We start from the raw sequence: 559,362 nt of genomic DNA, 5'->3' as shown, positions 1-559,362 counted from the left end.
AAGCTGAAACTCCAATAATTTGGCTACCTGATGTGAAGAACTGACTCATTGGAATAGACCCTGATGCTGGGAAAGATTGAAGGCAGGAGGAGAAGGGGACAACAGAAGATGAGATGGTTGGATGGCATCACTGACTCAGTGGATATGAGTTTGAGTAAACTTCAGGAGTTGGTGATGGACAGGGAGGCCTGGCGTGCTGCAGTCCATGGAGTCGCAAAGAGTCAGACACGACTGAGCAACTGAACTGAACAGCCCCATATATGTTAGGGTGCCACCCTTTCTTTGCAGTCTTGTGCTCAGTGAAGAGGTAAAATCCCAATAGGTACAAGCTAGTCAAAGTGGCCCTTTCCCTTAGCCAGTGATTGGCTTAGAGGTTGAATTTGAACCAGTTTGGTCAACGAGACATGAGAAATGTGCTGGAGAAACTGTTTTTCCTTGCTCTCAAAAAAAGATGGAGGGTAGAGATTATCCTTTTTTCTACCAAATATCCTGTCTTATTGTGACCCTTGGGCTGCCGCTGTTGTCTAGAATCTGAGAGGAGCTGACCTGAGGACAAAGTGAAGCACACCAAGTATGGCAGAACAGAAGGTGAAAAGATCAGACTCAATGACGACATTGAGGTTCCGATCTGGAATGAAAGTCACAGCTGCCCTATACCTAGACTTGCTAAGTGACACTGCCCGTTTCCAGGGATTCATCCATTTCTTCTAGGTTTTCTTTTTTTTTCTTTTTTTCATGGTATTCTCTTACAACCGTTATCTCTATGATATCAGTTGTAATTTCTCTTCATTTCTTATTTTGTTTGAGTCCTCTTTCTTACCATGTTATTGACCAAGGGATTTTTGCAGAAACTGATGCCTGTGGCCTGTCTCTGGTCAATAATGTATTAATGAGCCTGGCTAAAGACTTGTCAATTTTGTTTATCTTTTCAAAAAACAGCTCTTGGTTTCCTTAATCTTTTCTGTTATTTTTTGTCTCTATTTTATTTATGTTCTCTCTGATCTTTATTATTTCTTTACTTCTACCAACTTTCAGTTCAGTTCAGTTCAGTTGCTCAGTCATGTCCGACTCTTTGCAACCCCATGAACTGCAGCATGCCAGGCCTCCCTGTCCATCACCATCTCCTGGTGTTCACTCAGACTCATGTCCATCGAGTCGGTGATGCCATCCAGCCATCTCATCCTCTGTCGTCCCCTTCTCCTCCTGCCCCCAATCCCTCCCAACATCAGAGTCTTTTCCAATGAGTCAACTCTTTGCATGAGGTAGCCAAAGTATTGGAGTTTCAGCTTCAGCATCAGTCCTTCCAAAGAACACCCAGGACTGATCTTCTTTAGCATGGACTGGTTGGATCTCCTTGCAGTCCAAGGGACTCTCAAGAGTCTTCTCCAACACCACAGTTCAAAAACATCAATCCTTTGGCGCTCAGCTTTCTTCACAGTCCAACTTTCATATCCATACATGACTACTGGAAAAACCATAGCCTTGACTAGACAGAGCTTTGTTGGCAAAGTAATGTCTCTGTTTTTGAATATGCTATCTAGGTTGGTCATAACTTTCCTTCCAAGGAGTAAGCATCTTTTAATTTCATGGCTGAAATCACCATCTCCAGTGATTTTGGAGCCCAGAAAAACAAAGTCAGCCACTGTGTCCACTGTTTCCCCTTCTATTTGCCATGAAGTAATGGGACCAGATGCCATAATCTTCGTTTTCTGAATGTTGAGCTTTAAGCCAACTTTTTCACTCTCCTCTTTCACTTTCATCAAGAGGATTTTCAGTTCTTCTTCACTTTCTGCCATAAGGGTGGTGTCATCTGCATATCTGAGCTTATTTATATTTCTCCTGGCAATCTTGATTCCAGCTTGTGCTTCTTCCAGCCCAGCATTTCTCATGATGTACTCTGCATAGAAGTTAAATAAGCAGGGTGACAATATACAGCCTTGGCGTACTTCTTTTCCTATTTGGAACCAGTCTGTTGTTCCATATCCAGTTCTAACTGTTGCTTCCTGACCTGCATATGTTTCTCAAGAGGCAGGTCAGGTGGTCTGGTATTCCCATCTCTTTCAGAATTTTCCACAGTTTACTGTGATCCACACAGTCAAAGGCTTTGGCATAGTCAATAAAGCAGTCGATAAGGCCAACTTTAGGCCTTGCTTTTTTCTCATTTCTTTAGGTAGTATGTTAGGTTGTTCATTTGAGATTTTTGTTGTTTATTGAGGTAGGCCTGTATCACTGTGAACTTTTTTCTTATAACTATTTTTGCTGTGTCCCATAGATTTTGGAAAGCTGTGTTTTTATTTTCATTTGTCCTAAGGTGTTTTCTGATTTCTTCTTTGATTTCTCTGGAAAAGTCTCAATCCACTGTGCCGGGAGCCAGTGTGAGGAATCCCGCCCGTGACAAGGTCATGAGGAAGGAAGCTGACATACGCAAGGCGTGCTCAGACTTCAGGGACCCCTCTGGAAATTCCTAAGCATGTACCCCAACAAAAATCTGCCGGCTTTTGTGCTCTGCGTTTCCACTCTTCTGACATTTTCTGGAAAAAGTCAATTCAGGGCTTTAGTCTTCTGCATTTAAAAGAGTGTTTCAATCCAAAAAACCCTCTGATGGCTTTCTAGCCTGCCTGCAGGACTCGTACAGCTGCGCGTGTGATTGTTTGAGGCCTCCTGACCGCAGGAGGCACAGGAAGCTTAAAACATCCTAGGAATGTAGGAGCTTCCGAGGAGTCAAAATCTTTAGAATAGGACTGATTAAAGGTTTCATTTGTTAAGTCAATATTTGCTGCCAAATTTTCACATCCTTTAGTTGTAGATATAGTTAGAAAAACAAGTAGTAGACCTTGTGTTAGCAACATTAGATCTTTGAGTTAAGTACCTTCTTTGTTATATCCCACTGCACCTTTGTTCTATAGAGATGTAACTTTAATGCTAATGCTTTAAGGAAATGTAGATTAAAGAAAAACACTTCAGGGGAAACAAGATTAACATTCATTAAGGAAGAGAGCCAAAAAGTGTTAACAAGCCTCTTGGCCAGAAGATAATGTAAATCACCTGAGACTTTTTGTATGCCAAATGATGTATAGAAAGAGCTTGAGCTGCGAACGCTACATAATCTTGTGTTACCCATTGATCTCTGTGTTTTATCAAAAAGTATAAAAGGCCTTCTGAACAATAAAGGATGGGGCCAGCTTCCCGGGGCCAGCTCCAGGGGCCAGCTCCAGGGGCCAGCCTCTTGGACCAGCTTCTCTAACTAGTCTCCCAGCCTGGTTTCTTGGCACTCTGGCTCCCCCCGTGTCTCTCTCTCTTTCTTCTTCTCTCTCTTTCCCTCTCTCTGCTCTTTACTTTAATTTCGGGCTGAATTTCCACCTGGAGCGCGGAGGCTCTCCACGTCTACTTACTTGCCCCGGCTGTTAAGACCCGCGAGAAAGGGAGCTTAAGGCGAGGCACCCTTAGATATTCAAGTGGGCGCCGGTGGCCCAACGTAGATGGTGCAAATTCCTTGTCTGGAATTTTATTGGCCTTCCGCGTAAACCAAGCTATTCAGCCCTCTTCCTCCACTTAATCTTCTTACTACACTATAATTTCTTAATCTAATCTTGCTTTAATAAATAAACAAGTCTTTCCACGCCGACGCCGTCCACCCTTCGAATTCCCTGGATCCACCGGGGCTGGACCCCGGCACCACTGCTTCTGTGAATGACAGTAATGGCCATCCTCACCCCCTTCAGATGCAGTACCAGGTCCAAGCCTGCTCTGACTGCCACAAATGAGCATGCTCTTTGGCACTGGCGGCTTTCACTCTAGTGGAGAGCTGCCCTAGGACAGGGGGTGGCAGAATGGGCGGTCAGCATGGGCTGGACATGCACGAGGGCAGTCATGGGAAACTGACCAGAGTGCTAGGTGATTTCAATCCGCTTCCTGCGCTTGCTTCCTCGGTGTGTATGCCCAGCAGTGGGATTGCTGGGTCGTATGGCAGTTCTATTTCCAGTTTTTTAAGGAATCTCCACACTGTTCTCCATAGTGGCTGTACTAGTTTGCATTCCCACCAACAGTGTAAGAGGGTTCCCTTTTCTCTACACCCTCTCCAGCATTTATTGCTTGTAGACTTTTGGATAGCAGCCATTCTGACTGGCGTGAAATGGTACCTCACTGTGGTTTTGATTTGCATTTCTCTGATAATGAGTGATGTTGAGCATCTTTTCATGTGTTTGTCAGCCACTTGTATGTCTTTGGAGAAATGTCTGTTTAGTTCTTTGCCCACTTTTTGATTGAGTTGTTTATTTTTCTGGAATTGAGTTGCAGGAGTTGCTTGTATATTTTTGAGATTAATTCTTTGTCCATTGCTTCATTTGCTATTATTTTATCCCATTCTGAAGGCTGTCTTTTCACCTTGCTTATAGTTTCTTTTGTTCTGCAGAAGCTTTTAATTTTAATTAGGTCCCATTTGTTTATTTTTGCTTTTATTTCCAATATTCTGGGAGATGAGTCATAGAGGATACTGCTGTGGTTTATGTCAGAGAGTGATTTGCCTATGTTTTCCTCTAGGAGTTTTATAGTTTCTGGTCTTAGGGAAGTCAGGTTTTGACAGTGAGAGGGAATTAGGCTTTCTGTAGAATAGCTAAGAGAGGGCCTTGTTATGCTGATACTTGAAAACATGGGCTTCAGACAAATGAACTCAAATCCATCTGACACATTTTTGCTATCTAACCTTGGACAAGCTGATTAATCTGCTTGGGTCTCAGTATTATCACTTGTAAAATTTAGCAGAATAAATTAGGACCTATTTCATAGGATTATTCTGAGGATGAATGAAGTGTCATTTGATAAGTATTTGCTAGCATGCCTAGCACATTCTAAGTAAATTACAGTTATTAGATAATTTACTCTCCTTTCCAACAATTCATCTGAGTAAAGACTCCATGAATTTTCTTTAACCTAAACTCATGCAAGCCTATTTCTGTTCTTACCGCCCAGACATTCTGACCCTTTGAAGCAAGAAAATTACCAAAAAGGAGTCTGATTCTATTTTGCTCTAGCCTAGACTTCACCGAATCTTCCCTCAACATTGCCACCAGGATGACCCTTTAAAATGTGAATCTACTTTTTACTTTCCTGCTGAAGTCTTTGAATAGCTCCTTGCCTCCAAAACAGAGTGAAAGCTCTTGAGCTTGCCATAGCAGGTCTGGCCTCTGGTGATCTTCCCTCTGTTTTATGTGTATGTGAATTTCCTCCCAAGTAACTGAATACAGGACCTGCCTCATTTATTTCTGTCTTTTCAGTGTTTTGTTTTGATTTGGAAATATCTTCTCATGGCTCATTATGTTAAATATGTAAAAGAAATACACTCTCTTACCTCTGTTTTCTAGATACACTGTTGCCCTAATAGAAGGAAACCAAGTAATGTTAATAGTTTTTTAACATCTTTTGGGAGATAATTCATGTGACTGTGTGTGTGTGCGTGCATGTATTCTTTCTTCTCCCTTTTAAAACAAATGGTAGCATATTATTCATATCATTCTGCACTCTGATTTTTCCCCTTAATATATCAGCAATCTTTCTATCTCAATATACAGCACATTTTCTCAGTCTTTTTTTTTTTTTTTGCCATTACATGGTGTTATTCATATCTTTATACCTCAACATCTGGCACATAGATGATAAATATTGAGTGAATGAAAACAAAAGGACACCTTCATGCCACTCTTGGAACTAACTGAATAAGCATTGTTCATTACATCCCATAACTATAGGTTGTTTCATGTTACATGAATCGTACATGACAAAGACAAACCATAGAAGTCTTCTGATCTAACAACAAATAGAAACAAGTAGAAATCCGACTTGTCTTATTCTTTCCCATCCATTAGAGGGAGACATGAACCTGTGTGTAAAGCCAACATGTGGATTCTCTAACTAGAAAATCTGAACCAACTCTATAGCAGGTGGTCCTTCGTAGAATCTTAGCCCTTAATAAAGCTACCCAGGACTGCAGGATCTGGGATGATAAAGGAAGTCAACTGCAGGAGGAGAAAGCATAATACTAGGAGGGAGGACATAGGTGAGTTCTGTTCAGTTACTAACAGCAAGACAAATTCATCACCTCTGCCCAGTGCTGTGCTAGTAAACCAGCTCTCAAAAAAACAGTCCTGCTTTCTTGTAATAATGTTTATAGAGTTCCTATGGCATCCCACTCCAGTACTCTGGCCTGGAAAATCCCATGGATGGAGGAGCCTGGTGGGCTGCAGTCCATGAGGTCACTAAGACTCGAACACGACTGAGCATCTTCACTTTCACTTTTCACTTTCATGTATTGGAGAAGGAAATGGCAACCCACTCCAATGTTCTTGCCTTGAGAATCCCAGGGATGGGGGAGTGTGGTGGGCTGCTGTCTATGGGGTTGCACAGAGTCAGACACGACTGAAGTGACTTAGCAGAGAAAAAGATAATACTCAAAGTGAGCCAGGAGCCAAAAACCAGAGAATAGTCAAGAAGCATCCACATCAGTCAAGTTCTAAAGGAAACAGACCTGAGCACCCCTAAGGGTTTCTCTGACCAAGAGATAGCTGTAGTGTAACTACTCACCAGGCTGGTTTCAAGCTATTACTGGTTAAACAACTGAATTGCATATTCCTTGGGCATTTAATAATAAGCTCTCCTGAGTGTGACTAGGCTCCTGCCTACTGTTTGCAGTGCTTTGTTGGGCCTTAGTTATCTTGCCTATAAAATAGGGACAATAAATCACCCATTATACAGTGGACACACTAGCACTTTGAACACTTCAAAGTGGTGTTCCCTAAACATCCTAGATTATAAAATCACCCAGTAGCTTTTGGAAAATGCACATTTCCAGGACCTGTCCCAGAGCTCCTGGTTTAGAGTCTGCTGGGGAGGAGGCACCTGTGAGTCTACATATTCCTTTAAATTTTTAATTGATTTATATTAACAAACTGTATTGTGTTAGTTTCAGGCATACAGCATAGTGACTCAATATTTTTATGCATCATGAAATGACCACCACTGTAGTTTAGTTACCGTTTGTCACCATACAGAGTCGCCACAATATTATTGACTAAGTTCACTATGTGTACATTACATCCCATAACATTTATTTTATAGCTGGGGATTTGTATCTTTTAATTACCGCCACTGGATTTCATCTGCCTCCCCAAACCCTGTTCCTCTGGCAATCGCCAGTTTGTTCTCTGTATCTATGAGTCTGTTTCTGTTTTTTTGTTCATTTGCTTTGTTTTTTAGATTCCACATGTGAGGTCATCCAGTATTTGTTTTCCTGTAACTTATTTCACTTAGTATAATATCCTCTAGGGCAATCCATGTTGTGTATATGGCAAGATTTCACTCTTTTTTTATGGTTGACTAATATTCATGTGTATGTGTGCATATATATAACACATTTTCTTTATCCATTCATCTACTGATGGATATTTCAGTTGCTTCCATATTTCCATATCTTGCCTACTGTAAATAGTGCTGCAATGAACATAGGGGTACACATATCTTTTTGAATTAGTATCTTCATTTTCTTTGGATAAATACTCAAAAGTGGATTTGCTGAATCATATGGTAATTCTATTTTTAACTTTTTGAGGAATCTCCATACTGTTTTCCATAGTGGCTGCACCAGTTTGCATTCCTACTAACAGTACACAAGGGTTCCCTTTTCTCCACATTCTTGTCAACACTTTTGCTTCTTATCTGATGGATAATAGCCATCTCAACAGGTGTGAGGTGGTTTCTCATTGTAGTTTTAATTTGCATTTCTCTGATGATTAGTGATGTTGAGCACCTTTTCATGTTCCTGTTAGCCTTTTGTATGTCTTCTTTGGAAAAAAATGTCTATTCAGGTGCTCTACCCATTTTTCAAATGAGCTGTTTTTTGGATATTGCATTGTATGAGATCTTCATATATTTTAATTGACTCCTTATTGGGTATATCATTTGCAAATATCTTCTCACATTCAGTAGGTTGCCCTGTCATTTTGTTGGAAGTTTCTTTCACTGTGCAAAAGCTTTTCCATTTCATGTAGTCCCATTTGTTTATTTTTATGTTGTCCTTGCCTGAGGAGATGTATCAAAAAATATTGCTGAGACACATGTCAAAGAGGTCATTGCCAACTTTTACTTCTAGGAGCTTAATGGTGTCAGGTCTTACGTTTAAGTCTTCAATCCATTTTCAGTTTATTTTTGTATTTGATGTTATAAAGTGGTTCAGTTTCATTCTTTTGCAGTAGCTGTCTAGTTTTCCCAACAGCATTTATTTGTCTTTTCCTCACTGTGTTTTCTTGCCTTTTTTGTTAAAGATTAATTGACCATATGAGTATGGGTTTATTTCTGGGCTTTTTGTGTGTGTGCCACACCACATGGCATGTGGGATCCCAGTTCCCAGACCAGGGACTGAACCACCCCCCTGCCCCCACAGTGGAAGCATGGAATCGCGAATGCTGAACTGCCAGGGAAATCCTTGGGCTCTGTTTTGTTCCAGTACCATACACTTGATTACTGTAGCTTCATAGTATAGTTTCAAGTCTGGCAGACGATCTATCCAGTTTTATTATTCTTTTTCAGTATTGCTCTGGCAACCAGGGTCTTTTGTGGTTCCATACACATTTTAGGATTATTTGTTTTAGTTTTGTCAAAAATGCCATGGATATTTTGATAGGGATTGCATTGAATTGATAGATTACTTTGAGTAGTGTGGGTATTTAAATGGTATTGATTCTTCCAATTCATGAGCACAGTGTATCTTTCTATTTATTTATGTTGTCTTCAATTTCTTTCCTCAGAATCTTATAGTTTTCAGAGTACAGGGTTTATACCTTCTTGGTTAAATTTATTCCTAAGTATTTTTTTATTTTTGATGCATTTGTATAATAAATGGGGTTGTTTTCCTTACTTCTCTTTCTGATGGTTTGTTATTAGTGTATAGAAATGCAACAGATTCCTATGTATGAATTTTGTATCCTGCAATTTTACTGAATTCATTTGTTAGTTTGAATAGTTTGTTTGTTTGTTTGTTTTGGTGGAATCTTTGGGGTTTTCTACATATCATAGCATTTGCAAATAGTAACAGTTTTACTTCTTCTTTTCCAGTTTGGATAACTTTTGTTTTTCTTGCCTAAATGCTGTGGCTAGGACTTCCAATAATATGTTGAATAAAAGTCGTGAAAGTAGGCATCCTTGTTCCTGATTTTAGAGGAAATGGTGTCAACTTTCCACCACTGAGGGTAACGTTAGCTGTGGGTTTGTCATAGATGGCCTTTATTATGTTGAGGTATGTTCCTTCTATACCCACTGTGTTGAAAGTTCCTCTCATAAATCAATGTTGACTTTTGTTAAGTACTTTTTCGGTATCTATTAAGGTAATCATATGATTTTTATCCATTTTGTTAATGTGATGTGTTACACTGATTGATTTATGGATTTTAAGCCATCCTTGGCTCCCTGGAATGACTCTCTCTTGATCATGTGTATGATCCTTTTAATGTGTTATTGAATTCAGTTTGCTAATCTTTTGTTGATTATTTTTTTCATTTATGTTCATCAATGATATTGGCCTGTAATTTTCTTTTTTGTGTATGGCATCTTTGGTTTTGGTAGCAGAGTAATGCCAATCTTGTAAAATAAGTTTGGAAATGTCCCTTCCTCTTCAATTTTTGGACTCATTTGAGAAAAACAGATATTGACCCTTCTTCAAATGTTTGGTAGAATTCACCTGTAAGCCATCTGAAGCCAAACTTTTGTTTTGGGGGAATTTTAAAATTACTGATTCAATTTTATTACTAGTAATTGGTCTATTCAGATTTTACATTTCTTCCTCATTCAGTCTTGGAAGATTGTATGTTTTGGTGAATTTATCTGTTTCTTATAGATTTTCTGATCTGTTGGCATGTGATAGTTCATAATATTCTCTTATGATCTTTTATATTTCTGTGATGTTGTAAATTTCCCCCTTTCATTTACAATTTTATTTATTTGGGCCCTTTCTCTTTTTTTCTTGATGAATCTGGCTAAAGATTTGTCAAATTTGTTTATCTTTTCAAAGAACCCACTCTTAGTTTCATTGATCTTCTATTTTATTTTAAAATTTTAGTCTGCATTTCATTTATTTCCAGCCTGCTCTTTATGATTTCCTTGTTCCTACCAACTTTGGACTTTGCTAGATCTTTTTCTAATTTCTTTAAATGTGAATTTAGGTTGTTTATTTGAGATTTTTCTTGTTTATTGAGGTAGGCCTGTATCACTGTGAGCTTCTTAGAACTGCTTTTGCTGCGTCCCATGGATTTTGGAAAGTTATGTTTCCATGTTCACTTGTCTTTGGGAATTCTTTTCATTTCCTCTTTGGATTTTTCAGTAGCCCATTGATTATTTAATAGCATGTTGTTTAGTCTCCTCGTTTGTGTTTTTTTTCCAGTTTTCTTCTTGTAATTGCTTTATAGTTTCATACTGTTTTGGTCATTAAAAAATGCTTGATGTGATTTCAGTCTTCTTAAAATGATTGAAACTTGGGCTTCCCTGGTGGTCCAGTGGTAATGCCAATGGAGGGGACACGGGTTCAATCCCTTGTCTGGGGAGATTCCACATGCTGAGGGGCAACTAAGCCTGTGCGCCACGGCTACCGAGCCCATGCTCTGGAACCTGTGAGCCACAACGATTGAGCCCGCAGCTAGAGCCTGTGTTCTTCAACAAGAGAAACCAATGCAATGAGAATCCCTCATTCCGAAATTAAAGAGTAGCCCCCACTCACTGCAACTAGAGAAAGCCCACGTGCAGCAACAAACACCCAGCTCAACCCCAAATAATAAATAAATAAATAAAAATTTGAATAAAAAATAAGTGAATTTAGTAAGGATCTAAGGTTATTAGAAAAAGGTTTTATCTCTGTATAATATCAATAAGTAATTTGAAATAAAAATTTGAAAAAAAGTGATTGAAGCTTGTTTTGTGACCTATGTGATCTATCCTGGTGGCTTTAACAGACCAGCTGGGGCTGGAGTGGATGCAGCTCAGAGAAGTCCCTGGGAAGCACCACACTGAGGCCATTTTAGTAGCAGTCCTAGAACTGGTGTAAGCGCAGACCTGGGACAGCACTGGGGTACACCACACCCAAGGCTGCCTTAGTAGGGCATCTGGAGCTGGAGCAGGCATGAGGGGTTCCTGGGGGAACTTAAACAATGGCGCTTGCCAGCGCCTCTGACCCCAGAGAGGGCTGCAGCAGTCCCCTGCCTGTTCAGCAGAAGTTCTAGGCTTAGTCATTGAATTTCCTGCTAGTATAGTCTAGGGGTGCTGTAAATTGACAGTGTTTTGCTCTGTCACAGGATTGGCCAGTTTACGGTTGGGTCCCTCAGTAACAAACCTCCCCACTGCAGGTTGCATGTGCAGAGGATATTCCTGTCTCTCCATCTTTTCTGCTGGTTACCGTGGGGTTCTTCATGCAATTGCTGTTCAGCCAGCTCTCAGGTCTTCATCAGGAGGAATTGATCTACATGTAGGTGTAGATTTTACATGGCTCTGGTAGGTGAGCTCAGGGTCTTATAAGCTGCCATTTTGGACCCCTGCTGGGGATCTGCATTTTAAACAAGTGACCCAGGTAACTCTTAGGATACAGAAAGGTGGGGAAATACTGCTCTCAATTAGTCTGCTATTTTGGCCACCGGTCAGCAGGTTTTTCTCTGACCTCCTTCACAATGGGGCTTGCCTGAAGAGATGTATTTAGAGTTCTAGGACTAACTCCAGGTAGGTATGTAATTTCTGTACTCCTCCTCCACCCTCTGAGCCTATACATTTCATATCAGGAAACTTGCTCCTTGCACTTTCCTAGGCCAAGGCTCCCTTATATCCAAGAAGTCCCTTGTTCGAAAGACTGCTCTGTTGTTTTAAAGCTGTCATTTATTGGGAATTTACCAGGTGTCAGGCATGTTACGACTCATTCTTTCTTTTCATGCATTCAATAAACCTGTGGAATAGGTTCTTAACATGTTCTTCCCATTTTACAGAGGACAATCCAAGAGGCCAGGAAAGTGTTCAAGCGCAAATGACTGGAAGTGGTTAGGTTGAAAACCTGACCCAGGACCCACTGACCCCAAACCTGGACTCCGTCCTGTTGAGGGCTCTTGTGGTCTGCCTACACAGGTGCCTTTGTGCTGACTGTCCTATCTCTGGAAGTCCTGTGCTCTGAATGCAGATGCCAGAGGCCAGAGGAGAATAATGAGGGATTCTGAGGGAAGGTTGCAAAGTTGGGCCTGGGCACCTGCAGAATTTGAAGGAGACCCAAGGGGAGGTCAGTGCCCTAAGTGTCTGAAACTCAGTGAGCTCTGGTAATGAACTCTGGGGGCAGGGGGTTAACATAAATCTCTCTCTAAGAGGAACTCAAACACTCAGGGAAGAGAATTCTCATCCTCTGAATGTCCACAGAACTCCCACTTTCCACCATTCATTTGTCATTTATCGTTCAGAATAGTTCTCGTAGGTCATTTCTTAGGCATTTGTCTTCTTTACTTGTTTTTCAGTCTCTAATTCGTGTCCGACTCTTTGTGACCCCATGGACTGCAGCACACCAGGCTTCCCTGTTCTCCACTGTCTCCTGGAGTTTGCTCAAGTTCATGTCCATTGAGTCGGTGATGCCGTCCAACCACCTCATCCTCCTTAAGTAGAGTATAAAGCCTTAGGGAAGTCAGCAGTTCAGAGAGAATAGGCATTAGACTAAAGCAGATCTAGTTTCAACCCTCTGTCCTTACTTTACTAGCTGTATGATATTGGGCAGGTTACTTAAACTTTCTGAGCCTTAGTTTTCTCATCTGTTAAGTGGGAACATCAGTCATACCTACCTTGTAAGATTGTCTTAGGATTAAATGAAATAGTGCAGATAGAGTGTTTACAAGAAATTGCTGAATAAATGGTAGTCACAGCCTCCTCCATCTCCTCCTTCCTTCTCATCATCTGAGAGCAAACACCTTCATATGCCTTTGTGTTTCAGGCAGGCTGTTAAAGCACTATTGTTCTTCAGCGTTAATGGGGCATTTTCACAATGATACAAATGCATAAGGTCAAGAAGCATTATAAAAAAAAGTGTTTTATGAAAGAATAAATGTAATGTCAAGTGTCAGAGTAATTTTAAGGTGAAAAAAACACTAAAGAAGCTGTCAGTGATGTTCTCTTCCTTGAATGGAATTTTAGACTGACATAGAATGGGAAGGGCAGAGGAAAGGGAAAGGGTCAGACTGACCTAAGTCTAGAGACGCCAGCAGTAGCAGCAAGGAGGACATTCAGAGACCCCAGTACTTGGAATGTGGGAAATGAATCTGCTGACGGGAGGCATATATGGACCTATATGAGGAGTCAGGTGACTGGGCTTCCTGGAACTATAAACCTGGAGAACTTGCTTCAATTTCTGTATCTGCAGAATGAGGATGAAATCATTGTCTCAGAGCTGGTATGAAACTGAAGCATTACGTGGACACTTAAGTGACCTATTAACTGTAAAGTGAAAGTGAAAGTGTTAGTTGCTCAGTTGTGTCCAACTCTTTGTGAACCCATGGACTGTAGCCTGCCAGACTCCTCTGTGCATGGGATTTTTCCAAGCAAGAATGCTGGAGTGGGTTGCCATCCCCTTCAGGGGATCTTCCCAACCCCAGGGATCAAACCTGGGTCTCCTGCATTGCAGGTAGACTCTGTACCATCTGAGCCACCAGGGACTACTATTAACTGTAAAAATGATCTGTAATCTGTTATCCTAGGGTAGCAGTTCTTAGTAAGCTGTGGCTGGTGGATGGAAGAGTGGGTGAGAACAGGCTGAGGAATGCTATGGCCTGGACATGGGCAGAACCTGAAGGAGAGACAAGTGAGAAAAACTGCTTGGATGGATAGGGGAAAAAGTATAGACCTGTAGAAAGAAGAGGGAAAAAGGGGGAAAATGCAAGAATTCTAGTACACTGGACAACACTGATAAGACCTCAGAAGCCGTATGTACTATCTGGAGAAGATTTTTTCCTGGCTGTAATTCCCGGCAAAGGAGGAGACTGAATACTGGAGAGGACCATTTATTTCTCCCATTAGGCTCATCAGATCAGGTAGTAAGTAACATATGTGAAAGCACCTTCTCTCTGTACACAAAAGACAGGATCTGTAGTTTTATAAAAGCCACTACTGCAATGCGCATCACTGGAGTGTTAGTTGATGTGGCTCCAAAGGACAATGTGAGACATTTCTAGTAACTTTCCATGATGTGAACAAAGAATTCGAACATGTCAAATACATTTACAAGAAATAAAAAAACAAAATTAGTTTTTTTGAATTCTAAACTCTATGGAATCAGATAGTCTTATTAGAATCTGTGTCTTCTTAAGCCATGTATGTCTATAACCTATCTCCTTTTGACCTTATTTCTGGGAATATTACACTGGCAGACCTGTTATTATTAATAATACATTATTCTAGAACCGTGAACTTCCAGATGTTCAAACTGCTTTTAGAAAAGGCAGAGGAACCAGAGATCAAATTGCCAACATCCACTGGATCATTGAAAAAGCAAGAGAGTTCCAGAAAAACATCTATTTCTACGTTATTGACTATGCCAAAGCCTTTGACTGTGTGGATCACAATAAACTGTGGAAAATTCTGAAAGAGATGGGCATACCAGACCACCTGACCTGCCTCTTGAGAAACCTATATGGAGGTCAGGAAGCAACAGTTAGAACTGGACATGGAACAATAGACTGGTTTCAAATAGGAAAAGGAGTACATCAGGCTGTATATTGTCACCCTGCTTTTTTAACTTCTATGCAGAGTACATCATGAGAAATGCTGGGCTGGAAGAAGTACATGCTGGAATCAAGATTGCCGGGAGAAATATAAATAAGCTCAGATATGCAGATGACACCACCCTTATGGCAGAAAGTGAAGAGGAGCTAAAGAGCCTCTTAATGAAAGTGAAAGTGGAGAGTGAAAAAGTTGGCTTAAAACTCAACATTCAGAAAACTAAGATCATGGCATCCAGTCCCATCACTTCATGGGAAATAGATGGGGAAACAGTGGAAACAGTGTCAGACTTTATTTTGGGGGGCTCCAAAATCACTGGAGATGGTGATTTCAGCCATGAAATTAAAAGATGCTTACTCCTTGGAATGAAAGTTATGACCAACCTAGATAGCATATTGAAAAACAGAGACATTACTTTGCCGACAAAGGTCTGTCTAGTCAAGGCTATGGGTTTTCCAGTAGTCATGTATGGATATGAAAGTTGGACTGTGAAGAAAGCTGAGCGCTAAAGGATTGATGCTTTTGAACTGTGGTGTTGGAGAAGACTCTTGAGAGTCCCTTGGACTGCAAGGAGATCCAACCAGTCCATGCTAAAGGAGATCAGTCCTGGGATTTCTTTGGAAGGAATGATGCTAAAGCTGAAACTCCAGTACTTTGGCCACCTCATGCGAAGAGTTGACTCATTGGAAAAGACTCTGATGCTGGGAGGGATTGGGGGCAGGAGGAGAAGGGGACGACAGAGGATGGGATGGCTGGATGACATCACCGACTTGATGGACGTGAGTTTGAGTGAACTCTGGGAGTTGGTGAAGGACAGGGAGGCCTGGCGTGCTACGATTCATGGGGTTGCAAAGAGTTGGACACGACTGAGTGACTGAACTGACTGACTGATGCCAAAGAAAAGTAAGGAAGCTGCATTTCTGGAATTGCATTCGAGTCATTTGTGACATTGCACATTACAATTTCCCACCATTTCTAACCATTCTGCAAGATGTTCTTTCTCAGCTGGGTTTTCAAATTCATGCCAGTGACCTCCAGGGGCTAGTTACTTTTCTAGCTCAAGATGGAATTTCTTCAATCAGAGTTGAGGCTGAGGTCAGGAACGTTTATTCTTCACAGTGTTTGGTTTCAGTGGATAAAAAACTAGAAACTCAAGGTCTGCAAGAGATTTGTGCAGAATTTAAGTACCTTTCAGAAGAAGAAGACAGAACAAAAAGTTAATTTACCTGTATATTTGCAAATGTCAAAGACCAAGACTGAAAAAAATAAGGATGACTTATGAGGAATTGGCTATACATGCTGACTGCCCAGGTGGTCCATTTCAACTGTGGTTACAGTAACCTTGTCCTCTGGTCTGGGTGCCCAGGTATTAGGTTAGGTCTACCTTGCAGCTTATGTCCTTGGTCACCTTAGTAGAGGCTCTAGTCAAACACATGTCAATAAGGAATAAAGTTATGTAAATATGCACATAGGTGGTCAGGCCTAGAAAAGAACTTGGCAAAAATTCATTTAGCGATATCCGAGTTCTTCAGGACAAATATCCCTGAGTTTCTACAACTGGCAAGAAAAGCATCGCAGGATAAGTGGAGAAAGCGAGGTATTATCAGGTAGATGGTAGATAGGTGGCACAGGGCTGGAACTTTCACTCTGCTACATGCACTTGGGTCATCTTACCAAAAGATCATCTCTCTATGCCTCATTTTCTCCATAGTGAGCAGAGATGGCCACAGGGACGTTATCTGGATTAAATGAAATAAAGTGAGCCAATTTGTGGAGGCCTGCCCATTGTATTGGGGCTAGAAAGATGGCATAAATATTAGGTTCACTTTAATTTCTACAGAAGACCTAATCCTGAAGAGCTCTGTCCAAATTCAACTTTCAAATATCAAGTTCTATTTTACAAACCCTGATTTATGAGCAGCTGAGGTAACCTCTAATACATTGCATTAGTAACACCACCTTCCCAATTCATCGCCATCAAATGAAAGTGTTATTGCTGGTTCAATGAACCTTTCCCTTCTCTTTTATTAATTTCATCACTTTAGGGTTTTATCTCTTGGATCCTCTTAAAACAGCAATTTATACCGACGTAATATGAAAGTGCCTGATCCTATTATACTTTGGAACACGTAAGAGCATCCCAGAATTGAAATCCTCCCACCTGCCCTCAGGCTGAGAAGAGAAAGAGTAATCATCCCAAACCATTTTGTAGCATGATACTCTTCAGGTCATCGATAAGTCTCCTTCCCCTTTACACTTTTGCACATCAGCTTTTGCTTTGTCCTCGACAGCATTTATTTATTTAGCCCCTTGGTAGTTTCTTTGCTACAGAAAATCTCTCCCCTTTACCTCTGATCTTTCCAAGTTGAAGCCTTCATGAAACATTTGTTGAATGCCTGGGTTGTATTAAGTGGGTGCCATGGGCAGGATGCTGCTGTGGTCGGGGGTACTGCAGATGCAAGACGGGCATGGTGCAGTCACAGTGCAGGCAGTGTTGACAAGCAGGCTGAGTGCTAGGGGAGGTGGTGTGGACGTTCTGCTGGACTTTCACAGTCTTCCCTTTACTTAGGCTCTTGGCTTCTCCAGACAGAGAAGGGCTGGGATGAGACGATGAGGGAGATGCACCCCACTGGACATGCTTCCCTTTTTCCTACAGCAAAATGCACCGAGTCTTACTCTGACTTCCTTTGCTTTACCAGGTGACATTTAGCTCATCTTGCAAGCTCATCTCATGAATGTAATTATAAATGCTAGTAAAGTTAATATTACACATCTTATATAACTGAATTGTAACCATCCAAAGCTTTAACCCCAAAGGAAGTTAAAGGACTGAAGTCCTCACCATTCAGTCCTTATCGTAGGATATTTGGGAGAGGGAAAAGCCTTTCTATGTTGTACCATGTGGGTGCTTCCTTAGGTAGGTCATAGGTGAGGTGGAAGTGACAGACCCTGCTGAAAAAAGGTACATCCACAACACTAGATTTCAGGTGCTACTTGGCCTCGTTAATGGCATTAACTGTTTCAAGAATTCCTTCTTGGTTTTAGCCTTGGTTCAGGGGGAGTTGGAACAGTCACCTTCCCCACTCACTGCATTCAGCTAGGCAAGTTTTCATCCCTGAGGTACTATTATCTTTCTTGATCCACAGGGTGAGTCAGAAGGAAATGTACTCACTCCCATTCATTCTCTTTCCTTAATATTTCCTGTAGTGAGGTTTCCTTGAGTGACAAACAGCTTCTGTGGGTGTTTGAGGGTCTTTAAAAAGAGAACATGTTGTTCTGGTGAGTGGAATGACTTCTGAAGGAAGCATCACAGCAAACAGGGAGCTCTAGTTCCCAGAGTTGAGCAGAAGCTTTTTTCACCGATGGCAGGAGCCTTTAAGGTGGGGCTTGTCTGCAGGAGATACAATGTTCTGGCATTCAAGACATCTTCATTTCCTATTGATTGAAACCATGGTGCGGAAGAAAACCGTCTTGAACTCTCACTGGCCTGGATTCAAGTTCTTCTCAGCCATTGACTGGCCATTTTCTCAATCATAAAATGGGGCTAATTCATAATAGAATTGACACAGAGGCTTGTTGTAGAATAAAATTATGTATAGAAAATGGAAAGTCACTCAGTCAAGTCCAACTGTTTGCGACCCCATGGACTATACAGTCCATGGAATTCTCCAGGCCAGAATACTGGAGTGGGTAGCTGTTCCCTTCTCCAGGGGATCTTCCTATCCCAGGGATCAAACCCAGGTCTCCTACCTTGCAGGCGGACTCATCACCAGCTGAGCTATGAGGGACTCCCATAGAAAGTGGAGCATGGCTAAATGCCCAATAAGAGGTAGCTGTTTATGAAAGCATTGTTGCTACTGGGTTCTTTTCTTACTATGCATGACTTCAGGTAGCTGATATAAGCTCTGTGAGCCTCTCTCTGTTACCCTGAGAAGTGGGGTCAATGAGGATTAAATGAGATGCTGTGCAAGCACTTAATGCACTTTCTGGCATGATGCAGATACTTAATAGATGTCAGTTTTCTTAACTGTTCCATAATCTTTGTCTCCTCATTGGCCCATGCATGACTGGAATTCCTTCATAATACTTTTCATTCTGGGATATCTGTTGACAAGTACACAAATGGAACTGATTTAAAGACAAAAACAAAAACACACTATCCTTTAAAATTTTATCCTTAAAGTGGAATGGAGGAAAAAGCACATGGATATTAGGTACTGGAGAAATACCTTGGAAAGGGAACAGGGGAGCAAAGACTGGCAAAGATAAGCATTTTGTCTTCTACCATCCTCCACAGGGTGCATCTTGCCAGCTATACACTATCCTGTCTAAACTTCTCAGCCTCAGCCTCAAGGACCAGGAAACTCTGCCCTACAGCTTGAGAAAATCCAGGAGTCCAAGCTTTAATGAAACTTGGAGGTGAGGAGAGTACAAATTTTTGATAACCATTGTTTATAAAGTAGGTGACTCTCCATATTTGGAGCGTGTCTCCACCACCTATGGACTTGATTCTCACAAGCCCAGAGCACACTAGCGTCCCTCTAGGCTATTTTTGGTTAAACCCAAGCATTTAAGTCTGTAAAAGTTTCCTTCCATATGCCCCTTTGGTCTTCCTGCACCTGCGATCTGGAGCCGCAACCGCATCAAGAACCGTGTCCGTTTGTCACGTGTATAGATATTAATGACTTAAATTTACTAGTGTGCACACTGTGGGATACTGCCTGGTCGGGTGGGTGAGAAACGTGCAGACCTGGGAAACTGGAACTACCACCAGGGGGCGCTCGCCTGCGGAGAGAGTTTGGTCGAGGAGCCGCCGGGGACTGGGGGCGCCTCCGCAGAGAAGCACAGTACCATCTCTCCGCCTCGGATCCCCTGGGCTTCCTTGCAGTAGATGAGCTTGAGGAGCTTCCCGGGATCTTGCTCTAGGGCGAGACGGCCTTCCCAGCCAGCCCTTGAGAGATGAGAACCTTCACCCTCCACCTCCCGACCCGTGCTAAGAGGCTTTGCCTCTACAGGGGGACAAGGCTGCTCTTGCCGCTGGGGACTGGGCAAATCCAACCCCTCACTTAAAGAGGCAGAGTTCTCTATTTAATGACACCGAAGCATACAGATCCTCTCGGACTCAACGTGGCTCAGGGTCTGGGGAGCCGCCCGTCAATGCGAGGCCCCTAGCCCGGCAGCTTCAGTTTCAGCATCACCTGTTAGGAATGCACAGTCGCAGGCCCGCGCCCCAGATCTCCCGAATCCAAGACAGGGGAGGGGCGCCGTGTGTGCTTTGTCGCCCCTGAGAGTGACAGTGAGGCGCTGGACGGTGACAGCCCCTGCCCCGGGGCTTCCTACTTCGCTCAGGTGAGCGTGGGTGGCGAGGCAGGCAGCCCGGATCCTCCTGCGATCTCCCGATCGCAGGCTAGGTGGTCACGTGGGTTCTCGGCATCTCCACCCCTCCCCGCCCCCCCGCCGCCTCGAGTCTATAAGAGGAAGGAGACGCTCCTAATTAAGTCATTCGTGATCTTTGCAGTGTGTCGGACTGCTGGCCCTTCGGATACCTACTCCTTGGCCCCTACTGCTAGGCCGCTGGGAGCGCGGAGGCTTCGAGAGACGCCTCTGGAAACTTGCAGAGCAGATAAGGGGCGGCGGGAGCCCGACCATAAGGGGACTATCCTGGGCTGCGACTGGCATCCAGTGCTGCGGGTGCAGGCGGGCGTTTGGGGTCTGGGCTGCGTCGGGTGCGCTCGCTCTCGGTTTGCGGGGGCAGAGAACTAGTCCGGGGAAAGCACGTGCCGCGGGTTGGTGACTGCTAGGCTGGTGTGCACAAGGAAGGTAAGTGCCCCTTTTCCCCAGGTGTGATTTAATTGTCTGATTTAATGTTTGAAATCCAATGGTGGGAAAACAGTAATATTGAAAACAATAAAAGCACCCTCTAATCAGCCCCCCACCCCCCGAAAACTGCTGGAAACAGACATTTCATGTTTTGACTAAATGTTTTCAAGAGGCTGGCGTATTAACTAATGAGTTTGTGCTTGTAAGCTCCGGGTTCATTGGCTTAGTAGATATTTTCGAAGGAAAAACCTCTATAGTCTCTAGGAATTTCCCTACCGTGGATGAAATGGTGACAGGAAAGTTGACCAGGGCACTTCATGCTTGAGTCTGCGAAGACGTGCATGTATCAGGCAGGTAGCTAGTATTTTTAAATGTATTTAACTGGGAGACCTTAGTCATACCAGAAAAGCAGAGTTAACTTCTTTCCTGACGGATCGAGCGAGATTGAGATCACCTGGACTGTTTTATGTGCTTACCCGGAACCCCGCCACTGTTCTCTTAACCCGTTGTTTTCCCGTTCCTGCCTAATTAATATTGGATATTAAATTAAGTCAAGGGAACATTATTTTTTGTGAAAAACTAAACTTTGGACTTGGGTGAATATTTAGGAAAATAAGGTTGACTTAATTTTACTAGCTTCATAAAAAGCAACTTTGTGCTTTGTGTTGGCACACAACACTTTTGAGGAAAGATTGTATTGTTAGGTTTCTAGTATTTATGTTGATTTCCCTGGTGGCTCAGGTGGTAAAGCATCTGCCTACAGTGTGAGAGACCTGGGTTCGATCCCTGGATCGGGAAGATCCCCTGGAGAAGGAAATGGCAACCCACTCCAGTACTTTTGGAAGATCCCCTGGAGAAGGAAATGGCAACCCACTCCAGTACTCTTGCCTGGAAAATCCTATGGACGGAGGAGCTTGGTAGGCTACGTCCATGGGGTCACAAAGAGTTGGACACGACTGAGCAACTTCACTTCCATTGGGAATTTTAATTTTTGTTCTAAGTTTGCAGACTCACAGTGGCTGTTTTTCTTTGTGTGTGGGGAAAGAGGTTTGTTATTTAGAAAGTGAACATGTGGAAAGATTTGTGCTGTAAGTATTGTAAAAAGTAAATGTACTGTGACCATGAAAAGAACATTACACACTTATTCTTTGGCTCATATCTTTGTCCTGCAGAAAAACCTATGTTTCTGCCTACATTCTAGAAGAGGGGCAAATGTTTGGATCTGTTTATCAACAGGTGGTAAAGCATAAAACTTAGGATTCCATTTTATGTTCAAGCTTTTTTTTTTTTAATTTGAGTTACTGAATGATTTTTATTTCAAAAGTCACCAGTCTCCTGTAACATTTAAGACATACAAGTCTCTGAAGTGAATTTAAAAACCATTTAGCACATCTTTCATAGAGGGACACAAATGAATCATATCACCATTTACATTTCTCAATTTATTTATAAAATGGAATACATAGATTCAGCATTTCAAAATATAATTAGCACTTGATGTCTGTTTTAAAGAATATTACACTACAGTTTTCCACACCTGTGTATCCAACAGGTAATTCAAGATGCATCTTTTAGTAATCTAAAATCATGTTTTGAGTCATTTTACATAATATCTATAAATAATAAAATAATAGGATACTGAAGGCTGAACTTGAACCATTTACTGGCATGTTTTTTGGTAATTACATTTAGAATCCTTGAGAAATGTATGCTTAAATTTTAGACTTCATCATTCAGCACCAAGCACACTGTTTTAGACATATAGCATTTTTGAAAAGTCAAGCTTATTACAGTATAATTTACATAGAGTAAAATCTGGCCTCTTCAGATCTATCACATTCTGAATCTTGACAGTTGCACCCAGTCATATAATCCCCTCCATGATCAAGGCATGGAACCCTTCCATCAGCCCCAGAAGTACCCTTTCTAGTTGACCCTCTCCACTCAACCCCAACCCTGGAAATCACTGTCTGTCTGCTGACTATATCGTGTTGCTCTTTAATATATTCTTACTCAGAAATAATTGTCCTTTCCTTTTCTCAAAAGAAAACCTCAGTTCCCCTCCTTTTTTGAGGATGAGCCAGGTTGTCATATTTTTGTTTTAATCCTGTCCCCTTGGGATAAATTGAAGCAAAGACAAAACTATTTTGAAAATGGGAAACCAGAGACATGTTAGATTTATATTGGGCTAGTAGATTTAATTCTTAGCAAATTCGGATCCCACTGTGGTATAAGCCTTTGGCTACAGTGTGCACCATTCATTATTCTGAACTGAAATACAAGCCCATTTGAAACATATTTATTACTTATGTAATATTAATAGAATATATGGTTTTTTTAATAATCTTGCCTTTAAGAGATACTTTTATTATATTTGAGATTAAGAAGTTACTTGAAATTACATATTATCAAATAATGAGAAGCATAAGAATTGCAAATGACAATTTGTAGTCATTTAAAATAAGATATAGAGTGATTGAGACTACATAGGTTAAAATATTTAATAATCTTAATAGGGGCTAAGGTCTGTGCCTAATTTATTTGTAGATGTCAGTTTTTTTCTTTTCTTTGACCATGTCGTGAAATCTAGATTTCTCTGTAGGACATAGATATAAAATCTTTTATAAACCAATATTTGTTTCCTGTTTAATTATTCATTTCAGTAAGCAGGAGCCTGTAATCACTAGGCACTCCTAATAAAGATACGCCAGATTGATGTCGTTTTCCTGTTTCCTTGGTGTTGTGAAAAACAAGAGCCTGTCTTTTAAATATGCATACAACTTACCCTTCAGAGAACTACAGCGGTAGTAACTAGCATACGCAGGCTGGCAAGTTTATGAAGCACCAGCAAACAGGATAGTTGGCATTTCTGACTGGAACAGTTACAGCTCTTGATAATAGCTAAGGGCTTTACGAAGGGAATCTTTTGCAGGTGTGCTTGAGAGAGGACAGAAGAATAAGGGTCGCCTGGAAAGATGAATTACTGGATTCCTATATTTCCACAAAGCAGGACTGCCGTTTTGCTGATGAATGTTTTGTGTTCTACTATCGAACCCTGGACTGGCAGAAGAGTTAAATGTGCTCAGCTCTGCAATGTCATGTCCTTTTGAATATCTTCACCCACAGCTCTCCTCCACCCTCCTCCAAATATTTTAATATGGTTCGGTTTCCTAAAAGTGGAGCATTGTCACTGACGGTTGGTATTGGGAAGCAGTAAAGACCTGACGATGAAAGAGAAGATTGATGGGTTGGCCCTGCACAGCCCCACCCCTGCCCTTACAGTGTGATAACCATGGGGCTGAGGCTTTGTCCTCTTCCTGTATTCAAGCCCCAAACATCCTATCTCCTGTCCAGCTCAGTAGGCTACGAGGGAAGTTAGTTTTCTCCTTTTGGAAAATACCTGTACGTGGTCTTAAGAGTTGCATGTGAGTTAATTATTAATGATGATTGCATGATGATTTTAGAGTGCTTTTTATTTCTAATATCAAACTGAGAGCGTTAATACTTTTCTTTGGGAAAGATACACGTAAGGCTAATGATTGGCAAGTAGCCACCTATACACATCAAGGACACTTGACACCTAAGACATACTCTTCATCTTTAAATTCCTTCCATTGTCTGCTTTGTGAATGTGAATTTACAACTTCTGCAGGCACAGGTGTGGGGTGTTAGTGCTGAATGCTTGGACAAGTGTGATGGGAAGACTGAAAAATACAGCATAGGAGCATGTGGTATTTTGTGTTCCACGCAGGCTACTTGCAGCTCAGCTTTTTGGGCAGTGGCGATGGACTGTCAAGAAGGTAAGAGTAAAAATTAGGAGGCAGAAATCTTCAGGGTGGCCAAAAGGGCATTTGAACCTAAATTGTCTTGAAATCCTGTCTAACACTCTAAGCATATTCAGTGGCATACTGAAAGACTGACCTCATCCTCTTGGATATGGAATGACACCTTGTGGGATGCTCTCACGTACATCATTTCGCTTCATCCTCTAAGCACTGTGAGAAGGGGAACCCATGTGAGGTCCCCGTTTTTACTGACGATGTGGGGATTCAGGGAGTTTATGTGATTTGTCTAAGGTCACCTGGCCTTCAGGCGCAGCTGGGCATTGGGCCCAGTGTTCTGCTCTGTCCTCTGGACAAGAATATATATAAAAACAGGCCTGGTGGTGACTGCCTTCTGATTTTTTTTTTTTTTAACCAGACTTAATAGGCACTTTGATAAAAATCAGTCTAATCTTTCTAGAGTGTCTTTGTGCCATTTCTAGGGCCTGCCTTTTTCTTTGCCAAGGAATCACTGTCAATATTCGGAATTTTAAAAACTTTAAAAAAGTTAAAATTACTTTTTAGTTTAAGAGCCATAATGCATTCCCCAGCTAGTACATTAGAACACTGTGTATAATCCCAAGTATACAAAAAGCTTTCGTGCTGGACACAGACATGACCTGAGAGGGTTCCACACAGGTGTGTGTGCTGGAGGAGTGTGAGAGAGAGAACTTTGGGCAGAAGACAAGGGCTGTTCATCATGAAGGATATGGGCCACTTGTTTTTAGGCTATGGTTAGGAATTAAAACCAGCACGCAAAGAAATGATTACTTATAGATTTGGGATGTCTGGGTACACATTCTTTTGTTGGCCTGGTGAAATTCTACACCTGCCAGGCCCAACAATTAAGGTGTTTAGAGACTGTTTTTCTTTGTTATACCAGAGCTTGAGGTCACGGAGGCAATGCTTGGATGTTCAAACCAATGTGTCAGGAAAATCCAGTTGGTACGTTGTTGTAGAAATTTATTCTTTTGGGAATTCTTTCCTTCAGTCAGTTTATATTCCTGGTTTAGAGCAGAACTGCTTAAATGACCACAGGCTGTTTATTCGCTTTTCTAGACCTCCAATGGAGAAGACTTTCCTGTTGCTACCTGTTCTCTTGGGTCCCAGGTCTACTGCAGTGATTTAAATTCATCACCCTTTGTTGTGTCTTTGCTTAAGAAGGAAGAACCCTTTGCATAGCTACCAAGTTATTAGTTACCCAAGACTCCACTGACAAGTAGTTGTTATGTGAATCTGGATAATTTAAAAGATACCCAGCCAAAACTCAGCACATCCTCTTAAGCACTGTCCAGCAACCAGCTATCACATTAATTATCATGGGACTGGGGTGTGTGTGGAAATCCAAGAGAAGTTAGTATATGTATAAAACCCATATTTTCTAAACCAAGTTGCTGTGGTGTCCAATAGATTGCCTGGATGAATCTCTCCTGGCATTTGCTATTTTGCGGTATGCATCTGACAGGTCATTTCAGCATTTCTGGGTCAAGAATGAACATTTCAGTTGTAGGTGTAAAAGTTCAATGGAATTGATTCTTTGCTCTTGAGAGAGATGTCATTTTCATTTTAAATGATGTTTTCTCTTTCTAACTAGATAATGGGGAGTGTTATTTCAAGTTCATGGGTTTCCTTGCTACTATTCATCACTTTCTGTTAGTAGAAACTTTATGGTTTTAAGAGGCCTAATGAAAGGAAAAGCTAGCCTTGGTTTTCTGATAGTTTAGTGGGTTGGCTTTTCTGAGCTACTTAAGCTGAAATGCCAAATACATTTCTTTTGGGCAATGTAAAGTTGAGACAACATGAAAGTCAGTCCAACTTTGATTGGCCAGAATGTTCAGAGAATGATTTTTTGTTTGTTTAAACAATTTAATTGGTTTTTAAAAGTTGATTATTACATTGAAGCTTGTTTTCAAATTCTTATTTTAAAATCTACTGCTTTCCTGATTAATTTCTTGAATATAATTTGATCTTCATTTGATGATTGAGAATGTTGAATTTATCCTTACGTAAGTTTACTGTGAGTAGTGTTCTGTATAAGAAATAGGCTTACCCAGAGGCTCAGCAGTAAAGAATCCGCCTGCCATGCAGGAGATGTGAGTTGGCTCCCTGAGTTGAGAAGATCCTCTGGAAAAGGAAATGGCAACCCACTCCAGGATTCTTGCCTGGGAAATCCCATGGACAGAGAGGAGTCTGGTAGGCTACAGTCCATGGGGTTGCAAATGAGGTGGACATGACTTAATGACTAAATAACTGTATAAGAAAGTTGGGATACTCACCATGGTGATCACACTAAACTTTGGGTATGCTTTTTTAAAATTATTATTAAATTGTGTAAGCCATCTTGTTTTCTTTTTTTAAGTTCAAGAAATAAAAATTTAATACTGTAAACCAACTATGTGCATGCATGCTAAGTCACTTCAGTTGTGTCCAACTCTTTGGGACCCTGTGAACTGTAGCCCGCCAGGCTCCTCTGTCCATGGCGTTTTCCAGGCAAGAATACTGGAGTAGGTTGCCATTTCCTTCTCCATAGGATCTTCCAGACCCAGGGATTGAACCCGTCTCATGTCTTCTGCACTGGCTGCTGCTGCTGCTGAGTGGCTTCAGTCGTGTCTGACTCTGTGCGACCCCATAGACGGAAGCCCACCAGGCTCCCCCGTCCCTGGGATTCTCCAGGCAAGAATACTGGAGTGGATTGCCATTTCCTGCTCCATTGCATGATAGTGAAAAGTGAACGTGTAGTCGCTCAGTCGTGTCCAACTCTTCGAGACCCCATGGACTGCAGCCTACCACGCTCCTCCATCCATGGGATTTTCCAGGCAAGAGTACTGGAGTGGGCTGCCATTGCCTTCTCCATTGGCAGGTGGCTTCTTTACCACTAGCGCCACCTAGGAAGCCCCAATCAGCTATACTTCAATATTGCTTCCAGATTACATTATGTATAAATACAATTTTTATGCATGCTACTTAAGTATTTTGTTCTCAATTGTATACTGTTTAAATTGTGTTTTAAAATACTTTAAATGTCTTTTGATTAAATACTTGCCCACATAAGATGCTCAGTTCAGTTCAGTTGCTCAGTCGTGTCCGACTCTGCAACCCCATGAACCGCAGCACGCCAGGCCTCCCTGTCCATCACCAACTCCTGGAGTCCATACAAACCCATGTCCTTTGAGTCGGTGACGCCATCCAACCATCTCATCCTCTGTCATCCCCTTCTCCTCCTGCCCCCAATCCCTCCCAGCATCAGTCTTTTCCAATGAGTCAGCTCTTCGCATGAGGGGGCCAAAGTACTGGAGTTTCAGCTTTAGCATCATTCCTTCCAAAGAAATCCCAGGGTTGATCTCCTTCAGAATGGACTGGTTGGATCTCCTTGCAGTCCAGGGGACTCCCAAGAGTCTCCTCCAACACCACAGTTCAAAAGCATCAATTGTTCGGTGCTCAGCTTTCTTCACAGTCCACTTTCACATCCATACGTGACCACTGGACAATAATTAGCATTATGCTTTATCCTGCATATTTTCTTTTAGGAATCAGGGATTGTATATGTTGACTGGGAATCTAAGTAGTTGAAATATGGAATCCTGTTCTCATGATTAATAAATACACATAGATATTTTTTAAAACTTCCTTGATCTTATATTTATCTTCAGCTACCATTCTCTCTCTGGTCCCTTGTGGTCAGTCAGTGTTGATTGGAAGTGGTAGCACCTTTGTATTAGTTCCTTGTTATTTTACCTGGTCTGCCCGCCTTCTTTACTGGGGACCATGGCTCCTTGAAGGCAGGGTGCATGTCTTGGGATTCCTTTAGATCCTCTGTATCTGCTTAATACCATGCCTACTAGAAGTGCTCCATCTTTGATTAATACTCTTTACTGGCTGAAAGCATATATTTTCGACACATTTCTTCATTTTTTCCTTGTTTTTAATCTGCACCATGTGGGATCTTAGTTCCCTGACCACAGATCAAACCTGCGCTACCTGCACTGAGAATGTGGAGTCTCAACCACTGGACTGTAGGGAAGTTTCTTCATATTCTTTTCTTACAATAGATATTTCTAGCATTGTATTGGAAGGTGAATAAAATATAGCGTGTGCTTTCAGGGAGCTTAAAACCTAATTGTATGTACTTCCTACTCTCCCACTCCACTCTTACAACTTCCAAGAAGGATTCAGTGTAGTTCTCATCTAATAGGGGTGCTAGTGTGAAAAAGGTGTTAAGGCATAGAATGCCAACCACTTCACAATGTACTTTGTGTATTTCTTATGGATATGGCAAGTTTTCTGTAGGAAAATGAAGGAGGTTAGAGTGGAATGACAGAGAAGGCAATGGCACCCCACTCCAGTACTCTTGCCTGGAAAATCCCATGGACGGAGGAGTCTGGTAGGCTGCAGTCCATGCGGTTGCTGAGAGTTGGACATGACTGAGCGACTACACGTTCACTTTTCATTTTCATGCATTGGAGAAGGAAATGGCAACCCACTCCAGTATTCTTGCCTGGAGAATCCCAGGGACTGGGGAGCCTGGTGGGCTGCCGTCTATGGGGTCGCACAGAGTTGGACATGACTGAAGCGACTTAGCAGCAGCAGCAGTGGAATGCCTTGACCATTAGAAGAGTATGGCTTAGAAGAGGCTGGTGGGGAGCAAAGGGCTGCTCAGAGCTGGATTTTTAAGAATGTTAATCTGGCCTCTCTGTGGCCCTGAAGAGAGCTAATTGGAGTCTAGGAGCAGTGAGGAACCTATTTAAGATGCCCAGGTAAGAAGTAGCAAGAGCTTGCTCCAATGGTGGCAAAAGAATTAATGGGGGGAAAGGCATAATGGAGAGAAAAACTCATGATGATGGGTTTGATGAAAGGCAGCTAGATGAAGGGGAGAAGACAGATAACTGTAATGGGCTTTGTCATTGACACAAATAGGAAATGAGTGTCTTGGGGAAGGAAAATGATGAATTTTTCTATGGATATTGTACCAGTTGGTCTTCCCAGGTGGCACTGGTGGTAAAGAACCCGCCTGCCAATGCTAGAGACGTAAGAGGCTTGGATTCGATCTCTGGGTCAGGAAGATCCCCTGGAGGAGGGCATGGCAACCCACCTCTGTGTTCCTGCCTGGAGAATCCCATAGGGGCGCAAAGAGTTGGACATGACTAGCGATTTAGCATGTATGCATGCGTTGTACCATTAGCCAGTGCTCTATAACACACTGCCATCAAGTTCAGCAGCTTAAAACGACAAACAGCTCACATGGTTTCTGAGAGGAATCCAGAAGCAGTTAAGCTAGAATATTGTCCAGGGCTGCAGTCACCTGACCATTAGACTGGGGCTATAGTTCCTTACTGGCTGTTGGCAAGAGGCCACTGTAGGGCTACTTAAGTGTCCTCACAATATGGCAGGTAGCTTTCCTGCAGAAAGTGATCCAAGAGAGCAAGCCAGATAGAGGCTGCAGTGCCTGCAGAAAGTGATCCAAGAGAGCAAGCCAGATAGAGGCTGCAGTGCCTTTTACACCCTAGTCATGGAAGTGCGTACCATCCATTCTACCGTAATTTATTCTAGAAGGGTGTCACTAAATGTAGCCCATACTCAAAGGGGAGGTTAGGCACCATCTTTTGAAGGGAGGAGTCTTGAAGACCGTGGATATTTTTTTAAAACCACCACAGATATATTATTTTGATGACAAATGGAGTGAGCATTCAAAGGAAAATGTCAGGAAGAAGGAATTGGGAGCTTTAGAGAGCCGAGCTGCCTGCATATGGAGGTAGGTGCCAGCTGGAGCTGAAAATATTGAAAATGGAGAACTTCTCTAGGCAAATTTCTTAATGATCTCTCTCAACCAGTCTCATTATTAAAGGTCATTGTTCCCTTCCCCAAATTATATTATTCCAGGTATTTAAACTTTTTTTTAAGTTTTCCATTTTAAATTTCTTGTATTATTTTGTTTTTTCTCCAAGTTTATCATGAAAAATCTCAGTTACAGAAAAGTTGAAAGAGTAGTATAATGTCCATATATTCACTATCTGGAATCAGTAATTATCAGCATTTTGATTTATTTGCCCACTTTATCTATCCATCTGAATATTTTTCTGAACTACGTATTGAGTGGCATTCTTTGGTAAAGAAGGGTTTCCCCCTCTATCTTGGGATAAACTACAGGTCCTCCTAAAACAGCAGAGTACAGGTTTAATTCTTTTCCCCTGATTACTAATTATGAGAGTGAGGAACTGAGGTAACAGTCACTTGCAGTGGTAGCGGATGATTTTATTTGAACATCAGTAAGGACTCGTAGTCCAAAGCATATGTAATTTTGCTAGTTATTGCCAAGTACCCATGGAAGTTGTGCCGTTTTGCATTCTCACCAACAGTGTAGAAGCCAGTCCATGTTTTTCCCGTAACCTTGCCAAGAGAATCTGTTGTAAAACATTTGAGTTTTTGGCAAACATCAGTGAGAAATGATATTTTGGTACAGTTTGATTTGTATCTCTTTATTGAACAAAGTTGAACATCTTTTTATGTGTTTTAAGAGCCATTTGCCTTCCTTTTTATGTGTTCTGTTTGTGTTTTTTGCCTGTTTTCCTAATGAAGTTTGGGTTTTTTTTTTTTTAAATCTTAATTTAAGAGCTCTCTCTATATACCAGAGACATTAGCCCTTTGTTTCTAATATGAGTTGGGAGTATTTTTTTTTCCAATTTGTCATTAACGTTTTGAGTTATGGTGTTTTTTAAAATTAGTTTTTTGTGGAATATAGTTGATTTTCTGCTGCACAGCAAAGTGGATCAGTTATATAAATACACATTCACCCTTTTTAAAAATTCTATTCCCATAGAAGTCAGTACGGAGTATTGAGTAGAGTTCCCAGCGCTATGCAGTAGGTTCTTACTGTTATCCATTTTATATATAGTAACGTACATATGTCGATCCCAGTCTCCCAATTTATCCTTCCCCCTTGATAACTGTAAGTTTTCTACACCATTGATTCTATTTCTGGTTTGTAAATAGATTCATTTGTACCTTTTTTTAGATTCCACATATATGTGATATCATATGAAAACTATGAAATGCTTCAAAATTTGCATGTTATGCATGCACAAGGGCCATGCTAATCTCTGTATTATTCCAGGTTTTAGTATTTATGCTGCCAAAGTGAGCACTGACTTATGCTGTGTTTATGATCTGCAGATATTTGCTTTCATGAGTTTATGTCTTGCCTGGAGAATCCCAGAGACAGAGGAGCCTGTTGGGCTGCCATCTATGGGGTCGCACAGAGTTGGACATGACTGACGTGACTTAGCAGCAGCAGCAGCAGCATGCACATCTTTTAACTGCATCTGGATTTTGAGTCATAGTTAAGGTTTCCCCTATACCCATATTATAAAGGGATTTATCTGTGTTCTCTTCTAGCACCTGTGCAGCCCCTTCCTCCTCCCCCATTCCTGTCTTACCCTCCCTCCCTTCCTCCTCCCTCTCCTTTCTTTCCAATTCTGTCTTAACATTTGGAGTTTATTCTGGCAGACATGTCTTTTTCCAATGATTATTCTGTGTTCAATGTTTTTGTAGCGATTTGAGACATCACCTTTATCATATGAGAAATTTCCAAAAACTTTTGACTTTTAAATTTGCTGTTTGGGGATTTTCTATTCTGTTGCATAGCAGTGTGTTTCTCTCCAGTCAGGAAAGAAACTACACAATAAGTTCAACAGGAGAAGTCTAATATAAGAATTCCCAACTGTGATGGGAGATTAAGTGTAAGATGTAAGAAACTCTATAAGGCACCCAAGAGCCGAGGTCAAGTACCCAAGGAAGGACAAACCGGGGGGGTGGGGGTGTTCAGACCTCCTTGGAAAAGATAGTTTGGCCACTAAAATGTCCACTGGTTTTCCCAGACAAAAGTGGTCTGGAGTTGCAGGTGGGGAGCAGGCAGTCAGCATTTGGTGGTGTGGGCATGCCCTGGAAATCCAGTTGCCTGCCAGAGCGGAAGGCCTTCAGAGCATGCAGGTGCTGGTGATGAAGCTTGTACAAGGGACAAATTCTCTAACTCCTCAGGCCATAGTCTGAATAGGTCATTGCAGAAAGGTTCTTGCCATGCCAGGGCTGCATGTTTGCAGTGGGATCTCGTTCTGGTTGCACAGGCTCCACTGGCTGTTCTCACCCACCATGTCAGCCTCTGCCCCTGCCAGAAATCACAGTGGCCTCTTCCTCCTGCAGTCCCTGCAGCGCCCTCTACTGAGAAAGCTTAGCACTGGGCTCAGTTTAAATGCTTAAAGGAATTCTATTGCCATAGAACATATACTACATATATTGAAGAGTGCATTAGAAGGTGAGAGGCAATAAATTGATCCTTGACAGGTGCATTGGCCTATGTATTCCTTTTTTTTAATCATTGGCTATTCATGATATATTTGAAGATCTGTTAATGCTAGTCATGCTTACTGATCTACCCTTTGAGGTAGGTTTTTAAAATTTTTCTGTAAGAATTTAAAAATGAATTTATCTACTTCTAGGGGGAAAAAAACTGGTTGGCATTTTTACTTAATCATATATTTTTTAAGTTTGTTTGTTTTTTCTCCAGAGATTGAACCCAGGCCACAGCACTGAGAGCCCAAAGTCATAACCACTAGGCTACCAGGGAACTCCCTGTGTTTTTTAATTTTTAAAAGTATTTTATATTAAATTCTCATGGTAGAAAATTCTTATAGTTAACAACAAAAGCTTTATGGAAGTGAATGAAGGGAGAAAATGAATTCCATGCCTTTTATTCCTACCCCTCTGAGGTTGTGTGTATGGTTTTCAGGATGTATTTCTAGGTCCATATAAGTGTGTGTGTGTAATAAAAATGTGTCAACCTTTTTCACAGTATGCTTGTACCTGTAACTTAGAAATGTCTTTTCTTTTTTCTTTACAGCCATACCTGTCCATGACTCTGAGAACATTATAATGTTCTTTTGTGCTTCTCACAAGGGGTTTTCCTAGCTGTTACCTACTCAAGACATGGATGTCAAAAACTCACCATCTAGCCTTAACTCTCCTGTCTCCTATAACTGCGGTCAATCCATTCTACCCCTGGAGCCAGGCCCCATATATTTACCCTCTTCCTATGTAGAGAGCCGCCATGAATACTCAGCCATGACATTCTATAGCCCTGCTGTGATGAATTACAGTATTCCCAATAACTCAGAAGATGGGCCTGGTCGACAGACCACAAGCCCAAATGTATTGTGGCCAACTCCTGGACACCTCTCTCCTTTAGCCATCCATTGCCAGTCGTCACTTCTGTATGCAGAACCTCAAAAGAGTCCTTGGTGTGAAACCAGATCATTAGAACACACCTTCCCTGTGAACAGGTAAATCCAGTCTTCATTCTGAATTATATTATGGCCAATATTCAGATTGCTTTATGACTTAGTGAGAAGAAAGATATGTGTTATACAAGGTCTTCATTATCACATAGAGCACCTAGAACATCTGATGTTCTGAATTCTAGGATATCTATTCTGATATTCTAGTCCTTACTAAAAAGTTGAGCTTTTAGATCTGTGTTGTGGGGGAGAATTCACTTCATGACTGTCTTTGGAAAATATTTAATTTAAATCACTTTCTTCTTGATGAAATGATTTGAGTTTGAAAAAGGAATTTTTATTTTCAAGTTACAGCCTTCCTATCTTGAAGTGAAATCACAACTTAGTGTTCATGACAAATTATGTCCAAGATAAAAGTAACCATCGGTATTACAACTCGATAAAATGCTAGACAGGTGAAAAGACAAACAGTGGTACAAATTTTTAAACAGTGAACTAAATAACATTTTATAAAGATTGACAGGAAACTAATGTGGACTTTAGTTGAACATTCTGAAACTCTTAAGTGCAAGGTAACATCATGGATTATTTGCATTCAATTTGTTATACATACACACACGTATATATTTTGTGCTATGTGGCTTGGGGGATCTTACTTCCCCAACCAGGGATTGAACTCGGATAGTTTTAATGATAATCATGGCTACAGAGGGCAGAGGTAGTATAGGCAGAAGCATGAGGGGGCATAACTTTACACAAGAACCCAAGTACTAAGTTATAGCATATTTGATATTGAAGTTTATTACTTTCAAATTCATAAAACTTTGAGAAAGCCATATTACACACTAATTTTATTTTTCTTCTTTTTTAAAGAACTTTTTGATTGGTAAAAGAGAATATGAAAAATGTAGATGACTTTTTAAAAGTAATGTCTTCACATTCAACTTTTAAAGGAAGAAATATCTTATTTCTGAGGACAAGTTCTAATCAGAGTTCTGCTAATATTTGGGTACATTAAACCTCAGCATATTAAATTTATACATCAATCATACCTCTGTCATGTCCTTTCCAAAGGAAACATGCTGTAGCAAAATTAGGAACTAGCCCGGTGTGTTCTTGGTGTCTGCCGGTGGCCCACTGTGGGTCCTCCCTTCCTCTGTGGTAAGCCTCTCCACCCTGCATTGAACACCTGCTTTCTTCAGAGCCTTCTCAAGGGACAGGCATGTGTTTATGCTCTCCCCCTCTCCTCTTCTCTTCTCCTTCGCTCTCCCCTTTTCGCTACTGCTCCCACCCAGACTTGATGTAGTCACTGATTACAGAGATGTACACACTGATGGCTACAGCTAGTTCTCCATGGTAACCGGTGTTCATCCACACTGTGTGGATGGGTGTAAACTCACCTATCCACTTTCAGACACCAGCGATCCCAACAGAGCGACTCTTAATAGATCTGATATCAGTAACAAAGGTTTTGCTTGATCAGATCTCTTGGAATATATTTGTTTATGAAGCCTGGAGGGCAAAGAGATACATGAGGCAATGTTCATGCTGTTCCTTTTTCTAGAAAGGCCTTGTTTTACCGTCAATGTTCTTTTACAGTGAATGTTCTCTTTGCCCCTAGGGAGACATTGAAAAGGAAAGCTAGTGGGAGCAGTTGTGCCAGCCCTGTTTCTAGTCCAAGTTCAAAGAGGGATGCCCACTTCTGTGCTGTCTGCAGCGATTATGCGTCGGGATATCACTATGGAGTCTGGTCATGTGAAGGATGTAAGGCCTTTTTTAAAAGAAGCATTCAAGGTACAAGAATGTTGTTAGCTGCTTTTTTTGTTTTCCACTTTGCTTTTAAACAACGTTGCGGATGACCTGGCAGAAATTTCACCTTCGTTTGGCCTGCTTGGTACACAGAGTACTTGATGACTGTTTCAGAGGATCATGTGTCTTTGGGGGTGGGGGGATTGTTTCAAGTATAGAGTCCTTTATCTTTCACTCAGATCTCTACCCCCAAACCCAAATGGATCTTGCACCACCATCACCTGTTGCCATCTTCCTAGGAGAAAACATAACCTTTGTGAAGGCTGGAAAAAATGTGCGCCCATTAGGAACTGTGAAGATTGTTCCTTTGACTTATGTTTAATATCTAGCATATGTAACAGTTGAGATGGTGGGCTGGCTCCTAAAGAAGAGAGAATATGTTTTATGCAGTCAGTAGCTCAACTAGTGGAACCTCCTTCACATTCCTATTTTCTGGTCTGAGTTTAGACTGTTTCCCTATCCTTCTCCAAATTTCTGCTAGGCTGGCTTTTTGTTTCTGTGATTTTGTTAAATCATCTCTTTAATCAATTTCAAATTGTACGCACCTGGTTTCAAGGCCAGTCAGCCCCTTGCCACACGTTTCCTTGCCAGGCCTAATTGCTGCAGGCACTTTCTTGCTTTCCTGTGCTCTCAGCTGTCTCTCTACCCCCACAACTCCTCCCTTGTCAGCCCTCCTTCCAGGCAGTGTCCTGTGTTCCCATCTCAGAGCTCCCTTCCCTTTTCTGCCAAAGCCTTGTTCTTAACCAGTTAAGGAAAGCTACATTAAAGCAATTCATAGTGTATAAGTGGCAAAGTGGCAAACAGCAATTTACTGAGTTAACCAGTGAAACTCTAGGTTGACAGCATTTTACCTCAAGCAGAGAAGCTGATGTAATCTAGAGGGAGATGAGGGGTAGAATGTTAGTAGATAAGGAATCACCTTCCTCTGAGTCCCTGGGAAATTCACCCTTCATAGATAAGGCCCTGTTTGTCCTCAACCCTCCACTTAGTAGCTCTGTGACTTGATGTCCTGGCCTGGTTTCTCATCTGTGAAATGGAGGTAGTTATTAAAAAACTGAAATGTGAAAATGTTTGTGAAATGTAGTTATGTGAAAATATTTGGTCAATTCTAAACACTGCAAGAGTAGAACTACTGGCAAATTGAAGTTATTCTAATTTTTCTTTTAACTCTTTTGTTTTCAAATGTCAGCGTCTTTTCTTTCTGCCTGTGTTGTTTCTCTTCTAATCCTGCTGCTGCTGCTACTGCTAAGTCGCTTCAGTCATGTCCGACTCTGTGCGACCCCATAGATGGCAGCCCACCAGGCTCCCCCGTCCCTGGGATTCTCCAGGCAAGAACACTGGAGTGGGTTGCCATTTCCTTGTCCAATGCATGAAAGTGAAAAGTGAAAGGAAAGTCGCTCTGTCGTGTCCGACTCTCAGCGACCCCATGGACTGCAGCACTCCAGGCTCCTCTGTCCATGGAATTTTCCAGGCAAGAGTACTGGAGTGGGGTGCCATTGCCTTCTCCACTTCTAATCCTAACTTCATTTAAACCCATATCCTCTAAAATCTTCATAGGTGGATGAGGGCCTCTGCCATTTCCAAGCTCCTTTTCTTGTCAAAAGGAAAAACAACACAGAGAAAGGAAGCTGATGTCATCAAATATTATCAAAACATAAATCATGTTTGGCTATTTTTTCTTTTATATACACAGAACTTTTCTGCATTTAACATTTTCAGTGCTTAAATATTTTTTTGTTATCATTGTACTAGTAGATTATCAGGCCAGGTCCAGTTTCCTGTGATATATGATAAGAACAATTTAGATTTTCTAAAATTCAGAACCAAACTCTTGATATGATGACAATTCTCTACTTTGTTGAAGTTCTAGAATTTTATATTCTAAAGGAAGTTTTGATCCAAAACAACTAACTACATCCTTAAAGGAGAGAATTTTTCTTATTTGCTCCTTGGGAAAAATCTCTATATGGACTATATTTCGTGAACCCTGAGACTGCAGCTGATAACAATAAGTTTACTGTGCTTTCCCCACATCATTCCTTCCTAATGCATCAGCAAAGGAGTTGTTAGGAAAGGGAAAAGGAAGGCCATATCCTAAAAGTGCAAATGGTAACGTTAGTGCTCTTACAATTACTGAATGCCTAATTGATTATTTCTTTGGACTCCGCCTATTTTTGATGCCCTCTGGTATAAATGCATTGCAGTAACTCAAAACAGCGACTCAATTTTTTTGGTATGTCGAATGGAATGAGAATCAAATATATTTTCATAAATTGAAAAAGAATAAAACAGATTCTTTTGGGCTTCCCTGGTGGCTCAGCTGGTAAGGAATCCGCCTAATGTGGGAGACCTGGGTTCGATCCCTGGGTTGGGTAGATCCCCTGGAGAAGGGAACAGCCACCCGTACCTGTATTCTGGCCTGGAGAATTCCATGGATTGTATAGTACATGGGGTCACAGAGAGTCGGACACTTTGTGAGTTGGACTGAGCGACTTTCACTTCACTTCGTTTTATTAAATCCATTTTCATTGATTTAAAAGATACAGGACCTTTTTTTTTTTTTTGGTTTGAGATATAATTTACATACAACAAAATTCCTCTATTTTAATTTTATAGTTTTTTTTTTTTTTGGTCTTTTTGCAAAGCCACAAGGCATGTGGGATCCTAGTTCCCCACCAGAAATTGAACCCACGCTTCCTGCAGTGGAAGAGTGGAGTCTTAACCACTGGACCACCAGGGAAGGCACAAATTTTACAGTTTTATGAATTTTGAAAATATATGTAGTCATGTAACCAACACTGAAATCAAGATACGGAACATTGCTATAACCTCAAAATATTCCTTCATACCCGTTGCAGCCAATTTCACCCAAGCTTCCCAGGCTCTGGTGACCTTTGATCTATTTTCTGTCCTTATAATTTTGACTTTTCTAGAATGTTATATAACTGCATCTTAAAGTTTGTTACCACTTGCGTATGGCTTCTTTCACTTATCATGATGCTTTTAAGATTTATCTGTGTTGTTGGAGGTATTAGTAGTCCATTCCATTTTGTTACTAATATTCCAGTAAGTGTACCCCACTTTGTTATTTGTTCTTCTTTTTGGTCCCATTGCAAGGTCTGTGGGATCTTAGTTCTCTGACCAGGGATAGAACTCTGAGAGGGAAGTGCGGAGTCCTAACCACTGAACCACCAGGGAATTACATGTTTATTTGTTCATTTGAATTGTTTCTAGTTTTATGCTATTTTGAATAAAACTGCTGTGAACATTTATGCATACCTCTCTGTTTAGACATATCTTTTTGTTTCTTTTGGGTAAAAACTTATGAGTAAAATTGCTATTTGTATGATAAGCTCTGTATGTGGTGCTAGGGGTGAAAAATCTGCTTACCAATGCAGGAAATGTAAGAGATGCGAGTTCGATCCCTGCGTCAGGAAGATCTCCTGGAGGAGGGCATGGCAGCCCACTCCAGAATTCTTGCCTGGAGAATCCCATGGACAGAGGAGCCTGGTGGGCTACAGTCTGTGGGGTTGCAAAGAGTCAGATATGGGTAACCATTCCCTTCTCCAGGGGATCTTTCACCTAGGGATCGAACTCGGGTATTCTGCATTGCAGGCACATTCTTTACTGTCTGAGCCGCAAGGGAAGCCCACACATTCATATGCATTCATTTATTCAACAAACTATAATTGAGTACTTTGTATGGATTCAGTTCAGTCACTCAGTCATGTCTGACTCTTTGTGACCCCATGGACTGCAGCAAGCCAGGCCTCCCTGTAAAGCTTTATATCTTAAAGAATTAGCTTCATGATTTGCCTTGAATTTTGCTTTGCATCTTTCTTAGCTCTGTTCATATAGAGTAGTATGCTTCTCAGACTGTTGCACGGAGCAAGAAGACCGTTTTGATATGTGCAGTGTTTGGTGCAGTTCAAGGAGGACTTTTTTCTTTTTGCCGGAAATGAATTACTATGACCTTCTTGCACACGGCACTCTCTAGGCTATTGTCTTCATATTATTGTGTTTTCCGATCTTTTAAAAAATTAAAATGCTTTTTTACAGCAAACTCTGAGACCAACCTCTCAATTCAGTTCAGTCGCTCAGTCGTGTCCAACTCTTTGCGACCTCATGAACCACAGCATGCCAGGCCTCCCTGTCCATCACCAGCTCCCGGAGTTCATCATCCATTGAATCGGTGATGCCATTCAACCATCTTATCCTCTGTCGTCCCCTTCTCCTGCCTTCAATCTTTCCCACCATCAGGGTCTTTTCCAATGAGTCAACTCTTTGCATGAAGTGGCCAAAGTATTGGAGCTTCAGCTTCAACATCAGTCCTTTCAATGAACACCCAGAACTGATCTCCTTTAGAATGGACTGGTTGGATCTCCTTGCAGTCCAAGGGACTCTCAAGAGTCTTCTCCAGCACCACAGTTCAAAAGCATCAGTTCTTTGGCACTCAGCTATCTTTATAGTCCAACTCTCACATCCATATATGACCACTGGAAAAACCATAGCCTTGACTAGACAGAGCTTTGTTGGCAAAGTGATGTCTCTGCTTTTGAATATGCTGTCTAGGTTGGTCATAACTTTCCTTCCAAGGAATAAGCGTCTTTTAATTTCATGGCTGCAATCACCATCTACAGTGATTTTGGAGCCCAGAAAAACAAAGTCAGCCACTGTGTCCACTGTTTCCTCATCTATTTCCCATGAAGTGATGGGACCAGATGCCATGATCTTCATTTTCTGAATGTTGAGCTTTAAGCCAACTTTTTCACTCTCCTCTTACCCATCAAGAGGCTCTTTAGTTCCTCTTCACTTTCTGCCGTAAGGGTGGTATCATCTGCATCTCTGAGGTTATTGATATTTCTCCTGGTAATCTTGATTCCAGATTGTGCTTCCTCCAGCCCAGTGTTTCTCATGATGTACTCTGCATAGAAGTTAAATAAGCAGGGTGACAGTATACAGCCTTGACGTACTCCTTTCCCAATTTGGAACCAGTCTATTATTCCATGTCCAGTTCTAACTGTTGCTTCATGACCTGCATATAGGTTTCTCAAGAGGCAGGTCAGGTGGTCTGATATTCTTATCTCTTTCAGAATTTTCCACAGTTTATTGTGATCCACACACTCAAAGTCTTTGACATAGTCAATAAAGCAGAAATAGATGTTTTTCTGGAACTCTTGCTTTTTCGATGATCCAGCAGATGTTGGTAATTTGATCTCTGGTTCCTCTGCCTTTTCTAGGGCTTGGGGCAGTTCCTCTCGGTGGCGCCTGTCCTCTGCGACCAACCTCTAGTTGTTCCTTAAATACTTATTGTTGTAAACCTCATAAAATCAGTGAGGATAACATCATGTACTGTTCTTTGAGGCTTTAGAAGATATGTAAAAGATTGCTCCTGCTATGGAAAGTATTGTGGCATTACATTTACCTTCTAACTGTAAAGCATTATGTTTGAAACTACAATAGAAAATCTGATTAGAAATATATTTTGGTTTTTAAAATTTAGTTTTGAATATGAGTGAGTATAAAACCAATAACAAATTATATATCCCTTAAAATGTTTTATGGTGGTGGTGGTTTAGTCGCTAAGTCGTGTCCGACTCTTGCGACCCTATGGACTATAGCCTGCTAAGCTCTTCTGTCCATGGGATTTTCCAGGCAAGAATACTGGAGTGGATTGCCATTTCCTTCTCCAGAGGATCTTCCTGACCCAGGAATCGAACCTGGGTCTCCTGCATTGCAGACAGATTCTTTACCGACTGAGCTATGAGGGAATTGCCATAAACATAAAACATAAATAAAAATGTTTTATAGCATGTCTTATATTACCCCCTATTCTTGAATGTGTATAGAACCTGTGTATATAATGGGTGACTGTGTTAGTTAGGTTACATTTTATGGCAAATGGTGATGGGATTGCCTCTCGTGATTATGCTGTGGTTACGTGAGACTCCATCATAGCAGTCTGGGGAGAGCAGTGGGGAGATGCACTCCTCTTACCCTGGAAGAAAGCAGACATCCTGTTGTCAAGTGCTTCTGGGCAAGTGCCTCTAGGAGCTAGGAGCAGTGTCCAGACTATAACTAGCAAGAAAATGGGGACCTCACTCCCACAACTGCAAGGAATTAATTCTGTCAACAACTTGAATGAGCTTGGAAGAGGACCCTGAACCTCAGATGAGGCCACAGCCCCGTCAACACATTGGTTGCAGCTTTGTTGGGACCCTGAATAGAGTAAACTTTTCCTTGAACTCTCTATTCATGGGAACTATGAGATAATAAATTTGTTTTATTTTAAGCTTTTAAAGGAATTTATTATGCAAAATGAAAAAGCAATAACTTTAAGATTATTGAACTGAGCTTAAGTGTTTTCATTTGTAAAATCGGGATCATAGCTCTTTATAAGGAAGTTATATGAGTAAATGAGGTGCTCATGAAAAGAACCTGGAAATCAGTAGGAGGTCAGAAGTGTTGATGTGTCAGGCAAAGAAGACATTGCTTCCTGTACGTGGCCAGGATGGAGTGTCACTTGACAGAGTGGTTTTTGCATCTCTTGGGTGCCAAGCCAACTCAGGGCATGGCTGGCAAGTCACAAACAACTGAAGTTCAGTTTCTGTTTTGTTGAACAAATGTTACTGGAATCTGGAATCTACCTAAAAGGATGAGAGGATTATAAAGTTCATCATAGTTCAATCATGGAGCTCTTTCTTTTTGCAGTGGTCTTTAAAATCTGATGATTATCAAGTAGTACTTCTTTCTTTCCTTGTTTAGTTTGCTGATTTTTTTATATTCTCTTATTGACCAGTGTAGTTCTCTTAGTTAGCTATGAATTCCCACTAAAAAGGCATGTTAAATCCCCCCCAAAAAGTGTATGCAAAAGAGTACAAGGAGTTTAGTTTGCTGACCGGACACCAAGTACTACTCTTGAGGAGTTTTGTGACTTGGAGCGAATCAATTTCAGGTGACTGTCTCACTTTCCATGTCCAAAGAAGAGTATTTCTAAATATATTTCTCGAGAATTCTAAGAAGATGCAGAGAATAACCTACAGGTCAAGATGTAGGATATCAAAACATTCCTAGATTTCCTTTACTCACTGATGAGGCACTGATGAGACGGCACTTCATTTTTACACCTGTTCCTGTAGCTAGAAGCTGTTTTCCTATCTTTCAGCTGGGTGGCTTTAGCTGTGTTGTTGACCAAAAAAGAGAATTATCCAAAATATTATAACAATAAACTTCCTCTTTTTTTTTCTCTGTTGTAGGACATAATGATTATATTTGTCCAGCTACAAATCAGTGTACCATAGATAAGAACCGACGTAAAAGCTGTCAGGCCTGTCGACTGCGGAAGTGCTATGAGGTCGGAATGGTGAAGTGTGGTGAGTGTTCCCATCCCCTTCTGTGGTATATGGGACATGGTGAGAGCCAGGTCAAACTGGGGACAGTGTGAGGACCTGAAGACATGGAGTCTAGGTGAGAGGAGATTTAGGGCGCGGTAATATCTTCAAGTGTTTGCATGCTGTCCCACGGCAGGGGCGTTGACTTAGTCTCTGTAACTGTGGAAGACGGAGCTGGGGTGAGCAGAAACAAGTTGCAGGAGGCAGATTTGGGCCCCGCTTTAGGAAGAACTTTCTCCAGGTCAAATGGTCTGACACCAGAATAGGCTGCTGCATGAATTAGAGAACTCTAGCCACTGAAATGCTCAGATGGGCTGGATGACGGTCCGCCTGAGGCCTTGAAAAGTCCCAGGATGAAGTTCTGGTACGTGTTCACAGTTAAAGCTGTGACAAGAAGGTAGACTATATTGTGGGTTACTTGGGATGACTCATGCCTGTCACTCCGTTAACTTTCTAGAAGTGGAAAAAATGAATATGCAGGAGTCAGAAACATGATAGACCGATGGAAAGCACATAGAGCAAGAATTTTGTTCTAAGATGGTACGTGTGCATATATGTGTGTATACACACGTGTGCATGCGTGAAAAGACAGAGGGAAATGGGAACACTAGTGTGACAACTGACAATGATGCCTACAGTCTGCTTCCTCCACCCAGCTAACTCAGTTCACTTGTCTGTACACATTTGCTTGTTTCTACGCACTCATGTCAACTCTGCCTAAACTTTTCTTATTCTTCTGCCGGCCAGTATTTTAGCAGTAGTTTGGTGTAATTTCTCTCTTTGTAACTATTTGAAAAAAAATTTTTTTAAGTCCTCTCTTTTCTGATAATCTCTTAGTAGCTCTGCCCTCAAACATTCCGTGTCCCATCCTCTAGTTCAGAATTACAGCAAAAGTTCTTTGAATTAGTTCTCTGGCTTCCTAAAATCACTTATGTTCTCCATTTCCTCTGTAAAACGTCCTACCAATGACCTCCCAGTGGGTGTTGGTTGCTTTCATAAACGCCTCTTCAGCTATATCCTTATCAGTAACCACTAACTTCTTCCCAACCTGTTTCAACTCATTGTAATTGTTGAGTCATATAATTTAAAATTTATGCAAGCATATGAAATATGAGTAGGAAAAGATAGTTGTTCTGTGAAAGCTTTGAGTAAAATGTGAAGGACTAACAGCTATTGGGTTAGGTATGGGTCAGATTAGGGCAAAATCATCATAAACCTAGAAAGAGTCTGCATTCAGAGTGCTTTATGAGTGTTTAAGTTTCTTGCTCTGTTTTAAGAAAGCTGAAACTGAAAATCTAGAGACAGCATAACTTGTGACTTAAATTGGCAGAAGTGTTTAAAGAGAAATCCCTTGGCCTTCTAAGTAAAGACTGCAAATATATATATCATGTTTTAAGTAAAACAGTATCTTAGATGGCATATTTTAAATAAATGATTTCTAATATAATCTTAGGAAAAGAATGTTTCCAATGTGCTAGAGTCTGTTAGTGGCTGTGGTTCTCCTGGTTTGGGACCGGGGCAGTAGCACATACACTCCACCTGTAGGGGGCAGTATATGTGGTGAGAGGAACAGGAGGACTGAATCCCTGCATAGATGAAATCTCATTTTTTTGTCTCATCACTTCTTGCTAACTGTGACAGTGCTTAAATGACCTAACCTTTCTGGCCCTCGTTTTCCTTATCTCTGGATAAGGATATATCTGCAGATATATCTGCTTCACTGAGTTTTGTGAGGAATAAAGACCTAGCACAGTGTGTGGCGTTGAATATTAGTTTCCCTTCCTTTCTCTCCCTCTCTCATTGAAAAACACATCTAAGTTAGGAGCACTAGAGTTCAGGGATATACCTAAAATTCTCCTGGAAAAGGTCACTGAATTTGACCAAAAAGTCACTGGATAGAACTAAAAAAAATATTTGCATTATCTTTGGAGATTACAGAAGAAATGAGATGGGTTGATGTACAAACAGATGGGTATTTTGGCTCTACTGACCATGAGGAAAGACCATTAGGAGTGAATTTCATTAACTGTGGCTTTTCTCCTTTTCCAGCCCTCTTGTCTGCCCTCCTGAGAAAATCCTTCATCTCGATTCTTCCTTCGATCTAATCTCAGAGGATTAGGGATTCTCCCTGTGTTCTAGATCCTCTTGCGTGATTCCACTTTCCCCTTTTATTCAGAAATCCTTTCCCTTCAGTTAGCACCTTTTTCTTCTTCATTTCCAATCTTGTCCTTTCCCCTGAGGTATTAATAAGGTTGTTTAAGGTTAGAAGGATACCCACCCAGGCTAGCTTTAGAGGAAAAGCTTCATTATAAGAATACACTGCAATGCACGTAGCCAGCAAACTGATCTGAATAACTATATCTGGCCTGTAGCCCTCTTTTGGGACATCAGCTCAGTATCTTTTGATGCCGTCCCTTTATTTGCCTGCTCTATAGATACTTTCATGCATTGGAGTAGGAAATGGCAACCCACTCCAGTGTTCTTGCCTGGAGAATCCCAGGGACGGGGGAGCCTGGTGGGCTGCCGTCTATGGGGTCGCACAGAGTTGGACACGACTGAAGCGACTTAGCAGCAGCAGCATAGATACTTGAAAGTGATTTGTTGGGGAGGTGATATAAAATAGTAGTTAAAAGCAGCAGCTCTGGATTTGGACCACTGATTGGGTTTCGGTCCTGCTTCTGCTATTTTGCAGCTTTTCTACCTTGGGCAAGTTACTTGAGCTGTTATGCCTGGATCCTCCCCTGTATGTTGAAGATGGTAATACCACCTGTCCTCTCAGGCAGTTGTCAGAAAGGGATAAGCTATGTACAGTAATACACAAAGCCTGGCACATAGAAGCTTCCAGTCTATGATAGCTGCTATGACCATCATTTACCATTGTTGTTGTCATCTTGTTTTTGCTGGGGCTCTTTCTAATATGGAGTGCTCCTATTTGATAATTTCTCATTAAGCTCACTCAGAGACACACTGAGTGACTCTGCCTAGATTACAGGGTCAAAGCCATAACCCTGGGAGTGTCCTTGGTACAGAAATGTGAGTTCTTTGTCAATGGCTTTATTTTTTTACCTTCTCAAATTAATTTTATTCCAGTGTATAGAATACAACTTGATTTACCTTAGGAGCTCTATTGATAGATTCTAAGGGCTTTATTTTATTGATCCTAACTTAGAACAGGGTCTAGTACATGGAACTTTGTTGGGGAAATTTGGTCAAATAAATTTGAATGTTTGGATTCAAAACCTTTCACTTTGTATGGAGTCTGTTTTGTAAACTCTTTATCCTCATATTCTCCACAGAAGAGAAATGTGTGATTAGAAAGCTACTTTTTTAAGCAATACATTTTATCCCATTTTACCCCAGAAGTATAATTTATCTTTAATAATAATAATAATAAATATATAATATCATATGTAAATAAATAATAATAGTTCTCTATGTGATTACTGATAAAATGAATTACATTCTAGGCTTTTAATTCTTTTCTTGAATATTTTGTTTGATTCAGTAATCCCTAGATGAATAGAGCCTTTCTTTCTACTGTAATTAGCCAAGAATAAGAGAAATTCAGATAAATTTTCTTGGAAGTAAATAAATTTGCTCATACTGCCTAACTCATATTTCCTTTTATAAATGTGAACAATTGAATTTAGTGAACAAAGGCAATCGTGGTAGTATAGAAAGTAGGCATTCTGATTTTAAGTTCTGGATTTTTTTTAGGGAAAATTTATATAAATGTTGTGCCCATGCTAATGACATCCTGATTTATGTCTTTTTAAATTCCATTTTACATTTTTTACATTTTACACTTATATTTTTTACATTTGTCAATGGATATTTAGAAATATTTTGCCTATATATATATAGGGCTTTGGGAATTATATTTTTGTTACTGACTTTTTTTATTTTATTGTGGTAGGAGAATATGATCTATATAATAGCAGTTTTAATTAAAGTTGACCTGCTGCTGCTGCTGCTAAGTCGCTTCAGTCGTGTCCGACTCTGTGCAACCCCATAAACAGCAGCCCACCAGGCTCCCCCGTCCCTGGGATTCTCCAGGGAAGAATACTGGAGTGGGTTGCCATTTCCTTCTCCAGTGCATGAAGATGAAAAGAGAAAGTGAAGTCGCTCATTTGTGTCTGACTCTTAGGACTGCAGTCTACCAGGCTCCTCCATCCATGGGATTTTCCAGGCAAGAGTACTGGAGTGGGGTGCCATTGAAAGTTGACCTAGTATGTAATAATTTTTAAAAATTGTTTTGATATGTATGAGTTTAGAATTATTTATCTTTCATTTATAATCTACTTATGAGACCTTAATAATGATTTTTGTCTTAAAGTTTGTCTGATATTGACAGTAACTCCAATTTATTTGGTTAACTTTTGCCAAATCTTTTTCTGCTCTTTTACTTTCAGTTTTTCTCTGTGTTAGATGTATCCCTTAATAACTAGCCTATGTTGTTGTTCAGTTGCTCAGTCATGTCTGACTCTTTGTGACCCCATGGACTACAGCATGCCAGGCTTCCCTGTTCTTCACCAAGTCTCAGAGCTTGCTAAAACTCATGTCCATTGAGTCACTGATGCCATCTCGCCATCTCATCCCCTCTCCTGCCTTCAATCTTTCCCAGCATCAGGATGTTTCTAATGAGTTGGCTCTTGGCCTCAGGTGGCCAAAGTATTGGAGCTTCAGCATCAGTCCTCCCAATGAATATTCAGGACTGATTTCCTTTAGGATTGATTGATTTCATCTCCTTGCAGTCCAAGGGACTCTCAAGAGTCTTTTCCAACACCACAATTGAAAAGCATCAATTCTACAGCACTCAGGTTTCTTTATGGTCCAACTCTTAAATCCATACATGACTACTGGAAAAACCATAGCTTTGACTAGAGGGACCTTTGTCGGCAAAGTAATGTCTCTGCTTTTGAATATACTATCTAGGTTGGTCATAACTTTTCTTCCAAGGAGTAAGTGTCTTCTGATTTCATGGCTGCAGTCACCATCTGCAGTGATTTTGGAGCCCAAGAAAATAAGGTCTCTCACTGTTTCCATTGTTTCCTCATCTATTTGCCATGAAGTGATGAGGCCAGATGCCATGATCTTAGTTTTTTGAATATTGAGTTTTAAGACAACTTTTTCACTCTCCTCTTTCACTTCATCAAGAGGCTCTTTAGTTCCTCTTTGCTTTCGGCAATAAGGGTGGTGTCGTCTGCATATCTGAGGTTATTGATATTTCTCCCTGCAATCTTGATTTCAGCTTGTGCTTCTTCCAGCCCAGTGTTTCTCATGATGTACTCTGCATATAATTTAAATAAGCAGGTTGACAATATACAGCCTTAATGTACTCCTTTCCCAATTTGCAACCAGTCTGTTGTTCCATGTCCAGTTCTAACTATTGCTTCTTGACCTGCATACAGATTTCTCAGGAGACAGGTAAGGTGGTCTGGTATTCCCATCTCTTGAAGAATTTTCCACAGTTTGTTGTGATCCACACAGTCAAAGTCTTTAGCGTAGTCAATGAAGCAGAAGTAGATGTTTTTCTGGAATTCTCTTGATTTTTCTATGATACAACGAATGTTGGCAATTTGATCTCTGGTTCTTCTGCCTTTCCTAAATCCATCTGGAACATCTGGAAGTTCTCAGTTCACATACTGTTGAAGCCTAGCTTGGGGAATTTTGAGCATTATGTCTAGATTAAAAAAATATATCTAATCTCAAATTTTTTCAGTTAACTTATTATTTGAAATAAACTTATTTGTGTAAGTATGTAAAAAAATACACAGACACACATACACACATGCAAAAAAGCTTAAGGATGTATTATAAAAATGTATTATTTCTAGTCAGTTCCTACTTTTCCCTATCTTCTGCTTGAAGAAAATTCCTAATTTCATGGTTTGGAAACTGAACTCTGTTAGTACTCTTTAAAAGAAAGATGGATTTAGATTTAGAAATGGAATAGATGGTCTTGAAAAGGAAACCTAAAGATCATTTGGGCTGTTGTCTCTCAAAAGTCATTATTGATTTTGCTAATACAGTCACAAATGTAATATCTTAATACATGCCTCACAGGCTCCAGAAATAAAAGTCAGACTCCTGTACTAAGCCATATTCTATGAATAGACACAGGTCTTACAATGATTTCTGTTTTCATCCTGGTGACTGGAGGAACCTGATGCTGCGTTGGGGAAGAGACGGGGAAAACACTGTGTTATCTGCTCTCTTTTAGGCTCCCGGAGAGAAAGGTGTGGGTACCGCATAGTGCGAAGGCAGAGAAATTCTGATGAGCAGCTGCACTGCCTGAGCAAAACCAAGAGGAACGGTGCACCCATGACCCGAGTGAAGGAGCTGCTGCTGAGTGCCCTGAGCCCAGAGCAGCTGGTGCTTACTCTCCTGGAGGCCGAGCCGCCCCACGTGCTCATGAGCCGCCCCAGCGCGCCCTTCACTGAGGCCTCCATGATGATGTCCTTGACCAAGCTGGCCGACAAGGAACTGGTACACATGATCAGCTGGGCCAAGAAGATTCCGGGTAGGGCCTTCTGAGCTTAGCTTTAAATTTATTTGTAGAAAGACCTGCTCCTAACCTTTATGGGGCACGAATACAGAATGGAGGTCTGCAAGCTGTGTCTTGAGTATTTAGTGGTTTGACAGCTTGATTTATAAGCTTTAAATGGAATACGTCCCTTTTCTTATCTTGACACTTGTGCCTTCAACACAGGTGGCCAGGTTTCAATTTAGAATTCTTGAATTCCTCTGAGTTCTGTACCAGAAGGAGTTGTATATGGTGGGCCCCTTCTCTTCCTGTCCACCCCTGTTCCCCGCTCCACTGATCCCACACTGCCTTGCACACACCAAATCCTACCTGTTCATATCTCCTACAGACATTAGCTGGTTTGGCTATATCTCAAGCCTAGATATGTTCTGGGAAGATAGACCCAGGGAAGAGACCCACCCATGCTCTGGATGTGGGCGTGGGGCCACTTAGGCAGGGAATTTTAAGGTCCTGAGACCTGGAGCATGGTCTAAAAGAAAGAAATCTGGGCTCCACCTTAACCCATCTCCTGGCTGTGAACTCATCCCCTTGGGAGGAGAGGTGTGGTCAGGTGAGGGTGAGGTGGGGCACAGTATGACCTTTCACAGTATGAAAGTGAAAGGTTTCTCCGATGCTAAATAGGAATTGTAAAATTTTGTTCCAATAAAGAGAAAAATCAGTAATACATACATAAATGAATAAAATGGATAAATAGAGTAAATCAGCTATAAAAGTAACATGAATCATCAATAAACCTGGAATGCTTTTTAACTTGATAAAAATGGGTTTGGTTATTCCTGAATTGTCATTTAGAACATGCATTTTCTATTCTATAATCTGTTCATTTTCCCAGACCAGTTTGTAACATATACACCCAAGGTAGTGCATGGTCACCATCTAGTTATCATTTGAATTGGTATTTCCATGAAAGAATGAATCAAGGATTCTAACATAGATTGATAGCAACCCATGCTTCCTCTGGAAGGGCTTCTCCATGTACATCTTTCCATTTGTCTAAGAAATGAGGTCTCCAGGCTAAGTCACTAAGGATGATTCCCGTGGCCCAGAGGGCAGTAACTACATTAGGCAGATTTTGAAGATTGAGGGATCTGGGGGAAGAGCACCTGGGTTAAGGGTCTCAGAGAATAGGATTCACAGGGGTCATTTGTTGGCTTCTGAGCTTTCTGAGAATTTTCAGGTTTTTCTACTTCAGTTTTGATGGTTTAGCATCTTCTCCTTTGCCAGAATGATGTGTTGTGTTTTTTTTTTTTTTTTCCTGAGCTCTTTCCCATAGGAGACAATACTGGTGCAGTTTCCTCTAGCTTTTGATCTATGTGTATGCCAAGCCTAGTTTTCAAGACCCCACCTGGAGAGTGGTGATTAATTACTTCTGAGAGCTGTGTAGCTTCTTTGTGCCAAAGCAAAACAGATCTCTTAAGCTGCATCAGTCCCTCTTCAAGTCTGGTGTTTGGGAAATTTTTCTGAAAGCTTAGGCATAGTCTGAAGTTGTGGGATTTTTTCCCCCCACTTTCTCAGCTAGCATAGTCATTGTGTAGACCAAAAAAAAAAAAAAAAAACCCAAAAAACAAAAAACTTAGTCTATCAGCTAGTCTTGGCTTTGTTGAAGATCTATAAGTATGAAAAGCTTGATCTTCCTTGGGCAGGCTTATTGTCTGTAACTGTGGGTGAGGTTGGAATGTGTACACATACCAGGAATGTGAACTGAGTATGTAGGATGTGGCTTTGGAAAGGATTTATCCATCCTTCCATTCAGTTCTCCTTTGTTCAGATTTCTGTTATAATTGTTCAAAGAGTTGAACCACATATGTTCTCTGTGCCATAGTGTCTTCATCTGTAAAATGAGGATGATGAGAGATCTCACCTCTGGGAAATTCTCAGAGGTAGGCATTGTTGCCCCCATTTTTTCCTGTAAGAAAAACAAAAACTTAAAAGAAGATTAAATAACTAGCTGGGATGAGGCCGAGCAGGGGTTCTAAGCAAAGTCCATTGCACTCCAAGGTCATTTGTTTGTTGACTATATTTATATTATACGGCTTCCTCCTCTTATCATGACTTATGGAGGAAGCCCCAGTGATCTCTGCTTCTGAAGTTTTCCCTTAGGGACCTGTTTCTGTTGTTATGTGTGTTCTTCAGCATAGAATAGCCCAGAAACAAGTACACCCACTCAGAAGAATGATTCTAATACTAGATGGGAAATGGTAAGCAATTGGAGGAACTCTTTCAGCTGGAACTTTGACTTTCTCCAAGAGCTGGTCCTGTTTTCTCTGCAAGCCCCCCACCCATCACCCCCACTATCCTGTCCCCTTACTCCTCCTGCCCCCATCATGGGCTGGGCCAGACAGGCAGCCCCTCTGGCTGGCGTCTGAACTCTATCTTTCTCGGTAGTGCAGAGGGATTACTGGGATATAACTAACAAAGGTCAGTGCCAGCTTTGTCTTCTTCCCTAGCATCTGTCTGGGAACTGTATAAACCTAGCTAATAGTCCTTTGGAAATTCTGAATGATGTACATTTCTCTCTAGAAGGTGTTTGAGACTAGAAATTGTGAGTTACTCACTCTGAATTCAGTATTTTCTTCTCATCAGCTATTAACCACATCTTTAAAATATTGATTTCCCCTGCACTCTGGGTGATTTGTGTTTTCTTAGCTTTTCAAAACTTGCTCTTTTTTTTTTTTTTTAATGGAATCAGGGAGCTGAGGAGGAGGGCGGGTATGCTTACAGCCTCTTGCTTTCCCCAGGCTTCGTGGAGCTCAGCCTGTACGACCAAGTGCGGCTCTTGGAGAGCTGCTGGTTGGAGGTGCTCATGGTGGGGCTGATGTGGCGCTCCATCGACCACCCCGGCAAGCTCATCTTTGCTCCAGACCTCGTTCTGGACAGGTGAGACTCAAATTCCTTGTATTTCTTCTCCAACTTGAGTGAAGTGCCAAGTGAAGTGGGAACAGAGTCCTGAGTTCTGCAATGAAAACCTCACTCCTGAAAGGGCAGGTAGGAGGAGGAGAAGGTCGTGAGCTCCTTCACTGGGTCAAGAACCTGAGAAGGAGAGTGTGAGTGCAACGCTTCAGTGTCCTGTGACTCATTGTTTCCTGTGACGCAGCAGCGCTCACTGGCCCGACCACACAAGGGCCTGTGTCCTGAGGGGGTGTGGGTACTCAGTGTGAAGCTCACCTGAGGTCTTCCTGCATTACAAAAAATCCATTTTTAGGTTTTAACTTTTAAGCTGTCCTGCTGTTCTTTCCACTAGTAGGGGCCATTTACATCTCCAGCTATCTGGACCAGTGGTAAAATTCTTATGAATCTACCAAGTTTATTTTTACATGCTTTAACTCACTCTAACTACACATATTATATAGCATTTTGGGCAAAGCAATGGAAGAAATGGTTATTAAAACCAGATGAAAGTTGATGGAAACTGGGGAATGATAGTGTTAATGCTATAATTTCTTGCATTTAGTTTTCTTTTGAAGATGGTGTGGAAAAGAAACCACTTCTTAATTGACTTAGTGAACTGTACATGGAGGGAAAGCTGGAATGTACAGCAACACTGAAGCTTTTTGGTAGGAAAAGTAGAACACGTTCTTGGTGTTGTATTTGAACAGTTTGAGAATCTCCATGGAAATTGATTTTTGTCTTCCTTGTATTGAAAAAGTGCTAGTGTTGAGTGTTCAGTCACATTGGACCCTAAGCCTGTAGGGAAAGGATGGCTACTGCTGTGAATAGGGGGATCTGCCCCCAGCTCTTGGCACTACCTCTTTAGATCTTCAGAAGCTCCCCATGCATACCTTACTCAGATGAAAAGTAATAGCCAGGGTGTTAGCACCTACTCCTCCTGTTGTCGGGGATGATGGCATTGACAAAGAGTGCTGTTCTAAGTGACGGAGGTGTTTTGGTGGAGAGCAGGGCCTTTGGGAGGAGCTGGAGCATGGACTATGGCTCTAGCAGGAGCAAGCCCAGAGGGAGGTTCTGGAAGCCCAGACCCTTCAGTAGCAATCAAAATAGCTAACTTATTGGCCTATATGTGGCAGGCACCATCTTAAGCACTAATGTCTTAGGTCATTACATCTTCACAGTAGCCCTTTTTGAGTGAGCACCATTATTATCCCTTTCCTTCAGATATGGAAGTGGGACGTTAGGTAAATTGCCTGCAGTTATGGTGATGGAGCTGGACACGGGGACTGGCTGTGAAGTTCACCCTCTTACCAACAACAGTACATGCCTCTCAGCAGGATAGAGAACTGGATGAGAAAAGAGGAGGAGGCCAAAGGCAAAGTAACTTTCTGCTTTATTCTTTTATCTTAGAACAAGTCTATTTTACTCTCTGGCCATTTCAGAAAACTTCTTCCTCCAGCTGGCATTTCACGGTACCATGTTGCAAGGCGGGCTGAAAGGCCAAGCACCCAGTCGCAGCATCGCTGACATTCATTCCTGCGTTCAACGTGTTCCACTTGGAATTTAGATAAAGGTGCACACGCACACACACACGCACACACACACACAAATATACACACATAATTCCCTAGAAGTTAGTGCTAGGAAGAAGTTCTATCCTTTGGTGAACTAATACATTTGCAGACTTTGGGAATGGGTTTGCTTTTTTGCGCTGATTTCTAAAGTGTTGCCACATTTAGAGTTCATTTTCAGTGACTGTTTCATTCCTGGCTTTTAATACAACAAACTCGCCTCTTTGTATGGGTTCAACTCCTATATGTAAATAGGTTACTGTAAATTGACACAAACCCCAGATAAATTTTAGGCCTACCTGTTGGTTGAGTAATAGAAAAAGAAGTAATTTTTCTTATATATTTATTTTAATTAGACTCACATTAGAAGAGAAGAATTGATAGAAATTGTGTGTATTTGAGTGTAGAAGAGGAGTTCTTGGGAATTGTAAATGCATTCACATTGAACAGGCATTTTTCTTTGAGTGTCTACTAGTTGTTAATTTTGGTTGCAGTCCCTTCTTGTTTTGAGCACTCTGTAAAAGTCTAGAATTTCAAGTCTCAGATTCTTAGTACATCTATTATACATACAGCATAAATATATTTTAGTGTAATGGGTATATATCTGGAGGAGTTGCTTATTCCAGCATGTTTAAAAATTTTTGACAATTCCAAAAGTCAAATTATTTACCATAAAGGAGTTCTAATGGGAATCTTTTCTGCCATGTGAATAAAACTTTTTCACACTACTTGAAAGTAACTGTCTTTTGGTGGATTGTCCTGTCAAGAGTTCCTCTATGTGGTAGTATGACCATTTAAGCAGTGAATACAACTAAATTAGCCTATTTATTTGTGGAGACTAAGACTATAATTTCTGTTTCCCTTTATTCTTGTTGAGGCTTCTGCAGTGAAAAAACTTGAACCTACTGAGGATGAGAGAAAAATCCAGGTATCTCAGCTTATTTCTAACAAGGTAGCTATTTAGGTAATCACTAGAATCCCAATTCACGTGAAGATCTACCAGAGAATTTGAACTTCTACTTATTTGAGAAATTGTATATGCTAAGACATTATGTGTCCTTAACATCAGTAGAAAACTGTCAAATGTTATTATGAAGTCAGAGGAAGTAGATGTTTATGGGGTTCTGTGGACTAACAAATATAAATGTGCTGAGTTTTCATTCATGTTAGGTATTTTTTAATTGAATTTTCTTTAAGAGACCCACAGAATTTTCCACTTCTAAATTTTTATTTCCCCTTTGTACTCAGATCATTCCACCTTAGTTGAATATTAAAGTCCTTCCCATGTGTCTCCCAACCCCACTGCCTCTGACACAGGAAGACAAGTTGTGGTCCATTAGCCACACGTGTACCATCAGTATAAAGCAGCAAGCCCCAAAGGACATCTCTTTCAAGATGTCCTTGGTATCAAACGGAATATTTTTCTTTTGTTACCAAATAATAGTCTGCTTGAAACTACTACTTTTATTTTTATTTAGCACTGGTTTATGGGTAAATGGGCTTCCCTGGTACCTCAGCTGGTAAGAAATCTACGTGCAGTGCAGGAGACCCTGATTCAATTCCTGGGTCAGGAAGATCCCCTGGAGGAAGGGATAGGCTACCCACGCTACTATTCTTGTTCTTCCCTGGTGGCTCAGCTGGGTTTGATCCCTGGGTTGGGAAGATCCCCTGGAGAAAGGAACAGCTACCCACTCCAGTATTCTGGCCTGGAGAATTCCATGGACTATATAGTCCGTGGGGTTGCAAAGAGTCTGACACGAGTAAGTGACTTTCACTTTTTCACTGTCACTGTGGATTAATGGGGTGTAAAAGTAAATTTCCATGAGTAGTTTTGTTTGATATATTGTTTTGATATTTTAATATCCAACTCATATACCTACTAGATTGACAACTCATATACCCAATTGGTTGAATTAAAATCTTTTAAACCTGTCTTAATATCTTACTCATAAATCAGTGTCAATCCATAGTTACTTACAGGATAAATGAAATAGGTCTTGTTGATATTTTAAAGTCCTGCCTCACTATTCTGTATAATTCATCTTAAAGTAGAACTTTAATTAGGGTGTCCTTTATAAAGTAAAGGCTTCCCTGATAGCTCAGTTGGTAAAGAATCTGCCTACAATGCAGGAGACCTGGATTCGATCCCTGGGTTAGGAAGATCCCCTGGAGAAAGGAAAGGCTACCCACTCTAGTATTCTGGCTTGGAGAATTCCATGGACAGTATAGTCCATGGGGTCACAAAGAGTTGGGCACGACTGAGAGACTGTCACTTTATAAAGTATTTTACCTTATTGTCTCTATGTTTCTCATATTTCTTTTCTAAAAATTTGTTTGATTTCTACAGCCTGTGAAGTAAATAAAAATATTCTAACCTTGCCCGCCCTCAACCCCAAATGAGATGGTTGGCTATCACACTTGCTGGAGAAAGCAATCAGACCTAGTTCTTTACAGTGGCTTTAGGAATTCTCTTTTCCCATGAGGTACATATGTTCTGATTTTTGTGAGTAGCAGCATTCATCAGGGCTTAAAATACCATGTGATATAAGTTCTCCCTCCATTTTTGAAATGTGAATTTACACTTAAAATACTATGTATTTTAATAAGGAAACAGTGCTAACTTCAGTATTTAGGGATGTGTTCTTGGGCTCAGGTGACAGCTTCTGCAAAATAGGATTAATTTCTAAGGAATCCTCTTATGCTACTTGGGGAAGTGGACGTGTGCGTGTGTGCACATGTGTGCCTATGACTTCTCTGAGTTTCACAAAAGAGTAAAGAGCCAAACTACTTACCTGTCAGTGCAGGACTTGTTGGACTTTTTGTTTTTGGCCCCAGAGATATTTTAAAACTAACTTTTCTCAGTATCAAATGTCCTTAAACCCATCAGTTACAGTTTCCAATAACTCGTTATCCTGGGAAGAGTGATTTGGTGATTGGCTCGAGGGGCATTCAGTGAGTAAGCATTCCTTGTGCCTCTGCTGTGTTCAGGGCATGCGTATCCTTACTGGACAGTTGCAGCAAGCTGCCTGGGAAAGGCCAGAGCAGGGGAGGGCTGGGGTTTCCTATAGGCTTTGGCACCTTTGGCTCTGTGCCTCTCCAAGTGAAAGGCCTCTCCAAAGTGGCCTTTCCCTTAGAAGTGACTCCTAAGGGGCATGATATTTTATCATTTAAACTGTACACTTTCAGAAATTCTAGACTGGTTGCTGAAGATACCATGCTTGTTTGCTAAAGTGTGCAGTTTGCGTACTTGTAACTTTGTATAGTGAGTTTGCAGGAATGTGCAGGATGCTGGTGAGTGGCCATCATAGCACCAAATGGGAAAGACTTTACCAATTTGGCACCCACTGGTGTCAGTTCACTGAACTCTACAGAGGCCCTTTCTCCAAACACCACCGTCTCTGGAAATGTCCTGGGTTGGGATTGGAGGAAGGATGAGGGACTAGCCAGTTCTTTGAAGATCTCAGGTCCCCTTCAGGGGCTGCTCCAGAGACTGAAAATGAAACTTTCATGATTTCACTTTTACCACAGCTGCCCTTTGCTGTGTACTGCAGGCTTTTAGAAGCAAATGAAACTTTCATGACAAAATCATCTAACTGCTTGCTTGTCAAGGGCTTATCATAGTTCTATGACTGATGATAATGCACCTTTTTTGGGGCGGAGCAGTGAGGTGGAATAATATGTGTCTGGCTGGGGTGAATTGAAGCTGGTATTTTCTTGATGCAGTTCAAGTAATTTACTTCAAAAGTATGCTTATACAGTTCATTTCCATAAGGAGTGCTCAAAAGAATTTTGATTATATGGTCCAATGTTTGTCTAAAGCTTTTGCTTAAAAATAATCTTTGACAAGCCAAAATTACTATGTCTCCATTTCTACCTTTCTTTCCTGATTCTGATCTATCTTCTATAATTTTGATTTCTTTGTATGTCATAGTAGCTTTTATTCAAACTACATTTAAATGTCTGTTCATTGCCCCACCAGTTTCTAACTGACCACCAGGATGTGAGAGTTAAGCTCTAGATATAAAGTGTTATTTCTTTTTGGAATATTTGCTTCTGTTATGTTCAGTCTTTTCTCATTAATACTTGAGAGTCTTTTGATGAGAACATGAACTGTCTCTTTTTAGTAAAATATGTCACATTTTGAGGGTTGGCTGAAATAGTTTAGATTGAAAATAAACAGAAATGGTTTTCCTTTAAGAAAACATTTGGTGAACAGGTAGAAGGAAAATGTACTTCCAGTGCACACTGTTGCCTAAATAGTATTTATTCAGATATTTGGTTCAGGGACTTATAGGAAATGCCCTGTTTTCCTTATATAAAAATTATTCTGGTAATTTCATATTTCTGGGTGTGCTCTCATTACTACCTTTTTAAAGGGTATATTAGATGAAATTTGAGATTAAAAAGAAAATACTCCTTACTTTTGATGGTTACCCGAAGCTATATGTTTCTTACATTTCCAAATGGACTTTTGTAGGGATGAAGGGAAATGTGTTGAAGGAATTCTAGAAATCTTTGACATGCTCCTGGCAACGACTTCAAGGTTTCGTGAGTTAAAACTCCAACACAAAGAATATCTCTGTGTCAAGGCCATGATCCTCCTCAACTCCAGTAAGTAACCACACAGCTGGGCCATGTTTTATGGGGGAGAGATGCTGTTTCTAGAGTCGTCATGGTATTTTATTTAAAAAGGGGAAAATGGCTTTCTTTCTGACTTCTCTGTTTCATTTATAGGGATTTAAATTGTACTTAACTTTTGGTAATTTGAATATAAATTATTCATTAGGTGAATTACTGGTGGTAGTTTAAAAAGTGGCTCAAGCCACTCCACCGGAAAAGGAAAAAATGAACTTTAAAATGTTTACCTTGCATCGTTTTGTGTGTTTTTGACATCATTTATTTTATTGTGGTGTAACTGACATATTGGGCTTCCCAGGTGACTCAGTGGCAAAGAATCTGCCTGACAACGCAGGAGATGCAGGAGACTCAGGTTTGATACATGGGTCAAGAAGATCCCCTGGAGTAGGAAATGGCAACTCCAATTTATTTTTTTTTTTTTAAGTAAAGATGCTTCAGTATTCTTGCCTTGGAAATTCCATGAACAGAGGAGCCTGGTGGGCTGCAGTCCATGGGGTCACAAAGAGTCAGACAGAACTTAGTGACTAAGTCCCCACACAACTGACATAACGTGGTATTATTTAACACGTACAACATAAATGATTTGAATTTGTGTAATTGAGAGATGATCACATTAAGTGTGTATGTCAATTCCAATCTCGCAATTTATCCCCCTCCCCCCATAATGTAAGTTTGTTTTCTACATCTATGACTCTATTTCTGTTTTGAATTAATAAGTTCATTTGTATCATTTTTTAAGATTTCACATATAAGCAATTTAATATTTGTCTTTCTCTGGATGAGAGGATGAGATGGCTGGATGGCATCGCTGACTCGATGGACATGAGTTTGAGTGAACTCCGGGAGATGGTGATGGACAGGGAGGCCTGGCGTGCTGCAATTCACGGAGTCGCAAAGAGTCAAACACGACTGAGCAACTGAACTGACTTAGTATGATAATCTCTAGGTCCATCCATGTTGTTGTAAACGGTGTTATTTCGTTCTTTTTAGTGGCTGAGTAATATTCTGTTGTATATGTGCACCACTACTTCTTTATCCATTCATCTGTAGATGGACATCTAGGCTGTTTCCATGTCTTAGCTATTGTAAATAGTGCTGCAGTGAACATTGGGGTTGCATGTGTTTGTTTGAATTATGGTTTTCTCCAGATATGTGCCCAGGAGTGGAATTACAGGATCATATGGTAGTTCTATTTTTATTTTTTAATGAACCTCTGTACTGTTCTCCCATACAGATGCTATAACGATTTATATTTGCAGCAACAGTGTAGGGGAGTTTCCTTGTCTCCACACTCTCTCCAGCATGTATTTGTAGACTTTTTGATGATGGCCTTTCTGACTAGTGTGAGGTGATACTTCATTGTAGTTTTGATTTGGATTTCTCTGATAATTAGTGGTGTTGAACATCTTTTCATGTGCTTTCTGGCCATCTGTATGTCTTCTCTGGAGAAATGTCTGTTTATATCTTCTGTTCATTTTTCAGTTGAGCTGTTTGTTTTTCTTTGATATTGAGCTTCATGAACTGCTTGTATATCTTGGAGATTAATCCCTTGTTGGTTGCTTCATTTGCAAATATTTTCTTCCATTCTGTGGGTTGTCTTTTTGTTTATGGTTTTCTTTGATGTGCAGAAGCTTTTAGGTTTAATTTGGCCCAAATTAAATTTAAGTAAACAAATTTGTTTTTGCTTTTATTTTCATTACTCTAGGAGGCGAATCAAAAAAGATATTGCTGGGATTTATGTCAGAGAATGTTCTGCTTAGGGCTTCCCAGGTGGTGCTAGTGGTAAAGAACCCACCTGCAATTCAGGAGACAGAAGAGATGTAGGTTTGATCCCTGTGTCAGGAAGATCCCCTGGAGAAAGGCATGCCAGTCCCCTTCAGTATTCTTGCCTGGAGAGTCCCATGAACAGAGGAGCCTGGTGGGCTGCAGTCCAGTTACAAAGAGTTGGACATGACTTAGCATGAACGCATGTATTCTGCTTATATTTTTCTCCAAGAGTTTTACAGTGTCCAGCCTTACATATAGATCTTTGATCCATTTCAAATTTATTTTTGTGTATGGTGTTAGAAAGTGTCCTAATTTCACTTTCTTACATGTAGCTGTCCAGTTTTCCAGCACCACTATTGAAGATACTGTCTTTTCTCCATTGTATTTTCTTGCCTCCTTTGTCATGGATTAGTTGACCATAAGTCCCTGAGTTTATTTCTGGGCTTTCTATCTTGTTTCGTTGGTCTACATTTCTGTTTTGTGTCAGTACTATACTATTTTTTTTTTATTTTTAATTTTTTTTAATTTTTTAAATTTCAATATCTTTAATTCTTACATACGTTCCCAAACATGAACCCCCCTCCCACCTCCCTCCCCATAACATCTCTCTGGGTCATCCCCATGCACCAGCCCCAAGCATGCTGTATCCTGCGTCAGGCATAGACTGGCGATTCAATTCTTACATGATAGTATACATGTTAGAATGTCATTCTCCCAAATCATCCCACCCTCTCCCTCTCCCTCTGAGTCCAAAAGTCCGTTATACACATCTGTGTCTCTTTCCCTGTCTTGCATACAGGGTTGTCATTGCCATCTTCCTAAATTCCATATATATGTGTTAGTATACTGTATTGGTGTTTTTCTTTCTGGCTTACTTCACTCTGTATAATCGGCTCCAGTTTCATCCATCTCATCAGAACTGATTCAAATGAATTCTTTTTTACGGCTGAGTAATACTCCATTGTGTATATGTACCACAGCTTTCTTATCCATTCATCTGCTGATGGACATCTAGGTTGTTTCCATGTCCTGGCTATTATAAACGGTGCTGCGATGAACATTGGGGTACATGTGTCTCTTTCACTTCTGGTTTCCTCGGTGTGTATGCCCAGCAGCGGGATTGCTGGGTCATAAGGTAGTTCTATTTGCAATTTTTTAAGGAATCTCCACACTGTTCTCCATAGTGGCTGTACTAGTTTGCATTCCCACCAACAGTGTAGGAGGGTTCCCTTTTCTCCACATCCTCTCCAGCATTTATTGCTTGCAGATTTTTGGATCGCAGCCATTCTGACTGGTGTGAAGTGGTACCTCATTGTGGTTTTGATTTGCATTTCTCTAATAATGAGTGATGTTGAGCATCTTTTCATGTGTTTGTTATCCATCCGTATGTCTTCTTTGGAGAAATGTCTATTTAGTTCTTTGGCCCATTTTTTGATTGGGTCGTTTATTTTTCTGGAATTGAGCTGCAGAAGTTGCTTGTATATTTTTGAGATTGGTTGTTTGTCAGTTGCTTCATTTGCTATTATTTTCTCCCATTCAAGTACTATATTATTTGATTGCTGTGGCTTTGTAGTGTAGTTTGAGGTCAGGGAGTCTGATTCCTCTAGCTTTGTTGGCTTTCTCAGGATTTCTTTGGTTATTCAGGGTGTTTTGTGTTTCTGTATAAATTTTGGAATTTGTTTGTTCCAGTTCTGTGAAGATGTCATTGGTAATTTGATAGGGATTACCTTGGGTCATTTTGACAGTATTGATTCTTATGATACAAGAATCCTTCTATATGGATAGTTGTGCCATGCTTAGTTGCTCAGTTGTATCTGACTCTGCGACCCTATGGACTGTAGCTCGCCAGGCTCTCTGTTCATGGGGATTCTCCAGGAAAGAATACTGGAATGGGTCGCCACACCCTCCTCCAGCGTATCTTCCCAACCCAGGGTTAGAACCCAGGTCTCCTGCATTGCAAGCGGATTCTTTACCCTCTGAGCCACCAGGGACACCCATGAATACTGGAGGGAGTAGCCTATCCCTTCTCCAGGGGATCTTCCTGACCTAGGAATCGAACTGGAGTCTCCTGCATTGCAGACAGATTCCCTGCAGCTGAGTACTAGGGAATCTCTATGGATAGTTACTTTCATAAAATAAAAAAAAAAATTTGAAAAGTACTAAGCCCTAGTATTTTATTGTTATATTCAGTTGATTTAAACTTACTCTATCAGTTGCTGTAAGAGTTTCCAAATGCTTACCCTCAATTTTTACTTCTCTCTTTGTGTACTGGTAACAGGTCATACTTTGTGTAACTCTGGTATTGAGCAGGAAGTATTGTCTGGGAGATAATTGGATCAGGGTACAGGGACAGGGTGAGGGGAAGAAGTTAGGTCTTAAAGGAGGGGAGTGGGGGAATGAAGAAATTTGAAGGTCATGTGAAGCTCAGAAACCCTGAAGACAACTTTGGGTACTTCCTTGTTGGTTCTCAATCTGGCCTTACTTATAAGACAAGACATTTCCCCTGCACCCAATGCACTCTCTATGCCATATCTAGAAAACAAACATTTGTGAGTAGAAATAGTAAATCATTGGACAAGTGAAAATTGTAGAGGAAGTCAAGAAAACTGCTAAATGTTTTGGGGCTTTTATCACTTTCTTGACATTGACTGTTGCCATTCACCTTCTATAGAATAATTTGAGGACGCGGCTTACATCAGTGATTAAGTTGATGTGCATGTAGGTAATGACCAAGTGGGACATTTGAAACTGATTGTGGAAGGAAATCAGCTTTTTCAGATCTTATCTTTGAATCTACCTACTTACATTATCTCAAATGTTTGCTGTTGTTTGTCTCTGTTAAAGGGAAGATTTCCTTGGAAAGTTCATTTGTACCTTGGCACAAGAGAATTATGAAATGCCAAATTATGGGACTTCTGTCACTTGCAGAAATAACTTAGGACTCTTTTCTGTGTAGCAGAGTGCTCCTTGGAAAGCAGTTGCTTCTTGTTAGAACACTTTGATGTGTAAAGGCTTCTGTTTGGCGAGGCTCCTTACAGACGTTTTAGCCTCTGAGACATCATATTGTGTTGTTAGGAAGCTAGAAGCATCATCTGTGCAAATGGGAAAGATTAAGGCTGCGGTGTTCCTCCTGCAGCGTCTCACAGAGCTGCCATGTGGAGGGAATTATAGAGGGTGAGGCCGGCATGTGATGTAATTTCCACTCATGGTGGTAAATGGGTAGAGTTTGTTTATAGTAAACCCAAATTTAAGAAATCTTCTTTAAAAAGTTTTTTTGGCCTGGTGGTCAAAGTGAATATATTCTTTTTTTTTTTTTTTTTTTTTTTTTAAGCTGTGGCACATGGCATGTCGGATCTTCATTCCCTGACCAGTGATCAAACCTGGTCCCTTGCAGGGAAAGCACAGAGTCTAAACTCTGGATCATCAGGAAAGTCCCAAAAGTGAATTTATTCTGTTCAGCATTATTGTTTAGAAAATGGGGTTCTCATTCTATTGGAAAATTTCCACTGTTAGGAGAGGTCTTTGCTAGATTTTAAGCATTGCAAGTTACAGGCTATTTTTCCTTTTGATTATTTATAACATTAACTTGAAAACAAATACAGGGGCAGAATCCACTCAGGCACCTTAAATTTAAGAAACCCTACAGAATATATAAAACAGACACAGGCCACAAAGGACAGTGATTCCCAAGAGAAGAGATAGAAAATGAGTCCTTTGATCGACCAGTTTACTGCCTAGAGCCAGTTTCCAGGTTGTAACACAGGAAGAAGTGACCCAAGTGGACACCAGGTTCTTCCTGAACTGAGGGGACAGAGTTGTGAGTTTGGGGAGGCTAAGGCAGCTAGGATTTGCAGGGGACAGTACTGGCGAGCAAAGAGCTGGCCAGAGAGGCTTTCGAGATCTCCAGAGGGTTCCTTTCAGGTCTTCAGCTGAATATCAATTTCATGCTTATTATGATAATAACTAAGGACAGGGAAAGAATCATCAGAAAGAAGGAGGCAGAACAACCCCTGGAAGTTCACACAGGGCCAGGAATAGTTCATGTTCTCACCAGCCACAGGGAAAAACTTGAGCTCTACTGGATGTTGGCTGTAGTACTCAGAAAGGTGTTGTTTCAGGAGTGAGGTAACACGAGCCCTAGAATAAAGGCTGCTCTGGTCCTACCAAATGAAACTTAAAAACAGGTCTGAAGGATCAAACTATTGCCAAGTAACTTAACTGCACCCAAGAATAAAGTGCCAGACGATTTAAAGAAATAGAAGAATATACAATACCTAACAGGGTAAATCAATCAAATGTTGGCAGGCATGCAAAGAAGCAGAAAATATGACTTAAAACGAGGGAAATGACAGTAACTGGAAAAGATGCCAGATGATGCAGATGATAAAATTAGTCAACAAGGACATTAAAACAATTATTATAACTATATTCCTTATTTCTGAGGAGTACTAGAGAGGAAAAAGCTGGCCAGAGAGGCTTTCAAAATCTGCAGAGGGTCCCCTTCAGGTCTTCAGCTGAATATCAGTTTTGTGCTTATTGCAGTACTAACCAAGGACAGGGCAAGAGTCACCAGAAAGAGGAAAGCATGAACAGGTTGGAAGAGACATAGAAAATATGAAACACACTCAAACTGAATTTCTAAATGTGAAAAGTATGTTTAGATGGATTTACATCCTAGGAAGATCCTCTGGAGAAGGGGAAGGCTACCCACTCCAGTATTCTGGCCTGGAGAATTCCATGGACTGTATAGTTCATGGGGTCACAAAGAGTTAGACACGACTGAACGACTTTCACTTTCACATCCGATTAGGCATTGCAGAAGAAAAAAATAGTGGATGTTAAGTGATAACAATAGAAACTATCAAAAAAGAATGGAAAGAAGAAAAGTTTTAAAAAATGAACAGATTATTGAAGCTATGGGACAACTACAGTTATTAATATACGTGAATTTGGAGTCCCTGAAAGCAGAGGGGTAAAAAAATACTTGAAACAATGGTTGAAATTTTTTGAAATTTAATGAAAATTATAAACACACTAGGATTTCTTTTTCCTAAAGAAAAATCAGTTGGATTGATTTTCTGAATATTCATTGGAAAGACCGATGCTGAAATTGAAGCTCCAGTACTTTGGCCACCTGATGCAAAGAGCCGACTCATTGGAAAAGACCCTGATGCTGGGAAAGATTGAAGGCAAAAGGAGAAGAGGGTGGCAGACGATGAGATGGTTAGATAGCATCACTGACTCAATGGACATGAATTTGAGCAAACTCGGGGAGACGGTGAAGGACAGGGAAGCCTGGTATGCTGCAGTCCATGGGGGCACAAAGAGCTGGACATGACTTAGTGACTGAACAACAGTAAACACACAAATCCAAGAAGCTTGATGCATCCCAAGAACAGGAAACATGAAGAAGACCACACTAAGGCACATCATTTTCAAGTTGCTTAAAATCAGTGATAAAGAGAAGAATCTTAAAAGCAACTAGAGAATAAAGATATTACATACAGAGGAACAAAGAAGAGGGTGACATCAAATTTCTGTTCTGATGCAAGTGGATGGGGCAAGGGAGCACATTTTCAAAGTACTTTTAGAAAAAAATTGTTAAAGTAGAATTCCTTATAGTATACATGCTGCCAAAGCGAGCACTAAAGTAGAATTCCTTACACAATGAGAATGCCTTTCAAAACACGAAGGCAGGGGACTTCCCTGGCAGCCCAGTGGTTAAGACTTTGTCTTCCAGTGCAGGGAGTATGGGTTTAATCCCTGGTCAGGCAGCTAAGATCCCACATGCCTCACAGCCGAAAAACCAAAACATAAAAATGAAAGAAATATTGTAACAAATGTAATAAAACTTTAAAAAATGGCCCACATAAAAAGAAAAGTGGAAAAAAATGAAGGCAAAATAAAAACTAAAAATAAAATATTTTCAGACATACAAAAACTCAAAGTATTTATCACTAGCATTATAATATTAGTGGAAGTCTTTCAAGCAGGAGGAAAATGATACCAGATGTAAATATGGATCCATGCAAAGGAATAAGGAGGTCCTGCAGATGATAACAATGTCGGTAAATATAAATATAATGAATTTATCTTATTATTTAAGACTCTTTACTTTCATTTAAAAGATAATCTAATGTTTATAGCAAAAAACAATCATATATTGTGGGTTTATATAGAAGAAAAAGAGATGAAAAGACCACAAAGGGAGAGAACAAATGGAACTGTAGGGTGGTATAAGGTTTTTATTTTGCACATGAAGTACTATAGTAGTACTTGAAGGTAAACTGTAGTAAGTTAAAATGCAATCACAAACCCAAATGCAGCCATGAAAATAACAAAGAATTAGAGCTAATACCAACAATGGTGATAAAATGGGACCATAAAAATTAGCCAGAAGGAAGCAAAAAAGGCAGTATAAAGCATAGATAGGACAAATAGAAAACAATAAACAAGATGGTAAATTCTTATTCCTAACAATAATTATATTAAACCTCAATTAAAAGGAGAACATTTTCAGATTGGATAAACAGCACAACTGTTTACTACTAACTAGAAGCTCATTTAAAGATAGAAATTAATGGTAAAGGGTGGGGAAAGATATTACATTCTAAGACTAATCACGAGAAAGCTGGAGTGGCTATATTAATGTTAGAAAAAAGTAAATTTTAGAGCAAAATTTCTAGGAATAAAGAAGTTATTTCGTAATGATAAATGAGTCAGTTTGTCAAGAAGATGTAAATACCCTAAACATTTATGCACCAAATAAGAGAACCTCAAACATTATGAAGTAAAATCTGATAAAACTGCAGGGAGGGGACTTCCTTGGTGGTCCAGTAGTTAAGAATCTGCCTTCCATTACAGGGGACACGGGTTTGATCCATGGTCTGGGAACTAAAATCCTACATGCCCTGGGGCAACTAAGCCCAACTAAAGAGCCGTGTGCTGCAACCACTGAGCCTGCACTTCACAACTGGAGAAGCCCCCACACTCCACAAGACCCAGTGCAGCCAAAAGAAATAAAAAGAAAACTCATCAAAATTTTAAAAAAAGCCTCAGGGAGAAATGAACAAATCCTTTATTATAGTTGGATATTAATGCCCCTTAATAATCAATAGAACAAGTAGACAGAAAATCAGCAAGTGTAGAGAAGGCTTGAATAACACTGCCAGCCAACTTTACCTAATTGACATTTTAAAAGCACTCAACCCCCAAACAGCAGAAGACACATATTTTGTAAGTGTTCATTGAACATTTACCAGGATAGACCGTATTCTGAACCATTAAACAAATCTGAATATATTTAAAAGAATTTAACTCATACAAAGTATTTTCTTTGACACTATGGAACTAAATTAGAAATTAGAAAGATCTTGGAAAACTTCCAAACACTTGGAAACCAAATAACATATATCTAAATAATCTGTAGATCACAGGAAAAATAATCAAAATTAGCATTTTGAACTAGCTGAAATAAAAGTAGAACACAGCCAAATTTGGGGGTTGCAACTTACTCAACAGTTGAGGGAAATTTATAGCATTCAAGGCTCATATTCCAATAAAAGGAACCTCTCAAAATTTTTCTTGTTTCCTGAGGTAAGCTTATATTGCTATAAACTTCCTTCTTAGAATTATTTTTGTGGCATCCAATAGATTTCAAATCATGTGTTTCCATTTTCATTTGTCTCCAGGTATATTTTTATTTCCTCTTTGATTTCTTCAGTGACCCATTGATTTTTTAGTAGTAGCTGTTTAGACTCCATGTGTTTGTGTTTTTTTGCACTTTTTTCTTGTTATTGATTTCTATTCTCACAATGTTATAGCCAAAAGATGTTTGATATAATTTGAATTTTCTTAAATTTATTAAGACTGTTTTCTGGCCTAGCCTGTGATCCATCCTGGAGAATGTTCTATGTGTACTTAAAGAGAATATATATTCTGGTATTTATGTACACCAATGTTCACTGAGGGCTTACCTAGTGGCTCAGTGGTAAAGAATCCACCTGCCAATGGAGGAGACATGGATTCAATCCCTGGTTTGGAAAGATCCCCTAGAGAAAGAAATGGCAACTTACCCCAGTATTGTTGCCTGGGAAATCCCATGGACAGAGGAGTCTGGCAGGCTATAGTCCATGGGGTCAAAAAAAGAGTCAGACACAACTTAGTGACTAAACAAAACAAAACAAATGTTCACTGGAGCCTTATTTACAATAGCCAAGATATCAAAGCAACCTAAGTGTCCATCAATAGATAAGTGAATAAAAAAATGTCATGTATATGAGTGTGTGTATATATATACATATATATATGTATATATATACACACATAGTAGAATATTACCCATATATTAAAAATTGAAATCCTGCTATTTGCAACAACGTAGAAAGATCTAGAGGGCATTAAACTAAGTGACATAAATCAGAGAAAGAGAAATACTGTATGATCTCACTTATATGTCGGATTTAAAAAGCAAAACACAAAAATAAACTAAATGCATACTGAGGACAAACAGGTGGTTGGTGGAGGCAAAAGAGCATGAAATAACATGTGAAAGGAATTAAGAGGTACAAACCTGCAGTTATTAAATAAAGCAAGCCATGGGGAAGCAATATATAACATTAGGAATATGGTCAATAATATTGTAATATCTTTCTATGGAGACAGATGGTTACTCAACTTATTGTGGTGATCATTTCATAATGTACACAAATGCCAAGTCGCTATGCAGTACACTTGAACCTGACTTAGAATTGTGTGTCAACTATATTTCAATTAGAAATCAAGGTCTGAAGCGAAAGACTTCAGCTTTCAACCTTAAAGAGACTTAGGAAAAGAAGAGAAAATGGAATCCCAAGTAAGCAGAAGAAAAGAAATAATAAAGGATATAGTGGAAAACAATGGAACAGAAAATAGAAAATAATAGATGAAAATTAAGAAAGTCAAAAGCTTATTCTTTGAGAAGATCAATAAAACTGATAAGCCTCTAGCCAGACTGATCATAATAAAGGAAAGAAGACACAAATTACCAATATTAGTAGTGGGACATATAACGTTGTTATTCTTCAGATATTAAAAAGAATAATAAGATAATATTATAAACACTTTATGGCAATTCACTTGAATATTAGAAGAAATGGACAAATTATTTGGAAGATACAAATTATTGAAGCTCAATCAAAAAGAAACTTAAAAACTCTGAATAACTATTTATCTATCAAAGACACTGAAGTTTTAGTTTAAGACCTTCACACAAAGAAAACTCCAGGCACAGATGACTTTTCTGGAAGAATTCTACCAAACATTTAAGAAATAAATAATACCAAGTTTATACGTATTCTTGCAGAAAACTGAGGAGCCAAGAATAACTTTCCAACTCATTACTCTGACAGTAACCCAGACCAACATATTAGAAGAAAAGACAGGTGAATATTTCTCATGTACACAGATGAAGTAATTCTCAAAGGTTTTTAAAGAGTAGAATCCAATAGTATATAACAAACAAATGTGACTTTTCCAAGAAATGCAAGGGTTCTTTAACACTTAAAAATCGATCAGCATAATTTCCATGTTAACAGAGTAATTAATGAAAAATCACATGATTTTTCCAGTAAGGGCAAAGAAAGCATTTGACAAAATCTATGCCCATTCTTGCTAAAAACTCTCAACAAACTAGTAAATGGGAAGAAACTTCCTTAACCCAATCAAGGGCATTAATGAAAAACCTACAGCTAATGCTATACTTGTTATCAGGAACAAGGCAAGAATATCCACTGTCATGAATTCTGTTCAGTGTTTTGCTGGAAGTTTCAGTGCCACAAGGCAAGAAAAGAAGTAAAAGTACATCCATCAGCATTATAGAGGTAGAAGTAAAACTCTTTATTTGAAAACATGATAATCTGTGTAGAAAATTGTGTGTGTGCTCAGTTGCACAGTCGTTTCCGACCCTGTGTGACCCTATCCGTGGTCTGTAGCCTGCAAGGCTCCTCTGTTGAGGGAATTTTCCAGGCAGAATACTAGAGTGGGTTGCCATTTCCTACTCCAGGGGATCTTCCTGACCCAGGGATCAAACCCAGGTCTCTTGCATCTCCACATTGGCAGGCAGATTCTTTACCATCTTTCTACCCATGTGAAAACTATTAGTAAGAGCTTACAAAAAAGTGAGTTTAACAGGATTGAAGGATATGGTGGTGGTTTAGTTGTTAAGTTGTGTCCGACTCTTTCGATCCCATGGTCTGTTCCCGCCGGGCTCCTCTGTCCATTGGATTCTCCAGGCAAGAATACTGGAGTGGGCTGCCATTTCCTCCTTCAGGGGATCTTTCTGATCGAGGAATTGAACCCAGGTCTCCTGCATTGTAGGATATAGGGGAAATATATAAAAAATAATTTTATCTCTATATGGTAGCAATGAACAGTTGGTATTTGAAATTAAAAATCAATACCGTTTATAATAGCATAAACATTATGAAACCTTAGGATAAATTTGACAAAAGATGTGAAACTGCACACTGAAAACTGTAAAACATTGCAGAGAGAAATTAAAGAAATTCTAAATAAGTGGGGACAAACGTTAATGGGTTAGCAGATTCAGTATGTTAAGAGGTCAGACCTCCTCACAAATCTCTAAATTCAACTTGATCCCAAGAAAATCTTAGTGGTAATGAACTAGATACAATGCTTTTGGTCTAGAATAAGGTTATACATGCGAAGAGTTGACTCATTGGAAAAGACTCTGATGCTGGGAGGGATTGGGGGCATGAGGAGAAGGGGATGACAGAGGATGAGGTGGCTGGATCGCATCACCGACTCGATGGACGTGAGTTTGAGTGAACTCCGGGAGATGGAGATGGACAGGGAGGCCTGCCGTGCTGCAATTCATGGGGTCGCAAAGAGTCGGACATGACTGAGCGACTGAACTGAAGGTTATACACTCTTACAGTTAATGAGGTGTCTGATCCTTACCAAGCTTAGGAGAAGTACATGTTCCTTTCTGTGGGGAGAGATGGGATGAGGACAGTACCACCTGGACTTCCCTCTCAGCAATCTTCCTCCACCATGCAGAGGTAAGATGTGCGAGCACCTAGAATTGCTGTATTACATATACTTAGTCTTTGATGTGGCTTCTGAAACTCAGAGACAAGAGCAATGTTGCATTTAACACAAACTGTTAAAATATTGTTAAGGTGTTTTAGAAACTTGAAGGTGTTATGTGAGTGTTGTGGTTAACGTAATAACATATCCAAATTAAGAGTCATGGGACCAGCCATTCATCATCCAGAAACCTGAAAGCTAGAGAAGTCCTCCCTTGCATAGAATTAGAGGCTACTGAATCTAGGAAACACAGTGGAATCAATCTACAGATAAAAAGTCTTTTGAAATATTTAAAATTAGGAATAAGATCTATTTATCTAAATTATTTTAGGACTTATCAAGCTTTTGTAACTTTTTATTACAAAGTTTTCATAAGGATGAAACTTTTCATTAAATGAAATAGTTAGAACCTGTTTATCCTATTTTGCATAAACAGTATTTTCTTATTTTACATAAAGAAAAATTTTAAGAGATATCAACTCAAGCTCTGGTTCACTCATGACATGGGTGGATAGAGAAGGCCATGGCATGAAAGGATCCACAGAAGGACACTGAAGAGGTCAGATGGGTCTTCTCTTCTTGATGGAGAACATGGACACAGAGCAGTGCGGTCATCAGCCTGCTGGGCCCATGTCACTGTCACCTTTCAACACCAGTCCATGCTTATGGTGCTGGGTCAGGAGGTGGTGATAGAGGAGATGGTCGTATCTTGTTCAGTCACTAAGTTGTGCCCAGCTCTTTGTGACCCCATTGACTGCAGCACATAAGGCTTCCCTGTCCTTCACTCTGTCCTGAAGTTTGTTTAAACTCAAGTCCATTGGGTCAGTGTTGCTGTCCAACCATCTCGTCCTCTGTCACTTCCTTCTCTAATCTTTCCCAGCATCAGGATCTTTTCCAATGAGTTGGCTCTTAGCATCAGGTGGCCAAAGTGTTGGAGCTTCAGCATCAGTCCTTCCAGTGAATATTTAGGGTTGATTTCCTTTAGGACTGACTGGTTTGATCTCCTTGCTGTCCAAGAGAATCTCAAGAGTCCTCCCCAGCAACACAGTTTGAAAGCTTCAATTCTTCAGGACTCAGCCTTCTTTATGGTACAACTCTCACATCCATACATGACTACTGGAAAAACCGTAGCTTTGACTAGATGGACCTTTGTCAGCAAAGTAATGTCTCTGCTTTTTAATATGCTGTCTAGGTTGGTCATAGCTTTCCTTCCAAGGAGCAAGTGTCTTTTTATTTTCATGGCTGCAGTCACTGTCCACAGTGATTTTGGACCTCCCAAAATAAAATCTGTCACTGTTTTCCACTTTTTTCCCATCTATTTGCCGTGAAGTGATGGGACCAGATGCTTCCCGAAAGCCAGAACATTTTTCCTTTGGTCAGTGTTCTGAAAGCTTTATTAAACACTTAATCTGTTCTGATTTATTTGCTTTTACTCAAGGTGAGCTTATATCTTCATCCTTTGAACCCTAAGGATGTGGCAAATGTTGGGGGGGTGGTTGCCCAGCTCTCCCCATGTGCTGCTCAGAATGTCAGCAGGTGGGCTGGTGGAAGGAGCACACAGCTGTTCCCAGGCGATAAAAAGGAGAGGAAATTGTGTCCCTGACTTTATTTTATTTTCCTTGGTATGTGTGTGGTGTTGTGCCAAGATCTTGACTTTTTTTTCTGTATTTCTTTAGTTTTAGGAAAAGTAATTTGATTCTAAAATGAAATCTGATGTGTTTTCTCTTAGGGGCTGGAGGGGATTAATTCTTGTCATTTCTTATGTGTCTGGGCAGTGAGTGTCCTGGGGGTGGGGGCTTTGGGTCTTGTCCCTTGCCCCTCCCAGGGCCTGCCACTTAGCAATTACTGTGTACATACATTTTGATGAGTCAGAGTGTACATGAATGTCCAAAGTGCAGGCACAGCATTGCTGTCTGAAGAGAGTCAGGCAGCAAGGTCGCTATTCTGCAGCCTTTAGGTCCTTCCCAGGATGATTTTATATAGGTTAATCTTTCTGTATGTAAAATCTTTCCCATGTATAAAATTGATATAGCACATGCCTTTACAAAACCACAGGGACTCCTATCCCCAAACCCCTCCTCAGTGATGGACTCTGAGCCCTGTGTCGAGCTGTACTGGCTCCACAGCGTGTAGAAAGTCCAGAGCTTGCTCATTTATGAAGAATATGACCCAATAGCCAACACAGGTTATTTGACGGGAGCCTTGGTCAGACATAGGGAGGAACTGAGGAGCTTTCTTTTTTTGTATTTAAGTTTTTTGTCTCCTTTGTGTCTTTGTTGTTGCCACAGCTTTCTCGAGTTATGGCAGTTGGGCTTTGCATTGCAGTGGCTTCTCGTTGTAGGGCATGGGCGCTAGGGTGCATGGGCTCAGTAGCTGTGGCACAAAGGCTTAGTTGCCCTGTGAGGAGAAAGTGGCTCAGTTGTATCTGACTCTGTGACTCCATGGACTGTAGCCCATCGGGCTCCTCTGTCCATGGAATTTTCCAGACAAGAATACTAGAGTGGGTAACCATTCCCTTCTCCAGGGGATCGTCCCAACCCAGGGATCAAACTGGGGTCTCCTGCATTGGCAGGTAGATTCTTTACCATCTGAGCCACCACGGAAGGTTAGTTGCCCTGTAGGATGTGGAATCTTCCAGGACCAGAGATCAAACCCATGTCCACCCACTATATTGGCCGATGGACTTTTAATCGCTGGACACCAGAGATGTCCTGATTTTAAAGCGTAGTGTCATCTAAAGCATAAAATTGAGTGGTTTTTAGCATATCTATAAGCTTGTGCCCCTGGTGGCTCCGAGGGTAAAGAATATGCCTGCAATGCAGGAGACCAGGATTCAACCTCTGGGTGGAGAAGATCCCCTGGCGAAGGGAATGGCAACCCACTCCAGTATTCTTGCCTGGGAAATCCCATGGACAGAGAAGCCTGGTGGGCTGCAGTCCGTGGGAGTCACAAAAGAGTCAGACACAACTTAGTGACTAAACAACAAAAAATATTCTGTTATATGGATGTATATTTTATCTATTTGTCAGTTGATGGACATTTGGGGTATTTCCACTTTTAGGCTATTATGAGTAATATTGCTGTGAACATTTGTATAGTAGCCAAGTATTTTTACATTTTTACTTTTTGTCACTTTAGACCAACGTATGTACAAGTACACAATTTTGACTCCTTTTAGAATCCAGAGATAAGATTTATTTATGTCAGTAGAAGTACATGGAGCAGAATAAGCTAAAAAGGGTAGTTACAAGAAAGCACTTGTTAATGCAGCTAGGGTCAATTTTAAGGAAGTTAAGCTTAAAATATTTTTTGCTATATTTTCATTTAATAATTTTCTGTGTATGTACCAAAAATATGCATTAACATGCATATTTATCATTTCAATTATAATGTGTGATTGACTAGAAGTTTGAATCTATGTAAATTCAGCTAATTCTTCGATGCCAGTCTTTGCAGTCCATGATGGGGATAGAATGGCATGCAAATGGACAGGGTCTGTGCCCCCACAGTACTTATGGCCAGTCTCGCTGAGGGCCAGAGCATTGCGCCTGTGGCACAATGTGGTGCCCTCTGCTGAAAAAGCACATGGCGTCTGAGGAGCGTCAGCTTCTATAGGGAAGTTCATAACCAGTAGTTGTGGCACACGGAATGTATGGAATCTAGAGGAGGAATGGATGCAGATAAGCTGGAGGAGGGGGTGTGGGAAGAGGAGGTGGAGTGGAGGAGGGGAGGGAAGGAAGGGCGGGTCTAAGCTGACCATTCCGCATGGTCAGTGCGTCAGCTACGGTTCAAGCTGAGGCATGCTGGGAACTGAAGATGAAAAGAGCAGAGAGGCCTGGTACCCTGATAATGGCATTAAGTGATTTGGACTCTACCCCAAGAGCTGAGAAGTCATTGAAGGGTGCTTCGTGATCTGCATTTTCCATTTTGGTCACTCAGGGCATGTTGGGTGAGGGTGGGGGCAGTAAGAGGGCAGGTCATCTGCTGTGAGGGACAGTGGGAGACTTGAGGATGCGGAGGAGTCAGGAAGAGTCACTGTGGGGAACACGGTGAGCAGGTGGCTTGGAGCAGCAGCTTCTGGGCCAAAGATGAGTATCTTAAATCTGCGTCATGAGACATCATCGAGGGACATGCCCCCAGGGACGTGGTAAAGCACTGCACTGGCATGGTTGTGGTTCAATATGTCCCTTGCCTTAATTGAACTGGGTTGAACTGGGTTGAACTGAGTTGAACTGAGTTGCCTTAATTGAACTGAAAATGCCAATGAAAGTAGAGAACAAAAGCTTCCAAAACAAACTCTGTGGATGATCCTTCGTTGTCATCACAGTCAAAAGTCAGCAGCTCCCCTGTTGATTTCATGTTATTTGCTATTTATTCTTTGAAATCCAAAGCCTGGAAGAGAAGCTAATTACTTCCCTGTTGCCCAGAATCAAAAAGTCAGGGTTGGTAGGAGAGGGGGATGGTAGGGGCAAGGATACACAACTGAGCAGTTGTTTTGTAACTTTCAGGAGGCCAGGTATTTCAGTTCCTAGAGTCAGAGGGGAATTAAACACATGGCCAGGCAGGAACGGGGAGGTGACCTACCTCCTAAGGTAGTTGTGGGGACCTCAGGACTCATGTGCTTGTAAGCTTTGCTCAGTGAGGAGCTGAGGCTGGAAGAACCAAGTGACTGGTCAGGGGCCAGAGAGCAAGAGATGGTGAATATAAAGCAGGTCTGTCTTATTGCAAATCGGTGGTCTTCCTGCTCCACCAAAGCGTCACCTGAAGTGAAATGCTGAGAGTCTGGACAGAGGTGAGGTGGCAGTGGCCCTGCCGTGTAAGGGGTGGGCAGCTGCCTAGCAATGGTGATTAGTTTGTAAACTCCCCTTAGATCAGTGGCCCTCCTAGGGACTAAGAGTTGGATTAACCTCACTTTCCTGGCCATCTCCATATGGGTATTGTTGCTGCAGCTGAGAGGTACCATGCCGTGGTGTAAGGCAGCTGGATACATTTCCTACTGTGGCATGGCCACACTTATGGGCCTGGCAGCCCTCTGAGAGGCTGCTGAGTCTGCCTGCATTCAGCCATCTTTCCCTTCCAGCTCAGTGATGGGCTGGCTCTTGGTGGAATAGACAGCATACAGAAGTGAAGCCATGCTTTTAAGGCTTCACCAGACACGCAGATGTCAGAACAGCCGAGACCACTTTGGCCTCCTTCCTGGAGAACATAGAGGGAAGATCTCCTGGAGGAAGGCATGACAACCCACTCCAGTATTCTTGCCTGGAGAATCTCATGGGCAGAGAGGCCTGGCAGGCTATAGTCCATAGGATCACACAGAGTCAGATGTGACTGAAGCAGCTTAGCACACACATGCCTAATGGCTGAGCACATGACTTCTGTTTTCTCATGGCAATGACCCTTGGCTTTTTAATTCTTTGTCCAGGTATGTACCCTTCAGCTACAGCACCCCAGGAGGCTGACAGTGGCCGGAAGCTGACTCACCTGCTGAATGCCGTGACGGACGCTCTGGTCTGGGTGATTGCCAAGAGCGGCATGTCCTCCCAGCAACAGTCCATGCGCCTGGCTAACCTGCTGATGCTCCTATCTCATGTCAGGCATGCCAGGTACCATCCCTGTGGGGTCTGCTCCACTGGGTGTGTGGTGGGAGGGAGGGTGCAGATGCTCACAGAAGGATAAAGAGTTTTGGAAAAAGGGTTTTGCAAGTTCAAGATGGATAAGGTGGAATTGCCACCTTTAAGGGAAAATGAATTCCTGAGAGGAAAGGCGGGCATCATCTCTATACACGCTGATGGCCCGTATAGGATGTGGTCATTATAGCAGCTTTATAGTGTCTTGTTACCCTGCCCAAGCTCACTCTACTTGCCGCAAAATAGACGGCAAGAGATGAGGTGTTGAGGTAGGGAATACAACTTTAGGCTGACCAAGAACATGCAGTCTAATGTCTCAAAATAACCATCTTTTGAGGGTCTGGATGCCAGGTTCTTCTAGAGATCAGAGGTGGTGGGAGACGAGGAAACAAAGTAAAAAGACCATTAATCTTGCAAATATCTCCTAGAATGCAAACCTCAGGCAGGGCATGTGTTAGTGTCTTCCTTCCTGCCGCCTACAGGTGGACAGGGTCCTGAAAAAAGACACTTTAGTAAGTCAGGCAGAGGGGCAGGATTCTCCGAGACAGGTCATCATGTGTGATTATAATAACAAAAGCAACAGAAAGCAAGTCAAAGGAACAGTTCCAACATGGAGCCAGAATTGGCTTTTCCCTGCAACATTGTGCTGGCTTATCTGGTTTTTAGTTGCTGGGGATTTTAGCTTGTTTATGGATTCTGAAAGGGGCAGTTAGTTCCTCCCCTAAAGTGAGCTGCCCCATCTTCCTGAACTACACAGGGCTGGGGTCCTGAGGTATTTTCTTAAAGAGGTTAAACCCAGCTTCTCTAGATCAGCTCTGGGGCTGGTGATCTGGGGTGATCACAAAGGCTTCCCTAAGAGTTGTCCTTTTCTTGCTATAGAAAAGGATATTATATATCCTTGCAACACATCCCCTGCCCAAGGTTTGCCATTCTAGGAGATATTTGCCAGATTAGTGGCCTTTTTATTTTTGTTTCCCAATATCCCCCTACCTTTGATCTATAAAAGAACCTGGCATCCAGACCCTTGTAAGATGGTTATTTTGAGACATTAGTCTGCCATCCTCTTGGTCAGCCTAAAGTTGTATTCCCTGCCTCAACACCTTGTCTCTTGCCGTCTATCCTGCGGCAAGGAGAGCGAGCTAAGGCTTGTTAACAAGACACCATGCTATGACAACCGCATTCTGTAAGAGCCATCAGCGTGTGTACTGATGATGCCCGCCTTTCCTTTCAGGAGATCATTTTCCCTTCAAGGTGGCAAGTCTACCTTATCCATCTTCCAATATATCAGGATGCTAAGAGAACTGGTGAGCCGTGTAGGTTTGGGAAGGCAGTGCATGGGTAGAGTGTATCCAGGAAGTGGACATTGTGTGTGCTCAAGGACGGAGATGGTGTCTGATGGTGGCTTCATGCCGGTGCCATGAGGCTCAGTGCTGGCCATCACCCAGGAGGAGGGTGGGGTGCTGGGGCTGGAGGAGGGGGGAAGAGGAAGGAAGGAAAATGCTCCCTTGAGGAGGAGGAAAGTCTAGGGGCGGTGAGAAAAGACAACACACCTGACGGATTTCAACAAGGGGGAGGAAGTGGAAACGAGCTCTGCTCTGTTTACTCTTTAATGATTACTCAGCACACGACCATTTATAGAGCAGAAACAGTCCACCCTCATTAATCACAGATTCTCTACTTGTGAATTTGCCTGCTTGCTAAACTGTATTTGTAACCCCCAAATCAATACTCAGGGTGCTTTTGAGGTCATTCGAGGACATGTGCAGACGGGCAGAAAGTTTGAGTTACCCACACGTACGTTCCCAGTGGAGGCTGTGCCAGGTGCTGCCTGCTCTGCCTTCTCATTTCCGCTCTCAGAGTGTAAACAAGGGTGTATTATATGGTCTATTTAGTACCTTGTTTTGGCATTTTGTGCTTTGTTGGAGATTTCATAGTCTAAAGAGAATCCCCAAGAATAGTGCTAAAGTACTGTCTAGTTCCTAAGTGCAAGAAGCCTGTGATGTGCTTACAGAGAAAATGCATGTTAGATAAGTTTCATTCAGGCATGAATTTTAGTGCTACAGGCTGTGAATGAAATGTTAATGAATCAATGATTCATGTTAAATAAGGCCCTTTAAGCAATAACTCAGAAGAAACAAGATTATGTATTAATGGGCTGATGAAAATGTTGGGACCAGAATCTCTCAGAACCTAACCCTTATTTCTCCCAATAGCAACGGTTCAGTGTTTTCAAAGACCATGAAAATGTACCTGAGGTGTTCAGAGACCCCATCATACTAGGGGTCAAGTTGTTGGGGTGGGTGGTGGGACACCATCGTCCACAGGACATTGGCTTCATCCTCACCTGCAGATCATTGGAGGAGCCAGATGCAAGAACCATACAGCAGAGGGCTGGGGGTCGTCCTGGGGTGAAGGTGAGGACCAGCTCCATGGGGGAGAGTCGGGGAGATGTCAGGCTTCCTGTGGCTGCTTCAGGAAGGAATCTCAGCCCCTTTTGTCTCTCCAGTAACAAGGGCATGGAACACCTGCTCAACATGAAGTGCAAAAATGTGGTGCCCGTCTACGATCTGCTGCTGGAGATGCTGAATGCCCACACGCTTCGCAGCAACAAGCCTTTGGTCACAAGGTCTGAGCGCAACCTGGCGGAGGACAGTGAGAGCAAAGAGGGCTCCCAGAAACCCCAGGCTCAGTGACGCCCAGCCCTGAGCTGTGGTCAGGCTGCAGAGAAGGTCAGAGGCTGAAGCGTGAACTCCAGCACGAACCGCGAGCCCTGTCAGAAGGGGGCGGGCTTCCTTGGCTTTCTGCTATGTGCTCCTTCCTGTGGCTCCTCGATGCCATCCTTCCCCGACCTCCCCATCTCCTGGGAGTCAGGGTGCAAAAGCCAGTACTCCTTGTCATCAGAGGCAGAGTTTGAGTACAAGGTTTATGTCTGGCTTGGCCTCATGGGGTCTCATTGTGGTCACTCCATTACTTCCCATCTCCCTCCTACTCTTCGGAAAATATCTTAGGGATTTTGGAGTGACTGGAGGAAACTGACTTGGAAGGGCTATTGGGGAGAAAGGGGAGAAAATGTAGGACACACACAGAAGGGGACTAACCTTTTCTGTGCCACTTAAGCTGCCCTTTGATTCCTTTGTGTGCTGCCTTCTGGACCACTTGATTGTAGGACTGAAAACCACAATGATCATCAGCTAACTGGCCTGTGAGGATGGATGGTCATACATTGCAATGATTCTGTCTAAGGCCAGAGGAAACGTGACCTAGAGAGACAGTGGTCAGGCTGGGGTGGGAGCCAAATTTTTCCCCCAAGACCTTGCTGCCACCTTCCTGCAGGTTCACCCCTGTTGGTTTGCATTCAGAGAGCCTGTGAATTATTTGGGGTGTGTGTTTTCACCTCCATGGAGAAGAAATGTGGAGATGTAAATACTCTGCTCCTGGAATTGCCTTTCTTAAAACTCTTGTGTCCCAAGGAGTTCAGCATGTGTGCTGGAGAAAGGACCAGTGTTTGCAGGAATGGGGTTTCTCCTGTGGGTGTGGGTCACAGCCACCATGCTTCCCTGGGGCAGCCACAGCTGCCACATCAGCCACCCAGGGGAGACAGGAACACTGCAGGCTGTGTGTGTGTGAGGTGTGCTGATCCACAGGATGAATAGCTACACACACGTCAGCATCAGCGTGTCAGGTTCAGGATCAAACTGTATAGACGGGATGAGCACACCACTTGAACAAGATTGTGAGCTCTATTAGAAAAGAGAGAGAGTTAGGGTAATTATTTATAGCAAGAAAAAAGGCTTTTATACCCTAGGGCTCTTTTAAAATATTTTCTTATCAGAACATTTATATGGTGGGTTGGGTGAAATAAAAACTTAGTAAAATATTAGTTCTTATTCCAAGTGGAACATAAATAGGACACAATGATAAAGCACCTCTGAAATTACACTTTTAACTCATTTTTAAAAAATTTAAGTTTTCATACAAATTTTCAGGAGCATAGTGAATGTATAAAGTGAGTTTACATCTGTACTTTGGAAGAGAGCAATTAGATAATCATATGTGATTTTTGTGATGTTTTAAAAAATTACCCTGTGATAGGAGATTAAACACTTTTTCTTTTTGAAAACAGTAAATACAGAATGTGCTCACCACAGTAAATCTAAGTCTTTAGGAAGATTACATCCAATAACATAAGGTTGGTTTCCGCCAGTGTGATCTTGAATAATTGTTAATTTTGATATTGATGCAGTTTTACTAAAAATGTTGAGCAAAGCTGAATCAGAAACACGTGACCATGTACCAAGAAGAACACAGTGTTGTGTTCTTATTTTGTTCTATATTCTGAGGGGATTTGAAATTATTCTTAGTGACTCAGTGGTGCAGCTTTAGTACAGCAGATAGTTCAGATTTTATAGGAACCAGGGAACCAGTGTTTTTTAGGTCAGTTTTCTTTCTTTCCAGTCAGTTTAGGACCCCTTATGGCAAACAAGGCGATGGAGGCTAGAGAGTGGGAAGTGGGAGGCAAAGAAGGCAGTTATTTGAAGAACAATGATTTGCTGATGAATTTCTCTTAATTGTATTTATAAAAAGATGACCAGTTTGAAAAAAAAAAAGACATTAAAAAAACAACAAAAATAATACAGAATGAGGTTCAAGCCACCATCCCATGACTGCATAGTGAAGTTTTTCAGGCTGGATTTTGACGCCAAGGAAGGCATCCGACTGGTCTCGGGGGTCCAAGCACCTGTCTGTGCCAAACCCTGTCTGTCGCCCACATGGTGCTTGCTGTCATGAAAACTCCTTCAGTGCCCACTGCCACCTCCCACAAACACTCCTGTATGCTGCTTGAGGTTGCTTGTTTCACTGCATTTGGATTTAGCCTGTGAGGAGGATGTTAACATTTTTGGTCATTTCTTCTTGGCTGTGGTCTCACCTGGTGTGCTGGGGATACAGATGAGTCAGTCCAACCCGAGAGGTTGCCCTGGTGCAAGGCTGTCTCTTAGACTGGCATCTAGGCCAAGCAGGCAGTTGAGATAATATGGTATGTCGTTTAAAGGTGTTCTTTGTTTTGTTTTGAATACCCTAAGGCCCTTTCCCCTTTTCAGATGTAGTGTGTACATCTGTTCCCAGTCACTCCAAATTCTTCCTCTAAGGATTGCAAACTGAAAAATCAGGCTGCTGTTTTTATGGGTTTTGAGTAAACCCTCCATGTTTGTTTTAAAGATGAACCATTTCTCTTAAATAGTGCTTTCTCTTAAATGTCTTCTATTTGGAGGGTGTCTAATCACCCAAAGTGTTTCCCTGGTGGCTCAGATGGTAAAGAATCTGCCCACAATGCGGGAGACCTGAGTTCAATCCCTGGATAGGGAAGATTCCCTGGGGGAGGAAATGCCAACCCACTCCAGTATTCCTGCCTGGGAAATCCCATGGACGGAGGAGCCTGGCGGGTTATAGTCCATGGGGTCACAAAGAGTCGGACATGACTAGGCAACTAACACCAACCACCCAAATGGTCCATGGGCAACTTAAAATTCTCCCATAGCTAAGCACAGATTTCAGTGTTTTCAAGTTCAGTTTTTAAAAGGAATTAACTAGGGAGAATAGGACCTGTGACAACTGTAAATAAGAATTAACTGAGTATTGGGGAAAAAAAAATTACCCACCCAACTACATCTTATGTCTTATGGAAAAGGGATGCTCAGCTTTGCCTTAGATTCATATGGTGAGATTCCTTTCCTCCACTTTGATCATTTAATGTGGGAAACTTACTTGTGGGAGATAAGTGAGATTTGAGCTAAATTCCAAAAACATGTGTCTAATATAGGAATCATATAGACAAATTTTAATAAAATAATTAACATGGAATATCCTTAATACAGAAAACACAGTGTTCATGACAGTGTTCACGCAGGTTCCCAGGAGAGCTGGCAGCCCCTAAAGAGAACCCTCATGACCCCCCTGGGAGAATGCACCGTGAGTTGTCGTCATTCTGACTCTGTCTCCCTCTGCCCTCACCACATCCTCTCTGTCTGGCCTCAGGCCTCTCACATGCTCAGTGTCCACCAGGACTAACTACACAAAGGATTCAACCCTAAAATAATTTCGAACTGATTTTTCTTCAAAAATTGTGGTAGGAACAGAAAATTAAGTTGTCAGCTTAAAAACATTTCTGGAGGGTCTTAACTGTATTGAAAAATAATGCAAATTCAACAAAAGCTCTTCAGTGAGACAGTCTTTATCTGGGTTCCTTCCTTTGCTAACTCAACTGGAAGGGCAATTATTTTTAGTTTCATAAAAAAAATTTATTAGTTCCCAATTCTTGGCAGAACTATGTTATATATGCATATATATAATATATATATATAAGCTAAGTTGAAGCAATTCTAGAATGTTCTAGCATGTGAAAACAGTTTGGTTATTTTAATCTGCTAAGAAACTTGCATATATTAACACTTTTTCAAATTCAAAGGTGAACCGTCAGTTTCTAGTCTATTTTGAAACCAAACATTTTTATATAAGATTTGACACATGTCTTTAAGCTGCTAAAAAGTCTTAAAAGGACATTATAAAGGTTATATGAAGGAAATGATAAAAATACATTAATACCTAAAAATACTATTTGTGGAACAGGGACTGTGTGCCAGACGCAGCGCTCAGTGCCTCATGCATTCATATTTAATCCCCATACTAACCCAGTTTTCTGGCTGTGGAAACTAGAGTTCTAAGCAGATTTGCTCAAAATCCTATAGGGAGTAAGTGACAGAGCTGAACATAGGCAGTTGAAGTTCCAGTGCTGAAAGTAATTGCAACTTTAAAAAACTAAAGGAAAAATATTTTTAGACTGCAGAATCCATTTGTCAAATGCAGTCTGACGTGTGTGGCTACTCTGGTTTCAAACTGGGGCCTGCTTGTGGCCTCATTTCCAGAACACTCCTGTAGACAAGGAGCTCAGTCCCGTCTTTTATACATGTGTAAAGCCCAGAGAGGTACACAGACCTGCCCAAGATCATACAACTACTTATGGCAGAACTTGGACCCGAATTCAGGTCTTCAGCCTGCCTGGCGAGCACCGCTCCTGCTATAGACTTGCTTCCGCAGGAGTCTGCTGTGTGAGTGGCGTCTCGGTGCACGGAGCGAGGCCTCGGTGCATGGAGTGGTGTCTCGGTGCACGGAGTAGAGACGGTTACGTTGTGGTTCCTTCTACTGTACCATCTACCTTCTCCATGTAGATGGGGTCTGTACAAAGCTTTATAGAATAACAGCCCTGGAAACAGGTGGGAAAAAAAGATGAATTCTCTCATCCCTGCTCCCATCCTGGGCTTCTAAGCTCGTGGGCAGCACTGTTGTCACTTCCTCCTGTCTGCTACCATTCCCCAGATGTACGGCTGTGAGGTAGATTCCCTGGAACCCTACCTGTGTAAAATTCTCACACCTTTCAGGCACCAGTGCTTCCTCACTGAGTCTGGTCTACTGCAGCACTTGAACGCATGCATTTATTCGTATAGCTCTCCAAGTTGCTGGAACTTTAGCTCCCGTGGCAGCTGGAAGATGTGCATTCTCTGCAGTGTTATCCTTATAACCCTTTTTGTTGAATTGGAATCAAGGATCCCTTTTCTTTTTTTGAATGCTTGCTTACTTGTGGGGCCAATCAGTGTGATGGGATGGTGGGCTTCCTTTATGGGAAGGACCGAGGTCTGATGCTGCTAGCCCTCTCTCTGTGCTGGGTGTCTAAGTGCTATGACTGTACGTCCTGTAACTTTGTTATTTGATGATCCTGTGTACCTCCAAGCCCGCTATAATTTACGATTTTTTCTTTTTCCAGATGAATGCTTTGTACCATTAAGCAGGCTTTTAATTATGGGCCTTTTGGCAAATGAATGTTTGCTGTTGTGTGAAAGCAGATTTTGTTTATCTGCTTTCCATTCCTCCAGGTATGATTTTTTCTTTGTTGTGTGCCTTTAATGTCTATGGAACTGTTGCAGAAAGAAGTTTAATGTGACATAAGCTAAATAAAGTGTCTTTTTTTTCATAGTTTTGGTTTTAGAAATGTATTTGTTGGGAATATAAGAACTTTCAATGATTAGGCTAAGTCATCAGTGTTCCCAATCTATTCTGAATTCTATTCTGTTTTAGGTTTGCAGAGCTTTTTAAGAATTTGATGAAAATCAGACACTCTTCCGGGAAAAAGGCACATAAACAAAATGCTTACATACTGAATTAAGAATCTCTGACTTAACCTTGAAGACTTTTTAAACAGCAGTAATTTAATCTTTAGTCAGCTGATTTCACATTTGTGATTTATGAACGAAGGCACTGTGTGATCAAGTAAAATGCAGCTCACGAATATAAAAATCCTGCTATGCAATGCATCAGTTTAGGGCGTGACCTTCTAAACTTAAAGAAAAAGTGGTGGTAATATTTTCACTTAAATTTCCCCGTAGGGTTATTGTAATCTTTGAAAAGAGATGAATTATTTTAGAGTTAGAAGAGACTTGGAGGTTGTGTGGTAAAATGAAGACAGAGTCCCTTCAGCTGGTCCCTTTATGCAAAGCTGCTGGTGAACTGCGCACATCCTGGAGCGTCTGAGCCACAGCAGGACCACCAGCGTTGAAGTCTGGGCTTCATCTACTGACAAGCTGCCCTGATCCCCTGAGGTTTGTGCTTTGCAGAGAAGAGCAGTATTGGGATTGCTTCAAGTCCATGTATCTCCTGAGTGTTAAGAGATGCAGGTTAGGACCAGGTAACCAAGCAACTGGATCAGTAACTTTTGTTTTTAATATTCTTTTCCATTATGGTTTATCATGGAGTATTGAATATAGTTCTCTGTGCTATACAGTAGGACCTTATTTACCCATTCTCTATATAAAAGCTTATGTCTGCTAACCCCAACCTTTCACTCCATCTTCCCCCGACCCCACCTTTGGCAACTACCAGTCTGTTATCTGTCTGTGATTCTGTTTCATAGGTAGGTTCATTCATGTCGCATTTTACATTCCACATTTAAGCGATACCATATTGTCTTTCTCTTTCTGACTTGACTTAGCATGATAATCTCTAAGTGGTACTCATGTTGCTGCAGCTGGTGGTATTTTGTTCTCTCTTACAGCTGAGTGATATCACATATGCACCACACCTCCTTTTTCCATGCATCTGTTGATGGACATTTAGGTTTTTTGATGTTTTGGCTACTGTGAATAGTGCTCCTGGGAACACAAGGGTGCATTTACCTTTATGAATTATAGTTTGTCTGGATATATGCCCAGGAGTGGGATGGCCGACACCTCTATTTTTAGCCTCCCTAAGGAGCCTTCATACTATTTTCCACAGTGGTTACACCAATTTACATCCTCACCAACAGTGTAGGAGGTTCCTTTTTTCCCACACCCTCTCCAGCATTTGTTATTTGATTTTTTTACTGAGGCATAACTGATTTACACTGTTGTTAGTTTTAGGTGTTTAGCAAAGTGAATCTGTTATACATATATCCACTCGCTTTTAGATTCTTTTCCCATATAGGTCATTACAGAGTTCCCTGCACTATACAGTAGGTCCTTATCAGTTATCTGTTTTATAGATAACAGTGTGTATGTGTCAATACCAATCTTCCAATTCATCCCTCTCCCACCCTTACCCCTCCATAACCATAAGCTTATTTTCTAATCTGTAACTATTTTGTTTTTGTGGATAAGTTCATTTGTAATTTTTTATAGATTCCACATATAAGCCATATCATATTTGTCTTTCTCTTACACTCAGTGTGAGAATCTCTGTCCATCCATGTTGCTACAAAAGGCATTATTTTGTTCTTTTTTTATGGCTAATATTCCACTGTGTACACATACCCCGCATCTTCTTCACCCACTCCTCTGTTGATGGACATTTAGGTTGCTTCCATGTGCTGGCTATTGTGAATGGTGCTGCAATGAACGCAGGGTGCACTGTAGACCTTTTGATCATGGCTGTCAGTGTGAGGTGGTACCTCATTGTAGTTTTGATTTGCTTTCCTCTAGTAATGTTGAGCATCTTTTCCCATGCCTATTGGCCATCTGTATTTCTTCTTTGAAAAAATGTCTATTGAGGTCTTCTGTCCATTTTTGGATTGGGTTTTTTTGGTTGTTGAGTTGTACGAGCTGTTTGTATATTTTGGAAATGAAGCCCTTTTTGGTTGTATCGTTTGCTAATACTTTCTCCCATTCTGTAGGTTGTCCTCTTGTCAAATGGTTTCCTTTGCTATGCCAAAGCTGGTTAAGTTTGATTAGATTCTATTTTTATTTCCATTGCCTTGGGAGACCTAAGAAAACACTGGTGCCCTTTATGTCAGAGAATGTTTTACCTATGATCTTTTCTTTTATGGTATCATGTCTTAAGTCTTTAAGCCATTTTATTTTTGTGCATGGTGTGAGGGTGTGTTCTAACTTCACTGATTTACATGCAGATGTCTAACTTTCCCAACACCACTTGCTGAAGAGACTGTCTTTTTCCCACTTATATTGTTGCCTCCTTGGTGGAAGATCAATTGGTCGTAGGTGTGTGGGTTTATTTCTGGGCTCTCTGTTCCATTTGGATCAGTAACTTATCATTACACACTCCGTTTGGGTGGGAAATAGACAGTGGTGCTGGAATTGTAGGAAAGGCAGATGGCTTTGTCTGTTAACATTCATTAAACACTATGTGTTAGTTGGCTCTGGAGGGAGCTGGGGATAAAAAATCTGAGTGAAATGATCCTTTCACATCCAGCTTGTGCTGCCCTCATCACCCCTACAAAACAGTAGAATATAAATCTTAGCTCAAAAATAGTAAAACCCATAAATCCCCTCAAATATTTTTAAAATAATTTTTGCTCTATGGAGGATTACGCATGACATTTAATGGCTTTGTAAATATAATCCACTATGACAAAGGTATGGCTTTTTTGTTTTGTTTTAATGAGAAACATCTGAGTTGTACATACCACAAACAGCTTCAAGTTTCTGCACCAGTCCCCCATGGTCAAACAATTAAAACCTGAAGCATCACTTTTAAGTGTGAAAAAGTCTTATAAAATTAACTTACAAAAATGTCCCTATCAAGTCCGTGGTTTGGCATTTACTGTACATTAGTCAAAAAAGCTCAAGCTAAAATTTGTTTTAAAAAAATCAAAGTTTACATTATTCATACAGATTCTGCATTGTTAAAAAATATGCACAAATAACCACATCCATGCAATATAATTTCTTTAAAAATTTAAAGCAGTATAAAGAGCAGACCTAAGTACTGAACAGATCATTTTGGTTTTATAACCTGTAGCTCAAGATTGCTGCTGATGGAAGTAAAATTAATTCTAAACAAACATCTTAAATATGATTGTTTCAATCAATCAGCCAAGAGTGTGTGAGTTTCTGAACCATTTCCAAGGTGGAATCTGCTTGTTTCTGTAATATATATACTATGTGATGAATACTACTGTTCACTGACCGTATTCACTACGTTTTAATAATGTGGTTTGACAAATCAGAATTCACAAAGTGCTTGGCTCTTCAGGAAACTGCTGTTTCCAAAGATCCCGATTCCAATCAATTGAGCTTTGCCAAGCTGCCCGGAATGACTGCTGCCCAGGGTCCCGAGAGAGCTCTCCCAAGTTAAGCCCAGAGGGAGGCATCCACAGCTGGTGGCCCTCGGACCAATGCTCAGTGTCACTCACAGGTTGGACACCAAGTCAACAGGCTGGCGGCGTGGCACTGCGGGCCAGGGCTAGCCTCTATGTCGGAGGTGGCCCGTTGGTATACCGCAGCATGGGGTAGAAGGACCTGGCAAAGTTGTTAGCCTGAGTGCAGCTGTAGTCTTCTTCGGAGGAAGGCAGCAGGCAGGCCAGGAACAGCAGCAGCAGCAGGAGCAGCTGGAGGGGCAGCGCTGCCCTGATCACCCGAGAAAGGAAGGAGCGCTGGGGCTTGGAGCTCTCGGGGGCAGCGGGATCGGGCACCCTGGCAACAGAGGAGGTGAGAGCTGACTGGGAGTTTCCGGAGACCTCCCATCACCTTAGCCCCTGCCTATGTAAAGACCTGGCTAAGACTCCATGTTCCCAAGGCAGGGGGCCTGGGTTTGACCCCTGGTCAGGGGACTAGAGCCAGCATGCTGCAATTAAAAGATTCCAAGTTCCGAAACTAGGAGCCGGCACGGAAGAGAAACCTAGCCCTACCCCTTCTAAATGTAGAAAGCAGTTCTTACAAAGACCTTGAGAGAGGCACTGGCAAGCCTGCTGGGGGAGAGTTTAGGGCAGGAACCCACTGCTGTTGCTGTGATGCTGTTACCTGCTGGTGGGCTTGTTCTTCTCTTTTGTAGTTTTCTCTGCTTCCAACTGCTGGATAAAAATAATCCAATTAGTAAATGGAAGATAATTTAGTTCTGTGAATGATAAAACATTCTTTCTTCTTAAGTTATACATGTTTCTTAGGTTGTCCTCCTGCCAAGCTTTTGAGACTAGAGTAATATGTTCGAGATTACACTCTGAGGCAAGAAAATATTGGGTTAAACTAGCAAGAGTAGCACTTTTCCCGCCTGTTGAGCTGTTGCTGATGGAGAGATCAAGAAGCCCCTTCAGCAGTGCCCGGAGGGCTGCCAACTTCCACAATCCCAGGGAAGAGTACTGAGCACAGAGAACAGCTTTTCAGTCAGGTCTTTCAAAGTTTTTTTTTTTTCCCCACTCAAATCTTTGGAGTAAGCCACTCCACTGATCAGCAGATTGAAGCAGAAATCTGCACTATCGTGACATACTGGAAGGGGGCTTGGAGGTCCAAGTCCCTGTCATCTCAATAACTTTCAATAGTAACTAGTGTGGTTCCCCTGAGAAAGGGGCTCTCACCTTGGCTTGGGGAGCTGGTGCAGACGCTGCTAGAGGCTCTCCGTGGTCTACCTCATCCACGCTGGGCAGAGGTGAGTCTGGGTTCTGAAATCCACACAAGAGTTCAGGGGAACAGAAGGCTCTGAAAAGTCTCAAGAGCACAGAACCTGCTTCCTGCGGTTTCTTCACTGTACCGCTTACCCCTCCCCGACTCTCATCTTTCTAGAAAGAGAGGCTCTTCTAGTGTACTCACTCCCCGCTTCTAAAATGGCCTTTCTTAAGACTAGAGGGACTGTAAACAAGGTGAGGCCAGTCATACGCATTAAAAACCCACAGCCCCCAAGAGCAGGAAAGACAGCTGGACACGTGGTGTAATAGCGTGGCCACGTGATCTGGGCTGCACAGGAGGAGAGGTGTACTCTGGGATGGAGGGGAGGGGCTGCTCTACATCCGGTGAGTCACCTGTTCTGGCTGAATCACAGTTTAGAGAAGAAGGTAGACAAATCAGAGTGGTCAGAAGACAGCGACCAGGAACTGGCACGTGAGACAAGCGAGGGCATGAAGGCAGAAATGATGCAGGGACTTGGCTTGTTTTCCACATGCCCCCCAGCCACACTGATGGGTGCTGCTGTTACCTCATTATAGATGACAAAATGACTTTAAAGAGCTTTCATAACTTGTTGGCAGGGCTCCTCCCTCCCCTAGCAGGGCCATAACGTAGCTTTTTCGTTTGCATCTAACAGGACAATTTCATATTTAAGAGCAACAAGGGGACTCACCTGGCTTCGCTGCAAGGACACTAAGTCTTGGGACACTTGCTCAAGTAACTGTTTGAGTTTCTTCTCGATAACATGGACCTTCTCTTCAGCCTCAATGTAGTCTTCTCCATGCCCCTTGATAAGCAGGGTGCTGGAAATCTCTTGTAAGGAGTTTACTTGAGGCTGACGTTCCACTAGCTCCTTTTCCAGTTGCTAGGAATAAAAAAGTGTGTAAAACAGTTGCTCATCAAAAGGGAAGCGAGTGTGGACGGAATCAGCTTTCTCAGTGCCGGGGAAGTTCCAGGACGGATGGTGGCTGGTGCTCATCCAGAACACCCCCGTCTCCTATTTGCTGGTCCCCAAGCCTGGCATCATCTAGACAGGAATGGAATGTGAGCAACTTGCTATTTTTTCAAATTCCTTGTCATTCTGGAGACGTGATGCTGGGGAAATTAGAGGAAATGGGAAGACTAGGCCCTCATCCAGTAATGGCAGGAAGTCGAGAGGAAATCTAAAGTGGATAAATTGAGAGAGCGCAGCTTATGGTTAGAAAGAGAGGGAGCAAGTGAATCTGTTTGTATTGTCTTGCTCGATGTCTAAAATGGTAGCCACTGGACAATATGTGTCTACTTAAAGTAATTAAAAGTCCACTGCTCTGGAGAGTGGGGCTTTACAAAGATTTTAATACAAAAAATATTTTTTAAACAGTGATCAGCATTTTGATTAAATTTAAAATATTAAACCACATATAAATACATGGATAAAAATGTCACCTTGAGTGCAAGTGAGAATATATGGGTCTCATCTTCACTTGTTGGTGAAATATACACAAACACAACTACCCCCCAGGAAAAAGACTGTGTGTGGACACAGAAAATTCAGAGAGCTCACCAGGGCTGCAGGGCAACCAAACACCGTATTTCTTCCCAAATGAGCTCTATTCACAAGAGAGAAAGACTTTAAACGGACTTAAGGTTCCCAGGATATTGCTAAATGCCTACAGCCCCAGTTCTAAAGCGGTTTAGACTTCCTGCTCCGGACCACGGCGCTTCACCCTTGCGTTCATCCCACTTCAGCGGAGGGATGCCAACCCGGAACATGAGGGCAGGTGGACATTGTTTGCAGAAATGCCAGGTGAGGCCACTAGGTACTGAGGTCCTGCACAGGCCAGTGGTAGCGCAGGGTCCCTGAGGAGGAAACTTACCATGAGTTCTTCCTGACGTGCCAGGAGAACCTGGGGGTCTGCCTCCGGGTCAGTGACATGAGCCTTCTGCCGCCGGCTCTCAGCACTCGCTAACCACAGCAGCAGGCTTTGACTCAGCTGGTGAAAGTCCTTAAAAACAACAGACATCAGAGCACTGCCCTTTCTCAGTCTGTGAAGGCAGGTGTGCTGGGAAGCAACTTGCTATTGATAATCCATCAACATCACTTGCTCTTCTGGGTTATATTCAGAGATTAAAAGGGCCAGATTTAAACTAGATGCCAGGGCCCCCCCAAAGGAGGCAAAGCAGGACAGGAAAGCACTTGGCACATCCCAGGAGGCATGCTAAATTCTGCCAAGTGCAAAGTGTTAGCTGGAAGGTGGGTGTCAGCATGCCCAACACAAATTACTCAATGAATGTGCTGATTCAGTGATCGAGGGAGACCCCTCAACTGAACAGACTATGGCCCAGGGACAGGGCTGGACGTGGGCTCGGTGGTGGGCTCCTGTTCTGTGATGGGGCAGAGCTAACCCGGGCTGGCCATTTACTATGTGTCAGGTGCTGGGACAAGGTTACACATGTGGAGTTGTAGAAAATACCCAGGTCTAGAAGGTTCAGTGCTTTCCCCACAGTCACACAGCTACTAAAGCTACAGAGCTGGGTTAAGCTGCTCCCTGTTCCAGGGCCAGATCTCTTAAATCACTCTGCCATCCAGCCTTCTTGGCAAAAGGACAGACATGGTGCAGTGCTGGTGTGACATTTCCAACCTACTGGAACGCTTGCTGGAACCCATATACTATGGGTGGGCCTGGGCGGCAGAGTGGGAAACGGAGGGTGAGCATCAGGTATCTGAGAAGACAGCCGGTGGGCCTCTTGGGAGACAAATGGTAAAGCACATGCTTCTTAAGCACAAGCCATATTTGGCTGTGCCAGAGCCGCCTGACGATGATAAAAATACCTCTTCTCCCACCCACGTGGGCCTGGCTGTGCCCCGGACGAGGCCTTGGGCACTGGCTGGGTGCTGAGTCGGCGTACCTGGCACTGCATGAGCGACTGCCGCAAACCCTCTCTCCAGCTCTCCACCGCGCCCAGGGCCGTGTTCCAGCGCAGGGTCAGCTGGCTGACTCTATCTTGGAGTTCTTTGGACTCGGCGCTCTCGCTCTGCAGAAATTCTTTGCTGTTCACGTTGACAGAGACCACTAAGGCCTTGTAGGTGTCAAAGGCTTTCAGTATCTCCTGCCACAGAGGGAAAAGGCCGGGTCAGGCACTCTGAAAACAGTGATGTAGGGTTCATTTTGAACCTCTGTGGGGAACAGATCTTCCAGACAGTCCTCCGAGCTTTGGCCCTGGATACCAGAGGCGCGTGGCCTGTGACTGGCTGACAGGCATCAGGTGAGGGAGCTGCCATACAAGGTCACAACTTGGCTGGCCAGCTGGCCAGGCCCAGGGCGGCGGCCTGTCTCCTGGTGGACCAGCTATACTGGAGGCGTGAATGGACCCCCTGACCTCTATTTGGCTTAATAACATTTCTGGATCAGATTAGAAGTCTTCCAGGTAAAACACATGAAGCGATCCAGCATTTGCCTCTTAGGTATCACAAAAGTGTTATTTCTTAGAATGAATGGTAACCCCTGATATATCAAGGCACAAAGTAAAACAATAGTACAAATGTGAAGACTGCCTGGATACCCCAAAACTCCTATCCTGGGTCCTCTTAGGAGACCAGGCTCATGTGCAGAGCACCCCCAAAGTGGAGGGCTCAAACCACCCCTCTCCTAGGGCTAGTTCTGGTGGGGCCAGGGCTGACTGTGTGGGTGCCAGCTCTGCTGTAACTCCTGATCTGAGTTACAAATCAGGCTACAGAATTTGTCAGTGGGTAAGCTGTCCTCCTCCCCACCCTCACCACCACCCCCAGTGCTGCCTGCACATAGTTTGGACAGGTATTTCTAAGCTGCCTGCCCATGGCCACTGGTGCCTCCATAAGAGTCTAGGGGTCCCTCTGTAGTCAGATCAGAGCTGCACCTCCCCAGCACTGCTCTGGGCTTTGGGATCCTTTGGAGATGCTCCTCTGAATTAAAATACAAATCTTCATCCGTCTCCTTGCTGGTTACAGAAGTGAAACAGGAGAGACGATTGAGCACACGCTGCGTGCATGCCACCCCTGCATGTGGCATGCAGCTAGCAGATGTGACGTGCTCGTACACACAGCTAGTGTTTGCACGTGCATTCTGAAGTCCTCTTCTCTGCCACACTCTCACTCACCTTCAGCTTCTTCACTTGGAGTTCCATTTCCTGCATATCAGAGGGAGGTTCTGCCAGCTTTAATGTCTCCAGCTCTGCTCCAGTTTTTTCCAGCCAAGGGGTGATGTTGCTGATATCAGAGTTCAGCTTCTGCAGGCTTTGTTTTTTTCTGAGCTTATTGTGAAGTTCTTGTGCTTGGATCAGTTCCCATCTGTCAAAGGCACCTGGAATAAAAAAGCCGCCAATAAAAAGAAGCAATAATATAAACAGATTTCTCTGCTTCCAACTAATTCAGGGTCATGGTGATAAAACCTGGAGGTGATGCTCCTTGCGGGAGGCCCGGGGTTTGGGGGCTAGCACTTCCCCTGAGTGTGGAACAGCACATTTCCTCCGCTCTGGTTCAAGGCCTGTGACAGTGTACTCTCACAGGGCCTGGGACAAGGTGCGGAGTGGCTAAGAGGCCCAACATGTTGCCAAGATGCTCTGTGGCCCCATGTTGAACACTCCAGTTCATGATGTATTTAAGATGCTCTGTCCTCCTGTCCATGAGTGATCAGGTCAATGCTATGAACTTGACTTAGTTGAGTCATTACTTTTACGAGAAAAGGAGACATCTGACACACACTTTGATCATCATCTTCATGTCTGATCTTTACACACAAAGTCATGCAGGTGCAAACAGGCCCTTCATCATATGAGGCTCATTTTGTCAATATTTAAAGAATAGTTGTGAAAGTAAAGTGAATAAGTAAAGGAACTTGTTCATAAATAAAGTCAGCTGGATCCAAAATAACATTGGCTGCTCTAGGTCAAGTTCAGAAGTTTGGTGAATGAGGTAATTGGTCAGTTCCTAGTTAACGTTCTGTTGAGCAGAGACTTAGAGTAAATGTCCAACCAACCCAAGACATAGTCTCTGCTTCTGAACAACTGCCTGATCTAACTGTACCTGGCTGCTGCCCAGTGAGGGCGGCCAGGTCTTCGTCTTCCTGCTGTGCACCGCCAGTCAGAATCCCTGGATCTTCCTTGCCACCTTCAGTCCCTGGAGACAACAGCAGTTTTACCTAGAATGAGACAATTTTTACATTACCATCTGTAAATTTTAAAGGCTGTCTGAAGACTGTCTTGGTTCATACTAACAGGTAAGAAATGAAGATACAGGAGCCCTTTCCTTCAAAGGGTAACTTGTTGTAATACAGAGGCACCTAAGTGTATGGGTAGCATTTGTAAGGAGCAGAACTGATGGCAAAAGTCAAGTCTCATCAAAGGCCCAGGGAGGGGGAAGCAGGTGAGAGGTCAGTGTTGGGAACAGAATGGCCTGATTTAATGTGAGGCTTCCTAACGCTTCCCTACTGAACTGTGCAAAAAGACCAAACAATTGTTGAGCCTACCAGACTGTACTGTGTTAGCACTTTTACATTTGCACAGGTTTTTTTTTTTCACAAAATTTTCGTTATCCCTCCCAGTCACTCTGTAGAACTGGTTGGCATTATCATCACCAGGAATCGGAAACAGAGCACAAATTTGCCAACTAGGGCCCTTCGTGACAAACCTTTACCTTTCAGTGCACACACCGACTCTTCTGTTATCACAGAGCTGATTGCGCTGCTACCTCAGGCCTTCCCCAAAATAAACGTATCTTTTTTAGAAAAGTCATGTTTTTTTGGATTGTGTCCATATGGTCTATTTGCGTGGAATGAAAGGAAAAAAAAAAGCCAAAAACCCCTCAGATTTGTGGTTGCAGACATATCCAAAAAGGGTTGAGCTTTTTAAAGTGAGCAGGAAAGAACACAAGCATAGTCACCTGCAGAGGCCACACCACATGCCCCGGGTATAAAGCAAAAAGTGAGGTGCGGGGGTCTCTCCCTGGGGCCATCGGGTCTTACTGCGCACCACAAAGGGACAGAGTTAAAATGCTAACTGCTTGCTGAAGGGTTTCTGAGTTGGGAAAACCCATTATCAAATGACTAGGCTCTGACCATGTTTAGGCAGAATCTTCTCTGCTGTCTAGCAACATTCACTCCTACATGCAGAGGGGACTTTGAGATGAATCTAGTGATGCTCACCTCACTTTTGGATTCTCTAAGAGATGACACTAAAAATGTATGAGACGTTTTAATTTCTACTTGCTGGTACTGAGGGTGATCTGGGGCCAACATTAAATCCTAGGCTTGGCTGGCCCCCAACAGCTGTGTAACCAGAGCGTGGCAAGGACTTACGTTGCCTGAGGAACTTGTAACCAAGACGAAACAGTCACTGGTAGAACAACAAGAACAACAAACCGTATACCGTAGTGATAATAATGCTGGTGACCACTTCTGAGGGCCTTATTTATATTTTCATACACATTAATCCTAGCAACAATTATGTAAGGTAGATTTTTGGTTTTAAATGAATTTTTATTGGAGTATAGTTCCTTACAATGTTTGGTCAATTTCTGCTACACAGAAAAGTGAATCAGCTGTATGTATACATATATCCCCTCTTTGTTGGATTTCCTTCCTATTTAGATCACCACAGAGCACTGAGGAGAGTTTCTTGTGCTATACTGTAGGTTCTCATTATTTATCTATTTTATACACGGTGGCTTCCCTGGTGGCTCAGATGGTAAAGAATCTGCCTGCAGTGCAGGAGACCGGGTTGGATCTCTGGGTTGGGAAGATCCCCTGGAGGTGGAAATGGCTACCCACCCCAGTATTCTTGCCTGGAGAATCCCATGGGCAGAAGAACCTGGTGGGCTACAGTCCATGAGGTTGCAAAGAGCTGGACACGACGGAGCGATTAACACACACATGGTAGTGTGTATATGTCAAGCTCAATCTCCCAATTCATCCCATTCCCTCTTTTCCCCTTGGTGTCCATATCTTGTTCTCTTATGCCTGTGTTTTTATTTTTTCTTTGAAAATAAGATCTATACCATTTTTCCAGATTCCACATATATGCGATATTGTATGATATTTGATTTCCTTTTGTGACTTTATGTAAGGCAGGTTTATCTTCAGGTAAGGAAGGCTCACAGAGGTAAGTTTAAGTGTTTACAGCCCTAGGGCAATTTCCTCATAGGGCTGGGAATCAAACCCAGGTCTACTATTTGTTGTTCAGTCCCTCAGTTGTCCCCATGGACTGCAGCACGCCAGGCTTCCCTGTCCTTCACTATCTCCCAGAGTTTGCTCAAACTTATGTCCACTGAGTCAATGATGCCATCCAACCAGCTCATCCTTTGTCTATAGGAAGTCACAATTTTTTGACTAGAATGTATGTGCTGTGCTTAGTCACTCAGTTGTGTTCAACTCTTTGCGACCCCACAGACTAGCCCGCCAGGTTCCTCTGTCAAGGCAAGAATACTAGAGTGGATTGCCATGCCCTCCTCCAGGGGATCTTCCCAACCCTGGGACTGAACCAGGTCTCCTGCATTGCAGGCGGATTCTTTATCAACTGAGTCACCAGGGAAGCCCAAGAATACTGGAGTGGGTAGCCTATCCCTTCTCCAGGGGATCTTCCCAGCCCAGGAATTGAACAGGGTCTCCTGTGTTGCAAGTGGATTCTTTACCAGCTGACCTACCATAGTCAAGGTGAATATATCAAAGGTTTGGGAGCTCAGGAACAGCTCAGAAAGGCCACCACTTTGCTTCTCTGCTGTTTACACAGATGACTGACTCAACAGTAATAAGTATGGTCATCCTATGTCAGCACTCAAAGATGGTGTTTGGCCAGACACCCATCTCTAAGTCTAGTCAGTTGTGCCAGAGTCCTCGTGAAGTATGTCACCATGGCAAAACCAACCCCAAATATGCCTGGCAGGTGAGCACATGCAGTATATACCAAAATCTCTCTCTCTTTAAAAAAGTTTTAACTGTAACTCATGGACATGGGTTATACTCTCAGTGGGGTCAAGACTTACATAGGCTGGTTTATAAGGGGTGCTGGAATCAGAGGGGATGGGCTGAACACTCCTGTCACCTCCCATTTGTTTGTAGCGACGCTTGGGACAGGAAGGGCTGTCAGGAACATGCCACGAGGGGCCTTCAGAAATGGATTTGCCTGAAACAAAAGAATGGCAAGTGACAGTCCATTCTCTCCAACCAAAGGATTCATATTTAGTTACACAAAGAAAGGTCATGGGTAATGTGGCATCAGGTTATAGTATAATATGAGTTCTGCAGCTTTCCTTGCAAAGCATGCATGTTTGCAAAATGTCAGTATGTCCCAGAAGGGGATGAAATGAGACTCATGCAACTGAGCAACACTGGGCCTTCACTAGGTGGGTTCACGATGGAGCACAACAAACGTGATCTGCTGTGAGATGAATGGCCTTTTGGAGCCGGGGGCCCTAGCGGCAGGGGCGCTGGCAGCAAGGCTGGGTCTGGGGGCCGAGAGAACTGAAGATCTCTCAGGAGTGAGAGGAAGAGTGAACATCAGGGTAGATTCAAGGACCCCAGGGGTGCTCGTGGCTCTAGCCAACTGCTGCAGGTGGGGATGGGGCAGGGAAGGAAGAGCAGAGCTGAAAGTCAGGGAGACGAAGGTTTCTTCTCCTGTGGCAAAGGCAGCAGTACCCTCACCCCCCACTCCCCACCCTCTTCCCAGGAAATCACCATAAGCAAGGTAGTAGTTCCAAACCAAGCCACCCTGAAGAAAGCTTGGCCCGTGCCAAAGGACTTGAGTTAGGTGGAGAGAAAAATTTAAAAAGGCACCGTGAAGAACTCCCTTCCGCATGGGCCTGAGGGGGAGGAGAAGGATGGTGTGGAGACTGCACTGGTCTGGAGGGTTTTGCATGGAGCACGAAGCTACGTGTGAGTATGGCCGTGCGAATACACCATGACGAAGGACCAAGGCGCATGGTGTCCACAGAAGGCAGAGGTCAGACATGACATGGGAGCGAGGTTTAGGATGCCGTGCGTGCCACAGGACGCTGCCATGTTGAGACACATGCATGGGCAGGGGCCTACCAGAAGACGCTTTCAAAGTTTTTGTGGTCATGTTAAGATATGCCTCAGGATTTTCAAGGATTTCTATATCTGAAAAAGAACAATGTCATTTTCCTCACTGCAGGCGCTGTAGACGAATGTCCAAGTATTAAAACAGTAGAAACATTGTCACCTGGGAGGAGAAAAGTAACTATCCTTCATCTGTTTTATTTAAAAGATTTTAAAAAACAGGATTTTTTTTTTTTTTTTCCAGCCAACTCCTAACCATCCAAAGTAGTGGTGGGGGAGAGGAACTGCATAGAAAGGACAGAGACAATCCCTGATAACTCTGCAAAACTCAACTGAGAAGTCCACTGATGAGCCTCCAATATCCAGAGCCATCATCAAACAGCCTTCACATCCCAATGTGGATTTTATTTTTCCTCATTCCATCAATAATAGGAACGAGCCAGCTCTCAGGGTCAGAGGCGGGCAGGACAGACACAGGAAGCCACAGGATGTCTGGTCAACCACAGGCTGCACTCTGACTACCAAGAGCTGGGCGCGTGGCTCGGGCACTAAGAACTTGGCCGCCTGGGTCCATACCTGACAGTGCACTGTAGTATGGGCCCTCCTCGTCTTCCTCGTGAGAGGAGGAGCCCCCCACATCGCCTGTGTGGTCCCACTCCAGTGGGATGGAGTCCACGCTGACAGGGGTCTCACAGCCAGAGCGCTCGGGCCCCAGCGCTGGGGGCACCAGTTGACAAAGGGACTGTGGGGATGAGGGCTCCTCACTTGCTGCCCTCTTACGCCAAGAGTCGTCTCGGATCTCTCTGGGGTCTTCCACGTCTGTCTCGTTCTCAGAGGCCTCCTTTTCATCTTCCAAGCCCTAGAACAGGGGTGTCCAGTTTTGAGAATTAACCAAATCACAGCCTGTTGCCATAATGAGGAGTGTTAGCAGCTAAGTCTGCCCAACTAGCAGCTCCTGAGAATGGCCACCACCAGTGTTTCTGAGGAGACTTTGAAAAGAATCAGGTCCCCAGGCCCTGTCTATGGTTATTCCAATTTAGAGTATCAAGTGTGGGACCCAGAATCCATAGTTTCCAAAACTCTACCTTCTTTCCTTGGAAAACTGGAAACTTGATCATCTAAGTTAAATATCTTTATATAGAAGATAAGGAAATGGAGGACAAAGTTTCACTGATGGTTAATGGTAGGTTCATCTAAGAATCAGAAAATTAAGAACAATTTTAAAGGCCATTAGCATGTTCTAAAAGGAAATTCACAACATCATGGACCAGGCTCTTTCTTCTTATCCCCCAATCTTACTGTTCCAAATACAGAATTTTATTCCCCTATGTTACAATTACTTTAAGAAAAATGGCTCTATATGGTTATGCTATAAAATGAAGGAATTGAGGGTAATTTTTAAAGAAGTTGGAGACACAAAGATAGAAAAGGTGGCTAATCGTGTTGGTCAGTGGTCACCAGCGAAACTTCTGGCAGAGGCAGTGAACTGTACATAATGGCCTTGACTCCACTTGAACATCCCAGAGGCGCCTCTCTCCAGGGAAACATCACAACTTTTTTGGAAAGCTGGTGCTTTTGGTGCTCAAAGGTGAGAATAAAGCACCAGAAAGGCACAAATATTAAGATAGAGGAAAAAGCCGATATATCACCAAGTTACTGCCAGAAGCAAAACCAGGACAGCTATCGTCATATCCTGGGGGTACGGACACAGGCCAGAGAAGCTCTGTGCTGAGGAACCCGTGGGAGACAGGTAAGAGGAGCAAGAACTTGCAGGAGGGCCATCCTTTCCACTGGGAAATAGCAGCTCCTCAGTAAGTATGGTTCTATATTAATAAGAGTGGAAAGAACATTTTTCAACTCAGCTTCTTAAAGCAGACTCGCAGACACAGAGTACTGAGGTTACTAGTGAGGAGAGGGTAGTGCAGACGGCAACATCGGGGTAGGGGGAGTACGAGGCACAAACCATTAGGTAAAAACAAGCTTCAAGGATACATTGTACAACACGGGAATACAGCCAATGTTTTATAATAACTATAAATGGAGTATAACTTTGAAACACTGTGGATCACTATACCAAACACCTGTGACATATAATATTGTACAGCAACTATACTTTAATAAAACAAAAACACAGGTTTTTTTTTAAAAAAACAAAAAACAAAAAACAAATTACTGTTAGCCATAACATGGTAAGTTTCCCAGTCTTTAAAAGTGGAGTCAAGGAACTTCCACGGTGGTCCAGTGGCTAAGACTCCACGCTCTTGCTCCACGCTCAAGCCCGGGGCTTGATCCCTGGGGTTAGGGAACTAGATCCCACATGCTGCAACTAAACAGCCTGTGTGCCCATCTCAGATCCAGTGTGGCCAAATAAATAAGTATTAAAAAAGTGGAGTCAAATATCAGCTTTGGGTGGCCCAGAAGCCCCCTGTGGGAGGAGCGGTCCCCTTACCGGCGCATGGGAGGTGAGCCTCCGGTGGAACCGGGAGACCCTGCCAAACACTTCCTGGCAGTAGCGGTGCAGCTCCTCCAGCTCGTCCTCAATCAGCACGGCATCCAGGGGCTCGCTCTTTTGAATGAGCTGCTCCCCAAAAACGATGAGCTGATCAATCTTGTTGGTATTTAACGTAATTTCCTGCTGGAAACCCTGTTTAGAGGATGAAGAAGGATTTCAAACTCTAGCTCCATCAATTTTGAACTAAGTGACTATAATGAGTTAAGAATTTTAAATGATCATACACGTTTTTTCTTCCCCCTTTTGGGCACTGACATTTCCAATTAAAATAATTCTAAAGGTCTGGCACAAATGGACATTTACTGCTTTTGGGTGTGAGAAGTATCTGTTCCTGGTCTTACTGTTTCTTTTTTATTAACTTATTTATATTTTTATTGGAGTATAGTCGCTTTACAATGTTGTATTAGTTTCCACTGCACAGCAAAGTGAACTGGTTATGTGTTTACACATATCCCCTCTTTTTTGGGTTTCCTTCCCGTTTAGGTCACCACAGGGCACTGAGTGGAGTTCCCTGTGCTAGACAGTAGGATCTCATTAGTTATCGATTTTATACATAGTATCAACAGTGTATGTATGTCAATCCCAATCTCCCAGTCCATCCCATGCTCTTGAGAGAGAGTTTCATCCTGCTTCAGCCCACAGGTGTACTCAGACTTGAGTGCTGGAGAAACAGCGTCTTATGAATGAAGTTCTCTTTGGAACCTCAAGAGTGTTCTCCCCTTGGACGATTATAAATGACAAAGAGGATGAAGGGTCTCGTTCCAATGACCCCTGGACTGTAAGGAATGGTATCCTTGCTCGTGATAACCTGGCAGGACACAGGTGGATGCGGTCTGGCTGCTCTGGCAGCTCTGGAATCTGCTCTCAGGGTGTCAGGTGGAGTTTGTTCTTGGCCAGCTCTCCGCAGGGTGCACTCTGTGGGGAGGAGCCAGGGAAGCAAGCCTTACATTCAGCTGGCGCATCTTGTCGTCAGCATCGCTCTCTGAGAAGTGCTCCACGTTGGTCAGCTGTAGGTCCATCTCTGTGAGCCACACCAGGATGCTCTCCCTGGTGCCCTCAAATTCCTCCCTTTGGTTGGTGAAATGCTACAAAAGGGGGAGAAGGTCACATTTGTGTTGATGGCAGAACAGGAGTTCAGGCAGACAGCAAGGTCACTTTCAGCGCAGGGGAAGGGGAGCCTGGGGTACCCCCAGAGGCCCACTCAGCATGCAAGGGGACCCCTGCGGGGTCAGGAGCCTGGGGTCTGGTCCTGGCTATGATACCAACAAGCCCCCTAACTTCTCTGAGTCTAGTGTCTGCTGGTAAATGAGATGTGGGAATGTCGACCATGATCTCTCAGGTTCTTTCGGCGTTGGAAATTCTACAATCCTCTAGTCTACGTCAGTGATTTTCCTAGTCTGTCCTTTGAGGAGCCACCTTAAAGTCCAGGCCAGGCATTTGCCTGTTTCTACCTGTTAGCTTTCTATGGGAACTTTTGCTTGCCAAGGATTTAGTAGCTTCAAGATGGAAAAGTACCCATCTCGGGGTTGAACCTGGACTAGCGCCCCATCTGCCTTCACTGATACAATTCCAAGTGTCTTTCCTCAAAGGAAGAAAACCCAGATTTATCACCTCCAATTCAGGAGGCCTCTTGGGTTACCACCTCAGAGACAGGCAGCTGATTCTCAGACACACACTGTGCCAAGTGAAGGTTTTGGCTGGTCACAGTCAAATTAGCAGGAGATAAAGAAATTAACACAAGGGAGTGTCTGAAAAGCTAGCCAATTTCTTCTCCCTGAGAAGGTTAAAAACAAAACAAAACACACACCCAGATTTGCCTTTTCTTAGAATGGCTTTAAGAGCACTCTGCCTTGAGAATAGAATCAAGGATTAAAATTACTTCCTGCAGCCACCACCCACACCGGTCCTATCAGTTTACACCTGGACTCACAAAGGGCTGACATATGATGTCTTAGGAGTCACAGAACTCTAAGGTGACTGTTTCTACCCCAGAGCCAAACCCAACATTTGAGGTTCATCAGTTGCTCTAAAATTGGGAGATCAGTCACTGTCCCCAACCCCCTCACAGTGCAAGAGCCAACAGGATACATGGGCAGATGGGCAAAGTGGGCCTCTTCTGAGATTAAGAGGTACCTTCACCAGACCCAGTGACAAGGCTGCCCCAGACCCTGGGCAGTGTGGGTGTCACCCTTGGGGGTGACAGAAGCTGAAAAAAGCAATGTATTTGGTAACACAAACCCCATAAACAGTTTCAAGCCTATTCTGAAGCAAATAACTTCTTAAAAAAAAAAAAATTGGGCGGGGAGGGCAGCTTTCATGGCAGCTTTGGGCTTAGACAAAGGGGAAGGCTCTGCGGGAAGAATGTTAAGACAGCTTAGGCCTCAAGAGACACCTTCTACCCGCTGCTTTTGTTACAAGCCTGACTGATTTCAAGTATCAGCTTCCCACAACCCCCCAGCATCTACAAATGACCCGGTGACGTAGAGGGGGTTACTCTGAGTCTCCGCAGGATGGCCGTGACCCGCTTCTGGAGGTTGTCCCAGCGCTGGTTGCCCTCATGCACCATCTGCTTCAGTTTGCTGGCCGTGTCGGTGCGGTTCTCGCGGGCCAGCCGCCGGTACTGCTTGTTGATGAGCTCCAGCTGCGTCAGCCTCTCATGGATCTGCCGCTGGAAGGCCTGCAGCATGGTGGGGGGGCGGGCGTCAGTGCCACAACTCCAGGGTGCCAGGACACCACTTCTAGGCCCCAGGCCACCTGCCTCAAGTGTCTGTCCCCAAATGAAAGGCACAATTCACTAGCTTCACTCATTTTTTTGATGCTACCAGAGAACAGCCTTTAGAGGTCATGGCTGGGTGGTTGGCATAAAATAGTAATGCCCTGCAAAGCCGCTGGAGCAGCCGATGCAGACTGGGGACTGGGCAGCCCTGCCTAGAGGTAGGAAAGCCTCCCACTCATGGGAAGACCCAGTAGCCATCCCCGAGCCCTGCGAGTCCCCGCTTCTCAGGACCACTGGCTGGAAGGGGCGGTGGGGGCAGGGGAGGGGTTGGGTCTTTACCTCAAACCTCTTCAGCTCCTCTTTGGCAACTGTGTACAACACCTCGGAGGAATTTGGACAGGCTGCTGTCCTCTCGGCGGCCTTGAGCCAGTCCTCAAAGCGGGAGTAATCGTCTAGAAACTTCTGCCATAGCCGCCACGTCTCCTCAATTCTAACAGAAGGAAAGAACTCAATACAAGCTGCCCATTCCAATCAGAGCTTTCGTACAGCTTCTTGTCCCTTGACCGGTCCCACTTCCAGCCCCGGCCCCATGCATCGGCACTAAATGTCTGGGGGTGGGGGGCGGGGGTGATCCTGCTACCCCTTCCAGGTAATAACCAGAGACATTGCTTCGTGGTCAGGACACCCTTCTTCTGGGAACACCGGGCCTCTCCAAACTCCAGCTTCACAGTGGTCACCCAACAGGAGACAGGCGTCTTCCACCACACAGAGCTGGGACACTCAGTACAGTGTAACCCGCGGTTACACCCACGACACAGCAGAGCCAGGGAGAGACATGACCCTGATCATGCTTTCCTTGGAAGATTTCTTTAGTAAGGACTGGCCACACTACTGAGCCTTCCCCGCCAGCACTCAGCACGTCCCTCACTGAAGCTAACGGTCACTGTTACATAGGTCAGACGGGAACACGGAGTCGGTGGACCACACTTAAGTCACCCGGGGGCAGCTCGGCCCTTACTTCATCCGCCGCTCCATGGACATGGCGCAGATGTTCCTCCAGCGCCTGTCCAGGCTCCTGGTGGTCTGCTGGATGGAGTCGCACTCGGTCTCGTTGGCACAGGCATCCGAGTCGTGCAGGAGGACGTCACAGATGTTAAACACAGACTCCACCCCTGCGCTGTGCTGCTCAATGTCTCGCTGCAGGTCCTGCAACAACAGGAGAGGAAGAGGCACTGTGAGGGCTGGCCATCAAAGGACACCCCTCCTTCCAGCTTAGGGGACACAGTCCTGCGTGCATTTCTACCTGGGACTCCGCAATATAGGCCAAGTCACCTTTGTGCAACCCCTGTGCTACAGCACCTGACAGGAGGCCTAACTGTGGGCAACTGGGGGATGAAGGCATTGAACTGACCAGGCGAAGGAGGCAAAGGAATGGGGGTCCCCTTCCTTGACAGCCCACCACCCCAGACTTTGGGGTGGCATTTGATCTACTCCACACCATCGAATCTCAAGGGCCTCCAGTTTAGATTTGGCTTTCGGAAGGTCTTCCTTGGAAAACTATCTTGAACAGGACCTAAGACTTGAGCAACACAAACTCTTAACCTTTTATGGGTCACACGATTCTTAAATCTACCAAGAGTTCTGAGCTATCTTCATACAGTCGACCCCCCAAATTGTGCACACAGTGGCACGGTGCCCACAGCCTCCCCACGAGCACATCCTAGGGCTCCATGGGCTCAAGGGAAGAATCTGGGGCAGAGATTTTGCCCTCCAACTCATGGGGGAAGGGGCGGGGTCTCTGGGGTCTTGTCCCATGATGGGGAGAGCACTGCTGATTCAGGAAAATGAAGGCTCTCACCAAGAGAAAGCTCATGGTCGCTGGAAAACTTGTTTAAGAATAAACATAGCATTTTCAGTTATCACCCAGGGAGTATAGCTTCTGCACACAAGGGCAGGGCTGGGTGAGGGCGAGGTGAGCAGCCTGTTTGTCTTGTTATTCTAGATGAGTTAGTCCTTTCCTGATATCCAAACTCTGTGATAACTGTCATGTGGCCATGCCACTCATCTGACTACCCAAACTACACTGCGAAACAGACAAAGTTAAATGAACTGCTGGATTCAACAAAAAGTTCCCTGGATTCAACAAAGTTCATTTTAAGAGGGATTATTTTATAAACAGTGTCTACCATTGTCTACAGAAAGGCAGCCTGAAGTTTATTCCAGGTCATCTCAATATTTAAAAATTTTGGAGATTATGACTGGATTACTAGATAGGACTAATGTTTTCCTACTCTTCTTCTGATAAATGCACATTTGTCTCATGCTGTGTCCAGGTGGAAACAAAAGAACAAAATGCCAACACTCAAATCAAGTTTTAAATCAAGCAGTTCTCAACACAGATCCTAACTTATGAACAATGGGTACTTCAAAGTTACATTCAGAAGAAAATGTGTTTTTTTTTTAGTTCGTCACCATATGTCCTATGAAAAGAGACATGCAGGTGATTTTCTTTAAGCTCTGTAGTCTAGGATAAATGTCTGAGATGCTGTAATGGGGGCAGTCATTTTGGGGTCAGTGGAAGACTAGCCTTATTAGGTTTAATAGAATTTCAGATTTAGGAATTCTCACCAGTTCACAGAATTGCCGCAGGCTTCCTTAAAATTTACAGCTATTGATAAGTCCCTTTTAACTGTTTTGCCAAATAAGGAATCTTAATGCTGGTGTTAAATAAATAATACTGACAATTACCTTTCAAAAATGGTACCTGCCCCCGACCTTGCTTGGTAGGATTTGACTGAAAAGCATTGAGAAAGTCTAGTCTATGGATGAACATAAATGCCATGTATTTTAATAGCCTCTCTGGAGTTACTCTAGCTTCCCTGGTGGCTCAGAGGTTAAAGCATCTGACTCCAATGCAGGAGACCCGGGTTCGATCCCTGGGTGGGGAAGATCCCCTGGAGAAGGAAATGGCAACCCACTCCAGTATTCTTGCCTGGAGAATCTCATGGACAGAGGAGCCTGGTAGGCTACAGTCCACGGGGTCGCAAAGAGTCGGACATGACTGAGCGACTTCACTTTCTACATTTTCTACTCAGCTTATACTGAATGAAACAGCTAAAGAAAACTGATTAATATAAAGGGTGGATGATGGCAAGAAACGGGCTCTCCATTGCTTTATAAAAGACCATGAACATCTTGGCAAAAAAGGAGCCCCAAGTTTTTCAAAATTTCCCAAACTTCTAAAACACCACAAAATGGCCAACTGTAGTGTGAACTAGTCATCTTGCAAAGTAGAAAATAAATAGTGGACTCTATTTTAAAACACAAACTGGTGAAGTCCTAGACAAGCGACATTTTGCAAACTGAGATAATCCCACCCCTAGCACCTGTGGTGAGGCCCCTGGTTTCAAAAGTGTTCAAATGCAGAGATGAATCTAACTTAAGAAACATCCTAAAACCACGCGAAAGACTGTTGCCAACAATTCTGGAAACACGGGCGCCTGTTTGCTTTGTGTTTCTGTTCCTGAGCAGGTGGCACAGAGCACTAGAGCTGAAAGAGGGCTAAGGGAGACGGGGAAGGCAGGAAGCTAGGGCCGAGAATGCAGCCGGGAAGAATGAGAACACACAAGGAACCAGGAAAAGATGAAATAAAGAGCAGAAAACGGGAAAACCAGGGTGAGAGGGCAAAAATCACGGGGTGTGTTACGGGACCCCAGGTAGTGGCTCCAGACTATCTCCTGGGAGGCGCTGGGGGTGTCAAGCAAGTCCAGCAGGGTGGTCTTGGGAAGTGGTTTGGGGGTTTTGCAGAAAGCTGACATGACCCACTGGGGAGGGGACTATTGGTAATTATAGGGTGCAGGATAATTAACTCCCAGGCCACCATCAGGCACCTCCACAGAGAACCAAGAAGCCAAAGAAAATTGGAGAGAAATGCTGAAGACTCGGTGAAAGTGGTTCATGGTTTAAAAACGTCACAGAGGTGGCCATTGCTTCCTTTGCATTTTGAAGATGATACATATTCTACAGGAATAACAATACAACCCTTACTACCTAAAGAGTTTCTCATAAAGAAGAGAAGCAAAAAGACTTCTGTAAGGTCTGACCCATTCTGCACCAGGCTCCCAAGGATATTACGGTGAGGGACCTCACGGCTCAATCACTTTGGGGACCTGAGGGCTTCTGCAGAAGGTGGGACTAGGTGATCTCAAGCTTGGGTCTTATTTCTGGAAGTAATCAAGCAATTTATTGTGTTTAAATTAGTAGCAGCGACACAGGTAAAGTTTTTTCCTAATGGTCCATACTTTTTTGTGGGGGACACATTTTTTGGTTTTGGGTGGAGCATTTAAGGTCTAGGTTAAGTTATACTTTTTTTAAATTTTAAATAAGAATATGAAAGGTTTCCTCAGGACATCTGTGGTAGGCAGAATATCAGCATTTTAAGAACCAGGTCCTTATCCCCAGAACTGTAGCTATGCTAGGTTACACGGCAAAGGAGAATTAAGCGTGCCAATCAACCTTAAAACAGGGAGATTATCCTGGATTCTCTGGGTGGGTCTAATGGAATCTCAAGGGTCCTTAAAAGTAGTAGAGACAATTGGAGGGAGAAAGGCAGAGAGAGGGGCAAAGTTGCTGGCTTTGAAGATGGAGGAGGGAGGCACGGACCAAGAAATGAGGGCAACGTCTAGGAACTCAAGGCAAACAAACGGGTCCTCCCCTAGAACTTCCCCTGGTGGCTCAGATAGCAAAGAACCTGCCTGCAATGCAGGAAACCTGGGTTCGATCCCCAGAGAGTTCCACAGACAGAGGAGCCTGGCTGCAGTCCATGGGGTCACAAAGAGTTGGACACCATTGAGTCAGTGAACAATACTAACAGTCGAACCTCCAGAAAGGAATGTAGCCCTGGCAAGACCTTGACCTCAGCCCTGTGCCAGATTTCTGACCTCCAGAACTATAAGATGATATATGTGCATGAACCTTCTAAATTGGTAGTAATTTGTGACAGTGTAATAGGAAATTAATATAATATCTGATTTCTTTAGAGCAATGTGGTCCTGAGCACTAACTCCATAATTTGTTTTATAACCAAAGGATAAGAATTCCATGATGGTGATTCTAAGTTCTATGAAGAGGAAAACTTCAAATCAGCCAGATTAAAATTATATACCATTTCAGAATACCGGAACAAACACGGCCAAGAGAATGGCAGCTGCTCCAAATTATACACTTTCGGGAATAAATTCCCTGCAATTTAATGATGTTTGTCACACGTCAGATTTACAAAATGTTAACACATTTATATAATCAGCACCTGCCAAATTTAGCCAGTCATTCTTCAAGGGGAAAATGTTGTCAGCTTTGGTTCTATTTAGCTGAAAAAGCTCACCAGTCAGGGCAAACGGTTATAAGTACGGCCTGTCTATGAAGAGACTATTCAAAGAAATCCAACCTAATGGGTCAATCTTGTAATTAAAGCTGATAATATTTAGTAGCTGTGACTATACTGAAAAGGCATGAAAATCTCTGCAGTGTCCATTAACATGGTGGTTTTATCAATATTCATTTCTCCACAAAAGAAAGATGGAATATAGGTGACCTAAATGGAAAAGATATACTTAAATTTCTGAGACTAAGTGGAAAAACCAGTATTTTTACTTTGGAGCCCTGCTAAATCATACTAGTTTAAAAATCAGAGAATAGGCATTATTCAAACAGTAAAATGTAATAGGATTAAATAAAGATCTAAGTTGAGAGTATTATCAAATACTTAGCTCTATTTCAGGGGAGCATGAAATGTTGACCTGCACTCAAGAGAATTTATCATCAAGGAGTGGCCTTCTGGCCTTGATGATAAGCTGATGAAAAAGGTTCAGCCCCCAAGCAGCTGTGATATGTGGGTGAATCGCCCCTGCGTGGTGAGTTACAAACAAACACCAAGGCTTTGGAGGAAACAGGAAGAAAACATACAAGTCTGTGAACTTGGTGGCGACCATATTACTTTATATGGTTAAAACCGAATGTGTTCACAGGGCTAAGAAAAACAAGAAGGAAAGCTACTAAAATAACATAAACTTATTTTAAAAATAGAGAGAAGCCTGGGCACTGCATATGAGAATGAGTTTCTGAACATGAACCCTTGGAGGGCAGGAGAGTGGATTTGACAAGTCAGTGAGACCAAAGAGTACCCAGCAGGTAAGGGGGCAGGACTCAATGGTGTTCAAACTATGGGATTTCCAGGGTTGGCTATGAGGGGACAGAACTGATGGCAGAAATGTATAGAACATCCACAGGACAGGCTGCCTCCGTATTCCCCACCCCTCGAGCCCCTCACTTTTTTGAAGCTCTATCAGACCCATCAAGTATTGTCCCCCATGAAGACCTTCTTTGGTTGCAAAATTATTATTTTTTCAATTCATTGCCAAAACTATGTTACCAAAAAACAAAGATCAAAGTTAAGGAAAATAAAAAATTTAAAAAACTCTTATTTATCACTACAATTAAGGTCTACATCTTAAACGTTATTCAAAATATTTCACAAGGAGACACATGTATGGTAGGGTGTAGGTGTAAGAGACAGACGCCTCACACCTCCAAGGACACAGACAGGTGGTCAGCTTTCTCTGGAAGAAACAAACCAATACCATGGATGTGAACCCGCTAGAACACACAGCCAGCGTGAGACAGGTCTGAGTGAATGGGCCCAGAAAAAAACCCATTCCGCACTTCCCCACCTGCTGCTCAGCAAGCCTCTTCTGGATCTCTTGATCGTCACAGACATCATAAACCACGGGCTTAGAAAGCTCAGACTCAATCCGAGCCAACCAAGTGCGAAGGTTGCTCATGTTTTTGTCTAACTGCTGAATAAAAGCGAAGGTCTCCTTCAACTTCTTCACCCTAAATATATTTGCAGGGAAAAAAAAAAAAGATGGAAAACAAAAGCACAATGTTTAGCGGTGAGAAAAATGCACCCATAAGCGTGTTGGAGAGTAAAAAGGAATCATCATTGGTTACTGATTTTATAGCAGGGACAATGCTCATGTCACCAGATAAGAGTTTTCACAGAACATGGGACAATTTACAAAACTGCTGTTGCGGTTGATTTTTAAACAGACTAAGAGTTAATTTACCCAGGCACATGTAAAATCCTATCATTTCCAAGATGGGATCCCCTGAGACCTAGTACATCTTTCCGGGGCTCCAGAGGAGTCAGGAGATGCCATTTCTTTCTTTCCATCTTAACATCACCACACGTGACTTCTGTCCAATTCCTGTCTTGGGTCTCACTGAGGTCACAGCAGTCAGGGACCTTCCATCACGGGTGAAGATGTTACACACCTGGCTTACTGGGGGTCTTTGGCCCTAGATGCCTCTCATGAGACCCTCTCCTTGAGTCAGCACACAGCATGTGCCAAGTCCCACCACATCCAGCCTGAGGCGCTGGCGGTGCTGCACACAAGGAACCAGCCCATCGTGGGGCAGCTGTCTGAGCCAAGAAGGGAGGGGTGGACACGCCGTCAGCAAGCCCAGTTCCAGCTCCATTTAACCCAATCAATCCACCTGGCTCGGCATGGAGTAGACGTGAACTAACACGCTTGGCATCAGCATACACAGAGAGCTCACGGGCACGTCAAAGCGCTGTCAAGGGGGAATAATGCAGAGGCTGAGGGAAAATGATCTCCAGATAGATCCCCACAGACAATGTGAAAATCCTCAAGCAGAGCAAGTGAGGCCTTGCTCTGGTAATCTGTGGGTTTTTAATCCCAGAGACTTGAGGTAATGGCAACAATGGAAAGTTCCCACTTACTGATACTCACGTTATGAGGTGCTATCAGAACTGCATCCCACGGTGCTGGAAAGAGAAACTGGGGCACTGACTGTAACTCACAGGAAGTGCCCCGCCCGCCCCAGCCACCAGCATCTCTTCCTTGACTGCCTGTGAACAGCTTCCTGCTGCCCCCTCACCCTCCTACCAGCTTCTGGTTCTGTAGCTGAAGTATACAGCGTCCAGTCCTCATTCAAACCCTTCCACAGTCCTCGCCTACCCTGACATATCAGTTTAAAACCTTGCCTTTCAATTCCTCAGGTGGTCTGTCTGCCTCCAGCCCTGCCCTCCACAAACCAGCTCCCCTTTCCTTCTCCCGCAGCTTCTACCGCTGTTCTGAGATGAGCTGGGGGCTTCTCGCCCATGTGCTCCCACAGCCCTGGGGCTCCGGCATTAAGTGTGTTCACATCCCTTGTTTGCTGTGCCCATCCAGGCAGAGTCCACAGCAGCCAGGTGGCACTCTGCGTGCACCGCACACCCTCAGACCACCTAGTGGCCAGGAGGTGTTTACAAACATTTCCTGAATGAATAAATATGTATGAGCACCTCTAGTCCACGTGACTACCTAGTAAAACCATAGAGTTACGTATTACCAGAGAGTTGGTTTTTATTATTATGTTCTTTTTTGCACACAACTGACAAAATCAACCTTGTGTGTGTGTGTTAGCTGCTCAGTCATGTCTGACTGTTTGTGACTCTGTGGACTGTAGCCTGCCAGGCTCCTCTGTCCATGGGAGTCTCCAGGCAAGAATATTGGAGTGGGTAGCCATTCCCCTCTCCAGGGCGTCTTCCTGATTCAGGGATTGAATCCTGGTCTCCCACATTGCAGGTAGATTCTTTACCATTTGGGCCACCAGGGAAGCCCAATCAACCTTGGGGAATGATTTCTAGCTTCAGTTCTATTTCCAGTTAGTTTTACAATTTAGGAAAAAATCCTTCTACCTCAGCCCCTCACCTCCAGCAGGACTCTCAGGTCCCCTCAGCTTCAGGAAGGTGGTGGCATCTGGGCAACGTGCAGGCCAGAGCCTTGGAGTGAGCAGACCCTAGTCTGAGCCCCACTGCACCATCTATAAGCTGTGTACCCAGCAAGGGACCTAACCTTCCTGATTCCCAGGTTCCTTGTTAACCAGCAAATTTTCAGCTTTGTAGGGGTTTCTGAGACAAACAAGGGGATGCACGTAAAGCCTTTGGCATAAAGCAAGCACTCACTCTGTTCACTCACTAAGCTCTTATGACTGATGACTGGGATCACACACTGCTACAATAAGGCCTCATTTATATGGCATTGGCCCTCACACGGTCCTTTTATAAATATTTTATCCCCGTAGTGCCATGAGGAAGGCAAGCTTGGAAGGAGTCCAAGGAGCCTGGTGATGAAGAGCACACACTTTGTGTTAAGGGTCTGGGTATGAGTCCTGGCTCCATTTAATCTCATGTGTAAAACTGTGTGAACAGTGGTACCTTCCTCCACTGGGTGGCTGAGAGGACAGAATGAGATATAAATACATGAAAGGCAATTGGCACAGTGCCTGACAGAGATAAATGCCCAGAAATTGTGGTTGTGATGATCTGAAGAAGGTAGATTTTCCAAATTACATTCTTACTGCAAATACCACAACAAGTTTCCTTTAAAGCCATAAGATGATTTATTAAAAAGGAAGCAACGGAATCTGGGGCCAGGCCTGGATGCAGCTGTAACCTGGATCCTTCCTTTATTCCCCTGGCTTTAGAGTTAGACCCTCCTCACCCCAATGTCTTGTCACCCTGACTGCCCGGGGAACAGAAAGAACACTCCAGACAATGCCAGAGCAGTTGGGAACCCCAGGCCCCATGGGACAAAGTCTTCCATGCAGTTTGCAAGGGGCTACCCTCCTGGGAAGCTCCAGCTAGAGAAGCGCGGCCCTGAGAGCTCCCTGTAGGTGGGGAGAGGTGCTCAGGCCAGCGCCTCTGCACAGCGCCCTGCTTGCCCATCCTTCCCCTTCTCCTCTCCCAGAACGGCAGCCCCGACTGCTTCACCCAGCACCTGACCCTACTCCATCATAAGGATCTCAGTTTCTTTATTTTGAAAGAAAAGGGCTAGAATGCAACTTTTTAAATGAAGAAAGCTAACAAGTAACGAAACAACCTAGGAGCAAAAAGAGCAAGATGCAGTGATCCTGAATCCCGTTAAGGGTGAGGTGTGCAACAAGTAGAGGGGGGAATATGGGAAGGTGGATGCATGATTAGCTTGGCACCCTCAGGACTATGGTACTCCAGGCCAGTGGCGCCCAAAATATGCGGCTCAGGCCCATTGGTGTCCAAACAAGTTAGGTGTGGGAATAAAATACTAGACTTTCTCTGTTATCCCATTCTTTTAAAATTCCTACACTGGGTATGCTTTATAGTTCACAAACTATATCACTAAAATGGAACATCTACAGAAATGCTGACATCTAAATGTGTCAGGCTTGTTGTCCTTTATATATAGTAGTTAACTCATTTAATCCTTATAACAGTGCTGTGAAATCAGTATAGAATCATGCCCATTTGACAGATAAGGTAACTGAGGCAATGAGGTTAAATAATTTGCCATGGTGACACAGTCATTCAGTGGCAGAGGAAGGATGTTAACCTGGGCAATCTGGCCAGAATTGCTGTTCTTTAGCACTTTTCTCATGATGGCTCATATAAACCTACACATGATAACGTGCACATATGCAGGGGTACAGGATGGTTTTCATCGCTGTCAGGGAATATGACCAGGCTTCGGGACACAATGCAGGGTAGGAACCTACCTACTAAATGCTGCATTTTGAGTGCTCACTTTGCCCCTTCATGATTTCCTTTCAATAAACTTTAACCACTGACTTTGTCTGGGGTCCTGTGAAGATCCTGAGGATTCCAAGATAACTTATTCCCAGGGGTCATGATCTAATTTGACATTATAATACAATATAGGAGGTGCTCAATAAATATCTTCTGAATGAGCAAGTGACATTCACACATCCCTTCAAGCTTGTGTTTTTCATAAAAGAGATGGTCATAATACATTTTAAAGGAAAGAGGTAAAGATCAGAGCACCTTCGAGCCATCCAGCCACAGACAATCTGCTGGTATTCTATGAGTCACACATGCTCCTAGACCTTGGTTCTATATTAGACATGTGAAGAAACCCAAGCATACCCATCACATGCATGCTTGGGGCAAAAAAAAAAAAAAAAGAGGAAGGGAGAGGGTGGGAGGGAAAGGAAAAGAAGCTACAAAACATTCAATCAGTCAGGACTTAACCTGCTTCTATGTCCCAACATCTGACCAAATATCCCCAAATGCAAAATATCCCCAAATGCCCAGTGGTATAAATGAATGTTGTTCCTCAGATTATCATACTAAGACTTACTCTGAGAACCATCAGATGCACTGCTTAGTTTGTATGGTTCTATTCTGTGCAGGCAGTAATATAATTATCTAATCATCACCTTTCCCAGGTCAGGAAGTACACGTCATTTGCCAACCCAGGCAACCGACCTCCTAGTTAGGCCTTGTTAATTTTGCTCTTGGAAAATTTTAAATCTCGAGTTAATATTGGGAACAAGGAAATCCATTCAGAGAGCAGACTGTTGGCACAGAGAAGTAAGCACAATTCTGGACTGCATCAACCACCCAGGCAGCTTAAGTAGCTCACCATCTCGGCACTGGCCCATGGTTCACCCCAGATGTGCTTGACTAATACTAATCACACATATATTCCAACAAATCATGTTTCTCTGGAAAAAATAAACACAATTCCCTGAGCTGAATTCCAGTTCTGAGGACTGGAAAGCCAAAATATTTAGGTGCAAAGAGGAAGTTTTTCAGCTATATGAACTATTGGAAGACCTGAATAAAATTAACACATTTTTATATAATGCCAAACAAAATAAGATGTTTGCCAAAGAGTATACATTTTAGAAGTTCTTCTGTGGGGCTTGTGGGTAGAAATGCAGAAAATAATCAAGGTGAATAAAGTTTTCCATCTAGCGATGGATGGGAATTTAATACCTATGAACCCTGTTCTCTCTCAAAAATAAAAATTAAGCCAGGTAAATAAATGTCACTTCATGAGTCAGGCCTAAATCTTAACGTGTGAGAGAAGCTTTAAATATCAAATTCATGTATATGGAAGATTTTACATTGCAGTCCTATTTTCTCCATGCAAAAGGGTCTACAGTTAAATGATTAAGGTCCTGGATTAGCATAAACTAGAAAAATTCCCATGCCAATATGTACTGCATAACTTAAAAAGGAAAACTGAGATGGTTGAATATCTGAATTTGTACTAAAACGGACACTCAGACTCGTGGGCAGCTGTCAGTTGCTAAAAACATTCTATGAATTCTGTATAATTGCATCTTTGTAAACAACTAACCAGCCCTGTAGTAAGATAATCAATTACTCCAAGATCCTGAAGCCCTGATTTGAGGGCAGGGACATCACATTTGAGCTAATCGCCTCCTTGAAGCCGGGGGACTTCCATTTTCCCTACAGCATAATCACTTCTCTTGCCCAGCTTGTCAAAGGCTGGCTGCAGACACCGCACGGCATGCTGACAGTGGAAAGAACCCATCCCCCGATGGCCGAGCACACACACTCCGCAGCCACCATCTCATCGGTCATTTCTATTGTAACAAACATGGGAGCGCGAGAGAGACACCCAGAGACAGCAGCCGCCCCTCCCAGATGCAGAGCGGATGATCTAAACGGCACTTACTGTTGATGAGAAAAAATCATTCCTTAGGTTGAGCGGAACCTCCAAGTTCCCGGCTGCACCTCCACCTCCCGGGGACGAGGCGGCCCCTCCCCCGCACGGCGGCCTCTCCATTCACTGGTTCTGCATCTTCCCCAGGCCGCCCTCCTGCAGGCTCCCAGGGGCTCGCCTCGCCGGCCACCACAGAACAGTGCCCAGAGGTGAGCAAGTGACCTGCGACGCCGCTAACTGCAATTTTTAAATCTTAGTTTTCTCCCTTCTAGTAAACAAACATCTCCAGCTCCTGCCTGTCTCTCACACACACAGTCTTTGTTCTGACGCTACAGGATTGCAATGCCAGGGAAGAAAGTCCCTGTGTTATCTATGGGTTATTTATGAAGTGCTATAAACCCAGGGAAGAAACATTTAGATTTGGGGAGCTGGAAAGGAGGATTTCTGTTCTCATCAAATTAAATGTCTCCGTTTCAGGTTTAAAAGCAACGGTGTAATCTGAAGCCCCCAGGTCCAACGGGAATGGCTTTCTCCTAAAGAAGAAATTGCCCCAGGAGATTTTCTGCCTTGCCTTTTCAGTCCTGTACATCCTGGCTTAGGAGGCGCAGAGAATTTATTTAGTCCATTTCTTTGCTTTTTTGCAAAAACAAAAACAAAAACGCTATCTTGTTGTACAAAAGCAGTTCAAGATTTGCAGAGGAAGAAATTTTGCAGTTTTCTTTGCTAGTTCCCAAGGTTTACCATAATGTGAAGTTTTGAAAATTCCTCTACATCCCTATTCACGGTTCTTGATGTGAACCTGAGTAGCTCTGCTTGGTGGAGCACCATTGGTTTGTGTCCAAGCCCCTTTTAGGCTCAGTCTCAGCCTTATGGAGACTCGATATCAATCATTTTTCATGAATCCCTAGAGCCCAACATTTAGTCATTATTTCATCCCGACTTGAACACATTCTAAACCAGTGAAATTAGGAGTACAGACTGGAAAGTGTTCCCTCAAATGCAGCATCTAACTTGGGTCCACATGCCTGGCTGTGCATGGTGACCTCCACCACTCAGACACTGGACCTATCTGCTGCTGGACACCAGGCTCCTGAGGCTCACGGTCCCTGTGATGGCTGCTGTCTCCTTGGGGAAGATCCCTGACCCTCACAAAGGCATTTCTGCCGGCCCTGAGAGCAGCAGCCGCCAGCTCCAGAGGTGGAACGATGGGGCTGATGGGAAGGAAAAAGGAGACGGGGGAAGCCGACCTCACATCTGGCTCTCTCTGTGCTAAAAACCTTTAAGTCCTTCCAGTCCCACTAAATCAGGCAACCTGCTAAGACCAGAGCAAGTCAGCTTTACGACTAGCAACATTGTTTGGTCTTCCAGAGTAACCTTGAGAAAATACAGATAAAAGGAGAGCAATGAAAAACGTAGCAGTTTAAAAAGGCACACATCTCCTTGCCCATTCTTCAAGGGATGGAAACACAATCTTAACACACAGTTGCCATGGTAATAACTGCTGTGCTTAAATGACATTTTAATTGCTACTAATATAAAACAGGTGGGCTTTTCACATTGGTAGGAAATTTATGCTTCATTGAAAAGTTTTTTCATGGACTTGATCTTGCTAATAGCAGGAGAGCTATCTAGTCTAATTACAAAGGGACCATAAAGTAGTGTGTCTGAGTGCATCCCTCCTTCATAACAGTGGCCTAAGGATGCCAAGTCTATTAAATGATGCTACCATCAAAGAGAGATGAGAAGAAAGGTAACAACATTTATGACATTTTTTTAAGAAAAAAAAAAAAGTTCCTGTATTCTTTTTTCCATAATGAACATTTACTAAACAGAGATAAAAAAAAAAAATTTAAAACCACCAGTGATACCAACACCCAATAGATACCAATGGAGATACTCTGGGGTATGTCTTTCCGGTCAGCCGTCTCATCTCTTTTAGGCATGCAAAGCTTTCACCAGATTATCCTCACAGACTGCTAGAAAAGTCTTTAAAACTTTAAAGACTAACCCCATGTCTCCAAAGACGCTCCATCAAGATGAACAATTAGACAGTGACTCACTGAGGACACAGGGCCCCTGCTTCAGGAGGCACAGAGAAGGCTCTGATTAATAAAGGGGATGGAGGCTCTGAGAAACAAAAGGAGGTGGATTTTTAAGGAGTTTAGCTACTGGGATTTTGAAATCAAGGGTACACATAGGTAAGATTATGTGTTGAGCTGAAGCTTTCTTTGGCATCAGTCTTGTTGATGGCCGAGAACCTTCTTTTCAGAGTTTTAGTCTGTGCTGCTGAAGCAAGGCAATTCTGCATCCCTTGGTCCACCACCCAACATCCTGTGCCTTAACTGTTATTTTTAATAGGTAACCCAACTGACCCAAAACACGAATCACACATATTGGTGGTTCTGAAAAACAGCTTCTATAATTTAGCCATCTCTTCTGCATTCAGGTTTCACTAGATCCATTTTCAATGACATTATCAAAGAAAACATGGGCAAGAGGCATAGCCAATGTCTACAATTAAAAAAATTAACTCATTTAATCTGTCACTGAGCATAGTTGGATATAATTAATATATCATCAAATCAGTTTGGGTTCACACCATTCACCGAAAAATACATAGTGGTTCAAATGACCTTTCTATGAAAAGAAATTAATAACATATTTGATAAGAGTTTAGATGTCACAAATGTAAGAGGCCACCCAGGGGCCCATGAAGAATGCTAAAAGCTCCTGCAGCAATTCTGATCAAGCGTCTGTTCTGTGATTTTTAGTGCCCACACCAGGGGCTTCCCTCATAGTTCAGTCGGTAAAGAATCTGCCTGCAATGCTGGAGACCCAGGTTTGATTCCTGGGTCAGGAAGATTCCCTTGGAGAAGGAAATGGCAACCCACTCCAGTATTCTTCCCTGAAGAATCCCATGGTCAGAGGAGCCTGGCAGGCTACAGTCCATGGGGTCACAAGAGTCAGACACGACTTAGCGACTAAACCACCACCAGGGCCTAAGTGACCTTATGTGAGGAAGTTGGCATTAAGACTGACTTAAGCACCCCAGCCCCCCTGATTATTTGGTTATTTCAGAAGATGTATCCTTTAGACTCTTTGCTTTAAGAATTTTACAGAAGCTGAAAAACACTATGCATGCAGGGAAAAACCATGGTTTGGGTCAAAGTACCTTCCCCCTACCTCCTGGATCATACACTAATACTACACACGTGTATATGGACGGAGCCATCATTGTCCTGGTGCTTTTTTATCCAGAATCTAGCCCATGGTTCATCAACAAGGAGATACGCTACAGAGGCCACAAGGTTACCATAAGTGGCAAGTCACCCGGCTGCTCGCTCCATCTGTGATCCCCAGACCTGAACCATTGGCAATACCTTGGCACTTGCTAGAAATACGCATTCTCGGCCCAGAGAATGGGCACATTCCCCTACCTAGGGAATCAGAAGCTCTGGGGGTGGGGTCCTGCCATCCATGTTCTCAGGAGCCCTCCAAGGATTCTGCTCCATGTTTAAATCTGAGAATCACTGCTCCAGATTGGAGAAGGAAATGGAATCCACTGCAGTATTCTTGCCAGGAGAATCCCAGGATGGGGGAGCCGTCCTGGCTGCCATCTATGAGGTCACACAGAGTTGGACACGACTGAAGCGACTTTTTTATTTATTTATTTTTTTTAATTTTTTTTTTGTTTTTGTTTTTTTTTATTTTTAGTTTTTTATTTTTTACATTTTAAAATCTTTAATTCTTACATGCATTCCCAAACATGAACCCCCCTCCCACCTCCCTCCTCATAACATCTTTCTGGGTCATCCCCATGCACCAGCCCCAATCATGCTGCATCCTGCGTCAGACATAGACTGGCGATTCAATTCACATGATAGTATACATGTTAGAATGTCATTCTCCCAAATCATCCCACCCTCTCCCTCTCCCTCTGAGTCCAAAAGTCCGTTATACACATCTGTGTCTCTTTCCCTGTCTTGCATACAGGGTCGTCATTGCCATCTTCCTAAATTCCATATATATGTGTTAGTATACTGTATTGGTGTTTTTCTTTCTGGCTTACTTCACTCTGTATAATCGGCTCCAGTTTCATCCATCTCATCAGAACTGATTCAAATGAATTCTTTTTAACCGCTGAGTAATACTCCATTGTGTATATGTACCACAGCTTTCTTATCCATTCATCTGCTGATGGACATCTAGGTTGTTTCCATGTCCTGGCTATTATAAACAGTGCTGCGATGAACATTGGGGTACATGTGTCTCTTTCCATTCTGGTTTCCTCGGTGTGTATGCCCAGAAGTGGGATTGCTGGGTCATAAGGTAGTTCTATTTGCAATTTTTTAAGGAATCTCCACACTGTTCTCCATAGTGGCTGTACTAGTTTGCATTCCCACCAACAGTGTAGGAGGGTTCCCTTTTCTCCACACCCTCTCCAGCATTTATTGCTTGCAGATTTTTGGATCGCAGCCATTCTGACTGGTGTGAAGTGGTACCTCATTGTGGTTTTGATTTGCATTTCTCTAATAATGAGTGATGTTGAGCATCTTTTCATGTGTTTGTTAGCCATCCGTGTGTCTTCTTTGGAGAAATGTCTATTTAGTTCTTTGGCCCATTTTTTGATAGGGTCGTTTATTTTTCTGGAGTTGAGCTGCAGAAGTTGCTTGTATATTTTTGAGATTAGTTGTTTGTCAGTTGCTTCATTAGCTATTATTTTCTCCCATTCAGAAGGCTGTCTTTTCACCTTGCTTATATTTTCCTTTGTTGTGCAGAAGCTTTTAATTTTAATTAGATCCCATTTGTTTATTTTTGCTTTTATTTCCAGCATTCTGGGAGGTGGATCATAGAGGATCCTGCTGTGATTTATGTCTGAGAGTGTTTTGCCTATGTTCTCCTCTAGGAGTTTTATAGTTTCTGATCTTACATTTAGATCTTTAATCCATTTTGAGTTTATTTTTGTGTGCGGTGTTAGAAAGTGATCTAGTTTCATTCTTTTACAAGTGGTTGACCAGTTTTCCCAGCACCACTTGTTAAAGAGATTGTCTTTACTCCATTGTATATTCTTGCCTCCTTTGTCAAAGATAAGGTGTCCATATGTGTGTGGATTTATCTCTGGGCTTTCTATTTTGTTCCATTGATCTATATGTCTGTCTTTGTGCCAGTACCATACTGTCTTGATGACTGTGGCTTTGTAGTAGAGCCTGAAGTCAGGCAAGTTGATTCCTCCAGTTCCATTCTTCTTTCTCAAGATTGCTTTGGCTATTCGAGGTTTTTTGTATTTCCATACAAATCTTGAAATTATTTGTTCTAGTTCTGTGAAAAATGTGGCTGGTAGCTTGATAGGGATTGCATTGAATTTGTAAATTGTGAAGCGACTTTTTTAAAGTCATGAAGCTGGGTGCCTGTGTATGGTCTCCCTCCAAGTCTTATTTTTAATAAAAGACGCTGTCTCCTGCCACAGAAATGAAGCAGTGGAACACTGCGAGCAGGACAGGCATGATTAAATGATGTCCAGAATTCTTTGGACAAATAGGGTTATTAACGGACCCTGCAGGATTGCAGGTTCTCCTCCGTGTGGTTTGACTTCTGCAGCCTGTGCAGACCCTCTCCTGCTTTTCTGATGGTGATGTGATGAGTGCCAGTGATCAGACAAGGAGCTGATCTATTAATACATGAGGTCAATTCATGGCAAGTTCAAGCTTGCTGCCTCAACCCACAGATTCACCTGAAGTGTCACGGTAACTAAATTTCCTAGACTGTCAGTCGTATGTCTCACCCTGGCCTTTGCTTTAAGGTAAAATCAGTTATTCTTTTCTAGTTCCTCAGTTCTGAATGGATTTCAACATGGTCTACTCATTTTGGTATAACAAATCAGAAGGGTCTGGGTTTGCAGGGAGGCAATACGACTGTCTGAGTTGAAATCCTGGTTGCCTCATATGCTGACTATGCAATCGTGCCAAGTTACTTAACTTTAGTGCCTCAATTTCCTCATCTGTAAAATGGGATAATGGCATCAACCTCTCAGAATTACAGTGATGATTATGTGGAATCAGACATAAAAGGCACATTGTGAAGAATACAGCCAGCAGCCAATATATTTGCTATTATTTTAACTCTTTATTTTGCTCCTTCTAGAAAGACCACTGAAGTTTCACTGGCTGTTTTTCCTTCTTTCGCACCATGCAACTGGCTGAAGACCAGCAGTTAGAGAGGAGGGAGGAAAGCAAGCAGTCTGTTTAACTCTGAAGTGATAGAACCAAAGCACACATGAGTAAGAATGCATAATCACTCTAGCCCTCAGGAAGCAGGATCTAGATCTAGCTCCTGAATGATCTAAGAACAGGTATGATGTCCTCATACCTTAGATTAGTGCCAGGTGCCCAAGAAGACTTAGGAGATAAAGACAGTGATGACAAAGGCATACCAGTCACAACTGACCCAACAGAAATGATCACATTCTTATGTCCTGGAACATCCATTCAACAAATTATCTGAAGCACTGTTCTAAGCACTGGAAATAAGACAAAGATACTGGTTTCATGGAAGAAAGACCTCTCACTGTTAGACAAAAGCAAGGGAATCCTTGAACACTCAAAAAACATGCCACTTAAAGTCTTCTTATGGAAAGACAATGATAGTAAGTTACTATCAATGATAGCATTGATAATGATAGCATTCAATAAATGCTCACTGTTGGGCCTGTGACAAATTCAAGACACGTGTTGTCATTCATTCACACAGTGGACTCTGATGTAATCAGTGCTGCTGCCACCAAGTCACTTCAGTCATGTCTGACTCTGTGCGACCCCATAGACGGCAGCCCACCAGGCTCCCCTGTCCCTGGGATTCTCCAGGCAAGAACACTGGAGTGGGTTGCCATTTCCTTCTCCAATGCATGAAAGTGAAAAGTGAAAGTGAAGTCACTCAGTTGTGTCTGACTCTTGGCGACCCCATGGACTGCAGCCTACCAGCCCCCTCCATCCATGGGATTTTCCCGGCAAGAGTACTGGAGTGGGGTGCCATTGCCTTCTCTGTGAGAAACTGAGGCCTAGAAAGGTTAAATCACTACTCAAGTTTCCATGGTAGGTAGAAGTCAGATAAAGTCAGGACTAGCTCAAAATCTGTGCTCTTACTTGAGTTAGCACCATGTTATTCCTGAGTTAACATAGATTTCCCCCCCACCCCCACCCCCAACTGGTAGTAAAGAGATGTTAAATTTAGCCCAAGTTATGCTGCCAGCCAAATCACTCTAGTATTTATCTTCAACAGACCCTCAGCTGCTAAAAAATCATGAAAGACTCAGACTTTATTTAGGAGGCCAAGTCTTTAGTTGAGATTTAAGCTTGTCTAAGACTTAGCTCCAACCTACCTCTCTAAAAGCTTCATCTCCTATTCCTGAGCCAGTGGAGCTTCTTATAATTTCCTGAACAGTTTCTATTCTGCCCTACCCTGTACCTTTTTGCTTATAACGTACATTTCTCTCTCTCTGCCACCAGGAACACTCAAATTCCACCCCCTTAATAAAGACCATCTGGGAACACTGCTCTTCCATCAGGTTCTTCCCAATCCCCACCCCCACTCCAGGAAGATGAGATTTGAGTTCTCAGACCACTTGGCTTTACAGCTGCTGGCATGTCTGCTCCCATTAACATTAACTGACTCATCTTATTGCACTTCCAGTGTGTAATTCTCATAGCACTTGGCCTGGTGCCTCTGCTTACTGAACTAGGTTCACTTAAGGTTTAGGGTAAACGATGGGGTAAAAGAAAAGGATTTTTAAGAGTATTCTGTTTTCCGTACTCCCCAGTGTTTCATTTATCTTACAGGATTCTCCTGTACGGTCCATGTTCTACATGTGGTCAAAATATGTGAGCGTTCTGTTATGTAACAGACTTGCTCAGCCAGTGCAAACAAAGCTGCATGAATGGCCCCAAAGCCAGGTGACTGTTGTTTGTGTGCTAGGTTACAACTGAAAAACACTTTGGTTGGGGTCTCTGTTTGGACAGAGAAGACAGAAAACATTTAGAAGCTCTGGGCGGTATCGTCATCATTATTTGTGAGGGGAGATCAAATGGTCAGTCTTGTTTCTGATAAGCACTGGACAGCCTTGATTTACAGTCACAGCAATACCTCCGGATTCCACATCTTAGGACCAGATGCCCACTGGGGACCTAGCACACCCAGCACAAACCTGCAGAGGGGCCCTGCCTTGAATGAGCCCAACTCCTCTGATGGTGGTGATTAGAGGGAGGGGAACCTTCAGGGACCCCCAGAAGCAGCCCCCAGAAAATCAGGCCAATGCCTTGACCTACTTGCCACACACAAGCAACAACAGGCTGGCATAACTTCATCTTAAGACTTCACACAAGTCTTAAGGTAGTGTTAGAATTTCTAAATAATACCTCTTCCTCAAGGACCAACTCTCATTTAAACCAAGTCTAAGTCATGCGAAATTTTAAGCTAAAGAAAAAAAAAAGGTGAGATATACTTGGTTATCTCCTTGCTTCCCTGGTAGCTCAGTTGGTAAAGAATCTACCTGCAATGCAGGAGACCTGGGTTCAGTTCCTAGGTCAGAAGATCCCCTGAAGAAGAGCACAGCAACCCAGTCCACTATTCTTGCCTGGGAAATCCCACAGACAGAGGAGCCTGGCAGGCTACTGCCCATGGGATCGCAAGAGTCAGACATGACTTCATGACTAAACCACCGTGCTACAATATAATCCTATAATATCAAAATAAGAATTTCCATTCATTTTTATCAAGCTCTACCTTTATCTGTAAGTTCAGGAAACTGCTGGGTTACCTTAGAGGAAGATGGGGTTCAGTTTTGCGATCTGTGAGGTAACCACTGTAGCCAGGGAGTAGGAACCCATTTTTAGGCCATTCCTTACCTTGAGCCAATGACATCAAAAAGATGTTGCCAACGGTCATTGATTTTGTTGAGCTTGTCATCGATCTCAGCTGCTCTTGTCTTGTTGCTGGCCTTGATCAGCCGGTCGCCCATTTGCTTTAATTGTAACTTGTTTTCACTAAACAGATTTATTTCTTCCATGCAGTCCTGGCAGAGGCACCAAAACACAAAGCTAGAATCACTACAGAAAATTCATTTCTTTGGCAGATACAAACACACAGTTGTGCCTCCTGAAATTTCTTAAAAAATAAAAACACTTCTCTCACCTGTTAATGCAACCCTTTAGTGAGCAGCTAAAAAGTCAAAAGTGCATGTGTAATACATAAAGCAGTAGTTACTTTCTTAATTCAAAAGCCCTGGTTTCCCTCACAGTTATTCTAATGCACTTGGGAGCTGAGGACTACAGGGTATAACTAAACTAGCCTGATATATCAGCAAGAGTTTTCCTGAGGTTTAACTGAGTGGCACTTGGGGTGACTGTGACGAGAAGGTTCTTTCTTCCTTTCCTTATGGGAATCAGCGACCACTTCACAATTATGAGCCCCACTGCTGTTGGTCTTTCTCCTTTGGCCAGGGGATCGTCTTAACAACACAGTTAGAAAAACCATAACCCACCTAGGGTGTGAACTGAGGCTTAAGAAGCCGTGAGCCCCTTTTTCTTCCTAACCAAGAGAAAGCAATGCCCTAGTACACAGCACCCTGCCCACCAAGGACAGCCCACCTTTCCCACCTCATTGGAAATATGCCTACAGCATACACTTCTGAGTCTGGGAGTGAGGAGGGCAGAGAAGACCATGGTGGTCATAACCGCACCCCTCTGGGAACTCCTGCTCACCTTCTGGAGCTTTTCAATCATTTCTTCAATACTAATATCTGCTGTCTGGAGAACTTTGTTTTCCATCTGCACCAGCCATGCACACAACTCTTTGTTTTTTTCGTTGAACACAATCCATGAATTGAGTCTATCTTCTATCTCCTGTTTGCGTATAGCCACCTGGAAATGACAATGCATTTGGCAGCTGAGTATAGGCAGGAAGGAAAGACTTTCTCTTCCTCCCCACCCCCCATCAAAAGGACTATGGATTCCATTCAGGTGATCCCAAGGACTTAAATTATTATGTTTTTGCCTTTTAAAGACCTAGGGTTTGAGGTCAACAGAAGTTTTACACCTTTGATAAATGCCTTAAAAAGCGACAGTAACAAAAGATTGTACCTGAAGTGTAACTGACCAAAAGGATTCACCTTTATCCAAAACAGTTTTAATATAATGCGGTAATCCATTATTGCTGCTGCTAAATTGCTTCAGTCGTTTCTGACTCTGTGAGACCCTATGGACCGTAGCCCTCCAGGCTCCCTCTGTCCGTGGGATTCTCCAGGCAAGAATACTGGAGTGGGGTGCCATGCTCTTCAATTTATTATTACCGCATTTTATTAAAAATTAGAAACAGGAAGTTTAGATGAATGTATTTTAACCATCACCTAAATTTATTTTGTTCTTTACTCTTTAAGTATAGATTTATTTACTGCTTGCTACATGTTACTGTTTTGTTTTATGATCCAAATCCTTTCTTTTTAAAAAATGATCAAGTCCTTATTCTTACTTAAGGCCAATGTCCCACCTGTTTAATTTAAAAACTATCATCTTGGTCACAATATAAATCTTATGTATATAGTGCAAATGAATGACAAAAATCAACATCACTTAAATGTTTGAGTGGTATATTTCAAAAACAAAGCAAAATTTAAAAAATGCATATCATTCATTTAATCCGCCTTCCCCATATGCACCACTGCTCTGGATAGAAACCATGGAAATGGAATCAAATACTGGTCTGCAGTGAGCAGGCTGACCCCCAAATACCCAATGTTCTGTTATGCAGAAGCAACCCCCAAGCTGACATCAGCAAAGGATCTTCCTCCTTCCAGGGTTCAAATTTATTACTGAATAAATATAAATTTAAAGAATGCAAATCAGCCTCTTTAAATGTACACAGTATTCCCAGGTCTTAGAAATCTTCAGAATCCTAGAGATAAAAAGGGTAACCTTAAAATTTTTTTTGGTTAACTTTTAACATCCCACTTTACAAATGCGGGAACCAAAGTTGAACTCCTAGGCATTTTTCAACTATACACAAAACAAAAAAACCCCTCTGCTCTTTTCAGAGTGAAGCAAAAGTAGCCAATGCTTCTACATCCACCCAACCAAATGTGTTGAGAGGGCCAAAAAAACTATCGCTAAAACCCGTTTTGTATTTCTGTTTTTCATAGTATCTATTCAACTCAGCTTCTAAAAATCCTGGCATTTTGTATAGCATCATTCTGACTGGATTCCTGATGGTAACAATTAGGAACATCTGGGCCCAAGTCTTCACTTCTTCCTTAGCTTTTAGGGTATCTTTTACATATTCTCACTTTTCTGTTATATAAAATTTGAATAAAAATTCTAAACGGACTATTCTGAAATAGTCTAAAAGGACTATTCTAAAATTCTAAAAGGACAGGTATATCATGAATATTAAATACTAAAATAAAGAAGGAAAAACATTTTTAATTAAAATGCACTCAGAAGTGTCTGAATTTTCAACTTTTATGTACATCTCTTCATTTACAAAAATTAAAAGACTTAACTTTTCTTAGAATTAAATGTTCTTAAGACAAAAGATCTATTTGAACCTTTTAATTCCAACCTGATCCTGTCATCTACTTACACCGTGTAATACCTTAACTACAACTCAATTCTTAATAAGTATAAGTGATTCACTGAGATAGTAAGTGTAGCAGTTGACTCTCTTTCACAGAGGTTTAAAAGCCAGCTACTTGAAATAAACACTGGATTGCATGTGAATGCAGAGCGCGCTGATAAAATGCCCTGGAGCCCGGCACTCAGTACTACTCCTGCTGTGTGCTGGGCCCACAACAGATATTGCAGAGATACAGCTCTAAGGCCAGCCTGGACCTCTTTGCTGAAGTTCTGATTCTCAGACAAGGACTGGTACTTGTCATCTCTACACGACCGAGAGCAGAGTGCACACAGCTGCTCAAAACTGCAATCCTCCCCTCCCCCTTGCTCTGAAGGTGATTTTTTTTTTTTTTTTTTAAAAAAGCTCATTAAGAGTGTGCAAAGTTCCAGCACTGAGTGCTGGAGAAACAAAGGGTCAAATCTGTTAAACCTTGTTGCTGGCTTCTCAAGGAACAGCACCAGCCCGGGCTCCAACTGAAAAGGGCCTCCCGGTTCAATGAAATTAAGCTCCTTTCTACTTTGTCTGGCCTTCGGAGACATTTCAATAAACTTCAGAAGAGCCGTGCCCTGCAGTTAACTGACTTACTCTTAAGCAGAGGTCCTCCCATTGTCTGTGCAAATGTTCTATTTGCTCCTTCAAAACCATCACGTCGTCCACCAGAATGTGCTGGGTTAGGTCGGTCTTCATTGTGTGAAGTTCTTTCAAGTTCTGAGTCCAGTTAGCTAAAGACTTCTCTAGTTCCTGCATTTAAACACAAGAAAGAAAGGGGTAAAAAAAGAAAGAAAACTCTTCAACTCAAGCTGCTGTTGTTTCCAAACCTGTAGAAGCTAATCCTTTGATTGGACCCTGGGGGAGGGGAGGCCAGGAAAAGGGGTGGGACTTTCTGAATGAGAAACAGCCCAGGGCCAGCCTCTGCGGCTGTGGTTGGCCAATTCCTCAGCACCTATTTTCCCAAAGCAGAACTCTTTTCTACCTTTATTTTCACTTCCTCAGGTATTTCAGACTTTTCTATACTTAACTCTATGTTAAAATCAAGTAGGTCTTTACCTTTATTTAGGGGAAAGTAAAGTATTTTTGGAGTCTCACAACAATCTCTCTCACCTACATACACTTAATCCTCAAACTGTGTTACAGACTGTTGTATAAAATGTGATTTCCCTACTTTTAAAAACACCTTAAGAAATTCAATAAGCATTGTTGCTTATTGAAATAACAATAAGCATTGTTGCTATGTGGCAATCATATAACGACAGCTTCTCTTAAGTGAATAATTTTGGTTAACTTTCAAAAAGAATAAATATAATTGAAGGAAAAAAAAATTGTTCCCTAATGATCGCCAGAGATGGGTTAGCAGAAAATTTCCTCTGGCTCTGGAAACAATTTTTTCTTTTTAAATGAAGTATTGGTCAAATTAAAACATTTTTGAATTCTAGGACTTAATCTAGATAATTACTTTCACGAGAGAGAAGGTAAAATGAAACAGCCCAAACATTCAAGAAACCTCCAGATTTTTATTGTGCTTCTCATATTCTGTATTTTGGCACATTTGAAGGGTCTCTATTCATACCTGTCTATTGAAATCTGAAAGAAGAGAGTATTTCATTTACATCAGTAATCTGTCTGAGGGGTGGCAACAGTAAAAATGGGTTAATTCTGATTGATTTTTAGAGTTCTAAAAGCTACACTGGCATGAACTTGCCAATAGGGATTTACATTGAATAGAATGGTTCAGAGGGTTCTTTTTAAAGGTTGCATGGAGATTTAGGAAATAACATCTTTTTCAGAGGAGAAATCATCACTTTAAACTTCCGTTGCCTACTTCTCGCTTCACGATTCTAGTAAAGTGGATGAGAGCAGGTTCTGCTGTGGAACATTTTTTTACCAGCTTCATCACCTGAAGCAGGAAAGCCACAAGCAGAGGTTTGCCATTCACTGACTCTCAAGACCGGAAGATGGTTGCACTTCAGTGTTTCCTGATCAAAAGTGCAGGCTCAGACGCCTGCCCAGAGGGGTGGCCGGTGTAAGTAATCCACCGCCCGGTTTAAATCAATTTTGGTTTGGATAACCCGTCTTCTCCCACAATTGAAAGGATAATTAACAGGTGTAGAACTTTTGAATATGGACATTTTGGGATTCTTAATAAATACTGCCACATTGTGTTCTCAAAGAAATGACTATCTTTTTCCACATATGGTTTGGTATCGAGTTTTATATATTTGGGGGACAAGTTTAATATGTGTAATAATTCCTGCTGCTGCTGCTGCTAAGTTGCTACAGTCATGTCTGACTCTGTATGATCTCATAGATGGCAGCCCACCAGGCTCCCCCGTCCCTGGGATTCTCCAGGCAAGAACACTGGAATGGGTTGCTATTTCCTTCTCCAATGCATGAAAGTGAAAAGTGAAAGGGAAGTCGCTCAGTCGTGTCTGACCTAGTTATGTTTAAATTTGTTGTTCTTTAATTACTTGCCTGAGATGCTACCCAGTTCTTCACCTTTATCCTTCCCCAGATGTATTTAGCTTATTCCTACCAACATTTGCAGGTTTCAGACACAGGTAATTCTTTAGAGGAGCCTTCTCTGAGTCATGGGATGAGGTTGGGACCCTACGCACACATGCTGTCATATGTACCCATATGGTGGGACTCTGGTCAACATGCATCTCTCCAGTAGCCTAGACTATCAGCTCCACACTGGATGGAGCCGTGATCACATTTCTCACCAATGCACTGCCCACCTAGCACTTACCAAGACACCTAGCAGAAAGTAAATCCTCAAATATCAAAATGTATGATTGAAAGAAAAGAATTTGGCAGTATGTCTCAAGAGCTTTAAAATGTTCTTAAATATTAAGTGCAAAAGCAAGGAATCAAACAATATATTGGGTAAGGTCTATTGAGGTAATCTATTAAGGCTGAAAAAGTTCACTTATTTCTATAAACATTTCAAAACTCACACTTCCATTTTAAAAAGAAAATACTCCAGATTTGCTACCAAAACTAATTGCAAAAGAGAACATGTCAGGTAAGTTTGCCTTTCTTGATTTAACAAGATAAATTTTCTATACTGCAAAAGTACCTGTGAAATTCCAACTATCCATATGGAATATGATGGAAAACTTGACTACATAAAGTGGTGCACTGCACAGGCTTTGACTGAACTCTAACACAGCACAACAGCATTTAAGCCTTCCTGTGGATTCAATTATTGTTGGGATGGTCAAGTCCTATTTTTCTACACTACCAGCTGGGTAAAAAGAAGATCAAAACATGAATCTGTGTATATGTGTGTGTGTGTGTGTGTGTGTATGTATTTGTCTGTATATGCATAGAGCATCTTTGGAAGAAAATATAACAAGTTGGTAACACTGCTTCTGTGGAGAGAAACTGATGGGAAAAAAGTTTTCATGTATACTTTTTCGAATTCTGAACCATGTGACCACATTACTTATTCAAAAAATATTTAATGAAGAGGTACAAGCCTCCAGTTATAAAATAAATAAGCCACAGAGAGGTAATATATAGCAGAAGAAACATGGTCAATAATATTGTAATAACTTTGTATGAGGACTGATGATTACTAGACATCATGGTAATCATTTCATAATGCATGCAAATGTCAAATCACTGTGTAGTACACCTGAAACTAGTATAATATTGTATATTAACTATATTTCAATAAAAATTATTTAAAAACTAAAACTATCCCATGGATTCAATCATATGACAAGTTTTGTGAACATTGATGCCCACTATAGCGATAATAATTTTCATAACAGTTTATAGTTAGCATATAAAATATGATTGAAGGCAGGAGAAGGGGCCAACAGAGGATGAGATGGCTGGATGGCATCATCGACACAATGGACATGAATTTGAGGAAACTCTGGGAGACAGTGAAGGACAGGGAAGCCTGGCGTGCTGCAGTCCATGACGTTGCAAAGAGTCAGACACGATTTGTGATTGAACAACAACAACAAATAAACCATACACATATATAGACACATATAACCATGTAAAGCAACTTCCCCATATGTCAACTTGGCTGTGATGGGAATGTAATTTTCCAAGGAGGAAAGTAAAGTTTGAGTGGTTACGTATTTTCCCAAGTGACTTAAGAATGATAAACACAGCTCTGGACAGGCTTTAGGTTACTTGGGATCTCTTTGGAAAATGGTCATAGGTTGAATGAACTCAATGCTCTTGCCCTCTCTCCCCAATTCGTTGCACAGAAAAATAGAATGCTGAGGCTATGGAAATTGAAAGGATCCTAGTGGAAACTGAGAATTGTCCTACTTGGGAGAAATTATGCCTCCTCATGGGCTTTCCGTCTAGTCAAAGATATGGTTTTTCCAACAGACATGTATGGATGTGAGAGTTGGACTATAAAGAAAGCTAAGCACCGAAGAATTGATGCTTTTGACTATGGTTTTGGAGAAGACTCTTGAGAGTCCCTTGGACTGCAAGGAGATCCAACCAGTCCATCCTGAATATTCATTGGAAGGACTGATGCTGAAGCTGAAACTTTGGCCACTTGATGTGGAGAACTGACTCATTTGAAAAGACCCTGATCCTGGGAAAGATTGAAGGTGAGAGGAGAAGGGGACAACAGAGGATGAGATGGTTGGATGGCATCACCGACTCAATGGACATGGGTTTGGGTGGACTCTGGGAGTTGGTGATGCACAGGGAGGCCTGGTGTGCTGCAGTCCATGGGGTCTCAAAGAGTCAGACACGACTGAGTGACTGAACTGAACGTGGGCTTATGGTTCACGTTTTGCACAGGTTTCTGGACTTGATGGGAGGAAAGTCTATGTGTCAGCTCAGAGGGACTCCAAGTCCTCTTATCTGTTACTTGAAGTCTAGATCCAAACTTAAAGATATAGAGATGATAAAAACTTTGAAAATCAGGGATAGTCAGGAACATTCTTAACCTAATAAAGGCATCTACTAACACATGACCAGCAAAAATCATACTTCATGGTGAAATGAAAACATTCTCTTTAAAATCAGGACTGACACATAGGGGCCAGCTATCAATGCTTCTACAGCACTGCTCTGGAGGTACTGACCAATGTAGATGGAACAGAAGTTTAAGAATTAAAATAACCAAAAAAGTCATTATTCACCAATGGTAACTGTTCATAGACTTCCAAAAGAACTGACACAATTATCAGCATTAATAAAAGAGTTTACCAAGACAGTTAAATATAGTATCAATGCAGAAAAGTCAGTCACATTTCTAGGCGTCAATGTAAACAAAAAATATAATTAGAAAAAGACAGTATTTTCAATAGCTTTAAAAGTAACACATCAAGAAATAAATCTAACAAAAGATGTACAATACTACATAAAGAAAGTTATGAAACACTCAGCATGACTAAAAGGAGAAATATGCCATATTTGAAAACAGGAGGACTCGATGTCAAAAAAGATGTTAATTTCCTCCAAATTACTCTATAAATTCAATACAGCTCCACTGTAATGCTTATCAGGATTTCCATTAGTTTGACAAGCGGCTTCTAAAAGCTGTGAGAAACCAAAGAACCAAGGACACCCACACTCATGTGAGAATGAGGGATGGATACACCACACCTGAAACGAAGATTTATTCACATAAAACACAGTACTTGAGATGATTTGGTATAAATGCTAAGCTAGGAATAGAGCAGAGAACCAAGAATTAAACCATGCATATATGGAAACCTGATATTGGACACTGGACTAATCAGTAAATGGACAACAGGATAATAGGCATCTATATGAACAAAACAAAAATCAGTGCTTCAGTGAATAAAAATACTCTGTAAGTGTAAAAAGTAAAATTTGAAAACTTTAAGAAGGAAATGTACATCTTTATGACTTAAGTACAGAATAATGGTACTGCTTATATAAAGTTTAAAAACAAAATTAATACTTCTATATTCCACCGAGATCTACATATACATGTAGTAAAATGATAAAGAAATGCATAAGAATGGTAAAACACCAGATTTAGGACTGTGGATACCTCTGGGGACAGGGAATACCTTGGAGATCATACAGGGCATTTGAACTGTATTTGTAATATTTTATTTTTCTGCTGGCTGATAGTTTCATGGAAGTTTGTCATATTATTTGTTATGTTTGAATTTTTTTGCATGTTAGAAATTTTTACAATGAAGAAAAAAGGTTCAGGCAGGAAGACACTAATTTCCAGCACAGCTTGAAGTAGGAGGCTACTCAATTCTTTCTAATTATTTTCAATTAGATCCCTGAAGTAACTAAAAGAAGGAAAAAAAAATTAAACTATATTCCATTAGGCTGTGGATGTCTTTCCAACATCAAATCCGCAGAAAGGAAAGAGATGGAGGGAGTTCCTAACCTGGAAATTTAACTGGTCCAAGTTCCTATTGGTGAGTTTGCCTTGTCTTCTGCAAAGCCCTGACATACCCAGGAATTTTTGCGAGTGTAGCATCCATTAAGCAGAATATAGCTTGGAAAATATTACAGAAACATTGTATTTGAGCAAAACCCCTAACTACTGTCCTCTAAAAATTAATTCTTCAGTCAAGCTTTAATTTCAAACACAAGGCCATTTGATAAAGGAAGAGCTTTCAATGTAATCTCAGAGGCCGCATCTTATGTTACAGAGGAGAAACAGAAGGACGATTTGAGGGCAAAATCCCCCAAAAGAAGAATTTCTGAAAAATCTTTCTAGCCTTCACACATGAATCTCAAAAAGCATGGATTCTAGTTGTTTCAGCAACCAGCATGGTGTATTACAGAGAAGGTAGAAAAAATATTTTCCAAGTGGACCTGAAAACTTGTTTCACACAGACAACGAAAGACAAACACTTCAACTTCTCAGAAAACAGCTGAGTGATTATCTTGAACACTACTTCAGAACTCAATACCTTAATCAGTTCTTTTTCTCTGTGGAGCTCCTCATGAAGTTCTGGAAGAGGGTCTTTACTTTGTGCCTTTAAAGCGTGCAGCTTGTTTTTCAACTCCTTGATTTTCTTTTCACACTGGTCCCAGGTCTATTTGAAAACAGTGGTAAAATTGGTAAGTACTTTGCTGTTTAAGAATGAATTATAGGAAAAGGATAATTAACTTAATCCATGTAATTGCTCTATTAAATGTGTCTTTGTAAATCACGCAGACACCGAGGTCCTTGTCTTAGCCGACAAAGCAGCTGGGATGACAAGATGTTCTACGCCTCTCTGCAGGGTTATGTGTGGCTCATCTCAACCACTGGGTTGCTTTTTGCTTAGAAATACTTCTTCCTCCCTCCCCATATCTCTGATCTAGCTAACTTGTTTCTATTTTAATTTTGGAAAAGTTCACATTTCAAAGGCTACTGGAAAGATTAATTTTTAGCATTTCCAGTCTTGGCCATACACTCTGCTAACACTGAAAAGCAAAAGCACTCAACCACTTTTCTTGTCTTTTCTAGTGCCGTCCCTCTGCTCTCTCTCCCCCTTCTAGACATAGCTTGGCTTTAGTGACCCTTTCACAGTCAAGTTTCATTCTATTTCTCACCACTGTTCTGACTGCCACCTCCTGCTTGGAGTGCTTTAACGCTTTTTCAATTTCACTATCTCACTGTAATTATAATAAGCTTAGGAGACAGGGCAAGTGTTAGTATCACATTTAAAATGGGAAAACTGAAACTCAGAGAAAACTGACTGGTCCAAGTACATACAGTTAGAAGTAGGATGAACTGACAGAGTAGTGTTGACATGCACACACTACCCCGTGGAAAATAGATAACTAGCAGGAAGCTTCTGTATAGCACAGGGCGCTCAGCACAGTGCTTGTGATGACCAAGTAGGGTGGGAGAGAAGCTCAAGAGGAAGGGGATATAGGCACACACACAGCAGATTCACATGGTTGACAGCAGAAACTAACACAACATTGTGAACAAATTATACTCCAACTAAAAAAAACAAGTGAGTCGATCTAAGGCTACAGTTTCCCTTGTGGATGCCTTTCTTTCATACTAGATCTTTTCCTTCAACCTTACATTACTGAACAATAGTTGCCTGTATTTTTTTTTTTCCAATTCTGCCTGTATTTTCAAGGGAGATTATAATTCATTAGGATAAATTTCTATTCCTGATATTACTAAAATCACTCTCCTGAAATTACTAAAAACAGACAAACACAGACTCAAACACTATTCTATTCCTCAGTCCAACTGACATTTAAATATCCTTGGGTTGGCCCAACTATATGCTAACCCGCACTTAAGGAGAAGCCACTTGATCTAGCAACATCAACCCTCTGGAACATACCCAAGAAGAAAGTGAAGAAACAACACTGTGAGTCCTTTTCACTTCCACCAAACCTTCACTTGCGTTTACAAACATGGCACGTGCTCAGCAACGGTCTGGGAGTTAACTAATTTCATGCAGTTTGTACACCAAATAAAATTCAGATACTTTATTTATAGGAGAGATGTTCAGGCCCTAACTCAGCACATATTTATTCTTTATTCAGAAAAATATCTCTGACAAGCTTGGTTATCTGGTTTTGATACACACACAACAGATGAGAGAAAAGAGTGGGCTATAAGGAGTAAGTATTCTCAGAGAAATAAAAAGTAAAAATAGACAGCTTAACATTAAATAGAAAGAAAGAAAAACCATAAAAACCACATAAGAACTCAAAAAGCACAACAATGCAGGAGTTAAGCCCAAAGCAGCTCAGAATTTTTAAGAACAACTTGGGATTTTTTAACATAAAAAAATGAAGGATTTTTCTAATAATCACTCAGAAGAAGACATTTTGGTTTTTAGAGGTATAATCATAAATTATCTGGGAAATTCAGTTACATGGAAAAGTGGATTCTTTGAAGGTAGCAGAAGAATGAAGCATCACTATATTTACTTTCATATACTAGATTCAAAGACAGACTACACGTGGAATGTTAGCTTTGGTTACTGAACTTCCGTTGAACATGAGTTAGTTTCCTGTTTCATAAAGGTAAGTATAAAATAGCACCTCAAGTATTTAGATATTAACATTAAGCTTTTCCATTAACATTATATATTACTATTTTAGGTAACTATCATTATTTGTGGATCAGCAGGACCCGACCTAAGGTCCCTTGGAAGACCTACAACATTGTGATTTCCTAAAATCATTGCCATCTTTGCAGAGCAAAGAAAAATTCTATGTTACTACATTTAAATACCATGAAAGGAAAAGAAAATGTTGAGTTACCTCTGCAGTGCTCTGGAACCGTTTAATCATTTCTCCAAGTTGGAGTTTTGTGTCCTTCCAGTTGTCCTGAAGTTGACTGATTCTCTTGTTAACTGATTCTTTAGTTTCCAGGTTAGCTGTGTTCAGTAACTTTTCCCCAGCTTCCAAGGTTAATGCATAGGTAGTATGCCACCTCTGGAAATGAATTTCTTTATTCTTTAAAAAAAAAAAAAGGTAATTTGCTTAAGCCTTTGATGTGATCAAAATATGACTCTTTGCATGTGTTTGTATTTCCTTCAGAGCCTCTCTTAAATGTTAAACTAGATATAAATTAAACAAATCTGGTTAGAATACACACACACACAAACACTCATTCACATCAAAGGCTGATATTTAATTGAGTAGACAGCATACCACCAAATGATGTGTTCTTAAAATAATTTTCAAGCGTTGATAAAAGGTGTATAAAAATACACTTCACAGAATAAAAGTCTACAAGATAAAGGAATTCAAGAATATTAAGAAAATGACTGAAGTATTAGATCTAATACTAAGAGCAAATACCATCACTATTATGATATAGTCAGCTTACTCCTAACCCACATGAGTAGAATGTGTACATTATGCTAAACAATACATTACCATATGTAAAAAAGAAAGCAAGTGAGAATTTGCTATGTAACACAGGGAACTCAACCCAGCATTCTGTGACAAGCTAAAGAGATGCAATAGGGTGGAAGATGGGAGGGGGGTTCAAGAGGGAGAAGACATACGTATACCTGTGACTGATTCATGGTGACGTGTGGCAGAGGCCAACACAATATTATAGAGAAATTGTCTTCCAATAATTGTATTTTGTTCTATACTTCTCAATATTGCACAATTATAATCTTTGATAATTACTAGTTACTCAGAATAAATAAAAAAATAATTTTTTTAAAAGGAGAGAACATACTATCATGTAAGAATCGAATCGCCAGTCTATGTCCGACGCAGGATACAGCATGCTTGGGGCTGGTGCACGGTGATGACCCAGAGAGATGTTATGGGGAGGGAGGTGGGAGGGGTGGGGAACATGTTTGGGAATGCATGTATACCCGTGGTGGACTCATGTCAATGTATGGCAAAACCAATACAGTATTGTAAAGTAAAATAAAGTAAAAAAAAAAAAATTAATTAAAAAAAAATAAAAGGAGAGAACAAATAAAAAAGGTAAAATATAAAACTAGACACTTTAGCACTTAAACACTTATATACATCAGTGTTTGCCCTAAAGGGATAGCTTTTAAAAATTCTCTTTGGATATCATATAGATTTCCCTTTAAAAGGGACTAAAACCAAGTATTTATATCACAGAAATGAAGTCAAAACTTTACAACTGATTCATATTTCCAAAAGCATTTGGTTTCAGAAGAAAAAAATGGCTTTTATTTCTGTTGTAAATATGACTTCCTTTATTTTCAAATTTCTCAAGGGAGACATAATATAGGCATTTTTCAAAATGGAAGCTGACATTTTTAAAAAATCAATCAAGCATTTATTTACAAAGATAGTTTCAGCAATACTTAGGCTAGCCCACATGCAAAAAAGAGGAAATTTCCTGGTGGTCCAGCGGTTGGGACTCCAAGCTCTCACTGCCCAGGGCCTGAGTTCAACTCCTGGTTGGGAAACTAAGATCCCAGAAGCCATATGACCGAAAAATCAAAACATCAAAACAAAGAAAAAACTCCATGAAAACCAAATGAAAAAAACCCCTGCAATTCAAGGAACACTGCCCCTCCACACTTGTCCTTCTAATATTCAGTATTGCTGACATAGCCACTATTATAGATGTCTTTTAGCCATTTCAGATTGATCTCATCAAAAGACATGCTTCTCATCCAGTCTTCCCTGATTGGTCAGCAGCACAATATTCACCAAGATCCTCGACCTCCAAACCTAGAGTCACCTGGACTTAGATTTTTATTTACCTGCCATATCCAAACCATAAGCACATCCTGTAAGCATCACCTACAAACAGCCTTGTGATCTTCATTGTGATCACCCTTGTCTTCTCCATCCTAACAACTAACCAAGACCACTGAAACAGCCATGAGTTACGGCAGGCTGTATTTTTCACAGAATGGCCACAACAATATTACCAGCCCCATATGCTATCCCCACATGCTCTCCTAGAACCTTGCCCCTCCCCATCAACTGGTGGAACCTCTACCCCCTCCTCGTGAACCCCGGTGGGCACATGTGATGGCCTTGATTAACAGAGGATGGCAGAAGTGGCTGATGTCCAAGGCAAGGTCTAAAAAGCTGGTGTAACTTCTCCCTGGCTCTCCTTTCCGTGGGACATGCACCTTTGAAGCCGTGAGTTGGATGTAGGGAGTCCAGCTACTGGAAGCTACCACATGTAGAGTCTGCAGGGAATGAAGCCCAAGGAGCCCCAGCTGCTCCACATCCTAGCTGTCTGAGCTGAAGTTCAGTTCAGTTCAGTTGCTCAGTCGTGTCTGACTCTGCGACCCAATGAACTGTAGCACGCCAGGCCTCCCTGTCCAACACCAACTCCCAGAGCCTGCCCAATCTCATGTCCATTGAGTCGGTGATGCCTTCCAATTATCTAATCCTCTGACATCCCCTTCTCCTTCTGCCCTCAATCTTTCCCAGCATCAGAGTCTTTTCAAATGAGTCAGCTCTTTGCATCAGGTGGCCAAAGTATTGGAGTTTCAGCTTCAACATCAGTCCTTCCAGCAAACACCTAGGACTGATCTCCTTTAGGATGGACTGGTTGGATCTCCTTGCAGTCCAAGGGATTCTTCCAACACCAGAGCTGAAGTACTAGACATGAAAGTGAGGGAGCCTTCAGATGAGTCCAGCTTCAGCCGCCATCTGACTCAAACTGCCTGAGAGACTCCTGCCGAGAACCACCTAACAGCCCTGACAACCTCCAGAACTATATGAGAGAATAAGAACTCTTCGCTGTCTTGCAGCAATAAATAGAGATAATACGCTGGGATTCCTGCTTCTGTGACCCCACGCCCACCCCCAATCCATCCCCCTCAGAGCAACCAGAAGACCTTTAAAAATACGAATCACATCATGTGGCCTCCTTTTCCAGTTTCAACAGCTTCCTATTACACCCAGACTGTTACGCAGCTGTCACGCCTCTCTCCAAAATGCTCCTCCATGACTGCCTCTCAAGTCCATTTTCTATCATTGCTGCCTACTGGCTACACCCATCCTATGACCCTTCTTTCTTCCTCTTTTTTGCTAAGATTGTTGCCATCTTAGGGACTCAGGAAAGTTGCTTCCTCTGTCTGAACTGCTCCCCAACTGCTCTGTCTGAACTGCCTCCAACCCTCAACTCCTTGCACAGCTGGCTCCTTATCACTCAGGTTCCAGTTTAAATGTCACCTCCCCAGAGATTACCCAGTCTAAAGCAGCCACTTAGTCTCTCCATCATCGGCCCTATTTTAATGACCCACATATGCCATGTTGCAGTCCGATAGTTTATTTTTTAATTTGTCTGATCCCCCCACCCCCAATCAGACAAACTAGTATTTTCTAGTTTATTGATTTGTCTGATTGCCACATGAGAGCAGAGGTCTTCTATTAGTCCACACAACATAACCAGCATTTAGAACAGTGACCAGCACAGAACAGGTACTCAATTAATATTTGACACCTAGATAAACAAATGAGGCAAGCACAGGACTTCTGAAGAGTGCTGGTTTGTTTAACTGTCCCTCTAATGTGACGCATGGTTCGATGACTCAATGAAATATGCCCTGGGAATTGCCAACTAATTGTTCTAAGTCCTATGTTCATCAAGCAACTTTTGTATTGGAAACGCTGTTGTCGAAATGAATTTGCCCTTCAAGAGTAAGCAAGAATCTGGGACTTCCCAGGTGGTCTGTGGCTGACTCTGCACTCCCAATAAAGGGGGCCTGGGTTTGATCCCTGGTCAGGGAACTAGACCTCACCTATTGCAACTAAGAATTTGCAGGCTGCAACTAAAGATCCCAAGTACCACAACTAAGACCTGGTGTAGCCAAATAAATAACTATTTTTTATAAAAAAGAGTAAGCAGGAGTCCTATTGTAAACTACTACTGTGCTAATCATTTACATATTTGTTAGTGTCTTAAAGGTCTGTCAGGCTTCCCCAGTGGCTCAATGGTACAGAGTCCGCTTGCAATGCAGGAGATACAGGAGACGCAGGTTCAATCCCTGGGTCAGGAAGATCCCCTGGAGAAGGGAATGGCAACCCACTCCAGTATTCCTGCCTGGAGAATTCCATGGACAGAGGAGCCTGGTGGGCTACAGTCCATAGGGTTGCAAAGAGTCGGACACGACTGAAGCACAAGGCTGTAAAGGTATGTCACCCCAAACTTCTGCACTCCCCCTACTCATCCCCAGTCCATCTCTGTGCCCACAGCCCAGGAGAGCCTCAGTATTTCTGGATGAATGGATAAGATTGGGTTTCTGACCCCACAAGGCTGAGGACATGGCTGAGTAAGGTCCCCGTGACCAACTGGCCTCCCCACTGCAGAGAGCACACTTGAACATCAGAGAAAACACAAAACCTGAAGCAAACAAACATCTTTCAAATAAAGGCACCCTGTGGTTCCCACACTGCTGCTGGGCTCACACTACCTTCAGCTCATGGATCAGGCTTCTCGTTTGGTGGAGGCTGTGGCAGTCCTGGCTCTTCACTGCGGACAGCAGGTGGCTGGTGTCGGCGAGGAAGCGGAGCAGGTCCCCCTCGGAGGTGGTGAAGGACCGCCACTGGCGCACCAGCTCATCGACGTCGCTCTTCCTCTGGCGAACGCCCTGGGCCGCACTCTGCCACTGCTCCTTGAGCCTCGTGAACTTCCAAACAAATTCTGGTCTTGGGGGAAATAGATGATTAGAGAATTCTGACATCTATGGGTAGAAAAAAATAACTATCAACGTGTAATAGGAACTCAGATTTGCCCTTTTTACCTAGAAAGACTACTGTAGATCTGAGCACATTCCCCATGTTTATGATGGGGAATGTGGGGCTGGAGGGGGCAATGTGTGGGATGGTGAAAGGTACTGAGCAGAAAAGAGCTGCACAGGGCCTGGTATTTTGCTGACACGCATGACCTCAAACAAGCTGTTTTGACACAGATTATACCAAGTGCTTTACGGAAAACTAAGCATGGCGTCAGTGGCAAACGGATGAATAGGTAGGTCCCTTGTAATGTTATTGATTACTTGAAGGTTATACACTACATAATTGCAGCAATAAAGAACATGCTTTCTGGAACTACTCAAATATTTCTTTCCCAGATAAATAACACCCTTCATGTGAGAAATAGGGCCTTTTATTTATTATGGGAAAAATCATGCTAATCAGATCAAAAGCAGTTAATCATCTTGAAACTGGCTTGAATTTAGTACCTCAGAGGTAGGAAGAAATGGGTTTGTATTTCTTAGTTATGCCGAGAGAAGATTCAGAAGCATATGGGGAATGATGGGAGGAAGCGAATGCCTATGGAGATGTATGGAGAAGTCATTTAGGAGGCCAGGCCCACTCTGGGCTGTTGTTGGCAGGGGCACCAGCTGTGTGAGCAGGTGCAGCTAGTGCCACCAGGCTGTCTGAGGGCTTCTGCTCAGCCCGACTGGAACTGCCCAGAGACCCCATCCCATGTTCATGACATAGAGAGAAGTCTCTTCTTTCACAGCTGTGACATAGCCACCTGCTGAGAACAGTCCTTTGAAATTTATTTTTTAAATAGCAAAATATCATGAGGCTGAAGGTAGAAAGGAAAACGTACTATAAAATGACGCTTTGGAATAAAAAAATTAGTTAACTGGACTTGGCAGAAACGTGTTTGCAAATCATCTGATCTGTTAAGCTCACCCCTCTACCACAGGGAAAAGGGGTCCTGATGTTTTTATGGCCATGAAGCAAGACTTTATCCTAATATATAGCCAGAAGACTGGCCCCATAGCGCTCTATCAATCACAAGGCCACAGACATTGATGTTAAGATTTATGTGGTGGAAGGCCCACCCAGTCGCATTGCCTTCCACATTCTCACAGCCATCATGAATCCTGGAGAGCTTACCTCTTCTCTATTTCTACTGTGTCCAGGAGTTGTAAGCATTGGGTGACATAAGAATCGGCAATTGTCTGGTTTATAGAAACTTCAGCTTCTAACATCTGTACATGAATTAAAATGTAAAATATGAGTGAAAACTGTTTTCATGAATTTCCTAATAAAGTCTACGGAGGATATGTGAGATAATTTATTTTCAAATGATTTGAACCTAACTGCAAAAAATGCTTAATCATCACACCTATAAATACAATCTTAGAAGCAAACAGGTCTAATAATAACTACATATAAGACCCATTTATTGGGCATCTTTGATTTCAGTTGTTGTTCAGTCGTTCAGTTGTGTCCGATTCTCTGAAACCCCATGGACTGTAGGCTGCCAGGCCCCTCTGTCCATGGGATTCTCCAGACATGAATATTGGAGTAGGTTGCCATTTCCTTCGATTTGAGAGGCACTCAGTAAAACAAGCATTGTTTCACTTTTTCTTCAGCTTAGGACTCAAGTAAATACTATTAGATCCATTTGCAGAGGAAGAAACTAAACTGTTCAGCAACTAACTCAAAGTTTTCATTTTCAGATTTCATTTTCAGTGGATGACCTTACTGTAACAATGCAGACTTAAATCAGTTTAATCAAAAAGTTACAGTGAACTAATCATGCATAGTTTGGAAATGCAGGATCTGCCTATAGAAGGATTTTCAAACATATATCAGTGAAAGTATGGAGAAACTCCTCTGCAAAATTATTTATGTTAGAGTTATACCAGGTGCATCAATACTTTATAGAACTACTCAGTGAAAATATGGAGAGAAGCTGAAGTACTTTAACACGCTCTTGGTGAAGTGGCACCATGTTCCCATTCTAAGAAACCAATGCTGGGCCAGAAGTTCCACCTACTGCAGAAAAATCTAGGAGTTTCAGTTCAGTTCAGTCGCTTAGTCATGTCCGGCTCTTTGCGATCCCATGAACTGCAGCACACCAGGCCTCTCAGTCCATCACCAACTCCTGGAGTCTACCCAAACCCATGTCCATCGAGTCGGTGATGCTATCCAGCCATCTCATCCTCTGTCGTCCCCTTCTCCTCCTGCCCCCAATCCCTCCCAGCATCAGGGTCTTTTCAAATGAGTTAGCTCTTCACATGAGGTGGCCAAAGTATTGGAGTTTCAGCTTCAGCATCATTTCTTCCTGAACACCCAGGACTGATCTCCTTTAGAATGGACTGGTTGGCTCTCCTTGCAGTCAAGGGACTCTCAAGAGTCTTCTCCAACACCACAGTTCAAAAGCATCAATTGTTTGGAGCTCAGCTTTCTTTATAGTCCAACTCTCACACCCATACATGACCATTGGAAAAACCATAGTCTTGACTAGACAGACCTTTGTTAGCAAAGTAATGTCTCTGCTTTTCAATATGCTATCTAGGTTGATCATAACTTTCCTTCCACGGAGTAAGCATCTTTTAATTTCATGGCTGCAGTTATCATCTGCAGTGATTTCGGAGGCCCCAAAAATGAAGTCTGACACTGTTTCCACTGTTTCTCCATCTATTTGCCGTGAAGTGATGGGACCAGATGCCATGATCTTAGTTTTCTGAATGTTGAGCTTTAAGCCAACTTTTTCACTCTCCTCTTTCACTTTTATCAAGAGGCTCTTTAGTTCTTCTTCACTTTCTGCCATAAGGGTGGTGTCATCTGCATATCTGAGGTGACTGATATTTCTCCCGGCAATTTTGATTCCAGCTTGTGTTTCCTCCAGCCCATGTTTCTCATGATGTACTCTGCATAGAAGTTAAATAAGCAGGGTGACAATATACAGCCTTGACGTACTCCTTTCCCTATTTGGAACCAGTCTGTTGTTCCATGTCCAGTTCTAACTGTTGCTTCCTGACCTGCATATAGATTTCTCAATAAGCATGTCAGGTGGTCCAGTATTCCCATCTCTTTCAGAATTTTCCACAGTCAAAGGCTTTGGCATAGTCAATAAAGCAGAAATAGATGTTTTTCTGGAACTCTCTTGCTTTTTCCATGATCCAGCAGATGTTGGCAATTTGATCTCTGGTTCCTCTGCCTTTTCTAAAACCAGCTTGAACATCTGGAAGTTCACAGTTCATGTATTGCTGAAGCCTGGCTAGGAGGAGTTCAGTCATTAATAAAACAGAGTAGCAAAACAATATTTGGAAATTTATGAAATGTGTGTGAGAGTTTTGCAAATGATCAACTGACAAATGAATTTGCTTAAAGACATACATTCTGTGTTTTGGGATTGAAGATTGACAGGTATTCTGCATATTTTTACTTAAATTTCTCATCCCCTAACTACTGCCCCAGGGAGAGGGGGACAGAGTGGCAGGGCATGGGTTCATTTACCTCATATGTCTTCTGCTGTTCTAGAAGAGCAGGAAGGCTGTCAGCCATGTTTGCCTTGAGTGTCTCTTCTATCTTCTCCAAAAGCTGGATCCACTTTTCACAGCAATCAAGAAACTTTTCATTCAATCCAATTTCTTGAAGCTCACTACAAAGGTTTAAAAACAGAACAGAGCCACATAACAATGACATTACTGCGCTCAACTGTCAATTTTACCATAATTGAAACAGAAGGCGGGAGCTGGGCTGTTCTGACCTGCAGCGTTCCAGTGCTGTCGCCGTGGCCCGGATCCACTGCCGGTTCAAGTTTTGTAATGTCTTCATAGCTACGTCACTAAGTGGGAGCTTGAGGCTCACTTCATTCAAATGCTCAATACCAGGTGACTGGGCCGTCAGTGCCAGCACATGATTCTATGAAAAAGAAATTAAATTCCAGATTTTTGGATGCCACGGAGATACCTACATGGTGAAAAAGCCTCAGAAATCCTACAGGCCTTTCTTATCTCAAAGATGAGGGAAAGCTGGAGCTTAAACAGGTAAATGACTGGCCCAAAGTCACACAACTAGTTAGTGTCAGAACTGGACCTGAATCTAGACCTGTCAATTCTGTGACTTCTCTAGAATAAGCTGCACACATGGCCAGAATCAACACAGCCCAGGAAACAGAGAGTGATCTCGGATTCCTGTCTTTGAAGAGGATGGAAATAAGCTTCCTTTGTTTTTAAAGGATCCACCCTGGACCTTCAAGTCCCATTTAGTCTGCCAACAACTTGACTTTCAACAGATCATGCAGTTTATTTACTAAGTAAATGAAAATTCAGTCTCTGAAATAACCCTAGCAAAGCATGGTATTTAAACATCCATATTATGTTGATATCACAGGAAAGCAAACTCACCAAAATTTTATTTTTAAAACAATATTCTAGGGACAGCATCTAGGTCAACACTGTATTCAGCAAACATCCTTCACAATATCCATGTTCTCACTATAGAACTCTGCTCTAAGAGTCTAGGTGAGGGTCAGCAAACTTTTTCTGTTAAGGGCTAGATCATAAATATTTTAGCCTTTTATAAGCCATATGATCTCTGTGGCAAACATTCAGCATGAAAACTCCCACAGACAGTACATAAACAGCAGAAGGCCATGGCTACATTAGAGACGCTTTATGTACAAAGCCAGGTGGGGGCTGCATTCAGACCTTATGTCATAGTTTGCTGACTCTTAATTTAAGTTATGAATATTGGTCCTTAGGATCAAGATCCAGAATTCGTTAATTCTTCATTCATCTATGTTAACTATACTAAACTTACTAAGGTAATAAAGAAGGAAAAAATACCATTAATTTAATAGGGTATTTTACTTTTTGATCTACTAACCAAAAAAATTCAATTAATCGCAACATCCAATTGCTAGATTCTAGTTCACTGAAACTAACTAGTAAAGGCTTAAAGATTTAAAAGTCTACTGAAACTATTGAGGCATATTACTAAAATAAATTTCATGACCCAGCATTTCCATTCCTGGGTATATAGCCAAAAAAACAAACAAACAAACAAACAAAAAAACACCTCCAAAACACTAATTCAAAAAGATATGTGCAACCCAATGTTCATAGCAGCATTATTTACAATTGCCAAGATACAGAAGCAACCTAAGCGTCCATCAACAGATGAATGGATAAAGAAGATATGGTACATATATAATGGAATACTACTCAGCCATAAAAACGAACACACATTTGCATTTGCAACAACATGGATGAATCTGAAAGGCATTATGCTAAGTGAAGTTAAGTCAGAGAAAGATAAATACTGTATGATATCACTTATGCATGGAATCTAAAAAGCACAACAGACTAGTGAATATAACAAAAAAGAAGTAGACTCACAGATAAAGAGAACAAACCAGAGGTTACCAGTGGCAGGGCCAAGGGCAATACAGGAGCAGAGGCGGGGGAGGTACAACTATTGGGTTTAAGATAGACTCTAGGATATATTGTACAACGTGGGGAATACAGCCAATATTTGTAAAAAGTGTATATGGAAAGTAATCTTTAAAAATTATATTATAAATTTAAAAATTAAAAAGGGAAATAATTGAGAAATAAATTGTATATATTTAAAGTGTAAGAAAATAAAATAGATCTCTGTTGTCATACTTTTCTAAACACTAGGGAAAATAGGACAAGAATGAATGACACATTAGTGACTGTTGTTCAAGGGTTAGGATGAACATAGATTCTTTCATGTGACAGTAAGTCGCTTATTTTTTATCCTATGGTGAGCCTGCGCCCCTAGAAGTAACAAACATTGGCAATACCAGGAATAAGTCAGGATTTCCTTCTTTTTCTTGCCGGTAGAGTTTATCCAAATTCTCTTCTTCATGTGTAATGAGACCTTTTAACGATTTCAGCTGGTCCCCAAAATCCTTGAATTGTGATAGAACAAACTAGAACAAGAGAAGTTTTCATCAGAAAACAATTTTCATGTGCATCTGCAACAGAAGCAAGCACAGCCTTGTGATAAAAGTTCACGTTGTTTCCAGCCCTAAGGAATTCGTCACCAGCTCATTATCTTGACTATCCAGAACATCTCTGATATTTACTTTGTGCCTTCGGTAAAGTACTAAGCCTTCATAGGGGTGAACAGACCACCTGCTTGACAGGGCCATATAGAAGAGTCCTGCTAGTTAAGTGTTTTCCCCACTGTGTGATACTGGAGCTCCGTGGCCTTCTGTTCATCTTTTTGAGAGTTCATGAACTAAAGGCTTTTCAAAAAGAGAATAAAATATACCACAAATGGCCATGCTTAAAGCAGCCATTCTATGACTCAATTACCCCACCTGAAGATTCAAATACTGTGTGATCTGAACAGTATACAAACTATATCACTTTAACATGTTCAATAAAGAAGAAATGTGACTGAAGAATCACATGACTGCAGAATCATGTTAAATGTAGATATGTTTAGAGCGTCTTTATTCTGTTGTTTCCCTAATGTGCAGCCCACAAAGCACTGATAACTATCACTTCACAAGATACTAGGAACTGTGCGGAGTGTGCAAGTGTCCAAGACTATAACTTGAATGGAAAAAATAAGAAGAACCTCAAATTCATTTGTTTTCACAAGCAGCATCTTTTCCAGGTAGGAAGCTCTCTGGAGCGAGTGCATTTGACCAGACAGGAGCACGTGGGTGTTGGGCTCTGCAGGTTGTGGGAGTCGATCCAGGAGAGTGGAATTTTGGAGAAAGGCCTCTTTTGTCTTCTGTACCTCACACTGCAGCTCCTAGAGGAGAAAAATGATTGTAAAACATTCCTCTTCCTTTCCCAGAACAAATCCCCACCTTGTGCCACTCCATCAACATCTAGAAGAATTTCTGCCCTGAAATTGTGGGTATGGCTTTTTTTTTTTTTCACTGTTTATTTTATTATTTGGCTGCACCAGGTCTCAGTTGTGGCATGTAGATCTTTAGTCACGGCATGTGGGATCTAGTTCCCTGAACAGGGATCGAACCTGAGACCCCTGCATTGGGAGTGCAGTCTTATATGGTGGACCACCAGGGAAGGCCCTACTGTTAATTTTAAAGAGCCAAAAAAGCTAACGCTTCTTTATGTGATGCATATCACTGGTGCTAGTTTGAAATTTGTCAGTTCAGAGATAAAAGTGACCATGGATAAATAAAGCTGGGACTTCTAGTTCACAGAAACTGGAGATGACTTTGGTAGAGTCTTATGAGTTCTATTTCTAATCATCGAACACTTTAGGGACGTGCTTTAAGGCATTTAAAGGATCAATCCAACTGTTTTCTCTGTCTGAGACTTTGTAACATAAATGGATTCATATGCAGGGAGTGTGGAATCTCACTGACCAAGCCAATTTTAGGACTGATTTTGGAAATATTGCATCTAAGTGAATTTCTGTTTGTTTTTTTTTTTTTAAAACAACAGATTACGTAGAAGTTGATCAGAAATATGATTCATATCTGTTGACTTCTTGTCTCTAATTGATATTTCTTTATTTGACCTATAGTATCAAAAGATACAAAATGTATCTGGTCACCTAATCTAAAAATATTTACTTATAGCGATTCATTAACATAATAGAATAAAACCACAGAGAAAAGTATATAACTCTTTAAATATTAGTCTAAAAATCATTATTTCCACAGAAAAGCCTTATTAACACGGGGGCGAATCTATGATTCTTTCTAAATCAAGAGATTCAATATCTACTTCTTAGATGCCCACATTCAGCTGATACACTTCTGCTTTAATTGGAGACTTTGTACGAGGCTTCTGCCTGAGAGAGTTACCTGCTAGAGTGAAAGAGGAAACTTGGAAGGAGGTGGTCAGGTGCCCTTGACTCAGCTACCAGCTGCCTGACCCTCACCTGCGAGCCATTGCCTGGCTCTCCCAAGCCCACCCGTCCCTGCCTTGCCTGTGTCCTCCATGGGCTGCTCGCACACCTTTCCTGCCCCTCCCTCCCTGTGGTCTGGCTACTCCCTGGTCATGGCCCTGTCCATCAGGCTGTCTCATCCTTGGTTTTCCCCGTAGGCCTACCTTTGCATCCTGCAGGGCCGGGGGCAGGACCTCTGCCAGGTTGTTCCCAGATGTGTTGATGTTTGCGATCTGTTGGTACTTTCTCTCCTGCGGCTCCAGCCTTGCTGCAGCTTCCGCGTGAGCACTGTTACACGCCTGCCAGAGTTGTAGCAGGCTCTGGGCCCTCTGCAACTGGTCTGCGATGTCTTGGTTTACCTGAGTCCACCTGTCAGGGCAAAATAAGAAATAGGACCCCCATCCATCTCTTCCTTTGCAGCAAAAGCAAATGTATATTCTATCTATTAAGCTAACAGCAGATGAATTAACAAGACGCTGTTCAATGCCTTTTCAAAATGAATGCTATCATCAGTATATAAACAGAATTCCAACAGAATTTCAAGTTAGGATACTTCACTGACTTTATAATTCTCAACAAAATCTGCAAAATTTGTGACTGGCAGGAAATATCTATTGTATTATGAACATCCTCACCGGCAAAGGTGAGGAAAAATACCAAACTGTTTACCTGATGAAAATTTCTCCACATGGGAAGGGCTCCTGTTTCATAAAACAGGTCTTTAGATAGGCCTTATTTAAAATGTATTTATGTCAAATTTATTTTCTAATTACAAAAGTAATAGGTTCCTTATATAAAAGTAGAAATGAAAAAAATATACTTTTCTACTTCTCAGCAAAGGGTACTTATTTTCTACTATGTTCTACATTTTCTAACATTTTACTGGTTTGTAGACATATGTTTTGTTATAGGACTAATTTCTTTGTGAATTGAGAGAAAAAAATGGCAGATATTACCTGGTACTTGATAATATTTTGTTCTTTAGAGGAATGTTAATTTCTGTATATTCTCTTACTACTTAGGCTGATTTGCAGCAGAAAGTTACTTACTTGGTGCAAACTGATCTTAATCATATGAGAAAATTGTTCCCAAGTGTACCCTTCAAAGGATGCTAGCACACTTTCTATGAGGGCAGGCAGCTGTGGAGTACTCAGGCCCCAGATTTACATAGCTGGTTTCCATGAGGACCAGGCTAAAAAATAAAATCACCTTTGGATTCCAGGTGAACATAACTAGAGCTGTTGATTAAACCTAGTTAGATACCTCACTTTTAGAGTAGATACCACCAAATTATGCTGCTGCTGCTAAGTCGCTGCAGTTGTGTCCGACTCTGCGCAACCCCATAGATGGCAGCCCACCAGGCTTCTCTGTCCCTGGGATTCTCCAGGAAAGAACACTGGAGTGGGTTGCCATTTCCTTCTCCAATGCATGCATGCATGCTAAGTTGCTTCAGTCATGTCAGATTCTGTGTGACCCTATGGACAGCAGCTCACCAGGCTCCTCTGTCCATGGGATTCTCTAGGCAAGAATACTGGAGTGGGTTGCTATTTCCTTCTCCAAATTATGAACAATGGCAAATAATAAAAGTATTCTTGCATCCATGAAAATTAGCTAATTTTGTGGGGCTGGCACATTCATTGGTTGTATGAAATTTTTTGGATCTCAGATGTACTGTCAAACTGTTAAAAAAACTAAAAATCATAATAAGAAAAACATTTTCTGTAATACAATTTTCATTTTATTAAAATTGAAAAGTTAAAAAAAAGATAGAAATTAAAAATTTGTTTGTAATCCATAATATGGACTGTAACATTTTGCTTTCCTTTCCTACTTAAAAAAATTTTGCCATGTTATTAATTTAAAAAATGCCTAATTTTAAATGGATGTACATAATGGTCTATTTTTTAATTGCCAAATTCCAATTTAGTATGAATATTGAAGTAATTTTCAATTTTCCCTTCCAAATATAACACTCAGATACAACTTTATTCAAAGGTTTTTTTTTCTGTATTTAAAGATATTGGTTTTACACTAGATTTTTTAAAGAGAATTATTGGGTCAAAGAATATAAATATGTAAATATTTTTAAGGTTATAGGTATATGTTCAAGCTGCTTTCTGGAAACATTATAACATTTACATTCTCACCCAAAGCAAGTGAGAATGATTGTTTCACAATATCAGTGACCCCACTAAATGGGTAGAAAAGGTGAAAAATGGCATAATTGCTTTACTTTTATGTATGTCACAAATTTTCTCAAAACCATCTGCTTTAAAAATAAGATTCCATCCAATTATAAGTACAACATATGCTCATAACCCTCCACAAAACATGTATGTTTAAATCTATCCACTCCTATATTGAGATTATCTACCTATCTACCTAGCTTCCCTGGTGGCTTAGAGGTTAAAGAGTCTGCCTCCAATGTGGGAGACCCGGGTTCGATCCCTGGGTCAGGAAGATCCCCTGGAGAAGGAAATGGCAATCCACTCCAGTACTCTTGCCTGGAGAATCCCATGGACGGAGAAGCCTAGTAGGTTACAGTCCACGGGGTCGCAGAGAGTTGGACACGACTGAGCGACTTCACCTTCACCTATCTACCCACCTATCTATGCAGAGGAAGTAAAAAAAAAAGATCACCTGATATCTCAGTAGTCTAGAGATAACTATTGTTGGCATTTCAGTGCCATTTCCTCAGTCTTTTTTCAATATGACTGCTGATATATTCTTATATTAACAATTGAATGAGTCTGTGCAGTGGTGACAACCCAACCCCTTTAATAGCAACCTGCACCACCACCAAATGTTTTGAGGGTGGTCCCAATACTGTATGTGAAATCAGATACGTGTCTGCGTTCCTCTTTACCCTCCTTTCTCCCCCTCCTTCCACTAAAGACTGGATCAAGAGCTCAGGACACCACTGCAGGTGCATAAATGTGGTGTCGCTTATTCAACACTTGTTCCAAGTTGGTTCATAGGAGAGGCTGAATGTGCATGAAGGACGGAGAAGATCACTGAGGGTGGCTTAATCTCATCAACACTGTCTAGTGCAAATTGGCTTTGAGCCAACTTTCATACCCCATACAGCAAAATCCTCATAAATTAAGCAGGGCCACCCTCCTTAGTTAGCTTCCCTGGTGGCTCAGAGGTTAAAGCGTCCGCCTCCAATGCGGGAGACCCGGGTTCGATCCCTGGGTCGGGAAGATCCCCTGGAGAAGGAAATGGCAATCCACTCCAGTACTCTTGCCTGGAGAATCCCATGGACGGAGAAGCCTAGTAGGTTACAGTCCACGGGGTCGCAAAGAGTTGGACACGACTGAGCGACTTCACCTTCACCTTCACCCTCCTTAGAGGGAGCTTTCAATCATAAGCAGGTCATCTACGAATCCCTCTGAATCTCACAAATATCTCCTGAGAGGTACTCTAACATCCACTTTCTTCCACCTTATAATGTTCCTGGTAAGACAGGTTGCCCTTCTGGCCACCCCTCAGTCTGTTTCTGCCTGCTTTTTTAGTGCTTGTGAGGATCACATTGGGCATTTAGCCTCTATCCACTGAAAGTGGCTATACTTGGGCTGTACTTATTTCTAGACTGATTATACCAAACACTTGTACAAGGCAAGTACAATAGCCTTCACAATACCAAATCTTACATGAACTAGATCCTTCCAAGCAGAAGAGACCAGAATAGTATGAAACCAGTTACCTCAGATGATTAAGAAGGCTTAAATGAAAAAATCTTATTTATCTTTTTTAAGAAGATTAAAAAAATCTGCTCTATCATTCAAGTTGCATCTTGAAGCGTACCTTGTGTGAGTATTTTGGCATTTCTCTTGAATTATTTCAGCAACCGAGGGGCAGTACTCTTTGAGTTTTCCAATCACCTCCTGGAGTTTCTTCCAACTCCCTTCACTGCTCTCAGCTTCGTCTTGAAGAGTCTAGGAGGACAAAGCAGGTATGTCAGCTTCAGAATGAACTGGCCTCATCCAGAGATACTTGCCACTATATCACAATAACATTAACACTCAAACCTTAATAGGACAGCCGTAAATTATTAGAAATATGAAGAAGAAAACCAAGAAGGTACTCTTTCATTTGAGGCTAGAACTTAAAATTGTACACTTAAAAAAAAACCCAACACCCCCAAATCAAAACATTTAAATCGTAAAATAATATGAACATGAAAGATGAAGAAAAATTCATAACATGTATTTACAAAGTTTCACTCATTGGGTTCATGTAATTCATTTTGAAATTACAAGTTATACTTTTGATGCTGCTGTTTAAAATATTGTTTCATGTTTCTCTGTGGAAAACATAACAGCAACTATGTCACATCTATGCTTTCTTCCACTGGAGATTTTCTGCCAATAATGCACTGTGCCAAGATCTGGTTAATTTACCTGAAGGTTCTGCACCTGGCACCTTAAGGCCTCTAATGATAAAACCACAGGCTTGCTGTGTTCCATGCAGTACCAGAATCGGATTGTCATCATATTCACTTCATCATAGAGTTTATCATAGATTTTCCACTCCTGTAAAACAGACTGCATGGAGGTCTTGAGCTCATTGACCTATACAAAAAAGTAGAAATACATTTAGGAAATCATCAACAAGAGGCTTGCTCAACTCTTTATTTCTCTTCTAAGGACTCTACCACTGTATCCAAGTTAGGTATTTTAATTTCAGAGTGGAGCTTTGATGATTCACTGAAGGTGGTTAAGTGAACAAGAAATATCAAAGGTTAAGTTTTAGAATGCTGCTGCTGCTGCTGCTAAGTCACTTCAGTCGTGTCCGACTCTGTGTGACCCCATAGACAGCAGCCCACCAGGCTCCGCCGTCCCTGGGATTCTCCAGGCAAGAACACCGGAGCGGGTTGCCGTTTCCTTCTCCAGTTCATGAAAGTGAAAAGTGAAAGTGAAGTCGCTCAGTCGTGTCCGACTAGTAGCAACCCCATGAACTGCAGCCTACCAGGCTCCTCCGTCGGATAGGTGAATGGAAAAGAGCTCTGAGACCAGAAGGATCAGCATGGAGAGAGTTCAGCCTCCAGAGGGGCAGACCAGGAAAAAAACACTGAGTGAGGAATCAGAATCTGAGATTTCACATTTCAGTGACACCCTGTTAACTTTCTGAACTTGGGCAAGGTATTTAATCCTTAAGTCTGCTTTTTCATCCACAGAACAGATAAAAGAAAACATAAAGAAAGAAGTAGTATTTGTGAAAATGCTCTGCAAACTATAAAGCATTATAAATGTAAAGGGTTCCCTGGGTTAACTGGCACTTAAGTCTGGTTACTCCTGCAGAGCAGGTATAAATTAAAGGGGAACATGCTTGGCCAAAATGATGAGCAAGTGCAAAGTGGGAAGAGATGCAATGGTGGCTGTATTTTATCCTTCAGTGTGTTTTGGTAATTATGGAAAGTTGAAATTTGAAGCATTTAAATGATTCCTGACACAACTGAGAATTGTGTAAGTGCAAAAATTTTTATGTATTATGTAGAGAAGAACACTTATATTGCAACAATAAAAAGACAACCAAGTAAAAAATAGGCAAGAGATTGAATAGACATCTCTCTAAAGAATATATACAAATGACCAACAAGCATATGAAAAGACACACAACATTCACAAACATTAGAGAAATATAAATCAAAACCACAAGACACCACTTCACAGCCACTAGAAGGGCTATCCTCAAAGTTCGATAAAAACTAATGTTGGAGAGACCAGGGAAAAATTGGAACCCTCATACATTGCAATGAAAACATAAAGGTGTGCAGCCTCTATGGAAACATTTGCCAGTCCCTCAGAAAGTTAAATTCTATATAGAGTTACCATATGACCCACTAATTCTACTCTTAGGTATATACCCAAGAGAACTGAAAGCATACATTTGTGGAAAAAACCTACACACAGTCTCAGCAGTGTAGGAGGTTTCAATGTCTTAATCTCCATGTCAACACTTGTTATTCCATCCTTTTATTACAGGTATCCTTCTGTGGGCTGAAGCATTTTGAGGGTAAGAACCATTTATTTTCTTGTTTATCACTGTACCCTTGGCAGTGAGCATAGCGCCTCACAAAAGATATGTTAACAAATGACTCACAGAAGATATGTTAAGCTCATCCCTACTTTCCTGCCTGAGTTCTGGGGGAGGAATGAGGCTGAAGGTTACCTATGGATTTCATTTATACAGGTTACTCCCAATTCTCTCTCGAAACAAATGCTTGAAAGTAGATTTCAGTAAATGACAAATAATCCACAATAAGGACTCTGGGAAACAAGGACACACTTATAATAGGCTACTGTTTACAGTCTCTCCCTCCAATTGTAGGGAGATGTCAAAGGTGAAGAGTCTGAGGATGACTGTCCTTTTTCTCTTGGCGCTCTTCTCCTGGAAGGGGTAAATGAGACTTTGACACACCTTTGATACAATCAGCAGATGGCGTCCACACTCTTCCACGCTTTCTCTTCACCACATGCCATTTCTCCCCACCTCTGGAGCTTCTCCTGTGCTGACCATGTTTCCAGCTTAATGGAGGCTACATGGGACAGAACCACACCCCACCACCCCTGGGGTATCTCCCTGAGAGTGGGCAATCTGAGCTGCTTCTTCATGGCTGTTCCTGTATATCTGACCAGCAGACACTGCCAGCTGCTCTGTAGGGTTTGCGGGGTAGGCTGGAGACACTTTTGAGTGTATTCGTGTATTAGACAAAACAAAGATAACCAAGTGAACTTCAAGCTTGCCAAAGATGTGGGAATTTGGTGATTTTGCCTCTAATTATCCAGTGAAGTCGAAAAAAAAAAAAGATTTAAAATATGTTTCTGTACTTCAGTATTTTTCTCAGCAATTTTCCAGGTTTTGGTATACAGCAAGTATTTACCAATAAACAACAAATAAGATAAAAGAAGGATATCTGAAAAGAAATGGTACACTTTGAATGAATTCTAGTACCTGATTCATAACATTGTTTCTCTTTTGAAATAGTTCATCAATTTTGGATGCTGTGTCTTCCAACAATGGCACTGTCCCACTCTCCAAAGTCAGGTAATTTTGTCTCAACTCATCCAGTGCTTTGGATTTAATTGCAAGTTGATTTTCTATATCCTGGAAAGGCCAGAGGGAAAAGGTTTTCATATGTGCAATATTAATTAATTGCACATTAATTAATTAATGTGCAATTAGTTTCATATGTACAACAAAATAATTAATAAGGGTAAGAGGAGTTTGCACTTTTCAAGTAAAAATGCCATTAGAATATATAATAACATTACACAAAAGACATTTTAATCATATGCCACTCAATTTTTACAACGAAATTTTACAATATGAATTTACACAATTACAGGATGAATTTTTACAAATATTTCCATTATTACGTGGCTCTAGACTTTAGAAGAGTCTAGGTAGCAAGCCCTTATCATCATGGAATGGGAGAAAGAGTCTAGGAGATATAGTCTCCATTCCATATCTGCCCTGTACTGGCTGTTGGACTAAGCATAAAGTCATCAAACCCCCAACCTGCATTTTCTCATCTGGAAAATGGTGATGACATCCCAGGCACGAATAACTTAGCACTCCAGTGAAACCAGGGTGGCCTGCTGGGGGTGCTGCAGGACTGAGTTTCTAGTCAGGAGTTGTATGTGAGGAAATGGCAACCTGTTTCAGAATTCTTGACTGGAAAATCTCATGGACAGAGGAGCCTGGCAGGCTACCATCCATGGGGTTGCAAGAGTCCAAGATGACACAGCGACTGAACAACGGCAAACAACAAAGGGGAAATGGGTAGTGGGTAGTCGGAAACAGGATAGACCATCTGAAAATGAGCACCGCCATACTGTGGTGTTGCCACCCATATTCTGCCGAGTATCATTTTGTAACCTTCTAAGTAGAATTTGGGTCTGAGCTGACTTTCCACCCAACAGTGAGGAGGGTCATGTCTTCGTGTAGGTGGTGCAGAAGCCGAGGACCCTGGGGACAGCTCCCAAGAGGAGTGACACAATCAGGGCAGTGGGGAGGAAGGGTGAGGGGTCATAAAGACTGAGTGCCCTGGAGAATGATGACTGAATGAAAAAAGGGCACAGCCAACACACTCCAGTCCAGATGGGACTTAGACAGGGTCTCCAAGGGAAAAGCACCCCTTTTAGAACACACTACACAGTAGGCAAAAGAAAACCATTTTCCTCTGAAGAAACAGAAGGAAATAATAAAAATCACGGAGACAGAATAATTTTGTAAACAGTAGATAAATTAATAAAAACACAAATATTGGAAAACATCTAAATCAAAATTCCCTTGCAACTTTTTTTTTAAAATTTTGGCCACACCATGCAGCTTGTGGGATCTCAGTTCTCCTACCAGGGAGTCAACCCAGGCCACAGCAGAGAAAGCACCAAATCCCAACCACCCACCACTGGACTGCGAGGGAACTCCCAACATTTTCTTCTTAAGAATAACATTCAAATCTCCTAAGAACCACAATAACCATGAAAATACCTTTTCCTGCTCATCAAAAAAAAAAAAAAGCATTTTGCAATTCTGTAAAACACATGGACACGTCTCCATTTTATATAAGAAAGTAAGGACCTGGGGGTTGAGGAGAACCCTGAGAACTGCAGCAGCTTGAGTTGCTCGCTGGGGGAGGAGTGGTAGCTACCGGCCCGAGCTATGCACCTTCTCACCTGACAATCCAGGAGCGTCTTCTGTACCGAGATCACACTTTCAGGTTTTTGTAAAGTTTTCAGTCTCTCCTCTTGGGCCTCCATCCAGTTGTTCAGAATCTGTATTTTGTTTTCATTCTCAGTGATACTTTCCAAAAGTTGTTCTAAATGTTGTATCTACCAGTTACGAATAAGAAAATAAAATTTTCTTATTTTCAACTACGTGCTTTAAAATGTGAATGTCATGATATTTTTAAGAGGATACTTTTGTTTCTTCTCATATTTCTAACATTTTACATAAGATTTCCCAACAATTTTTGGAATAAAGATTCCTATAAACCAGGAAATAATAATTATAATCTCCTTTTAAAAAAAATCTGACATTTGAAATGAAAACTAACCTGCGAAGAATACTGGCTGTTCTGGAGTGCCACAGTATCTTTGGGAAACAGACTCATGTTGCTAACACTCAATATTTTTTCACTGCATCATCTATTGATATATGCAAAGCTTAAGAAAATGTTCTTTTTTCCAGACTCTCTTTATTAGACTCACTTTAAAACTGTCAGTATAAAGAATATCACAAACAATGCATCAACTTAATAAAGTAGTATTTTTTCAGTCAGTCTGTGAGTCTTCTCATTTCTAATGCTCACAATGTTTGTGAGGTTACAATCACAGTACATATGAAGTTTAATACTCCTTTTCATATGCCACAGGCACATGCTGTGGCACGACTTGCATTCACTTAAAAGGCTGCCCGATATCTCATCATATGGACACCATATGATTAATTATTAATACTTCTCTCAAGTTGGAAATTCAAGCAGTCTACATTTTTCACCAGAATAAGTAATGCTGAACACTCTGTGCACGTATCTGTTCCTTTTCGAAGGACTATCTACTTTAGATGAATGTATAAGAAGTGGATTGCCATTTTAAGAAGTGAGATGATTATCATGGTTCTTGAAATTTTCTGAAGGCTTTCCAAAAAGGTATTGAAGCCATTATCTGCAATGCACGCATGCGAAAGCTTTGGGCTTTTATCTTTATCTTGTTCTAGTTTAGTTTAGTAAGCGTATAATGTTATTAATGTTTATTTCAGTTGTCAAAGCTGTAACCTTTCCATGTTTATTTGCTAATTATAATTTTCTCTTCCATAAATTATCTGTTCATGTTCTTTGTTCATTCATGTACTTAAACTTAATTGTATAAATCTATTTGTATGCATTTTGTACACAACAAAGAAATCAACCAATTTCACTATTATATATAATATTAAACATTTTCCCAAGAGTAGGTTTCCTTAGTCTTTTTAGTCATGGAATAAAAATCTAACAATAAGTCATATACATTTTTCTTCCTTTTTATAGTCCTTCTAAATCTGAAATAGCTTTGCTGCTTTTGAATATCTACTTTCAAAGAAAATGTCAAAACCTCTGACCATTTAGTAGCCTCATGCAATACCTGACGTCTTCCTAAATAACATGTCTCCTCTTTACTTGCCTAATTCAATTTCCCACTCTTAAATGCACCAATGGAGAATGCTGAAGCTCTGGATTTAAAAGGGGCTAGAATTGAGATGATTATTAGGTTTGACTGTAAGTTAACCACACAAATGTCCATTTATTCTTTTATTCTCAGTTTATTTATTTTTGGCCACTCTGTGCAGCATGCAAGATTTTAATTCCCTGACAAGGGACTGGATCTGCACTCCTTGCAGTAGAAGCACGGACTCATAACCACTGGACCACTAGGGAAGACTCATAAATGTCTTTTTAAATTTTTCAGAAAGTGGAATTTTGTGAAGGCCACATCATATATCAAACTATGACCATGAGCTCACCTTGCCATTCAGGGCTCCATGGACCCGCTGCCACTGGCGGTTCATCTCTCCCAGGTGCTCTGCAAACTCTGTTCTCTCATAGCGCTTACTTTCTACATCACAGGTGCTTAACTGAAGTAATGACTGGTTTACAAAGTCAACTATCCATTGTTTATAGTCCATTTCCATTCTAAGCTCCTAAAACAAAGAAAACAAAATTAAACCACCAACGACCGAACTGAAATAGGTTAGAGGAACTGGGCCTCCCCTTTGTTGTGCTGTAGGAGACCCCAGGCTGCCACTGGGTCATCCAGCAGTACCTGTCCGGACTTACATTTTACCCCTCCCCAACCCCACCAGGTGTCTGCTTTGAGTGGAGAGCCTTATTGGGAATTACACGTTTCTGGAACAGAGAGACTCATGGCTTTCAGACAGACTGAAAAATCAAAGATGGCACCATGAATGGTAGTAGAATCATAGGAACCAAAATCAAGACCAAATATCTGCCAAGGGGTTCCTGTAAGAGGTTTCCTGAGAGCTACATTGGAATTCAGAGTCATTCTGTAGGCTCATGGAAATGACCAGGTGGGAAGCCTGAAGTTAAAACTCTCAGAAAACCCAGGACACCTTTAAGGAACTGTGCCAGTTTAGGCAGCTTCCCTGGGGACTGTCTCGGAAGCCTCCAAGTTTGGATGACTTTAAGTTCTAGAGCAATCCTAAACCCTCCTAGGGCCAAGCATGTTTCTTTCAAGACTAATACTTGTTGGGTTTATCCTGCAAGTTCAAGCACCTCCTTTGGAGACATCTAGGGGGAAAACCAAGTTATGTGCTAGGTTGCTAGGGCCTGTGAGAAAAACACACATAGTCCCTCCAGATTCTACTACTCACTGAAGTTAGGATGGGATAGGAGTTAAAAAGAAAATCCTTACTAATATCTTGGTTTGTGGTTAAGCCATTCATTTTCTGCCTGTCCTAAATCACTTCAGTTGTGTCTGACTCTTTGCAGCCCTATGGACTGTAGCCTGCCAGGCTCCTCTGTCACTGGGATTCTTCAGGCAAGAATATTGGAGTGGGTTGCCATTTCCTCCTCCAGGGGATCTTCCTGACCCAGAGATTGAACCCACATCTCCTACATCTCCTGCACTGGCAGGCAGGTTCTTTACTGGACCAGAGGCTAGATCTATTAGCCTATGAGGTCTTAGGAAGCAATGACTAGAGTCCTCATTCATCTCTGTGTTCCTAGTGACAAACACCTTGCTGGCACACAACAAGTATTTGCATGTGGCTTGTTAAATGTTAGTTAAATCTACTTGAAATTGAATATCACAGAGAAGTCCACATTCCTGTCTATTTGTAGAAGGATATCAATTTTTCCTTATGCATTCTCTTATCCAAGGGACATTTACTTAATACCTATTGGATGCCAGGTATTGTGCTAGGTGTGCTGTTTTGGGAAGGTAAAGGAGAAGCTCCTGCTCTCAAGAAGCGAAGTCAAGGTGGGGAGATGGGCAAGTAAGGAAACATTGGGTTGGCCGGAAAGTTCATTCCGGTTTTTCCATAAGATGTGATAGAAAAACTGGAACAAACTTTTTGGCCAACTCAATAATTACAATACCAGGTGATAGGAACTATTGATAGCCACCATGCAGACACCTAATCCTGGAAAGTAAACTGATCCGGCTGGGAGAGTCAGATTTCCAAATGAGGAGACACTTGAACTGACTCTCGAAGGATGACTAAGAAGATTCCCATGGCTAAAAGTGGGACACTAGAATTCCCGGGCCGAAGGTACAGCACATACAAAAACATGTGTGGGAGAGCCCCAGGAGCAGCGGAGGGACCACAGAGGACTTGGTTCAGGCAGAGTTCAGGGTTTACATGGAAAAATGAAGAGATGAGGCTGGAGAGGAAAAGAGAGGCCAGTTGAAATCTCGGATTCTGTACTGTGGTGACGGGAACTACCAAAAGAATCTGGGCAGGACAAGAGCGAGTATACTAACACTCTCTCTTTAGAGTCATCCACCATCCTATTCCCCACCGATAGAATCAGCCTTTCTAAGTTATATTCTACGTGTCTCTTTGTTCAGTATTTCTTTTCCGACAGACTTGCCTTCTTTATTTCATGAAATGGCTTCTGGCTTTTTTTAGATAATTACCTTGTACTTCTGAAGAAGATTTTTAACTTGAGATGCAGAACTCAGTGAATGCTCGGAGTCTTCATCTTCAGTTTGATGTTCCACATTGTTCATCCAGTCAATCATTTCCATGATTGCTTTACGAGACGGCAATTTCTCCATCTGAAGCTGCAAAAACAAAATGATTTTCATTTAATTACCTGCAGTTAACAAAATGAATCAGGGCATCACTGACGATGATATCTAGTTTGATAAAAGGTCACGCCACATAATTACGCAGGTTACTCATGAAAACAAACCCAGCATTCAAGCTCAGAATAAGTGACCCCAAAACAATGACAACGACCTTCACATAAACTAACACAGTGGTGCAGATAAACTGGGAAATAAAGTAATTAAGCCTGATTTCTCTCTTAAGAAAGATCCCACTGGAGGAGAGTCCAGTAATTAAGGTCTATATTCAGTGGTGCCAGAGAAAAATAAGGTGGTGTCAATGAAAATTATTGAGTCAGAGAAATGATTTTAAAAGAGTTGTGTGTTAACAAATGGATGCTAATTCAAATGCTGGGTCTTTGAATACTTACCTGGTGAAGTTTTTCTTGAATGTCTGGAAGTTGAGTTATGAGCACTGTCCATTTTTGTTCAAATTGTGCCAAAGAAGCTCTCAGTGTTGCCGTATCAGCTTCCTTCAGGTGAAGGAGTTGGTTCCCAGTACTTAGAACTGCAGTCTTCAAGGAGGACTTTTCATCAACTTCCTTTGAAAACTCCTAAAAGCGAACAGTTTTAAAATTTAGAAACATTTAAGGACTTCCCTGATGGTCCAGGTCCTGATGGCTAATGCAGGGGACATGGGTTCGATCCCTGGTCTGGAAAGATTCCACATGCTGCACCTTCTGAGCCCATGCACCCTAGAGCCTGCGCTCTGCACCAAGAGAAGCGGCCATAATGTGAAGGCTGCACACCTCAACTAGAGAGTAGCCCCTGCTTGCCACAACCAGAGAAAGCACACGCGCAGTGACAAAGACCCAGCACAGCCAAAATTAAATAAATAAATAATAAAAAGAGAGACTTTTACTATATAAATATGGTATGGAGTAATTAAGAATCAGAATAACTGGTTAGAGTTCAAAGCTAAATAACTGAATTCAAATAGTAAATATTTATATGTATATGCACATATGTATACACACACTCACACATGTATGCACACACACATTTTTCCTAAATGTCAGGCACTGTTCTAGGCATTAGATATATGGTGGGGAACAAAAGAGATGAAATTCCTACCCCTCAAGGGGCTTATAATCTAATGGATTATTGTTTTTAAAAATAGCCAAATCATTTCAGCTTTAAAAAGAAACTATGGAACACAGCACGAAGTTCATACTGAGTGAATTAAATGCAACCAATTTTTAACCAAAATATTTGAAAATATTCCTGTGTACTTATAAGCTTTTTCCAAGTAAATTTAAGAAATATTTTCATTTTAACATCAAAATGAGTGATAGCTACAAAATATGAAAAGTGGAGAAAAAACTAAGAGAAAAGACAAACAGGTCTTGGAAGTATAATTTATATTACAAAAGTTACTACTCTTTCTTAAAAAAAAAAAGACCTGAAAATAAAAGAACAATAACATTTTAGTGGAAATATCAATTCTGTAAGAACAATTTAAAACCATGTATTTATTAACTAACATTTATGAATTGATTATCTTGTGAGGTTTTGGGATGGAGTTGGTGGGAGTGATATTTTCTGTACTTATGAAACATGTTCCACGTCAGAGTAAGTTTTAGATTTATATATATTTTATAGGGCCAATTAAAAAATATACCTTATCGGTATTATAAACATATAAATCAACAATATAAACAAATAGTTCTAAGTCTGAAGAATACAGCTGCTATTAGCCCAAGTCTTACTCCTTATCCACACATAAAGGTTATAGAGATGAAACACTTCAACTGCCATAATTTTCCCCTGCTATTTATAGTCAATCAATAACTATTCAAGCATATTCTATTACAACTTACAAAAAAATTGTTTATGTTGCTTCTGATTGTGTCCAGGTCCTGAGACACATTGAGGGACTGCTCTTTCCAATAGTTCAGAGTTTGCTGAGAAGACTCCAACCACTTGGTTAACTGATCTGAATCTCTGTTATAACTAACAGGAGCAAAGCGAGAGAGAAAGGAAATAAGAAACAATATCCAACACCCGCAAATTTTCTTCTGTTTCACTGTATGATTTCTTGTGTTGATCAACTCTGGTATTCAAAAAAAAAAAATCATGATTTTTTTTTTAAAGGATTATATACTCTGTTTCATTCCAGGCCCCAAATCTGAGGCTTCTGTCATTTTCTATGATTCTATAATGACTAATCAAGAACAAAGAGGCATTTTAAAGTCTAAAATATTCTTTTAAAAATTTATGACAGCTATACCAAAATAAACCCACAGGTAAGGAAAGAGATTATTTTTATTCATCAAATGTTCTCTATAGATTTGTGTACAATACAAATATAACCAACATTTATTATAAGCTGTTATTATTTATTATAAGCTATATAACAGCAAACTGCTGTTCACTGGATGCCAATATATCTGATAGAATGAAAATATCCAAGCAAAATGCTGTCCCTCTGGTAAACGTCTAAACTTCTTTAGGTTAAGACAGCCCCCTAAGGGGCAGGGAAGAGAATCAGGTTAAACATTCTGTGTTTTCTACCTCCAAGGGGTTCAAGAGTGAAATAAGTCAGACAGAGAAAGCCAAATAGCATAAAATAATCATTTACATGAAGATTCTAAAATATGATAAAGATGAACTTATTCACAAAATCCCCTATGATTACCAAAGGGGAAAGAGGGGGAAGGATAAATTAGGAGTTTGAGATTAACATAAACACAATACTATTAATATATATAAAATAGATAAACAATAAGATCCTATTGTATAGCACAGGAAACTATATTCATTATCCTATAGTAAAGCATAATGGAAAAGAATATGAAAAAGAACACATACATATATTACTGAATCACTTTGCTATATACCAGAAATTAACACAACATTGTAACTCAAGTATACTTCAAGAAAATTTTTTATAAAAGATTTGAGCTGTTAAAGCAAAAAAAAAAAAATTCTTTGAAGAAGTCCAAAGACTTTTTCCAAACTATTCCATTAGCTAAAATTATTTTTAAGATGTAAAAAAATTTTGGAAGAGTGTAGGAAAGAGCAACATGATGACATAAAGGTAACATGTATATAATTTTATAACATAACTCCTAGTTTCTATAGAAAACTGATTACACATTATCCTGAGTCATACGAACCAGCATCAGAGGCTCTAGATCTCATTTAGCCTGGAACAGGGACCCAGCTGCCTTAGATGATCAAAAATTGTACCACAGGGGGATGACATGTGAAATGTGGCCGACTGCAGAACCCTTCTGAGGTCTTATTCCACAGCAAAACCTGACACCAATCAATCCCTAAGAAAACATACCTGAGCAGATGCTTGAGAAGCGTTTGCAGTCTGTGTAGTTCATGATCAATTTTTTTGTTTAGGGACAACCACTGCTCTTCCAGTTTTGCAATCTGGCCCTCTAGTTCAGGACAGTTTACAGATGCAACCAGCTGTTTACCTTCATTCAGAGTCTGGTAAAGCCGGGCATGCTTCTCATCCATGTTTCTTTTTATTTGCTAATAAAAATAAAGTCATAGATTGAATTACTGAAAATTAAATCAGCCAATCAACTCACAAATATCTCATGAAAAACCTACAGTTGAGGCTACTGAAGAAATAACAACACACAGTCAATATGGAAAACAGTTTGGAGGTTCCTCAGAAAACTCAAGATAGAATGATCCAGCAATTTCACTTCTGGGCATATCATCCCTGGACAAAACTATACTTCTGGGCATATCCCTGGACAAAACTATAATGGGGGGAAGATATGTTTCCCCCATGTTCATAGTAGCAATGTTCACAATAGCCAAAACATGGAAGCAACCTAAATGTCCATCGACAGACAAATGGATAAAGAAGACGTGGTGCACGTATACAATGGGATATTACTCAGCCATAAAAAAGAGTGAAATAATGCCAACTGCAGCAACATGCCTGCAACTAAAGATAACCACACTAAGCGAAGGAAAGAGGAAGACAAATGCCATGTATCACTTATATGTGGAATATAAAATATAGCACAAACAAACCTATGTCCAAAACAGAAACAGACTCACAGACAGAAAGAATAGATCTGTGGTTGACAAGGGGGACAGAGTGGAAAAAGAAAGATGGATTGTGAGTGTGGGATTGGCAGATGCAAACTATCATATTTAGAATGTATAAAAAAGGTTCCTAATGTAGAGCACAGGGAACTATATTCAATATCCTGTGATACACCATAATGGAAAAATATGTATATATTAAAAAAGAATATATATGTGTATGTAACACTTTGCTGTACAGCAGAGATTGGCACAACATTGTAAATCAACTGTACTTCAACAACAACAAAAAGAAACAACAATACTTTCCTAATCCTCAAGACTCTTGCAGTCTGCCTGAGCATAATTAACGGATTATTATCTTTCATGACGAGAGTGTCTAGTACATTTCTCCTGCATGGACTTATACATACAGTAGGAAATGAAAATTCACAGATTTTAGAACTGATCATTTAATTCTTTCACCTAGAAACTAAAACGGTGACAGTCTTCAGGGCACAGCGAGCTTGCAGAGAGGGTTTGTGTGACCTAAGGATTACTCTGAAAATCAAGAAATTTTACATAGAAATCAGGATTTCCTGTGACTCTGGGAAAACAGGAAGATCTATTATAGCAAGCTCCTTTAGAAGAGGCTATTCTCCTGGGTTCTCCTCCACTGCTCTCCCCACCAGCCCTCAAATATCTATCCACTCAGCTGCCCTTATTTCTGTTCTCTTGTCTGGGCCCCTGGAAGCATTTTACCTTGTGGGCTAGGTAGGAAATAGTAGGGGGAAAAGTTCACTGTGAGATTCTTCTGAATATAAGGACTCAAGAAGCAGGAAAAAAGAGGACTTCAGAAGAATAAATTAAAGCATTACACTGCTAATTCAATTTCATGAAAAGAAAAATAAAATTCTTCAAAACTGCAAATACAATGATCCCCTGAGGAGAACTCTCTAAAGGCAATTATCTCCCACAGTTGGGTTCAGCTTAATGACATATCCTGATAGTTACTTAAATTTAATCTTAAAAAATAAATTATGGTCAAACAGAACATTTGCCATTTTCCAATTAACTTAAGCCTTTAAAAAATTATTAAAAATTCTACCGCCAATCCCTTTCCACCACTGTAGTTGCAAATCCCTCTTCCTGCTTGAGTCTGCAGGCTAGAATAAACTGTTTAATGTTAGTTTAAAAAAATTAATGGTTCTAATTTTCTAAGCCTTCAGTGCAAGACACTTCATCTTTAGAGCATCTCTGAGAAGTTTTAATGTCCTCATTTTGTCCCCGAGAGTCAGGCTGCACTAGTCACTTGGCCCATGAGGTGACAACCAGCATTGAACATGGCCTGTTCAACTCCAGAGGTCACACAACTGACCGACCCTATATTCCCAGCCCATAGATGTCCCCCAGTCAAGAGATATCCAAACTTCTGCATGACACAGAAGACTGATAACAACCTTAGGACCACTGTCAGTGAGACGGGCTTCACTAGATAATCTGTCTTCTTTTAGTCTGGCAGATGTATCTGAGAGTCTTAGAACAGTTATATCATTTTTTAAAATATTTCAAGCTTAACAGAAACACAGGTTATAGTTTAAGGCAAGGGTCCCTAACCTCCTGTATGTAAAGGCTGAGGATCTGAGGTGGAGCTGACGTAATAATAGAAATAAAGTGCACAATAAATATAATGCGCTTGAATCATCTTGAAACCATCTCCTCACCCAGTCTGTGGAAAAACTGTCTTCCATGAAACTGGTCTTTGGTGCCAAAAATGTTGGGGACCACTGGTTTAAGGTATACAGCTACTCTTGGAGAAATAATCAGGCTTCTATAAGGTTGGCTAATGTGAACTGTTTCTTAATCCCATGAGGTTTTAAAGCTATATTTTCCACTGCATTCTCTCAGCTGTTTAGATGGCACCTTCTGCCCCACTAGGCTAACAAAGAATTAAAGAGCAGCTTCTTGTCCCGGAAGACTCAGATTTATGTTTGAGTTTGGCTCAATATGTGAAGATGGCGAAGAGATCAACTGAAACTTTCAAGACACCTAGAGAGCATAACCACAGCGTTCCAGCCTCTGGAAAATGCTCCTTGTAGGAGCCTAAGTGCCTCCAAGGAATGGTGGTACCCTGCCAAGTAATTCACGTTTTTATTTTTCATCCAGTCTGGTTAGGCAACAAACCTGCTTTTGAAGTTTTAAAGTGGATATTTGATAGCACACACACACACACACACACACAACTAACCACACAACCAGATTCTGACCACAAACATTCTAAAGTAAAAACTAAGCATTTCAAGTTTCTGTCAAAAATACTTAGAACCTGTTCTTATCTTGTAGGTCACATTCTCAATGCCACTCAAAAACCACGCTAAGGTTGTATCTTTTCTATGGCATTGAAATCTGAGACACAGAGACTTCGATCATAACAATACCAAACATTACACAAGAAAAAATTTCAAGTCTGAAGTCTCTTTATAATGCTGGTGGCAGGTAACAGATTGTTGTTTTCCTCATAGGCTTTGTCCAATCAGGGCTTCACTTGTCATAAGACTAAAAATATGTTCAGAGGCCCATAGTTTGCAAAGTTCTTCTCATACTTTAGCTCATGTCCACACCTGCTGACATCCACCTCCAGAGACAGGTAGAACAAGCTCGATTACCTACATTCTATAGATAAAGACACTGAACCTTAGGGACAGAAAGCTGACAAAGTGCTAAATGAGAGACAGTCAGGACTCAAACCAAGGTCCCAACCCCACGTCAGGCACATGGTTACGAAGAGACGCCCACAAGCAAATCTGCAGTTCTCCCAAATACGTCTCCCTGTGAGTTGTTTGAAGAACATTTCATTTCAATTCAAATCATTCACTTCAAAATCAAGTACTTCAGTCAAAACACAATAAAAACACAAAGTGCTTCAGACCATGACTTTGATGGCTTAAGTGGAAGCAAAATACCTGGTAATATGAAATCCTTTCCACTAATCTTTCCTCCGTCTCTTCTACCAAACTCACAGAGGGCAACGTAGACATAAGAATTTCCAGGTCCTTTTCAAGAGAGGCATAGTTTTCATCAAATTCTTCCCATTTCTAGAGAATTAAGAACACATGATTACCAGGGGACTTAGTTCCAGAAAGGGATGAAATTAATCTCCCAAGCAAAAATGAACTCTGAGACCATACAAAATTAAAGCACAGATTCCAGGGGTTTCTGAGATATAACCCACACTAATGACAGCTCAGAGTCTGGTGGGAAACAATTCCACTTTCACTGCAGTGCGGAAAAGGTTTTAAAAAATCCAGGTGGTACTAGGGTTTTATGTTTGTCTCGGCAGCTCGAGTAGGGAATAATAGGACTGAGTTAAAATGATACTCTCAGCGTACGCCTCTGTGGAAATCTCAGAGGACTTTTATTATTTGGAAAGGAAGGTGCTAACGTTTGAAGTTTTTCAACAGAAGCTCATGTTAGGCTGTTCCTTACGCTCCCTGCGCCAACTCCCAGCCCACTGAACATGACCCAACTCATTACACTAGCATGCTGCTCAAAGGAGTGGTTTGAGATGCTGTGAGCTTACACTTCAGCAGGGGAGCACTATTGCCTTCGCCAGAGTCTGCTTGGTCCCAGCACTCTGATTCCAGAGAAGCCCACCTCTGGGGCCTTAACCCTCAACAGAGCTTATGAGACAAAATACTACGTGCTGGAAAACGAACCACCTCACTAATTTTCCTACCGAGTGAAACAGTGGGTCACCTGAAAGTTAGGGACACTTACTGGACTCATGGAGTCTTTTTCTTTTTCTTAACTCATAATTTATTTGGCTGTGCTGCATGGCATGTAGGATCTTAGTTTCCTGACTAAGGATCAAGCCTGTGCCCCCTAACTTGGAAGCCCAGAGTCTTAACCACTGGACCATGAGGGAAGTCACTCATGGAATCTTTTTCTTTTTATAAACACCATGAACTATTACTATAAATACCAACTTGACATACTATTAGAAAATTAATTTTATTAGCATAAAATAATTTCATATCTTATCACATTAAAAAGTTGAGTATTTCTTTATTTTATGTAATAAATATCCACCGTGTTTAAGAAGTTAAAGGTGGAAAAAACCTTAAAACTGAGAAAGAGCTTTATGTAACTTTTTAACTTTATGTAACTTTTTAGTTTTCTTTTTTAAAAAATTAATTAATTAGTTATTTTTTGGAGGCTAATTACTTTATAATATTGTATTGGTTTTGCCATGCATTGACATGGCTCTGCCACAGGTGTATACATGTTCCCCATCCTGAACCCTCCCCCTACCTCCCTCCTCATCCCATCCCTCTGGGTGATCCCAGTGCACTAGCCCCAAGCATCCTGTATCATGCATTAAACCTGGACTGGTGATTCGTTTCACATATGATATGTTACATGTTTCAATGCCATTCTCCCAGATCATCCCACCATCGCCCTCTCCCACAGGGTCCAAAAGACTGTTCTATACATCTGTGTCTATTTTGCTGTCTTGCATACAGGGTTACCGTTACCATCTTTCTAAATTCCATATATATGTGTTAGTATACTGTATTGGTGTTTTCCTTTCTGGCTTACTTCACTCTGTATAATAGGCTCCAGTTTCATCCACCTCATTAGAACTGATTCAAATGCATTCTTTTTAATGGCTGAGTAATACTCCATTGTGCATATGTACCACAGCTTTCTTATCCATTCATCTGCTGATGGACATCTAGGTTGCTTCCATGTCCTGGCTATTATAAACAGTGCTGCGATGAACACTGGGGTACATGTCTCTTTCAGTTCTGGTTTCCTTGGTTTGTATGCCCAGCAGTGGGATTGCTCGGTCATATGGCAGGTCTATTTCCAGTTTTTTAAGGAGTCTCCACACTGTTCTCCATAGTGGCTGTACTAGTTTGCATTCCCACCAACAGTGTAAGCAGGTTCCCTTTTCTCCACACCCTCTCCAGCATTTATTGCTTGTAGACTTTTGGATAGCAGCCATTCTGACTGGCATGAGATGCTACCTCATTGTGGTTTTGATTTGCATTTCTCTGATGATGAGTGATGTTGAGCATCTTTTCATGTGTTTGTTAGCCATCTGTATGTCTTCTTTGGAGAAATGTCTGTTTAGTTCTTTGGCCCATTTTTTGATTGGGTCATTTAAATTTCTGGAATTGAGCTGCAGGAGTTGCGTGTATATTTTTGAGTTAGTTGTTTGTCAGTTGCTTTGTTTGCTCTTATTTTCTCCCATTCTGAAGGCTGTCTTTTCACCTTGTTTATAGTTTCCTTTGTTGTGTAAAAGCTTTTAAGTTTAGTTAGGTCCCATTTGTTTATTTTTACTCTTATTTCCAATATTCTGGGAGATGGGTCATAGAGGATCCTGCTGTGATTTATGTCGGAGAGTGTTTTGCCTGTGTCTTCCTCCAGGAGTTTTATAGTTTCTGGCCTTATGTTTAGACCTTTAATCCATTTTGAGTTTATTTTTGTGTATGGTGTTGTAAAGTGTTCTAGTTTCATTTTTTTTTAAAGTCGTTGGCCAGTTTTCCCAGCACTACTTGTTAAAGAGATTGTCTTTAATCCATTGTATATTCTTGCCTCCTTTGTCGAAGACAAGGTGTCCATAGGTGCATGTATTTATCTCTGGACTTTCTGTTTTGTCCCATTGATCTATATTTCTGTCTTTGTGCCAGTACCATACTGTCTTGATGACTGTGGCTTTGTAGTAGAGCCTGAAGTCAGGCAGGTTGATTCCTCCAGTTCCATTCTTCTTTCTTAAGATTGCTTTGGCTATTCGAGGTTTTTTGTATTTCCATACAAATTGTGAAATTATTTGATCTAGTTCTGTGAAAAATACTGTTGGTAGCTTGATAGGGATTGCATTGAATCTGTAGATTGCTTTGGGTAGTATACTCATTTTCATTATATTGGTTCTTCCAATTCATGAACATGGTATATTTCTCCATCTATTTGTGTCCTCTTTGATTTGTTTCACCAGTGTTTTATAGTTTTCTATATATAGGTCTTTTGTTTCTTTAGGGAGATATATTCCTAAATATTTTATTCTTTTCATTGCAATGGTGAATGGAATTGTTTCCTTAATTTCTCTTTCTGTTTTCTCATTGTTAGTGTATAGGAATGCAAGAGATTTCTGTGTATTGATTTTATATCCTGCAACTTTACCATATTCATTAATTAGCCCTAGTAATTTTCTGGTGGAATCTTTAGGGTTTTCTATGTAGAGGATCATGTTGTCTGCAAACAGAGTTTTACTTATTCTTTTCCAATCTGGATTCCTTTTATTTCTTTTTCTGCTCTGATTGCTGTGGCCAAAACTTCCAAAACTATGTTGAATAGTAGTGTTGAGAGTGGGCACCCTTGTCTTGTTCCTGACTTTAGGGGAAATGCTTTCAATTTTTCACCATTGAGGATAATGTTTGCTGTGGGTTTTTCATATATAGCTTTTATTATGTTGAGGTATGTTCCTTCTATTCTTGCTTTCTGGAGGGTTTTTATCATAATGGATGTTGATATCTGTCAAAGGCTTTCTCTGCATCTATTGAGATAATCATATGGTTTTTATTTTTCAATTTATTAATGTGGTGTATTACATTGATTGATTTGCAGATATTGAAGAATCCTTGCATCCCTGGGATAAAGCCCACTTGGTCATGATGTATGATCGTTTTAATATGTTGTTGGATTTTGTTTGCTAGAATTTTGTTAGGGATTTTTGCATCTATGTTCATCAGTGATATTGGCCTATAGTTTTCTTTTTTTGTGTGGGATCTTTGTCAGGTTTTGGTATTAGGGTGATGGTGGCCTCATAGAATGAGTTTGGAAGTTTACCTCCCTCTGCAATTTTCTGGAAGAGTTTGAGTAGGATAGGTGTTAGCTCTTCTCTAAATTTTTGGTAGAATTCAGCTGTGAAGCCATCCGGTCCTGGGCTTTGGTTTGCTGAAAGATTTCTGATTACAGTTTCAATTTCCGTGCTTGTTATGGGTCTCTTAAGATTTTCCATTTCTTCCCGGTTCAGTTTTGGAAAGTTGTACTTTTCTAAGAATTTGTCCATTTCATCCACGTTGTCCATTTTATTGGCATAGAGTTGCTGATAGCAGTCTCTTATGATCCTTTGTGTTTCTGTGTTGTCTGTTGTGAAATCTCCATTTTCATTTGTAATTTTGTTGATTTGATTTTTCTCCCTTTGTTTCTTGATGAGTCTGGCTAATGGTTTGTCAATTTTATTTAACTTCTCAAAGAACCAGCTTTTGGCTTTGTTGATTTTTGCTATGGTCTCTTTTGTTTCTTTTGCATTTATTTCTGCCCTTTTAAGATTTCTTTCCTTCTACTAACCCTGGGATTCTTCATTTCTTCCTTTTCTAGTTGCTTTAGGGGTAGAGTTAGGTTATTTATTTGACTTTTTTCTTATTTCTTGAGGTGAGCCTGTATTGCTATGAACCTTCTCCTTAGCACTGCTTTTATAGTGTCCCATAGGTTTTGGGTTGTTGTGTTTTCATTTTCATTCGTTTCTATGCATATTTTGATTTCTTTTGTGATTTCTTCTGTTATTTGTTGGTTATTCAGCAGCGTGTTGTTCAGCCTCCATATGTTGGAATTTTTAATAGTTTTTCTGCAGTAATTGACATCTAATCTTACTGCATTGTGGTCAGAAAAGATGCTTGGAATGATTTCAATTTTTTTGAATTTACCAAGGCTACATTTATGGCCCAGGATGTGATCTATCCTGGAGAAGGTTCCGTGAGCACTTGAGAAAAAGGTGAACTTCATTGTTTTGGGGTGAAATGTCCTATAGATATCAAGTCAGTCTAACTGGTGTATTATATCATTTAAAGTTTGTGTTCTCTTGTTAATTTTCTGTTTAGTTGATCTATCCACAGGTGTGCGTGGGTTATTAAAGTCTCCCACTATTATTGTGTTATTAATTTCCCCTTTCATGCTTGTTAGCATTTGTCTTACATATTGTGGTGCTCCTATTTTGGGTGCATATATATTTATAATTGTTATATCTTCTTCTTGGATTGATCCTTTGATCATTATGTAGCGTCCTTCTTTGTCTCTTTTCATAGCCTTTGTTTTAAAGTCCACTTTATCTGATATGAGTATTGCTACTCCTGCTTTCTTTTGGTCTCTGTTTGTGTGGAATATCTTTTTCCAGCCCTTCACTTTCAGTCTGTATGTGTCCCTTGTTTTGAGGTGGGTCTCTTGTAGACAGCATATATAGGGGTCTTGTTTTTGTATTCATTCAGCCAGTCTTTGTCTTTTGGTTGGGGCATTCAACCCATTTACATTTAAGGCAATTATTGATAAGTATGATCCTGTTGCCATTTACTTTATTGTTTTGGGTTCAAGTTTATACACCCTTTCTGTGTTTCCTGTCTAGAGAAGATCCTTTAGCATTTGTTGGAGAGCTGGTTTGGTGGTGCTGAATTCTCTCAGCTTTTGCTTGTCTGTAAAGCTTTTGATTTCTCCTTCATATTTGAATGAGATCCTTGCTGGGTACAGTAATCTGGGCTGTAGGTTATTTTCTTTCATCACTTTAAGTATGTCTTACCATTCCCTTCTGGACTGAAGAGTTTCTATTGAAAGATCAGCTGTTATCTTTATGGGAATCCCCTTGTGTGTTATTTGTTGTTTTTCCGTTGCTGCTTTTAATATTTGTTCTTTGTGTTTGATCTTTGTTAATTTGATTAATATGTCTTGGGGTGTTTCGCCTTGGGTTTATACTGTTTGAGACTCTCTGGGTTTCTTGGACTTGGGTGACTATTTCCTTCCCCATTTTAGGGAAGTTTTTAACTATTATCTCCTCAAGTATTTTCTCATGGCCTTTCTTTTTGTCTTCTTCTTCTGGGACTTCTATGATTCGAATATTGGGGTGTTAAACATTGTCCTCCCAGAGGTCTCTGAGGTTGTCCTCATTTATTTTAATTCTTTTTTCCTCTTTGTTTCATTTCTTTCTACCATTCTATTTTCTACCTCACTAATCCTATCTTGTGCCTCTGTTATTCTACTGTTGGTTCCCTCCAGAGTGTTTTTTATCTCATTTATTGCATTATTCATTATACACTGACTCTTTTTTATTTCTTCTAGGTCCTTGTTAAACCTTTCTTGCATCTTCTCGATCTTTGTCTCCAGGCTATTTATCTATGATTCTATTTTGATTTCAAGATTTTGGATCATTTTCACTATCATTATTCAGAATTCTTTATCAGGTAGATTCTCTATCTCCTCCTCTTTGGTTTGGTGGGCATTTATCCTGTTCCTTTACCTGCTGGGTATTTCTCTGCTTTTTCATCTTGTTTATATTGTTGTGTTTGGGGTGGCCTTTCCATATTCTGGCAGTTTGTGGTTCCTCTTTTTGTCGAGTTTCCTCACTGTGGGTGGGGTTGGACGTGTGGCTTGTCAAGGTTTCCTGGTTAGGGAAGCTTGCGTCGGTGTTCTGGTGGGTGGAGCTGGATTTCTTTTCTCTGGAGTGCATTCAAGTGTCCAATAATGAGTTTTGAGATGTCAATAGGTTTGGTGTAACTTTAGGCAGCCTGTATATTGAAGCTCAGGGCTATGTTCCTGTGTTGCTGGAGAATTTGCATGGTATGTCTTTCTTTGGAGCTTGTTGGCCCTTGGGTGGTGCTTAGATTCAGTGTAGGTATGGAGGCATTTGATGAGCTCCTATTGATTAATGTTCCCTGGAGTCAGGAGTTCTCTGGTGTTCTTAGGATTTGGACTTAAGTCTCCTGCCTCTGGTTTTCGTATTCTTTACAGTAGCCTCAAGACTTCTCCATCTCCTTTCGAAGACAATGGGCTGTCTTTTTGGGTGCCTGATGTCCTCTGCCAGCATTCAGAAGTTGTTTTGTGGAATTTGCTCAGCATTCAAATGTTCTTTCGATGAAGCTGTGGAGGAGAAAGTGGTCTCCCTGTGCTATTCCTCCACCATCTTAGGACCGCCTCCCTTAACTTTTTTCTTTGAATCAGGACAGAACTGGCATAAATATACTTCAGCAACAGAACATCTGGGCTTGTCCTCTTCAGGATGCACAGTTTCAGAACCATTGATGTTTCATGAATGATCTCATTCAAGATCTCAAAGTGCTTCCCATTTTGTTTATTTGTACACAGCCCTTGAAGGCGGAAAGATGCTGTGCCATCCCTAATTGACGTATAGGAAATCTCAGCTAATATTTCACTGGGGGAGCAGCAGTAGGAGCTGGAACAGGATACATGTTCCTCATTGCTGGTTCTCACTTAACTACTGCTTAATAATAACCAGATACTTGCTTTCGAACCTAGAGGTGGTGGTTGAAAATCCAGAAGTACAAAATGTATGAAAGCCACATACCTGCAGTAAACTCTGTAGCTTTATTCCATATTGATGTGACTTTTCTTCTAGCAATTTAACTTCTTTGACTTGTTCTGCCCCAAATGTTTCTTTCTTTTGCATTAAAGAAGGAAGCATTTTGTTGGAATATGCTTGGATCAAGAGCATGTCAGCAACAAGCTTCTGGAAAAAAAGCTGTGAAATGAGATGTTGACATTTATTTATTTTTACACTGTGAAAAGCCTTAAAATTTAAGTTTTTTCAACATGTTATACTGTCATATTTACTTTCTACTCTGAAATTCCAGGACAGCCATGTAGAGTCCAAATCATGAGAAAACAAGCCAAAAATTGCCTATGTATCCATGTCATCAAGTACTAATGGAATTTTAACAAATCACAATGAAAAATTACCCCTGGTAATATTTTCCCCAAAACTATCAGTATTAAAGGGCCAATATTATTAATTAGGCAATTAAAATTTCCAGTGAGATCTTCCTATATCAGAAATTCCAAGTTTTAAGAAACTTTTAAAAAAAAATTTTTACCAAAATGCAGATGCTGATTTGGCTGATTGGTTTCAAGACAATAAATTGGATGAATAGACATGTGAGTCCAAGAGATTCACATCCCATATTCAATAGCCAGGGGTTTCTAAACTTTGGTTCTAACTTCTACTCAATACAATGGTTAAATAAAGGAAATTTCTTGATGGGGGTCTATTGGGATTCTGGTTGGTCAAAGCTCCTAGAATAGCACTTTAAGACCTTTAAAGAGAAAGGCTTTCCTTCACATGGTTCACCGTTTATAGCCAGCTGCCCCCTCTAATTATTTTGAGGGGCCTCTTATTAGGTGAATCCCTTTTCTTATTCCCTGAAAGGGATACATAAAAGGGTCTACAATAAGCTTTGAGACATTCTATATATCAGTTAATATATTTTCTCCTCTTCCCCTCCATTCTTTATATAATATTTACCTTTGGATTTTTCTTAAAGTCTACTTATCAAAAACCTGGACTTCAGCTTGTTGAAGGCAGGAACTGTACCCTACACATTTATTATCAGCACTTAAATTACTACATATCTCTTGTTGGTTATCATGAGGTTTTGTTTAATGAAATGAATGGAAAACAAAAGGATTTACTGTAGCATTACACTACATATACATTTGTAATTTATTTATTTCTTTTGATTTCAGTTCTCAGTAAGGCCTTTCCTAACCTCCTGAATTCAACTCCCTCTATTCAATGCTCTTAAAGTATGTATCTCAATTTCAATTTTAAATTTGTTTGAATGGCTCCTTGATAAAAATGTCTTCTCAATCAACTAAAAGCTCCATAAATGTTAAGAATTATGTCTATTTTCACCCACAATTATATTCTAGAGTTTAGCAGAGTTCCTGGTACATGGTGTAAGACATGTTTGTTTAAAGAATAAAGGAATGATGTATATTTCACCAAGGAAGGACATGTATGTTCTCTGTTCTCATTCAGAATAACTTACAGTCTATGAAAAGGTGTTCTGACCCATGTGTCTTACCTTGTGATTTTGTATTTGAGCCTGCAGGGCAACTTTACTTTTGGTTTGTTGTAAGTGGTCATGAGCAAGCTTTTCCTTTCCGATATGCACCAGTTCCACCATGCCTTGCAACAACGCATCTTGCTGCCTTTCAGTGATGAAAGGGCAGCTGAGTTCTGTGTACCTGGCTCTCAGGAGTCCCCATGTACTGTCAAGAACATCCTGAAAAGAAAGAACAGGTGTGCACAAACATTTCCACCCAACCATGAAAATAACCCAAATAAAGAACATATTTAAATTTCCATGGAGAGCTTCCCAGGTAGCTTTGTGGTAAAGATTCCACCTGCCAATGCTGGAGATGCAGGAGATGTGGGGCCTGGGTCAGGAAGATCCCCTGGAGAAGGGAATGGCAACCCACTCATATTCTTGCCTGGGAAATCCCTTGGACAGAAGAGACTGGCAGGCCACAGTCCATGGGGTCACAAAGAGTTGGACAAGACTGAATAAGCACACAGTGCATAAATTTCCTTGCTAGAAGAAAAATGCCTAACTTTTTATAATCATAGTAATTTATGGATTGAATATTTTCTGCTCAGACATACCTCTAATTTGTAAACCTCCTGGAGTAGAACATAAGGTAAATGAAGCCTCTCTCCTTCCTCTCTTAGTTTTGCCACTCGGCTCTCAGAGTTCTGCAGCTCCACTGTATATGCATCCATTTTCTAAAGAGAGAGACAACACACAAAAAAGCTGTTTAATAAGTCAGGAGTATACATAGTCACTTAAAAAGAATTAAACGATATAGAAAAGAACTAAGGGAAAAATGACAGTGCCACTTCTCCATCCTCTCTAGTTCTCCCCAAAGATCCACAGTTGATTGTCTATTTCTAATGTATTCAAAGCATGTACTGAGAAGAGGTATACATTCATATCCTGAAATGCACTGGATTGCACATGTCATTGGATTCTACAGTTTGCACGCCTTACTTATCAGCTCCTCAGCATTTAGTCACAGCAATACAAACTAATCTACAGCCTTTTAAACAGACACAGTAAGGCTGCTCACTGCTTTAGTAACAGTCGGTTCAAAATGGACTTTTGGGCTATTTAGGGTCTTTTAATTCAAGCAGTGCTGCCAGGTCTCTCCTCAAATATTCATATACATATTTATCTTTATGCACTTGTCTTATTTCTTTAGGATAAGTACAAACCCAGAAAGTAGAACCGTGGCCTGAACACACTAGGTCAATTGACACTTGCTGTATAAGTGAATGGAGCTGCTGGGTGAAGAGCATTTAGATTTACAATTCTGATATGTAGCCAAATGATCTCTAGATGTTGGGAGTAGTCAGCACCCCTCCCAAGACGATGAGGGTCTCATTCCTCAACAACCTTCCCAACACTGCACAGACTTGTGTTTTACAGAGTGATTCACAAGCACAGGAAAGTTATGGTGCTTGTGCAGACTTATGGAGCCTTTTATGCAGGAGACTCTCTGGTTCAAGGTTAAGTCAGTTTGAATGATTTTCACTTGATTACCTGAAGCTGTTCATCAATAGTCTGGCCACTAATTTCATTCAAAGATTGTTGCAAAGATGTCTTATTCTTAACAAGTTGATCATATAATCGTTTTATTTCGTTCTGTATAAAAAGATAAATGGAGAAAAGTGAGAATCTCATTTAGAGCTTTGGAACCTTTTTAAAAATTTAGCTGTCCTTTAATTTCTGAGCTATCAGAAATTTCAAACATATGTCAAGATAGGGGAAGCCCTGCATTATCATCATCCATCAGCCTTAGCAATTACTGATGACTTGTAGCTGGTCGTCACTCTTCTGCCCCATCCCCTGAGCTTTTTTGACCGCACCTGACTTCCCTTCCCTCAGATTATTTGAAGCAAGTCCAAGATATCATATTATTTTATTAGTATATATTTCAGTATGTATCTCTACATGACAAAGATTCCTCCCTTTAAAAATATCACAATAATAATTCCTTAGCATTATTAACTACCCAGGCAAGGTTCACATTTCCCTAATTGCCTATATTTTCTCCTTTTGGTTTGCTTGAATTGGGATCTAAATGAGGTCCAATAGGTGCAGTGGATTCATGTGTCTTAAATCCCTCATAATCTGCTGGCCCCCTGCCCATCTCTCCTTTTTGTTTCTGAGATCTTTTTGTGTGGGGGGGGGAGGGAGGCAATGGTAGAAAAAAAATGGGCTACCTATCCTGTACTGCCTGTATATGGCTGACTACACTCCCTTCGCGCCACTTAGCATTTTCTTCCCTTGTGTCTATATGACTTGGATTCTAGAGACTTGATCAGATTCAGGTTTGATTTTACAGTGAAGACTCCTTCCTAAGTAGTGGTGTGTTTCATTTCCTTTTCATTAGACAATTTCTAGCAGCTTCCTAACTAGTCCAGCTGCCTCAAGTCTCTGTTCGAATCCTCATTAGACAATTGCCAGCTGGATCTACCAGAAACGTACACGGACTGTAATACCTTTGTTCAAAAACTTTAATAGCTCCTCCTTACCTGGGAATCCTCCCAGGTGACACTTTTAGTGGTTGAATGTCATACAGGAAAGAAGCATTACTTTAGCTCAACCTAACAAATTCATACCTGAGATTTTGGAAAGGACCTCGCTTTCAAATGGTCTCCAGCCATGAGCAGCTGAACTAACTTAAAGACCTTCATAGAAAGAGTCTCACTGCTTTCCTTAGCAATTCCCATTCGTGAATGCCTCTGGATAGAGGAACAAATGAAAATCGGAGGTCCGTTCTGTCACCTAACACTACGCCAAAGCAGCCCAGCGCCCAGACTCGTACCTGATAACTGCGGGTGTAGTCGAGGCCAGCTTTCAGAGCCTTGCTTCTAGAGGCAGCTCTGGCCTGGGTGTGCTCCAGGTAGACTTGGAGGTTATCAAAACAGTCAAGGAACTGGCTGGCATTCTTGCCAGGCTGAGTCATGGCTTTTGAAAGATCATTCTTCTTGTCACTCATAGCTAAGTAAAGTTTTTTCAACTCAAGAGCCAGTGTCTGCAAAGTGGAGAAGAAGAAAGACACCGTGAACAAGTTCTGACCTTAAGAGAGGTTTCAGTTCTGGCTAACCAGTGGGCTGCCTGCAGTGACAGCCAACACACATGCTTGATGGATGCTCCCTACCTCGTAGTGCACCTGCTGGGTACCAACATCCCCTCTGAAAAGCCCAGGTGTCTGCAGCATCTCCTCCACACTACCCAGGCACTGGACGAGGGTCTGAAACAGTTCGAATAATTTCTTATCCAGATTCATGTATGTTTCTTCTGACATGTTTTCCTGAATCAAGAGAAGAAAAGGAAAAACAGAAATCACTAAGATTCTTGGCCTTCCTAAGCATATTTTCCCTGGTTTCCATTACAGTTTACCATTCATGTTATGTTTTTTAAAAATAATTAGTCATTTCAAATACTTTGTGAACTAGGTAGCAGAATAAATAAATAAAATTAAGATGTTAATTCTGAGAGAAACAAGTTTAAGAAACTCAGTGTTAGGTATTGAGTTGACTACTGAATAGAATTAAAAGGTAAATCGAAAGATGGACTTCTTTAGTGGGGCCATCCAGCTGGAAGTGTGAAAGTGAAAGTGTTAGTCACTCAGTCGTGTTCAACTCTTTGTGACCCATGGACTGTAGCCCACCAGGCTCCTCTCTTCATGGAATTCTCCAGGCAAGAACACTGGAGTGGGTTGCCATTTCCGTCTCCAGGGGATCTTCCTGACCCAGGGATCGAACCTGGGTCTCCTGCATTGCAGGCAGATTCTTTACTGTCAGAGCCACCAGGGAAGTGTGGTCCCAGATAAATTGTACTACCTCTCTTCCCACTGTTCTCTGTCTCCCATATTTTAATGTAGGAGAAAGTGGGTTAATGACACCAAGGATGGCCTGAAGAAAGAAGTCAAGAAACTTGAAGGGGTTCATTAGAAAGAGGAACAGTATCTTAAAGACAGGGATGGTATAGCATGGTGACTGTAAGTAAATTAGGAGCCTGCCAAACCTATTAATCACCCAATGTGGGCTGTTTCCTACTGTTTTCTTTGATGGACACCTAAGCTATCCAGCACACCATCTCAGTGTTAAGCCTACTCAAGGTTGGAAACCCTGCTGCTACTCCCTCCCTCCACCTCTCCTCAGCCTTGCAATCCCAGAGCCCCACTGCAGACAGTATTAATAGATCATGATCCTTGTTCCTGCCAATCCTAGACTCAGGTTTAGAAGCCTCTGTACGTGGAATTCTATGCAGCCACTACCAAATTTACCAGAGTCAGTAACAGAGATAAATTCTATTTGCAATTCTAGGACTCCTTCAGTTGTACATCCTATTATTTGTTCAGTAAGGAAAATTATGGGCTTCCCAGCTGGGTCAGTGGTAAAGAATTTGCCCGCCAATGCTGGAGATGCAGGAGACGCACGTTCGATCTCTAGGTCAGGAAGATTCCCTGGAGGAGGAAATGGCAACCCACTCCGGTATTCTTGTCTGAGAAATCCCATGAATAGAGGAGCCTGATGGGCTACAGTCCATGAGCAAAAGAGTTCAACATAACCTAGTAACTGTGCACACTCCTTGGATGCTGGCTCTGAGGGTAAGTTGAAGAATCCACCAAAGAGGATTATGACCAATTTACAGTATCACATTTCCCCTTATTTTTGTTATTGCAATGAGGAAAATATATAATAGGCAGCTACTACCTGTGCCTGAAGATTATTTGCTTCTTGACGCAGGTCTTCAAGCTGGGTGGTGTAAGTTTTCAGTTCTTCGGTTGTTGGGTATCTAAAGTTATACACAGTCACACTGGGTAGAACACTCGTATTTGTGGTAACCTACATTTGAAAAAGGGAAATACTATTATGAAAAGTTTGAGATCCTATTAATGTAAAACATCAAAAATGCCTTAACATGCTATCTTCTGAATTTATCTTCTTGGTAAGTATTTTTGTCTATCTTGTCATTTAAAAGAAAAAAGTGATTTAATTAAAATTTAAATATTTTGGACAGCTTTGAAAAGTCATGACAGGCTTTACTTAGACACTTGAGGGTCCATTTAGATTAAAAAAAAAAGGGAAAAGAAACGATAATTTGAAAAATAGGGTAAATCCACTAATCTTTCAATCTGTGGCCATGCTACTGGACTTCCACGGTTAGCTCTTTCTTTCCCTGTTTACTGGCATACTCCTGGCACACAGCCAACTCTTAAATAGTATACAGTAACCTCCAGGGGCAGATCTGCATCTTGATTTGTTATTGAAAAGCCAAATTAGTACTGAAAATGAGCTGTGACTTCAGAAGGGGGAATGACTCAGAGTTAATTTCTTTGCTAAATTGGAAAACTAACATATAAAGGAACAGGATGGGGTGGTAGATGGACTCTGCTGGGGTGGGAGGGTGGAGAAAGAGGGATGGTATTCTATTCTGGAAAAAGAACCACATACATGTTATAGCGTGTATGACAAGGGGAAACCAAGACTAAAGTCCTCCCAGTGAATTCAATTCAACTTTAATTGGTCAAATAAGGTTCTTCACAGAATAGAAGAGAACTGAAAAAGTTCCCACCACACTGGGGAATTGGGAAACCACTGGTAACCATTGCCCGGGTAGTTTGAGTGCAAAACAGAAGGCACAAGCTTGACTGCTGGGAGCAACTGTGCTATTCTGTTCAAGGGCTCCCTGTTTAGAGAGACACACATCAGTAGCTGGCACAGTAAGACAAACATCATAATGGCAAAGATCAGGTATGCTAAGGTGTGTTGGTGAGAATACCTATAGACAGGTGCCATCGGCATAGGGACCAGCACACTGCAGATTTCAAATAATCTCTTTATGAATGAATGACACTCATATAGCACTATATCATTTTCAAGTGTTTTCTTTAAAATATATATTATTCATTCCTTTATTCATTCAATATATAGTAACCAAGATTTTACGATGCTCCAGTTTCTGCTCCAGGCACTCACATGTGAACCAGGCAGACACAATCTTTCTTCTCATGCTGTCTAATGGGGAATACAGACAAACAAGCGGGTGTATAGTTTAGTAACAGCTATGAGCGAGGAAGCCCATGGTGCTACAGAAGCAAAAAGGGAAGTGCAGATTTCCAGAAAGATGAAAAGAGGATAGCCAAGTATGAAAATCTATCTGGCATCTTTGCTTTCTAAAAATAAATAAATCGCTTTCTGGAAATAATGCAGAACACACATGTGTGTTTAATGAATGCTTGTTGGCTTTTCAAAGGTAAACACGTTTATTTACACTGTGTGTACATACACACTGACCTGGGGCTGTACAAGCTGAGAAAGAGGGAGCCTTATTTTTGATGAGAGTTCATGGTGTAAATATTGCCACTTATCTCCACTTTGGCCCTGGGTTGACCAAATCAAGTCTGGAGCATCATTTTTGGGGCTAGATGTCTTACTGCTTTTAAAGGAAAACAAAAGGTGAAAAGAATAATCAATGTAAAAAAATTATATTACATCCAGACAGTGTTTTATAAGTAATATTAAAAGAAACATTAATTCTCCCAACTACAAAACTACTTTAAAATTCTTTAAAAAATCTTTAAAAATATTTTACCTTGCAGATGATGTCTGAGTTGTATCTTTATCATGCTGGCAATACTGGGGCCATGTTTTGTTAGCATTAAATTCTATGAATTTGATTAAATCTTTTTGTTCCATTGGTTTTAACTCCAAAACCTATAATTGAATAAGATTCAAATGGTCCAATCAATCAAGGTTTTCATTTAGTACACAAGGGTTTCTTCTGTTGAGATCATCAGATTTGAAACCACTTCCTAAATCATCATTTACTATCTCTTGTTCTTGTTAATATTTATTTTTCAAAACTTATTCAAAATATTTAGACAACAACCAAGCATTTTTTAACATAATACTACACACAAGGAAAATCATCCCAAAAATACAAACACATTTTGAAATAGGGAAAGAAGTGCTGCAGTTGCAGAGGTATATACCTGCTCAGTTTAAGATGCATGTTAACAAAGCAGCCAAGTTCAAGTGTCCCCAATGGTAGCAGATGAAAACAAAGTAGATACTGCAGCAAATGCTCAAAACTCAGACCTGCTGTACACACAGGAACACCTACACATCACACTTTCTATTCAGTCATGTAAGAAAACACTCCAGTGGCCTTTCAGTATTTCTTATAGCTCAATGGGAAATTCCATATATAAAACTTCATTCTTGTCCTTATATCTATTGGGGGCTGAAAATACCTGTTGCTGCTGGAAATCTTTTTGTCTACTGAATTGTGGCCTTTCAGTAACAACAGATTCAAATTCAGAAAGGTTATCTGGTTGGAGAACTTTCTGACGCTCTGAAGATTTCTTTAGTGTGGTAGAATGCTGCAAAACATTTTATGATGGCAGACTGTTTAAAATGGTGATCCATTTCAATTCTAATAATGTGACTACACAATGGAAAAGTTTTATATGAAGTAAATGACTGTATCTTATTAATTATAATAATTACATACTATAATTTAATGTACTTATTTCATAACAACTTCAAAAACCACTATATTTAATAAGCGGTAATTTTATTATTTCCTCAGTTTAATTCATCCAATAAATTACTAAAAGCCAGAAAATCTATTGCCCTTTTTTCTTGAGAACAAAGTGAAATAAATATCAAAAACAGACATAGTATTAAGCTTATGAACTCAAATTTCCCCTATGTCTGAAACATAAGTAGATTTTTTAAGAGAGAGAACATATTAGGATAAAAGGGGTTCCATACAGCCTGTATATCTGCAGCCAATTTTATTTCTGTAAATAGAAGTCCTTTAAGTAGAAACCACCATCTCATTAAGAATGGCTGTGAATTTAACATAGTAAGATTCTACTCATAGGATGCACATTTGCACTTATATACACAGAATGCTTTTAAAAGTCATAAGAATACTTGAATTATATGATACTTTGATCAGTATATATAAATATTTGTAAATGGAAAACAAAAGTACCTGTGAAACAGGTTTTTGTGTTTCTGATGTTAAGTTTTAAGCATGTCTATAAAGGCTTCATTTTTCTAGTCAACCATGATTTCACAGTTCCTTTCAAATACGAAGTTCCTTTAGAATTTATGATGAAAAGTTGCATAGCCAACAACCAACCCAGTCAAACCAACCCTAATCAAAGCAACACGATCACTAACAACAACCTTGATGAGAAAATTACACAGCAAAATGAAACCAATGACAAAAGCCAGGAAGCCCATCCCTTAAAGTTTTAAGAGGCACAATTCTTTTTCACTTACTGTAATTCCTCTGTAGTTGTTTCCTTCCCTGCACCCAGAGTCCCTTCCTGATAGATATGCCTGTATTTACATATACATACACGTCCACACATAGTCATATTTTACCTGGTCCTCACTGTATTTCTCCTGAAGCATCATTTGGACTTTTTCCAAATTGCATTTCACAGTTTTCAGTTTCAAGGAAAGTGCTTCAGCCTCCTGTTGAGTGGCTCCACTGTCTCCCAGGCCCTGATCTTTGCAGTTCTCTAACAGAGAGGCCACCTTGTGCTCAATCTCTGTTAGCATAGCCTAGGAAATAAAATCATTTCATTAATCATAGTTTTGGTCTCAAACAAGCGTTACACTCCAAAATAAGTTAGATTCACTGTCTCTACACCTAAGTGTATATAAGAAGTTCCAGAAACACAGGTTGATAGGGACTTTGTGGGGGGAGGAAAAAAAACAACTTCCACGTAATTCCTATGTGTTTCAGTAGGGGTTCAGCCAAACCAACTCCAAATTGGGTGTGAATAAATAAACTAAATTGGTTGTATCACAATCTAAAACAAGTGATGCTATATTCCCCTTAGAAAACAGAGCTGAACACATCCAGTACAGCATAGTTGTTAGGACCATAGATACTAGAACTAGAACTTCATAGCTGGGAAAATCTGGGCACTTTATGTTGCATGGGTATACCTCTAGTTATCTGTAAGATGGGGATAATAACAGAACTTACCTCCGGGGTCACATTGGGAAGCTAGAGTTAAATCCATATACTCTGGCCAGTGCTTGATACGTAGTCTGTGCCTACTATTATTACTTCCCACCTTATTCCTAAACTTTTTCTGTTGCAATCCAAGTGTTGAGTAGTAATTTAAAAAAATACTTCCACAGAACCCTTGGAAAATTCTTTCCTTTGCTCTTTTCTTGTCTTTCTCAAGCCAAATAAGCTCCCCAAATATCAGAAGATGATTACAAGAAGACATAACTTGGAACCTAAAACACTTAGTCATTGATACCACTGGTCAACTTAACACCAGTGTCTAAAAATAAATCAGGAGGATGAAGTAAGTTTCCCAGTAAGTCATCATCATTGTTTTCCTCCTCAAGCGATCAAGTTTGCTCTCTCCTTGAGCTATGGAGCCGCAAAAGTCATGCCAGCTGGCTGGGCACACAAGTGTAGCAGCAGCAGAATGTAGAATCAGACACATTCTAACACTGGGATTGCTTGTGTTAAAGTCATGTGTGCTAAGAACAAGTTTAATTCTTTGAGAGAAACTTAAACCCTTAAAACAAATTTTCAATAACATAGTTATAATTTCTCATCCAAGTAAACTACTTATATCCTTGCATAAGACTCTTTTAAGCTTAAACAATGTGTACTTATAGATTTTAAAGTGGCTGAAAACAAAGTGTACTATAATTTTGTGCTTTTTGTCCACTTGGCTATTTTATGTATACATTTTCATGGGTCTACATATATATGTTTCATGATATCTATTTTAATAGCTGCATATTAGTACTCTATGATTATCTTCATCTCCTTATTGTTAAGCCTTTAAACTGTTTCCGGTGCTTCATTTTTGTAATCAATGCAGCCATAAATATTCTTCTCCTTTTAGGGTTACTTTCAGAAGATAAATTTAAAGTAATGGGATTAATAGGCCAAAGAAGATGGACATTTTATCTGCTAACAGCTGACTTCCCCAAATGCTGAACTAATCAGGCAGACATTAGTGGATCTATTTCTTCAGAGTTTTCCCAGATGATATAATTTTTGTCAAGATAATGTAGGAAGAAAACAACAGCTGTTTTGACTCATGCATCTTTAATAATCAAGGCTGCACATTTCTTCTCAATATTAAGTTATGGAATATAATTTTTTCTTGATTGATCTATTTGTTCCTGTCCTTGGATATTTCCCCTCTGGGAACTTAATGTTTTTACAGAGCACTGTAAGGCTTTTTATGTTTCAGTGTTAAAGTCTATATGCCATGGTGTTATATAGATGAGCCAGAGATGGCCCGTGTATATGGATCTATATGTTGTTTATTACTTCACAGCAGAAATATTAGTTCATATTTCACCAGTGCCAGACTCAAAACTGGACCCCCCACATCTAGTCATGGTTAAGACAAACTCTGGAACTCTAAAGACTCCAGCCTCTGCTTCCTTCAGATTCTCTGACATTATCTCGACACACAGCCCCTCTGGTTTCTCTAACCCCTAGGAGTTCCCTTGTCTCCGCCCCTTCTGGGTGGTGGCTCCACCTCCACTCCTTGCCAAAGCCTCTAGAAGGTCTGGCAGGAGACTTCCCAGTCCCTCCAGACCCCACCTAAACGCTGCCCAAGTAATGCTCACTGCGCGCGACTGCCACCTTGTGGTCATGTCTTTTCCTTGAGCAGCCCCCACATTTTTAAATTCACAAGAGGTCCAAGGACCAGATACCGGTAATGATCAAGGACTTGACTATGGGGTCTACCCAGTCAGCAGGACCATCAGTTGGCTGACAGCACCTGAAAGGCCCTAAGTGCCCGGGTCTCAACATCTGGAATACCGAAGGTTCAGCTTAGAGGGGGACTGCTCTGCGCCACTTACACTGTCTTCTCCAGACTCTCCTGCACGTCTTTCCAGTCAGGCCACATGGTAGTGCCTGTATCTGAGTGAATCCAGCCCTCGGGAGCTGACTTTTGGGTTGAGAGGTGCTGATTGCCCGGGAAAGGAGGTCAGCTTGCCAGGCTGGGTCCTACTAGGCGGACTCCGGAGGTAGTAAGAATGTGGGTCTGAATGGGAAGGGGAGGAGCGTCGGCCTCGGGCCAAGGTGGGTCGTATGCCCAGCCCCACATAGTGGGTGGAGCTCCCTGTGGATGGGCCAGTGGTTTGAGGCACTCTGAGAGGAAGTCCCTGTCCCTGGACACCACTGCGAATAAGCCAATCAGGTGGAGATGTCAGGCCAAGGTGGGTGTAAGTGCCTTTGAGGGAGGTGCCTTGGCTGAGCTCTTGAGGACACTCAGTTCTGCTCCAGCAATGTCAGTCTCGCCCCTCCCTGGAGGGATCCAGAGATCCCAACCTTTGCTTGCCAGCAAAGCTTCCTCTAAATGACTCCAGGCAAGGAAGTTTACATTCCTGCCCCTCCCCAGCCAAGGGTGCCTGTGTTCAGTCATGTCTGACTCTCTGTGACACTCTGTCCTGTAGCCAACCAGGCTCCTCTGTCCATGGAATTTTCCAGGCAAGAACACTGGAGTGGGTTGCCATTTACGCCTCCAGAGGATCTTCCCAACCCAGGGATCGAACCCACGACTCCCGCATCTCCGGCAATGGCAGGCGGGTTCTTTACTGCTAGCGCCACCAAGCCAGCAAGAGTAGGAGCATTCATAGTAAAATGACAGCAAAGCCCTTTTCTGCTGTATCTGTAACTCTGCAAATCAGGATATTCAGTTTCATTTCTGATGAATGAAAATTTTAAAAACTGAATATTATGAATAAAATTAGTATTTGCTGAGCATTTTATATATACTTTATACTCCAGACACTGATTAAGATATTTTATCTCGTTTAATCCTGACAAAGTCTTAGGAGATGACCTATTTGAGGAAAAGGAAGTGAGAGGTAACTCCCTCCAGTTCACAGTTAATGTGACCAGATCTATACTCTAGATTCTAAGATCTTCTCCACTACTGCCTCCCCAAATACTCTGCTTATGTAAATTATTTCAAAGAATTATCCTGAGAACAAAAAGTTAAGGCCAAAATAAACATAGGGGTCGGAGCAACAGGAAGAACCAGACTGTTGACTGGTAAAGAGACAGGCCATGAACTCAGACCCAGCAGTCTTACCTGGCACCCTACCAACTGCTGTTCCACCACCTGTTGCATGTCCGCGTCTAATGTTTCTGGCTCAAATGCCACGTTGGCTTGGTGCAGCCACAGCTCCAGCTCAGCCACCTGATTCTTGCAGACATGGAGGACTTGCGCAGGCTCGGGCCTCACTTTCTCCACCGTGGCCTCAAAAGCTCCTTGCTTGTCCGAAAGGCCAGTAGCTGCAGCCTTGATGGGAGGTGTGGCACCCTATGAGAAATCCAAGATAATCCAGCAGTGAAAAACTAGGAGTCCAAAATATTCAGATTCGGACTTGTAAAGACCTGTAAACGTATAGCATTTCCCCTAGTTAAAAAGAAAAACAAAACAATAAGGGCAGAAGAAGTAAAAACAAAAAGAAACGAAGGCACCTTCACAGGCATAGCAACAATCACGTGACCTGGCGCCCCAGGTTTCCAAGCAGCCAATCTCCACGAACACAGGCGCAGAGTTCCTGGGCAGGGAGGACGCAAACAGGCTGGCGGTTCATTAAACGGTGGGTCCCAGGAGACAGGTGAGTGTGCGCGAGAGGGTGTGCATGTGGGTGTGTGTGTCTGAAACACTGCAGCGAATTGGCCAGTGTTTAAAGTTGCGTGACACATGATTAAGCAATGCTTACATTGCTATGCCCTCTGTTCAAACAGAAAAAAAAAGATCTTTACACACTGGCGGGGACACAAGGAAAATATATTAATACCTCACACTTTTAACTTAACATCTTAAGTGGTTAAGATGATAAAATATTTTAGCTTTCCCTCCTCCCTGCTATCACTTATCTTTCTCTATTAAAAATAGCTTGAGTCAAGTGATAAGCTTCATTAGGGTAATCTGGAAACTTTTCTTGTATTCTTCACTCTCTAAAGTTACTTTTCAGCTTCTAGATACTAAAATATTACCGTGTTAAGGAATGGATGCTTACGGTATAGTATAAAGAAAGCAGGATGTGTGTGATGTGTTTTTTTTATATTCAAACAACTAGGTTGTTTATCAATCCCATAGAAAAATTTCTCCCAGGTACCAAGTAAAAGTATTCTGGTAATTATATGATAGATACTTCCAATTTGGAGGCAAAAGATGAACTGATACAGATATTTGCTTCCCACATCTTTTTCCAAAATACTGAAACAGCATTATTGACCTTTCTAGAGGAATTTTTTTAGGAATAAGGATTTGTGTTTTGCTTTACCAAATTAGTGATATCTATTCAGGGCTTCCCAAGTGGCTCAGTGGTAAAGAATCCACCTGTCAATGTGGACAGAAGATACTGGCGAGCTACAGCCCATGGGGTCGCGAAAAAGTCGGACATGACTGAGCGACTAAACAACAACATAAACACTTTATTCATTCTGATTATGAGGAAATGACAATGTTTTCTATATAAGGCTTTGCTAACTACATCTCAGCATCTAACAAGGCATAATTTTGGCCAACTAAGAAATGAGAGTTGCTCACAAATATATACCCTATCTCAACTCAAGTACCTATTTCGTAATATTTATGGAATTTTGTTTAAACACAGAACTTTTGGTACAATAGAGGCAGACAAAATTGGTAAATGGTAACAAAAATATGCAGGATATGAAAATACCACTCATTTTCACACACACTCTGATGAGGATTATAAGAGCTGGTTCAACAGAAGGGTCCTCTGAATTGTGCTCATTCCCCTTGACCATCTCTTTACCTCACAGATGCCTGCCTTTTCTGCCAAAATGCTACTTCTCCTCTGCTTTAATCAGAGTTTTCTTTAAGAATCACCTTCCTAAGCAAGTCTTCCCAGTACCGTGTTTTCCCTATAGCTCATACGCAGTCGGATCCATATTTAGATTCACCCATTTCATTTTTCTTTTTTAATTCTGATCTTTAAAAAAGCAACTCATATGTGAGTTTACTGTCAGACATCAATTTCTAGTCATCTAATTGCTTCCTAGTTTTCAGATTTTTTCAGATATTGTTATATCTCAGTGGCAACAACTTTGCAATCCTCCTTTTTGTCACCTGAGATAAAAATCTGTTAACAGTGATTGATTGATTGATTAATTAATCTGTAATAAGAGATTTACCATCTGCCTTTCCTATTTATTCAAAAACATTATTTAAGCGCCTACAACTGCCACAGATGTTAAAAAAAAACAAACGACAAAATCGAGTTTCTTTGCATTCTCTAACTCACTGAATTAATGAGGAAATATGGAAGCTGGAGTACTAATCTTGTTTTTATTTGCTAGTTATTTGAACTTGGAAAGAATCCAAAAGTAATGGAAGACAAAAAGATTATCTGTAACAGTAGAACTTTAATATTTGAAGGTGGTCTGGGAAACGTGCCAGGAATCAGTTCACACCTTATTTTATAGCCAAAGAAACCCAAGTGTGTTTAATGTTTAATCAGTTCACACCCCTCCCATCCCACCACATTGCTTCTGAGAAACTCAGGCCCAGACATAAATTACTTGCCCAAGGTCACACAGTTCCAAGATCTTTTAATTCTGAGTCTATATTTTTTCCCGCAGTAGTTGGCCCACTGAGTATCTTCTTCAAATGATAACCCCAAATTTAAAAAGTAGAAATTATTTTAATCAAAGTTTTATAACTGTATATTTTGGAGGGCTAAAAATACATGATCACAAATATGTATTGTTAGAGAATTAAGTCATCTCTAAAGCATTAATATAAATTAATAATACCCAATCTTTTACTGGGTTCTAGAGCTAAGCTACTGTGCTAAGACTATCTCATATTTTATGCCACAAGCTCATTATTCCCAGTGTAGAGATGAGGAAATTGAAGCTTAGAGAAGTTATTCAAACTGCCTATGGTCACTGGATTCAATCCTAGACCCAGGATTCAATCTCTGATTTTGTTATGCCTTGGGGTCTACAAGTCCACATTTTTGACATAATTCTGGCATTCAAGTTAGCCTCTCAGTCAATGAGTGTGACAGTACTTGATTTCTGTACAACACATCGCTGATTTGAGTACCAAGATCCAGTTAAAATGCAAATGAATTTTCTGGCTGTAGCAGTATTTCATGCCAAAATACTAAACCTTTAAATACTTTTCCATCAATTCTACAAACATCTGCACACACCACCCCCTTTTATAAAATGCAAAACTGCCTGGCTAAAGTGCCTAGCCTGCTAAGTCGCTTCAGTTGTGTCTGACTCCTTGCGATCCCATAGACTGTGGCCCACCAGGCTCTTCTGTCCATAGGATTTGTCAGGCAAGAACACTGGAGTGGGTTGTCATTTCCTCCTCCAGGGGATCTTCTGGACCCAAGGATCAAACCCGCATCTCTTTCGTCTCCAGAATTGGCAGGCGGGTTCATTATCACCTGAGAAGCCCCAGAGTGAAGGATCTGCCGTTCTCTGAGGTTCAAACTCAGGACCTTCAGGTTATGAGAGTGATGTGCTGCCTACTGTGCTAAGAGGCAAGATTTAGGTAGAGTGCCTGACCTAAATGCATCTGCACAAATACTAAATATGCCGCTGGGATGGTGTGGTGGCAGCTTATTTGGTGAGCCCAAATCTGCCTCAGTTTTACATCTTTAAATACTAAATATTCAAATTAGGAAGGCAGACTGGAATATTCTGAGTCTGCCTCCTTGCTCCTCCATTTACTAACTGTACTTTTACACCCTGAATTTTGATTTTTCTTTTGTAAATGTATGGCACATGTTAACCTACCTTATTTAATCTGAGGATTAGAGAGCAAACACAAATGCCTTTACTGTAATAGGTAGTTAATTAATATTTGCTCTCCTCCACTTCTGTCACCCCCATAAGTTGAATCTACAGAAAAAAGAAGGGGATACTAATGGAAAGGCTGGTTCATCCTGGCAAGTGGTGAACCATGATTAGTCTGTACTATGCTTAGTCTCCATGTAAACATCTGGTGGCAAATCTTCCAGTTCTCCAGCGTGGCAGCACACATGAAGGTGTTAAAGTTCACAAAGACCTCTTGCTTGGTGATATAAAATATTGCAAACACAGAAAGCCTGTCCTCTCTGGGTGCTAGTCCAGGGATTTTGGCAGATGGCCCATCAGCAACAGGGACCTACCTCTGGTGTTTGGTTGGGGCTCAGGGAAAATTCTGGGCCTTGCTCGGTGTTCAGAAGGTCTGGTTCAAGAACCTGTGCCATGGAACTATCACATGTGCTTATTTTCCCAGCTGCCTCCTGTAAAGAAAAGAATCAGAGGTTCAGAAAAGTTCCTGCCCTGAAGCTATACAAGCCCTTTCTGCACCTGCTCAGTTTACAAATCACCTGCTTACAAAAATGTCTAGACTAGTCAAGTACATTGAGGGGGAAAAAGTCTGCTAATTAGGGGGAAAAAATCAAGTTCTTCAAGTTTATCTTTATTTGAAGACTTAAATCTCCAAAGCTCTGTGGTTAATGAGGAACACATAAGAAATCCAGAGAATTAGGTATTTAAATGAATTATTATGAGAATTAAACAAATAAGATTATGTGATAAAAGTCCTATTTTCAATAATGAAGGAAAGATGAAACTTTAAAATTTGGGAACAACTATCTTATCCAGGCACTTCATGAAAAACAAAACCAAATCTCTATCTCACTGCTAACAATGAATTCCAATTGTATCTAATATTTAAATGTAAAAGATACACCATATTCTTGAAGAAAATATGAGTGAATCTGTTTCCATTCTAAGAGTGGGAAGGAACTTTTAAAGCTTGACAATAAAGGGAAAAAATGTTAGTATTAACAACATAAATAACATATGCCACAAAAAGACATCATAATCTAAGTTAAAAGAGAAATAACAGATTGAGATGACATCTCGCAAACTGTTAACATCTTTAATGTATTAATTATTTTTACAAATAAATAAGGAGCACATCAACTTCTACGTAGAAAATGACAAGTGGCATGGATACATGATTCATAAAAAAAGAACATGAAAGCCAATTCACACCTGAAGTGATAGACAACATTCTTAGAATATATGCAACTTAACCCACTGGCTATTTTTAACTAAGGTTGAAAATATCCAATATTAGCTTGGGGTCAGGAAAGAGGCATTTCCATGCATTCTGGTAGAAATAAAATTATTATCTTTCTAGAGGACAGTTTAACAATGCGTGTCACATTTTAAATGGATGTACACTTTGATACATTTATTAGGTTAATCAAGGTTAGGCAAGGGGAAAACGAAACTTCTACAAAAGACCAGTGTGGTGGGAAAAGTATCCATATTGTAATCAACCAATCTTGACTGCTCTACTTACAAGCTGGGTGATATTGCACAGATGAACCTGGACTCTCTGAGCCTCACCTGCTTCATCTTTAAAGTGGTAACACAACCCAGCTCACTCATTCCTGTGATTAGTAAACAAGATGATATATACAAAGCACCTAGTAAGTCCTAAGAGCTCCATGTACTGGAAACAGTAACTGCTATTAGAGAGGCATGAACCAAGAACTAAAGGTAAAACTTAGATAAAACTGGGAAGGTAAGTTGGGATCATGAAAAGTCTGGAATGCCAGGCTCAGAACACTGCATTTTATTCAGTAATCAGAATCTAGGAAAGACTGGAATTTAAATGAACTGCTTCAGGAAGATCCATCAGTTAAGTATAAGATGTATGAATGATTGGAGGCTACAAATCCACTTAGAAGAGTCCTCTTAAAGTCTAGGGAAGAAGTTAACAATTGCCTGGAATAGGATGATGACAAAAATAATGGGAGAAGAAGGATGTAAAGACTGAATGGACACCACTTGAGCAGTAGCCATAAAAGGCCAGACAAACGAGGCACCTGAGATGACGCTGAAGTCTGCCTCAGATACTGATAAGACAGTTGTGCCACTGACAGACATCGAGAGATTATGAGGAAGGGTAAGCTTTGAAGAAAAGTTGGTAAATGGTTTTGAGAAAACACATTCAAAAAGAGAAATGTATTTGGATGGTAGAAATGTGGAACAGATTTACAGGAAAAATCAAGACCAGAGATTTAATTTGGGAATCTGTGGCATAGAGGCGACTACAAAACTTATGAGAGGAGAAACTGCCATGAGACAAAACAGAGAAGAAAGAAGGCGGTAAACCACTGGGGGAAATGCCCACTATGACAGATGGGTAAAGAGAAGGAGCTGGAAGAGGGGCTGCAGATAGATGAGACAAGAACGTATAGAATTAATAAAGCCAGAGGAACACTGCATTTCAAGAAGGAAGGGGTTGCTACTGCTAGAGGTCAAGAAGGATCAGGGCTAATAAAAGGGCACTTCAACATGCAAAATACCAATATCATGGCATCCAGTCCCATCACTTCATGGCAAATAGATGGGAAAACATGGAAACAGTGATAGACTTAATTTCCTTGGGCTCCAGAGTCACTGCAGATGGTAACTGCAGCCAAGAAATTCAAAGACGTTTGCTCCTTGGAAGAAAAGCTAAGACCAACCTAGACAGCATATTAAAAAGCAGAGACGTTACTTTGACAACAAAGGTCCATCTAGTCAAAGCTATGGTTTTTCCATTAGTCATGTATGGATGTGAAAGTTGGACCATAAAGAAAATTGAGCGCTGAAAAATTGATGCTTTTGAATTGTGGTGTTGGAGAAGACTCTTGCGAGTTCCTTGGACACCAAGGAGATCAAACCAGCTAATCCTAAAGGAAATCAACTCTTTAATACTCATTGGAAGGACTGATGCTGAAGCTGAAACTTCAATACTTTGGAAACGTGATGCAAAGAACTGACTCGTTGGAAAAGACCCTGATGCTGGGAAAGACTGAAGGCAGGAGAAGGGGACAACAGAGGATGAGAAGGTTGGATGGCATCACCAACTCGAAGGACATGAGTTTGGGCAAGCTCCAGGCGTTGGTAATGGACAGGGAAGCCTGGCGTGCTGCAGTCCATGGGGTCACACAGAGTTGGACATAACTGAGTGACTGAACTGAAAATTAATATCCAGAAGTCAATGGCAGTATAAATATAGCAAGGGGCAAAATCTCAATTACAAATGGAGCTAAGAAAGAGGAGCACCAACTAAAGACATTTAGCCATAAATGAAAGAGGAAGCACCATGAAATTGATCTGGAAACCAGGATCAAGAAATTCAACACATTAAAGTAGCATATTGAGGGCTTTCCAGGTGGCTTAGTGGTAAAGAATCAACCCGCGAATGTCGGAGACGCAGGTTTGCTCCCCAGTTCAGGAAGATCCCACAAGCTGCGGAGCAGCTAAGCCCATACGCCACCATTATTGAGCCTGTGCTCTTACAGCCCGCGAGCTGCAACTACTGACCAGTGCCCAGAGCCTGGGCCCTGCACCAAGAGAAGCTGGGGCAGCACTAACAGAGTGGCCCCCAATCCCTGCAACTAGAGAGAAGCCTGGGTAGCAAGGAAGACCTAGCACAGCCACAAAGAAACAAATAAATGACAAAGTAGCATAATCAGCCCAGTACAGGACGTCAAAATGTAGAAGATAAAGTTCCTGCTTCTCATGAAACTGTGTCAGATCAATGCTTAAAACTGTGATAAATTATAATAACTGAGGTTCAGAATGCTATGGGAAAACAAAGGGAAAGAACAGGGGGTTCTTGGAGGTGGTGGGAGTTGAAAAGTGTCTTTATGGATGAGTAGGAAGGAAGTCCTTAGGCAGATATGGAGAGAAGGGTACCCGTGGAGGCAGAGCAGTTTCTAAACAGATGGTCTGGGCTTTGGGAGGGATAGGGCAATGGGGGAAGGAACTTATTAGGGAGGGGAAATCTGAACACTTTGGTAGAGAGGAAAGGACACAACCAAGAGGCAGAGATTGAAGACCCTGGCATAAGTGTCCCCATGCCAACTATCAAAGAAAGGATTGGCCTGGGAGCTGGGCAGGGTCAGCCCTAGTCAGGAGGCAGGTGAGGGGGGAAGTGTGGATCATAAAGATGCAGAGATCCTTTAGAAGCAAGGGAAAAACACCGTCTTCACATCAGCATGAAATGATTTTCTAATGTGAGTGCATTTGCCCTCTATTTTGAGAGACTGAAGAAGTTTATAAGTTCACAAGGAGCAAAAAGTTGTTATTCATTCACTAAGTCAAGTCTGACTCTTAGTGACCCCATGGCCTGCAGCATACCAGACTTCTCTGTCCTCCAATGTTTTCCAGTTTGCTCAAATTCACGTCCATTGAGTTGGTGATGCTATCTAACCATCTCACCCTCTGCTGCTCCCTTCTCTTTTTGCCTTTAATCTTTCCTAGCATCAGGGTCTTTTCCAATAAGTTGGTTCTTTGCATGGCCAAAGTATTCAGCTTTAGCTGCAGTCTTTCCAATAAATAATCAGGGTTGATATCCTTTAGCATTGATTGATTTGATCTCCCTGCTGTCCAAAGGACTCTCTTCAAGAGTCTTCTCCAGCCCCACGATTAGAAAGCATCAGTTCTTTGATGCTCAGCCTTTACAGTCCAACTCTCATATCTATACATGACAACTGGAAAAACCATAGCTTTGACTCTAAGAACCTTTGTCAGCAAAGTGATGTCTCTGCTTTTAAATATGCTGTCTAGGTTTGTCAAAGCTTCCTTCCAAAGAACAAGCACATTTGAATTTCATGGTTGCAGTCAACCATCTGCAGTGATTTTGGAACCCATGAAAGTAAAATCTGTCACTGCTTCCACTTTATCCTCTTCTATTTGCCATGAATTGATGGGATTGATGCCAAGAGCTTAATGTTTCGCATGTTGAGTTTCAAGCCAGCTTTTTCGCTCTCCTCTTTCATCCTCAACAAGAGGCTCTTTAGTTCCTCTTCACTCTGTCATTAGGGTGGTGTCATCTGCATATATGAGGTTGGTTGGTATTTCTCCCAGCAATCTTGATTCCAGCTTGTGATTCACCCAGTCTAGCATCTCACATGATGTACTCTGCATATAAGTTAAATAAGCAGGATAACAATATACAGCCTTGACATACTCTTTTCCCAATTTTTTTAACCAGTCCATTGTTCCATGTCCAGTTTTAACTGTTGCTATTTGACCTGCATACAGATTTCTTAGGAGACAGGTAAGCTCTGGTTCTTGCACCTTTTTAAGAATTTTCCACACTTTGTTGTGATCCACACAGTCAAAGCCTTCAGTATAGTCAATGAAGCAGAAGCAGGAGCAAAAAGACTTATTTCATTAATTTATCTTCCACACTACTTTGTTCAAAAAGAGAATTCTCACCCTCAACTGCTACCCCCAAAAGAGGCATGTTAAATGCTTTAACCACATTGGTCAACCTTTTAGCTGCTCCTTTAACTGTTTTTTTTTCAGTTTGGATTTTCACTTGAGGTTTCCTTAGGTATGTACTTACAGGCTTCCCTAGTGGCTCAGTGGTAAAGAATCCACCTGCCAATAGAGGAGACGTGGGTTTGATCCCTGGATCAGAAGACTCCCTGGAGAAAGAAGTGGCAACCACTCCAGTATTCTTGCCTGGAAAATCCCCTGAAGAGGAGCCTAGTGGGCTACAGTCCATGGGGTCACAAGAGTCGGACATGACTTAGGGACTCAGTAATAACATTATCACTGAGCTCACAAAAGAAATGCAACTAATACTCAGCTGTCTTTGCTTTGTGCAGAGGTAGCGCTAAGAAGTTTAAAAAATTTCACCCATATAGATTCCCTCCTGAAACATTCTTTCAAACAAGAAACTCTTTGCTTTGACTTGCTATCCCTGCCCATCCCCACCCCCAAGAAATGTGACCCACACAGTATTACCTGAATGATTGTTCCAGAGGACGAGGATGCCCTGTCCTCCTCCACGTCCTTGTCGTATTTCCAGAGTAAAGACGGGAACCCGGAAGACGGCTCTGCTTTCTTATCTCCACTCTAACACAGCAATCAATTGATTAGCAGAGGGAGGTGATTTCCTACCATCATAACAGCATCCTCCTTATCTCTTTTATGTAACACTCAGCTTACCAGGCAGTATAATTGCAGTCCTTCATTCCACCCCCTCCTCCCCTTTCCCCGCTATTTATCATTGATTTCTTTGGCTAACTACATCACAGGAGTCCAAATGTGGTTGCTCTTCCTAAAGCCAAAAAAATATTCTTAAAGTTGGGAGTCAGTTCACGTCCTACAAAGGGGACCTTTAAAACAGCACTTTAGGAATTTCATCTGCTTTGGTAAATGTAATCTCAAAGGCTCTTTAACAACATGTATTTTTTTGACTGATGTCAAAGACAAACAATGATTATAAACATATCAGCTCAGAGGCAAATACAGGTCTTGAATTAGAATCATACTGAAATGTACTCTTATTTTGGCTCCAGCACCTCCTTCATTTTCAAAATTTTCTCTGCTATGAAGAGATAGAATCAGATCACAAAGCTGTCTGACGGTCAGAGTATATAAGCCTCACTCCTCCTCATCTGAGCACTCAGCCCACGTGTCCCATTGATATAGTGAAGGACTACAGGCTATTCTGTGTGACCGTGGAGCTACTGAGCAATCTATGAAATGTGCAGGAAGAATGTCTGCTCATTACGTAGGCGACATTAAAAACCGTCAATTGCTGCAATTTTCTTCCCTTTGGCTCAGACCCATTACTGCTTTAGTTCTTAAAGTATGAAATAGAAATTGATATAATGAGAAAACTGGTAAAGGTCTCATTCAACCAGTTCTGATAGGAGTAGTAACATAGTAGGGTTAGTTGCTAACACCGTTCTTCGTGTCCTTGGCAGTGCTGTCTGACTGCAAAAGTAATTCAAATACGGAAAGATAAAGCCACCAGGAGTGCCAGCCAAACAGCAAAGTCTCAAAACTCCAGAGAAAGTACTCAGAAGTCAGGATATGACAAAGAGCTTCATCTTCTCCCTTCTGCCAACAAGTGTGTCTGAATTACATTTATCCCACTCCAGCCTGAAGTAGGTGTAGATGCACTTAAACATTAATAACATAAGATAACTACTTCAGTCACCCTTACAAAATACTGGCATCGAATTTAAAAAATCCTTATGTTTCCATTCATTTTAAGATCTTCTCATTGACCTTTTAGAGATTACGCTTCTAACAAACTTGAACGAGAAAATCATTTTCCTTACTTCACTCTTCAGAGAGCTCTCTTCTGCCTCTTCCTCGAGTGCTGGCAGGAAGGACACGGAACCCGTTCTGTTCAACTGAAAGGCACAGCACAAAGACCTGCGGCTGGGTTGCTGTTCAACGTCATCAGGATCCCGGTTCGGCTGCTTTTTTATGTAGCTAATTTTTTACTCACTTTATCCAGGATGCCCACCCACACAAGCAGCCTCTGGGTTTAGCAACTCTCAACTCATCCAGCCAAATATCATGACTCGGTCAAATCTTAGATCCCTTTCATTTGCATTGCCTTCTGTGGCCCCTCATCAAACAATTCAAGAATGCGATTCACTGATGTAGATTCAAAGTGGGCTTTGAGAGGTGCTGGGCCCATTTCTGAGTTTGCAATGGGCTCACAGCTTGGTAGGAAGACACTTCAAAGGGTGGCTGCCACCCACCCACCCATGGGATTTCATAAGCACCTTCTTAGGTAACTTGGGCATAAGAATTCTGGATTGAGTCCAGCACAGACACACCCTGAGAATTAATATTCACTTGTGACTATCTCAGGCAGAGTATTTCCATTTGAAGAAATTTCTTTTCTATAGGCCATAAATATAGAGGCCATAGGTTTTCCAGATGAAAAATACTACCAATTTAAAGCTCTTGTGGAATGTGGGACCATTGTTAACTACAGCCATACCCACCTTCCACTCAGAAGCATCCTTCTCAGCCCCTGCATTCTCCTCGGATGCCCCGACTGACACCACTTCCTGTTCTAACTCTTGCTGTTTTTGTTGTAAATGCTGGTGAAGGTTTAGTATGGCAGCCTTCAAGTCCACCAGCAGGTCTTCTTTCTTCTGGTTCAAGCTCAGAATCTGCTTTTCCATGTCTTCGATTTCTCCCTATGCAGAAAGAATGTTTGCATTGGTTTGGGATGTCTAATGCCTTTGCCACAGAAGCCTGCTGCATTTGGTGCAAGGCCTGAAGTTTTTTCTATGCTGAGAGCTTGCACAGCTATGAACTAGTCCCTGGTACAGCATAGTTCCCTTCCCTCCAGTCGTTTCTAAATGATCCAGGGAGGGTTTATGATCTCCTTCTAAGATGTCTTAGCCTCACCTGACACCCTGTCAATCAATTGCTGGAGGTCAAGTGGTGGCTCACAAATCTGTAACAAGCCCCATCGCTGACCATGGGGTATAGCCAGGGTTGCCTCACCTCAGTGGCCATAGGACTGACCAGCCAGAATCCACAGGGGGTAAAAAACCACACTTTAACAAACTTCCAGAAGATCTGTATGCAGACTAACATTTGGGAACCAGAGAGAAAACGAGGCTAGAAATCTCACACTTTTATTGTCACTTTTGAAGCCTTCTTTAGTTTTACTAAATTCATTTGCTTTTTTTCTTATAGCCAAAGCTTCCTACCATATGGGAATAAATAAGCAGATAAAGGTGCTGTGAAGTGTAATTTGTTATGGGGATGATGAAGAGATGATTCCAAGCTTTATAAGGTTAAAAAATTTGTGTGACTGATATGTGGGAATAAAATGTCATACATGGGCAGTAGAAGTGCAGACGCCCACTGTCTGTCTAAGAGGATTACAGAGTCATAGAATCCTGGATTTGGACATCCTCCTCTCCAGTACTCTGAAAGGCATCATTCAAAGCCTGAACTGTATCAGAAGACAGCCCTGCTCCTTTTTAGCAGAACTTCATGTACTGAAATTTTGTTCCTAACATATTCTTTAAACCCTGTGTTCATTCATTCCTTTTTTCCTCATTTCTCCTTTCCATCCATCTATCCTAGAGACATTGATAGAATCATCATTTTTTTTTTTTTAAGAGACAGAGAAACTCCACCTATGAGTGAAAGTTCTGAAGTCCAGAGAAAGAAGGTGATTCGTCTAGAGCTGCAGCCAGTGACAGAGCACAGACCTGGACTTCTGACACCCAGCCCCCATGACTCCAGTGCTACCGCACACGTTCTGACACCATACCCCTATTCTGTCTGAAGTGAAACTTCTTGCCATTGCTTTGGGAAATGATAACTTAATTCAATCTGAGTTGGCTGTGGTGTGTGTCCCTTTTCAATAAGCACTAAACTTCAGAGGTATAGTGCCTCCCAACAGACATAACACTACAGCCGTGAGAACAGCACTTAGGGAAACAGACCAGTCTCCAGAGCCACTGGCATTACGGAGGCAGAGAAGGGCACAAAGCTGCCGTTCTCAAAGCGGCATCTGCAAACCCCAGGAGGTCTTCACTCTATGAGGTCAAGATCATTTTCATAATAATACCAAAATGTTACTGGCCTTTCTCACTGTGTTGACAGTACATCACACTCACTGTGTGATGTAGTAAAAGCTGCTGCTGCTGCTGCTGCTAAGTCGCTTCAGTCGTGTCCGACTCTGTGCGACCCCAGAGACAGCAATGGTGGGTAAAACTACTGACGTCTGGTAGGAACCAAGGCAGAAACATCAACTGTATTAGCATTACTAGATGCTTCATATCTAGTAATTTAGCATCATACTAAATTTAGTAATTTAGTATCATGAATTTAACTGTACAAAAAGCCAACTTCAGTTAAGAATCCTTGGTAAAGAACATGTATTTTTAATACTCTGTTTGACAAAGTGGGAAGCCTGCATAAAGCACTTCTGTTGTACACCCAAGTTTAATGGTTGAGGAAAAGCACTCCTGTGATTAAGTTTCAAACTGACCTATCCATTTTTTTTTCATGGAATACTATTTTTACTTGAAAAAAAGACAGTTGTTAAACTATACATACATATGTATATAATACACATAAAGATTTTTCTGAAGAGGTAACATCTGTAGATGTTAATAAATGTGAATTCTTTAATATTGGCTACTGGGATGTGTCATCATTTGGAGGATCTACATAACAAGTCAAATACGTGTTTTCCAAATGATCAAGCATGATGCTGTAAAATGATGCATGGCTGGAGATCCATTCCAAGTATAAGACAGACTGATGGATTTTAATGTAAGACTATGAAAGTTCACTGACATGGCTCCAAATTCCATTTCGCAATGAACCTGTGAGTGATTCTACTTGTCAGAGTTTAGTGTTGTTTCAAAGGATGTCCAAAATTATTCAAAAGCATTATTAAAATATTTCTCTTCCAATGTATGTGTCTTTGAGAGGTTGGATCATCTTTATATGCCTCACACAAAACTATATATCTCAAAAGATTGAATGCAGAACCAGGTGAGAATCTAGCTGTCTTCTAGAAAGCCAGATCCTCATTAGATCTGCAAAAATGCAAAACAATGTCACTCTTCTCACTATATTTTTTTCCTGTAAAATATAATTTCCATTAATACTTAAGGGGTTACTATCACTATTTTAAAATAATAGATATATTTACTTTTCTGAACTTTAATATACACAAAAGCTCCTTGGAGTTCTTGAATTTTTTAATGTAAAGGGAAATTTGACACTTTTATAATACTGAATCACTAACACATTGAGTCTGCCTTATTGAGTTCAACACTTAATAGCTTGTGTCATCTTAGACTTCCCTGTACTTCACTTTAGACATTAAAGAATTTGCCTTATGACTTGTAGAAAGAAAGTGGTAAAACCTGGTTTTGAATACCACAGCAACTGCTTGCCTACACCAACTTGATGGCAATAGAGAGGTAACATGCAAACCATTGTACCTGGGCCTGTAGGACATTGTTAATTATGGCATATGGTGAGACTGCTTAGTATATGGAACTCTTTATTACAACAGCATTCAGTCTTTACCTCTAAAGCCCAGCCTGCATCCCTATGTCAGAACGCTAGCTGGGAAGTCAGGTTGTCCAAATACCGTGTGTTATATCAGCTTCTTTGGTACCAGCCAAATGCACCAAGTTGAGGCTAAAGACACTTGAAGAGACTTCCATTATGATAATTATATAATAACCTATTTAATGAAATAGGCATAGAAAGTAATCATATACATCAAATACCTTCAATTGAAAGAGAGAAGTAAGGAATAAACTGTATCATCAAAAATGTTTCTAGATACCAACAGCTTAGAAGTGAATGAACTGCTGGACAAATGAGTGAGACAAATGAAATGAAAGAAACGTACCTGTACTTGTGACAGGTTGGCAGCTGGGTCTGTTGACATATGTTCATGGGAGAATTCAGCTGGATAATTATTTAAGATCTGCTTCAATTTTTCTATTTCTTCATTGCATTCATTTGTCTGTTTTATGACTATCTATAAATAAACCCCCAAGAAGAATCTGTTACAATCCAACAACTAGACCAATGGGTTCCTTTCAATACCTATCCCTGTTCCAAACTCCAATCAATTCTATCAAATACACAACTACACAGTTTTTAATAGGGAATGGTAGTCTAAACACAGAGAACAACATGTGCAAAGCTGGCACCTGACCGACTTGCTCTACTAGATGCCAGAGCACCTTGGGCAATGCTGGGAGTTGAATTAGACATATATTTGCTCTTAAGTTATCCCAGTGTAATGGGCTTATTCTGGGAAGCATTTGATAGCATGTAAACAAAGTGGCAATGGCAGCCCACTCCAGTACTCTTGCCTGGAAAACCCCATGGATGGAGGAACCTGGTAGGCTGCAGTCCATGAGGTCGCTAAGAGTCGGACATGACTGAGCGACTTCACTTTCACTTTTCACTTTCATGCACTGGAGAAGGAAATGGCAGCCCACTCCAGTGTTCTTGCCTGGAGAATCCCAGGGGCCAGGGAGCCTGGTGGGCTGCCGTCTATGGGGTCGCACAGAGTTGGATATGACTGAAGCAACTTAGCAGCAGCAGCAGCAAACAAAGTGACTAAGTTTTATGAAATTACTGATAGTCATGTAAGACATTTAATACATATCCCCTGTCATATTTCTACACAAAGAGGTGACAATCCTAACTGAGAATGGAAAGGACAAGTGATTTGAGAAATGATAGATTTTCCTGGTACAGACACATCCTCACCTGGTACTCTTTGGGATCTGTGATGTATGTTTTTATGGTAAGAGGTTGAGGCTTTAGAGTTTGAAGAATAAGGCAGACCAGAACAATATCTGGAATCTGGTGTTAAGAGCTTGAACCTACCAGTGTGCTAAATGATACAATCAAAGTGTGATGAAAGTCAAAGAAATGGACTTGAAAAGAAAGTCTGGATATTTCCTTGGTATGCTTCACAATGAAACTAAATGCCTTTTGAAACTACAAAGTTTCTGGTCAACACAGAATTCTCCCTTATATTTTCTTTAACATTTAACTATAATTTTAGCCACAGGCTAGAAATGAATAACTATGTTCACTGCACACACCTGTTTCCCAGCCCTCAGTAATGAGCTACATCCCATTACTCCCCTCAAAAGTGATTTGTCTTATTTTCTACAATGAGAGCACTTACAATATCTAACTAGAAATTAAAAGAAATGCACCATATTCTATGATTTTCATTACTATCAGTTTACTTAGCTTTGAAATACCTGAGAAAATATCTGATTTCCACTAACACAATAAGATGGAAAATTTTAGCAGCACAGCTTGATATCTAACTTGGTACAAAACCTAATTTCCTCTTCTATTTCCCCCTTTTATCTTGTGAAGGAGTCATTTTAAAGCATAGTCAGGACTGTTATTTTCTTTTTCTAACCGAGAGACCAATAAAAAACAAAAAGACGAAAAATAGATCAAACTTTCTATCATTGCTTTTTGTTTTCTCTTTATATTATTAAAAAAAAAAAAAGTACATTAAGTGCCAGGTCTTTTTTCTCCCTGTGGATGTTAGGAAATAACGTTACCCAGATCAGTAGCTAGGCCAGAGAGACTGTGAGCTAAGACTCAAACCAGAGATACAATATCCTCAAATCTTAGGAGAACAGTGATCACCAAATGTGAATGAAACTGAAGAGGGAGAAAGAGATAGCAGTTTTCTTTCTATAACCAGGGGATAAGTGGGAAGGAGGAAAAATCACTTTTTCTCCTACCCTGACCCCCTAATCAACAACAGTAGGCAGAATGTGGGAGTCTACCAAGAGGGTTGAAAAGTCCGTGGCTCTTTCAGGAACTTTTTTCCTATAGGAGTGGTTGTTGATATAGGAACACAAACCAAATGGGGTCGCAAAGAGTCGGACACGACTGAGTGACAGAACTGAACTGAACTGAACCAAAGTAAAATGCAATTTCTATCGATTCTTTGGCTTGAGATCAATCAAAATGTAAGAATAAAAAGAAAGCCCTCAGGGAGAGGCTAGAAGATGCCATCAGTTAGAAAGAAGAGACTCTAATATGAAGAATACTACTAGGAGGCTAGAAACCCAAATGTTTGTCTTATTTGTACATAAATTAATCGTAACACATGTTAACTCTGGTATTTTATCAAATCACCTAACCTTGGGACACTAGTCTCCTAACGTGTAAAAATAAAATGGCAAAGTGCCTACTTCACCTGCATCATGTTGGTAATAAAATGAAATGATTAAAAGGAAAGCAACTGAGATGTATAAAGAGATTAGTGTTGGGTCCGTCAGCCTCATGTGACTCCAAGTGCACTATGCAGGGTGACTCTTTTCCCAGAGCATTTTACCCATGTAGATCTTTGATTATTAAAGAACGGAATGAAACAGACCGTAACTATGCTTCAATGTCTTCAACCAGAACAAGGGTAAGAGCTAAGAAAAAATCATGTTAGTTCCATCTGAACAATAAAATACTCTCTTATATCAATGCTGGCTCCTGGATAATAATACTGGAAGAGACCAAAAAGAATCAACACAGGCAGTGTCTTACTGTCGTGGGAATTTGATCGATCCAACCTTTAAAACTGGAAACAAAACCAGCTTTTGCTGAACATTTTCATCCAACAGGCTGGCTGTCATCACAAGCCACTCACCTTTAACAATTCATTTTGTTCCTGAGTCACGTTTTCCAACAGTTTTATGTCTTGTAAAAGCCGATTTGTCCGCTGAAACACAGGCAGAGGTTTCATTCCTGTCTGGGGTAACCTCAGTTCCACTTGGTAAGACACGATTTCAGCAATGGTTTTCTTCATGGGACGTATATTTTCCAGTATCACCTTAGATAAACATGGTACACAAGTGGGGGACAAAAAGGCCACTCTTAAATCAATTAAAAATTAAACTTTTGTCCTTACAGTTTTGAAACAGTTTCTTAGCTCAGGTTGAAAAGAACTAATATTACTTGTGATCTGGTAGTTAGGGGGTCTCAGGAAAGAATGCCCGGGGCAAAAGTACCCTCCAGCACAACATGACGCATTTGGACAGCCTTTCCTTCCTTCTCCCCTCCCACCTCTGTCTGTAGAACCATTGTTTTGCTTTCTGTGTTGTCGCCAGGCAGTGAGCCATGTAAGGTAGGTACTGCCCCCTTACAAACTCTCATAGCAACTGCACCCAGCACAGGGCTTCCCACTAACAGACCCTCAAAAAATGCTTACTGCACTGAAGGGATAACTATCCTGTCAAATTTCTTAAGTCTCAAAAGTATACTTCTATTTCACTTTAATGACATCCTGTCCATAGAAATCTGGATTTACATAGTGAATAAATTACAAGAGCATATTCACTTTACTAAGCATTTCATATACATTATTTCCTCTAATGTTCATAACTGTCCTAGGAGGCAGAGATCAAAACAGGTAAGGAAATTGGGTTCACAGAAGTTAGAAGACCCACATGGGGACACACCACGAAGAAGCAGGGTTGGGATTAGAACCCAGGGCTGCTTGAGCCCAAAGTCCACACTCTTAACTGATAGGCTGAGGGGGAACCAACATCTGCCTGCTGTTCAGTATGTCCCAGCTTCTGCGCTAGAGGCTCTGTACATGTTATAATTGTCCAACATAATCACTGCATTACCACTGCATAGTCATGAAAGCAAATCCAAGAAATATTAACCAATCGTGTAAAGGCAAAGAGGCACAGCAGCTGAGGCTGGAACCCAATTCTCCTGACTCAGAGAGTAAGGAGGCATAAGCTCCTAGACTATTAAACACTTAGGTTTGACTTGAAGGAAAAACTGCCAAACCTTGAAGTTTTAGGAAGAAATTAACTGAAAAAATAACTTATAGGAAAATGATCTTTATACAGAGACCACTATGAATAGGATTTAAAACATGATATTTATAGACATTTTCAACTTGATCTTGTTCTTACTCACATATTATTACATATTTTAAAATAAGCATAATAAGTACTAAGAGAAAAGATTTTTAAACAGGTCTATGCTTACCTCTCCATGCTTAAGATGTTCTTCAGGTGAAAAGTCAAATATCTCTTTGGATAACAGGATAGCTTTGATTTTTGAAACTCTCTTCTCCATTGATTTTACTTCTGTTTCAATGGCAACCACATCCTAGAATTTCATAAACAAAATAACACACTCATGCAGTGTATGTTAATCATCTTTATAAAACACAATTTGTTGCCATTTATTTTCATGTTTAACCAAAACATGTTTGCCACTTGTATCTCTTAAAAATGAACAAAGTGCTTCACAGATAAAGTAGATTGTTTTCAGTAAAAATACTGTTCTGTTAGTAATGGCATGTAACACCACAAACCACTGCATATAGTTGCTGGTTAAAGATCCTCGAGAGGTCAATATTTAATTATTTATGCTATGAGAACAAAAGCAGAATGCATCTGAACCAATTTTAAGTAAATTGTCAATTACGTGCATACTCTTTAGATTTATCTTTGGAATGTGCTCAAACACTTGAATACAAGTGGGTCTAACGTTGAAAAAAAATTCTTACTACTCTAAGTAGAATGATACGGTCACCCTTGGGAAACAAACACACAAGGAGCTAGAAAATTGACAGATTTTCTTGCCAATTCCCTAACTAACTGTTGTTATGTGCAGCATCATTAAAGTACCTTATAACCTACTCAGGTTAATATAAACAATAGATCATTTGTCCAGTGACTATTCTCCTGTCAATGTCAACCTCTAGAACATGGCCAAAACATTAAAGTAAAAATGCTGCAATTTTTGCTATCAAACCCACATATTTAAGAACATGTGCTATAAAACCTACATTTTAAAGTCCACTCACACTGTAAGAGGGCCTTCAGATCTCTAGAGCTTAATGCAAATAAACTGCAGCAAAAATAAGGTATGCTTAATAATGAAGGAAATAGAAAAAACTACATAGAAATTGACAAAGGGTTTCAAATTATAGCAATTTAGAGCCATTCAATACAGGACAAACATAACTCTACAAGCAAATGAAGCAGTAATTATAGTAATTTATAGTGATGTCTTCATATTATGAGAAGTTCAATCATATTGAAATTATTTTCTGCACCTTACATTTAAGAAAGTATATAAAAGTATATAATGCATTTTATGGTAATTTCTGTGAAAAGTTGTAGACACATTTAACAATTTTGGAATAAGAATATTTAACAAGTATGATTCTCTGATGTTACTTAAGTGTATTGCAGGGAATGTAACTGAGAAGTAAAAGGTAAATTATTAAGACTAACTGCATCTGCCTTTGCCGTGTGACTCCGTCCTTAGATAAATGCCTCACACGTTTCAAGCTAAAATAAATAAAATTATTTAAAAGTCCAGTGGCTCATATATAGCATCCCCTCAATAAATATTTGCTATAGGTCACGGAAGTCTTGGGAAGTTGTCTGCTTTAATTCCCTCTTTGCTAATTTGTGCTTTAAAATCAATAATATCTCCTCTCTGACAAAGAAAATACACTGAGCATATTTGACCAAGGTTCCTCCCTTTTAAAAGACCACTTCTGAACTGCGAATGGGGATATGATTTTTTATTGTAGTTTTACTATAGGCCACAAAGTCAAGTATCATTCAAAAAATAACATAAATTAAAAAATATATATCAGATCAATGTGTCTTTGTAGGAACTGATTGGCAGCATAACTCTAATTTACCAAATGAAATAAAAACTTAAAATAAGAAGTTACATCTTTATAGTGCCAACTTACATCAGCCATTTGCTGAATCTGTGGAAGATTTTCTGTGATTCTTTGCTGTAAAGCTGCTACTTGATGACTTAACTCTTGTATGGACTGTGCTAAGTCATCTGTCTCAAAAATCGCTGACAAGTCTTCGAGATCCGTAAAAACTGAATGTAAAAGAGTGTGCTTCTGTTCTGAATCTTCCAAAGCCATCTAGATAACGGAAAACATAAAAAATGAGAGAGAAACATCAAGATATTGGAACAAGGTAATCAATATTTAAAACAGAGGAAATTCTATAACTATGTATGGTGATGGATGTCAACTAGACTTAATGTGAGTGATCATTTTGCAATACATACAAATATTGAATAATTCTATTGGACACCTGAAACTAATAAGTGTTTTATGTGAATTATATCTTAATTAAAAAAAATTAAATCAGAGAAACTCTGGATTTGTCTCAATATTTCAAACTCCTGTTCATTTCTACTTTCGTGATAAAACACTGGAAAAGACTTTGATGCTGGGAAAGATTGAGGGCGGGAGGAGAAGAGGGTGATCGAGGATGAGATAGTTGGATGGCATCACTGACTCAATGGACATGTGCTTAAGCAAACTCCAGGAGATAGTGAAGGACAGGGAAGCCTAGCAGGGTACAGTTCATGGGGTCACAAAGAGTCAGACAGAACTGCACAACAGTGAAACTGAACATTCCTCTCAGTGGCAGTAGTGACTATGGACTGTCTACCCCATTTCAGTGGGCTTGCAGCAGCTATCTTACAGCACCTAGCCCTGCTCCTCCACCATCATTAACAGAATCAGAAACACCTGACCTGTAAGTCCATCCCTCTATACATTTGGAATTAGGGCCAGGAAAGCCATTCAGTTGGCTGATTTGTAATTTTGGGAACATGGGCTTCGGAGAAATATATAAATGAAGCCGAGATGAGAAATGAAGAGGCAGTCCTGTGGCTTGCCAGTTCTGGTGCCAGTCTCCTCCTTCGCCTTACCACATGGAGTCACTGACTTCTGTAAGACAACCCTATATAGCTTGAGGTGACTTGAATAACTTGATACCAAAGAGTTCTAGCTGATAAAACCAAATAAAAATGGAAAACATCCATTTTTAAAGTCTCTCAGTCTCTCTTCCTTATAATTTTTCTTTTTTTCCTTTTAATAATTACAATCATTAACTTTCAAACTTAAGATATCAAAATATCTCAGCCACCTGTTGGAAATGTTCAACCCGATAATGTTGCCTTCGGATAATTTCATAAAAAATAACTGACATGAGAAAGACCATGCAACTAGAAATCTAGTCATTTCCAGACTAGAATCAAGTCTAAAATTAATCAGGTTACTGACTTCATTCAAAATCCCAGCAGAAGAAAACTTTAAGGAAACCAAAACTAAAACCAATGCTTTTTCCAATAATACTATTTACAGTAGCATCAAAAAATACACAGGTATAAATTTAACAATTTAAAGAGAAATTAAAGAAGACCAGAATAAATAGAGAAACATCATGTTCTTAGATAGGAACAGTAAATATGGCTAAGATGTAAATTCTCACCAAACTGATCTAGATTTAAGTCAATCTCACTCAAAATTTCAACAGACCTCTGCACAGATACAGTAGCTGATTCTAAAACTTATATAACTTGTATGGAAATGCAAAAGACTCAGATTAGCCAAAACAAATTTGAAAAAGAAGGACTAAGTTGAAGAATTTATGCTCCCTGATTTCAAGACTTACTACAAAGCTGTAGTAATCAAAGTTGTATCATATTGGTAAAAGAATAGACACATGGATCAACAGAATAAGATGGTCCAGAAACTGACTCACATATATGACAGACAGGTCATTGATTTTCAACAAAGCACTGAAGTAAGTCAAGGGTGAGTCCTTTCAAAATGTGGTGCTAGAACCATTGGCTACCCAAAAAGAATAAAAGTGAACCTTTTATTGAACCTTTTATATGAACCTTCACTTCATAACATACTAAGAGTTAAACCTATAAAATTTCTAGAAGATATGAGGAAATCCTAGTGACCTTGGGTTAGAAGATTTCTTAGATACAATACAAAAGAATAATACATAAATGAAAAAAATATTTATAAATTAGACCCCATCAAAGTAATAACATTTGATCTCTGAAATATAACATTGAGAGAATGAAAAGACAAGCCACAAACTGGGAAAAAATATTTGTAAATTACATTTCTAATAAAGGACTGGATTTTAGAATACTGTATAAATCACTCTTATAATTCAATAATAAAAAGACAGACAACCCAATTTAAAACTGGGCAATAAAGAAAAACTGAACAGACTTCACAAAGGAAGTGTACAAATGACAAGTATACAAATAAATGCTCAAATAAATTAATCATTAGTTATTAAAGAAATGCCATTTAAATCACAATGAGATACCACTACATGTCACTAGCATAAAATATAAAAGACAGAAAATATCAAGCGCTGACAAAAATACATTATAATCAATTAGAACTCATTAGTGGGAATGAAAAGTGGTACAGCCATGTTGGAAAATAATTTGGCAGTTTCTGATCTAGCTAAATACTGTAAGAGCCAGCAATCTGTGAAAACACATGTCCACACAAGGATTTGTAAATCATTGTTTTCAGTAGCTTTGCTCATAGGGATTCCCTGGCGGTTCAGGTGGTAAAGACTCTGCCAGCAATGCAGGAGACCTGGGTTCGATCCTTGAATTGGGAAGATCCCCTGGAGAAGGGAATGGCTACCCACACTCCAGTATTCTTGTTTGGAGAATCCCCACGGACAGAGGAGCCTGGCAGGCTACAGTTCATGGGGTCACAGAGCTGGACACGACTGAACAACTCACACACACACAGGCAGTCCCCACCTCCCGGCACTCATGTCCTTATAATCAGTTCCCTTGAAAGTAGACTGAGCTTACTGATACACTTCTAAGAAGATATGGTGGAAATGATGAGCTGTCACTTCCAAGATTAGATTGTAAGAGACCATTTCTGTCTTGGGAGCTCTTCAATATCTTTTAGATTGTTCATGGTGAAGGAAGCCAGCTGCCACACCATGAGGCAGTCTTGCAGAGAGGTTCATCTGTCTGCGAATGGAAGTGGATCTTCTGAGGCCTGCCAACAACCACGTGGATGCACTTGGAAGTGCATCCTCTGTCTTCCTTCACCCAAACTGAGCCTTCAAATGAGACCACACCCTTGGCTGACACCTTGACTGCATTCTCTTAAGAGGCCTTGAGCCAGAAGCACTCAGGTAAAGCCATGCCTGAATTTCTGACCCACGTGAACTGTGAGATATGAAATGTTTCTTGTTTTAAGCGGATAACTTTAGGAGTAATGAGTTGCACAGCAGTATATGTATATAGCCCCAAACTTGAAACATCCAACTCTCCTATTCAGGGCTCTCATCCAATCTTTTCCAAATCCTACTTTTGCTGCAGGCTACTAAGGGAAGTACAGGGCTTCCTGGTGGCTCAGTGGTAAAGAATCCACTTGCTATTGCAGGAGACCCAGGTTCAATCCCTGGGTTGCAAAGACCCCTGGAGAAGGAAATGGCAACCCACTCCAGTATTCTTGCTTGGGAAATACCATGGACAGAGGAGCCTGGCAGACTACAGTCCATGGGGCTGCAAGAGTTGGACAGGACTTCGTGACTAAAGAACAACAACATTCTACAGTAGGACAAATATTTTCCAAACAGGAACAAAGTGAGGTACTCACATGTAACTATTTATGACTTATCTCCCATTTGGGGATTTACTAGGTTACATTCTGTGGGTATCAGCCTGCATGGCCCCTTGTCCCTACTTCTCCACCAAATAACCTAAATTCTACTCAGTTACAGCTCCTAAACAAAGGCCAGCAAAGAAGGGTGTCCTGAACAGTTTGAGAGACACTTCCACACTTTTACACTGCGTCAGAAGAAGGCAGTAATAGCTCAGCTGTTTTGGGGTGAGTTCATTCTTTTTTTGTGTGTGTGTGTGTGTAGCAGAGTTTTATTAAAGTGAGAAACGGACAGAGAAAGCTTCTGACATAGACATCAGAAGGTAGACGGAGAGTGGCCCACTGAGTTCATTCTTGTACAGTTAAAAAAAAAAAAAACAACTCCTAAGAAGAATTTGAGAAAAAACAAGCATCATTCCCCTCTTCCGTCTTTGCAAAATTCTTGAAAAGGATAAAAATACAGGTGATTTAGAACAAAAAGATGAAGGACTTCCCTGGCTGTTCAGTGGTTAAGACTCTGAGCTTCCAGGATAGAGGACATGGGTTCACTCCTTGGTTGGGGAACTGAGATCCCACATGCCACTCATGGTGCAGCCAAAAATTAATAAGTGATTTGAAATAAAATACAAAGATGGCATGATTTGGATATGCGGACATCAACCCAAGAGGTGGGGGCAGCAATTACAGGCAAGGGTAGAAAGAAACAAGTAGGTGAAAATGCAGTATCTTTGTTACAATTGTTACCATAGGGGAAAAAGTGAGGCAACAAATCTCGAACACCAGGGAGGTATGAAGTCAGCTGTTACTCAGGGACACACTGTGTTACTTAAAAGATATAAAAAAAAGAGCTAGATCAGCTTTTTTTAGAGGTCTGATTACTCTAAAAGCTGTTATAGGATAAACCTTCTCCTAAGAGATTCTTTCTCATGGCTGAATAATACGAGAGAAGGGAAATATCCCTTCACAATAAAGTTTAAGCCAACTCTTGGCATCCAGAAGATTTCTAGCAGTCATGGCCCTGAGTAGGAAAAGACTTTTATTTGTTTTGTCTTTGTAGGTTAGCATGGAAACGCAGGGCATCTGTGGAGCACCAGGAAGGAGATAGGAAATTTAGAATCATGGCGTGCTAGTACTGGAAGGAACGACAGATTAGTTTTCTAATGCTATATAACTAATTACCACAAACTTAGCAGCTTAAAATAAAACAAAATTATTATCTCATTGTTTCCATGGCTTATGAGTCCAGGCTTAGGTGGGTCTCCTCAGCTCAGGATGCCACAAGGCTGCAATCAAGGTGCCATCAGACTGTGAGTTTCTCTGCCAAGTTCATTCTGATTGTTGGTAGAATTTAGCTGTAGGACTGAGATTCTAGTTTTCTTGTGGGCTGTTGACGTTGGAGGCTACCCAAGGGTCCTGGCCTTGGGGTCCTTTCATAGTATACTATGCTATGCACGTGTGCTCAGTTGAGTCCAACTCTTTGCAACCCCATGGACTGTAGTGCACAAGTCTCCTCTGTCCATGGGATTTTTCAGGCAAGAATACTGGGGTAGGCTGCCATTTCCTCCTCCAGGGGATATTCCTGACCCAGGGATTAAACACTTGTCTCTTAAGTCTCCTGCATTGGCAGGTGGGTTCTTTACTACTAGCGCCACCTGGGAAGACCTCTCATGGTATGAGGTCTTACTTATTCAATCTGGCAGGAGAATCTTACTCTAGTCTGTTACCAGGGAGTTTTAAAATCATATATCCATGATCAGTCATGTATTCATGGGAGTGACTATCCCATATACTTATCTATATGCTGTAGCTTAATCAACAGAGTGACTCTCCCATCACATACTCATACTCCTGCCCACACTCAAGAGAGGGGGATTATACAGGTCATGTACACCAGGAAACAGGACTACTGGGAGCTGCCTTGGAATTCTATGATCAAAACCATCACCACCATTCAGTGCCACATTCTCACTTCATGAATGGGGAAAACCATGGCCCATGGAGGACACAGTGACTTATTCAAAAAATCATGACATACTTACGAGGACACAAAGAACTAGATCCTGGTCTCCAAAATCCCTATCTAGAGCCTGCCACTCTCCCAAACTTCCTTCTGCCATTTGGCATGCTTCAGGATAAGGCTGTCTTTTATAGGAAAGACGCGGGGAGGAAAGCGTCACAATGGTCAGGCTAAGCCATTAATCATTATATACATTCTATGACACCCAGCAAACAATGAAAGAACACTCACCTGAAGGGTGCTAGCATGGTGACTCAGTGTCTTTGAAGAGTCATAGTCTGAAGGATCAGCCAGCAAATGACTGGTATTTTCTATCCAAGCCTCAGTACTCTTCAAAAGATCATGATATTCTTCCATCTTAATTGTGGCCTGTGAAAGAGAGGCAGAACCAAACTCAGTCTGATGCCTCCTCCTGAGTCAAATGATTCTTGAATAAAGAATTGGTTGCTGTGAGTCAGCGGTGTCAGGCCTCACAGGGCTCCCCGCTCCTCAGCTGGGCCACTTGCCCACCCCCTCCAGCTTTCAATCCTTCAATCTATAAACTGAATCCCGGCCACAAGTGGGAAGGATTGAAGAAGTGGGAAGGATCCCAACACTACAGGCCTCAGCAAGGGTTCCAAGCTAGCTTTGCAACTGGCCTGGTTCCCATTTTATGCTCCATTCTGAAAACTGGGTTTCCATTTTGTTTTCCTGTACAGGGCCTTGTCCTGCAGCATCTAAGTCCTTCTGAGAGTAGGTTCCTGCCTTGCTCTTGCTAGATCACACGCACAACTCATCCATCATGATCCTTACTTAGAGGGAGGGCGGGGGTGTCTTGTTCCCAAATGATGTTCTCTTTCTGGTTCTCTCCAGGGACATTTGAGATTGCCTGCCTCTTTTACCTCTTGAGAAGTCTAATTCTCACCCAGAATCCTTGTGTGCTCTGGCTTATTTTTTAAGCTTTTTTTTTTTTCATGTGGACCATTTTTAAAGTCCTTATTGAATTTGTTACAATATTGCTTCTGTTTAATATTTTGGTTTTTGGTCACAAGGTATGTGGGATCTTTGCTCCCTGAGCAGGGATCGAACTCACACCCCTTGCACTGGAAGGCAAAGTCTTAACCACTGGACTGCCTGGGAAATCCTATGTGGTCTGACTTTTGGATTCTGGGCTTCCCTGGTGGCTCAGACGGTAAAGCGTCTGTCTGCAATGCAGGAGACCCGGGTTCGATCCCTGGGTTGGGAAGATCCCCTGGAGAAGGAAATGGCAGCCCACTCCAGTATTCTTGCCTGGAAAATCCCATGGACAGCGGAGCCTGGTAGGCTACTGTCCATGGGGTTGCAAAGAGTCAGACACGACTGAGCCACTTCACTTCACTTTATTATCTCATAGTTTCCATGGCTCATGAGTCCAGGCATGGCTTAGGTGGGTCCTCAGCTCAGGATGCCACAAGGCTGCAATCAAGGCCCAATCTTGAGCTTAGGTTTCTCTTCCAAGTTCATTCTCATTGTTGGTAGAATTTAGTTATAGGACTGAGATACCAGTTTCTCCAGCTGCGAAATCTGTCCCCTCGATGACCACTTGAACCTATGGTATGGCTCTAGCCTCAGGTCCTAAAACTGGCAATTCAAGGGAAACCAGCTGCCTCTGAATACGTATTTCTGTTTTAAACCCATCTCACTACTATCACTGGCTCGGTGTAGCTATCATGTATTGTTACAGCCATACCTTGTTTAGCTGTGAGGTTCTAGATTCTGCCCTCTGTGATACTTGCTGATATTGCTGGAAAGGAATCATCAATTTATCCATCCATTCTTGAGCTTGTCCTGGGTCCTGTTCAACAATGTCCTGAACTTCAGAATCCAGCTCATTTAGCTTGGAATGCCAGAGATCAAGCTCATCCCACATTTTCTGCAGACGAAAAGCATAAGTCAGTTCGGATGAAGAATATGTTAATTTCTAAGTTTTCACACAGTGTCTGTACTTGTAAGTGCTTCCCAAACATGACAGAGACAACACTGCAGTCAAAGATTTTCACTTATGCCCAGCAACAGCATGTGACCTGAACTGGAAGACACTTTATCCGAGGTCTCTTAACTCTGCTGCTGCTGCTGCTGCTGCTGCATCGCTTCAGTCGTGTCCGACTCCATGTGACCCCATCGATGGCAGCCCACCAGGCTCCTCCGTCCCTGGGATTCTCCAGGCAAGAATACTGGAGTGGGTTGCCATTTCCTTTTCCAATGCATGCATGCATGCTAAGTTGCCTCAGTCATGTCCAACTCTGTACAACCCTATGGACAGCAGCCCACCAGGCTCCTCCATCCATAGGATTCTCCAGGCAAGAATACTGGAGTGGGCTGCCATTTCCTTCTCCAGCTCTTAACTCTAACTGTATTCATTTCAGTACAAATTAGCTGTAAGGGGGCACAAAGTCCTGGGCATTTTCAGAGATGAATGACACCAAACAAGGTCAACATAACCCTAACCTAATCTTTCCAGAGTGATGAGGTAACATTTTATTTAAAAGGGCTTGGGTAAATACCTGTCTTAGACCAGTATATATATTCTTATAAATGTTAAAAAAATGATAAAAAGAAAATATCTGCTCTGACTCACAGTAATGCAGAGGCAGGAAACTCTAGCCACATGTATTAGTAGCAACTGCCTTTGGTTCAAGAAACCAATAGACTGGATTCAAATGTAGACTTGTCTGGGGTGAGGAAATTTCAAAGGCAACATTCAATTATTACTTAATATCTGCATAAGAGCATAATTTCTAAAAATGGAAAAATCTGGTTAAGTTGCTTATTGAGAACCCAGGATTTTATCCAATGGCAAGCCATATTCTGACCTATTTTTATTTTTAATTTAATTTTTTATCCTTTGACATTACATTTATTTGGTTTAGAGGGAGCTACAAAGCAAAGGCAGGTATGATCGTTTGTGAGCAAATTCTTGTTCACCTTATTTTAAAAGAATATACACACTCTAATGTCTTCTTAAGGAAGAACACATACAACAGGTACAATGATTTCTTTCAATATTTATAATTATTTGCTTCTTTTTACCAAAAGAAACACAATCAGATTAAATTAGAAACTAAAGGAGAGGTTTAACTGCAGGGAGGGAATAGACGGAAGGGGAGTGATAAGAAGTGGGACTCCTCCAAGGATAACTTAAAAAAAATTGAGGTAGAACTGATAACATTTTATTTGTTTTAGGTGTACAGCACAATGGTTCACTATTTCTATTTACTGCAAAATGATTGCCACAATAAGTCTAATTAAAATCCATAATCCTGGGTTTTGGAACCAAAAAAAAAAAAAATCCATCACTATACCTAATTACAAAATTTTTTTCCCCTGTGATAAGGACTTTTAAGATGGATTCTCGTAACTATTTTTAATATTTATTTGGCTGTGCTGGGTCTTTGTTGTGGCATGCAGGATCTTTAGTTGCTTACTTGCAACATGTGAACTTTTAGTTGCAGCATGTGGGATCTAGTCCCCTGACCAGGGATTGAACCCAGGCCCCTGCACTGGGGGCACAAAGTCTTAGCCACTGGACAACCGGAAGTCTCTCTCAGCCCTATTTTTAAAAGTTTCCATTCATAGTAGAATATTTCCTTAAAATGTAAAACAATGTTTTCCACACTCAGGAGTTCACTTAGAAGTTAAGAGGCAGAATATTATGTTTCTATACCATTCTAAAACCTAAGACATTTTGCATGGGAAATAAATTTGAAATTTTTATTTTTTTCTGTTTTCCTTTGGCAGTCTAAAGATAAGCTGTTAATCCTATTCATATCCTATTGAAATATTTTTATATGTCAGTTTTCCCAAGATAGGCCTTACTTTTCTTTCCTTGTGAAAAGGCCGGTTCACAATCACAAGCTCTCAGCAGTTTGGGTCTATTCCCACCACAGAAGAAACATCACAATTCTTAAATGCAACTTTCTCCATCAAGGCATTGCAGGTGACACTGTCAGTGAGGAGGCCCCTAAATCTGGGTTAGGATCCCTGTGATGGCTAATGAACAAGGAATACACCAAATGCTAAAGGAAGTTAAGGGAGGAAGTTACCTTTTGAATTTCTTGAGCTTTCTCAATATTTTTGCTTTTCTGCTGTAGCATCTTTTCGACATTACGAAGCCCATTATTAATGTCGTCTATTTTTCTACTCATTGTATAAGATGGTGAGCTTTTCAGAACTTCGTTGCTAATCTGTTACAAGTGAGAAATACACAACGGAGATGTTTTCCACACTCTATTCAGAGGTTCAAATACTAAAAGGGGCAGTCAAACAAGTTTGAAATTTTACTTGTACGCATTTCTTAAGGTCTGGGAAAAATTCCGAACCATACTGACTACTGCCAAAATAAGACGGTAGATTAGTGGACTAGGAAATGGCAGCTGGGTTGATCTGAACTTTTAAAGCCAACCTAAAAAAAGAAAACTGACCAACAACATTTTGCTCAATGTAATCCACAGTGTGTATGACAGCTGTGTGCTGTACTGGGCAAAACTACTGGGAGGACTGTTAGAAATAAACTCCAAGGGAGCGAATGATAGGAAAGAATTCCTAGGAGAAAAATTATTTATTATACAGTCTCTCCGTTTTATGAGAGAATCCTCTGCACTGATCTGTTTTCAATAAAAGCAAACATTCTGAATCTGATGTAAAAAATGTAATCCTCACCTTAATATTTATTTGGGTGAAAAAAACTTCTAAAGTTAGCTGTTTCTTGCAGCAAAAAAGCTTAGTTTTTCTATGTGAATGTTTCTAGTATATGTTTTCCTAGCAATTAGAAATCTAGCTGTTAAACAGTGTATTTTTCTTTAATTGGAATGATTTACCTAAGAAAATAACTTGTGCTCAGAAAGATAATAAATGTTGAATGTATCATTTTTCAAATGCCTGATAGTTTGAGTTCTTGGTTTTTTTTTTTCCCCCTTAAACTATGTTGATAAAGCTTTCTCCAAGCAGCCACTGAATAACCAGTGAAGTGAAAGTTGCTCAGTCGTGTCCAACTCTTTGTGACCCCGTGGACTGTAGCCCGTCAGGCTCCCTCAGTCCATGGGGATTCTCCAGGCAAGAATACTGGAGTGGGTAGCCGTTCCCTTCTCCAAGGGATCTTCCCACCCCAGGGATCGAACCCAGGTCTCTCGCATTGCAGGTGGATTCTTTACCATCTGAGCCACCAGGGAAGCCCAAGAATACTGGAGTGGGTAGCCTATCCCTTCTCCAGTGGACCTTCCCAACCCAATGAATCAGATAATACTTAATGCTTTTGTATAATCCTTTTAATTCACTTTTTTAAACCACTATATTTGTACAACCATTGAGGCTGAACCTTCCAATGCAGATACCATACAGATACAGAAACTGAAACTGAGGCTAAATAACTTGCTTAAAGTCACACATCAAGATAGTAGGTGAACTCATCACAAGAAGCCTGAGCCATCAGACACCAAGGCCTCATGCTCTTTTCTCAACATAAGGTTGCTAGAGTTTATATAATAAGTGATAGTTTATATAATGATTTTATCCCACAGGCCATACCATAGTCAAGATTTGTAGAAAAAAATTAATCCTGTATTAGCTTTTTATTGCTATATAACAAATTACCATGAAATGAAGCTTTCTGATATTTTAAGCAGTTATTCTCCAAGCAGAAATGCTTATCATTTTCATACACTAGGAGATCATGAATTAGGTGAAGTATGCAGCCATCTGAATTACACAGAATGGTATTGTGTCTACTGCATGGGTCCTATAAACATACCATGCAATAAAAATCAGTTTACAGACATACACAGATATAAAAATTACAGATGAAACTTTCAACCCTAGATTTAAAAGGTAAATTTTGATGACTAACTCACTTTGTTAAGGATTTTCACATGAAGTAGTCAGGAAAACCAATTTAGTTTCTCTCAAAAACATTTATATATTTTCTAACAATACATGAATCTTGGGGAAGTTTCTCATAATAGATTATCTCCTGTGTCAAATAAACAAGATTTGCTATAATATTTATTAGGAGTTTACATGTTTTCTATATGGGTTAAATTTTCCAAAGAAATCTGTCATAAGTTTGAAATCTGTTTTTTTGTGTGTGCAATTAATATCTACCTTATTGAATTATAGGCATTTTAGGCTTCAAAAGGCAATACAAAAAGCTTTCTGCATTCTTCAGGACCAAACTGAACGGTGCCCTGTTGGATTGGGGCAGCCTTTAAATAACACAATAAAATTAATTGTCTTGTTAATCTCCTATGTCTCCAAATACTAGGGAAATTTCCTATTCTTTCTTTCAACCTGGACTTTCAGGTATAAAAGATTTGTTTGGGAATGCTGTGTGAGAATTATGTTACCATCATCATCAGAAAGGCACTGTGTGTTAAGTGCTATTCCTAGTGAGTTATGAAATGTGTATTCTTATTGCTCTTGGTTGCAATTTCAAAATGTTAAAGGTAAAGTATTATTCATGTCCAAAATTTTGCAGTGACTTTCCAGAAAAAGGAAAGCCAAGTAAAAGACGATATATAACTCTATTTTTAAGTGCAAGAGAAGAAAAACTAAGCATCTTGACATCTAAAAATAAATAGACTAATTCTGTTACCTGCGTCACTTATTTAGAGCAGTATTTAATTCACAAAAAATTATCACTCAACTAAACTCTATAAAAACAGACATAGTTGGAATTGGGATAAATGAAAATGTGATATTAAATGATATTTTCTTCTTTATATTCATTCCCCCTCCACTCATTCTCCTCCATAAATAATACCACGAATACAAACATTATTACCTTCTCATCTACGTCTTCTAAAGCATTTCTGCATTCTTCCACCTGGGATTCAATCTCTGCAGGGACTATGGTGTACATTTCAGAATACTTGATTCGCAGTTTTTCCATAATATTCTCAAAAGTTAGCTTCCCTTTCCTAAGAATGCTTTGAAGCTCCTAAAAAAATCAAGAGAGTTTCAAATGCTCCCAGACAGAGAAAAAGTTTAACTTTAAAAATGAAAGCTGCTTTCCAGCACATCCTTATGATTTAAATGAGCAAACTTTGCATGACAAAACCTCACTATTGATACAAGCTGATTAAGCCTGAGAGATCTTCAGTTCGGTTAGATGATGCTTTCTAAATTGTAAAGAATTAAACTTGATATCTCTTCATAGTGTCAAACCATTGTCCTGAAAAGACATTACAACATCTCCTGCTTCTAAAGTACCTCTAAGATTTAAGTATATCTCAGTAGCAGTCTTGATCTAAAAAGCTGCTAGTAGCAAAAAGTTTCAAAGATTTTTTTATTATTATTAACTTGTTGCCATTTCTGCTTCTTCCTACATTAACATCACAATGATTCAAGGCCACTAAAACCCCTGTGTTTGAAGCAGAAGTGTCTGCTTTCAGGTAATTAGACAGCCCAGTGGAGCTCAACCTCTTTCAAAAGGGAGGGTTCCAGTTCCCTGTAAAGAATGTGAGTTTTTAGGAGATAAAAGAAACCTGAACAAACCGTCTATTGGTAGTGGCCTAGAAACAGAATCTGATCTGCGTTCTCCTGCACTAATTATAAAGGAGAAACTCATTTGTTTGGGAAAGTTTCCCAAAGATAAAGTAGAAAAATACTTCTTGACTTTCCTGTGGCTTTTGGGGGTTTCTTTCCTTTTTACAGTAGCTAGTCAGTAGCATTATTTGTGTCAATGGATTGAGCCACCACACTGAAGAATGATTACAGTTTTGAATGACTCCCCGATGTGTCACTGCTTTCCTTTTCTTAACCCTCAGCAGAGAACAAATCTAGAGAGGAAAAGTCAGAGAACACCATTCTGACAAATGTGGGGTTCAGATACAGTGTGCTCCCGGTTTATCTAGACCTCACTGGGACTACAGATCTTCATTCAGAGCTACCCCAAGATGGCTTCCCCATGAAGAATGCTTCTGTGACCCAGAGTAAGCTTCCTTTTTCATTGAAAACCAAAAGCTCTGCAACTTTTGAACAAAGCTTCATCACTTTTGCCTGTTACCACTGAATGGAATGAAAAGAGATGGCTCTGAAAATGACCCTTAGCCTATGTATAGACTGATATTTAGTTGCTAAGCTGTGTCCGACTCTTTCACAACCCCATGGACTGCAGCCCACCAAGCTCCTCTGCCCATGGGATTCTCCAGGCAAGAATCCTGGAGTGGGTTGCCATTTCCTTCCTTCATTGGCAGGTGGATTCTTTACCACTGCACCACCTGGGAAGCACTTATAGATAGTGTGATATAATAAATATATTTAGAGTTTTTACATATTAATTTTTATTGGAGTATAGTTGTTTTACAATGTCATATAGGTTTCTATTATATACCAAAATAAATCAGCCATATATATAGAAAAATTCCCTCCCTTTTGGACTTCCTTCCTATTCAGGTCACGACAGTGCATTAAGCAGAGTTCCCTGTGTTATACAGTATATTCTCATTAGTTATCTATTTTATATAGAGTATCAACCCCAATCTCCCAATTTCTCCTAAATATATTTAGTCTTCATCCCTAGTTCCTGGCACAGCTTCTAAAACCTTTGGAATTTCCTGGATTGGGGAGAGTGTCTTTTGTTATTTATAACAAGCCTTTTCCAACCCTAAGGGAGTTTATGGTAATAAGAAGACCTTGGTGGGTGGGTGAAGGGTGGGGGTGTGTAGGGGATGACAGCTTCAGGAAGGGGGTTGGTTGCCACGGGAACCAGCCATGTGATTAGAGGGTTGGAACTTCCACACCCCTAGAGGGGAGAAGGGCTAGACTATGTTAATCACCAACTGTCAGTGATTTAATCAACCATGCCTATATAATGGAGCCTCCATTTGCTGCTGTTATTCAGTCACTCAGTTGTGTCTGATTCTTTGCAACCCCATGAACTGCAGCACGCCAGGCTTCCCTGTCCTTTACCATCGCCGTGAGCTTGCGGAAACTTATGTCCATCAAGTCGGTGATGCCATCCAGCCATCTTATCTTCTGTCATCCCCTTCTTCTCCTGCCTTCAGTCTTTTCCAGCATCAGGGTCTTTTCTAATGAGTCAGTTCTTCACATCAGGTGGCCAAAGTATTGGAGTTTCAGCTTCAGCATCAGTCCTTCTAACGAAGATTCAAGATTTATTTCCTTTAGGATTAACTGGTTGGATCTCCTTGCAGTCCAAGGGACTCTCAAGAGTCTTCTCCAACACCACAATTCAAAAGCATCCATTTTTCGGCATTCAGCCTTCTTTATGGTCCAACTCTCACATCCATACATGACTACTGGAAAAACCATAGCTTTGACTATATGGACCTTTGTCAGCAAAGTAATGTCTCTGCTTTTTAATATGCTGTCTCGATTTGTTCCACTTTTCTTCTAAGGAGCAAGCGTCTTTTAATTTTGTGGCTACAGTCACCTTAAACACGGTCTGGGATCGCTCTGGATTGATGGACACATCAAGGTGCTGGGAGAGTGGTATACCCAGAGAAGGCATGGAGGTTTCCTGCCCCTCTCCCCATACATTTCTTCTGGTTGGCTGTTTCTGAGTTGTATCCTTTACAATAAACCAGGAATAGCAAATAAAGTGCCTCCCTGAGCTCTTTGAGCCATTCTAGCAAATTTACAAACCTGAGGAAGGAGTCATGAAGTCCTGGCTTTATAGCCTGTCATTCAGAATTTACCAGTGGCACGTGAAATGGGGGAGTCTTGTGGGACTGATCCCCAAAGCTGGTGGTCAGTACTAACTCCTTGCAGTTAGTGTCAGAATGGAATTGGTGTCCCAGTTGGTGTCTAGAGGGTTGAGAACAGGTTAGTGTGTGGGTTGGGGGAAAGCACCACACACTTGGGGGCAGAATGTTTTGAGTAAAAACAGTTCCACCCCATCAGAGATAAGGTATTACATCCTTCTAAAGTGAGCAGTTAACATACTATACAAGAGTAGTCATAGGCCCTGTTCATCACACACACCTGAAATGTAGTTGAAAAGGGGTTGCTTGGTCCACACTGGCCTATTCCCAACCTGGTCCCAATCTGCTCTCTGTGCTCCAACCATGTGGATCTCCTGTGGGTCTGCCACACCACGCCATAGGGCCTCTGCACATGTTTTCCTTTTCTAGGTTCCCTTGACACTAGCCATCATATTACCTTCACTCTAGTAACTTTGGATCCAAGATTTCAGACCTGTATCAGCCACATTCACTATCATTCCTCACTTACCTCAAGCTGTTCTGCCTTTTCTGGACAGTCTTGTAATTCCATATTTTGGAAAGAGATTGTGGTCTGTTGAAATAAATTCTTCAAAGTAGTTATTTCTTTTGTAAAGGAATGTCTTTCTTGGATTTCATTCTGCATCAATTCCTTATTTTTTCGGGCTTTCTGGAAAAGCCTAAAGTAGAGCATCAAAATAAGATTATTCCTTTCTTCTGTTTTTCTCTAGGCAATAATTTTAACAATTAACAAGATGTCTATATAGCTGACAAAAGACCTTTTTTCTCCTGAGAGAAAATGACCAGTTTTCAAGATTTATAGACTATACGAAAACTGAAAGTGTTGGTCGCTCAGTCACGTCTGACTCTTTGCGACCCCATGGATTGTAGCCCGCCAGACTCTTCTGTCCATGGAATTCTCGAGGCAAGAATACTGGAGTGGGTAGTCATGCCCTTCGCTATGGGATCTTTCTGACCCAAGGATCAAACCCGGGTCTTCTGCATTGCAGGCAGTTCTTTACCGTCTGAGCCACCAGGGAACTCCATATATAAACATATGTCAAGTTCTATCACTCCACCAAAAACCTTCTAAACCTCTAAAACTTTCATCTCAGAATACCTTCTCACACTTTACCTTCCAACTGCCAGCTCTATCCTCCTTTTTTCCATTTAATCCCTGAGTTCAACTGAATATGACCAGAGGTGCAAATGAAGGAATGAGTGGGCTCATAGGGTCAGAGATGACCCCACTGGTCTTTCTATCTGAGCTGCCCCTACTTGCTACGGATGCAGCCATCATGTTTTTTGGAGGAACTTAAGTCGTTAAAATCTTTCCTCAGGGCTATCTGGTATTTCTAGCTACAAACATATTACCTCCTTTGACCCAGTGATCCTACTTCTTGGCATCTTTCTTGATGAATTAATTCTGGAATGAAATTCTAGCATAATACTCACTGTGAGCTTTAGTCAGTGGTGTCCTACTCTGCAGTCCCACGGACTGTAGCCTGCCAGGCTCCTCTGTCCATGGAATTCTCTAGGCAAGAATACTGGACTGGGTTGCCATTTCCTTCTACAATACTCACTGTAGTGTTTTTACAAAAATAAAATAGATTATATTTAATTTTAAGGTTCTGTATTAGGGGCTTGGTTACGCCTGAGCGACTTACACACATGCCCACATAAATACATTATTGGGCTTCCCAGGTAGCGCTAGTGATAAAGAATCAACCTGTCAATGAGCGAGATGCAAGAGACATGGGTCAAAAAGATCCCCCGGAATAGGAAATGGCACTCCACTATTCTTGCCTGGAAAATACCATGGACAGAGGAGCCTGGTGCGCTACAGTCCAAGAGGTCACAAAGAGTTGGACACCCCTGAGCACTACTACTACTACTAAATACATTATAGCATATCTACAAGGTGATATAGTTATATTTCAGAGAACATTTAATAGCATAGGAAACTGAACAAAATATGCTGATAGATGGCTCAGCAGAATACAAAACAGGATAGTACTATAATCACAATTAAAAATATATATATAACCATAGTAAGAAAGTTGAATGATTGGTAGTAACTGTCACTGAATGGTAAAATTAAAGGTGATTTTTATATTAATCTTCATAATTATCCACATTCTCTAAACTTCATTTAATGAATATGTATTGCTAAGTTAGAAAAACAGCAAACATTAAAAAATATTTTTGAAAGATTCACCCACAGTAACACCAAGATGAAGAAGGTGTGCTTGTTTTAATTATCATTAATATTAATCTTTTCTATCCTTTTCACACCTATCAGTGTTGATGCAACTCAATTCTGCCATACCATCTATCCTTGTTCTATAATATTTTTATATTCTAGAAATTCAATATTTTCTCAATTTTTAGCCTGAGTTATCAAGCCCATTTCCTTAGTAGTTTTTCATAAATCTTACTTGTGGCATCGTTCTTGCATAGACATAATCTCTTGAGATGCAGGAACACTTTCCACAGCCCCCACGCCTTCAGGAGTGTTCTGGATATTTTTTATGCGCTGCAGAAGAAGGGCCAGTAACAGCTGTTGCTGCTCCACATTCTCCTCGTATTGGCGTAAACAGTCCAGCAGCCCCAGGAGTTCCTCTGTGGAGGCTGCCTCTTTTGCTTTGGAAATTTCAGGAAGTTCTTCTTGAAGAATATCTAGGATAATTACTTCTCGTTCAATCTAATTTAAGAAGAAAGAAAGAAAAAAGGATCTGAAATAAGTAAAATATATTCTTAACTACTTCAGGACTCAGGAATCATAATTTGGCTCGTCAGAGGATTCCCAATGCCAAATTCCAGTTCAAAGTAATATCTGTCTTCCTATAGCTGGGAATATTATCCCTTCAGGATTTTAATCCCGTGGTTCCCAGCTTTGATCATGTAGATGTGTGGTTAAAAAGAAGTGTTGCTGTTATGAGCTGAAGGAAATACTATTGAATATTTTCATAATTTCTTTTTCCTTTCAGGATCAGTTGCTTTACTAAAGCAATTCCTTGAATGAGCTCCACCAAACTGCATCCATGAAGTAGAAGAGGTTGGATAAGTACTGGATAATTTTTCTATAACTCTCTCTTTTCCTTCACATCCAATCCCTATATACTCAGAAAAGTAAGTTCAATGGGTCCTCATTACCTGTCACCTAAACCAATAGGAATGCTGCCCAAATGACTGGACTGCTCATGTATTTCTCAACCACAGCTAAATGTAGAATTCAGAAATACATAACCTAATAAATCAAATCTCTAGAAACTGGGGTTCTACCAGCCCTGAAACTCAAACAAAGACACAGAAAACCAGATCCCTCTTACTCCCTCCTCAAATCCTCTAGCCCTCTCCTCTGCTGCAGCAAACATTTATCACATTGTTCCAGCATTGTTAACATTCCTGCTGTATGCTCAGACAGAATCAGGCATCTTGCAGTCTTGACGTCACTGAATATCACACAGCTCAACTACATTTATGACAACATGCTAACTTAAATGATGAGCTGGATGCCTAGTAGGACGTGCCAAAGAATGAGAATTCAAGAGCACCAGAATCAATTAAGTTTCTCAGGGACCAATGGTCTGGGGCATGCCAACACTTCTATAAGGTAAAGATCAAGTTGTTCAATATTGCATTTCTACTGCCAAGAACGAGGCCCAGCACCAGATGGACCCTTTGGGATTTTGTCAGCTGTGTATGCTATACTTGTGACTGTTGCTCATATCCATCTATCAAAATGCTGCCAGTGTGGAGGGGGCAGTGCAGCAGGGCCAGGATGTAGTATAAGCCACCCTGTCACTCGGGCCATAGGTTCCAGCCGAGTCTCCAACTGCTAGAATACATGGGTACATGTGCAGATTGGCCCCTCTCCAAAGGACTCAGTTATGGAGTTTGTGCTTTCCATTACCTCAAACCTAAATTCAGTTGAACTGAAGTCCTAGTTTTCAGGCAGGCAGCTGCAGTTCCCCCAGGGAATGGGTTCCACTGGGTCATTTTACATTTTACCCCGCTCCAGTCAAAGAACCAGCATGCACAGAAAGAAAGAAATTGCTATGTGGACAGAGGTAACTGTCCATCTAGGGTTTCCAGCACACACTGGGGTTGAAAGAACTATGTTCATAATCCAGCACTAATCAAGCATTTCTTGGTGCTTCCATGGCCAGTGATAACCATAAACAGGCAACTGTGGCAACCAGGACCCGATAAGAGTAAAGTGACTAAAGGCTCTAACCTTTCCGGGGTCAGCTCTCCTATCTCCCACTCCTGTTCCCTTGGATCACTTTCCAAAGTAAACCACCTGCTGACAAGCCCCTGTCTCAGGTTCTGCTCTCTGCTGTTAAAGCTGCTAAGTCATTAGTAAGAGAATGCAAGGGGGAAGAATAATTTTTTTTTAGGACAATATTTTCATCCAAAAGCCAGGCAATTTTTCAGTTTGTGAATGGATAAAGTGTTGTGTGTGAGTCTAGTAGAATATTACTCAGAAATGAACTACTGATACAAGCAACAGTATGAAGGAATTTCACACACACTGTGCTTAACGGAAGGCGGCCAAACTCAAAAGCATTTGAATCCATTTTTATGACTCTGAAAATGGCAAGACAGATTACTGATTGCCAAAGGCTGGAGGTAACAGAAGGGACTGACTACAAAGGGCACAGGGGGATTTCTGGGTGATGGAAATGTTTGAAGCCTTGATTTATTGGTGGTCATGTGACTATGCATTTCTCAAAATGCAGCAAGCCTTAAATTAGTAAGAGTTACCACAAAGATTATGCATTCATTCTGCAGCCCCTGGATGATTTTCCTTGGACAGAGCAGTCTAACAAAAATTGGTTATAAAACTTTTGGGTTCAGTCAGTTATAAAGTTTAGTCTAGAAAGGGAAGAGGAACTATAGCTGTTTCATAAGTAAACACAGCGAAGGAGACTGAAAACTTGCAAGCAACAAAAATAAGAACTAAAACTAAAACGGAAAAGACTTTGGGATCTTTGGTAGAAGAGAAAGAAGACAGCCTTACACCTCCCATCATTATTGAAGACATGCCTTTATTTCAGCACATTACAATCAGTGAAGCATAAAATGATGATCCTGAATAACCAGGAACGAATAATTAAATTAAGCAGACTCTGCTTAAGAAAACAGGAAGGTAAGACTTTAGGGGGAAAACACAGTAAATCAAAATTTAAATTAATTTTTTAATTGGTAAATTTAAATAAGCACGTATGCTTTTGAAAATATATTTACAAAACTTTTCTTTCATAAAGATACTGGATTGTACTTTTTAAAATATAAATTTATTTATTTTAATTATAGGCTAATTACTTTACAATATTGTATTGGTTTTGCCATACATCAACATGAATCCACCACAGGTATACACGTGTTCCCCATCCTGAACCCCCCCTCCCACCTCCCTCCCCGTGGACTGTATTTTTTAAAAACAGAAATTCATTTTGTCACTTGTAAAATCAACCATGCCAAAAGAACCTTGCATGTACAGGTATTTAGATGGTATAATTTTTATTGAATGGATGAAAGCTATTTTAAACTCATATCAATTTGGTAGGTGTAAATATCATTTAAGTGGATAGCTTAGTGGTTAAAAACGGACTGTAAGTTGAATCTTCCATCACTCACTTATGAAATTGAGCAACTTAATCTCACTGTGCCTCACTTTCTTCATCTATAAAATGAGGATAGCAAAAATATCTACACTTCATAGGATTCTTGTGAGGATAAACGTAAGTGTAACACATGTCAAGTGCTTAGAACTGTGCCTGACACGTGTTCAATTAAGTGCCTGTTAAGTGTTAGTAGTCATTATTGTTAGTACAGGAGAACATATTTTGTTTGCATTACTCTTTGAAAGACATTCTGTTAGCAGATACTGTCAAATGTAGGAATAACTACAAATATAACTACTACTAAATAACTACTGAGTATGATTGCCTGGTACTGATAAAATATGATTGCTAATGCATATAGAGCAAGAAAAGATAATGTAATAAAATATAAATAAGCTTAGGACTGGCCTAGACCTAGATTTGAATAAGAGCTGTCCCTCAACAAATACTAAGTGCCAATTTAGAGCAAAGCCTTGTTCAGATTCCAAAATTATGCAATGGGCAAAATAGATATGGCCCCAGTCCACAGCCCCAGTTTAATCACTAGCTTAGGGGGCTTGTACCAACTTAAATTTCTAAGTGCCTCAGCTTTTCCATTTAGAAAATGGTCATAACAGGTAATTCGTGAGGGCAAAAATTCAGTGGCATCATGTGTGAACTGCCTTTTTTTTTTTCCCAGCCCTGCTGTGTGGTGTGTGGGATCTTAGTTCCCTAACTAGGGATCAAACTTGTGCCCTCTGCAATGAGAGCAAGACGTTCCTAACCACTGGACTGCCTTCTCAGCACAGCACACGGGAACACACTGCACAGAAGGCCTCAGTAAACAGTGCCATTGTGGATGAAAAAGAACCGGAGGCTGGCAGTCCTGCTAAAAGTACAATTTTACAAAGCTCCTTGATGTTTTCACATTCAAGAGACTATTTACTAATCCAACCCAGGCAACATCACTAAAATGATACTCATTTTCAAGAAGACCAAGTTTTAAGTTTGGGCTTCCCTTGTGGCTGAGCTGGTAAAGAATCTGCCTGCAAGGCAGGAAACCTGGGTTCAATCCCTGGGTTGGGAAGATCCCCTGGAGAAGAGAACGGCTACCCACTCCAGTCTTCTGACCTGGAGAATTCCTTGGTCTGTATAGTCCGTGGGGTCGCAAAGAGTCGGACACGATTGAGTGACTTTCAAGTTAAGTTCTGTAGGTAACTTTCCTCTATCCTTAGACAGGTAGAAAAATATGACAGTGCTAAACATTTAAATCCTAAAGCAATGTGACCTACTGCCAATCAAGTATTGATTATATTTCTGTTTTAAGCAATTCAGCAGGAATTTTGACAGGCATAAGAGAGAAGAGTTTTCACTTAACGTTCTGATTTGTACCTCATTTATGACTGGTTCTGTAGAAAGATTAAAGAATACCCTAAGATAATTTTATGTGGTATTGGAGAAGACTCTTGAGAGTCCCTTGGACTGCAAGGAGATCAAACTAGTCAATCCTGAAGGAAATCAGCCCTGAATATTCACTGGAAGGACTGATGCTGAAGCTGATGCTCCAATACTTTGGCTACCTGATGTGAACAGCCAACTCTGGGAAAGATTGAAGGCAGGAGGAGAAGGGGACGACAGAGGATGAGCTGGTTGGATGGCATCACTGACTCAATGGACATGAGTTTGAGCAAGCTCTGGGAAGTAGTGAACAACAGGGAAGCCTGGCATATTATAGTCCATGGGGTCACAAAGAGTATGACATGATTGAGTGAATGAAAAACAGCAAAGATAATTTTATACTATTTTAAATTTTCCTTCTAAATGTATGTGATGCCTTAGGCCTCAACCATGGTTAAATTAACGTCTGTGATCAATTTATACTATGGAGGTTTTCTTTGAGACAGTCTTCGGAAAGAACATCTTACATACTTTTAGGTCAATAATTAACAACTGTAGTTAATTTCCACAGTTAACAACTGCAATTAATTTAAAAATAAGTTGGTTATTATGAATAGTACCTTATTCTAACCTTTAATGTGATGGAGAGACAGTTATTTTTAAGAGGGTTTAAGCTTTCATTCCAATCCCAAAGAAAAGCAATGCCAAAGAATGGTCAAACTACCGCACAATTGTACTCATCTCACACGCTAGTAAAGTAATGCTTAAAATTCTCCAAGCCAGGCTTCAGCAATATGTGAACCATGAACTTCCAGATGTTCAAGCTGGTTTTAGAAAAGGCAGAGGAACCAGAGATCAAATTGCCAACATCCGCTGGATCATCAAAAAAGTAAGAGAGTTCCAGAAAAACATCTTTTTCTGCTTTATTGACTATGCCAAAGACTTTGACTGTGTGGATCACAACAAACTGTGGAAAATTCTGAAGGAGATGGGCATACCAGACCACCTGACCTGCCCCTTGAGAAACCTGTATGCAGGTCAGGAAGCAACAGTTAGAACTGGATATGGACCAACAGACTGGTTCCAAATTGGGAAAGGAGTATGTCAAGGCTGTATATTGTCATCCTGCTTATTTAACTTATATGTAGAGTACATGATGAGAAATGCTGGACTGGAGGAAGCACAAGCTGGAATCAAGATTGCTGGGAGAAATATCAATAACCTCAGATATGCAGATGACACCACCCTTATGGCAGAAAGTGAAGAAGAACTAAAGAGCCTCTTGAAGAAAGTGAAAGAGGAGTGAAAAAGTTGGCTTAAAGCTCAACATTCAGAAAACTAAGATCATGGCATCTGGTCCCATCACTTCATGGCAAACAGATGGGGAAACAGTGGCTGACTTTATTTTTCTGGGCTACAAAATCACTGCAGACGGTGATTGCAGCCATGAAATTAAAAGACACTTACTTCTTGGAAGGAAAGTTATGACCAACCTATACAGCACATTAAAAAGGAGAAACATTACTTTGTCAACAAAGGTCTGTCTAGTCAAGGCTATGGTTTGGTTTTTCCTGTGGTCATGTATGGATGTGAGAGTTGGACTAATAAAGAAAGCTGAGTGCAGAAGAATTGATGGTTTTGGACTGCGGTGTTGGAGAAGACCCTTGAGAGTCCCTTGGACTGCAAGAAGATCCAACCAGTTCATCCTAAAGGAGATCAGTCCTGGGTGTTCATTGGAAGGACTGATATTGAAGCTGAAACTCCAATACTTTGGCCACCTGATGTGAAGAGTTGACTCATTTGAAAAGACCCCAATGCTGGGAAAGATTGAGGGCAAGAGGAGAAGGGGATGACAGAGGATGAGATGGTTGGATGGCATCACTGACTCAATGGACATGGGTTTGGGTGGACTCCGGGAGTTGGTGATGGACAGAGAGGCCTGGCGTGCTGTGGTTCATGGGGTTGCAAAGAGTTGGACATGAGTGAGCAACTGAACTGAAATTATATGCACAATAAACATTTTAAAGATCATATGGGCAACTCATCACTTATTTCTAAGTTATCTGACACTGAAAAAATGCCACTATCATGAAAGAACTTGAATCATTCTTGAATCATATCTTGGAGATTATTTTGCTAGGACCTGATCGCTATAAACCATGGACATGGTTCCATATATGTGATGTAAGCAAATGGTACAGATCAAGGACTTGTTTTACAATTTTAAAAAATGAAAATAATAAAGCAATTTAAATGACACATGTTAGTAAACTGTATGTTGTGATTGTTGCTCATAAGCACTTACTTCTTCATGGACAAATTTCCACTCCTGCTTCAGTTCTTCACACCACATCTCCCACTCTTTAGCAGCTTCCAGCAAATTTAGCCATCTCTCCCAAAGAGCCGATGTGCTTCTGAGCAAATAGAGGCTGTCACTGTCCGTGCACGTGGCTCTCAAGTGTCTGAGGACCTGTCGTTGTTTAATCAGTTCTCCCTTGGTTGATATAAGATTTGACACAAAGGCCTTAAAAGAGAAAAGAAAAAGATGAATAGAATTTTTCTGAATTCAGAACTATTCTGAAAGTTATAAACTATTTCAATCTTGAACAATTAACGTTTTAAAATCATCCATAAGTAAGATGTGATCCATTTTTATCCCTTTTGAAAGTCAATTTGAGACAGATGAGAAGTGTCAATGTATTGTTATACAGCACATGAATTTAGGATTATGGGGACAAATAATGACCCTTAAATCACATTTTCCAAGTAAACATGTGTCTTCCAAGGTAAATATTCCTAGAAGTTCATTTTTAAAAAATTTTAATGTAAGTCTCATATTTTGTTGTTGTTCAGTCATTAAGTCATGTCCGACTCTTTGCAACCCCGTGGACTTCAGCAAGCCTGGCCTCCCTGTCCTTCACTATCTCCTGGAGTTTGCCCAAGTTCATGTTCTTGAGTTGGTGATGCTATTCCACCATCTCATCCTCTACAGCCCTCTTCTCCTTTTGCCTTCAGTCTTTCCCAGGATCAGGGCCTTTTTCCAGCAAGTCAGCTCTTCCCATCAGATGGCCAAAGTATTGGAGCTTCAGCTTTAGCATTAGTCCTTCCAATGAGTATTTCAGGGTTGGACTGGTTTGATCACTTTGCTGTACAAGTGAATTTCAAGAGTCTTCTCCAGCACCACAATTTGAAAGCATCAATTCTTCAGTGCTCAGCCTTCCTTATGGTCCAACTCGCACATCCACAGATGGCTACTGGAAAGACCATAGCTTTGGCCCATATTTTACTAGATAGGTATTAATAATTTGTACACTTACTGCATCAGCCACTAACACATTAGTTCAGGGTTTTTGGCTTTGTGTTTGTTTGTTTTGTGGTAGATGATAAGCACAGATGATTTAAAATATTCTCATCCAAATGCTTATAACACAATACTGCAACAGATAAAAACTGCAAAACTAAAATTGCTCAGTAATAAAGTATAAAAAGTAACCAGAATTTAGTACTTAAGATAGTTGCATTAAATGCTCTGTCATAGATCCAGTGATCTCCAACAAAGTAACAAGCAAGGCAAAGCTTTCAAAAGAATGATTAATAAGGACAGTATGATACTGGGCAGAGGACTGTCCTGTGAACTCAACTGATTAACTCTCTCAGAACCAATGCTTCATTTTCCCCATGGGTTTTGGTTTAGGAATTTTCTTGAGTGTATGAATTAGGTTAAAGATTTCTGTGGGTCATAACAGAGCCATATCCCCTGATGCCTCCACTTGCTCTTCCTGCCAATTTTTGCATACAGTCTTACTGAAGAGTTGGAGTATCTGTTACCTTGCTCTGTTCCAAGCGCTCCAAAGCTTCTTTGTAAGACACTGGCAAGGGGCACATGGACTGCCCAAGAATGGTCTCCATCTGGCTGAGGTTAGTGCAAATTTTCTCATTTATATTCCTATAGCATTTGTAATTGTCAAGACACCTAGTGAGGCACAGTTGGGGGAAAAAAGTAATATTATACTTTATTTAGTGCAATAAATTCTGAACTTTCCATGTATTCTGAACCCCTAATAAAAAACATAATTCTCTTTTTGCTACTCAGTATATTTCAACAAATACTTATTGACTACTTCCCCCTCACCAGATCTGCATGAGACTTTTAATGCAAATATTAACAGGTAGATTAAGACTGTTCCCCAAACATTTAAACTTTGGAAAACTGTATTCTTGAACACTGCCAACAAGGTGTAAACTGGTACAATTCTTGTAGAAAGCTCCTTTGTCTTAAAACTGCTCATAACTTTTGATGGAGAAATATTCACAGAAGAGGCTCAAGTTCATAAGCAATAATAAAGATTCAAATTAAAACCACAATGAAATATCATTTCTCAACCATCAGACTGGCAAAAATTAAGAATTGATGAGGATACGGGACCACTGGAATATTAATATGCTGCTGGCTTGAGTAGAAATAGATAAAATCATTCAGAATTAAAAATTTAAGATGTGTATAACTTTTGACCCGGTAATCACCATCCTAAGTATACACCCAAGGGAAGTGAATTTAAAAACGTTCTTCCTAGAAAAAACTGCCACAATCCAAATATCTACCAATACCTGGGTGAGTGAATTTTACTACAGACAAAACATGAATGAACTTCAGAATCATAATGATAAGTGTGAAAAAAAATGAAGTCACAGAAGAGAACACATACATGAAAACAGGAGACAAATATATAGTAAAAATATTTTTTAAAGCAAAGGCATGGTCAATAAAGACAGGATAATGGTTATTTCTGAGAGGAGAGGGAAGGAGTCCACAAAGGAATTAAAAAGTCATGATGTTTACCTTTGAACCTTTCAGTACAAAGGTGTTTATCATTATTCTTTACACCACATGCAGATTTCTATAAACATTCCATTTTAAACACTTGATATTAAGAAAAAATAAAAAATGCAACAGAATATTTGCTATAGGTTTCCTTAGACAGTGATTTTTATTTTCCAAATTATTTCTAACGTGTACATGTTAATTATAATCTATATTTGCTCTTAAAGCCTTACCTTTAGAAAGAAGTGCCTACCTTTCTACTTCAGCTTCCTTTCCTTTGGCTGCCTCCCTCAAGGCTGAGTGCTTAGAAACTAAGTCCTGGAAAGTGCGCTCAAGCTGTCGTTTAGCTTCCAGGCTGGATATAGTCCCCAAATTCTCAGTGAGGTCCTGGATGCCTGCTATTGTAGATTTCAGTTCCTCTTGTTTCCGGCGAGGCACCTCGACTGATTCTTCTGGATTATCAAGATCTACTCTATGCGACGCAATGATGGCTTCCAGATTGGAGATGATCTCCGTGGCCCTGGAGACTGCTTCATTATAGCGTGTCATATTTTCATAAGCATCATTCAAGACATTCTGGTGAATGGGAAATTAAATGCTGTGATGAAATTTCCAAATGTGGGGGATTTCTGTCATTTTTGAATGTCTGGGATACATTCATAATACGTCTCTGGGTCATACAAGAGCAAGCGTCTCACACTTTTAGTTTGATAATATTACACCGATATTTTAAAATGAATAAGTTTTTCTTTGCATAAAGAAAATTATTTCTAGAATTATTTCATATTTAAATTTTAAATATTTCATAAAGAAAAAAATCTAAATTTATAAATACATGTCATGAATCATTTCTAATGATATATATTAATGGTCTAGAACTCTTGTATTAGACTATTAAATAAAACAACTGAATATATTTAATGTATATAACCTCAAGCAATATTTGTGGAAAAAAAACACAAAAAACTGGAAAGACTGCCTCCCCAGATCTGCTGAATTTCTAAATTAATGTCTCTGCCATTAACTTTAGTTTTGAGCACATCACTTAATGTCTCCAGATCTCTGTCTTCTTGCTGAAATAACAAATAGTTCAAATAAAGAACTTGAAATGTCCCTTCCAGTCCATCCCTAAGCATAACAGTTTGAGGATTTATGTATAGTGTTTCTAGGAACCATATTAAAATCAAGAGGAGAAATTTATTAAGTACCAATTTAAGTTCATATGACTTTATATTTCTATAGCATTTATACCTAGCAAAATAGTTCAAATACATTATCTAATAACTCTTTGAATTAAAGAAGGGAGTTAACTTCCCCATTCTATAAATTCAGTGTGACAATTCAGAAAACACAGTGAAAGGAGTTATGTTAAGCACAGTGTGTTTAACTGATGCCTAAGATATCTACCCTTTTACTACAGGAAAGGAGGGAGTTTGTTGCAGTCGCTCGTCAACAGGCATCAGCAAACTTTTCTTGTAATGGGTCATACTAAATATTTCAGGTTTTGCAGGACATACAGACTGTCACAACTACTCAACCCAGATGTTGTAGCAGATGGGCAGCCATAACAATCATCAAGTGAATGGGCATGGCTGTGGCTGTGTTCCAATAAGACTTTATTTAAAAAATCAGATGCTGTAGGCAGATTGACCAACGAGCCTTAATTTGATGACCACTCTCTAAAAGCAGACAGATCTCAACATGAATCCTGGTTCTGTTACTACTGAAAGACCTTGAGAAAATGGTAGTTTCTGCACTTCAATTTCCTTGTTTTAAAATGAGGCTAATATTAGCAGCCACCTCACAAAGTTGCTATGAGGATTAAAGTGTTCAGCATACTTCCTAGACATTGTAAGTGCTAAAGAAATGTGGAGTTATTGTTTTGTGTTCTTTACACCATATTTATTCCACTACATTCTGCTATTTCTAAAAAACAAACAAAAAAAAAACCCAAACGTTTTGGTTCTGAGCCCAGCATATTCTACCAGGCATACAGAACTAACAGTGTCAAACATCTTTTTCCACTATGAGCACTATATTTTGATGTGGAATGAGTTGGGGCTATAAACTGGCCCTTTGAAGTTCTTTAAAATGACTATTCTCCTGCGTAGAATGTTCTTATAGAATCTGTAACTTCTGCTTTTTAAATGTGTTTATTTTTAATTGAAGGATAATTGCTTTACAGCATTGTGTTGGTTTCTATCAAACATCAATGTGGATCAGCCATAAGAACCTGTTATTTCTTGAGAAATGTAGATATTAACGAGAGTAAAACATTAAATCAGGTTTTTATGTTTTAAAAAACATGAAACTAAAACAAATACATTAACTGCCTAGTTAAAGAACTTACAGTGCGGGAATCAATGCTTGCATTAAGCTGCATGTAAAGATCTTCAATGTCATTTAATTTTGCCTCCACATCACTAGCTTCAGAAGAATTTTCTTCACTTTGCTTCTCAATAACAGTCACAGCTTTAATGCTATCCATTTCTGCCTGAACTTGTTCCTGAAACACTTCACAATTATCTTTTTCATTTTGAATATATTCAATTTGCAAATTTATAAGTAATGGCTGTTGTAACTGAGATTTTATCTGATTTAAAACATGTAAAGAATTTTCTAGTTTGTCCTTAAAATCCTTTTCATCCATTTCTTTCAGTTGGGATTGCAGGGCCACTTTTTGTTGGAGAACCTGGTGCAACTTATTATTTTCTTCTGCATGCAGCTTTAGTTGTTGTATTTCTCTCTCTTTGAATAAGTCATCAAAGTCTTTATTTTCACTTAATTTCTTGATAATCTCATGATACAAGCTCATGGCTTTCCCAATTCTCTGATTCAAAATTTGAGCACTGAGCAGACTGCTTTCTGGTGGAGTGTTAGGCATTGTTAGTACTGGTTCAGCCCTTTTCTTAATTTGTAAATCCAAAGCCTTCAGTTTAGCTAGTGATGCCTGATATTTGTCGTATTCTGCCACAAACGTATTCAACTGCTTAATTTTTTCTTCAAGTTCTCGTTCTTTTTCAAGTACTTGGGTTTGTATTTGATCAAGTTGGGTCCAATCCCACTTTAGTTCTAAACAGTCAAACACTTCTTTGAGTTTCAGTACTTGTAGGATACTAGATTGAATGCCAGTGATTTGGTTTTTAAGATGATACAACTCCTCTTTAACATCTGGGTTTACTTCTGGATTCAGTAGAAGTTCATTGTGCTGTATATGGTCAAACTCCTTCTGAAGTGCAGATATTTTATCATGAAATTCTCTGTAAAAATTTATCTTGTGTTCTACTTCATTACATTTATTTTGAATGAATCTTTGAGTTCTGTTGGCTCTAGTCTTAACATTTTTCAATCGATCATCTAGAAATAATCTTTCAAATACACTTAGATCCTTAGAGAGGCTTGTTTGTTCCTGAAGATGTGTCGAGATTACACTCTTAATTTCCTGCAATTCCTTCTGAGAAGTGGTCAAAGCAACATACAGTTGTTCTAGTTCAGCTTCTGTGGAGGCTGTTTCTGTCTTGGGGATTATCAGTGTTTCATTTCCTTGAAGTGAAAGCTGAACCTTCCCTATTATGGCAACAAATTTGCTTCTTTCTTCCAATTTAAGTTCTAATTGCTGTGATCTTTGGGTTGATTTTAAAACCAGCATTTGGTATTGATTCTGTAAGTCCTGAAGAAGGTTATTTAAATCATTGCTCTCATATGCTGTGAGGTTAGGAATATTATCTTTGACCTCTTCAACCAAGGACTCCACAACCTGCTGCTTATCTAGAATGCCATCGTGCACCACCTTGCATTTTCTGATCTGTGAAAGAACATCATCTGGGAGAAGGGAAACGGGAGGAGTGAGTTCACCTAACAGATTCTTGACCCATAAGATAGCCTCTTTTATTTTGTATCTGGTTTCACATTTTCTGATCTGATTTTCCACCTCCATGTTTAATGGTTCCAGTGCTTCCAACTGCTTCTGCAAATTACTTATTGCATCTTCTAAAATCTTCCTTTCTTTTTCTCCCCAAATTCTCTTCATCTGAAGTTCAGCTCGCCCCTTGAGCATAGAAAACCTATGCTTTATAGTATGGAGTTCAGTGGCCAAAGCAACCATGCTTAGATTCCCTTCCTGGGCTTCTGGAGACTTTAGCCTTAACTGCAGATGCTGCTGCTGCTGCTGCTGCAGGGAAGTTTCAAGGTCTTGAATTTTACTCATGAGAAACATAAACTCATCGTGCCCCACTGATTGTTGAGAATACTTCTTCTGAACCAGTTGTTCCACTTGCTCCCAACCATGTTCAAGTAGCTTGATCTGGCTTTCCAATAGCTTCTTATCCATGTCAGTCAGACAGTTTGATAAATTTTCCCATTCAATTTTCATCTTGCTTAAAGAATCTTTCTCTTTTTCTATTGATGCCAGAAAATTTTTAATTTTGTCCATATAGGTTGCACTGTCCAGGAGTCCCCTAGCAAAAGAAGAAAAAGTGAAGCTTATTAATATTTACTACCTCAACATGAAGTTAGCTGTCATTAAAAGAAATTAATTCTGCTCTGAATTCATGAAAGAGAAGACTAGATTGTCTGTAAGAACACTCTTTCCTTAAAACAAAAATCAGAATCTTGTTTACTGTGGCTCTCAATTAATGTGTGACAATGGAGAAAGCTCATCTATAAAATGAGTATCATAAAAATGCAGAACCACAGGAAAGGAGTAAAGAGCAAAGGAAACAACGTATGCAAAAGTCCTCTATAATCTGTAAAGTACTTATGCAAAGTTAGGACTAAGGAAAATGACAATATCCAACTCCTTTGTTATCATCTTATCAACAATAACAACACTGATCAAGAAGGCATAACCATCAGGCTAAACTTTATTTTTTTAAGGAGAAGCTGTATTTAATATACATACCCAGAATATATAAATGTTTCTTTAAAATAAGAAAACCACTAAAGAATTTTTTAATGGTTTCCATATGAAATTAATTTCTATATTGTGGTATTAAAATCATAATATGCTTTAACAATATAAGCTCTTAACACCCTGGGCCTGTCCAAAGAAGTGAAGCCTATGGTTGAAATAAAGAATGCACGTCCTAAAATCTTATACTTACACTTTTAGACTTTCCTTTTCTGTCAACAAGGCTTTCATCGAGGATTCAGCTGCCATGAGATGTCCCTGAAAATCCTTAAGGAGACAGTACTGACTTTCTTTCTTTTTCTTCAAAGTAATAAGTGCCTGAAGCAGATTATCCAAGTGCTGCACTGAATAACTTTCATCGTGGAGGACCAAGGCACTTGTTTCTGTTTTGTTGAGATATTCACTTTGTTCTAGAGGTTCAATGGCTGCTTTCTTTCCTTCCAACAGGGTACATAATTCCTGAAAACAAGTAGAGGAGATCAATAAATATACACTTACTAATTCACTGATTAATTAATTCATTTATTTTCCCCCTTGCTCTTTCCTTCCAGTAATACATTCCATTCCAAGAAGATTTTTAAATATTTCATTTGCACCCAAAGAAACTAAGGTCCTGACATTTAAAAGATCCCTGCCCCGCCCCCCCAACACTGGAGTCATGTTAAAATCTAAACTAACATTCACCATTGGTCTAACTTCTAATAGCAATCTGGTCACGCTATTGTGTTCAAAGATTCTATAATGTCTAAAGAAGGTTGATCTTGCTTTTATTATTTACATGCATCATCTCTTTTTCCTCTTTTAGATACACGTTTACTATTACATAAACTTGGCTAAAATTCTAAGGATCATTTTTCAAAACATGATCATGTACTGGATTTTTAGATGCCTTACCATGGCTATAAGTACATAAATGTATAAACACAGTTATGTCAACACAGCTATAAAAATTAAGGAGGAGTACCCGATAATGTTGATAATTAGGAAAAACAAAAGGAATTCGTCAAACGCAGAAAAATAGATAAGACTAAAAAAAGGAATAATGACAAGCCAGAAACTCCAAATTTTATCACGGAGTAAGTAAGTTTTTAGAAACTTTTTGAAAGAGAAAGACTAATGTTCATTAAACTCTTACACTTTTTAAATGGAAAGATTTATACAACTTACTGATTAGTACATAATTATACAGTTACCAAACTGATCATCAGGCAAAGGTTAAATAAGACTTTTCATTCTGTGCAAGCAAGTTTTTGGTAATTAAAATATATTGTATTGCACTAGATAAATGATGCAATCATGTTGTCAGTGTTTTTCTTGTTTCCATACCTCTATCTCTTTTAATTGTTCATTTCTTAACATAACATCTAATTCTAAAGGTTGATTTTGCAGCTCATTGACTTTCTGCTCATCTTCAGTGTTTTTCATGCTTTCTTGAACATCAAGAGAAAGTTGTCTTGACAAAATCATTTCCAAAGCTGAATTCTGAAAACATATAAAGATTAATTGCTAAACAGACTAACTTCCAAATGAATAATTTTTATTTTTCTTGATGAAAAAATTCCAGTTTCTTCTATTTACTCACATTAAAGACTTTTCAAAAGTGTATTTTTGCCACGACCAAAGTGGATTTTTTCATGCAATATTTAATGACAATATTTAGTATTTTCCATGCAATATTTAATACCAAGAAAAATGAAACTTTTTTTTGCAAGATAGTATAGGATCTAGCATTTCCCAATTATATAACTGAGGAATAGCTACAGTCTTAAAGAAAGAAAACAGATATGAACAAACAAAAGTTCCAAAGCGCATACTTAGTATTCACCATGATGCAGAGGGCTGGTTTAATAAATAGGCATTCAATGGTACCCACTGGTAGTTTAAAACAGTAAGTGGAGAGATGAAAGAAATGCCAAAATTTCATGCATTTAAAATGTAATGCTTTAAACCAAGTAATAGTAAGAATTCCAATTCTGGGTATAGCAGAACAGGTTATATAGAGGGTAATTTAATCTTTTCTAAAAGCTCTAAGAACTTGAGGTTCTCAATAGGATATACAGAGATGGCATTTCAACTCATTTATTCATTTTTTTCAACAAACATTTGTTGAGCACTTATATATACCAGGTCCCACAGTAGTAATTTTAAAACATTTCACATTATTTTGCTAAGGTAGTAGATTTCATTTTCAGGTTACTTTATAAGTGAAATATCATTCAATTCTGCCATATACTTTCATGTCAGTAAACATCCAGTCTGTACCAAGTCTGTGAATAAAATATATCCACATCTCCAAACATGGCAGAAATTGTTAAAAAATTGTCTTAAAAATACAGCCTAGATAGTAATGTTACGATGTTAACAATGGGAAAAACTGGGTAAGGGATAAATGAGAACTATCTGTACTATCTTTGCAAGTTTTCTGTCAATGTGAAACTATTATAAAATCAGGATTTATTTAAATAAAACAGATACCGTCTGGAGCTTCACCAATATTGATTGGTAAGAAAATTCAGTTGACCAGTGTTACTGGTTTTGAAATATCTGCTTGGCACTTAGCACAGGACACTTCTTCTAAAAGGCTGTAAATAATTGGGATGATTTTGCCAATTTCCCCCATTTCTAACAATTTATTCATGAGAACTATGGTTAATCTCCATGGAAGGCAGGATCTGTGCATGGGATGGGGGGCAGGGAGGGAGATCCAGGAAGACTGTGAGAAGGGGGGGCATTGGTGCCACATCACAGATTTCTACACCATAAACTGAAGTCCTGCGAGGGCGAAGCCTGTCTCTTTGTCACCTGATGGCTACTGTTACTTAGTACCCCAACAAATCCACCTGCAGGGCAAGAGCTCCTGAGCTAAAGACATAGACACTAAACCCAGGAAATCTTCACTCCTTATCAATAATTCATTAGGAATTCAGAGCCCTGGTCTCTCTTACCTGATGGACCGGTCACTTGACTAGCCACATTTACAACCTGCTATTTGTACTCAGCCTTCAGTGGTCAGAGAGAGCATCCTAAAAAACCTAAAATCACCCCAAAACACCATTTGTTTACCAAATCCAAAAGCCATGTTCCCACTTTGGCAGAAAATCCAACAGAATCCCTCAAAGGAACATTTTAAATTTAAAAAGTAACATTCCTTTGTGCACACTCCAGAATTAGAACACAGACACCTGCCCTGATTGGCTCCTGGAAAGATTCTTTTGTAACCAGCCATCTTTTGCTTCTCATCTTTAGCTCTATTCTGATTTTCCAGACTCATCTGAAACATCTTCTTTTAAACAATAAACAATAAGATGTTTCAAATATATTTAAAAGAATACAATATCATGGTTACTCATTACCCATGACAAGGATATAACTGATATAATTTTCCATATTAAAAATACAATTTAAAGTCCAGTCCTCACTTCTTTTTCATCTATTCTTCCCTAGAACTAACCACTATTCTAAATCCACACACATTTGTCTTTATACTTTGACTACATATATTAATATTCATACAGTATTATTTTATGTATTTTTAACTCATAAAATTGGAACCACATATGTATTATTTTATAACTTATTTTCTTCACTCAGCAATATGATTTGAGGTTTATCATGGTGTCAGATATAAATCCCACTCAGTCATTTGAGGTTTTATACAGTTCTGCTGTCTGAATGAACATTTATGTCTGTCAGGCTACTATGGATATTACCATGCTTCCAACTTTTCCTATTTTAGATATGCGATGATAAACACCCTTGTTTTAAGTCTTCTTGAACATATGTGAGTTTCTTTGGGATGTTTTCCTAGAACTGAAATTACTCCTTAATCCACCCCTGCTGATCTCAGTTTAAGTATTATTTCCTTAGAGAAGCTCTCCCTGACTACAGTTCAAGTCAGACTCATTTACTGTAGATTATAATGGAAACATGTTCCTTCCTTTAGTTCCTGTAATTAGGCTCTTATCAGATAATTAGTTGGTTAATGTATGTCATCTCTTGTAGACCAGAAGCTCTGTGAGAAGAAAGACCATATCCATTTTCATTCACCACTGAGCCATCATTGCCAACTCAAGAAAGTTTTACTGAATGGATGTATAGATGAATTCACGTTAGAAAAAAATAAAAGTTTCATTTAGTCTTCGATTGCCATGATTAACAATTAGTGGTTTATGAAGTGGATAGAAGTTGAGGACCAATCAATCTAGCAGTTATGGACCAGAGATCTGCTAGGAATGACAGGAACAGGGCTCGGCTGGGCTGAAGGAGGGTAGAGAAGGTTTGAAAACAAGCAAAAGAACTCAATAAAGGGTCCACTGGAGCCAGATAGCATATTAGCATATTAAACTTCAATTAACAGCCCATGTAACACATTTGATAAAATTGGGGGATAGACAGCCAAACATCAAGCTGGGTAGAGACGAGCTTGGTTCTAATCCCAACTCTTCTAGAATGAGAACTTGGCTGATTAACACCTTCTGATGTCAATTCCCTAACCTGAAACACAGGGTTAGGATAGAAATTTTCTAAGGTTCCTCAGCCTAATATTTTAGGACTTTGAAGAATGTCCTCAAATGCACGCTGCTCCTAGATGTTAATACCATTTATACCATGTAAGTCACTCCTGTATAGAAATAAATCTTGGATTGAGAATAATACTTCTAGAGCAAGAACCAAGATTTGCATAGTGGCTAGAAAGCAAAGTAATACACTTGGAAGACAGAGTTGACACATGACCTAACTACATGTTCCAAGACAAAAATTTTTCTACTGACTTACTAGGATAACCAACACCAGAAATAAACATCATTTACCCCAGGAATGAACTCTCTTTCTACCTCTTCATTCTAGTACTGACTTCCCTGAGTTTCTGGTCACTCAGCTACAGCTGGATGCCTCACATGTTTTATGTCTATGATCATCCATGTTAATTTAAATATGGAAATTATAAACACTCAGAAAATGTTAAAAAGAACAAAAAATGATTCAGACATACTGAAATTATACCCAATGACAAAGAAATTCAACAAACAATCACAGACAAAAGGTGTTTTGGTTTTCTTAGGCGCAATTATGCCATGAAGGTTGACATTTGGGAAGGAAGGGACAAGAAGATCATTCAATATGGGTTAAGCTATAATGTTGCTTTATGAGTTTTTAGAAAAATAATAAGAGAAGAATGTATCAGTTACCCTGTATTTCCTTTTTATCTAGAATCCTAAGAGATTACTCAGACCTCACTTTTTATCATATCCTAATCTGTAACCCCACTTAAATTATATAGTAAGGGGGAGATGGAAGGCAGTTTTGTATTTTCATATTTAAAAAATTTTAGAAATTCACCTCTGTAAAAATATACAGTATGATCTTGGATCATAAGCACCCACACCCTTCAGACTGCATTTTGTAACTTCTTGTGCCTCTAAGCCTGCATTAACATTTTTGATATTAAAGAAAAAGTCAGCCAAAGGTCTGGATCTAAAATATCCCTTGAGTGAGTGAGTGAGTGAGTGAGTGAGTGAAAGTCAGTCAGTCATGTCTGACTCTTTGCAACCCCATGGACTAGTCCATGGAATTCTCCAGGCCAGAATACTGGATTGGGTAGTCTTTCCCTTCTGCAGGGCATCTTCCCAATCCAGGGATCAAACCCAGGGTCTCCCACATTGCAGGCAGATTCTTTACCAGCTGAGCCACAAGGGAAGCCTAAGAATACTGGAGTGTGTAGCCTATCCCTTCTCTAGCAGATCTTCCCGACCCAGGAATTGAACCGGTGTCTCTTGCATTGCAGGCAGATTCTTTACCAACTGAGCTATAAGGAAGTCCACATGTCTTTATTGAGGCTAAGAAAATATTACAAAATTCAGATTTGTTGTTCTGTTACTAAGCTGTGTCCAACTCTTCGTGACCCCATGGACTATAGCACATCAGGCTCCACTATCTGCTGGCGTTTGCTCAAATTCATGTCCACTGACTCGGTGATGTTATCTAACCATCTCATCTCTGTCACCCCCTTTTTCTTTTGCATTCAGTCTTTCCCAATATCTGGGTCTTTCCCAAAGAATTGGCTCTTTATATCAGGTGGCCAAAAGTTCCAATAAAATTTTTTTTTATAAAAAAGAGGTGTTACATATACACAATGGAATGTTCAGTTCAGTTGCTCAGTTGTGTCTGATTCTTTGTGACGCCATGGACTGAAGCATGCCAGGCTTCCCTGTCCATCATCAACTCCGGGAGCTTGCTCAAACTCATGTCCATCTAGTCAGTGATGCCATCCAACTGTCTCATCTTCTATCATCCCCTTCTCCTCCTGCCCTCAATCTTTCCCAGCATCAGGGTCTTTTCCAATGAGTCAGTTCTTCACATCAGGTGGCCAAAGTACTGGAGCTTCAGATTCAGTCTCAATCCTTCTAATGAATATTCAGGACTGATTTCCTTTAGGATTGACTGGTTTGATCTCTGTGCTGGCCAAGGGACTCTCAAGATTCTTCTCCAACACCACAGTTCAAAAGCATCAATTCTTCAGCACTCAGCTTTCTTTGTGGTCCAACTCTCACATCCATACATGATTGCTGGAAAAACCATAGCTTTGACTAGACAGACCTTTGTCAGCAAAGTAACGTCTCTACTTTTTAATATGCTGTCTAGGTTGGTCATAGCTTTTCTTCCAAGGAGCAAGCATCTTTTAATTTACCCAACCATTAAAAAGAATGAAACTAGAACACTTTCTAACACCTTACACAAAAATAAACTCAGAATGGATTAAAGATCTAAACGTAAGACCAGAAACTATAAAACTCCTAGAGGAAAACACAGGCAAAACACTCTCTGACATAAATCACAGCAGGATCCTCTATGACCCACCTCCCAGAGTAATGGAAATAAAAGCAAAAATAAACAAATGGAACCTAACTAAACTTAAAAGCTTTTGCACAACGAAGGAAACTATAAGCAAGGTGAAAAGACAGCCTTCAGAGTAGGAGAAAATAAGAGCAAATGAGGCAACTGACAAAGAATTAATCTCAAAAAATACAAGCAACTCCTGCAGCTCAGTTCCAGAAAAATAAACGAAACAATCAAAAAATGGGCCAAAGAATTAAACAGACATTTCTCCAAAGAAGACATACAGATGGCTAACAAATACATGAAAAGATGCTCAACATCATTCATTATTAGAGAAACGCAAATCATTGAGGTACCACAATGAGGTACCATCTCACGCCAGTCAGAATGGCTGCTATCCAAAAATCTACAAACAATAAATGCTGGAGAGGGTGTGGAGAAAAGGGAACCCTCTTACACTGTTGGTGGGAATGCAAACTAGTACAGCCACTATGGAGAACAGTGTGGAGGTTCCTTAAAAAAACTGGAAATAGACCTGCCATATGACCCAGCAATCCCACTGCTGGGCATACACACCGAGGAAACCAGAATTGAAAGAGACATGTGTACCCCAATGTTCATGTTTATAATAGCCAGGACATGGAAGCAACCTAGATGTCCATTGGCAGATGAACAGATAAGAGAGCTGCGGTACATATACACAAAGGAATATTACTCAGTCATTAAAAAGAATACATTTGAATCTGTTCTAATGAGGTGGATGAAATTGGAGCCTATTATACAGAGTAAAGTAAGTTAGAAAGAAAAACACCAACGCATATACCAACGCATATATACGGAATTTAGAAAGATGGAAACGATGACCCTATATGGGAGACAGCAAAAGAGACACAGATGTAAAGAACAGTCTTTTGGGCTCTGTGGGAGAAGGCAAGGGTGGGATGATTTGAGAGAATAGTATTGAAACATGTATATTATCATATGTGAAACAGATCGCCAGTCCAGGTTCAATGCATGAGACAGGGTGCTCAGGGTTGGTGCACTTGGATGACCCTGAGGGATGGGATGGGGAGGGAGGGTCAGGATGGGGAACACATGTACACCCATGGCTGATTCATGCCAATATATGGCAAAAATCACTACAATATTGTAAAGTAATTAGCCTCTAATTAAAATAAATTTTAAAAAACGAATGAAATAATGCTATTTGCAGCATTATAGATAGACCCGGAGACTGTCATACTAAATAAAGTAACTAGACAGGGAAAGATAAAACCATATATCATTTATATGTGGACTCTAAAATAAAATGAAACAAATGAATTTATCTACAGAACAGAAATAGACTCACAGACGTAGAGAATGAACTTATGGTTACCAGGTGGACAGGATTGAGGGTAGGGATGGACTGGGAGTTTGGAATTGACATGTACACACTGTTATATTTGAAATAAAATGCCTTTCCATATTAAAAAAAGAAAAGATTCATGTTACAGTAGAAAGGGAAAAAAGGTGTTAAAAGTGTTACTGGAAACTAAAACTAGCTTCCTCTAGTACAGGCTTGTGAAACTTATTTGAAGACTTAAGTCCCTTCATCTGCCCCTAAAGAAAAAAAAAAAAGCATTCTAATGAAGTAGCATAAATTATCAATAACTCATCATTCAAGAATGAGTAAAAGCTTAATAAACAAAAATTTTTATTATTGGGTTGTGATCTTTAGTTTTCAATATACTCTACTGAATTCGGGTAGTTTACAGCCAACATGGGTCTGAGAAGCTAAACTTAGAGTTATTAAGCAAATCCAGTTATCAATGTCACGTATTAGGATAGAAAAGTACTTAAGTATTTTTACTTTTTACAGCTCTTTAAATACCATTAAGAAAGTTCCTTTTACAGATACAACTTCAAGAGTCTCATCACAGGGCCCTAAGCTTTTAAGACATACTTTGTTAGCTTGATCCAACATGTGGGATTTCATGTTAGAGACATGTTCCATTGGCATTTGACCTTGTTTCACATTTTAGGAAACCCTATCTGGCTCCTCTAGTCCTCCATGCATTTCTTCTCCCTTTTTCTGGCTGCACTGGGTCTTTGCTGCTGCACGTGGGACTTCTCTAGCTGTGGAAGCAGGGGTGGCTCCTCTCTTGGTGTGCTGGGCAGGCTTCTCATTGCAGAGGCTTCTCTTCTTGCGGAGCACAGGCTCTAGGGCAAGAGGGCTTCAATAGCTGCAGTCCTGGGCTCAGTAGTTGCAGCTCGCCAGCTCTAGAGCACCGGCTCAGTGGTTGTGGTGCATGGGCTGTTACCCCAAGGTATGTGAGATCTTCCCAGACTAGGGATTGAAACCGTGCTCCCCTGCACTGGCAGGTGGATTCTTAACCACTAGACCAGCACAGGGAAGTTCCTCCATGTATTTCTGCTCTTGGAAGACAACAGAAGTACAGATTCTCTTCATCCCCGTGTATCACACATTCTGTAAAATGCTGACAATGAAAGGGCTAACTTTCGCTGTTGTCCCAATGGACCCTGGACTGCAAGAGGCTGCCAAACAGGGAGACTCTTTCAAGTGTAGTTTATTGGATGGCTCTTTGTGCCTTTTCCATTTCAATCTCTCACCTATGAGAAAGCACTTTAAAAGCCACAGGGAAATATACTCATTTGGATGTTTAGAAAGAAAATAAAATGATATTCTTCTTTCTTCTCCCCAGGAAGATCAGAAGCCTGAATGTCATTATTCTCACACTAAATGACCTGACAACAGTTAAAAATACATTTGCAGTATAGTGTTAATGCAAGAAGATAAAGAAAGGCAGCTATCCTTCCATACAGTCTCTGATTTCATTATGAAATCAACAAGAAAAAAAAGACCCACCAAAATAGAGCTGTTAGATTTTTTTTTTCCCTAAGAAAATGGGTAAAGCACATTTTCTTTTGCCTTCTCTAATTTGCTTTTGAGCTCTTGACCCAAGAAACTGTATCTGATTACATATCAGAGAGAATAATAAACCTAAATTGATGACTGACATTTCTAACAGATGAACAGTAATATTTCACTGCTGAAATCCTGGACAGTTTTCTAAGGGCTCTTTTTACAAGTGAGCATCATAAATAGCCAGCACATTGAGGGTTTAATTATGAAATCAGGAGGCTTGATTTACGACCCTCTCTTCAGAGCCCAACAACACCTCTTCATTCGCAGACATAATGCCTCAGAGCTGCAATCACAAGTACCAACCTTATTGATTTCCCAGTCTTCCTCCAACTTTTCCACTACAGCTGAGTCCTGAGTGGACTCCTGTACATCAGAAGTGACCTGCTCCTCTCTGCCTGGCAGAGGAAACTTTGCTTTCTTTTCTGTTGAGCATTTTGATTTGAGAATGCTATTGAGACAGTTTTCCATCTCCTGCTTAGCGGATTCAAGTCTATTTTCCAAATCTTTTTGTTTACACTTCAGTGATTTTATATCATCTTTTATAATCTTCTGTCCTGCTGAAGATGTATTTTGCTTGACGGATTTTGCTAAAGTTAAAATCTTCTCTAATGTGCCATCTTGTAAATGGAGACTATTCTCTAGGTCCTGTGAGCAGAGAAAAGACTGTCACAAAAGTATCACTGTTCAATTATCACAAGAGTTAGTCGACTTTTGTAAATTATAGAGTATTCTACTTCACTAGTGGGAAGCTTTGTAAGAAACATATCAACCCATATCACAAAGAAGAAACTTTGGGCAAAATGTAAACTAATGTAGTGACCCAGATCAAATTCCCCAATAGATTTTATAAGATACTAGAAGACTTTATAAGATTACATTTATAAAAAGTAATGAAGAAAATGTTCACAACCCATTCCTAGAACATAGGAAATGGCCAACACATTTGTTGAGTATATATTTTGTTCAAGATACTAATTAATATATAAATAATATTAAAATCAAACACAACCAAAACACTAAATAATAAGTGCCTACTTTGTGCAAGGCTCTAAAAAGAATAACATCATTTAGTATGTGCTTATATGAATCTAGTGCTAACATTTAAAATTCAGAGCAAAGCTTAAATCAATCAAATGCAATATTTTAAATATAGCAGGAACTCAATCAATACTTACTAAATGCTTAAATGAATGAGGCTAATTTGAGATCTCCAGATTCAAAAGGAATTTGATAAACTATAGCAGGTACAGATGTTACTACTGAAACAGAATAAGTCTAAAAGTTACTAGGTGAACTATGCTGTATTTATTACTCACTGTTCTAATGGACTACACAATAAGTATTCATTCATTCACGCGAGTAATATGGTCAAGTTTTGAAATTACATAGATGAGTAAAATATAGTCCCTTCACAATCCTATAGCCTAGTGAGAGTGACACAGAAGTAAACAGACAATTGTAATAGAGTGTGGAAAGATGTATGCTAACAGATATGCTCAGGTCATTGAAACCTTTTCAGCTGGAAGAAGGGAGTTCCAGATTGCATTTTGGATAGATACAAGGTGGCCATGGGCAAGTTGCACCAGCGAGGTGACACTGCAGGCAGGGAGCCTATTCAGACATCTAACATACACAGGCATCTGTGAGATGAGGGTCTGCTCTAAAGCAGCGGTCATGGGGGTAACAACAGAGGGACCAATTGTAGAGATAACCCAGAGATGAAAGAGACAACTCTTGATGTCCCTCTAGGCTGGGCAGCCTAAGAAAGGATATCCAGGTTTCTGACCCACAGCCTAGAGGGATGGTGTAGATATCCAGAATCAGAGGAGAAGAAGCAGGCTCACTGGAAGGAGTTGGGATATGGAGAAAAGGAAGGACATGACGAGTTATTTTCTGGACATGCTGAACCACAAATAACTATGAGACACTCAAGTACAGAAGTCTAGTGGGGTCAGAAGACCCAAGCAGTAGCCCCTACTCTGTCATTTAGCTCATCATATATAAAATGAGGAATCTGAACTTGATAGTTTCTGAGATTCCTTCCAACTATAGCTCATGCCTTCTACTTTTCTCAGTATCTGAGGCACCCAAACAGGGGCTTGGACATGATGACCCTCAACATTTGTCAAATTATCACTGTTAAAAAGGGAGGTAGGATTTCCCTGGTGGTCCAGTGGTTAAGACTCTGTGTTTCCACCGCAGGGGGGCTCAGGATCAATCCCTGGTCTGAAAACTACGATCCCGCATGCCACGTGGCCGAAAAAAGAGGGAGAGGGAGGTAGCCTTGTGACAGTGTCAAGCTATTCTGAAAGGGGGGGTCTTGCTTGATTCCCAAGTTCCTAAAAAGAAGAGATCAGAAATTCCCAAACTCAAGGCACTAGTGCTTCCTGAGACTCACACTCACCCCATGCAATCTCCAAAGGACTGTGAAAGCAGCATAGAAAAGAACATGCTTTGCTATTTCCTTCCAGAGAACACTGCATTTGTTGGCTGCACAAACAGTGAGCTTCCAAGGAATGTGTTTTGAGAATGCGGGTAAAGAGCTGCAATGCTTACTGTGTAAGGTGAGGGGTTGTTGAAGTGGTGAGGGTGGGAATTTTAAAAACTCTCCATCTGCAGAGAACTCTAAGGTAGTCCATGAGTATGAAAATAAATAAGGTGAAAATTACACAACTCCCATCCACCCGTGATGAAGACTGCAAAACTGAACCATTTCCCCTTCGGCCTTATTGCATTAGGTGCACCATTTGATCACCCAGTTATCTCCTGGAATCACTGCTTTTTTTCCTAAGACAGAGATCTCCAGCAGCTGCTGACTGGTCATGACTGGAATTACCTCTGAGGGTCCAGAGGGCTGAGTACTGTCCAACTCAAATTATAAATGGATTTGCTCACTAATGAAGAACATTCCCACTTTTCATGACCAGATAGGACTTTATCCAATAGTCATCTGAATAGCATTTTCAGCATCTTAATTTCTTTTTCTTTTTTTATTTCTTTTCTTTCAGCATTTGAATTTCTGATCAAGGACACTAATTTGTCAAGTTGTGGTTAAATTAATTTTTTTTAATGCCTATCATTTCTGGATATTGCTTAATACCTGCAGTTTCTGCAGTTTTTCCTCAACTGCTCTTTCATCCACAGGCCTATCAGAAAAACAGACAAATTCCTTAGCGATACAGTCCAATGCAGTGTTTAGGTCTGTGACGCAAAGCTGGTAAGAGTCGTGTTCTTGAACATGACCTTCTAGTTTCTGCACAGAATCCTAAAAATAAAACATTGACAATGTATGAATTAGATCTCTGAATTATCTCACTCAGAATATAATTAAATTGTTCATAAATATTTATTTTATGAGGGTTCATCTTGAAATAGAAATAAGATCATAAATCATCCAGAGTTCTTTAGTAAAATTTTTAGTATTTAGATATTTGTTCCCCACCCCACGTTTCTTTGCCTTCATTTCACTCCCGAAAACAACTTGTCAGAGGTTTACAAAATGAAATGGCTACAAATTATATCACCAAATCACAAACATCCATAATAAAGCAGCCCCCTCAATTATCCTTCTCAGAAATGAGACTATGTGAAATCAACCTAACCTCAGATTCCTTTCCTAAGAATCAAACCCCAAAGTTGGGAAAAAGTAATCCTAACTCAAGAGTAAAACCACTTTCAAGTTCTCTTCCTGGAGTAAGAAAATAAGGTGACCACACCTGATCAGAAAAGCAGCAATTAAATAACTTACAGCCAAGTGAGCATAATCTTCACCTCTGCACAATTCCTGCTATCTGTATAAGTGAGATTTCTAATCCAGGCAATCCTTACACTGAATCCAACTTTCAATGTGCAAAGAATATAAATAATTCTCTTACGATAATACTATGCTTCATGACAAAATGACATTTTACTTAATTCTTTTATTGTAGATCATGTGGAAAGACTAAAGGGAGAAACCTGATAAAGTTTGTATAGAATAATGGATACAACTATCACAATAGATGATGGATGGATGTGTGGATGGATAGATGGATGAATGCAATGATAGACTGATGGATGGATAGATGGATGCTGCATGGACAATTTTGACACTATCACTTACATAAAAATGCCTAAGGGAATTCCCTGGCAGTCAAGTGGTTAGGACTCCACATTTTCACTGCTGACGGCCTGGAAAAAAATTTTAAACCTTCCAATCCCTGAAGAGGAGAACTTTGATGAAAGTTCTCAAGTTCATCAAGTAATACACACTAGATTTCTCTAGCAAAACTGACCAAATTGATTCTTCCATTTTGTGGAGCTAGCATTTGTATCTAAAAATGATCAATTTTAAAAGCTTTAGATTTTCCAAAAGAACCAAAAAATGTTTCCATACACAAATAGTACATAATCAAGCATACTGAGGACAATCACTTAAAGTTTTGTTTCGAGTATTTCACCTGCAGTTGTTGAAGAAGACTCTCATGTAGATGCTTGATTTCCAGCCACGGTTCTTCACTAAAGTTGGGATTTTTAGTGCACTCTAAGAGGTAATTTCCTTGAGATTTTAACTCCTCTAGTAAGAATGTCAAATCCTGCGCTTTCTGGAGGAACTTCTTATAAATTTTTAATTGAGCTTTCTTCTCCTGCAAACCAGGTTGCAGAGCAAAGCCCACTTCTTGTTTCTTTTTTAGTTCTGTGAGCATTAATCTCAGATCCTCCTTACTTTGCAAATACTTCTCGCCTTCTAGTAGAAGCTTTTCCTGATGGCTAAATTTTACAAAATAATTTATAAGTGAAATGACACAGCAAAACAAAACAGCATTTTGCATCATATAATACAACATGCATTATTATAAAAAGCATTAAAATAACACTACTGTACATTATTCCCAGAGACTTCTTTGGCATTGTAACATTCTAAATGGCCCTAAGTTTAACTCAGAAATCAAGATAAAAATTAGTTGCAGTATGTCTTTAAAAAACTATTGTTTCCATTATATAATTTGATCTGAGGACAAATGCTTAATAATTTAGATTTCAAACTAGTCCAGTTTTTATTATGTTTAAATATAATTATTCTATGTTTTTCTTTTTCATTTAAGTAAAACAAATAAGCATGCAGTATATCGGCCAACTAACTAGCTTCTGTTTCCTACAGCTTGATTTTAATTTTGATCTGACTGCTTCCTTATAAAAATATGAAATTTACATTTCCACCGAACATTAAATATATCATGATTTGATTTGATGTGAAAGGAGTTAAGAATTTTCACCAGAATTATGTCCACTTTAATTCAGACATTTATAAATGTTTCTCATAGGATATATATTTAAAAGCGTAAATTATCCTATAGTAATGTAAACCCTGAGGTTGTCTGGGAGCAGGAGGTTGGGTACAGAAGGACTTTATTGAAGGTGGAATGATAGACAGTGTTAATTTGTTACCAATGGTGGGTTGATGCACCGGTCAAAGTAAACAGGCAGTGATGACAGCGTGTTTCATATCTGATTCAGAGAACTAGTCTCTGTTTCTGCCTCAACACTGTGGTTGTCCCTGACATTACTTTCTCTCCAACAGATATATTATATCTACATCCAGAAGGTAGACAAAACATACTTGTTATGGCTTCACTGTGCAATGAAAAATTAGGAAAATGGTGAAGGCATGCCCTTTACCTTAGATATGTGTTGGCCAAATGGAGTGTGTTGTCCCACTGGTTCTTGATATCAGTGAGGGTCTTTGGAACCACTGGAGCCTTGCTGCTCTCAGCCTGGCTCATGATGGCCTGTATTTTAGCATCCCCTTCAGGTTTTAGTAAAATGATTTCCTAAATTAAATAAAAATGATCTTAAAATCTCATTCATACTACTTGGGGATTACATATGATATCTTTTTACTTATAAACATCATTCAGAGAGTCTAACTGTAGAGTAGATTCCAAAATTTCCCTTTTACTTTTACATATGCCCCAAGTACAACGATATCCTTCACATTGTATAGAACTGCTTCTCAGTAAACATCTGTCACATTACCTACTCTCCTCTCCATTCTCAATTGCACTCAAAGAAATTATGTAAAAAAAAATCCCTGGCAAATCCTCCTTCCAACCTGCATCATTATTTATAAATAAAAAGTTGGGGTAACAACCTGAACAAGACATCTTTATACACCTAAGAGTGGGTTTCCAGCTTTTTATAGGAAAATGCACTGTGTCACAGGCCAGCTCCTATTTCTCCAGCACAACATAATTAATTTTCATTCCCTGTACTTTGATTTTCCTCTTTTGCCCTAAACAATCAAGTTCTTCTCTTCTTGGAAACACTACTTCAGATTCACCTTCTCTAGAAAACCTTTCAGATGTGATCCCAAACAATTCTGACTACTTTTGTACGTCAAACTAACCCTTGAAACTTGACCATTATCTTCCTCCACACTTAGTATCTGATAAACCAGGAAACACTCAACCCACTCAGGATCTAATGCCCTTTAGAAACCGTACATATCCACTCTGAAAATGAGCCCCTCTCCAGCCCTGACTTTCACATTGCCAATGCCTCTGACATACTGACATTCATTTGTTTAACATCCTAGCAAACTCCTACCTGCTGCAGATCTAATTTATAGTCTTTATTTCATATCTGCACTCAGGGAAGATGGATAATAACTGGGCACTGCTCTCACAAAGAGAGGATATACCTTTCCTTTCTATACGCATCAAAATAATTTTAGATCCATCACAGCCCTTCTCTTTTGTAAGCTCAGTCATCTGAATTTCTCACCCAATCCACACTGATCCTATTTTCCATTAACAAACAAATCTTTGCAATTTTCCTCTAAATCTTTTTAAAATTGGAGTTCATCCTGACCTCTGACATTTAGTTTCCACAGTTATACCTTTATTTTATGGATTCTTTCCTCAAGTGGCATTTTGCCTTCAGATGAATTCAAAACCATAAGGGATTCTTTAATCCCTGTTATCCAATGAATTACATCATGTGCAAGATCATTAAAACTCTGGTCCTCGTCAGGAGGTAACTTATCCTCTTTGTCAGTTTCACATATTTGTCTCAATAATGTCTGGTATCTATCAACCAAATGTGTTGATTCCGTTACTATTTCTTCTTCCTCAGTAATCCCATATTGCTTCACAGAGTTGTTCAACTGGGCCATTGATTCGAACTGTTCCCTGTAAATTCCAAATATCATTGAAAGATTATAAGAGCCATGACGCACCTTCAGAAACCATATCCCCAAGAAACACATTTTGTGCAAGATCAGCTATACCTCTTTCTAGCTAGAGCTTGGCAAAATAGCTCGGTTTTCTCTCGTGTTCCTTCCATTTCTTTCCATATTTCTTCTTGATTAGTCAACCACTTACTCAGGTTTCTGTGGTCATTCTGGAGTCTAAAACAACACCACACATGTTAAAATATGAAATCAGCAAAAAGTGTCTATCTGAAGAAAACGTTGGCACAAATCTTGTAAGCCAACCAGGTTTTTTACATTTTTTTAATTATTCTTTATAAATAACAAATTTAGAAACAAAATTATAACATTAAAATCTGAATAATAATAGCATGTATTATAGTGGAATTCTAATAAGCCATAAATATATATCATAAGCTTCCCAGGCAGCTGAGTGGTAAAGAATCCGCCTGCCGATGCAGGAGACTTGGGTTTGATCCCTGGGTTGGGAAGGTCCCCTAGAGGAGAAAATGGTAACACACTCTAGTACTCATGCCTGGAGAATTCCATGGACAGAGGAGCCTGGCGGGCTATAGTTCCTGGGGTCACAAAGAGTCGACACGACTTAGTGATGAGCATGAGCATGAGATATATCATAAACAATAAGAAACAGAAAATATTTGGGGGCTCTCCCCTGAACCTTTGCCATAATTTGAAGAATTCTCCAAACCTCTGTATCCCCAGTGTCAAATGGGTTTGAAAGTACATATTTTATTTTTGAAATTCATGTGTATATATATCCCACTGCTAGCTGAACTGAGGCAGAGTACATATAAAGATTTTACATAAGTAAACTTTCATAGTAAGTTTACTATGAAAGATCACCTTTATTTCCTACCTCAGTAGCTGCTGCAAGTATTCATCAAGCTCCTTTGCTCGTGCCTGGCATATGGACTCCATTTTTTCTAATTCAACTTCTTGACTTACGATCCAACTGTTAAGCTTCTTAACAGGTGCTTTGGGCAGATGTTTTTTCACATGATTCAGTACAGTTCCCACTTGTTGTATTTCACTGCCCCTTCCTTCAAGAGTCAAGAAATCCTTAAGAAAGACAAAAAGTGAATTATATCCTACAGGCAAGCCTCAGTAGGGTCCCTGACACCTCAGTGATACTTTTCCAAGACAGTACACAGACAAGTCATCTTCATAACTTCCTCTGTAAAAGAAGAGCTACAGAGATAAGGCTAACTCCAATGGCAAATGATCAAAAGATGATTCATATTAGTTCTAGACTGTGTGTGCACATTGGTGTTTGCATCTGACTTTCCAGGAATCACATCAAGCAAAATGATGCCACCATGTGGGTCAGTGGGAGTCAGAAAAGGAAAGCCACATTCTGTTCAACTTCTCCTAAATATTTGAGCCTTTCTGGCAACCAATATATAAAACCAGGCAGCCTATTTTCTACTCAACTTTGTCAAAATCAGAATTTTATTTCAATGTCTGGGTTTCAAGGTTTGAGTATCAATTGCTGAGATCCATGGTATGAGCAAATTTAAAGAAAAGAAAAAAGTTTGAACTCTAAATGGAAAAAAAGAGAAGAAAAATGATTCTGTTGATAAAGAATGGTTATCATAGAGGATCCTGCTGTGATTTATGCCAGAGAGTGTTTTGCCTATGTTCTCCTCTAGGAGTTTTATAGTTTCTGGTCTTACATTTAAATCTTTAATCCATTTTGAGTTTATTTTTGTGTATGGTGTTAGAAAGTGTTCTAGTTTCATTCTTTTACAAGTGGTTGACCAGTTTTCCCAGCACCACTTGTTAAAAAGATTGTCTTTAATCCATTGTATATTCTTGCCTCTTTTGTTGAAGATAAGGTGTCCATAGGTGTGTGGATTTATCTCTGGGCTTTCTATTTTGTTCCATTGATCTATATTTCTGTCTTTGTGCCAGTACCATACTGTCTTGATGATTGTGGCTTTGTAGTAGAGCCTGAAGTCAGGTAGGTTGATTCCTCCAGTTCCATTCTTCTTTCTCAAGATTCCCTTGGCTATTCGAGGTTTTTTGTATTTCCATACAAATTGTGAAACTATTTGTTCTAGCTCTGTGAAAAATACCGCTGGTAGCTTGATAGGGATTGCATTGAATCTGTAGATTGCTTTGGGTAGTATACTCATTTTCACTATATTGATTCTTCTGATCCATGAACATGGTATATTTCTCCATATATTAATGTCCTCTTTGATTTCTTTCATCAGTGTTTTATGGTTTTCTATATATAGGTCTTTAGTTTCTTTAGGTAGATATATTCCCAAGTATTCTATTCTTTTCGTTGCAATGGTGAATGGAATTGTTTCCTTAATTTCTTTTTCTACTTTCTCATTATTAGTGTATAGGAATGTAAGGGATTTCTGTGTGTTGATTTTATATCCTGCAACTTTACTATATTCATTGATTAGCTCTAGTAATTTTCTGGTGGAGTCTTTAGGGTTTTCTATGTAGAGGATCACGTCATCTGCAAACAGTGAGAGTTTTACTTCTTTTCCAATTTTATTCCTTTTATTTCTTTTTCTGCTCTGATTGCTGTGGCCAAAACTTCCAGAACTATGGCACTGAAACATGTATACTATCATGTAAGAAACGAATAACTAGTCTAGGTTTGATACAGGATACAGGATGCTTGGGGCTGGTGCACTGGGATAACCCAGAGAGATGATATGGGGAGGGTGGTGGGAGGAGGGTTCAGGTTTGGGAACTCATGTACACCTGTGGCAGATTCATGTCAATGTATGGCAAAACCAATACAGTACTGTAAAGTAACATAATAAAAAAATTTAAAAAAAAAGAATGGTTATCATCAAAGCAAGGAATATACTGGGAACATTTAATGCCATAAATAAGTTGGAGAGTATAACTTACCACCTAAAATACTTGATAATCTACCATAAAGTGATCAAGAACTGAGGGTGCCATACACATTTTAAATGCCCTATTAATGCCTCTTATCTCAGGCTACCTTCCACTCCACTCCCATCAGCAGTGTATTAAAGTTCAATTAAAATTTTTAGAAAAAATATGGCTGGGAAAAGATTCTATAAAAAGTCAAGCAATCTCTTACTGGAAATTGAGTGGAGCCAAATTGGGTAAAGTCTTTATTTTTTTTATCAAATATGATTTTAACACAACTGAGTTAACCAGAAAACATTAAAGTTAAATAGTTTCTTAGAAAAGTTGTGAAAACTATTTTCTGTTTAAGTCACTTCCAACTTTATCCAGTAAACATAGAGTGTCAAAATATTTGAGAAAAGGTCAGATTTTTTTTGTAAATATTACCTTTATGTAGGGAAATTACTAAGTCAAAATAACTATTATCTATCTACTTATATACAGTTCTGCCTCCAGTATTTTAATTTTGATAAATTTTGAATGAAATTTATATATGTCTTCTTACAGAAAGTTTTTGTAGTTTTTGTTCCACACACTTTTTTGTTTCTGATGGTTCAAAACACTCCTTAAGGTTCATTTTAATGCTGCCAAACCAGTCATTAAAGTTCTTGCACTGATCTGTAGGAAAAAACAAAGGAAGCTGTATTTATTCTAAGACAGCGTCACCTACCTTGTTAAATTAAGAGATTCTGAAACTTGCTCCCCATGCCATAGATACAAGTCACTGTGAAATGATAACAAACTAAAACCTAATTTTGAGGGTTAAAAGAACCTATACAGTAATTGTGGCATATTTCCTATACCAAACCTCCTTTCCAATCATACAAGACACACACAGAAACCTACAGGGCAGCCTGCTCACAGGCATGTCCCCAGACTCTGACCACAGTGAGCAGGTCAAACACTAGGACCCAGGTGCCTCTCCTTCATGAAATAAAGATCTGGGACTTGAACAAAAGGTATGTCTTTTATAATAAGCATATATCAGTGAGTGTTTGCTCCCAAAAGATTTATCTGACTATTATTTCCTTAAATAGGCTCTGTGCAACCATCATTTCTAAATGAAGCTTAGATTAATTAGCCCTTGTGTTCACAGTACCTATTCACTTTTCAATATTCCCAGAAACAGTAAGGAAGCATTGCACTCACCATTCAGCAACTTAGAAAAGTGATCTTGCAAAACACTTTTTTTGGTATTAAATAAATCACTGACACTTTCATATTGCTTTTTTAATTCAGAGAGTTCAGGAGTCAGACAACCTATTTGATTCTCAAGTAATATCATATTGTGCTTCTGCTGTAGAATTTGTTGTTGAATCTCCTAAATATATAAACAAACAACCAATACTTAAAACGGGCTCAGTTTACACACAGAATATTAGGTATCCATTGTTTCTATTAAAACCTAGATAATTTTTTACTGGGTGGATCTGCTTTCTCTTAGATAATAAATGTATGTGCTTAGTCACTCAGTTGAGTCTGACTTTCGTGACCCCATGAACTATAGCCTACCAGGCTCCTCTGTCCATGGGATTCTCCAGACAGGAAGCCATTCCCTTCTCCAGGGGATCTTCCCAACCCAGGGACTGAACCCAGGTCTCCTACGTTGTAGTCAGATTCTTTACCATCTGAGCCAGCAGGGGAGCCCCAATAAATGTATTTTACAGTTTCACCTTTTAACTAGAGAAGGAAATGGCAACCTACTCCAGTGTTCTTGCCTGAAAAATTCAATGGACAGAGGACCCTGGTGAACTACAAGCCATGGGATCAGAGAGTCAGGCACAACTCAGCAACTTTCACTAACTCACTCACCTTTTAATTCCTTTGTGGGCAATAATTATTTGATATTTAATATGGACTACAGCCCACCAGGGTCCTCTGCCCATGGTATTTTTCAGGCAAGAATACTGGAGAGGGTTGCCATTTCCTTCTCCAGTTAAAAGGTGAAACATACACAAATTGTTTTTCTGACTATTCTCCCCAAGCTTTCATTTTTAAAAATAATTATTTGAATTAATTTCAAAAGGATAAGACCACCATAAATAAGTGTGAAAATAAATCTGAGCCACAGAAGAGAAGTAGCTAGGAAGTACCTCTAGTTTAGTAAAGATCTCCAAGCTGTCGGAAGGCGACAAGGCATTTAAGAGAGACTCAGTCATTCCAATCTGGGTCTTGGCCTGGTCGAGATCCTCCCTTAGCTCGGCTGTGCTGCCACTGATTGCACCACAGTTGGATCCCCCTGTTAAACGCATTTTCACATGTTCTATCTTGTTCAAAATAGAAGACTCCATCACCTGAAATTATGAAACACGTGAAGTACTGTCATGGATTTGATTTACCTAGATTTTAAGACAACTACATTGCTGAAGAATGAGTTGAAACTTTGTTCATTTCAATGTGAAATCACCTCTCTCTTTCTGATTTTTCCCTTGTTCTACATGATGATACAACAGTTTAAATATTGCCGTTAAAAAAAAAGTAACATGAAAAACTGAAATTGATATTCTAATTTTTTTCTAAGAGAGTAATGGAATTCTTCCCCTTGAAACAAGTTTTATTTAGCATACCATGGTGCTTATTGGAAAATAATATTAAAACATATATAAAAAAGTAAATGGCTAGCATTTACTGTTTATTATGTACACAGAATCATGGTAAGTATTTTATATACAAAATTCAGGCTTGAGAAGGATAAGCAAATTGCCCAAAACCACAAAGGTAGAGCAAGGCCTTCCCCCAGAAAGTCTGACCCCAGAGCTCATGTTCAAGCACTTTTGCATTTTTATTTAAGTAAAAGTATAACAAATCTCTCCATACAACAGAAAATCACAATTGGGGCAATCTCTCTGTTTCCCTGTCTAGCAGCTAATAAATCTGGAATCATTGAGCCATATTACTCCATCCCATGCCCAAGAACACTTATGAGGAAACCCTTGTTACTTTTCATGGGAGCACAGTAACATCTCCCCTTCCACACAAAAGGTCCATGAAATAAGTGAACTGAGAATAAAACAATGCAAAAAATTACTCATTCTAAATTGGAACAAATATAAAAAATTATGCTGTTAAAAATTTCGTTGGACACGAACAAAGGTGAATCAAATAATGACCCTGTTTTATTTTAGGTTTAAGTTATAGAATTTTGGTTTATAAATATTACTATAGAGGATAGAGAGCATTTTAAATTGCAACTTTTAAACAAAAATTCTCTTACCTGTAATTCAAGAGGTATTTCACTGCTTTGAAGCAGGAATTGTATTTTAGCCACTCTTTTAGAAAATTCTGAAGGTTTTTGTTCATGGACTTGTAACTCTTCCTAAAACACACAATGCCAATAGAAAATATATTTTTATTTTATACCTTATTTTCTGGTACCTGTGATTGCTACTGAAAATATTTACCAACTAAAAGAGCTTTGAATTTTCACCAATCACTTGATTTTTGACAGAGTCCTGGGAGATACAAAACTAAGTGTCTTCATGAGTCAGGCATATGTTATAACTGAGTGAAACACTCTGGCAATAACACATTTGGAAAGTGTTTCCCAAAAGTATAAAAATGGATATGTGAACTTAAAAGTGAATAAAGTGATCAAAATTAGAGAAAAAAAGATTTAAAGCATCAGACTTGGTATAATGTAAAGTCATCATGCATTCATACATACATTTTTATATTACATTGAACCACATATAACTGCACGACTCTCTTCCTCTCAGCCCATCCATGTGCCTATATACTTTTTTCTTAATAAAGAGACAGCTACCTGTTTCACTATTTTATGTCTCCTTGTTGAAATTCTTTTCCAAAAAACCCAAGAGCAGAGTGTAGCTTCTAGTCACTAGTTGCTGGTGGTCTAATAATTAAGATATAGTGCTCTCACTACTATAGCACAGGTTCATTCCTAGCCAGAGAGCTAAGATCCTGCTTCAAGCTGCCACACATTTGACCCATCCCCGAGGTCACTTCTATCTATGAACCTCCAGGTTGTCTATGAACCCACATTAATACCTACTAACATCTTCCTGGATTACCACAAAGAAGACAATGGGATGCAGGTATCCTTTGAGGAATAATGAAAGAAATAAAGGGTTTCTTTGTGCTTTCTCTATCCCTCTTCAAGAAAGCAAACTTGATAGTAAAATGCCAATGTCTATAAAAAGGATATATGTTCTATTTCTGTCCAATTACCTTCAGTTTTTTTGTTTCCTCTTCAGTCAGCTGATGTAATTCTAATTTTTGAAGGACCTTTTCAGTCCACTCATCAATTTCATTTTTTAAGTAAAAAAGTTTGTCCCATAAAGCTAGAGCTCGACCAAGATTTTCATAGTAGTCCTCTGTCTTTTCATTTATCTACCATAATTTAAAAATAAAAATAATACATTGAATGGTGAAAAGTATAAGAACAACTGTTTCAGTCAAACACAACTTTAAGATAAAATTTTAGACTACCTTTACTTGCTAAATTATTTGTTTTATTTATCAACAAAAATTTTACTTTAATATACCATATAGTTCATTATTCTACAAAAATAACTTAGGTGATTTGCTGCAGTTTATAAGCAACTGAAAGAAATAGTATTCCTCGTTTTTAAACCACAATAATAAAAGAAGCTTTCAAAAATCCAACTCAAAATATACAAACTCTTAATTTGTGATTCATAAAATATCATTACTACTCAACCAAAAATTAGTAAATAAATACAAAGCTGAACATCAATAACTTGCATGGATGAGTAATATATTAACTAGTTTATTTTAAATAAGTTGAGTATGTACTTGTAGATCTAAAAGAGTATAGACCCATTTCTTAGTAGTACCTAACCCTGGGGTAAAGTTAAATCCTAAGTCATAAATTTTATATTATTTGAACATTTTTTTATAATAAGCACTTTTGAATTCTGTAATTAGATAAAAACATTAAAGATGCAAAAGAAAAGATCAATTCAATTGGTATAAAGCAAAATTTCTAGTCAATCAAATTATCACTTACATCAAGCCATCTATCCACAATAATATTAGCTTCTTTCTCAAAAGGAGGCTCTTCAAAGGTTCTCATTTTATTTAGATGAAACTGCAGATTTTTGCAGATCTGGTTAATCCTGTCTACAACTTCTAAGTGTTCATTAAATTCTTCTTTAACAACTTCAATCTGTAAAAGTGATATGAAATATGTTTTGATATACTGACACAAACTGGTAAGACTTATTGTTCCACTTTCTCAATGAAAAATTATTAGAATCCTAAACTTCTGGTTTAATAATAATCCTACAGCCTTGTCCCACTCTGCATGATGAAATATTTATAATAGTCTAAAACTATGTTTTTAGTCAAATGAAATTATATTCTATCAAAAAAGTCACCTCTATTCAGTGGTATGAAAAATGACAGCTCCTAGACTGCTCCAATAGGAACCATTTTTGTGATTTTGAAGAACCTAAGTGCTCATCTGATTAAAATAGACAAAAGCGCTGAAACATCAATAACATGACTTCTAGTGTAATCTTTCATGATTTCAACCCCCACATAAATTCTAACTTATAAGGTGAAACACTATCAAAAGGCCAAGGATTTTAAACTACAAAATAAAATTTGAGTGTTGAGTAATGCAATTCTAACGTTTCCACTCAATTTACTAAGCTTATACAAGCATCTTTAATGATTATATAAAACTTGAAAATAGTGATTTCTCATGAATAAAAAACTAAAAATTATATCCCCATGGGGGACAGGCCTTCCATTTCTGGGAATATGCAGTGAACATAATTTTCCTTACTCCCATTAAGTACAACTAAAAACCCTGGACATCACCTACAAAACCGACTTAAGAAAACTAAAAAGTGAGGAGATCAAGGAGGGAGAATGGCTGGGGGTATCAGCTCCTGAAGCCAGCCTGGTGATGAGTTCCCTGACTTTTCCTTTTCCCTTGCATATCCCAGAGTGTGTGCTGGAGAAGTCAGAACCTGGCAATAGCCATGTGTACAGACCAAAAAAGCCTTTTCTCTTCAACCAAAGAGCCAGGAATAGGACACAGTAAAACAGAAAGCTTTTAGGAAACATCCGCTGGAGCAAAATACCTTAGAAAACACGTGGCCCAACCCCCCTCCTGTACCAGCAAAGCTCAAGTGTAGAACCTAGATCACCACCATCTCCAGGTAGTAACAGGAGCCCCTCTCCCCCAGCCAGGAAAAAGAAGGCCAAGTAGAGCTCAGACTTTCATTCCTGCTGAGCAGTGACATACACACACACTCACTCATGATGTCAGGGACGGCTACATAGGGAGCTGAAAGGAGGACCCAGGGAGGTAGCAGTGGAGACCTTGTGGAAAGTGAGAGGGCCCACCCTCAAACAGAAACAAGGAAGCCTCTATCTTGGGTGCCATGAAATTGTCTTTATTTGTGGACAAAATGATTATCTATGTCAGAGAGCCCAAGGAATCTACAAAAACAACCCTAGGACTGATATGTTGGTTCAGGAAGGTCACAGGATACAAGATAAACATATAAAAATAGAGTGTATTTCTCAGTTGTAATATATAGTGAAATTGTATGTAACTTTGTTTTGTATTTTCCAAGTCTCCTGTAAATGTGTTATCATACTTTCATAATTTAAAAAAGAAAAAAAGGGAAAAAATGCAAAACTCAGGGATAAAGACATGAACAATATTCAGAGAAAACTTGAATTCACAAGGATACATGCGTCCCAATATTCACTGCAGCACTATTTAAAATAGCCAAGACATAGAAGCAGCCTAAATGTCCATCAGCAGAGAAATGGATTAAGAAGATGTGGTACCTATATCCAATGGAATATTACTCAGCCATAAAAAATGAAATAATGCCATTTGCAGCAACAAGATGGACCTAGAAATTATCATATAAGTGAAGTAAGCCAAACAGAAAAAGACAAATCTCATGATATTACTTGTATGTAAAATCTAAAAAAAAATGATACAAATGAAATTATGTATAAGACAGAAATAGACTCATAGACATAGAGAACAAATTTAGGGTTACCAAAGGGGAAGGGGAATAGGGAGGGATAAATTAGGAGTCAGGGATTAGCAGATACACACTACTGTATAGCATAACAAATAGATAACCAACAAGGTCCTACTGTACAGCACAGGGAACTACACTCAACATCTTACAATAACCTATAATGGAAAACAATCTGGAAAAAATTTAAAATCTACTGTATTTCTTTATACTAACAATGGACACATGGACACTAAAATTTTTAACATAATATCATCCACAATCACTCAAAAATAAAATAGGTGTAAATCTAAAAAAAAACACATACAGTGATTATATGCTGAAAACTATAAAATACCAATTAAAAAAATAAAAGAAGATCTAGATAAATGCAGACACATACTAAGTTCATGGATCAGAAGACAACATAGTAAAAATATCAATTTTCCTGAAACCGATGGACAAGTTTAATACAATTATTATCAAATCCTAGTAGCATTTTTTTGTAGATATAGACAGGATTATTCTAAAATTTATATGGAATAATAGGGAACTATAATAGCTAAGATATTTGAAAAAAAGAAAAAAGTGGGAAGTTTACTTGATTTTAAAACTTATCATGTAGGTACAGTAATAAAGATTATATCAATTGGCAGAGGGACAGACACACAGATCAATAGATCAAAGTGAACCCAACAAATAACTGATTTCTCACAAGATGAAAAAGCAATTTAAGGGAGAAATGGGACTCTTCTCAACATATGGTGCTGGAGCAACTGGACATTTACGAACAAAAACAGGAACCTTGACCCAAATTTCATACCTTATACAAAAACTGATTCAAAATGGATGATGAACTTAAATGTCAATCATAACACCATAAAACTTTTAGAAAAAGAAATAAGAGAAAATCTCCAGGATCTGTGCCAGGCAAACAATTCTGAGACTTTGATGCCAAAAGTACAATCTATGAAAGGAAAAACTGATAAACCAACCTTTACCAAAATTTTAATCTTTTGTTTGCAAAGACCCTGTTAGGGAGATGAAAAGGCAAGCTACAGTTTGGGAGAAAATATTTGCAAACCATATATCTGACAAATGACCAGTATGTAGAATGTGTGTGTGTGTATATACATACATATCTCTCTCAAAACTCGACAGTAAAAAAAAACAAAAATCTAATTAGAAAATGAGCAAAAGGTATAAAAAGAGATTTCTGCAAAGATGACATTCAGATGGCAAATAAGCACAAGGAAAACTGATCGATACCACTAGCAATTAGGAAAATGCCAATGAAAACCACAGAGTGATACCACTACATGTGTATCAGAATGACTAAAACAAAAAGACATCTAATGCTGGCAAAGATGTGCAGAAACTGGATCCCTCATACATTGCTGGTGGGAATGTAAAATGGTACAGCCATTCTGGAAAACAGTTTGAAAAATTAACATACAACCCAAACTATACTCCAGGGCATTTATCCCTGACAAATAAAAAGAAAACACACATAGACACACACAGACACACACAGACACACACAGACACACAGACAGACACACACACACACACACACACACACACCCTATACCAATATTTATAGCAGCTTTATTTATAACAGCCCCAAACTAGAAACAATTCAGATGTCCAGGAGACCATTAAACAGGCTGTGGTACATTCATACCATGGAATCCTACCCAGCAAAAAAAAGAGAACAAACTATCAATGCATGGAAGAACCTGAATGAGTCTCCAGAAAATTATGCTGAATGAAAATAACCAATCCCTAAAGGTTATACTTTAGGCTTCCCTTGTGGTTCAGCTGGTAAAGAATCTGCCAGCAATGCAGGAGACCTGGGTTTGATCCCTGGGTCGGGAAGCTCCCCTGGAGAAGGGAAAGGCTACCCACTCCAGTATCCTTGCCTGGAGAATCCCATGGACAGAGGAGCCTGGTAGGCTACAGTCCACGGGGTCGCAAAGAGTCGGACACGACTGAGCGACTTCACTTTCACTTTCACCCACTCCAGTATTCTTGGGCTTCTCTTGTGGCTTACCTGGTAAAGAATCTGCCTATAATGTGGGAGACCTGGGTTCAGTTCCTGGGTTGGGAAGATACCCTGGAGAAGAGAAAGGCTACCCACTCCAGTATTCTGGCCTGGAGAATGCCATGGTCGATAAAGTCCATGCAGTCACAAAGAGTCGGACATGACTGAGCAACTTTCACTCAAAGGTTATGCACTGTATGATTTCATGTATATAGCATTTTTTGCAATGACAAAATTACAGAAATGAAGAACATATTAGTGGTTGTGAGGAGGTGGGAGCAAGAGGGAAATGGTAGGGCTATAAGATGACCACACCAGGTATCAAGTGGTGATGGAAGTGTTCTTTCTCTTGATTGCATCACTGTCTGCAACCTGACTACAATATTGTACTATAGTTATACCAGACATTACCATTGAGGAAACTGAGTAAAGGGCACACAGGATCTCTCTGTATTATCTCTTATAACTGCATATGAATCTAAGTTATCTCAAATTAAAAGTTCAATTGAAAAAATGAAATTTACTTAAATGTTTTAAATGAAAAAAAAAGAGAAAACTGGGCAGTCTCTGTCTCCTGACCTGAAGCTGACTAATACTTTGGCAGAGCAGAGAAGTAGACATTGGTGTTTTTTTTTCCTACCCATTCAGGACACTTGTCCAACTAAATGGAAATATATATATATGAATATACATATATACATATGTATCCTGTTCTTTATTACATTCAAAGAGCTTTGTTGTTACACTGACGCAAGCTACTGGTGGGTGATGAGAAAAACAAGAGCAGGAGAGGACACCTCTAATATTGACAGGAGCTGCAGGTTTTGTCCCTACAATGAATGCAAGGAGTCAGTAAAGGAAAGCAGACACCCCCTGACATTTCCCAAACTTTAACAGTCCCCTGACATTCTAGCCTTCTAGTCTTACTTTTGCACTTCTGCCTTTCGTTAAAGAGAGTGGAAATTCGGCACCATACCCTAGATAAACATCCAGGTTTCTATGGTTCTTAAGGACAAAAGTTCTCAGTGGTATCATATTTCAGCCACTGGTGCAAAGTATCATGAAAATACATATGCCAGAAGTCAATTGTTTCTCAAGACCATACCTAAGTCATCACAAAATTAACAGAGAGTTACATTAACAGCTGGTACCACAATTTGCTTTTTCCAGACAGGTTAAAAAAAAAAAAGCATTAGAGAAAATGATTCAACACAAGTGTACTTCTATATCTCCCATACAAAATGATATATTATTTCAGCAAATATACAAAGATACCATGCTAGATATAAGATTCTCAGTCTAATAGTAAAAATCTGGACATTTATACATTTCTTAAATATAATCAATTGTTTCATTAATTTTAAGATATTCTTGTGAGTAAATCTTTACACTTGAGAAAGAGGTATAAAGCTAGCCATTTTTTTCTTCTACAATTCACATTTCAAATATGTCTTCAGGTAAGACAATATTATGGTTGAAACACAACTTTGTAGTCAGGCTGAGCTTAAATAATAATTCTATCACTTATTAGCCATATAATCTTTGGAAAGTTATTTAACCTCTATCGTTACTTTATTTCTTTGTTTACAGAGAAAGTTGCTAACCTGTCCAGCCAAGCTGGGTGTGGGGGTCGGGGGGTGGGTAAGGTTACACCATCACAGTGGGCCTGGCACAAACCAAGAATAGTTGCAAGTCAAGAGGGATTTGCTCTCTGGTCAGTTTAAAAGGCAGGGACTCAGGATCTGTGAGTATCTAAGGCAGAGACCTAGATCCTGAAACAAGAGCGCAGGCTGAAAAATGGGTGCTGGGGGTGGAGTAGAAAAGTAGCTGTATGAACTGGGACATGTTTTAGGCAAAGACTAAATTGTCTGTAAGAATCTGGTCTACAGGCCTACCTCAGAGACATTGCAGGTTTGGGTCCAGACCATGGAAGTAAAGGAAGTATTGCAATAACACAAGTCACGTGAATATTTTAGTTTCCAGACACATTTAAAAATTTTGTTTACGTTACACTGCAGTCCATGAAGTGTGCAATAGCATGATGTCTTAAACAATGCACATACCTTAATTTAAAAATACTTCACTGCTAAAAAAAACTCGGACCATTCTCTGAACCTTTAGCAAGCCATAACCTTTGCTGGTGAAGGGTTTGAAATACTGTGACCCAGGGACACAAAGAGAAAATGCTGTTGGAAGAATGGTATCGATAGACTTGCTCGACAAAGAGTTGCCACAAACTTTAAATTTGAAAAGACACAATAAAGCCAAGTCTAATAAAACGAAGTATGTCTGTATATAAGCTTCATTAATGTTGCTCTCAATCACTGTAAAGTTTAATAAAATTGCCTTCTAAGAGCCAGGTGTATCAAGTAGATGATATTTCACACATGCCTCTGACACTCTGACAGCACTTTAGTATAGAGTACTCAGGAAACCAGGAGGAAGTGTAATTTTCTGGTGTATAAGAATACAGTGTAACATATTCTTTTCTAAGTACTCCATTCTTCTGCCACTCTGGTTGATAACCACATAAAATCATAGAAAATAATGACATCTAGTGTCCAAAAGTGTAATTCTTAGACTATAAAGTTGTGATTGGCAAGGCTATGAACACAGATGGAGCAACTTGGAGATAAGCTCACACATCTTTACAGAAAGAGAAGAAATAAAAAGATAATTTTTTCTTTATCCACTAACAACCGATTTTAGGGATTTTCCTAGTACCCTCTTTCTCTTAAGGCTGTAGTGAAGTCAGGTTCTTCTTAGGTGGAAAGTCAGTGCACAGACTGTTCCAACCTTTCAGCAAGGGCAAGCCCAGACTCCAAGAGAACCATACCACCAATATCAAAACCCAAACAGATACAACCCAGTATTAACTTGGGGACCAACTTTTTTTTAAGCCCTGGGGATAAATTCAATAAATTCTTCTAAGCCTGGTAAAACAGAGTCACTAATAACTACTTCTAAACTACATTTTGAAAATGATTCCACTGATAACCTTCTCTCTATTGTCAGGCTTGCAATCGAGGCCACTGTGTAAAGTTTCCTTTGGAATCTGGACTCACCTCTGCTATCCTTTTCTTCAAGTTCTCCTTTCCCATGTAGGAAGCCTGGAGGGAGATGACATTCTCTTCTTTTTGAATCAACGTTGTCAGGACACTTTTAAAATTCTGATACTGTTTTAAGAGCTCCAAAACTCTTTCACATTGGTCAAGGCTGTGAAAAAAGGAACACTGCTAAATTTCTGAAAGTTACAAAACCATTCTTTCTCTTTGTAGTATGCTATAAAAATAACCTAATAAGTTATAGAAGGATTTTTCCTCTAGACATGGTTTATAATATTGTTTTACAATTTAACCCAAGAATGATGGTATATGTAATTATTTGACAAATGGATAGTCTAAATAAGGACTGGATTACTATTTTCACCAGATCAATATTAAAAAGTTACCAGATGTAAGCTCTAGACAGAAACACAGGATTCATAACCTTAAGGAATCAGCACCTGGATTTCATCTTTAAAAAATATCTTGGAAAATGGTGCCTCTTTAGCGTTATTTTTGGACATTGTTTCAGTGTTAATTCAATACGATTCAATTATATCTATTTCAATTCATTATAGATTTTAGTCATTTAAAAAAAAAAAGCTTAAGTAGGATAGATGACGTGGCAGTTAAAAGGCAGCTGGTTTCTATTTATGGCTGGGTAAAATTAGTCATGTGACCTTAAGAAAGTTACTTCAGGCTCTGTGGACCTCGCTTCTTTCCTCTGTAAAATCCAAGAGTGGACTAGATCAAACACCACATGGCTTCATCTTGAATACTGTATACTCAGGTTCCAGCAGGAAGCAGAAGGCACACTCAGATGGAGTTCTGTGGTGGAAGGACCACTGAGGGTAGAGTTAAGGGAAACGACAAGGCAGCTGGGACACCTAGAGACTAACCTTTCCAATAACAGATGCGCCACCTGGCCTTCAGAGGAGAGAGGGAAAGTGCCCTGAGCCAAAGAGGGAGCCGGCAAGAGCGGTTAGAACCTCTGCTGAAAAGGGCGGGGTTAAGACCACCTTGACTGCTCTCTCTTCTTGCTCATGAATCGCCCATTAGTCCCTCCCAGTTCCCAACCCAACTGGAACCCTTGAGTGGTATGGTCCCTGGAATGGTCAGCCCTCCCAGCCACTCCCACCCTCAGGCAGAAAGCAAAGGGAGAAGATAAGGGTGAAGACTGTCCAGCTGCACTGCCAACCAGGATTGGTGAGTACTGACTGCTACAAAATTAGGAAAACTCTGAGCCTTGTCCAGGCTCTGTAGGAAAGATGGTGGTAACTGACTGACAACACCTGTCAATCATGTAGAGGTGTAATTTTCCGGTAGAGTAATGGCCCCAACTTCCAAAGACATCCACGTCCTCATCCCTGGATCCTGTGAACACCTTCTATACATAGCAAAAGGAACTCTGCAGATGTGACTAAATGAAGGAACTTAAAGTAGGGACACTTTCCTGGATTATCTGAATGCGTGTAGCATAATGACAAGGCCCTTATAAGAAGGAGACAGGAGGGTCAGAGTCAGAAGGAGATGTGATAACAAAAGCAGAGATGAAAGAAAGACAGAGATTGAGATCTGAAGATGCTACTCGGCTGGCCTTAAAGATGGAAGGGGACACAAGCCAAGGAATATAACAGGCGGCCTCCAGAAAAGGGAAAAGGCAAGGAAGTGGATTCTCTCCTAGAGATTCCAGAAAGGAACACAGGTGATTTTAGGTCTTCCAACCTCCAGACTGTACGATAAGTTTATGTTGCCTTTAAGCCACTACATTTGTGGTCATTTATTACAGAAGCAACAGAAAACTAATACAAATGGGCAGTAGTAATTATAAATACACTATATATATATATATATATTTGTCCTCTCTCTTAGATAACCTTTTAAATTCATTTGCCCATAACCTAGGATTCCAGGTCTTGCCCCAGACATTGGCCTAGTGAGCTTAGTGTGAAACTCTTAAGTTGGCCTCTCCTTGAGGCCCAAGGGACTGTGTTATTAACATACAAATTCCAAAAAGTTAACTGTGCCACAGACAATTTTTCAGATTTGGGAGGGGTTTGGTTTTTTTTTTATTATTATTCTCTATTTTAAAATTTTAACTGGTGGAGGAATTTTTTTCTCCTTACCATTCTGTGACCAAGGTTTTTGCATTCTCCCACAAGACTGCTGTGTCCCGGCACCTTTGACTCAGGGCTTTGTCTCTGCCGTCTTTGAATGGTGGAAGAGAATTCACCATTTCTTGCAAGTGTTTCTTCTCTTCTTCATATTCATCTAGGTCCTTATCCAGTCTGATTAACGATTTTCTCCTTGAACACGAGAGAGAAAAGTTTAATTGCCAATTATCAATATCGGCGAATTTTGATTCAATACAAATATGGGTAATTCATGGAGCACACTAACTTTAATTTGCCCTCATGAGATTTATGCCAAGATCACACATTCCTATGACAGAGTTCAGGAGGTGCATTTCCAGAACTAGTTTGTGTTTTAAATAGAACAGACATACAAAACCATGAGCAGTAACATTTCTCAGTGATGAATACACTTATAAAGGGTGTGTATATGCATATGAGAAAAAAGAAAGAATATGTGTGCGTGGGTGGGATAGAAAGGATGATATGGAGAGAGGAAAAGAGACAGATGGCAGAACACTGCAAACCCCTCAGGCAGGGCACAGGGGGTATAAAGAAAGGGAATGCAAATGTGTACAAAAAGCCCCCCAAAATAAAGAAGAGTCATTTGAACTAAGGGTTTTAACAAACAAATTAACCCTGGCAGGGCTAACTCCATTTGCTTAGGTCTAAATTGCTTTTATCAGATACTCTCTGTTTCTACTTCCTCTCTTCCAATTCTCTACTGAATCCACTCCAATAAGGCGCTCACTCCTCCAAGACTGCTTGTCAAGCTACCAGTAACTTTCACATTGCTAATCCCATGTCCCAATCTCCATCATCTCCTTCCTTCAACAGTAGGCAGCATATGCCATAGCTAATCGTTTCTCCTCATTGAAAGGTGTTGTCACTTGACCTCTAGGATTCTCTTGACTTCCCTCCAAAATCACTGCAGACAGTGAGCGACTGCAGCCATGAAATTAAAAGACACTTGCTCCTTGGAAGAAAAGCTATGACAAACACAGACAGGATTACTTTGTGACACGCATATGCAACCCTAGAGACATTACTTTGATGACAAAGGTCCATATAGTCAAAGTTATGGTTTTCCCAGTAGTCACGTATGGATGTGAGAGTTGGACATAAAAAAAGCTGAGCACCAAAAAATTGATGCTTTTGAACTGTGGTTTGGAGAAGACTCTTGAAAGTCCCTTGAATTGCAAGGAGGTCAAACCAGTCAATTCTAAAGGAAATCAATCTTGAATATACACTGGAAGCACCGACACTGAGTAAAGTTCCAATACTTTGGCCACCTGATGTGAAAAGCTGACTGCTGCTGCGAAAGATTGAAGGTAGGAGGAGAAGGGGACAACAAAGGATGAGATGGTTGGATAGCATCACCAATTCAATGGACATGAGTTTGAGCAAGCTCCAAGAGATGGTGAAAGCCTTCTCTGTAAAACTGTGCCTAATGACCACTTTTGAATTGCAACCACCTCCTCCTTCTCTGCTTAACTTTTCCCCATGGCCTTTAGCACCAGCGCACATACTGTATATCTTCTGCTTCTCTCCACTAGATAATAAGCTCTACATAGGGCAAGAATTTTTGTCTGTTTTGTTAACTGCTATATCCCCAGGACCTAAAACAATGCCTGGCTTGTTCTATTGATAACTCAAATAAAATTAAAGCAACTTACCATCTATCAACATGTAGTTTTCACTTGTAAATTAGTATTTATTACTAATTTATTTATAAATCTATAATAAATGTATTAACAATCAATAACTAAATCAGTTCCATGCCTTATTAAGAATTGGAGCACTGCAGAAACAGATGTCTCATTGAGACGAGAGCTCAGGGAGATTTCAGAGGGAAGAGCTTAATCAGCTAAAGAACCCTGGGAGAGCACTGAGCCTGAGGGATTAGAGGTGGACAGAAGAAGAGCCAGGAAAAGGGAGAGGTTTAGAAGGGGGAGGGGAGCTTCACAAAAGTAACTCTTTTGCTAGCTTTTGCTAACATTTTCATTTTCAGGATCTGAATGCCAGAATTAGAGCGGCAGCACTCACACAGAAGGCTGCCAACTGAGTTGACTTTGGAGACTCTCCAAAGTCAACACCAACTTTAGTTTACCTATTAACTCAGTCCCCTGCATTCCCACTCAGTCCCCAGCCAATGAAGGAAGAAGCCAGGACAAGGGGGCATGTGCATCTCCCACTTGCCTATCATCAAATGTGTGTAGTTTCCCAGGACTTCCCCCATCAAGAGAACCCCATAATAAATACACAGCAGTCAAGAGACTTTTCAGCAACTCATGGATCTTATACATATCTTATTTCACTCTTCCTTCATCCAGAAGAATGAAAACTTTAAAGAAAAAAAAATTATTTCCCTATTAAACTGAAAAAAATAAAAAACAATTATATAACACTTTGTACAGGCATAGTATCAACAAAAAGGAAGTTTGTCTGAAAAGTTTACAAAAAAGAATGCTGAATCCTGAATAGAGCAGGATGGAACAGAAGTTGAAAGACAGGAAGCATTTATTTCACCTAAAGGATACTTGGAAAAAAAACAAACAGAAGAATGTCATCTGGCATGGAGATGGATAAAAATACCTACCTTTGTTTTATTGCTGGAACAGTCGGATCCTTCAGGCCAATTTTACTGATTTGATTGTGTACATCTTGAATATTTTTCAGGAGTTCGTCATTCTTAAACACACAAGCCCCTAGTAATTTGTCTTCTTCAGTGACTTCCTCCTGCCCACCAGAACAATGTGTCTCAGATAAGTTTTCGGACAAAGCATCCAGAAGTTTTTCACAGGAGGTGTTTTCACCCTGTTCAGTGTCTTTAATGCTTATACCAAGCATCTTCAAACGCTCATCCAAATGTCTGGCCTTGTCTCTCATCCGATGAATTTCCCTCTTTTTATCTTCCACCGTCAAAGTATTTGCTGGTACCCCGTGTGAATCTGAGGCTGAATGGTCTGTAAGAAGCTCACTAGAGAGTCCAGCTGCTCTCAGAGAAGCCAAAAAATCTTCCAGAGCTTCGAGAGCATCTTTGTTCTTCTGTACTCTGTGGCTCATTTCTTCCAATTGTGTTCTGTGTTTCAGAATAATATTCTGTGCTACATGCAGGTCAAGGGGGTGTAATTCCTTTAATGCAAAGTTCCCTGACTGTCCCAAATTCTTACATGTTTCAATCTGTTTTACTATGGAATCTTGGATATTCTAAAATAAAAGTAATAAGAAAAGCTGAAAGACTGAGGTAGAAGAAAGACTGTATAACAGAAAATAACCCAGAATTACGTCACTAGATTTGATCTAGAAAACGGCTTCTCAGTTTAACCAAGGTTGACAGCTTTGACAGAAGGAACATTTTAATTACAAATGATCCAATAACCCAGTTGTTTTCTTATCTGATAGCCTTCCTGATGTTTTGGTCTCCAAAAGAAAAGAGGTATATCAAATTACTGATGCAATGAAAATAATTACAGATTGATCTGCTGAGACACCTGTTGATAATTTGAAAAATAAAACAAATATTTTCAATTTAAGATGAGATTGGGAATAAGTAAACTACAGAATATGATAATTTAAGCATATCAGTCTATACAGAGATTTAGGATTTCAGTCACTGGAGAAGGCATTCATTACCAAGCCTTCATTTATTTAAAAACTTTTTATTCGGTATTGGATATAGCCGATTAGTAATGCTATGATGGTTTCAGGTGAATAGTGAAGGGACTCAGCTATACACACACCTGTATCCATTCTCCCCCAAACTCTCAGCAAGCCTTCATTTTTAATTCAAAGAAAATACATTATTATTTACTCCAAGGTAACTACTTCTGAACTGGTGAGGAATTAAAGAGTTGAAAAATAAACAAGTCTATATTATATAATAACAAGTCTATATTATTGAAGGTTTTTCTGTAATGGTTTATATTCTAAAGAAATACTATTGATGTTTAATAAAAACTCATAAACATATATAAATCTCTGAAGAACTGATAATTCCATAAATATACTGTGAGAATTTATATTTACCCTCAGGTTTTGATAAATGTCATCAGCATCAGTGAGATGAAATTCCTGAATGACCAGTTTACAGAGGAGCAGGTCTGTGTCGCAGAGAAGCAGTGACTCCTTCTCCACGGGTAACACCATCTGCAGTACTGTCTCTAAAGACTCCATTCTGGATGAAAAATAAGCCAGACAATAGGGGAAAACACAGCAGAAAGTTATCCTATAAAACATATCAATGCCATTATTAACCAAGAACAGAAAACAATTATTCAATGAAAATACATATAATAATATGCATAGATCATCACACTGAAAGTCAAACCCAGTGATCCACAATGGCAAATGAGCTATTTGCTATATCCAAGTATTTTTGATAATCTAACTGATACTGCACTAAATGGAAAACTGGTGTAAAACATACTAAGCTTTTCCCTCCCTTTTGACATATAAAATACTTGGATGTAATTGAACCTTCCCTTGGTGACAACGAAACTCATATGAATACTAATTATTTGATTAGTGAGAATATAACAGCGTTCAAAGACTAAGCTAATTAATAACTTGAAATGTGTGAATCTGAATAAGTAGAATGTAGATTCCGAGCCTCAGTTCCATCTGATGTCAAATGGGTAGATGTGCTGGAATATGTAAAGAAAAAACAATAGCACTCTCATTCTAGAAATGAGGAAATCAAGGCCCAGAAGTCATGTGATGTGCCCAAATGCAGGCTCAAGGGGAGACAGTGGGAAGCTCAGCCTTTGGAACTCAACAAAACTTGAGTTCCACTTAAGTTTCTGGGTAGTGTGACTTGGTTTTATGATTTAACCTCCTTCAGTAGCAGTTTCCTCCTCAGCTTCTCTTACGGCTGCTGTGACAATTAAATAAAATAACACACTTCATAAATATGATACTAACCTTGCTTAAAACAGCATTAACAAATTCAGCAAATTTAGTAAACGCATGGTTAATAGATCCCAGAATGATACCTGGACTTAAGAGTCATCTGAAGCTCTCTTTCTTTCTCCTTTAATTTGTCTCTTGCCTTAACTATAAAAGGCTTCTTAATGTCACTCTCAAGCTCTTCTAACTTCAATGAAGTGATTTCAAACTCTTTCCAGCAAGCATCAGTTTCATTTTTTAAGACCTGTGTGGAATACATAATTTATTAATGAATGGGTTAATAGGCACAATTATTCTATTCTTACAAAACGAAACATTCACAACTGTGGGCACAAGCAAGTTTCACATCTTCAAGTTTCACATGAAGATACATTTGAAAAGATATCTTCCAACCATCTACAGGTAAACTGTCCTTCAGAGAACAATTACATTAACTGTGCTCTCAGAGGATCCACTGAAAGAAGTCAAGGGAATCAGCAACATGACTTTCAAGGAATCCAAACCCCCTTCCTGAAGTGAGATACACAGAATACAACTCAGAAAGACACACAGAGAAGGAAGGACAGATATTCTATTAGATATTCTAGTTTTCTCTAGATAATCATTTTTCTCCTTAAACTAAAACTGCAGCAAAACAGAATATTTCTGTCAAAAGAGAAGTGAATAAAATTAATTTATGATTTATTATCAAACATCTAAAATTCTATACTATTCCAAATCTTTCTCTTGGTTCTATTTTTTAAAAAAGAAGGCACTGCTATAAAATCTGAGTGTTCATTAGCATCATTTGTCCTTCACTTTCCCCAAGGATTTAGTTTAGCTTTTCTAATCAACTTATTATTCAGTCACAGGAATAAGGTCTCAAAGGCAATTTCTTAATTGTAATGAAAACATGCTAAACTCATCACTTGAACAACAGAGATTTTCACACATGAATTTTGCTTGTTCAGATGGAAAATAGAAAGGAGCCATTTGGTAGAATGTGATTCAGGAACTGGCATCTTAAAAGGAAGATAACTAGAAAATATCAGAGGCACTGAAGGAAGCACCCATGGCCTTTTCTCCACTGGATATGCCTTCTCTAAGGGTTTACTCTAATGTACTGCCAAGCATACAAGGGTGCTGCACAGTAATGCTGATTATCTTCTAAATAAGAAACATGCTTTTAAAAATTAATTAATTTTTGGTTGTACTGGGTCTTCATTGCTGCGCATAGGCTTTCTCTAGTTGCAGCAAGTGGGGGGTTAACTCTCCAGTTGCATTGCATGGGTTTCTCTCTGCAGGGGCTTCTCTTGTTTCAGAGCATGGGCTCTAGGGCAAGTAGGGTTCAGTGTTTGCAGTACACGGACTCAGCAATTGCAGTGCTTGGGCTTATTTGCCCCACGGCACATGGGATCCTCCCAGACCAAGGATCAGAACCCATGCTCCCTGCATTGGCAGGCAAATTCTCAGTCAGTGGACCACCAGGGAAGTCCAAGGAAGATATTTATTTGTAGAACTTACAGTTGGTATGCCCACCACTAGAGAAATTGTTTTTTTTTTTCTGCAGCTCCTGACTCAGATACAATACTTCCTCTGAAGGCTCTCCATAAGGTCACCCATCATGTAGTATGAACACTCCCTTCACTACCTGCTCCTTCCTTACTGACCAACATCAAACAGATAATGTGACAATTCAGTTAAGACGATAGCTGGCTGAGACAGAAATTCAGAGTGGCTGATTTTTCATATACCCTTAATTTTAGAGCAATTTTAGAAGGTGTATTGGTTGAAATAACCTTCAAACATATTGTTTCATCCAATTCATCTGAAGCTTTCATCTCCATCCCAAACACAATCCAAACTTCTAATCTGATAAAATATCAAATTAGAACATGAGCAATAAATTAGGACCTGGAACCAAACTCTTTACTGGTTTGGGTGTCTTTCTCAAAATGGGCGACAGAACATTCTTCAGAAACATCTAGCCTCTGGGACCTCAACAAAAATGGTGGTGTAATACTTAGGGTGTCTTTATTTTCTATATTTAGGGTACTATTCAGAGGAGGCAATGGTGCCCCACTCCAGTATTCTTGCCTGGAAAATCCCATGGACGGAGGAGCCTGGTGGGCTGCAGTCCATGGAGTTGCTAAGAGTCAGACACGACTGAGCGACTTCGCTTTCACTTTTCACTTTCATGCATTGGAGAAGGATATGGCAACCCATTCCAGTGTCCTTGCCTGGAGAATCCCAGGGACAAGGGAACCTGGTGGGCTGCCATCTATGGGGTTGCACAGAGTCGGACACGACTGAAGTGCCTTAGCAGCAGCAGCAAGGTGCTATAATTTTCTTTTGTAATAAACATTTTTTATGATTTTTTTAAAGACTTATTTATTTTTATGTATTATTTCTTTGTGGCTGCCCTGGGTTTTCATTGCTGCCTGTGGGCTTTCTCTAGCTGTGGGCACCAAGGCTACTCTCTAGTTGTGGTGGTTTCTCTCGTTGTAGAGCACAGACTCTAGGCACATAGACTTTAGCAGTTGTGGCACACAGGCTTAGCTGCCCTATGGCATGCAGGATCTTCCCAGACCAGGGATTGAACCCATGTCCCCTGCACTGGCATGCAGATTCTTAACCACTGGACCACAAGTGAAACCCCATGGTGGCATTATTTTCTAATAAAAGATAAAACTCCTCTAGTAATGTTTTCAGTATTTACCTGTAGATCTGTCAGTTTGTCCTGTAGACAAACACTACTCCTTTCCTTGTCACTAGAGAAATCAGAAGTAATTCTGGCAATGCTGTTTTGCAGGTGAAGTTCAAGAGTGTCTTTGTGTGTATCATACCTGGAAAAAAATTAAATGCAAAGTTACTTGATTTTTAAAATTAGACCCCCAAATTTTTTAAATTACTGTCAATTGTCCATGAGGAAAGCCCAGGGAATTTCTGCTTAAGATATTGGACTACAGGCAAAAATTATGACTAAAGGAAAATAAAAACTTATTAAAGTATACCATATCTGCACTGATAAAAGACTTTTGCTAGATTTTCTAGCTGTTTAAAAGAGTTTACCTCTCTTTAACATATACACAATACTGTACATAAAATAGATCACCTGTAAGGATTTACTGTATAGCACAGAAAACTATACCAATATTTGTAATAACCTATAAGGGAAAAGAATCTGAAAAAGAACATATACATATATATGTATGTATGTATAGCTGAATCATTTTCCATACCCCTGAAACTAACACAATATTGCAAATCAACTATACTTCAAATAAAAATCTTTTTTTAAAAAACAGTTTACCTCTCTAGTAAACTGTCAATAGAGGTACTGTGACCCTTTTCATATTTCTCCATGATGCTTTCCTCCTGTTGAGGCTTTAACTTGGATTCCAGGTTAAAATTCTGAACCAATTCCATTGCCTAAGCAAATACACAGAAGAGTAAACATACTATCTTCAATATACTTAATTGCCTGGAAAAGATAAACAGTTTTGTGATACAAATGGATATCATTGATTCTTTATACCCCAAACTTTAGCTCAGAGACAGGTCTTCCCGTAGGACACAGGAGATTTATCAGGCTGATTCTCACCTTCGAACTGGTATGCCAGCAGGATAGAGGAGTTCTCCCAACCCCTAAGCATTGTCTTTGCTTGTGACCACATAGCTATCCATGGTCAAGGGCAGACAGAAGCACAGCATAGCACAGAGGAGCAGACCTCTGAAACAAGTACACCTCATTCCTGCCCCATACCTTCTGACTGGCAGCCTGGACTCACAGCAAATCCCCACTAAGCTAGAACTCAAGAATTTAGAAAATCCAATTCCCAAAGAAAGTAGAAGACATTATAATGATAAAAAGACAAATGACAAAAAAAAAAGAAGACATGACAAATGAAGTAGTTCATCTCTGATGCTGAAGCATCTGTGCAGATTAAGCTCAACATTCTTGTGCTCTCAAAAGTAACACACATAGGCAGCATGTACTCGTAATGGTTCAAAATGGTCTTTTGGAAAGAACTGTTTGTGTCCTCAGGGGAAGATCAAGTTATGATTGCCCTGGCTTTGGTTTGTTGTATTCTAATTCTTTGAAAAGCAATCTTCCTTACATTATTTAAGTGAGAATTCTCAGCTGATAGAAACAATCAGATAATTAAAACCAACACTCAATGAGAAATGGATTATTGTACTCTTGGTATTTTTTCTTATTGGGTTTACTTCTAAAACACATTATCCAGATTTAACACCTTTTCAGCTGATGGCTGATTGTCTGATTTTGCAGATGGCACCTCGCTGAGGGTATTCCCTCCTCCATTCTCAGATGCATCTGTGTTTCCCCTAGGAAGGAATCAAAATTGCATATTAAAATATCAGGAGAAAAAAATGAAGCCTAAGAGAATAAATAATATTCAGTGTCATGTGCCTTCACAAAAGGCTTCATCTTATTTCTCCCTCATATGTAGCTATTCTCATGAGGCACTAACTTGTTTTTTGATGTGCCCCCCAAGGTGGGCTGCAGTGTCATATGAATCTCGGAAGCACATTTCCGAAGCCTCTCTATCTTCTGCTCATAATCTTTGAGCGCTCTCCTCACTTCTTGTTGACTCTTCTGAGAAGTCAGCTCCTCACACAGCTCCCGCAGGACATCCATGTGATGATCAAGCTGGTACAGGCTGCCCTCCTCAGAAAAGCAGGCCTGATTGAGGAAATAAAGTGGGAAATGTGTTTCCGATGAGTTTACATGATTAGTCCGTGAGGATTAGAAATGAACAGATGTGTGTGGCTTTAACAACACATTCTTTCATAAGCCCCTCCAGTGTGCCTGGTGTGGGAGTGGGCACTGGAAACAAAGACGAGAGAGATGGCCCTAAAGGGATTCACCACAGCCTAATGATGGAATGAAGGAAACCAGAACACGTCACCCTAACATATGCTTCTCTGACACGAAAGGAAATTTTTTTAATTGAAGCATGGTTAATTTACAATGTTGAGTTAGTCCCTGCTATACAGACATGGGAAATAGATGGGGAAACAGTGGAAACAGTGTCAGACTTTATTTTGGGGGGCTCCAATATCACTGCAGATGGTGACTGCAGCCATGAAATTAAAAGACGCTTACTCCTTGGAAGGAACGTTATGACCAACCTAGACAGCATATTAAAAAGCAGAGACATTACTCTGCCAGCAAAGGTCCATCTAGTCAAGGCTATGGTTTTTCCAGTGGTCATGTATGGATGTGAGAACTGGACTGTGAAGAAAGCTGAGTGCCGAAGAATTGATGCTTTTGAACTGTGGTGTTGGAGAAGACTCTTGAGAGTCCCTTGGACTGCAAGGAGATCCAACCAGTCCATTCTAAAGGAGATCAGTCCTGGGTGTTCTTTGGAAGGAATGATGCTAAAGCTGAAACTCCAGTACTTTGGCCACCTCATGCAAAGAGCTGACTCATTGGAAAAGACTCATGCTGGGAGGGATTGGGGGCTGGAGGAGAAGGGGATGACAGAGGATGAGATGGCTGGATGGCATCACCGACTCGATGGATGTTAGTTTGAGTGAACTCTGGGAGATAGTGATGGACAGGGAGGCCTGGCATGCTGCAATTCATGGGGTTGCAAAGAGTCAGATACGACTGAGCGACTGAACTGAACTCAACTGAAACAGACAAGCGATTCAGTCACATATATATATATATATGTATATATATATATATATATAAAACTCCCTCTGCATTTACTTCTTCTTGTTTTTTCTCTTCTTTTTTAAAAAGTATTTATCTATTTACTTGGCTATGTCAGGTCTTAGTTGCGACTTGAGGGATCTCCATTGTGTATCCAGGATCCTTGCAGCGAACGGACTCTAGTTGTGTCTCATGGGCTCTGGAACTCTAGTTCCTGCTTCACCTCCAGTGGAGGTGAGCAGGCTTAGTTACGTCACTTCACATGGGATGTTAGTTCCCCGACCGTGGATTGAACCCATTTCCCCTGCATTGGAAGGTGGATTCTTAACCACTAAACCACCAGGGAAGTCCCTTTTCTGCTTCTTACTTGCCTTCAGCTCAAAATAATTTTCATGTCATAAATCATAATGAAGAACAATATATACAATATGTAAATAAATAAATTTTTATTTAAAAAGAAGCAGTAAATGCAGAGGGAATTATATATATGACTGAATCACTTGTCTATATAGCAGAAACTAACACAACATTGTAAATTAACCATGCTTCAATTAAAAAAATCTCCTTTCGTGTCAGAGAGGCATATGTTGGGGCGACGTGTTCTGGTTTCCTTCATTCCATCATTAGGCTGTGGTGAATCCCTTTAGGGCCAACTATCAACAATATGTCTATATTATTCTTCATTATGACTCCCTAGAGTTCTGGAGCCCATGAGACACAACTTGAGTTCATTAGCCACAAGGATCCTGGATATAAAACCGAGATTCCTCATGCTGCAACTAAGACTTGATGTAGCCAAACAAATAAATAAATATTTTTTTAAAAAGCAGCAAAAAATAAATAAATAAAAAAGCAGCAGCAGCAGTAAATGCAGAGGGAATTCCCCGGCAGTCCAGTAGCTAGGACTCAGAGCTTTCACTACTGGGGCCCAGGGTTCAATCCCTGGTTTGAGAACTAAGATCCGGCCAGTTGCACAGTGTGGTCAAAAAATAAAACAGAAAAGCCTTCTCCTTTTCTGCCTAAAGGCAAGAAATAAAGCTCCTTTTACTGGAGACAGTTTTATCAGCCCAGAGACGGAACCAAAGGAATCTGCAACAAACCTTGCACGCTAATGCTTCTCTTCCTAGTTACTTCTTCACCATTTCACTACCCCTATCCCAAACTTCTCCATCTTCTCAATTCTTCACAAATGTATTGTTTCTTTGTCTGAAAGGTACACAAGTTTCCTGCTCTGGTCACTTCTTTGGGTCATCATGCCCTTATGAAGTTTCCAACGCACATTAAGAAAAATTCAAGGAAATATGTTTTTCTCCTGTTAATCTCTTTGTCAGTTCAATTTCCAGATCCAACCAAAGATCTTAAAGTGTCAAGGCAAGCTTGTTCCTTCCCCACAGTAACCACACAAATAATGAGCATACAGCATGACAAGGGACACCACCTGCCTTAAGCAGTCTGAGAAAACCCCCTTCACATGAGGGAACCATCTGGGCTAGAGGCTGAAAGAACATGCACAGAGTCCTCCAAGGAAAAGGAGAGAGAGGTCATGCCTAACAGAAGGAACAGCCAGAACAGGAAAAGCTCCAGATGTTCTGAAAGGACGTGGAGTCTAGCGTGGCAGGAGGGGCACTGAAAGCGTGTCCTGGGGCCACAGAGTGAAGGGCCTGCATGGCCTTCCGAGGAGTTCAGAGATGTTCTGAGAGTAAGGGGGGTTCAATGGGATCACTCTTGTGACGGGACCAGAAAATGATGCCACCACCATCACAGCGAAAAAATTACCCAGGTTAAGGGAAGTAGCAACACTGATGGAGAACAAGCAGCTCTTCTGAAGATTAACAGATGGGACCTGGCAGCTGACTCCAAGGCTGAGGGAGTTCTGAGACGGTGACGACTTTCATAACCAGGATGTGTTAGAGGAAGAAAAGTTTGAAAGGAGATAAGATTGGCTGGTTCTGGACATGCTGAAGTGGAGGTCTCTGAAGAACACTGGTGGTATCTACTACTCAGAGACACAATCTGGACTTCAGGGGAAAGGACTCAGCTGGAGATAAGGATCCGGGCTTTTCCTTGCAGAGAGGGCAGTTAAAGCACCAAAGTGCATACAGTCACCTGGAGCAAGCAAGATTAGCCAAAAACAGAAACTCCAAAACAAAAGCATTGGGATATCAGAAGAAAAAAGGAAAATTTGTGAAGAACACATAGAAAGAAGGATCTCCCCCAAAATAATAAAATGCAAGAGAGATGGATATTGAGAGAGCCACAGCAGTAGAAAGTTTAAATGAAAAGAGGGGTCGGGACTGTCAAATATACGAAAGCAATCAAATAGGATGAGGACCAAAAACCATAAGATTTGCCCAGGCTGGTTTATATCCTGATCTGCTATCTTTCACAAAAGCTGTGCTTCAGAGGATGCCGAGTCCTTACAAAAATAACTATGGGAACTTCAACAGAGGGTGACATGTTTGTAACCAGAGTCTTGAGGACAGGGGCCACTGAGATATACGAAAAAAAAAAAAAAAATTAAGTCAATGCTGAATTCTTCTCACTTCTAAAAAACAAGACACGCAGACTCTGGTTAGATAGAGCTTGAACTGCAGAAGGGATGATCCCCAGGGGACAAAAGTGCTGAGGTAATTTTCAGAGCAGTTTTAATCCTAGCCAAGGACTTACTAAACCATTTAGGATAAATCCCACAGTGATGACAAAACTTGAATGAAAACAGGTTTTTACCTCATGTTCTTTGATGAGACCCTTGGTCCTTCCTCTGCGAATTAGCTTCTTTTCTTTATTGATTTGCTTTTCGAGTTTTGCAATACTATCACTAAGTTTTCCTTTTTCAATGTCTATTTTTAGTTGTTGAATATACAGGGACATTTCATGATGAACAGACTGTTAAAAAAAATCAAAGACACATATTAACCATGGAAACAGGATATATTGAGAAGATTTCCATTAAAAAAATAAAAATATTTGTGGTAACCAAGGATAGAAATGAACTTATGTGTAATTCTGATTCATGCATATATCTTTGGGGAGGATGTTTTAAAATATACCAGACTCATAAACATATTTTTTTTCTTTCTAATAACTAAAAATGTGTTTCAGCTGTGAAAGACATGGTTAGAATTAAAAGACAAGAGGTAGACTGGGAGAAAATATATACAAAATATAGAGAAATAAGCCTATGGAGAAATAACAAGTAACTACAATGTATATCCTGAATGGGATTCCATAACAGATGAAAAAGGACATTAGGTGGAAATCTGTGGAAACAAGAATAAAGTATAAACTTTAGTTAATAATGTACTATTAGTCCCTTATGACAAATGTACTATATTAATATATTAATAACTGGGGAAAGTGGGCATGCATACACTGGAATTCTCTGTATCATTATTACTACCTTTGTAATAATTTTGTAAATCTAAAATTGTTCTAAAATTAAAAGATTATTTTAAAATGTGTTTTAAGAAACCCTTTAACAGTAGATATTCAATTAAATTACCTTATTCTCTCTCTCTCTTCATATACTCACACACACATTTAATACTCAATAACATTTAGCAAAAACAATCTCTGTGGTAGGCGCTTTATATAAAGCCTTGCAACAATCCTGCCAAGGCAATAAGGTTTTTCCCAATTCATCAATGAAACTCCTAGGAGCTAAGTAACTCGCTCAAGTTCACTCATTAGCTGCTGGATCCAGGTCTGTCTGCCACCAAAGCCTACCCCTAATTTCTATGAAACTCTACATGTGTATATATTAATATCAGGATCAATATCAGGATCATAAGCCCCAGGCACAGGCCCCAGACATATGTGCATGTTCTTACCTCCCACTTGGCACAGATGTCTCTACTCTTTTCTTCCAAAGACAGCTTTACATCATCAGTTACATTATTTTTCAGTTCTTCAACAGCTTTCAAATACTTGGCCTGACTTTTAGTATTAAAAATTATCAGTGCTTCCTAAAAAAAAAAAAAAAAACCCACAAACAAGAACATGAAAGTCTTATTCTACTGCTATGTTCTCAAAGCTAATTTAACAGGTATAATTTTAGAGAATTTTAACAGGGAGAACCAGGAAAGGACTCCATGGAGACTACTTGAAGATTTAGGGGAGACTTTTAGGTGTAGACTGAAGGTGATCTCCCTTTTGTATGCTTTGATTTCTTTTGAAAAGAACTGCAAATATTTATTATTCAAATGTAGTTACACCTTTGAGGCCAAGACAGAGACTTCCTTATGATATTCCAAATAGTTTTTGGTCCCTTTCATAAACAATTAAAAGGCTTATTATTATAAGCCACTGGCAAAGTATTCTCTAAAGTTCTTGAGTATTGAGCAGATGACCACACTTCATAAGTAATACAGTCCAAAGAGTATACCAGCTTGTATTAGATATCAGTGTTGCAATAAGACACAGTTTATAGTAGGGGTAATGTGGCAAATGTTTAATACTATGCTTAATCATTTTATGCTGCAAGGAGGCAACATCCTCTTATCATGGACTTCAAAGGCTTATTTAGGGCCAACAACAATGGCAGTCCCATAGACTGGAATGTGCCTGCTCCTTATCTCACACTTACTTACTCTTACAGGATCTTGCCTGGCAATAATACTCTGTAAGAACAGAAACCTGGCTTAGGCAACCACTAAACAACAGAACAGAAAATAGTCTATAGCGTTTATGAAAGGGCAGAAAAATCTATAAGAGACAAGAAGATGAAACTAATTCTGAGGGAGAAAGCAATGAAGCAGGCTGGGGATTTGTTCATTTACTTATTACATATTTATCATGGGTCTCCTGCAGAAAAGGTACAGTCTGAGCCCCAGGGACCTCCTCTAAAGCCTCTGTGAGGACTGCTAGATTTATGGAAAGGGAAGACATGCTAGCCCCATGTGCAGGCAGGGAACTCCTGCCACTCATGTGTCCCAGGAATCCCTGGGGCCTCAGGGCAGTAACTGGCAAGGCACGGATTCTGCTTCTGCTGTGAAAATGGGACTATTTCACTAAATGCCAGAGACAAAAAGGGGGAGGCCTTGGCTTCAGATTTCAGAAGGAAGATGGGCAGGAAGAGGAAAGTGGTATGAGAACTAACACCGTAATTCCTCCCTCTGGTAGAGAAGGGGCCTGAGGCCTCTGCTTTTTCTTTCCCTTCCCTCTTTCCTCAGCTGACTGTATCTGTCCTCTTGAAATCCATCCTAGTGATTATTTGCAAGAACCACTGACTCAAGCTCAGTTCAGCACTCTCAGCATTCCAGGAGTAAAACTGGGAGAAAAAAAAGACAGTGGGAACTGGGCAAAGCTGGTGGCTGACAAGGTGCAAACAGTATAAGATGGTGGTGGGAGAAGCAATGTCTAAATAGCTGGTGCTAGGGTCCAGTATGGTTAACAGTCCAGAAAGCCAAAGAGGGTTGAACCCAGACAAGAGGAAGAGGCCACAAGGAGGATTAAGAGAGGCTGCTGGAGGAGTCCCTTTTCCTGGAAAGACTGGGTGCAGTAGCACAGAGTACTGATTGACTTCATCTTTGTTTACAAAAATTGAAGTTTAGTTAATTTACAATACTGGGTTACTTTGAAGTGTATAGAAAGGTGATTCAGTTTTATTTATATATATATAATATATATATATATTTTTAGATTCTTTTCTATTATTATAAGATATTGAGGTTATTACAAGATATTGAGTAGAGTTGCCCATGCTATACAGTAGGACCTTGCTGATTATCTATTTTATATACAGTGGTATGTATATGTTAATCCCAAACTCCTAATTTATCTCCCCACCCTGCTATCTCCTTTAGTAAACATAAGTTTGCTTTCTATGTCTGGTAGTCTATTTCTGCTTTGGATTTACTTCTTTTTATCTCTCCCAAAATGCCTAGCCCATTTAAAATGTTCAGTAAATTTGGTAAATGTTGAATGGATGAGTGAAGGAACATATATTTCTCTACCTCTCCGATGTCTAAGGGTAGAGACCTTGTTTTACTTTTATTTCATATCTCCCAGTGCCTCCCAGTATTAATTAATAGTGAGTCTCTGCTTTAGATATGCTTGGACATATCTTTCTTAAGTATAACTGATTTACAATATTACATTGGTTTCAAGTGTATAACAGAGTGATTTGATATCTTTATGGATTATACTCCATTTAAAGTTATCATAAAATAATAGCTACATTTTCTATGCTGCACATATATCCTTGGAGCTTATTTATTTTATTTATTTTTAATATAAATTTATTTATTTTAATTGGAGGTTAATTACTTTACAATATTGTATTGGTTTTGCCATACATCAACATGAATCCGCCACAGATATACACATGTTCCCTATCCTGAACCCCCCCCTCCTATTTTATACATAGTAGTTTTTACCATTGATTTTGATACCGTCTTAAGCTGCCTATCAAACCATGAAGTCAACCAAAAACTGTCTCCATACAAAGTGTTACTGGATCTTTAACTGCTGATAAGCATATGTCCCTAATAACTTTTATTAAAGTATTTTAATAATAATTTCATTTTACATTTGGGGAATTTTAACCACTCAAAGCTTCTTCACATACCTTGTTTTCATTTATTTGGCAGTTGAATAGGACTAGAATTATTATGTCCATTTTATTGATTAAAAAAGCCAGAGAAATCAAATTCTTGCTCAGTGTCATAGAGTCAGCCATGCTTTTTACACTATACCACTGAATTCATTCAGTGAGTCTACAGTAAAATTTGAATTTAAAATAATCACTTGAATGTTTAAGAGTCTCTGGGGAACAATATATAAAACTGGGACTTCTTTAAAGTTATGATAACTTTATTATAATTACAGTGATGGAAACATCTTGATTTTAAATGAGGTAATGAGAAATGTCCTACATGTGATAGTTGAAACAGCCCCACCTTGTATTTTGAAATTAGTCCCCTCTGGCTCTCTTTTTGCCCAAGTAACTGCTCAGCCCTTGTAATGTATGATTCAAGTTCCTTCTGTGTTTCTTCCACCTTCAGCCTGACATCCAGGTCTCGGGAAACATCAGTTGAGTTCTTCAACACAGCTACTAATTTTACCATACTGATCTGTAATGACAAAAAATTGTCAACTTAACACTTGGCCCAACTTCTTAGAAAACTCATAAATTGAAAAACAGCTTGAGTAGCAACTCATATTTTCCCACTAGACATAAGAATATTCTATTTACTATATTGATATTTTCCAACATGCTCTAAATCATAAAGAGATAAAAGGGAAAATTAATATTCTGCAAAAAAGTTTCAAACTACAAGGCAATCCCCTTCTCCGTCCGGCCCTCCCATTGACTACTTGGTTTTAAAGACTAAATTCAGTAAATAGGGAATATTAAAGAGAGACCTGGACTTTCTCTTTAGCTTCTTGAATCTTTGCCTGAAGTCCAGCAGTGAGGACATGTTGGAGAGACTCCTGACTCGAAACATGTGGTACATCCATTTGTAAAGTGTCTTCGATTCTAGACACAAGCTCTTCGTACATAGAGCCTTTGGCAATAAGATGCTATAAAAACACATTACAGTGAGATAACAATAAATATTCTGATTATATGCTACACATATTAATAATCTTAATAATCTCATCAGGAAATCATAAAAAGTTAACTGTTAATCCAAAATGAGGCAAATTTATATTCTAAAAAAGTTATTTTTAAAATTTATATTAATACAATCAGATTCTGAGCAACATAGACTTTTATGTATTATTCTTAAACACTAAGCACATAGATAAAATAAAGACTAGAGAAATACAATCTTCCTTGGTGGCTCATAGGTTAAAGCGTCTGCCTCCAATGCAGGAGACCCAGGTTCGATCCCTGGGTCGGGAAGATCCCCTGGAGAAGGAAATGGTAACCCACTCCAGTATTTTTGCCTGAAGAATCTCATGGATGGAGAAGCCTGGTAGGCTACAGTCCACAGGGTTGGAGAGAGTCGGACACGACTGAGCAGCTTCACTTACTTAGAGGAATACAATGCCGATAGAGAGAAAAAAAGTTGAGAGAATAGTAATAAACATTAAAGCGAAATTATTCACTTAGTCAAATCAATCAGAAAGGAGTTCAATAAATGTTACTGGAGAAAACAGCTGTTGGAAAAACATCTCTTTAGAACCATGTTTTTTCCAAGATACCAAAAATAAGTTTCAGATGAATTAGAAAATTATATATAAAACATGAAACTAGAAAGAGAAGAAATTATACATGAAAACTGATCTGCCCCCTGGGTTTGGAGGGGCTTTAAAGGCAGAAATGACTATAAAAATACAGAAATTTTGTATGTAAAATAACTTAAAAGTCAACAACTTGGTAAATATATTTGCCATACAAATGAAAATGAGTCATGATTCAGAGAGCTTATAAATTCAATAAGAAAAATACTAAGATCCCAAAGAAAATTCAGAAAATACAAAGACATAATTCATGGAAACAAATGGCTAATGAATATATGAAAGACAGTTCAATCTTACATGTAACCAAATAAGTTACAAATTAAAATAATGGGGCACCACTTTCAGTTGTCAAAATAACAAAAAAATTTTTAGTTACAACTCAGAGGTGGCGTAGTATATTTCTATAAAATAGAAATTATATTGTGTGATATTAATTATGGAAATACTGATCTTATTTATCATAGAACAGAGGAACTGTGGTGATTCTTATTCTCCTCTTTACACTTTTATGGGCTTCCCTGGTGGCTCAGATGGTAAAAAATCTGCCTGCAAAGCAGGAGACCCGGATTTGACCCCTGGGTCAGGAAAATTCCCTGGATAAGGGAATGGCAACCCACTCCAGTATTTTTGCCTGGAAAATCCCATGGATCCATGGTCCAGGGGATCGCAAAGAGTCAGACATGACTGAGCGACTAACACTTTCACTTTATACTTTTATGAATTATTTAAATGTTCTGAAATGAGCACATTGCTTTGTAATTTCAATTTTTTTCTATTTTTAATTATAAAAGTAACAAAAGTTCCTGTAAAATACTTAAACAAGAATAGAAGTACAGCACGTGAAGAAAAAGTTTTTCTTCTTCCCCATCCTTCTCTTGTCATTTAATCAATCATTTGCATATTCATTTAAAAAATATGTACTTTGTATGTATCAGGAAATACACTAAGAGGAGGGCTCACAGATATTTTTCTATAGATTTAAAAGTATAAAGTACAAAAAGCAACTGTTTTTAAAAACACTAAAAGTATTTAGTGTTAAAACACTAAAAGCACATTACCCATACTGTTCAGCAACTTGTATTTCTTAATTAACAATATATCTTGATCCAATAAAGATCTACCTTTTTTCATTTTTTTGTTTCATCAAACCTTTTATTTTGTATTGGAGCATAGCCGATTAACAATGTTGTGACAATTTCAGGTGGAAAGCAAAGGGATAAACATATACATGTATCCATTCTCCCCTCAAACTCCCCTCCCGTTCAAGTCATATAACACTGAGCAGAGTTCCCTGTTCCATATAGTAGGTTCTTGTCGGTTATCTATTTTAAATATAGCAGTGTATACCTGTCCATCCCAAATTCCCTAAGTATCCCTTACCCCAGTTCCTTCCTCCCAGCAACCATAAGTTCTACTTAACTTATCAGAATTATATTTCAGCATGTTTGTGTTTTCACTGTTTAACACCTTTGATTTTAAAAATACTGAATTTCTCATTTCTCACTCACTTATTACACTAAAAGAAATCCCAGTTACAAAAATAAATAGATAAATAAAATTAGAAAAGTACCAGCAGATGGCACAGGTTAAGTTCACATAATATTTTCAAAGCAAGGAAAGGTATTACTCTTACAAACAATGAAACACAAAATTATTCATATACGCCTTTTCAAAATGTAGAAAAGAATTTCAAAATTCAAAAGAATTAAATAATTCTTTATTCCTAGAACTTTCCATCTTGCTATAATTTATGACATGCTCTATAAATTTCATAGCTGAGCTGGAACTCAGTAAAACCTCAATTGTAACTTCTTTCCAGGAAGAACTGAGTGATATTAAAATATACTCTTGCCTCATTGCTTTTCAGTGAGTCAACTGCCTGAGAATAAAGACAGAACAGAGTTTTTTAACAACATGCAGCCCCCTTCCTGCATCAGGTAAGAAAGGAAAGTGGCTTCCACTGGGGTTTAGCTTTCCAACAGTAGATTGCATCGTCTCTTATATTCACACTGCACCGAGCTATAGGAAGACTGAACTCACTTACTCATCTCATTGCCCTCTGATGAAAGAGAATATTTGAATCTCCACTCTGGAGCTGGGAAAATCAGTTCAAGAATTTAAACTCCTCAGGTATTATTAGTTTTCAACTCTATCCTCTGTCTTCAGGCAAAATCACAGCAAATGATCCAAGGTTGAGATTCCACGTCATTTTTTTTTTTAACCCCAACAAAGAAAATTCAAACAGTGGTTTTATTTACTATTTCCTTTAAAACTTTTTATCTTAATCCATAAGCCTACAGCCACAAAAGCTGTCTTGTCAATGCTGTTACACTCATACCTGCAAAGATTCTTCCACTGAGGTCTCTACATCATCTTGCTGTCTCAGAAGATCCAAAACAGATGTGGTTTCTGCCTCCCAGGTTTCCACTTGTCCAGTGAGTTTCTCAACCTCTTCAGCCACTTTCAGTGGCCCCGAAAAGTCTTCATTTTCTTTTTCATGATCTTCCCCAGCCTACAACATTCAAAATTATCACTCGAGAAAATGGTAACATTTACCATTAAATTAACAATGAAAATCTCAAAAACAATGACTGCTTTTTAAACTCAATGTTTTAATAACATCTTTATAAAAGTTAGTTAAAATGCATACTGAACTTTTATGCCAAAAAATTAAAAATAAACACATTATATTGCTTTTTTCCCCCTGAGAGTGCTAAATCAACATATTTTAATGATTTAAGATCTACTTTTTGGATATGATAATGATACATTATGATAGTATAAATACTTTTAAAATTAAGAGATTTATTCACAAAATCTTCTTAAGGATATCATTCCTATCAGTTAGTTACTATTATTTCCATTTTACAGGAGAGATTAGAGCTTAGAAAATTATAGTATTGACTCTATAAACACATTTCTAAAACTGGTATACAATTTAATTAAATACAGCTAGCCATTGGTAACAGTAGTTGTGAAATATCAGAATCAAATTTCAATAAAATTAAGCCTTTTCCCATTAATAATCTCTCAGTATCTTATAAGTTGATATGCTACAGCTTTACATGACAGACACATTCTTAAAGCTGTTTTTAATCAGATCACATTTTAAATGTATGAGGAAAATATTCTATATTTTTCTATTCGAAGAGCATAGTGCACAGATTCAAGATGTTCCATAATTAGGTCTCCTAATGATGGGAAAATAGGCACTCCATCACAGCAACTGGCAAAAGCCAGATAAATTTATTTCTTTAAAGTTGTATAAGTTATTATTCTGAAGGGAGCATATTTCCAAAATCACAGGTACTACACCATACATGTGTATGATTTCTTGTTGTTGCTCTTTCTTTTCCATATTCTTATTTATAATCTAAAGTCATCCTCTGAATTACACAACACAGCAATAAAGAAAGATTTTACTTCCCCCCATTTTACAGAAAGGATGCAAGACAGGCCAGAGGCTAGCCTAAAGCTGGACAACTGAGTGCCAGTCAGAAGTAATCTGAAGAAAACAGCAACTCCACTCCCACAGCTCAGAAGTCATCTTCTGTGTGTCTGCAAACTCTTCAGTGAGTCAGAGGCACAGGGCTTTTACTATTTCCTTTTAAGTTTTTTATTTATTTTAATCCATAAATCTACAGCCATAAAAGCTATAGGCTTATGGCTACTGTTTAGGCACTGATGACCACTGCATGAGGGTACCACTTGGGCATTTTACTGAACAATGACCATACTTTAAGTGTTATCTAATAATCTTACTTATCTATGTTTCAACAATATGGGTTGTTTTCCAAAGAAAAAACAGCAAAGTTAAATTATTTCCATACATCAGTACAAAGGAACTACATAAGGTATGACTGTTTACCATAATATTCTGATTGTGGTTTTCAGGAAGTTCGCTTGACGTATTGGTTGAAAAACCAACAGTTAGGTTTTCTTCCTTGGAGGGCTGAATATTTCCAGAGTTGTCAAGAAAGGGCTCATCTTGTAATTTCATAAGTGGCAGGTTCACTTCCTATAAAAAATTAATGTCATGAAATGTAATGTTTATATCTTTTATTCTAAGATATATGATTAAAAACAATAAGGAGACATATTTAATTTTTTTAGGGTTTATTAGGAACATTATAAAATTTCCCATACAACACCTCAGTCTCAAATTATTAAGAACAAGAGAATAATTTAATCATTTAAGTTCAAAAATTATTTTTTAAATATGTGCTTTTATGAAGCACTATACTAAATATAGGGATTCCCTGGTAGCCTGGTGATAAAGAATCTGCCTGCCAACGCAGGAGACATGGGTTCTATCCCTGGGTCGGGAAGATCCCCTGGAGAAGGAAATGCCAACCCACGCCAGTATTCTTGCCTGGGAAATCCCCTGGACAGAGGAGACTGGCAGGCTATAGTCTAGGGAGTTGCAAAAGAGTCAGACATGACTTAGGACTAAACAACAACAAATAAAAATTTGCTGTATGTTCTCAAGGACTTTGAAATCTAACAGGCAAAAATGCTTATGTTACTCTTTAATGGCAAATAAATTTCAACTAAAAATCTATGCTGAATGTCCACACAAAAATCTGAACATGAATGGTTATATCTGCATCATTCGTAAGAGTCAAAAAAGTGGAAAGAAGCCAAATGTTCGTCAACTGATCAATGAATAAATACAATGTGGTATATCCATACAACAGATTATGCTTTGCTGATAAAAAGGAATGAAGTACTAATGCAAACTACAAAATGAATGAACTTTGAAAACATTACACTAAGTGAAAAAAAGCCAGAAACAAAAGGCTACATATTTTATGACTCCATTTATATGAAATACCCAGAATAGGACAATTTTTAAAGCTGGGGACATTGGGAGAAAATGAGGAGTGACTGCTAATGGGTACAAAGTTTCTTTATGAGGTGACGAAAATGTTCTAAAATTGATTATGGTGATGACTTGCACAACATTAAATATACTGAAAGCCGCTGAGGAATTCACTCTAAATGAGTGAATTGTATGCATGTGAATTATACCTCAAAGAAGCTGTTACCAAAAACAAAAACAAAAACTTACAGGATGAGGTTTTGTAATAAACTTTCTCCATCTTTTATTTAGCCTCCTCAGTTCTTTAGAAATAGATGATCCAACTTCATCATTGCTGACTTGAAATAAGAAATTTCCCACTTCATTTAAAGTAGTGTGTTGTAGATTCCACTGGGAGAGTGTCTCAAAGGGAACCTATATAACATATAAACAATGCAATATTTTAATGACATAATATTTGTTTTTCTATTACTCATAAAAGATCTTCACTGAGCTTGATTGCGAGCAAAAGTAAGTGTGAAGGTTTTGCAGAGATTCTGACCCTCCCTGTTGGGCTGCCTCTTCATCCTTGATCACTAATTGGCAGCTGCTGCTGCTGTTGCTAAGTCGCTTCAGTCGTGTTCGACTCTGTGTGACCCCATAGACGGCAGCCCACCAGGCTCCCCCGTCCCTGGGATTCTTTAGGCAAGAATACTGGAGTGGGTTGCCATTAGCTGTCGTCATTCTTGATCCTGGACTTTTAAGAAGCATGTGATGTTCTTCTATTTTTCTAAGCAGCTGACAGGCTTAGAGCAAAGGTTTCAAATCTTTTCAGTTCATGGCCCCCTTAGTGTCTCAGGAATTTTTTCAAGGATTCCCTAAGCTAGAAAAAGTACCTAACACTTCTCATTCATAATTAGTCAGGTCCAAACAGGTTAGTGGTTATTTGTGTGCTGTTTAACAGATAGATGTTGCTTTTCTCCCTCAAATTTTAAATTTACCCAAGAGTTCTCTTTGGTAGCTCAGGGCATCTAAGCATCGAGTTTGGAAATTGCAAGGCTTAAAGCCTTATTTTTTCAAAGAAATGTGAATCTCATTAAAAGACCTTTTAAAGACAGAAGACCCGTTGAAAGCCAAAGATTTGAATTTTGGGTATCAATACAGGTTATAGGGAGAAGTAATGATTCACTCGAATATTCTTTTTGCACTCATACACTTATTAGAAATTTTACTTTCATACGAACAGCCTGTTTTTTGTTCAGTATGTTTAGCTTTTATATGGAAAATATTTAATCTGAGAGGTTGTCTACACTTATTTGGAATAGAAGAAAGCAAATGAAAGAAAGAAAACTACCTCAAATAAAAATCATAAAACAGGTTATTACACAAATGGCAAATAAAAACCATAATAAATTATACCACAATTTCTTCCACACTTCTCCACATAAATCTGAAGTATTTTGTTTTTCTTCCTCTAGAAAGTAAGAAAGCTTTTAGAACTGAAAGGTACTCACCTAATGTAAAGAAAACTTTCTAATTTATTAATTTATTTTAAATGTATTGGAGAAGGCAATGGCAACCCACTCCAGTACTCTTGCCTGGAAACTCCCATGGATGGAGGAGCCTGGTAGGCTGCAGTCCATGGGGTCGCAAAGAGTCGGACACGACTGAGCGACTTCACTTTCACTTTTCACTTTTATGCATTGGAGAAGGAAATGGCAACCCACTCCTGTGTTCTTGCCTGGAGAATCCCAGGGACAAGGGAGCCTGGTGGGCTGCCGTCTCTGGGGTCGCACAGAGTTGGGCACGACTGAAGTGACTTAGCAGCAGCAGCAGCATAAGCTATCCAGTACTCTATGTCTTTTATTTCCTTTCCAAGGAATTAAGCAATATATCTTCCAAATGCTATACTGTGTATGTGGGTTATACCTCAATAAAATTCTGTGTGTGTATATAAAACCTACAATGAGGAGGAAAATTCCTTTTAGCTATTATAGGAAAAAGAACCTAAACTTTTTCCAATATTTTGGAGAATTTTTCCAACAATTGTTTACTCATTCCTGGTCTCTCATTTTTGGATTGAAAATGAGGATATCCAAACAAAATGAAAAAATATAAAATAAAATTAAGTGAATTCCGTAAGACTGAAAATACCTCTTTGATCTGTTCTTTCTTTGTCTCCTCAAAACAAGCCTTTAGTAAACGAAGATTTTCCACGTAAGTAGCCCAACATGCCAGAACTTTTTGTAGAGTGGACTTCACATTAAGTATATTTTCTCTATACATGGAAAAATGATATTTCACCATCGTATATTGTTTACTAATATTTGGATATTCTCCAGCTATAATGTTAACAAAACAAGAGAGCAATTTTAAAAAACAGTTTTTCATTAAGAAAATAATACTGCTAAGAAAAATATTTGCATACTAATTGACAGTGGTGAAATAAATATGTATACTAACAGTACTAAAAGTGAATGTAAGAATTTTCCAAAACATACATATATGTAAAACCAATTCCTAAAGCATTAAGATACATAAGCAAAGTGAAACAAATGAAATGTTATTTTTAAGTGATGGTCATTCCATCAGAAAGAAAATACAGCTTTACCCAAGTTGTTATGAATTTCTTCACATTTTTGAAACGAAGTTTCAAGTTGAGCTAGGAACTCTTTTTCTTCAATAAATTTCTAGGGGGAAGGAAATGAAAATAAAACATATTGGCAATTTTTTTTAATGTGTCAAGAAATCCAGACAGAGACATAAACATTGATGAAGCGCTTAGGCACCAAAATTTCTTTACAGTAGTTAATACTACATATTTGGGTAAGTAGTTCATGAAGAAAGATAGTTTTAAGGTCAAAGAAACATACACACGAGTATTAGCAATATACAAGTACGAGACTGGACAAAGTTTATCTCAATGTAGTGACGCAGTTCTACCTCGGTTCTTCTTATGTCTTTATTAATATTGAATAATTTTTATTAAGTATGTTGAGCATGATATAAATCTATCACAGACCCTTGAGAAATACCATTATCCAAGTTATTATGTGTCTTAAGCAAGCAAAGTCTTCCATTGAAGAACAGACAATTAAAAACTCATTATACACTTATGTGCCAACTGTATGATTATTTGAATGGAAAAACGAAAAATCAAAGTAGGAAAGAGAAGTTAAAATATTCAAAATCTAATTTAGGATGATGATTCCTATTCAGGAATGTACAGTGTTTAAATCATAAACTGTAAATAAATATTTCCTCATCATGTTTTTCCAATTTTTCCACTGAAGTTTATAATCTTGGATTTTTCTTTTTGGCCCTCATTCCAAAAATGGAGAAGCAGGGAACGCGCTGGTGGTCCAGTGGTTAGGATGTGGCACTTTCATTGCCGTGGCCCCAGGATCCACGGTTGGAAAACTAAGACACTGCAAGCCACACAACATGGTCAAAAAACAGAGATACAGGAAGAAGGATAATAAGGCCTAACTATAGAAATGACATTGCTAGGATGCTTTAGTTTTAATTTATCATATAAACACATATATTTAAATCATTTGCAAAAATTTTTCCTATAAATTGTAAGAGCTAAACCCCTCCCCCAGAAAAACCTCCAAGACAGAATATACTGTTTTGCCCATTCTTTAAACTTGAAAGGCTAAGATTAAAATGTTCTAAGAAAAATTTAATTTTTGAATAGAACCATATATCAGAGTGGGAAAAGATATTAAGCAAGATACCCAGTAGGTGGAAATAGGAATTTTTTTTAAAGGAAGTAACATTGAAACTTTTTCTAACTATTTTGTAACTTAGCCTGGTTAACTCAGTTTCCTCTGTTGTGCTAAATAACGTTATTTTCTCCTTATACTTCTCGATGTCTGTTATTTGACTACCTATAATCTTTTTCTCTAGGTAATATTTAAGCTACTGAAAGCAACCAAGAAAACTCATCTCAAAACCTGAAAAGTTAAGGGATATTGTGCTTAGGAAACATGCAAACCCAGGATCATGGAGAAGAGAAATAAAGTAGCTTACATGCCAGTCTTCCAGTAGTAATTCCACAGATTCTTTGTTCCCATATTTGATGTTCCAAACAAGCAATTTTGATTTCACTTCCTCCAGCAAACCAAGAACTGAGCACTCATAGTAATGAAATTCTAGACGTGGAATGACTTTTTCCTCCGAAATGTTGTTGATTCTGGAAGATAGTGCAAGTTTTAGAATTTAATTTAATATGACTGGCCAAATGTGAAAAATCTGTTTGGCATTTTTAAAAATATTGGGGCTTTAACATTTTCTTTTAATCACATGGACTCAGATGCATCCTCACCTCTTTTTTTTTTTTAAAAGTAAAACAAATATTGTGATGAGATATAAACAAGCTATTTCTAAGATTAAAATACCCAATAAAACTATGTTCTGAAGAAATTATTCCCCTATTGAGAAATTCTATGATAAAATGTTAATCTCTAAAACATTTTACTGAATTTGAAAACTTCCATATAAGAATACAACTATACTTTACACATTTACATATTAACAGCTTTCATTATTAAAGCTAATACCTTCTTAATATCATTCTCTGAATAATGAGAAAAGAGAAGATGATGTGGACAAACACCAATTAAATAATCTTCAGTTTATAGTTTGTTGGAGTTTATTAAGTGCTCTCATATACTTCCTCCCATTCCACCTAGTATTCCTTGTGAGACCGGAACAGAGTGATTACCATTACTCTATATTTACAAATGAGAAAATGTGCAGAAAGACATAATAACTTGGCCAAAACCAAGATAAAGAGCTCAGTTTCTGCCTCTAACTCCAGAACTTTTTCTATCACCATATCCTCCCAGGAAATAAAAGAGGAAGTATGTTAGCATGGTATTATATTACTATTACATAAAACACAAAGGAAGTGTTATCAAGAGCTAAAGACTAATTGTCAAAAATTATCTACAAATCTGTATTTCCTGCTGCCTGCAGCACCATGTTAGTGTTCATACACGAAGATGTCAGCAGTTGTGAAAGGATGGTGGTACAAACCGTCTTTTCATTTCCTCCAGTTTTTCAGGGGGTACCAAAGGCAAATGGTTTTCATCTCTATTTTCAAATGCCAGGAGAGTATTCAAATGGAAGTCAAATTTATCCATCAGACTCTGAAAAGAAATTTAGTATGACATGAACCACACTTATTGTCAAACTCTGTAACCAAGGGTTTGTTAATCTCATTTGCTCTGTGCACTTATTGCATCTTTTTAAAAAGAAATCATAAAGCCCTTACATTTTCAACTAAAATGTTGTGAATAAATATTTCCATCATAGATGTTTTAAACTAGAACATTTTACAGAGAAGCAGACTGTAGTTTCTCTGGTAAAAGCATTATCAAAATCTTTTGTTTTCAGATGTATTTTCCATTCAATTGTGGGCTCAAATGCTATAAATCTCACCTATTAAATTGTTTCATATCATTTTAGTGAGAACCCAATCTCCCATGTTTTAAAACAGTCTCCCCTCTCCTTTTTGGCCACTTTACAGTTGCTTTAGAATTTACTGGACCAATCATTTTGGGTCCCAAAAATCTCCAGGGGAATCATCTAAACCATCCTCAAGTACCCACTATATTTCCTTCCCTTTCTTCTAGGAGAAAAGTCTTCCTCCAGAACAGTTCTAACAAAATATAGATTTTTTTTCCCTGTTTCTTTTTTCTTTGCCAACCTGGAATAAAGTAATTTTCCCTTGTGTTAGAGCCATGGCTTCATTGTAATCCTGGGAGACTGACAAATCTTCATCTATAAGCTTCTCTACCTCCTGGAGCCAAGTTTCTATTTGATAAAGGGGTGAGGGCAAGACACGATTCAACCCTGTTTGCCACACATTAATCTGAAAAAAAAAAAAAAAGAAAAGATGTTCTTCAGTAGATACTTTTCTAGTTTGTTCACATACAGTATGCTTAATCCTCTAAAGAATTCTTTTAAAACAACCCTTTAAACACTTTAATTCTGATATGTTAGTCAAGGAAATACTGATCAATAGATATATTTCTAAGGCATTGGCTAGCTGCTGATGGAGAAGATAATTTGTTCAAAAGCTTCAGAAGAGGGTGCAAGAATGAAAACAAATGTTTTGATCAACCCATAATCAGTTACAAGAAGGGAATCAGAAATAGTTACAACATGGGGGTAAAAAGTTAGTTTTAAATAGTTACAAAGTGAGTTGTAAATAGTTACAAAGTGGGGATAGACTACTATACTGAATGATCATTTGAAATCCTATAATCCCCTGTCTTCTCTGGCATTACATCTACAGATAGCAAGCAGATGTATAGGTTATGTCCCTCACTAGCCCCAATCGTCTATTTATATTAGACACCTCTACCACATCTCCTGATTATTTGTCCTTCACCAAAGCCCCCGCCCCTCAATCCCACTGCCTCCTCCATCCTCAGTCTTCCCACCACTCCTGACGTATGTGAGTCACACACATGCCAACCACCTATTGCCCCAAGCCCCGATTACCTTCTCAGGTCTTTGCTTTTTCTGCCCCTTCTACCTGAATTTTCTCCCTGCTGAGGAACCACCAAAACTCACTCACACATTCATACATTAGCTCAATTAGATAGATGTACATGAATGGCAACGGGGAGGTGGCTTAAATATATGTGTGCTCAAAACTGAAAGTAAGAAGCAGAATAACATATAATACCAATTTATACAACTTAAAACATGGTTACATAAATACATTACTGCATTTTGGAAGAACATATAAACGAAAAGATACACGCTAGGCACATCACAATGGTGGCCTAAGGAAAAAGAAGAATGGAAGGAGGGTATGAGGATAAAAGCAAATAAACACACAATTTGTGTGTGTCAGTTGCTCAGTCATCTCTGACTTTTTGCAACCCCATGGACCGTAGCCTTAATAAGTGAATAAAAATAGGAGTAGGATCTTGTCCAGATTTATGCGTCATGAAGACAAGAGTAAGTTTAGCACAACGGTCCACACATCTGAGGATCAACCAGATAAACAACAGCCACAGCTCCTGCCAGAGCCACCTAGTGTGGGAAACAAGTAAGTACATGGTTACAGTGAAGTGTGAAGAAGTGAAGTGAAGTGAATGCTGCTTAGTCATGTCTGACTCTTTGCAGCCCCATGAACTATAGCCTGTCAGGCTCCTCTGTCCATGAATTCTCCCGGCAAGCACTGGAGGAGGTAGCCATGCCCACCTCCAGGGGATCTTCCTGACCCAGGGATCGGACCTGGGTCTCCTGCATTGCAGGCAGATTCTTTACCATTTGAGCCACCAGGGAAGCCCACAGTAAAGTGTGGTCAGCAGTATAACAGAGCAAAGGGCTGGGGAGGACCCCACACTGATGATGAAAGCATAAGTTTTAAATCTCTACTCTCTCTTTTATCACAGTTCTACTAAATAAATTGTCACTATTCTTAGAGTTAAGTTGCTTTTATAGGTAAGAATAGGCAAAAATTAGGTTACTTTTTAAGAATAGGGTTCTTTAATTCATAATTAACTCATTGAAAAACATTTATTGGTTGCCCACTATATGCAAGGCAAGTATTAAAAAAAAATCCCATTAAATCCACAACTCAAATACAAAGATGAAAAATGAGAACAAAGCTAGGCTCTTTTAAGGCAGTCAAATGGCACTATTCATAAACTGGAAGCATGGAATTTTCTGCATTTTGGTTTGCCTTTTTTTTTTTTTTAACATTGTTGAGGTGTAACTGACAACACTAAGATATTTAAAGTGTACATCATGGTGATCTGATACACATTTACATTGTAAAAGGAGTCTCACCATCTAGTTAATTAACATTCATCATTTCACATATTTATCTCTACTGGCAAGAACATTTAAGTTTTACTCCCTTAGCGAATTTCAGTGATATAATACAGTGTTAACAACTATAGTCACCAAGTTTTACATTATCTCTTCAGACCTGAATCATCTTATAACTGAAAGTACCCTTTAACCAACTTCTCTCTATTTCCTACCTCAGTCCTGGACAACCACTTTTCTACTCTCTGTTCCTATGACTTTCATTTTCTTTTCTTGGCCTCATCATGCTACTTGCAAGATCTCAGTTTCCAGGAATTGAACCCAGGCCGCAGCAATGCAAGCCCAGAATCCTAACCATTAAGCCATCAGGGAACTTCTAAGTTTGACTTTTTAAATAAAGATTCCACATATAAGTGATGCTATGCAGTATTTTATTAATTGCATTGCAAGTTTATTTTCTCAAAACGCATGTAGCAAAAGACAGCTTTACAGTCCTAAATCATTAATTATATGCCGTGAAGGCTCCAGTTGGAAAAAAAATGAAAAAGAGGTTTTCATCACTATGAATTTTAATATAAAGAAGCTAGGATGTACTTTTATTATAAATACATAATTTATTATTATTAGCATTTCTCCAAAAATAAACAAAAACACAGAAAACTGGCAAACAACTGAGCAAAAGATAAGCTAAGAATGATACCTCTAACTCAGCTATCATTCTTTTCGCAACTGAAAGAAAGCTGTATGTTTATTATTTATTTATTTATTTATTAAACTTGTTAAAGTGTTTTATTTTATTTTATTTTTTGCAGGTATAATTTATTTATTTATTTATTTTTTGTGACAGTATTTTATTTTATTTTATTTTTTAATCTTTAATTCTTACAGGCATTCCCAAACATGAACCCCCCTCCCACCTCCCTCCCCATAACATCTCTGTGGGTCATCCCCATGCACCAGCCCCAAGCATGCTGTATCCTACGTCAGACATAGACTGGCGATTCAATTCTTACATGTTAGAATGCCATTCTCCCTGTTTATTTATTTTTACGTGGAGGATAATTGCTTTACAATGTTGTGTTGGCTTCTGCCATACATCAACATGAATCTGCCACGGGAATATGTATGTCCCCTTCCTCTTGAACTTCTCTCCCTCCTCCTACCCCTCTAGGTCGTCGCAGAGCACCAGGCTGAATTCCATATATGCTCTGAAAGAAGACAAACGTGAGTTTTCTGACTGTGAGCGGTACTCTGTGCAGCAGTAGGAAGAGGAATGATAGAAGGCAATATTTACCTTTCATTCTCCTTCCACGCTTAACATAGGAAACTAGTTCTATGCTTTCTTTCTCAGTGTTGGAAATTACTTTTGAATTTGGATGAAAATTTATATAAGATCTTGTCAGGTCAAAATAACACAATGTGGCTATTTCCTATAGGAGGCTTAAAATGAAACCATTTATTAAGATATGTTGAGATATCTGTGTCCTCAACCAACTGAACCAGAAACTGGATGGAATTGACTATTATACATATGATAACTTTAAAATTAACAAGTTTCATTATGTAACACTAAGAAAATGAGTGGCACTCTGCCTAAGGATTGGATTTTCAAGCTACCATCAATTTGTAGCACTTACTTTTGTAAAATAATTCTTTTAATGATTTTTCTCATTATTTTGGGTGATTTTTCCTAATCATAGGCAGCAAAATGAGGGCAGATCTCAGTGGCCTGGAACAGCCTGAACTATACAGACAGCATCTTCTTCCTCTTCTGTCTTGTTGAGGATTTGTAACAGAGTCCCTGCCCTTCACAGGGATCAGAGTTGTCAGAGCTGTGATCAGAACAGAAGCTGATAATGCAAGGAGCACTGTCACTTTATGAGAAGATTTCTGGAGCTGCACTGGTCCTTCAAAATTAGACTCAGAAAGTGTGGCTCTTTTTAAGCCACTGAGCTAGTGTTTAACACATTTCACAGACGGCGTGATAAATGTATTCTGAAAACAGGCTGTCGCTCCTGGTGGTCAAGAGTCTTGAGCAGGGATTGGCAAACTTTTTCAGGGCCAAAGACTATTTGTGATGCATAATCTCTGTTGTAACTCTGTAAATTCACTAAAAGTCAATTAGCCATTTAAGATGAGCAGATTCTATGGCATATAAATAATACCTCAACAAAACTGTTTAGAAAGAATGAAGACAGGACTTTGCTGGTGGTCCCAGTGGTTAAGAATCCACCTTCCAATGCAAGAGACATGAGTTCAATTCCTGGATAGGAACTAAGATCCCACATGCCACTGAGCAACTAAGCCTCTGCACCACAACAAGGGAAGCCCCCAAGCACTACAACTAGAGAGAAGTCTGCTTGCTGCCATGAAGAGCTTGTACACTGCAACAAAGACCCAGGGAAGCCAAAATAAAAAAAGAAGACCTGCAATATAAGATAAGTTAAAAGAAATTTTCAAGCTGAAAAGAAGTGAGTTCAGATAGAAACTCAAATCTCTAGGAAAGAACAAAGAACAATGGAAATGTAAATAGTTATATAAATATGAAAAACTGATTTTTCCCTTAATTTACTTAAAACACAGGACTGTTTTGAACAAAAATTTATAACATGGTATTGGGAACTTTAAAACACATGTGTGTGTCATACATATATTTATATATAAAGCAACCAGTCATAAAAAGTGAGAGATTTGATTGCAAGACATCTACATGTTGTAAGAAGTTACACAACTTGGAATTTTACAACTTTTAAGTAGATGGCAAAAATTTTTAACGTATATTGTAATCACAGTAAAAATACAATATGAGGTAGAGTTAAAAAGCCAATAGCTAAATTAAAATGGAATTTAATATGTTACAAATTAATGTAATCTAAAACAAGGCAAGAAAAGAAAGAATAGAGATACCGAAAACAGAGGTGTGTGTACTTAGTCGCTCAGTCATGTCCAACTCTTTGTGACCTCATGGACTGTAGCCCACCAGGTTCCTTAGTCTGGGATTCTCCAGGCAAGAATACTGGAGTGGGCTGCCATGCCCTCCTGCAGGGGATCTTGGAGGAGGGGTTGAACCCAGGTCTCCTGCATTGCAGACATATTCTTTACCATCTGAGCCACCAGGGAAGCCCTCCCAAAAAACAGAGGGGATAAACATTAAAAAAAGGCTTCCCAGGTGGCACTAGTTAGTGGTAAAGAACCTGCGTGCCACTGCAGGAGATGTAAGAGACACAAGTTCAATCTCTGGGTCAGGAAGATCCCCTGGAAAAGGGCATGGCAACCCACTCCAGTATTCTTGCTTAGAGAATTGCATGGACGGGGAACCTGGCCAGCTACAGTTCATGGGGTCACAAAGAATTGGATATGACTGAAGCAACTTAGCATGTACGCAAACATAAAAAAGCATAAGATGATAAACCTACACTGAACCATATCAATAATTACATTAAATATTGTCTAAACACTTGAGTGAAAAAGGAGATGTTGTCAGAGTGGATAATGAAGCAAGATCCAATTATATGCTATCTATAAGAGATGCCCTTTAAATATGAAGACTCAAATAAGCTGAAAATAAATGAAGGAAAAAGATGTGCCATACAGTCAGCATAGGAAGAATGCAATGATCAAATTGATATCAGATTAAGTAGACATCTAGAAAAATAGTCTTACCAGAGATAAACAGTAATATTTCATAGTGGTAAAAGTGTTGATTCGGGAAGACATAACAGTCACAAACGTACATACTTAATAACAAAGTCTTAAAACACATGACACAAAATTTGACTAAATTAAAGGAAGGATTGCTACAGATGTTAATAATCCTCTCTCAGAAATTGATAGAATGAATGTCTAGACAAAATGACAGTCAAGGCATAGACAATCTGAATACTACCAACCACCTTGTCCTAACTGATATTTATAGAATGCTATATCAGATGACTACAGACTACATGTTCCTCCATATATACCATAACACATGAGTCAATAACTTTAAAATGACTGAAATCATATGGATATATCCAGACACACATACACACATTTATCACTACACATTCTCTCTGGGTTTGTCCCCACCCACTTGAAGCATCTATTGTACTATCCCAAAGCAGAGAGGAGGCTGCAGGTCAATATTGATAGAATAAGGATTCCAACTGCAAGAACTGATGGCAGATACAAAAACTTTGGATAAGCCTGCAATTTCTCTCAAGAGAATGTTATAAGTTCCTATTTATATCAACCACTACTCAAATGAGATCATGGAGAAAATATGGTACAACTCACAATATATTCTCACGACTTTCTGTTGAAGCATCTATCCTGTCTTTTACAGAATTCCTCATGGAAGTCTAAAGCTCTGATCCAACAAACAAGCTGCCCCACAAAAACTTTCTAATCAACATAACACAGTAACCTGGTAGTTGAGACCATCCCAGGCTTCTCTCAACTGCAACTGATCCTTATTCAGGTCATCTACATTCCTTTTTATTGTCAGGACATCCAGAAAGCGTTCTTTTTCTTTGTTGAATGACTCCAAAAAGGACAGCAGGCTCTACAATTAGAAGAGTAAAGACTGAAATGTTTAACTAGTTTATAAAATGTAATTTTCTATTTGAAGGTCTATAGCTGCAGATTATATTTAAATTTTTTACTTAGAAAAAATTAAAATTCCCTAAATCTAGGATTCTCTCACCAATCCATTTTCTTTCTTCAGCGCACCCTCATGATCTGGACACCCTTATAGTGACATAAGTCACAGCGTTTGCCTCTACTGGAGTAAGGCAGCAAGGCCACTCAGCTCGAGAGGACAAGTCATAATAACCCAGGAAAAATGTAAGTTTCTCCTCCCTAAATATGTGTTCACAACAAAATAAGAATGAGTGGTAATAAGAATTAAATGACAGCAGTCAAGTATAAACAGTTTTTGAAGTATCCATGATTTACTGAGCTTCAGTCAATGCTTCCCAAGTCATTTTATACGGACTTTAGAAAATACTTTGTCTTTGCCCTCAAAAAATTAATGAATAAATATTTCTTGGCTTGTATTTGTGTGAAATACTGGAGTTTGAGTCCTCAACTGCATAAATACTATTCAAAAGATTACCCATCGATTTTGGCCATGTTTCTAATTAAATTTTGTCTTCAAACTCTCTTCAAATTCTTCCTAAAAATAACCTCACATAGTCTTTCATTTAGGGAGCTTGAATCTGTGGTACTTTAGTAAATCAAAGAGAGGGCAAGACACTTTCTGTGGACACTGAGCACCTTGTTGAAAAAATTCTAAGGCCAGAGCTCAGAGGCAAGAAGCACAAGAAGCCCACGCAGTTCAGGCAGAAGGAAGATGAGATCCCTTCCTTTGGTGGTGGCTGCAGACCAAAAAGAAAGGGGGGGCCAGCAAGTCACTCAATCCACAGAAAGGCTGGACTGGATTCATCCAACTCCATCCCTTAACCAATGTGGGGATAAAGACCTAGAGGTGCTCATGCTGGGTAGACCCATGGGAGTGTCCTTTTTAGGATGGGGACCAGGTGGGGAGCACAGTCTGCATAGACTGGGTTCTGAGAAACAGACCCGTGGGCCTTCACGTTGGCTCCTGTTCAGTCTCTTTCAAGATGGCACCGGGAATAACTGCTTACCCTGGAGAAGCATCAGGACACCAAGAGAGCATCTAGCTTTAAAGCTAAACTTCATTCAAATCCCACCTCTACCTTATAGTATCTATGTAACTTTAGATAAATCCCTTGGTCCTCCTAAGTCTTATCTTCATCTGTAAAACTGAAATAACAATACCATACTCTGCAAGATGTTATAACATGTAAAATGCTTGTCAGCAAGGTGCCTGATATGTAGCAAATGTTCAATATATGGTGATAATATCAGTTGTTATTACTCCCCAAAGGACATGCTGGCTGAAACTTTGCACTGTACTTCTGGGATGGCTCCATTTCTGATTTCTTAATCTTTTTTCCCTTCAAATTCTTTCTGAAAAGTGTATTTCTGCTCTAAACCAGGGATTGGAAAACGTGTAGTGTAAGAGGCAAGATGGCAAACATCTTGGGCTTTGTGTCTTGGGCCGTATGGTCTCTGCTGTTACTATTCAACAATGTGATGAGAATGAGGTCACAAACAATACTTCAATGGGCATGGCTCGTATACAATGTATATTATAATATAATATATTCAATAACAGTGTATTTGTAAAAACAGGTGGTGGGGTCAAGAGACCAGTTTGCCAATTTCCACACTGAAACCTTACTATTCAAAGTTCTCTAAGGATCAGTAGAATCAGCACCATCTGGGAGCCTGTGAGAAATGCAGAGTCTGAGGCCCCATCCCAGAACTACTGATTCAGAACCTGCACTTTACCAAGATTTTCCAGAGGCTCTGTCCCTAGAACTCAGCATTAAAACTTGGGAGTTAATTTGGTATTTAAATAAATTAGCTCTGAAACATTTTTTTTCTAAAAATATCCTACTCTTCCCCAAGAGTAAACCACAAAAAAACTGCTGTTTAAAGTCATACTTACTTCATACGTTTTACAGTAGGTCTCATTTTCTGAATCCGCTAGCATTTTCTGTACCTTCTTCTCTTGTAGAGCTAACCAGACCATAGCATCTTTCACCTTTCCCTGTAATTCACACACACCCATACACACACATTTAAAAGTCTATCCTAAATAGACTTTGTGATTTTTTTAACAACAAAATTAACAACTTCAAACATCAGTGATGTAGTGTAATCACTATACACTAGTGACTCACTGTGTCAAAGAAGGACTTTGCTTGCTCATGTGGCACCTTAAATTTTAAAATGGATTGAAACTAGAATCTGAACATAAAGCGCTAAAAAAACAGGGCAATCAAGCTCTTAGCTTTTGGCTTATTCACTTCCATCATTCCTCAATTTTAGAGAATGTTATTCTAAATTATTTATTTATAACAGGCATTTCAGAATTCTGCTTTCCGATAAACCTAAACATGGGCAACTCAAGAAATGTTTACATCTACTAAATATGTGACATCAAAACATCTTGAACAATTTAAAGATGCTACAAATAACACTATTAAAGGCTTTGGTTAAGCTATCCTATGGAAATGAGCAACATTTAGATTCTTATTTAGGTGGTAAGCTTGCACACATTTAGAAGCAAAGATTACTGCTGGGGGATAAAGCAAAAGAAATTACATCTTACTTCCACTCTCTTTTAACCTTCGTTTACTTTTTCCTTCCTACTAAGGAAGAGAGTTTCTGTATATTTTTGCATCTGATTTCATGGACAGTTGAATTTTTTAGTTTTTAATAAGAAAATTAATTAGAAAAAAGAAGCTCCTCAGCAGGTCAGAAATAAATGAAGCGCATTATAAGCCCAAGTCTCAGCTTGAGTCTCTCTTCCAGAGTCAGCAACAATCTGGCTTGGTGCCTCAAGCATAACAGTTGGGAAAACATGGTCCTAAATTCGTCAAACAAAATGCAGTAATACGACTGCATGCTTACATGTCTGAGGAAGTAGTTTACATTTAAAAATAATATTGAAAAACATTTTACTAAATTCACAGCACTCATTTATCCATATAGAAGCAGGTTGTTTACTTTCAGCTCAGTGACTTTTATGAAATTTCCACCCACAATACTTTGTGTAACTAACTGAAAGTCAAAGGAGAAAACTGTAAAAATCTGATGGAAATTCGAGAGTGTCTCAACAAACAAGGATTAAGAGTGGAACACAATGATTCCATTTATACGAAGCTAAAAAACAGGTAAACTGGAAATATGCTAGAATTAGACTGTGATGATGGTGCACAACTTTGTAAACATACTAAAACCACTGAACTGTACATTTTAAATGATTTAATTTTATGGTATATGAACTGTATCTCAATAAAGCTGCTGAAAATTACAATAGATAAAAGTCTGATATCTTTAAAATATTTTAAAAGCCTGCTAGAAGTTGTCCTATATAGTACCTATCTGAATGTTGTCTTAGGTAATTCAGCAAAGTTTAATAAATTACTGCTTTTAACTTTAAAAAAAATTAAGCAAAACTAATCTACAGTGGAAGAAACTGGAGTGCTGGTTGCTTAGGGTAGAGGAGTACGGACAGAGAGGAACAGTGAAACATCTGGGCAACAGAAATGTTTTACGTCATGATTAAAGTATGATGTATGGTACATGCATTTGTCAAAGGTCACTGATCTGTACACTTAAGGTCTGTGTGCAAATTATGCCTCTATGCTAAAAATTAAACCATTAGTAGGGTACAACAAAAATGAGCTTGGTTTGTACTTATAAAGACATACCTGGGCTTTATCTCCAGACCCAGGTGCCTTCTTTGAATACTGCAGAAACTGCGCCACATAGGTCATGATTGACTTTTCATCAGGATTAACAACATCCACATCTGCAAAATACACCATAGTATCAATCAGCTACAGGTGTGATTTACTGTAATACTCAAGAAAAGTATTGAAATGAACTTGAAATGAATCAAACCAATCAACCAATCATGCAGTCTCTGCACACTCACCCTTGCTCCAAGAGTCAGATGGAGCTGGGTTGAATCCTGGCAGGAGTACATGAACAGCCTTGGTTTCCCAAATAAAAAAGTCACTGTGCATGTTGTATGTATGAGGACATAAGTAGTCAGGGAGGGTGAAAAGGAAAAGGAAAGCTTTCCTCTTTCTGGTGACACAATGCAGAAACTCCTCCAGGAGTGTAAGAATATAGAGCAAACGGAATTCACTCCTGACACACTGGTCTCTGCACTTGTACAGTAAAGAATCTCAAAGAGTATATGTTGTACAGAAGATCTGTTCAAAACATCCACAAGATTTTATTCATTCATTCATGGAACAAATACATTTACTGAGAGCCTTCTATGGGCCAGTCTTTGTGTTGTACTGAAATGGTCCATGGTGAAATAAATTTGGAAAATGCTGATTTACACAAAATTTAAAATATTATAAATTAATTAAAGGGCAGAACATCTCCAGGCCTATAATAAAGTAAGTAATTCACAAAATCAAAAGAAAAGACTGCAATATGTTACAGATAAAATGAACACATAATTTGGGGATGTCTTTAGGTATGTCCAGTGACAATATTGACAAGAAAATTTATGTTTATTAATTCCATTAAACTCAATTTAAAAAATATTTATAGAGCGTCAACAAATGCAGGTCACAAGCATGATATGTAAGGCTCAGACTTTGCTCATAGGGACTATCTCATCCCTCCATTCAGCAAGTAGATGCTAGACTCCTGAGTAGATGCTAGATGCCTTAAGACATTATTTGCCCCTCAAAGAGCTTGCAGTTAGGAGAAAAACAAACAAATACAACAAACTATGCATGCTTTAGGAAATGTGTTTCCAAGTGAGTGCTTTAAGTCAGCTGAGAGAAGAAGTGAAACTAATCTATATCCAAATAATAAAATTAAAGACAGTAAGTACATAAAAAGAATCAATAAAAAGGTAGGAGTGGGGTTTCAATAAAGAAAGGATTCCTATGAGTTATTTTATCTTTTATTGGAAAAAATATAAATATCAAGAGATACATAAAATAATTATATCACCTTAACTGGATACTTTAAAATATTTTCATTGGATAAGAAGGAATGCATAGTGAATAAAAGTATTAACAAGATTGTCTCAAAAGATAATTCCCTTATTCAAATATGACTTTGGTATTTGGTCTGCATAAATAATCATGAAGTACTTCACATTTTTGACCTATTATTTAAACTATATAAACTGAATTATAGGAAATCATTTATACAGTGGAAATTTGTTTTGATTAAATTGTTTACTCCTCTAGTTGCATGGTTATTTTCACATACTAGAATAGAGAAAATAGTTAACACTAGTAATAAAGACTTAGCAGTTAAAAAACAGAAATAGAAAATACAGCAAAGCATGGGGGAAAATGAAGAACTTAAAAGGAAGTAAGAAAAATAAAGAGAGAGGAAAAAACAAGAAGATGCTGCTAAGCTGCTAAGTCACTTCAGTCATGTCCGACTCTGTGCGACTCCATGGACAGCAGCCCACCAGGCTCCCCCGTCCCTGGGATTCTCCAGGCAAGAACACTGGAGTGGGTTGCCATTTCCTTCTCCAATGTATGAAAGTGATGGGTGAAGGTCAAATAAGCAGGATTATTAACAAGCAACAAGAAATCAGACTAATAACAAACCTAACATTATAGAAATACGGAACCATTAGCCTAACTTAGGAATATTACCTAATTTAACTTCTACAAAAACAACTAAGTTTCAAAAAAGTAAGAATCAGTAGCAGTGAGTGTACACAGCACCCAGGCCTTGGTTTCCAATACCATTCTCCAATAAAAGGAACCAGGGCTCCTTGGAGGAATGACTGATCCCAGGACTACAGTAGGAAGTACAGAAGACGAGCCTGGAGCATCCTGTAGTGCCAAAGTAAGGAACTGCCTATGAACGGAATTTTTTCTAATTAGAGCAATAAAATAAAGTGGCATTGAGTCTACAGTGACATAAATAGTTGGATAAGTAAATAAATGGAGAAGAATAGGCAAATCTTCTGTGCAGAATTCCAAATAATTTATGTAGCCAACCTGCCCTCAAGGAGAGTGAGCATAGCTCTCCTGAGTGTGGGCTGTGCCTGGTGATTTCCCTCCAGAGAGGAGAGTATGGGATGGGGGAAACAGAGAGTAACTTCACAGTGGAGAAAACTCACAAATACTTCCTCAGACTGTCGAGCTGACAGTCTGAGAAGAAGCATAACACAAATTCCAGTAGAGAGGCATCCAGCGAAATACCTGAACAGTAATCCTCAAAGCTATCAAGTTATCAAAAACAAAACAAAAAAAAGGTCTGAGAAATCATCACAGTCAAGAGGAGCTCAAGAGGATATGATGACTAGATGTAATGTATTCTGACAGGATCCTGAAGAGAAAAAGGGCATTGGGGGGAAACTAAGAAAAGGCTAATAGAGTACTGCCTTTATTATCATATAACAATATTGACTCATTAACTGTAACTAGTGTACTGTACTAAGATATTAACAATAGGGAAAACAGGGAGTCCGGTATACAGGAACTTATTGTACTACCTTCCCAATGTTCCTGTATATCTAAAACTGTTCCTAAAAATAAAGTATATCAAAAAGTGAAAAAGAAATGAAGTCTCAATAAATGTTGCAGCATATTATGAGTGAACCTTGGACGTTAAGCTAATTTAAAGAAGGCAGTCACAGAGCAGTTCTGGGCTCCTTACTCCGCTGCTCCCCACCCAGGCAAACTTCCCCCCCAAAATTCCCTTGCTTTGTCAGCAAAATAAAATATAGAAAGCCAGTCACAAAAGGCCAGGTATTTGTATGATTCCATTCATGCGAAATTTCCAGAATTGGCAAATCTACGGGACAGAAAGCAGATTAGTGGTTGCCTAGGGCCATGAGTTGGAGAAGGCAATGGCACCCCACTCCAGTACTCTTGCCTGGAAACTCCTATGGACAGAGGAGCCTGGTAGGCTGCAGTCCATGCGGTCACTGAGGGTTGGACACAACTGAGCGACTTCACTTTCACTTTTCACTTTCATGCATTGGAGAAGGAAATGGCAACCCACTCCAGTGTTCTTGCCTGGAGAATCCCAGGGACAGGGGAGCCTGGTGGGCTGCTGTCTATGGGGTCACACAGAGTCGGACGTGACTGAAGTGACTTAGCAGCAGCAGCAGAGCTATGAGTTGGGGGAAGGCATGGTTGGCAGGGTTGGGAGGTTGCGGGAAATAGCGAGGAACTACTAAAGGGCTCCCTGGGTTTATTTAGGGGATGCTGAAAATGTTCTAAATTTGATTGTAATGATGGTTGCAAAATTTTGTGAATATACTAAAAACCATTCAGTTGTAGAGTCAAATGGGTACACTGTATGGTATGTGAATATATCCTAATAAGGCTATTTAAAACCAGAAAGGTTAAGTGGCAAAGACATAATCAACTCAGTCAGTGATGTGCTTATACCAGCTTGAGAGAGCTGATCATTAAATTTTCAGCAGTTTCATAAGTCAGTTGTTTAACACAGCATTAAAAATTAAGTTATATAAATGCACAATTACATAAATTATATTAAAATGGGTAATAAATACTCAAAACTCATTAGTACTCAACTATTTCTTTGCATTTTACTTATCCACACTCCTGGGGCTATGCTTATAGTATCTGTAAGATAGAAATAATACACAATGATATACTACTGTGCACCTTTCCCCAATGTGTTCAGTGACTTCACAATGGTGGCAAGCTTTATACCACAGAAAATCAGCAACTGAGGGCTTGATTTGCTGTTTCTGAATTAGAGATACCAAGGGAACATTTCATGCAAAGATGGGCTCGATAAAGGACAAAAATGGTATGGACGTAACAGAAGCAGAAGATATTAAGAAGAGGTGGCAAGAATACACAGAAGAACTGTACAAAAAAGATCTTCATGACCCAGATAATCATGATGGTGTGATCACTAATCTGGAGCCAGACATCCTGGAATGTGAAGTCAAGTGTGCCTTAGAAAGCATCACTACGAACAAAGCTAGTAGAGGTGATGGAATTCCAGTTGAGCTGTTTCAAATCCTGAAAGATGATGCTGTGAAAGTGCCACACTCAACATGCCAGCAAATTTGGAAAACTCAGCAGTGGCCACAGGACTGGAAAAGGTCAGTTTTCATTCCAATCCCAAAGAAAGGCAATGCCAAAGAATGCTCAAACTACCACACAATTGCACTCATCTCACATGCTAGTAAAGTAATGCTCAAAATTCTCCAAGCCAGGCTTCAGCAATACATGAGCCGTGAACTTCCTGATGTTCAAGCTGGTTTTAGAAAAGGCAGAAGAACCAGAGATCAAATTGCCAACATCCGCTGGATCATGGAAAAAGCAAGAGAGTTCCAGAAAAACATCTATTTCTTCTTTATTGACTATGCCAAAGCCTTTGACTGTGTGGATCACAATAAACTGTGGAAAGTTCTGAAAGAGATGGGAATACCAGACCACCTGACCTGCCTCTTGAGAAATCTGTATGCAGGTCAGGAAGCAACAGTTAGAACTAGACATGGGACAACAGACTGGTTCCAAATAGGAAAAGGAGTATGTCAAGGCTGTATATTGTCACCCTGCTTATTTAACTTCTATGCAGAGTACATCATGAGAAACGCTGGACTGGAAGAAACACAAGCTAGAATCAAGATTGCCGGGAGAAATATCAATAACCTCAGATATGCAGATGACACCATCCTTATGGCAGAAAGTGAAGAGGCACTAAAAAGCCTCTTGATGCAAGTGAAAGAGGAGAGCGAAACAGTTGGCTTAAAACTCAACATTCAGAAAACGAAGATCATGGCATCTGGTCCCATCACTTCATGGCAAATAGATGGGGAAACAGTGGAAACAGTGGCTGACTTTATTTTGGGGGGCTCCAAAATCACTGCAGATGGTGATTGCAGCCATGAAATTAAAAGATGCTTACTGCTTGGAAGCAAAGTTATGACCAACCTAGATAGTATATTCAAAAGCAGAGACATTACTTTGCCGACTAAGGTCCGTCTAGTCAAGGCTATGGTTTTTCCAGTGGTCATGTATGGATGTGAGGGTTGGACTGTGAAGAAGCCAGAGTGTTGAAGAATTGATGCTTTGGAACTGTGGTGTTGGAGAAGACTCTTGAGAGTCCCTTGGACTACAAGGAGATCCAACCAGTCCATTCTGAAGGAGATAAGCCCTGGGATTTCTTTGGAAGGAATGATGCTAAAGCTGAAACTCCAGTATCTTGGCCACCTCATACGAAGAGTTGACTCACTGGAAAAGACTTTGATGCTGGGAGGGATTGGGGCAGGAGGAGAAGGGGACAACAGAGGATGAGATGGCTGGATGGCATCATTGACTTGATGGTTGTGAGTCTGAGTGAACTCCAGGAGTTGGTGATGGACAGGGAGGCCTGGCGTGCTGCGATTCATGGGGTGGCAAAGAGTCGGACACGACTGAGCAACCTAACTGAACTGAACTGAGTGCTAAGAGGGCTACCCTGGTGACTTAGATGGTAAAGAACCTGCCTGCAATGAGAAAGACTCAGGTTCAATCCCTAGGTTGAGAAGATCCCCTGGAAAAGGGAATGGCTACCCACTCCAGTATTATTCTTGCCTGGAGAATTCCATGGACAGTGGAGCCTGGTAGGCTACAGTCCATGGAATCACAAAGAGTTAGACACGACTGAGAGACTAACACTTTCTGAGTGCTAAGAAAGGGATGGAGAAATTGTTAATAATGCAGGTTAATCTTAAAAGTATGTCTTGTCTATAGCTGTCAAACTGTGACTATAATAAAACTCAAATTCTTCCAGTATTCTTTCAGCGAAAATTTATTCACATTACTGAAGAACAAGTGAAGTTCTGACATGCCTCTTTGCTGTTCCACTTACTCATTAATGCAAAGGAAGTTATCCGCCCACACTGATGTCAGAACTATACCGGTTCAGCAACTGCAACCAGAGGTTGGCTACAGATGAATATAAGAGTTTGGCAAAAATCAATAAAGGCATCTGGGGGCTATATGGAAGTACTAATAAAGTGCATCACATATTTTTATTTGTAAACTGTGCTACACATCCTTTAAACATACACACACACACACACACACACGTACACACCTGTTTCAGAGAGCCTAATATTAAACACTGACCTACACCCCGTTGTTGAGCCGAGACTAGAATTTGTACCTCTTGACCTGTTAGTTCATTGCAACTTTCACCACATGCCATTTTTATGACCTTACTGGTGCTTTGTTTGTTTTAATAAATAAATAAATAAGCTTTGGATACATTATGAAGGGGCTTCCCAGGTGGCGCTGGTGGGAAAGAACCCTCCTGCCAATGTAGGAGACATAAGGTTTGATCCCTAGGTCAGGAAGATCCCCTGGAGGAGGGCATGGCAATCCAGTCCAGTATTCTTGCCTGGAGAATCCCATGGACAGAGGAGCCTGGCGGGCTAAGTCCATAGGGCCACAAACAGTCAGACACAACTGAAGCAACTTAGCATGCACATTAGGAAACCATGGAATCCAAAGTACGGTGCTTTTCCAGAACTGAATTTTTTAAATCTTACCTTCATGAAGTTAAATATAACCTGATAATTATCTCTTTGAATATAGCCAGTATTTAGGATTTTGCTACTGTTGTTAACAATCCAACAAAATCTGAGCACAGTCAATGGCAAAGCTGGGCCAGCCACAGAGGAAGAAACAGAGAAAGCAGCTTCTGTCCTCACAGAGGTCCAGCTTTAATTAGGGAAAGGGAATAGGAAAAGGGAGGTACACAGACAATAGGCAACTCAAGTGAACAGTGTCAGTCACTCAGCCATCTCTGACTCTTTGTGATTCCAAGGACTGTAGCCCACTAGGCTCCACTGTCCATGGAATTCTCCAGGCAAGAATACTGGAGTGTGTTGCCATGCCCTTCTCCAGGGGATCTTCCTGACCCAGGGATTGAACCCTGGTTTCTCGCATTGAAGGCAGACTCTTTACCATTTGAGCTACCTAGACAACTCACAGTAATATCTTACTTGAGAAATATTAGAAAAGAATGATCAAACCAAGGAGGACACAGTACAGAAAACAATAAAAGAAAATTAAGAGAAAGACTCATATTATTCTGCAAAACAGCATCATTTGCTTTCAGCTATGACATCATCCCTGCAAGTATGAAGTTAAAGTAATTGGTAGAAATTCTTAATTTCATGAAATTTAATAAACAGTTTAAAGTTAAACCCTCCAGGACTTAAATATCATGCTATTATGTTTGCTCATATGCGGATACTATTTTCAAATCCTCTTCACACTGGACATTGTTTCAAAGAGAAAGAAGCTTCTTTACCTTCTGGTTCCAGCATTTTGGGGATTTTTAATTCTCGTTCTGCAATTCTGAAGGCCTCTTTCAGATTGTCTCTGTTGGATCTATGCTTCACACTCTTCATGTCAATCAGGTCTGGTCGCAAGGCATGAATGACAGCCAGAAAAGCCATCCCATTCCTCCAGCTTGACTTAAAATCTGTCACCGTGACAGATTCATACCTACCACAAAAGAATAAAAACATTAGAAAGACTATTTAAAAGACTATATCAAAGTACCTCCACTCTTCATCAGGACTTAAATTTCAGCAAATCAAATTATGTCCGTCAACCTAGAAAAGTATTTTATTTTAATCATAAGGTCCAATTAAAGTAAAATGCCAAGTTTGATGAGGCTCACGAAATATTGGTTCTCAAAGTGTGGCCCCTGGCCCAGCAGTAATGGCATCACTTGGACTGCAGGTAGAAATTCTCAGGCCCAACCCCAGGTCTACCTGAATCATACTCTGGAAGTGGGCCTGAAATCTGTCTTTAAAAGTCCTTCACATGACAGTGATACTCAAATTTAATGCTCTTCATTCAACCATCTGTTGGCTTGACTAAGTTTGGATCTCTACGAACCATTAAGTTCTTTTTACTGGAAGAAATAATTTTATTTCTCATTGGAAAAAATTAAACAATATTTTGTGCCAAGTCAACGGTCAATAGTTCACTGGATAGACGACTGCCTTTGTCACTCCTCTGCTTAGAACCGATTATGAATGAATGGATAAACAAAATGTAGCATGTTCGTACAATGAAATATTTAGTCTAAAAAGTAACGAAATTCTGACACATGCTATAACATGGATGAAACTTAGGGATATGATGCTGAATGAAATAAGCCAGTCACAGAAGGAAAACTGCTACATGATTCCACTCATATAAGGAACCTTGCAGAATGAAATTCTTTGATAAAGAAAGTAGACCTCTGGTGGCCAGAGGCTGAAGGGAAGGTGGAGTTGGGATGTGTTAAACAGTTACAGAGCTTTAGTTTCACAAGATGAAAAAAGTTCTGCAGACAGTTAGCAGTGATGGTTACACAACTGTGAATGCCCTTAATGTCACTGAACTATACCCTTAAAAACTGTTAAAGTGATAAATTTTGCTATGTATATTTTATCACAATAAAAAAATTTGAAAAAAACATCATAGTTTTTATTATATTTAGAATAACATCACTCACTCTGGCCCACAGGGCCTTACAAGCTTTGGCTCCTCCTGACCTCTCCCACCTTTCTATCTCGCCTTTCTTACAATGCTGCAGTGTAGCTGGACCACACTGCTTCCATTTTGTCAGCTCCAGCTTAGGCCTGCTAGTCCCATCCCCTCTTCTCTCTGCATGACCGGGCTTGGCCTGCTCACGAGGAATGTGCCCAAGCCAGATAAGTTCCCCATCAACTTTTTCTCTTGCCTTCATCTGATATGAAAACTGGAAGAATGCCTTTTGCTGACACAGATGGTTAATGGTCAAGACCCCCAGGGAGAGGAAAAAAACCCTGGCTCCTGTTGGGGCAGACACACGTCTCCCTTCGTAAATGATTCTGTTTTTTAGCTCTGGCCCCTTTAAATCCCCCTGTACCCCTTGTGGGAGCACGGAGTGCCTCTGGATCCCTGTCTGCCTGATCCTGCCTGTAAGTGACCCACAATAATCTTCATAATTGCACTTTATGGAGTTGCCCACATTTTTCCTCAGTCTTAAAAGTTCCTTTTCAGTTCAGAGGATATTTTTCAGTATCTCCACCTTCCGACACACAGCAACACCAGCCTCATTCCTGTTTCTTGATAGTCCTTCTAATCCTTCTGCCTGGACACTCTTTCCCCCCCAGTCTTCATATACTTAAAGCCATCTCTTCATGTCTCAGCTCAAAGGTCTCCTCAGAAAGGCACTCCATGATCACCTCAGATAAAGGAAATCTTCTTCCTGCCCCTGACATTTTCAACCGTAAGTCCTTCCTAACTTTATTGCCAACTATACCGTGAACACATATAAGGCTAAAATTAAAAGAATACACAGTCAACTAAAACAGTCTTGACTTTTAAAGAACTCCTAGCACGGTGAAACTTTTAAAAATCTAAATCCACCTTCCAGATGCATAAGGGAATTGTGCCTAAAGAAAAGGATATTTGAAGACTACTTTATTTGTATACCATATGGGCCACCTATACATGGGCATGGGAGTGAGGAAAGTTACTCAGGTGATACCACCTTCTGGTCTTTAAAACCAAGAGTGGCTGAGCTTGCAGACATCTTCATGTGAAAAATTCAATGTGAGAGGAAGGAGAGAGGGAGCATTTTCTTCTTATGAGAGGGAAGTTTTCAGGTAAGCTGTTACACCAGATTTTCAGACCTGGAGGTCAGTAAGGTTATGTTGGTTGTACAGCTGCCCTGTCTGTCTCCCCTGGTCACAGCAAGCTACTTACGAGGCACACTGCTCCTGAGCCCACTGGAGAAGCGCCTTCTTTGCAGACACCCGCCATCTTTCTTGGACTTTGGAGCATTTCTTAGCTGGAGGACTTGAGGTAGGAGAGGAGTCAACTGCACTCACACTGTCCAGGGAAGGCTGACTGTAATTGCCAGGAAGAGTCCGGGCAAGCTCTTCAATCTAAGGAAGACATAATAATTGTTAATGTGTACGGAATCATAAGTTAGCAGCAGTGAGATAAAACCTTCAGCCAAAATAAGATCTTAAAAGTATCATTTAATGGTAACATTTTACTTGTGGTAAAATGAGCAGTGCACAAGTCTCTGAACAATGCCATTTGGCCTCTGGAGCTACACTTTGGTTTTTTTTCAGTGGACTACTGAAGGCAGGCATCTATTCACCACCCCCGCCCCCCACCATGCTTACAGAGCACTTCACTGGTGTTCAACGTATGTCAATCAAAACTCAACTGAGCTTAATTGAGCTAGTCAAGAAAACTTCTGGAGAGATTGGGTCAATTAAATTGCATCCTTGATTATAAACCATTAAAAAACAAATATACATAGAAGAAAAAATAGTCAAACACATGGAGATGTTAAGTTTCAAGAAAGAAAAAACTGTTATGTATATGAAAAATAACCTCATTGATCATTTCAGAAATCTAATTGCATACAGCAAGAGGACAGTGTTTTTACTCGTAATGCAGGCAAAAGTTTTTAAAAGATAACAGTGATGAATATTCATATATTGCTGGAAACACATAAATTGATTCCGATTTCTTGGATGGGCAATATGATAATACCTACAGAAAATGTTAAAAGACAAATCCAGAAACAGATGTGTTATTGAAAGATGTACACTTTTTTTCAATGATTGCAGATTTCCCAAATAACCATTAATAGTAGGTGTGACCAACACAATGAACAAACCTGATCTGGTCTGCAAACCGCCTTGCACCAAAATGGCACCCAGTGCATGTATATTTATATAAATATATTTATGTAAATACAGACTATTTACCAAAATTGACATGCTGAGCCATAAAGCAAGCCACAGAAATTTTGAAGGACTGAAATAATTCAGATTATATTTTCTGATCATACTGAAATTAAACTAGAAATTAGTGAAGATATAAAAAATAAATTTCAAATATTTGGAAATTAAGTCATAGATTGTTATAGAACCCATCAGTCAAATGAGAAATCATAATGAAAATTTTAAAATCTTTTGAACAGAACACAAATGAAAATATTATATTCTTGGATTAAAAGATGCATTATGTAAGAGATGTCAACTTTTTCCAAATGATTTTATACTTTAATCAATTCTCATTAAAATTCCAGTAGGTTGTGTGCGTAAATGAACACTGAGCTTACCCAATGGTATATCTCAATTACATCTCAGTTTAAAAAATTATATGGAAATACAAAGAGCAAAGAAGCCAAGGTAATCTTGATAAACATGTAGGACAGCACACTATCAGATATCAAGACTGACTGTACAGCTACAGAAATTAATCTAGGATAGACCTGGTGCAAGGATAAACAATGGGACAGAACAATCTGAAAATGGAGCCATACCTACATGACTACTTGATTTATGAAGGTGATACTATAGCGTAGTAGGAAAATGATGGTCTCTTCAATTAATGTTGGACACGTGGACACGTGAAGCGGGAGAAAGGGGAGGGTTGGATGAACTGGGAGAGTATCACTGACAATATATACACCACCATGTGTAAAACAGATAGTGCGGAAAGCTGCTGTATGGCAGAGAGCCCAGCTTGGTGCTCTGTGATGACCTAGAGGGCTGGGAGGGAGGGAGGCTCAAGAAGGAGGGGCATATGTATACTTATGACTGATTCATGATGTACAGCAGAAATGAACACATTGTAAAGCAATTTTCCTCCAATTGAAAAAAAAGAGCATAGCACAGAAAGTGCAGACACTTGCTAGCACAGCAAACAGAAGACAAAAAGTGTTCTGGAAATGAGAAAGTTATTTTGCACACAATTGCTTAAAAGTTGCCTAGTACCAAGACCCTATGTAAAGGGACGTTTTTTCTTCCTTATATATCCTAATTATTGGGAAAATGTGATATTTGTTCATTCTCCTGCAAAAAGTATCAGTTTCTGTAAGTTAAGATTTTTAATGCTTATCAATGTCCTTGGTAATCCCTAACTCAGTCAAGTTCTCAGTAAAGCAAGGAAAAAAAAAAAAATTAGTGTTGGGTCAACTGGATAGCCATATGGAAAAAGTAAATCTTGATTGCTTTAACATAACATTCACACAAATCAATTTATTCTTCTTTTTAACTCTGTATTGAAGTATATTTGATTTACAATGTTGTATTAGTTTCAGGTGTACAGACAAACCAATTCATTCTTGAAAGACTGCAGATCTAAATGTAACATGTGAAATAATTAAGCTTTTAGACATGTGCTGTCCAATATGATAATCACTAGCCATATGTGACTATGTAATTTTTAAAAAAAATTTTTTTTATTTTTAAAAAATTTTTATTTTTACTTTATTTTACTTTACAATACTGTATTGGTTTAAAAATTTTTTTAATTTAAGTCCTCAGACATATTAGCAACACTGTAAGAGTTCAATAGCCATAGGTTGCTAGTAACTATTGTTCTGTACAGTATAAGTATAGAACATTCCCATTACTGCAGAAAGTTCTACTAGAAAGAACTATTCTAGAAAGTAAGAGAATATCTCCATGGTACTGGCAATGGGAAAGAATTCTTTAAAAGACATAAAAAGTACTAGCCACCAGAAAAAAAAAGAAGCTGATAAATTTGAACTACATTAAAATTATGGAATGTCTGTTAATTAAAGGATTGAAAAGGCAAGTCACAGAGTCAGAGAAGATATTTGCAACTTATGTATATAACCAACAAAGGACTTGGATCCAGAATATATTTTAAAACTTCTATAAATCATTACACATAGCAGAATAGCTAAAATAAATGTGTGTATTTTTTTTTAATGTCAAATATTAGTGAGAATGGTTCCAAATAGGAAAGGAGTATGTCAAGGCTGTATATTGTCACCCTACTTATTTAACTTCTATGCAGAGTACATCATGAGAAACGCTGGGCTGGAAGAAACACAAGCTGGAATCAAGATTGCCAGGAGAAACATAGGTCACCTCAGATATACAGATGACACCACCCTCATGGCAGAAAGTGAAGAGGAACTAAAAAGCATCTTGAAAGTGAAAGAGGAGAGTGAAAAAGTTGGCTTAAAGCTCAACATTCAGAAAATGAAGATCATGGCATCTGGTCCCATCACTTCATGGCAAATAGATGGGGAAACCGTGGAAACAGTGTCAGACTTTATTTTTGGGGGCTCCAAAATCACTGCAGATGGTGATTGCGGCCATGAAATTAAAAGACGCTTACTCCTTGGAAGGAAGGTTATGACCAACCTAGATAGCATATTCAAAAGCAGAGACACTACTTTGCCAACAAAGGTCCGTCTAGTCAAAGCTATGGGTTTTTCAGTGGTCATGTATGGATGTGAGAGTTCGACTGTGAAGAAAGCTGAGCGCTGAAGAATTGATGCTTCTGAACTGTGGTGTTGGAGAAGACTCTTGAGAGTCCCTTGGACTGCAAGGAGATCCAACCAGTCCATCCTAAAGGAGATCAGTTCTGGGTGTTCACTGGAAGGACTGATGCTAAAGCTGAAACTCCAATACTTTGGCTACCTCATGCGAAGAGTTGACTTATTGGAAAAGACCCTGAATGCTGGGAGGGATTGGGTGCAGGAGAAGGGGACGACAGAGGATGAGATGGCTGGATGGAATCATCATTTTGATGGACATGAGTTTGGGTGAACTCCGGGAGTTGGTGATGGACAGGGAGGCCTAGTATGCTGCGATTCATGGGGTTGCAAAGAGTTGGACACGACTGAGCGACTGAACTGAACTGATTAGTGAGAATTGGCTCAAAGAATTCTCAAACTCTGATAACAGTGCAAATCAGAAAAAGTTCGAAAAACTGTTGGGCAGTGATCTACTAAAGCTAGAGATCATATGCCCTACAGCCTAGCAGTTACAGTCCTAGATAAATATGCAACAGAAATGAGGCCACCAAAGGCACCAAATGGCATATACAAGAACATTCTCAGCAGCTTTATTTGCAACAACTTAAAACTAGCAACGAAAGAAATGTTCGTCAACAGCAGAATGGTAAACAAGTTCTAGTATATTCATGCACTGGTATATTCATACACAGCAATGAAAAGGAAAGATCCTAAGAGGATGAATCTGACAGACATGATCTTAAATAAAATGAATCAGATACAGAAGAGTATTACATAGTGTATGCAAAATAATTCAGTTATAATTCCCTTTATATTGTGTTTAAAATGGTAAACTAACCAATGATAAAGATCAAAGTAGTGGTTATCTATAGGGAAGGAGAACAGAGACTGGGAGAAAAACCTAGGGCTCTGACATGCTGGCCATGTTCTATCTTTCTGTCTTCAGTTACATGGTGGTTACATGGATGTGTTTAATTTATGAAAATTCATCAAACTCTACACTTAAGATTTGTGTCTTTTCCTCTATATGTGTTATACTCTTACCAAAAGCTCATTTACAATATTAAAACAAAATTTTAAAAAGCTTTTATTTTGCAAACTTTATGGACCAAGAATGCTGTTTCGAGGAATTTGGCCCATGGGAATGATTAAGATTATATGCAAGTTTTATCTTAAGGATAAATTTTTTGGAATTGCTTACAGTCACAAAAAACTGAGCATTTTGAGAGTCCATTAATGAATATGCTTTAATATAGAACACCATGCTTCCATTATAATATATATAAACCCAGAAAGATGATAATTAGGATAACTTGAAAACAATATGGAGAGCACAATCCTATTTTGTTTAAGACAGACATGCACAAATATATATATTAATTCCTGCTATATTATGTCATGAGGACTGTACATCAAATTAATTGAAGTGGTTATCTGTGAGTGGTGAAATTCTAGATGACTTTCTTTTTATTATCTATGTTGACATCTTAATTTATATTTCAAATACCCTAAAAAGTATGGAAAATATTTAATATGCCTATGAATTATCAAATTTTAACATTTACCACATTTAGTTCATAATTTTTAAAGAAACAAACCATAGTTTGAGCCTCTGTCTTTGTGCATTCAATTCCATTTCCTTCCTTTCCCAGAGGAAAAAAACTCCAAATCCTAAATTTAGTTTTCATCATCTTCATGTATATTATTCTACTATAACTACAAATATAGGTAATCAGAAATGATACAAAGTTTCACTTTGCAAATGATACAAAGTCTATTTTGTACCAACTATAGGTAAACAGAAATGATACAAAGTCTCATTTTGTTTGAAATTTTATATAAATTAGTTATGTTACCTTCTATTTTTCCTAAAATAAGCACTTGCTTTCCATATAATTTTTAAAGTTATTTTTAAAGTAATTATGGATATAACCTACATGTAAACTTTTTAAGTAGCTCCACAAAACATGCACTAATTCAAAATTCCAGGCCTGAAAGTATGTATTTATCAGTCATAAGTGTCATAAAGTCAGGACTAGAATCATCTTATTTGCTATTATTTTCTTAGTGTCCTAGCACAAAAGCAAGCACATAGCAGGTGCTCAAAAATACTCATGGAATGAAAGAAAAGTTATGAGTCAGTCTCGGGACAGAACTAGATACTGCAGGACTATTAGACAAGGGACCTCAAAAATAGGGAGATTTTTACCAAGTTTAGTGGGTTAGTTTTCCAGAATTTACTCCAAAAGCTTCCTATTCTCTCTTCTGCCAGAGTAAACAATAATAAACAAAAATTTACCATGGCAAGTCCTATTCAGGCTGGAGCTGATACATATATGTTATTTCAGTATATCATGATAATTTAGTATTCAATTTTCAAATGAAGAGTAACATAAGTGACAAAAGGTCAGCTATATAGTTTTCACCTGAAAAGACTTCCAATGGGTCTCGTTTCTAAAGAAACTCTAGCGTCAAGTCACACTTTTGCACTACACTTATTGATTTTATACTGTGGTAATTAGAAGAGGAATACTTTTCATATCAAACTACTCACATGAAAGTGCAGTATAATTGTCCAAATGAGGCCAAGAATAATAGATGGGTTTCCATCTATGATATCAGTAACATGAATATTTATTAGCTTGATCTGGAAAAGAAAAATGCAGGTTAGAAAAGAGAAAATATGTGAAAGCATTAATCTCCCCAACTAATTTTCATGTGAACTTCATACTCACTGATTGGTTTTTTAGGAATGTCAGAGCATTTTCTATATTGATTCTACACTGGAATGTATTAGATCCTTTATCTCGAGGCTATGAGATTCAAGCAAAATATATTACTCAGAAATGTGCTTTTTTTTAATCCACAAAATTTCTTAATGTCGTTTTAAAAGCTTACTGACTTAATTTTAAAAACTTACCAATTGCTGTCCTGAGAGTACTTCCAGCAGGTCCAGGAGGACATGCCCCTTTTTAATGTCTGTGAACAGGTCTGTTACAACTGAGGGAGGGGTGTGCTACCAAACAAAGGCCACAAGAAAAGTAATCATTAACAGTTTGGAACAAAAACATGGTAACATTAAGAATCTCATAAATGTGCTTTAGGATCTCTGAAAAAGCTAAAATTCGGTAGTGATTTTCTTCTTAATTAACAGGATGATAGAAAACACACAAAGTTCGACATCCAAACATGTTAAGGAAAGAAGTGAACTTAACTCACAGTAGATTTCCAATAACACAACACCCTTTCAGCTTTCACTGAGAGCTTAAAACCTGTGTGGAGAAGTGGCATTCAAGATAGTCAGAATCAGCCAATAGTGACCCATTTGGAGAGGAGATTACATTTCTGAAATAACCTGTTTATGAATTTATTCTTTTTAGAACTACAAGCATTGGGGCTAGCATGGGTAGCCTGTGAGAGAGGCTCATTCATTTTTGTATGTAGGTTGCTCCAGGCACTTGGCATCACTGAGAGCCAGGGTGGCACAGAGATTAAGATCAAGGTCTCGGGTTCAGACTGCCTGGGACAGCAACCCAGTGCTATCACTCATGGCTTCCCTGGTGGCTCCGATGGTAAAGAATCTGCCTGCAATGAGAGAAACCCAGATTCGATCCCTGGGTCGGGAAGATGCCCTGGAGTAGGAAATGGCAACCCACTCCAGTAGGCTTGCCTGGAGAATTCCATGGACAGAGAAGCGTGGTGGGCTTCATAAGCCCAGGCATGGGGTTGCATGAGCAGCTAACACTACACTACTACACTATCGTTTATAAGCTGTGGGACCATCGAGAAGTCACACAACTCTGAGCCTTACATCCCTTGCTCCTTAAATAGAAACAATACTATCTATATTGTGGGATGTTGCGAATTCAATGAAATGTAATGAGTAGTCAGAACATTTAAAGAACTTAACAGTGTCTAACACTCAATATATAGGACTTCCATTATAATTGCATTTGATAAAACAGATGTTGCTGCTTTTAGTATTCTATAGCACTGTCTCCCACATCCTTAACAAAAGTGCCCAAGTGCCCCCTTTTAGTGTTGGGAAAGAATAACAAATATATCAAAACAGAATACAAAAGATCAAGGTGACATTCAACACAGTCTTTCAATCTCTCACCATTGCCATTTTGGAGACTAAAACAGGAGAGAACAGGAGCAATCACTTAAATATATTTTTAGCTTGATTTGCCCTGTTTTTCCTCACCTTTGCCAACTGTGAGTTTATCCAGCAGGTGAAGGTTTTCTTCTGAGTGTCTTCCTGTTCAGCTATTTAAAAAGGACAACGGCAGTTAGAAAATGAGAAGCCTCAGGAGCCATTTGAACAAATCAGAGCATTAAAGGCCTGTCACTCTGCGAATGTGCGTGTGTCTCACAATCTTATAAACTTTCTTGGAATTTAGTCTAAATTTCAGATGTTTGTCCAAGAAATGTTTTGGAAATAACATGTTGATAGGAGATTTTTTTTACACCCACAGATTAACTGCAAGAGACAATGGTTTTTTAATACTTTTTACTGACAAAAGAATTAAGCCCCTACATAACCTTGACAGTGCTGTACAAAGACCTGTAAAGAATAAAAAAAAAAAGTTGATAATCCAAAAGGACTTGCCGTCTAAGCCAACAACACTTGGAACTTCAGATAAACCCAGAACACCTGAAAGCATCCTAAAGGCTCATAAAGTCATGGCAGTTTAGTCTTGGCATTTATCGTGAAGAATATATTGCCACTGAATTCACCATAAATGAGCTGCAATTAGAGTCACAGAGACCTGAGTTCAAACCCTGCCTCAGTCACTGAGTAGCTGTGGGCCATGGAGCCGGTTCCTCATGGGAAGCACACACTGAGGGAGACTGTTCGTGATTCACGCGAGGTGAACGGACCTTGGCAACGTGGAGATACAGAGCAAGTGCCAGCTCTCCTTCTGACTAACCGGGAAGAGGGTCCCGGGAGAGATCCGAACGCTCAAGGTGGGTCTTCTCTTCCTTCCTGGGGCGAGAGAGAGCCCCACACCAACACCATGCTTCCCCCACACTGTCTTCCCCCTACATCACACGCCGCCGTTGCTCTTTCTCTCACACTTTATATCCAATGCCTCAGGAAATCCTTTTAGGTCCTCCTTCAAAATACATCCAGAATATGACCAGTTCTCCCCGCCTTCACTATGACGATCCTGCTCCATGTTAACTCAGATCAGGAAACCACTCTGCTCCAAACTGTGCAAGGGCCCCCCACTTCACCCCTTAAAATGGCTACAAGCCCCACACCACCTGCCCCTGCCCTCACCCCCACCATCTTCCTTACGCTCATTCCACTCCAACCACTCTGGCCTATCTGCTTTTTTGTTTGTTTGTTTTTTCAAATTCTCCAGAATTTTGCACTAGCTAGTGCACAGGCTTTTGCACTAGCTCTCTTTTCTTCTAGGAATACTCTCACTACAGCTATCCCCACAAGCTAACTCCCTCATCTCCTTCAAATCTTGGTTTAAGTGGTACTCATCTGTAAAGGTCTATTCTGACCATCCTAGTTTAAACTGTAATAACCCTCTTCTGCCTGTTGTCCTGCTTGATTTTTGCTTTTCTACAGTACTTACCACCTTTAACATTCTATGTAAGCCTCATATGTAGTATTGTGGTTCAGTTGCTCAGTTGTGACCCACTCTTTGTGAACCCATGGACTGCAGCACGCCAGGCTTCCCTGTCCTTCCACCATCTCCTGGAGTTTGCTCAAACTCATGGCCACTGAATCGATGACACCATTTATCCTTCTCATCCTCTGTCACCCCCTTCTCCTCCTGCCCTTAAACTTTCCCAGCATCAAGGTCTTTTCCAATGAGTCGGCTCTTCATATCAGGTGGCCAAAGTACTGGAGCTTCAGCTTCAGCATCAGTCCTTCCAATGACTATTGAGGGTTGATTTCATTTAGGACTGACTAGTTTGATCTCCTTGCTGTCAAAGGGACTCTCAAGAGTCTGCTCCAGCACCACAGTTCATCAGTTCTTCAGTGCTCAGCCTTCTTTATGTTCCAACTATCACCATGTGTACAGGACTACTGGAAAAACCATAGCTTTGACTATATAGCCCTTTGTCAGTAAAGTGATGTCTCTGCTTTTTAATACACTAAGTTTGTTATAGCTTTTCTTCTAAGAAGCAACAGTCTTTTAATTTCATGACTGAAGTCACCATCTGCAGTGATTTTGGAGCCCAAGAAAATAAAGTCTGTCACTGTTGTCTTTTTTTTTCCCAATCTATTTGCCATGAGTTGATGGGAACAGATGCCACAATCTTTGTTTTTTGAATGTTGAGTTTTAAGCCAGCTTTTTCACTCTCCTCTTTCACCTTCATCAAGAGGTTCTTTAGTTCCTCTTTACTTTCTGCCATAAGGGTGGTGTCATCTGCACATCTGAGGTTATTTGATATTTCTCCCAGCAATCTTGATTCCAGCTTGTGCTTCATCCAGTCCAGCATTTCACATGATGTACTCTACATATAAGTTAAATAAGCAGGGTAACAATATACAACCTTGACATGTTCCTTTTCCGATTTTGAACCAGTCTGTGTTCCATGCTTGGTTCTAACTGTTGCTTCTTGACTTGCGTACAGGTTTCTCAGGAGGCCGGTAAGGTGGTCTGGTATTCCCATCTCTTTCAGAATTTTCCACAGTTTGTTGTGATCCACACAGTCAAAGGCTTTAGTGTAATCAATGAAGCAGATGTTTTTTGGAATTCCTTTGATTTTTCGATGGTATAACAGATGTTGGCAATTTGATCTCTGGTTCCTCTACTGTTTCTAAATCCAGCTTGAACATCTGGAAGTTTTTGGTTCACATACTTTTGAAACCTGACTTAAAGGATGTTGAGCATGACCTTGCCAGCATGTGAGATGAGTGCAATTGTGCAGTAGTTTGAGCATTCTTTGGCGTTGCCCTTCTTTGGGATTGGAATGAAAACGGACCTTTTCCAGTCCTGTGGCCACTGCTGAGTTTTCCAAATTTGCTGGCATACTGAGTGCAGCACTTTCATAGCATCATCTTTTAGGATTCAAAATAGCTCAGCTGGAATTCCATCACCTCCACTAGCTTTGTTTGTAGTGATGCTTCCTAAGGCCCATTTGACTTCACATTCCAGGATGTCTGGCTCTAGGTGACTGATCATACCATCGTGGTTATCCAGGTCATTAAGACCTTTTTTGTATGGTTATTCTGCATATTCTTGCCACCTCTTCTTAATATCTTCTGCTTCTCTTAGGTCCTTACCATTTCTGTCCTTTATTGTGCCCATCTTTGCAATAAACGCAAATAAATAAAATGTTCCCTTGGTGTCTCTAATTTTCTTGAAGAGATCTCTAGTCTTTTCCATTCTATTGTTTTCCTCTATTTCTTTGCATTGTTCATTTAAGAAGGCTTTCTCATCTCTCTTTGCTCTTCTTTGGAACTCTGCATTCTGAAGGGTATATCTTTCCTTTTCTCGTTTGCCTTTCACTTCTTTTCTCAGCTATTTATAAGGCCTTCTCAGACAACCATTTTGCCTTGTTGCATATCTTTTTCTTGGGGATGGTTTTGATCACCACTTCCTGTACAATGTTACAAACCTCTGTCCGTAGTTCTTCAGGCACTCTGTATATCATATATGTAGTCGCTCAGTCGTGTCCGACTCTTTGAGACCCCATGGACTGTAGCCTACCAGGCTTCTCAGTCCATGGGATTTTCCAGGCAAGAGTACTGGAGTGGGTTGCCATTTCCTTCTCCAGGGGATCTTCCCGACCCAGGGATCGAACCCGGGTCTCCCACATTGTAGGCAGACGCTTTACCCACTGAGCCACCATATGTAGTAGGTTTATCATTTAATGTCTTGCTCTCCTTACAATAGAATTTAAGCAGCACATAAACAAGATGTTTCATCTGTGAAATATTCCAGGGCTTGGAAGAGTCTGGCCAGATTCTAAATAAATATTTGCTAAAAGAGTAGGAATAACAATAATTTTACTAATTATTATTGTTATATTTTATTTACTGTACTGAGAAGGTCAAATCTACCTTTATGTGTTTGCATTCCTTCTTTGAAAAGCTGTCTGTTCTATCTTCTAAAACACTGTTTTCCTTTGACTCTTCCCATTCACCCCTATTAATCTCTAACACAGTTAAACTGAAATGGTTGGCATGACACCTAGTTTGAGTTCTTAAAAATGTTTTAATCTGATGAGAGCTCAGGGTGAGAAAATGAAGAGAACCTGAGTAAATGGAATTTTAGGGTCTTTATAATTGTAACTAGAGATTAAAGATGCACTGAACCTTGTTGGATTTCCTCAACTTTTAAAATCCATTTCATCTTTTCTGTATTACCAGCTGAAATTAGTTGTAGCTCATTTACACTTTAAAGGGTGCTCAATAATTGAGCACCCAATCTATAATCTACACAAATATAAAATAACCAAAAATTTCCAATGAAAATTTTGTTATATCTGAGCTAATTTGATTAAAATCTAATAAAAACAAAGAGAAAAACAATAAGATGAGCAGTCAGTGCAAATCCCCACCCAGAACTCTACAGTTAGCAATTGAAACCTTCATGAAAAGCTTTAAAAAGGAAATTTCATGGCTTTTAACGAATGCGTTGTCCAAATACAGGATATTTGGTCATCCTGGAAATCAGAAACCTTCAAATGCAACAAGGACCCTTTGCTAACAGCAAACAAAGATGTCCCAGGTGTCATTAAACACCCTAATACCCACTCGATTGAATGTTTTGTCCTTGCATTGTCACTTATCCCTCGACACTTTTTCCCACACTACCATACTGTCTTACCCTTGAAAAGTGCTATTAATTCAACAGGAATCAGAGCCAAATAGCTCACCCTATGGCAGGATAAGTAACCTTTTGTTCTTTTCAAAGGTTGACCCATTGGGGAAAAAATAATTGAGATCCACATGCTTTAAAGCAACTTAATTTGAGTGGGTGAGATTTTATTAATGTTGGGTTTTATTTTTTAAACTTTCAGAGTAACTTTCTAATAAAATAATAGAACTTTTCACAGAATGGCATGAAGAGAATAGGACATTTTATTTTTTATTCTATTTCTTTAATTTTTTAAATTTAATTTAATTTTAGAGTATAGTTGTGTTAGTTTCAGGTGTCCAGCAAAATGATTCAGATACATATATACCTGTTCTTTTTCATATTCTTTTGCCATATAGGTTATTAAAGAGTATTGAGTAGAGTTTCCTGTGCTATACAGTCTTTGTTGATTATCTATTTTATATATAATAGTAGGTACATGTTAATCTCAACTTCCTAATTTATTTCTCCTCCCCACCTTTCCCCTTTGGTAACCATAAGTTTGTTTTCTAAGTCTGTGAGTCTATTTATGCTTTGTAAATGAGTTCATATGTGTCATTTTTAGATTCCACATTTAAGTGACATCATAAGATAGTTGTCCTTCTCTGTCTGACTTACTTCACCTAGCATGATAATCTCTAGGGCCATTCATGTTGCTGCAAATGGCATTACTTCATTCTTTTTTATGGCTAAATAATGAGAATAGGCCCTTTTAATCAGCACATGTTAGGGATGGAAAAAAACAAAAGCAGAAAGAGAATAAAATCTACCATAATGATGAGTTTTTTTAAATACCAAGGAGTAGAGAGAGTGAGAAATTCTCTCTCCTAATTTTATTAAGGCAAATAAAAAATATGTATAAGGCGGAAAATGTAGTCAGTGAATTTTATTCAGGCCCATATAGGTGTCCTTATCATTCTTGGTAAAAATCTGGCTGAGTTTGAGAAAGGAGGCATAGAAGGAAAAGATTTTCTCTAGGTGTCATTACCATAAAAATACATTTAATCCCTGAGTTTGTTCTTATTCAATCTGCCTTTTGTGAGCTGGCAACTCATATCTTTGGCTGGAGGGGAACTTAAATGAAAACAAATTGAGTTAAGCTCAATTAAGGAGGGTGGATTATAAATTCATTACTAAGCTCATTATAAAACTACCCTGGCCACTGGGTCTCAGCAAGGTCCAGTTTGACAAAAGTTCATCTAAAATGTTGACTCCAGCAGTCCTTCCCATTATTAAAAGTCACCCAGGCATAAGAATCTCTAATTTACATTTTCACTAAAATACAGAGGAATGCATTACTACAATGTGGCTTCTCCAAGAATGTTCTCTACTGCATGAGGTCACCAAGGAAGCTTTGTAACCTCCTTCTATCCAGGAATTTCCCTTTCTCTAGTGGATTACTGATTACAGGTTTACTGCACATGGCCCCAGACTTATTACTTGGATCTTTCATTCTCCTCATTAAAATCTTTTGATCATTCCCTAATTCCTTAATGAATTCTTAGTCTAACATTCTAGGTCATTCATTCATAATCTGACTCTGATCAACTTTTTCCTGACTCATCTCCCGTAACTTCTCCACTCATATCCTACTGCCCTAGCCAAACCAGAGTATCTACAATTCCCCAACTGAGTTGCACTGTTTTCTGCATCAATATGCTATGTACCCTCTGGATTGGACAATTCTTCCATATCCCTCTGGACCCACAGAAACCCCAGCACCCAGCACATGGCGGGTGTTAGATTGACATTTGTTAAAATAAGACATTTTCTGTTCAATGTTCCCTTTGCAAAACAGAAATAGTCTCTGCTGGCTCTGGCTTACCACAACACTTTGTTGGATCTTTTTTTTTTTTTTAATCTTTACCATTAGAAAGTATATAATCCTCATAAAACAATTTTTTCAAACAGTAATAGAATCCCAAGTTATTCTTAACTTCCCCAAACACCCACTTTCCTTGCCCTTAGACAACATTAATTAACAATCTCCTATACATCCCTTCTAGATTAGGCAGGCAAATAAAAGAAATTCTAAAGGGCAAGGATTTGTTTTGATTGGTCACTGGCTCTCTAGCTCCAAGAAGTAAAAGACAGCCAAAACTTGTCGACTGAATGAATGAATGTATATGTAAATGAATTACTATACATGATATTTTTTAAGTTGATAATTCAAAATAAACATGATTTAGGTACACTATTTAAATCAGAAAAGCATCTGTTGAACCATAAGAAAATTTTTAGAAGATCATAAACCTTCCACATTAACAGGAAGGAAGAAAATGATATCTGGCTAGTAAAAAGAACAAAGTAGATATATATGTGCCTGTGTGTGTATATTTTCTTAAGTGAAGGAGAGCAAGTTATAACGTAACGTGTTTACAATGATCCCATCTGTATTTTTGTGACAGGATAGCTCCGTGAAAAACTCAACAGTTTTGTTTCTGTCTTACGGTAAGTACTACTTGCTGCTCACATACTGCAGTCATGCTCCTGCATCTGGCTTCTCTTCTACTCAATGCACAAACCTTAAAACAACCTTTATCCTTTTGTGTTTTTGCTTCCTCTTAACCCAGTGCCATGTAGAGAAGAGATACTCAATAAATTTAGCTGACTGAAAGATTTAGTAAAGATTAAAAGACTGAGGCTCAAACTGACTTGTCGTTGCCTGGAGAAGAATTTATTGGCAACGGTTACTAGGCCTAGGTCTTATCCTAATCCTTGTCTTAAAAACCCCTAGGCAACTTTAGACACAGCTGGGAAGGGAAAGAGGGGGACAAATGGAGAAAGTAGCATCAACGTATATACACTATCATGTGTAAAACCCATGGCTGGTGAGAAGCTGCTGTATAACACAGGGGGACCAGTCTGGCACTCTAGGATGACCTAGGGGGTGGGATGGGGGAAAGGGGAGTATATATTTTATACATATAAAAATAGTGTATAATTATGATTGAGTCACATTGCTGTACAGCAGAAACCAATACAACACTGTAAAAATTAAAAAACAACATAAACTCAAAAAAATAAACAAAGGGAATAAATAAAAAAAACCCTGGGCAATTTCTTTCTTCTGCTAAGAAAATGTCTTGAACAAAAGGGCGTGTACTAATGAGACCCTGTTTCTCTCCCCGAAACAATCCTGCCAACTCCTTGTTAGTTGGGACAGCCACAGTAAAGATAAATAAATTCAGTAAGACAATAATACGACACATTTTAGCCATGTGTTCCAACAGCCATCCCAAAGAATCTTACCCAAGCTGTTATCCGATAGAAAGGGAACTAAAAACAATAAGGCCACCTCTTCTATTGTTTCTCAAGGAGATGATAACAAATAGAAATAAATGAAGAAACAAATTAAGAGAAAGAAAATACACAGGCACGCAAAACCAAAACAAGAAAAGCCTAAAATATCTTAAGAATAAACAGGAAAAGGCCTGTGACTGAACTACCAAAGGGGAGACTATTAACCAATAGAGAAAGCAAGGGGACAATTTACAACACATTTTCTTGCAACCAACCATACGCCAAACAAACAAGCAAGAAAGAAAAATAAATAGTACCAAGACTGAGGCCTTACTTACTGAATCAGAAAAGTGAGTTTAGAAGCTAAGTCTTAGCTAACATATCTCGTAAGCACAGTATGCAAACATATCTCTACCTCAAAATTCTTTTCATTCAAGTACTTCCTCCCTGGAGAATCTACATCGTCACTATGGAAAAGGAAAAAAGAAACAGCAATTGACTGTCAAACCAGCATTCCAGGACTGAAACCACACTCTATCTCCCTACTTCTCCCCAAACTTGTCCTCATCTGTGCTTTCATCTCATGGGTTTGACGCCACCATCTTTTATCAGCCCCAGCTTTTTGCCAAATCCTGCCAACTTTGCCTCCACGTGCCTCTGGCATATGCACTTTCTTCTCTACATCTGACGGCCCTCCTGCCCCGTCAGCTCTGCTGCAGACCGCAGCCATGGCCAATCACGTCGGCTCTGCTCCCTTCAATCTATTCTGCACTTCAACTAGCAAATCTGCCCACAGCACCTTTTCCACCTTCGGATGGTTTCTCTTTGCTCTGAGGGTCAAAAGCAGAGCAGCCTATGAAGCCCTGCCTGGTTCACCCACAGCATCTCTCCAGCTTCAGCACATATTAACACTACCCTTCCCTGGAGCCCAGTGCTCCAGACACTCCATCTTCCTCCAGGACCTCTAGAAGTTATGGTCCTCCTGCCACACCTGTTTGTACCACCCTCCCCTGGTGGGTCAGAGGTTAAAGCGTCTGCCTGCAATGTGGGAGACCTGGGTTCGATCCCTGGGTTGGGAAGATCCCCTGGAGAAGGAAATGGCAACCTACTCCAGTATTCTTGCCTGGAGAAGCCCATGGATGGAGGAGCCTGGTGGGCTACAGTCAATGGGGTTGCAAAGAGTCAGACACGACTGAGCTACTTCACTTTCTTTCTTTCCCCTTCACGTACATAACTTCTAATTACACTTAGGGCTCAGCTCAATAGTTGCATCCCAAAGGAAACCTAAGCCAATTCGTCTTCCTCTACTACTTAAGCACTTGCCTCAACTTATAATCACTGACAAGGTTAAGAGCATGGACTCTAGAGCCAGACTACCTGAGTTTGATCCATATTTGCCACACATACAAGCTGTGAGCCTCAGTCTTCTCATCTGTAAAATGGGGACAGCAGTGCCTACCTCAGAGTTGTTAAGAGGATTAAACACTTGTTATGTAGATCAGAGATTAACAACTGATAACCCCAAAGGCCAAATGTAGCCTATCGCCTATTTTTGTAAATAAAGTTATTTTGGAACACAGACACATTCATTTACTTACGTATTGTCTGTAGCTACGTTCATGCTAAAATGGCAAGTTGCATAGTTGCGGCAGAGACCATACGGATCTCCAAGTTAAATATTTACTACTTTGTTCTTTACAAAAAAAGTCTACCAATCCTTGGCCCAGACTATGCGCGAGCTATACAAATGAATATTAGCTACAACATGGATGAATGTTGAAATCATTATGCTAACTGAAAGAAGCCATCACGAAATACCACATAGTATATGATCCCATTTGTATGAAACATCCAGAATAGGACAATCTATAGACACAGAAAGTAGATCAGTGTTTGTTCAGGGCTGATACAAGGAGGAGGAGAAGGTTTTGGAATAATATTGAAAGGGTATAGGGTTTCTTTGGGGGTGGGGGATGATAAAAACATTCTAAAATTAAGTGTGATGGTTGCACAACTTTGTGAGTATACTAAAAATGACTGAATTGCACACTACAAGTGGGTGAGCTGCATGGTATGTGAATCACATCTTGAATTATAGCTCTATAATGCTGTTACCCCCCAAATAGCAGCTAAGACCTGTGAAATTCTTTGATTACTGTCTGCTTCCTCATTAGCCTGTGGGCCCCAGGAGAGCACAGGCCAACCCTGATTTTGCTCCTCATCTTGTGTGCAGTACGTACCCCAGTGCATTTCATGTTGTTCGGATTCAAAAAGTATTTGTTGGTTATCTGGCTGGAAGGTGCGAGTGGGGCTTTGCTGCTATTTTTCCCCAGTCAATCCAGAGATTTAAGGTCTTAGTTGGCTGGGAAACGCTGTGACACAGAGCAAGGAATTTCTGCTCTGGGCCTTAGCATGTAGGATCCAGCCAGGTCGTGTAGCCACATGAGGCAACCGCGCCCTCATGCAAACACCTGAGACCTTCACACTGAGGCTTTTGTTTCCAGCCACACGGAACACAGCTCCTGGCTCTCTGCAAAAACAAACTTTGCACTTCCAGCACATGAAAATGAGCCCGCAATGCAGATGGCGTGCCTAGGATCTGGGGTGCTTTTTGCTTCTCTTCTTTCCCACCTTCTTCTGACTCACCTGGGTTGCTCAATAAAAAATATCTGTGGAATGAATAAATCAAAGAGATGACTACATTTCTTTTAACACATATTTCTCACTCCCTACTACTTTTTAACAACCACATTAACACTGTGAGCACTTTTCTTCTGAAAATCACCTTCCTCTGAAGGTGTGAGCCTGAACATCTTCCATTTGAGCCAGCAGTCCAAACACCTCTGACTTCTGAGTTCAAAAGAGCCAGACTGAGCTAAAGAGATGGTGCTGTGGTTACAAATTTAGGATTCTTACACTTTTGAATGTCAGCTAATCAACTGGAGGTCAGAGGTTAAGTGCAGGGTTCTATGCCCCAATTCCCAGAGATTCTGACTGAGAGGGATCACACAGCTCACGCTGAGAAACCCCTCGCTAAAGTAATTAGATGGGTTTATACGTGTGACTTATTCTTGAAAAAAATACAAGGGAACAGGAAGGACCTAGCAAAAATAGTAATGAAATAATAAACTCTGAGATGTTAACATAATGAATTAATAACTCAAATATAAATCTATTCTAATTTATGGGGATCATAAGACACACCTCAAGAGACTCAGAAGGCATGCTACGTCCAGGAATAAGTAGGACTCAAGGGTAAGGAACAATGAGACTATTTCCTTAAAGTTTCTGGGAATGGTAACCCACTCCAGTATTCTTCCCTGGAGAATCCCATGGATAGAGGAGCCTGGCAGGCTACAGTCCAGGGGATCCCAGAGATCGGACATGACTGAGCAACTAACATTTCATTTTCATTTCCAGTCAAGTGCTCAGGCAGGCATTCTGTAAATGAGAAAACTGTAGATTCAAAAGATGAAGGATTTGTAGCCACTCATGCAATAAGCATTTATTGAAAATCTACTATGTCCTGGATCCTGTGCTCTAGATGTCACATCTGGCTGAGAGAGAAATTCAAATCCAGATGCATCTGATACCAAAATCCATGTTCTTTTCATGATAATTAAAAATCAGCTGAAATGCCAGATCTATGTCTCCTCCAGCTATCACCCTATTTCTCTCCTCCCCTTCAAACCCAAACTTCTTGAAAGAATTGTCTACCCTGGCTATCTTCACTTCCTCACCTACCACTCACTTCTCAACCCACCAAAATCTGGCATCTACCCCTGCCTCTCCACTTAGTTCTCAGCTGGGCCACTTATAATATGCCCACTGCTAACCTCGTGGGTACTGGTCAGTAGTTTTTGGACTCCTGAAACTTTTGATACTATTTACTACCCTCTCCTTTGTGAAATATTCTCTTAGGATTCCATGCTACCACACTCAGCTGGTTTTCTTTCTGCTTCTCTGGACACCCCTTCCAAGCTCTACTATGCGTTTGTTTGGCTTCTTTCATCTCTGGAATGTTCGGTCTAGGCCCTTCTTCTCTTTCTCTAGGTTCTGTCATCCACTCCCACAGAACAAATTACCATTTATACACTCATCACTTCCACACCTTTACCTTCAGCCCAGGTGTCCATTTCTCCTGAGCTGCGTGCATGTTTACCCCACTATCTTCTGGGTATCTCCACTTAATTATTTCAGGGACACACTTCAAACTCAACATTTCCAGAACTGAGTTACCATCTCCACCAATTCCCTCTCCCATCAAAGTTGTTCTGCGTCTTTTCCCCAGTGAATGGTTCCATCGTCTGTTCGTTTGCTAAAGAATAAATCTGAGTCACCTTTGATACCTGCTACTCCCTCCCTTTCCCACACCCACTCAATCAAAAAGCCCTGATAATTATCTCAACAAAACTGAAACAAAGTAAACATTTTTTCATATGACATCCCTTATATGTGGATCCTAAAAAAAAAAAAAAGAGGGGGTACAAATGAACTTATTTACAAAATAGAAGTAGAGTCATGGATGTAAAAAGCAAATGTATGGTTACCAGGGCATGAAGGGGAAGGAATAAACTGGGAGATTGGAATTGGCATATACACACTATTATATATAAAATAGATATGTAATAAGGACATACTGTATAGCTCAGGGAACTCTACTCAATACTCTGTAATGGCCTATATGGGAAAAGAATCTAAAACAAAAAAGAGAGAGAGAGTAGATGCATGTATATGTATAACTGATTCCTGCTGGCTTCCCTGCTGGCTCAGATGGTAAAGCGTCTACCTGCAATTTGGGAGACCCAGATTCGATTCTGGGTTGGGAAGATCCTCTGGAAAAGGAAATGGCAACCCATTCCAGTACTCTAGCCTGGGAAATTCCATGGACAGAAGAGCCTGGTAGGCTACAGTCCATGGTTGCAAAGAGTCAGACACGACTGAGCGACTTCACACTTTCACTATAACTGATCCACTTTGCTGTACACCTGAAACCAACACAACATTGTAAATCAAATATACTCCAATAAAAATTTTAAAAATAAATAAAATAAAAAATTAAAAAATTAAAAGCTCTGAAAATTGGGCCTATTAGATATCTCTGGGTACCCATTTCTATCTGCACTAGCGCCTCCTAGATCAGGACATCATTATGTCTCAGTTAGACTGCGCTAACCGACTCCACTGGTCTTCCGTCTTCACATTCCACCCCACACGACCACACCCCACAGCTCCCCCTAGGTGACTTCTACATCACCAGTTCTGAATAAGCTTCTACTCAGAATGCTTCTGTTGCCTTCTCTTGGTCTTAAGAAAAATGTCAAACCTCTATACGCTTACATGACCTCAGTTTTTTAAAAAAATTAGCGTCTTTATTGAATTTGTTACAATATTGCTTCTGTTTTATGCTTTGGTTTTTTGGCTGAAGGCATGTGGGATCCTAGCTCCTCAACCAGGGAACCAACCCGCACCCCCTGCGTTGGAAGGCAAAGTCTTAACCACTGGACCACCAGGGAAGCCCCTACGTGACTTCATCTTTTCACACTCTCCTTCAAACTCCAAACTTCAGACTCACTGAACATCCATTTCCTTGAATGTGCCATGTTCAGACATCTTCTGGCTTTGATACGCTGTCACCACTGCCTGAAACCCTCTTTCCATCTTCAGCCTTCTCATCTGTTAACATGTTAGGTCTAAGCTTAGAAACCACTTCCTACGGGAAGCTCTCCCTGATCCTCAAGTCTGAGGGAGGTGTTCTGACTCTGAACTTCTACAGCACCATGCCACCTTCCTCCTGTAGTACACATCATACTATACTGCCGAGAGACTGGTCTGTATCTTTGTTTCAGGATGGCAAAAGCTATGTACCATTCCCTGTGCTCAGTATAGTGTCTTATACATCACAAGCATTTAAAAAAATAACTTGCTTAGTAACAAATAAATGAATGAATAGGGCCCTAGGGGGGGAAAAAAAACACCTATACTTAAGAAAAGCATAACCGTTAATGGAGTAGCATCTCTTACTTTTAAAAAATCTTATGTTTTCTTTCAACAAGTACCTGATATCATCCAAATCTCTTGAAATGTTAAGTCACTGTTTCTGTTTGCTCACCTCTCATTTTCTCCTTAACTCACTCCAGTCAGGCCTCCACCTCACCACCTGAGTATAGCGAATGTGTTTGAGCCACCAACTGACACCATGAGCCCAAATCCAGGGGCCATTTGTCTACTCAACACAGTTGACCATCCCCTCTTCTTGAAATATCTTCACGGAGGGGTTTCCAGCCCACCAGCTTTCCTAGTTTTCCTTCTTTGGCTTTGACCAATCCTCAGTGTTCTTTGTCTGCTCCTCCCTCTTCTGTTTGACCTCTGAACACCACGGGACCTAAAAGGGCTGCTGTAGCTCCATAGGTGATCTCAGTCTGTGGCTTTAAATATGAGTACACCAGCCATATGCTGATAGCTGTCAAGTCTCTAGAACTCTGAGTCCTGATATCCAGTTATCTACTAGACATCTCCATTTGGATATCAAATAAGCATCTCATATCTATCGTGGCAAAAATCAATGCTTGATTTCCCCCAAAAGTTGTTTATCCACCAAACTTCTTCATCATAATAAATTATATAACCAACTACTCAACTGCTCAAGGCAAAAATTTAGAAATTATCCTTAATTTATCCTATAATTCACCCCCACACATCCCCACATTCACAAATATCCTTTGGGGAAAAAAACAAAAAAAAATCCATGGTTCTTCATCCCATTGCTTCCACCCTGGTCCAAATTCTATATCTCACCATGGCTACAACAAAACTGGCTTTCCTGTTTCCCCTCCCACTCCCAGATAATCCCCTCTCCACCCAGCAACCAGAATGATCTTTTGGAAAATGTACATCAGATCATGTTACTCCCTTCATTAAAATTTTCCAAAGGTTTCCCTTCCACACACCTTAACCTTAGGGCTGACGAATCCCTGCCTGACCAAGCTCTGCTTTGCCTTGCTCTCCAATACCAATCACACTGCCCCTCGTCCACCACAATCCAACCACACCAGGCTCCGCTGGCTCCACAAATTCACCAGGTTTGTTTCTGCTTTTGAGCTTTTCCTTGAGTTATTGCCTCAGACTAGAATGTTCTTCCCCCGTTCTTCACAGAGCAGCTCCATTATGTCATTCAATCTCTCCTTACGTGTCTTCTCCTTCTCTGACAACCTGATCTAAAGAAGACACCCAAACAACAATTAAATAAATCCATTTTTAATATTTGATATTTTTTGTTAATTATTTATTGTCTCTCCAATTGAAATGCAAGCATCATGGACACATGAAGTTTGTTGGAGTCGTTCACCTCAATAATCTCGCAACCCAAGAGAGTGCTTGATTTTAAAAAAAAATAGTGCTTGATACAAGTGGGGTTTCAAGGAACACAAATTGCATGAATATATTAACGAATAGATTGACCTGTATTCATAAAAACTGTAATTATGCAATGAAGCAGTTCACTGTGAATTCACCTGTACTTTTGAAACATTTTGTTTTGAAGACATCAAACCACCCTGGAAGTTCTGCCAAGTAAACATTCAAACTGAGGCAGACGGAGGCACAGAACAGAACTAGTTCCCACTATAAATATCCTTAACTGAAGACAGGGCCAACAACGCCAGCGTTTTGCAAAGATCTTACATGTTACTCAAATTTGAGAAGGGCCACGTGTTCTATATTTGAACCAAGTGCCTTTGACTGTGTAGCATTTCACTGCCCATGTAATTGGCGGTCCTCTGTGTAGCAAAGGCTGAAAGGACCAAAGCAAAACCTTAGGGTGCTGCCGCACCCCAGAGGCAGACAGCCGGTGTGTGTAGCTACTCTTCTCCCTTTTGTTCCCATGCTCATTCACCACGTGTCACTTCAAAGACCATGAATGACCAGGAGAGACTGTCCACCCAGACTCTCATCTCTCTCCTGTACAGATACACACATTGAGAACGTCACTCACTGCATTTCTTTCTGTAATAAATCATTCATAGCCTTTATCTATCATTTTTAAATGACTTTAAAAATACCTGGTGGTTATCAGTCAACTTCACTTCCCATACATACTGAGAACAACAAACATCAGTTAGCTTTTACCAAGTTTCTCTGCTGAACGTTCTAGAAAAATGGAACCGTTTGGAAGAATTATAATCACCAGTGATGAAACCAGATGAGGGAAGTAATCCCTTGAAGAGGCACATTTACAGTGACCTCCGATTTTTTAGAGCATAAAATCACACACTAAAACCACTAAGTGGTTGTAAATTAATCTCTCATATTTATTTCAAACTTTACCATTTCCTAAGGGGAAATCATTTTGAGTTTTATTTCTTCTAACATACTACTTCAAGCTCCGAATAAGTACACCCCCTCCCAAGACACAGGCATACACAAATGCTCAGAAAAATCTTGTATCTCCCATGGGACTAATTAAAAAGGATTCTGATTTCTATAAGAAATGAATGAGATCTTTGTTAACCTACTTTAACAGGACTCTTAAATGACCCTGGATTTATCTTGCCCTACTTTTCAAAATGTAACTGACCCAGAATAAAGTAAGCTTATCCCCAAACTCCTGGCAAAAACAGAACCAAAGTTCCCAGAAGACGAAACAGTATATACCACTAAGGGGTGCCAGTGGAGGGGGGGGAAAGGGACCTTTCCCTGAAAAACACTGTCCACTGCAAACACTACTTCTTACAGAGTTATTGTGTTTTTCATTTAATTGAAATATTTTTAAGATTATGAAGCTTTACAATATGGAGGTTAATAATCCTCCAAAGAAGAAAAAAAAAACATAGCAAAAGATCTCAGCTATTATGATTTCAGGAATTTTCTGGAAGGTTTTTTGTCGAAACAGTCCAGCACTGATAGCTGATGAAGGACTATAACTTAATTAATTTCTCTGGGTGTAATAGTCATCTAATTGGCAAAAAAAAATAAAAAAAGAAAGCCAGAGATAATTTGCTTCTATTCATAATAATGAAGTGGTGTGCCTTGGATAGAGGAGCAAAAATATTGTCTGCACATTTCTTACCCTTCATTCATCAGTTCCATCAAAATCCCACAGTGGGGACCTGAGTGCAAAAGGGCAGAAATTCTATTCAGAAGCATTTTATTCAATCTACTCCTCTTTCTCGGACTTCACACAGCTTCATTCACTCACTGTCATAAGGCCGAATAGAATTTCTCTCAGAAACACGATACTAACACACTATTGAGCCCTTAAACATCACATACACACCTTACTGCCTTGTTTCTAAGGAAATCTATATTTCTATCCTGTCTAATTTTCCTGAACACAGAACAATTCTTCAAATTCAGGGTACTTTATATATATTTTTTCCTTCTAAATTAAATTTTTACTTTATATTGGAATATAGCTGATTTACAATAGTGTTTTAGTTTCAGGTATACAGCAAAGTGATTCAGTTATACATGCATCCATCCTTTTCCAGCTTCTTTTTGCATATAGGTTATTACAGAATATTGAGTTCCCTGTGCTATACAGTAGGTCTTTGTTGATTATCTTTTTTATATATAGTAGTGAGTATATATTAATCCCAGACTCCTTATTTATACTTTTATATTGAATGAATGGCCACTCATTTTATATAATGAATGGCCACTCATCTTTTCATTACACAGTTGTTTATTAAAAGCCTAAAACATGTCAGAAATTTCACTGTCAATAAAGATATAAGATTTCCTATGCAGGGTACCTAACACACCCTTAGAGGAACTCAGATGGCTGATTAGAACAAGTGATGTCCAAAGACAAAAGGAAACTCCAGGATAAGAAACAATTACAGAGGATTCAGCAGGAAAAACTCCAGCGAAGTTCTTATTTATATTATTTGTTGATGTCACTTTCTCCTGACATCAATAGGCAAAAGCACAGCTTGGCTACACATCTCTGGAAGGTGTTCAGTCTGTTCATCTTTGCAGCCTTAACATCCTACCTATGGTTGGCATCCAGTATTTACTGAACAACTGAATAAAATTCAACATCACACAATTATGCTTGTAATCTACCCCAATGAACATAAATATTTTCTAATATTATTAAAAATTATACTTAAATTGAAAGCCACCCTTCAGACGGATACTCAGTAAATCATGAATAAATTAGAGTAATAACTATAGAGACTCACATTTCACTGCTCAGTCCACAAAGCAATGTCTACTCAGAAGGCACAAAGGGCTTTTCAATCTTTTAAAATATGTCATCTGGAAGATAACAGCACTAAATAAAACATATGAGCACTGTTTGAAACAACACAGTAAGTTGGCTAAACGTGGTTTTATACCGGTTCACGCAGAGGATTAACCATCCACCAGCATTTTAGCAGGACTGCATGGAAGTTAATTCCTCATATGGTGCAAAGGTAATAGCATACACACTCCTTCCTAGTCCTTTGTCTAATGGATGATGATATTCTATATTTGAAAACTGTTGTTCTAATGAGGTATCATGGGCCGACCTCATTTTTCAAAACAAAATAATGTGCTCAAGGTACATAAATTTCTTGTGTTCTTTTATGGCCCCCAAATTATCATATTTATGTGTTAAAAAGAAAAGTTAAATATGAAATATATTAATTCTCCAAAATAATTCAAAATTGTCACAGCTGCCACTTAAAATATCACAAGATGAGTCAGCCTAGTCAGTCAATTTCACTTTTTTTTTTGAAGTATAGCTGATTTAAAATATTGTGTTAAATTCCAGGTGTCAGTTTCACTCACTATTAATTTGACTTTCAAGTGGGTCCTCTACCTGTGTTATGCTTTTAAGCTTTCCATGACATAGGAAGTTCTCAAGAAAGAGTTTCTTTGAAAACAGGATCTTTTATCTGCAACAATTTATTTTAAATACATTAATATAAAACAGTACTTAATGGTCTTATTATTTGATGCTATTATAATAGTGAAAACACACTAAATTAAAAGGGAAGTCTTTGGACATTTTAGTTGCTACTGCTTTATTTTAAGCAGCTCAGCTTCTAACTGTGGCTCTTCTCCATCTTATTATCCATAGTCAATATTTGCAGAGTCATATTATATTATATATTATAATTACAGAGTCCAACTAACAGTTTCTTATCTGTCCCATCCTTTCCTACTCACTGCTGTCACTTGAATCCAAGCCAATATTACCCAACACCCAGATATTTGCAAAACTTTTCTTTTTTACTTAATTTTTATTGGACTACAGTTGCTTTACAGTGTTGTGTTACTTTCTTGCTAAACAGCTAAATGAATCATCATACCCCTACATTTATCCACTCTTTGTTAGATTTCCTTCCCATTTAGGTCACCACAGAGTACTGAGTAGAACTCTCTAGTCAGTTTCTCCAACTTCACTTTCTCATCCCTCTCAAGTCTTCCCACACCTCAAAGTCAGATTAGTCTCCTAAAGCACAATTCTCACCATGGACCCTGTCCTCTCCTTCTCAAGACCCATAACTACCTGCTACCTAAAAGCATAATCCTCAAACTTCTTAGCTTGAATTCAACTCCCTCCAGAATCTTCATCTCAGAAATGCTGCTGAAGGGATTCCTCCTTTCATCTCAAAATTAAACAGAATAGCAAAGAAAATTCCATACAACTTGAAAACTTGGTGGTATTATTCAACTTTACCCCTTACTGCTTCTATAATCATATCTGCCCGATACATCAAAGAATTATCCTCTGAACATAACTTTCCCCACCTGACAAGCTTAGTAGAGATGTTATTTCAGACAAAAAAAGAGTAGTTACTATTCTCTTAGGACAGAGAAGGCAATGGCAACCCACTCCAGTACTCTTGCCTGGAAAATCCCATGGACAGAGGGGCCTGGTAGGCTGCAGTCCATGGGGTCACTAGGAGTCGGACATGATTGAGCGACTTCACTTTCGCTTTTCACTTTCATGCATTGGAGAAGGAAATCGCAACCCACTCCAGTACTCTTGCCTGGAAAATCCCATGGACAGAGGGGCCTGGTAGGCTGCAGTCCATGAGGTCAGTAGGAGTCGGACACGACTGAAACGACTTAGCAGCAGCAGCAGCATTCTCTTAGGATAAAAGGGAAGGAATCACCTATCATTTTGCCAAGTAAGAAATCCAGTGGAAAGGTGTAAAGAAATTCTGTAATGGAAACTTCAGTTAAGCAAATAGCAGCCATTTATTTCTCATTTTAAATAGCTTGAACTTTCATATATATAATTTATTTCAAATGTGCACCATCCATAGTAGCACAAAATGCACTAAACTAAAATAAATTCCATTTTTTTACATTAATCAAATTCATAAATCCTCAAACTCACAAATTCCATTTCCTTTTCCTCCCCAAAAGCCAACTGTTTCAATGCTGTCATCCTCATTACACTAAGAAAACACAACTCTCTTTACAAAAAGGACTCTTAAAAAAATCCCTCCATAAAGACATTTTCTCAAAGATCACACAAATGATGAACAAAGAGAAAGACAAAGTTGCTTGTTTATTGTCCTGCTCTATGAATTTCAGCAAGGCACTGCCTGATTCCCTAGGTCTGATGTCTTGTTGGCCCTGAACACATAAGATACCTGTTTTCAGAGCATATCAACAATGATTCACCACATTTCAATGCAGACATTTTAATCTTTCCTTGAGCATATGATTTGCAGGCAAGGTGTGGCAGTAATTGTCTCATCTTCTGTAAGTTTTTGGTTAAAATAAAACAGGCATTGTTAGTTAAATAGGCCTCTTTCTTCCTTTTAAAAAGGCTCTGAAATTGAGGAGGAAAAAACTTTCTTATGAGCAGTCATCCTGAGACTCTCATTTTACATAAAATCTCTTTTTCCTATTACTCCAAGGATCATTAAGCACGTGTGAATTTTGTGAAATACAAGTCGGCTTACAGAGTGGACAGAGCTGAATGCTTTTAAGACTACTGCCAACAGCCTGCAGTTTGGAAGTAACTAATGTTCATAAAGTTAGCTATCAATTTTTTGTCTACATAGCTAACAATCCTGCAATGAAACCAAAGTTACCGTCAGAAGTACATACAAGTTCTTTCCTTCCTTCTTCTCTTTCTCCTTGCTTTCTTTCTCTCTTTCAACAAGAAAGAATTCAGGCTAGAAAAATCATTGTAAATCTGCTAATAACAATATAGAACTTAACTTTGGGACACCCATTCATTTCACAGTTAAGCCTTCATTCTACAGTCACGGGAACTCCTCGGTTGAGGGTACGTAGCTAATATGAGCAGCTCTTGTTTTGTGTAAAGGCAACTACATTATAGTATTGGCTTTCCACCTCTCCCCCTATAGAGCAATATACCCAGCTCTACATTCCTCTAGAGAGACCATGAAGGCAAATCATTCACACTAGCATCACATGTATATCACATTTCCACTGCCAAACAGCCCACACTCATCTCCTATTGTAAAACAAACTGTAATAACCAAATTATATTAAAAACATGCTATAGGAAACACTCATTTACCAGTTATTTGTTAATTATTTTGAGCTATTTGTGAACCTGAGAACCTGTGAACCTGTTACTTAAAAATGCCCATCCATATTCAGGATGTGAAAGATGGCTATAAATTTTTAAAAAATAAAAGTTCGCTATGGGTTGACTAAAATAAAGCTAAGATTTATGTGCACTTTCCAAAGAAAGTTGTTAGGAAAACTCCCTCTTTCAGATTGTTCTCTGAACTGTGTCAGAGTGGGTGTGGTGCAGTGGAAAGAGAGCTACCCTCCAGGTCAAAACCTAGCTCTGCTGCTCACTAGCTGCATGACCCTGGGAGAGTAAGTCCACCTTTGTGAGCCACAGCTTCCTTCCCTGTATCTGGAAGATAAAATATCTACCTTACAATGTGGGTGTGAGGATCAAGTGAGATAATGCACAAAAGGGTGCTGTGTAAACTAGAGTATGCTACATCAAACTCTGCAGTGGGGAAGAAAGCATTTTTAAATATAACATTTATAATATAAACACTACGATAAGTGCTGAAGTAGGTGCTATGGGAGAAAGGAGAAGCGTAAATCTTAGCCAGAGGAAGAGTGGGGCTTGTGGAGGAAGCCAAGTCTGGCTAAGTTTGGGATGGACAGGGACATAGGAGGACTGGATGAGCTGGACTCTTGTGGGAGGAGATGGCAGGGGAGCAACATCACCTTAACAAAAGCACACAAGCAGTGGGTGGGGTGGTGCGGGTCTAACTCCTCAGGGGCCTGTGGGACTGGAGAACAGGGTGCTTGTAGGAGATGAGGGCACAGGGAAAGGTGCACAGCAGACAGTCTGTGTGAGCCACACCACCAAGTTTAGATTTATTGTACATGTGATGCGAAGCCACTGAATTGTTGTTGTTGTTCAGCCTCTAAGTCATGTCCGCCTCTTTGTGACCCCACGGACTGCAGCACACCAGGCTCCTCTGACCTCCACTATTTCCCGGAGTTGAATAGAAATGTCAAAACAAAACAAAACACAAGTCAATGAAAACCAGACTTCTGGTTTACAATTTCTTCCTGTTCAGCACACAGTTTCTACTCTAGCCTTGTGCTCCTGCACAAAAATCCTTTGGAACAAAGACTTTAACTGCAATAAATACAAAGAAATTATGATGCATCTACTGAGTTCCTACTCTGTATCTGGCAGGCACTGTGCTAAGCCTGCATAAGGTTCATCCTCAAAGCACAGGGGGAAGATAGGCTTTATCACCCATATTCTAAATATGAGGAAACGGAGACTCAAAAAAGATAAAGTCTCTTATCTAAGAACTGGTAAGAGTCAGAGACAGCATTTGAAATTAGGTTTACCTTTAGAAGTCTGCGCCTTATGACTGCTTTCAGCCAACTCCACCACTACTGCCACAACTGGCAACAAGTCTGATCTTTTCCTATGAGTTTGAATGTTCGATTGGTTATTTTTGAAGTTTTACTGACTTCCAAGACTATATTAGCTCCTGTTACATAACATAGTAATTAAATATTTCTAAAAGTTTCAAAAGGACCACTAAATTAAGTCTAGTTGAGGAGCCTAGCAGGCTACAGTCCATGGGGTTGCAAAGAGTCCGACTTCACTTTCACTTTCACATGGTCTAAGATAAATAAGTATCAGAGGTGTAATGTACATGATAAATATAACTAACAGTATTCTATGGTACATATTGAAAGTGGCTAAGAGAGTAAATTCTATGTGTTCTCACCAAATAGAACTAAATTTCTCCTATTTCTTTGATTTCGCATCTATATGAGATGATGGATGTTCACTAACCTGTGATATTCATTTCATGATGTATGTAAGTCAAATCATTAGGCTGTACACCCTCAACTCATACAGTGCTGTACATCAATTATATCTCAATAAAACCGGAAGGAAAAATAAATAAATATCAGGATCAATTGATTCAGGAAAAAGAACGAAACTGGATTTACCTGACCATTTATTGATGCACTATCTTCCTGACACATTTTAGGTCACATGAGTTATTGTTACTTACATGCAACCAAAACATCAGAAACAAACAAGAACACTGGGTTTTTTCAGATAAATGAAAAATTAGTTCCAACTACTGATGAAGAGTATATGACACTATAAAAATGTACATATTGAGGCTTTAAAAATTTTTTACTGTAAGTACTCAACATATTATGTTTCTGAGCATATACAAATTATACAGTGTTTATTTTTAAAAGCCATTGACCCCTAAAGTCAAGAAGGTAATCATTCAAAACACATTTTTAATTAAAAAGAGATATCAAAGGAAAGTCTTTCGGGGACTTGATCATACATGATTCAAATAAATATAATGCAAGCATGGCAACTATAGTTAACAATACTTTATTTTACATATTTAAAAGTTGCTAAGAGAGTAAATCTTAAAAGTCCTCATCACAAGAACAAAATTCTGCAACTATGTACGATGACAGATGTTAATTAGCCTTATTTTGGTGATTATTTCACAAGGTAAACAAATATTGAATTTTGTTATACTGTACACCTGAAACTGATACATTGTTGTATGTCTATTATATTTTGATTTTTTAATAATAAACTTAAAATTTTTAAAAACAAGTGACTCAGACCTGTGGCTATGGCTTCTAAGTAACATTCTAAGAATGTTACATAATACTGTCAATAATCTTTATACTACTTTAAAACACAGAGTTACATAAATATTTTCAAAGACTTGTTGTAGCCTTATTTTTTCTACACTAGCTAACTTTACTCAGCTTCAAGATTTGCAACAAAGATAGAGTCTAGTGATCAATGAATTTTCAAAATACATAACAAAGATTGCCAAGAAGCATTAAAAAAAATACAGACAGTACTCACATAAATTCACATATAATTCATGTGACTGAAAGTTCATTCACTTTTAGCATTACTGTTATTCCTTTTTATTAGGACAAAAATAGCATATTACATTTAAAAGAGGATTTACAATAAGATGAAAAATAAGCGTAAACAATGACAACAAACTATGATTAAGTATTTAATTTTCATTGCAAAAAAACCACATGCACTGAAGAGTAAAAAACCAAAATACCAAATTCCTTTTAGGTATTCATTGTTTTCCTAAGCAATAAAGATATTGAGATAGCAATAAAGATACTGCAGTATACTTAAAGCTTCTACAAATGGAAAAATGCAGACATATGTATATATTTTGGGCTTTCCTGGTGGCTCAGACAGTAAAGAATCCGCCTGCAATGAAGGAGACCAGGGTTTGATCCTTAGGTCAGGAAGATCCCCTGGAAAAGGGAAAGGCTATGCACTCTCTAGGCTATTTTTGCCTAGAGAATTCTATGGACAGAGAAGCCTGGAAGGCTACAGTCCATGAGATTGCAAAGAGTCAGACACGACTGAGCGACTAACACAACAACATGTATAGATTTTACCATAAGAGAGACAGAAAGCCGTACAATTTGTGAACAGATGACAGTGAGGTTTGCATAGGTGCCATGGGGTTACCCCAACCAATCTTAATTACCTTGCAATGAGAAATGGAGATCATCAATGCCCAAGGAAACCTGCTGGTCTTCGGTGGGAAGCACGGGACTAGACGCCATCCTTTGACTCAGTGAGATCATATCACGTTCATCTCAGTTAAAGAACTGAACTAAAAATAGAAGGGATAAATGCTCATTAGTGCTCTGCAGCTCTGCATTTCCAGTAAACATGCACTGCCAGAAAACAACAGCAGCCAGAAATCACCCCCCAAAAGAATCACAGCTTTCTAGTGAGTGTTTGCTTAGTTCATGAGGAACAAAGTGACTACGCCTTCTTTTCTGAATCATAGTCAAGATTTTGCCCTATGACCTATTCAGGCCCTTCAGAGTTGCAGGCAGAACTCCACAAGGGCTAGCATTGTGGATTCTGTACTAGCAGTGAAAAGGAAAGCTACACGATTATACTCCGTAAGTTGTCCAGAGGATGTAAAGCTGACACAAACTGATATCTTAGGTCTTTGTATTATATTATTAGCCTCCACCTATAGGGATTTTCTTTAAAACTTTTCATTTAACTTACTTCCTTTTCTGCTCCATGATGGTTGTCATTTACTGGAAACAATAACAATTGGTTCTATGTAGTTTGCAAAGTGAAACTAAAAATACTGTATGAAAAAGAATGTTTTCCTGGGTTACCTATTATATTGAATTATTTTCCCAAGTCCTTATTTTTCTCCAGTATTCTTGGGTTTCTTTTGTGCCTCAGCTGGTAAAGAATATGCCTGCAATGCGGGAGACATGGGTTCGATCCCTGGGTTGGGAAGATCCTTTGGAGAAGGAAAAGACTACCCACTCATTCTGGCCTGGAGAACTCAATGGACTGTATAGTCTATGGGGTCGCAAAGAGTCGGACCCCACTGAGCGACTTTCACTCTCACTTGCTCTCACAGTTTTTACTCTGCCCCGACTTTGACTCTTAAGAAATCCTTCCAGTAAGAGTAATGCTTACCATCAACTTTTTAAAGTACTGCTTCATGTATGTGTATGCTATTACTATCCTGGGGGCTGAGAATAAATCATTGACTTCTCCCATTCAGATGATGACTTTCTTATCAAAATAAACCTAACCAAATATACAAGAACACAAAATGTATCAGGGATGGAAAGAGGAATGATTAAGTGTACAGATACGTGATCAACAAAGTATAGAAAACCAAGAACGGCAGAATCTTTGTGTTGAATACATGAGTATTCACTGTTAAATCTTTCAACATTGCTGTATATTAGAAATTCTTCATAATAACATGTTGAGGAGGGGGACTAAAAAATAAATAAACCCGAGGCCAAGAGCTAGATACAATGAATCATACCTAATAGACCACTTTTTCCAAATGACAAGAACAAAAATCATTATATATCCAACAGTAGAGCCAGACTTCAAAAATCTTTCAATCCTGTCTGCCTACTGTTTATCATCTAAAACTCCTTTATCACCTCTCCCATGGATCACTGTTGTTAAAGATTTTTACCTACCAAATAAACCATGCTTATTAATAATTAATTTGTTTTATCCTCAGAAGTAAGATGAATCAGTCTCCCTGAGGTAACATTGTTCCTATGCTGCTGATGCTGCTAAGTCATGTCCAACTTAGCAGTCCGACTCTGTGCGACCCCATAGACGGCAGCCCACCAGGCTCCTGTCCCTGGGATTCTCCAGGCAAGAACAATTCAGTGGGTTGCCATTTCCTTCTCCTGTTCCTATGCTAAGTTGATACAATTCTGAAATAAAAAGCTCCTTGTTAGTTCTGGCCAGTCTGTGCAGCCTGATGATTGATAAAGGTACAAATGTCCTCAGTTTTTGATGTACTAAAGACCGCCCCTGCCTCTTTCCATACCGAAAGCTCCTGAACACAAAGCGGAAAGAAAATACTTCTTCATGATGACAGGCGAAAATCTGAATTCCAGAATCAATTTCCTATTGGCACCTGCTATTCCATGCCAGGGCTATTAAATAAAAGGACAATAGCAATAGTAGCAAACATTTATACAGCAGTTACTATATAGAGATACTGTTCTAAGCACAACTGTATGAGTTAGGTACTATAATCATCCCGTACTTGAAATGACAAAACTGAGATGCACAAATGTCATAAACATACGTTCCCAACCCAGGGATCAAACCCAGGTCTCCCACATTGCATGCGGATTCTTTACCAGCTGAGCCACCAGGGAAGCCCTGTCCGTGGACATACCGAACTGTGATGGAGTTGAGATTTGAATCCACGTGGTTTTGGTTTCAGAGTTCATGCTCTTAGCTAAAACAGGTTGGTACCTCATAGAGCTAGCTTTGTAGTTGTTTAGTCTCTAAGTCGTGTCCAGCTATTTGTGACACCGTGGACTGCGGCACACCAGGCTTCTCTGTCCTTCACTATCTTCCAGAGTTTGCTTAGATTCATGACCACTGAGTCAGTGATGCTATCTAACCATCCCATCCTCTGCTGCTCTCTTCTTTTGCTTTCAATCTTTCCCAGCATCAGAGTCTTTTCTAATGAGTCGACTCTTTACATTTCATTAATTCCCTCTTTCACTTACTCAGCTAGTATTTATATATGCTATGCACTGCTCTTAAGGAATTCAATTTTTTGAGAATGACAAATGAACACATATTGAAAGAATTCTTCTAAAAAATGTACGTAGAAGGTGCTATGGAAGCAAAGGAGAGGGCACGTCCCATCATGTGAATCTGGAGACAGATGTGATACCAGCAGTGTACTTAATATAAAATAGCATCTCACCTCAAATAGTCCTGTAAGTATTATTAGGCTAATATAGGGGTATTAATAAGAATGTCTCTGAGAGCTACTTATTGCCATTCAATAAAAAAGTATAAAATATCAAATGTAGGAGAAAAAATTAAAAACAGAACCACAGACAGCAAATTGATAACCAGTGAATCAAGAAAATGTTCCTGTGCTAGACTGGCATGTAGGATCCCACTGTTTTCTATCTTAAAGTCATAGGAAAAAATAGTATTTGTAAAAAGAAAGTATAGACCTTAAAAATAACTATTTATCTCAGACATTTCTGTTTTTAACAGTGAAATTTTATTAATGAACAAGTCAATAAAATGTAATAATTTTTATGAATTTTTCTAGGGTTTCTAAAAAATGTAAATAAAAAGTAAAACCAGGGAACTTCCTGGTGGTCTAGTGGTTAAGACTCCGTGCTCTCACTTGCCAAGGGCCTGGGTTGGAGTACAACGGCCTGTGGTTGGGAAACTATGATCCCACAAGCTGGGGTGCAGCCAAAAAAATTTTTTAGAAAAAAGTAAAACCAAGCTATGAAGCTGGAATCAATTACAGGTGTTAGATTACTGATCCAAATATTGTTTTAGTACAATTATTTATCAAAACATGCTACAAAGGTCAGGAGGATCTGACTGGAGACAAGGTATGATGACATTTCCAATGTAATTGTTTTGGGGGCGAAACAGTTAACATCTCCAGAGAGGAATATACTTACTAAATGGGGCTCGTGAAAAACTGGGGCAGAATAGAGGAGAAAAGCTTTGAGACATGTCTCTGGATCCAAATTGAGAAGCTAGAAAGAGTATGAGAACGGAAAGCAGAAAGAGGAATGAGGCTGGGCCAGGTACTCAATGAGTCACAAGTGTTTATCAGTCAAAATCCTGAGGGCCGTCCTGCCATTTGCCTTCCGACTGCCCCGTGCGGAGCACAGAGGCAGCCTTCATAGGTGGGATTACAAGACAAACCCGGTCTCTTCCCATGCAGTCCTCACGGCCTTACTTTTCCTTTTCAAATAAAGGTTACAATTATGTAACATCGGTGTTCAGAAGGAAAATAATGAATTATCTTCAGAGACATACCAGAGATTAGGCAAAGAATTCACGTAGTGGCATTAAAGACTCAAAGATCAAGTAGAAGTATGCGAAACTGTATTTTTAAAATCCATGTAAATTAATGCATGTGCTTTTATAAATGGCATAAGCTATTTTGAAATGACTGTGGTTTGCTTATGCAATATATCTTAATATGCATCTGGTATCTCTAAAACCTCAAAACACTAGAGCAGTTCCCTTTTTAGGAGAAATCTTGGTATTTACTTTGGATTATTATGATTAGAATTTTTACAACTCAAAAGTGAAATCTGAATAGAAATCTTTTTCTAATTGATGGACTTATTAGTGATTTTGATTAAATGTTTTCTTCCTTTCACTTATCTGTATTTTTAAAATTTCAAGTGATGAATGCCTATTTCTGCCGCAATAAGAAAAACGCTTTTATTTTGATGAAATGACAAGTGAGGAATAAGATGTTACTTAGTTCAGGGTCAGTTCTCCAATCCATTTGCTATGAAAACTGTATATCTATAGCTTCATAATGAGAAAAATACTCTCTTGACACAAATGGGATATTAGAAAAACTCTTGAGTTTGTCAGAAATTTGTAGAAAGGATTGCTAAGTCCTTTTGGTAGTTTAAAAGGCTTCATTTTCTCATTATTATACAGTTTGCTAAGGAGCCCTACTGTTCTAACAGCACTGAAAAAAGCACTGTCAGTGGGGAGAAAGGGACTTTTGTCATCTTCAAAACTGGATTGGAAGGTATATGTACCATAGCAAGACATGTTAAGTACATGTAGGTAGTTCTTTAACAGAGTGGTTTAAATGTCAACATTTTCCCTGGAGTACCTCCCTGTTCTTTTTTCTGTTCTTTCAGCTGCACCATGTTATTTATGGTCCAGCTAGGAATTGTAAAGGATCTCCCTTTTGTCAGTTAAGATATTGAGCTTGTCCTAACAACTGACAATTATTAACTCCAGTCTGCCTACAAGCTCACAGAAGAAAAGTTGATGACATATTTGCAATAAGTTTCTTCATCTTTTTCCCATTAACTTTTCCTAATTCTGTTATTACTTATCATCTTTGACCAGAAGCAATTGATGCAAATTACCAGATCCATTAATTTTTAAGGTCCACTCTCCTATCTGCTTTCAGATACTATTTTTCTAATGACCAGCACAAAATGCCAGAATAATCAATCTTAATTATCCACCACACTTTTAGAAAACAAACATGTAGCAGTTCTCTGGATATGATATTGCTACTTCACAACAAAGCAGTGTCACTCACCAGCCAATACCAATTGTGCTGCTAACCACCCACTACCACCATGATACCAGTGCTCTGAATAAATGTAGCCACTTTCCTAAAAAAGTCTTCTGTTGGCCTTGCGAAAGTTGCTCAGTCATGTCCGACTCTTTGTGATCCTATGGACTATACAGTCTGTGGAATTCTCCAGGCCAGAATACTGGAGAGGTAGGCTTTCCCTTCTCCAGGGGATCTTCCCATGCCAGGGATCGAACCCATGTCTTGTACATTGGAGGCTGATTCTTTACCAGCTGAATCACCATGGAAACCCCAACCAAGTCCCAAATACTCTGAACTGCAGTGTCCACCGCTACAGAAAGGGAATAATACACATTTTACGTACTGGATCTCAGTGAAGCACATGAAACTTAAAACTACAGTGGTAACTAACATCTACTAAGTGCTCACTATGGTAGATGTACTTCAGTATATAAACAGTATTTACTACAATCCAGGAAATGACTTTATCCAGATTAGCCCATTTCTTAACTGGCAGTAAAAATTAAAAGCTAGTGACAATATAAAAATGAAGAGTAAAAACACAAGGATAAAAACCTCCAATGCTATAAAACCTGATGTGTGAAATCAGCACAGATCTAGAAAGCATGCATTCAGGAAGTAATTGTTTTTCATTTTCATTGGCCTATTTTAACCTAGAAATTCTGCCCTAGTACTCCACAATCCAATTTTTAAAGCTCATCATCCCCCCAGCAAAAGTTCCCTGCCTTTGTTACTACCATAATACCAGTCTCCCAAAAGAACCTGAGGAGATCTTTAAGTTGTAAGTACTGGCACTGGTTTGGGTTTTTTTCATAAATACATTCATTCCTTTTGCCATCACCTCTGCCCATGATCCCACTGTGCTGTGCTTAGTCACTCAGTCATATTTTAGAATTCTTTGCAACCCCATGGACTGTGGCCCATCAGGCTCCTCCGCCATCTCCTCCTCCAGAGGATATTTCCAACCCAGGGATCGATCCCAAGTTCCCACATTGCAAGCTGATTCTTTCCTGTCTGAGCCACCAGGGAAGCCCAACCCCATGACTTTGTTCCTAAATTGCTGCCAAAGATTCCTGGCTTTTGTATTAACTCTAGCTTCTCCACCTGTATCTTTGAAGCATCCCAAAGAAGTCTAGGATTAGTAGTGAGATGCTGCAAAAGTTGAAGATGAAACACAGGCCTGAAAACGAATGGAACTGGGTGTGTTGAACATCAAGAGTGGAGCAAGATTTCAGACAAGTATACACAGCAACAGCAGGACTCTAAGCCCTCACCTACCCCACCTACTTCATGAGCACTGGTAGATGGACATGCTTCCCAAACTACTTGCTCTACCCACAGGTAGGATTTCAGAGGATCCTTTTCCGGAGAAAGTAAAGCCCTTAGAAAAGACCTTTGCTGCTGCTGCTGCTATCACCATAAACTGGCATGGTCAGGGAAACCCAAGAAAGAGGAAGTAAACTCAGAACACTGCTACTGCTAAGCTGCTTCAGTCGTGTCCGACTCTATGACCCCAGAGACGGCAGCCCACCAGGCTCCGCCACCCCTGGGATTCTCCAGGCAAGAATACCGGAGTAGGTTGCCATTTCCTTCTCCAATGCATGAAAGCGAAAAGTGAAAATGAAGTTGCTCAGTCGTGTCCGACTCTTAGCAACCCCATGCACTGCAGCTCACCAGGCTCCTCCATCCATGGGATTTTCCAGGCAAGAGTACTGGAGTCAGGTGCCATTGCCTTTTCCAGAAAAGACCTCTAGAGATTGATATTTCAGGTTCCTCAACAGGAAGGTCAGTTCCATGCCAAATCACCCTACTATGATTTTCCACTAATTGGTTTTTTCATCCTTCACTCTTGAATGATTATATTACCAAAGATCACCAGACATTTAAGGAGAGCCTCCAAGAATGAAAAAAAGAGATCAAAACAAACACAAAAGAGGAACCTAGAAGAACCATCAAGTGTAGGAAAGAAAAGAAAGAAAAAACGAAATTGGTAATTGAATTTTTTAGCAAGTGACACCATAAAATGAACTTTATTTTAAAGCTTATAAAAGCTATCAATATCAATTGCAAACAGAATCAACATTTCTTCCATTTTTCTCCTTCACATGACAATGCACTATATAACAAGAGATGTATTTTAAAGTTTCGTTCTGCATGCTGACACATTTCACTGGCTCTTTCTTTAACCATTGATTTTCAACAATATCAAAGCAAAAGCATATTCTATTAGACAAAATTAATTTTGCAAAGCCCTTGTGAAATCAGACTTAGTCCTGCTTATAACACTCACACTTACACAAATGCTGAAATGGAAAGCAAAATGCAAGAAAACGACTCTGGCAGGAATTAACACATAAAGATGTTAATCGAAGCCCTCTGAACGAGCACCACCGTTTGCTCTATTTCTTCCAAGAGAAAAGTCAATTCCATTGTCAGTGAAACAAATGGCAATATCACACAGAAACTCAGAATGAATTCACAATTTCCTAGGAATCTGAAAATTACCAAGGCAATTTTCCTTTTTAGGATCAAAAGACCACAGAGTTAGTAATAGTGAAATGGGCAGCCGTAGCAGACTTCTGAGCAGAGAAGAAATACAACTGGTTTAAACTATCATTTGGATTGATGTGTGGAAACAAAATATGGGACAAGGAACGAAGCAGGGAGACTAATGAAAAGATTATCACAGAACGGGTGGACAGAGGAAGGCATAGATAGACAATAAATGAAAAAGCAAGCACAGTAAAATGCTAAAGGTGGAATCTAGGAATTAAGAATATGGCTATTTATATAAAATTCTTTCAAATTTTTGGATAATTTTCATATTAAAATGCTGGGAGGAAAAGGTTATTACAGTAATCCAGATGATGATGGCTAAGACTAGGGCTGTATGAAGAGAAGGAATAAGTGGTCATTCTAAGTATATGTTGAAGATGGTGCCAACAAGGTTTTCTGACTGATTTGATGTCACATGTGAGAGAAAAAGAAGAATAAAAAAATGACTCCTAAGTTTTTGACCTAGGCAACAGAAAGGATGGAGAGGCCATGAGTTGAGCCAGACAGAGAAGGCTGTGGCTGGAGGAGGTTTGAGGGCAAAGCAAAATTTCCAGGTTTGAAATATCAGATGTACACCAGACATCGGTTCTGAACCCAGGTGATTGTGCATACTCCTTTTTTTTTTTTTTTTTCAAAGTAAATGTTTCATGTCCCATGGGAAACTAAGTCAACAGGATCAACTCAGACCAGGAAGATGGAGTTTGGCAAGACAATAAGACAGGAACAGTGTACTATGAAAAAAAAATTTAAGTGGTGTATTTTAAAAGATCGATAAAACGGTTAGAAAATTAAATAAGGACATCTCCGATAAACAAAAGGGCGAAAAATAGAAAAAAAAATAGAAAATTTAAAGGGCCAATCCAATGGCTCTAACATCCAAATAAGAAAACAGAGGGAGCAAATTATCAAAGAAGTAATGCAAGATTTTCTAGAACTAAAGGACAAGTATTATAAAAGGACAACGAGTGGCCAACAAAATAAAAAATTTTAAAGACTCTAAGCAAAACACATGGTTGCAAAGTTTCAGAACAGCAAGAGTAAAGAACTTCCCAGAGTATAAAAACCATGCCATACACCAAGGGAAAAGAATCGGAAGAGCATCAGACTCTGTATAAGTCATACTGGATGATACAAGACAGTGAGAAACATCTTAAAAATTCTGAGAAAATCTAAACATAAAGAGCTTAAACTATAAAACTTGTAGGAAAAAACATAGGACAGGGGCTTCCCTTGGGACTCAGCAGTAAAGAATCCACCTGCCAACGCAGGGTTTGATCCCTGATCTGGGAAGAGCCCACATGCTGCGGAGCAACTAAACCCAGGCACCACAACTACTGAGCCCAGGGACTCGCAACTACTGAGTCCACATGTCTCAACTACTGAAGACCACGCATTGCAGAGCCTGTGCTCCTCAACAAGAAAAGCTGCCGCAGTGAGAAGTCTGCGTGCCACAACTGGAGAATAGCTCCTGCTCACTGCTACCAGAGAGAAGCGTGTGGAGCAACAAAGACCCAGAACAGTCATAAGGACACAAATAAATAAAATTATTAAAAAAAAAAACATTGAGCAAAAGCTTAATGACATTGGATTTCACAATGATTCCTTGGATATGACTCCAAAGGCACAAGCAACAAAAGAAAAATAAATTCAATTACAATTAAATTTAAAATTTCTGTTCCTCAAAGGACACAATTAACAGAGTAAAAAGGCAACCCATGGGATGGGAGAAAATACTTGCAAATTACATACCTGATAAGAAATTAACATCCATAATATATAAAGAACTCCCTCAAATCAACAACAACAAAGTGAACAACCCAATTAAAATGGGCAGCAGTCTTGAGCACAACATCATTAATCATAAGGGAAGTACAAACTGAAACTACAATGAGATACCACCTCAAACCCATTACGACAGCTACTATTGAAAAGAAAAAAAATAGCAACTGCCAGCAGGAATGTGGAGAAATCGGAACCCTTGGCAGGAATGTAAAAATGGTGCAGCTGCTATCGAAAACAATATGGCAGTTCCTTAAAAAATTAAAAATAGAATTACCATGTGATGACCCAGCAATTCCACTTCTTGGTACATGCACTAAAGAACTGAAAGAAGAATCTCAAAGAGATTTTTTTAATACTCATATTCACAGCAGCATTATTCACAATAGGTAAAACGTGGAAGCAACCCAAGTGTTCATACATGGGTGAATGGATAAACAAAATGTGGCATGTATATACATCAGACTACTATTCAACTTTAAGACAGAAAGAAATTCTGACACATACTACAACATGACAGCAAATTTGAGAACATCATGTTAAGTGTAATAAGCCAGGAACAAAAAGACAAATGCTGTATAATTCCACTTATATGAAGTGCTCACATAAATAGAATGATGGTTGTCAGAGGTTGGGGGAGGGGGAGGGAGATGTTAATTGTTTTAATTAACTTTTAATTAAATTTAGCTAAAGTGAAGCCGCTCAGTGGTGTTTGACTCTGTGACCCCATGGACTGTAGCCTACCAGGGTCCTCTGTCCATGGGATTTTCCAGGCAATAGTACTAGAGTAGATTGCCATTTCCTTCTCCAGGGGATCTTCCCGACCCAGGGATTGAACCCAGGTCTCCCGCATTGTAGACAGACGCATTTACCATCTGAGCCACCAGGAAAGTCCCTATTTAGCTAACCCATTGTTTAATAGTTATTGCCTTTCAGTTTTGCAAGATAAAGAGTTCTGGAAATGGATGGTGGTAATGGTTGTTATATAACAATATGAATGTACTTAATACCACCAAACTATACACCTAAAAATAGTTAAATGGGTAAATTTTATGTTAAGCATATTACCACAAGTTTTAGAAATCAGATAGGAAGTTATTTTCAACCTACAGTCTATATCCAGCTAAAGTTTTAATTAAATTTTAGGGTAGAAAACAATCATTTCTTGACATGCAAGGCTCCAAAAACTTTATTTCCTATGCTCTGGCTCTTAGAAAGCTACTAAAAAAGGTTACTCCAACAGAATAAGAAAGTAAAATAATAAAGAGGAAGGTAAGTGTTCCAACAAAATAGAAAACTAAAGTAAACATGAGAAAAACAGAGTAGATACAGAACAGAGAAAGAATAAAGGGAAGTTCCCAGGATGACTGCCACGCAGCAGACCTGAGCAGGAAAAAGCAGGGCTCTGGAAGAGAGGGCCAGGGTGGGAGCTACAGGGAGGGTGAAATAGAAAAAGGGGACGTGAAGACAGGAAGACGTGAACAGACAGAGGAAGGAGCACAGACTGATGTCTGAGGGAAACTGAAGAACCGTCACAGTGGGGTACTCACTTCAGGTATTAAGCTAGAAGAACTGGAGGCTGATGGAAGAGGGTATTTGAATTAGTGATTTGTCACTAATTAGTGATTTTTGCAGCTCCTCATAAGACAGAGTTCCAACCTGGGGTCTGAGAAACCTTTGTAAAAACTCCTACCTCCATTCATTTCACAAAGAACTTGTGATTTGCACAGGAAATTCTTCTAGGTAGAAATGCTAAGTCTGGAAGAGAAGGATCGAGGGAGCTCTCAGCAGATGACCTCATTTTTCTCAGGAAAATAAGAAGTTAGTTCATCTCTTGGGTATGAGAGAGCTAGGGTGGCGTAGGGTTCTTGAGAAATGAAAGGTGCTTAGAACAGGCCCGAGAACATGAGCAAACCAAGCAGAGAGACACAAGAAGCTTGGAGGACACTGAAGATGCGCAGAGACTGGATCAGCACTGGCAGCAAATGGACCCAAACATAATTTTGGGTGCAAGGCTGTCCCAGGAGCGCACAGCATCTGACTGATGCTCAGATAAGAGGAGCAACTAGTGACTAAATAAACCTCTGCTGATTAAAAAATGCTCTAAAATTGCACACAGACACAAGGACTTATTTTCAAGAAGGTTCATTATATATAACAGAAAAAATGGAAACAGTTGAATCCCATCAGTAGGAGAGTGGATAAACTAGAGTTGATTCATACAAGAACAGACTATTCCACAGCTAAAATGAATGACCAGTATCAGCAAGGTTATCCATTAAAACTAAAATGTTGAAGACCTACTTACTATACAGTACTTAGAATGCTGCTCAATGTTATGTGACAGCCTGGATGGGAAGGGAGTTTGGGGGAGAATGAATACATATATATGTATGGCTGAATCCCTTCGTTGTTCACCTGAAACTAATAATATCACAACATTTGTTAATTGGCTATACTCCAAGACAAAATAAAAAGCTTTTTCAAAACCTAAAATGTTGGGGAGTAGGGGCAGAAAAAGTGCAAAAGAACTAATACACTATGAAGCCATTTGTGTATTTCATATGAGACACACGAAATTTTAAACACACACATATGTACATGGTAAAAAAACAGAAACATGCTGGGAAACTACACCCACCAATTTCAAGGTGGAGAGCAAAGGAGTGAGAAGGTAGGGCTTCAGCTCTACAGTTAATGACTCATTCTTCTAAAAAGTTAACATCTAAGTAGGAAGTACATTGTATATGTTAGAAACAGTCATTCATTTTTTTTCCCAGACCAAACTTTTAGTTACTTTCTTGAACAACAAATTAAATGAGGATTCTCTAAAACATGTATCCTAACTGATCTCCTCCTCTTGGATCATTTTACATTTGCAGATTTTAAGCTATTCTGCCATCTGTTGACCCATTATGAGTCAAAGAAGTTATAATAAAGTTTATAATAAGTGGTAAATATGATATAAAACAAAACATCATTAAACATTTTTAAATTGTAATAAGATTCTTCTTAGGTTAGATAGGAGAGGTGTAATGGTTGAAAGATCCCTAGATGTTGAATTGGAAGAACTGGAATTCTACTGAGGTTAGACAGGAGAGATGAAATGGTTGAAAGAGCCCTAGATGTAGACTTGGAAGAACCTGGCCCTGGTCCCAGCTCTGCCACCGACCTCATGGCCTAGGATAAATCATCAGCTTCTCCAAGGTCCCGTTTCTTCGTCTGTGAAATGATTCTGTTTGAGCCAACTCACAGGCTTTCACATTCTTGCCAAAGAATCTAACCCAAAGTTCTCTGCTGTGTATTTAAAAACTTTGGATTACAAGAAATAATATTCCTGGAGGAACGTTTGAAAGACTGAACACTCTCCATTCCTGGATGTGGTCTTTGGATCCGGTCCAGCCAGCAGGGAGCTGTGAACTTGAACTGTATTGTTTTATTCCCCCCAGAGAATCGCTTTATTAAAATGTACTCTGGCATAATCCCGTAAGCCTTACCGAACAGGATATTATAGAAAACAGTCAAAGAGACCTACGGTTGTACTTCTTACACAGGAGTTCAGGAGGACAACCTCCTTTTACAAGAACACAGTGTGGAAAATTCTCAGGTCTCAGTACCAAGAAAAACTGTGACCCTGAGCATTCATTCTTTTCATCTAATGACCATGTTACTTTTATAAACAAAGTTTCCCTCTCTTTATTTTGGCTGGTATAGCCCAGATCTAGCAACTACAAATGACTTCACAGAAGACAAGGCGCTACCCCACTGGCTTTATGCATCTACTCATTTTTTCCTTGCTGCAATACCCTTGCCAGCTTCTTTTCTATTGAATTTTATGTTTCTCAGCAAACCACTTCCAACTTTCTCTAGAATAAGGGAGAGTACAAATCAGTGAGTTAAAGGAACTCAGACTTGCTTGACATTGTTGGACAATGTCAGTCTTCTTGGAAACGATGAGACAACATATGCAGCATGTTGAAATTTACAGAGTGAGACACAAATGCAAGCTATTCTCCATTGGTGAGAAAGAAAAGTGTATTAGTGGAGGATGAAGTTTATGTGCTTTTAGTAAGTGAGATCTTTTTAATATTTTTCAGTGTCCAGTTGCTTGAAGATATCTAGATTCCAGTTGTAAGCTCTAGGAAGAGATCTAATTTATAGACAACACAGTGAAGCATTCCTAAAACACTACAAATGACTTTATGGCCCACTCTATTAGTCATGTTCTGTGTGCCCCTCTCCCATCTTCTTGAACTAAGTATATATTACCTGTAGCCTCATTCCCATGGAGACCCTGAGTCAATGGGGAGTCTTGCCTAGAAGCAATGGATTAGCAACGCCTCTAGGGGAAATGGAGGGCTTCCCTGGTGGCTCAGACAGTAAAGAATCTGCTTACAACATGGGAGATCCACGTTAGATCTCTGGCTTGGGAAGATCCCCTGGAGAAGGGAATGGCTACCCACTCCAGTATTCTTGCCTGGAGAAATCCATGGACAGAGGAGCCTGGTAGGCTACAGTCCATATTGGACATGACTGAGTGACTACCACATACACACACACACACTCACACACACACTAGGGAAAGTGGAACAGTAAGAAGTTGGGTTAAGAGGTACTAAAGGGCATAAATTGGTTTATTATTCACAAAAAAATATATTCTTAAGAACTCTTTGCACTCAAGAACATGTTTTCAATAATTACATGCTTTGTGAATATATTCCTACTCTGCCTCTCCCACATGTCCCCCACTCCCTGACCATCAGTCTCCTCTCTCTTGAAGATCAGCAGTCCAGGATCTGAGGGTGTTTTTATTTCTCTCTGCCCCAGTCCCCTCCCGTTACAGCAGCACAAGCACAAATTGAATGTTCCATAAATTGCTGGCACATAAAAACGAAAAGAGGACAACTTAAACACCGCCTATTAAATACTTCAAAAAGCCATCAAAATCATTATATATAAATTGCTGACATTTTCCAAACAGTGTAAAGAGACCGAATTAGGTAGGTCCACTTGCCATTCAGGAAACTGGCTACTTCCCCAAGAAGTAGCTGTGTGACTAACAGATCAGTTACTCTGGTCCCTACTCCAGGAATAACTTCAGCCCTGCACCCAGGCAAGACAGGGAGAGCCCTGTCTTGATCACCTAGTTCTTACTAGTCTCTTCCCAGGATTTCATGCCAGAGTAAACTGCAAGCATCCTGGCATTGCGGCAGAGGCTGCAGGTCCTGAAGTGTCAACCTCAAATTCCTGCTAACATGGAGAAACCCTCACAAAGTCCACTGCTGAAGGTGGAGCAGATCCATCGGCCCTGGATCTTCTTGAGACTCTGGACTGTGAGCTCTAAGAAGGGGACTATGTATGGTTCACTGTTGTATCTTTGTCATCCAGCACAGTATGTGGCACAATGTAGTCCCACAAATGTTTGAGGAACGAGTAAACAACTGAACAAATGAGAGCAATGTAATGGAGGACACTGTTTACAACTCTCATTTGCCAGGTAGGAAGCCCTCCATTAGATTTCTTTTTTTAATAATTTAATGCTAGGAAATATTTCATTTCCTTGGAGACATGGGTTGGGTTTTCTTGTGGTTGTTTCTGTATTATTTTTGTTATTGTTTTCCTTTCTGAAAACAAGAACCATATAATTAGTGTTCCTTTTTCACTTAGGATGTCTAGAAACACAGAGCTAACTCTAAGGTCAAATTGTAGCAGTTACGTTGGTCCTAGTTATATCTGTTTTTCCCTGGCCTTTATCTCATTTTTTTTTTGTTTTTACTTTTTATTGACATACAGTCTCTTTCTCATATATATTTGCTGTGGTCATCTTGAATTCTTTGTGAACAGGGTAAAAAAATGAAAAAATTTAAAAACTAAATAACCAAATAAGGAAGCAAACCAAAACTCAGAAAGTGCATTTTACAAGGATATCTTTTAATACATACACAAATAAAAATAATTCTGAAATTCAGGTCCTCCTGAGTCACAAGGTATTTTTAAAAAGTTATAATATCCTCTTTGATATCTAAATTTGAATTGTTTCCTTTCCTTCCACTTTTGACAAGATTGTATTTTTCCCCCCAAATGGCCAGAATCCTTGGCCACAAAAAAGTGAACTGCCCTCAAGTATCTTCTGAAATGTATTTTAAGTTAAAATGCCTATTTCCACTTACAATAATTTTTTTTCTTGGATTTTTCAAGGTTCCAGAGGAACTGTGGTCCCAAACCATTCTAGAAGAAAAGGAGGGATGAAGAAGACAGATGAATTGTATTAAATTTACCAAGCCTTACTAGTACTACTGAGCTGTGGCCAAAATGGTTGCATGTTCACTGGCCAAATTCTGAAATGGCTGGAACATTGGGGAAAATGTCCTAGTTAGACATTTCAGGTGCTGTGTGGTGAGTGCAAGATCTCACTCTGATTATAACAGTATTTTTGTCAATTGTTTCAAGTAACATAGCTGTATGTGCAATTTTGTTTCTGTTGGGAAGCATTTCCCCATGGATGAAGGATTTGTGGTCTTTAAAATTCCAAATACTGGTATCTCCAAGACATTTAAAATAAATATTTCTCAATTTGAAATGTTTGCAAGTAAATACAACAGCCAGAAATATGCTGGCTGTTAAGATGAGAAATTTGTTTCTGAAATGTACTATTCCTTTAGAAAAATATTTGCCAACTTTAGTGGCAGCTGCAGAAATGTTTTCACACTTTGAAATTAACTCACTATTAAAAATGGGAAAAGGAAGAGAGATTTGCTTTTTCCTTTTGGCTTGCACTACTACAACCAATCCAAATGACACACATATTTATCAACAGATGCCCCAGCTGCTGCTTGGCCAGGTACCCATTCTTTCTCTTTGACTGTGTTTTTACAGAGGAAATTCACAGAATTAACCTTTTTCAGATAAGGGTCCCCTTTGTCTTATAATGACTAAGTTCCACTATCAGCCCTCAATCACACATACATGACTGCTAAGTTTCTTGCTTAACTTAGAAGCTTTCTGATCCAATTTTATTCTACTACTCAAGCTTTACAGAAACATTATAAAAGCATAAACTAAATTCACGGAGAGCTAAGCGTTCCACATGAGACTGACTGTATTAATTCATTCAGTTAACAAGCATCCATTGAGTGCTTACTACTTGCCCTACTTGCCTGGCACTGTATCAGTTACTAGGAATGTAAGATGAGTTTGTGGGAAAGATCCTCCAGAGATAGAACAGTGCGCTTGGGATGCATAACTGACAGCAGTCACTAATTGCCTGGGGGAACCCAGATAAGCAAGGCTTGTCCTAACATGCTTATCAGAAAAGGAGCAGATTCTACCTGCTCACTCTGAAGATTTTCCTGGTAAAGCAGGTAAGACCTGGCAAATATAGACTACTGGATGAGGGGGCTGGCTAGGACAACTGAATCTAGTCAAATTACTAATCATTAGTAAGGGCAAAAATAAGTTTGCTCCTCCAATCCAACGCCACAATAGAGTTAAGAAATGGAATCAATGGAAGAAAATATTTGCAAATGATGCAACCAACAAGGGATTAAAAAAAAACAGATAAAAATTGTGCTCAATAGAAAAACTAACAAACAAAAAAACAAACCAAGGAACTAATCTTCAAAATATACAAATAGCTCAAACAACTTTAAAAAAAAACAACAAAAAGCAGGAAAATGATCAAAAGACCTAAATAGATATTTCTCCAAAGAGACATACAGATGACCAAAAAGCACATGAAGAGATGTTCAACATCACTCATTATTAGAGAAATGCAAATCAAAACTGCAATGAGATACCACCTCACACCAGCCAGAATGGCCATCATCAAAAAGTCTATGAACAATAAATGCTGAAGAAGGTATGGAGAAAAGGCAACCCTCGTACACTGTTGGTGGGAATGTAAATTGGTACACCCACCATGGAGGATAGTCTGAAGGTTCCTTAAGAAACTAAAAATAGAGCTACCGTATGATTTAGCAACTACAGCCCTGGCCATACATTCAGAGAAAAGCCATAATTTGAAAAGATTCATGCACCCCGATGTTCATTGCAGCACTATCCACAATAGCCAAGACACAGAAACAGCCTATGGACAGAGGAGCCTGATAGGCTGCAGTCCATGAGGTCGCTAAGAGTCAGACACGACTGAGCGGCTTTACTTTCACTCTTCACTTTCATGCATTGGAGAAGGAAATGGCAACCCACTCCAGTGTTCTTGCCTGGAGAATCCCAGGGACGGTGGAGCCTGATGGGCTGCCGTCGATGGGGTTGCACAGAGTCGGACACGACTGAAGCAACTTAGCAGCAGCAGCAGAAGCAACCTAAAGGTCCGTAAGCAAAGGAATGGATAAAGAAGATGTGGTACACATATACAATGGAATATTACTCAGCCATAAAAAGAATGAAATATTGCCATTTGTAGCAATACAATACCTAGAGATTATCATACTAAATGAAGTAAGTCAGACAAAGACAAATATAATGTGTTATTGTGATATGTGGATACTAAAGAAATGATACAAACAAACTTATTTCCAAAATAGAAAAAGACTCACAGACTTAGAAAACTTCAGATTATTATTAATAAATGGAAAAGTTGGAGGGGAGATAGATTTGGAGGCTGGGACTAACATCTACATACTACCACATATAAAATAAACAAGGACCTACTATATAGCACAGAGAATTCTACACAACACTGTAATAACCTAAATGGGAAAAGCATCTGAAAAGTATAGATGTATGTACATGTATGACTCAATTACTTGGTTGTATACCTGGAATTAACACAACATTGTAAATCGACTATACTCCAATATAAAATCAAAGTTAAAAATTATAAAGAATGTGGTTATTATTACAAAAAATAGATTCAAGTTTTATAAAGAGTAAAAATATATTTTAAATCTAAATTATGTACCTTGTAAAGATAAAAAGTCAAACTGTAGTTTATTTCCTGCAAAATGGAATATACAATTAATTTACTTTTATGAGGGTTTTTTGGAATTATAACTGTGTGTATTAAAGTAAGTTTTAATGTCATGGAAAACTAAAAATTGAGAATTCTATCCACAGCCCCAACCTACAAATACCACCACTCCTAATAGTTTGGTGAATTTTTAGACTACTTTTATCTGTAACACAGGCTTTTTGTTTTCATAGTGTTGCAATTATACCACAAACTTTTCTTTATTCTGCTAAATATTAAACATAAGCATTTCCATGGTATTAGTCTCCATAAGTATCATTTTAATGCCTACACTGTATTTTGATGGTACACAAAAATTTGAATCAGAAAAGAATACCAAGGGTTAATCTTCTAAAACTTATCAAGACCAGAAAAAAAAAGTTGTTATTGTTTCAGTTCAGTTAAGTTGCTCAGTCATGTCTGAATCTTTGCAATCCCATGGACTGCAGCATGCCAGGCCTCCTTGTCCATCACTAACTCCCAGAGTTTATTCAAACTCATGTCCATTGAGTCGGTGATGCCATCCAACCATCTCATCCTCTGTCTTACCCTTCTCCTCCCGCCTTCAATCTTTCCCAGCATCAGGGTCTTTTCCAATGAGTCAGTTCTTCGCATTAGAAGGTCAAAGTATTGGAATATCAGCTACATCATCAGTCCTTTCAATGAATATTCAGGACTGATTTCCTTCAGGATAGACTGGTTGGACCTCCTTGCAGTCCAAGGGACTCTCAAGAGTCTTCTCCAACACTACAGTTCAAAAGCATCAATTCCTCAGTGCTCAGCTTTCTTTATAGTCCAACTCTCACATCCACACATGACTACTAGAAAAACAGTAGCTTTGACTAGTGGGCCTTTGTTGGCCTTTACTTGGCCTTGATGCTGGCCAAGTAATGTCTCTGCTTTTTAATATGCTATCTAGGTTGGTCATAATTTTCTTCCAAGGAGCAAGCGTCTTTTGATTTCATGGCTGCAGTCACCATCTGCAGTGATTTTGAAGACCCCCCAAATAAAGTCTGTCACCGTTTGCACTGTTTCCCCATCTATTTGCCATGAAGTGACGGGACCAGATGCCATGATCTTAGTTTTCTGAATGTTGAGTTTTAAGCCAACTTTTTCACTCTCCTCTTTTCATTTATTTATTACTAGCCAGTAATTTACCCAGAACGTATTAATGGGCAGCATGCATGTTTCAGGCACTATGCTGTATGGTCAGCAAGAGAGTCAATCGTCAGAAAAATGGTCTCCAAAGCAAGAGGGATACATCATCCCTCACCTTATTTGATCCCTGGTCATTGTTACCACTGTCCTTCAGCTCTGTTCTGTGTACATTAAATCAAATAATTAAGTGAGTTATACTATGAGACTAATTTTCAGGAAGATAGGAATGGTGAATGGGCAGCAGTAACAAGAACTCAGGCTCATGTGAGCTGGAAAAAAGCAAGTCTGGCCTCAAGATCTCCGCCCATGGTGAGAGAAGCAAGGATCAGCACACATGAGCTGATGGATGGCTAGCAAGTAAAGGACAATGATTACCATGCAGGCTTAGAATACCCTAGTTGCACTAAGTCTAGTCTGGGAAGCTGAAAGGTCTTTGAAGAGGCAATACCATGTTACAGAATTATTCCTAGACTAGTGGTTTACAGGGGCTTTCCAGGTAGCTCAGTTGTAAAGAATCTGTTTGCCAAGCAGGAGACACAGGTGCGATTCCTGGGTCAGGAAGATCCCCTGGAGAAGGAAATGGCAACCCACTCCAGTCTTCTTGCCTGGGAAATCCCATGGACAGAGGAGCCTGGAGGGCTTCAGTCCATGAATTCGCAAAAGAATCGGACACAACTTAGCAACTAAACAATAACAGTGGTTTACAGACCTGAGTTCTGTTCCTCATTCTGGCCCAAGCATAGAGAATGCATTTAACAAATCCGAACCCCAATTTTCTCATCCATAAGGGTGGAACTAGACATTCTTTAAGAGCACTTCCAGCTAAATAAACGTGTGATTTTATGAGGCTGTACAAAGCAGATTCACAGTCCACAAAAGTACCAAATCCAGCCATCTTACCACTTTTAAAAAGCATTATTTCAAACAATAGGAATGAATAAAAAACAGTTCCTTGCTGCTCTAGAAGTTATATGACTTCCAGTTCGGGCACTGAGCTATTCTGAGTTGTCATCAATCCTCAGTCTGGCTGGCAATGCCAACAGGCCAGGGCAGGGGCGAGCCTCTGGATTGTCCAGGAGGACAATCAGCTGTTATCTAACGTGGCCACAGGATGAACACCTTGCCCATGGACGCAAAGAGTGAGTCTGATAGGTACAAATCTGCTTTTCTAATGCTAAAATTCAAAATATCACCTTAAATGACTGAAAATCACACTCTCATTACATGATATCCTCAGACAATATCTCTTTCTTTCTCTCTTTAGTCACTAAGTCATGTCCAACTCTTGAGACCCCATAGACTGAAGCCTACCAGGCTCCTCTGTCCATGGGATTCTCCAGGCAAGAATACTAGAGTGGGCTGCCATTTCCTTCTCCAGGGGATCTTCTTGACCCAAGAATCGAACCTGGCTCTCCTGCATTGCAGGCAGATTCTTTACCAACTAATCTATGAGGGAAGCCCTCAGACAGTATGGAAACTAGCAAACAAATTCTCTTTGTTATTGAAAATTTATTTTCATTCTCTGAATGATCATTATTTCCATGCTGTTAGGGTTTTCTTTATAAATTTTTTTTAATAATTAGAGAATAGTCCATGCCATTTAAAGACACAAAATTAATAACACTACTACCCCAGTGGATTTCCTAGGTAGCTTAGTGGTAAAGAATCTGCCTGTCAATGCAAGGAGATGCAGGTTCAGTCCCTGGGTTGGGAAGATCCCCTGGAAGAAGAAATGACAACCCACTCCAGTATTCTTGCCTGAAGAATCCCATGAGCAGAGGAGCCTGACGGGGCTACAGTCCTTAGCATCACAAAGAGCTGGACACAACTGAGCATGCATGCATGCCCCTCAATAAGTATAAAATAGTCTGTCAAACAATTTAGACACTTACAAAATATAAAAGTAATATAAATACATCCAGTAGGTAAACAAACTTCGCACTTAATAATTGCCTTTGCACCAAATAATCACACAATGCACTCTTAAAATCACCTCTATTCTACCTACCTCATGAAATCGAAGTCTATGACTTGAAAAGTAAAAAGGAAGAAAATACCATAATAAGTGGGCAGCAGAGCATTCCACCCTGCCTTACAGGCATTAGAGTCAATTAGTCTTACCAAAAATAATTATTACTCTTCTGAAGATCAGAAAGCCAAAAAGGAAAAAAAAAGTACCATCAGCTTTCAAAACCCAGGCACACATCAGTCTGTCCCCTTCATTGATACAGGATATTACACAGAGGTGATAAGACGGTGTATCTGCTTGTATGGATGGCTTGGTAGGTAATGAGCCCATGCAACTGTGCATTTGGAATCTTGTTCAAGTCAGGGTGTGTTAAAACAATCTTCACCCTGTGAAATGGCATCCATATCTGTCCATGCTAGTACACGGTTGTAGGGCTCAGTCACGGGAAAGTAGCAAGATCCTACGTTGGTGTTGGGGAGGAGAGGTGGGTGGCCAAGTACAATTAAGGAAATAGCACCCATGCAATTTGCTTATTCTCAGAATATCTTCTCTCTGCTTCAATTAAGTGTTCAATAAATGTAAGCTGAATACCTCCAACAAACATGCAGCCAATATATAGCTAACAGCTCTACCTCCACAACAATGCAACACAGTCAAAGTTGAACAGGTGACTTCACTTCTGGCCATGAAGGAGTTCCAGGATCCAGAATTAACTTTCTTCCAGAATAATGTTTTTAAATAGGAAACAATGATTTTAAGAGTGCAACAGGCAATGTGGAGGGTCATCCTTCTGAGAGAGAAACCAGTGAGGTGAGCCCCAGGACTGCACATGCTTTCTACCTGGAGACAATGTGCAGACTTCAGTGCTTCGAGTGCACACACTCTCAGTTGCTCAGTTGTGCCCGACTCTTCGCAACCCTATGGATGTAGCCTGCCAACCTTCTCTGTCTATGGGATTCTCCAGGCAAGAATACTGGAGCGGGTTCCCATTCCCTTCTCCAGGGGATCTTCCTGACCCAGGGATTGAATCTGAGTCTCCTGAATTGCAGGTGGATTGTTTACCATCTGAGCTACCAGGGACACCCCAAGCTAATGCCTTCTAGTATTTGATGTGTGTTGTGCATGCACGCTTTGAGAGGAACACCAAATAAAGCCCAGCAACCCACTGAGATCACAATTCAGAAAGGCTGAGTGGAGTAGGGTTAGGCAGGGGACGAGGTTGAGCTGCAAAGTGGCTCCAGAACAGCCTCTCTTAACCCAACAGTGGGCTCTGGAAGTGAAATGCTTTTCAGAGTCATCCTGAGTTGGGTGAGGGGGTCATCACACTCTGACTTCATCATTCACTGGATTTGGGGCCTCCATCCCCATGCACCCCTGGGAAGGGGCATAATGCCAGGTGAGGTGGTTCACTGCTGTGGTTCAATCCCTGAAAGGCTGACAGCTCTCCCAGAGCTGCAAGATCTGGATGGAGCTCTTAAATTAATCAGTCTAGTGATTTTTCTTCCCTGCTTAAAATCACTTTAGAGGCTCCTCCTCAGAACTTCCAGGCTCGTCAAGACCTGGCACTTTCCTCCTTCTTCATCCCCATCTCCTGACACTCTACACACAGGTGCAGGCTACAGACACGGCAAGTGAGTCGACACTTAATGCCCCATGTCCTCTCTCACTGTTCTGTCTTTGCACATGCTGTTTCTCCCACCCAAGCCCCAGGGGAGTGAGTGAGGAAATCTCCCTTTGGGCTCCCTACACACCCCATACCTCAAACTCAGCACAAATATCCCAACTGTCCAGTCTCCGTGTCTGAGATCCATCTGAACCATGAGCTTCTTGAGAGTACCACTTCCTTCTGTGTAGCCACAGCGGCAGATACCAAGTTTGACGCAAGTTCAGTTCAATCGCTCAGTCGTGTCCGACTCTTCACGACCCCATGAACTGCAGCACGCCATACTTCCCTGTCCATCACCGACTCCTGGAGCTTGCTCAGACTCATGTCCATCAAGTCAGTGATGCCATCCAACCATCTCATCCTCTGATGCAAAGCAGACACTCAGCAAATGTGTTAGGAGTCAGTGAAGGGAGGGAGGAACAGAAACATCATGCATCCTCACCAGATGCCTCCTGCTGACACTGTGCTAAGAGCCACTTCTCCCTTTTCCCCACAAGGCTGCTGTAACCCCGCGTTCTCTAATCCTAGAAATTTTACCTCCCTATGGTCTATGATAAAGCCCATTTACTTCATTTAATTTACCCTCAATTTTCCCTTTTGTCTGAGATGGCTGAGGAGTGGGAAGGTGCTCACAGACAGGTCTGGCCCCGACATCCTGGCCATGGCCTGACTCTAAACTTTAAGCTTCATGGCTGCTTTTCATCTCCTGGGCCAGGCTAAGGAAACCCACCCCTCAACTCTCCACTGGTCATCAACCATCACCCAAGGCCCCTTCACAAAATTCTCTTCCTGATGCCACAATGTATTTTTTTTCACTTCAAAAAAATTCACTAGTGTCTATGTTTTAAGCAACAGAAATGGTGCTACATTTCTATTTCATCACAGAAAACATCAGGTTCTGGTTTAGGAAAACTTTTTCCCAAATTCAAAATACTTCTGAAGGGAAGGGATATTTATCATCTAATATAAATTCCCTTTTTCTTTTTTGGTGCATGTTCAGCCCTTATTAACTGTCACTTCCTTATATCCACAGTACAATGAAGCTTGTAATCATAATAACATAAAAGGATTTGGAAGCTTTGCAATAAACCTCAAAGAAAATTTCAGTTGCACTAAAGATGTTTACAATGTAAACAGTCTAAGTCCCTGAAAATGAACAGTCTAAGTATGTTGTGTCAGTTACTCTCCATTAAGTAGAATATGAGGTTATACAGGTTATTTTATTCCTCCATTATGGCAGAAAATAGCTAGAAAGGTTGAAGACACAGATCTGTATCCCAGAAGACCCACTCCAGGCAAAGTATATTAGTGTAAGCTTCAACTATGTTTATAAGTGCTTTATATATATATATCCTAGAACAACAACAAACTATAGCTAATGTCTGACACAACTAAAACTAAATGTTTACAACAATGAAAACAAGCCATTCCCATCCCAGTCCCCACAATGTTCAAGTGAAAAAATAAAACAAAGGTAATTGATTTAAGGAACAAACAAGAATATAAATACATACAAAAGCTAGGTAACTAGCTCTTGAATAATTTAAAACTGATTATAAGGCTTCCCTGGTGGTCCAGGGGCTTTCCTGATGGCTCAGCTGGTAAAGAATCCTCCTGCAATTCAGGAGACCTGGGTTCGATCCCTGAGTTGGGAAGATCCCTGGAGAAGGAAAAAGCTACGCAATCCAGTATTCTGGCCTGGAGAATTCCATGGACTGTATAGTTCACAGGGTCGCAAAGAGTCGAATATGACTGAGCAGATTTCACTTTCTTTCTTTCTTTCTTTCTTTCTTTCTGGTGGTCCAATGGTTAAGAATCTGCCTTGCAATACAGGGATACCAGTTTGATCCCTCGCCAGAAAAGATTCCACATGCTCCAATACTGAAGCCCACGTGCCACATATATTGTCATTTTGGTATTTTAGAGAACAAAAAGAAAGGAAGGGAGAGAGAGAGAGGAAAAAATCTAGACCGTTACTTTTCAAAAACATAGGTCAAAAAAATTCTTAACAAAATGTTGTTGTTCAGTCACTCAGTCATGTCCAACTCTTTGTGACCCCATGGACTGCAGCAGGCCTTGTTCCCTGGCCTTCACCATCTCCTGGAGCTTGCTCAAACTCAGGTCCATCAAGTCAGTGATGCTATCCAACCATCTCATCCTCTGTGATTCCCTTCTCCTCCGGCCTTCAATCTTTCCCAGCATCAGGGTCTTTTCTAATGAGTCAGCTCTTCCCATCAGCTGGCCAAAGTATTGAAGTCTCAGCTTCAGCATCAGTCCTTCCAATGAATATTCACGGTTATTTCTTTTAGGATTGACTAGTTTGATCTCCTTGCAGTCCAATGGACTCTCAAAAGTCTTCTCCAACACCACAGATCAAAAGCATCAGTTCTTCAGCACTCAGTCTTCTTTATGAGCATGTATGAGGTCAAACTCTCAACTCTCATGCTCAATATATTTTGCCCTTTTCTGTGTTAACTGAAACTGAATTTAGTTACACATAGATCATTATTATAAAGTGTAATAAAATGTCCACAAAAAGCGAGTCTGATTCCAAATATCAAAGGCCAAAACTGCTCACAAAGATTCACATACAAATGGAATTCATGGAATGCAGATAATTCCTGAGGCTTGACTCATAAGACTAAACATGGTTGAAAGGACAAGATCACAAGGAATATCTGCCCACAGTCAGTTAGAGTGCCCGTCCAAAGCCACAGTCACTCACTGCATTCAAGTCAGTTAAAACAAAAAAACAAAAAAAAAAAAAAGAAGAAGAAGAAGGCTATATAAAAGAAATGATAATGAATGGGGATTGTGTTTTTAAAAAAAATGTTTCTTCTTTTTAACTTTTCTGTTATGAGAAAAATTAGTGAAGAAGCATATGATTGATCCTAAATTTTAAAATATAAAAAATAAAGGAGAACTGAAACATACTTAACCAGTAAAAAACACCTGTGCTAAGTGGCTTCAGTCATGTCCAACTATTTAGGACACATGGACTGTAGGCGGCCAGGCTCCTCTGTCCACGGGATTTTCCAGGCAAGAATACTGGAGTGGGTTGCCATGCCCTCCCCTCCAGGTGATCTTCCTGACCCAGGGATTGAACTTGCATCTCTTACACCTCTGGCATTGGCAGACGGGTTCTTTACCACTGGTGCCACCAAATTCATGGTAAAATAGAGTGCTTACTATGCATCAAGCATTTTACATAATGTACAAAGTAACTGAAGACAAGAAACAACCATGTGAACAGCTTCATAGGCAATCAGAAGATGTCAAGAGTTTCCTCTAAAAAACAAACCAAGTTCTGACAAATAGGAACAGATAATTTACCTAAGAGGAAATAATAAATACTAAACAAACACATGCAAAAATGTTCACCTTCTCAAGAAGACAAAGAAACTTATATACCTCTATATTATATATACATTTGGGAAATTAATATAGTGATCTGTGTGGCTTGAGGGCTTCTGGTGGCTCAAACGGTAAAGAGTCTGCCTGCAATGCAGGAGACTTGGGTTCAATTCCTGGGTAGAGAAGATCCCCAGGAGAAGGAAAAGGCAACCCATTCCAGTATCCTTGCCTGGAGAATTCCATGGAAAGAGGAGTCTGGTGGGCCACAGTCCAGGGGTCACAAAGAGACAGTCAGACATGACTGAGCAACTAACAATTTCACTTTCACTTTTCCTTCATGTAGCTTGAATCATAAACATGCTCAATAGTCCCAGTCCTGTGAATTTATCCTAAGAAGAAATTAATTAGAAATAAATATATACACACATAGAATATATATATATATATGTGTGTGTATAAGTTAACATTGGAATGCTTTGCAAAATCTGATACATCAACCTGGGGTGTGGGGAGTTTTTAATCAAAATAAAACCAATCACCTAAATGTCTATGGAAAATAGTAAACAGAAAAAAATTAAGATAAACAGCATACAGTGTTTAGATTCAATAGGAATATCACCATGTAAGTACATATTCATGTGGACAAAGACTAAAAAGGTAAGGTGCAAAAATTAAAATTGTTGTTAGTGATATAATACTTACAGAAATCTCATTCAAAACCTTTAACATTACTGCTCCCTTATCTTCTAAATGAAAAACAAGTAACTCATATCATTTCTTAAAAATCCTTAAAATCAACTTTTGCCACAACTCTTCCACCAAGTGAAACAAAATACATAAAATTTAGAATGTTGTTACCTATAAAATAAGAAATAGCATAAAAGAAAATATCCCCTCAAGAATGTGATTTGTGGCTAATAAAAACAATAATAGTATTAATAAACCTAAGTCCTCACAGTGCCCCTAGGATGTCTATCACTGGTTGATACTACAAACCTAAGAATCCCCACAATAATCTTTTCTAGTCTGTTGAATTCCCCTGCAGTGCTTTTCCAGACTAACTGAAGAGTTCAATCTTGCAGTATTTGTAAAGTATGTTATCTGTGGAGTACTAAAGAGAAAGCACAAATATTTTTGCCTACGCTTGCTTATTTATCTGAACATGTTGAAACCGCCGCCTCTGTCTCGGCCCTTAGGTGAACTTTGGAAGTCCTTTGGTTTCTCCCTGGAGTTCTGTACTATCATTCTCTCTTTTCTCTGTGCACACAATTAACAGTCTCTGTCAAACTGGCTTCTCCACCTTCTCAGCTTCCTTTCGAGGATACACTAGCCCCCTGGAGAGCCATTCTTGAAAGAAATGAAAGCCAACAGACTATCTATGGTAAATGTCAGGATTCAGGGGATGAAGACCCTTTGTGGGCTCTGCCAGATCCCCCCACAGATGTGTGGCTTGGATCACAGGGGGTCTGCCTTTCTCCTTCCTCTGCCCACAGCCAGCATTCAATGGGGCTGACTCGGGCTGGTGGCCGTTCAACTACAGAAGTTAATTTTTAAACATGTTGGTCTCTTTTCTCTGCCTGATGGGGAAACATATTTGCAACAAGAAAATGATATTAAAATTAACTTTCTGATAAAACTTGCCTAAAGGGAGACTTCTCAGTATCTTTTATTTTTTAAACAAATTAACCCTACCTCAGCTTTTCCCATTTCTTCTTAGTTCATGAGGCAATATGACTCTTTAAATTATTCAGCATCTTTTCAGGTAGAGAACAGACTTCTCTGTACATTCCTTCCCTTGAAGGTCATTCTCTCCCCAATTTTCTTACTTCTATACAAGCCAAGGTCCAAAGGTTGTCTTGGAAGACTCTCAAACACTCCAGCCTGAAGTCAGGGACTTCCCTTCTTCCTGAATGTAACAGATTCCTCTGCGCTCTGTGACTCTTAACTATAGAGAAGAGGCATTCTTTTTTCCTTAGGTTTATTATCCCAAAATGCAAGAGTTCAGCCTCAATCTGCATATCATCATCTTCACATCCATGAATTCCTTCTGTCCCTAATGTAAAAGAAGATTCCTCAAGGATCTGGAGTCTTTCATACGTTTAAAAGAACCAACAACATGAGTGAATGAAGTAAACTGTATTATTTAATAGATTGGATCAGATAGGTTATTCCTAAATTTTGATTGCTGCTTTAAAAAACAAACAAAGAAAAGATTCAGCAGCAGACAATGAAATGCTTGAAATCTAGGAAGAATGGATGTCAGCAAATCATTATCTTGATTCCTGTATGGCCCTAAATATAAAATATATTAACCAACTTTTCTGGACAAACCACCAGTCCCCACAATCTCACCGCCCTACACCCAGAGGTAAGGATGTGCACTGTCCCTGCAGCAGGCCTGTTACTGGGGTTTCAGGCCCAATCAGATGATGTAGATGTATCAGGGGCAGACCAATGAGATCTAGACATGCCGGCCCCGCAGGACAAAGTCACATTCAAGCTCCCACATGTGCCATTTCACAGTCACAAACCAACTTACCACCTAAAGACCATGTGTGCCAAGTCAAATGGCCCAGCCTGTAAAATGCAGAATGCCACACCTTGAGACAGATAGCCATAAACTGGCATGGTCAGGGAAACCCAAGAAAAAGGAAGTAAACTCAAACACTGCTACTGCTAAGTCACTTCAGTCGTGTCCGACTCTGTGCGACCCCATAGACGGCAGCCCACCAGGCTCTGCTGCCCCTGGGATTCTCCAGGCAAGAACACTGGAGTGGGTTGCCATTTCCTTCTCCAATGCATGAAAATGAAAAGCGAAAGTAAAGTCACTCAGTCATGTCTAACTCTTCCCGACCCCATGGACTGCAGCCTATCAGGCTCCTCCATCCATGGGATTTTCCAGGCAAGAGTACTGGAGTGGGTTGCCATTGCCTTCTCCGAAACTCAGAACACTAGAGCAAACGAATACATAACGCAGGCTAGAAACTCAGAGCCATGACAATTTACACCAGTATAGATTTCCCAAAGCATTCTGCAATTCTATTTCAATCACAACATTAAAGCATGGAGATGGTTCTTCTTTCTATTCCCATGGTTTCCTTAACCTTTACTAAGACACAACATGAATGCAGGTAACCAAATCAACTGCCTCCCCACAGGAAAAAAGGAAAACTCTCAGAAACCTCTTGTTTGTATAAATCATTTCCCAAAACCTTCCTGCCAAACTTTTGACCTATTGTTTCTCAACTTACCAATCTTTGGCAGTGTGTGGTAATAAACTTAAAAAGTGAAGTTTTGGTCACAAAGCATAGTTCCTACTTTGAATAACATTCTAAGTTATTTTTCTTCAAGTTGCATGGCCCTGCTATTTTTACATATGAAAACAGCCATAGTGTGCCTTTTTGTCTCCCTGAGGGCTTCTCATAATGTATTTATAGGACTGGAAGTTCTCGAAACCCAAACATAATTTACTGTACCATTTTCAATGACAATTTTGGTTTTGTCTTTCTCTTATCCTAAGGGAGAATCAATTACCCAGCAAACTGATTCATCCCTCATCTTTTTATCCTCAGAGGCCAATGATGAGAATTGACTTTGGTCTTAACTGGTCTATTTCTGGCTGTTAGCACATGTTAATCCTCAAACACAGGTTTGCTGGACTAAGTAACAAACTGGGCATCTAGCAACAGAGGTTCTGATCTCTCTTATTTTTTCACTTACTCACTGGGAAGCCTTAAACAAGTCAGTTGTTATTCTCTTAGTTTCTCTGATTATAGGATGATTACCAAGCAGTCAAAAGGGATGTATTTTGTTGTTCTTTCAATTAAGAAATAATTAAACTATAATCGTATTCACTACTGCAATTATATAAGGCTTAAGCAACCAACTCAATCTACAGCCACCAAATCCATACCATGTACCTTCATAAACCAGAGCCCCAGCACACACCAGAACTAGGGAGCAAGGAAAGACTACACTGTATTTGAACTGACAGTGAGATACATTTCCCCAAAGTCCTGGAATCAGTACACAATAAGGGCAACCAAATCTTGAGCACCTACAGCATGGAGGCTTTGGGAACTCTCATTACCCAGGGCCCCATCAGGAACTCACGTTATCAAGTTCCCAACAGGGTCCTCAGGACTCCAAGAGGACTCTAGTTCATTAAGGCTGCTGGAACCGCCCCAGAGATTTGAATGGAGTCAGGTCTTGATCTACGTCAAGTCCTTAGGAGCTCAGACTATCCTGAGAAGTATGTGCACTGGGAGAATTTGGAGGTCCAGGCCCCTATGTGTGAAACCCCTTATGGAGTTCCCCTGGGAAGAAGGAAGAAAGAGCACTCAAAAACACAAGACACTTCAGATAAAGCAAATTCTTGAGATCTGCTCAGAAAAATGTAGGACCTTCAGGTGCTTCATAGGTTTTAAATCAAAATCCTCAGTGTTAGGTAGTTAGAATAGGAAACAGGAGTCCAAAATGGCAGTGGCTAAAAGACAAGGAAGTGAAAAGCCCACAAAACTAGAACAAAGGAAGGTCAAAGGAAGGTCCGAGGACTGGAGTGCGGACCTCAGGTAGAACAAGCAGCACTCCTGGCTAGCCCAACTTACATGGGGCAGGCCCAGGGGGAGGAAAAACCATAAAAAGAGGAGCCAAGGGCTCTCTCACTCTCTCCCCTACGTCCCCCACCAGCGCCCCACGCTGGCACGGCTCCCCCACTCTCTTCTCTTCACGTCTTTGGGTCGGCATGCCCTCACGCCTCAAGGATGGATTCTGCTGCTATTTTCCAAATAAAATAGAGCTGTAACACGGAGCTGTAACACTGGTTTGTCTAAGAGCTATAACACGGTCTGTCCAAGACCCAAGAGCTGTGACGTGCCGAGGACTTTAATGTCCGTCACTCCAAATCTTTATTGAGATGAGACAGAACCGAGGAGAATACACTTGCTGGACACTCAGGATGACCCTGATCTGTAGATTCCCCTAGAGCACAGCAATGTTACACAGAGGGACCTTCTAAGATACACCTCCTGCAACAGGCACTCTGGCCAGAGATTCTCTACCATTCTGAGGCTTCTGGCATGGTCTGAGGGCTCTAGACCCTGGAGAGGCCATCGGCTAGCTCTTCTACCTCAGTAGCCAAGCATCCCCTTGGTGACGCACTGCTAGTCCCGCAAATACACCTGCTTAAAGATTCATGCCCAAACACAGACACACAAAATCCACTGTAAATATTTACATTCTGAAGGTTTTATTTGTTATTGCTTAAGATGTGAGGTTCAGACATAGAAGACGGATTTATGGTTACCAAAGGGGAAGCAGGGAGGGATAAATTAAGAGGACTATCAGATTAACATACACACATTACTATATATAAAAATAGATAACCAACAAGGACCAAAAATAGCACAGGGAGCTCTACTCAATATTTTGTGAAAACCTATAAGGGAAAGAATCTGAAAAGAATACACACACACACACACACACACACACACATATATATATGTAATATGTATGTGTGTGTGTGTATATATATTTATATGTGAATCATTGCCTTGTACACCTGAAACTAACACAACACTGTATGTAAAGCAGCTATACCTTGATTTTTAAAAAAAAGCATGTGCTGCCCCTCCTCAAAAAAAAACTATTTTTTTCCCCACCTCCAAGTCCTGGGTGCTATTAACAAGTATTTAACTCACCCACTGTTATTTTCTATTCTGCTAGTCTAAATCAATCAAAGGACCTTCACTTCACCAGTCCCACGGTGTAACATCCCATCAAGGTCTGTCATTCAGCAAAAGCTGGCTGTAGCTTGAATGCACCTCCTCCACCCCAAGCTCAACTTCCCCTTAGAAGAAGGAAGTGATGGGGTTGGAAGACAGCCCTAAAATGTGGTCATTGTTATTGTGAATCTTTCAATAGACCTTTACCTCTGTAAAGGTTTTGGGGTTCGGCTCACAAAGACCTGTGGGAAGGTCGGTGCTCCTGGTCCCCTCTTTCACTTTTATCTACGTCGTGTGCTACCTCTTTACTAGAAACTGAAACTCATAAAGTGAAAACTACCCTCCAAAAAGAAGCCAGGATTCTTTAAAAACCAAAGACTGAAGGGGTTCTCTGTACTCATGTGATGATGAAGTTAAAATGAATCTGGATGACACTATCTCTGAGAACGCTCCTTGTCTGCGAGTTTTAAATGCATGTCCTCTGAAATTTCTTTAAACACTTTTCCCCTTTGACATTTTTTTATCTTCTATGTAAATAAATCAACTGTATATGGCAAAACATGCAAAGAAAAGGAGAATTACAGAACAACGGGGTAATATTAATTTCAAAATACAGAAAGCTAAAATAAAAATTAGCTTATTTTCAAAATGTTTAATATATTGCTAATTCTTTCAGGAAGAGTTTTATTTTCACTTTGGGATTAGGCTTAAAGTCCACAGTTTTGTTTCTTTAAAAAACAGTTACTGGCAAATGGGCTCAAAATACTTTCTGCCTCTAAAAATAAACACGTTTCTTTTGAACACTTCACTTTAAAGTTTTGGCTATTCCCAGGACAGAAGGGTCTAGTTAATCAGCAATTTTTAAGCGAAGGGAGCTCAGGCAGGTTACAGAAATTCTTTCGGGGAGCCCTGGGCCTATCCTCCATCCACACCATCCAGCAAATTACAGTACTTTGTTAGCTCCCAACAACAAAAGAGACCTACAGAGCCGGGAGGGTGGGAGTGAGGCAGTGGAGAGGTGGAGGGTGGGGGCGGGGTTGCTGGGGGACGGGGCAGAGGGGTGGAAGTGATGATCCAGGATAAAGCAACCCTCAGTACTAAAAGTAATTTTAAATGTTTTTGTCCTTTTGTATAAGAAAAAGATGGTTAAAAATTAAAAGGAACAAACCATTGGATGCTCTGAAGGATTGTTAACTAACAAATGCCATTTGTAATTAGAAAAAAACAAGGAAGGGAGAGAAGGAAGCAAGTGAGCCAGGAAAGCAAAACTAACAGGAATATTACAACTTTCAAGCCTCGCAAAAGTTGAACTGTATTGATCCTGCTGTTTAACATCCCTGAAACCAACAACCATCTAGAAAGTAGATACAAACTGGCCCACAAAAGAAACAAATAACCTAACATGTCCTTTAGCGTTGTGATCACTGGTGGTGGAGGAGGGAGTAGAGGTGGGGAAGGAGCCAAAAATCATAAACAACCCAGACAGGGCTTTTTTTTTCTATTTTTATTTTATATTGTAGTTAATTAACAATGTCGTGTTAGTTTCAGGTATACAGTAAAGTGATAGTTATTTATACACACACACCTCTTTCTTTTTCAAATTCTTTTCCCATTTAGGTTATTACAGAGTATTGAGCAGAGTTCCCTGTGATATACAGCAGGTCCCTGTTAGCTATCTAACCCATAGTTTAAACAGAGAAAGTTCCAGAAAGAACTTCCTGAGCAACAGCCTCAGTTCTTCCATTTACTTTACAGTTTCTTTTATATCCTGTGGGCCACTCTGGTTCACTAAGGAAGCAAGCGTAACTTTCATTTTCCTGCTTTTGATTTAATAAAGAGGAAAAAAAAAAAGAACTTTAGAATTTCCCATAAAGACTTTCCTCCCATGCTTTAGAGTTACAATAAGGTCAACCCTTTCGCCAGCATGACCATGGAAATGTGGGGAAATCAAGTCCATCTTCACAATCAGTGTTAAGAGAATGCCAAATCCACTCCAAATAATGGAACACGTTCATGTCTGCAGTCACAGGCAATGCCCTTGGTGTACTTGACATGAACCTGATTAGGGAATAGTGAAAGATCCTTTTAAAATATGAACAACTATGTGTAATAGTTGGAAATAATATTGGAAAGACAAAGCCATGATAGGTTTTATGTGACTTCTTAAGTACAAATGTTAAAGAATGTGTTTATTAAATAGCAGTTTACCAAAAAAATTCGAAAGTAATATGCAAATCAATAAGGAAAAGATAAACAACCTAACAGGAAAAGAAGCAAAACACCTGAACAGGTATGAGGGCATTAAAAATAAAAAACAAAAAAACTAACTATCCAAAAATGGATAAACTGTGACCTATTCATACATTAGGGTATTAAACACTGAAAATGATTTAATCAGCTACCCATATCAATGCAAATGCAGCTCACAAATATAAAGTTGAAAGAAAAAGAGCAACCTGTAGAAGAATGCATACAAAAGGGTACTATGTATGGTATTAAAAACATTGCTTATGGGGGTCCATGATGGGCCTGATATTCGGCCAGTACACCTTGGCATGACTGGATCTGTTGCCAGCATCCATTATGAGCGGCCATATCCACACACCCCAGTTTGTTAAATACTTTGAAAATCACCCTTACTATTCAAATATAATAAAGCTGTAAAGAAATGCATGAGACTGATAAACATCAAATTCAGGATAGCTGCTACCTCTGAGGAGGAAGAAGGGGTCACAACCATGTTAGTAACAATTTATTTCTTATGTAGTATGCTAAAACACTTAGGTACTTAATAGTATGGTGGTTTATACCTTTTCATAGGTTTTAAATAATAGATAATATAAATATTTTAATACACACACACACACACATATCTATGCCAGCAAGAGCCAGGAATCTGGAGGTAGCATTTTTACTCGTTCCGCCAGTTATCAGCTGTAGCTTGCCATCCCTGAATCTTGGATTGTCTTCTGTGAAATAAGAAGATTCAGGTATCATTCAGTCTAAAATTTAAAGTCAACGTGATGGGTGTTGAACTCCCTGGACTCTAGTAACAACCCATCACTTCTGTCACTGTACAAGTGACAAATCAGATATGAGACGAGATACTAACTCACTGTGGATAGCAGACACACATTTTAAAGTCACCGTAGGAACGGACTTGAATCCCATGACATTCTCTCTTTCACCATCCTTTGCGATGATGGTGAACCTTTGAGAGCTATCTGGTGGGGTTTAGGAGAGCGAACCAATGAATATCAGTAAACGGGTGGGGACAGTCTAACTGACCCGAGACAAAGCATACTTTGTATTTAGTTGTGCTTATAGGTTATTTTATTGGAGAAGGAAATGGCTACCCACTCCAGTATTCTTGTCTGGAGAATTCCATAGACAGAGGAGCCTGGAGGGCTACTATCCACGGGGTCGCAAAGAATCAGGCACCACTGAGCAACCAACATACATACACACACATATGTGATTTTAAATAATCATGATATTCTTGAGGCAGAGAAACTAAGACCATTAGCATCAGAGTCTTATTCAAGAACATAAAACTGTCTGAGATAAACCCAGGATTTGAACTCATAATTGGTATCTTAGGAAAGGTTCAGCTCTTACTTAACTTATGACTTCTCTATTATTTCTCATACCCTCAAGATTCATTTTAGAGAAGAGATCCCCTCTACTCTCTACAATCTGATTTTGACTAATTTACCAAGACTTATATGGTGCACAAAGCAAATAAACTAGCAAATCCTTCAATCATTCAGTAAATCACTGCAGATTTTAACATGTAGATCATAGATTCTGGTACATAAAAGTTAATTTAGAGAGTACTATGACCTAAAGAGTAAACGACATATCTTCTAATTACTTTAGGTAAGGAATCCACCTGCAATGCAGGAGATGTGGCAGGAGCGACAGGTTCGATCCCTGGGTTAGGAAGATACCCTGGAGCATGAAACGGCAACCCACTCCAATATTCTTGCCTAGAAAATCCCAAGGACAGAGGAACCTGGCAGGCTACACAGTCCATGGGGTCTCAAAAGAGTCAGATACAACTTAGTGACTAAACAACAGCAACAAAGGGTTTTTCAGACCAGAATTTTAAGGAAATTGTTCTAGAGATATTTTTAATTCAAATCTTCCCCAAATTAGAGCTCCTGTCTGTCCTTTTTGAGTTTGTTTCCGTTGAACTCTTTACTTCTAAGGAACTATCCATTACTACTTCGGTAGAGTTCTAACAAAATACTAGACACCTAGTCTTACCTAACCAGCATTATGACTGGTTACTGGGAAAGTAAATGAGGAAACAAACAAAAAAAAAAACTGAAAAATTAACTGTTGTGTGGTTTGGAAGCTGTTTTTTTCTAGGGTGTCAGCCAGCAGTGCCATTCTTCAACAGGTATTCATTTATTTAAAAGGTATTGAATCAAGCAACTAGAGAAATAGAGAGTGCCTTCAGTTCTTAGGGTGGCCAAGAGTCAGACTGAGCACACACACACACTTAGGCTGAAAAAGGGATTTGAGTTCTGAAGTAGATTTAGGAGGTTTTGGACAGCAGATCAATGAATACCAGTATAGCATCTACTAGAACCTAAAAGTGAGATCATTCCTTCTCCCAGGCTTCCCTCCTGACTCCCTGCAGAGCTTGCAAACTAGTTTCCATTTCTAAACTCACAGAAGTTTCTCACCTGAAGAGAAACAACCGGAATTATTTGTTTCTGAATTTATCTACAGATACAGTTTTCAGTTCTGTGGGCACAATTTTAAGATCTGATATGAGGTTACATCATCTCAGGGAAAGAACAGAATGTACTTCTGTGTATACAAAATTATCTTTGTTGTTACTTATGTGTGCAGGGACTCCATTAGAAATTTGTCTGGCTTAAAAAAAATCCTACTTCTGTCCATTTCTAAGGTTACTTTTTCTTCAGTATATCTTCTACATCATTAAAATATTTAGAAGTTATACACTTATGTGTGAAGAAAAACTTCCTGAAACATAAATAATCCTTCTGACCCTTTAACTCCAGTAACTCAGAGTACGAAAATCTTAAATTTTCTCTTCATGGAATTTCAGACTACAATTTTGAGATTTCTAAAGAAATATTTTTTCCTTCTCTCAAAGCCCTCCCTATGGAAAGATCTCTGACCAGTCCCCAGCCCCCAAAACTCATATAAACATAAAACATCCTCAAAACAGAATCCACCTAAGTAGTTTTCTCCCCATTGATGAACAACTGGAACACTCTCAAGAAAGTGTCTTGTGCATTTTACAGTATTTTCCTGAGTAGAACCAAAACTGGGACCAATGACGAATCTTGAGAAATAGGACCACTGGGACAAAACAAAATTTTATGCAGCACTTTGGTTGAAACTCTTCTAACTTATTTAGTTAAGAAGCTAAGAGAGGTAGTGAGATCTGTATCTGCTTAAAAAACACACCCCAGTATTTGTACATTCCTTCCAACAACCTACAGTGCAATAAAAGCGAAATGTAATGAGGTCTCCTTTGTCATAGCCTGAGAGTACGAACAGGTAAATTCTGCTTACATGGATGACCAAAATTGTAGGTCCTCTATTTGATAATGATAAAACAGTAGAAAGAAGAGCTAATATTTAGTTCTTCAGTTCAGTTCAGTCCAGTCACTCAGTCATGTCCAACTCTTTGAGACCCCATGAATTGCAGCACGCCAGGCCTCCCTGTCCATCACCAACTCCCGGAGTTCACTCAAACTCACGTCCATCAAGTCCGTGATGCCATCTAGCCATCTCATCCTCTGTTGTCCCTTTCTCCTCCTGCCCCCAATCCCTCCCAGCATTAGAGTCTTTTCCAATGAGTCAGCTCTTCGTGTGAGGTGGCCAAAGTACTGGAGTTTCAGCTTTAGCATCAGTCCTTCCAAAGAACACGTTTTTGTGTCAAACATTTTACATGTACTGTGTCTTTAATCCTCACAAGATAGACACCATCTACTCCATTTAGGGGAACAGGGAGGATAAGCACCTTTCCTGAGAACACCAAGTTACTGGCAACTCTTGCTTGAACACAAATGTGCAGGCTCCAAACTCCATGTCCTTGAAATTCCTAACAGCCAATGAAGTGAAAAGTCACTCAGTCGTGTCCGACTCCTTGCAATCTCATGGACTATACAGTCCATAGAATTCTCCAGAATACTGGAGTGGGTAGCCTAACAGCCTACCAACCTATACTAACTTGGTCCGTGAGTTTTAAGAGAAATTTACCAGAACACATATTGTCTAAGCATTCAAAATATGAAGTAATTAAGAGCTTAATATAGTGACTATAATGAGCCTATGTTAGTTTAAATTTGCAGTTCTCTGTCTTTTCTTCTCAAGTAAATAAATAAGATAAAACATGTTTTTGCCCAGTGTTGCAGTTAACTGGCAAACTTGTGTAATAAATTAACTAACAGAACTGGTTTAGCAACAAATGAGAAGCTCAAGTTCTCTAAATTCTAATCCTAGGTATGTCACTGATTTGAAAGGTAATCTGAGAGCATTTAACATAAATTACATTTGATGTTTATAGGGCTCTCAGAACACGTCTCAGAACACGGTCTAAAAGAAGAATCTGTATTTATGAAACTTCAATATAAACTCTGATACTAAATATCTGAGTGAAAAGGAAAAAGCTTAAAATCTAGTTATTTTGCCTAATTGCTGCCAAGGTTACAACTATTCATAAACATTTAAATAGGATAAACAAAGAACTGTCCACAGCGATTATCTCTAGGGACAGAGACAACAGAAATAGAAAGTGAAAATAACACGAAGGCGAACTTTTGCTTTTTAATGTGTGTGTGTTGTATGTGTGTAGCTGGATTTTTGCCATAAAGTTTTTAAGACATGCTCAAAGTCTTCCCAGTCTTAACTTTTATCTGCATTCATGATCTTGACCTCAGGATTACACGTTTTAAAGGTGGCAACATTAAGGAAAAGAGCATCATTCTCTGCCCTGGCTCATCCTCTCTAACCCAATATAACAAGGCTCATTTTATAAAGTTAAAACCCACTCGTAGCCAAATGTTTCCATTTTATCAGAAGCAAGGGAAAAAACAGTCTTGGAGGATTTCAACCTTCAAGCAGTTCTGAAAGGAAAGGAATATTAGAACTTGAGAAATATGGTTAATTATGAAACTCCCTCAACAGTCTTCGGGTAACAAATACTAACCACCTAATTAGAGGGCTGTTCTCTCCTTGTGCTAAAGAATATGTAATGAGAGTCTGAATGCAGAAATAATGAAAAGTGCCGCAGAGGACAGTTCAATGCCTTCAGTACCCATTCACTCAATCTTTCTAGCCCCAGCTCTCCTCTTGCTCCAATGAACTTGAAGAAAATGACAAAAGTGAGAAATGCTTTGAAATTAGGGTTAATGTTTAAGCATTATAATATCAGGCCTCTTCTTGACCTTTATTTCTTCATCAATAAAAATGCTATTTGCTTTCAGTGATGATTTGTGAAGATGCTCAGCATAAACCTGAGACACAGTAGGTGCATAATAAATGTTAGCTTCCTTCTTTCAGAACTAAACTCCCAACTGCCAGCTCACTAATCTTTGAGCCCCAAAGACCCTGCATTTAAACAGTCTTTAAAATAAAGATTGTTATTAAAGACAAATAAGGACAGACTGGATAAAGAAGATGTGGTATGTGTGTGTGTATGTATATATATATATATATATAGTTTTAGTCAGCCATAACAGAGAAGGCGATGGCACCCCACTCCAGTACTCTTGCCTGGAAAATCCCATGGACAGAGAAGCCTGGTAGGCTGCAGTCCATGAGGTCGCTAAGAGTTGGACACAACTGAGTGGCTTCACTTTCACTTTTCAGTTTCATGCATTGGAGAAGGAAATGGAAACCCACTCCAGTGTTCTTGCCTGGAGAACCCCAGGGACGGCAGAGCCTGGTGGGCTGCTGTCTATGGGGTCTCACAGAGTCGGACATGACTGAAGCAACTTACCAGCAGTAGCAGCAGCAAACAGAATGAAATAATGCCATTTGCAACAAAATGAGATTATCATACTGAATGAAGCCAGACAGAGAAAGATAAGTATCGTACGATATCATTTATATGTAGAATATATTTTTTAAAAGATACAAATCAGCTTGTTTATTAAAAAACAGAGAGACTCACAGACATAGAAAACAAACTTATGGTTGCCAAAGAGGAAGGGGGACAAATAAATTAGGAATTTGGGATTAGCATAGACACTCTATATAAAAATTCCTATACACTCTGTATGAATCACTATGCTATATACCTGAAATTAACAGGACACTGTAAATCAACTGTACCTCAACTTAATAAAAGACCCAGTAGACCATCCTGCCACCAGACCATCGGTTTTCCCCATACCTTCTTCTATGGTAACTCTCTCTCAAGTAATAGCACCAGCATTCTTCTTGGCCTCAAATTTAGAATCCTCTCTCTTCCAGCTCCTTTTAATCCCCTCTGAGTTTGTTCTCTAAATTTCATCACTCACCTAGATTTCTAAAAACGTCCTTTTAATTGGATTTCTTGCCTCTCCACTTCATTTTTCAGACCATTATTGTGAAATAGAGCTCACACCATGTGCATGCTGTAGGTTCTCACTGACGAGAAGAATATGGTCCAAACGTTCCATGAGCACAATGCCCTGCAATCTAACCGCAAAGCATCTCTCCACACCTCTCCCACTACAACCTGCCACGAGCCCTGTGCTTCAGTTTGTGATATTTTTCAGCCTGCAATCTACTATCCTCCATTTTCCACCCATGAAAGCTCTACTCTGCACTCTAAACCCAGCTATATGCCCAGTTCAAATGTCAATATCCTATACAAAATTAGCCCTAACTTCCCCAAAGTGGGCATTAATGACCATAGCACTTTGCTAGCACTTCAGGTGGCACTTCTTTCATTCTGGATCATACTAGAGTGACTTGTTTACAAGGCTATCTGTCCCAGTTCCTGCAAAAAGGGAGCCATGCCTGATTGCTGGTTGTCCTCTAACACCTGCCACTTAGCCCCTTGTTCACTGCACTCTTGAACTGAATGCAATAATTAGCACTCATTACCATGTGCTCTACAATGTTTGATCATCAGTGCTGTACTGTCCACTACATGTGTTGCCTCAGTAATATTCACAACACTCCCATGAGGTAGGTGCCATTTTGCCTTTTATTTTACAGATGAAGAAGCTCTACTCAGGGAGGTTTATAATTTGCCCAAAGTGACGATGTTAATATATGGCAAAGCAAGGATTTGAACCAGGGTCCATCTGACTTCAGAAGTTATACTCATCATTACACAATATCACAGACATTTCAAAAATTCACTTGTCCTTTAGTACTTCTGCACCCTGGAGTATTACTCAAGATGAAGACTCCAGTAAATTACATTTTATCCTGTCAGCATGTGGAGACCAATTTTGGTTCTGCTCTATTCCAGGGTCATAAACGAGCAGGTTCATAGTCTTCCAGATTAACTTCTTCTCTTTTCTTATACCCACCCTCATTTCCCTAAAAAAAAACAGAAGAAAAATGATTTGGAATGCAGAGCCAGTAGGAGAATGAAATCATTCCTTCATGGTGGAACTCACCACATTAACAGTAAGCTTCTAAGGTTCAGCAAGCATATATAACCTGAAAGAATATGTTGAATCACTTCAAAACATACTTTCCCAACTCAAACCAGAAATCACCAGCTGTTGCTAAGAAAACACACAGCCAACTGTGAGACAATATGATGACTCATGAAAGGAGCAAGCTTACCTTCCAAGTCTCAGAAACCATCACGAACACAGTCTTGTAACCAAACCTTCAACCTGTGGTTATAGATTGAGAGTTTCCTTTTCACTTGGCTCAGAAGGAAATATAATCAGTTCTGGACTAAACACTATTTACAAAATTAATTATTACCCAACTTAGTTGGAACTTTCTATGATGAAAAAGAGTACAGAGACTACAAAGGTAACATACTTTCTTTTAAACAAAGGCCTATTAACAGGAGAAAGTTTTTTACTCAATGTCATCAAATGAGTAACTACAAAAGAAAGTCAAGCAAGAGATTGCTAGTTACCTATTTTGTCAACATACTAGCACAAATAATAAAACATGCCTTTAACTGATTTATAAATAGGCTATATAGTAAATCCTCTTGTTTTCTTTCTGAACCACTAACAATTTTTAACTAAAAGTTCCAGCGTGCATTCGTGCATTATTTTATCAAACAATCTCATCAAACATTGATTATAGCCTACCACAGTACTAACAACTTAGATGCATGAGTCGTTGCAGGGTTTTTTTTAGGTTTATTTGAGGGCATGGGGAACAATCCTGAACAGCTTTATTTATTTTGTTGCACTTTACACTTCATATAAAAATTATTTCTTACTAATCAGAATTTTTTTTAAAATGAAAATTAGCTAACTCCTACAGTGTGCTTGCTCAGTTGTATCTGCCTTTGTGATACTATGGACTGTAGCCTGCCAGGTTCCTCTGGTCCATAGGCTTCTCCAGGCAAAAACACTGGAGTTGGTTGCCATGTCCTCCTCCAAGGGATCTTCCAAACCCAGGGATCAAACCTGCATCTCATGAGACTCCTGCACTAGCAGGTGGATTCTTTACCACTGAACAATCTGCTGCTGCTGCTGCTGCTGCTGCATTGCTTCAGTCATGTCTGGCTCTGTGCAACCCCAAAGAGGGCAGCCCACCAGGCTCCCCTATCCCTGGGATTCTCCAGGCAAGAACACTGGAGTGGGTTGCCATTTCCTTCTCCAATGCAGGAAAGTGAAAAGTGAAAGTGAAGTCACTGAGTAGTGTCCAACTCTCAGTGACCCCATGGACTGCAGCCTACCAGGCTCCTCCGTCCATGGGATTTTCCAGGCAAGAGTACTGGAGTGGGGTGCCATTGCCTTCTCCGACTGAACAACCTAGGAAGCCCCAAACTCCTACAGTCTGATCCATTAATTAACATATCACTCAAACCTGAAGAGCTCAGGTGTATTACAATCGGCTTTTCCTCAGAATACTACAATTAGTCCTCCAAAGTCAAAGTGGGAGAAAACAGGTAGTATATCTGTGTAAGTTAATTCTGTTCCCTTTCTCAAAACATGAACTATCTCATAGCCTGAGCTCTAACTAAACAGGTTATCTCTAACCTTGATAAGGAGACTGTGTGTAGTGCAAGCCAGAATCAAGATTGCCGGGAGAAATATCAATAACCTCAGATATGCAGATAACAGCACCCTAATGGCAGAAAGTGAAGAGCAACTGAAGAGCCTCTTGCTGAAAGTGAAAGAGGAGAGAGAAAAAGTTGGCTTAAAACTCAACATTCAAAAAATAAAGATCATGGCATCAGGTCCCATCACTTCATGGCAAATAGATGGGGAAACAATGGAAACAGTGACAGACTTTATTTTGGAGGGCTTCAAAATCACCAGACAGCATGTTAAAAAGCAGAGACATTACTTTGCTGACAAAGGTCTGTCTAGTCAAAGCTATGGTTTTTCCAGTAGTCGTGTATGGATGTGAGAGTTGGACCATAAAGAAAGCACCAAAGAATGGATGCTTTTGAACTGTGGCATTGACGAAGACTCCTTGGACTGCAAGGAGATCCAACTAGTCCATCCTAAAGGAGATCAGTCCTGAATATTCACTGGAAGGACCAATGCTAAAGCTCCAATACTTTGGCTACCTGATGCAAAGAACCAACTTGTTGGAAAAGACCCTGATGCTGGGAAAGACAGAAGGTGGGAGGAGAAGGGGATGACAGAGGATGAGATGGTTGGATGGCATCACTGACTTGATGGACATGAGTTTGAGCAAGCTCCGGGAGTTGGTGATGGACAGGGAAGCCTGGTGTGCTGCAGTCCATGGGGTCGCAAAGAGTCAGACATGACTGAGTGACTCTACTGAAAGTTTACATAGGAGTTCATTTCACTATTATCTCTGCTTTTGAATATACTTAAAATTTTTCATAATAAAGAGTTCTAAAATCTAATTTACTTTTGCTCCAGTGTCAGACAAAACTTTACCATTCTGGATCTCTGTTTTACCCACCTAACAGTTCACGTTTGACAGTCCATTAGTGTCAAAATAGTTCTTAAAGTACCACATGGTAAATATCACATTTCTAAATCATATTTGTAGAAACTAGGACCCAGGGAAAAAAAATCTCAGAGATCATCTAATCCTCTGTGCCAATGGTTCACAATCTTGTGCATGTATCAGAATCACTTGGAAGACTTGTTAAACACAGATCGCTGGGCCTCACCCTCTACATTTCCAAACCAGTAGGTCTGATGCTACTGGTCCCTGGACCACACTTTGAGAACCACTGCTCTAAGCTTGCACCCATTGCCTAGTTCGTATCTCCATTGCAGTGATCACCAATTACCACATTGGAATGCATGGTCCTGTGCTTATGGGCCCTTTTCTTAAAAGAGAGTTGGCTTTCAAAGGGCAGGAGACATAAATTTTCATCAATGTGCCAGAGCCCAGATTCAACAAACATTTATAAAGTAAGTTAATTTGCTGGATGAATTAAGTTTTCCTACTCATTTATAGTTGAGTGTTTGTCAATGTATTAACCTTCAGAATAGGAGTACATTTACACATACCCAGATGGAGAGGGTATCCACTCCATCCTCACTGATAAAGGAAGACTAAAAATTACCTAAAACCAGAGCAACAAATAGCAAATTTTGGCGAGTTCTAAGAACTACATCTCAGATTGGAGTTTTCAATCAAATATGGACACTGACAAGCAGAAGCTTCAGGGTCACTTTGCCAAATATGTTACTCTGACCCAAGCAGCTCTAACCAAGTGCATTTTACCTCATGTACCATCGGAAGAAATAAATGCTTTGAAAGTTTCTCAGGGTCTGGATAATGTCAGCATGGGAGGGCTCACTCCTGAAATTTCCCTTTTTCTAATGTTGCCGGAAGAAAAGACAAGACAGCACACTCATCAATACCTGTACAGAGATCTCCAAGTCCAGATGTTCTGAATCTTCTAAGATCCCACAGTGTCCTGAAGTATCTATTACAGCAATGATCAGCTCAATGACAACTCAGTAATTGAGTTTAAGAAAATGAACTATGCTCTGATTTCTAAATTCCACTACTACTTTAATATTTACACTAAAATTACAAGTTAGAATATATACATATTCATAAAGATGAATCCAATAACCTTAATATGTATAATTTATTTATTTTCACGTGATAGCAAAATAAAGAATATAACCTGTGTAAAACATGGGTAATATATGATGTTTGGGGTTTTAGATTCCTTTAAAAAATAATTGACTGTTCAAACAAAAACCAGTAATGTAATGTGGGATCAATAACAGACAAAAAGTTAAATGTATGACAATATCACATAGGTTAACATAGAGAAATGGGAATTAACTATTACAAGGCTCTCATGAGGTACGTGACTGTAAATGGGGTGGTATAATATAACACCTGAAGGTAAACTGTGATAAGTTTATCAACCCAAAGCAAACACTAAAATAACAAAATAAAGAATGATAGCTAGGGAATTCCCTGGCACTCCAGGGGTTAGGACTCCACGCTTTCACTGCTGAGGACATTGGTTCAATCCCTGGTCAGGGAACTAAGATTCCCAAGAGTCAAATTGAAAAAAAAAAAAAGGACTGTTAGCTAATAAGCAAAAAATAAATTATAATGATAATAAATTCAATTAATTCAGACAGAAAAAGAGAAAAAAGGAAATAAAGATAAGAAAAACATGTAACAAAAACAAAAGTATACATTTAAAGTGAACTATAATCAATAATCACTTTAAATATAAATGGTCTAAATATCAGAATTAAAAGTCAGAGATTGTCACATGGAGAAGCATAACTCTCCACTCCTTAAATGTGGGCTACACATAGTAACTTCCATCTCAAAAAGTACAGGACAGAATGCAGAGAAAAGAGCAACTTTATGGCAGGGAAACCTGACAAGCACTACCTCAGCTAAGTAATCAAGTAACCTTGAATAATAATGAATAATGATGCTATGTTGATGGTATGCTCTCTTGACATGGAATAATCAGAATAAATATTGTGTTCAAGCACATACAAAACATCCTTTTCAAGCACACAGAAAAGAAATAATAATAAAGATCAGAGTGAAAATCAATTAAATAGAAGATAGAAAATATAAAGAAAACTAATAGCCGAAACATTGAGAAGGTCAATAAAATAGCCTTTGGTTTCTTTACCTTGACACTCCTGACGTTCTGGCTGAATGAGTCTTTGTTGAGATGATCTCTCCTGTTCACTGCAGATCTTTAGCAGTATCCCTGGCCTTGACCCACTAGATGCCAATAGCAAGTGCCCGCCCACCCCTACCCCAAGACATTGTCTCCAGACATTATCTCATCTCCAAAACCTGTCAAGTGTTCCAGGGGCAGTAGTACACTTCAACCCATATTCCACTCCATAAAATTTATGGCTTTATATTCTTTTATAGTTTTTCTACAAGTTTTATAACTCTTAGGAAAAAAATCTTTGTGATCTTGAGCGAGGCAAAGATTAGGTATACCACCAAAACTGTAATTTCATAAAAGAATTGATAAATCAGACTTTATTAAAACTTCTGATCATAGATTTTTTAAGAGAATGTAAGATGAGCTACAGATTGAAAGAAAATATTTGTAAATCACATATCTGATACAGAGCTTGTATCCAGAATATATAAAAAACTCAAAACTCAATAAGGAAGCAACCAATCCAACGAAGAACGAACAAAAGAATGCAAACAGAAACTTCAGCGAAAAAAAAGATATAATATGGATGGTAAATACGCACATCGTTAGTCATCAGGGAAATGCAAATTAAAACACAATGAGATACCACTACACATCTAATAGAATGGCGATGACAGCTTAACCATGTCAAGTGCTGGCAAGGAGGCACAGCAACTGGAACCCTCACACACTACTTTGGGAATGTCTGGGAAAGTATGGAAGTTTCTTTACAAGTTAAACATACGCCTACCATATGATCGAGCCGTTCTACTCCTAGACATTTACTCAGGGAAAATGAAAGCAGATGTCCATATAAAGACTGAATATAATGTGTTTACAGCAGCTTTATTTTTAACATCCAAAAAGTAGCAAAAAAAAAAAAAATGTTTATCAATGGGTGAATGGACAAATAAACTAGTGTATATTCATACAGCAGAACACCATTCAGCAATAAAAAGTAATCAACTACTGATACACAGAACAACATAGATGAATCTCAAAACAATTATACTAAGTGAAAGAACCCAGACAAAAGAGAAAACATATTATATGGTTAAATGCAAATAAAACTCTGAAAATACAAACTAATCCATAGAGTCAGAGCTATCACTGGTTGGGAAAGAAGGTAACAGGGTATAGGAAGGGACCAAAGGGAAAGATGATTCATAGGTCTACAAATAAGTCAAAAACTTATCAAATTTAACACTAAATTTATGCAGCTTACTGTATGTCAATTATACTCAATGAAACTGTTTTTAAAATTATTACACAAAAAAAACAGAAAGGACAGAGTTTAAGATAACAATCAAAACAGTACTTAACCTGCAACTTCACAAAGAATTACAAGCTTTAAACATAACTGATTTTACACTATTGCAGACACAATTCTTAATTTGGTGAAAGTAGGAATGGGGGCCGGAGAAGGTGATGGCACCCCAGCCAGTATTCTTGCCTGGACAATCCCATGGACGGAGGAGCCTGGTAGGCTGCAGTCCATGGGGTCGGGAAGAGTTAGACACGACTGAGCGACTTCACTTTCACTTTTCACTTTCATGCATTGGAGAAGGAAATGGTAGCCCACTCCAGTGTTCTTGCCTGGAGAATCCCAGGGACGGGGGAGCCTAGTGGGCTGCCATCTATGGGGTCGCACAGAGTCAGACACAACTGAAGCAACTTAGCAGCAGCAGCAGCAGGAGGAATGGGGGCACATAACCCAGGTCATTGGAAAATGCAAAAGCAAAAACAGCAACACAACAGTGAGCACACAGTAAAGTCGTGAAGAATGGGCTATATGTTTGAATGATATTAAGATTATTTCTTAATTATAGCGAATCTGAAACATTTCATAATTATAAAAAAGGAAAAATAACTTCATTTTTTTCCAATTTGTCTTGTCCCATTCCTAGGCAGAATTGGATGCTTTCCTCCTCCCAGGGTCCCTGGGAATACATCTTTTCTAGCACTGCCATATGTGTATTGCAATGGCTTGTCTTCACTAGACAAACAGCTCTATCAGAATACAGAATACAAAAGACAGAATACTATGTCTTTTGATGCTGGTGTAGTGGCTAAATGGGGCTTCCCAGGTGGTACTAGTGGTAAAGAATCTGCCTGCCAATGCAGGAGATGCAAGACACACGGGTTAGATCCCCGGGTCGAGAAGATCCCCTGGAGAAGGAAATGACAACCCACTCCAGGATTCTTGCCTGGAAAATTCCATGGAAAGAGAAACTTGGCAGGCTACAATCCAGACGGAGCGCGTGCATGCATGCACACAAGTACACACACATATACATGGTGATTAAATATAAGTGGGATCTGAGAACCTGTTTTCCTATCTATCCTAGGCTGTGCCATTCAGCTACTGGGTAGCCTCTGAAAGTTCCTTCAATTGTATTAACTATAACATAGGGCCAATAGGGTATATATGAGAATTCACTGTGAATGTATCCAAACCTTCGCCAATGAGGCCTTGCGTGACCTGTCATCTGATTGCTGCTATTGTTGTTGTTCAGGCACTAAGCCGTGTCCCATTCTTTGCGACCCCACAGATTGCAGCACGCTAGGCTTCCCTGTCCTTCAGTATCGAGTTTGCTCAAATTCATGTCCATTGAGTCAGTGATGCCATCCAACCATCTCAACCTCTGCCATCATTTGATTACCATTCTTTTTCCCTTGAGTTCTCTCCCTGCAGTTGACAGTGCTCAGCCTCAAGACCTTCTCTCAGGTCCAATCCATGCACCACCAAGCTCTTTCCCGACTCTTCTTCCATGCCTCTCTCCTCTCCTCACCTCCTCACCCACAATACACTTACATGCTACTTGTCTCAGCTTACATGTCACCTTCAAGGAGAAGACTTCTTACTATTCACTTAGGAACTCTTGGTTACTCTGTGTCTCAGCACCCTGTGGTTTTCTTATTTCTACCGAACAAATAGTTTGAGTCCCTACTGTGTGCCAGGTGCTGACTCTGAGGATGCAGCAGGGAATACAATAGCTCTGAGGAGGTGTGCAATCTAGTGGGGTAAGACAGAACATAAGCAGAGAAATAAAATACAGAGTATGTTAGTTAGATGATGATATGGAGCGGGGGAAATGTATGTTAGTTAGATGATGAAATGGAGGGGGGGAAATCAGTTATGAAAGGAGAGTAAGGGAGTTACAAGTGGGCTATGATTTTAAATCTGGGGTTCAGTGAAGGTTCATAATATAACTGAGTAAAGAAGTGAGGGAGATCAGAGAAAGAACCATATAGGTATGGCGGGGCATTCCAGGCAGAGGAAACAGCAAGTGTGACAGCCCACAGATAGCTAGGAAGCGAGTTTGGCTATAGAAGTATGAGGGAAAAGAAGAACAGCAGACAAAATCAAGGAGACAGGACTGGGCGGGGAGGGTCACATGGGGTAAACACCGAGGCCACTGACCAGCCTTTGCCTTTCACTCAGGGAGACTGAGGCCACTGGAGGGTTTTACACAGAAGAGAAGTGGTGTGATCTGATTTACATTTTAAAAACTACTATTAGTTTCGTGATGCCTTTTATGTTCTGCCTATCCTCCCCACCAACTAAGATAAAGGCGGGAACCACAGCTGTCCTGTGCATTGTTATAACTCCAGTACCTACCACAATACACTGAAAGCACTCAATAAATACTTATTGGATGGATGAGGTAATCTATGTGAAGCATGTACTGGTACAAAATCAGTATTCCATAAATGGTTAGTATTATTTGAAACTCCAGAGTCCAGCACAGTGGCTGGCACAGGTAAGCATTCATTTGAGTAAATGAAAGGATAATTTTGTGAAACTACTGAAAGTTTATAGCTAAAGCATATGAGTAATGACAAAACTGCCTTTAATACCATTCCTTACTTATCAAGACCTGACCCTGGTTTTGAGCTTTATATTAAACTCTGATATACTATTAAGGGCATGACCCAAGAATAATCCCACTCTGACTCAGTTCTTTAAGCATACTGCAATATCCTGCAAACACACTTAGGACGAGCACTGAAATGCTTGTAAAATTTCTAACTGGGTAAACTTATTCAAATGATTAAAAAAACAAAAACAATCAACGTACAAGTTAGAGCCAAGGTTAAGCTGGTTTGATTTTGATTTTTGTGACTTCAAATAGAGCTCGTGAACTTAAATATATGGACAGAAAACTCAGGATTTACATTTTTTGCTTATTTTGACATCTCCAGAATCTTCACCATAGGGGAAAAAAAAAAAAAAACTTAATGAGGATTACACCTGTTCTCTTCTCCCTCGGGTGCTTCCGGGGGTGGGGGGTGTAATGGCACAGCTAAGGCCAATCAGTTAATTATCTCAAGAAGAGTCCTGGAGAGTCTCAAGAGACTTTTCCAGAAAGGAAAGGTAAGGAAAGAAAGAGTCATGCATTAAAGTATAAAAACACACCAAATGTTCCATCTCATAAAAGGTGAACACTCACCCCGATGATGTTTACAACGGCTCAAGGGCAAGGACCTGAGTGGTGAACGGGCCAGGTGTGGTTCGGGTGTTTAACCCCAACCCTAAAAGTGGTCGAACTCATCCTAGCACAACCACAAAATATCTGCAAGGAGTTCTTCGAAGCGCTGGAACTTTTAGAAAAGCAGGTGAAAGCTGTTTGAAATCAAACTTTTTTTAAAAAGGCGATGCCAAAGTTTAGAGCGGCTGGAAAGAACCTCCTGGCTTTGGCTCTGACTTGCCGGTGCATGTACACAATCGTGCCTGCTGGCATCTCGCTCAGACGCTCCCTTTCACTAGGGAAGGGGAAAATAATAACTTTCGGAAATAACAGGCTCCCACAAAGGCAAAGGTTACACAGGACTCCTCAACCTCCATCAAAGAGGGTGGTTAACGTTGTTTGGAATAGCACTGATTTCACACAAGTCTCCCCTCACTCTTTTTTTTAACAGAAGAAAAACAACCTCACAAGGAGAAGGTGCTACCGTCAGACGCGCAAGGCAATTGCAGACAACAAAGACCCCAGGCAATCTTTTCGGAATATACAAGCCGAGCCGTTCGAGCGGCCCACGCCGCGGAGGCGCTCGGCCGCCGCGGTTCCTCGAGTGCGGGGGCCGGCGGATCCCCGCCCGCCAGTCTTGGGGGACCCTGGGCGAGCCTCGCGCCGCCCCCCTATCTGGCAATCTCCGCGCCGCTGCTCTCTGCCTTCTAGCTCACGCTGCGTTCAAAATCTTTCCCGCCCAAGCGTGACGCGAGGAACGAAAACAATCAGCCGACTGCTAGGTCCCCCGGCCTGGGCCCGACGGGGGCGGCGGGTGGATCCGGGCCGAGCCCCCCGCGCAGCCCCTTTCCCAGGCGGGCGGACCGGCGGGCTGGGGACCGGAGGTGACACAAAGAAGCCGGAGAGACAAACGCCACCCGCTGGCGCTCGCTCCAATCCCCGGAGCGCCCCGCCCGCTGACAAGTTTGCGGCGCCCTCCACGCACCCCGCTCTTCCAGCCGGGCAAAGTTTCCCGGGGCCCGGTTCGGACCCCCGCAGTGGGTCGGGTCCCGTCTCTTGCCGCCCCCTCCCTCAGCTCAGGGACCTGGCTTTCCCTGGCCCCCGCCCCTTTCCCTCCCTCCCGTTCTTCCTCCCTCTTCGCCCCAGTCCGCTCCCTCTGGGGCGCACCGGGGTGCGGGGGCCCCGCCGCCGCCGCCCCCGCGCTCACCCGCTGCCGGCCCGGAGAGGGCGCGGGCTGCGGCCAGCCCGGGTCAGCGCCCCGCTCGCCCTGCTCCTTCGATCGCGCCTTTTGCTCGGTCTCCCGCTCGCTTCTTTGGTCCAGCGGAAGGCTCGGGGCGCAGCAGAGCGCGCTCGGCTCCTTGGCGCTCGGAAAGCTGCAAACCACGCCCCGCGCCTTCCCCGCCCGCCGCCGAGTCCCGCTCTCGCCGCTCGGTGGCCAGTGTCGAGCCCGCCCGCGAGCGCCGGAGGAGGAGCAGCCACCTCCCCCCGCACGCCCTGCCGCAGCCCAGGACTGGCAACTTTCCTTCCACGTTCTGGAACATCAGAGTGGCTCTGAGGGACACGCTAACTCAGAATGCAGGTTCACCACCACCGAGGGTGGGGAGAACGTCACACACTCCCTCAGATAAGCTTTTCGGGTCGATTTCAGCTAGAAACTTCTCTAACATTCTAGGACTCCTAGGTCTTGGAAGTGGAAGTAAGGAAAGCAGATCTGCGAATTAGCTACCAGACCTTGATCAAATCCGTAAACGTTTATGGACCCTTTGTAAAACGAGAAATTTGGATTAGATGGCCTTTAAGATCTGGTTCAGTTATTTCCTATAGCGTGGTCCAGACCTCAGTGTCACCTGGCGGGAAGATGAGGCGCTTGTTTTTAATGCAGAATGCAGGGTCCCTCCTTCCTGGAAGCTGGGGAGTGGAGAACAGCCTCAACCTTACACCGAAACATAACTCTCAGGTCTGATACTCAGTCGACACTGAATCCTCAGGAATCCAAACTGCAAGTGTCAGTTTAATTTTCCAGCAAATTACTCAATGCCTTTGGACTCAGGATGATGTCAGTTGACTCCCACTTACCTCCTGTGCTGCTGTTATAGTATTATTACTAAGGCACTGGAGGTCCTAAATGAAAGGTATTGTATCAACTCCCTATCATCACACGAAGAAGCAGTGACTTTAAAGTATTTCTCTACCTAGAGTTTGTGTTGCAAATTTATTTTTTATAAGAAGTCCAAGTTCATATGTATTATATGGTTTGGATTACTTGCTTGGATTACTTAGTTAAATTTGGTGCTTATGACCCAAACTAAATGGTAAGAAGCAGAGATTAAGAGGTTTGATAATGCATTCAGTTAACATGGAAAAAATTAGCTGAAAATCGCACCCACAATTTGGGACAGTTATTTCAAACAGCTGTACCTCTGTAGCAGGGTGATTTGGGTAAGTTATTTTAAAAGCACATTATTTTGATAATAGCTTAACTCTTAAAAAAAACGGCATACTACCAATTTACTGCACAATCTACAGCACACTACCAATCCTTGTATTCCAAGATAATAGTTCTGATAGTATCACTTCTCTTCTTGGACTATATAGGTCTGCATTATTTATTATTAACGCCTTGGTTCACAGCAGTGGTCTATATAACAAGAAGATTTTTTTTGTCCTGGTGTATCTTTCCTGTAGCACCATTTTGCCTGATGTAATACATGCAAATCCACCTTGGGGTGGAGCAGGTCTCCAGGATTAATGAAATTGTCCACAAAGCATTGTCTGCTATTTTCCTTCTCTCTTCTATTCAATTTGTTTCTATTTTATGTTGATTGCTTCTTTTATAATAAATGCTGCAAAATCATCACGGAAACAGTCTCTGGGGAAGATAACTTCATTATTGTTCCCTTCCAGGCATCTAGATTAAAAGTCCTCAAAGTGAAAGGACTGTTGTTCCATATTCCATACTGTATCCAGTCCACTTAAAATAATCCAGAATAAAGTGTCTCAAAGTGTTTTCAGAGATGCGGTTGAACTGTGGTGTTGGAGAAGACTCTTGAGGGTCCCTTGGACTGCAAGGAGATCCAACCAGTCCATTCTGAAGGAGATCAACCCTGGGATTTCTTTGGAAGGAATGATGCTAAAGCTGAAGCTCCAGTACTTTGGACACCTCATGTGAAGAGTTGACTCATTGGAAAAGACTGATGCTGGGAGAGATTGGGGGCAGGAGGAGAAGGGGACGACCCAGGATGAGATGGCTGGATGGCATCACGGACTCGATGGACGTGAGTCTGAGTGAATTCCAGGAGATGGTGACGGACAGGGAGGCCTGGCGTGCTGCGATTCGTGGGGTCTCAAAGAGTCGGACATGACTGAGCAACTGAACTGAACTGAACCCCCAATTAGAGCCTTTTATTACCTGTAGCATCTCCTAGCCATGCCAATTTAGATATTAATATATACTTTTAAATCCACAAATTAGACTAAGGGCAAGAGCACTGAGACAGGTCCTCCACATTTTGAAACAAAAATAAAATGTAATGCTAAGCCATACAGAGACACACCTGGCTCTTTTGAAATATAATACGAGGTGTGTGAACGGATGGCTCGTATGCTTATATCTCTGACTGGCAGAATAAGGGCTGCCATGAACCCAGCTATGCCCACATTCTCCCATGCACCGAAACACAGATACCGTACAATAACACAGCATGATGTCATGTCATGTGTCTTAGCTATTATTTACATCAGGCCTTAATATTTATAGCAAAAGATCCACCCACCTCAACAGCCACCTGAGAGACTTTGCTAGCTCCAACTGTGGGAAGCACAGGTTTTGCAAATTGATCAAACAAAGCACATCTGTGACTAGGCACACAAACATGCTGTGGCATGTGGTGAGAACTACTGAGGCAGACATTCAAAATATGCTGGCACATTGAACAGAGCAAGACAGAAAACTTGATCTGAGGCATTCAGGTGAGTTGGACATCCTGATGCCATTAAAGGAACTAGTCACCTCTGTCTAAGTTAGGCAGCGACTCCTCTTTGAAGGAGAGTTATTGTTTACATTTTGCACCCCACACTAGACTGTGAGTCCCTTGTCTTTGCATCCAGAGTGCCTGAATAAGAAAGGCAACAGATTTTATACCAGAAGTAAATTCTAGGCTGATACTTGGGTAACAGGTTGAGAAGGATTATGGGCTGCATCTACATTTTTCAAGGAGGAATACAAGTTTATTAGTAACTGAGTCTCTACATGTATTTATCAACATGATGGCAATAGCAGATCATGATGCTAAATGATTGGCCTGATGGTTAAGTGAATTTAAGAACAACACAAAGTATCTCTAGGCCAAGAGGCAGATATTACACTAAGGCAGGGTAAGACAATGTTACCACTTACTTCTATCTTATTAACAGTGTTACCACTAAAGATATCAGGAGATTGATATATAACTAAACAATTTGTTAAGATGTTAACTCTGCCCACTGCAAGGACCAATCTTTTGCTACAGTATTTTTACCACACTAGAAGCACATGTGTAAGCCTGGGATGAAAATAGCTGGCCAGGAAAAGGGCTCTGTTTCTTTGTCTAAGAGTCCAATCACACCCTGTAAAGGCCTGAGCTCCTTATCTCATTCTGGTCTTGTTTCCTGCCAAATCCGGAAACTAACAAATAAATGTTGGCTAATTGCTCCCTGGACCAACCTGATCTTTCTGACCATTGTCCTGCTTCAAGTAGAAAGGTGTTTCCAACAACATGCAAGTGTGTTCTGCCAAGGTATGCAATAGACAGTCTCCTAAAATAGTGAGCCAGTCAATAGAATTTCTCCCTATTCAATATTCTACAGTTTGAAGAAAAAACAAATGTGCTATGATCCAGTGAAGTTGTTTATGTAAAGTGCTAAGCATGGAAGCTTGCATGCAGTAGGCACTCAACAAATGATAGCTATGATTACAATAACTTTAGTAAATAACAGTGGGACTTAGAAAGGTACTATTTCAAAAGCACTTTTATCGAACTGGCAAAGCAAAGTGTTGGGTTAAAAAAATATTCTATTGCTCACCTCATTTTACATAAAAGAAGATTGAGCCTCTAGAGAAAAAGATTTCCCTAATGGCATAAAACTAGTAGTAGCAATTCCTGGATTAGAACCTAGAAAAGTTTTCAGCAGAAATAAAGGTATCATTTAGAGAAATCCTGTTGTACATCTTTTTTGTTTTACTCTCAAAAGCACAGCATCAAATTAGTCACACCATTCAGCTCATAATTAAAAATAAATAAATAAAAATAAAAGACATCAATATATCTCTCTCAAGGAAAGACAAGTCTAATGGAGCAAATTAAGCACAGATATTGAAAAGCTAAACAATGTAATAAATAAGGTAGGCATTATTGACATATTCAAATTTAACCTCAAAAATAGAAAATATACTTTTTTAAAGCACATATAGACTCAGTCATGAAAATTGGCTTTGTATTATGTCACAAAGAACTCCTCAATAGTAGAAAAAAGTAAAAATCATGCAAATAGTATTTAGGTTAGACAATAATGGCAATAAATACCATAATAAAACTAAAAATTGATAACAAAATCAGAAAACAGTCTTTCCCATGTGAATATTTTAAAGTATACTATTAAAGAAGTGTTAGAAAAGGGTAAAGTACAACATAAACTCAAATCATTTCCAAAAAATAATGCTAATAGAAACAATAATATTAGAATCTATAAAAACAAGTTAGTGATTAGTAAAAATTTTATAGCTTTCAAATATTTATACAATGAGAATAAATGAATTCTATCTCTAACATGAAAACCTAAAGCAAAGAAAAGCAGAGGAAGAAAATAAAGATAAAAGCAATGAGGTTGAATACAGAGAACCAGTAGGACCAATAAACAGTCAACACATGCTGATTGGAAAATAAAAAATATTTTATTGACAGACCAGTAATGAACCTATTCCAGAAAAGAGGGAAGAAAGCATAAACATTCAATATAAGAAATCTAAGGGGTTTTAGAAACAAAAACTTACATTGTTATTCGGTGTTCAGTCACAAAGCTGTGTCCGACTCTTTGTGACACCATGGACTGCAGCACACCAGGCTTCCCTATCCTTCACCATCTCCCAGAGTTTGCTCAAACTCATTCCATTTCATCCTCTGTTGCCCCCTTCTCTTGCCCTCAATCTTCCCAGCATCAGGGTCTTTTTCCATGAGTTGGCTCTTTACATCAGGTGGCCAAAGTATTAGAGCTTCAGCTTCAGCATCAGTCCTTCCAATGAATATTTAGGGTTGCTTTAAGATTGACTGATTTGGTCTCCTTGCTGTGCATGGGACTCTCAAGAGTCTTCTCCAGCAGCACAGTTCAAAAGCATCAATTCTTCAGTTTTAATGGTCCGATTCTCATACCCATACACAACTATTGAAAAAGCCATAGATTTGACTATACAGACCTTTGTCAGCAAAGTGATGTCTCTGCTTTTCAATATGCTGTTTAGGTTTGTCATAGCTTTTCATTCAAGGAGCAAGTCTTTTTTAATTTCATGGCTGTAATCACTGATTTTGGAGCCCAAGAAAATAAAATCTGCCACTGTTTCCACTTTTTCCCCTTCAATTTGCCATGAAGTGATGGGACCAAATGTCAAGATCTTAGTGTTTTGAATGTTGAGTTTTAAGAAAGCTTTTTCACTCTCCTCTTTCAACCTCATCAAGAGGCTCTTTATTTCCTCTTCACTTTCTGCCATTAGAGTGGTATCACCTGTTCAAGGTGGATTTAGAAAAGGCAGAGAAACCAGAGATCAAATTGCCAACATTTGTTGGATCATTGAAAAAGCAAGAGTTCCAGAAAACCATCTACTTCTACTTTATTGACAAGGCCAAAGCCTTTGACTGTATGGATCACAATAAACTGTGGAAAATTCTTGAAGAGATGGGAATACCAGACCACCTGACCTGCCTCTTGAGAAATCTGTATGCAGGTCAGGAAGCAACAGTTAGAACTAGACATGACATGGAACAACAGACTGGTTCCAAATCAGGAAAGGAGTACATCAAGGCTGTATAGTGTCACCCTGCTTATTTAACTTATATGCAGAATACATCATGAGAAACGCTGGGCTGGAAGCACAAGCTGGAATCAAGATTGCCAGAAGAAATATCAATAACCTCAGATATGCAGATTACACCACCCTTATGGCAGAAAGTGAAGAAGAACTAAAGAGCCTCTTGATGAAAGTGAAAGAGGAGAGTGAAAAAGTTGGCTTAAAACTCAACATTCAGAAAACTAAGATCATGGCATCTGGTCCCATCACTTCATGGCAAATAGATGGGGAAACAACAGAAACAGTGACAAACTTTTATTTTGGGGGGCTCCAAAATCACTGCAGATGGTGATTGCAGCCATGAAATTAAAAGACGCTTGCTCCTTGGAAGAAAAGTTATGACCAACCTAGACAGCATATTCAAAAGCAGAGGCATTACTTTGCCAACAAAGGTCCATCTAGTCAAAGCTATGGCTTTTCCAGTAGTCATGTACGGATGTGAGAGTTGGACTGTAAAGAAAGCTGAGTGCTGAAGAATTGATGCTTTTGAACTGTGGTGTTGGAGAAGAATTTTGAGAGTCCCTTGGACAGTAAGGCGATCCACAGTCCATCCTAAAGGAAACCAATCCTGAATATTCATTGGAAGGACTGATGCTGAAGCTGAAACTCCAATAGTTTGGCCACCTGATGTGAAGCACTGACTTATTTGAAAAGATTCTGATGCTGGGAAAGACTAAAGGCAGGAGGAGAAGGGGACAACAGAGGATGAGATGATTGGATGGCATCACCGACTCAATGGATGTGAGTTTGAGTAAACTCCAGGAGTTTGTAATAGACAGGGAGGCCTGGCATGCTGCAGTCCATGGGGTCACAAAGAGTCGGACATGACTGAGCGACTGAACTGAAGTGATGGATCTGCATATTTGAAGTTGTTGATATAATTATTTTCATAGTATTGCAAAAATACATTTGAAAACCTAGATTTAATGCAAATTACAATATGCCAAAATTAATCCCAGTAAAGGTAAGAAGCCTACACTAGTCAGTTTTATTCTAAAAACTAAAGATATCAAAAAACTCAGTTCAGTTCAGTTCAGTTCAGTCACTCAGTCTTGTCCGGCTCTTTGCGACCCCATGAATTGCAGCATGCCAGGCCTCCCTGTCCATCACCAATACCTGGAGTTCACTCAGACTCGCATCCATCGAGTCAGTGATGCCATCCAGCCATCTCATCCTCTGTCGTCCCCTTCTCCTCCTGACCGCAATCCCTCCCAGCATCAGAGTCTTTTCCAATGAGTCAACTCTTCGCATGAGGTGGCCAAAGCATTGGAGTTTCAGTTTTAGCATCAGTCCTTCCAAAGAACACCCAGGGCTGATCTCCTTCAGAATGGACTGGTTGGATCTCCTTGCAGTCCAGGAAACTCTCAGGAGTCTTTTCCAACACCACAGTTCAAAAACATCAATTCTTCGGCGCTCAGCTTTCTTCACAGTCCAACTCTCACATCCATACATGACTACTGGAAAAACCACAGCCTTGACTAGACGGACCTTTGTTGGCAAAGTAATGTCTCCTGACACACAAAAAGTGCCAGGCCCAGATGGTTTCACAAGGAAATTCTAAATCCACAAAGAGCTGTTATTTAATTGTTATGTATAGTGATTCAGAGCATTTTAAAAGAAGAAAACATTCCCAATTGTTTTTACAAAGCCAGCATAACATCAGTTCCAAAATAGGCAAATACTGCACCATTCTCATTTATGTATATAAATGTAAAGAATTTTAAGTCAGCATCATCAGCAACAGAATACAAAAGCACATTAAAAAGATACTTCATGCAATTCACCAGTTGGTATGTATCCAAATGGGCTGAAAACTTATATCCACACAAAAATCTGCACATAAATGTTTACAGCATCTTTATTCATAATTGCCAAAACATGAAGGCAACTAAGATGTCCTCAGTAGGTGAATGGATATATAACCTGTGATATATCCAGACAATGGAATATTATTCAGTGCTAAAAAAGGAAGAAACTAATAAGTCAAGAAAAGACACAGAGAAATCTTAAATGTTTATTATTAAGTGAAAGAAGTTAATCTGAAAAGGTTACATACTGTACAAGTCCAACTACATGACCTTTTGGAAAAGGCAAAATTATGGAGAAAATAAAAGGATCAGTGGTTTCCAAGGATTGGAGGAGACAGGAGTAAATTGGTGATATATAAAATTTTAGGGCAGTGAAACTCTTCTGTATGATACTATAATAGTGGGTACATATCATTACACATTTGTCCAAACCTATAGAATGTACAAAGCCAAGAATGAACCCTCATGTTAACTATGGACTTTGAGCAATAATGATATGTCAGTGTAGGTTCATTTGATTGTAACAGATGTTCCACTCAGGTGGAGGATGCTGATAGTGGGGGAGGCTTTGTGTCTGTGGTGCAGGGAGTATATGGGAAATCTCTATTCCTTCCTTTCAATATTGTGTGAACCTAAAACTGCTGTAAAAAATAAAGTCTCTTAAAAGAATTTTTTTAAACTCAAACTTTATGACCAAGATGGGTTTATTCTAGGAATACAAGGATTGTTCAATATTAAGGAAGCCATTAATATAATTTATCATATTAATAGATACAAGGAGGAAAATGCTAAGATTATTTCCACATTTGCTAAAAAGGCTTTTTATACAATTCCACATCTTTTCTTCTGTTTTAAAAAATGAACTCGATAAAATAGAAATTGATGGATACTCCCTAACGTAGTAAAATAACAAAATATATCACAGCATGTTACTGGGGAAACATCAGAGGCATTCCTACTAAAGGTCAAGAACAAAACAAAGATGCTCACTATCTCCACTGTAACTTACTGCTTTAATGGAGATTAGCCAGTGCAATAAAACAATTCAATTAAAGGCACAAAATCTGGAAATAAAGAAGTTAAATTACACTTGCCAATGTTTTTAGACTAAACATATAAGATCCAAGGAATTTAACACAAACGTTAAAGGATTCAATAATGGTTGCTAAATTTTAAGTTAACATACAAAAAATATTACCCTTCAGACATATCAAAGAGTAAGATAGAAGACAATGTAAAAGTAAACCTTCTTTACAAAAGCAACAAAATTTAAAATACTAAACAGTAAACAACCAGAAATATGCAAACTTATATGAGAAAAATCTTTAAAATACTCTTGAAATCACAATAGTAATCTTGAACAAATGAAAAGGATCTTATGTTCTTGGATAAGGCAAATAAAATTAAGATGTTAATTTTCCTTAAAATTAATATATAAATATGTCAGTTTCATAATGGTACTAACATGATTTTTTTCTGGAGTTAAGTTGATAAGCAAAGTCAAAAGATAAATGACAGACTGGGAGGAACTATTACTACTCACATGAAATTAAAGGGCTATTTGTCCTAATATATACAAGTAAAATTATCAAAATCCGATACAAACATGGCCAAGAGACAGGAACAGACAATTCACAGAAAAAGATATATAAAGGGATCTCAAACATAGGAGACAATGCTCAAACTTCATAAAAGAAATCTGAACTAAAATTCTACTGTAAAATCATTTAGAATCTATTAGTTTGGCAGAAGTTTGACAATGTACTCTCTTCCTGTGGCTCTGTGCACGAATACTTTCACGGGTTGTTGCTGACAGTACAAAATGGGTCAACGTCATATGGAGAAAAACATGGCAATCTCTAGCAAAGCGACATACAATCCCTCTAAGAATTTACCCTGAGGAGATATCTCCACAAAGACAAAACAACATATGTACAAGGTTTTCCACAAATAGCAGCACTGTTTATTCCCCTGCCCGACGATTTCTTTCAGGTTTTGTCCGTGAGAGACAGAGATAGGAAGGCAGGAGAAGGGAGAAGGGGCTTGCCTCCCGCTTCCAGTCGCAGTCAGAACTTCTGAGCAGCACAAGAACAGCTGTACCTCCAGCGTCCCGCTTCTATTGCTGCGCACAGCTTCAAAGCCTTGGCACCTTCCTCCCAGAAGTCCCAACACCAGTCTTGGTACCGGCCCCCTAGACATCTGAGCAGGAGCAGTGCTCAGCATCCAAGGACCAGCTCCATGGCGCCCCCTTGAGGTCGCAGCCGTGGACTCTCTCCTCTGGGGGACTGGGTAAGGCCTGTGGGAGCCCCTCCTGCAAGTCCCCAGGTTCTATCCATGCTCTCTCTTCCATTTTGTTCCTTAATCCTAGCAGCAATGTCTCCTTTTTACAGCGACTACTTAAAGGAGACTTAAAGTGAAGGGATATATCTTGCCATGGCTTCCCATGGTGGCTCAGTGGTAAAGAACTCGCCTGCCAAGGCCGGAAACGCAAACAGGTTCAGTCCCCAGATGGGGAAGATCCCCTGGAGAAGGGTATGGCAACCCATTTCAGCATTCTTGCCTGGAAAATTCCATAGGCTGAGGAGCCTGGCGGGCACAGTCCATGGGGCCGCAAAGAGTGGGTCCAACTGAGCACACACAGCAGAGCAATGGCACTGAGCACCGCTGGAGACACCGTCTGAAACTGGGCCCCCAATGACTCAACAAAACAAAACCAGTCTCCAGACTAAAATGTCCACTTTGGGACTTCCGTGGTGGCCCAGTGGTTAGAACTCTGCACTTCCACTGCAGGGGGCGTAGGTTCCATCCCTGCTCAGGGAAGGAGGGGGGCATGGTGGACAAGGCCCACTTTAAAGCTGAAAGGGAAAAAAGTCTACATTCTTTAAGCCCTCCATTTTGAGTTCTCTTTTCTATAGTAAGCTTCGCTTTACCCATACTAAAACACTGGATTAAAGATTAGATGTGGAAAACAAAAATTATAAAACTTTCCGAAGAAAATAGAAAATATCTTTGTAACTTCAGGATATGGAGTGATTTCTTAAAGAAGGCATTAAAAAGCACTAATCATAAAGGAAAAGAAAAGCCCACATTAAAACTAAGAACTGTTCATCAAAAGATACTTTAAAAGGAGTGAAAAGACATTACAGAAAGAAGATATTTTTAGCACATGTCAAAGATCTAGAATTCAGAATATATGTAGAAATTCTATAAAATCAATGAGAAAAGGGGGACAAAGTAACACACTAGTTGAACTGCAACTTTAGGGAGAGACAATCCAAATGATAAATATGAAAAAAAAGTTCCACCTTATTAATAATGACAAAAAAAATTTAACAAGACCATAGTCAGGTAATATTTTTAGTCATTGACTGTAAAATTCTTTAAATCAGAAAATACCAAGTGCTGATGAGGATGTAAATCAATAGAAACACTTGCCAGTGCAGGTTGTTAAAATCATTTGTGTGTAAGTTGGTAAAAAATCAAAAGTGTAAGTTGGAAAAATAATTTTGAAGATCAATTTCACATTATCCTGTAAAACAGTAAAGTTGCAAACTCTCAGATAGAGGATTTCCACTTACAGGCATATACCATGTATATCTAGAACATGTAAAAAATGTACACGTATGTGGCAGGTACAAAAATGACTCATATAAGCATTTCTAGTAGCATTATTTTTTAAATAAACTTTGCTGTGGATTAGAGTAAAATGCACAAATTTTAAGTGCGGTTCAGTGTGTTTAAATGAATGTATATATTTGAGCTACCATTTCCACAATCAAAATACAGAACATTTACATAACCTTGGAAAATTCCTCTACATCCCTTGTAGTCAATCCCTTCCTCCAGGCAACCACTGATCTGACTTCTATCAGCATAAATTACCTTCATCTGTTCTAGAATTCATATAAATGAAATTATACAGCAAACACTCTTTTGTGTTGGCTTCTTTCCCTGAAATTACTGTGTTTGAGATTCATCTGTGTTTTTACATGTATCAGTAGTTCATTCATTTCTATTGCTAACTAATTTTCCATTGCATGAATTATCACACAATGATGGTCATTGGGTTATTTCACTTGGGGTTATTACAGATCATTCTACTGTAAGTATACTGTACAAGTCCTTTTGCGGACATATGTTTCCATTCTTCTTAAGAAAATATCTAGGGCTGAAATTGATAGGACATGGAATAGGTATATACTTATTTTAATTATATTTAAAAATTGTGAAATTGTTTTTCAAAAAGACTGTACCATTTTATACTTCCATAAGCAATATACAAGATTTCCAATTACCTTAATGTTATTCATTCCATTTGGTGTGAAGACAAGTATCTAAATGATTTTAATATGCATTTCCATGATGATAAATTTTTTTAATGTTATTCATTCCATTTGGTGTGAAGACAAGTATCTAAATGATTTTAATATGCATTTCCATGATGATTAGTGATATTGAGCATCTTCATTTGCTGATTAGACTTTAACATACATGTGCGTGTGTGTATCTTTTGTGAAGTGTCTGTTAAATCTTTTGTCCATTTTAAATTGGATTATTTGCCTTTGTACTGTTGTCAGAGTTCTTTATAAAGTCCATTTATCAAACTTATGTGCTATTTTGCAAATATTTTCTTCCAGTCTGTGAGCTGGTTTTTCATTTTCCTATGAAAAGCCAAAGATTTTATTTTTGTTGTTATTGTTTGAAGTTAAATGATGGCTAAGTGGGTAAAGAATCCACCTGCATTGCAGGTTTGATTCCCTGGGTTGGGAAGATTCCTGGAAAGAGGAAATGGCAACCCACTCTGATATTCTTGCTTGGAAAATCCCATAAACAGAGGAGCCTGGCAGGCTACAGTCCACAAAGAGTTGGACATGACCAAGCAACTAAATACAACAAACACAAAAGAAATAAATTATCAACAAACAGACTCCTTTCTTACTTTATAAATAAGGAAAATAATGTTCATGATATGTCACTTGCCAGGGCCTCTCATTAGAGTAAGTCTGGAAATGTAGGTTATCTAGTAACTCTGTATTTTAAAAGTTGTGAGGAACTTCCAAATTTTTTTCCAAAGTAGCTGCACTATTTTGCACTCCTGCAGCAATGTATAAAGGTTCTAGTTTTTCCATATTCTCAACAACACTAATTACTGTCTATCTTTTTAACTTTAACTATTGTAGTGTGTGAAATAGTTAAACTCCTATTTTATTGTGGAGTTGGGTTGGTTTTTTTTTTTTTGATAATTAAAAAATGTTTTATTTTAGAGACGCTACCTTTGGAATTTAAAATAAGCAGTATATTCACTAAAGAAACTGCCTTACAATACAGATAGTTTAAAAAATTTGTAACATTTTTCATTAAAATTTTTAAAATTTATTTATTTTTAATTGAAGGATAATTGTTTTACAATACTGTGTTGGCTTTTGCCATACATCAAAATGAAAAAATATTTTAATAATTCTAAAAATAATTTTGGAAGGCATGGGGAAGGATGGAGGAGCTGAATTATTATTTCAGTCTCTGATTAGTGGTTTTCATCCAGTTTAGTCCGGTAAGTAAAGATTTATTAGAATGTATTTATGTATATGTATATACATATATCTGAATCACCCTACTGTACACCCCAAACAAACACACCACTGTAAATCAACCATACTTTAATTTAAAATTTTTTAAATTAAAAAACAAAACAAAAGATTTATAAGAGAAATTATGTTTTAGGAAATCAGGGTGATAAAAATAACATTCAGTATGAGATCATATCATTCAAGAAAGATTGATAAACTGCTTGTAAAAGTCAAGATATAATCAAATTATATTCATAAGATCCTACTCAGTAACAGAAATACTCAGTAGAATCATCACAGAAACAAATAATTTTTACTATTTATTCAACACCTGTCATTTGCCAGGCACTGTGCTAAGTGCTTTATAGTTATGATTTCTAATTCTAAGAACTATGCTTAGGAAGACAGTTTAACTATTTTTTTGAAGAAATTAAGCTTATTAAAGTTTAATGCCCCACCTAAGGCCATACATCTGGTAGATGTGAGAACTGTTGTTTGAATCCAAGTTTTTCTTCCACTCCACACAGCACCTACCATATAGAAAATCATCAGAATAAACTGCTCTTATATTTTATCCAAATTTCATTTGTAAAATTCCAGACATGCCCTAGTATTCTGATATGCCAATATCTATCTTTCATTGTATTAATAAATAAGAAAATTCATTATGTTCTTATCAATTGGAAAATATTATCACAGATAACAATAATAAGCTCATCTTGTCCTCAGTTCCAACAATTTAGAACTTGTTACTCAATACAAGAAACCCTCTGATTCAAATATAAAGCACAGTATTCTATTCCACAATCACAAAGATCCAAAACTCCATTTTTGAGCCATTTCTGTATGAGAATCCAACTTGCATTTGTCCATGATCGAGTGAATATTAAATTAAGGAGTCCCTGAACAGGTCATAGTGTTGACAAAATTCAACAGGATGCTGGAGTCTACAGACACAGGAATCAAAGTTAGGCCCTTCTACACAGCCCCAGGTCCTCGTGATGGTTTAAAGTCAACATCTCTTCGTGCCGAACATACTCCCCAATGTCTGCTTGATGAAATGCCACCGTAATCATGGTGTCTACTCTCCTGCAGTCTTGTGTAGACTTTGCTGCCACCCCAAAAGCCAAAGGGATGTCTGCCAAGGAGTTCCCCATGACTCCCTAATACTGAGAAGTATTTCCAGTAATTTGACCGAGTCCAGATTTCAGCTCATGGTTCTCAGACAGGAAGGCTTGCCCTGTTTCAGGAACACTTTATTCTTGGCATAGTGCTAAGTTGATCAGTCATGTCCAACTCTTTGTGACACTGCGGACTATGGACGGCAGCCTGCCAGGCTCCTTTGTCCATGGGGATTCTCCAGGCAAGCTACTGGAGTGGGTGGCCATGCCCTCCTCCAGGAGATCTTCCCCACCCAGGGACTGAACCCACATCTATGTCTCCTGCATTGGTAGGTGAGTTCTTCACCATTAGTGCCAAGTGGGAAGCCCCATTCTTGGCATAGGGTGCTAGGTAATCCAGAGCTGTAATGTCCAACTGAAACTTGTGGGTCTTAGGGAATTTTCCAAAGTACCTCCCAAGCAAAACAAACTTGTCACCAGAGACACCCACGACCAACTTCAAGATCATCTCATTCACACAGTACACTGTGCGGTCATTGTGCAGCCTGAAACAGTAGGTGCTGTAGGATCTGTTGACCAGTAGCTGAAGGTTCTCGCTGATGAATTTTGCTGTCTTCTCAAACATTACATGGGTCTCCTCTTCAGTCAGAGGCCGAATTTTCCTACTGGTTTGGAACCCAGATTCTTCGGGCCTCAGTTGTTGAAATGGAAACTTCATTGTGGTTTTAATTTGTATGTTAAGCATCTTTTATGTGCTTTCTGATCATTTGCAAGTCTCTTTTGGAGGACTGTCTATTGAGATACTTAGCTCATTTTAAAAATTAAGGTATTTGTGCTTTTATTGTTGAGTTGAATTTTTTTAATCATTCTGAATACAAGTCCCTAATCTGATACATGATTTGCAAATATTTTTTCTCTGATTCTATGTGTTATATTTTCTTTCTTTTTTTTTTTTTTTGATGATTTCCTTTAAAGGACAGAAGTTTTTAATTTTGATGAAGTCTGATTTGCCCTTTTTCCTTTTATTGCTGTGTTTTTGGCGTCTCATTAAGAAACCAGCATCTAACCTAAAGCCAAGAAGATATCAATCTAGGTTTTTTTTTCTTCCCAGCAAGGTTATAGTTTTAGCTCTTACATTTAGGTCAATGATCAATTTTGAGTTAATTTTCATATATAGTGTGATACACGGGTCCAGTTTCATTCTTTTACGTATGAATATCTGAATGTCCCAGTACCATTCATTGGGAAAAAACATGTTTTCCCCACCAGATTTTTTTGGCACCCTTGTTGAAAATCAGTTAACTATAAATAAGAGTTAGTCATTTCTTCCCAAACTTCTGAAATTATATCTAATATCATTTCCTCTATCCTTAAGAATTTCTCTTAGCATTTCTTACTGTGGGCATTATTTATAATTGCAAGACAGCTGAAAGGTCCCCAAATGTCTATAGATGAAATAATGAATTAATGAAATGAATTATTTTCTTAGACTATCATCTAGCCATGAAAACTGAATTTATTGTAACTACATACAAAGACATAGAAAACTCTTAGAATAATAAGAACTCTACAAACAACCTGATTTTAAAATGGGCGGAAGAACTGAATAGACATTTTCCCAAAGAGGAAATGCAGATGACCAATAGGCACATGAAAGATGCTCAATGTTGCTAACCATCAGGGGAAACGCAAATCAAAACCACGGTGAAACTTCACACCTGTCAGAATGACTATCATGAAAAAGACCACAAATAACAAATGTTGGCAAGGATGTGGAGACAAGGGAACCCTCAAACACTGCTACTGTAAATGTAAATTGTGCAGTCACTGTGGAAAATGGAATGGCGGTTTCTCAAAAAACTAAAAGTAGAGCTACTATATGACTCCAAATTCTATTCTTGGATCACTTCAGTTCAGTTCAGTCACTCAGTCATGTCCGACTCTTTGCAACCCCAAGGAGAGATGCACACGAGGCCTCCCTGTCCATCACCAACTCTCAGAGCTTGCTCAAACTCATGTCCATTGAGTCGGTGATGTCATCCAGCCATCTCATCCTCTGTGGTTCCCTTCTCCTCCTGCCTTCAATCTCTCCCAGCATCAGGGTCTTTTCCAATGAGTCAGTTCTTCGCATTAGGTGGCCAGAGTATTGGAGTTTCAGCTTCAGCATCAGTCCTTCCAATGAATATTCAGGATTGATTTCCTTTAGGATGGACTGGTTGGACCTCCTTGCAGTCCAAGGGACTCTCAAGAGTCTTCTCCAACACCACAGTTCAAAAGCATCAATTCTTTGGTGCTCAGCTTTCTTTATAGTCCAACTCTCACATCCATATATGACCACTGGAAAAACCATAGCATTGACTAGACAGACCTTTGTCATCAAAGTAATGTCTCTGCTTTTTAATATGCTGTCTAGGTTGGTCATAACTTTTCTTCCAAGGAGCAAGCGTTTTTTAATTTCATGGCTGCAGTCACTATCTGCAGTGATTTTGGAGCCCAGAAAAATAAAGTCTCTCCCTGTTACCATTGTTTCCCCGTCTATTTGCCGTGAAGTGATGGGACTGGATGCCATGTTTTTCGTTTTCTGAATGTTGAGTTTTAAGAAAACTTTTTCTCTCTCCTCTTTCACTTTCATCAAGAGGCTCTTTAGTTCTTCACTTTCTGCCATTAGGGTGGTGTCATCTGCATATCTGAGGTTATTGATATTTCTCCTGGCAATCTTGATTCCAGCTTGTGCTTCATCCAGCCCAACATTTCACATGATATATTCTGCATATAAGTTAAATAAGCAGGGTGACAGCATAAAACTTATACTACATATAAGCTGTATACACACACACACATATACATATAATTTGAAAAGATTCATGAACCTCAATGTTCATAGAAGCACAATTTACAACTGCCAAGACTTGAAAGCAACTTAAGTGTCCATCAACAGATGAGTGGATAAGAAGATATGAGATACACACACACACAAAATGACATACTACTCAGTCATAAAAATGAATGAAATTTTTCCATTTGCAGCAACACGGCTGGACTTGGAGGACATTATGCCAAGTGAAGTAAGCTAGCCAAAGAAAGACAGAGACTGTATGATACTACTTATACGTAGAATCTAAAAAATACAACGAACATTAACAAAACAACAACAAGAAGCAGACTCACAGATATGGAGAACAAACTAGTGGTTGCCAGTGGAGAGAGGGAAAAGGGGAGGGGCAATATAGGGGTAGGAGAGTAAGAGGTACAAACTATTATTAATATGTATAAACTGCAAAGTTATATTGTATGACATAGGAAAAATTGTCACTATTTTATAACTCTAAGCGGAGGATAACCTTTAAAAATTGTGAATCACGGCCTCTTGCCTTCTGGGATGACTCATGCCCTCTCTTTGAAGTCTGTTTCTCTCAGGGCCACTTTCACCTTTTGCGATGAACCCCATTCTGTCTATGGAACGTGTTGCTGTTTAGTCGCTAAGTCGTGTCCAGTTGTTTTATAGCCTGCCAGGCTCCTCTGTCCATGGGGTTCTGCAGGCAAGAGGCTGCTAGAGTGGGTTGCCATTTCCTTCTTCGGGGGATCTTCCTGACCCAGTGATAGAATCCGAGTTTCCTGCTTAGCAAGCAGATTCTTTATGAAAGAGCCACCTGGGAAGCCCTGTGGAATATGTACCTCTCTAAATAAAACCACTTCTTACCCATCACTTTGTCTTTCACTGAATTCTTTCTGCAACAAGACCAAAAACCTGAGCATCTGTTAAGTCCTGACACCAGGAATTAAGGCTCCCCACCCAGGTGGAGGAGGGAATGATGATGTTGACCCTCCAGACTTCAACCAACTAAAGCTTGGACTCTGTTGACCTTTGCCCCAATTCTAAGCTTAATTCTCCTCTCCTCAACACCCCTCATGGATATGCACATACCCTTAGTTTAAGACTTTCCCAGTTTTGCAGTTCTGGGAGACATTTTGAGAAATGATCCCTGGTATTCTCTTTACTTGTAGCAAGTAATAAATCCTTCCTTCAACCCATGCTGCTGCTGCTGCTAAGTCGCTTCAGTCGTGTCCGACTCTGTGCGACCCCATAGATGGCAGCCCACCAGGCTCCCCCATCCCTAGGATTCTCCAGGCAAGAACACTGGAGTGGGTTGCCATTTCCTTCTCCAATGCATGAAAGTGAAAAGTGAAAGTGAAGTTGCTCAGTCGTGTCCAAACCTCAGGGACCCCATGGACTGCAGCTTTCTAGGCTCCTCCATCCATGGGATTTTCCAGGCAAGAGTACTGGAGTGGGGTGCCATTGCCTTCAACCCATACCCCCCCCTAAAAAATTGTGAATCACTATATTGTACACCTGTATCATATAATACTGTACATCAACTATATTTCAATAAGAAAAAAAAGGAAAAAGAATTCTGACTTTTATTTAGTGTAAGATGACAATTCATTGTAGTGCTTTGGGCAGAGGAACAATATTATATGACTCACATTGTAACTGGATTTTTCTGGGTGCTTTGTTGAGGTAGAATGTGGAGGGTGGAAAGTAAGAACAGAAGCTGGCAGATCCACTGCGAGGCTACTGCAATAATTTATGTAATAGATGATGATGTCTTGGACTAAGATTGTGGTAGTGGAAATGACAAGAAAAGTGGTAGAACTCTGGATACATTTTGAAGGTACAAGCAACAAAATTTGAGGGGTATTGGTGAAGGATAGGAATCCAGTAGGTATTAGGATGAAAGGAAAATGAGCTAACTTTAAAATATTTTTTAAAATAATGACACAGTTGGTGTGATGATACTGCAAAAATGGTGAGGCATAGAAAGTGAAAGGAATAGTAACACTTTTGTTTTTAGTCTGAACAAATGGAAGAATAAAGTCTTATGTTATTGTCTGAACTTTTATGTTTCAAAATTTTATAATATGCAAATGTTGAGAATAATTAACCTTTAACAAAAAGATTATAAATATGAATTAAAATAGTAATTAGAATATTTAGAGATTTTAAAAATGAGGATAATAAGAAATGAGATACTAGAAAACACAGATAGGAATATCTCAGTAGGAGTTATCTCAAAGTTAAACAGGTACTTTAAAACTTTTCTATAAAACTTTGTATTACAATTATTATGTATGCATGATCATGGTATTTTTGTCTATTAAAACTTCTTTATTGATGCCTCTTCAGCATGTAGAAAGATGGCAGGCATATAATATGCACTCAAGAGTCAGAACAAATGAACAAAGAGCCTTATTTTTTCTCTAGGTCCAATTTTTTCCTTTACCTATTATTTAAATTCCACAAGTTCTGAGTTTGACTTTCACCATTCTATATGATAAGAATTAAGAGACAGTGATTTATGAGTCATTATTATCAGAGTAAACTTCAGTTATAACCAAACCAATCTAAAGAATTTTAAACAAAAAAAAATCCACAGATGATTTTTCTGAAGAGTTTTTTAATCTGTGAAACTAATCAGCATGTTAAACTAAAATTCAAAAGAGTTCCTTAAATATTCTTCATTATGCACATCTTGGAATGTGTCTATTTACTAGAGATTACAAAAAAATAAGACTACCTTTTGAGATAGGAGATAAAGCAGCTTATGTTCTGTAGGGCAAGATTCTATGTTGGTACACTTATCATTCTTACTAGGTGATAACCAAGCTGACTCCAAGAATGCTGTGGTTATTCAAGTGCGGTTAGCATGCCACTGGGGGTTTACATGATTATTTTAGTTGATGATACACAAACACACTATTAAAAAAAAATCAACAATTCCATGGATAATAGTGTTTAGGACTAGGTTAAAGTAGGCATTACAATGAAAGGAATATGAGTCAACTTCAAATTATTTAAAAAATAACAGCCCAGTTGGTATGATGACACTGTGAAAATTGTGATGATCGTAAATGAAAGACTGAAGTTTTAGAAACATTAAGTTAAAGGAATAGGGAAGAGTACAATGCACATTGTATACCATTAATAAGGAGTTATTAATTTGATGAGGTTTGGAAAGGGAATTGAGACGCTGGACAGATACAGCTTCTAAATGATCTATGGACAATGGTTTAAGGACAGAGAATAAACAGATGCTATTAAAGAAGAGGTTCTGGCACTTAGCTGGGACTTTATCATAAACAAAGAGAGGTGATACTGCTGTCCATCAGTGGTCAGCTCACTGAGGGTCGGTCTGTTATATGTCTGTCTTCACATATCTTATCTATTTGAGAAAGAAAAGTACATGAAGACTATGATTATATCTGTGTAGTCTACCTCCTTCATATTGGTAGAATAAAATAAATATGTGGATATTTACAAATTTTAATACTAATGAAAGAGCATTTTATGACATATGAATTGATTCAGAGATAACTTTTTCTTAACAACATGCAAAAAAACATATCATAAATACATGGTTCAGTGAATTTTCACACACCAAATGAACCCATAAAGCATTATTTTCCCTTTGTTTTTAAACTAGCTGCATTGCCTAAACTTCTTTGTTCACTTTTACCTAAATGAAATAAAACACTCTACTCATTGGGATTTCATGCCAAGTCGTATCTTCAGACTGTCATAATTGTTAGTGTTTTTAATGTTTAAAGTCTACATGTGAACTTTTTACTGTCTCAATAGGTTGGGAGCAGGGGTGATATTACCATTAAAGCCTTATCTCTGGAGTGCTATATAGAATTCAATTGACATTTATTTTAAACAGTTTAAATTCCAACAGCAACAGACCTTGGTACCTTTATTTTCTCTCCTTTTGTTCAATCAGAAGTTCAAATAGATACAATATGTGCCTTATTATTAACCAATGAGATCTTCCTGCTTTGGTGTATTTTAAGTTGCCAACATTAACTTATTAATAATTACGGTTTTCTTCTGGCCATTTCTTTTCTGTGATAATAAATACTGTGAAACAGAAATGGAGAATATACCAAATCTGACACTCTTCTTGTGGTAATTGTTTTCTTGACTTCTTAGCTGCAATCTAAAATAATTTTTCCTTGGTGGATTATTATGACTTTTGGGTTCAGAAGAGAACTTTCCAAACTTTAAGGATTAGACAAATTACAAAGTTAGGAATATGTTAGCATTTTAATTAAAATTTCCAGTTGATTTGATGAGCAATTACCTATTTTGAATTTCACTGCATAATACAATGAAAACAGAATAAATTTTTGTACCAATTAAAAAATTACTATTAATCTTTCTCTGAACTATTTTTCTTGTTTCCTTAATTTTTTCTTCTTATTCTTTTTTCTAAATCTACCTCCATTATAGTTTTCTCCTATACTGAATCCTTATAACTTAAAAATTTTCTCCTCTTTCTTGGGGTGTGTGTGTGTGTGTGGATGTGTGTGTCTCCTTTGTTCTGAATCTTTGGTCTGTTTTGTTCATGGGGTAATTTTTATGCTTTCTCTCTGACTCTCTTTGCCTCTCTTTCTGTTTGGCTTCTTCTTTTCCATCCTTCTTCCCTCCCTATTTTTGCTCCTCTTTCTTTTAGTTGAAAGCTGAGAAAGCTTTATCTTGACAGCTTAGAGTAAAGAATATTCGATTAACTTGAAACTCATAATTTGGTAGATTTGTTTTCTTCTTATTTCATGATGTTTATTTTGAACATTTATTCATAAGTCTCTTTGCCATTGACAGGTTATTATAAATAAAAATAATAATCTTTGTGAAGTACAAGAATAAAATAATATGAACATGATGCCCATAAAATATGGCTTCTTAAATATTGAAAATTTCAAAAAAAAATCTATTTTCAAATTAGTTTTAAAAATAATGCATATTATCTTAATGACTTCAATGGTCAATAAGATTTTTAGGAAAATGAGTAATATATTCTAACATTCTCTACTTGCATAAGTCAATGGGAAGTATGTGTTTTAAGAAAAAAGTTAACAAAAACAGATCAATATTTACACACATGCTGGAGAAAATCTTGAACTTCAATAGAGAGAAAAAAAAATACATGCATAAAACTAAATAAAAAATCAAGTGCAAATGCCAGCAACAAAAATAATCAAACTAAGCTCAGATTTTTTTCTATGACATTACATACTAGAAAGCAATGAAATAATGTCTTTGTACTTGAAAGAGATTGAGTCTCATGACTTTTATAGTTAGTCTGTCATTTCATATGTGAAGATAACAGACAGAGTTAGATAGCCAAGGACTACCCATAACCCTTCCTGAAAAAATACTCAAGTAAAATTCTGGTCAGCCAAGAGAAGTAGTCAAAATAGAGGTTCAAAGAGAGGAGAGATGACTATATCAAAGGATGGGTGCTAAGAATTAAATATAATTTAATCATAAGATTATATTGCAATAATTATTATGAATAATTGCAAAACAAAGAATATATTATTAGCAAGTCTTAAGACATATCTAAAGGTAAAAATAACTTGAATATAAGAAATTATTTAAGTTCCCCCAGACAGATGGGGAAAAATAACGAAGAGATATGGGAAATGTTAAAATGTTCTGATAACCTTTTCGTGTGTGTGCAATTCAATGACTTTTAGTATATTCACAGAGTTGTGCATATGTATCACCACAATCCATTTTATACTATTTTTTTTTAACCTCAAAAAGAAACATTATACCCTTTAGCCATCAGCCCACAACCTTATAAGTACGACCAAATTCAGGCCTAGGCAACCACTAATCTACTTTCTGTCTTTATAAATTTTCTTCATCTGGACATTTCACAGAAATGAAATCATACAATAGGTAATGCTTTGTGACTGACTTCCTTCTCTTAGCATGTTTTTGTAGCATGTATCAGAATTCCATTCCTTTTTACATCAAAATAACATTCAATAGATACACTGTATTCATTTGTTGATGGGCACTTGGGTTTTTTCCTACTTTCTGGTTATTACAAATAATGCTGCTATGAAATTTTGGAATTTTTTCTATGAACATGTGTTTCTTGGGTGTATGCCTAGGACTAGTGGATCATGTGGTAACTCTGCGTGTAACCATTCAGGGAACTGCCAAACTGTTTTTCAAAGTGGCTGCACCATTTAACATTCTCACCAGCAATGGATGAGTGTTCTAATCTGTACACATCCTAACCAGTACTTATTATCTATCTTTTTGATTATAGCCATCCTTGTGTGAAGTGGTATCTCTGGTTTTGGTTTGCATTTCTCAAATTATTAATGATACTGAGCATCCTTCCACATGCTTATTGGTTATTTGTATTAATATATTTTTTGAGTCACTACTATTCAAACCTTTTGTCAGCTTCTTGACTGGGCTGTCTCTTTTTGTTGCTGTTGTTGAGTTGTAATAGTTCTTCATATATTCTGGATACTAGACAATTATTAAATATATAATTTGCAAATATTTTCTCCCATTCCATGGGCTGTCTTTTCGCTTTCTTGATGAGGTTCTTTGGAGCTCACAAGTTTTAAATTTTGATGAGGTTCAGTTATCTATTTTTTCTTTTATAGTTTACTCTTTTTGGTATCATAGCTAAGAAAATATTGCCTAACTCAAAGTCAAAAAGATATTCATCTAGGCTTTCTTCTAAGTTTCTTTTTTTTCCTTCAAAAAGAGTTTCTGTATTGTTTTAACATTTGAAACATTTAAGTTGATGATTCTTTTTTGATTAATTTTTATAAATGGTGTCAGATTCAACTGTAGTTTTATGGATGGTAGAAGTTCAACTTTACTTTTTTATATGTGGATATCCCATTATCCCAGCACCATTCATGGAAAATACTATTGTTTTCCTATGGATTTTCTTGACATTCTTGTCAAAAATCAATTGACATAAATGTAAGAATTTATTTCTGATTCTCAGTGTTATTTCATTGGTCTGTAAGTCTATCCTTATGCCAGCTCCACACTACCTTGGTTACTATCGCTTTTAGTAAGTTTTGAGATTGGGGAATGTGAGTCCTCCAACTTTGTTATTCTTTGTCAAGATTGTTTTGGATATTCTGGGTCTCTTGTACTTCCATATGAACTTTAGAATCAACTTGTGCCATGCTACAAAAAATGGCAGCTGAAGTTCTGATTGAGATTGCATTGAATATATACATCAATTTGAGAAGTATTACCATCTTAACAATATGAAGAATTCCATCAATCCAAGATATCTTTCCCTTTATCTTGGTCTTTAATTTCTCTCAATGACCTTTTGAAGTTTCCATTGTATGTCTTGCCTTTTAGGGGGGTTATATTTATTTCAAGTATCTTATTCTTTTTGATGCCATTGAGGATGGCATTTTCAATTTGGATTCCCTGATTTTTCATTGGTAACATATAGAAATGCATTTGAGTGTTATATATTAATTTTTTGTGCTGCAACTTTGCTAAACACATTTATCAGTTCCAGTACTTTTTGTAGATACAATGGAATTTTCTACATAAAAGATCATGTCACCTACATTAAATAGTTTAATTTCTTCCTTTCCAATCTTAAAACTTTCTTAGAAAAAGTCATATTGCTCTAGATAGAAACTGCAGGGCAGTGCTGGATAGAAGATGTAATGAGAGCAGATATCCATGTCTTGTCCCTGATACTTGAGGGAAATCATTTAGTTTTTCACCATTGAGTATATGTTAGCAGTAGTCTTCTTCATCAGTGTCCCTTATCCAATTGAGAAAATTTCTTCCTTTTCCTAATTTGCTGAGAGATTTTTCAGGAATGGATATTGGATTCTGTCAAATTATCTTCTGTATCTACTGACGTGATCACGTGTTTTTATCCTTTCTTCTATTAATGTGTTTTATTACATTGATGTTTTTGTAGGTTAGATCAATTTTGCCTTCCTGGGATAAATTCCATGTGGTTGTGGTGCATAACCCTTTTTATATAAATTGATCATGAAATTTGATACATTAGTATTTTCTTGAGAATGTTTGCATCAATTTTCCTAAAGATGCAAAAATATTTATAAGATTTTTAAAAATATTCATAAAATATTGGTTTGTAGTTTTCTTTCCTTGTGGTGTCTTTGTTTGGTCTTGGTATCAGTCATACAGGCTTCACAGAATGAGTTAGAAAGAAAGCATTCCTGGCTCTGTTACTTTTTTGGAACAGTTTGTGAGGGATGGCTATTCTTCTTTAGAGGTTTGGTAAAATTCAGCAGTGAAGACACTGGGGCATGGACCTTCATTTCTGGGAAGAGTTTTGGTTAGTAATTCAATCTCTCCAATTGTTAAGTCTATCCAAATTTTCTGTTCCTTCTAGAGTCCACTTGGTAGCCTTGTCCTTTGCCTACTTCAATTTGCTAGCATATTACTCTTCACAGAATCCCCATAATCCTTTTATTTGCAAGGTCAGTAGTGACTTTTCTTTTCATTTATGATTTTAGTAATTTGGGTCTTCTTTTTTGCTTTGTCAGCTACTTAAAAGTTTGTCAATTTTGTTCATTTTTTTCAAGAAACCAGCCGCTAGCTTTGTTGGGTTTTTAATATATATTTTTAATTCTCTATTTCATTTATTTACACTCTTATCTTTTTGTTTCCTTCCTTTCGCTTGCTTTAGTTTTGGCTTGCTCTTCTCTTTTAGTTTCCTATAGTGTATGGTTAATTTATTGATTTAAATTCTTTCTTCTACTTTAGTATAGATGTATAAAGTTATAAATTTCAGTCTAAACACCACTCTGTGCATGTTTTGGGGTATGTTTTCAATGCTGTAAGCAGGAAGCTTACAACTATGCCTTCACCTTCATTTTCTTCTTGTGCAGAGTCTCAAGGTCAGTCGGAGGTGAGAAACTATGGCTTTCTCAGCTCTTTCTTGAACATGAGCAGAGCACTCCACCTGCACAGGACCTTCCAGATTTCCTGGAATATGTGGAACCTTTGTAACACAGACATCTCATTTTATATTTTTTCCTTTTAATTTTTTTGGTCAAGGTCTTTAGTATCTCCAACTAATATAAGTGCCTCATGCACCTGCAGTGGTAAACAACTGACATGGCTTGTTTTTGGCAAATGTCCTATAATAACAAGGCTATTCACACAGAGTAAGCTCTGATGCAGGTCAAATAAAGACTAATTTTGATAATAGAGCTTTGCAAGGAGCTAAAAGGTCAAATAGTAACAATTATCTGGGGATGGAAAGAGTAGGAATGTCGAATCCATTCTGCCCCTCTCCACCAGTGGCTACCAGGCTTCTGATTTTCACATCTATCATAGCTGTGAACCCAATGGTTTCTTTTTTTTCCCCAATGGTTTCTAAGACTATCCTGGAATTGGGGGGAGAGGCATGGGAATAGGGCACACTAAGAGACACAAAGCTCACTGTTCTTATTGATATTTAGCCATTTTTCTTAAATAAACGATCCTAGAACATTGCAACCCTTTTGTTCATTTCTAGAGTTCTGAATAAGTTGATTTTGACAATTTTTTGTCATTGTTCTCTTGCTTTGGGGCTTCCCTGCTAGTTTCAATGGCAAAGAATCTACCTGCAATGCAGGAGACCCAGGTTTGATTCCTGGGTTGGAAAGAGTCCCTGGAGAAGAAAATGACAACCCACTCCAGTATTCTTGCCAGGTGAATTCCATGGAGAGAGGAACCTGGCAGGCTACAGTCCATGGGGTCACAAAGAGTTGGACACAACTGAATGACTAACACTCACACTAACATGATCTCTTGCTTTTGTGAATGAGCAGATTTTCATGTTCTTACTCCACCATTGTGAAAATGTTCCTAAACAAGTGCATTTTTAGATTAATATTATATATATATATATATATATATAATGAATACAGAGTATTTCAGGGTGCTATATTTCATTGTTTATTTTCAATTAATCGCATTTTGATCATGTGTCAAATTGTAAATTATAGAAGCTAGATTAAAAAGTTAAAGGGAGGGACTTCCCTGGTAGTCCACACTACCATTGCAGGGGGCCTGCGTTCAGTCCCTGGTCAGGGAACTAAATCCTACATGTTGCAACTAAGAGTTCAAATGCCCCAACTAAAGGTCTCACATGCTACAACAAAGATCAAAGATCCCATGTGCTGCAACTGACATCCGGCACAGCCAAATAAATAAATTTTTTTTTTAAAAAAAGAGTGACAAACAATTTCGTCAGTTTCTCAGAAGTTTAAACACAAAACTATACATGACCCAGGAATTCCACTCCTAGGAAATATATATGCAAAAGAATTGAAAGCAGAGACTCAAACAGATACAGGAACATCTCAGAGATGTCATGAGTTCAGTTTTGGACCACCACAATAAAACGAATACTGCATTAGAGCAAATGATCACCATAAAGCAAGTCATAATGTGTTTGGTTGAGGAACTAAGATCCTGCAAGCTGTGCGGTGTGACCAAAATAAACAAACAAATAAATAAAAATAATGTGTGTCCAAGATAACGCAACCAGTAAGTGAAAAAGCTGAGACTGAAACTCAGGTCTGACTGTAAAGTATTCAATGCAGTACTTTACAGTTCTCATCTCAGAATAGTGACAGTAAGTCATTTCCTTTAATTCACATGATGTGAAAATTATAGAACTTTATGAAACAAAAACCGATTTCAAAAAATCAAACAATGTTAACCTAACTCATTAATTTGAATCATTCTTCAGGTAGGAAGAAATTGGCAAAGGAAAGACCAGTCATGGAGAATACCTTCCTAAACTTCTACCTCCTCAATCTTCTGCAGCTGGAAAATAAGTTGGATTGAAGTTCTAAAGTCACTTTCCCATCACTCTTCATTTGTACTGAAATTGTACAACGGCAAGTATAGAAGTTCTTAAACGAAAAGACGGTTAAAGTGACACTTACATAGATGAGTGGCTCCTTTCCAGGAGCTTAACTTTCTCCTCAAAACACTTTAATGAGCCACATGGTGCCAGAGAGCACCAATCAAGAACTGTCACTATTGCCTCTTTCTCCCTTTAGCTCTTCCTCTCTTTCTTTGTTTTGGAAGTGTGATAGCCTTTGCCTCTTTTCTCCCTGTGCAGCGTATGTCATATCCTACTGTGAGTCCATCTGTTGTATCTGAGCACAACTTCAGGGATAAGGGAACACTCATGGGCTCAAAAACCATATGCTAGTAGGATTTTTGTTTCTGTTTTGTTAATAAACACAACAGGGAAAGAGAAATGAAGAAAAAATCTGAATCATCTTTGTAAATCCTGACTAGAGAAATGTTTAGTGTTATAATTTTGTTTTTATTATCTTAAAAAATTCTTTTAATTTATTTGGCTTCACCAGGTCTTAGCTGCAGCAGGCAGGAACTGGTTCTCTGACTAGGGGTTGAACTTGGGCCCCCTGCACTGGGGTCGTGGAGTCTCAGCCACTGGACCACCAGGGAAGTCCCTAGTGTTTTGATTTAAAAATGGAAATATGACTGTACTTTATGCTTTGAGGACTTAGATCATAAAAGAGGTTGGGATGCGAAAGAAGGAAAGAATATGGGAGCGATGTTCCGACTTCTGACTTCTATCGTCAGAAGAAAGCCTGTCTTGGGTTGCATACACGACACAGGTCATAAAGAATGAAGGCGTTCGTCAAAATAAACTTGCCCCCAAAAGAGCAGGCTAACAGGAAAATTAAAAGTTCTTTCCTGGATGGGACTTTGAAAATTGTCATTCCTCAGCAGATGCTGGATGCTTCCAGACCTTCCGGACAAATCCTAAATTCTGTACAAGAAACTCCTTCCTGATTATCCTTCCTGATAATTAGGAAATTATCCTGAGATCAAATTAGTCTGGGTCGTCCGGTGGTATCTTCTAATGCTTGAAAAAAAAAAAAAAAGAAGGAAATAGGCCTTTTAAGATAAAAAAAAAAAAAAAAAAACCACCTTGAGTGTTACAGACCGTTTGATCTGTCAAGCGCAACAGCGACACCTAGTGGACAGAATCTTTCACTTAACTAGAAGTGAAGTGAAGTAGCTCAGTCGTGTCCGACTCTTTGCGACCCCATGGACTGTAGCCTACCAGGCTCCTCTGTCCATGGGATTTTCCAGGCAATAGTTCTGGAGTGGATTGCCATTTCCTTTTCCAGGGGATCTTCCCGACCCAGAGATCGAACCCGGGTCTCCCGCATTGTAGACAGACGCTTTACTGTCTGAGCCACCAAGAAGTCACTTAACTAGAGCTTTTGTTATTCAGTCGCAAAGTCCTGTCTGACTCTGTGACCCCACAGACGGGACTGCAGACGTCAGGCTCCTTTGTTCTTCACTGTCTCCCAGAGTTTGCTCAGATTCACGTCCACTGAGGTGGTGAGTTGAACGTTTTCTATTTCTGTCTTTAAGAAAAAATATGCTATAAAATAGTTATACCTTAATAAATGTTTTCTTCCCCTTAGATTCACTCAGGTCAGTGGTCACTGATTTAAAAAAAATTTCTTATATATATATACTGAAAAAGTTCTCAGTAACTTGTGTGACCAGGGCCTTGGGTCCCCCAGAGAGTTGTTCAACAGGACATCAGGTAATCTCCAGGTCCCACAGAACTCACCTGGGCGAGGGAACAAGACCTCTTTCTAGCCATTTTTCTTCTTCCTATTAGAACTCTGCTGGAGGGTTCTGACAGTAGCCACACTTCGGACGAGGTGCTGATCATACTTCTCCAAGGTACATGGAGATCACAATGACATAATACCACTCAGAGGCCAGGGCTAGAATCTAGTTAGAGTCCAGAATGGGGAAAAAAAAGATTGAAGTAAGAGTTCTAGGTAAGATTGCCGCACAGGAAGAAATATTTCTTAATTCTATATTTTAATAGACTGATCTAGGGGAAATATAAATTAAGAAAGCAAGCAAGCCATCACTAAGTTCTAAATTGCTCTTCATTCTCCCTCAGCTTTAATCTTGTTAAGAAGTCCTAGAGAATTACCCGGACCTTCTCTAAAAGTCAGGACTGGCCCTAATGTATGAGAAGACGCCTGATACTGGTGACTGTAGAAAGCTCCCGCTTCTTTAGTGTCTTCTACAAGCAAGACATCATGCTAAGATTTCATGCACATTAAATCAGACTGTATTTAATACATACAATCCTGAAGTGTAGGCATTTAAATCTACCTTTCTATATAAGAAAAATGAGGCTCCAGGCTGTATAACTTAAGTAACAGAATCAGAGATCAAATCTTAGTTATTTCAGTTCTAAATCCCATTATCTGTTCAATGTGTTTTGCTTCCTGCCATACAGATAGAAGAAAAAGAAAATGGAAACTATTCTTCATCTCTTCTCTAGAAATCTGATGAAACAATTTCACTGTTATCCTAAATTGAAAAATAACATTTCCTTCCCTGCTTCGTGCTGTCAAATTTGGTATATTATATATTTTTCAACTTCAGGGGAGTTTCACAATGATGCTGCTTCACTAGAACTTAAAAAACATCATCAAGGGGCTTCCCTGGTGGCTCAGTGGTAAAGAATCCACCTGCCAGTGCAGGAGACAAGACTTCAACCCCTGGTCCGGGAAGATCCCACATGCCTCGGAGCACCTGAGCCACTGCACCACTACTACTGAGCCTGTGCTCTAGAGCTCAGGCAGCCACAACTACTAAGCCATGTGCCACACCCACTGAAGCCCCATCACCTAGAGTCTGTACTCTGCAACAAGAGAAGCCATGCAACGAAAAGCCCACACATCACAACTAGAAAGTAACCCCTGCTCACTGCAACTAGAGAAAAGCTCGCACAGCAACAAAGACCTAGCACAGCCAAAAATAAAAATAAATAAATATTTTGAAAAAGCATCAAAATTTGAGTTGCCTTAGTAGATTTATGAGAGTACAACTCCTGGAACAAGTTGCTTAGATTTCAGTCCTGGCTCACCTATTTATTTGCTGCATGACCTTTGCAAGTTACTTATGTGGGCCTCAGTTTCTTCATTTATAAATGGAATGTGGTATGTGCTTAGTCAGGTCTCACTCTTTGTGACCGCATGGGCTAGAGCCCGCCAAGCTTCTCTATCCATGGGATTCTCCAGGCAAGAATACTAGAGTGGGTACCCATTCCCTTTGCCAGGGGATCTTCTGGCCCCAGGGACTGAACCTGGGTCTTCTGCACTGCAGGCTGATTCTTTACCATCTGAGCCACCAGGGAAGCCTGTATAAGTGGAATAATAAAATTTATTTCATAGATTATTGTGAGGACTAACTAAAGTGCTTAAAACAGTGCCTGGCACTTAGCAAGAGCTCAGTATCATTATTATTGTCAATATTATTTCTAATATACTAGAAAGTAACAAGTTATTACATGTAATTATGTAACAACTTTGAGGTATAATTTACATAAATTCATCCATTAAAATTTTTTTCTCTAATTTTTTAAAACATTTTTTTAATGTGGACCACTTCTAAAGTTTTTATTGAATTTGTTATAAGATTGCTTCTGTTTTACATGTTTAATTTTTTCATGGGATTTTAGCTCCCTTACCAGGGATCGAACCTGTACTCCCTGCATTGGAGGACAAAGTCTTAACCATTGGACTGCAAGGGAAGTCCAAAATTCACCCATTTTTAACAGTACGAGTTAATGATTTTTAGTCAGTGTACTAAATATTTCAACAATCACAATTCAGTTTTAGAATATTACCATCACCCTAAAAATTTCCCTTGTCCCCTTTGATATATACCAGCCCCATCCTCAGCCCTCAGCAATCATGGATCTGCTCTGTCTCTGTAAATTTGCCTTCCTGAAACATTTCACGTAAATGGAATCGTACAACATGCAGTCTTTGTGTTTCTTTCACATAGCAGGATGTTTCTGAGGTTCAGCCATGCTGTAGCATGTATCAGCAGACTATTCACTGCTGAATGGTGTTCCATCATATGGATAAACACATCATGTTTACCCATTCACCAACTAATGAATTTTCAGGTGGTTTCCATGCTTTGGCTATTCTGAATAATGCTGCTATGAACATTCACATGCTGGTCTTTGTATGAACCAAAGTTTTCAGTTTTCTGGGTATTATCTAGGAGTAGAATTGTTGGATTATATGGTAAATTTGTTTAAATTTCTAGGTAACTGCCAAGTATACCAATTTTTCTATTCATTTTTAGTTGGTTCATTTGGCCTCTTTTTAATGAGTTGTATAAAATAAGTCTCAATAAATTTATAAGGATTATTTTACTTCAGCTTGATGGAAATCTATAGATTTCCCTTAGGTCAAGTTGGTTGATAATGTTTAAGATTCTAACCTTGCTGATTTGATTTTCTGTCTACTTATTATTTTAGTTTTTGAGAATAGGATATTAAAATCTCCAGTTATTACTGTTGAATTATTCTTTTCTTCAGTTCTCTCAGTTTTTCCTTCATATATTTGGAGCTCTCTTATTAAATGCATATTTGTTTATAATTATCTTCCTGATGGACTAATCATTTTATCATTATAGCATATCTACTTTCCTTTTACAGTAACTTATTTTGGTCTTAAAGTCTATCAGACAAAATATGTTTTCTGATATTATGGCCACTCCAATTTTCTTATAGCCACTTTTTGTGTCATTTTACTTCCAATCTATTATATCTATGAATCCAAAATGTATGTCTTATAGACAGTATGTAGTTGGATCTGATTTCTTTATTTTATATCTTTACTTTCTAATTGAAGTGCTTAATCCACTTACATTTAATGTACTTATTTGCTTGGTTAGATTCATGCCTGCTATTTTCCTATTTGTATATTTATGCCTTGTGTCATTTTTGTGCCTCTGCTCCAACTTTACTGCCTTCTTTTACATTAAACCAATACTCTTCAGTGTGCCATTTTAATTCATTTGTTCATTTTTAAGCTATTGTTTGAGCTTTTTCTTACTGGTTACTCTAGGGAATATGGTATGTATCTTTATCACAATCTGCTTCAGGCTTCAACTGACCAATTCTAGTAAAATGTGCAAACTTGATCTAATATACTGCCATTTTCCCCCTCCCCTTCAACGAAGAGATAGATTAAGATAGATGCTTTCAAAGGTCCCAAATATTTTAAAGAGATAGAAAGTAAAAAAAAGGAAAAGAAACACTGTCTTTCAGGAAAGGGATACATTTGAGCAAAGGCATGAATCAAAAAACAGCCTATTTATTGGCATATAATGTAATAGAGACATGAAAGAAACAACAAAGGCCAGATCATGAAGGACCTTGATAAATCAATAGGGGAAGGGTGGGTAGAGCACACATTATTTTAAAATATAAAGAGGTATGGTCGCATTTGCATCCATTCAGAGCACTTTAACAGGAATGCAGAGGATCAGTTTCAGGAAGACACAACTGGACCAAAGCTCACTATAACCCTCCTTCTGAGTTTTTCTTGATCTCCGAGTGTGGTTTCTGTGAGTCCTCAGGTGGGATCAAGCCCCTACACATTCATTCCTTAGCTTGTAACCCCAACTGCTGGAGTCTCACTGTATGCAAAGTCATCCTAGTCAATGCTTCCTTCTTCAGAGGTCACCTACTGAGTTTGCATAGAATCTCACCATGGTATCTCTGTTTCATCCCTTCTTCATGCCCTACTCTCCTTTACTGGCTGAATAGTTCCTTCATATTATGGATGAAAAAAAAAAGTAAAAGTGAGGGTGAGTATGAACGCTTCTGAAACAAAATAAGTTCAAGGTGATAACAAATTTCCAGTAGTAGTAAATACTGGCTGAGGATTTACAATGTACCAGGCACTATTCTAAGTGCTTTGCATGCATTAACTCATTTGAGTCTCAAAATTGTTCAGTCTCTAAGTCATGTTTGACTTTTGCGATCCCATGGATTGCAGCATGTCAGGCTTCCCTGTCCTTCACTATTTCCTGGAGTTTGCTCAGATTCTTGTCCATTGAATTGGTGATGCTATCCAACCATCTCATCCTCTGCCACCCCCTTCTCCTTCTGCCTTCAACCTTTCCCAGCATCAGGGTCTTTTCCAAATTTACCTTAAAATTACCCTGGAAGAAACTACTATTTTCCTCATTTCACAGATATATTTACCCAATGTCAGAGAGCAAGAAAGTGGCAGATTTGAATCTACTGAGTCTGACTCCAGCGCTGGAATTCTGACTGCTCTCTTTAAGCAGAAGCTTGTTGACTAACCGTAAGGGTGGAGGGAGGTGAAGGGTGTCATAGGATCAAAGCCTGGCTAGGATGAGGTAACGTATGTGAGACTAATAGCCACATTTATTAAACATTTGCAGTCTGCCAGGCACTGGACTAAAAATTTCACCTACATTAAAAGAGATAATCCATCAAAGCACCGGGCCGAGTGTTGAGTACATCATAAATACTCAATTACTGTTAATTGCTATGATCACTTTTAATCCTCTCAGCAGTAATATTAGATGAGTATTACTGTATTCACCTTTCTAATGGAGAAACCAAAGTGTTGAGAGATGAGTAAATTACCCAAGTTTAGGTAACAGCGTGTGAACCCTGATGTGCCTGAATGCTACAGCCCTATCTTTTCTACCACTTTATGCTTTCACTAGGGTACCTACCCTTCCACCTGGAAATTATGTGGTTCTATGAAACCAAACAGGGAATAAGTTCAACTTAAAAAAATATAATCTAGGGAATTTCTTGGCAGTCCAGTGGTTAGGGCTTCACGCTTCCACTGAAAGGGTCATGGGTTCAGTCCCTGATTGGGAAATTAAGGTTACCCGTGACACACAGCCAGAGAAAAATGGCTATGCAAGCTTAAATAAAGCTTACAAATTAGTAGACTATTAACTAGGTGAAGTTAAATCTGATATAATAATTAATATCAGAAGTGCAGTGAAATGAGATTGGTTTTATTTTTAAATTTTCCAATCCACTTATTTACCAGCTAAAGATCATTTTCCTGGACTTTCTCTTTACAAGTTGCACCTAGAAATTTCCAGGTGCTAATAAATGGAGAAAAACACCAAGCTAGAATAGTGATGATCATGAGTTAAAATCAAATGGCCCTCAAGGATCAGAACTGGATATTCGCATAAGGGGTCAGGGTAGAAAAGCCCATGGAAATAGAGTACCTGAGACCACCAGCACATACACAAACACCTGAACAGGTCAGAACAGAAATGAGCTCTCTGCAGAAAGCTGGCACCGGGAAAAGCTGTTCTGCCTGTGAAACAAGAAAAACCCCACCTGCTGGTGTGTGTAGAGACCGCCGTAGAAACAGGCTAATAGGCTGTGCTATGGATGGAAGCACAGTCCATGTATAATTTTCATTATAGGGGACTGGAATGCAAAAGTAGGAAGTCAAGAAACACCTGGAGTAACAGGCAAATTTGGCCTTGGAATGCGGAATAAAGCAGGGCAAAGACTAATAGAGTTTTGCCAAGAAAATGCACTGGTCATAGCAAACACCCTCTTCCAAACAACACAAGAAAAGACTCTACACATGGACATCACCAGATGGTCAACACCAAAATCAGATTGATTATATTCTTTGCAGCCAAAGATGGAGAAGCTCTATACAGTCAACAAAAACAAGACCGGGAGCTGACTGTGGCTCAGATCATGAACTCCTTATTGCCAAATTCAGACTTAAATTGAAGAAAGTAGGGAAAACCACTAGACCATTCAGGTATGACCTAAATCAAATCCCTTATGATTATACAGTGGAAGTGAGAAATAGATTTAAGATAGATCTGATAGACAGAGTGCCTGATGAACTATGGACGGAGGTTCGTGACATTGTACAGGAGACAGGGATCAAGACCATCCCCATGGAAAAGAAATGCAAAAAAGCAAAATGGCTGTCTGAGGAGGCCTTACAAATAGCTGTGAAAAGAAGAGAAGTGAAAAACAAAAGAGAAAAGGAAAGATACAAGCATCTGAATGCAGAGTTCCAAAGAATAGCAAGAAGAGATAAGAAAGCCTTCTTCAGCGATCAATTCAAAGAAATAGAGGAAAACAACAGAATGGGAAAGACTAGAGATCTCTTCAAGAAAATCAGAGACACCAAGGGAGCATTTCATGCAAAGATGGGCTCGACCAAGGACAGAAATGGTATGGACCTAACAGAAGCAGAAGATATTAAGAAGAGGTGGCAAGAATACACGGAAGAACTGTACAAAAAAGATCTTCACGACCAAGATAATCACGATGGTGTGATCACTCATCTAGAGCCAGGCATCCTGGAATGTGAAGTCAAGTGGGCCTTAGAAAGCATCACTATGAACAAAGCTAGTGGAGGTGATGGAATTCCAGTTGAGCTATTTCAAATCCTGGAGATGATGCTGTGAAAGTGCTGCACTCAATATGCCAGCAAATTTGGAAAACTCAGCAGTGGCCACAGGACTGGAAAAGGTCAGTTTTCATTCCAATCCCAAAGAAAGGCAATGCCAAAGAATGCTCAAACTACCACACAATTGCACTCATCTCACATGCTAGTAAAGTAATGCTCAAAATTCTCCAAGCCAGGCTTCAGCAATACATGAACCGTGAACTTCCAGATGTTCAAGCTGGTTTTAGAAAAGGCAGAGGAACCAGAGATCAAATTGCCAACATCTGCTGGATCATGGAAAAAGCAAGAGAGTTCCAGAAAAATATCTATTTCTGCTTTACTGACTATGCCAAAGCCTTTGACTGTGTGGATCACAATAAACTGTGGAAAATTCTGAGAGATGGGAATACCAGACCACCTAACCTGCCTCTTGAGAAACCTATATGCAGGACAGGGAGCAACAGTTAGAACTGGACATAGAACAACAGAATGGTTCCAAATAGGAAAAGGAGTATATCAAGGTTGCATATTGTCACCCTGCTTATTTAACTTATATGCAGAGTACATCATGAGAAACTCTGAGCTGGAAGAAACACAAGCTGGAATCAAGATTGCCGGGAGAAATATCAATAACCTCAGACATGCAGATGACACCACCCTTACAGCAGAAAGTGAAGAAGAGCTAAAAAGCCTCTTGATGAAAGTGAAAGAGGAGACTGAAAAAGTTGGCTTAAAGCTCAACATTCAGAAAACGAAGATCATGGCATCTGGTCCCATCACTTCATGGCAAATGGATGGGGAAACAGTGGAAACAGTGTCAGACTTTATTTTGGGGGGCTCCAAAATCACTGCAGGTGGTGACTGCAGCCACGAAATTAAAAGACGCTTACTCCTTTGAAGAAAAGTTATGACCAACCTAGACAGCATACTGAAAAGCAGGGACATTACTTTGCCAACAAAGGTCCGTCTAGTCAAGGCTATGGTTTTTCCAGTAGTCATGCATGGATGTGAGAGTTGGACTGTGAAGAAGGCTGAGCACCAAAGAATTGATGCTTTTGAACTGTGGTGTTGGAGAAGACTCTTGAGAGTCCCTTGGACTACAAGGAGATCCAACAAGTCCATTCTGAAGGAGTTCAGCCCTGGGATTTCTTTGGAAGGAATGATGCTGAAGCTGAAACTGCAGTACTTTGGCCACGACATGAGAAGAGTTGACTTATTGGAAAAGACTCTGATGCTGAGAGGGATTGGGGGCAGGAGGAGAAGGGGACGACAGAGGATGAGATGGCTGGATGGCATCACTGACTCGATGGATGCGAGTCCGAGTGAACGTTGGGAGTTGGTGATGGACAGGGAGGCCTGGCGTGCTGTGATTCATGGGGTTGCAATAGTCGGACTGAGGGACTGAACTGAACTGAACTGATGGATGGAAGAGTCAGCAAGAGACAGTCTGAACCCAGTCTCTGCAGGCAGGGGTTATAGGTACACATTCTCACTGGGCTTCCCAGGGGGCGCTAGTGGTGAAGAATCTGCTTGCCAACACAAGAGACACAAGATATTCAGGTTCAGTCCCTGGGTCAGGAAGATTCCCTGGAGAAGGAAATGGCAACCAGCTCCAGTATTCTTGCCTGAAGAATCCCAAAGACAGAGGATCCTAGTGGGCTATGGTCCATTGGATCACAAAGAGTTGGACACGATGGAAGTGACTGAGCATGCAAGGTGACAAAATCCAAATCAGAAATAATTCAATAAGGACATCTTAATAAGCCAGAATACATAGAAATCACACAGTAAGTAACTCTAACTCAGAATCAAAAATTAGATAGAAAACAATAATATCAGAGAAGATCAGTAGGTCCAACAAATAATACATATGACAAATAGCCAGACACTGAGGTGACTGAGCTATATTAAAGTCTAGTTATGTTCTTCTCAGAAAAGAAGTGAAACTCTAAGGGCCGGGGGAGGGGAGAAGATATGTCAATGAAACTTCAACTATCAAGAAGAAATAAAAAGAATTTTATTCAAGCTAAATAGAGGATTATAACCCGGGAAGTAGATTCACAGAAAACTTTGAGAACTGTTCCATTTGTTAGAAGTTGGAGGCATGTCATATACATTTTTGAGTCAAAAGACTGTATATCAACATGATATGCTGATATTCCAGATAAACTTCACCAAGCATACATAGCCAGGGTAGCACATAGAGCAAGCAGCAAGCAAGCTCCTTACAGAGCTGAGAAAGGACGCTGTTCTCTAAGAAGTTACACTACTGGCATCCCATCTTTGAGGAACCCTGGTTAATGTGTAATGCAAATCCACACTGCACAGTGGGAGTGAGAAGGGCCAAACAAACGCACAGAAAAGTTTAGGTTTAATTTTTTCTTGTCCTGCCATAAAATATAAATAGTATTTCACCAGACATTATGAAGAAAAGAGGAAACAAGAGATGATGTGAAAAAAATCAGCCAGAAGGTGGCGCAGAGGGAAAATAACACAATATATCAAAGAGTATCTAAGAAATATGAAAAACAGAATGAGAAGCTCTAATATAAACCCAGTAAGAACTTCAGGGGGAGGAAGTAGAGAGAATGAGAGAAAAGCAATCTCCAAAAAGGTGACAGAGGAGAACTCTCCTAAACATGAATCCTAAGATTGAAAAACAACAAAGAATCTTCATGAGGAAACATAGGGACAAATCAACAGGAAGGCACGCTGAAGTTAAACTGTAGAAATCAAAGGTAATGAGGGGATTCCCTGATGGTCCAGTGATTAGGACTCTGTACTCTCACTTCCGAGGGGAATAATCCCTGGCTGGGGAACAGATAACTCAAAAAAGAATAATTAGACTGATGTGGACTTATCATCAGCATGCTTTTATTAGCAATTATGAGATCTAGAAACATATGGAGTATTAAGAGAAACAAAGCTCACTGAAGTTAGATCTCACACCCTCAGACATCTGAATGGGGCTACTACTGCTGCTAAGTCGCTTCAGCTGTGTCCGACTCTTAGCCTACTGGGCTCCTCCGTCCATGGGATTTTCCAGGCAAGAGTACTGAAGTGGGTTGCCACTGCCTTCTCTGATCTGAATGGGGAATAGCTGTTAAATAGCTCCTGCCCTTTATCATAATTTGCTGGACAGCAGAGTTTGAAGAGGACCAGTGAGAATAAAGTTTCCATGACGAAGAAAGTGGCAAAATAAGGTTATTATATCCTTATGTTGCTCTTTGAAAAACTGTGGTAGTTCTTTCTGCATAGGGCCAGAGACCTCTGCAAGATGTCAAATCACGTTTAATAGAACTGTATGATCCCCTTACATATGTTTCATGTATGAGCTTCTTGCTTCATTCTTTCACCTTCATCACCTGTTGATTAGGAACTTATACACCTTAGAAATACTTCTGTACAACATATCCTTTGGTTTTCCAAAACACTTTGCCTCACAATGGAAACATCTATATTGCTTTTTCTGATTACAAAAGACAGTCATTGTGTGGATCACAATAAACTGTGGAAAATTCTGAAAGAGATGGGAATACCAGACCACCTGACCTGCCTCTTGAGAAATCTGTATGCAGGTCAGGAAGCAACAGTTAGAACTGGACATGAAACAACAGACTGGTTCCAAATAGGAAAAGGAGTATGTCAATGCTGTATATTGTCACCCTGCTTATTTAACTTATATGCAGAGTACATCATGAGAAACGCTGGACTGGAAGAAACACAAGCTGGAATCAAGATTGCCAGGAGAAATATCCATAACCTCAGATATGCAGATGACACCACCCTTACAGCAGAAAGTGAAGAAGAGCTAAAAAGCCTCTTGATGAAAGTGAAAGAGGAGACTGAAAAAGTTGGCTTAAAGCTCAACATTCAGAAAATGAAGATTATGGCATCCGGTCCCATCACTTCATGGGAAATAGATGGGGAAACAGTGGAAACAGTGTCAGACTTTATTTTGGGGGGCTCCAAAATCACTGCAGATGGTGACTGCAACCATGAAATTAAAAGATGCTTACTCCTTGGAAGAAAAGTTATGACCAACCTAGATAGCATATTCAAAAGCAGAGACATTATTTTGCCGACTAAGGTCCGTCTAGTCAAGGCTATGGTTTTTCCAGTGGTCATGTATGGATGTGAGAGTTGGGCTGTAAAGAAAGCTGAGCACCAAAGAATTGATGCTTTTGAACTGTGGTGTTGGAGAAGACTCTTGAGGGTCCCTTGGACTGCAAGGAGATCCAACAAGTCCATTCTGAAGGAGATCAGCCCTGGGATTTCTTTGGAAGGAATGATGCTAAAGCTGAAACTCCAGTACTTTGGCCACCTCATGTGAAGAGTTGACTTATTGGAAAAGACTCTGATGCTGAGAGGGGTTAGAGGCAGGAGGAGAAGGGGACGACAGAGGATGAGATGGCTGGATGGCATCACTGACTTGATGGACATGAATCTGAGTGAACTCCGGGAGTTGGTGATGGACAGGGAGGCCTGGCGTGCTGCGATTCATGGGGTCACAAAGAGTCGGACACGACTGAGCGACTGGACTGAACTGAACTGAAGTGGGGGACAAAAAAGAAATCAGAAATGTACATGGACTGGTCAAGTTTGATCACATCATAAAATCAGATATACAAAAATACAGCATCTGTTATTTTCTGAGTACAGACTGACTCACTCTTCCTCTACAGTTCTCATTTCACAGAGAGGGAGGGTGGATGTGGGATAAGAATGTAAACCTGCTAGTTAAAGGTATCTCAGTTTCCTCCTGTTTCATCATCTATTTCAGGTAAGTGTTTGGGGACAACCCTCTGAACCCATTCCTAAACTCCTAGAATCTAACTCTCCTGCAAGATTTTATAGGTGAACAGAATGATCTCTGTTCATTTCCAAGGCAAACTATTCAATATCACAGTAATCAAAGTCTATGCCCTAAACGCTAATGCCAAAGAAGCTGAAGTTGAACAATTCTGTGAAAACCTATATGACTTTCTAGAACAAACACCAAAAAAAGATGTCCTTTCATCATAGGGGACTGGAATGCAAAAGTAGGAAGTCAAGTGATACCTGGAGTAATAAACAAGTTTGGCCTTGGAGTACAAAATGAAGCAGGGCAAAGGATAATAGAGTTTTGCCAAGAAAATGCACTGGTCATAGCAAACACTCTCTTCCAACAACACAAGAGATGAATTGACACATGGACATCACCAAATGGTCAATACTGAAATCAGATTAATTATATTCTTTGCAGCCAAAGATGGAGAAGCTCTATGCAGTCAGCAAAAACAAGAACGGGAGCTGACTGTGGCTCAGATCAGGAGCTCCTTATTGCCAAATTCAGACTTAAATTGAAGAAAGTAGAGAAAACTACTAGGCCATTCAGGTATGACCTAAATCAAATCCCTTAACATTATACAGTGGAAGTGAGAAATAGATTTAAGGGATTAGATCTGATAGACAGAGTGCCTGAAGAACTACGGACAGAGGTTCATAACATTGTACAGGAGGCTGTACAAAACCATCCCCAAGAAAAAGAAATGCAAAAAGGCAAAATGGCTGTCTGAGGAGACCTTCCAAATAGCTGAGAAAAGAAGAGAAGCGAAAGGGAAAGAAGAAAAGGAAAGATATATCCATCTGAATGCAGACTTCCAAAAAATAGCAAGGAGAGATAAGATAGCCTTCCTAAGTGATCAGTGGAAAGAAACAGAGGAAAACAACAGAATGGGAAAGACTAGAGATCTCTTCAAGAAAATTAGAGATCCAAGGGAACATTTCATGCAAAGATGGGCACAATAAAGAATGAAAATGATATGGACCTAACAGAAGCAGAAGATATTAAGAAGGGATGACAAGAATACACAGAAGAACTATACCAAAGAGATCTTCATGACCCAGATAACCAGGATGATGTTGTGATCACTCACCTAGAGCCAGACATCCTGGAATGCAAAGTCAAGTTGGCCTTAGGAACCATCACAACGAACAAAGCTAGTGGAAGTGAAAGAATTCCAGTTGCGCTATTTCAAATCCTAAAAGATGATGCTGTAAAACTGTTGCACTCAATATGCCAGCAAATTTGGAAAGCTCAGCAGTGGCCACAGGACTAGAAAAGGTTAGCTTTCATTCCAATTCCAAAGAAAGGCAATGCCAAAGAATGTTAAAGCTACTGCACAATTGCACTCATCTCACATGCTAGCAAAGTAATGCTCAAAATTCTCCAAGCTAGGCTTCAACAGTACATGAACCATGAACTTCCAGTTGTTCAAGCTGGATTTATAAAAGGCAGAGAAGCCAGAGATCAAATTGCTAACATCCAGTGGATCTTAGAAAAAGCAAGAGAATTCCAGAAAACCATCTACTTCTGCTTCATTGACTATGATAAAGCCTTTGACTGTATGGATCACAACAAACTGGAAAATTCTTCAAGAGACTGGAACACCAGACCAACTTACCTGCCTCCTGAGAAATCTGTATGCAGGTCAAGAAGCAACAGTTAGAACCGGAGGTGGAACAACAGACTGGTTCCAAATCAGGAAAGTGAAAGTGATGTGAAGTCACTCAGTCGTGTCCGACTCTTTGTGACCCGTGGACTTTAGCCCACCAAGCTCCTCCGTCCATGGGATTCTCCAGGCAAGAATACTGGAGTGGGTTGCCATTTCCTTCTCCAGGGGATTTTCCCGACCCAGGGATTGAACCCAGGTCTCCCACATTGCAAATCGGGAAAGGAGTACGTAAAGGCTGTATATTGTCACGCTGCTTATTTAACTTATATTCAAAGTACATTATGCGAAATGACGGGCTGGATGAAACACAAGCCATAATCAAGATTACCGGGAGAAATATCAACGACCTCAGATAAGCAGATGACACCACCGTTATAGTAGAAAGCAAAGAGGAACTAAAGAGTCTCTTGATCAAAGTGAAAGAGGAGAGTGAAAAACTTGGCTTAAAACTCAACATTCAAAAAATGAAAATCATGGCATCCAGTCCCATCACTTCATGGCAAATAGATGGGGAAACAATGGAAATAGTGAGAGACTTTATTTTCTTGGGCTCCAAAATCACTGCAGATTGTGACTGCACCCATGAAATTAAAAGATGCTTGCTCCTTGGAAGAAAAGTTATGACCAACCTGCTGCTAAGTTACTTCAGTCGTGACCAACCTAGACAGAATATTAAAAAGCACAGACATTACTTTGCCAACAAAGGTCTGTCTAGTCAAAGCTATGGTTTTTCCAGTAGTCATTATGGATGTGAAAACTGGACTGTAAAGAAAGTTAAGTGCCAAAGAATTAATGCTTTTGAACTGTGGTGTTGGAGAAGACTCCTGAGAGTCCCTTGGAGATCAAACCAGTCAATGCTGAAGGAAATCAATCCTGAATATTCATTGGAAGGACTGATGCTGAAGCTGAAGCTGAAACTCCAATACTTTGGCCACTTGATGTGAAGAGCCAACTCATTAGAGAAAACCCTGATGCTGGGAAAGTTTGAAGGCAGGAGGAGAAAGAGATGACAGAGGACAAGATGGTTGGATGGCACCACTGACTTAATGGACATGAGTCGAGCAAGCTCCAGGAGATGGTGAAGGACAGGGAAGCCTGGCATGCTGCAGTCCATGGGGTCCCAAAGAGTTGGACATGACTGAGCAACTGAGCAATAACAACAATGACAGGATCTTAACTTTTATATTCATTTATTCCATTCCCAACAATATTGTCTTTGGTGAAGGACTTACTCCTAAATCAGGTACATTGGGGGGAATAAGGATATTTTCAGAAATGCAAATACTCAAAAAACAAAAAAATAGAACAAAATTCTTTCATATCTTTCTTTTGAAATAACTAGAGAATGTGCTCCCCTAAAACAAAAGTACAACTCAAGATGAAAATGAACAGGACATCTACAGTAATTGAGAGGTGGATGATGACAATGAGGGGACGTCTCAGGTGGCACAGTGGTAAAGAATCCACCTGCCAATGCAGGAGACACAGCAGAAGTGGGTTCAGTCCCTGGGTCAGGAAGGTCCTCTTGAGTAGGAAATGACCAGTATTCTTGCCTGCAAAGGGCTTCCCTGGTAGCTCAGCCAGTAAAGAATCTGCCTGCAGTGCAGGAGATTCTGGTTCAACTCCTGGGTCAGGAAGATCTGCTGGAGAAGGGATAGGCTACCCACTCCAGTATTCTTTGGCTTCCTTGGTTGCTCAACTGGTAAAGAATCCACCTGCCATGCAGGGGACCTGGCTTGGATCAGTGGGTTGGGAAGATGCCCTGGAGCAGATAAAGGCTACCCACTTGCCTGGAAAATCTCAGGGTCAGAGGAGCATGGCAGGCCACGGTCCATGGGATCACAAAGAGTCAGACGTGACTGACCACGCACACATACAAGATGACAGTGAAGGGAAATTTCCGGATGACAGTTGTCACCAGGCACATGGGCATACCAGTTCAGACCAAAGTAGATTACAGGCACTATTCCTTGGAATAGGAAACCACTAGAATATTTGATGTGTCAGAAACTCTTGAAAGGAAATTCATACAACTGTCAAAGAGTTCGGGGCTGAATTCATGATACGTACATGGAAAAGTAAGCTAATTACAAAACATGACAGTTATTAACTCCAGGGAAAAGAAAGGCATGTTCAGGATAAGACAATAATCATAGTACATGACTAGCATCAGTTGTAAATTCTATTTACATGATCATAATTTTGCACACCCTTAATATAGACTGAATCAAAATTTGATAGAACAGTTTTTGGAGGTTGTGGGAGAGGGGAGGATGGAAAGATGGGAAGGGTGTGTAACTGTGTGGTGGGCGAAGGGAGAGCAATGAGAATTTGGGTCCTACCTTCCACAGTAAGTTTACAAATAAATATTCATTTACAAAACTGAAAAATCAAAGAAATAAAAATTAATTATGTTTAGAGACATGGCAGCAAACATAAAAATAATCAGCTACAAAAGATGAAAGTGGTTACCTCTGAAGAGTGGGTAATAGGCAGAGGGAGCACGGGGTATTGATATCTTTTCTTAACAAAACTTGCTGAATCACTTGATTCTTTAAACAAAGTACATATATAATGCTGACGATGATGAAAACCAAAAAGCTTCATTAAAGCTTCATATTTGTCTGGGTTTTATAAAACATCTCTGGCTATTGAATTTTGTGGATTTTTGTCGACACATTTTTCACACTAGACACACGTTGTCCTATTTGGGATTACACTAATGCCTTTCAGTAATCCATCCCTTGAAGCAAGTCAACAGACACATAATTGTCTCATGAACAGATCTGAAGTCATGGTTGTAAATATTCACTTTGCCTGGCAGGGTAAATCCTGAGTAGATTCTGAAAAAGAGGTTTGCTAGTTTTGATTATGGATGAAAATAAAGTAGGCTATCTTTTCCCGATTTCTCAGTATTTCTAAAACAATGAAACAAAAAAGAACTTGAAGCAGACAGAATGGTGGGACTTATCAGTAAAGAGGTTTGTTCCCTTTAAGAATAAGAACCACCATTTCAAACTGAACACTGAGTTCATATACTTACAAATATCGTAGCATGCCACTATGTTTACCACACCCACCCACCCACACACACATAGTTTCACTTAAACATACATATGCTGGTAGTAGTATGAATAACTTTCCAAACTTGTAATTTCTGTCCATAGAATTTTCCAGGCCAGAATACTGGAGTGGGTAGCCACGCTCTTCTCCAGGGGATCTTCCTGACCCAGTGATCGAACCCAGGTCTCCCACATTGGGAGACCCAAAATCCCCCAGTGGATTTTTTACCATCTGAGCCACCAGAGAAGACCTTGATATAATTACACATTTACTAAAAAGTTGTAAGAATAGTGTAAGAAACCCCATATACTCACCAGACTCACAAATTATTTATATTTTGCACCATTTATCATTCTCTCTCTCACTCTGATATATATTTGTTTGTATATGCCTGCCTGCATATATATATATTTGTATATTCTTTCTGAACCATTTAAAATTAAGTTGTTACCAGGGAGAGAGGGCAATTGTGCCTTTACCCCAAAATACTTTTATATTTTCTAAGAACAAGAACATTCTTTTACGTAATCAGTACCATGACCCAAATCAGAAAATTTAACATTGGTACTATACTGTTATTTACTCTGAATTTCATATTCAAATTTCATCACTTGTCCAGATAATATTTTTCATAATATTCTTCATATTTATTTTTCCTTGTCTAGGATCCAACCCAAGATTCCGTATTGTTTTTAGATGTTATGACTTGTTGGTCTCTTTTAATAGGGAAAAGTTCCTCAGTGATGAGAGTATACACCAGATATTTTGTAGGAAGTCATTCAAGTTGAATTGTCTAATGTTTCACCATAATTAGATTTAGGTTATCCATTTCTGTTAATAATAACACAGAGAGATTCTATAGCTTTCTTAGAGCATCATGTCAGGAAATACATGATGTCATATTGTCCATTTCCTTCTCCACGGGATCTTCCCAACCCAGGGATTGAACCCCGGTCTTCTGCGTTGCAGGCAGATTCTTTACCATCTGAGTTACCAGGGATTCCCCAGTCAATTTGGCCAAACTTTGCTAATTAGCTTAGGTAATGGCCATGAGATGTCTCCACTGTAAAGTTAACATTTTCCCCTATGTAAATATTAAGTAACTTGTGTGGAAATACTTTAATACTATGTAAATATTCTGCGTGTAATATTTTTACCCACTAGTCACAACGCCCACTAATGGTATCCAACTTTATGTTTCTTCCATATCTTTTAGTGAACACTCTGTTGTAGGGCTTTCCTGATGGCCCAGACGGTAAAGAATCCACCTCCAATGCGGGAGACCTGGGTTCAACCACTGGGCTGGGAAGATCCCCTGGAGAAGGTCATGGCAACCCACTCCAGTATTCTTGCCTGAAGAATCCAATGGACAGATTGGATTCATAGAATCTTATTTTATTCAATGGATTATACTCCATTTCTATCATTTATTATGAGGCCCAAATTGTCCTAAATTTAGATAATGATAGAAACTTCAATAAAAGAATAAAATCTGGGTGCTGGGTATGCTCACTGCTACTGATGTGTCATTGTTTGTAGGCCCTCTCAGGAGACAAAGCTAAAAAATGTATATATCCATACATTAATAGACATATCTGATAACTACATAAATCCACGTAACTCACCCTTAAAAACATTTCCATTATCCCAGAAGTTTCTCTCATGTTCCTCCCCAGTCAATCCCAATCAATTCCCATCCCAGTACCATCCAGGAGCAACCTCTGCCCTAATTTTCTTTTTCATTATATATTAGTTTTGCCTGTTCTAGAAGCACATGTAAATGAATCATATATTATATACTATTTTTGTTCTAGCTTTTTTCATTCAGTGTAATATTTTTGAGATTCAAGCAAACTGATTCATGTATCAGCAGTTTGTTCCTTTTTGTTACTGAATAGTATTTCATTGTTTACATATATCACAATTTCTTTTGCAGTGTCATGCACAGTTTTTAAGTTAATTTGTTAAGTTAATTGAAGTATTTTATGCTATTGTAAATAGAATTGTTTTCATTTCATTTTCCAATTGTATTTCCAATAGTATTGATTTGTAAATTTTGACTATGTATCCTTTGATCTTGGAAGTACCAGATCTAGGGGTTGTATTATAGATGCTCAGATTTCCAACTTTTTCATTAACTGCAAAGATTAACAGTTTTACTTTTTCTTCTCCTACCTGTAATCCTTTTCTTTTTCTTGCATTGGTTAAGATCTCCAACACAATCTTGAATTAAAATAATGAGAAAGGACACCTTTGCCTTGTTGCTGAACTTAGAAAAAAAATAGTTTAATATTTTACTATTTGTATAAGGTTAGCTCTAAGTTTTTTGTAGCTGATCCTATTTGTCTATCTTGTTCAAGTAGCAAGTTAGATCATTGATTTTATTTAAGATTTTATTTTAAATTTCCAGAAGTATAGAAAAGTTGAAAGGATAATGATTATTGCCCAAATGCCCACCATCTAGAATCTATTTTACTGTGCTTTCTTTATTACATATCTATCCAAATATCCATCCCTCTAGACACCTCTCTAGACAGTGTAGGAGGGTTCCCTTTTCTCCACACCCTGTCCAGCATTTATTGTTTGTAGATTTGTTTTTTTTATGATGGCTATTCTGACTGGTGTGAGGTGATAACTCATTGTAGTTTTGATTTGTATTTCTTTAATAATTAGTGATGTTGATCATCTTTTCATGTGCCTCTTGGCCATCTGTGTGTCTTCTTTGGAGAAATGTCTCTTTAGGTCTTCTGCACATTTTTTGATTGGGTTGTTTTCTTTTTGATATAGAGCTGCATGAGCTGTTTGTGTTTCTTGGAGATTAATCCCTTGCCGGTTGCTTCATTTGCAAATATATTCTCCCATCCTGTGGGTTCTTTTCATTTTGTTTATGGTTTCTTTTGCTAAGCAAAAGCTTTTAAGTTTAATTAGGTCCCATTTGTTTATTTTTGTTTTTATTTTCATTATTCTAGGAGGTGGATCAAAAAAGATATTGCCAGGACTTTCTTGGTAGTACAGTGGCTAAGACTCTGTGCTCTGAATACAGGGGCCCAAGGTTTGATCTTTGGTCAGGGAACAAGATCCCAAATGCTACAACTAAGAGTTCACATGCCCTAACTAAGGACCCCATGGACCACACAAATACTGAAGATACCACATGCCACAACTAAGACTTGGTGAGCTGAAATAAATAAATAAAAGTAATATTAAAAAAGATATTGCTGCAATTTATGTCAAACAGTGTTCTGCCTATGTTTTCTTCTAAGAGTCTAATAGTGACAGAGTCTTATACCTTACATTTAGGTAAGTCTTATAGAGTCTTATACCTTACATTTAGGTGTTTGATCTATTTTTAGTTTATTTTTGTATATGATGTTAGAGAAGGTTCTCATTTCATTCTTTTACATGTAGCTGTCCAGTTTTCCCAGCACCACTTATTGAAGAGACCATTGTATATTTTTTCCATTGTATATTCTTGCCTCCTCTGTCATAGATTAGATGACCATAAGTACATGGGTTTTTCTCTGGACTTTCTATCCTGTTTTCATGATTTATATTTCTGCTTTTGTGCCAGGACCAGGCTGTTTTGATTACTATGGTTTTGTAATATAGTCTGAAGTCAGGAAGCCTCATTCTTCCAGCTCTGTTCTTGTTTCTCAAGATTGCTTTGGCTGGTCTACTCTGGTGATCCGGTGGCTAGGAATCCATGCAGAGGACATGGGTTTGATCTCTGCTCCAGGAAGATCCCAAATGCCACGTGGCAACTAAACCTGTGCACCACAACTACCGAGCTGGTGCTCTAGAGCCCGCAAGGCACAACTACTGAGCCCACGTGCCACAGCTACTGAAACCCGTATGCCTAGAGCTCGTGCTCTGCAACTAGAGAAGCCACCACAAGAAGCCCACGTACCACAGTGAAGAGTAGGTCCTGCCTGCTGCAACTAAGAAAGTCTGAGTGCAGCAACAAAGACCCAGCACAGCCAAAAATGAATAAATAAATCTTTTTTTAAACATTGCTTTCGCTATTCAGGGTCTTTTGGGTTTCTATACAAATTTAATTTTTTTGTTATAATTCTGTCAAAAATGCCATTGGTAATTAGATAGAGATGGTTTTGAATCTGTGGATTGCCTTGGGTAGTATAGTCATTTTGATAATATTGATTTTTCCAATCCAAGAACATAGTATATCTTTCTATCTGTTTGTGTCATCTTCAGTTTCTTTTGTCAGTATCTTATAGTTTTCAGAGTACAAGTCTTATGTCCCCTTAGATAAGTTTATTCCTAGGTATTTTATTCTTTTTGATGCCATGGTAAGTGGAATTGTTTCCTTAATTTCTCTTTCTGATTTTTCACTGTTAGTGTATAGGCATGCAAGAGATTCCTGTATATTAACTGTAACTTTTCCAGTTACAACTTTCAGTTCAGTTCAGTTGCTCAGTCGTGTATGACTCTTTGTGACCCCATGGACTGCAGCAAACCAGGCCTCCCTGTCCATCACCTATTCCTGGAGTTTACTCAAACTCATGTCCACTGAGTCAGTGATGCCATCCAACCATCTCATCCTCTGTTGTCACTTTCTCCTCCTGCCCTCAATCTTTCCCAGATTCAGGGTCTTTTCAAATGAGTCAGTTCTTTGCATCAGGTGGCCAAAGTATTGGAGTTTCAGCTTCAACATCAGTCCTTCCAAAGAAGACCCAGGACTGATCTCCTTTAGGTTGGACTGGTTGGATCTCCTTGCAGTACAAGGGACTCTCAAGAGGCTTCTCCAACTCCACAGTTCAAAAGCATCAATTCTTCGGTGCTCAACTTTCTTTATAGACCAACTCTCACATCCATAATGACTACTAGCTTTGACTAACAGACCTCTGTCAGTAATGTCTCTGCTTTTTAATATGCTGTCTAGATTTGCCATAGGTTTTCTTCCAAGGAGCAAGTGTCTTTTAATTTCATGGCTTTAGTCACCATCTGCAGTGATTTTGGAGCCCAAGAAAATAAAGTCTATCACTGTTTCCATTGTTTCCCCATCTAATTGCCATGAAGTGATGGGACCGGATGCCGTGATCTTAGTTGTCTGTTGAGTTTTAAGCGAACTTTTTCACTCTCCTCTTTCATGTTGATCAAGAGGCTCTTTAGTTCCTCTTTGCTTTCTGCCATAAGGGTGGTGTCATCTGCATATCTGAGGTTATTGATATTTCCAGCTTGTGCTTCATCCACCCTGCCATTTCGCATGATGTACTCTGCATATAAGTTAAATAAGCAGGGTGACAATATACAGCCTTGATTAGTGTGTATAATCCTTTTAATGTGCTGTTAAGATTCTGTTTGCTAGTGTTTTTCTGAGGCTTTTGCATCTGTGTACATCAGTGATACTATGTCTTTTATTTTAAATGTCTCTCATAGATGCGTATAATCTTTCGGTTTAAGCAGTCTTTGGCTTTTGGACTTCCTAGGTGGCACAATGGTAAAGAATTCTCCTGCCAATGCAGGAGATGCAAGAGATGTGGGTTCCATCCCTGGGTTGGGAAGATCCCTGGAAGTAGGAAATGGCAACCCACTCCAGTATTCTTGCCTGGAAAATTCCATGGACAGAGGAGCCTGGTGGGCTACAGTCCATGGAGTTGCAAGGAGTCAGACACGACTGAGTACAATCTTTGCCTTTTAACACAGTATTGACTAGAGATGTATTAATACACCTTTTGTTACCTGAACATTATTGACCAAAGATGTTTTAGTATTCACTTATGTAACAAATCACTGGTCACAGGCTTTAGTTTCTGAAAAAGTCCCCTGGTCAATAATGTGCCAATTGGAGTGCTTAGTCATTACGTATAATAGAATAATTAATATCATTGGGTTTAAGTCTATTGTTTTGATATTTTCTATCTGTCTCATCTGTTCTTTGTCCTTTTGTTTCTTCTTTTCCTATCTTCTTTTGTCTTGAGTATTTTTACATTCTATTTTATCCTTTATATTGGCTTATTTGTATCTCTGTTCTGAATTTGGCATTTTTAATTTATCTCAATCTATCTTCAAATAATATTAATATTTTATCGATTATTAATATTAGTAATATTTGTTGGCATAAGAAATTCCTATTTTTACATGATCTCCTTCAAAGTGCTGTCTACTTGATAGCAGGTAAAACTGCTTATCAACAAAATAGTCCTTTGATTTCTTTCTATTTGAACTCACCCAAAGACCCATAATGCAAAATTCTCTTTATTATTTTGCCATCAATAGTACTAGTCTGTATAACCTGGCATTTTCATAACCGTAATCAAACTAAGAGACAAAGAGATTTGTGCTGAGGAATGTGTGCTATTCATAGCAAATGTTAGAGTTCAAAGTCATGTATGCATCTGTACTAATTGAACTATGAACTTCATAACAGTTCAGAGCTGTAACTGTGCTAACCTTCTAGGATCAGACACATTTACAAAAGATTGTCATCTTTTAAGGGTTATGTAGTAATTTCTCTGATTTATGTTCCAGAGTTGTTATCATCTGGATATTCCTGTTAATCAGGAAGGTAGAAATTTTCATTTAATTGTGGTATGGAATTCATTAATCATTTGCTATCATCTTAATCAAGAGGAACAAATATTTTAATCAACATTCATTTAAAGCCTCCAATGAACCAGATGCTGTTTAAAAGAAAAACAATACACTGATAGAGTTCAGAGGGCTCCCTCCTCCTTGGTGTGCTTACCAAATCACTGAATGTACTTGAAGGCTTTCAGTGGTAAAGGAAAAGTACTAGGTGCTCTTCTTAGCATATGAACTGAGAACACAATGTCTTAATCTGTGGAACACATACAAAAGCTATTATAGTACCTGATCTAAAATACTGGTAGGTTCCCCCTCCTATCTTGAGGCTTCCTGGAGACACTGACCATGCCATATCATTAATCTCTGTAAATCTGTCAGTGCCTAACGTGTTACCTTACATTTGGCAGGTGGTCAACAAACGTTTGTTGAATAAATTCATCTTTATTTAGTAAACTTTTCTGTAAAAAGAGTAATTCAGGTAACAGGTAAAACTCAGGACCTCATGGACTTTCACATTCAGGATATTATTGTTGCCGTTTTAATTTCTACTATTAGTACTAACACAATCATTTAAACTCACATACCAGATTTTATTGGTTAAAATGTTCTCTTTGTCTTCTGTTTCCTAAACTGTAAGGTGAGGGAGAAATCTCGTGCTACTTCATAATTGGTCGAACAGCTATGTTACCCATAGCTAGTCAGAGAAATACAAAGTGTTAATAATATTATTATAGTTGTAAGAGTTGATGAGTGGGCAGAATTACTAATTTTATAATCATGTTGCAAAAACAAGTGTGCTCAGCTCAAACAAAAAAATTCTTCTGTCAGAAGGATGATCACAAACAAGCACAGGCCAGATTTCCCTGGTGGTACAGTGGATAAGAATCTGCCTGTCAACACAGGGGACATGGATTTAATCCCTGGTCCGGGAAGTTCCACATGCCATGGAGCAACTAAGCCCATGTGTCACAACTACTAAGCCCGAGCTCTAGGGCTGGTGAGCTGCAACTACTGAAGCTTGTGCACCCCAAAGCCAGTGCTCCACAACAGGAGACGCCACCACAATGAGAAGCCTGTGCATTGCAATGAAGAGCAGCCCCTGCTTGCCACAACTAGAGAAAGCCCATGCACAGCAATGAAGACTCAGCACAGCCAAAAAAAATAAAAAGTTTACAAACAAGAACAGGCTAGTGCACTGGTCTCTGCACTTTTCATTTATCTATAAAACTAAAGTCTGTTGCTTTAGATCCCAAAATTTGCTCTTTACAATATATTGAAACTAGATAGATTATTTTAAAAATGCAAAATAGTAACTGCTAGTAGGTAGCTTGATGGTGATAAAAAGTACAGCTTTTAGAATTAAAATTAGTAAGCAGCAAAACTGGCAGAAACAAAGATCAAGAAGTGAGAGAACTCATAGTGTATTTCAGTATTAGTGAGTGGATCAGTGTGTCTACAACAGATGCTGTGGTGGAAAACAAGACAAGGATGGTCAACTGGGGTCTAAATAGGGAGGGCCTTGAATCTTCTGTCACCCGGAGTGGCTGTATGTCAGACTATGGTGAATAGGAAGCCTTGATGCTGTTTCAGTAGGGATCTGGTTGATATAAACCACATTTGGAAGGCAGTTTCATCATGATGTCAAGCAGAGATGAGGTAAGTGGGTAATCCTTACTCTCACAGACTATTAAATTAAATGAATAATTTCTATTTTACTTTATACTATGACACATATCATCAATACAGAGGTAAAACACAAGGACGTACAACTTACAGAATAATAAACACCAACTTTTAAACTTTTAAAATATTTTTTGCTTCCTGATTATATATTCCTGAATTATAATTTTTTAGTTTTGCCTGTCCTCAACTTTATATAATGCAGTCATACTCTAAGTACTTTTCTTTGCTAGCTTTATTTCCTTGGTCAACATTTTTGAGATTCTCATCCATATTAATGCCTAAGGTTGTAGTCCATCCTTTCACTGCTGTATAGTATTCTATTGTTTGACTACACCACAGCTTTATCCATTGATATTTCCAGTTCTTTGCTATTACGAATAGTATAGCTAAGAAGCTCCTGCATATGCCTACTGGTGAATGTAAAAATTGTTCTCTAGGGTAAATACCTAGGAGTAGAATTGCTAGGTCATTGGAAATGGTATTTTCAACTTATAAGTTAATACAAAATTGTTACCCAAAGTCTTGAGCAAATTTACAGTCTCATAAAGACTTCCAGGTGGCCCTAGTGGTAAAGAACCTACCTCCCAAATGCAGGATATAAGAAATGCAGGTCATCCTCAGGTCAGCAAGATCCCCTCTAGGAGGGCATGGCAATCCACTCCAGTATTCTTGCCTGGCGAATTCTATGACAGAGGAGCCTAGTGGGCTACAGTCCATAGGGTCACAAACAGTCAGACACGACTGAAGTGACTGAGCGAGCATGCATGCATGCAAGGAGTGTATGGAGCTTCCCAGGTGGCTCAGGGGTAAAGAATCCACCTGCCAATGGAGGAGACACAGGAGACACAGGTTTGATCCCTGGGTCGGGAATGTTCCCTGGAGGAGGAAATGGCAACCCATTTCAGTATTCTTGCCAGGAAAATCCCATGGACAGAGGAGCCTGGTGGGCTACAGTCCATGGGGTCACAGAGTGGGACATGAGTGAACATGCAGGCAGGCAGGAAGTGTATGAGGGTTTCTATGACTCTGTTCCCTCCCAACATCAAAAACTGACCAATTTTCAAGTTTCTTTCTGCAAGTTTGGTAGGTATGAAATGGGTATCTCATTGATTTGTATTTCTCTGATCACTAATGAAGTTGAGAATCTTTTCACACACTGTTTTGGCCATAAATGCTCTCCCTTCTAAGATTCTGTTGTTGTTTAGTCACTAAGTCATGTCTGACTGTTTTGTGATGCTATGGACTACACACACCAGTCAGAATGGTCATCATCAAAAAATCTACAAACAATAAATTCTGGAGAAGATATGGAGAAAAGGAAATCCTCTTGCACTGTTTGTGGGAAAGTAAGCTGGTACAGCCACTATGCAGAATGGTATGGAGATTCCTTAAAAAACTATGAATAGAACTACCATGTGTGTGTGCATGCTCCCTCTTGTCTGAGTCTTTGCAACCCCATGGACTGCAGCCCGCCAGGCTCCTCTGTCCACGGTATTTTCCAGGAAAGAACAGTGGAGTGGGTCACCATTTCCTTCTCGGATCTTCCCAACCCAGGGATCGAACCCATATCTCCTGCATTGGGAGGTTGATTCTTTACCACTGAACCATCAGGAAAGCCCCCCTTCCAAGACATGATATGATTATTTCATATAGCTAAGATTAGATGTGAAATATCTAATTATATCATTTGCCCACCTTCCAATTGGTTTATATTTCTTTATTGATCTGCCAGGTCACGTCTGTCTTATATCAAGTTTTCATTTATCCAAGGGTCTGTTTCTATCATCTTGTTTCTTAATTCATTTTTAATTTATTTGAATATTTAAGACTGGGTGGCTCAGATGGTAAAGCATCTGCCTACAATGTGGGAGACCTGGGTTCGATCCCTGGGTTGGGAAGATCCCCTGGAAAAGGAAATGGCAACCCACTGCAGTACTCTTGCCTGGAAAATCCTATGGATGGAGGAGCATGGTAGGCTACAGTCCATGGGGTCACAAAGAGTTGGACACGACTGAGAGACTTCACTTCCTACAAAATGACTTTTAATGAAAGCGTCAATAAAGGAATTTATTCATGGGATTTTTTTTTTTAATTTACAAGAGATTTTTGAAAACAGTAATCACCGAGGATTAGCACGCCATCAGAGAGGATCCAAAGTGGTCCATGAATGTACAGCGCAGCCTCCAAACATGCACAAGGTAAGGGAGGTTAGCTTTCCTGAGCACTTTATCGGTGCTTTTCACTATTTCTCACAACAAGATCTTGGGGGTTGGGCTTCCCTGGTGGCTAAGTGGTAAAGAATCTGCCTGCCAATGCAGAAGATTCTTGATCCGGGAAGATCCCACATGCTGTGGAAAAACTCTGTCCATGTGCCACAACTACTGAGCCTGTGCTCTACAGCCTGGTAGCCGCAGCTACTGAGCTCATGTGCCTGCAACTACTGAAGCTGGCTCCACAACAAGAGAGGCCACTGCAATGAGAAGCCCTCGCACCACAGAGAGTAGACCCCTGCTTTCCACAACTAGGAAATGCTCACGCAGCAATGAAGACCCAGCACAACCAAAACTAAAAAAATGAATAATTGTTTGTTTGTATTTAAAAAAAAAAGGATCTTGGGGGTTTAAAGCATTTTTGTAGTATATCCCCTCTTTCCCTTTAGCATTCCACTATTTTTATTTTCCTACGTAACTATGGCACGGTATGATATATCATGAGATAAAATAACTGGATTGGTATTAACCCTAGGATTTTTAATGTCCTGCCTGATTCTCTGTTCTTAGTGTCCCCAGCCACTGAAGTTTTAACCCCTCCCTCTACTCTGGGACCAATTCTGAAAATGGGAAGTTTAGTGCATTAGCTATGGTCCATTTCCTACAACTAAAGTTTGTCCTGTGCTAATCTTGTTGGACAGGACTGATAATGGGATTCTGTAACCTCCTAAACCCTCATTGCAAGTAACACAGCTTGCATTTTGTTCTTTATCAACTGGGTTCCCATTTGAAAGCTAGTTCCTCTGTGACTGTGCTCTTTCAAGAGACCAAAATCCTGCCCTGAAACCCAGGCCAGTGATATGGACCCTGTACTCTGTTCCTCAAGGCACTTAACAACTAGGAACCCCGAGTGACTTTCTTAGCTAGTGCGTTTGCTTTTTCCACACTGCTTTCTGAGACAGAGGCTGACCCCTGGCTTGTTAGGCCACAAGCTAAGGCCCTTGGCTTCTTCTCTCTTTGTTCTGGTTGCTAGGAATCTGAAAAATAATTTTATGCTTGGTTGTTATAGCTTTGTTTTGAGCAACAAGTGAGCAAAAAGTTTCCTGATATATTTTCATCTATTTATTGAACCAATAAACTTCTTTGCTATGTACTTTAAAATATGGCAATATAAAATATTTAAAAATTAACAGAATTCTCACCATCAGGAGCTTATGGTCCAGCAGGAGAGCAAGGCATCAAACAAGTCGTGCTCAAACAAGCACTGCAAAAGGGAAAGACTCAAAGTAAGCTTACATGAGGACTTAACCTCAGCTAGTTAACATCTGTCACTGAATGTTGCTATTGTTCAGTTGCTAAATCATGTCCAACTCTTTTGTGAGTCCACGGACTGCAGCATGCCAGGCTCCCCTGTCCTTCACTATCTCCTGGAGTTTGCTCAAATTCATGCCCATTGAGTTGACGATGCTATCCAATCATCTTATCCTCTGCTTCCCCCTTCTCCTTTGCCTTTAATCTTTGCCAGCATCAGAGTCTGATGCTCTAAGCATCAGCTGGCCAAAGTATTGGAGCTTCAGCTTCAGCATCAGTCCTTCCAATGAATATTCAGGGTTATTTGCCTTTTAATCTAGGTTTCCCAGGTGGTGCTAGTGGTATAGAACCCGCCTGCCAATGCAAGAGATGTAGGAGACATGGGTTGGATCCCTGAGTTGGGAAGATCCCCTGGAGGAGACCACGGCAACCCATTCCAGCATTCTTGCCTGGAAAATCTCATGGACAGAGGAGCCTGGTGATATAGCCCATAGCGTCACAAAGAATCAGACGCTACTGAAGCAACTTAGCATGCACACATCACAACTTTTATTCTAGGTTGTTTTTTTTTTTGTGGCTATGCCACGGCTTGCAGGGTTGAACCTTGGGCCCCGGCAGTGAAAGCGAGGAGTCCTAATCACTGGATCACCAGGGAATTCCCTAAAATAGGTTTTTTTAGGCTCTAAAAGCACTGGGTATTACTTCTTTACAAAAGACTTCAAAGGGAAAAACCCTTTTATAGGCTTCAAAAATGGCTTTATTTACATCATTTTCCTCCAACTCTTTATTTAAAATCTACAGAGAGAAAAAAAAAAGGAAATAATTGTGCAATGCATCTATATGTATTCTTTGCCTAGATTCACCACTTATTAGCATTTTACCAATTTGCTTTTTTCTCTCTCTCACTGTTTGAATCGTTTGAAAATAAGCTGCAGGCTCCATGACATTTCACTACTAAGTAGTCCATCATGTATTCTCCTCCATGCCCACAATGCCACATTTATGCCCAAGAAATCTAACAGTACAGTCCATTCTAGCCTCCCGAATTGTCCAAAACATGTTGTTGATAGCGTTTTTTCCCAATAAATCTTTTAAAAAGGAAATATTGTGCTAATATAGCCAGCCAACTGGATGACATAAAAGAATGATGAACAAATGTGGGTTTTAGTCAGTTCTTGCTTATTTCATTACTTATTTGTATATCCAAAGAGTAGATAAATAAAAATTAAATCAACTCATTTTGCTTCTCTTAAGTAATTTTGACTACAAGTCTAAAAAGCAAAGGTGTACCTGATTATTCATTTATCTAATCTAAACACTTTCAAAATAAAATAAAAATCTGATCTAAACAGTTTCAAAATCTGATCTAAACACTTTCAAAATAAAAACAATGATTGTGTCTTTTTTTCAGTTTACTACCTCTCTGATTCTTTCTGTTTAGAATATTTAGCTAACATTGATTGGTGTATTAAGTATAAACTTATTAATAATGTTTTCATGCATCAGTGAACAAGGTTTCTTTTCTTCACGGACATTAGTTTTTTTCACCCTTGTGCATGACTCGAGAGTAATTTCCGTCCGTTTAACTGTACGTCTGCTAAAAGATGGAGACTATAGAGATTGGAAGTATTTTTGGAGCTCCTGCTTGAATTCCTTGAACTGTTTACTTATTCCTGTGAACAGGGTCTAGAAGGCTAAAAGAAACAGCCCCAAACTCTTCTAATTCAAGCCAGTGGTGCTTGTCTTCGTCCAGGGACAGCTCTCAAGATTATGTTATAGAGTGTGTTTTAGAGAGAGCCTGACCTTGCTTTGCCCTCATTTTATAGTCCATGGGCTGCCTGACAGTTTCATTTATACTTCCAGCCTTTCCTATACAATTCTATGAAATATAATTTTAAACAGCAAATGCCAAATTTTGAACTTAAATAGTAAACACAGTCCTCAAAAAAAAAAAAAAGAATGCAAAATCTAGCATCAAAGACATGTAGAATTTAGTTCTCAAAAACAATACCAAAAGTAGGGGGGGAAAAGAATTTACTGTCACTTTTTTCTTTTTAATAATGGAGGGAACCCAGCATATAGATAAACGTAAAACCCTAAGGTAGTCGACTTTTTAGTTTTCTAAGGCAATGGTCTCCAAAGTCTGGTGTGTGTCCTTTAGAGCTACACAAGACAATCCACTGGGTATGGAAAGAAACTATTGAATAAATGTCAATTTATATTTTTATTCCACCCTTAAAAGTGTCTGTGCACTGCATGGTGGTGGTGGTTTAGTCACTAAGTTGTGTCTGACTCTTGCAGTCCCATGGACTGTAGCCTGCCAGGCTCCTCTGTCCATGGGATTCTCCAGGCAAGAATACTGGAGTGGGTTGCCATTTCCTTCTCCAGGGGATCTTCCCAACCCAGGAATCGAACCCAGATCTCCTGCATTGCAGGCAGATGATTTACCAACTGAGCTATGAGGGAACATACATTATACGTTAGTATAGAAATATATTTAATGTAAAAATAAATAATATGCAGAAAAGCTTGCAGATCACTTTTTTTAAGTTAGTATGCTTTGATTAAGTCATTTTGTTTATATTTTGAGAAAACTCTGGAAAAGTTTATTCTCAAAAGGAATTAAAAGTTATTCTCAAAAGGAATAAACTGAAATGTACAGCTACATATAAAATGCTAAATTACTGCATTTGGACTGCTAACCTTTAAAATAGTCATTACATACTAACAATCACCATACAGTTTTATGAATATGTTAAAACAATGTCTTATTTAATTTCTGCAAATTGTAAAGATAATTATTGAGAATTTGAAAATGACATGAAAATAAAATGAAGGAAAAATCCAAGAGACAATCATTGTTGTCATTTTGTGTATTCTCTCTAATCTTTTTTATACATTTTTATATAGATGAAATCATATGTATAGAAAAATATACTTTTGATTTGTTGTAAAATATACACATTCATAAATATATAGAAATATTGAATACACAAGATTCATAAATTCAAAAGGGCAACAGCCCATGTTGACATAAATGCCCGTATAAATGCTGAAATGAAACTAAAGGGCAAGAAGAATTGTGCACTGATAACATTTCTAGTAAATCCAACACAGATGGTTTTATGAGACAAGCCTTTCTTTAACATGCTATTTAGATAGACATGATATTCTGTTGTGGGCTAGCATTAATTTGATTTGTTGTTGTGAAGAGCTTATTTTAATCTATATTTTTGCTTCTATGATATATATATATACACATATATATATGTATTTACATTTGTATGTGGTATATATATATATGTGTGTGTGCGTGTGTGTGTGTAGATAAATGTAGAGATACACATGCACGCACACACACTTGCCAAAGAGAGATTCTTTAATTCTTTAGGGTCTGTTAGACCAGAGGCATTTACCAAGGGAACCTCTTTCCAGGAGGTCTGAAGGCACAGGGACTCTAACTGTGGAGTCATTACACTATATTTCTTCCACCAGCATCCACAAGCTAGAATTGCTATTAAACAAAGCTAGCCTTCCTGTGTGGGCAACAGAAAAATGGATAAATCAAAAGTCAGGTGGAGGTCCAAGGTAAGGAAAAGTTTGAATTATAAAATCAATTAAGCCAACAACATCTGTGAAAGAAAATAAAAGCAGATATCCAGAACAAAGAGGTGCTATTAACAGCAGTCACTGAAGAAACATGTCAAACAAAATAAGCAGCTTAAGTTGTAAAGAATGAAAGAGATTGAAAGCACTCTTTGAAACTTGAAACAACCATTTCTACCACTCTAATCCTTCTTTAGGCCATGTATTCCTTTCTTTGGTCATTTACTCCTAAATTACTGAAAACAAATACTCGACAAGAGGCAGATGAATTAATCTTTGAGCTTTTGGCTGAACTGAGATGAGGCTAGATATTTTATCAGCATATTATTGATAAATCTTTGAATAGGTATAAGATTCAGTTAATATTTCAGCCCAACTATTTTTAAGATAAATAGTGACATAGTCTTATTCCAATAAACATTAGGTTCATTGAACAACCATAACTTAAAAAATTATTTTCAAGCCACTGGGAGAAAAACTCATAGATCAGAGAAACACAACTAATATTTTTATCCTTTATAGTTTCCAACATTTTCAATGTCTGGATATTCCAATAATATCCAAAAAATTTCCAATTTATACTGTTAAATAAGTGTGAAATACTAATTGAAAACTGTTAAAGTTATGACCAGCTTTCAACTAGAATGTGACCGTGTATTACTAAAAGGGTAAAACTAAAAGGAAGGCTTCCCTGGTGGCTCAGTGATAAAGAATATGCCTGCCAATTCAGAAAAGGTAGGTTCAATCCCTGGGTCAGGAAGATCCTCTGGAGAAGGAAACAGCAACCCACTTGCCTGAGAAATCTGATGGACAGAGGAGCCTGGCATGCTACAGTCCATGGGGCTCACAAAGTTGGACACGACTTAGAGACTAAACAATAACAAAAAGCAAAATAAGAAAGTAACAACAGAAAGTAAAAACCTTCACTGTCAAGGTTCTTTTGTTAATGGCATCAAGAATGTTTCTAAAACTTTTTTATAACAAATTCAGAATCATAAGAATATTGCAGTAAAATCTGACACCTTAACAGTCTATCTGTTTAAATTTACTAACAAAAAATTGTAAACGTGGTGTAATACAGACTTGGGAGCAGTGTATCTCAACTTAAAAGCACTGATCTAACAACACTGTAAAGCATTATCCTTCAATTAAAAAGAAATTTTAAAAAAGCACTTACTTATCTAATCAATTCAATACAGAAAGTTTATCACACAGATCCCATACACATGCACGTGTGAGCATGCTAAGTCACTTCAGTTGTGTCCGACTCTGTGTGAACCTATGGACTGTAGCCCACCAGGCTCCTCTGTCCATGGGATTCTCCAGGCAAGAATATTAGAGTGGGCTGCCATGCCCTCCTCCAGGGGAGCTTCCTGACCCAGGGATCAAACTTACGTCTCCTATGTCTCCTTCAGTGGCAGGCGGGTTCTTTGCTACTAGTGGCACCTGGGAAGCCCTACCCACGCACAACTCCAGTTAAAAACATTCTTTAGTGTGGCAATAAAATCTTTACATTTTTTGTGTTTTCTTTCTTTTTGTAATGTCCTTTTCTTCAACTTTTTCCTATTTCATAAATATGAGTCACAAAGCAACAATGATAAGGAAATCCAACCTAGGGTTCCTGTAAGTTTCTAAAATTTCATAAAGTTTCACGGTGGTCTATGTATTTTATAGTCAAATTGTCTCTTCATGTATTGTATATTTAATAACTGCCAATTTTAAATACCAACTCTAAACAAAACTGCTCCACAAATTCATTTCACTCTCTAAACCAGTTTTTCTTTAAGTGAGGTATTGCTTTATTTCAGGATCTTTCATTGTCAAAATATATTTTCTTTTAGCAACCACAAGGTAGGAAACTAGAATAAAGGATGGAAGGAAATAGAAAACTTAAAAACTACAATGACTACGTCAAAGGGGGAAAAATAGCAATTTTAGCATCTTTTAAAGAGAAGAGGATCAACAATAACAACAATTTATTAAATGTTTCCTATAAGCTGTGCACTGTTAAACTTTTTACATAAATAACCTCATTCATTCTTTGCAAAATTCCTATGAGGTAAGCATTGTTATTTATTCCAATATCACAGAGCCAACAAGTAATAGAGCTAGGAATTGAGCTTACTTTTACTTGTCTCTGGAAAAGGTCAGTTTTCATTCAAATTCCAAAGAAAGGCAATGCCAAAGAATGCTCAAACTACTGCACAATTGCACTCATCTCACATGCTAGTAAAGTAATGCTCAAAATTCTCCAAGCCAGGCTTCAGCAATACGTGAACCATGAACTCCCTGATGTTCAAGCTGGTTTTAGAAAAGGCAGAGGAACCAGAGATCAAATTGCCAACATCCGCTGGATCATCGAAAAAGCAAGAGAATTCCAGAAAAACATCTATTTCTGCTTTATTGACTATGCCAAAGCCTTTGACTGTGTGGATCACAATCAACTGTGGAAAATTCTGAAAGAGATGGGAATACCAGACCACCTGACCTGCCTCTTGAGAAATCTGTATGCAGGTCAGGAAGCAATAGTTAGAACTGGACATGGGACAACAGACTGGTTCCAAATAGGAAAAGGAGTATGTCAAGGCTGTATATTGTCACCCCGATTATTTAACTGATATGCAGAGTACATCATGAGAAACGCTGGACTGGAAGAAACACAAGCTGGAATCAAGATTGCCAGGAGAAATATCAATAACCTCAGATATGCAGATGACACCACCCTTACGGCAGAAATTGAAGAGGAACTAAAAAGCCTCTTGATGAAAGTGATAGAGGATAGCAAAAAAGTTGGCTTAAAGCTCAACATTCAGAAAATGAAGATCATGGCATCTGGTCCCATCACTTCATGGGAAATAGATGGGAAAACAGTGGAAACAGTGGCTGGCTTTATTTTTCTGGGCTCCAAAATCACTGCAGATAGTGACTGCAGCCATGAAATTAAAAGACGCTTACTCCTTGGAAGAAAAGTTATGACCAACCTAGATAGTATATTCAAAAGCAGAGACATTATTTTGCCGACTAAGGTCCGTCTAGTCAAGGCTATGGTTTTTCCTGTGGTCATGTATGGCTGTGAGAGTTGGACTGTGAAGAAAGCTGAGTGCCAAAGAATTGATGCTTTTGAACTATGGTGTTGGAGAAGACTCTTGAGAGTCCCTTGGACTGCAAGGAGATCCAACCAGTCCATTCTGAAGGAGATCAACCCTGGGATTTCTTTGGAAGGAATGATGCTAAAGCTGAAGCTCCAGTACTTTGGCCACCTCATGTGAAGAGTTGACTCATTGGAAAAGACTCTGATGCTGGGAGGGATTGGGGGCAGGAGGAGAAGGGGACGACAGAGGATGAGATGGCTGGATGGCATCACGGACTCGATGGACGTGAGTCTGAGTGAACTCCGGGAGATGGTGATGGACAGGGAGGCCTGGCGTGCTGTGGTTCATGGGGTCGCAACGAGTTGGACGCGACTGAGCGACTGAACTGAACTGAACATACTTGTCTCTAAAGCTTATCTCCTAACCACCACACATATTGCCTTCAACACAACACTTCTTTGACCTCAAATTCTATAAACATAATGAAATGACTCTGAGTGATGAGATAGGTAGAGAGTAAGAATTAATAGTTTATTAATCAAAATGGAAACTGAGAAAATTGGGGAAGTAATGGATAAAATTGTCTGTAAATGAGCTCCAAAATCTAGTCAGAAATTCATAGCACTTGCCTGATATCTTGGGCAACAAGATGAGATTTTACACAAAGTAAAATAATTAGTCCATGAGTAAGCAATTAAGCCAAGGGAAATGCTACTGGCATTGACACTGTGGGGCCACTGATCAAGATAATTTGTGAATCATTTTGCATAAATCATAAAACATTACATTATGCATTGCTGCAATACATGACTTTCTTGAGAAATTCTATTAATAGAGATAATCTGTGAACTATAATATTGTTGGATACTTGCCAGGTTCATGTACTGAAATATTTCATATACCATAAGACAGATAATAATTTCTTGGAGATTATTCCAAAGTTTAAGAATCTGAAAAGGAGTGTATACTCAGGATCTAAAATTATCCTTGTGAGCAACAAACACAAGATGCTGGACATGACAGGCAACTTTAGTATCGCCTGTGCTATAATTCTTTTTCTACCCAGTAGACATTTCCTCACTGCTTTCTTGTGGGGACTCCATTTTTTGTGGGGCTGATTCCCTGCCCTTCTCCACCAGGCATCCCCTTCTGGATCTACCACCACCACCACCACAACCTTAGGAAATACACAGATGGCACAGACCTAGCTAGATACTGCACATCTGTGGCAGCAGGGATTGATCAGGAAGAGGGATCAAGCAAGGATAATCGCAATCCTCTTTAGGACATTTGCTAACAATGCTGAAGAAAAGGCACTCTTCCGCTATTGTAAGGAAAACAGAAGTCTAGACTGGCAAATGGCCATCATTGCCACCACTCGGAGAAAACTTGTGAAAGAATAAATCTAAAAACAGCAACAAGAAAATGTTGAGAATGGTGGGTTTGTGACAGCGTTCCCATGATATCATCTGAGAATCTGAATCTAGCTGTAGTTGAAGCTGGAAGCAATCTTGCATTTCTCAGTTATAGAGTCAATAGATACTTTTTTGTGTGTTTAAACTAGTTTGAGTTTCTGCCATTTGCAAGTAAAAGTGAACTTTGACAATAGGTATACCATAAATGTATTCTATAAGTACAGTAATACCCTAACATTGATATAATCTCAGTTGCCTGCGTACAACAAGTCCATAAACTCTGGCAAATGTGCCACAGACTTTGCTGTGGTATGATGAAACGCAACTCCACCATGATGGTCCTAATTTTTAAATTTTTAATTCTCTTTTTAAAAAATGTATCTGCACAATTTAGATTATACTAATATGGAGTGGGTTGCCATTTCCTTCTCCAGGGGATCTTCCTGATCCACGGATCAAATCTGGGTCTCCTGCATTACAGGCAAATTCTTCTCCATCTGAGCCACGAGGGAAACCCAAAAGGATCAACCAACCATTCCAAATTCAGAAACAGAAAATTGCTGGTATCTTAGAAGTCACTTTGTGTGTTTTCGCCTTTGCTTGAGAGGTAACCACTGTATATTATGTGAGTTTGCATTTCTTTGGTCTGTGTATAAATGAAATTGTACTGTGTTTTTCTTCTGTGACTTGAACTTTTCTCTTAATATGTTGTTCTTGAGAATCATCTATGTTGATATGTGGCGATGAAATAAAATGTATATTTTAAGGCAGAATAAGAAAAAACCTAAAGCTCAGTGTGCACCTGCATTACACATTAACTAGAGCTCCTCAAAGATGGGAGTGCCTGCTCAACCACAAAGATCAATTTTTTTCCCTCTTTCTTCTTTGTGTAGCTGTGTAACTTCTTAAAGCAACAATGTTCCTTTCACTACTTGTTTATGATAAAAAAATATCCTCCAGAAAATGAGCATAGAGGGAACTTATCTCAACATAATAAAGGCTATACATGACAAACACAGCTAACATCGTTCTCAAAAGTGAGAAGCTGAAAACATTCCAAGATCAAGAACAAGACAAGGATGTCCATTGTCAACACTTTTGTTCAACTTAATTTTGGAAGTTCTGGCCACAGAAAGGAGAGAAGAAAAAGAAATAAAAGGAATCCAAATTGGAAAAGAAGAAGTAAAACTGTCACTGTTTGTAGATGACATGATACTATACATAGGGAAATCCTAAAAATGCAACCAAAAAACTACTAGAGTTTATCAATGAATTCAGGAAGATTGTAGGATACAAAATTAATACAGAGAAATATCTTGCATTGCTATAGGCTAACAATAAACAATCAGAAAGAGAAATTAAGGAAATGGTCTCATTTACCATGGCATCAAAAAGAATAAAATACCTAGGAATAAGCCTGCCTAAGGAGGCAAAAGACCTGTACTCAGAAAACTATAAGACCCTGATGAAAGAAATCAAAGACGACACAAAGAGATGAAGGGATATACCATTTCTTAGATCAGAAGAGTCAGTATTGTGAAAATGACTATACTACCCAAACCAATCTACAGATTCAGTGCAATTCCTATCAAATTACCAATGGCATTTTTCACAGAATTAGAACAAAAAAAATTTAATCTGTATGGAAACACGAAAGAGTCCAAATAGCCAAAGCAATTATGAGAAAGAATAACAGGGCTGGAGGAATCAGGCACCCTGGCTTCAGATTATACTACAAAGGTACAGTTAATAAAACAGCATGGCACTGGCACAAAAACAGAAATATAGATCACTAGAACAGTATAGAACTCATATACCTATGGCCACCTAATCTATGACAAAGGAGACAAGAATATACAATGGAGAAAAGACAATATCTTCAATAAGTGGTGCTAGGAAAATTGGACAGTTACATGTAAAAGAATGAAATTAGAACATTCTCTAACATTATCTGTAAAAACAAACTAAAAGTGGATCAAATACCTAATTGTAAGGCTAGACACTATAAAACTCATAAGAGTAGAACATAGGCAGAACACTCTTTGACATAAACTGCAGCAGGTTCTTTTTTGACCCATCTCCTAGAGTAATGAAAATAAGATTAATAAAAAGCAAACAAAAGGAACCTACTTAAACTTAAAAGCCTTTGCATAGCAAAGGAAACCATAAACAAAGCAAAAAGACAACTGACAGAATGGGATAAAATATTTGCAAATGATGTGATTGACAAGGGATTAATCTCCAAGATATACAAATGGCACATGAGGGTCTATGTTAAAAAAAAAACAAAAAAACAACAAAAAATGGGCAGAAGATCTAAATAGACACTTTTCCAAAGAAAACATAATGATGACCAAAATGTACATGAAAAAAATGCTCAACATCACTAATTATTAAAGAAATTCAAATCAAAACTACAATGAAATATCGCCTCATACCAGTCAGAATGGCCATCATCAAAAAAATCTACAAACAATAAATACTGGACAAAAATGTGCAGAAAAGCAACCCTTCTACACTGTTCGTGGGAATGTAATTTGGTACAGTCACTAGGGAAAATAGTATGAAGATTCCTTATAAAGCTAAAATAGGGACTTCCCTGGTGATTCAGTGGTTAAGAATCTGCCTTCTAATTCGGGGGATATGCGTTCCATCCCTGGTCTGGGAACTAAGATCCTACATGCCACAGAGCAACTAAGCCTGTTTGCTGCAAGCTACAGAGGCCACATGCTCTAGAACCTGTGCACCACAACAAAGATCTCACATGCTCCAATGAAGACCTGTTGTTTGTCACCAAGTTGTGTTTGACTCTTTGAAGACCCCATGGACTGCAGCATGCCAGGCAGTTGAGACTCCATTGACTGTAGCATGTCAGCCATTCTGGTCCGATTTAAGGGGAAAGGATGGGGTAAGGGACAGTTAGAGAGCTTGGAATCAACTTGTACACATGCTATATTTAAAATGGATAAGCAACAAGGCCTACTGTATAGCACAAGGAACTCTGTTCAATATTATGTGGCAACCTGGATGGAAGGGAAGTTTGGGGGAGAATGGATACATGTATATGTATGATTGAGTCCCTTGTTGTCCACCTGAAACTGTCACAACATTGTTAATTGGCTTATAGTTGAATAAAAAAAGTTAAAAAAAACTGAAAAATAAAAATCATTGAATAGTATCGAAAATGAAATAAATATTAGCAGTGCAAATTTATTTTAAAAATTAGGTAAAATAAAGCCCTTGTAGATTAAAATTTTTTAATTTTAAACATTTTAAAAATTAAAATAAGAAAATAAAAACAGAGCTACCATATCATTCAGCAATCCTGTTCCTGGGCATATACCCAGAGAAAACCATAATTCACAAGGATATATGCAAAAAAACACAAATACATGCATCCCAAATGTTCATTACTCTATTTACAATAGCCAGGACATGGAAGCAACGAGGATATGGAAACAACGTAAACGCCCAACAACAGATAAATGAATAAAGAATATATGGTTCAGTTCAGTTCAGTTCAGTAGCTCAGTTGTGTCCAACTCTTTGTGACACCATGAATCGCAGCACGCCAGGCCTCCCTGTCCATCACCAACTCTTGGAGTTCACTTAGACTCACGTCCATTGAGTCAGCGATGCCATCCAGCCATCTCATCCTCTGTCGTCCCCTTCTCCTCCTGCCCCCAATCCCTCCCAGCATCAGAGTCTTTTCCAATAAGTCAACTCTTCGCATGAGGTGGCCAAAGTACTGGAGTTTCAGCTTCAACATCATTCCTTCCAAAGAAATCCCAGGGTTGATCTCCTTCAGAATGGACTGGTTGGATCTCCTTGCAGTCCAAGGGACTCTCAAGAGTCTTCTCCAACACCACAGTTCAAAAGCATCAATTCTTCAGCGCTCAGCTTTCTTCACAGTCCAACTCTCATATCCATACATGACCACTGGAAAAACTATAGCCTTGACTAGACGGACCTTAGTCAGCAAAGTAATGTCTCTGCTTTTCAATATGCTATCTAGGTATCTATATACAAAGGAATATCACTCAGCCATGAAAAAGAACAAAATAATGCCATTTGCAGCAATATGGATGGACCTAGAGATTATCATACTAAGTACAATAATCCTGGAATGTGAAGTCAAGTGGGCTTTAGGAAGCATCACTATAAACAAAGCTAGAGGAGGTGATGGAATTCCAGTTGAGCTATTTCAAATCCTGAAAGATGAGGCTGTGAAAGTGCTGCACTCAATATGCCAGCAAACTTGGAAAACTCAGCAGTGGCCACAGGACTGGAAAAGGTCAATTTTCATTCCAATGCCTAAGAAAGGCAATGCAAAAGAATGCTCAAACTACCACACAATCGCACTCATCTCACATGCTAGTAAAGTAATGCTCAAAATTCTCCAAGCCAGGCTTTAGCAATAAGTGAACCATGAACTTCCAGATGTTCAAGCTGGTTTTAGAAAAGGCAGAGGAATCAAAGATCAAATTGCGAACATTTGCTGGATCATCGAAAAAGCAAGAGAATTCCAGAAAAACATCTATTTCTGCTTTACTGACTATGCCAAAGCCTTTGACTGTGCAGATCACAATAAACTGTAGAAAATTCTGAAAGAGATGGGAATACCAGACCACCTGACCTGCCTCTTGCAAAATCTGTATGCAGATCAATATAAATAACCTCAGATGTGCAGATGGTACCACCCTATGGCAGAAAGTGAAGAACTACAGAGCCTCTTGATGAAAGTGAAAGAGGAGAGTGAAAAAGTCGGCCTCAAAACTCAAGATTCAGAAAACTAAGATCATGGCATATGGTCCCATCACCTCATGGAAAATAGATGGGGAAACAATGGAAACAGTGTCAGACTTTATTTTGGGGGGCTCCAAAATCACTGCAGATGGTGACTGCAGCCAGGAAATTAAAAGATGCTTACTCCTTGGAAGGAAAGTTATGACCAACCTAGACAGCATATTAAAAAGTAGAGACATTACTTTGCCAACAAAGGTGTGTCTAGTCAAGGCTATGGTTTTTCCAGTAGTCATGTATGGATGTGAGAGTTGGACTATAAAGAAAGCTGATTGCCAAAGAATTGATGCTTTTGAACTGTGGTGTTGGAGAAGACTCTTGAGAGTCCCTTGGACTGCAAGGAGATCCAACCAGTCCATCCTAAAGATCAATCCTGAATGTTCATTGGAAGGACTGATGTTGAAGCTGAAACTCTCCAATACTTTGGCCACCTCTTGCAAAGAGCTGACTCATTTGAAAATACAATGATGCTGAGAAAGATTAGAGGCAGGAGGAGAAGGGGACGACAGAAGATGAAGTGGTTGGATGGCATCACCGACTCAATGGAGATGAGTTTATGTAAACTCCAGGAGTTGGTGATCGACAGGTAAGCCTGGCACGCTGTGGTCCATGGGGTTGCAAAGAGTTGAACACAACTGAGTGACTGAACTGAAGTCAGACAGACAAAGACAAATACCAAGTGATATTTAGTCACATGTGGAATCTAATTTTTAAAAAATCATGCAAATGAACTTATTTACAAAGCAGAAACAGACTCATAGATTTTGAAAACAAACTTATGGTTATGCCTGCGTGCCAAGTTTCAGTCGTGTCTGACTCTGTGAGACCCTCTGGACTATAGCCCGCCAGGCTTCTCTGTCCCTGGGATTCTTCAGGAAAGAACACTGGAGTGGGTTGCTGTGCCCTCCTCTAGGTTTATCAAAGGAAAAACATGGAGCAGGAGGGAAAAACTGGGAGTTTGGGATTAATATGCACACACTACTATATACTATATAGATATCCAACAAGGACCAACTGTATAGCACGGGGAACTCTACTCGGTATTCTAACACTCTGTACAAGAAAAAACTATGAAAAAGAGTGAACATATGTATATGTAAAACTGAATAACTTTGCTGTAACCTGAAACTAACACAACATTGTAAATTAACTATATTCTAATAAAATTTTAAAAATAAAATAAACCTCTTCAGCTACTAAAAAAAATAGTGTTCTTTCCTGCCTCTGTAGGGGGTTATAGTGGTTGTATATGCTTACCTGGCCTATGAAACCTTGATGAATCTTGTGTAAAATACCAGCTTATCGTTTTGAGGTACAATCCTTTGTCTCAAAAATATATATGACTATTCCTATGGTTCGTGTTTTTGTGCTCAATTTAAGAAACCTTTCAGCCCCCTTAATACAATAAAAATACTGTCCTACATATCATTTAAGAAGTCTGAAGTTCTGTTTCCTATATTTAGGTCTCAATCTATCTGGAATTTTCCTTTGTATATTGTATGATTAATGGTCCATTGCTTTCCCATAGAGATTCACAAGGGTTTCCTTGTGATGGCTCAGTGGGTACAGAATCTGCCTGCAATGTAGAGACACAAGAGATGCAGGTTTGATTCCCTGGGTTGGGAAGATCCCCTGGAGGAGGAAAGGTCAACCCATTCCAGCAGTCTTGTAAAAAAAAATCCCACTTACTGAGGAGCCTTGCGGGCTACAGTCCAAAGGGTCACAAAGAGTTGGACACGACTGAGCAACTAAGCACACACACACACACACACACACACACAACTATCAAAGAGAGTCTTATCTAAAAACCTGACATTTATTTACTTAGGATTTTAATGTAGTTTCTAACATTTTATCAGTTCCCGCAAAAAAGGATTACACACGTTAATATTTTATTAAATTTATTCCTGAATACATTTGTTTTTTTTGTTGTCGTTGAAAACAGCATTTTAAAAAATTACATCTTCCAACTGATATATGCTGTTGAATTACAGCTGACTTTTGCATGTTGATTTTTAAACAGTCTTGTCAGTGTCTCTTATTGATTTTAATAATTAACTTCTAGATTTAAAAATTTTAGGGACGTTACTGTTGGTCCAGTGGTTAAGAATTCACCTGCGAATGCAAGGGACACAGGTTCCATTCCCCTGGTCTGGGAAGATTCCACGTGTTGTGTGGCGACTGAGCCCATGTGCCACAGCTACTGAAGCCCACTGCTCTAGAACCCGTGCTGGGCAACAAGAGAAGCCACCACAATCAGAGGCCCACACACCACAACCAGAGAGTGACCCCTCCTTGCCGCAACTAGAGAAAGGCTGCACGCAGCAAAGAAGACCCAGCACAGCCAATACATGAATAAATAGATAACTTTTTTAAACCTTATACCATTCACCAATAGTGACAGTTTTGTTTCTTCTATCCCTGAAGCAAATAAGGTTTCCAATACAATGTTGAAATGAAGTGGTAGTAACAGGTATCTTTCACTTGCTTCTGATCTTAGATATGCTTGTTGTTGTTGTTCAGTCGCTCAGTCGTGTTCGACTCTTTGCAGCCCCATGGACTGCAGTATGCCAGGCTTCCCTCTCCATCACCAACTCCCCAAGTTTGCTCAAACTCATGTCCTTTGAGTCAGTGATGCCATCCAACCGTCTCGTCCTCTGTGGTCCCCTTCTCCTCCTGCCTTCAATCTTTCCCAGCATCAGGGTCTTTTTTAATGAGTCAGTGTTTAGTATTTCACTATTGGATAAAATGTTTGGTATAAGTTTTTGCAGATAACTTTTATCAAGTTAGTAAGTTTCATTACAGTCCACATTAAAAAAAATTTTTTTGTGTGAATGGATGTTGAATTTTATTTAATATTTTTCCTTCATCAACTGAAAAGATTACATGTTTTTCTTAGATTTGTTGTTAACACAATAAATTACATTAATTTACCTACTATTAAACTAACATGTATCTTCAGTATAAATCCAATATGCTAACATTTCTAATATACTGTTTTATTTGATTCACTAATGTTTTGTTCCTCTATTTCAATGCAAAGAAATAGAGGAAACAACAGAATGGGAAAGACTAGAGATCTCTTTAAGAAAATCAGAGATACCAAGGGAACATTTCATGCAAAGATGGGCTCGATCAAGGACAGAAATGGTATGGACCTAACAGAAGCAGAAGATATTAACAAGAGGTGGCAAGAATACACAGAAGAACTGTACGAAAAAGATCTTCACGACCCAGATAATCATGATGATGTGATCACTAATCTAGAGCCAGACACCTTGGAATGTGAAGTCAAGTGGGCCTTAGAAAGCATCACTACGAACAAAGCTAGTGGAGGTGATGGAATTCCAGTTGAGCTATTTCAAATCCTGAAAGATGATGCTGTCAAAGTGTTGCACTCAATATGCCAGGAAATTTGGAAAACTCAGCAGTGGCTATAGGACTGGAAAAGGTCAGTTTTCATTCCAATCCCAAAGAAAGGCAATGCCAACGAATGCTCAAACTACCCTACAATTGCACTCATCTCACATGATAGTAAAGTAATGCTCAAAATTCTCCAAGCCAGGCTTCAGCAATACGTGAACCATGAACTTCCTGATGTTCAAGCAGGTTTTAGAAAAGGCAGAGGAACCAGAGATCAAATTGCCAACATCCGCTGGATCATGGAAAAAGCAAGAGAGGTCCAGAAAAACATCTATTTCTGCTTTATTGACTATGCCAAAGCCTTTGACTGTGTGGATCACAATCAACTGTGGAAAATTCTTGAAGAGTTGTGAATACCAGACCACCTAACCTGCCTCTTGAGAAATCTGTATGCAGGTCAGGAAGCAACAGTTAGAACTGGACATGGAACAACAGACTGGTTCCAAATAGGAAAAGGAGTACATCAAGGCTGTATATTGTCACTCTGCTTATATAACTTCTATGCAGAGTACATTATGAGAAACACTGGACTGGAAGAAACACAAGCTGGAATCAAGATTGCCAGGAGAAATATCAATAACCTCAGATATGCAGATGACACCACCCTTACGGCAGAAATTGAAGAGGAACTAAAAAGCCTCTTGATGAAAGTGAAAGAGGAGAGCGAAAAAGTTGGCTTAAAGCTCAACGTTCAGAAAATGAAGATCATGGCATCTGGTCCCATCACTTCATGGGAAATAGATGGGGAAACAGTGGAAACAGTGGCTGACTTATTTTTCTGGTCTCCAAAATCACTGCAGATGGTGACTGCAGCCATGAAATTAAAAAACGCTTACTCCTTGGAAGAAAAGTTATGACCAACCTAGATAGCATATTCAAAAGCAGAGACATTACTTTGCCGACTAAGGTCCGTCTAGTCAAGGCTATGGTTTTTGCTGTGGTCACGTATGGATGTGAGAGTTGGACTGTGAAGAAGGCTGAGTGCCGAAGAATTGATGCTTTTGAACTGTGGTGTTGAAGAAGACTCTTGAGAGTCCCTTGGACTGCAAGAGATCCAACCAGTCCATTCTGAAGGAGATCAACCCTGGGATTTCTTTGGAAGGAATGATGCTGAAGCTGAAGCTCCAGTACTTTGGCCACCTCATGCAAAGAGTTGACTCATTGGAAAAGACTCTGATGCTGGGAGGGATTGGGGGCAGGAGGAGAAGGGGTCGACAGAGGATGAGGTGGCTGGATGGCATCACTGACTCGATGGACGTGAGTCTGAGTGAACTCCGGGAGATGGTGATGGACAGGAAGGCCTGGTGTGCTGCGATTCATGGGGTCACAAAGAGTCGGACACGACTGAGCGACTGAACTGAATGTTTTGTTTATAATGAAAGTGTTAGTAGCTAAGTTGGGTCCGACTCTGCGACCCCATGGACTTAGCCCACCCCTGGTCCCTCTGTCCATGGAATTCTCCAGGCAAGAATACTGGAGTGGATAGCCATTCCTTTCTCTAGGGGATCTTCCTGACCCAGGAATCGAACCTGGGGCTCCTGCCTTGCAGGCAGATTCTTTATCTGAGCCACCAAGGAAGCCCTTGTTTAGAATATTCACCTTATTTTATGAGTGCTAGTAGCCAGCAGTTTTCTTTACTTGCTTTGTCCTTCTCTGATTTTGGTTATCAAGGACATGTTAGTCTGATTACCCATTTTACCTGTAGAAGAGAAATATACACATTTGTAGATTCAAATATTATTCCTCTGCAAATGGAGATTTATGAATTATGTCAAACATGAACCAGTTAAAGAATGCAGATAAGACATATCTATTCAAAGTAAATGCTTTCATCAACACCATCATTTCTTTTAATTTAATCTTCTTGCACTCCTACATAGAATATTTCTCTGGCTATGTAGTATATAGAGCAGTGTAGTAAAAGGAACATAGTACTCCACTGATACCCAGCAGACTTAATTCTCATTCCAGCTCTGCCACATTCTAAGTTGCCTCAAATATAGATTGATGATAATAACTTATTTATTATCATTGTCAAGATCACATGAAATATTGTATATGAAAGCCAGCTTTATAGAAATGTACTACGCAAACTACAAAGAATCATTATTCTTTGCTAATTCTGGTATTCTTCCCAACTCAATGTAAGAGCATTTCATTTAAACTCTTTTCCAATTGAGTATATTTTTGGGTGAAAATATACCTAGTTTTGAAAATCTAAAGTTGTTAAATTTAGTTGCAGAGTTAATACAAAAAAGATTTCTGAAATACAAATTATGATGTGAAAGATTGTTTTGCTCTCTTAAGACAGTAAGTGGAAATGATATGATTTTATAATACTCATAACTTATATACGAAACTAAATAATTCTATGCACTAACAGTTAAAACACTATAAGAAAGAAGAAAGCAACAGAGATCTGCTTCTGAAGTGATAGCCTACTTCTGGAGATACATATATATAATATGTATATGAACTTGATAATAAAAAAATGTTCATGACACTTTATTTAAAGAGACTAGGGAAGATTTCATTCAAGACAAACTACTGCAACCAGGGTTCTTCATTTGAGGAGAGAGAATGGGCTCAACTCTGAATACAATAAAGACAAGCAGGGATTTACAGTCAAGGAGCAAGATAGAGGTCAGTGGATAGAACACATTAGGGATAAGGGAGATTCCTGCTAAAGACTGGCCCTAAAATATCAAGAACGCAGGATGAGGAATTTGATCTGATACAAGGTGATCAGATACCAAAGGTGGAGGACTTTCACTAAACCAATTCAGCAGGATTCTTTGGAAAACTAGACTAAGTGGCCAGGGACTGAGCCCAAAGTCGATTTAGGCTTGGTCGAAGAGAGAGAGTCTTTGGCAGTAGCTGGAATGTTTGTCTCTCAACTAGATGGTTGAAATACCAGCTTTCTCTAGCCTCACACTGAGAAAATCTAAGGTTGCTTCAGGTCAACTCACCTTGTTAACCTGAACCAGCAACAATTAAAACTACAGAGCTCAAATTACAGTTTTGAAGCCTAGGATCCATTGTTTGCACTTAATCTTTCAGCAATAATTTTAGTATCTGACAACCACTTCTGACTAGCCCAGGGCGCGAAAGTGTAATAAGAACAACTTTGGAAACAATGGAATGACTAAGTTCTAGATAAATTTAATAATACTGGAGTCTTTATCCTTTTATTAGATGTGGGTGTGTTAGAATGAATGACAATGCCTCCAGTTTAGTTCAGTCGCTCAGTCGTGTCCGACTCTTTGCAACCCCATGAATCACAGCACACCAGGCCTCCCTGTCCATCACCAACTCCCGGAGTTCACTCAAACTCCCGTCCATCGAGTCGGTGATGCCATCCAGCCATCTCATCCTCTGTCGTCCCCTTTTCTTCCTGCCCTCAATCCCTCCCAGCATCAGAGTCTTTTCCAATGAGTCAACTCTTCACATGAGGTGGCCAAAGTACTGGAGCTTCAGCTTTAGCATCAGTCCTTCCAATGAACACCCAGGACTGATCTCCTTTAGAATGGACTGGTTGGATCTCCTTGCAGTCCAAGGGACTCTCAAGAGTCTTCTTCAACACCACAGTTCAAAAGCATCAATTCTTCGGCACTCAGCTTTCTTCACAGTCCAATTCTCACATCCATACATGACCACAGGAAAAACCATAGCCTTGACTAGACGGACCTTAGTCGGCAAAGTAATGTCTCTGCTTTTCAATATGCTATCTAGGTTGGTTATAACTTTCCTTCCAAGGAGTAAGCGTCTTTTAATTTCATGGCTGCAGATACCATCTGCAGTGATTTTGGAGCCCCAAAAAATAAAGTCAGCCACTGTTTCCACTGTTTCCCCATCTATTTCCCATGAAGTGATGGGACCCGATGCCATGATCTTCGTCTTCTGAATGTTGAGTTTTAAGCTAACTTTTTCACTCTCCTCTTTCACTTTCATCAGGAGGCTTTTTAGTTCCTCTTCACTTTCTGCCATAAGGGTGGTGTCATCTGCATATCTGAGGTTATTGATATTTCTCCTGGCAATCTTGATTCCAGCTTGTGTTTCTTCCAGTCCAGCGTTTCTCATGATGTACTCTGCAGAGAAGTTAAATAAGCAGAGTGACAATATACAGCCTTGACGTACTCCTTTTCCTATTTGGAACCAGTCTGTTGTTCCATGTCCAGTTCTAACTGTTGCTTCCTGACCTACAAACAGATTTCTCAAGAGGCAATGCCTAGGTCTTGCAATAATACTTAAACAGGTTTGGGCTTGACATCCAAAGAATACTAACACTTATGTTTTCAACAGAAATCTGAGTATAAAGTAATGCCTCAAGTAATGCCTAAAGAAAGCTGACCTTTATCTGACGGTTAAACAATTCCCTTACCTTTCTTCCCCAGAGGACTTAGATAAGATGCCTGCCTGGTTTGTCAATGACAGAGCCACACAGAAATATCCATTCTTTGCCTCATAAATGAAGAGCTGAAATGTTTTGTCTCCACTGATCAACAGGAAAAAATATTAACCAAATTTTGTTTAAGCTTCTTTCCTTCCTCCAGGATCCTGTACTTGGGCCCACCCTGAGTCCTGAGGCAGCATACAGCCCCTCCTTTAGGGTAGCTCCCTGAGAAGAGGTTGGCATTAGGGTGAAACACCCTTGACTTACTCTCCTATCACAGGAGGAACCCTTGGTGGCTCAAAAGGTCAAGAGTCAGCCTGAAATGCGGTTTGATCCCTGGGTCGGGAAGATCCCTGGGGGAACGAAATGGCAACCATGTCAGTATTCCTGCCTCTTGCCTGGAAAATTCCATGGATGGAGGAGTCTAGCAGGCTACAATCCATGGGGCTGCAGAGTCGGACACAACTGAGTGACTAACGCAACGACCCATCACACCGTCCTCATATCCCACCTCCCTCACCTGGTCCTTTCTATCCTTGCTCACTCCTCTCTGCAAAAAAAAACCTCTTTTTTGCCCAACTCCTGATCAAGTCAAATTTTATTTGATTTCTCACGTGGCTAGCAAATAAATCTCTGCCAAGATCATGACTCCAGCCTCAGCATTCTTTGCACTCTTTTTGCTCTTTTTCTGGCTCTCTGCTGCCTGAGAATAAAGTCCAAATTCCTTAGTGTAGCTTTTAAGTCTTTCCAAGAGGTCTAACATCTCGTTTCTCTCACTGAACGCTTTCACTGGTTTCTAAAACCTGCCTTGCTTTTTCTAGTCCCGTTGTGTTTAACCATTTCCTGCGTTTTGAATGTTTTCCTTCCAAAATTACCCCATTTTAATTTCTATCCAACACACATACTGTTCCTTCCCTGTTTGGGAATTAATCTCTTCCACTATTATTTCCCTGACACTGTCTGTACCTCCATTAAAGTATTTAACATAATTGTCTTTTACTACAGTAGGTTGTCTACAGTTTTTCTCTCTGCTTCTAGAATATAAACTTCTTGAGGGCACAGATGTGCCCATTCCTCTGTGTATTTTCTCTGGCCTATAGCCTAATGCATTGCATTTGGTAAACATTCAATATCTGATCTTGTGATTAAAATGAATGCAGATAAAACATGAGAATTCAGAAGTCAATTGAATATTATTTACAATAAGAAGATGGAATTTCCTAATTAATAATGGTCATAAGAGAATAGCAAAGATTGAGCTGGTTATTTTACTACCTCTTGGGAGGCAATGGATGAGATGAGATGGATGAGATGGTTGGATGGCATCACCAACTCAATGGACATGAGTTTGAGCATGCTCCAGAAGTTGGTGATGGACAGGGAAGCCTGGCGTGCTGCAGTCCATGGGGTCACAAAGAGTCGGACACGACTGAGTGACTGAACTGAACTGAACTGGGAGGCAATATAACATAATGTGTTAAGACTGCGGGCTCTGGGTGTCAGGTGCCTGAAAGCAGGCTCTGCTACTTACCAATTCAGTGACCTTGAGCATTTTGTTTAATCTTTCTATACCTCAATTTTTCATATATATAATGAAGATAGAAAAAAGATTTACCTTACAGGATTGTTGTGAAGATTAAAGTAGAAAAAAGATTTACCTTACAGGGTTGTTGTGCAGATTAAATTAGTTACTATCAGTAAAGCCTATCAAATAGTACACATCATGTAATAAGACTCAATAAACATTACTTTTATTATCAAAATTGGGTATCTAAAAAAAGAAAAAAGCTTCACTTTCTTGTTGCCTCTTAGTGATTGAGTTAAATGATTCCAAGGAATTTGTTACCAAATAGCTGCTGGTCACACTGGTTGGTCACACTGGTTGGGCTTTCCTTGTGGCTCAGCTGGTAAAGAATCAGCTCCCAAAGCCAGAGACCTGGGTTTGGTCCCTGAGTTGGGAAGATCCCCTGGAGAAGGGAAAGGCTGCCCACTCCAGTATTCTGGCCTGGAGAATTCCATGGACTGTATAATCCATGGGGTTGCAAAGAGTCAGACACGACTGAGTGTCTTTTACTTCACTTCACTTACACTGGTTGGAACAGACCTGAGGCATCGCTAAGGATTATTAGGTCTCTCAAAGATTTGTATAAGAAACAACTACAATTATGCTGGGAATGAGCCAAACCCAAATAATCAAGTTTTTTCAGAATCTTTCTAGGGGAGTTCTGCAGGAATGGATTTCTAAAGCTCTTTCACTCATATTGTTGTTCAGTCATCAGTAGCATCCCACTCTTGGCAACCCCATGGACTGTAGCCCACCGGGCTCCTCTGTCCGTGGGATTTTCCACGCAGGAATACTGGAGTAGGTTGCCACTTCCTGCTCCAGGGGATCTTCTGACCCAGGGATCGAACCCACATCTCTTACATTGGCAGGAGGCTTCTTTACCACTGAGCCACCAGAGAAGCCCATATATATATTGATTGACAACATTTAGGTGCTAGGTATACAGACAGATATAGGTAATAATCAAGGATATTATTCCTGTCTTCAATTAATTTATGTTCTAGTGTAGGAGACAATCTTGAAGGACTCAGCCAGGTGAGAGATAGAAGGAAGTGAGTTCAAGACAGAAATAATACAAGCTGACACAGAATAGACACAGAGCCCTGACACAGAGGCAGGAGGGAACATGAAATATTCAGAGCAATTCATTTCAGAATAACTAAATATAGAGTGAGGGTAAGAGGATAAGCGAGGCAGTAGTAAAGTAAGAGGGAGAGACAGGAACAGGATGATGATGACCTTGTCTACAAGGCCTGAACACCACCTGGCTTCTTTCACTGTGCCTGTTAAAGTTCCCCTAGCTTGCATACCTCATGGGAGGAGCGGAGAAGACAACAAAAAGTCAGGTAGGAGCCAAATAGCCTACGTAAAAACCAAAGTGCTGGACAGATTAGATCTCAATCACCTGGTTTCTCCTCTTACATCCTGACAGATCTACATTTAGTTCTTCGGGAATGACAAAGTAAAATTTGAATTTTTTATTCTGAAGGCAATGGGGAGACACTGAAGAGCTTTAAGCAGGATAGAACTGTGATCCAGTTTGCCTTTAAAAAGCAGTTTTTAAAGCAAGGAAGAGATTTGAGGGGGTGGTGAATAGAGGCAGAGGTATAAAGAAGACAATGCGTTGTATCTAAGTATGTGGAGTTTGAGATAATGATGGATATTTGTATGGTGATGTTAAAATGATAATATACCAAATTCAGACAGGGCTTTAAATAAAATTTCCAATGTATATCCTGCAGTTAACCCACTTTAGAGCTAAAAAATTTCTTACCTATATGAGGTTATTTTTAGCTTTTCCATAATCCTACAAGGCTCTTGTTCTTAGTGCTCTGAAACTATAAGTGATTTGCTGAAGATCTTACAGGAAGTCAGTGGCAGATCCATGCCCCAAATCTAGGTCTTCCAAATCAAGATAATGTTCTTTCCATAACTGTATATGCTTATAGTAACTTATCAACTCCTTATTCAGTGTCAATTTTGCTCTCAGCATCTTGTTAGTAGAAATAAAAATGACTTAGAAGCAAAGCACATGTCCTTGCCTCTGGCGGACAGCAACAGGTTTTGCAGCAACAACAACTGTTCATCACCAAAGCTGTAGGTGAGCAATCGGATCTGACTTTTAGTTCTAACTCTGCCTCTAACCACCTGTGTGATTTTATTTGAAAATTGCAAAACCTACCTCAAAAAAACGCTTAAATAGAAAAGGAATGTATTGGCTTATGAAATCCAAGGAAGAACTGAACACAAGCATCAAGAAAGGCAGGGCAGGGACCTCCCTGGTAGTACAGGGGTTAGGAATCTGCTTGCCAATTCAGGGATCACGGGTTCGATCTCTGGTCCAGGAAGATTCGACACGCAGCAGAGCAGCTAAGCTCGTGTGCCAACTACTGAGCCCACATGCCACAGTTACTGAAGCCCGTGAGCCTGGAGCCTGTGCTCTGCAACAAGAGAAGCCACCACAATGAGAAACTTGTGCACCGCAATGAAGAGTAGTCCCCACTCCCTGCAACTAAAGAAAGCCTGCCTGCAGCAACAAAGACATAGCATAGTCAAAATAAATACATAAATTAAAAAAAAAAAAGGCACTACAGACTTGAGGTAAAATAAAATGGTATAAGTGGTCTATATCATAAGGGAAAAAAAATTCCATGGTGATCTCAGCCTATGTGGGCCAGAAGTAAAAGTGGGTGAGAGACCATTTATTTTGTTGACTGAGATACTCTCAGACCGTTTTTTTTCCCTTAGAATATTCCTTTGGGAGAAAGTGAAAGGCTGGGGCAGAGAAAATGTAGAAGATAAAAAAATTCAACTCTTACTTTTAAAATTTTATCTATATTCATATACATCTTTATATTTATGCTATGATAGGTATCTTTTTGAGAATTCAGAGGAAATCCTAATTTTGAGAAGTATAAAACTAATCGGAGATGCAGGATAAAATCACTAGGTTATATGTAAATAATTTAATAAATATGGGTATAATCATTCAAAAATATTAATAATGACCACTTATTGATGCCATAAGTGCTATGTAATGGCATTTACATTTCAAAAATATTTTAGTAATAGTAATAATTTATGGTGACTAGTTTACAACATATAAATTTTGCAGTTTAACAAATAAGAAATTAATTTGAAACAGAAATAGGCTCACAGACATAGAAAACAAACTTATGGTTACCAAAACGGAATGGGTAGGGGGAGAGAAATTAGGAGCTTGGGATTAATGTATACACAATACTGTATATGAAACAGATAAACAACAAGGACCTACTGTATGGCACAAGGAACTAGACTCACTATCCTGTAATAATCTATAATGGAATAGAATCTGAAAAAGAATATATATGTATATAGACACACAAATACATGTATCTATGTATACTTAATCACTTTGTTGTACACTTAAAACTAATACAATATTGTAAATCAACTATACTTCAATAAAAATATTTAAAAATTCTAAACAAACAAACAAATTTAGCTGGATTCCAGATAGGCAAAAGGAAATAGATTGATAATAATGAATATTCAATTTAAAATGAATATTATCATTTTCTTATTAAGTAATACAGTTTCTCCGTCCCCTGGAGGGGTTTAAGGAGATATAATTCACACTGAACATTGTATTAGTTTAAGGTGTATAACATAATGATTTAATACATTACTGTAATTTTAGTTAACATCCATCACCTCACAGTTAGTTCTTTTTTTCTTGTGATGAGAACTTTTAAAAGCTACTCTCTTAGCAACATTCAAATATACAATACAATACAATACAAATATACAATACAATAGTTTTGAAGCTAAATTACTTAGAAGGTGCATTTCTATTGATAAAGTTCTTTGAACTCATTGTAAAAGTGGCTGAATCAATGATCTGCACATGTGCTTAAGTCGTTCAGTCATGTCCAAATCTTTGTGATCCCACGGACTGCAGCCCGCCAGGCTCCTCGATTAATGCGATTCTCCAGGCAAGAATACTGGAGTGGGTAGCCATTTCCTTCTCCAGGGGATCTTCCTGACCTTGGGATTGAACATGGGTCTCCTGCATTGCAGGCAGATTCTTTACCATCTGGACAACCAGAGAAGCCCGAATCAATGATTTACCACAGTTCACTATGATAAATTATCTGTTGAAGGCAGAACAACCAAGGCCAAGACTGTGTATTGTATTTCCCTTCTACTTTAAGGAAAGTTCCATTAGAAATGACAGCAACATTTTGCCTTTATAGAACATGAGTCTTCAAAATGTTTCAATATTACATGAAGTGCAAAGAAGTATATCACAAAATTTAACGTATCAATTGTAGGACATGGATTGAGACATTTGTTACAATGTAAGTAACATGGAAACTTATATTACCATATGTAAAATAGATAGGAATTTGCTGTTATGACTCAGGGGACTCAAACTGGGGCTCTGTAGCAACATAGAGGGGTGGGATGGGGAGGGAGGTAGGAGGAAGATTCGAGAGGGAGGGGACATATGTATATCTATGGCTGATTCATGTTGATGTTTGGCAGAAACCAACAATTCTGAAGCAATTATCCTTCGATTAAAAAATAAATTAATTGAAAAAAAAAAGACATTTGACTTTGCAGGCAAGACACTGAATCACACCCAGAGAGTCATATCTTTACTTAGCAGAAATATTTTCTTTTAAAAACTGTTTATGCTTTATTTTAAAAATGCTTGCCACAGAATATTTAAATTTGAATTTTTATACAATTAAATTTCCATTAAGTCCTAAGATGTTCTGTTATGAAAAGTTTGGAGTGAAGTGAATAGAATCCACCAAAACTATTATTTTTTTTTTCACTGTGGTGCTTTGGTTTACAGCTAATAAAATAGCTAATAAATCATTAACAGATTTATTGTACTAGCAGGAGAGTGGTAGCCCCTTAAAGTTCAGTCAACTTGCATTTTTTTTCCTCCTTAGTGCAGTCATAGGCCAAATTCCCATTCCCCATCATCTCTGTTTCCTTTACTTTTAAAGGGAATATTGCATTCTGACAAAATAATTCAGCCACGGGATATACAGACATTCCCTGGTTTGTGATGGATTGATTGAAGATTTTTTGACTATATGATGGTGCAAAGATATTACACATTTAGTAGACACCATACCTCAAATTCTAAATTTTGATAGTTTCCAGAGCTAAGGATATGCAGTACAACAGGCTGGGCAGGGCAGGGGAGAGTAAGGAGCTGCAGCTTTCAGTCAAGTACTAGATGACAAGATTAGATAACTGAGACACTTATAACCATTCTGTGTCCACACGGCCATTCTGTTTTTCACTTTCACTGCCAGTATACAATAAATTACATGAGATACTCAACACTTAATTAAAAAACAGGCTTTGTGTTAGGTGATCTTGCCAACTGTATGCTAATGTAAGTGTTATGTTTAAGGTAGGCTAGGCTAAGCTATGTTCATAGGTAGTTTAGGTGTATTAAATGCATTTTTGACTTAGGATATTTTCAATTTATGATGGGTTTATCAGGACCACCATTGTAAATTGAAGAATATCTGTAACGATCACCTTCTACTTTGTTTTCTATTCTTTTTTCCCTGCTATCTTTAGACTAATCCCCAGAATTAAAAATTTCTTGGCTGAACCTGAATAATTCCCCTCTGAACAAATTATTTTCATAGAAAAGCATGTGCAAATTGCCTCACAGACACTTCTCTCTACAAAGCTGCTCCTTGACTTTAAACACCAGCTAATCATCTGTTTGGCAGAAGCAGTCGGAGCTAACCCAATGCCACCTTCCTGCCTTTCACTCCACATAGTGATTGCTTGTATCTCACTTCCTAGAACTGTTTATTATGCTTCGCTTTACATCTTTGAATATAATTGCATGTTTTCTCTAGTTATGTCTTCCTCATTAAATTAGAAATGTCTCAATATTAGACAATATTTTCCAATCAGGGATGGACTATTGTTTGCCTGCAGAGCTATGAATTTAAATGTAGTGAGTAGTGAAAGTCGCTCAGTCCTGTCTGACTCTTTGCGACACCATGGACTATAGCCCACCAGGTTCCTCTGTCCATGGGATTCTCCGAGTAAGAATACTGGAGTGGGTTGCAGTGCCCTTCTCCAGGTGATCTTCCTGACCCAGGGATCGAACCTGGGTCTCCTGCATTGCAGGCAGATCCTTTCAAATCCCTTCCTTCCGATTCTCATAATCTGATTCTAGTTCAGGCACTCATTCTCTCACTTGGTTACTGTAATCATCTAGTGATTTACCTGGCCTCTGGTCTCTGAACTGTGGCAATTCACCATTGATTTCCTTCCTAGTCCTCTTTCTAAGCACAGTTCTAATGGTGTTGGTGGCCAAGCTGAAAGGCCTTTGATGGTCCCGCACTGCTTACAAGCGCTCCCCAGGTGGTGCTAGTGGTAAAGAACTTGCCTCCCAATGCAGGAGATGTAAGAGACACGGATTTGATTCCTGGGTCAGGAAGATCCCCTGGAGGAAGGCATTGGCAACCCACTCCAGTATTCTTACCAGGAGAATCCTATGGACAGAAGAGTCTGGTGGGCTTCAGCCCATAGTGTCACGAAGAGTCGGACACGACTGAAGCAACTTAGCATGTATGCGCTGCTTGCAAAATAAAATCCCCAGCCTTTACAATCTGGTCCTATCTTCCCTTTCTAACCCCATTCCAGTCACTTACCCTTTCTACTCTGTATTCTATGAGCTATTAACTGTTTACCAAATATGTCTTTGCACATTCCCATCTGTCTTTATTCATTTTCTCTTTCCCAAAGATGGGCTTCTCCAACTATTCATATCTCACTTTTCAATTATGATCTAGCTTAACAGGATCACCTCAACAACTTTTTTGCTGTTGCTAGTCAACTTGTTTCTTCTTCTTCCCAGAACATGTTGTTTATGACTCAGTTTTAGAACTTACCATCTGCTCTATACTCCAGAGGGGGATCTATCTCTGTCTCCTATTTATCTTGTGAGCAACTTGAGGGCATGGATGACGGTTTATTCATCTTTCTATGGTCACAGCCTGGCAAGTGGAGTGGGAGGAGGAGAATCATTCTCCCTGGGAAAGAAGAAAATACAATATTTCTAATGACATAAGAAATATGTCATTAGAGGGGAATTTTCCAGCCTGTTTCTTGGAAGAAGTTCAAAATTTTAAATTTAGACATTCACTGTACCTGAAATAACTTCCTGGAACTAGAGTTCAGAGCCCTTCTTATAAAAACCACTCTTTCTAGAAGTCAAATTTGTAACTTGTGGGACATGGAAGTTAAGTTTCTAAACCAGCCTTATCAAACTCAGAAATCTACCCCCTGAGTTCAGCTGCCAATTACACATCTTCTGTGCAACCCTGCTAGCTATTGGAATTTATCAAAAGGAAATTCTATAGGTAGGTTAAGAATAACTGTGATCTGGTAACTTAGACAAAAATATGTTAAATTCAAAACCAAACGGAGACCAGTCTTAATTCCTTGGGCAGACGAAACCAACTTAGTCACTTTTTTGGAAATAATAAGCAAAATTTGAACTGCTTCTCAAGGCTGATATGAGGTAACCCATGAAAATTCTATTATAACCAATCACTATGAAGAAGAAAAAAGTCACTACCTTCTCACCATATAAGCTGCTTTATAACAATATACTCCGATGCCTCACTCAGTATCTTGGTTTGAGCGATCCTAGTTGACAAACTGTCTCTTTGGTGTGTGCACAATATCCATTTACTAATTACTACTTCAGCGATTTATTGGTTTTACTTCACTTATTTCTGAGCTTTTGACAGTCAATGACACCCTACTGTCCTGGGATCTATACCTACTCTCGTCACCACCAGTCAACTGGCACGTGGCTTTAAGGACATCTCCGTAATTACTTGTAATTCCTTGAGTGCGTGGCAGTTACTTCGCTTTCGTTCACCATTCACCATTTGATTCTGTGCCAGCAAGACGTCCGGATGCTTGGCCACTGGCACCGCCGAACCTGGCACCAGGATCGTGGCCTTTCCCAGTCAACGCCGGACCGAGAGAAGCCGGCAATCCCAGCCAGCAGGGAGCGAGGGCTGAAGTTGAAGAGGGGCGCGCAAAGTCCGGCCCGCCAAGCGCCGCGACGCCTGGTGGGTATCAATAAGGAGAACCTCCAGGCCGCCGCTCGGCAGAGCCTCAGCGCCCTCACGCCACCCGGGTGCGCTCGAGGCTGATCCGCGCCGCCGGGCCCCCTTCTCTAGAGGCCGTGGGGGCGGGGTCCGGCGGGGCGCGCGCCGGCGCGTGGAGGCCAGGGCGGCGGCGGAGCGCGCGCGGCGAGGGAGGGGCGAGCGGGGCGGGGGCGCGCGGCGGCGGCTGCGGCCTGTGGCGCCGTCACCCGGCAGAACCCAGCTGGTGGCGGGAGGCGCCGCTCGCCTTGCAGTTGTCGCTGCCGTAGGCGCGCCGAGACGGATCCGGGCTGCGCCGGGGGCCGGCCCACCCTCGCGCCGCCGTCCTTCGGCCCGCGGGCCGCGGGGTTCCGTTATCATGTCGTTGGGGCAGTGGCTGGCCCAGCTGATGAGCAGTTTGCAGGACCCGCAGAAAGTGGCCCGTTTCCAGCAGCTGTGCGGGGTGGAAGCGCCGGTGAGCTGCACAGCCGCGGCCGCCGCCGACCCGAGGGAGGATGAGAAGGCGGAGGCGCACCTCGCCGGAGAATCCCGGCGCAGAGAGCGGCAGCCGGGGGCGTCCGGAGGCCCTCCGCCGCCCGGGAGCGACCGCAATCAGTGCCCGGCCAAGCTGGGCGACGGCGGCGCCCCCAACGGCGTGCGGAACGGGCGGGCGACCGAGGTGGGCCCAGCCTCGCCGCGGCGCGCGGGGCTTCTGCGCCGCAACTCGCTGACGGGCGAGGAGGGCCAGTTGGCCCACGTGAGTAACTGGCCTCTCCACTACCTGTTCTGCTTCGGCACGGAGCTGGGCAACGAACTCTTTTACATACTGTTCTTCCCCTTCTGGATCTGGAACCTGGACGCCCTGGTGGGCCGGAGGCTCGTGGTCATCTGGGTGCTGGTCATGTACCTGGGCCAGTGCACCAAGGACATCATCCGCTGGCCGCGGCCCGCCTCGCCACCCGTGGTCAAGTTGGAGGTTTTCTACAACTCTGAGTACAGCATGCCCTCCACCCATGCCATGTCCGGCACCGCCATCCCCATCTCCATGATCCTCCTCACCTATGGCCGCTGGCAGGTAAGGGTCCCTGTCCTCTCCCCGCACAGCCTCCGAGCCCTCGTTGCTCTCCGCAGTCGCTTGATTTTGGCCATTCCCTTCCCAGACTTCTCTTTCCACAGGTTTTCACAGTACCCTCCAAACAGGCCCTTTCTACCTTAAATAATGATAATGAAACGGTAGGGAAAACCTAAGACTTAGCCATCAAACTCTTATTTTAATAGTAATGCTTTTCTTGGAACCTAAGGAAATACCGTTCGTGGAGTAATACATTATCATCGGGCTTTAGTTGAGTTGATAAAAGGTTTTTAATTCTTGTGATGCACAGACTGTCATTATGATTAAGTATACCGTGCTTATAATTAGTCGTTGGGTGATTAAGATTCACCCGTTTTATACGGTGCCTTTCCCCAGACTGATCTGTGTCTCAGGCGTAGGTAAAGTTATTGACTTTTTCTGGTGACAGTGTTTGTAAAATAAACATGGTCATTCAGGCAATGAAGTAATGAATTTGAAACGAAAGCCACGCTTAGTGGAAGTTAATGGAGCACCGCCTGAGTGCTCTTTTTAAGGGGTGTGGTTGCTAATTTGCTGATAGACACAATTTAATTAGCTTTTGGATCACTGATCTGTACTGTCAGTTGTTGAGCTACAGAATGTTGAATTAGCTTTGCAAATGCTTGGTTTTAGTTGGTCTTAAAAGTAGGGATCTTGGTCAGACCAGTGGGCTTGTAAAAATGGTCAGTATGATAGCCTGACAGCCAGGAATGAGTGAGTTTTTAAACAGGAAAACTTTTATATTTTGCGTACTACTTCTGGCCTCCCATTTTTCGGTTTTTCATGGTCTGTAAATGCAGATTTAAAAGCTAGATCTTTTTTATATAGAAGCAAACTTTCTTTTTAGACTGATGTCTGTTTTATCTGGTCACTTTAAAATTCTTTTTGAAGTTCAGTTGGTTTACAATGTTGTGTTAGTTATCTGTCTTTTAAATTGTAAGGAGGTTTGTTCCTTCTGCAGACCAGTCCCTTAATTTAACAATAAAGTTAATAACTATGAAGAATCTAAGGAATCAGACTTCTTGATTTCCATCCCCCCCATTATAGCACAAAATTATCTTCTGAGAAATACACATCCTGTGTAAACTCTGTTATGGTAAAGTTACCTGTCTCAGACTTAATTTCAGTATAGATAAACCCTTGTCCTCACAGACACTTCTGGGCAGTGCATCGCTTACAGACTGTGGAAAATGTGTAATGTGTGTAATAAGAATGGCAGAATTATGAGGGAAGAGTACCATGAATGTTTTTTTCTTTTTCCCTATGCAACCTAAGGAGTTACACACAGTAATGTTCAGATTGTAAAGTAATGCTGCTTGTTTTGCATAATAGGTAAATATCTCAAATGCACTTAATCTAAATACTTCAGAGTTTTTAAGATTGTCATTGAGTTATGATATTTACTGGTTAGCTAATGATGTTTCTCTAATTTTTATGAGATTTTTCAGGATTCCGTAATGATAGAGCCTTTTTAAACTCCTCATTGAGTAGCTATGTTGCAAGCAATTAATTTTTAGCAGTCCAAGTAAGAGAAAGTAGTTTTTTTCCTCTTCATTCATTGAGAGCACATGTTAACAGGAGGTCTGAAAACAGTACCACGGGATGCATCTATCAGTATTCTAACACTTCAGGGTTATTTGAATTACCAGAGTATGCTTACAGTATAGTTTTTCAACAACCTAGTATATTTAATTCAAAGTTTGAGGGCTTTATATGTCATACAGTTTTAGAATTAGAGCTAGTCAGGACTTAAACGTCTCCTGGTTTCAAACTGTCATTTTACAGATGTTGAAACTGACCAGTTACAGTAGAATTAATCTTGTAAAATTTGTTTATTCTTTTACATGTCCATTACAGGTTTGAATAAACTTCCAAAATTTGAGTAATTATTTGTCTTTGATTAGTTGTTTTGAAAAAAAGACTCCCTTACATGAAAGTTCTGTATTAATAAATGGTTGTAATAATTCAGTACAAAAAACCTAAATGACCTTTTAATTTTTTTTACTTTTTTGTTTAAAAACCTTGTTATGAATTGAAAACAAAAGTACCATGCTTTGCTTTAAGGTGTTTTGGTCCTCTTCTCTGCCAATTAGTACTGTAGTACTTAGGAGGCTTGTATTTCCAGAGTGAGTAATGAAAAAATGTATGTATTGCGAAGTGGGATAGGAATTAACAGTGAAAGCCTAGTGCTTTTCTAAGTAACAGCAGTTTTGGCTCACAGTCGCCGTCTGCTTGTGCTCCTGCTGCTTGTTCACGACAGGTGTGTTTGTCTCTACTTGCCTAGGATGCTGAAACTTCTCTGGACACTTGAGTTATCTCCCTTTGGTAGGACATCTGCTTCACTCCTCCCTTCATGCCACTTCCTGTTCCTGCTTGAAATCTGGTCATGGTTCACTTACATGAAACCTTTTAAGTGAAACCTTTAAGTTTCATTATTCGTGTGTTCTTTAAATAACGGTAAGCCAGAAAAATTATTAGGGGCTTGCATCAACTGCAGTTCCTATAGTTTATCCCCAGAGATTCTGATCCATTAGATAAGTAAGGGGTATTGCATTTTATTGAAATTCCCTAAATATTTTTGAGGAAAAAAAACATGTACTTTCTGAAGTCCCATCCAGTAAAATTAGTATATTTGATCCTTAGACTATATTTTATATTTCTCCAACATTGCTGTTCTTTTGCAGTTCTTTTAAAGGCATGTTAATAATACAAAAAGGGAAATTGAAACAGTATGGCTCCAAACAATTATTTGATATACTGGAAGAATTTTTTCCAGTAATTCAGGATAAAAAGTGTTATGGCATTTCTCCACATATTAAATAGCTTGATCATATTATTTGTTGGAGTTTTTTATAGCTGAAGTGAGAAAAAGTAAGAAATAAGGAACATTCGATCTTAAAAACATAGTCTTTTGAAGAATAATATGAAAAAGTAAAGCACTCCTTTTATATTTATTTCTGCATGCTCTTTCCAGAAATAAAAAGTCTTAATTTTTCAATAATATGGCATATAATGAGTTCAAATTTTATACTTGACTTAATAACATTAAACAATTTTTAGATGAATTTCATTTTAAAAAAAATTAGTGACATCACATGCTTTATAGCCTTACCCATTCCCAACTAGTCCATATGCTTTCACTACTCTTAAAATTATTATTAAAATAAGGAATATTATTATCTTTATTAATATTTATTAAGGCCTTACGATGGGTCAGATATTGTTTGAAATGTTTATTACCTCATTTAGTCTGCTCTTAAAACATACCAGTGTTTGATCCTACTGTTAATACAAGCTTACAAATTAGGAAACTGAGATAGGGGAAGAATAACTTTCTCAAAGTTATATAGCTAGTGAGTCACAGGCTGACTGCAAACTTATGGACAGACTCCAGAGCTTACAGAGAAAACTCTTCACATCATGCTTTGTCAATTTTAAATTAACTTTGCCGTGATAAAATTTTCGAAATAGATATGTGTCCTTACAATACAAAAACAACTTTGATATGCCTTGAGATACATGTACAAAAGTCACAAATATTTCTTTTAAACATAAGTTGTTGACTGAAACTAAATGCTGATTTAATTACCCTTCCTTTCTTCTATTTTTCTAATATGAATTTTAAAAATTAAGCATAATGAAGGCTTTGGGGAAAAAAACCTAAGATATTTATCATAATATAGTTTATTGTAGATAATAAAGGAAACTATTTATGAGATCATGAAATGATAAAAGGCAAAGAAGAAGTAAGAGAAGAGTTAGAAAAGTAGGTCACAAATGACAAAGACCAGAAAAGGCTTTAGAAGCCACAGGGAACTGATCATTATAGCAATTCTGGGAAGAAATGCAGTTTATTAAAAAATGAAATTGGCTTGCTACTTTATTTCTTTTTACCTAGCTGATACTTGGCTTTGAAATGCACATTTTTCTGATTTTATACATGCTTATTAATAAATCTCAAACTTAAATTTATTTATTTGAATGGATAATAGATTGTTGAAAATCCAATGTTTACGTAAAAAATGTGAAGAGGAAAGTAGGGCTTTCCCCCGTGGCTCAGCAGTAAAGAATTCATCTGCAATGCAGGAGACTTGGGTTGCAACACAGAAGACTTGGGTTCGATCCCTGTGTCAGAAGATCCCCTGGAGGCGGGCCTGGCAACCCAGTTCCGTATTCTTGAGAATTCCATGGACCGAGGAGTCTGATGGACTTACACAGTCTATGGGGTCACAGAAAGCTGGACATGACTTTAAGCTACTGAGCACGTACAGTTTTTCTTTTTGTTGTCACAGCTAGGAGGCTCTCTTTTCCAGAAGGAGTCATCATTAGAAATTTCTTATTTAATCTTCTGGAGATGATCTTTACTTTGGTAGTGGTATATTTACATAGTTTGTTCTTCCTACAGATGGCAACGTACTATACTGTTCTGGACCTTGCTTTTTTCACTTAGAAATATATTGTGAAGGTTTTCCTCTTCATTTACCCAGCAGTTAATGAATACTAATTTTGTGCTTGTGATTGTTTTAAATGCCTTACATGACTTTCAATCCCCAGAAAATCCCATGAGTATTGTCACTGGTTTGCAGAAGAAACTGAGGCAGAGGAAGTTAAATAACTTGCCCAAAATGACTCTGCAGGTATCTAACAGAGCCTGGATTTCAGATTCAGGCAGTCTGGCTCTGAAGTGACCCCACACTGTTGTGTTACGCTGTATCTCTGAATTCGCATTTTCCGTTGAGAGAGCGATCTGATTTTTGCACATGCATGATGTTCCAGTATATTAGCAGCATAATTTATTCAGAACGTGACTGTTCCGTTACTGCCAATTCAAAGACATTCTCTATTCTTTTCCTACAAGATTGTTGGTATTTTACTAATTTTTAAAAACTATACCTCTTTGGTTTTCTTTTGTTTTGTTTTTTTTCCAAGTCCTTGCTCTACCTTCAAATAATGTTATACCAGTTCAGGTACAGCAATAGCATGCTTTATTTTTCCCTTTTCCCTCCTTTGTATCGTTGTCATACATTTTACATCTATATTATAATACTCAGAGTACGTTGTTATTCTTTTTGTATAGTGTTCCAGGATTATTTCTAGACATATTTTTTCCTCCCCTCTTCCCTAACATCCTCCCCTTCTGGAACTTGTCTCACGTGTGTTAGATTTGTTAAACACTGGTCACTTGTAGATCACTAGTGCTTTGATGATGATGATGATGATGACTGCGGTGCTTTTGCTCTCTCTGCTTCATTTTGGACAGTTTCTATTGCTATGACTTGAAATTCACTGGTTTTCTGCAGGGTCTAATTTTCTTGTAAACATCATATAGAATGGGGTATGATTTTAGATACTGTATACTTTTATATCTGGAAGTTCCTATTGGATCTCTGGTCTAGTATACAATTAAATTACTTGTCAGTTTACTCCTTTTAGGCTCGCTGGAGTGAATCTGGAATAACCATAGTCTAGAGCTCAGTTAGCCTGACTGACTTACAGTGATAACCTTCTGAAGACGAGCCAGTTCCCTCAGCTCTCTGCCTCATGGGAAAGCAGTTGCAGGTGTGTGTAAGCTCTGGGAATTACATGGTTGTCTACTACTTTCCAGTAGCTTTCCCCCAGCCTGGTGGACTTTTGTCCCATGTGTGCATAAGGTAGTACACAGCCAGCCATTTGCAGAGACCCCCTCAGTTCCACAGAGTTCTTGCTCCATGCAGAGTCCTGTTTCCAATAGGCTCTTGAAAGTTATTGCTGCTTTGGCTCCTGGGAACTGCTGTTTCTCCCTCCGTAGCTCAGTAAGACTGTTGGACTTTGTTTCGGTTCCTCTTCTCATGCAACAGCCTGGAAAGTCCCTCTAGCAACAAGCCAGGGCAATCAGAGGGCTCTTTGCACTTGTTTTCTCTTTTCTTATGAATCACAGTCCTGTGCTATTTGTTTTCCAATATCTGAAAACAGTTCTTTCATATAATTTGTCTAGGTTTTTGATTGTTTTCAGTGCAACAGCTTTTCCTACAACAGTTAATTGTTTATGGGCAGAAACAGATATCTTTTTACCTCTACTGTTTTGTGGGGGTTTTTTTAATGGTTATAAAATACAACAGCTTCAGTTCAGTTCAGTTGCTCAGTCGTGTCCAGCTCTTTGTGACCCCATGAACTGCAGCACGCCAGGCCTCCCTGTCCATCGCCAACTCCCGGAGTCCATCCAAACTCATGTCCTTTGAGTCGGTGATGCCATCCAACCATCTCATCCTCTGTCGTCCCCTTCTCCTCCTGCTCTCAATCTTTCCCAGCATCAGGGTCTTTTCCAATGAGTCAACTCTTCGCATCAGGTGGCCAAAGTATTGGAGTTTCAGCTTTAGCATCAGTCCTTCCAATGAACACCCAGGACTGAGCTCCTTTAGGATGGACTGGCTGGATCTCCTTGTAGTCCAGGGGACTCTCAAGAGTCTTCTCCAACACAACAGCTTGCTGAGAAGTAATTCATGTACCATACAATTCACCCATTTAAAATATACAAGTCAGTGGCTTTCAGTATATTCATAGTATTGTGCAACTATCACCACAGTCGGCTTTGTAACATTTTCATCATCCCCCAAAGAAACCCCATCCCCATAGTCATTGCTCCCTATTTTCCCCCAATCTCTCAGCACCTCTAGACAATCACTAATCTACTCCATAGATTTGCCTACTGCTGTCATCTTGTATAAATAGTATGTAGTCTGTTGTGAATAGCTTTTTTCGCATGGCATAATGTATTAAGATTCATCCATTTTGTAGCATGTATCAGTACTTCAATTCCTTTTTACTGCTGAGTAATATGCCAGTGGTAAAGAATCCACCTGCCAGTGTAGGAGACACAGGAGAAATGAGTTTAATCCCTTGGTCAGGAAGATCCCCTGGAGGAGGAAATAGCAGCCCACTCCAGTATACTTGCGTGGACAGAGGAGCCTGGCGGGCTGCAGTCCATGGGGTCACAAAGAGTTGGACACGTCTTAGCTGAGCACGCGTGCATGCAGGCCAGTAGATGAATATGCACTGTTTTATGTGTCTTTTCATCTGCTCATGGACATTTGAGTTCACTTTCTGTGTCATGGTGTGTGCTTGGTTTCTCAGTCATGTCCAACTCTTTGTGACCCTGTGGGCTGTAATCTGCCAGACTTCCCTGTCCATGGGGATTCTCCAGGCAAGAATACTGGAGTGGGTTGCAATGCCCTCCTCCAGGGGATCTTCCCAACCGAAGGATTAAACCCAGGTGTCCCACAATGCAGGCAGATTCTTTACAGCTGAGCTACCAGGGGTTCACTTTTTAGTTATTTTGAATAATGTTGCCTTGGATGTTTTTACATAAGTCTTTGTAGACATAATTTTTTTGGTGTTTTTCCTCTTGGGTTACTTACTAGTTTTTGAAGTCTTTTATGTTATGGTGAAATTAGCCTTTTGATTGTGGTATGATTTGGAAATACATTTTCCTAAATTATTACTTCTGAGTTTTTTTCCAAGCAGAATTTTTTTCTTTTTACATATCAAGTTTTATTTCATAGTTTGGGGGTTTTGTATAATGTTAGGATGCCCTCCTACCATGGTTTCCTATAGTACTTTTATAGTTTCATTTTTTTATGCTTAAGTTTTTGAATCTAGTCTCATTTTGAGGAAGGAATCCAACTTGATATTTCCTAATGGCACCATTTATTGAATAATCCATTTTTCCCTGTTAACTTGAACTGTCACTTTTATCATATATTAAGGATAGGTATATATTTGGGGTCCTTGCCCATGCCTTGAGTTAGAGTTGATATATCTGATATTGTGTGCAAATGTGTATGCTTAGTTACTCAGTTGTGTCTGGCTCTTTGTGGCCCCATCAACTGTAGCCCACCAGGCTCCTCTGTCCATGGGAATTCTCCAGGCAAGAATACTGGAGTGGGTTGCTATGCCCTCCTCCAGGGGATCTTCCCTACCCAGGGCTCAAACCCAGGTCTCCCACATTTCAGGTAGATTCTTTACTGTCTGAGTCACAAGAGAAGCCCAAGAATACTGGAGTGGGTAGTCTATCCCTTCTCCAGGGGATCTTCCTGACCCAGGAACTGAACCAGGGTCTCCTGCATTGCAGGTGGATTCTTTACCAGCTGAGCTACTAGGGAAGCTTGTGTTGCACACAACAGTATTGTGTGCAAATACTATACTGTTATTATAGTTTTATAAATATTTTTTCAGAATTCTCATTGGTTTTTTTAAAATTTATTTATCTTTAGTTGGAAGAGAATTGCTTTACAATATTGTGTTGGTTTCTGCCGTACATCAGCATGAATCAGCCATAGGTATATGTATGTCCTGTCTTTCTCTTTCTTAAATTTAATGACTTACTTTTGGATGTGCTAGGTCTTTGTTGTTGCCTGGGCTTCTCCCTGGTTGTGGCGAGCAGGGGCTACTCTCTAGTTATGGTGCACAGACTTATCGCTGCAGTGACCTTTCTTGTGGAGCAGGGACTCCAGAGTGTGGGCTCAGTAGTTGTGGTCTATAGGGGCTTAGTTGCTCCACAGCATGTGGAATCTTCCCAGATCAGGGATTGAACCCATGTCTCCTGCATTGCCAGATAGATTCTTTACCACTGAGCCACCAGGGAAGTGTGCCCTTCTTTCTAGAACCTACCTCCCACCCCATCCTACCCATCTAGGTTGTCACAAAGCCCTGGTTTGAGTTCCCTGAGTTATACATTTACTCTTTTTATTTTTCTTCATTTACTTTAGATTTTGTCTAGTTCTAAAAGAAAAATCCTTTTGCGGTTCTTTTTATTGGAAAGATAAAGTTGTTTTGCATTCAAGTCTTTGATCCATCTTCAGTTGGTTTGTATGTGTTGTGAGGTATGGATCTGACATAATTTTTTCTATAAATATTTAACTGACCTTGTACCATTTTTGGATAGTTTATTCTTTTCCACTATAGTATTATTATCTGTAATACCACTTACGTTACATATCAAGTTCCCATATTTTCAGGTCCAATTCTGGGTTCTCGGTTCTGTTTTACTGGTCTGTTTGTCTAATCTCTTTAGTGATAATCGTTGCCTTAAATGCTATAGTTGCTTTAAAGTAAGTCTTGGTATCTGTTTATGAAAGTTCTATATCATACTCTTCAAGATTATGTTGGCTATTTTTGAATATTTCTTTTCAGTATATATTTTAGAATCACCTCTTTAATTTCCATGTAAAAGCCTGTCTGGACTTTTACAGAAATTGAAATGAATTTATAAATTAATGCAGAGAAAATCAATAGTCTTACAGTATTGAATTTTCTTATGTTTGAATATGATAAATTTTACTTATTTAAATTTTCTTAAATGTATTTCAGTGAAGTTTTATAATTTTCTCCATATGGATCAACCATATTTTTTGTTGGATTTATTTCTGGTTACTTCATTTTTTGTTACTGTTGTAAATGATATCTTGTTAAAATTCAAATATTCTAACTTTTTTGTGGCTGTAGTATAGAAATGCCCTTGGCTTTCATACATTGATCGCATATAAACTTTGTTAAACTCTCCATTAATTTAATAATTTGTATGATAGTCTCATATGTTTTCTATGGGGAAAATCATGTCAACTGAGAATAATGACAAGTACATTTGTTCTGTTGTAATTATACATTTGTTTCTTCTGATTGACTAAAAAGCTTTAATCAAGGTAATGACATTCAATTCCACAAATATAATCTCTTCACATTTTTCTTAAGTACTAGGCAACAATATAAGCCCTCCAGATATCAGAGTGAATAAAACAAATAAGTTCTGTTTGCTCAAGGAGATTAGATTGGTATTTTAGAAATATTCTTGTATCTGTAGTCTGGAAAATGGACTGGAAAGAAGCAAGGCAGGAGGCAGATAAGCCAGACCTAGTAAGAAGTTGCTCTGCTTGCTAGTCCAAGGAGGAGTTGATGGGGAGCTACATTAGGAGACTGCATCATCAGCCTGCTGCCTGATTTTTTTTATGACCTGTGAACTGTGAATGACTTTCACAGTTTTAAATAAAGTCAAAAGAAGAATATTTTATTACACATGTAAATTATATTATTCAAAATTCTAGTGGCTTATACAGTAAAGCTTTATTGGAACACAGCCATGTCAGTTCATTTGTATATTGTCCCTTGTGCTTTTGTGCTACAACAGCACAGATGAGTAGTTGTGACATTGATTGTATAATCCACAAAGCCCAAGATAGTTACTTTCTGGCTCTTCATAGAAAAAGACTTTATTGGCCCCTGACCTACATAGTGTCAGAAGAGAGAGATGTGTGAATTTGAGAGAGATTAAGATACAGCATTGGCAAGGCTTGGCGATTAACTGGATGTGTCTGTAAAGAGGAAAAAATAGAGTAAAGGATTCTTCCCAGATTTCCAGATATTTGGAAAGACAAGAAATAGTAGTTTGATTTCTAGAAATAGAAAATATTGAAATCAGGTCAGATTTAGGGAAAGGAGTAGGAGCTTGGAGGAGATGAATTCTGTTTTAGATATGTTGAGTTGGAGGTGTCTGTAAGACAGCCCTTTGTAAATATCTGGAAGGCAGCTGTATACATGAAAGAGACCTGGACAGGTTTGGTCATCAACATGAATTTGCAGAACAAAGTGCTGAGAGTGGACGATATTGCTCTGAGAGAGTGCATAGAGTAAGACGAACAGAGGGTCTAGTAGGAAAAGAACTTTAAAGACATTAATATCTAAGGACTGGATAGAGTGAAAGGAACCTGGAACCGAATCTGATAAGTAGCAGTTTGAGAGGTAAGAAGATACCTTAGGGATTGTCTGACTAAGGCTGGGGCAGGGAGGGGTGTACAGTGTTCCAGTAACCCATTTGAACTATCTTAAGCAAAAAAAAAAAAAGTTATTTGAGGACTAGAGGTGGGTGTCTCATGGAGGTCAAGGCTGAAGTGCTACGAGGTCTCCTGAAGGACTGGAGCCAAGCTCTGGAGTACTATCAGAAGGAAGGGCATGCCGTCCATCTTTGCTTTTTGAGGCTGCATGGCCTCTTAGTTCTGCTGCTTTCTTCTCTGTCTCTACTTTGGCATGTGTCTGTTAGCCTCACCCCTAGTTCTACGTCATTTCTGAATTCAAATATATAACAGAGACTGGCTGACCTTCTCACTTTATTTCAAACTCCTATTAGGAAAAAGAACCAAATCAGCTTCATTCAGCCAGTGGGTCTGCTTCTCTAGAGCCAGTTGTCTGATCTAGTAGCTGTGGTCCAGAGAACAGCATCACACAGTGTGAATGCTTCTCCCGGGCCACATTGCTGGGTCTAAGTGGGGCGCTTCCAGAAGAGAGAAGTATAGACTGGACAATATCGTAAAAAGAATATACTATAAATTATAAGTTAAAGAAAAGGGGGTATTCTGGAGAAGAAAAGTAATTTGATATAAGTTGATATTGTTAAATGTTGATATTGTTAAAAGGATGACTACTGAACCTTATAGAAGATTCGGAAAATAGAAGAATAGGACAAAGCTAGTATTAACTTTATTCCTTACAATTTTGAAACAGTTTGGACCATATTGTGTATGGACTTTATTCTTTATTTAATTAATGTGTGATGGTAAATTTTATGTGTCAACTTGGCTAGGTCACAGTACCCAGATTTTTGGTCAAACACTATTCTAGATGTTTCTGTGAGGATATTTTTAGATGACAGAGAAAGAAGGTGACAGACCATAAAGAAGGCTGAGTGCCGAAGAATTGATGCTTTCTAATTGTAATGCTGGAGAAGACTCTTGAGAGTCCCTTGGACTGCAAGGAGATCAAACCAAGTCAATCTTCAAGGAAGTCAACCCTGAGTATTCACTGGAAGGACTGATGCTGAAGCTCCAATACTTTGGCCACCTGATACGAAGAGCCACTAGATAACCTTCTGTAATGTAGATGGGGCTTTATCCAATCAGTAGAAGATCTGAAGAGAAAGAAAGACTACCCTCCTCCAAAGAAAGCATCAGTTCTTTGGTGTTCAGTCTTCTTTATGGTCCAACTGTCACATCTGTACATGATTACTGGAAAAATCATAGTTTTGACTATATGAACCTTTTGTCAGCAAAGTGATGTCTCTGCTTTTTGGTTTATCATAGCTTTCCTTCCAAAGAGCAATTTTAATTTCCTGGCTTCGGCCACCATCTGCAGTGATTTTGGAGCCCAAGAAAAGAAAGTCTGTCACTGTCTCCCCTTGTACCGAAGAACTGATCTTTCCAATCATGGTGCTGAAGAAGATGCTTGTGCCTTGGATTGCAAGGAGATCAAAACAGTCATAAAGGAAATCAACCCTGAATATTCATTGGAATGACTAGTGCTGAAGCTGAAGTACCAATACTTTGGCCACCTGATCCAAAGAGCTAACTTGTTGGAAGAGACCCTAAGCTGGGAAAGATTGAAGGCAGAAGGAGAAGGGGGTGGCAGAGGATGAGATGGTTAGATAGGATCACTGACTCAATATATTGACATGACTTTGAGCAAGCTTCATGAGTTAGTGGGGAACAGAGGAGCCTAGGTACTGCAGTTCATGAGGTTGCAAAGAACTGGAAATGACAGCAACTGAAGAACACAACATCCCCCAAGGAAAAGGGGATTCTGTCAGCAGACTGCCTTTGGATTTGAGCTAATCAAGTTCCCTAGGTTTCCACACTGCTTGCCTGCCCTGCAGGGTTTGGATTTGCCAGCCTCTGTAATCCTTAAAATAAATCCAATAATAAAGCAAATTCTTTACAATAGTAAATCTCAATGTGTATGTGTACATACACATCCTGTTGGTTCTTTTTCTCTAAAGCGTTCTAATACATTTTGTCATAAACTTTCAATCAGTAAAAGTTCCTAGAAAACATTATTAATGAATGAAATATTTTCATATTCCTGCAAACTACTTTTGTATTATAGGGTCTCCGTTCCCATTGATATTACTTATAAATGAGGAAACTGCATTACAAAGAGACTATGAAACTTACCCCATGGTCCCACACCTGAAGAAGTAAACACCTTTCATGGGATCTGTCTAGCTCCCAGCCCTCTAAAGGCTCCCTCACCTATAGGGCTCACATATTTTCTCTACATGCTGTCGCCCATCAGGATTGAGAAGAGTACTATTTGGGCAGGTTTCCTAAGAGAAGAAGTAGTAAATTCAGAAACCTTCATCTGCCCTGTGGACTGAAGAAGAGAGAAACTGGTCTGCAGGAAAAGAAGAATGAAGTGGATATGTAAAGAGAAGAGATGGCCCTGTGACTGTCCTGCTTATAATTCCAGTTTCTTCTTGAAACTTAGCCTCATTCTGCCCTAGTGTTCTAAATCTTTCTAATGTATCTATTTTTCCCCCTCAAGATAATTAGCTATATCTGTTATTTTCATTTTTAGAGTCCCAATAAATGTATGTAGTAAGTCATTAGATCCAGGTCTGTGTAAGTTTATTTGGCAGTGCTGTGGAGCTTGTGGGATCTTAGTTCCCTGACCAGGGATTGAATTGGGCTCTTGGCAGTGAATGCACTGAGTTCTAACCACTGGAAAACCAGGGAATTCCCCAAAACTGATATTTTTAAACACTATGGTCAGTAAATACTGATTTATTCATTATTATATGTTATATGTAAATTTATGGTAAACATACTTATATATAATCCTTGCCCTCATTTCTGTTTTTTAGTGAAAAGTTATAGGAGAGAGGTTACTGATTCAATGTATATGAATATTTAGAGCTCTTTTATGTATTGACAGAATGCTTTCCAGAAAGGTTGCCTCAATTTTTACTCCACTAGCAGTGTATGAGAACAATATCATATATGAGTATATCATTAATGTTTTATTCTTGTCCTCTGTTGTTTACATAAATACTCTCCATTCCTTAAATTAAAAATATATAAATTTTTTGTTGTTTTCTTCTGTCCTAAATTTAAGTTACTTAAAAATTTTTTGAATTCTACTAAAGACAGTTTTCATAACTGCTTTTTAATTGTATTAATAAATAATTATATTGACTTACCAACTTCAGTGAGTAGGAATGGAAATACCCTAATATAAAAAATAATTCTGATTATGTGTGATAAATATTTAAGGAAAGCATATCAATAAGGGTAAAACCATTTAGTAGAATAACTGAAGGAAATGTTTAGATAAGTGTTCCATGATAGGGTTTACAATGAAAAGATTAGATAGTGGTATGAAATGAGAAACATCTAGGAGGTCATGTAATCTGTTTTGAGTTTAGTAAATTTGTATTGATTTGAAAATTTGAAGGATTTGTACATTTTTCTTTCACATTTTGTTGTTGTTTTGGGTTTTCTTGGCTGTGCAGCTTGCAAGGGATCTTAGTTCAAACCCACACTCTTTGCTGTGAAGATCGACTCATTGGAAAAGACCCTGATGCTGGGAAAGATTGAAGGCAGGAGAAGAAGGGGACAGCAGAGGATGAGATGGTTGGATGGCATCACCGACTTGATGGACATGAGTTTGAACAAGCTCTGGAGTTGATGATGGACAGGGAAGCCTGGGGTGCTGCAGTCCATGGGGTTGCGGAGAGTTGGGACACAACTGAGTGACTGAACTAACATTCTTTTTAGAGGAAATGCTTAAATTTACCAGATAAAGCTCAACATTCTCTAAGAAGAAAATGGAAACTAGGAACCCTTATCAAACTTGAAATTATAACCTATTTGTGTAGTGATAAAAGTATAAAGTAACATGGATGGTAACTTGGAAGAGGCATCAGAATAGGCTGCTAGAATGTAGTACTTAAATATTATGTAGCATCCCTGGGTCTGTTTCTTATTTTGTAAAGACAGGGGGATGAAATCAGTATAAGATATCCTTTCTACCTGTATTTAGGGGAAATTTAATTTTTCTCCATTCTAAGAAAAACCAAGTAAAATATATCCATGATGTTTTTGATCCTAGTGATACAAGGAATTAAACAATACACTTTGGGAATTCTCTGGGGTTCCAATAGTTAGGACTCCACACTTCCACTGCTGGGTACCACGGTTCAATCCCTCTTGGGAGGCTAAGATCCCACATGCTGAGCAGCCAATAAATAAAATAAAAGCATTGCTGGATACCTTAAAAAATAACACACTCTATACAGCATAGTATAGTGGTTAAGAGTTCAGACTTGGGAATCAGATTTCCAATGTTTGAATCTCATATCTGTAACTTAATACCTACTTGATTTGGGGCCTCTCTGTGAGGCGTTTCATTTAAATTAGAACACCTACCCCTTAGGGTTGTTCTGATGATTAAATGAACTAATATTTGTAAAGAAAGTGAAGTTGCTCAGTGGTGTCCAACTCTGCAATCCCATGGACTGTGTAGCCTACCAGGCTCCTCCCGTCCATAGAATTTTCCAGGCAAGAGTACTGGAATGGGTTGCCATTTCCTTCTCCAGGGGATCTTCCTGACCCAGGGATTGAACCCATGTCTCCCTCATTGCAGGCAGAAGCTTTACCATCTGAGCCACCAGGGAAGCAATATTTGTAAAGCTCTTACAATAGTGCCTGGTATAGAGTTAATTGTATGTTAAATTATTTATTACTATCTCAGTAAAGAACAAACCCACATGCATTTCTTTTAATATATGCCTAGAATGGAATTTAGGGTATGAATTAGGATATAAAAAATTTAGGGTATAAAAAAATCCAGCTTGAGTTTTCTATTGCAATGCCTTTTGCATTTTGAAAATTGCTATTGTTGTTTAGTCGCTCAGTCGTGCCTGACTCTGTGACCCAATGGACTGCAACATGCCAGGCTTCCCTGTACTTCACTATCTCCTGGAGCTTGCTCAAACTCATGTCAGTTGAGTCATTGATGCCATCCAACCATCTCGTCCTCTGTCATCCCCTTCTCCTGTCCCCTTCTCTTCCTGCCTTCAATCTTTCCCAGCATCAGGGACTTTTCCAGTGAGTTGGCTCTTCCCACCAGGTGGCCAAAGTGTTGGAGCTTCAGCTTCATCATCAGTCCTTCCAATGAATATTCAGGATTGATTTCCTTTAGGATTGACTGGTTTGATCTCCTTACAGTCCAAGAGACTTTCAAGAGTTTTCTCGAACACCACAATTCAAAAGCATCAATTCTTCAGCGCTTAGCTTTCTTTATGGTCCAACTCTCACATCCATACATGGCTACTGGAAAAACCATAGCTTTCAGTAGACGGGGTTTTGTTTCTTTTATTTTCATGGCTGTAGTCACCGTCTAGGGTGATTCTGGAGCCAAGAAAATAAAGTCTGTCACTGTTTCCATTGTTTTCCCATCTATTTGCCATGAAGTGATGGGACCAGATGCCATAATCTTCATTTTTTGAATGTTGAGTTTTAAGCCAGCTTTTTCACTCTCCTCTTTCACCTTCATCAAGAGGCTCTTTAGTTCCTCTTTGCTTTCTGCCATTAGGGTGGTGTCATCATTCATATCTGAGGTTATTGATATTTTTCCCAGCAATCTTGATTCCAGCTTGTGTTTCATCCAGCCTGGCATTTCACATGATGTACTCTGCATAGAAGTTAAATAAGCACAGTGCCAGTAAACAGCCTTGACATACTCCTTTCCTAATTTTTAACCAGTCCATTGTTCCATGTCCAGTTCTAACCGTTGCTTCTTGACCTGCATACAGGTTTCTCAGGAGGCAGGAAAGGTGGTCTGGTATTCCCATCTCTTGAATTTTCCAGTTTGTTGTGATCCACATAGTAAAAGGCTTTAGCATAGTCAATGAAGCAGAAGTAGATGCTCTTCTGGAATTCTTTCATTTTTTTCTATGATCCAATGGATGTTAGCAATTTGGTCTGTGGTTCCTCTGCCTTTTCTAAATCCAGCTGTACATCTGGAAGTTCTTGGTTCACGTACTTAAATTCCGCTACTCCATTTACTCTCCCAAGTGCTGTTGTCATCCCAGACTAGATTTATTCCCAACTGTAAAGATTTGAATTAGGAATTTTAAAAAAAATCTCCACAGAATCTGTAACATTAGGAGAAATTTAGGCATTGGAGAAGTTTTCTGGCACCTTGTAAGCAAATGGCTATATTAGATGAAAAGTTATTTGATAGGTTAAAATCAGAATGAATTAATGAATTGGAAACTGCCTGCAAGGCTGGTTTACTAAATTATTTTGTTTCTACTCTGGTTTCTGCAGAGAGAATTAGTAGTTTGTATTTCATCTTAACTATCTGCAAAGCTGTGGTCTGCCTGTGATACGTAGCCCTTGTTTTTTTTCTTTTTTTAACTTTTTAAATTTGTTGCAGTATGATGACACATTTACAAAAGACTTGGAAAATATACCTCCACTATGTATTACAAGTTTTAAGTAGATAAGATTATTAGTTGGAGTTTCAATATCAAACTCTCAAAACTTAGTAGGATGAATAGACAGAAAAGTAGAAGGATATAGTAGACCTGAAAAGCCCTATGATCCAATTCAGCATAACTAAGATTTATACAGTTCTCACATGACAGCAGAATACGAATTCTATTCAAGTTCCCATACACTGTAAGCTGGATTTCACATTATATTTAGTTGCATTGAGCTCCATGTAAGAAATTCTGATAAATTCTCTTTCATTTTTATTCTGTTTATTTTCTAATTTTCCTTGTTATAGCTTATTAGATATATTCATCATTTAAAAGACATTTAATTTCCAAATACATGAAGTTTTTAAAGTATCTTTGATAATAATTTCTTTTTTATATTAATTTATTATTTAAATGCTTTCTTCTCTGCATTTAAAAAAACTTCTTTAAAAAAACTTAAAACTTCTCTGAGTTTTTTCAGTCTTTTAACTTTATTGAGGCTTTCAATGTTTACATCAAAGATCTCTCTTGGTAAATGTCACATTGCACTTGAAAATTCGTGGGTTTTTTTCAAGTATCTTATAATACTGATTTGTAATGTATTTCCACAGTGATCAGAGAACAGACTATGATTTTAGTACCTTTAGACCATGAAATTTTTGCACCTTGTTTTACGTCCCTGGATATGTTCCAGTATCTCCTGGATTATAGCCTGTGTATGCTATGTTATGCTATACTAAGTTGCTTCAGTCATGTCTGACTATTTGTAACCCTATGGACTGAAGGCCACGGGCTCCTCTGTCCATGGGATTCTCTGGGCAAGAATACTCGAGTCAGTTGCCATGCCCTCATCCAGGGGATCTTCCCAACCCAGGGGTCTAACCTAGGTCTCCCGCACTGCAGGTGGATTCTTTACTAGCTGAGCCACAAGGGAAGCCCAAGAACACCGGAGTGGGTAGCTTATCCCTTCTCCAGGGGAACTTCTGACCCAGGGATGGAACCAGGATCTCCTGCATTGCAGATGGTATTCTTTACCTGCTGAGTTACCAGGGAAGATTACCTTCATTAGTTTACCAGTGGAAAGTACCATGAAGGAAAACATGCTAGTTTAATTACTTTTTTTGATTGTTTTTTTTTCTAGTATAGAAAATATAGTTTATAATGTGCTACTGAATGAAGAGGTTTTTATATTTCTATGAAAATTGAATTGCTTTGTATTAAAAAGTATATATTACTTTTAAAAGCTTAAGCTTCAGAATCCTTACCTAATAATGTTTGTTCTAAAACAAGTATTGGAAATTCCTTTTCCTGAGTTTCGTTAGTTCAGTTGCTCAGTCATGTGTCTTTGCGAGCCCATGGACTGCAGCAGGCCAGGCTTCCCTGTCCGTCACCAACACCCGAAACTTGCTGAAACTCATGTCCATCAAGTTGGTGATACTATCCAACCATCTCATTCTCTGTCATCCTCTTCTCCTGCCTTCAAACTTTCCCAGCATCAGGGTCTTTTCCAATGGGTCAGTTCTTCACATCAGGTAGCCAAACTGTTGGAGCTTCATTTTCAGCATCAGTCCTTCCAATGAATATTCAGGACTGATTTCCTTTCAGATGGACTGGTTTGATCTCCTTGCAGTCCAGGGGACTCTCAAGAGTCTTCTCCAACACCACAATTCAAAAGCATCAGTTCTTTAGCACTCAGCTTTCTTTATAGTCCAACTCTCACATCCATACATGCTGCTGCTGCTAAGTCATTCCAGTTATGTCCGACTCTGTGTGACCCCATAGATGGCCGCCCACCAGGCTCCCTCGTCCCTGGGATTCTCCAGGCAAGAACACTGGAGTGGGTTGCCGTTTCCTTCTCCAATGCATGAAAGTGAAAAGTGAAAGTGAAGTTGCTCAGTCGTGTCCGAATCTTAGCGACCCCATGGACTGCAGCCCCAGGCTCCTCTGTCCATGGGATTTTCCAGGCAAGAGTACTGGAGTGGGGCATCCATACATGACTACTGGAAAAACCATAGCTTTGACTAGATGGACCTTTGTTGGCAAAGTAATGTCTCTGCTTTTTAATATGCTCTCTAGTTTGGTCATAGCTTTTCTTCCAAGTAAGAAGCGTCTTTTAATTTCATGGCTGCAGTCACTCTATGCAGTGATTTTGGAACCCAAGAAAATTAAGTCTGTCACTGTTTCCCCATCTGTTTGCCATGATTGATGGGACCAAATGCCATGATCTTTGTTTTCTGAATGTTGAGTTTTAAGCCAGCTTTTTCTCTTCTCTTTCAGTTTCATCAAGAGGCTCTTTAGTTCTTCTTTGCTTTCTGCCATAAGGCTGGTGTCAATCTGTGTATCTGAGGTTATTGATATTTCTCCCAGCAGTCTTGATTCCAGCTTATGCTTCATCCAGCCTGCTATTTCATATGATATACTCTGCATATTAGTTAAGTAAGCAGGGAGACAATATATAACCTTGACATACTCCTTTTCCTATTTGGAACCAGTAAACCTGAGTTTACTCAACAGGATTTTCAGATTTTGGTTTATCATGGTGAATTCCAGAGATGCTCTTATTAGAAATAAAGTTTGCAACACCCCAGGTTTGGGGACAGAACTGAGTGATACCATGGTTTTTGACCCCAGGTTATCTTGAATGAGATACTGATAGTGGCTAAAGGCTTATGTTTATTTCATTCACCAAGTATTTATTAACTGCCTTATCATATGTAGACACTAGACAATAGTGAAAATAAATACTATTATTTTAAGTACATATAAGTATTTGTAGTAGATGTGTATATATAGAATGTATACAGAATATATCTTAATGCATAAATATAGCCTGTGTCAAAGATAAGGGTTGTTCATTTCTTTCAGTAAAGTCTTGTAGGTATTTTATTCTTTTGGGTGCTATTATAAGTTGAATTGTTTTCTTACTTTCCTTTCCAGAATGCTTATTGCTGATGTGTAGAAATAAAACTCTTTTTTGTGCATTGATCTTGTTGTACCTGGCAACTTTGCTGAATTCATTTCTCAACTCCAGTAGTTTCTGTGGATTCTTTGGGATTTTTTGTTTTTAAGGTCCCGTCTTTGTGAATAGTTTTGAAGTGAAGTGAAGTTGATCAGTCGTGTCTGACTCTTTGCAACCCCGTGGACTGTAGCATACCACGTTCCTCCAGCGATTGGATTTTCCAGGCAAGAGTACTGGAGTGGGATGCCATTTCCTTCTCCAGAGGATCTTCCCGACCCAGGAATCGAACCTGGGTCTCCCAAACTATAGAGATAGTTTTACTTCTTCCTAATTTAGATATTTTAAAATATCTTTTCCTTGCCTAACAGCTCTGGTTAGAACCTACAATACAATGTTAGATAGCAATGGTGAGAGGTAGACATCCTTGTCTTGTTCCTAATCTTGGCAGGCAAGCTGGGTGGGACCTTTCAGCCTTTGAATGTAATAGTATCTGTGGATATTTCATAAGTGCCCTCTATCATGTTAAGGAAATTCCCTTCTGTTCCTAGTTTTTGAGATCTTTCATTGTGAGGGAGTGTTGAATTTTGTCAAATGCTTTTTCTGTATCCGTTGAGATGATCCTGTGTTTGTTTTGCTTTGTTTTTACTTCCTTATGTTAATGTGTATGACGCTGATTTTTTTGTTGAACGACCCTGTATTTCTGAAATAAATAACCATTTGATCACGGTGTGTAATACTTTTAATGTGCTGTTAGATTTTGTTTACTAATACTTTAAGAAGATTTTTGCTTTAGTATTCACAAGGGCTAGTGGTCTGTAGTTTTCTTGTGCTGTTGTTTTCTGGTTTTGGTATCAGAGTAATAAAAGCCTCATAGCATGTGAGGAAGTATTCTCTGTGCTTCTGTTTTTTGGAAGAACTTGAGAAATATTGACACTGAATCTTTTTAAAATAAATGTTTGGTGGAATTCACCAGTGAAACTGTTTGGACTTAGGTTTTTCTTTGGAGGTTTTTTTCCATTTCTTTGCTTGTTTAGATTATATTTCTTCTTGAGTCAGTTTTGGTAATTTGTGTTTCTCTAGGAATCTGTGAATTACATCTAGGTTATCTTAATTTGTTAGCATATTAACTGTTCATAGTTTTCTCTTATAATCCTTTCTATTGCTGTAAGATCAGTAGTAGTGTTTCCACTTTGATTTCTGGTTTTAGTTATTTGCATCTTTTTTTTTTTTTTTTTTGTCCACCAGGCTGTAGTTTTGTCAGTCTTATTCTTTTTAAAGAAACAACTTCCAGTTTTGTTGATTCTCTTGTTTTACTACCCTGTATTTTGTATTTTTCTACTCTTACCATTTTACTACTTCCCTCTATTGCTCACTTTGCATTTAGTTAGCTCTTCTTTTTCTAGTCCTCACTGTAGAGTTGTGAATGGTTTCTTTTGCTTTAATGCAGGACTCCACTGCTGTACATTTCCCCCTGAGTGCTGCTTTCATTGTATTACATGATTTGTATTATCTGTGTTTAGTTTCTATTTGTCCCTATTTTATAATTTCCCTGTGATTTCTTATTTGGCCTATGGTTAGTTAAGAGTAATTTAATTTCTTCATATAGTTGATCTTCATTATTCATGGATTGTTTGTAAACTTAGCCCAGGCAGTAAAATTTGTTACCCAAGAATCAGTATATTCAGACATGTGCAGAACGTGAAAAATTTGAGTCAGCTGGCATACATCTTCCCAGGCAAGGATGAACAAGGCAACAATCTGCTTTCTTGTTTCAGCTATTATTTACTGTAGACAGTCCTTTTTGCTCTGTTCATGCAGTGTTTTTCAAGTTTTTGTGCTTTTTGTTGATGGTTTTACTGTTTAAAGTCAAGTGAAAGTCACTCAGTCTTGTCCCACTCTTTGCTATTCCATGGACTGTAGCCTGTGCATGGAATTCTCCAGGCTAGAATACTACAGTGGATAGCTATTCCCTTCTCCAGGGGATCTTCCCATCCCAGGGATTGAACCCAGGTCTCCTGTACTGCAGGCAGATTCTTTACCAGTTGAGCCACCAGGGAATGGTCCCTAAACTACTGTGCTGTTTCAGTTCAGTTGCTCAGTCAAGTCCAACTCTTTGCGACCCCATGGACTGCAGCATGCCAGGCTTTCCTGTCCCATCACAAACTCCCGAAGCTTACTCAAACCCATGTCCATTGAGTCGGTGGTGCCATCCAACTATCTCATCCTCTGTCGTCCTCATCTCCTCCTGCCTTCAATCTTTCCCAGCATCAGGGTCTTTTCCAGTGAGTCAATTCTTCCCCTCAGGTGGCCAAAGTAATGAAGTTTCAGCTTCAGCATCAGTCCTTCCAATGAATATTCAGGACTGATTTCCTTTAGGATTGACCAGTTTGATCTCCTTACAGTCCAAGGGACTCTCAAGAGTCTTCTCCAACACCACAGTTCAAAAGCATCAATTCTTCAGCACTCAGCTTTCTTTATAGTCCAACTCTCACATCCATACATGACTACTGGAAAAACCATGGCTTTCACTAGATGAAACTGTCAGCAAAGTTATGTCTCTGCTTTTTAATATGCTGTCTAGGTTGGTCATAGCTTTTTTTCCAAGGAGCAAGTGTCTTTTAATTTCATAGCTACAGTCACCATCTGCAGTGATTTTGGAGCCCAAGAAAATAAAGTCTGTCACTGTTTCCATTGTTTCCCCATCTATTTGCCATGAAGTGATGGGACCAGATGCCATGATCTTCATTTTTTGAATGTTGAGTTTTAAGCCCCCTTTTCCACTCTCCTCTCTCAGTTTCATCAAGAGACTCTTTAGCTCCTCTTTACTTTCTGCCATAAGGCTAGTGTCATCTGTATATCTGAGGTTATTGATTTTTCTCCCGGCAATCTTGATTCCAGCTTGTGCTTCATCCAGCCTGGCATTTCACATGATGTCCTCTGGATATAAGTTAAATAAGCAGGGTGACAATATAAAGCCTTGACGTACTCCTTTCCCAATTTATAACCAGTCTGTCATTCCATGTCTAGTTGTAACTATTACTTCTTGACCTGCATACAGATTTCTCAGGAGGGCAGGTAAGGTGATCTGGTATTCTGGTATAAACTGCTGTTTAGTGTCCCTAAACACAAGAAGGCTGTGATCTACTTTACAAAGAAAATATACATGTGTGAGATAAGATTCATTCAGGCATCAGTTACAGTTCTTTTGGCCATGAGTTCAATGTTAATGTATCAATAATACAGTACTTCCAGAAAAGAGAAGAGGAAATTTACCCATGTGTGTGTAAGGCCACTCTGGAAATGCAAAAGTAGTATTTGTAGTGTCTGATGAAGTTATGGAAAACATGGGAAAGTGGCTGAGTTTGTGGATTCATGAGCTGATAACCAGCTAAACGAAAAAAGAAACCATAGTGGACAGCATTGATGTGAGACTGAAAGCCAATGAAACCATGTTACACAGAGCAAGGAAAATATTCTTCTCTTATAGTGCTGACTGGCCTGCACATTTCAAAACACTACACAGCATTAAAAATGTAAACTTTCAATAATCCTGAGTCAAGATCAAGAGGCTATGGGATGTTCTTTAGATTATCTGCCAAGCGTTAGGAAAAAGGTATGTGGAAAAGCAGGTTTTCAATGCTGATGAGACTGGCTTGTAGAACTAGTTCTCCAATTATGTCAGTGTTTGCTTCAGTTGTTTTGGGGCTTTGGTGCAAATATGTTTATAATTGTTATATCTTCTTAATGAGTTGATCCTTTTATCAGTGCATATTGTCCTTTGTCTTTGGTAACAATTTTTGACTTGAAGTCTGTCTTGTCTGATTTTAGTAGAGACACTTAGCTCTCCCTTTTGGATACTGTTTGTGTGAAATGTTTTCCCATTTGTTCACTTTCAACCTATTTGTGTCTTCGGATCCAAACTGAGTCTCTTAGGCCACATAGAGTTGGAGCAATGTTTCCTTATCTATCCTACCAATCTCTGCCTTTCATTGGAGAGTTTATACTATTTCTATCCAAAGGAATTACCTGTAAGGAGTAACTTTTGGTATTTTGCTATTTGTTTTTACGTCTTTTGCCTCTTTTTGCTTATAATTTCCTGCATTGCTGTTTTCTTTTGCATTTGAGTTTTTTTTGTACAGTGTACCATTTTTATTCCCTTATTTTCTTGTGTGTATAATTTTTGATACTTTGTGGTTACCATGGGAATTATAATTATAAACTAGATATATTTTTGAAGGTATAACTGACACTTAGTGAACTCTGGGAGTTGGTGATGGACAGGGAGGCCTGGTGTGCTGCAATTTATGAGTCGCAGAGTCGGACACAACTGAGCGACTGAACTGAACTGATGATGGATATGAATGGGGAAGCCAAGATTAACAAGAATTTGGCCTGAGGAATGAAACTGTGGGGAAGTCTTTTAGTGGGAAGGAGATAACCATAGGAATTTAAGCTGGTCAGAGGTGGACATGGAATTAGGGATATCAGATTTAGTCGTTTTACATTGGAGATGCCTTTTAGACACTGATCACATAAGCAGCTGGATACAGAAGTCTGAAGTTCAGTAGAAATGTCCCAGCTAGAGATGGAAATTTCAGTCAGGAACGTATAGCTTGTATATAAATCCTTGGGACTGGATGAAATCAATAAGGGAGTTAGCATAGATTGGGAATTGGGCTCACAGATACTGAGTTGTGAATTAAGGGGGAAACTAACAAAGATGCCTGAAAAGGAGTGGTCTATGTATATGTTATATATTTCTAATAAATTCTGACATTTTTTAGGAAAGAATAATTCCACATGAATCTGTTTTCTTTCCAGTTATATCTAATTGAGGACAGTAGTCCTAAAATATTCAGTTCAGTTCAGTTGCTCAGTCGTGTCCAACTCTTTGCGCCCCACGAATTGCAGCACGCCAGGCCTCCCTATCCATCACCAACTCCCAGAGTTCGCTCAAACTCTCATCTATCAAGTCGGTGATGCCATCCAGCCATCTCATCCTCCGTCGTCCCCTTCTCCTCCTGCCCCCAATCCCTCCCAGCATCAGAGTCTTTTCCAATGAGTCAATTCTTCGCATGAGGTGGCCAAAGTACTGGAGTTTCAACTTTAGCATCAGTCCTTCCAATGAGCACCGAGGACTGATCTCCTTTAGAATGGACTGGTTGGATCTCCTTGCAGTCCAAGGGACTCTCAAGAGTCTTCTCCAACACCACAGTTCAGAAGCATCAATTCTTTGGCACTCAGCTTTCTTCACAGCCCAACTCTCACATCCATACATGACCACAGGAAAAACCATAGCCTTGACTAGACGGACCTTTGTTGGCAAAGTAATGTCTCTGCTTTTTAATATGCTATCTAGGTTGGTCATAACGTTCCTTCTAAGGAGTAAGCATCTTTTAATTTCATGCCTGCAGTCACCATCTGCAGTGATTTTAGAGCCCCCCAAAATAAAGTCTGACACTGTTTCCACTGTTTCCCCATCTATTTGCCATGAAGTGATGGGACCAGATGCCGTGATCTTCATTTTCTGAATGTTGAGCTTTAAGCCAACTTTTTCACTCTCCTGTTTCACTTTCATCAAGAGGCTCTGTAGTTCCTCTTTACTTTCTGCCATAAGGGTGGTGTCATCTGCATATCTGAGGTGATTGATATTTCTCTTGGCAATCTTGATTCCAGCTTGTGTTTCTTCCAGCCCAGCATTTCTCATGATGTACTCTGCATAGAAGATAAATAAGCAGGGTGACAATATACAGCCTTGACGTGCTCCTTTTTCTATTTGGAACCAGTCTGTTGTTCCATGTCCAGTTCTAACTGTTGCTTCCTAACCTGCATACAGATTTCTCAAGAGGCAGGTCAGGTGGTCTGGTATTCCCATCTCTTTCAGAATTTTCCACAGTTGATTGTGATCCACACAGTCAAAGGCTTTGGCATAGTCAATAAAGCAGAAATAGATGTTTTTCTGGAACTCCCTTGCTTTTTCCATGATCCAGTGGATGTTGGCAATTTGATCTCTGGTTTCTCTGCCTTTTCTAAAACCTGCTTGAACATCAGGAAGTTCACGGTTCATGTATTGCTGAAGCCTGGCTTGGAGAATTTTGAGCATTACTTTACTAGCATGTGAGATGAGTGCAATTATGTGGTAGTTTGAGCATTCGTTGGCATTGCCTTTCTTTGGGATTGGAATGAAAACTGACCTTTTCCAGTCCTGTGGCCACTGCTGAGTTTTCCAAATTTGCTGGCATATTGAATGTAGCACTTTGACAGCATCATCTTTCAGGATTTGAAATAGCTCACTGGAATTCCATCACCTCCACTAGCTTTGTTCGTAGCAATGCTTTCTAGGGCCCACTTGACTTCACATTCCAGGATGTCTGGCTCTAGATGAGTGATCACACCATCGTGATTATCCGGGTCGTGAAGATCTTTTTTGTACAGTTTTTCTGTGTATTCTTGCCACCTCTTCTTAATATCTCCTGCTTCTGTCTGGTCCATACCATTTCTTCCTTTTATCGAGCCCATCTTTGCATGAAATGTTCCCTTGGTATCTCTGATTTTCTTGAAGAGATCTCTAGTCTTTCCCATTCTGTTCTTTTCCTCTATTTCTTTGCATTGATCGCTGAAGAAGGCTTTCTTATTTCTTCTTGCTATTCTTTGGAACTCTGCATTCAGATGCTTATATTTTTCCTTTTCAATATAAAAGAGACAGTTCAATATAAAATTAAAAGGTAGTTTTAATTTGGATATTCTTAAATATTAAATCTGCCAGATGAATTGGTTATTATGCATCATCTTCCTCCCCCAACACAATCCCACTTTAGGAGTATTAGTTTTATCTAGTTTATCTAGTTTAGGTTTTATTTTCGTTAAGACCTGTGGTATTTTTTTTATCTGGTTTAAAAGATGACTTGATACTTCTTTGCTTTGATACTATAATTATACTGAATTGTTATTCTCTGGGGAATAAATGTGAAAGTCATGTAATGAAAACTGGATCAGGTCTTCCCCCAAATGTTTCTTTCCACAAAAGAAATCTAGGGAAAATATTCTGAAGATGGAGACTAATGGCTAAAAAAAATCAACCAGTCAATGAAAATAAAAGTGACTTGTTCTTTTCCCAGGTTTTGTCTTACCCTAAAGGTACACTAGAATGGGGGAAATGCCTCCGCATCTAGCTTGATTGCATTCCTCACTCCATTTAAATACCTTGGAGATAGTAAACCTAAATAAATGTGTATTCAGTTCAGTTCAGTCACTCAGTCGTGTCCAACTCTTTGCGACCCCATGGACTGCAGTACGCCAGGCTTCCCTGTCCATCACCACCTCCCAGAGCTTACTCAAATTCATGTCCATTGAGTTGGTGATACCATCCAACCATCTCATCCTTTGTTGTCCCCTTCTCCTCCCGCCTTCAATCATTACCAGCATCAGAGTCTTTTCAAGTGAGTCAGTTCTTCGCATTAGGTAGCCAAAGTAGTGGAGTCTCAGCTTCAGTATCAGTCCTTGCAATGAATATTCAGGGCCGATTTCCTTCAAATGTGGATTGAGTTAAGTTAAATTCAGTTTCATTGTTCCTGTTCAGTAATGCTCCTTATCCCCTACTTTCAGTCCTAGCTTTTGAGAATCAATAAATTAATGTTTCTTCTATCTGTTATGTACAGAGAATTCCCATTAATAACTTTGTACATTTTTAAATTCCTTATGGGATCTAAGTAAAAAGAGAGAAAGAAGAAAGAATCATAGGAGACTTGTATGGTGGTTGTGGTGGTAGTTTTTACTTCTTTGACCCTCCCTGGCTAGTGAAGAAAAAAAAAAAAAAAAACAAGACCTGAGTACTTGGCTACAGAGACTGAAGCCACTGTCATGGTCTCTTACCCAGAGTAGAGCAACAGCTTCCTAACCCACCTTCCTGCTTCTACCCTTGCTCCCTTATTGTCCAGTCTCAGGACACTGCTCTGCTCAGGACCCCGCAGCGTGGCTCCCCAAGGTCACGCTTCTTACACAGGCCTCTCAGGCTCTTCTTGCTCTGGTTGCCAGGACCTCTCTCACCTCTCCTCCTGCCTGTTCCGGCCACACAAGCCTCCTTGCTTGTCCTGTTTCCTCATTAGAGGCTTTGTTCTTCTGCTTCCACTTCTTCATGTATATTCTTTCCTCAGATATCTGGTTGATCAATTCACTTCCATCCAGTCTTGCCTCAAATCTTAGTTTGTCAATATAAAGCCTACAGTGACTATCTTCTAAAACTTTAACCTGCCCCCCATACACTCCCATACTATTACTTATCCTTATCCTATTACTGTTTTAATTATGATAAGTGTGCTTATGCTGTACTAATGATTTAACCCTGAAAACAGCTTAACAACAAAAGCTTCTTTCTCATCTGTGTTTCACATCCATTATGGGTTAGCAAACAACTCTGATCCACTTAGAACCTCAGAGACCCGGGGTGAGGGAAGTTTGCCCATCTGGTGATACACCTCAGCATACAGCCTCCAGTATCACACCTGTAGGAAAGAGAGCATTCATAGGATGATTAAAAGTGGTACACGTCACCTTTTCCCCAGTTCATTGGTCAAAACCAGGCACATGGCCCCAGTCTAATTGCAAGAAAAGCACAAGGCATATTTGATGAACATTACTGTTTTAGCTCTGTATGTGTGTGTGTGTGTGTGTGTGTGTGTGTGCGTGCACATGTGTGCATGCATACTCAGTTGCTCAATTGTATCTGACTCTGTGACCCTGTGGACTAGTGGACGCCTCTGTCCATGGAATTTTCCAGGCAAGAATACTGGAGTGAGTTGCCATTTCCTACTCCAGGGGACTGTTTTAGCACCTGTTCCCTTTTTATTTCTCCATAGTACTTATTATTTTTTATTATATAATTTGTATAGTCTATATAAAGTATTGTTTATATATTTACATATCATATAATTTGCATATTTTATATTTATTATTAAGTTGCATTTCGTCAGTAAGAATTTAAGCTTATTCTCCTAGAAAACCTCACTACTTAAAACTTCTCGGACATAAACCTTTCTTCATTCGCTCCTACTGTTTGTAATGTCGTCTATCATTTTTACCCTGTGCTCTTTTTTTCTGTAAAGATTAAATCCTACTCATCTTTTGAATCATACTCAGTTTGGGAGACTTTAAAGGTCCATGCCTTAGACTCTCTCCATCATGGCACTTACCCTCCTTACAGGATTACTTGTCTGACTGCGTCATTAACCAGGTTCCTCATGCATATCGGAAAACATCTGAAGGAATACCTGGAGCCTAGAAAAGGATCTATGAGGATCTGAAAAGGACAATATACGTAGGATGAAGAGATGACAGAATCAAGAAATACTCAGAAAGTAAACTCAGTAAGACTTCATTGTTGGTTGAATATGAGGGATGGGGAAGAAATCAAGGATAATTCATACTTCTCATTTAGATTAGGATGCTTCCAAATGAAATAGGGAAAATGAGAGGAGGAACAAGTCTAGTTGGTAGGATGATGAGTAGGGTTTGAGGTGTAATGGGTTTAATGCTCTAAGGATCTCAAGTTGGAGATATGTGCAGAGGCTGGCTAAATGGTTCTTAATCCAAGGACATGCATAGGTCTCCAGCATGCTGAGTAGTAGAAGAAAAGGTGAAACTGCCAATAACTACTAAGGCCAGAACCCTTAGTTATACTAATGTTTAAGGAACAATGAGGAATGTTTTCTTGTGTGGAAAACACAGAAAAAAATAGATGGTGAAAGGGGAATGAGAGTGTGATGCTGTCAAAATCAAGGTATTTATAGACATTCAATAAAAAATATTCGGGCCATAGTAAATGCAGTGTGAGTGAGCTAAGTTGCTCCAGTTGTGTCCAACTCTTTGTGACCTTATGGACTATAGCCTGTCATGCTCCTCTATCCATGGGATTCTCCAGGCAAGAATACTGGAAGTGGGTTGCCATGCCCTCCTCCAGGGGATCTTCCCGATCCAGGGATCGAACCTGCATCTCTTATGTCTCCCGTACTGGCAGGCAAGTTCTTTATCACTAGTACCACCTGGGAAGCCCCTAGAGAAATCAAGTCAAAACAACTATGTACTAAATCTTGACCACTCTTGCAGCATTACTTAATTCCTTTCTTTTAACCTCACTTTTTATTGACCCACTTTCAATACTTAATGAATTGAACCATCTTGGCTTCCGTTTCATTGGGAAATTTGAAGTAATCAGGCACAAACTGTCTCAAATGTGCCCCCTCGTCTTCATTTACAAACTTAAGACACACCCAACCATCAGTCATTTCCTTCTTCCCTCTAGTATTAGGAGCTTCAAAGTCACCTCTAGTTAGTACTAGAGGTGTGCCATTGATACTGAAGTGAAAGTCAAAGTCGCTCAGTCATGTCCACCTCTTTGTGACCCCATGGACTATACAGTCCCTAGAATTCTGTAGGCCGGAATACTGGAGTGGGAAAGATCCCCCTTTCCCTTCTCCAGGGGATCTTCCCAACTCAGGTATCAAACCCAGGTCTCCCACATTGTAGCCAGATTCTTTACCAACTAACTGAGCCACAAGGGAAGCCCAAGAATAGTGGAGTGGGTAGCCTATCCCTTCTCCAGCGGATCTTCCCGACCCAGGAATTGAACCGGGGTCTCCTGCATTGCAGGCAAATTCTTTACCAACTGAGCTCTCAGGGAAGCCCAACTGATAGTAAAAGTCATCTGCATTTTAAGGTTTTTCCCTCTTTATGGCTTCCTGTTTCCAATATCCCACCAAAATTTTTCACAATATAGTTGCTATTTGAAATTATTAATGGACAACAAATTACATGATGTTGAATATTGAAGGAAGATGGGGAAATGGCAAACAGCAGTCACTGATGGAAGTGAGAGGGAAATAATGCCTCCTCCCCAGGGAAGCAATGACACTAAGCTGGGCCAGAGTCAGGTGCTTTTCCAGAGGCACTTTCATTTTGTAGTTATAGTAAAAGTATGTATTTTATTTGTTTTTCTTCTGTAGCAGGCCAGTGATTGAGTCTTTACTGTAGAAGCAAAAATGAGCCAGTTCCCACAATGAAGATTGTAGAAACATTAGATTTATTTGTTCATTCATGCAAAACTATTTCTTGAATGTCCGCTATGTGCCATGCTTAGGCTTAGGTGCTGGAAATATAACAGAAAGTAAACACACATACTTCTTGTTCTCCTTGAGTTTTTATCTGCTTGTTTATATTTAACCTGATTTATCTAACTAATTTTACTTTTTTTTTCCCTTCAGTATCCTCTCACATATGGACTGATTCTTATTCCCTGCTGGTGTTCTCTAGTTTGCATAAGTAGAATTTACATGGGAATGCACTCCATTCTGGTAAGGAAAACGTTGTGTTCATATTGCTTTGTTTTGTCTAAAATCAACATGCAATTTTATCATTTTTAATCATTTTTAAACTTACTGGAAACTTAAGTGAGAAAATATAGTTATTGTAAATCTTTTTTTCTTGCAAAAATAGCAACAGGATGTTTTGCAAAGTTTTAAAGTAGTTATAATATATATATTTCATAGAAACAGTTCCCAGCAATCACAAGAACCAAGTATTATTTAGGATAACATTTCTCCCTCCTTCCAGGTTCACTTTTCTCTTCCTATTCATTTTCTTCTATGCTTTTCCTACTGCTGAGTCAAAACTGACAGTGTAAATACGGACACCAAGGAGCATTACTTGTAAGTGAAAACCCAGTGAATAGAAATTAGATGAACAAAGACTGTCCTGGTGCCACTTGTTTTTGAATATTAAACTCTAGTTTTCTTCTTTCCCAACAGTATTTTAGGGCTTACATCAGATATTTTATTTTGAGAAGGCAATTCAGTTTCAAAAGCAGCAGCACAGGAACCCTGTATCTTTCAGCTATACCTACTCACTTCCCTTCCTGTTCCTCTGATTGACATTCCCTAATTCTGGCCCTCACCATCTCTAACTAGGGTACTGCAGCAGCTTCTTAATTAGTAGCTCCACTTCAAGTGTGACACAGCTCCATTCAGTGTTTAGCCTCCTACTGTAGTTTACTGTTCAAAACACAAATATGATGCTATATTGAATGACCTATGTTTGCTCAACTGTGAAGGGTGTTTCTTATCTTCACATTGTTAGGAATGCCTTAACCTCCACATGGAATGCTGTTTTTACTTTCTTTGCCTAACTATCAATCCATTGTTCATGACTCACCAGAAGATATTATCCCCTAAAGCCTTGTTACCTTCTCCATCTTTCCTTTCTCAAGACTGGTTAGGTGGCCTTTCTCCCAGAACATCTTGAGCATAATTCTGGCATAGCACTTATGCTGAATTGTAGTTGCTTTTTTATTTATCTGTCATCCCCACTAGACAACAAGCAATATGAGAAAAATAACTCTACCTTCACATATAGTGTGGTGTCTCTTAGAACACTCTGTGAAGGTATTATGTATTATAGATAAAGAATCAGAAGAAAGATGGAGAGAGAGGGACGAATTCACGGAATCCAAAAATTTATAAAGGGTTATATAAAATTTTTCTTGTCCTTAACAAATGAACACTTTTAGAATTTTCTACTCAAAAATATCTCATTTCATAGCTGAAAAATACTGGATTTCTGTTTCTTTCTCAGATTACTTACCTCCAGCAGCTGCCCCTTCACTAATAAATTTACAAAAGTCCCAAATGCTATGTTAGGAAGCAAACTATTTGTGTTTTATTTTTAATAATTATTTATATTAATGCAAATTATGAATTGACATAATTTTATCTTTCTGACTAGTCTGTAATAATTTTATAATAGATCAATTATCACCTTTTTATATCAAATCTAATATTAGTCACAAGAAAATGTTTTCCATCTCTGTGCCTCATTACAGTTATTCCCTTCTACTCCCAATTAACCATATTGTACCTGAAAAACTACCAAAAGATTATGAACTAAGAATGATAATATTATCCCTAGATTCATTATCATCATAAAAGAGGAATTAGAATCTTACTATATTGAATATATCATCTCAAACATGCTGTTGTCCAAAGGAAATATATAGTGGATTGATTATTTAACTGAGTTCAATTCATGTTTTTGATACTGGATAACATCTGTTCTTGAATCAACTGAAGTAAAAACAATACTGATGTATTGTTAAATTATAAGTCTGATAACCTAGTCTTTTTTTTTTTCTTGTTCTTTTGGCCATAATGCATGACTTGCAGGATCTTAGTTCCCAAACCAGGGACTGAACCTGGGCCTGGGCAGTGAAAGCATGGAGTCCTTATCACTGGATCACCAGGGAATTCCCCAACCATCGTCATTTAGTTATTCAAAAGCATCCTGTCCCATAGAATATCTTTATCAGTTTTATTCTGACTAGCTACTCAATTTTATTATGTGTATTATTACAAGTTGTTTTTCTTTTTCAAAAGTAAAATCACAGATGACTTGCAAGCATTGTAAATTATGATCCTGTGTTACAACGTTTATTAACATTAAGAAGAAAGTTCTAGTAATATAGTCTAAATAATTTATAAGGAACACTTTATTCAGTATTTCCCGTATGCTTTGTTTTTATTATTACAACACAAAGAGCAACACTTAATTTATTTTTAATGCCTACTTTACTGAATAGCTTCCCAGATGGTACAGTGGTAAAGAATCCTCCTGCCAATGCAGAGACACGGGTTTAGTCCCAGGGTTGGGAAGATCCCCTGGAGAAGGAAATGGCAATCTACTCCAGTATTCTTGCCTGGAAAATATCCATGGACAGAGGAGCCTGGCAGGCAATAGTCCATGGGGTCGAAAGAGTTGGACATGACTGAGCAACTGAGCATGCACACACTTTCCTAAATACATCTCCTTAACCTCCAGAAAAGTAGAGGAGTTACTTTCTCCATTTTCCCTTTATTTTCTGTCAGACCTAGCCCTGAAAATGTCTTAAAACACAAGCCATTTAAAAATTACCAGACTAAGTACTTGTCAGATTACTAGTTTACTTCTACATTAGTAAAATTATGAATATTTTATAATTACATTTACCTAAAATTGTACTAAAAGTTTGTCTATATGTGGAAAGTTTTTTTAGAAAAGTATTATGAGATCCTCAAGTAGCATGTACCTCTAAAACACATTTTTATAAGAATCAAACTAATCAAATAACAGCAAAAGTCCTGAAAACATGTTATGGAGAAAGATCCAGAACAGTAAACACTAAGAGTTTTAATAGTAGTTCTTTCTGAGTAATAATTACTTGTTACTTTTATCCATATTTTCTAGATTTTCTATACTGAATATGTATTAAATTTGAATTTTAAAGATAAAAATTTCAAAATACATCCTTATTAGTTGTTTATAATGAAGAATGATTCATTCCAGTAATATGTTTTGTTGTTAGAAACTCTGTTGGCATCACTGACATGTTGAATTAGAATCAGGACACCTGACAACACTAGGAGTGGACAAAAGTCGTGAATTCTAGTCTCAGCCAATCACTAGCCTCTCTAGTTCTATATACTGATTGGGAGAAATGAAAAGAAGGCAATTCCAGATTTGATATGTGATAAATCTTTATTGAATTTATGGTATTTGATATCCTCTACCATAAATTTGATAACTGTGACTATTCCATTCATATGTGTAATTAACTTTTACAGCAGATTTGTTATCTATAATTAATTTAAGTATCTAAAGTTATTTGCTTTCTTTTTGGAAAATTTGCTACTTTGAGTTCTTTGTTACCTTTAACATCAACTTTTCTTTACTGCATATTTTGTGCTGTAACGCTTAAAGTCACTTAGTTACACAGTTTAATGTTGTACATTAAATTGGTATCACAATGACAGCCACTGTGTTTATGTCCTGAATTCAGTCATTCTTCTTTTTGGTTCTGTAGCATGGAAATTAAATATGCCCTTTTTATCCAGGGTGATATCGTAAATAACTAATGACAATTAGAAAATGAGGCAGCTTTGTATAGAGTCTTACAGTAATTAAATTTAATATTCATAGAGTTATACAAAAAAAGTAGAGGACAATAAGATTGGATGTTTTATGTCATCCTGAAATATACTTCTAAAAATATAATTGCTATCATATATATCTAAAGAAAGCATGTTAATCAACAAGAAAAAGAAAATCCAAAGTAACAGTTGCCCTAAGAGACAAATATATCTTGCATATAAAAGGAATAGCCCACGGACTTATGAAATAATGCTTAATAATCACGGAAATGCAGATTAAACATCAAGAAATACCAACAGCTGATGGGACCTGAATTTCTGTAAACATTTTGGAGATTATTTTATTTGCTTATAAAATTGAACATGCACATATACTTTGATTCTGCCTTTCCATTCCTAGGCACATGTCCTGGGAAAAGTTTTGTAGACCCATACAGGGAACATCAAAAGAAAGAATATAGTAGCATTGTTTAAGTTCCTGGTTGGTTTAAAAGTATATACCAATGAAGAAAGCATTCAAGCTCAGCCGTAACCAATGAACTAATCCAAAACCTGAAAACAACCTGAGTGACTGTCAGTGGGAAAAATAGATAAATAGTTATATAATCACACAAAATATTACATACTTGGGAAAGTGAATGACCTATAAACCACATATGATGAATGAATCTTAAGAGTTTAATGTTAAGTGTGAAGAGCAAATCAGAGGAGACTACGTATTGCCTAACATTTTTATAAAGCTCAGAAAGAAGCAACACTTGGTAATATTTTGTTTGGAGATATGTGATAAACAGTTTTTATTTATATTTTTAATTGGGGTGTAATTGTTTTATACTGTTTTACAATGTTGTGTTAGTCTCTGCTGTACAGCAAAGTAAATCAGCTGTAAGTATACATATATCCCCTCCCTCTTGAGCCTGCTTCCCACCCCACCCAGCATCCCACCGCTCTGATCATCACAGCACTGAGCTGAGCTCCCTGTGCTCTACAGCAGCTTCCCACTAGCTACTGTTTGACACATGACCTGACCTGCCTCTTGAGAAATCTGTATGCAGGTCAGGAAGCAACAGTGAGAACTGGACATGGAACAACAGATTGGTTCCAAATAGGAAAAGGAGTACGTCAAGGCTGTATATCGTCACCCTGCTTATTTAAAACTTATATGCAGTCTACATCATGAGAAACACTGGACTGGAAGAAACACAAGCTGGAATCAAGATTGCCGGGAGAAATATAAATCACCTCAGATATACAGATGATACCACCCTTATGGCAGAAAGCGAAGAGGAACTAAAAAGCCTCTTGATGAAAGTGAAAGAGGAGAGTGAAAAAGTTGGCTTAAAGCTCAACGTTCAGAAAATGAAGATCATGGCATCTGGTCCCATCACTTCATGGGAAATAGATGGGGAAACAGTGGAAACAGTGTCAGACTTTATTTTTAGGGCTCCAAAATCACTGCAGATGGTGATTGCAGACATGAAATTAAAAGATGCTTACTCCTTGGAAGAAAAGTCATGACCAACCTAGATAGCATATTGAAAAGCAGAGACATTACTTTGCCAACAAAGGTCCATCTAGTCGAGGCTATGGTTTTTCCAGTAGTCATGTATGGATGTGAGAGTTGGACTGTGAAGAAGGCTGAGCGCCGAAGAATTGATGCTTTTGAACTGTGGTCTTGGAGAAGACTCTTGAGAGTCCCTTGAACTGCAAGGAGATCCAGCCAGTCCATTCTGAAGGAGATCAATCCTGGGATTTCTTTGGAAGGAATGATGCTAAAGCTGAAACTCCAGTACTTTGGCCACCTCATGCGAAGAGTTGACTCATTGGAAAAGACTTTGATGCTGGGAGGGGTTGGGGGCAGGAGGAGAAGGGGACGACAGAGGATGAGATGGCTGGATGGCATCACTGACTCAATGGACATGAATCTGAGTGAACTCCAGGAGTTGGTGATGGACAGGTGCTGCAATTCATGGGGTCACAAAGAGTCGGACACGACTGAGCGACTGAACTGAATGTATATATGTCAGTCCTACTCAAAGCAGGTATCTGTTCAGTCAGTACTCAGGTTTATGCAGAGTGACAGAACTATTAACCAGCATACCAACAGATTCAAAGTACTTTTTATAATTTCAGGTACACTCTATGTATCTGATTTCTATGTACCAAATGTTACATTATAACAATAATAAAAAATCTTAGTACAGAAAAACATTAAGCCACTACTCTGTTGCTTAACTGTATTGAATGCTATTGAGAAGTAACCATTGTTTTCGGCAGCATAAAGTTCACTGCTGCTGCTGCTAAGTCGCTTCAGTCATGTCCAACTCTGTGCGACCCCATAGACGGCAGCCCACCAGGCTCCCCCGTCCCTGGGATTCTCCAGGCAAGAACACTGGAGTGGGTTGCCATTTCCTTCTCCAAGGCATGAAAGTGAAAAGTGAAAGTGAAGCTGCTCAGCCGTGTCCGACTCTTCGCGACCCCATGGACTGCAGCCTACCAGGCTTCTCTGTCCATGGGATTTTCCAGGAAAAGTACTGGAGTTGGGTGCCAAAGGTCACTAGTATCTATGAAAAGAGTGGTTTCAATGCAGTGATGAGTTTAGGAAAAAATAAGGATGTGTGGAAGTGGAGACAGTGAATGTATGCGATTTTTTTGGATAAATTTTTCAGTGATAGTTAATCCCAGGGTTTGGTCTTGTTTGTTTGAAGATGAAAATTTTGGAATAGTTTTGTTCATGTCAGGAATGATTTGGAAAGAAAGATTCTTTTAATAATAGCTTTATTTCCTCCAATAAACCATCTTCTGTCATACATAAAAGTAGATGTCATTTTTGATCCCCTTTGCTTCTCTCTTACATTCAGATGATCACTAAGTCGAAGTTAGTCAACTCTTATTTTAAAATATTTTACTGAATCCATCTACGTATGTCTCTGTATGGACCACGTTTAGAGTGAGTCCCTGTAGTAGCCTCTCAACTTGTGTCTCTAGTGGTGTCCTGTCTTCCCTACTTTACCCCTATAATCTATTCTCTACACAGTGGATGGAGTGTTCTTTTATAAACATCGATCAGATTTTATTACACTCCTACTTGGGAATCTTTCTATCAGGCCTGCTGTCGCTTTTGAAATAAAGGGTGAAGTTCTTACCTAACCTACAAGGCCCTCCCTACGTGATTTGACCTCGGCCTGTCTCTCGGATCTCATGGCTGGCACTCTCTCTCTCACTGTTTGAGGCACACTGGATTTCTCTCAGTGCCTTGAACTCACTAGGTTCTTTTCTGCCTCAGTACTGTGGCACTTGGTTATTTCTTCTACCTGGGACACTTTTCCTTAGGTCTAAAGATAGGGCTGACTCTTTTTTGGAATCAGATCTCTGCTCAAGTGTCACCTCCTTAGACAGGTTCCCTAATCACTCTTAATAGGGCCTATCCCATCATCTTGTTAATAACCCCAAATGGTAATATTTATCTACTTTTTACTTATATGGTTATTATCAGTCATCCCCACTAAAATGTAAGCTCTATGGCAGTAGGTATCTTCTCGGTTTTTAAGCGATATATCCCGCATTGTAGGCAGACGCTGTTACCATCTGAGCCACCAGGGAAGTTAATATATCCTTAGCTCCTAAAATAGTGTCAGGCACATGTAGGTACTCAGTAAGTATTTGTTTAGTGAATTAAGAAAAAATAGGCTTTGTATCCTCTTTAGTCATGGCAGTAATTATGTGTTTAGGTGTGTAATTATTAAATACATGAAGTCTTAAAATAAGTCTGGTTAATCCTTGAACAACTTTGACGTCAGTGTAGTAAAAAATCCACCAATAATTACAGTGTGCCCTTCATATACCTGGTTCCTCCATATCCACAGTTCTTCTTATCAGGGCTTCTGCATCCTCAGATTAACCAACCAGGGATCATGTAGCACTATACTACTGTTTACTGCTGAAAAGAATCAGCTTAGTGGATCCACACAGTTCAAATCTGGGTAGTTCAAGGGTCAGCTAGCTGTATATTGCTTTTCTCAGAAATCACAACTACATACTTTAAGCTAGTTTATTGTTCAGGATTTGAATATAAATTTGTGTATAGCATATCTATATTAACTTATAAAAGGGCAGAACAATAAAAACATAATCATATTCTTATCAATAAATCTTTTTCGTGTAATGGTTTTAGTACCTACCATATATTATATAAAGTTTAATAATGTAACAGTTTAAAATGTTAACATTTGAAATGTGAAATATGTACTTATTTCTTTAAATGCCAAACATAAATATACTAAACAACTGTGCTTTTTTCTTTTCTCAGGATGTTATTGCTGGATTCCTATATACCATTTTAATCTTGGTTATCTTCTATCCATTTGTGGATGTGATTGACAACTTCAACCAAACTCACAGATATGCTCCATTAATCATCATCGGGCTTCATTTAGCCTTGGGGATCTTTTCTTTCACTCTTGACACCTGGAGTACATCCCGGGGAGACACAGCTGAGATTCTGGGAAGTGGTGCAGGGATTGCATGTGGATCTCATTTTACCTATAAAATGGGTCTACTCTTAGATCCTCCTCTGGATATATTACCTTTAGCTAGGCACCCCATTTCAATGACTCTGTTTGGAAAAGCCATATTGCGGATATTCATAGGGATGTTCTTTGTACTAGTCGTCAGAGATATGATGAAAAGGATCACTATTCCTTTAGCCTGTAAAATCTTCAGTATACCTTGTGATGATATTCGAAAAGCAAGGCAGCACATGGAAGTTGAACTTCCTTATCGGTATATCACCTATGGAATGGTTGGTTTCTCCATCACATTTTTGGTTCCTTACATATTTTTCTTTATTGGAATCTCTTGATGGAGAACTACTGTTTATGAGAAGAAAGAAGGGTATCAATTACTGATATCTAAAAACCATATTCTAGTTAAAAGCCAAATCAGAGTTAGGCTTTTGCAGGACTTTAACTTAAATAATTATTTAAGTAAATTCTTAAGAGTCAGTGCATTTTATCACTGCACATCCAGTTACTGTTTTAGGTGAGCTGAGCTATTACAACATTGAGAAAATGATAAATACCATTTGGAATGTTCATGTAATATTTGGAGAGTTTTGTGCTGTTATGGATTCAAGTTATATAATATATATTAAGGAACATAATATCAAATTATGTATCTAATATATATTATATATAAAATAATATACCTAAGTTTCTTTGAACCATGGGGGTGTATTATAAAATCAATAATAATATGCAAACAGTTGTGCCTGTGTATTTGGATTTAATACAGGTATGTTATTAACTGATTAATTTTAATTTACAATGGGAACCATTTCCTAATCTAATTGCATAATTACTAGACCAGAATTCATATGTTACCACATATTAATTTACTGCCTCTTTTTACACTGCCATCATCTTTCATGTCATCCATGATGTTGAACATAGGAGGCATTTTTAATGGACCAAATTTTCCCAAAAATTAGTTTTGAATTCCTTTTTTTTGTTGTTGTTTTCCAGTTGTGTGCACTGTGTTGAATGTATTTTATTTGCAGTTGTTCTGGACATTAGTTTAATAAGTCAGGTACTGAATTTTATTGCTTGCTAATTGTGCCTTTCTGTTGCTGAATTAAGAAATGCCATGTATACTGTGATATAAAAATAAGGCTAACTTTATCTTAAGTTACATATAATCAGACAAATATTTTTAAAAATATCTGTCAAGCTAACAGGGCTAGAAGTAAACCACCTTCAATTCTTTAGCCTTTGTTTAGAAAGAAACGTGGAATGGGCTAAATTTTCTCACTAATTTATTGGGAACCTAAATGGATAAATATTCCATTTTTATAGGTATTTTTCTGTGCATTGCAAGTTATAGGAACAAGATATATTTTTTGTACATTGTCTTGGTCGTTTATACTACAGGTAGATAATTCCAATGAATGGAAATGTAATTGAACTTTATAGATGGGACAATGCACATGTTTCATATATAAACAAACCATTTTTCTAAATTATTTGGAAGGGATTGGATTTAGCAGTGTTAACTTTTAATACCCATTTAGTAGCTACTTAATGGTAAATTATAAAATTTAAAAGTGTCAGAATTTTAGATCTTATTTTTTTCAACCTTTTATTATTTTCACAGTGGAAGATTTGAGTATAAATATTAAACGATTCTTTATTCTGTCCGTGCCTTTATATTTTGAAGTGTAATTGTAATTAGGTTAACATTAAATTTATTTGTATTAAGTTTTTCATAAAGAGAATTAACTTTCCATGTAAATGAGCATCGGGTATGGAATTACTGACTTAGTGCAATATCTGTCTGATTATCCAGAGATATCAACTTAAGATGTTTCTATTTTGGGCAACATAACTATTTGAGCTCATATTTTTATAACTCTGATTGAGAATTTAAAGACATGGTAATTTTTGACGATAGTGCGTCTGATAATTGTAAGTAAAGTAACTAAATTTACAGCCTTTACCTATTAGTTAACAGAAAACCAAGGCACTTAGAAAGATACTGGTACGTTGGAAAATGCGCAAAGAACTTTTCTTTCAAAATGTGTTTACTGAATTGAATTTTAGGGACTATTTCCTATAATTTGGGTCTATGCTATCTTATTAATTTTTATATCGAGCTTAAAAGTATTTGAAAATATTCCATTTCTTTGTGATTTATTATTTTCTGTCCTATGGTAGTTCCATGCTAAATGTATTTTAAAATAAAAGCCAAATTCAAGATTGGAGGGTGTTTTGTTTGCCTTCTATGTATTTGTTTCTGTATTTCCTGGTAGAAATGTATGAAATATGTCTAGTATTTTCATTCTAGCAGTCTTTTCCTGTGAAGCATTTCATTCACTGTAAGTACTGTTTTTAGTAATAGAAGACACTGAAGAAATTCTTTATGGTTCATACTGACTTTGGGCTCTATATATGATCATTCTGACACTGAACTTTCAGTGAAAATTTTCATAACTTTATTTTTAAAACTTATGCCTAAAACATGTTTCAATAAAACCCATGATTAAGTATTGCAGGTGTTTAGTTGACTGCTAATCCATTAATTCAGGCTCATAATACTAGGAACAGGTACCTTTTCAAGCAGAATAAACATATGAACACTTCATTTTTAACTTATGAACTGTCATAACATGAATTGTAAAAACTAGGGCTGCCCATAGGTTTTTACAATCTAATTTTTAAAACCTTAATATAAAGTGGTACTACTAAAGTAGATTTACATTAATTTTATTTATTAGCTTTCTTTATAAGTAGTTTATTAAATGTATCTTTCAAAGAATATAAATATTAATTCAGTGATGTGAGTATAATTTAAAGCAAATTTTCATAAAATGTTTGATAAAGATGAATAAATACTAAAATGTTTTTGAGTGTTTTATTAAATAAATACTTAAATGTTTTTATTTTTGTAATCACAGAATTTTATGTGGCAAAGACTTTTGATCACTAAAGCAATTTTATTCTTGTTAGCAAAGACTATTTACTCTTAAATTTTAAAACCAGCTGTTTAATCTGGACATCAGTAAGGGTCAATTTTAAAAATTCAACTTTATAGTTGAATTAGTTCTTCTGAAAGGAGTTTTTGTTGTTTGCTGTGGAGATTATTTTGAGAAAGGGCAGCAGCAATGGTTTGAGAAAAGAGTAATTGGATGTAGTGAATGTTACTGTGTTGATTATTTTGTTAAATTTTGGTCATGTTCTTCCAGTTTTTGCTCTTGTACATAAGTTAAAAAGAAGACTTTTAAACTTGAATTTTAAGTAACTTTTACAGTTGAATTTTAATGGTGGTTACATAAGCTATACGCCTAATCCTTCTCCAGGGAATCTTCCCGACCAGGAATCCAACTGGGGTCTCCTACATTGCAGGCAGATTCTTTACCAGCTGAGCTACCAGGAAAACCCTGAAGCTATAAATAGCACAATAAAAAAAAGTTTCAACATGCTAACTACAAAGGACATTTTAGAATGCTCTTCATTTTTAAGCATACGAAACCACTTCAAATTTTATAAACAAAGCATTCCACACCTTCCTTGTGAGACATACATGAGGGAAAATTCAAAGAAAAATAAAATAAAATTTTTAATAAAAATGTTTACAGAAATGCTAACTTTTTAACCTCAGCTAGTTGATATTTCCTAATTTGGTCTTTTTTCCTTTCACCATGTTTTGTCTTGGTGTATTTCCCATGGATGTCTAAAAAGCCCAGCTCCTACTACTGTAATCAGATGTGACAGGAATCTAACAGGTAATGTTAGGAGTGTTTTCCTGTCAGTTTCTGAAAGCCAGATGAACTCTAAGACTGCTTTCTGACCTGTACTGACAGACTGTATCATGACTATCTACAGCATCATTGGGTTTATTTTCAGTCTCAAATGTCAGAGTTCATTATCTCAGCCTTTAAAAAATCATACATTTACTATTATGCTGTTTGCAATATTTGTTCGATTTAATAAATATTTTAAAAATTTCTTTTGTTACATAATGACATTTTCTTATGAGATGTAAAATGGATTCTTTTAAAAAATAGTTACTACAGTAATATTACCTCATGTTGCATGATTGCCCAGTCTCTAGATAGGTATGTACATTTTCCAGGCAAAAAATTTCATAAGTTTTCATCAGCTTCTCAGAGAGATTGGTGATCTAAAAAAGTTTAAAAATATGTAACAGTCTACATTTTACTTCTTGTTCTGTTTTAAAGGTTCATGTTGTAAATGAATGCTTCCAATTCATCTAGTAAGAATTTTGTCACTTTTCATGCAAATATTTAAAGGATAATGATTTAGAGTCTTGAAATGTTTTGCATGTAATTACTACAATACCCCATTGTATACAATAGAATGTGATTTGTATCCAGATAAGTTTTAAGATGTATTTTCTTTCGAGTTAAAATAAAATCTGAGAAGAAAATATTCTGTATATGTGGGGATATAACTTTAGTGTCCAGTAATAAGCTATATAAATATGTTCTTGAGAATGGCATTTTGTACAGTTTGATGTTTAATCTTTCACATAACCAACTAATTCACAATCTGTGATTTTTATAATTAAAGTGATATTTACAATCAAAATGTAGATGAGATACAGTTGGGGCTTAAGTGTAAATTTTTTAACTTAAGCACTCCCCTTGCAGAGTCTACAGGCCTTGATGTGTTCTGCAACAAGGACTGTCTCCCAGGGGATGTGCTGGGATTTGTAGACATGCTCTGGGAGGGAACGTTGTGTTCTTCAATTTATTTCCTAACCTACTATGCTTGAGACCGGACTTCCTTCTGTAGGTTGAAGTCAGAAACTATCACACATCCAAACAACCCCAGCTGCTTAAGATATGGTTTATAAGGGTGAGTGTAGGAAGGGGTTTGCTAGTAATCAGAATTGTTGTTCATTTGCTAACTCACGTCTGACACTTTGACTGCAGCACAGCAAACCACTCCGGTATCCTTGCCGCGAGAACCCCATAAACAGTATAAAAAGGCAAAAAGAATCAGAGAGACACAGTCAATATGTTCTGGACCTGTCAGGTAATCCACAGTACACCCATGAGCACCTCAGTTTTCTGATTCAACATTATTCTTCCAGAGAGCTCTTGGCTTCCTCATTAGAACTGTATATGTGTGTCTGTTACTTATTTTAAAAGGAAGTAATAGCTATATTGTCTTATTTTTACCTTACAATTAGCCCTCAAATATGTTAGTAGAGAGCACAGATCTCTTAAGGGTAACCATTCCATGTTATTCACTTGAAACTCATTAAAAGAAAACTTTGGTGACTTTTCCATGATATGGTTTCCTAGCTAGAACAGAAAGATTATAGAATTTTGTTTAGGGAGCTTTAGGTGTTCCATGTCACAATTGGTTCAGTTCAGTCGCTCAGTCATGTCCAGCTCTTTGTGACCCCATGGACTGCAGCACGCCAGGCCTCCCTGTCCATCACCAACTCTAGCAGTTTACTCAAGCTCATGGCCACTGAGTCGGTGATGCCATCCAACCATCTCATCCTCTGTTGTCCCCTTCTAAGCTTGCCTTCAATCTTTCCAAGCATCAGGGTCTTTTCAAATGAGTCAGCTCTTCACATCAGGTGGCCAAAGTACTGGAGTTTCAGCTTCAACATCAATCCTTCCAATGTACATACAGGACTGATTTCCTTTAGGATGGACTGGTTGGATCTCCTTGCAGTTCAAGGGACTCTCAAGAGTCTTCTCCAGCACCACTGTTCAAAAGCATCAATTCTTCAGCACTCAGCTTTCCTTATAGTCCAACTCTCACATCCATACATGACCACAGGAAAAACCATAGCCTTGACAAGACCTTTGTTGGCAAAGTAATCTCTCTGCTTTTTTAATATGCTGATAGGTTGGTCATAATGTTCCTTCCAAGGAGTAAGTGTCTTTTAATTTCATGGGTGCAGTCACCACCTGCAGTGATTTTGGAGCCCCGAAAAATAAAAGCCACTGCTTCCACTGTTTCTCCATCTATTTGCCATGAAGTGATGGGACCATATGCCATGATCTTAATTTTCTGAATGTTGAGCTTTAAGCCAACTTTTTCACTCTCCTCTTTCACTTTCATCAAGAGGCTCTGTAGTTCCTCTTCACTTATTGCCATAAGAGTGGTGTCATCTGCATATCTGAGGTTATTGATATTTCTCCCAGCAATCTTGATTCCAGCTTGTGTTTCCTCCAGCCCAGCATTTCTCATGATATGCTCTGCACATAAGTTAAATAAGCAGGGTGACAATATACAGCCTTGACGTACTCCTTTTCCTATTTGGAACCAGTCTGTTGTTCCATGTGCAGTTCTAACTGTTGTTTCCTGACCTGCATACAGGTCAGGTGGTCTGGCATTCCCATCTCTTTCAGGATTTTCCACAGTTTATTGTGATCCACACAGGCAAAGGCTTTGGCATAGTCAAGAAACCAGACATAGATGTTTTTCTGAAACTCTTGCTTTTTGGATGATCCAGTGGATGTTGGCAATTTGATCTCTGGTTCCTCTGCCTTTTCTAAAACCAGCTTGAACATATGGAATTTCAAGGTTCACATACTATTGAAGCCTGGCTTGGAGAATTTTGAGCATTACTAGCGTGTGAGATGAGTGCAGTTTTGCGGTAGTTTGAGCATTCTTTGGCATTGCCTTTCTTTGGGATTGGAATGAAAATTGACCTTTTCCAGTCCTGTGGCCACTGCTGAGCTTTACCAATTTGCTGACATGTTGAGTGCAGCATTTTCACAGCATCATCTTTAGGATTTGAAATAGCTCAACTGGAATTCCATCACCTCCACTAGCTTTGTTCGTAGTGATGCTTCCTAAGGCCTACTTGACTTCACATTCCAGGATGTCTGGCTCTAGATAAGTGATCACACCATCGTGATTATCTGGGTCATGAAGATCTTTGTACAGTTCTTCTGTGTATTCTTGCCACCTCTTCTTAATATCTTCTGCTTCTGTTAGGTCCAGACCATTTCTGTCCTTTATTGAGCCCATCTTTGCATGAAATATTCCCTTGGTATCTCTAATTTTCTTGAAGAGATCTCTAGTCTTTCCCATTCTGTTGTTTTCCTCTATTTCTTTGCACTGAAGGCTTTCTTACCTCTTCTTGCTATTTTTTGGAACTCTGCATTAAAATGGGTAGATCTTCCTTTTCTCCTTTGCTTTTGGCCTCTTTTCTTTTCACAAGCTATTTGTAAGGCCTCCTCAGACAACCATTTTGCTTTGTAGCATTTCTTTTTCTTGGGAATGGTCTTGATCCCTGTTTCCCGTACAATGTCACGGACCTCCATCCATAGTTCATCAGGGATTCTGTCTATCAGACCTAGTCCCTTAAATCTATTTCTCACTTCCACTGTATAGTCATAAGGGATTTGATTTAGGTCATACCTGAATGGTCTAGTGGTTTTCCCTACTTTCTTCAATTTCAGTCTGAATTTGGCAATAAGGAGTTCATGATCTGAGCCACAATCAGCTCCTGGTCTTGTTTTTGCTGAATGTATAGAGCTTCTCCATCTTTGGGTGCAAAGAATATAATCAATCTGATTTCAGTATTGACCATCTGATAATGTTCATGTGTAGAGTCTTCTCTGGTGTTGTTCGAAGAGGGTGTTTGCTATGACCAGTGCATTCTCTTGGCAGAACTCTATTAGCCTTTGCCCTGCTTCATTCTGTACTCCAAGGCCAAATTTGCCTGTTATTCCAGGTGTTTCTTGACTTCATACTTTTGCATTCCAGTCCCCTATCATGAAAAGGACATCTTTTTGGGGTGTTAATTCTAGCAGGTCTTGCAGGTCTTCATAGAACCGTTCAACTTCAGCTTCTTCAGCATTACTGGTCAGGGCATCAACTTGGATTACCATGATATTGAATGGTTTGCCTTGGAGACAAACAGAGATCATTCTGTAGTGAGACTGTATCCAAGCACTGCATTTTGGACTCTCTTGTTGACCATGATGGCTACTCCCTTTCTTCTATGGGATTCTTGCCCACAGTAGTAGATATAATGGTCATCTGGGTTAAATTCACCCATTCCAGTCCATTTTAGATCGCTGATTCCTAGAAAATCGACCTTCACTTTTGCCATCTCCTGTTTGATCACTTCCAAATTGCCTTGATTCATGGACCTAACATTCCAGGTTCCTATGCAGTATTGCTCTTTACGGCATCAGACCTTGCTTCTATCACCAGTCACATCCACAACTAGGTGATTTTTTTGCTTTGGCTCCATCTCTTCATTCTTTTTGGAGTTATTTCCCCACTGTTCTCTAGTAGTATATTGGGCACCTACTGACCTGGGGAGTTCGTCTTTCAGTGTCCTGTCTTTTTGCCTTTTCATACTGTTTATGGGGTTCTCAAGGCAGGAATACTGAAGTGGTTTGCCATTCCCTTCTCCAGTGGACCACATTTTGTCAGAACTCTCCACCATGACCCGTCCGTCTTGGGTGGTCCTACACGGCATGGCTTATAGTTCCATTGAGTTAGACAAGTCCATGTGATTAGATTGGTTAGTTTTCTGGGATCGTGGTTTTCAGTCTGTCTGCCCTCTGATGGAGGATAAAGTGAAGTCTCAGTTGTGTCCAACTCTTGGTACCTGTACCTTCCAGGCTTCTCCATCCATGGGATTTTCTAGGCAAGATTACTGGAATGGGTTGCCATTTCCTTCTCCAGGGGATCATCCCAACCCAGGGATTGAACCTGCATTGCAGGCAGACTGTTTACCCTCTGAGCCATAAGAGGACTTGGAGAAGGATAAGAGGCTTATGAAAGCTTCCTGATGGGATAGACTGACTGAGAGGGATACTTGCTCTTGTTCTGATGGGCAGGGCCATATAAATCTTGAATCCAATTTTCTGTTGATGGGTGGAGCTGTGTTCCCTCCCTGCTACTTACCTGGGGCCAAACTATGGTGAGGTGGTACATTCCAAATTAGGGCTTCACTGGTGGCTCAGATGGTAAAACGTCTGCTTGCAATGCAGGAGACCAGAGTTCAATCCCTGGGTTGGGAAGATTCCCTGGAGAAGGAAATGGCAACCCACTCCAGTATGCTTGCCTCCCATGGACAGAGGAGCCTGGTAGGCTACATTCCAGGAGGTTGCAGAGTCAGACACGACTGAGTGACTTCACTAAACTAGGTGGAGGTAATGAAGATAATTACCTCCTTCAAAAGATCCCAGGCAGGTACTGCTACAGTCTATGCCTCCAACCGTGCAGCAGGCCACCACCAACCCACGCCTTCGCTGGAGACTCCTGGACACCCACAGGCAAGTCTCCTGTGGGGTCACTGTTCCTTTCTCCTGGGTCCTGGTGCACAAGGTTCATGTTGGGGCCATGCTCAGTAAATCTTTAATCCAATTTTCTGGTGAAGGGCGGGGCTGTGGCAACCTCCTTCAAAAAGACTTATGCCAGCATGCCCTTGCAAGTCTATCATGAAGTTGGTTTCAGATTCCCAGGTTGAAAGCAGTGATTTCTCTCAAATCCCGACCCTGATACAGAGCTCTTCATTTTTTACAGAACTCTTGTTCAATATTGTGAAAATTTTTTTGTATGAATTCCATTCTGTGTGAAGATGCTAGTCAACTGGAATTGACTTTTGTGTTTCTGTTCTATGTTTTCTCCAATAAATATAGTGATAAAACATGTGTGTCGAATAAAAGAAACAGACTCAAGCCAGTATGTTATAGATGATGCCAGAAGAGCAGAATTTTTGTTTTGATTTTGTCTTTGACTATAATTTGCTATATACCTTTAGGCACTAGCTCTATCTTCCATGAGACACTATGTCCTCACATAAAATGAAAAAGTTGGACTTGATATTTTCTAGGATTCCTTTCAACACTAGGTGGCTCAGAGGTTAAAGCATCTGCCTCCAATGTGGGAGACCTGGGTTCAGTCCCTGGGTCGGGAAGATCCCCTGGAGAAGGAAATGGTAACCCACTCCAGTATTCTTGCCTGGAGAATCCCACAGACAGGGGAGCCTGGTAGTCCACAGGGTCACAAAGAGTCGGACATGACTGAGCGACTTCACTCACTCACTCACAGACCAAGCATGCAAAAACAAAGGAAATAGTTATACTGTTATTATTAGGGTACTGAAATTTAACAGAAGAAAAATTAACCCCTTTTGACTGAGGGAATACAGTTGAAGGAGCCTATTCTTATCCTGTCTGTAAATGGTTTGTAGACACCCCTCTAAGAAAGTTTTAAGTTTCTCCAAAGAGAAACAATGAGTTAATAGCTTTAGAATTGCCATAATAGGAGGTTGTAAGTCTCAGTCATAATTTTTGTTTGAATCACAAGGTTTAAAGTGACTGCTAGGTATTACCCAATTCAACCTACTATCCAAATAGTTCTAAACTGAAATCACCTAAACAAGATAGTTCTTTGTTTAAAAAGTAAAGTGGGGTGGGTTGGAGGCAGGGACAGGGTAGACGCCAAATTAGCTATGTAGTTCCATAATTCATTCAACATATTTTGCTAGCTATCAAGATGAACATGTAAATGAAAAAGAGAAAGAAAAAGAAAATTCCCTCTGGGATGCTCAATAAGAACTGAAACAAAAAACGAGAATTTTTTTTTAATGTAAAGACTACCTCATTACAAGCATAGAGCTCATTATAAGCATAGAACCTTAGAAAATAAGACCCTTGTAATAAATTCAAGCCATTTAAAATTTGCAGAGTGCATTATCAATTTAAATTTTTAAAAATAGAGTAAGCAGAACATAAAACACTACCTTTGTTCATTAGAACATTTCTAAAATTTAACAGTGCTCACTGCCGTAAGGCATTTTTAAAAATATTTCAAAAGTTATGTTAGAAAACAAGATTAACAAACGTCTGTCAGCTGTTCTCTTACAGTGAAATTTTTTCACAGAAATGAGAAGTTACTTGCCACAAAAAAGTTACATGAGATATATATGGATACATTCGTGTTGTAAAAACAACCTCAAATACAAGAAAAGCAGAAGTCCTATCTTGATCGTTATAATGTGATGCAATGTAATGTGCTCAGTTCAGCTCAGTTCAGTCGCTCAATCGTGTCCGACTCTTTGCGACTGCATGAATCGCAGCACGCCAAGCCTCCCTGTCCATCACCAACTCCCAGAGTTCAAACTCATGTGCATCAAGTCGGTAATGCCATCCAGCCATCTCATCCTCTGTCGTCCCCTTCTCCTCCTGCCCCCAATCCCTCCCGCATCAGGGTCTTTTCCAATGAGTCAACTCTTTGCATGAGGTGGCCAAAGTACTGGAGTTTCAGTTTCAGCATCAGTCCTTCCAATGAACATCCAGGACTGATCTCCCTTAGGATGGACTGGTTGACCTCCTTGCAGTCCAAGGGACTCTCAAGAGCCTTCTCCAACACCACAGTTCAAAAGCATCAATTCTTCAGCACTCAGCTTCCTTCACAGTCCAACTCTCACATCCATACATGACCACAGAAAAAACCATAGCCCTGACTAGACGGACCTTTGTTGGCAAAGTAAATGTCTCTGCTTTTCAATATGTTATCTAGGTTGGTCATAACTTTCCTTCCAAGGAGTAAGCATCTTTTAATTTCATGTCTGCAATCACCATCTGCAGTGATCTTGGAGCCCCCCAAAATAAAGTCTGACACTGTTTCCACTGTTTCCCCATGTATTTTCCATGAAGTGATGGGACCAGATGCCATGATCATTTTCTGAACGTTGAGCTTTAAGCCAACTTTTTCACTCTCCTTTTTCACTTTCATCAAGAGGCTTTTTTGTTCCTCTTTACTTTCTGCCATAAGGGTGGTGTCATCTGCATATCTGAGGTTATGTGCTCAGGCATGTCCAATTCTTTATGACCTTATGGACTAGACCACAAGGCTCCTCTGTCCATGGGACTTTCCAGTGAGAATACTGGCGTGGGTTGCTATTTCCTTCTTAAGGGGATCTTCCCAATCCAGGGATCAAACTAGCATCTCATGCATCATAGGCAAATTCCTTACCATTAGCGTCATGATAACAACTGCATTCTCCTCCCAGGAATAATCACTGTTGCCATTTGGAGGGTTTTTTTCCTTTGTATGTATACATTCACATACAATGAAATATAAAATTGTGTTTTTTTTCATAATAGCATTTTATAAAGGTTGGAGTTTCTATGAAAAACAGGATGTTGTACATATTGTTCTGAAAATTGCTCCCCTTTTCCTTCCAATTAATGACATATGTTGGAATTCATATAGAATTTCTCTCCTAGGGTTATCTTTTTCATCCTGAAACACGAACATTTTCCTGACTACTATTAAATCTCTGCCAAGAGCATGCACAAACGTGCTGTCCCATGTCTCTGTTCTCTACTTCTTAAAAACTGACTGTATATTCTGTCTCTACTTTCTCACCACCTATTCCCTGTTTTACTTTAGGATTTAAGAGTTATAGAAAAGTTAATATAATATCTGTGTTCCCATTGTATTAGTTTTGTGTGTACACTTGATTTGATATATGTATATATTATGGAAGGATCACCCCAATATGCCTAGTTAACATCCATCACTACACAGTCACAATTTTTTTCTTATGATAATATCTTTTAAGATTTACTCTCAGCACCTTTCAAGTATATAATACAGTATTATTAACCACTGCCACTATACTGCACATTACGTCCCATGACCTATTTATTTTATAACTGGAAGTTTGTATCTTTCGTCCCCTTCACCCATTTTGCTCACTCTTCACTCTCTGCCTCTGGCAACCACCAATCTTTTCTCTGTATTTAAGAGGTTCTTTTGTTTCACTTAGCATAATGCCTTTTAGCTCCAAGCATGTTGTTGCAACTGGCAACATTTCACTTTTATATGGGTAATATTGATAATATTTCATTGTGTGTATATATACACACACCACATTTTCTTTATCCATTCATCCACTGATGGGCTCTTAAGCTGCTTCATGTCTTGACTTACAAATAATGCTACAGTGAACATGGAAGTGCAGACACCTTTTCAAGTAAATGTTTTTGTTTTCTTCAGATAAATATCCGACACAGAACTGCTAGATCACATAGTACTCCTTTTTAAAACTTTTGAACAACTGGAGTGGGTTGCCAGTTCCTTCTCCAGGGGATCTTTCTGACTCAGGGATTGAACCTGGGTCTCCTACTGTGCAGGCAGATTCTTTACCATCTGAGCCACCAGGAAAGCCCTTTGTACAACTAACATACTTTTTTCTGTAGTGGCTATTACAATTTACAAATTACTACAATGTAAATTTACCCAATTTACATGCCCACCAACATTGTACAAAGATCCTCTTTTCTGTACATCTTTGTCTTTTTGATAATAGCGATTCTAACAGGTGTGAGGTGATGGATTAGTCGCTCAGTCGTGTCCCACTCTGCTACTCCATGGATTGGGGCCCACTAGCGTCTTCTGTCCATGGGATTTTCCAGGCAAGAATACTGGAGTGTGTTGCCATTCCCTTCTCCAGGAGATCTTCCCGATGAAGGAATCAAACCAGGGTCTCCTGCATTGCAGGCAGACTCTTCACCGTCTGAGCCACTAGGGAAGACTTTTGAGTCACTATTTGTGAGATGATATTTCATTATAATTTTGATTTGCATTTCACTGACTGAACTGAAATGAACTGATGATTAGTAATTCAGTCTATTTTTAAACACATAAAATGTTACAGATGAAGTGAAAACATCTTTTAATTATTGCCATATTCCCATCTCATGATTTGCAGAGGCAATGATTGTAATGAGTCCTTCCAGTTCATTTTTTTACTTTCATGCACTTACTTGTACATCTGTAACCAAATGTACAATATTTTATGTTATTTTAAATGTACATCAATGGTATCATTCAACAGTTGCTCTTCTTTGATTCAGCATTACATTTTTAAAATATATCCATGTTTATAATTTATAGATTTAATTCATTACCTACTGTATGGTATTTAGGGGCTTTCCTGATAGCTCAGTTGGTAAAGAATCTGCCTGCAATGCAGGAGACCCTGGTTTGATTCTTGGGTCAAGAAGATGCACTGGAGAAGGGACTGGCTACCCACTCCAGTATTCTTAACTATACCACAATTGATATATTTATTCCTCTAGAATGGATAGTTAAATTATCAATGTTTCATTAAAAATACAATAGACTTCTTAAGGGCAGCTTTAATTTTATAGGAAAATTGAGTGAAAAGTATAGAGTTCTGACATTCTACCACCTGCAGCTCACAGCCTCCACCACCATCAACATCCTGCACCTGTGCAGGACATTTGTTACAACAGAGGAAACACTGATACATCATTATTAACCAAAGCCCATAGTTTACATTAGGGTTCACTCTTTGTGTTGTATACCCTATGGACTTGACGTATATCCACAATTAGAGCATCATACAAAATAATTTCATTGCCCTAAAAATCCCCTTGCTCCACCTATACCTTCCCCTAAAGCTTTGGCAACCACTGATCTTTTCACTTTCCCCACAGTTTTGTCTTTTCCAGAATGTCATATAGTTGGAATCATACAATAATAGACTTTTCAGATTAGCTTCTTTCACATATTAATATGCAATTTTATATTAAAATTATGTACTTTGATGTACAACACAAAGAGTGGGCTCTAATGTAAACTATGAAGTTTTTGTTCATAATAATGTATCACTGTTGGCTTGTCAACTGTAACAAATAGATCACACTGATGCAAAAATTAATCGAAGTTGGGTAGGGAACTATAGGGCATATGGGTATTTTTCCTCCAGTTTTTCTGTAAATTCAAACTGCTCAAAAAAAAAATCTCAAGTTAAAAAAATAGGCTTATAAATATTAACTCAAAATGGATCAAATTAAGAGTTAAAAATATAAAATTCTTGGAAACATAGAGACAAAAAATAAATATTTGTGACTTTGGATTAGGCAATAATTTCTTGTTTAAATTTATTTTTTAATTGAAGGATAATTGTTTTACAGAATTGTACTGGTTTCAGCCAAACAACATGAATCAGCCATAGGTACACATATGTCCCCTTCCTCTTGAACCTCCCTCCTATCTCCCTCCTCATCCCACCCCTCTAGGTTGTTACAGAGCCCTGGTTTGAGTTCCCTGAGTCATACAGCAAATTCCCATTGGCTATCTATTTTACATATGGTAATATAAGTTTCCATGGTACTCTCTCCATGCATCCCACCCTCTCCTTCCTCCCCCTACCCTGTGTCATTAAGTCTGTTCTCTGTGTGTCTCCATTGCTGCCCCGCAACATAATTTCATCAGTACCATCTTTCTAGATTCCATATGTATGTGTTAGTATGACGTTTTTCTCTTCCTGACTTACTTCACTCTGTATAATTGGTTCTAGGTTCATCCACCTCATTAGAAATGACTCAAATGCATTTCTTTTTATGGTTCAGTAATATTCCATTGTATTCCACAGCTTCTTTATCCATTCATCTGTCGATGGACATCTAGGTTGCTTCCATGTTCTAGCTATTGTAAATAGTGCTGCAATGAACATTGGGGTACATGTGTCTTTTTCAATTTTGGTCTTCTCAGGGTATATACCTAAAGGATTAGGCAATAATTTCTTATATATGACACCAAAAGCACAAACAATTAAAGAAAAAAGATAAAATGGACTTCATCAAAACCAAAAACTTTTATGCCTCAAAGGATATACCATCAAAAAAGAAAAAAAGACAATCTGCAGAATGGAATGAAAATATTTGTGTGATATATCTGATAAGGATCAAGCATCTAGATTATGTAGCCATCTTGTAACTTAATAAACAAAGATTAAGAGCCCAAGTTTTAAAATAGGCAAAGGATTTGAATGACATTTCTCCAAAGAAGATATACAAGTGACCTAGAAGCACATGAAAAGATGCTCAACATCATCTGTCACCAGAGAACAGCAAATCAAAACCACAATGAGATATCATTTCACACACTAGGATGACTATAATAAAAAGAGATGCATGGTAGCAAGTACTGGCCAGGATATGGAGAAATTGGAGTTCTCAAACATTGCTGATGGGAATATAAAATGGTGCAGTGACTTTGGAAAACAGTTTGGCACTTCTTCAAAATATAAGCAGAGTTATTATCAGTTCAGTTCAGTTCAGTCGCTCAGTCGTGTCTGGCTCTTTGCAACCCCATGAATTGCAGCATGCCAGGCCTCCCTGTCCATCACCAACTCCTGGAGTTCACTCAGATTCATGTCCATCGAGTCAGTGATGCCATCTAGCCATCTCATCCTCTGTTGTCCCTTTCTCCTCCTGCCCCCAATCCCTCCCAGCATCAGAGTCTTCTCCAATCAGTCAACTCTTCGCATGAGGTGGCCAAAGTACTGGAGTTTCAGCTTTAGCATCATTCCTTCCAAAGAAATCCGAGGGCTGATCTCCTTTAGAATGGACTGGTTGGATCTCCTTGCAGTCCAAGGGACTCACAAGAGTCTTCTCCAGCTCCATAGTTCAAAAGCATCAATTCTTCGACACTAAGGTTTCTTCACAGTCCAACTCTCACATCCATACATGACCACTGGAAAAACCATAGCCTTGACTAGACGGACCTTTGTTGGCAAAGTAATGTCTCTGCTTTTGAATATGCTATCTAGGTTGGTCATAACTTACGTCCAAGGAGTAAGCGTCTTTTAATTTCATGGCTGCAGTCACCATCTGCAGTGATTTTGGAGCCCCCAAAATTAAGTCTGATACTGTTTCCACTGTTTCCCCATCGATTTCCCACGAAGTGATAGGACCAGATGCCATGATCTTCGTTTTCTGAATGTTGAGCTTTAAGCCAACATTTTCACTCTCTTCTTTCACTTTCATCAAGAGGCTTTTTAGTTCCTCTTCACTTTCTGCCATAAGGGTAGTGTCATCTGCATATCTGAGGTTATTGATATTTCTCCCGGCAATCTTGATTCCAGCTTGTGCTTCTTCCAGCCCAGTGTTTCTCATGATGTACTCTGCATAGAAGTTAAATAAGCAGGATGATGGTATAAGCCTTGACGTACTCCTTTTCCTATTTGGAACCAGTCTGTTGTTCCATGTCCAGTTCTAACTGTTGCTTTCTGACCTGCATATAGGTTTCTCAAGAGGCATGTCAGGTGGTCTGGGATTCCCATTTCTTTCAGAATTTTCCACAATTGATTGTGATCCACACAGGCTTTGGCATAGTCAATAAAGCAGAAATAGATGTTTTTCTGGAACTCTCTTGCTTTTTCCATGATCCAGCGGATGTTGGCAATTTGATCTCTAGTTCCTCTGCCTTTTCTAAAACCTGCTTGAATATCAAGAAGTTCATGGTT

General features: G+C 39.4%; 4 protein-coding genes and 2 non-coding genes across 14 annotated transcripts; 3 read left to right on the top strand and 3 right to left on the bottom strand.

The window, feature by feature from the left end:
• The first annotated feature begins 20,267 nt into the window (after positions 1-20,267).
• Positions 20,268-81,644, top strand: ESR2 (estrogen receptor 2). Its single transcript, XM_069596779.1, has 9 exons — positions 20,268-20,586; positions 33,298-33,736; positions 35,313-35,485; positions 42,757-42,873; positions 49,115-49,414; positions 52,177-52,315; positions 58,373-58,506; positions 76,811-76,991; positions 79,522-81,644. The coding sequence occupies exons 2-9, from the start codon at positions 33,384-33,386 to the stop codon at positions 79,706-79,708; spliced, it is 1,584 nt and encodes a 527-aa protein (XP_069452880.1). The 5' UTR covers positions 20,268-20,586; positions 33,298-33,383; the 3' UTR covers positions 79,709-81,644.
• On the bottom strand, positions 31,443-31,546 carry LOC138444453 (U6 spliceosomal RNA). The gene has a single exon (XR_011258479.1). It is a non-coding gene; the product is annotated as a U6 spliceosomal RNA (small nuclear RNA).
• Positions 81,645-87,913: 6,269 nt separating the features above from the next.
• Positions 87,914-413,345, bottom strand: SYNE2 (spectrin repeat containing nuclear envelope protein 2). 9 transcript variants are annotated; one of them, XM_070292474.1, is made up of 116 exons: positions 413,000-413,345; positions 360,752-360,880; positions 335,891-335,952; positions 334,604-334,699; positions 334,419-334,496; positions 334,238-334,330; positions 328,128-328,309; positions 325,690-325,886; positions 318,111-318,211; positions 316,340-316,441; positions 314,228-314,365; positions 307,739-307,903; positions 307,066-307,178; positions 306,058-306,220; positions 304,634-304,712; positions 304,177-304,364; positions 302,293-302,457; positions 301,090-301,239; positions 299,560-299,733; positions 296,397-296,555; positions 295,931-296,104; positions 292,862-292,996; positions 291,759-291,917; positions 287,842-288,053; positions 287,605-287,695; positions 286,659-286,777; positions 286,065-286,191; positions 283,453-283,610; positions 282,488-282,635; positions 281,058-281,668; positions 278,453-278,632; positions 276,348-276,498; positions 269,255-269,413; positions 268,453-268,614; positions 267,479-267,580; positions 266,358-266,558; positions 265,414-265,585; positions 264,770-264,882; positions 262,217-262,419; positions 261,418-261,537; positions 261,028-261,319; positions 259,809-259,960; positions 258,590-258,899; positions 257,251-257,415; positions 254,454-254,795; positions 245,711-245,866; positions 244,578-244,843; positions 241,826-243,932; positions 239,729-240,051; positions 238,482-238,626; positions 236,959-237,177; positions 230,082-230,347; positions 228,155-228,323; positions 224,745-224,900; positions 222,013-222,153; positions 219,660-219,842; positions 218,183-218,320; positions 212,212-212,397; positions 210,480-210,602; positions 209,125-209,307; positions 206,338-206,469; positions 202,937-203,134; positions 202,256-202,330; positions 200,928-201,038; positions 195,284-195,400; positions 191,206-191,436; positions 187,493-187,675; positions 186,346-186,474; positions 185,685-185,806; positions 185,387-185,528; positions 183,803-183,934; positions 182,242-182,394; positions 181,906-182,115; positions 180,618-180,719; positions 179,681-179,800; positions 179,100-179,300; positions 177,584-177,757; positions 170,193-170,324; positions 166,523-166,719; positions 165,051-165,183; positions 163,602-163,784; positions 163,039-163,185; positions 160,904-161,080; positions 159,079-159,234; positions 157,352-157,504; positions 154,798-154,968; positions 154,202-154,332; positions 150,559-150,763; positions 149,105-149,284; positions 148,320-148,448; positions 146,256-146,410; positions 146,003-146,147; positions 143,648-143,742; positions 142,207-142,441; positions 137,585-137,779; positions 135,271-135,396; positions 128,963-129,118; positions 126,472-126,630; positions 125,617-125,783; positions 110,915-111,077; positions 105,205-105,392; positions 104,526-104,676; positions 103,965-104,147; positions 102,418-102,555; positions 101,408-101,602; positions 99,535-99,817; positions 98,971-99,039; positions 97,926-98,065; positions 94,974-95,088; positions 94,049-94,251; positions 92,822-93,022; positions 91,789-91,917; positions 90,606-90,797; positions 89,848-89,931; positions 89,297-89,346; positions 87,914-88,969 (listed from the first exon to the last, which is right to left on the bottom strand). In XM_070292474.1, the coding sequence occupies exons 2-116, from the start codon at positions 360,849-360,851 to the stop codon at positions 88,747-88,749; spliced, it is 20,790 nt and encodes a 6,929-aa protein (XP_070148575.1). In that variant the 5' UTR covers positions 360,852-360,880; positions 413,000-413,345; the 3' UTR covers positions 87,914-88,746. The 9 variants fall into 9 exon arrangements, with proteins under 9 accessions (XP_070148575.1, XP_070148573.1, XP_070148572.1 ...); XM_070292472.1 differs by having other exon boundaries at positions 89,297-89,343; positions 413,000-413,251; XM_070292471.1 differs by having other exon boundaries at positions 185,387-185,525; positions 413,000-413,251.
• TRNAW-CCA (transfer RNA tryptophan (anticodon CCA)) lies at positions 153,526-153,597 on the top strand. Its single transcript has one exon. It is a non-coding gene; the product is annotated as a tRNA-Trp (tRNA).
• A 13,886-nt stretch (positions 413,346-427,231) lies between the features above and the next one.
• On the bottom strand, positions 427,232-428,102 carry LOC138444237 (60S ribosome subunit biogenesis protein NIP7 homolog). The gene is made up of 2 exons (XM_069597521.1): positions 427,759-428,102; positions 427,232-427,391 (listed from the first exon to the last, which is right to left on the bottom strand). Exons 1-2 carry the CDS (start codon positions 428,100-428,102, stop codon positions 427,232-427,234), a joined length of 504 nt encoding a protein of 167 aa, XP_069453622.1.
• A 73,355-nt stretch (positions 428,103-501,457) lies between these two features.
• SGPP1 (sphingosine-1-phosphate phosphatase 1) lies at positions 501,458-544,316 on the top strand. Its single transcript, XM_069596808.1, has 3 exons — positions 501,458-502,334; positions 533,869-533,958; positions 541,871-544,316. The coding sequence occupies exons 1-3, from the start codon at positions 501,639-501,641 to the stop codon at positions 542,420-542,422; spliced, it is 1,338 nt and encodes a 445-aa protein (XP_069452909.1). The 5' UTR covers positions 501,458-501,638; the 3' UTR covers positions 542,423-544,316.
• Positions 544,317-559,362: the final 15,046 nt, after the last annotated feature.

Source organism: Ovis canadensis, chromosome 7 (genome assembly GCF_042477335.2).
Source record: "Ovis canadensis isolate MfBH-ARS-UI-01 breed Bighorn chromosome 7, ARS-UI_OviCan_v2, whole genome shotgun sequence".
NCBI classification, from domain to species: domain Eukaryota; kingdom Metazoa; phylum Chordata; class Mammalia; order Artiodactyla; family Bovidae; genus Ovis; species Ovis canadensis.
This window is presented reverse-complemented; position numbering and strand designations above follow the sequence as displayed.

What these genes read in the sequence shown, in the direction of transcription:
- LOC138444237 (XM_069597521.1), bottom strand. Translation starts at nt 428,102, where the DNA reads ATGAAGTTTCCATTTCAACAACTGAGGCCCGAAGAATCTGGGTTCCAA. An exon ending in TACCTAGCACCCTATGCCAA is followed by an intron (nt 427,392 to 427,758) that starts GAATGGGGCTTC and finishes AGACATCCCTTT; the next exon opens with GGCTTTTGGGGTGGCAGCAA.
- SYNE2 (XM_070292474.1), bottom strand. Translation starts at nt 360,851, where the DNA reads ATGATCTCACTGAGTCAAAGGATGGCGTCTAGTCCCGTGCTTCCCACC. An exon ending in GCAACATAAACAATTTTTTT is followed by an intron (nt 163,785 to 165,050) that starts GTAAGTTGTAAT and finishes GTTCGCTTTTAG; the next exon opens with GAGTTTTCAAAGGAAGTTGA. An exon ending in ATGGAGCCCTGAATGGCAAG is followed by an intron (nt 159,235 to 160,903) that starts GTGAGCTCATGG and finishes CGTAACTGGTAG; the next exon opens with ATACAACATTTAGAACAACT.
- SGPP1 (XM_069596808.1), top strand. Translation starts at nt 501,639, where the DNA reads ATGTCGTTGGGGCAGTGGCTGGCCCAGCTGATGAGCAGTTTGCAGGAC. An exon ending in TCACCTATGGCCGCTGGCAG is followed by an intron (nt 502,335 to 533,868) that starts GTAAGGGTCCCT and finishes TTTTCCCTTCAG; the next exon opens with TATCCTCTCACATATGGACT. An exon ending in TGGGAATGCACTCCATTCTG is followed by an intron (nt 533,959 to 541,870) that starts GTAAGGAAAACG and finishes TTCTTTTCTCAG; the next exon opens with GATGTTATTGCTGGATTCCT.
- ESR2 (XM_069596779.1), top strand. Translation starts at nt 33,384, where the DNA reads ATGGATGTCAAAAACTCACCATCTAGCCTTAACTCTCCTGTCTCCTAT. An exon ending in GGTCGGAATGGTGAAGTGTG is followed by an intron (nt 42,874 to 49,114) that starts GTGAGTGTTCCC and finishes GCTCTCTTTTAG; the next exon opens with GCTCCCGGAGAGAAAGGTGT. An exon ending in CTGGGCCAAGAAGATTCCGG is followed by an intron (nt 49,415 to 52,176) that starts GTAGGGCCTTCT and finishes TGCTTTCCCCAG; the next exon opens with GCTTCGTGGAGCTCAGCCTG.